At 56.4% G+C, this 509992-nt stretch overlaps 16 protein-coding genes, 1 long non-coding RNA gene and 2 other non-coding genes across 37 annotated transcripts; 12 read left to right on the forward strand and 7 right to left on the reverse strand.

Moving 5' to 3' along the window:
• Positions 1-918: 918 nt before the first annotated feature.
• On the reverse strand, positions 919-18160 carry ACCS (1-aminocyclopropane-1-carboxylate synthase homolog (inactive)). Of its 2 annotated transcripts, none has more exons than XM_038563515.1 (15): positions 18075-18160; positions 16730-17014; positions 14593-14652; positions 11982-12052; positions 10771-10840; positions 10199-10265; positions 8170-8267; positions 7567-7644; positions 6724-6824; positions 6233-6322; positions 4466-4511; positions 4212-4353; positions 1852-1994; positions 1591-1744; positions 919-1459 (listed from the first exon to the last, which is right to left on the reverse strand). In XM_038563515.1, the coding sequence occupies exons 2-15, from the start codon at positions 17012-17014 to the stop codon at positions 1362-1364; spliced, it is 1503 nt and encodes a 500-aa protein (XP_038419443.1). In that variant the 5' UTR covers positions 18075-18160; the 3' UTR covers positions 919-1361. The 2 variants fall into 2 exon arrangements, with proteins under 2 accessions (XP_038419443.1, XP_038419442.1); XM_038563514.1 differs by lacking the exon at positions 18075-18160 and adding an exon at positions 17666-17860.
• Positions 18161-26893: 8733 nt separating this feature from the next.
• Positions 26894-32578, reverse strand: PIDD1 (p53-induced death domain protein 1). Of its 4 annotated transcripts, none has more exons than XM_038563518.1 (16): positions 32472-32578; positions 31430-31763; positions 30740-31153; positions 30199-30408; positions 30056-30110; positions 29677-29878; positions 29467-29592; positions 29166-29324; positions 28937-29087; positions 28679-28814; positions 28437-28587; positions 28231-28354; positions 28017-28135; positions 27825-27938; positions 27508-27713; positions 26894-27282 (listed from the first exon to the last, which is right to left on the reverse strand). In XM_038563518.1, exons 2-16 carry the CDS (start codon positions 31722-31724, stop codon positions 27024-27026), a joined length of 2721 nt encoding a protein of 906 aa, XP_038419446.1. In that variant the 5' UTR covers positions 31725-31763; positions 32472-32578; the 3' UTR covers positions 26894-27023. The 4 variants fall into 4 exon arrangements, with proteins under 4 accessions (XP_038419446.1, XP_038419445.1, XP_038419447.1 ...); XM_038563517.1 differs by having other exon boundaries at positions 28249-28354; positions 29166-29345; XM_038563519.1 differs by having other exon boundaries at positions 27508-27614; positions 29166-29345.
• Positions 32579-35487: 2909 nt separating this feature from the next.
• Positions 35488-37260, forward strand: RPLP2 (ribosomal protein lateral stalk subunit P2). The gene is made up of 5 exons (XM_038562488.1): positions 35488-35649; positions 35810-35933; positions 36229-36277; positions 36951-37049; positions 37137-37260. The coding sequence occupies exons 2-5, from the start codon at positions 35811-35813 to the stop codon at positions 37211-37213; spliced, it is 348 nt and encodes a 115-aa protein (XP_038418416.1). The 5' UTR covers positions 35488-35649; position 35810; the 3' UTR covers positions 37214-37260.
• LOC119864308 lies at positions 36308-36440 on the forward strand. The gene has a single exon (XR_005373704.1). It is a non-coding gene; the product is annotated as a small nucleolar RNA SNORA52 (small nucleolar RNA).
• A 4290-nt stretch (positions 37261-41550) lies between the features above and the next one.
• On the forward strand, positions 41551-46774 carry PNPLA2 (patatin like phospholipase domain containing 2). Its single transcript, XM_038563520.1, has 9 exons — positions 41551-41846; positions 43528-43760; positions 43845-43910; positions 44235-44444; positions 44743-44803; positions 44907-45083; positions 45200-45332; positions 45547-45669; positions 45761-46774. Exons 1-9 carry the CDS (start codon positions 41660-41662, stop codon positions 46029-46031), a joined length of 1461 nt encoding a protein of 486 aa, XP_038419448.1. The 5' UTR covers positions 41551-41659; the 3' UTR covers positions 46032-46774.
• A 540-nt stretch (positions 46775-47314) lies between these two features.
• Positions 47315-52918, forward strand: CRACR2B (calcium release activated channel regulator 2B). 4 transcript variants are annotated; one of them, XM_038563523.1, is made up of 11 exons: positions 48166-48222; positions 49134-49334; positions 49477-49671; positions 49750-49861; positions 50323-50509; positions 50948-51094; positions 51220-51310; positions 51469-51561; positions 51773-51939; positions 52159-52230; positions 52480-52918. In XM_038563523.1, exons 3-11 carry the CDS (start codon positions 49480-49482, stop codon positions 52658-52660), a joined length of 1242 nt encoding a protein of 413 aa, XP_038419451.1. In that variant the 5' UTR covers positions 48166-48222; positions 49134-49334; positions 49477-49479; the 3' UTR covers positions 52661-52918. The 4 variants fall into 4 exon arrangements, with proteins under 4 accessions (XP_038419449.1, XP_038419452.1, XP_038419450.1 ...); XM_038563521.1 differs by lacking the exons at positions 48166-48222; positions 49134-49334 and adding an exon at positions 47315-47472; XM_038563524.1 differs by lacking the exons at positions 48166-48222; positions 49134-49334 and adding an exon at positions 47315-47472 and having other exon boundaries at positions 49759-49861.
• Positions 52919-54081: 1163 nt separating this feature from the next.
• On the forward strand, positions 54082-58847 carry CD151 (CD151 molecule). The gene is made up of 9 exons (XM_038563525.1): positions 54082-54159; positions 55141-55205; positions 56096-56177; positions 56322-56513; positions 56868-56942; positions 57354-57458; positions 57580-57738; positions 57900-57986; positions 58079-58847. The coding sequence occupies exons 3-9, from the start codon at positions 56097-56099 to the stop codon at positions 58136-58138; spliced, it is 759 nt and encodes a 252-aa protein (XP_038419453.1). The 5' UTR covers positions 54082-54159; positions 55141-55205; position 56096; the 3' UTR covers positions 58139-58847.
• A 1129-nt stretch (positions 58848-59976) lies between these two features.
• POLR2L (RNA polymerase II, I and III subunit L) lies at positions 59977-61225 on the reverse strand. The gene is made up of 2 exons (XM_038563526.1): positions 61061-61225; positions 59977-60277 (listed from the first exon to the last, which is right to left on the reverse strand). Exons 1-2 carry the CDS (start codon positions 61153-61155, stop codon positions 60169-60171), a joined length of 204 nt encoding a protein of 67 aa, XP_038419454.1. The 5' UTR covers positions 61156-61225; the 3' UTR covers positions 59977-60168.
• A 178-nt stretch (positions 61226-61403) lies between these two features.
• Positions 61404-83621, forward strand: TSPAN4 (tetraspanin 4). 5 transcript variants are annotated; one of them, XM_038563529.1, is made up of 9 exons: positions 61404-61541; positions 66142-66241; positions 69571-69650; positions 79395-79586; positions 80881-80955; positions 81722-81823; positions 81933-82064; positions 82160-82243; positions 82810-83621. In XM_038563529.1, exons 3-9 carry the CDS (start codon positions 69588-69590, stop codon positions 82876-82878), a joined length of 717 nt encoding a protein of 238 aa, XP_038419457.1. In that variant the 5' UTR covers positions 61404-61541; positions 66142-66241; positions 69571-69587; the 3' UTR covers positions 82879-83621. The 5 variants fall into 5 exon arrangements, with proteins under 5 accessions (XP_038419457.1, XP_038419456.1, XP_038419459.1 ...); XM_038563528.1 differs by lacking the exon at positions 61404-61541 and adding an exon at positions 62543-62700; XM_038563531.1 differs by lacking the exon at positions 61404-61541 and adding an exon at positions 62802-62904.
• Positions 83622-85530: 1909 nt separating this feature from the next.
• On the reverse strand, positions 85531-112791 carry CHID1 (chitinase domain containing 1). 2 transcript variants are annotated; one of them, XM_038563527.1, is made up of 13 exons: positions 112660-112791; positions 105383-105534; positions 104718-104867; positions 104330-104462; positions 103561-103605; positions 102971-103077; positions 102568-102629; positions 99326-99418; positions 94892-94993; positions 94156-94311; positions 86199-86279; positions 85894-85936; positions 85531-85708 (listed from the first exon to the last, which is right to left on the reverse strand). In XM_038563527.1, the coding sequence occupies exons 2-13, from the start codon at positions 105491-105493 to the stop codon at positions 85610-85612; spliced, it is 1182 nt and encodes a 393-aa protein (XP_038419455.1). In that variant the 5' UTR covers positions 105494-105534; positions 112660-112791; the 3' UTR covers positions 85531-85609. The 2 variants fall into 2 exon arrangements, 1 of the variants encoding a protein (XP_038419455.1); XR_005373512.1 differs by having other exon boundaries at positions 85609-85708; positions 86174-86279.
• Positions 112792-121162: 8371 nt separating this feature from the next.
• On the forward strand, positions 121163-217186 carry AP2A2 (adaptor related protein complex 2 subunit alpha 2). Of its 4 annotated transcripts, none has more exons than XM_038563535.1 (22): positions 121163-121372; positions 169153-169221; positions 181369-181511; positions 183334-183527; positions 187445-187574; positions 190453-190554; positions 194445-194553; positions 195718-195868; positions 197449-197617; positions 198815-198952; positions 201457-201552; positions 202152-202249; positions 202672-202903; positions 203003-203170; positions 208356-208516; positions 211535-211617; positions 213474-213563; positions 214401-214524; positions 215774-215890; positions 215980-216049; positions 216175-216309; positions 216999-217186. In XM_038563535.1, the coding sequence occupies exons 1-22, from the start codon at positions 121306-121308 to the stop codon at positions 217074-217076; spliced, it is 2724 nt and encodes a 907-aa protein (XP_038419463.1). In that variant the 5' UTR covers positions 121163-121305; the 3' UTR covers positions 217077-217186. The 4 variants fall into 4 exon arrangements, with proteins under 4 accessions (XP_038419463.1, XP_038419461.1, XP_038419462.1 ...); XM_038563533.1 differs by having other exon boundaries at positions 121164-121372; positions 201457-201639; XM_038563534.1 differs by having other exon boundaries at positions 121164-121372; positions 195721-195868; positions 201457-201639.
• On the forward strand, positions 174498-174628 carry LOC119864314. Its single transcript, XR_005373710.1, has one exon. It is a non-coding gene; the product is annotated as a U6atac minor spliceosomal RNA (small nuclear RNA).
• A 1390-nt stretch (positions 217187-218576) lies between the features above and the next one.
• Positions 218577-226416, reverse strand: LOC119877258 (mucin-6-like; the record flags this gene model as incomplete). Its single annotated transcript, XM_038564485.1, has 4 exons — positions 218577-219369; positions 219697-219799; positions 220521-223519; positions 223591-226416. Coding segments are annotated over 2 exons (4539 nt in total), but the record flags the coding sequence as incomplete, so codon positions are not given.
• Positions 226417-226796: 380 nt separating this feature from the next.
• On the reverse strand, positions 226797-245486 carry LOC119877259 (mucin-6-like). The gene is made up of 35 exons (XM_038564486.1): positions 245429-245486; positions 242527-242589; positions 241853-242093; positions 241655-241781; positions 241395-241485; positions 241204-241313; positions 240844-241051; positions 240565-240687; positions 240163-240283; positions 239899-240037; positions 239681-239785; positions 239466-239538; positions 239240-239377; positions 238894-239055; positions 238713-238807; positions 238486-238618; positions 238127-238376; positions 237964-238016; positions 237759-237868; positions 237151-237302; positions 236871-237012; positions 236677-236787; positions 236102-236287; positions 235786-236025; positions 235542-235698; positions 235282-235422; positions 235060-235122; positions 234638-234670; positions 233585-233812; positions 232547-232899; positions 232068-232265; positions 231546-231764; positions 231176-231263; positions 227588-231111; positions 226797-227516 (listed from the first exon to the last, which is right to left on the reverse strand). The coding sequence occupies exons 1-35, from the start codon at positions 245484-245486 to the stop codon at positions 226797-226799; spliced, it is 8955 nt and encodes a 2984-aa protein (XP_038420414.1).
• Positions 245487-249151: 3665 nt separating this feature from the next.
• LOC119864136 lies at positions 249152-251841 on the forward strand. 2 transcript variants are annotated; one of them, XR_005372962.1, is made up of 3 exons: positions 249152-249300; positions 250392-250556; positions 251616-251841. It is a non-coding gene; the product is annotated as an uncharacterized LOC119864136 (long non-coding RNA). The 2 variants fall into 2 exon arrangements; XR_005372963.1 differs by lacking the exon at positions 249152-249300 and adding an exon at positions 249959-250020.
• Positions 251842-283615: 31774 nt separating this feature from the next.
• MUC2 (mucin 2, oligomeric mucus/gel-forming) lies at positions 283616-309587 on the forward strand. Its single transcript, XM_038563537.1, is given in 51 exon segments — positions 283616-283735; positions 284546-284816; positions 285331-285445; positions 285733-285823; positions 285906-286015; positions 286116-286326; positions 286568-286693; positions 287178-287295; positions 287396-287534; positions 287620-287715; positions 287717-287731; positions 287817-287886; positions 287991-288128; positions 288231-288395; positions 288817-288911; positions 289079-289205; positions 289439-289694; positions 289814-289866; positions 289967-290067; positions 290367-290518; positions 290705-290843; positions 291038-291148; positions 291233-291412; positions 291519-291758; positions 292133-292289; positions 292473-292604; positions 293089-293236; positions 293580-293623; positions 293938-294132; positions 294631-294636; positions 295134-296150; positions 296983-297646; positions 301916-301950; positions 302227-302456; positions 302745-302919; positions 303287-303534; positions 304038-304221; positions 304449-304674; positions 305297-305475; positions 305816-305885; positions 306034-306131; positions 306226-306257; positions 306801-306975; positions 307112-307216; positions 307305-307345; positions 307468-307590; positions 307686-307781; positions 308412-308540; positions 308655-308694; positions 308979-309105; positions 309183-309587. Coding segments are annotated over 51 exon segments (8094 nt in total). The 5' UTR covers positions 283616-283659; the 3' UTR covers positions 309406-309587.
• Positions 309588-342573: 32986 nt separating this feature from the next.
• On the forward strand, positions 342574-372855 carry MUC5AC (mucin 5AC, oligomeric mucus/gel-forming). Its single transcript, XM_038563538.1, is given in 50 exon segments — positions 342574-342671; positions 343825-343896; positions 344518-344568; positions 344721-344982; positions 345258-345372; positions 345647-345737; positions 346408-346517; positions 346608-346821; positions 346916-347041; positions 347220-347337; positions 347601-347739; positions 347949-348059; positions 348744-348813; positions 348888-349025; positions 349121-349285; positions 349554-349648; positions 350151-350277; positions 350467-350722; positions 350801-350853; positions 351155-351255; positions 351430-351581; positions 351738-351876; positions 351980-352093; positions 352195-352374; positions 353077-353316; positions 353522-353678; positions 354164-354292; positions 354511-354673; positions 355123-355166; positions 355256-355444; positions 355936-364860; positions 365163-365371; positions 365789-365963; positions 366306-366556; positions 366650-366833; positions 367158-367365; positions 367669-367847; positions 368193-368280; positions 368387-368490; positions 368679-368710; positions 369057-369228; positions 369627-369728; positions 369979-370016; positions 370534-370584; positions 370586-370657; positions 370740-370838; positions 371196-371315; positions 371513-371576; positions 371677-371791; positions 372175-372855. Coding segments are annotated over 50 exon segments (15501 nt in total). The 5' UTR covers positions 342574-342598; the 3' UTR covers positions 372494-372855.
• A 16013-nt stretch (positions 372856-388868) lies between these two features.
• Positions 388869-420202, forward strand: MUC5B (mucin 5B, oligomeric mucus/gel-forming). Its single transcript, XM_038564487.1, is given in 51 exon segments — positions 388869-388938; positions 390935-391006; positions 391455-391505; positions 391816-392077; positions 392204-392318; positions 392430-392520; positions 392702-392808; positions 393596-393797; positions 394204-394329; positions 394439-394556; positions 394638-394776; positions 395095-395205; positions 395461-395530; positions 395936-396073; positions 396373-396537; positions 396873-396967; positions 397788-397914; positions 398157-398412; positions 398687-398742; positions 398858-398958; positions 399042-399193; positions 399415-399553; positions 399640-399753; positions 400296-400475; positions 401230-401469; positions 402105-402261; positions 402483-402611; positions 402711-402855; positions 402935-402978; positions 403067-403264; positions 403468-408638; positions 408640-412582; positions 412735-412856; positions 413115-413180; positions 413441-413612; positions 414288-414544; positions 414811-414997; positions 415084-415309; positions 415390-415568; positions 415637-415706; positions 415894-415994; positions 416301-416332; positions 416592-416772; positions 417028-417132; positions 417225-417262; positions 417757-417873; positions 418057-418143; positions 418249-418371; positions 418655-418700; positions 418886-418994; positions 419411-420202. Coding segments are annotated over 51 exon segments (15507 nt in total). The 3' UTR covers positions 419616-420202.
• A 13590-nt stretch (positions 420203-433792) lies between these two features.
• Positions 433793-452857, reverse strand: TOLLIP (toll interacting protein). Of its 3 annotated transcripts, none has more exons than XM_038563539.1 (6): positions 452700-452732; positions 443046-443195; positions 441135-441317; positions 440026-440178; positions 439257-439347; positions 433793-436303 (listed from the first exon to the last, which is right to left on the reverse strand). In XM_038563539.1, the coding sequence occupies exons 1-6, from the start codon at positions 452730-452732 to the stop codon at positions 436089-436091; spliced, it is 825 nt and encodes a 274-aa protein (XP_038419467.1). In that variant the 3' UTR covers positions 433793-436088. The 3 variants fall into 3 exon arrangements, with proteins under 3 accessions (XP_038419467.1, XP_038419468.1, XP_038419469.1); XM_038563540.1 differs by lacking the exon at positions 452700-452732 and adding an exon at positions 451215-451502; XM_038563541.1 differs by lacking the exons at positions 439257-439347; positions 440026-440178; positions 441135-441317 and having other exon boundaries at positions 436091-436303; positions 452700-452857.
• Positions 452858-509992: the final 57135 nt, after the last annotated feature.

Below are 509992 nucleotides of genomic sequence, written 5' to 3' on the forward strand. Positions count from 1 at the left end.
TTTGAGAACATCACTCCATCTCTTTGAAACTCAGGGGAGATCTCACCTCATCTCTCAAATGGGAGATAATAATTTATCTTTTTTTAAGATTTTATTTATTTATTCATGAGAGACACACACAGAGAGAGAGAGAGAGAGAGAGAGAGGCAGAGACACAGGCAGAGGGAGAAGCAGGCTCCACACAGGGAGCCCAACGTGGGACTCGATCCCAGGTCCCCAGGATCACACCCTGGGCCGAAGGTGCCGCTAAACCGTTGAGCCACCCCAGGCTGCCCTCTAATGGGAAATAATAACATCAGCCTCCCAGGAATTGTCAAAGTTAGAAATAATGCACATCAATTACCAGCACAGTGTCTGGCACATAGAAGGTATTCAAGAAAAGACAAGGAGAAGGAATGAACGAATGAAAGGCAGAAATGTAGAGGAAAGCAAATCTTTTATCAAATGTTATGGTTTACAGAATACATACACTGACACTCTGTTAAAACAGAAACAAAGAAAGAGAAAGCTTTTCTACATGGCAGTGGAGACACCAGAGAAGGGGCCTTAGCACACAGCTTTCAGGTCAGTTCAGAAAGCTCATTTGGGCTCTGAACTAAAGCACCCTGAGGATGGCATGAATGGCCCTCTATATACTTAGGGTGGAAAGGCAAGCCTTGGTTTGAGGTCCAGCCCCTATCTTCCCCCCTTCCAACAGTCATGGCCAGATCACTTGGGTGTGAGATGGTCCGTGCAGGCAGCTCCTTGCCAGGAAAGAGAAGGAGGAAGAGCATCCCAGAGGCAGAGAAGCGCTTCCCGATCACCACCACAGAGTCCTGTTCACCGTGGTCCACCCAGAGGCCTGTCCCGGGTCCCAGGTGTCCTGTGGGCCCACATGGGGAGAACATCTGAACATAAGGAAGTAACTCCTTTCTCCTGGTAGTTGGGAAATTATCACTCTTGTTTATTTCTGGGCAGTAATCATTCTTCTCTGTGTTGTCCCTCTGACTTGTCCTCCGCAACGAAGGAGGAAGGAAGGTGCCATCAAAAGAAGGTACCAGTTGTTTTCTTTCCATGTCCTCAGAGAGGCTAACAGTTGTGGTTAGGAGCAGTCACGACTCCTCCATTCTGTAAATTACTCACAACAGAAGCTTCTAGTGTCTCCCAGTCGTGTTTAATAGAGGGAGAAGGGCCAGAGCACAGCACAGCTGGAGGAGTCTCTCACCGCCTCTGAGAGAGGCAAGAAATGGTTCTTCTTCAGGGGCGAGGCCGCGTCGGGTACCCTCCTGCCAAATGCCTCATCCACCACCAGTCTTCGCAGCCCCAAGTAGCTCAGATTGGCGGTGGCTGCCAGGCCCTGCAGTCACTGGGTGATGACCAGCTCACCTGTGCTGGCTCCTTGGCTCCTGGCTCTGACGGGAAGACCGGGCTTCTGCTGCCTGGGATTTGCCCTCAAGCACCTGCCGGACCCTCTGCATCCCTGGGGAGGAGAAGTTAGCACCCTGGCTGGGGGGCGGGCAGGATGAGCCAGCTGAGGCTGCTAGAGCCACAGGTGAGACGAGAAGAGGGAGGACAGAATGAAGGGCATGGTGAGGAGGTGAGGTCACTCACCCAGGCAGAGGCGGTGGGCCTTGTCTGAAAAGACCAAGCGGAACCAACCAGGCTCTTTACACTCGAAGGTTTTGCCACAGGACAGCAGCACCTTGTTGTCCAAAAAGCAGCGCCAAAGCAGCATTTCCTCCTTAAAGGTGGCCTCGGGCAGGTACTGGGAGGGTGGAAGGGGTTCAGGCTGCAGATGAGACACCCCTACCCCTCCCCTGCCAGAGAGAGAGGCTTAAATTCCCTCCCGGCCTACAGCCCCACTTGCATTACCTTCCTCAGGTCAACCCAGATGAAGAAGCCTGCCCCACCGCTCAGGAAGGGGATCCCCAGGGCCCGGAGCTCCCCTGTGACATAGGTGTGGGCAGCCTTGAGCCGGGCATGGTTCTCAGGCAAGTACACCTGGTTGATCCAGTCTGTTTGGGTGAAAAGAGAAGCCAAAAAATAAATCTCTCATCAATCCTCCACTCTGTCCCATGAGTCTAAATGGTAACAAGAAAAAGGCCACGAGGGACACCTGGGTGGCTCAGTAGTTGAGCATCTGCCTTTGGCTCAGGTCGTGATCCTGGGGCCTTGGGATCAAGTCCTACATCGGGCTCCCCACAGGGAGTCTGCTTCTCCCTCTTCCTATGTCTTTCTGTGTCTCTCATGAATAAATAAATAAAATCTTTAAAAAAGAAAAGGGCCACGAGCTGCCAAGACCCTTTCTCCAGCTGGTTGATGGGGAGGATGGGAATATTCAATGTCCAGTAAAAAGCCCCCAAAATCCAGATACCTGGCCTCACAGCTCCCAGCCTGCAGACTCAGGAGTCCCTCAGGGTGCAGACCCTGACTGAAGGATGGCCCACTCACACAGGGATGCTTCCGAGTCACAGAGGCTGCAGTTCAGATCCTGGCCTGGCCACTCACAAGATGTGGGGCCTTTGGCTACTTCGCCTCCCCGTCCTCATCTTTTTTATTAACTTTCTCTAGTGTCTCATTTGATGAAGTTTTGGGTTTTTTTAAATGATTTGACATTTCTTTTTTTTTTTTTTTTTTTTTTGAGAGTGAGTGAGCAAGCTCGAGAGAGTAAGCGAGCGTGCAAGCAGGGGGAGGGGCAGAGAGAGGGGGAGAGAGAAAATCTCAAGCAGGCTCCACACCCAGCATGGACCCCAATGCGGGATTTGATCTCACAACCCTGAGATCATGACCTGAGCTGAAACCAACAGTCAGATGCTTAACTGACTGAACCACCCAGGAGACCCCCATTTGATGAGTTTCAACACATGTACAGATCTGTGTCATCACCCCCTGCAAGCAGGACACCAAACAGTTCCCTTGCTCCAAAGAACACCCTCGTGCTGTTTATAGTCACATCACTCCCCTGCCCCCCCACAACAATGGGTCTGTTCTCCATCACTCTGGCTTTGCCTTTTCCAGAATGTCACGAGAGGAATCCTCCAGTCATGCCATCTTGTGAGACTGGCCTCTTTCATTCAGCACAATGCCTTTGAGCTTAGTCTGTGCTGCCCTAGATCTCACCGTAGAGTCGTATTCCATTGTGTGGACGTGCCACACTTTGCTCCCTCATTCATCCATGGGAGGACATTTTGGGGTGCTTCCAGTTTGGGGTGATCGTGAACAAAGCAGCTACAAATATTCCCATAGTGAATATTTGGTTTTGAGTGACCATATGGGTAAAGAGCTAGGAGTGGGATTGCTGGGCCATTTGCTAAGTGTATGTATAACTCTGCAAGTAACTGCCAGTTGCTTTGCAGAGCGGCTCTGCCACTTTACATTCCCAGAGCAGCGCGAGAGTTCCAGGATGTATAGGGTTTAGCACGTATAGGGTTTAGCAATTCAAGAGATGAAATGCTCTTGAGGATGCTCTGCATCCTCGCCAACACTTGAGGGTGTCACTGCTATTTTCAATTTCAGCTGTTGTAGCAGGTTAGAGTATCCAGCCCTCATTTCCTCATCTATAAAATACCAGGGAAAATACAGGAATATCTGCTTCCTAGGATTCTGGAATGAGATGGCGCGATGAGAATATCTAGCTCCAGTTACAGATCACCTTTGCTGGATCACCCCAAACTGGAACCTTGCTATTAAGACTCAGTATCTGAGACCCTCATAGGCAGAGATGCTTCCATTATAACCGTGTTCCCTTTGTAGCATCTACTCTCTTTTTTCAAATGCTCACAGATGATAATAATGAGTTCATGTTGACCAAGTAAGTGACTCTTATATGCCAGGTACTATTTGAGTTGACAAATCACACTAACTGAGGTTTGGGGAGGTGAAGGAAATGGGCCACACAGCCAGGAAGTGAGCAAGCCGGTTAAGAACCCAGATGTGGGGATCCCTGGGTGGCGCAGCGGTTTGGCGCCTGCCTTTGGCCCAGGGTGCGATCCTGGAGACCTGGGATCGAATCCCACATCGGGCTCCCGGTGCATGGAGCCTGCTTCTCTCTCTGCCTCTCTCTCTCTCTCTCTCTCTCTCTCTCACTATCATAAAGAACCCAGATGTGGTCCTGGGGCTCTCGAACACCACCCTAAAGTCTTCTCATGCAAGAGGCACCCACGATCCCTGGCCAGTTCCTGACCAACTACAACCTCTCCCCCATTCTCAAGGGCCCAGGCCCAGGCAGTCACCACGGTCCTGGAGCAGCTGTGCCATCTGGTACTGGACCAAGCCACTGAGGCCATGATATCGGCAGAGGGAAGCCACCGCAGTGGCCACATCCCTGTTTTCTGTGTACAGCGTGCCAAAGCGGAGCCCAGACATCCCGAAGTCCTACAGGAGAAAGGCACCCTAGGCAGTGGCCAGCCCTCCACAGAGGAAGCTGGTTCCACCCCCCTCTCTGCCCTCCCACCTCCCTGACACCCAAGGCCAGCCAGGAACCTACCTTGCTGGTCGCCCACATCACATGAGTCCTCTGGGGGTCAGGCAACCTGCAGAGAACAGTGTGGGAACAGAAGCAACACAGATCCACAGAGGCTCATACGTGTTTGGCTGAACAAATGAGGAGATGGATGAATCTAGTTCTGGTTCTGTGTGAAGCCCTGGTTTCATCTCTTGAATTGCTAAACCCTATACGTGCGTCAGAGCAAGGATCAGCAAACTACAGCCTGCACGCTAAACCGGGCCAGAGGCCTGTTTTTGTAAATAAAGCTTTACTGAAACACAGCCATGCTTTCTCACATACATCCTGTCTGTGGCCGCTTTTGAGCTATAAGGCAGAGTTGAGTGAGAGACCAAAGGCCTATAAAGCCTAAAATATTTGCCATCTGATCCAAAACTATTTGCCAATTCCTGATCTATAGCTCAGCTCAAGCTCCATTTCCTCAGACTTTCTCTGACCACCTCCCAGTAGACCAGGCCTACTGGGGACCCCAAACAGATCCCCTCATGCCTCCCCAGACTTCCCCTTTTTAGCACTTACAGCCACAATCAAATGACTGTGTATTTAGCTACTGCTAAAATGTTTTTTTCCTGGGGGCACCGAGGTGGCTCAGTTGGTTAAGTGTCTAAGTCTTGGTTTTGCCTCAGGTCATGATCTTGCAGTCATGGGATCAAGCCCCACATTGGGCTCTACCCTCAGCATGGAGTCTGCTTAAGATTCTCTCTCCCAGGCAGCCCGGGTGGCTCAGCGGTTTAGCGCCACCTTCAGCCCAGGGCATGATCCTGGAGTCCCAGGATCAAGTCCCACGTCGGGCTCCCCACGTGGAGCCTGCTTCTCCCTCTTCCTGTGTCTCTGCCTGTGTCTCTCATGAATAAATAAATAAAATCTTAAAAAAAAAAAAGATTCTCTCTCCCTCTCCCTCCTGCTCACTGTCTCTCTCTCCCTCTTGCTCTCTCTCAAATAAATAAATAAATAAAATTTTTAAAATGTTTTCTCTGGCTAGAAATAAAAGTTCCACGTAAGATGGGGCCTGTCTTTCTCATTCACTGTTGTCTCCCAGCACCTACCACAGTGGCTGGCACAGAGTAGATGACAAGTTGCTATTTCTCTGTGTCTCACTTTCCTAATCCATAAACAAACAGGAGTAACAACCATCCACTTGGCAGAGCCTCGTGAAAACCAGCTGAGAGAACCAATGGAAAGGATTTCACAGGGTCCAAAGTTCTGAACAAATACCAAGAACTGTTAGATTTGCTCAATGTCACATTTACAGACTTTACAGATGATCTGGTCCAAGAGTTTCCAAAGCTGTTTCAACCAAGATTCTTGGCTTGGACTAAATCTAATGAAAAAGCCCAAATAGCTAGAAGTGCTTGGCACATGCCTGGGGCTACAGACGGATTTGCTGAATGAATTAGTGAGTGAGTGGATGAATGGATGGATGGATGCATGCATCCATGGGGCTGAAGCTACTCTGCAGATAAGGGGAACAGCAACGGAGACCAGTTCCCACCCTTGCAGCCCTCTCCCCACCACCACCCCTAGGAATCCTATGGCCTGGCCCCTCCTTGGAGCTCTCAGAGAGGCCACAGAACAATATGAAAATCCCTGATGTAGCCCAGCCATCCCATCTTCTCCTTAGAGGATCTGAGGACAGTGGGACCAGCTGGATGGAAGAACTGCCCTAGGACAGGTCACATCCTATGGGCCAAGCCACAAGGGGCCAGGAGACCGGGGTTGGCAGAGTCGGCTGTGGCAGGGCAGGCTCACCCTTCCAGGCTCAGGACACTGCAGTACGCTGCCGACTTCTCAAACACGGACAGCATGTAGACCTCATCCACCATCACATGCAGCTCGTGCCTGGAGGGGCAGGGAGTGGGGAGGAAACGGCTTGGTCTGGAGGCCGAATGTGTCCCCCAGGGTGGGGAGGCAATGACTCAGAAATCCAAGAGGACCACAGTTGAGCCCAAGGTTACCAAATTTTTTTCCAGACACACATTTCTTGCACCTTTTTTTTTTTTTTTTTTTCAAACAGGAAGCCAGGCATACAAAGCAGATGTCAGCAGGGCTTTTGAAGCACCGTGGAAGAGGGGCCTTGGGTACCTCCACAGAAGAAGGGTACCATGAAGCGCCAAACAGTTGTACAGACAGACCCAGACTCAAGTCTGGCTCCACTCCTCACTTTGAGGGCCTGTCCCAAAGCCCCCATCAGTATCCTGGTCGGCCAGGATGTTTTGAGGGGTGACTGTGGGGTGCCTCACCTCTTGGCAAATTCCAGGTAGTCCCGCAGCTCTCCTGGGGAGTAGATGTCACCCAGAGGGTTGTGGGGATTGATGAGGATGAGACCTTTGACCTTCACACCCTGAAACCATCAGTGGGACAGAAAATGCTCAGCTCCTCCCGAAGGCCAGAGCCCGAATGGGGCCGATTGCTGGGCAGACTCCCAGGGAAATGTGATGGGAACAGGTTCATGACCCAATGTGACGCAAACAAGGGCAGAGAATTAGGTATCTGCAGCAGATATACGTATGTGCAAATGTGTGGACCAGGAAAGAAAAAAAAAAAAAAAAAGGCAGAGAACAAAGCCCAGAGGCAAAAATGCCCAAACGCCAGTACAGGTTGTCTTTGTTGGTAGAGTAATGGATAGGGGTTTTCCCTTTTAGAATTCCCACAGTAGGCACTTACAACTTTAATGACCATGGCAGGAAAGAAGCCATGGGAGTAGTACTTGTCTCTGTCTTTCTTCAGTAGGCCCCCACCAAGTGAGAGGGGAATCACGTCCTCGAATCACCAGGGAGACTGATGCACTACAGACCCCTAAGCCCCACACTTGACCCACTGAGTCAAAATAGGGTGGAAGAGGGGTGGAGGTGTTAAGCTCCCTGGTTGACTCTGTAGACGTAGGTCTGAGTCTTGCTCTAGTGGGAAGACCTTCCATGGGTATGCTCCTGATTGGCCCCCCAGAATGGTTCCCTGTGACCATCTGAAACCCCAACCCCGTCGAGGAGGGCCAACCTTGCTCCCAGGATGAGATCGGCCACAGGAAGTCTGCACCCTGCTCAGACCCATCCCTCCCAGCCCTGGGTTTGATTCGACTCCCAGACCTCAGAATGAGCTCTTTGCAGGGCCATCTCCAGCTTCTCCACTGTGAGCTGGAAGGGACGTGTGTCCAGCCCAGTGACCTGGGGAAAGATGGAGAAAAACCAGCAGCCAAATTCACCGATCCCCCAAACCTGAACTTCTGGGATCTCTCCTGTTATCTCTAGCCTCCTAAGAATAGTCTCTGAAGAAACTCTGACAAGTTCACTCCTCCCAGTGCCCCCCTTCTCCACCCCATTATATCAGGGACATCTCATCAGTCAGAGTGGGGAAGAGCCCCCATAGATCCTCTGACGGGATCCAAGAACTTACAGGCTGAGGTCTGCTTTGCCCTGTCCTCACCCCGCCATTTTGCTGTAGTCTCCCTGGGGCTGCCCTTGGCTTCTACCCTAAACCTGGAGACCTCAGAGCCAGGACCTGGGGAGCCCCAAGGGAACCCAGGTTATGGACAGCCATGGGCAACAGAAGGCTCTACTCCCCTTCCAGCCATAACCCCAGAGCCCTCAGCAGGGACTTCCTCCCATGACTCCCCTCAAATTCAGAGACAGGAAAGTCTTCACCTCTAGGAAGAAGGCCCAGGCCTTACCTGGGTTCTCAGGAACTCTTACCTCACTGTCCAGATGGACACAGACCAGTCGGACATTGCCATAGAGACAGACATGCTGTGTGATGGCTCCATAGTAAGGGGCGGGGATCAGGAAAGCCTCTGAGGGCAGGAATGGGCCAGCGCCTGTCACCCTGTGGCCAGAACACCCAGTCCCCCATCCACAGGCTCCACGTCCCTCCCAGCTTTCCATGCCTTTGGGAGAGCATTGGGGGTACACTCCATCTTTCAACTCCCAAGCTCTTTCTAACATTTGGATTCCCTGAGATCAGTCCCTTTTCTGATCATCAGTAGCTAACGTTTACTGAACACTTACTACATGCTGGGAACTGGGCTAAACGTGTATTTGTGTGTTATCTCATTCGATCCTCACAATCACTCTATGACATCAGTACTATTCTCACCCTAACTTTACCAAGGAGGACACCAAGCCTCAGAGGATCCCACTGAAGCTCTCCACCTGCTGAGCCCCTCCAAGCACAGACTGGGATCCAGTGAGTTGAAGTTGCTGGGGGATCCGGGCAGCTTCAACAAACGTGACAACATACAGAGCTGCCCAAAGATCAAGTTTGTTCAGGAGGAGTGGACCCTCCCTGTACAGGGGACACGCAAACACAAGGCTGAGCCATCTGGCAGGGGTGGGAGGGGGATGTCATGCAGAAGACTCTCGCCATGGATGGGGGTGCTGATAATGACCTCCAAGGTCTACCCTATTGCGGAGGCGGGCATTCCTCCAGTTCTGAAGAGGATGCATGGTCAGGCTGCCCTCCCTTCCTATCTGCCCCACTCACAGCTCTGGGAGGGGCAGCCTCTGTCCTACATGTGCCCTACCCCAGCCACAAGGAGTGGACCAGATGTAAACCAGGGACCCAAGGGAGCTGATCCGCTGGCGGCCAGACACCCAGCACGTGCTCTCTCCCATGACGTCACTCCGGGAAGCAGAGACACTCATGAGATGAGGAGGTGCATCTGAGCAGATGGAGCTGGGGCAGCTACCCTGGGCCACGTGGGAGGCGAGGAAGGTCCAAAGAGAGGCTCGCATGTACAAAGGGGAGGAGGAGGGACTGCACACCCCTGTGAGAGGTGGAGAGGGTGACACTGATCCCACTCTTGACGGTTCTCAAATGGGGAGGAATTGCCTAGCCTGTCCTTGTGATGAATCTTCATCTTGTGGTTCAAATCCTGGTTCTGCTCTCTCACTATATGAATTTGACAAGTTACTTAACTCCCTGTGCCCTGTGTCCTCCTCTGTGGAACGGGGAAGGCACAGAGCCTGGCTCAGAGGGGAGAAGTGAGGATTAAATGAGTCTATGTGTAAAGTCCTAGGCCAGTGCCTGTAACATAGCACGTGGTCAGTAAACTCTACCCATGTAATCACCGTCAGTGAAGCTGGAGTGAGTGGGCCTCTATTCTGGCGACAATAACCCCTGGCCATGACCCGCTCTCTGGCCAACTATGGCTCCTGTAGCAGACGCTGCTGGCTGCCTACCCAACAGCCATTCCAGTATTCTGGCTAAGAGAGCACCAGATTTCCCGGATATGACCTGCAGTAAGTCTGAGGAAGGTGGCCTATCCCTGGCCCTTGGGGATGAACCACTTTTGGTTTCAGTCAATTGTGGTTCTTATCCTGTTTGCCAGGGACTGCTTGGGGAATGGGTTTGTGAGTCAGTTCTGGCCAATAAGACATAAGGTGGGCTCTGCTGGGACTTTTTGGGGGGAAGAGTATCTCTCCTGCCCCCTGCCAATAAAAAAAAGACACAGGCAGGACACAACCTTACCCTTTCTCCCTACTTTAGACCCACTGTCATGAAAGGACACGCAGGCCATCACATGAAAGGAAAAACCAAGTTCATCACAGAGAGAAGGCATCATGTTGACCTCCTCAGAAACTGCCAATATCCGAGTCAAGCCCTGATTAAGCCCCCTGCAGTCTAGTAGTCTATTATGGCCGAAAGCATCGCAAAAGACAGGCAACTGTGGACACTGCAGGCATAGGGCAGCGCCCCGTGCAGAGCAGGCCGTGGGTCACTTACCCCCCACCTCACACAGCACTGTGGCCAGAGCAGAGAAGAGGGAGGCACAGCCATTCAGAACAACCACCTAAGGGTGACACATCCGTGTGACAAAGATGAGTATCTGTCCAGGAGGAACAAGGATCTCCAGCTGCATCCGGGCTAGCGGTTGTGAGGGTAGGGGAACAGGTCCCATCTTGGTGCCCTCTGTGGCTCTGTCATGGCAAAGCCACCAGGAGAAGCTGAAGGCCTCTCCTGCCTAACAGCCCAGTGCATCTGTGATTTATTCTTTGGACTGTGCTCTAGGTCAACAGAGCAAGGGAGAGGGGGCTGGCCACTCCAAGTGTCTTGCCTCAAGATGTGGAGGCAATGAGGGACCATAGAACAAACTGGAACAGAAACTGTATCCAAATTATATCCCCTAAATATCTAGGATGAGGAAGAAAAAGGGAGGAGGTATTCCTAATTCCACCTGGAATCAAGTCAAAACTGAGTGAAAGGCAGATCCCAAGCCCATGCTACCCCTACCCACTGTCAAAAGTTGGGGGAGGTGGGCAGAGGAGCAGGGGAGAGCAGAGCAGGGGGCTACTCACGTTCTCTGGTTTAAGGGGTGCAGGGCTCTTGCAGTAGAAAGACAGGAATCTGGCCACTTCCTCCCGGAGACTAGAGATCAGACAGAGATGGGCAGTGCTCGCCATCCCCGACCCACAGCCCATCCCAAAGCTCCTCTGGTCAATCCTCACCCAGATCCATTATCCTTCTCTGGCTTCCCACGAGGGCAGCGGGGTCAGTGTGGCCTCCGCATCTCAGGCCCACCAGCCCCCCACCTCACCACTACCTACACGCATGCAGACTTGCATTCTCTGTAGTTCTAGGACAGGACCCACCACCTAATCCGCAGGCCTCCAGGATACCAAAAATAACACTCCATCCACATGTAGCTCTAACTAATAACAATGCTATCATAACAATAACTATCGTCAGAGTCACTGTTGCTAAGTGTCATTGAGCATTTACATTATGCAGGAGTTAGGAGTTACTCAGGGAACTTTACTCCTTCAATCTTCCCAACAATCATACGATGTTATTATTATTGTCATTCCCATTTCACAGAGAAACAGGCTCGAGGGAAATCAGTCACTTGCTGCTCAGTGGCACAGTTCACTCCCAAGCCAGCGGGCTGTCTCCAGGGCCTACCATCCTAATTACTGCAGGAACATGCGCTTTGGAATCAAGTCCTGCTTGGCCACTCACTGCCCTTTAGGACAGCAGCTGCCCTAGCAAGTGCTCAGTCAGTACAAACCCCAATTAGCATTATTTACCATGTCCCCTCTTACCAGGAGGAAATGCCCTAGCCGGCATCCCATCTCACAACACTGATTCTGGTTCATCTAAAGCCACTGAGAGCATGGCGACAAGGGCTCCATGCCCGAAGGCCCCCCACATGCCTAAGACCCAAGAAACCAAGCTAGGGAGCTCCTGAGCTGGGTGAGACGACCACACGCTCTCTCCCTGCAGATGCTCCAGGAGACCCCACGACTGCCAGGTCTCCAGGACAGGCCCTCAGCCTCAAGCAGGCTTTCTCTACCTGCCATATTCACATCTGGGGCAGGGTCATTATTTGTTGTGGGGGCTTTCCTGGGCATCGTAGGAGGTTTTGCAGCATCACCGGCCTCTACCCAGGAAATGCCAATAATACCTCCTTCCCAGTTACGATAACCATAAGTGTTCCCAGGTGCCCTATGTCCCCTGGGGAGCAAAACCACCCTGGGCTGAGAACCACTGGCCCATGGCAACTACTTACAACAGATGTCCCCTCCAGTCAGGGTACTGCAGCAATGATGGCTCCACCCGCAGCATGTCACTCTGACTCAGCTAGGGACAGAGGGAAGAGTGGGGCTGAGTATCTGACTCTCGATTTCTGCTCTGGTCATGATCTCAGGGTCATGAGATCGAGCACCTGACTGAGCTCCTTGTGGGGCTGCTTGGGAGAGTCTGCTTGGGATTCTCTCTCTCCCTCTCCCTCTGTCCCTTCCCTTGCTCATATGTTTGTGCTTGCATGAATGAATGAATGAATGAATGAATATACAAACATATATATTTAAAAAATTAAAAACCCAGAGGGGTGGATTTGTAGAGGCAGTGATAGACCATGCTACTCGGCTTCTCGTTGGGGTGACACAAGGGGTCCTAGCATTGGGTGCCATCCCCTCAGTGTTGGCTCCAACTTCTGGAGGGATTCAGGCCATTGTGTTCCTGGCTCAGTTCAACCCTATGCTTTGGAAAATGTGGCCATTTTGGGATGCCTGGGTGGCTCAGTGGTTGAGCATCAGCCTTCAGCTCAGGGTGTGATCTTGGAGACCCAGGATCAAGTCCCACATCGGGTCCCCAGCATGGAGGACTCCTTCTCCCTCTGCCTGTGTCTCTGCCTCTCTTTCTCTCTCTCTCATGAATAAATAAATAAAATATTTTTAATTTTTTTTTAATGCAACTGTTTCAGCAGCCTGGGTGGCTCAGCAGTTTAGCACCGCCTTCAGCCCAAGGCGTGATCTTGGAAACCCAGGATCAAGTCCCACATCGGGTCCCCAGCATGGAGAACTCCTTCTCCCTCTGCCTGTGTCTCTGCCTCTCTTTCTCTCTCTCTCTCTCTCTCTCATGAATAAATAAATAAAATATTTTTAATTTTTTTTTTTAATGCAACTGTTGCAGCAGCCTGGGTGGCTCAGCAGTTTAGCACTGCCTTCAGCCCAAGGCGTGATCTTGGAAACCCAGGATCAAGTCCCACATCGGGTCCCCAGAATGGAGAACTCCTTCTCCTCTGCCTGTGTCTCTGCCTCTCTCTCTCTCTCTCTCTCTCATGAATAAATAAATAAAATCTTTAAAAAATACAGCTGTTTCGACACCATCCCCACCCTGACCTGATGCTGGGTAACTCCCAGAGCATCGCACACACAGTGCCAAGGAAAGCCAGAAGTCTTGAGAAGGGAACCAAAGGAAGAAAGGCAATCAGCCACTTGGACACAACTCCAGCCTTCTCCCCCTCCCCTTCTGCCCATAGAGCTGCCCTGTCTAGTCGAAGGCCGCTAGCCATGCGTGTCTGCTGAGCACTTGGAGTGTGGCTTGCCTGAACTGAGCCAACTCACTGGATTTTAAAGACTTGATATGAAAACTACGTAAAATATGCCAATTTTTTACATTGATTACATGTTGAAATGGTCCTATTTTGGATATATTAGGCTAAATAAAATATATTCCTCAGATGAATTTACCAGTTTCTTTTTACTTATCTAACAGGATATTTTAAATTATATATGTGGCTCACATTTTACTTCTGTGGGTCAGTGCAGCAGGGAACTGGTAGGTAGACCATGCCTTTTGAGCCCCCTCCCTATATGCCTCTCCCCTTAGGTCTTAGATTTGTCTCCCTTGGAAATAAGTTCCTTTGGGTCAGCCGTCACTCCCACCACAAGCCCAGACTCTGAGTCCGTGGCCTTGGAAAACACATTTATCAGGCATATTTAGTGGTTTGCTAGAGATGGCTCACACCAGCTCAAGAAATCTACTTAGTAAGTTTCCAGGAATTTTACAGGCTATGCTAAAAAAATTTTTTTAATTAAACTGTATAAATGTACAAATAAGTACACTGCATTAAAAAACACCAGTAATAAACGAAGGTAATAACTAAAACATCACTACTTCTGATTATGTCACTACATTCCTACATGTGCTCTTGAGGTTATTTCCATCTTTGTGTCTAGATGGTGGGGATACTACATAATGGGTGCCACAACCCCTTTTTTCCCAACTTTGTGTGCAGAGAGGTCATACCCGTGGCTTGAAATCAGCCACAGTGGAGGTATTTACACTATGGGAATTGGCAAAAGCGACAAATCAGAGTCCTCCCTACCCCAGAGCCAGTTGTTAAATACTGATCACACCCCACTGAATGCTCCCTATCCCACCCCCACCCCATGAGAGCAGGACCCAGCCAGCAGCGGGAGGGACTGAGTGTGGGGAAGAGGTGAAGAAGCAGGATCCAGGGATCCCTGGGTGGCGCAGCGGTTTGGCGCCTGCCTTTGGCCCAGGGCACGATCCTGGAGACCCGGGGTCGAATCCCACGTCAGGCTCGCTGCATGGAGCCTGCTTCTCCCTCTGCCTGTGTCTCTGCCTCTCTCTCTCTCTCTCTGGGTGACTATCATAAATAAAAAAAATAAAAAAAAAAAAGAAGCAGGATCCAAATAGGGAAGTGACTCACCCAAGATCACAGAGGTTGTCCCTGAGACGGACCTGGAACCTGGGTCTCCTGGCTCAGGCCAGGGCTGCTGAGGCAAGCAGCAGGCTCTTATCAGGGAAGTGTTCCAGGGAAATCCAAGAAAAGACAGTCCCTGGGAGCTGCTGATGCCACTAGGACTTACCCGTCTGGATAACAGGTCAAAGCAGAGTTTATTCTCACTGGTGCCCAAGTTAATGATGCCCTGGAGACAGAGAGACGGAGGCAGGGTGAGCACAGCCCAGGGGTCCCAAAGGATGGCCCGAGGAGCACACTGAGTCAGGAAAGCAAAGAGGGAGTAATCCTGCCCCTCCAAACACCCTTCCTTGTCCCACCTCCACTCAGCTCCCTGGTCCCATCTTCACATTTCTAAAGCTCTATTAATGCCATCTCCTCCAGGAAGCCTCCCCAGAACCCGGCCTAGAAAGGTACATCTTTTCTTCTTCTGGAACCCAAAGCTCTTGATCTGTTGCCCTTTAGAGCACCCCACTTAGTCTCTGCTTCCAGGTCACAGGGACCAATGTACATGCTTTATCTCCCCCACTGGATGATCAGATCCCTGAAGGCTGGATGCATGCCTGAGACACCACTGTATCTCGCAAGAAGATACATGTTTACAGTACAAGAGAATGTACAAAGTAAAGCAGTGCTGCAGTACCTTCTGCAGTAGAACAGAAACAGGGATACCTGTCAGCCAAGAAGGGCTCCCATGGGAGACCCCGGGCAACCACACAATACTTTGATCCCACCCACGAGGCAGTGTCTCCCAGGACCTGGAGGGGGAAAGGCCCACCTCAAGCTGTCCCGCAGAGTCCCCAGGGAGGCTCATGCACTAGAACTGCTGACCCCTGAGAAACAAACCAGTAGGCGCCTCTGCTTACCATTAATCTGTCCACAAATCCTGCCACTTCCACCTTCAAAACAGGTGGACAGCCCAGTCCCTTATCACCCTCCATGGCTAAGACCCCAATGGAGCCACCAGTGGAGCTCCCCAGTGGAGTATCTCATCTCTTTTCTTGCAAAGGCTGCCCTCTTCCCTTGCTTGCCTGCACTCACCCTACCCTCTACACGGTAGCCACCCCCCAAGGCATCTTCTGAAAACCAAAATTAGATCATACTCCTCCTCCTCCCAACACCTTTTATCTTGCTCTGTCCAAACTCAGAAGCCTGTTGGCATTCCATGAAGCCCCACAGGGTCTCCACCCACCCCCACCCCCCACCCCTGATCCTTCTGACCTCATCTCCTGCCAGTCGCCACTACATTCCAGCCACACTGGCCCCTGGGCTGTCCCTTGAACTCATCAAGCACAGATCCACCCTGGGGCCTTAGAACCCACTCTTTCCTCTGCCTGGAACATTTTCCCCCAGGTCTCTGCAGGGCTCACCTTGACAAGCAGCCCCTCAGATGGCTCCCAGGGAGCAATCCCCACCTCTTGGTATCCACACCCTTGTGTAATCCCTTCTCTGAGACTGTGGGCAGAACCTAGTGACCCGCTTCTCAGGAGGGGCAGATGTGACATCTTGTAAGAACAGGTTATGAGGTCTACAGCTTCTATCCTGGGTACTCATGGTGTCTCATTCTCTCTTGGATCACCTGCCCTGGGGGAACCCAGCTGCCATGTCATGCGTGAGCCAGTCCCATGGAGATTCCTGTGTGGCAAAGGACCGGGCCTGCCAACAACCACGTGAATGAGCCTGGAAGCTATCTTCTCTCCTGCCCCTCAACCAAGTCAAGCCTAAGATGAAACCATGACCCTGGCCTCACTGCAAGTTCATAGAAGATTCTGAGCCTGAGGCACCTGCCCAGATCCTGAACCCCAGAAATTATGAAATGTTTCCTTTCAGCTGCTGAAATCTAAGTTAATTTGTTACACAGCAACAAATAACTAATACGATCCTTCATATTCTTCCCGTCTCCACTTGAAATGTCACCTTAGGGAAGTGGCCCTCTGTGACCACCTTACATAAAACAGCAATATCCTCAGACTACCCTACCGTTCTCTATCCTCTTTACCTGGCTTTATAAGTGGCTATAGCACTTAGCACCACATATTACAGGGATTTTTTTTTTTTTTTTTTTTTGCCTGTTCTCCATCTGCCTCCTCCACTAAAACAAAAATCCCATGAGCACAGGAACTTTGCTTTTTTTTTTTTTTTTTTTTTTGCTCATAGCTGTAACCCCAGCATCTAGAACAGGCTAGGTGCTACCCTCTTGGTCAAGGTAGGGCATCCCACCCTACAGTCTCCCCTTGGGTTCCAGTGGAGCTGGGGGTCTCACTCACACTGGGGTTCTTATCCTCATCATACTCGTCCATGTGGTAGGTTCTGTAGCCCTCCTCCGCTGAGTCCCAGAACCATTTAATGATGCCTCCTCTAGAGGACAGGTAGGAGTTGTTAGAGGAAAACATGGCAGCGGGATCGCCCACCGCACAGAACTCTGGCAGCTTCTGGTCTGGTTTTCTGGAGCGTTCTCTTTCCAGACCATCCCCATAATTACTGTCCCGTGTGGAGGCTGAGCCCAGACCAGTGGCAGGTGCCCTGGATTCTTCCTGAGGCAGAGTGAACATCTGCAAAAAACACAGAAGCATTCAGGGACTGAATTAAGCATTCAGAAAAGAAGGGCTTTTCACAGTAGCAAAACTGAATGGGGAGTCATGAGGCCCTTCCCATTCTCCATAGACCCCTTCCTTTATGTTTAGTTCACCCTTTCCTGTGTCCCTTACCAGTCGTAGCCATGTGTGCAATGTCTTCAACAACTCAGTTCTGCTAACCATCTATTCAGGGCCAGGGGACTACCCTTGCTACTTTTATATGAATGTAACCTTATAGCTGCTTTCGCTAGTTTTACATTTACGGGGTTTTTCATTCTGCAGCCTAAGGGATCATCATCGTTCCTTTTCCGTTCTTGCTGACCTCAATTAAAATAAAATAATAATAATAATAAAAAACAGGTTAAAATTTTCTGACTCAAAGCAGAAAGAGCCTGGAGGCCCAGGGGCTTTGCGGTGATGATGTCAACAGGGCTAAAGGGCAGGAGATTGCCCGGTGATCTGGCGCGGATGGTGTGTAAGGACTAAGGGCAGGACTACGGGGGCGGGGCGGGGCGGGTCTCCCAAATTCAGGCGCAGCCAGGTGGAGGGGAGCACTGGTGCCAGGGGAGGGGGGTCTCCTCCTGCCAGCGGCCGTGAGCCCTACACTTTCCAGGCCGGTGTACTCACCTGCAGAGCGCGGTAGAAGCACAGGGCAGCGGAGCCTATAAATGTCACGAGTCACGGTGGGGGTCAGCCCTGGTGGCGCAGCGGTTAGCGCCGCCTTCAGCTCGGGGCGTGATCCTGGAGACCCGGGATCGAGTCCCACATCGGGCTCCCTGCATGGAGCCTGCTTCTCCCTCGGCCTGTGTCTCTGCCTCTCTCTCCCCCTATGTCTATCATGAATAAAGAAATAAAATCTTAAAAAAAAAAAAAAACGAGTCACCGTGGGCTAGACGCTTGGAACAGACCCTGGCTCCAGGCTCCCCGACCCCCGGGGCGCCCCGGCTGCACACTGCGCCCCCGGACCCCGGACCCCCGCGGCCGGGCTCTCCCGGGCTCACCCCGCGCCCCCGCGGCCGGGCTCTCCCGGGCTCACCTGGCCCCCCGCGGACGGCGCAGGCCGCAGCACCCGCAGCGCGGCGGGAGCGGGGAGGCAGGCGGGGCCGGGGCTGCGCGGGGGAGGCTCGGCCGCGGCGGGAAGGCGGCCTCGGAGGGCGGCGGAGCCTCGCGAGACCAGACGCGGCCGCCCCGGGGCGAGGAAGCGCGAGCGGCGCCGCCCCCTGCGCTCGGCGGGCGGTGCAGTGCGGGGTCGCGGCCCGGGCGGCGCTGGGGAGGAGGCGCGGACGCCCGGGCGTGACCCGCGCGCTGCCGGGGGCTCCCCGACCCGCTGGGCGCCCACCCGCCCTCGGAACCTGAGGCCGCCGCTGGCCGCCGTCTCCTCGTCTGGCACGACCTCCCGGCCTCAGTTTCCCCATTTTGAAGCCCTTAGACTCACGGAGGCTACTCGGCCAGTGCGTGCCTGCTTGCACTCGTGGAGAAGGCTCGCTGGGTTAAAGCGAGGGCATCCTTAAAACATCCCCCGCCCGGGACGCCCGGGGGGCTCAGCGGTTGAGCGCCTGCCTTTGGCCCAGGGCGCGATCCTGGAGACCCGGGATGGAGTCCCGCACCAGGCTCCCTGCACGGGCCGGCTTCTCTCTCTGCCCCTCTTTCTGTGTGTGTGTGTGTGTGTCTCTCATGAAGAAATAAAATCTTAAAAAAAATAAAAATCCTGCCCCTGTGAGAGTTTTTCTGCTGGCATTTGAAATTCACCTCCTTTCGCTCCATGGGGCATTTGTTGAACTCTGACACCGACCCTACACGTTCTGGGGCTTCCACAGTGTGTTAGGTTCCCCAGGCCTGTGCAAAGCCTTGAATAGGAAAAGTCTCTGTTCCCCATGAAATAAGCAGGATCCCTTAACACAGGTTGGGAAGACTTGGTGGTCTTCTGGCCACTCCACTTCTTGTCTTCTCTTTGGCCTTGCCAGGAACATTGTGGCCTTCAGCACCTCTCATGACTTTGTTGGTCCTCTGTGTTATGTTCTGTACAAGCCAGTTCTCTCCATTTAAGTCATATTCTGTTTAATTCCGATAAGTACTCTTACCAATGCCTAAAAAAAGAGATTACTGGGCCATGGAAGCAAGCGGCAGGGAGATTCACCCTCAACCCCGACACATGCATTGGCCCCATATGGGAAGACCTACACACATACAATTGCTATAGACTATGATGGCTGAGTTCCAAAGGATAAGTCCTAGTTAGCTTGTGAGACGGTGGAGTGTTGGAAACAGATGCATTAGATACGGCCTTGAAGGTCAGGGTCACTCTGGAACATTAACAAACTGTAACAGATCTAACAGGATGAGCTTGCAGGGCTTAGGAGAAAGGCTGGAGACACAGGGAGGGCTCAGGTCATGAATCATTGTAAATAAACCATGTTTAGGAATGTGGACTTCTCACCGATATGGAGATATATATATATCCATATCTTTCTCTCTCTCTCTCTCTCTATATATATATATACACATATATATATTAGTCCCTAGAGCAAACAATTTTTTAAAAAGTCAAACAATAAAAAAAAAAAAAAAGTCAAACAATATAACCAAGAAGCCAAAAACAGTAATAACATGTAACACTAAATAATACTTGATTAATCTGAGAGAAGGCAGGAAAAAAATTAAAAAGAACATATACATGGGCAGCTCTGGTGGCTCAGTGGTTTAGCTGCGCCTTCAGCCCAGGGTGTGATCCTGGAGACCCGGGATCGAGTCCCACATCAGGGTCCCTGCATGGGGCCTGCTTCTCCCTCTGCCTGTGTCTCTGCCTCTATCTCTCTCTCTGTGTCTCTTATGAATAAATAAATAAAATCTTTAAAAAAAAGAACATACGCAAAATAGAAAAGAAATAGCAAAATAGTTGGCTGAAATCCAACTATATGAATAATTACCTTAAATGTCATCATTAAGGGCCAATTAAAAGATCATCAGACCAGATAAAACATCAAGATTCAAGTATATGGTGATTGCAAGACATGTTAAATAAAAAGACAAACAGTTAAAAGTAAAATTGGGAGAAAAAATATACCATGCAAATAATCATAAAAGTATGCTATTATCCAAAAACTGGAAAACAAATGTTGGCAGGGAGAAATTGGAACTCAATGTGCACTTTTGGTGGAAATGTAAAATGGTACAGCCACTGTGGACAATATGGAGATTCCTCAAAAAATTAGAATTGATATTTGACCCAGCAATTCCACTTCTGGATATATTTTCAAAAGAATCGAAACTTGAAGAGATATTTATACATCCATGTTCGTAGCACCATTATTCACAATAGCTAAAATGTGGAAGTGACCCAAAAGTCCATAAACAGATGAATGGATAAGCAAAATGTTATATCTTATTCAGCCCAAAGAAAATTCTGATGCATACTACAACATGGATGAAACATGAGGGCAGTACATAAGTGAAATAAGCCAGTCACAAAAAGACAAAAATTGTATGAGTCTACATATGAGGTACTTAGAGTAGTCAAAATCAAAGACAGAAAGAAAAAGAAAAAAAAAAAAAAACAAAGACAGAAAGCAAAATGGTGGTTGCCAGGGACTAGAAGAAGGGAAGTATGTGGAGTTATTATTTAACAGGTATAGATTTTCAGTTTTACAAAATGAAAAGAGTTATGGGGCTGGATAGTGAATATGGCTGCACAACAATGTGAATGTATTACAAATGTATTAGAATGTACATACAAGTGAATTGTACACTTAAAAATGGTTAAGATGGGAAATTTTACGTATATGTATCTTAACACAAAGGAAAAAATAAAGCAGAAGAATTCATAATACCTGATATTGTAGACTTTAAAACAAAAAGAATTACCAAAAATTAAAAATGACACTTCAAAGTGACAAATTGATCATTCATCAAGATGACAAACAATTTTAAATGTTCGTACCCCTAATAACAATGCTTCAATGACAGTAAGAATCAGAAGATTTAAACATTATAAAACAATTTAACATAATTGATATTATAACACAACCCACCTAATTATTGCAAAATAAACTTCTTTACAAGTGTGCATGAAACACTGACCAAGACAATATGGCCATATGTTATGGCCATATTCTTAGCCATAAACAGGTCTCAATATAACTTCAAAAGATTGAAGTCATATTTTATGTTCGCTACTTATAATGGTACTAAAGTAGAAATCATTAACAAAGGTAAGTGAAGGATTTCAAAGGATATTAGAAAATTGAAGAATCATTAAAACCCAACATGTCATGCTCGCTTCAGCAGCACATATACTAAAAACCCAAAATGTCAAAAATTACATGTAAAGCAATACTTGGAGAGAAGTCAATAACTTCAAATGCTTTTATTTGAGGGATCCCTGGGTGGCTCAGCGGTTTGGCGCCTGCCTTTGGCCCAGGGCGCGATCCTGGAGACCTGGGATCGAATCCCACATTGGGCTCCCGGTACATGGAGCCTGCTTCTCCCTCTGCCTGTGTCTCTGCCTCTCTCTCTCTCTCTGTGACTATCATGAATAAATAAATAAATCATCTTTAAAAAAAAAAGGAAAAGGAGATAATACAATAGATCATACAGATATTAAAGGGATAACAAGGGAACATTATAAACAATTTTATCTCAGGAATTGAACTTATATGGACAAATTTTCTTGAAAGACACAAGTTGACAAAACTGACACAAGAAATAGAAAATGTGAATAGCCCTATATCTGTTACAGAAATGAAATTCATGAGTAAAAACCTTCCCATAAAGAAAACTCCAGTACAGATGGCTTTACAGGTGAATTTTACTAAACAGTTGAAGATTTTTTAAAAAATTAACTTGACACAACTTTCAGAAAATTGAGGAACGAGAATTTCCAAAACATTTACGAGGTCAGTTTTACTCTGATAAGAAAACTAACAATGCATTACTAAATAAGAAAATTATAGCATAATAGTCTTCATGAAAATAGAGGTAAAATTCTTTTGGGAGGGGGCCCCCCTGTGCAATGTAAAATTCTTTTTTTTATGTTATTTATTTATTTGACACAGAGAGAGAGAGGGAGAGAGAGAGCAATTACAAGCAGGGGGAGAGGGAGAAGCAGGCTCTCCACTGAGCAGGGAGCCCCATGTGGGGCTTGATCCCAGGACCCTGGGATCACGACCTAAGCTGAAGGCAGATGCTTAACCGATGAAGTCACCAGGTGCCCTCCAATGTAAAATTCTTAATACCAAATGAAATCCAATGATATATACAAGGGGGATACATCATGACTACATGCATTTTATTGCAGGAATAGGACCTTGGCTTAACATTTTTAAAATCCAATGTAATTTATCACATTAATAATTTTTTAATTATTAAAAGAATTATATCTTCTTTAGAGGTATAGATAAATATCTATGACAAAAATGGAACCCTCATTCATGGAAAAAACTCTCAGCAAACTAGGAATTGAAGGAACTCTTATCTGGTGAAGGGCAGCATGAAAAATATTTATAATTACATTTTACTTAAGAGTAAGAGGCACTGAGTGGCTCAGTTAGGCATCTGACTCAGTTCAGCTCAGGTCATGATCTCAGGGTTAGGAGATCAGCTACTCACTGGGCATGCTTAAGATTCTCTCTTTCCTTCTTCCTCTGGTTCCCCCCTCCCACTGTTATCTCTCTTAAAAAAAAAAAAAAAAAGAGTGAGAGTGACCTCAGTTCTGCTAAGATTAAGAACAAGAATGTCCTTCCTCACTGCATTCATTTAACACTGTACTGGAGGTCCTAGGCAAGGTAATTAGAACATAAAAATTAGGGATCCCTGGGTGGTGCAGCGGTTTAGCGCCTGCCTTTGGCCCAGGGCTCGATCCTGGAGACCCGGGATCGAATCCCACATCAGGCTCCCGGTGCATGGAGCCTGCTTCTCCCTCTGCCTATGTCTCTGCCTCTCTGTGTGTGTGTGTGACTATCATAAATAAATAAATTTAAAAAAGAACATAAAAATTAGAAATATTCAAAAGGAAGAAGGAAAATCATCTTTAGCCACAGTCGACATGATTATATACATTGAAAATTCAAAGAAATCCCACCCACCCACCCCCTTGCCATGGGGCTAAGGGCTAATAAGTTTAACAAGGTCACAGGATACTGTCAGGAGAGGATTCTTCCTAAGTCTCTCACGTTTCTGCCTGTCTTAGTTCTAGGCTATCTTCAAGGAGATAGACACACATATACATACACACATATATCCACAGATGTGTAGAGTGAACAGCATTGGATGACAGCAATAGTATCTCCACTAGAGCAAAGGATAGATTTATTACTCAATATAAAAAAGATAATGTCTCCTTTGGGACCAAATTTCAGGCAGGCTTACTGCTCATCATAAAAGAATCCTGTTTCTTGAGGTGCCTGGGTGGCTTGGTCAGTTAAGTGTCTGCCTTAGGCTCAGGTCATGATCTCAGGGTTCTGGGATGGAGCCCGATGTTACGCTCCCTGCTAAGCAGGGAACCTGATTCTCCCTTTCCCTCTGCTCCTCCCACCTGCTCATGCTCTCTCTCCCTTTCTCTCTCAAAGAAATAAAATCTTAAAAAAAAGGGGGGGTGAATCCTGTTCCATTAAGCTTGGGTTTCCTCTTCTGCAGAACCCCCTACTGCATGTGCAGGCATCAGCGGATCCTCCTCACTTTGCCCTGTAGGAACCAGGGCTTGGGGAACCATGAACTGATACTCTGGTCCTTGCTACTGCTGTAATAAGCTGTCTTTTATCTCTGACCCAGAATTCTTATGCCTTCTGCCAGCATACATGAAACCTGTTCATTTGTAAGTAGGGTAAAAATCTCAGAGCCCTCAAAGCTCTTGATAGATACAAAAATCGGTTGTTTCATACTAGCAACAAACAAAATGAAGTTAACAACATCTTTAGCAGAATATGAAAAGCACAGTATAGTGATAAACCTAACAAGAGGTGTGTAGGACAAAATGTGTGCTCTGAAAGCCACAAAGATCTTGCTGAGTGAAATTAAAGACCTAAATAAATGGAAGGAAGTTCCATGTTCATGGATAGGGAGATACTAAGTTTTCTCCACTCAACCATTCAAATCTTGGGTGGGATGGAAGATAAAATTGTCTATCCCTTCCATGAAAGGCACTATCCCTTTTAACCTAGGACAGTGTCCTGGTGAGACTGTCTATAGCCCCCATTACAGAAATCCCAAGAGCACCTCTGCTTCTCATTTTTCACATCTTCATCTTCTCTGGCCTGGTGAGCTCCTTCATTCATCCAGTTAATTCCTTCTCTGTGTCTATTACCCTATTAGTCAATTTCTAAAGAACATTATCGGGTATAAAAACAACAACAGGGAACCCTGGGTGGCGCAGCGGTTTGGCACCTGCCTTTGGCCCAGGGCCCAATCCTGGAGACCTGGGATCGAATCCCACGTCGGGCTCCTGGTGCATGGAGCCTGCTTCTCCCTCTGCCTGTGTCTCTGCCTCTCTCTCTCTCTCTCACTCTCTCTCTGTGACTATCATAAATAAATAAAAATTTAAAAAAATAAAAATAAAAACAACAACAACAAAGAATCAGCATTTTCTAGAGTATTTTTTTAATTATGATTAAAAAAAGAAAAAAGATTATCATTGAAGAACAAGGACCACCAAATCTGGACCCCAGAGAGATGGCCACAAAGCCAAGTGACTGACCAAACCCATCAGTTGGTGCTAAAAACTCTTCTGTCATCTATAAAATGTAGTAGTCTGTGCTGGGCCCATGTCATAGCATCAGTCTTCCAACTAAAATGCAAGAGCTTTTCAGAGAAACTCATAGGTGGTGTGATTCGAATAGCTGCAAACACTAGAGATGAAAATGGAAGACCCCAGGCTTATCACTAGATATTCATTTTAAAAAGCCTTTTGAGGGATGCCTGGGTGGCTCAGCAATTGAGCATCTACCTTTGGCTCAGGCCATGATCCCAGAGCCCCCGGATCGAATCCCACATCTGGCTTCCTGCATGGAGCCTGCTTCTCCCTCCGTGTCTGCCTCTCTCTCTCTCTGGTCTCTCATGAATAAATAAATAAAACCTTAAAAAAAAGCCTTTTGAGGGGTGCCTAGGTGGCTCAGTTTGGTTAAGCAACTACCTTCAGCTCAGGTCATGGGCTCAGGGTCTGGGGATCAAGCTCCATGTCAGGCTTCCTGCTCACCAGGGAGTCTGCTTCTCCCTCTCCCTCTGTCCCTCCCCCTGCTTGTGCTCTCCCTCTCTCTCTCTCTCTCTCTCTCTCTCTCTCAAATAAAGAAAATCTTGGGATCCCTGGGTGACTCAGTGGTTAAGTGTCTGCCTTGGATATGGAACTAGTCAGGCTCCTTACACATGCAGGTCTTGCCCCGGGACAGCATTAGCTTGTTGTCCAGGAAGCAGCAATGGAGCAGCAGTTCTTCCTCAAACGTGCATGGATCCAGGCACTGAGGAAGGCTGAAGACAGAGCTGAGCCAAAAACCCATCGGGCATATCTGCCCCAAAATTCGGGGCCTCCTTCCCAGTGCTCACCACTTTCAGGTTGATCCAGACAGAGGCCAGAGCCATGGTTGAGAAAAGGGATCCCCAATGCCTTCAACTTGTTAGCGAAATATCTATGAGCTGTCCGCAGCCTGGAGCAGTAAGTGGTAAGTAACTGTCAATCCATTCTGGATGGGTGGGGGAAGACAGCTGTCATGGGAGGAGAAGGTGGGCCCAGGGGTCCAACCCTGAGGACACAGGGAGTCCTGGGGTCTCCCATGATATGGTTCAGGCTGCAGGAGCAGGGAAGAGGGTGGCTGGCCAGACAGCAGTGACAACGAAGGAGCTCTGCCTAGGGAGACTGGCAAGGGGTCTACTGGCCCCAGAACCTCCCATTTGTCTGTCCTCACTCTGTGGTTCCCATCCCCCCACGGAGACAGCTGTGGAAGGGCCTCCCCCAACCAAGCCTCTGTTGCCACAGAAACCCAATCCCCCCCTCCCAAGCCTGAGGCCCAGGGCTGTCAGCCCTCACTGTCCCCCGCCTCCACCCCTGCAGCCAGGTAAATTAAGGACCAAGGCGGGCTATGGTCACCGCTGCCCACAGAGATCCCCCTCGGGCTGCTGCCCCCACTTGCAGACCCTCCCAGGGGTAAAATCTCCCACAAACGAAGTGGCTGCGCTCCCCCTCCCCCACTCCCGCGGAAGGGATGGAGGATAGGCTCAGAGCCTGGCCCTGGCCCGGAGTTCCTCATTCAATCTCCCCGCGTCCCTTCCCCTTGGGGCGGGGGGGGGGGGGGGGGGTCCATCCTGTCCGAGGTGCCCCAACCCGTGGACAAAGGAGGCTTGGGGTGGGGGCTGGGCTCCGGCTCCGCCCCTCGTCCCCCTGGAAGGGGGTCCGGATGGTGCCCAGACGGTCACGCTGCCCCAGGCGATGGCTACTCCAGCCACGCACAGGTCCGCACAGGTCCACACAGGTCCGGCGGGGTCCCACGTGTGCGCCCCCCGCGGCCTGGCCTCCGCCTAGGGGACTCAGCCCCAGCTCCGCGGGGACACTGTGCACTGTGCCGGGGGCGGGGGGGGGGGGGCGGCGGAAGGCAGACGCGGAGGCGGGACCCCTGCGCAGCGAGCACCTGCCCGCCGCTGCCAGCGATGCGCAGCCCCGCACGCAGGGGACTTGGTATCCGTGGGTGCTGCACCGGTACTTTGTAGCTGGAGCCTCTCTCCCTTCTGGGCACATGGGAGGAAGCGGGAGCAACGGGGGGTGGGGGTACTGAAGTCTTTACACAAGGTCCCCTCCCAGCAGGGCCCGGCCTCGGATCTCAGCCCACCCCTGGCCTTCCACCCGCTCCTCTACCCAACAAATAAACTGAGCTCCAAGAAGCAGCCACAACAATACATATTTGTTACACGTGGGAGGTCACTGTCCGCATATTCAGGGAAGGCTTGAAAATGGGGACCCCTGACCCTTTGGCAGGGTCCATCGGGGCCATCCCAAAGTCAGTGGGGTCTATGCCTGGGCAGACTCCACAGACTGTGGTGCTGCAGGGTCAGCTGGGTCAAGGCCCCTGGGGGCCAGGCTTGTGCGCTGGATGCTGTCCTTGTACTTCTGGCGGCCAAGCTCCAGGATGGCCCTCACCTCCTCAGCTACATCCAGCCGGTCACTCTGCTCCAAGGCCCGCAGGAGAAGCCCCACAGCCCCTGGTTGCCCAGCCTGGCGCTCAGCCCAGGAGAAGAGCATATGACGGATCTGGCCATCCAGGTCATCCCTAGTGGGGAGGAGGATGGTCATAGAGAGGCCCAGCCACGCACCCAAGGTTCTGCTTACCCACCCAGAGTAGATTCCAGCTCCCTGGGTGGGGTGAGCCTGCTTGCCCTGTCCCCATCCACCTTGGATGGAACTTCAGCCAGCCTCTTGTGAGGCTCTCCAGATGGCCAGGACCCAGGGCTGAGGCTGGTCTGGAGCCAGCATCAGAAGGCCTAGAGGAACTCACCGGAACTCATGACGGATGCGCTGCAGCTCCCGGTAGGGCAGGCCCAGGTGCAGGGCCACAGCCGGCCAGTCAGGGCCCAGGCGCCCAGCCACGGTCAGCAGGTTGCTCTGGGTCAGGAAGCCAGTCTCAGCATCGCCCAGGTTCAGAGGTGCCAGGGAGAGGCCAGGCCCCCGCCCCTGCCCCAGCCCCTCAGACCCCCGCAATCTCTGTGAAAAAGAAGGGGTGCAATGAGCCCTGCCTTCTGCCCCTGACCACCCCCAGGCTTCAGTGCCGCCCCTGCCCCCTTCATATACAGCGGCCACCACCCCAGGCCATACCGGCAGCTTGATGGGTAGAGTGGCCATCCACACGGTGTCCATGCCCTTCTTCTGCCGGGCAGCCTTGGCCTCCTCAGGCACCTCCTCAGGCACTGCTCCCCGGTAGAAGGACACCTAGCATTGGGATAAGATGAGGTTCAGTGTTCTGAACTTTGTCCAGGCAGCCAGGGGTACCCCACCTGGCTGACCCACCTGGCCCCTCACAGCCTGAACCTGCCGGTCCAGGGTAGTGGTCACGTAGACCTCCTTCACGTTCTTCAAGTGTGAGTAGAAGACAAAGCAGACCCTGCCTTCCACGCAGTCTGGGCGTTCTACATGGAAGGGATGGGCTCAGCAGGGAGCCTGGGGAATGGACCTGGGGAATGGACCCCAGCATCCCCTCCATAGGGCAGGCAGGGCGGCGTACCAGCGTCCACATCAATACCCTTCTCAAAAGCGGCGAAGAATTTTTCACCCTCAAACATCTCCACCGTGTCAGAGGGCTCAGGGCCTCGGTAACGGTCCAGCAGTCGCCGCAGGGTGGCATCCACCTAGGGGAGCACCCACTGGCTCTGAGTTCAGTGCCCCACACCCCTACGCAGGCCCTTGCAGCCCTCTGGGCCCCACACCTACCTTGTCACGGGGCAGGCATTGCAGCAGGACCTGCTCTGGGTCCCGGCGCCTCTGCAGGGCAATGAGATTGACTCGGTGCAGACGCAGCCGCTCCCAGGCCTTCCGAGCCAGGTCTTGCACACAGGTCTTGGTGGTGTACCAGAGCCAGTACCTGGGTGGGCTCAGGGGTGAGCAGGGCTGCACAGACAGGCTGGGGGAGGGGAGGGGGAAGGGCTGAAGATGCTGGGGCTGGGGGCACCGACCAAGAGAAGTGGGTGACCTGGAAGCGAGCATACAGGTGGGTGAGCTCCAGGGCCACCTGAGCTGTGATGTCATCCCAAGCAGCTTCAAGAGGGGTCCGGTACAGCAGGTGAAGACAAGAGCGATCCAGACTCAGGCCTGAGGACGCGAGGGAAACACCGGCTGAGGCGTCCCTGGCAGGGGCTCCCCCACCCCAAGCATGATCCCCTCAACCCAGGGGCCATAGATTCAGCTCGGCCCAAAGAAGGGCCACCTCTCACCTGTGACCCCAGGGGGCAAAGGCAGCTGCACAGTGACAGGCTGGAGGAAGCTAGGAGGGCCACCACTCTGTGAGAGGCACAGCAGGGGGCTGGCCGCAGCCTCAGGCTCCCCCAGCAGGGCTCGAAGTTCTCTGCTGGCCATGCGCACCACCTGGGGCAAACAGGGACCCCAGGCTTGCCTATGCGTTGAGAAACCACCCACCATCCACAGAGGCTGCCCTGTCCGCACCTGCATGCAGACACTACGAGGCTCTTCGGTGGCCCCAGGTGGGAATGTGACCTTGACCCCGGGATATCCTGAGCAGCACAGCAACGTCCCCTCTGGTGGCACCAGGCAGGTGTTAGACACAGGACGCGAAACCACGAGGAACCATGAGAAGTGGGGCACCTGGCAGTGAGCCCAAAGCCGCTGGGCATGGGAGGTGAGGTCAGAGGAGACAGAATCGGAGAGGACAGGGACGGAGAAAAAGTGGGGGTGAACAGGGTGTAGGCGGAGCTCCTCCCAGTGCCCCTTCCCAGACGGCTCTCACCTTGGGTGCCTCTTCTTCCACATGAGTGTCCAGGTCACCCCAGCTATCACCACTCAGGGTCCTGACAACCACCTCCCGGCAACGCCGGATGCGGGGGGGCACGAAGAGCAGCCACAGGCTCACCTTCTGCCAGGCAAGGCTGTCGTGAATACCAGGGCCACATCTGGGCCCTCCTCACCCGCCCCCCACCCCGACTTGCCCTGGTCGTGCCTGCCGGAAGGCCACCCCGTGGGGCTGCAGCTCCAGGACACCACTGAGCAGGGAGTCATGGGGACCCAAGGGAACAAGGCGTGGCTCTGGCAGCCAGAGACGATACTGGATGTTGACAGGGCTAGCAGTAGCCCCAGCAGGGAACTGCAGGCGGACGCCACAGGCCAGGGTCACGGAGCAGCCTTGGGGAGTCACAGGGAAGCTGTGTGACAGAGTGGGCATCAGGTCAGACAATAGAAAGGGGTGTGGCTGAATCGGGCACCCCTGGGAAACTCTAGAAGATCCCTGGGGCCTGAGCGAGGTGCACATTATGGATAGGGTGACAGGGTAGAGACGTGCTTTTTCAGCAACACACACATACACACACACTCACACACACCTGTCCACATCTGAGTTCAGGAACAGTCTGGGCATTTCCAGGATCACCGGCGCCTCTGTGCAAGGATGGGCAGCTGTTAGTATACCTACAGTACCTACATCCTGGCCTGTCTGTGGTCTGACCCTTCCCAGGAACAAGCCTACCTGGGGGGCTTTGGGGGGCAGGTAGAGCCTCGCCCAGGGGGTTCCCCTGAAGGCGCACAAAGGGAGCGTCCAGGAGCTCCGGGGGCACGTCCCGGAGCTGGTTGTCCCTCAGATCCAGCCGAGTGAGCAGCGGGAGGTGTACCAGGCCGGTGGGCACTGAGGTCAGGAGGTTGCTGTGCAAAACAAGGAGCCGCAAGGACCGCAGCCCCACTGTGGGGAGATGCCAGCTTAGGGCCAGCAGAGGACCACCACCCAGGGCCACGCCTAGTCCTGGCCAGGACAGGATACTCATGGCAGGCCCAAGCAGAGAAGCCTTTCCAGTCTCTGCCCCATGGCCAGACTCGGGGAGCTTGAAATCCAGGGAAGGAAGGGCAAACGAGTGCCACCTGGAGGAGTGAAGGCTCCAAGGTGGCCAAGATTGTGTGTGCAGGGTCCCCTGTGGAGGACAAGGTGGGGCCCACAGAGAGCGGAGGCCAGACAGTGGCCAAAAGGCCCTCTCCATCAGGCCCAAGGAGCCAAAAGGGGCCTGACCCCTACTTACCAAGGGAGGTCGGGAGGCCCTGCAGCCGGTTGGAAGCCAGATTGAGCTCCGTGAGGCTGCTCAGGCCTCCAATCTCAGGGGGCAGAGTGTCCAGAAGGTTCCCTGAGAGATCAAGGCGCTGCAGGGTGGAGAGAGCTCCCAGCGCTATGGGCAGCGTTTGCAAACGATTATGGGTCACAGAGAGGAAGGTAAGGGAGGGGAGGGCTCCGAGGGCCTCAGGGAGCTCTGAGAGGTGGTTGTAAGAGAGCAGGAGGGTGCTCAGGCCACGCATCTGTGGGATGCAGGCCGGCAGCGTCTCCAGGCTGTTGAAGCTCAGATCTAGGTGGGCCAAGCGGGCCAGGCCACTCAGGCCAGCGGGCAGTGTGGTCAGAGAGCCCCGGAGGCAGGCACCCAGCACATCCCAGTGTTGTCCACCTAGAAAGGGGGAGAGCAGATGTGGCCCTCAGGGCCGGAATCCCAGGGCTCAGCTCAGAGGCACAGACCTCTCTACCCCAACCCCACCCAGCGAGGGACAGAGACCCCAGCAATGCAGGGAGACAGGGATGCATACGACAGGCTCATCTCGGCTGACAGCCATCACCCATGACCTGCCCCAGAAAGAATAGCCATGCTGCTGTCTGCTGGGGGACACCACTGGGCAGCTGCAGCATGGGCGGGGTTGGGACAGGGCTGGGACCAGGTGGGGCTCACCTCTGAGGACCAGGGAGCGAAGGCGCTGCAGGTTCCGCGGCACCTGGGTCAGGGTAGCCTCTAGCAGCTGAGGGTCCTCGTGGCCACTCAGCTGCAAGAACTCCACTTCCCCCAGCTGAGGGGGTCGCTGGGCACAGAGATGGAGCAGCCGGTGGCACCCCCCAGGGTACAGGTCCAGGCTCAACCGGTTCCCAACCAGGAGACGGAGCTCTGCATCCGCAGCCTCTGTGGCATCTCCTGCAGCATCTTCTGTAGCAGCTGCCTGGGGCTCCAGCCCCTCTGCCTCTGCAGCCATCGCCCACCGGCTGTCCTCGGGGGCCAGACATGTCCCAGCCTGCCAAACAGGCCTGCTCAGACAGGGCCGGGGAGGCTGCAGAGTCAGGGGGAGGAGTGGGGAGAGGGAGGGAGGCTGGGCCCTCCTCCGTTCAGGGGAATGGGGACTCTGGCTGGGGCGGGGGGAGGGGGGAGTTCCCCTGAGCCAGACCAGCTGATGCACAGAGCCCAGAGCCTCCCCTGGACAGGTCACTTTTGAAAGAGGGCTGGGGAAGGAGGACCCCAGGACTGGGAAGGCAGCCCAGAGCGAGATCTGTGTGCAGAGGAGCCCAGAGGACCTGGCTGGGGGGAGGAGGGAGAAATGAGGCTTCACATTCCACTTCTGGAAATCTGAAGGAGACCCCTAGAGCTGTCCTGTCATCCTGGCTGTTCTGCCCCCCCCCCCCAAGAGCTGGAGGTCCAGCCCCCCTGCCAACCTTCACACCCACCAGCTTTGACCCGAGGCTGAGGACTCTACCACGTGGGGACAGTGGCCCAGGCCAGGAAAGGGGCGATTGTGCCCACACAGGTCAGATAAGTGAATGGGGTGGGGGGGTGAGCCACTGGGCAGCGCGGAGTCCTGGGGATGGGACGCTGGGGGAGGGGTCTCCCCGCTTCCCGTCTGCACCGAGGTCGCGGTCGGGAGCAGTGGCCCGGCACTCGGGGCTCCGACGGGGCCGGTCCTGGCCGGGAGAGCGCCCCCCCGCCCCCGCCCTCGCCCTGCGCGTACCTGCGCTCCGGGCTGGGCGCCGTCCCGGGTGGGACGCCCCACGCCGGGTTCCCGCTGGCGCGCTCGGAGCGGCCCAGGCGTCGGGGGCCCGCCCAGGCCGGACGCCGCGGGGCTGGGGCGCAGGCGGAGGCCTCGGGGTGCCCGCACCCCCCGCCCCGCCCCTGTCCAGCCTGCAGCCCAGGAGACGCGGCCGCGGACCCCAACCGCCAGCCGCCGGCCCCGCGGTGCTCGGCTTCCTGCTCGTCCGCCTCGGGCCGGCCTCTCCCGCCGGGAGGCCCGCGTCGCGCCGCCCAGCCCGCCCTCCCGGAGATTCCCGGCCCCGGCCCGCCCTGCCCTGCAGCTGTGCGCTCCCGGCCGGGAGGTGAGCGGGTGCAACCTCGGGGGAGGGGGGCCCGGACGCAGCTGCGGCCTCAGATCCACCTCCTGCCAGAAGCCAGGGCAGCACGGGTACCGTCCCCGGCCAGCCTCTGGGGCCTCCTTCTCCGGGAAGCCTTCCTGAGGCTCCTCTAGCGGCCTGGGCCCAGCTCCTGCTATCCTGCTTTAGCGGCACTTTGGCCAGGTGCCCCAGCAGGGGGCTAGCCCATGCCTCCTCTGCCTCAATCTTTGCATCTCACAGGGAAGGAAAAGGAGGCCCTGACATCAGAGTTTGCCCCAGGTCACCGGAACTAAGTGCCACAGCTGAGAACCTCACACTAGGTCTGCCTGTGGAGAGCCTGCCAGACCTGTGCTCGTTCACCTGCTCTGCCCCAGATCAGGGGCTCCCACGCCACCAGCCGCCCACCCGCCAGGATGGGCAGTTGGGCCAGGCCTGCACTTGCCCCGGCTCCTGGCCCCCGTTGTTTCTGCGAGGCTGCCAGAGACTTAAACAACCACCACAGGGCGTTACTCAGCTTTATTTTATTTTTTTTAAATATTTTATTTCTTTACTCAGAGAGAGAGAGAGAGAGAGAGGCAAAGACACAGGCAGAGAGAGAAGCAGGCTCCATGCAGGGAGCCTGATGTGGGACTCGATCCCAGGACCCTGGGATCAGGCCCTGGGCTGAAGGCGGCGCTAAACTGCTGAGCCACCCGGGGTGCCCCATTATTCAGCTTTAAAAGGGAATGAAATTCTGATATGTGCCAGGATATGGAGAGAATGTCCGAGAGGGTAAATAGAGTCTGCTTCCACGTCTGCATCCAGTCGGGACCCCAGAGCAGTCAAATGAGTCCAAAGTGGTGGGTGCCAGGGGCTGGGGAAGTAGGGAGTTACTGCTGAGCTGGTGTGGACTCCCAACTTGGGAGGACGAAATCCCCTGTGGGTAGAAAGTGGTGACAGCTGTGTAACTGGGAAAACACCCAGGGCCACTGAATTGTGCGGCTGGAATGGCAAACCTGACATATCCTGTCACCTCCAACGCCACACATCACAACACGCCCCACCCCTGATGTCCCCATTTTACTCCGTGTGGGGCCTTGAGTGAGACCTGTGCCCCACCTCTGTCTATGATGGGGGTGATGACAGCGAGGGCACCCCAAGAGTAAGGAGACCTGCCTGCACCCACCTGTGTCTACGATGGGGTGATGACAGCAAGGGCACCCCCACAGCAGAGAGACCTGCCTGCACCCACCTCTGTGTACGATGGGGTGATGACCCTGAGGGCACCCCACAGCAGGGAGACCTGCCTGCACCCAACTCTGTGTACGATGGGGTGATGACCCTGAGGGCACCCCACAGCAGGGAGACCTGCCTGCACCCAACTCTGTGTACGATGGGGTGATGACCCTGAGGGCACCCCACAGCAGGGAGACCTGCCTGCACCCAACTCTGTGTACGATGGGGTGATGACCCTGAGGGCACCCCACAGCAGGGAGACCTGCCTGCACCCAACTCTGTGTACGATGGGGTGATGACCCTGAGGGCACCCCACAGCAGGGAGACCTGCCTGCACCCAACTCTGTGTACGATGGGGTGATGACCCTGAGGGCACCCCACAGCAGGGAGACCTGCCTGCACCCAACTCTGTGTACGATGGGGTGAGGACCCTGAGGGCACCCCACAGCAGGGAGACCTGCCTGCACCCCACCTCTGTACGATGGGGTGATGACCCTGAGGGCACCCCACAGCAGGGAGACCTGCCTGCACCCCACCTCTGTACGATGGGGTGATGACCCTGAGGGCACCCCACAGCAGGGAGACCTGCCTGCACCCCACCTCTGTACGATGGGGTGATGACCCTGAGGGCACCCCACAGCAGGGAGACCTGCCTGCACCCAACTCTGTGTACGATGGGGTGATGACCCTGAGGGCACCCCACAGCAGGGAGACCTGCCTGCACCCCACCTCTGTGTACGATGGGGTGATGACCCTGAGGGCACCCCACAGCAGGGAGACCTGCCTGCACCCAACTCTGTGTACGATGGGGTGATGACCCCGAGGGCACCCCACAGCAGGGAGACCTGCCTGCGCCCCACCTCTGTGTAGGATGGGGTGATGACCCTGAGGGCACCCCACAGCAGGGAGACCTGCCTGCACCCCACCTCTGTACGATGGGGTGATGACCCTGAGGGCACCCCCCCAGGACTGGGCCGGCTCTGCTCCTGGTCCCTCTCCAGTCCCCGCGGGCCTCTGCCCCTGGCCCCTGACCCCGGCTCGCCCCAGGTCTTCGGGCCGCCGCCGCCTCCCTTCCGCGTGCAGCGTTATTACTCTCGTGCATCCTCGCTCGGACGAGCAGGGGCGGGCCCCGCCCTCGCAGCGCCGCAACCTGCAGGCTCCCCGCGCGGAGCGTGAGCGCGTGACGGGGCGGACATCCGCGCGGACGCGAAGGTCAGCTCGGGCCCACGCGGCCCCACAGGCGAACGACCACCCCGCGCAGGCCGCGGCCCAACGCCCCACCCCCGCAGCAGCGAGCGAGCCTGGCCGGCCACGTGCCCCGCGCAGGCCGCGTGCCCGCACTTCCGGCAGCGGTGCGCCCTGGGACTTGGAGTCCGCCGGCGGCGGCGGCGGCCGGACGGCCCAACACGAGGGCTCTCGTCTCCGCGGCCTGGGCGCGCGTGACGTCACTCGCAGGCGCCAGCACTGCGCGGCGCGCGGGTCCCGGGGGCTTCTGGGTAGCGGATTACCCCCGCCCCTCGCGCCGGCGCCTTCCTTTCCGTCCCTGACGCCGCCGAGGTCGCACGCGTGAGGCTTCTCCGCCGCCGAGTGAGTGGGCGGCGGGGTCGCGGGGGGCCGTGGGGGGCGGCGGGGGGCCGCGGGGACTGGCGGGCGCGGGCCGGGGCTTGGCGTGGGGCGCCGGGCGGGAGCACGCGGGGCGGGGGCCGGGGCCAAGGGGCAAGGCCGTCGTGCTCTCCTCCCGCTCCAGGATGCGCTACGTCGCCTCCTACCTGCTGGCCGCCCTCGGGGGCAACACCTCCCCCAGCGCCAAGGATATCAAGAAGATCCTGGACAGCGTGGGCATCGAGGCGGACGATGACCGGCTCAACAAGGTAGCCGGCCCCGCGGATACGTGTCGGGCGGCCGGAGGGGGGGTGGGGCGTCCCTGAGACCCTGTCGTGTGTCCCGAGGGGCGCAGCTTCCTCAGGCACGTCCTTCTGTCCAGCCCGCAGGTGTCCAGCCGCGCCGGGGGCGGGGGCGTACACCGAGACCTCAGGGCGGGTTTCCCAGGAAGCTTAGGGCGTCCCGGGCCCCTCGTAGCGGGTCTTCTCGGGGAGGAGCCGCATGGGAGTTGAGGCAGGGGCCGGTGGCCGAGCCCCAGGTAATTGCCGGTTATGGTCGTTGTAGGTCATCAGCGAGCTCAACGGGAAAAACATCGAGGACGTGATCGCTCAGGGTGAGGTTGTGCGCCGGGGCTGCGTTCTCAGGGTCCATCCTAATCCCTGCGGGTCCTCCTGTGGCCCGCCAGGTTTCGCTTGTGGACCAGAGCACTCCAGAAGCCTCACCCAGGACAGCGGGCAGGCTTCAGTGGCTCGTGCCAGGGATGCTTCTGGACAGTCCTGGCCGTAGGGCAGCAGGGGGTGCTGGTGCTTTCACCCCGCAGGGCCACCTGCCTGCAGAGGGGACCTTAGGGATCTTGGGAACGGGGTTTTGTAAATAAGTCTCGTCATGTAGTCTGTAGTCTGCGTGAAGTGGTTGGGGGCAGACTGGGGGTGCCAGGGGTGACCGCAGGTTCCTGCCATCCTTGCTGGGCAGATGGTGTCCTGGTGACAAAGCTGGAGCTGATGGGACATTATTCTGTTCCTGTGTGGGGCTGGGTGGGTGCCTTAGCCCACAGCCCTGTGGGAGCCCATAAACGGGGATCTGGATCCAAGTGCCAGATTGTGTCTTTGCCTGGTTGTGAACATATTTGTCCAACTTAGCTTTGGGGTAGGGTTTCCATATACAGATCTCAGGGCTGGGGCATCTATGTGGTGGGCTTCCGCACATCGGGGAGACCATGCCATCACTCCCCTGAGGTAGGCTTAAGGCCGAGCACTTCCCTGGTCTCACCTTCCTGATTCCCACAGGTATTGGCAAGTTGGCCAGTGTGCCTGCTGGTGGGGCTGTGGCCGTGTCTGCCGCCCCAGGGTCTGCAGCTCCTGCTGCTGGTGCTGCCCCAGCCGCAGGTAAGTGGAGGCTGAGGCAGGGTCTCCACGGGCATCTGGCTTTGTGAGGGGTGAGGGTTGTACTCACTGCCCCCTTCTTTTCCACAGCGGAGGAAAAGAAAGATGAGAAGAAAGAGGAGTCCGAGGAGTCAGACGACGACATGGGATTTGGCTTATTTGATTAGGGTCCTGCCCACCCCCACCCACTGGCAAATAAAACCCTTTTTGTGTATCTGTGGAGTGGTGTGTGGGTGTTTTGTAAGAGTGTGGCGTTGGTGCGCAGGGCAGGCCTTCAGCCCAAGAGAAAGCAGAGCCCTTGCTGCGCAAGGAGCAGGGCATCTGGTGTGGAAATGGGTACTTGGGATGGCAGACGTCTGTGGCTCTTCGGTATGGCCGGGCCTTGAGGAGGCTCAGAAGGGGACATGAGCCTTCCTGGGCATGGGCCTGGTTTCTGAGGGCTGCTGGGGGGCCTTCCCAGAGAGGGAGCTTTAAGGGGACACACAGGACAACTTAAAGCCGCAGTGGGTAGTCTCCACTGCTTTGGGGTGGCTCTGGCTGGTGGAGGCCAGCAGTCGCCCTGAGGCGGGTAGCATTCTTTGGTTGCACAAAGAGGGCATGCTGGTGGTGCATGCGGGATCCCTCAGTTTCTCTGCAGAGTCCAGTCCGGTTCTTGTTCAAGCTCAGGGTGGTCCATGAGCAACTTAGGACAGTCCCAAACACCTTCAAGCTCTGTGACCACCTGTCTGCAGGCCTGGGCAGATGTGGATGTGGCTCATAGGAAGTGATGTTGGGCCATGTGCCCACTAAGTTCTTTGGGGGACCTGCTTATGCCTCCTGCCAGGCTCTGGCCTGGAATGCAGGGGCAGAAGGCAGAGTTTCCCACACTGCTTGTCCAGCTGCCATGCTGGGCCCTGGGTCCTCTGCCTGCCAATGCCAGACGGCTCAGCAGGCGCTCTGCCTCCTTGTTTGAAGGCTCTGGGTGGACCTATTGTGTTGCCTACTATATCCCAGAAGGACATGCTGCTAGTGGGCTGTGGTTCTGTAGGGAAAGCACAGAACGAGGCTGTCAAGGAAGCCTGGGAAGGGGGCCTGTGGGGCAGGAGTGTGCATGGGGTGTGGGAAAGAAGGCCTAAGTAAGCCCTTTGGTTACCCAGAGGGATGGGACCCTGGTGCAACGTGGGCCGTGAGCATCACTGGCAGCCTGTGCTGCAAGGGGCAAGTGAGAGCAGGGGTGGGGAGAGGGGGTGGTGAGGGGACACGGCCCCAGGTTGAGCTAGAGGGTTCCCCAGAGGAGAAAACCCAGAGTCCATGGGCAGACCTTGGACCCTGAAGTGACCACACCACTAAGGTGTGGTCAGAGGGACACGATGGGAGTGACACAGCAAACACCAGGGGTTCTCATCCACCCTGGCTGGGAGGAGGGGGAGTTCCAACCCCCACCCTGGCCAGGGTTCCTGGAAGTGCTGCTGTGTTCCTGGCTGCAGAGCAGACAGTCCCAGGGGCCTGGAGGGAGGGATATGTACGCACAACAGCTCAACCCTGGTGTGGAAATGGGGGCAGAGGTCTCCCTGCACTGGGGCAGTGACACCCGCCTAGGCCCCCGTCCCTCAGAAGCAGGAAGGCCTGGACCCTGGCTTTTTGGAGCAGGGCAGGCGAGGACTTTCCTCAGTCCTTGGCCCAGCCTGCACCGCCCAGCTACCCCTAGGTCACCCTGGTGAACCCCTGGACTTCCCAAGCCAGCCTTGGGGGTCTGCTTCATCCCCATTGTACCACAAACTTGTCCCCTGCTGGTTCCGGCTGCATCCCCAGGGGCTTATTTAGGAGGGGCCCTGATCATCCTGGTGGGCCATACCCTGTACTATACATCCATCTAAAGCACTTGGGGGTGGGGGGACTTGGGTCCATAGGTACAAGAGAAGGTCAAGTTTGTCTAGGCCAAATTTATAATTCTAGTCATTTATGAAATTTTAGGGTTTTCTTTGAGATTTCATTTTTTTTTATTTAAGTATTTTATTTATTTATTCATGAGACACACAGAGACAGAGAGGCAGAGACACAGGCAGAGGGAGAAGCAGGCTCCATGCAGGGAACCCAACGTGGGACTCGATCCCGGGTCTCCAGGATCATGCCCTGGGCCGAAAGTAGGCACTAAACCGCTGAGCCACCGGGGCTGCCCTTTATTTTGTTTTTTAATTTTAAATTCAATTAACATCGCATATTATTGGTTTCAGAGGTAGACGTCAGTGAATCATCAGTTGTATAGAACAGCCAGTGCTGATCACACCACTGCCTCCTTCATGCCCATCACCCAGTGACCCCGTTCCCCCACCCTCCTCCCCTCCAGCAGCCCTCAGTTTGTTTTCCAGAGTTAAGAGTCTCTTAGGGTTTGCCTCCCTTTCTGATTTCGTCTTGTTTTATTTTTCCCTCCCTTCCTCTATTCCCCTCTGCTTCTTTGTTTTGCTCCTTTGTTTGGTTTCCACATATGAGTAAAATGTTATAATTGTCTTTCTCGGGGCAGCCCGAGTGGCTCAGTGGTTTAGCTCCACCTTCAGCCCAGGGTCTGATCCTGGAGACCCAGGATCCAGTCCCACGTCAGGCTCCCTGCGTGGAGCCTGCTTCTCCCTCTCCCTCTCTCCCTCTCTCTCTCCTCTCTCTGTGTGTCTCTCATGAATAAATAAATAAAATCTTTAAAATAAATAAAATTTAAAGATAATTGTCTTTCTCTGACTTATTTCGCTTAGCATCATACCCTGTAGTTCTAACCACAGCCTTGCAAACAGCAAGATTTCATTCTTTCTGATGACTAATATTCCATTCTATATACATATACCACATCTGGGTTTTTTTATTTTTTTAAGATTTTATTCATTTATTCATGAGAGAGACACAGAGAGAGAGTGTGGGCAGACTCCACACTGAGCAAGGAGCCCTATGTGGGGCTCAATCCCAGGTGTCCGGGATCATGACCTGAGCCGAAGGCAGACACTCAACTGACTGAGCCACCCCGGTGCTCACATCAGTTGCATTTCTGTACACCAACAATGAGACAGAAGAAAGACATTAAAGACTGGATCCCATTTACAATTGCACAAAACCCACGAGACACCTAGGAGGAAAACCTAACCAGAGGCAACAGATCTGTACTCTCAAAACTATATATAGAACACTCATCTAGGTCTTTCCTCTTTCCTGGTACCCAGGCCTGGGCTCCCCTCTCCCTACCTCGCCATGCCCAGGGCCCTGTGCCTGCTCTTGGGCAGCTGGGCAGCCCTGTGACGGTTCTGGATTACTGCCCCCACACCCCTGTCCCCTCTCAGTCCTCGTTTTTTTTTAAAAATTAATTTATTTATTTATGATAGTCACAGAGAGGCAGAGACACAGGCAGAGGGAGAAGCAGGCTCCATGCACCAGGAGCCCATAAATCCCAGGTCTCCAGGATCGTGCCCTGGGCCGAAGGCAGGCGCCAAACCGCTGCGCCACCCAGGGATGCCTCAGTCCTCGTTTTGAGCTTCTGTAAACAGTGTCTCCCCACGCCCACCCCCCAGTAGGGCTTGGTCTGGATTGAACTTGCTGCATCCTGCGCTGGCCCCTCTGCCAGATGCGAGGTCAGTGCCAAGTACAGGTGGCTGACAGCAAGCTGTGGGATAGATGATGGGCCTGCCCGGGGGCAGCCCCACTCTGGCTTCTCAGCCTGAGCCTGGACCTGTGTCGTCGGGGGCAATCCCAAGTCCACAGCCCTGGCAGCGTCCGGGCCTTGAGCCAAGCTCCTGCCTAGGGAGTGGGTGTTCCTGGGGAGACAGAGGCATCCCACCACCCCAGCAACAACCAGCCCCTTGCTGGGGAGGTGGGGTGAGGCTCAGGGCTGGCTCCTGGAAGCAAACCAGGCTATGCTGCCCAACAACATAGAAAGGAGAAAAATGCGGAAAAGGGGCGGGAGAGTGACATCACTGGGATGCTCCACCTGCTGGGGCAATTAGCGGGGGCAGGGCAGGGCCCGAGTCACAGCCCGGTAGACCCCACACCCTGAGGAGCCGAGGTCGGACGCTAGGACAATCCAGGTTCGTCGCCAGCTGGGGGGAGGGGGGGGGGCTGAGGCCGCGGGCAGCTGGGGCTGAGGTCAGCCCGGGGTCTACAGCGCTAGTGTCAGCTCTGGAAGCTGCGTACGATTTGCATCCCAGACGTTTATGGGTCAGTCTGCGGATGAGTCACGGGGTGGGGGGGGGGGGGCGGGGTCCCTGCCGTGGGGCGAGCTCCCCAGGGTCCCGAGTGGGTGTTGTAGGCGGACCCCGAGGAGGGGGCGGGAAGACCCCGGGGCGCTCCCCTCGCCAGCCTGCCGGCGGGTTCCGCGCGCCCCGGCCCGGGGTCGCCCCTCCCCCCGGGGCCGGCGTCGGGGCGGGGGCGGGGCTCGGGGCCCCCGGAGGGCGCGGCCGTTCCCCACGCGCTCCGATTGGGCGGCGCGAGCCGGCCCCGCCCCCGCCCCCGCTAAAAGCCCCGCCGCGCCCGCCGGCCCCCGCAGCGTCTCCGCCTCGGCCGGCGGGGACCCCGAGCTGGAGCGGCGGCGGGGCCGGGCCGGGCCCCGGAGCGAGCGGAGCGCGCGGTGCGCGGCAGCCCCGGGGCCGGGGGCCGCGGCGATGTTCCCCCGGGAGGCGACGTGGAACATCTCGTTCGCGGGCTGCGGCTTCCTCGGCGTCTACCACATCGGCGTGGCCTCCTGCCTCCGCGAGCACGCGCCCTTCCTGGTGGCCAACGCCACGCACATCTACGGGGCCTCGGCCGGGGCGCTCACGGCCACGGCGCTGGTGACCGGAGCCTGCCTGGGTGAGCAGCGGGCCGGGCCGCGGGGCGGCGGGGAGGGGAGGGGTCACCGGACGGAGACCCGAGCCGGGAGCCGGCGGGGGGCGGGGCCTGGTTTGTTTGGCTCCGGGGCGCCCGGGGATTGGGGTGCGGCCACGCGCGCCTTTGGGGCCGCGGCTCGGAGCGCAGAGGCTGGAGGCGCTGGCAGGTGCAGCCGAGAGATGTCGTCGGGAAGAGAAAGTAACCCGTGGGCGGGACCGCGGGCCGGGGGAGGGGCCTCAGCGCCCCCGTAGTCGGCGGCGGCCTGGGTGCCAGCGGTCACCGCGTCCTGGGGCTGTGCTGTCCCAGGCTGCGCTGTCCCCGGGGCCCTGTACGAGGGCGGCCTCTTAAGAGGATTTGGGTACTGTGGCATGTGCCTCCTGGGGCATCTGGGAGGGGAGCCCTGCGGGTCAGGCCCGGGCACGGCAGGCCCTCCCCTCCCCGCTCCTTCCGTGCAGCCGCCCACTGTGGGCCTGGGTCCCCAGGGCTGGCCGGAGTTTTCTGCCCACACTCCCTGGGGTGGGAGGTGCTTCAGGACTTTCCAGCCCCGTGGGCCGTCGTGCAACAGCAGGGCTGTCGTGTCTGTGTGCTGGGATGGGCTTCTCCACTCACACACACTTCCGGCAGGCGCCTGCAAGTGCTGTTTACAGCACACGGAGTACTTCAGGAGTTCTGGGCATGGTGCCCAGCCCCCAACTACCAGGGTAGCCAGGGTGACAGAAGGGTCATCAGGTTCTCAAATGCCCTGCCCAGTGGGAGCCTGTCCAGTGTTCTCCGCTGCCCCCTGCCCATGACCTTTGCCCTGAGGAGGGTGGTATGAAGGAGCAGAGCTCTCCATCCTGGGGACCTAGGGGTTCACCTCTGTGGCCCTGCCCTCCCTGTCTTGGAAGCTTTCAGGCCACTGTCTCTCAGATTTGTGTGCCAGTCTCAGGACACACCTGGCTCCCTGGTGTGTAGTGGAGGACATGGGTCCCAGAGCACCATCTCCTCCCACCCCCAGGAAGCCTCTTTCTCATGAGTGGGCTTGCGTAGCTGCAGTCCCCACAGCATGGCAGGTTCTGGCCCCACTTCTGAGCAGGATAATGTGATGTGCAGCTTTCCCCAAGGCCCCCCAACTCTGTGACCGCTCCTGGGCCCCTGCTCTGCCTTTGGTGAGGCCAACACTCCTGGGCCCCCAAGAAGCACCATGGCAGGTGCTTGTTCTTGGCTGCAGTGGGTCACAGTCATGGTTTCTTAGGGATGGTGGGACCCTACTCTTTCCAGCCTCATACCCACAGGCCTGTGCTGGACTCCCTGGATCTGGATCTGGCCAAGTGGGTGAAGGCTGAGGCTGGTCAAGGTTGAACCTCTGCCTTCCCAGGCTAGGGGCCACGCCAGGCCGGGCCCAATGACTCATGGATCGGACCAAGCAGTTGGGAAATACTGGGCAGTGGGCAGGCCTTGGCTACAGCTGTCAGCTCTCCTGGGGCAGTAGCCTGACTCTGTCTCTCCAGGGACAGGTAGCAAAAGTCCCGGTTGTGGGCCAGGCTCCAGGCCCGCCCTGGGAGTTCTCCAGGGTGGGTGGAGATGCCACATGTCCACGTGCTGTGGGCCCCCGGGAGTGGAGCCGTGGGGCGTGTGCTAAGCCAGGAGTGCCGGCCCTTGACCCTTGGCCCTTCTGACCCAGGCGAGGCAGGTGCCAACATCATCGCAGTGTCCAAGGAAGCGCGGAAGCGGTTCCTGGGTCCTCTGCACCCCTCCTTCAACCTGGTGAAGACCATCCGGAGTTGTCTTCTCAAGACCCTTCCCGCTGACAGCCATGAGCGTGCCAGCGGGCGCCTGGGCATCTCCCTGACCCGTGTTTCTGATGGCGAGAACGTCATCATATCCCATTTCCACTCCAAGGACGAGCTCATCCAGGTGAGCCCTGCTGGGGCAGCACCTGGGGTGCACGACCAACCCTGGGCTCCTGCTCACCACTCCTTCCGTGTCCCCGCCCCACAGGCCAATGTGTGCAGCACATTCATCCCCGTGTACTGTGGCCTCATCCCGCCCTCCCTCCAGGGCGTAGTAAGTATCCCCTGGCACATTTCCTGGGCAGTGGGGAAGAAGGCCGTCGGTGCCCCCCAACCCCTCACTGCCCCACTGCCTGTTGCCTCACTTCCCTCGAGTTGCTCAACAGCTCGGCAGGTCCCCAGAGACACATACTTCCCGTGGCTGTCTCTACCCCACCCCCCTAGGCCTAGCCATCTGCTCAATAGTCAGCCAGGCCCGTGGCCAGTGCCCAGTGCCCACTGGGTGAAAGGCCCAAGGGAAGTAGCCACTGGGTAGGGCCCAAGGTAGTCCAGTGGGTCTTCAGGCATCTCCCTGTGTGACTGTGTGTCCCGGCTGCAGCGCTATGTTGACGGCGGCATCTCAGACAACCTGCCCCTGTACGAGCTCAAGAACACCATCACTGTGTCCCCCTTTTCGGGAGAGAGTGACATCTGCCCGCAGGACAGCTCCACCAACATCCATGAGCTCCGGGTGACCAACACCAGCATCCAGTTCAACCTACGCAATCTCTACCGCCTGTCCAAGGCCCTGTTCCCGCCCGAGCCCACGGTGGGTCTGCCCGGCCAGCCCTGCGCTGGGGGGCCGGCCTGCAGGGCCTCTCCTCGCTGAGTGCTGGGGGTTGAGGGGTGGGTAAGCTGTCAGATGGCCTTCTTGGAGGGACCAGACTGGGGTGGGGTCTGGACAGCACCTTCTCAGGGCTGGGACAGAGTGCTGTGGCCTGCGGGCCTGTCCAGCTGGGTCCACGTGAACTTAGTGGAGCAGAGGGGTTGTGGGGACGCCAGGGACTCAAGGGGGGCAGAACAGGGGACATGTGGCACCCTGCTCTAATTTACCGTCCCTGCCTCAGGTGCTGCGGGAGATGTGCAAGCAGGGCTATCGGGATGGCCTGCGTTTCCTGAGGCGGAACGGTGCGTGGGTGCTGCCCTGAGCAGCTGTGGGCGGGTGGGAACCGTGGCTCTGTACTGCTGTCCCTGCCGCAGTGCTGATCACCTGTCGGGGGTCCCCACCCAGGCCTCCTGAACCGACCCAACCCCCTGCTGGCGCTGCCCCCTGCACACCCCCATGCCCCCAAGGACGAGGATGTGGAGGACAACCAGGAGGCCACAGAGAGAGCCCTAGTGAACAGCCACTCACAGCCAGCCCTGGAGGATCATATCCTGGAACATCTGCCCGCGCGGCTCAATGAAGGTGTGTGGACGTAGGGGTGGGGGTGCATGGGAGCTCCCGGCTGCTGGGGGGCGCTGAGGCCAGAGAGGTCCCGGCCTCCGCAGCGGCGGTCAGCTTCCCTCCTGCGTCTCCCCCAGCCCTGCTGGAGGCCTGCATAGAGCCCAAGGATCTGCTGAGCACCTTCTCCAACATGTTGCCCGTGCGTCTGGCCACTGCCATGATGGTGCCCTACACTCTGCCTCTGGAGAGTGCTGTGTCCTTTACCATCCGGTGAGTGGACTAGGGGGGGTTGGGGCAGGGAGCAGGGGACCAGACTTTGGGGTTATCCATGAGTGGAAGTCACCTGGAGAAAAGGCTACAGGTGGGGGGGCTGCAGAGATGCCACATCAGGGGTTCCAGAAGCTGGGGCACAGGCGGGGCTAGACGGGGCATGGCATGAGGGCCGAGCCATAGACCCTCGGCCATGCCTCCCCGCCCGGCCCAGCTTGCTGGAGTGGCTGCCTGACGTCCCTGAGGACATCCGGTGGATGAAGGAGCAGACGGGTAGCATCTGCCAGTACCTGGTGATGCGTGCCAAGAGGAAGCTGGGAAGCCACCTGCCCTCCAGGTGAGCCCCTGTCACTGTTGCGTCTACCCAGGGCCTGAAGCCTCAGTGGCCTCTGCTAAAGCCCTCCCGCCTCCATCCCGCCCCACCGCAGGCTGTCTGAGCAGATGGAGCTCCGCCGCACCCAGTCCCTGCCCTCCGTGCCGCTGTCCTGTGCTGCCTACAGCGAGGCGCTGCCCAGCTGGATGCGCAACAACCTCTCGCTAGGGGACGCGCTGGCCAAGTGGGAGGAATGCCAGCGCCAGCTGCTGCTGGGCCTTTTTTGCACCAACGTGGCCTTCCCACCTGACGCCCTGCGCATGCCTGCTGGCGCTGGTCCTGCCCCTAGGCCCTCACAGCTCCCACCCTCCTCGCCCCCGTGCTGAGCACCCTTGCACCACCTGTCCCAGCCCCCTGGGGTCCCAGTGCTGAGGGCTGGGCCCCCCAGCTTCCCTGCCCTGTGAGGTGGGGCCCTGGGATGGGCTGAGATCCCCCTCCCGGGCCTCTCTCTCACCCCTGCAGGAGTCAGAAGATGGGGCCCTTCACGGCTGCTAGAAGGGGACTTGTGGTCAACCCTTCCACCAACCACTCCCTCGCTGCCCCTGTAGGGAGGGTACCCAAGACCCCTGCCCTCACCTGTGCCTTCATCTCCCCCCAGGCTCCGCCCCAGAGTTAGGGCAGAGGGCGGGGCCCCCAGCACCTGGGGCCCCCTAGTCCAAGCAGTATTACTTCTGAGAACTTTGCACCTGCTCCTCCCTCCTCGTTTGACATGTTTTGCTGAGGAACATATGTGAAGAATTATTTATTTTTGCCAAAGCAGATGTAATAAATGCCACAGCTCAGCCCCTGCCTCCTTCACTCGTGTGTGTCTCCCTGGCCAATGTCTGTACTTCAGGTCAGGTTCTCCTTGAGTCTGACATTCAGGGCCTGCCAGCCAGCCCTGAGGCCTTCCCCTAAAGGCACTCGTGGGCCTCCAGGGGTTTGCCCACCTCTCTGGCCAGGACCCATCTGTTTGCTGTGCTTTGTCCTGAGGTCTGCGGACTGACCCTTGGGCCTAACTTTCCAAGGGCCAGTGAAAATATTGGGACCAAGATCCTTGCTAAATAAAAACCAAGAAATGTTTACAAAAGGTGGCGTTTGCATCTCCACTCCATGGTGACGCAGCTGGTGTGGGGCTGATCTCAGGGTTGAATGGCCGTGGAGGGTGGGGTTCCCAAGCTGAGTACCTGAACTCCAGGACACCTGGGACACACGGGGCCTGCTCCACTTTGGGCATGTGGTGCAGGGCTCTGGGCGAGGCCCTGGGCCAACCCCTCTGGCCAGCGAACACACCTTCCCAATCCCCTGTCCCCCTCCCCACCACACAGGGTAGCCAGTCTCCTACCAATATATAGGAAGGGTCTAGAATGTCAGGCAGGGTGAGGTCTGACCCAGAGGAGGCTGGACCTTGTTCCATGGGAGACAGTTTCCTGAAAGTGTCCTCTGTCCTGGCCTGTCTGAGGGGATGCAGCCAGCCCTTCGTGGTGACCGTGAGGGCCCATGGGTGAAGGGCTCTGGGGCAGAGCCGGGTGGCTGGCTGGCCGTCCAGAGCTCTCAGTCCTTGCCAAGGGGTCAGGTAGCTGTGGCAGTGGTGGCAGCCCCCTGCCAACAATAACGGTGGGACCGCAGGACTGGGAGAGCCGGCTGGGCAGGTCCCTGGGTGCCTGTGCCAGGAGCCGGCCCCCTCTCCCTCTCAAGGTCCTGTCCTATAGGCCCAACCTGTTCTAGTTCAGCAGGATCCCAGGCCCCCGGAGAAGCAGAGGCTTCTGGACCCCCACCACCCTCCAGGTGGGTGCAGGCTGGGCTGGGGGCAGGGGTGGGGGGACTCCTGGCAGGAGAATGGGTCTTGTCCCCCAGCAGGAAGGTCCCGTGCAGGCCCCACCCAGCTCCTTCCCCCAGCGCTCCGGGAAGGGAAGGAGAACCCAAGACAGGGCTGTGTCCCAGGAGAGCTGAGGGTCGGGCTGCTGAGGGGAAGGCCTCCTTGACCCCGACGCCCACTCCTGCCCTCCGGCACTGGTACAGGCATCCTGCCGCTGATTTAAATACCATTTTGTAATGTATTACGAGTTGATCGTTTAACCACAAGAAAGACAAAAGTTGGGAAAGCATAGGGAGTGAGGTCCCCGCACCCGCGAGATGAGAGATGAGCATCGGGGGTATTTTGGTCGGTCTCCCGCCGGCTTAGTCCTGCACACACTTTGGCGCCTTAAATCCGGATCCGCGGGGACAGCCCCGCCCTCCTGCCGCCGCGCCGCTTGGGGAGGGTCCCCGGGCCGCCGGGGGCATCTGCGCGCGGCGGGGAACGCGGCCCTGTCGGGACAGACCCGGGGCGCCGCGGGGTGCGGGGCGAGGGCCGGGCGGCCGGGGCAGCGCCGGGAGGCGGAGACACGGCGACGGTGGCGGCGGCGGCTCCGCCCGGGCCCGGCCCTCGCCGGGGTCCCAGTTCCTGCAGGACCGCGGGAGCTGCTCCGGGCCCGGGCCCCCGCGCGCCGCCGCCTTCCGGGGGAGCCGCGGACCGCGCGGCAGGGGCGGCGGCAGGTAGGCGCCTCGGGGGCCCCACCGCGCCCGCCTCCCCGGCGACCCGGGGCGCGCCCACCCTGGGCCCCGGGAGCCGAGCGGCGGCGGGGCGGCCGCCCCCCTTCCCCGCTCCCCCCCGCCCGGGCCGCGCGCACAGCCCCGGCCGGGATGGCCTCTGGTCCCGGGAGCCCACGAGCCGCGGGGGGCGGGGAGGCACCGGGGACCGGGCTGCGACCGGAGTCCCTCGCGCGCTCGGCCCGCCCGGCCTCAGACTTGCCCTCTCGGGAGGTCGCGCCCCGGGAAGATCACACGGGCGGGGAGAGAAAATCGAGGTTCTGGGCTGGGAGGAGAGGACCCGGGGCCCCCCAGGTCGGGGGTGTCCCCGTGCTGGGGGTAAACTTGGGAAATCCGGGAGCTGGGCGTTGCGGGAACGACAGGTGGCTCTGATGAGGGGGCGGGGCGCCCGCGGGGAGGGAGGCCCCGGGAAGGTTCCGCGAACCGCAGGGGGGAGTCTGGCGGGGCCCCAGCGCCCAGGGCTGGGGGAAGGGCCGTCAGCGTCGGTCCGGCGCGTTCCTGACCAGGGCCTTGGAAGGCTTCGTGTCCCGTCGGTGTCCCAGGTGGAGACCCCGCGTCTGCACCCCTGGGGCCCGGTGGGAGGGGCTGCGGCAGGAGGGGAGGAGCTTGCGTCGTCCCCTGACCGCTGGAGGCCAGGACCTCGGAGGCTCAGCCAGGATTGGCCGCGCGCTCCCCCTGGCCCAGCGGTCAGCCAGGTGTCCAGTGCCCTGCCTTAGGACCTGCTCAGCTCCTTCTCCCGCTGTCCAGACCCTCACCCCACCTCTCTCCCCCACGGCTGCCAGGAGACCCCACCTCCTTATTTTCCATCACCAGGCACCAGCAGGTGCCTTCTTCTTCTCCTGCTGCCCCCTCCCCAGGTGGCCCTCCCCAGCTCCTGTCCTGCACTGGCTTCCCCTGAGCTGCAGCCTCTAGCTCCCTGGGCAGCCCCCACAGGCTTGGAGCCTGCATCACTCCCAGCCACGACACCCCTTCCTACAGCAGTACCCCCAAGGGAGCATCCACCCCCAGCTCTGCTCCTCTCTGGACCTCTGCCATGCCATGTCCCACCTTCCCACCTGGTAGGAGGAGGCCCTTCTCTCTTTACTCCCCGCAGGCTGCCACCCAGCCCAGTCCTCTTCCAGGGCCACTCCACTTTCCCTCTTTCTCCCACTCATGTCTCTTGAGCTCTGCTCAGGCCCCGACTCTGCCTTGACTTCACAGCACATGATGGCAGGGAACCCCCCTCCCCTGGCCAGGCCCAGGAAGCTGGGTCCTGGGGAGGCCCAGGAGGAGGAGGAGGAGGTGGAGGAGGCGGGCTCTGTGAGGCCAAGGGCAGAGATGCTGCAGCAGGCCCAGGAACTGTTTCTGCTGTGTGACAAGGACGCCAAGGGCTTCATCACTCGGCATGACCTGCAGGTGAATCCCCACTCCCAAGAGCTGCCCCAGCCAGGGGCTGACCTTGGCTCCTCAGCTGTGCCATCCTTCCCTGGCTAGGGCCTGCAGAGCGACCTGCCCCTCACGCCGGAACAGCTAGAGGCTGTGTTTGAAAGCCTGGATCAGGCCCACATGGGCTTCCTCACCGCTTGGGAGTTCTGCCTTGGTCTTGGTGAGCTAAGCCCCAAGACACCTCCCTACCCCCTGCTGCGCAGAGACTCTCCACTGGCACATGTGGCACCCTGGGGCCCGCACCCAACACAGACGGTAGTCTGTGCCTCTCTGTAGCCTCCCCGCGGAGCACGTACTGGTGTCAACACATACAGGCACCGGAGGGAGCCCCCCACAGATGCTGTGTGTGGAGCTGGCCCTCCTGCTCCATGACCCCCTCCCTAAGGTGCCAAACCCAGGTGGGGCTGGGAGCCAGGCTTGCTCCATCCTGGGCCGGGTGTTACCTCCCGTTCCTGGCCCAAGAATCAGACCAGAATAAGGAAGAAAAACAGGAAACTGGGCTTGGGATACGGACAGGATGTGTTTGTGTGTGTGGGTGAGTGCGCGTGCGTGGGGGTGGGGTGGGTGGCCAAGCCAGGGTGCTCCCCCACAGCCTTGGTAATTTCACCTTCATGTCCACAGGGAAGTTTGTGGGGGTGGAATCAGCCCAGGGCGCACTGCCCTCCCAGGCTCCAGAGGAAACCTTTGAGTCGGGCTGGTCAGATGTGCATGGCCCTGGGGGCTCCCTGGAGGAGGAGGAGGAGGAGGAGGAGGAGGAGAGAGTCGGCCAGGCGCTGGAGCAGCTGGGGGTGGCCCCTGTCCTGGGCGAGTGAGTTGGTGCCAGCGCGGCTCCCAGTTCCCTCCTCTATGCCCCCCTGTTCATGCTGCCTGTCCAGGGCGCCCAACGTCTGTTCTTGCTCAGGGTCCTCACGCGGGGACTGGCCCAGTCGCTCTGTCAGCTGTGACACCTGGGAGGGGCTGAGCGTGATTTCCCGCAGAATTTGCATTTCAGGGGGCAGCCGGCAAGGCTGTGGGCAGAAGGGCAGGTGCCCGGCACAGCCCTGTGTGCACAGGAGACAGCTGGCTGCCGCGCCAAGTCCCATACACGCTGAGCCCAGGCAGGGCCAAGAGCACCCACGAGAGGGATCCCCTGCATGTACAAACGCAGTTGGCCTATCCAGGGCTGCAGGTGCCTCGGAGGGCTTACCCTTAGGGATGGGGTCGGGGAGGCCCCGCCTCAATTTCAGCTCCTGCACTCCCCTTGCAGACAGCGAGCGGTGCGGACGCTCTGGACCCGGCTGCAGCGCGAGCGACCGGAGCTGCTGGGCTCCTTCGAGGATGTTCTGATGCGCGCGTCGGCCTGCCTGGAGGAGGCGGCCCGAGAGCGGGACAGCCTGGAGCAGGCGCTGCGGCGGTGAGGGCTGGGGCCGGGGCGAGGCCTGGCGCCCCGGAGCAGGACTCCGGGAGGCGGTGGAGGCGGGGCTGGGGTCTATAGTGCCGGCAGGCTCAGAGCAGCTGTCCTGCGCCCGGTCCCCGAAGGCGGGAGAGCGAGCACGAGAGGGAGGTGCGGTGTCTGTACGAGGAGATGGAGCAGCAACTTCGGGAGCAGCGCCAGCGCCTGCGGACTCAGGTGGGCCCGAAGCCCCCCCCCCCGCCCGCCCCTGGCCCCCGCCCTCGTCCGGCCCAATCCCAGACGCGCGTCTCCCTGACCCCGCCCTCCCCGAGCGGCTCCACCCAGCCCTGGCCCCCCACCTCCGCTGAGGCTCAGGAGCTCCCCGCGAACCCCAGGACCTCCCCCGGGAGGAGCGCAGAGGCCTCCTGGAGCTGGAGCTGCAGAACCGCGACCAGGAGCTGGAGCGTGCGGGCCTGCGACAGCGGGAGGTGAGTGGCCGCCAGCTGCCAGCCCCCCCCCCCCCCCGCCCCTGGCCGGTCCCCACCGTCACCCACGTACTCCTGGGTGAACCTGCGGTCCCCCTGTGCCTCAGTGTCCCCGGCGCTTCAACCCTTGGGAGTCAGGGGCAACGCAGTGCCCCGAAGGAGAGGTGAGGGGTTCTCCCCAGCTTCGATCCCCCTTGCCCCTCCATCTCCGCAGCTGGAACAGCAGCTGCAGGCCCGGGCCAGCGAGCAGCTGGAGGCGCAGGCGCAGAACGCCCAGCTGTGGCTAGCCCACGAGGCTCTGAGAACTCAGTTGGAGGGAGCGCAGGAGCAGCTCCGCAGACTGGAGGGCGACCTGCAGGGCCGCCAGGAGCAAACCCTACGGTGCCTCGGGGCGGGGGAGGAGGCCGTCCCTCTGGGGCGGGCCCTGGGAGGGCATGGGGCTGGCGGGGAAGGCGGGGCGGGGATCGCTTTTGGGGCTCAGGTCCGGGCCACTTCCATCCCCAGCCCCTGTCCCAGCCCGCCCTCAGGGTCTGTGTGGGCTAGGGTCATGGGCCGTCGCAGGAGCCTTCCTGCATCCCGGTCACCACCTCCCTCCTGCAGAGAGGTGGTCGCAGTCTCAAGGAACATGCAGAAAGAGAAGCTCAGCCTCCTGCGACAGCTGGAGCTCCTCAGGTGCGGTCTGGCTCAGGCCCCACGAGGGAAGGGGCTCGGCTCAACTCGGGAGCTCCCAGCTCCCCACATTCCTGACCACTGCCTCATCCCACTTGGAGGAAGTCCTTCCTTGTGTCTGTCCTCCATCCCTCCTGCTGCAGCCCCAGTGGGACACCTCTCTTCTGGTGTGAGGGAGAGCAGAGCCCACATTCCCCACCCTGGAATGCTGCCTCTTGAGACCTCTTTGAACCTTGGACTCCCCTTCCCCAGGGAGCTGAACACGAGGCTGCGAGACCAGAGGGATGCCTGTGAGGCCAAGCGGCTGGGCAGTGGCCGAAGGAAAGCCCTGGCAGTGGCGCGCCCGCCAGGGCCCACCTGCTGCTGTTGCTGCTGCTGCAGCTGGGCTCGCCCTCCAAGACGTGGCTCTGGCCATCTTCCCAGTGCCCGCTGACCATCCCTGAGTGACTCACTGGGCGTTACTTGGAGAAGCTGCCCCTTGAAGGTGGTGCATCGTGGCTAGGGGCTGCCCATCCAGGATGTGGGCTCTATTCCGTGGACTGCCTGGCCTGCCTGCATGTAGACATGAAGGAACTGAGGAGCGGCCCGTTTCATGTTCCTCCCTGCTGGTCCCCATCCTGTCCCCATTCCATCAAACCGATCTCTGACCAGCAGAAAAACTCCTTCCTCCCAATAAAGCCCATTGACTGCACTGTGACCTCCTTGGCCTATGTGTAAAAAGCCACAGCATGCGTGTGCTACACAAATGGGGTATCCATGGTACCCTCAACCAAGTGGATGGTACCTGTGTGGCAAGGGTCCCTGGCCCTGTGGACCTGGGGCTACGGATGTCCCTGTATGTCTCTGGTCATGCCTTCAAGACCTCACTGTCCATTAAGGCTGAAGTCCCATAGGGCCCTCTGTAGGAACAGGGGGACTGAGGCCCATTGTTTCACTAAGGAGCCCGCTCCCAGCCTCCTCCCCAAACCGGTCCTCACACATACCTGGCCCTGGGTGGACCACCTCAGCCCACTTGAGGCGAGCCAGTCCTGAGCGGGACCTCCAAGGGGTAGGTCTCCAGCCACCTCTCTGTTCCTTCCTCCACCCTCTCTGGGAAGCTGGGAGCTGCTGGCCAGAACCACCAACCCTGGGCAAAGAGCTGAGGACGAGTGTTGCCCACTGTTTGCGCAGAGCTATTCTAAATGCCTGCAGATTCTGACGTCCCTCCCTGGGTCTGGGAATGAGCCTGGTGGGCTGGGGGTACGCTCCATCTCCTTAATCCCACTGTCCGTTTTGCAGTCTGGCAGGTCAGCAGGCTCCACCCGGTCTCCCTCAGCCCTTGCCAGCCCTCCCAGGACCCAGACCTCCCAGACCAGACTGTCTGTGGCAGGGACCCAGGCCATCCTGTATACTGCGCCCAGAGACCCCACTCCTGCATCCGATCGCAACTCCAGACCTCCCCCACAGAGGCCAGCATCTGTCCTGCCGACCCTGCAGCCCCAGGCGGCCCCTGCGTTTGGAGGAGAGAACCGGGAACTGGGCCTGGAGGAGGGCGCGGCCTCGGACACAGTCCAGAGCCCCGGCCGGGCGGGCCGCCGCCGTCTCCACCGCCCCCCGCTCAGCTCCTCTGTCTCCCGAGGGTATGAGTCCCTGGCGGGGCCGCGGCGCCCGCGGGCTGCAGCACGCCCGCCTCCGCAGTCCCGGGCGGACCCCGCCGCCGCCGCCGCCGCCCGCCCGCGCACTGTCGGGACCTGCCCCGCGCCCGCCGCCGTGGGCGGGGCCTGGGGCCGGGGCCGTGGGCGGGGCCTGGGGCCGTGGGCGGGGCCCGGGGCCCGGGGCGCGGGCGGGGCGCGCAGCTCTCGCAGGCCCCCGGCGGCCGCGCAGTCTCCGCACCCCGAGCCACCGCCCCCATCGCCCCTCCCCGCCCGCCCCGCCGACTCCGACGCGTGGCCGGTGAGTGCGCCGCCGGGCCAGACGGGCCGGGAGGGGCCGTGCGTCCCGGACTCCGGGGCCCAGCTGCAGGCGTCTGGAGGGAGGCCCGGGAGGCCCGGGAGGGCCCGGCCGCCGACCCGGCCGCAGCCGCCGCGCGAGCCCCTTCCGGAGGGAGCCGGCCGCCGGGGAGCCGGGTGCGCAGAGCGGCGCCCGGGTGGGCAGAGGGGCGCCCGGAGCGGGGGCGAGGCGCCCCCGGGGTTTTTGCGCAGGCCTGGCGGCCCCTTCGGCCTCATCGGAGCACCGTGGTCATTGTCTCCGGACACCGGTGCCCTTCCTTCCAACGTCGCTCGTCCGGGCGGGGGCGGCGGCTCCACGCGGTAACGCGCCGATGCCTCCCCGGGCCTGGCTGCGCGGAGCGCAGGGTCCAGTCCTGCGGGCGGGGCGCGGGCGGCCGAGACCCCCGGCTGAGTCGCAGGGTCTGGGCTGGGGCAGCTGTGTCACGGCCGCAGGAACTATCTCTGGCCGGCGCGTCCCAAGGGGGCTCGCATCCGCCAGGCACTCCCGGAAACCGGGGCCCCTCCTCTGCCGGTTGTGCGCGCGGGCCGTGGGGGCTGGGGCCTCTGCCCGGGCCCAGGGGCCGCCGTACCCCAGCTCCGCGGCAGCGGTCTGCGTCTTTTTTCCTGCCTGGCCGGCAGGTACTGCTGTTGGGCGGGGTAAGGGGCAGTGGCCGGTCCGCAGGAAGGCCCAGAGCGGGGTGCTTGGAGAAGGCGAGTGGTCCCTCCCCTTCCAGGATCACACTATCCAGAAATGTTTTCTGCCCTGCCCCGCCCAAGCCCAGACTAAAATACCGGGCCTGGCCTCTCCCCTCCCTGCCCTGGGAGTGGACGCTGCCTACTCCGGAAGCCCAGCTGGTCCGGATCCACTGCCAGAGGCGGCCACAAGGAGGGGTGATACGATCCTGCCAGCGCCGGCCAGGCCTGTGACCTGTCCCTGCCTTTCTAGTGGAGGCTCTTAGGGAACTTCCGTCCACCTGTCTTAGAGAGGAGCCAGTCTCCACCAGCAGCCAGGTAAGTGCTGGGTGGGGTGGTGAAAGTTCAGCTCTGGGTGGTGCTGTCTGTCTGGAAACGTGGGAGGGGGGGCGTCCAGCTGCCATCTGTGCCGTGGGGCCCTCTCCCACCCTCCCCAGTGCAGACTCTGCACAGCGGAACAGGCAAAGTGTCCCTTCGCATCTTGCTGGGGTTGGTGTGGCCCCCTTTCCAGTAGTGAGGACCAGCAGAGGTCTGGGGCATGTGTTTCTGCTGGCTCTGCCTGTCCAGCACCGTCTCTTCTTCCCAGCCTGGCTCTGAGAAAGGAAGGCCGTCCCTTTAACAGAAACCCAAGGGGCTTCCCTGAGGCTATGTGGCTAGTAAGGGGCCAATCAGCCTGTGTCTGAGTGGCCTCCAATCCTTCAGCCTCCAGTGGGTGCCTGCTAGCCTCTAGCCTGCCAGACTGTGACGTGCAGCTCCGGGAATGTTGTGGGGGGGAGGGATGGGCGGGGCCTGCATGAGCTCACCCTGAGGGACCTGCCGGGTCTTCCTACCCTGGCTGCCAGCAGAGGTGAGTCAGCGGTGATGCTTGGGGTCCTCCATGTCTCCTTTGTGCGCTGGGCACTGAGCAGAGAAGCCGGGCCCTTCGGCCTTCTAGGGCCTGGCCTTCAGCTTGGCTGTGGGCACCAGACACTGGCCCTGGCTGCGCTGGGGGTGGGGGCCCTCGAAGTGCTCTCCCAGGAGACATCCTGCTTCTTGTGAACACTTTCCCAGGACCTTCATTCGGGGCAGCTGGTTGGCTGGGCTTCAACCCAGGGCTTGCCTGGGCATCGGTGTCCCCCTCCCTACCATCCCCACTGGTGTCTGGCTGGCCTCCCAGTTAAGTCCTGGTGGTGTGAGCTATCTGACCTCCCCTTGCCTCTCGGCCCCAGGATGGGGGAGTTCAATGAGAAGACGACATGTGGCACCGTCTGCCTCAAGTACCTGCTCTTCACCTTCAACTGCTGCTTCTGGGTGAGGACTCCCTCCCACTGACTGCCACGGGCAGGTGTCTCCTCCCTCCCATCCCTGGTCCCTGAAGGGAGCCTTGGCCTGGGGGCTCAGCCCCATCCCTTAGACCTGGGGCCAGATGTGCTGACCAGTGTGCACTGCCCACAGCTGGCTGGTCTGGCCGTCATGGCAGTGGGCATCTGGACGCTGGCCCTCAAGAGTGACTATATCAGCTTGCTGGCCTCGGGCACCTACCTGGCCACAGCCTACATCCTGGTGGTGGCTGGCGTTGTCGTCATGGTGACTGGCGTTCTGGGCTGCTGTGCCACCTTCAAGGAGCGGCGGAACCTGCTGCGCCTGGTTAGTGGGGGCTCCCCACTAGGCTGTCTGGGCTGGATCTGAGAAGGAAAGGAATGTTGGGGGTCAGGTGTGACATTGGAGAATAGCCTGTGCTGTGCTTATCTGTGCTGGGGGGGGGGGGGCACTTGTCCAGCCCTGAGTCCCCACATCCCAGCTGGGCTAGCTGAGGGAAGACACCAGCTCTGAGGGAAAGCATCAGGGACCGCCAGCACCCACCTGCTGCCCAGAGCCCTCTGTGGCCACTTGGGATCGGAGGCTGGGGGCTCTGCTCTGCAGTGCTGGACACTGGGAGTCCTCATGGGATAGGACTGCATGTGTCCAGTCCCACCTAACTGGGTCCCTGCTCACCCCCAGTACTTCATCCTGCTCCTCATCATCTTTCTGCTGGAGATCATTGCTGGCATTCTGGCCTACATCTACTACCAGCAGGTGAGGAGCCTGGACAGACAGGACCATGGAGGGACAGACATGTGCAGACAGACACACAGACATGATCCCCCATGCTCCAGAACTGACCACTGGGCCAGGAGGCCCTGGGGGTGGGGGCTGTGTCCCAGTGGGTAGGGCTGACAGCAGGGAGGCACAGCCTGCCAGTCAGTGCCCAAACTGCCCAGCTAGGGGCTCAGGAGGGGAGGAAGGTGTCCCTGGGATCTGGATCTCTCTCCCTGTCCCCAGCCCTCTCCATGGCCACCTGGTGACTCTCCCAGCCCAGCCCACCCCCTCCCAGGCCAGCAGCCTTCCCGAACCTCTCCCCCATCGTCGGCACCTGCTTCCACCTGCCCCACCTACCTTGAGGGATCTTAGGCTGTACAGCTGAAGCTGTGACCACCTCACCCCCAGCTGAACGCTGAGCTCAAGGACAACCTGAAGGACACCATGACCAAGCGGTACCACCAGCCAGGCCATGAGGGTGTGACCAGTGCTGTGGATAAGCTGCAACAGGAGGTGAGTGGGTGGTGCCATGGGGTGCATACACATCCCCTTGGGCACCCCTGGACCTCTGTATGAACCCTGCCATGGGGGTGGGTGGGACAGGGACTTAGCCTGGGCCGTGTTCCTACCGCAGTTCCACTGCTGTGGCAGCAACAACTCACAAGACTGGCGGGACAGTGAGTGGATCCGCTCGGGCCAGGCGGGCGGCCGTGTGGTTCCCGACAGCTGCTGCAAGACTGTGGTGCCTGGCTGTGGGCAGCGGGACCACGCCTCCAACATCTACAAGGTGGAGGTAGGCTGGTGGATGCCTGGGGTCCCTGGGAAGGGCCGAGGAGCCAGGGGCCCAGGATGCTGGGGGTTGGTGTGGTCACACCTGGAGGGGGGTCGGGCTGCAGCAGTTGGGGGGGTGGCTAGAATCGCCTCCCTTCAGTGCCCTGACCCCTACTCTGCCAGGGTGGCTGCATCACCAAGCTGGAGACCTTCATCCAGGAACACCTGAGGGTCATCGGCGCTGTGGGCATTGGCATCGCCTGTGTGCAGGTTCGGGGGTGGGGTGGGACAGGCCCTGGTGGGTGCTGGGGCACACTATGTGGCTGGCACTGTGCCACACTCATGCTGGCCCTGTGCCACAGGTCTTTGGCATGATCTTCACATGCTGCCTGTACAAGAGCCTGAAGCTGGAACACTACTGAGCATGGGTGTACCACTGTGTATGCCGCAGCCTCGCCACCTGACTACTGAGCTGACACTACTGAGGGCCAGGAGCTGGGCTTCCAGGATGCTGCTCCTTCCCCCCTCCCCACTCTGCCAGGGAGGGTGCGTTCTTAAGCCCATGTGCACATCCCCAAACCATCACCATAACCTCTGGGGATCCCCACCCTCAGAGGGAGCTACAAGTGCCTTTCTCTGCAGACCAAAGGCCTGAAGCTTGCCCCCCCAGGGTGGGGAAGGAGCAGTACCTCTGCCTGTGAGTGGGGTCACAGGACCTTGGGGTTCCTGATGCCTGCGCTCAGCTGGAGGGGCGGACCCACTCTAGGATGCTCCTAGACCCCCAGATGTTCCCATGCAGTCTAAGGAGGACTTGGCTGGGTGGGGTAGGTGAAGGGAGTACAGGACACCTGCATGTGAGGAGTCCCAGGTGTCCGCAGATCCCTGGGAAAGCCAAGTAAGCCCGGTCCTGCCCTGGGGGTCCTGGGCCTCTTGTCCTGAAGTCTCTGCTGCCCGAGCCTCTGCTTGGACTTCCCCACCTCTCTCCCCAAAGGCCACACATTTACTTGTCCACAGTCCTCTCTCCTTCCCAGAAGCAGGGGGGTTTGTGGGTTTTATTCACTGCTGTTATCACAAATGCCTAGAACTGCTCGTGCCACACAATAGGCGCTCAATAAACGTTTGTGGAATGGATTGAGCTTATTGTGTTAGTGACTGTCAGGGTCCTGGTACTCAGGGCCTTCCCCCCACCAGGGTGGACAGAACCACCCACCCAGTGCCAGGACAGGGGCTGGGGCCCGGGGGGTACATTCTGGAGACTGATGGGACTCCAGCGAGAGGCAGCCAGTAGCAGGGACCGCTGAGCACAGGCTGTGAAGCAGAACCATGCCGGTTCTGGGACAGAAAAATGGTGGCAGTGGGGAGAGCCAGAGGCAATGGAGGCCTCAAATGGCCTAGACCTGCTTGTTTCCAAACGTCCTTCTGGCATGGGTAGCCGTTAGGGATGGGGAGAGGGCCTCTGGAACAGGACAGGAGAGGCCTGAGCTCTGCAGGGCATGTACCCCTGGCAGACCCTTCCTCCCCCTGCCGTGATAGGTTTGCTCATTGGCCCTCAGAGGACCGCATGTCAGATACCTGGGCAGCAGGGCTGGCCCTGAAGACGGTGTCAAGAGTCCCCTTCTCTCTTCTAACCACACACTCCTGCCTTCTGCCTGCTTAAGGGCACTAGGGCCTGGTAGACTCCTGTCCAGGGCGACAGCTGTCAGCTGTAAGCCTCAGTGGACCTGGAATAGGACAGATAGCTCTTGGGCAGGCCTGTAGGATTAAGTGCTAATACCCAGGCCACCGGGAGCTTGGCAAACCCTGACACCCAGCAGAGCCTCCTCAGGGCCACCCTCAACCCACTGTGCGGGTCTCAGTGCTGGCTATGGAGGCTGGGCACCATCCCTGCCCCTCCACAGGAACTTGGCTGGAGCCTAGAAGCTTCTGGCAGCAAGATCTCAGGATGGGCAGCCGAGACTGCAGCAGTTATTCCACTCAGGGCTCAAATATCTGGTTGTTGAGATCCTGGGAAGGGATGTGAGGATCTCCGTGCTTGTCCTAAAGGTCAACCAGAACCTGGTGGTGGGCAGGCCAATGTCTCCTGACCCTCAACCTGAGTGCTCTTGGCTGTCTGTGTACTGTCACTGGGCTGTGAGATGCCCTCCACCACCCCCGCCACCTCTGGGCCCTGAACGGTGAGAGCCACGTCTATCCCCAAACAGCTTCAAGCATGAGGCAGGACACAGAAACACCAGGGAGTCCCACAAAGCCAGGCCAACTGTTAGGACCTCTTCATGGTTCTGCAAAGACCTTTAATGGACAGTTCTTTCCAGAGCAGGGACACACATCCACAGGTGGTGGACAGGCATGCTCCATGCCACCCCGACCACACTGGAGTGCCTGGGGGCACGGCGCAGACGGCCCCTGGTGAGCACAGCGGGTGACCGGGTGACGGGCGTGAGCAGGTCACTTGTCACTTCTCCAGAGGCGCGTAGTTGAGCAGCTTCTCAATCAGGTCCACGTGTGCCAGCAGCATGCGGCGGCAGCAGTAGCGCTTCAGGCCCAGCGCATCCAGGGCATCTCTGTGGGTGAGGGGCAGATCACACCCGGTTGGGGCAGGCAGTCCTGGGCACACGGAGGACCCGAACCCTGCTGGAGCAAGCCCCCCCTCCCCGCCCCCGCGGAGGGAGCCGTCTCTCTGCCGTTTCCCAAGCCGATTAGAGTTGTCAGTGTCCCTGGGGCCCAGCCCCTGTTGCCCCAAGGGCTTCCAGAAAATCCCCAGAGCACTGCTCCGACGTGCAGCGCCGCCGAGCTGGGAAGCCGCAGGGCTGGGCGGTTCCTGCCCGGGGCTTCCAGGGCCTCCGGCCGGTTCCCTCACACTCGGTCTTTCCGACAGACTCCCCAGCAACCTGGCCTCCCCGCTCACCCCAAACGCCGCAGGCCGGGGTTAAAGGTGCAGACGCCCGCGAGGCCGGTGCTGACGCCCGCGCTGACGGGCAGCGACGGGAGAGCGGCCCCGGGACGGCCCGCTCCGCAGGGCTCCGTGGCCAGGAAGCCCGGCCCACGACCCCAGAGCCGCGGGCTCGCGGGCGCGGGGGCCTCCGAGGGCGGGAGGGCAGGGAGCCCCGAACTGCTCCGGGCAGGAGCCACGACCTGCCGGGGTCCGTGTGCAAGTCCCCGCGGTCCCGCAGTCCCGCTGCCCGCCTGCCCCCTTGCTCGCGGCCGGCACCTGGTCCCTCCGGGGCCCCCCGCGCCCCGCGCCCCGCCCCCCGCGCCCCGGCCCGACCCGCCGGCCCCGCGCCCAGCAGGGCCCCCCCCGCCCCCCGCGGCCCCGGCTCCGCACGCCGCCCGGCCCGGAGCCTCACCCCTCGGTGTACTCGGCCTGCAGCAGCCCCAGGTAGGCTTCCCACTTGTTGCCGACGATCTTGCCGCAGGTGAAGCAGCGGACCGGGATGATCATGGCGCTGGCGGCGGCGGCGGCGGCGGCGCGGGGACTGGCAGACGGGGCGGCGCTTCCGCCCGGGAGCAGGCCCCGCCGAGGGCGCGTCCATGGCGCGGGGGGGAGAAGTCCCAGTCCCGCCACGCCCCCGGCCGCCCCCGGCCCGCCCCCCGGCCCCACTGCCGCCGCCGTCCGTTCCCTGCCGGGCCGAGCTCCTTCCGCGCGGACCGGGGGCTCCGGGGCCCACGCGGCCGCTACCGGAGCAAGCGTCGCCCCCCCCCCGGCCCTTCGCCTTGGTACGTCCCGGCCTACGGCGGCCTAGCGGGACCGAAAGGGCCCGACGGCGGCGCTTCGCCTTCCTCGTGTCCGCATGACTGACAGCTGCGCGGCGGGCGGACCGCGCGCAGGTACAGAGCCGGTCCGCGGGGATGCGGCCGAGGTCCCGCCCCTCGGAACCCCCGACCGGGACCCGGACCCGAGCCGGGGCCGAGCCGAGCGGGCGCAGAGTTGGAGCCCCGAGCCGAGCCGCAGCAACAAGTGGCGGGGCCGGGCCGGGGCCGGGGGCGCGGGGACCCGCGGCGGGGGGCGGGGGCAGGGGGGCCCCGGAGGGACCTTCCCGCGGCCCCTCCCGGCCCGGCGCGGCGAAGGCTGTCCCCGCCCCGGCCCGGCCCGCTCGGCCGCACTGTAGCCCCGACGGCCGGCTCGGCCGCAGCTCCTGCCCCCCCAGCGCCCCAGCCTGCCCTCTGCGGCCCTGGGGGAAGGGCCTGGGGGTGCGGGCGGTCGGGGCTCTGAGGACTCAGAGCAGGGCGGAGGCTGGAGCGGGTGGTCCTGGAGGGCGGCGTGGAAGAGGCGCCCTGCAGAGCCCGCGTGTGTCGGGGAGCGCATTGATCCTGGCCGGGGGACCCCTTGGATAGGGCCCTGGAGGCCATACCTGCGGGCAGCTCTAGGCCGCGGGTTCGTGCCAGGGCTGGAGTAGGTGGTGGAGTCAGAGATGGTGGGGCAGCAGCCACAGAGGGTGGAAGGGACGATGAGGCTGTGTCCCTGGGGGCGGGGTGAGGTGAGCTCCTCGATCCGGGGGCCACGGGGGGGGGGTGTGTGCAGATCTGTGTGGGGGGAGGCAGGGAGGGCTCCCTGGAGGAGGCAGACTTTGGGGCTGTGGGGATGGATGTGTTCCAGAGCAGCGCCTGCGGGGGGGGGGGGGGGGGCGGGTGTCAGCTAGTCAGGTGGGCTGGGCATGAGTGGGGCCTGTACTCCCCACCCTCCCACGGTGGGTGGTGGATTCTGGCCTCAGCTTCAGGGAGGGAGCCTGAGGGTCCCCTGGGGCCTGGGAGGCGCTGGCCACCTCTGCCTGGGCCCTGGACAGCCTGCCCAGTGCATTTGTCATCCTCCACGCTGCCACGTGCAGAGCCACGAGAGAGGCCACTTCCCTTCCCAGCTGCCCCCCCACCCCACCCACTGGACGCACATCCTGTGCCTGGACAAGAGGGACAGGAGAGGGGGCCTGGAGTCACGGTGGCCTGGGGTCAGACCCAGGCTCCCCTGCAGAGACTATTGGCAACTGTGCAGGTGAGGGACACAGCGGAGGGGACCCAGGCTGTCAGCTGGGTGGAACTTGGGGAGCCGCTGGGGTGGAAGGCTTCCTGGAGGAGGGGCCCAGGGCCTGCCCCACCCATGCTCCTGCTGGGAGTAGTTGTTTACTCTGAAAGAGTGAGGGGAATGAGCCTCCCGCCTTGATCCAGGCCTGAGCCAAGTTGACATTCCTGGAATTCTGTGAGCTGTGTGTAGATTTGGGGGTGGTGGTGGCCTCTTCCTGGGCTCCTCCCTCCAGCTCCCTGATTTCCAAGGACAGACGGTGGGGAGCATCCCGGCTGCACCCTCAGCACAGGTGTGCCGGGACACCCTGTGGGGCCTTGGGTCCTCTTCTCTGTCTCTATCCTGCCTTCCTCAACCCTGCAGGACACTGGGGAGCCTCAGAGGTCAGCCCTGCCAGCTGCCTCGGCCCTGGGTGGCCTCTGTGTGTGTGTTGTGGGGGGAGTTGGGTTGGGCGGGAGGGAGCCCTTAGGGCCCCAGGCACTGGTGGGGAGGAGGGGTGGGGAGGGGAGCCTCGGGGGCCTGCAGGGGAAGGGGGGCCCTCACTTCTCCTCTCTGGTGCAGTGTCAGCACAGATGTGGCCCAGGCCTCTGGGGAGGGAGACTGCCAGCGTTTGGAGCATAGGGTATCTTGTGGGGGGGGCATAGGGAGGGAGGGAGGGCTGTGCCACATGTGGTTGGGAACCCGTGAGCCACGCTTCCTGCCAGAAAAGGGTCACTGCAGGGCAGGCAGGGGCGGAGGACAGCAGTGGAAGCTTCTGCTGCTGAGACGCTCCAGCCAAGAGCCCGGCCCAGTGTACAGGGAATCAGCCGACCCTGCCCACCAGTCCTGGCATCATTTCTCCGTCTGTAGAGTGTGGGTAGAACCTATAGCTGCCCAGCTGGAGGGACCCAGTCCTGGTAATGCAGGCCTGGCCCCTGCTCCTCTTGCTCTGGGCAGATGCAGATGTGCACTCACGGGGAGGGGGGGGGAGCGCTCTACAGGGTGGAGGGTCCCTGCACGGCCATGCGGCCATGCTCGTATGCCTCCTCTGGGTCACTCAGGGTCCCTTGCCTGCTGAGCCTGCACTAGCCCTGGGCCCTGGGGATTGAGGAGTCTTGAGTGACGATGTCTGCAAGCGTGCTTGAGGCTGTGGTGGCCCTGACCTAGTGACCCCTTGGACGAGCCCGGGCTCAGGGCATTTGGGAACAACACTGCCAGGCAGCCCTGTGGTCTGGGCCCCATGTGGTAGGGCTCTGGGGGAACCACACTGGCCTGGAGGTGGGTGGGCACACACTGGGTACCTGAGACAGGGTCCTGATGGTTTCTCTCAACCACCACCTCCAGGACAGAAATGCCCCCCTGGGGGGTGGGGGGGCTGCAGGAGGAGCAGGGATGTAGGGGAGGACCCTGAGATGGGGGTTGGCCTTGCCCAGGCTCTGTGTGTGTAGGGGGTACCCCTCCCCCAGGGCGGGCCGGGTGGGCCTGGGGACTGTGGGGCCTGGGGCCTGCAGGGGCTGGATCAGCAGCCGGAAGGCCGACACCACAGGACTGTTTGTGTTGGCGGGGCCTCCCTGCCTCCTCAAAGCCGCCTCAGAGCCTGCTGGGCCTGGGGGCCCCGGGGAGGCGGCTGGCTCTGCTCTGCCCAGGATCTGTCCCTGCTGGGGTGTGTGCCCCCAGGCCAGGCCCCTGCTGCCTCCCAGCCCCTGGCATCCTCCCACCTTTGTGTCCGCTTTTGGGGTAGTTCCTCTTTGAGTGGGACCTGGATCCGGCCAGGTAGGTGCCCACGGCCTTCTCATGGCTTATGCTGTTCTGGGGTCCTCCAACCACTGCCCATCCCAGAGCCCTGGAGAGTCGAGCAGGCCCAGCCCAGGACTGCCGGTGTGTTGGTCTTGGGGCTCTTCCTCGGGTTGTCCCTGCTGCCTACCACAGGTTCCATTCCCTGGGATGCGGCACATCAGACCCTGCACGCAGAGGATGGGGAAGGAGGCTTCCTGGAGGAGGAGGCTGGGCCTGGGTGAACCATGGAGCCAGCTGGTGTCCCATCTGGCCCCTGCAGCCTGGCCCAGCTGCACAGCCATGTCTGGGCTGCCCTAGATGGGAGTAGGGGCTCTGCACTCTTGGAGGAGGGCTATGGAGGTCAGAAGGGCCAGAGGTCATTCATGGAGGATCCAGGGGCTGCCTCGGGGGGAGGGGGGAGCAGGGGGGTGAGGGCTGGAGCGCCACTGCGCAGTGGTCTCATCCAGCCTCCACTTGGTGTTGGCCATGGGACTTCCACATTTTGGGGGGCCCAGGAGGCTTGAGGGGCTGCTGGTAGATCTGCCCTTTAGGCCCTGCCAGGAGGCCCTGTCCCCCTGACACCCAGGTCTTGGGGTGTAGAGGGCACAATGGCACCATATGGTGCATGGTTTTTAGCTCCTAGAATGTTGCTGTGGGCTTTGGGGGCTTATCAGGGAAAGTGGATGACGTGCGTGCCCCCACCCCCGCCCTGCTGCCGACTTTCTGGGCCTGAAACCTCCCCGTGGATGCTTCCTCCCTGGGCATGGGGACTGCTGAGGGCTCCCAGGTGCATCCTCTCCTCTCTGAGGTTCTGGGGAGGACAGGTATCAGGTCACCTGGGGGGAGGAGCCAGGACTCCCTCTGCTCTGTGGCCTCTGGTCAACCCCAGGCATAAGTTTGGGTGGGCTGGCAGGCAGTGGGCTGCCCACAAGAGGATGGGTGTGGGGGGCAGACACCTGCCAGGGTGATTTACTGAACCTGCAGTCCCCTCCTGCCCTTGGGCTGCTGGGAAGACTGACCGCTCCCCCCTGCCCCTGGGGCTGCAAGGAGCACCTGGTCTGAGGAGTGAGGTGTGGGGCACCTGACCGGGATGCCTTCAGGCACCCCATGAGATTGGGGGTCCCCTCCAAGCCCCTGGCTGCTGGGGGAGGACAGAATGCTCCCGTGAACGCCAATGGCAGACAAGTGGGCCCGGTGAGTCATCAGCAGCTGGCTCTGCGGGGAGAGTGAGGTTGGTGGCTCAGGGCACATGTCTGCTTGGAGCCCAGGAATGGGTGGGTGCAGGGCGTCTTGAGGCATGTGGACACCCAAGGCCGGATCCCGCGTTGTGCATGAATCCACGCCTCTGAACATGTATACTCTCTGGATGCACGGACCCCTGTGTGCTGTCCCTGTGTCTGTGCCCGCAAGTCTGCCTGCCTCCCGGGGTGTCTCAGGACGAGTGACCCAAGGCTGGGAGCAAAGCCCTACGTGACCCCCCGCTCCCAGCTCCTGAGTCAGGCAGTGCCTCCCCACCAGCCCCGGCGCCCTCTCCAGTCCTAGGGACCTGGTCCTGAGAGGAGGGCTGTCCCCCCCCCTCCCCTGGTGCCTGCTCAGCCTCCAGGAGCCCCCGCAGAGGGTCCGGTGTGGGTCTCCAACCTGTCCATCTTCCTTCCACAGGGCTCCAGCCTGCCTTGGCCACACTGACGACTGGCCCACCTGCTGGCTCACCTTCGGAGGAACCGAGCGCCGCCCAGCTTCTTTCCTGCGGCAGGCCCAGGTATGCCAGTCGGGGTGGGCAGTGGCAGCAGCAGTGCAGACCCGGACAGCCTCATGGGCTCATCCACCCCGGGCCCCGGGGGCCTTACCAGCTGGATGCTCTTCGGGTCCTGGCGCAGGGTCTGAGCCAGCTGGATGCCATCTCCTGACCATGTCTAACTGGGGCCCCACCTGCTAGAGGAAGGGGACCCCTGCGGGGGAGAGGCTGCACTTTGAGGTTCCTGACACTGGGCCAGGGCATTGAGGAAAGCCCCGCCCCCCTTGGCCTCAGCCTGGACCTGTGTCCTCATTGCAGCTGGCCCCAGGACCCTTGGATGAATTTTCTAATTTTATTTCAGATCAGGCACTCCTGTTCACCACCTGGGGTGGCGCAGGGTTTTGTAGATGGGATATTTTGGGGGACATTGGGACACTGACAGCTGAGTGAAACAGAGCTGAGAGCCCCCTGGGTGCTGGGGCCCACTGTGGGAACCTAGGCCAACTCCCCTTGTGTCCTCTCCCTGCCCCACTCCAGCATGATGAAGGGGTGGAGAGGTGAGTCTGGGGCTCCATGAGGAGTCCTGCCCATCACTGCTCTCCTGCCAGCCTGGGCCAACCCTGCTTCGTCTTCCTCGGAGGCCCTGTCTTGGGAGCCAGGCCCAAAAGGAGACAGATTCTCGCCCCTCAGGCCCCACTCCTCACTCATCTGGGGCCCGAGACTCTTTGAGAAGGATAAAACTGATGAGCTGGCGGCAGGTGTCTGTGCCCAGGGTCCAGCCATGCCTCCCTGAGTGTGTCTGAGCCCAGCCTATGGGGGTGCTGTCAATGTAGGGCATATGGGGTGAGGTGGGGTGGGGCTGGGTCAGCCCTGGATCCTCCCTTGGCCACCTGTGCCCACAGCTGCACCCTGAGCACACACTCACTCAGCATCCCAGGGCGTCCACCCTCGTATTGGGCTGTGGAGCTGCTGACTTGAGCCAAGGGGGTGCTGGGGTCTCAAGGGGGTCACTCGTTTTCTGAGCAGAGCTGTGGGCAGTGGTTTCTGTAGGGCTGGGGTGGGGCCCTCCGCTGCCTGCTTCTACACTGGGCCCCTGGCACATCACTGTTGTGTCCGTTTTCTGGGGCCCAGATGTACCAAAGCACACTTGAAGGAGGGAAAGATGGGGGGCATGGGAAACCCCAGGCTGGCCAGCCTTGTGAGACAGGCAAGGACTCTGGGACTCTCCTGCCCCCCCTCCCTGCCAGGGCCAGCTCTGCTCTGCAGGAAGAGGCTTTCAGGCTTGGCCCCTGGGGCTTGAGTGCAGTTCTACAAGGGGCCTTCAGGGGGCAGCAGAGGTCTGATGCTCCTGGTCCTCAGGGACCAGCAGGGCTGCCAGACCTCACTGGGCCCCCAGTCCTCCAGGTAGTCCTGCCCTGGCTGCTGCACATCCCTCCCCCCCTTCAACATGCTGCCTCCCACACCACTGTCTCTCAGTTTGTCACCTTGTCAGTATCCCTTCCTGGGCACTCCTGCCTCCCCTCCTCCTTCCCATCCGCCTCTTTCTCTCCCACCTCTCCGCACTCTGAGCTCTTGCTACCCAACTCTCAGGGACCCTGAGCCAGCCCTTCCCTCTTTGGGCTTCAGTTTCTAGGACTGTCCCATTGGGTGGACACTGCCAGTGGACTCCCATGCTGACCTGGTAGGCCTTGGCTACAGCCCCAGGCCCAGAGCTCCGGGAGGAGGAGCTCAGCTCTTCTTTGGCCTCCTGGGCTGCAGGCCCAGGGCCAGATAGGAAGGCGGTGTCTGACTTACACGCTGATGTCTCCCCCCAACACCAGTGGCCCCAGAGACCATGCCCCCACCAGTGGGGTGAGCTAGGGTGCAGCTTAGGGAACATGTCCCCCAATGTGCGAGTGTAGTATGCATATGTACTCCTACCTAGACTGTTGTGCGTGTGTGTGCGGGTCACCCTGGGGATCTGTGAGCTTGGTGTGGGTCCTCGCTGCACGTGCGTGGATGTGTCCAGGAGGGGCAGGGTCTGACTTCTGGCTCAGGCTGGTGCAACATGAAATGTGACGCCCCCTCCAAAAAGACCAGTAATTCTCAGACAGTGGCAGCAGAGCATTAAAGCAGAAGGGGCTGTGTGTGAGCAGGTGGCTCATGCTACCTGGAGAAACAGGACCAGGGGAGGGGGGTGCCCCCACCCAGGGAGCACCCCGCCCTGCGACCCTCCTGTGAGTTCCAGCCCCTCCCTGTGAGTCTAAAAGCCTCGCCCAGGGTTCTTGAGGACTGGCCTGCCCTCCTAGGCAGCCTCCCCTTTTTCCCTCCCCAGCCCCAGTCCCTCTCAGGGGCAGCCCCCCCACACCCCGGGGTGGGTAACCCAGGCTGATTCCTGTGCCCACAGAGGCCTCTTCCCATCCAAGCTGTAAACGGCCGGGGCTTCGGGGGTCCCTGGAGAGCGCGCCCCCCCAGGGAGTGTTCGGGGCTACACCGTCCTGGGCAGCCTCTTTCTTGACTTGAACCCAGGTCGAAGCCGCCCCAGGTCACCACCAGAAAGCAACTGGGTCACCCCTTCATTTGCATCGCCCTGTGCGTCTCGAGTGCGGTCTGAGGCTCGGCCCGGCGGCGGGGGCAGTGCGACCTCGTTCCCGGACCCTCCGCCCCGGGCCCCCGGGCCCCCGGGCCCCCGACGCAGTCCCCGCCCTTCCAGAGCATCTTCCTCCCGGGCGGGCCCGGCGGAGGCCAGGGGGGCTGGGGGCTGGGGGGGCGCCAGCGCGGGCGGGGCCGGGGGCGGGGCGGGGTCGTCGGCCCGGGGCCGCGATTGGCCGGCGCCCGCGAGCGGTGGGATCGCGGGGCGGCGCGGATTGGCGGGGGCTGGGGGCGGGGAGGGGTCCTGGGGGGCGGGGCGGGCGCGGATTGGCGGGCGGGCGCGGGGCGAGGGCCGGGGCTGCGGCGCGGGGACCGGGCAGGTGTCCGGGGCCGCCGCCGGGGCGGAGCGGGGAGCGGGGCCGGGGCCGGGGCCGGGGCGGGATGCGGCGCGGCGGGGCGCGGGGCGCGGGGCGCTGAGCCCGGCGGCGGCCCTGGCGCGATGCGCCGCTCGAGCACGGACGAGTCCACCTACCGGCGCAGCCCGTCGCCGGAGGGCAAGGAGCCGGGCTTCGCGCGCGGGGGCCCCTTCCGGCGCTACAGCAGCCTGTACGGGCGCGCGGGCGCCGGGGACGGCGGGGACGGCGGGGACGGCGGGGACGGCGGCCCCTTCTTCGGCCTGCACGCCAGCCCCGGCCCCAAGGCGGCTCAGGCGCGCTGCACGGCGCCCAAGGGCAACAAGTACGTGGTCTTCTACCTGGATCTCTCCTTCATCTTCCTCCTAGAGCTGAAGCGCTGCAGCATGGCGCGCGGCTGCCTCCAGGGCGTCAAGTTCCTCATGTTCGCCTTCAACCTGCTCTTCTGGGTGAGTGGCGGCGGGGCGGGGCGGGGCGGGGCGGGGGGCGCCCAGGGTCGCCGCCCCAGCTGGGATGGGGAAACACTTGGAGACCCAGATGGATGCGCGGGGTGGGGGGGGCCCAGGGTCACCGCCCCAGCTGGGATGGGGGGCAGACACCGGGACCCAGATGGATGCGCGGGGTGGGGGGGCCCAGGGTCACCGCCCCAGCTGGGATGGGGGGCAGACACCGGGACCCAGATGGATGCGCGGGGTGGGGGGGCCCAGGGTCACCGCCCCAGCTGGGATGGGGGGCAGACACCGGGACCCAGATGGATGCGCGGGGTGGGGGGGCCCCAGGGTCGCCACTCCAGCTGGAGGCCGGGCTGGGGTGGCCTGCGGGAGGCGGGTTTCCGGGACCGCGGGGCTCTGGGGCTCTGGGGCTCTGGGGCCGAGGCTCTGCACTCCAGGCCGCTGCCCCTTGTCCTCTCTGCTGTCCTCCTGGGACGGGACATGTCCCGCACCTGCGCGCCCGACAGGGAGGCTAGGCACTGCGCCCCCCTGCGCCCGGGTTCCCGGGTTCCTGCGTGGAACTCTGGTGCCTCCCTCCATCCCCTCCTCTCCCCTCCTCTTTCTTCTCCCCTCCCCTCCCTCCGCGCAGCCGGCGTCCTTTCTTGACTTTCCACCCCGCACCAGTGGTCTGACTTAGGAGGTTCTGAGGGGGCTGTTGGGGGCCGGGTGGTCCCCTCCAGTGTCTGCAGGTGCTGTGGGGAGGGAGGGGGTGTGTGCACCGGTGAGTTCTCTGGCTGGGCCTGACACTGACCAGGGTGTTGGGCCCCGGAGTGTGCTGGGGAGGTGTTTGGCCTCCCTGCTGGCTCTTCTTCCTACGTGGGGGGAGTGTGTGTTGGGGGTCACCCATAACTTTTGCTGAGGTGGGTTGCGTGTGCTCAGAGAGGAGGTGTGTGTCCAGAGGTATTGGTCCTAGAGGGTGGCCTCTTCTTCCTCCATACAAGGCTGGCTGGGTGGGTGGGTGGGTGGGGAGATGACAAAGTTGTCACCCAGCCCCAGTCCCGTAACTGCAGGGAGCGTCTTGGAACAAGCCTGGCCAGGCTGGGGTTCCACTGGCGGGGCTAGGAGGCGTGGTGGAGAGAGGATGCCAAGGTCCCTCTTGCTCCATGGGTAGTTCTGGACATAACCGGGAGTGAGGGTGTGGCTTTAGCTCCAGCCTGGGCTCTGGGCCCCACAAGGAGGCCATCCTTCATGCCATTTACATGCTGTCCAGTTAAGGCCACATACCCAGAGACCTGGGTCTATCTTTTTGCACCTGCCTTTCTTGTCAGGCTGTACTTTCCTCTTCCCAGCTAGTGGTAGAGGGAGTCAGGGGTCCCCGGAAGGGGTGTGACCCAAGGAGACCCAAGGAACCCTTCCCCAGATGCCTGCTTCCAGAGGTGGTCATGCCAAGGGTTGTTTCTCTACGAGAGACTCTCAGGAGGGATGAGGCCCAGGCCCAGAGTGAAGTACCCTGAGGCCAGGAGCTGGCGGCAGAGGTGCAGAGGTGCGTGACAGCTGGAGCCCGACCCAGGGGTGTGAAGGGGTGAACGTCTTCTGGTGGGGGATGTTGGCCAGCTGCAGGGGGCGCCGGTGTGGTTGCACTGAGTGGCTGGCAGAGTCTGCATGTTGCTGCAGGTGACCAGACTTGACAGTAGTGGTGGTGTAGGTGGCCGACTGCTTGGGGTGGGGGCAGGCAGTGGGTGTGGTGGGTAGTCAGGTCCCGGGACGTGGGCAAGTCTTGTCCTTTCCCTTATCTCCTCTCCTCAGCCATCTGGACAACTGCTTGGGGTCAGGAGAGGGGACCCCTCAAGGGAGCCTGTGGTCTGAGAGCAGCCCCCCTCAGTGGGTCCCCAGGCAGGGCTATGTTTGCCCTGGGAGCCCTGAGGGAGCATCCCTACCAGCTGCAGGCCAGACACGCTCTGCCAGGCCTCAGCCTGGAAAAGAGCAAATCAGAAACCCCCCTTGGGACCCTGTCTTGGGCTGGAAAATCCATTTCCCTTTTCTTCCACAGTTCTACTTCCCTGTGAAGCAAACAGGTCTCCTGCTGCTGACCTGGGCCCCTCTCTGCCCCAGCATGGTGCCCAGCTGGGGTCTGATACCCTGGGGGTCAGAAGGGGGCACCCGGCTTGCCCTTGGCCCATAGGAAGCACTCCGACATGAGGTGTGGTGGGACTGGTCCGGACGCTGGGTCCCTGGGCAGGGATCAGCTGGGCTGCAGGTGGCCGGGGCGGAGGCCAGAGCACCCTCCCCCGAGCCCCCTAGCTCCTTTGTACCTGGGGGTGCTGGCCTCCCCCTCTGTCACTAGGAAGCTAGAGGACAGCCCCGCCCTGCACCCCTGAGTGTCATGCCTCAGTCTCCCCACTGGAGCTATGAGGGTCAGGGCTGAGGTAATGGGAGGGGAGTCCTAGGGGCTGGACCTCAAGACATGCACCTGTGTCACTGCCTCTGACCCCACCCTGCAGGGCTGGCCAGGTCAGTGCTGGGCCAGCGTTTGCCCCAGCTCGTGGGGAGCAGGCTGGGGGTGTGTCTGGTGGGGCAGCTGTGTCTGTCCCACATGTGGCTCCCAGCGGGCGTGGGTGCGGGGGCCCTGGTTGGGGGGGGTGGCAGGAGGTAAGGCTGCAGGCACAGGCCAAGGGACTCCCGAGGGCCCCATCCGCAATGACTTCTCTATGTCCTGCCCTCGTCTTTGCTCTTCTGTCCTCCAAGCCCTGCCTGGCACCCCCTTACCTCAGGTCCTCGATCCTGAGGGAGGTAGACCACCTAGCCCCTTGAGGCTCCTGCACCCCTGGCTCCCCCAGCAATTTGGTTCCCCCCCACCCCTGCACTAGCCCCAGGGTGCCCCTGCTGAGACCACAGTTCCTGACAGCCTGGGGAGGCATGGAGCGGGAGGGCTGGCTCAGGAGATCATCGAGTCCTATTTATGGGCCCTGTTGGATGGGGTTTCCTTGGGGGCTCCTGTTTGGGCCTGGGAAGGGACGACTGAGGTATCCAACCTTGGGTCCTTGTGGGACAGGAAACAGTCATCACCGGTCTGTCCTGGGGTTGACCTGCTAGGTCCTCCTGCACTGGCTGGGTCCCCGGCTCATCTCAGGGAAGGAGACAGGCTTGCATGTTGTCACCAGTGCTTAAAGCCGGGGTGCCCTGAGACAGGGAGCTGGGGCAGCACAGGTACCCCCCCCAGAGTTCAGAGCCAACTGACCCCCAGACCTTGTCTTGCCTTCCCACAGCACATGGGGCCTCCATCTGAGGCCTGCCCAGGGCAGTTTAGGGTCAGGGCCTCCACCATGGGGTGGGGGTGTCTCCCGGGAGCAGGCAGGTATACCGTGTGATGCCAGGCACAGGGTGAGGGTTTGGAGACGTGCAGCCCCTACAGAGCCCCCCTGCCGTGAGAGGGGTAGGGGTATGGGGAGCGGGAGGACATGTTCTTCCTGCTCCTGCCCTGCCCTGGGTCAGAGTGCTTGGGGCTCCTCCAGGGGCAGTCAGTCTCTGTGGCTCGGGGGTCCTGGGGGGACCTGAGTGGAGGCAGGGCTGAGCTTAGCAAGGTAAGCCTGTTTCTGTGCCTCCCAGACTGGGATCAGCCGAGTTGAGGGCCCCTCCTCCTGCTGCACCCCGGCAGGTGTCCCTCCCCACCCCCTTCCCTAGCTCTGGGCTGCTCGCTGCCCTGCCTCTGCCTGAACTTGTGCTCAGAGTCCCTCTGTGTGGCTGGGGTGGGGGTTGGAGCCCTGCCTGCCATCTCCTGCTGCGCAGGCCAGTGGAGGACTTTGGGTGAGTCCTGCCCTCCTCGGGGTCTCCTCAGGGTCTCCCCTTCCCCAGCTGCAGCACAGGGTGGGGCCTGGATTTTCCCCTGTGGTGATGCATGACATCCAAGTGGGTGTCAGAGACTGGTGGAGGAGGAGTGGACACATGGTGGCAGAGGGCCCTGTAGAGCTGGGGGCCATGACCTCCCCCCAACCCTCCCTGCAGCTGGGGAAGGAAGCATGCCACGGGGGCCTGCTGAGGTCACAGGGGGAGGACCAGTGAGCATCTCAGACCCCACACCCTGGGGCTCTTCTTGGCCCAGCCTCTTGATGGTGCTGGGGGCATCCTTGGGTCCTGGCTCCTATTTCTTTGTGCGATAGGCTAAGGCAGGGGGTGTCCTGCTGACTGCAGGTAGGGGTGGCTGTGCAGCCTTGTGATGGGTGCAGGGAGGGTGGGCGGATTGTGTGTGGGATCGAGTGGAGGGCCCCCAGGAAGGGGGGGGCACTTGACTCCCTGGTCAAAAGTCAGGGCACTCTCATCCTTAGGTTGGCAGCTGGTTAAGGGGATGGGCGGGGCTCTGGGGCCTGGGAATGTTTGGTGCCTGGTGGCCGTGCTGCGCCCCCCGCAGAGCCCTCCCTCCCAGGGTGGGGGCCCCCGCGGACATACTGTGAGCAGCAACAATCCGCTTGTGTATAGAGGCCCTGATGGCGGCACCAGGCCTGTGGGTTGTTGCTGGGTTGCTGGTCTCCCTGAGAGGTTGGGGGTGGCCGCGGGCAGTGAGGGGGATCCAGGCAGTGCCAGCACTATCCTGGGTGCTTGTCAGGCCTGTCCACCCAGTGGCCCAGAGGGGCTTCGCGGTGCCTCTGTGCGTGTCCCTGGAGTCGACCCTTTTTTGGAAGACGAGCGAGGGGGAGAGGCGGGCCTGCCAGGCCTCTCTAGGGAACCCTCTGTATCCAAAGCAGAGGTGGGGGGGCTGTAGCAGGAGCAGGGCTCTGTGCCCCCAGAGAGCTGTGGCCTTGGCCATGAAGGGCTGGAGTGGGAGTTGAGGCCGGGGGTCCCCAACCCAGTTGTACCTCCTGTCTGTGGCCCTGGCCCTGTCCTTCTGCTGTGCTTCAGTGCTTTGTCTGCCCTCTGGCTGCCCTGGGGCTCCGGCCATGGCCTCTCCCTCCCCTCTCCCAGGGAGGGCCGCTGAGGTTCTTGCTTGGAGCCCAACGGGGACTGGAACTCACCACCCCAAAATCAAGACCTGAGCTGAGATCAAGAGTCTAATGCTAAGCCGACTGAGCCACCCAGGCCCCCCCTTTTTTAAATCTTATTTTTGAGCCATCTCTACACCCAATAGGGAACTTGAACTCACAGCCTTGAGATCAAGAGTCACCTTCTCTACTGACTGAGCCTGCCAGGGCTTCTGCTGCTGTGGTCCTTCTCTGTGCCCCAGAGGCCCCCAGGGAGCTCCTCCTTGCCCTGGAGGGGGGACTTGGGCCTTCCTGGAGCTGCTGGCCTCCTTGGACACTGGCCTCAGGGGGTCCTCGGCCAGTGGGGCTGTCTCCCTGGGGGCTGGGGCTGGTCTCCTTGCGTCCGAGCTTTGGGGCTCCCGGGGCTGGCGTGAGTGAATGGGGCTGGGGATTGGCGCGGGGGCTTGGTTGGCGTTTAAGAAAATTACATGCAGGCCATGGCGTAGATTTTAAGTGAGCGCCCTGCTGAGCTGTCCCCCAGGTAACAGGGCCCAGTCGAGGTATAGGGGATGTTTCGGCCTGCCAGGAGGGGCTCAGCCCCTTCACTCATCTCGGGCAGGTGCAGACCTGGTTTCTGGCACTGCGGACACGTTTTGCCATTCCCAAAGTGCTGGCGGGAGGGGTGAGACACCCCGCCATGCCCAGCCCCCACCCCGAGGCTGTGCTGGCTGCCCGGCGAGGGGCTTCTGGGCACAGGCTCAGGCCCTGCGGGCACCCAGCCCTCCGCTGTGTTCCGAGGACGTGGCCAGCTGTCCTGCCATCTGCTGGCCGGAGGGGCAGTGGCAGAGGGCCACCTGACACCTGCCCCTTCATGGGCCTGGGGGTGGGGTGGCATCGCAGACCGAGGCGTCCCTATACCCCCAGCCCTAAGCCAAACCGAAAAATGCAGACAGGAAAACGGACAGCAGGATGAGGGGGGAGTGTAAGCCGGGTACTGGGCTGGGGCTGGTGACAGGGGAGGGCCGGAGATCGGGCGTGTGCTCGAGGCACATGGAGGGAGACAGAGAGGCCACAGCGGATGGAGGGGCAGGGGTGGGGGTCCCCCTCTCAGGCTTCATGGGGTCTGTTCCTGGGAGCCAGATGGGCTTTCGTGTGGCTGGGGAGGAGAGTCCAGCCAGTGCCCTAAGCAGTGAGAAAGTGGGGCTGAACATCTGTGCGGGGGTGGGGGGGGTGTCCCAGCCTCTCAGCGACCTCAGCCTCTTTTACCCTGTGTTTCATGCTCTGCATCTGAGTCTAAAGGACCTTGTTTTTTCCTGCACTTGGAGGCTATAATTTTCCTGCCAAAATGTTTTAAAAACTGCATATGCAGAAGCATTTTCAAAATTACAGGTAATTTTATTAACTGTGCTCGTACATTGTTAGTGAGTGTGTGTCTGAGTTTTTGGTGACTGGTCTATGCAAACATGCTTGCACATGGGGGGCCTTGGGGCTTGGAATATGGCAGGTCATAGGGCAGCATGTCTGTGACATGCGTCTGTGTGTGAGGCTGACGGTGAGAGGTGTCCAGCAGCGTGGGCTGTGTGTGTCACAGTGTGGGTCTCTTTTGCCATCTCAGGTGGAGGTGGGACGTTGTGTGCAGAGTTAATTAAGGAAATTCATTTCCACCAGTGCTGGGAGTGGGGAGCCCCCCCAGATTCCCCGGGAGCTGGACTCCCACAGCCGCTCTGCTCGCCGTGTCCTCCCTGTGCCCTTTCATGTGTTCCCATGGGGCGAGGGAGCTCAGACGGGCTCAGTTTCCTGCTGACAGGAGCCGTCTACTGTCCTTGAAGGCAGGCAGTGGGGTTGTGAGGAAGGAATAATTCTTCTGGGCTCAGGGACCTGCTGCAGGAGGCAGCCTCACCCACTGAGGGGCGTCCTGGGGCTCAGCTTGGAGATGTGACTCGCCCAAAGTGAGGGCTGCATGGCTCAGTGGGGGACAAGCTGCCACAAGGCCTGGGCATGGCGGCCGGTCAAGGTGCCGTCTCCATGGGGAGTGGCCCACCCTCATGCCCTCCCTGACCCAGATCCTCCCTGGTCCCCAGCCACAGCACCCTTCACGCGCAGCACTGCAAAGGGCAGCCCCTCCCCTGGGATCTCTGGAGATGCCAGAGGCAGCGGGGACGCTGTGGGGACACAGCGCTGGGCGTCTGACAGGCACGGGCGAGGGGCCTCGCCCCAGGAAAGCCCTCAGCCGTGTTTCTCATCTGTAGGTTGGCTGGGAGGGTTGAATGAGCCACGGCCTGTCCCAGCTTCTGTCCCCATCATGTTGAGTGGTGCCTCCCACAGGCGGGCGTGGGGTGCCCAGAGGTGCTGGGTGCCCCCTCAGTGGCTGGACCTGGGGTCAGCACCTCGGACAGCGCCGGGGCTGCTGGGGGCGCCGCCTTCTCCCCACGGCGGTGCGGGGGGGGGCACATCTCCCTGAAGCCAGCAGACCCTGTTCTGCTGTGGGGCTATGCCCAAGCCCAGCTCTGCAGTGGGGGTGTCACCCCCTGCCCCCCCCCAACCACCACAGGGCAGCTGGCTGCTCATACTGGGCACATACCCAGGCACAGGGGCAATGGAGCCACTCCTCCGGGTGGGTCCCCCGGCTGCCCTGCCACCTCTGAGCCTCGTCTGGGCAGCCTTGTCATGGCCCTGGGTTTGATCATGGCATGGAGATGGCCTCACAGGAGTCACATCCCTGGGTGGGTATGGCCTAGGTGGGCGGAGGCCTTTGTCCCCATCTACCGTGGGCCCTCTGGGAACCTCCAGGGCCATGTGATCCATCCAGGGGCAGGGCAGCCTGTGCACCAGGCTCCCCCTAACCTGGTGCCTGCGGGCACTGGCCCTGCCCCCTTCCGCACCTTACCTGAGCCGCAGACGCCCACCTACCCTGGGGAGGGGCTCAGACAGGCAGGATGGCCCAGCTTCCTGGACCCCGCCCGAGCCAGCAGCATTCAGAGGAGATGTTTATAATTTTTAGATCAAAGTTCTTCTGTGGAAGGTGCAAAGAGGGGCAGGGGGCCAGAGAGGACCCGCATGTTCACCCTGGGCTGATTGGACACCCCACCCCACCCCCCGCCACTGGATGGTGCTGAGCTGGGGCTCAGCTGGGGGGCTCTCCTGCCCCGCTCAGCCTAGGCAAGGCCCGGAGGGATCCCAGATGCCGCTGGGCCTGGCCCAGAGCCTGTCCACACTCGGGGAGCCACGGCCCCTCTGCTCTTGGGCTGGGAACTGCATTCTGCGCCCCCCTCACCATAACTGCAGTCTCCTGCCAGCCTGGCTTAATACGTGGTGTGCACACTCCCCAGCGGGTTATGGAGAAGGGAGTGGTGGCCCCACTGCCACCCCAGGGCGTGGCTGACCAGCTGGCAGGGGAAGGGGTGAGCACGGGCACATGGAAGGTGAGGCTTCCTTGGGCAGTGGTCTCCGAGCCCTGGGGGTCTGCTGAGTCATGGGGTCCCTGCCAGGCTCAGGGAACCAGGCCAGTTGTTGGGGAGCCGTGTGTGGATGGCCCTGGCTTCCCTTGACTCTGCCTCTGACTGACTGGACAGGTGGCTTGTTTCCCAGCCTCAGTTTACTGATCTGGGAAATGAGGTGGGAGTCTGGCCATTCGGCTCAGGAGGCTTTTGTGGGGGTGATGCAGGGCTTGTGGTGGCCCTGGGTGGGTATGGTATCCCGAGTCTGTGACCTAGCCTGTCCCGGGCGTGCAGGGTGATCACTCCAAGGGCTGGACGTCGTGCCCAGGAGAGCCCTGGGGGCTGAGGGCATGGGGGCCAGGCCAGATGGTGAGCAGTGGGGAGGGGTCCCCAGGGCCGCCTGGCTTTCCCCAGAGCTCAGCATTGCTCCTCTCATTTTAATTGTGTATAATAAAGAGCGAATATGAAATTCAGTAAAAGTCCCAGTGGTTAAGGACAGGCCGCGAGGGCCAGGGGAGGGCCAGGGATGGGGTTGTCTGCTCCGCTCCTGTGCTGGTGTCCACACCAGAGCCTGGCGGGTGCTTTGGGGCTTGTGCTTAGAAAGTGACAGTGGGGGACACCAGGCGGCTGATGGGGAGTGTGGCCACCCACTGGGAGGTGGTTTTAGGAAGAGGAGTGTGTGGTCCGGCAGAGTCTCCAGGGATCTAGGGCAGGTCTCCCTGACTGCTCAGGTCCAGAGGCTGTGGGGCAGGCGTGGGCCAGGCTCGGGGCAAAAGGGGACACTTCCTGGAGAGATGATGTTCGGGAGAAGCCCTGGGGCTCCTGCCCAGGCTGCCTCATCATATCATTGGGACAAGGGCAGCCACCCCATTCACGTCCTGAATGGAGAGTGTCCTTAGGGATGCCTAGGTGGCTCAGCAGTTTGGCACCTGCCTTCAGCTCAGGGCGTGATCCTGGAGACCTGGGATCTAGTCCCATGTCAGGCTCCATGCATGGAGCCTGCTTCTCCCTCTGCCTGTGTCTCTGCCTCCCTCTCTGTGTGTCTCTCATGAATAAATAAATAAAATCTTAAAAAAAAAAAGTCTCCTTAGACCATCCCCTCCCCACCATAGGTGGGGGACCTTGGGGTCCCCATCACTGTGGCTGTGGATCAGGGAGTGGTCTCCGAGCCCTGGGGGTCTGCTGAGTCATGGGGTCCCTGGGACCAGCTGGGTGCTGGGAGGTCAGCGGGGCAGGCGAGGGTGCGCAGGGCCTGTGGGATGCCACTCTGCATGGCCACAGTGATCCGGTGGGACTGCAGCCTGCTCTGGGGCGGTCTGGGAGGCGTGGGTGGTGGCCTCACTGCCCTTCTCTCCCCACCCTGGTGGTCCCAGCTGGGAGGCTGCGGCATCCTCGGCGTTGGCATCTGGCTGGCTGCCACCCAGGGGAACTTCGCTACCCTGTCCTCCTCCTTCCCGTCCCTGTCGGCTGCCAACCTGCTTATCGTTACCGGGACCTTTGTCATGGCCATCGGCTTCGTGGGCTGCATCGGCGCCATCAAGGAGCACAAGTGCCTCTTGCTCACTGTGAGTGCCCCCCGCTGGGTGCCTCTGGGTCGCTGACCCCTCCGGGCAGGAATACATCACCGCCATGGCCTGTGGCAGCCCCTGGGGGCTCTGATGGGGCCTTCCAGAACAGGCTGGGGCGGTGGGGGTCAGGTGCTGGGGAGCTGCTGGCTCAGAGCTTCGTGGAGGCCTCCTGCGATGGAACGGACACGTGTGTGCTCACATGCCCACCCGTGCACAAGCGCACACGAGTGCCAGGCAGAGCCCCTCCAGCCTACTCTGAGACCACCCTTCCTGGGACCCCTCCCTGGCTCCTGTCCCTGGACCCTCTGTTGAGAGGCTCACGGTCCCCACCTCTGCCTTGGACACATTTACCGGGGACATTAATCACCGATAATGGAGAAGGGGAAGTGTCCCCGGGTCAGGTTCCTCACCTGTTAATGTGTCCAGTAAAGGCCTTGGGCAGCTTCCAGTCCTAAATCACCCCTTCAAATTGACCTTGTCTGAGGAGCTCTTGCCCAGGGTGGGGTCCCTGAGGGCACGCCCCCCAAGATGTGCAGCCTCCCCAGCTGTTCAGCACGTTCCAGATGCTCCCATCAGGGCCTGGGGCTCTGATCTCTTGGAGCAGCAGGTGGGGTGTGGCTGGATCCCCAGCTGCCCCAGGGCAGGAAGCTGCAGTGGGGGGGGGGGGGAGCCCAGCCCCAGGCTTCTATGCAGGGGGAGTCCAGAGCCCACTTCCCCGGCCCTGTCCCCATCGTCCCTGCCCTAATCTCATTGTTGTCTGCAGGAAAGGCAAGGTGGATGCAGGCTGTCTCTGCTGCTCAGCTGGCCTGGGTCAGGGCTGTGCCTCTGGGGGTGCTCGGATGGGGGCGGGTGCTACCCAGTGGGCAAGGTCTGTGCCGTACGGGGGCACTTCTCAGGCTCCTGGTGGCTGTCCCCTCACCTTGGTCTTTCCCAAAGGGGTGGTGGCCACCCCTGGCTGCTCCGACGGCTGTGATCCCCAGGGTTCAGCATCATCACGGTCCGACCTACCCCCTGCCAGGGCCCCCTGCCTTGGGCACTGCTCCACCTGCCTGCCTGCCACAGGGACACAGGCATGAAGCCTAGGTGCGTCCCCTGGGGTCAGCGGAGCAAGAGAAGAGCCCCTGGGACAGAGAGGGGGGTGGGGCAGCACAAGGGGCACGTGCTGGTCCCCAGGGATGGACCCTGGGCTGGAGGCATCCGTCTTAGGTTTGCAGCCCCAGCCCTGGAAGGCTCCACAGGCTAGGGGGCAGGGGTTCGGTGTGGCCGTCCCTGACACCCATCTCCTCTGCAGTTCTTTGTGACGCTGTTGCTGGTGCTCCTGCTGGAGGTCACTGTCACTGTCCTGTTCTTCGCCTACACTGACAAGGTTTGGCCACCCTGCCCTCCCCACCCAGCAAGGGGCCATGGCCCCGCTACCCACTCAGGGCAGTCCCGCTGTTCACCACAGCCACCAGAGGCGGGTCCCGGAGGGGCTGCCAATGCCCTGGAGGCTCTGGGATTCTGGCACAGTGGGAGTGGGGGGACAGGGGTGTGGGCGGAACTCCCACTGTCCTGGACCGAGTGTCCACTGGGTAGGAAAACACCTGTCCCCGCGCAGTCATTGATTTACATTACTCAAGGTCCTGTGCTCGCTTCGGCAGCACATGTACTAAAAATCAAGGCTCCTTTCCGTGTTTTATGCTCTGCGTTACACCCGGGGCCTGTGCTCCTCACTTTGCTCACGGTTCTGGCCTTTGCCTGGTGGGGGCTCTGGCCTGGTCCCTGGGTCCTCTGGCACAGTCCCCTCCAGGCTTCCTGGTGCTGGTCGACCCTGCAGACCTAGGAGCCCCAGTTCCTCCGCTGGAGGATGGTCTCGGGAACCAAGTTCCGGGGGCCACGGGGGTGTCGTAGCTTCTGGGCCCCTCAGCCGACACCCCGCATGTGCAGACCACTCACGGTGTTTCTGTCCTTGTCCGTCTGTCTCCATACCTGAAGCTAACAGGAGTTCATGCTGGGTGTCTCACTCCAGTGCCAGCCAGGGCCCAGGGGCAGGGACGGGCAGGGGGCGATGTGGGGCGCCTGTGGGGTCTGGATGAGGGAGGTGGAGCTGGCCGTTGGGGTGGGTGGCCCTGCTGACCACACTGCACCTGCAGATCGACAGGTACGCCCAACGAGACCTGAAGAAGGGTCTGCATCTGTACGGCACCCCAGGCAACGTTGGCCTCACCAATGCATGGAGCATCATCCAGACCGACGTGAGCCTGGGTGTGGGTATGCAGGCGGGGGGTGGGGGCTGGGGTGGGCCGAGTAGGGGGTAGGGCCCACCCCCGGCTCCCCAGCCATCCTAGCCTGTGCCTGTCGTAGTTTCGCTGTTGTGGGGTTTCCAACTACACCGACTGGTTTGAGGTCTATAATGCCACCCGCGTGCCCGACTCCTGCTGCCTAGAGTTCAGTGAGAGCTGTGGACTTCACGCACCTGGCACCTGGTGGAAGGCGGTGAGCACCCACCCTCCCCACACATCCTGGCCCTGGGGACCTGGGGGTGCGAAGGGCTGGCTTCATGGCCCCTGTGACGCACCCTCTGCCTCCAGCCATGCTACGAGACGGTGAAGACATGGCTCCAGGAGAACCTTCTGGCTGTGGGCATCTTTGGGCTGTGCACGGCACTGGTACAGGTAGGCTGTGGGGGGCCTGCCTCAGGGGCCAGCTGGACCCACCTGGCCTCCAGCCTACTGGAGCCTACTGGAGCGAGTACCCAGGCTCGCCAGTAGAGGTGGGGTTCAAGAGGGATGGTCAGGGGCCACTCTGTGGGCAGGTGACCTTTGACCTCTCAGGGACAGGCAGGTCAGCCTTGTTCCTGCAGCCTGAGCCCGGTGGCTGTGGTGGGTGGTGGTCACGGGACTGGGCAGCACAGAGCCCTGAGGTGAGGGCAGCCCGTTCCTGGGGTGCACAAACACTCAGGTGATCAGTTGGGCGATGGGCAGGCAGAGAAGGGGCATGGAGCTGAGGGGCCCTGAAGCTACCAGCAGAACCACAGTGGCCACGCTGACAGAAAGGCTGGTCTAGGGACCAAGCCCTGGAACCCCCAGCGTGTCCCCTATGCCAAGATCGGGGGGAGGCGTTCCTGGAGAAGTGAGGACCAGGCCTCCGGGGAGGAAGCTACGGGGTGGGGTCTGTGGGCAGGACCCCTGTGCCCGTGGTTCCTGAAGCGGTCCTGACCAGCCCCCTCATGTCCCCACAGCTCTTGGGTCTGACCTTCGCTATGACCATGTACTGTCAGGTGGTGAAGGCGGACACCTACTGTGCATAGTTTGCCCACTGCCTGCCACCTCTGCCTTGCCGCCAAAGGACACCGCCCACTGGGGAGATGACCGTGTCCCCTCCTGCCTCTCCTGCTGCAGGACTCAGCACCAGCCCCCACCCCCACCCCCCACCCCCGGACTCTCAGTCAGTCCTGGGGAACACCATGCTGGAGGGGATGGCCCAGCGCTGGCAATATAGGCGGGACGGGGACAGGAAGGGCTTCTGGCGCTTTTCATATCCCCATCCCCGCATCCTCCAGAGAGCAGTGTTTGCGCCCCTGTTGGTCGGGGCTATTCATGGGTGGGGGTGGGGGTGGGGGTGAAAGGCCACCCACTGGTCCTGGTGCTCAAGGTGGGGCTGCAGCCCTGCCACCCACATTCCACAGCAGAGCCGGGGCAGGCTCTGGGTGCATCTTAATAAAGTGCGTGGATGACAGCCCCCCACCCTGGTGTCTGTTGCGGCCCTGACCCTCTGCCCACAGACCGTTTGGCCATGGGACCCCCTAACATGTGCCCGGTACCTGGGGTAGGGTTCCTGCACATGCATGGGACCAGCCATGAAACCTCTGCAAACTGGGATGCAAGAAGCAAGGCAAGGGCACCTCCCTCCCCTGATGTGGGGTGGCCTCCATCTAGCCCCAGGGCCTTACCTGCCCCCAGGGGGCCCTCCGCTCCTGTGAACTTTACCCCTTAACTGATAATCTGTAATGGATTCTGCAAATAAAGTGGGCTGTCAGGAGTGGAGCAGTGACCACCGCTTGCAGTGGCTGCTGGGGGTTTTGGGTTGGGGATGGGCCCCTCCTGGGAACTTCACTAGCTGTGGGGCATGTGGCCCCCGAAAATCTCCATTTCCAGCCCTCCTTCCTGCCAGCTCCCCGTCCCCTTGGGGACACCCCAGGTCCCTGTTCTTGTGTGGAGGGCCCCTGTGGGGATGCCCAGCTGAGTACCGCCCCTGGCCACAGTATGCCTCCAAGTCCCACCGATGCCACCCATCCTCACTCCACAGAAACTGAGAACCAATGTGCAGTTAGTCATCTCCTCCCAGCCAACATCTGGGAAGCCAGGAGGGACAGTGACACGTCTGACAAAGCAGTCCCCATGTAAGCCCCAGCAGTGTCCATGGTGCCCTCTGGCTGGTACCTGGGTCCCCCAGTCATGTTTCTCCTAGTACGTGACCAGCAACACACTCATCCCACGTTCAGACTGGACCAAGCAAACAGCTTGCAGACCTGGGACCCTTGTCGCTCACAGCCTCCTACGTGACCCCTCAGACTCCAGTCCTGACTCAGCTTCCCCCACGGCTCCTGGAGCCTGTGGTTCACCAGGGTCCCCGCCCACCAGCACAGACCCCACCTGCTACTTCTGGGTGCTTTCTAGGCTCACTGCTCTGAGTACCCTGGGGGTCTGACATCAGGATCCCTCCCCAGCTCCCACCCCCTTCACTGGTCCCATCTTCCTGCACACCCAGTGTCTGTCACCAACGCCGACTCCTCTGAGCCTCCCATCTCCTGAATAGCCTTCTGGACACACTAGAGTCCTGCACCCCAGCCCTGGGGCTATGGCTTCCTGGCTTCCCTCCTGCCCAGGCCTTTGAGCTGGCTGGGGGGTTGTAGGGCCTCAGGGAACCCAGGCTATGGCCCCATGTGCCAGTTGGCATCCCTGCTTGACAATCCACAAGCAGGGGCATCCACGTGAACACATGTGCAGGCATGTGCTTAAGCATGTGCACACACACACCCATACACAGCTGCTGAGAACACAGGCTTATGATGGCTTCATGTCACCCCCAATCTGTCCTATTCAGGTCCAGACTCCCTACCCACCTTAGGGGCCCTCCCGACTCCACCCCAAGAGCAGGTCTGGATGGGCTGGGAGTGGGTGCAGTTGGCAGGACAGCAGGATTCTCCTGGAGGGCAAATGGCTCCAATAGGCCCTGCCCCTTAGAGCCCTTCTCACTTCATGTCCCATAGCAAGAGATTAGGGGGCATGGCCTCCACCCCAGGACTCTCAGCCAGGAACCCTCAAGTGCTTCGGGGAAAGCCCAGAGCAGTGGTATAGCCACAAGCTCACACACAGCATCTGAGTGGTCTGGCCTGGCAGGGCTCTGGCTCCCGGAAACAGCAGGTGGGCCCTGGTCGGGCATGTCTGCCAAGGGAGCTCTGCTGCTTGGAGCCCACAGACCCATAGAGCTCAGGTGCTGGGGAGCAGGGACTGGGCTGGGGGGCTGGGGGGCTGGGGACCAGCTAAATTTGGCTCCTGGAAATCCCAGAGTCTCTCCTGATGTTTCATCCGGGGTACGTGTCTACACCTGAGGGCAGAACCTGACGCTCAGGCCATTGGCATCGATGGGCTCCCAGGAGTCCTTCTGCAGCCCAGGGCCTCTGGGTACAAGAACAGCTTCTGAGCTGGGCTCTGTACAGCAGCCCCCAGAGCCTTGTGGGGTGGTGACAAGCAGACTGGGCCAGCTGGGCAGTGAGAGGCCAAGGCCCCTCAGCACAGTTCCCGGGGTCCTGCCCCCACCGGAGCTATTACTAGCCGCAGGGAGGGGCCTGTGCTCTTCGGGCAACCCCGCCAGGATGGCCCCTCCCCACATCGCTGGTGAAGAGGCCTGGCTCCCAGGACCCCTTCACCACTGCACGGGGACCGTAGCACACACTGAATGGAAAACAGAAGAGTCTGTATTTTGCATGTCAAGTGACTCCAACGATTAGGAAAGCACCTATCTGCTTGGAGCGAGGCCTAGAGCAGGTCATAGAAGTAGTCGAGGCCCTGGCCCAGCTCCCACATGGACACTCCGACGCCCAGCTCCCGGGCCAGCTCCAGCCGTACCTGCACAGACTGGACCAACAGGCAGGCGTCAGCCCCACCTCTCACCCTCTGGCACCCCCTGCCACCAGGCAGTAGCAGGTCCGACCTGTGCTGACCTCCACTGCTCACCACGGCCTCACTGAGGGCAAGGGTCATCATAGGGTGGGGTTGTACCTCTTGCTTCACCCCCAGCATCAAGGCCAGCCCATGCGTACCTTCAGAGTTGGGTAGAAGACGATGTGCCTCCCACCACGGCTTCTGCAAAAGAGGACGAGGCTTTGCCTGCTGCCCACCTCTGCTTCTCCCACCACCCACCACCCCCACCCCAAGTGGAAGGGAGTGCTGGCCCCTCCTCTGCTTCCAGCAGAGATCTCAGATCCCATTGAAAGTCCCCTCCACGGGTCCTATTCCTTGGGCTGGCCCAGCCCTCAGGGGTGGTGGTAGAGCTTGTGCCCCCAGGGGCCCCTGGCCAGCCTGGGCAGGCTCACCCCTCACCTAGGGCCTCCTCCTGGACACTCACTTCTTGTACTCGAAGAAGTGCTCTGCTGCCTGGCTGTCCCAAATGATCCGGGGCCTGTGGTCCTTCAGCATCTGGATGTACCTGGGGGAGGCCAAGGCATGGTGTGGGAGTGGAGACAGCCCCAACAGCCAGAGGGGCAAGGCAGCTGAGGCTGTCACAGGGGCGGCAGAACTGGGTGGCTGTCAGCCCCTGTGGGTCCGGGCAGTGCTGGCAGCACGCCCAGCTGTGTGAGGGCCACGTGTGAACCCTGGACCCAGGAGCAATGGATAGGGCTTGGAGCCCTCAGCCCAGGCCTGTGTGAGCTCCCTTGGGGGTGGGGAAAAGACAGAGATTGGAGCAGCAGCCCCGGGGGCACCTGGAAGTTTGCTACCATGGGCTACACAGTGGAGTGTGGGACAGTACCAAAGGGCTGCATGTCCCACCTGGGTCTCATGCAGTGTCATCCCTGCTCCATGAGCATCCATGTGGGCACTGCTGAGTGCCACGGGAGAGGCAGTGGCATCTGCAGCTGTGAGGGGTGTTCAGGGCAAACCACAGGCCTCAGAGGAAGAACAGGCTCTGAAGGGGCAGCTCCCAGAGGTCCTGTGGCCCCCCAGCCTGGCTCTGGGGACAGAAGGCTGCAGCAGTGGTTTCTGGGCCCTTCCAGAGGCCAGGATATTCTGGAGTTGCCTTAAGCCTAGAGCAGCCCTTTCTAACTGCTGGAGCCAAGGCTCTGAGGCTGCAGAGCACAGGGGGGGCTTCCCGAGGTCAGATGCGTCAGTAAGGCACATTCAGTGTCTGTGTGCAGTCCTCCCTGGTGGCCACATGGGGGCAGGCAGGACAGGACGGGCACCTGCTATGCCCTGCAGTTCCCACCATCCAGAAGCATCCAATGATCAGTAATTAAAACACCCCTCTGTTCATTAATATTATTTGGGACTTTTGATCCCGTGCTAGGTGGCTGTGAGAAAAGTCCAGGGGGGCAGGGGGGTGGATGGGCCCTTGGGTTGGGGGCTGCTGAGGCTGGAGTCTGTGTCAGGGTTCAGTCCCTCCCCTCTGGGTGCCCTGATTGGGGCCACACAGACCCTCACGCTTGCCTGAGCACAGCCCTGGGAACCACCAAGCAGGCCCCGGGGACACAGAGAAGCCAGTGGGGAGAGGCCCCTTGGAAGGATGCAGAGCAGGGTGCAGATGGAGCCGGGTTGGGAGGAGCCGGCCTGGGAAGCAAAGGGAGCATGGAGCTGGGCACAGAAATAAGTAAGAAATATTTCAACAATATGGCCTGAGTGTTTCCCCAAAATCAGCACGTGCAAGGCCTCAAGTAGAGAGTGCACAGCTCCACTCCAAGGAACTGTCCACACCAGGCCAACTCACAGAACGTGGGTCAGTGGTCACTGGTCATGGGGGGAGGGGGGGCAAGGGGTGCTAAGAGGGTCCCGGGCTTTGTTTTGGGTGAAGAAAATGTGGGATTGAGGGGCTGGCTGCACAACTTAGTGCCATGCTGAGTTTTGGGGTGTGCAGGGTGTTTCCCCCCAAAAGTGACAAGGCTCAGATGGGAGGGCTCCAGGATGGCCAGACAGGACTCTGCATAAGACCTGGTGAAAACACGCCATAGAACGCAGGGACACCCGAGAGAGGATATTCCTGGGCCTTCCAGTGGGGGCAGCAGGGGTTGGGGCACAGAGACCACCTGCAGGCTGCTTAAGAGAGAGGACTCCAGCAGGAGACAGAAAATCAGGGCATGTCTGTGCAGGACCCACCCCAGCCAGGGAGGGAGGACCCCGAAGAGGATGAGAGGGGCGCAGGGGCCCCCTCACTCCCAAGGAAACTGGCATGTGGCTTCTCGCCTTCAGTGGTGGGGCCTGAGGTCCCCCTGCACGCTAACAGGGACCCCTGCCCCTACGAGACCGGAGGCAAACGAGGTTGGGTAGAGTCTAAACCACCTGTACTGGACCGCTGCCAAGCTGGCCTTAGGACCTACACGAACCCCAGACCCCTGACCTCCCAGGACAAGAGGGCCTTGGCCTGATAAACACAAAGGGTGGGACCCACATGCCCAGAGGCCTCTCCTTGTCACCACTCCTGCTGTAGCCAGAGCCACCATGCCCTAGCCCCTGCCAACCCAGAGCTCCCTTGGAGTGGCTGCCCGACTCGGCATCCGAGGGCCCCATGGTGTGCAGCTGGGGCCGTGCCCTTGGCGACAGTCTTCTTGGGGTGCACAAAGTAGGGTCTCCCTGATGTAGGACCACACCATGAATCCAGCGGATGCCAGGCCAGCTGCTTCTCTGTGGGTGACACAAGAAGCCTGGGTGGCAGGCCCCACCCACAGGCAGCAGGGCTCTCCCAGCACGGCTGGGATGGTGGCCTTCAGTAGGACACAGCAGCCACAGTGGAAGATGCCCACAGAACTGTGCCAATGGGTGCCCTGAAGCCAAGCAAGGTGCCCAAGGAGGTCCAGGATCCAGACAGGAGCAGGGCATGGAGTCGGACAAAAGGCCACGGAAAGTCAGCCTCTCCAGGCGGCTGGAGTGACACGAGGTGCAACAGAGCAACACCGACAGAGCAGCTGTGCCTGCGTGGTTCACCCCACAGCTCCCTGCCCATGGGGCCTCATGTGGACCTGCAGTGCTCAACCGGGGGGAGTGGGAGGCCCAGGGCTGACACAGGGACTGGCCTTGCGGGAAGCATCCATCCCCAAGCCCCTGCATGCCTGTGACCCCTGGTGCCCTGGCTCTCGAGACTGCCAAGCATGACCTGCCCTTTAGGGACCCATTTGGCTGTGCTCCAGCCAGGGCTGGCTTTAACTGAGGTCCAGGGGAGGATCCCTGAGCAGGGGCAGGAGAGGCCCAGCAGGGTGGGGGCTGCAGGCCCCAGAGGACATCTTGGCCTGCCAGGGAAGTAAGACAGCCTCTCAGGAAAGGCGCTTTGCAGGTATGGGGACCTACAGGTCAGTACCTAGACCACCTCACATCCTGGGGTGGGTGTGTGTTTCACAGCTACCCAGACTCTCCAAAGCTGGGAGTCACTGAGACACACAAAGGAGCTCCATGGTCACAAGAGGTCCGTGTGTTGCCCAGGGATGGCCAACAGAGACTAGTAAGTCAGGAGGGAAACTGAGCCACTGCAGATCATACCCCCCGCCCCCTGGGGCACCCTTGGCAAGGCCCAGAGCCCAGGCCTGGCTGGCAGAGGCCAGGAGACCACATGTCAGGCCTGAGGGAGCTGGCCTCTTGCCCCCGCCATGGGCTCTTGGCTCTGAGGCTGAGCAGATGGTGAGGCGGCTGATCCCGCACTCCCTGGAAGGGACCAGGGACACCTGCCACAAAGGATCTAGGTCCCAAGTGTCGGAGAGGCCAAGTCAGGATGGCAGATGACCCTGAAACAGGTTTCTCAGGCTTCTGTCAGCATGAAGGCTGAAGAGCCTGAGGGACTGTGGGGCTCCCCTGCACCCCATACCTGGACTGACTGCCTGGAAAAATCAGGTCAGGGGCAAGGAGGTGGAGTGAGACCCAGAGGTGCCTGAGGGGCACCTCCCTGTTGGTGTTGCAGGGGTGCTCACGCTGGCACATGGGCCAGCACCCATCACCCGCTGTGTGTCCTCTGTTCCTAGCAGGAGCTGCTGCTGTCCTTGGACTGGAGCTCTCATCTCTGGACTGACCTGGGGGGGTTGTGACCCCTCCCTAGGCTTGACTCCATCTCATGGAGGGAGGGGACATCCCTCCTGATCCCCTCCACAGGGGTGGCTATGACATGAACCCCAGGGAAGGGATCCCTGGGTGGCGCAGCGGTTTGGCGCCTGCCTTTGGCCCAGAGCGCGATCCTGGAGACCCGGGATCGAATCCCACATCGGGCTCCCGGTGCATGGAGCCTGCTTCTCCCTCTGCCTGTGTCTCTGCGCCTCTCTCTCTCTCTGTGACTATCATAAATAAATAAAAAAAATTAAAAAAAAAAAAAAAAAAAAAAAGAACCCCAGGGAAGGTACTGTGTGGGAACCGTGCTCTGCCTGAGACCCCACTTTAGTAAAGATCCCCTAAACGTGAATCCAACTGCGTGGAGGCCTGTAGAGAGTGACCACACGGAGGGCCGCATGTCTGCCCCTCCACACTTCGTTCGGGGCTCAAGGCTCAAGGACCTCGTGTTGCAGCAACAGCCCTGACTGTCCCTGGGCCAGTGAGAAGCCCTTCCCCAGGACCCCATCCCTCTACTGCAGGCACCCTACCATGACCTGGGGCACAGCCTCTCCCGCCCACTGTGGAGGGCATGGCACCCAGCCTGCCAGGATCCAGGGGGGACCTCCAAGGGAGGGTAAAGCCAGGCAGGAGGCGGGCCCCCTGGGGCACCTGTATCCACCCTGACCCCACTGCACAGGCACATGGCACATCGGTGCAGCCTGTGCCCTCAGCCTGAGATCGCCCAGGAACAGGGGGACGAGCAGAGGGATAAGAGGGGCACGAGGAGAAACCCAGGAGCCACTATAGGACCAGAGTCTCTTGCCTGGTCTCAGGGCACCAGGCCTAGTCCCCTTCTACAGCGGAGCAGGTGGAGGCCCGGCGTGGACAGGAGCACAGCAAGGTCCTCTGTGGAGGTAATCTGGGGCAGCCCTACACTATGGCCCTCCCTAGAATCAGACATGACCCCTGCTGCTTCAAAATCCTCAGCCTAGGGATCCCTGGGAGGCGCAGCGGTTTGGCGCCTGCTTTGGCCCAGGGCGCGATCCTGGAGACCCAGGATCGAATCCCACATCGGGCTCCCAGTGCATGGAGCCTACTTCTCCCTCTGCCTGTGTCTCTGCCTCTCTCTCTCTCTCTCTCTGTGTGACTATCGTAAGTAAATAAAAAACAAAACAAAACAAAACAAAACAAAATCCTCAGCCTCAGGTCACCACCTGGAGGCTGCAGTTCTGCACCTGTCTGCCTGCCACACACTGGTCACCTTCACCCAAGGCCCCTCAGCCACTCTCTATAGGACCAACCCACTAGGCAGGACCAAAGTGGATACCGCTGCCTGACCCCATGTGCCCTGGAGGTGCATGAGCCACAGCCCTGCCACCTCAGCACTGTGCCGGGTCTGACCTACGGGAGGCCTCGCTGAGCTGCCACCTGCTCCCACCAAAGTGAGGCAGAGTCAGGGCAGTGGCGGTGGCCTCCTCCAGCCTGACTGGGCAGGGCAGCAGGTTCTCACCTGACACGCAAACCAGCCATGCCGCTGAGCCCCTAGACCACTCTCCAACCAAGCCACCGCCCTTAGACAAGCTGGAGTGGTACCGTCTCCCTCCTCTGACTCCCACCCGGACCTATCAGTGGGGCACAGCTGGGGAGGAACAGGACAGGGTGCAGCCTTCCGTCCCAGGCATATCTGAGGGCAGGTGGTGTGTGCACACATACTCACACACACCTTTGTCCCTGAGGCCCTGTCTCCTCACCTCCAATGGTCAGGGGCCAGACACTCGCGGCCAGTGGAGGCCGCCTGTCATATGTCTCAGGCTGGGCGTGCATGGGGTTCACTGCCAGACTAGGGTTAACAAGCCTGATGAGGGGCCACTGGGTAGCTCAGTTGGTTAAGCGGCTGCCTCTGGCTCAGGTCATGATTTCAGGGTCCTAGGATCGAGCCCGGCATAGGGTCCCTGCTCAACAGAGAGCCTATTTCTTCCTCTCTCTGCCTTGGCTCCCCCTGCTTGTGCTCTCGCTCTGTCTCCCTCCCTTTCTGTCATATAAATAAAAATCTTAAAAACAAACAAACAAACAAAAAAAAAACCAAGCCTGATCCACTCCACATGCTGCTGCAGGCCCACATTTAGTTAATAAACAATAACTCTCTCTCCCTGAGGTGGTGGCAGAGATGAACTGTGTCCTTCAGATTCCAATGCTGGACTGCGGACCCCCAGCACCCTAGGATGTGGCCACATCTGGAAATGGGGTCTTTACAGAGGGGGTTTGAGGCAACTCGGGGTCACTGAGGTCCTAGTAAGAGGAGGACATCCTGGGGCTCCTGGGGGGCTCAGTGGATGAAGCATCTGCTTTCAGCTTAGGTCATGATCTCAGGGTCCTGGGATCGCGCCCTGTGTCGGGCTTCCTGCTCGGTGGGGAATCTGCTTCTCCCTCTGCCTCTGCCACTCCCTCTACTTGTGCGCGCTCTCTGTGTCTCAAATAAGTGAATAATATCTTTAAAAAAAGAGGAGAACATCAAGATACAGACACGCATGAAGGGACGACCCCATGAGGACTCAGAGCATGGCCATCCACACACATGCAGAGAGGCCTCAGGAGGACCCCACCTGCCTTTGCCTGGACCTTGGGCCTTGGCCTCCAGGATGGAGGACAGTGAGTGTCTGCAGTTTGTACGGTAGTGCTGGCTGACTGAGCCCCTCAGGATGCCCCTCATGGGTATTTCTCCTTGTCCTGGAGGCCCAACCCTCAGAGCAGGAGGGGCTTGGAGGAATCAGGAAAGGGGCAGGAGAAAACAGGGAAGCCCCCACCCCTCTGGGTAGGCAGCTGCAAGCACCCCTCAGGACCCCTGAGTCTAGCCAAAGGCCAAGCAGCCCTCCACCATGGAACAGCTGAAGGGAGTCGCCATGGACTACAAGTATAGACAGCCATAGAGAGGCCTGGTGGGGAAGCAGGCCCCAGCTGACATGTCACATCTCTGGTGGCGGCAGGTCTGCGGGGTCACCTGCAGAGACGCCCCCCTCCCCTTCAAGGACAGCTAGCTGCAACAGGAGCACACCCAGGCCACAGGGTCTGAACCCAATGTCCACAAACAGGACAGTTCTCCAGAAGAGTGGCCGGCTCACATGGTTTCCAGACGCCCCAAATGAAGGCTGAGAAGATTCAGGATTGCCAAAATGCCCAGTGCCCCAAAAGGCACAATTCACAATGTCTGGTGTCTAACGTGGTCTACAGAGCTCCGGCCAGACAGATGCACAGGCAGGAAAGCTACCAGCTAACTGGACCCAGGGCAGGCCTGACTCAGGGAGCAGCTGTCACAGCAGAGCCCACACTTGGAAAGGGCAGGAAACATGGAAGAAAAAGCCCAGCACCCACTTCTGGATGTGAGCAGGGAGGGGACAACACCTGAGGCACAGCACACAAGTGACCAGGGACCTTGACAATTCTGATGCAAACGAACAGAAAACATAACAAGTGTCAGTGGACAGGTGACACATCGACTGACCAGGCACACATATTTAAGGGCCCGAAAGAGAAAAAGAACGGGACAGAGGGGATCCCTGGGTGGCTTGGCGGTTTAACACCTGCCTTCAGCCCAGGGCAGATCCTGGAGTCTCGGGATCGAGTCCCACACTGGGCTTCCTGCATGGAGCCTGCTTCTCCCTCTGTCTGTCTCTGTCTCTCATGAATAAATAAATACAATCTTAAAAAAAAAAAGGACAGAAAAAGTATTTGAAGAAACTAGCCAAAATTTTTCTAAATTTCATTAAAAGTATGAACATACAGGTCCCAAAAAGTCAATGAAAATCAAGTGCAAAACACATAAAACCACACGAAGGGACACCAGAACCAAGCTGTGCCATCGCTGTCTCATTGGACAGGCTGTGGCAGGAAGATGGAGATGGAATAACCTAGAATCAACCATCTAGCAAAAATATCTTCCAGAAAATAAAAGCAAAACAAAGCTAAAAGAATGTGACACCAGCAGAACTGAAAGGCAAGAGACCTGAAGGGCTCCTTGGATGCGAGATGACCCATGAAAGTATGCACATGTGCAAGAGCCAAGGGCCTTTCAGGCCAGGCCCACCTGCCACTTGTACTGGGAAGGCAGTCTGCACACCTGCGGACAGGGCGGCAAGGGGCATCCCAGCTGCGGCCCTGGGGTGGTACCCCCCCAACCTGACAGGCTCAGCCCTGCCAGGCCGCTTGCTCCCTGGCTCTAAGGCACCACCTGCAGGAGACACTGGAATAAAGGCCCCAGGGCGCAGCCTGCACAGGCAGCCACCCTGTGTTGTGGGGGGCCCTGGGCTTACCTGGCCCCAATGACGGGCTCGCGTGCATCCCTGGAGGCTGCATAGTCCATGCCATAGAGGTTGAGCCCCAGGAGGATCTTGCTCCGCCACTTGGACTTGGGGTCCAGGACCTGGACACAGGCTCGAACCCAGGACAATGGTGCATTGGGGCCAGGCCTGCAGGAGTGAGGGAGTGGGTTTCAGCAGTAGGCAGAGGTCATGGCGTGTACTGTGGGCACTCAGGCTGCGGCAGGAGGCCATGCGCAGTGGGAAGGAGGGCAGCAGACAGCAGGCCTTCTGCAGTGCCTTCCAGCTGGACCTCTGTCCACATCCGCTAGGCCCTGGCCTCCGGGGTGGGTGAGGCAGCAATGGGCAGCACTGTGACATTGCCTACACCCAAGGCTTCCTTGGAGGCAGCAAGCCCTGCCGACAGGAGCAATTCTTGGCAACAAGGCAGGCCCAGTGCCAATGGCCACCATGTTGGCCCAGCTGGCCACCCCAGGATGGTCTTCCCATGAGGGCTGTCCTTTGCCCTCTATCCCATGCCCTGAAAATGTGAAGGCTGCCCAATGCAGGGGCAATTATGGGCTTCAGGCCCCCCGTATCCCTGGAACCAAAAGCTGATAGAAGTGTGGCCTTAAGCACGCTGGTGGGAAGCCAGGCTGTGCCCCTCTGCCTGTCCAATGTCCAGGCCCCAAAGAGAGCACCCCCGCACCAAGTCATGGCTCCCACCGGGCCCCTTAGTGCCTACACTCACTGCTGTGCTGTGGGGTAGTCATAGGTCATGAGGCTGAAGCCATCCAGCACAGGGGCCAGCTGCTCAAACTCCTTGTGTGTGAACATGCCCAGCTGGTCAGTCCTGCAAAACGGTAAGCAAAATTACCACTGCCCATCTCTCACAGCCTGGCCAGCCCTGCCCCAGTGGACACCCTAGTCCAACTAAAGACACAGCAAACTGGCTGTAGGGGCTCCCAGACCATGCCCCATTCTCCCTCCACTTTTGGGGGACTGCAGGCCACTTTTCCTGGAAAGTAACATGTCACTCGGGTATGGGGCACAGCCCTGGACGGAGTCAGGGCCACATTCCAAGAGCAGGGGTAGGCTGAGAAGGCAACATCAAGCCCAATGTTGGTGGTCAAGCAAAGGCTCATTTCCTGCCTGTCCCCACCCTCCTCGCTATGTATCCAAGGGCGAGACCAGCCCAGCTCCGGGATCACCCTCATTCCCAAAGGTGTCCATCTACTAGCCTGCCTGCTCTGCCTGCAGCAACCCCTAAGAATGCCACATCCTGGGCGGTGGGGGGTGTGTGGCTTTCCACACTGTGAGTAGAGACAGGACTCCTCTTCTTAGCCTGCACCCCAGGAACCCTGGTCAAGTGTGTCTCACTGCAAGGACCTCAAAGATAGTCATCCAATGGGACACAGGTGACCATGAGATACTGTCTCAAGGCAGCCCCACTCCAACCCAGGGCAGAGCTTCTCCAGCAGCTGCCTTTTGGGGAAGCAGCCAGGATGCCAGGCCCAGGGCCCCGAGACATGGGACACCTATAGGACCAGAAGATAAGCAGTGCTGGCAGGCCACAACCTCGTAGTCCCAACTCAGTGATGAGCATCAGACACAATAGGGTGCTGAGGGACACGTCTGGGGGCAGATGCTTTGCTGCACCAGGACAGCCATATTCCCTGAGGCCACACTTGGGACAAGCCCCCCAATGTAAGGCGGAAGATTCTAGAGCCCAGCAGAAGGAAAACAGGCAACAGGTGGGTGTGTGAACACATCTCGTACCCTCTAGGATTCGGCCCTGCGGTGCCATAAGAACGGCATGTATATTGGCTCTAGGAAGACACTTTCCATTTCAAAGGCTCACCTATCTCCAGGTGAGACATTCACGGAGGACCCCAGACACCTAGGCCCTGCCATTGCTGGATTCAGTGGCTCAGGAGGGAGGCAGGGCTGTGGGCAGCAGTGTGGTGGTCCAGCGGGGAGCGCACCCCTTAGTCCCGTGTCTTAGTCCCCACAGTGCTCAGGGGGGCATCTGGTGCTAGACACCTTCCCTGCCCACCCAGGGTCCAGAAATGCTAGGATCAGGTGTGCGGGGAAGGTCAGCTGGGAACAGGACTCAGGCAGGCAAGGGGCAGTGAGAAATGAGCTGGGAGGAGGCCTCCAGGTGGCAGAAGGCCTCGCGGCCATGGGCCCACCAGTGCTCAGAGCAGACACTCCTGATGACGGCCATGGAGGTCGGGGAGGCTGGTTTTTCAAGGCCCTTCTCCCATTAATACTTTGCCCCAAGAAGTCCACACCATAGAGATGCCTGCCAGAGAAGTCTGGACCAGGCTCACATCAGGCACAACTACTGGAGTCCCTCCTCCTTTGCCAAGTTCAGCAGCTGCCCAGTCAGAGGTGCTTTAGGCTTCATGGAGTCTGTCTCCCAACCCAACCTTCCCTTGTACCCAGCTGGGCACCCTTCCCGGGGCATCCAGCTCCTCCGGACCAGTCCTCCACACACGTACCAGCCTACTACCACAAGCTGGGCCCCTACACCTCTCCTCCTGGGATGGTCCTGGTCTGCCAGATGCTTCTTGCTGAGCCACCTTCTTTCCAACCCTGGGTATCTTTCCTTCCTAGAAGGCTGGGCAGCCATGCAGCCCAGCGTGGCTGCCCGAGACACCCACAGCTACCTGAAGTGGGGGAAGGGCACTCCAGGTGGGGCCCACAAATATCCTGCAGCCCTGTTCCCCTCTCTAGATGGCTAGAGAGCACATGTGCAGTGTGCCTCTAGTTTCCTCAGAGAGGATCCTGTCCCAACTTCTTAGTCCTGTGGCCACAGGCTTGCAGCTTGACCCTCCCTGCTATCTTCCCCAAGACGCCACAGACCAGCCACCTACTAGTGGTAAACTCCAAGTCCTGCCCCTCACCAGCCCAGTCCCTGGACGCCACCCCCAGAGCGCCCTGATAGAGCAGCTCAGGGATGGTATGTGGAAGACAGAGGTCACTGACCCTACTCTCGCTCTCAGGGCACCCACGTCGGCTCCTCATAGGCCTGGTCACCCAAGCCCCTGACTGCCTCTTGCCTGCTCAACCCTGTGGCTCCTCCTCCAGCTGGAGCTAGTGTCTCCACTGGTGTAAAAGCTCCAGAGTGCCAGCTCCACTGGAGGCAGGGCTGTGACCTTGGGGGCAGGCTCAAGGTCAGCATGGCTACCGGAGCCCAGAGTCCCAGACACAGGCCCACAGCAGAGAAAAAGCATCACAGGCCTGCAGACCCCCTCCCAGAGCTGTTATTGTTCAGTGTGCCAGCAGCCAGCCTTTGTGAGGTGAATGATGAGCAGGACTATGTTCTGCAGCAGAAGACGTCAATAAGAAGCATTTATTGGGCTTCTCTGTTGGGGAGCTGTCAGCAAGTGTGTGTGTGGGGGGTTGATGTCAACAAGATGAGCTCCTGCCGGGCACTACCAGCCAGAGCCCTGGGGGAAAAGCGCTGGGCTGGCATACAGCCAGGACAGCACAGACCAGGCCCATACCCCCCCAACCAGGATGCCTAGAACCCCCACCCTGAGCCCCGACCACACTGGCCATGTGGTCTGCACACCGCCCTTCAGCTGCCTTTGGAAGGTATATCATCCCTTGGTGGCCACAGGGTGAGAGGCAGGCCATCCACTTCCTGCCTAGGTGCCAGAAGCTTGGGGGTAAGAATCCCTGGACACAGAGGCGCCGGCAGGAAAGATGCACCCCACTGTAGCCTTCCAGGCCAGGCCCAGCCTTCCAGAGTGGCCCTGAGGGGCGTCCAGCACCCGACGCTCCCACTCTCTCCAGCATATCCTCTGTACCCCTGCCCTATGTATGTGCTAGAAGCTGCTAGGCTCTACGGAGAGGGCTGCAGGCAGGCACCCCAGCCCCACCAGCCCTCTGCCCAAGGAGATGCCCCCTAGACTCTGAGGAGCTTATCTCCTGCACCCATTCCACAGACGGCTCCTGACCACAAAAGGCGACAGGGTCTTAACCTGGCCAAGCACCCCATTCCCCAAACCACGCACAGAAACTGGGAGACCCAGGAAATGGGTGCCAAGCACCGCAGCCAAGCTCACAGATTCTAGAGGGTCTGCTCCTCAACCTCCCCAGAGCAAAAGCTGCTCTTCCAGCCCCAGCTCTAACCTCAGGTGGCCATAAGAGCCTCTGCCTCATTGGACCCAGCCTCAGGACACACAAGTACCCCCCCCACACACACACAGATGTGCACATGTGTTTGTACATGTGAGATGAAGGACGGACGGGTGGGGCTCCAGCTGGGCTCTTTCCTAGGCTGAGCAGTCTGCCTTGCTCCAGGAGGGAGGTGCCAGCATGTGGGACCCTCCCCACTGGGGACCCAGAAAATGTGGGGAGGACACTCAGATAGCAGGCCAATGCCCAGGTGATGCAAGGGAGCCACATGTACAACCCATGGTCTCTGCCGGCATGCAGCAGGGACGGTGGGGCCTGAGGGCCAGGCAGGTGCTATTGACAGGGAATATCTGTCTCAGCTGCTAGAGTGCCCCACAGGCACTTCTACGAGCCCATCAGCCTGTGAACCACAGCTAGAAATCACAGGCCCCAGCTCCCCAGGGGAGTACCCATGTTGCTCCCACAAACTGGCACACCATCCTGCTGCCACTCCACACGGTGGGGGCCCAGCGTCGACCTGCAATCTCCTCCCCAACAACACCCTCCCATTTGACCTTCGGTCTACCCCTGGTCCTCACAACCCACCTGGAGCATCCCTGGTGCCTAGCACCGGTGACACCCTGGGTGGAGGGGACGTGGGCCTAGGCTGCCTGTTGTTCCCTAGGTTCCAGAAGGGCTGCCTCCACCAGGCTGGGAAGGGTGAATAGTCAGGACGGTGAAGGAGGTGGTGTGACCACACAGCCTTGACCTGCCTAGGGCATGGCAGGTTTGGATTCATCCTAAAGCCCTGCAGTGTGGTGAAGCTCCAGGGCTGCAGCCGAGAATGGAAGTGTCTAAAAGATGCACCCCTCAAATTTGTGAACTTCTGATGTCTTTTAACAATTGGGTGGAAGGGCGTAGCTTTCCACTGCGGACCTGTGAAGATGTGCTGTCGTGGCTGACTTGGGTCCCCGTCTCTAGCATCCAGTGTCTACCCACCCGGGGCTGCTGTTGACCAGGAAGGATCTACTCCACCCCCAGCAAGCATGGCACTTACCCCGGAGTGACAGCCGGAGGGATGACCAGGATGGCCAACAGCCGGGCTTGGTGCAGGGCCTCAGCCAGGTGGGTAAGCATGTGGATGAGGCCCCTGCAAAGAACCAGGAGATCAAGAACAAGAAGTCAGGCCACTGGACCCAGACCCGCTACAGGGCACACACCCCTTCACGGGCACTTTCTGCCCTAGAAGGTTCCAATGTGGCCCTGTGCACTGCAGATGCTCGACCACCAGGGCAGCCCAGCAGGTCCTGTGGGGGTTATTCTCCACCCAAACTGGGCCTACTCAGAACTTGGCTGGTCCCTGTCCCTCCTCACTCAGAGTCACCCTGAGAATAGCATGGGAAAAAAAGGGGTGTCTGGGCAGCACCCTCACCACCTCTGGACTCTCCCAGACAGTGTGGCCAGAGGGTGAGAAAAGACCCACATGCATGTGCCCAGCATGCTGACCTGCCATTGGCCAGGCCAGCGCAGGCCATGAATGCCACAAGACTTACTGGGTGCCACGCATCACCTGAGAGGTGCCTCAGGACCAGCATAGTGAAGGCAGCTCCACCAACCAGGTCTTGGCTTGAGGGGGAGTCCTAGCCTAACACCCCAAAGCACAGGCCTCAACTACCCAGCCCCCCTCATGTGGCACCCCCCCAGCCTGGAAGACATCCAGACTCAGCCGTCTGTCTCAGTCCTAGGTAGGGGGCATCCCCAGTCCCGGGGCACACGGAAGTAACACCTGGGGTGGGCATCAGGTATCACTCTCCTCTTGTGTCTGGACACATCTCAAAAGGAAGTGGGCCAGCAGGTAGGGGAGAGAGAGGGAGCTGGAGTCATGGGCTCCTCTGGCCCCTAGAGGCACGGCAGGTATGCCCAGTGGAATGGGGACTAGTTCGGCTCCGGGGACCACCTATCAGGCAACTCCCCTCCCCTCAGGCCACACAGTGAGGACTAGGACCGTAAAGTGACTAGTGTCCATGAGCCCTGAAGGTGGCAGGCCCAAGCTCTGTGTGTTCCCTCTGGCCTGGCCCTAGTCTGTAGAGCATGGGGAGTCCATCCTCCACACACAGCTCAGAGGGTCTAAGGCACTGAGACTCTCGCTGGCAGGGACAGTGGGGCTGTCCTGGCCACCCTTGCATGGCCAGGGCGTGGGGCCCAGTGCCCACCTCCAGGCCCCACCCCACACAAGTGTGCAGAGTACAGCTGCAGGTGCAGCCCCAGCTGTCTTGGCAAGAACAGGACGGGTACAGCTAGATCACGGCTCAGCAGGAGTGATCTCTGGTGTCACGGTGTCTCTCCTGCAAGGAGGCGGCTTGGGGTATGGTCAAGCCCTTGGGGACCATGTGCCCCATCAGCTCTGCCCATAGATGTCACACTGTCTGTAACACTGTCACTGTCACTTGCTTTCCTGGCTTTCTGGATGGCCCTAGGACTGCATGCTTATGAGAAGGCAAGGGTGGTCTTGTGCCCCTGGGGCAGTACCCACCAGGTGGGAACCTGTGGCCACCTGTGCCCCCACAGAACAGGCTGCCACACCTTAGGTACGAAGGGAGGGGACCAGGCCACTCACTAGAGCTGGGCACCATCCCTGACTGCTCCAACTGCTCAGCCCACCTGGTCCTCTCCAGAGGACTTCTGTGGGAGGCCTGGGGGACCCAGAGTCCAGGGTGTTATGGAGATGCTGTACCATTGTCCCTGCCATTCCACATAGGCCATGTGCCCCACAGCATTTGTCCACAACGGCCTTTCCAGGCTGACTTTTGCAGACAGAAGCAGTACCCTCGAACACCTAGCCACAAGCCTCAATGAGGGTGACATGGCAGGGGCTGGGGGGTGGGGAGAGCAATGGCCTTGTGAAATGTTCTCATCATGCCATGCCACACCACAGCTTGGCCCATTCTGTCCTGGGAGACGGCTCCCACGTAGCAATGTGCCCAGAGACATCTGTCACACTGGCTGCTCTCTGCTCCATCCACCTGGCCCGACTGCCCTGCTGGCTGCCCCCTCATCACATGCTTGCTATATCTTGGCTACGGCCCAGGTAAACCCGTGCTGCCTGCTGTGAACGAGGGCAGAATGAAGCTGTCTGGTAAGAAGCTTCAGGGGAAGATCCTGCTCTTTCTGCTCAGAAGGTGCTGGGAGGTTGCCTCGTCAGGGCCGTTGCCCTGCAAGGATCATGGCACAGCCTTGGGGGGATAGGTGAGGAGGGTCTCTCGGCCAAGAGCCGGGGCCCCTGATGTGCTGGCCCTGTGCATGCACAAGGAACCCCTCAACTTGGCTCTCACAATCTCTACCAATTCTTCCCCCACAAACTGGGCCTCAGAGCCCTCCCAGGAGTCGGGGCTTTGGCCCAAGTGGGTAGGAGCCCCCAGGCATGCCTGTCTCCAGGCACAGATGAAAGCCAATAGCACACCTTCCACCTGCACCCGGTGAGAGGAGACCTGCTTGGGTACACCGCCTCTGAGTGGGCAGAGAATGGCCTGCAGCTGCAGAAGGCCAGAAGGGGGGCCACCCTAAGCCAGAGCTCCCGCTGAGGCATGGAGAAAGAAGGGGTGGGGTGGGGGGGCAGCTTTGAGCTGGGAGTCTTTCAGGCAGAAAAGGGAAGGGATGGCTAGTTCCAGAACTGGGGGTAGCTGGCAACCAGCCTCTGACACCCCCAGCACTGTGTGGGTTACATCACTGCTCCGCCAGGTGAACACTCAAGATACCCTGGGCAGGAGAGCTTGGTAGCCGCCCTGTCCTTTGTGGGGCTGACCCCCTATGTCCCTGCCAGAAGAGGGTGGTGGCTGCTGCAGGTGACACCTCACCACTCCTGCCTTGCCTGGTCACTGTGGTCACAGGCAGGTAGGTGCCACCACAAGGGGAGCACACAGAACCTGCAGGCCTGGGAGGCTGATTCTTGTCCAAGATGACTGTGGCCACACTCAACGGACCTCTTCTCAATGTCCCTAGGAAAGCTCCATCACACTCAGCAAAGGAGTTCCTGCTTATGCCCAAGCCTGACATTGCCATCACCGCCTGGGCCATAGTTCTCCCACACGGCATTCTTGGTGACGCTTATCATACTCCCTTTACCATCCATGCAGGCATCCTGGCTGACAAAGCAGCGTGGTCAGAGCCAGACGCTGGCCCTTGGCTGTTTCTGAGGTGTCATCCCTGCCCCCAAGTGTAGACTGTGGGAGGAAGACCCTCCCCACAGTGGCCCTCCCTCCAAGACACCAGGGGGCCAGGAAGAGCACAGAGCCCACTCACACATGCTTCTGGCTCAGCAGCTGGCTCCAGACCTCCACCACGAAGCCGTCAAAGTGTTGGCTCTGAAAGGCACAGGGCAGTTGAAGAGGTTCCAACGACCTCAGAGGGACAGGTGGAAAGGCAACAGAGCCGGCCACGCAGTGAAGTCATGGCAGGCTCAGAAGCCCCTCTGAAGGGAGCAGTGTGGGGGTCCCCACAGGAGCCAGGAGCAGAGGGATCAGCCCTCATGTGTCCTGTCTACTCATATGCCGCTCCAACCCCAACCCCTGGGGGCGAGAAGGGCCAGGAGGGCAGCGGGCAGCTGGGTATCACCCAAGAAAAGCCTCCCCAGCACGAAGGACCTCTGTGCTCAAGAGGAAGCCTAGGGCAGCCGGTGTTGGCCCCATGCAGTGCCAAGGCTCACCTTGGCCACCTGGACCATGGTCTTGCCAAGCTCTTCTATCTCGTCCTCACTGTCCAAGACGTTCCGGAAGTCCTCATGAGTCCAGTCCTCAAACAGGAGTCGGGGCACTTGGGGGATAGACCCACACAGCGACTGTGACCCTTCTGTACTTGGCCCTGCCCTCAGGGCAGCCCTTGGCCAGCAGAGTAGAGTGACCACACCGCTGAGCACTCACATGGCCTGGCAAGGGAGGGGCATCAGGTAATGCCAACCTCTTTTTCCCCTCACACACCAAGTCACTGAGTGCCCAGACCCCAGCTCCTCTAGCTCCTCACTGCCTGGCTTCTGCTGGACCGTCTTCCACCCTGATGGGTCCCTACCTGGCCCTACTGCCCATGGCTCCTTCTGTTCAGTTGTCACCTGCTCCCCTGCTCCAATCTCTAGACCCTACTAATACCACTGTACTTTGGGAAACTCTTGCCAGCTGTAAGCTCCAGGACTGGGCAGGGTAGGGTTGGCAACACTCTCAGTCTGGTCCTGCCAGGGCCTCTACCTCACAGCATGTAGCTTAAGGGCTAGGTACCCTAACAGCCCAGGCCCACTGGACTTACCTATACGTAAGCCCTTGGCCTGCTTCCTGACCGCCCGCATCCACCCTGTAGGACAGGAAGACAACAGTCAATGCAGGGGCACAGCCACTCACTCACATGAAGACTCACTCCTCCCCCAACGTAGAAAATGCTGGGGCCCCTGCAGTGGAAGTGCAGAGGGGAAGCAGCAAGGAGAGAATCTGTAAGTCAACCTCCTCCTTCTTCCTTTCTCCCTCCTCCCTTCCCCTCTCCTCTCCCTGCAGAGCCTCCAGGGCAGGTCAGACCACTGGGCCACTAGGCGGAAGGAGATGGTGTTGGCCACATCTGGAGAAAAGTGGCCTCTGAGGGGGCTGGGACTGTTTCCTGGAGCTAAAGAGTGCCTAAGGTCCAGGTCCCATTGCAGCCCAGCCTGTGTCCTCTGACACTGCCCTCCCTCCCAGTATTGAGGGACGGCCTTAGGTCTTGGAACACCAGAAATAGCTAACACACCCTCTCTCTAAACCCAAAAGGGGGGATGGCTATGTAAACTTGGGCGCATGCTCACAGAAGTAGCTGTCAAGACATTTGGGCCCTCCTGGACACTTCCTCCTTGGACCCTGTGTACAAACTGCCAAGGGGGACAGGGCTTGGGCCAATGCCAGATAGTCTCTCTCTCTCTCACACTCACACTCATACACACACACACAAAACGAGACAGAGGGTCACACTCTCACACTCACACACATACAGACATGCGCTCACACCCTCCTGGGCCCTCAGGATGAGCACAGATGAGCAGCAACATGAGAACCTTGGTCCACGTCGTGAAGGCCTGTGACCTCGAACATCTCCCGACCTCGCCGCTTCAGTTGCAGCCACACAGGTGAGATCTGTGTGAACTTGCCCCCGAAGACCTTTGCAACATCGTAGCCATGGCTGTTCCACTGGCAGAAAATGGAAAACAAGTGAGCACGCTTGCAGCTGGGGACAAAGGGCCCTAGAGACTGAACTGGGACACAACAGGATCACCTATGCCACATGGGACAAGCCCCCAGAAAACTCTTGGGACAGCTGTCACTTCGTCGGGAGACCCCTCTACCACTGCACCTGCATAGCAGCAACCCAATGAAGTGAGGACACAGATCCCAGTGGCCACCTTGCCTTTGAGATCTCTCTCTCCTCCCCAGGGACTTACTTACTGGAGTGACATAGCCCAGGACGTCCCCAGCGAAGTGCCTCTCCCGGGCCTTCGGTGAGCAGTAGCTACGATGCTCCAGAACCACATCCTCAGCCCTAAGCTCCGTCACCACCAGACCTCGGTCTTGAACAGGTTTCTCTGAAAACTGAGTCTAAAACAAAAGCAACAAGACAAAGTAGTCAGGGCCTGCCAACCACATGTAAAACATGGGACCCAGAGGAATAGCAAGTCTTCTGATCAGCCAGGCACTGTGTCCTGTAATGAATAAGGTGCTGCTGACCGGAGACCACCAGGAAAGACCCACCCTTGAGGAGCTGACAATCCTTGGGGACTCACTCTCCCATCCCAGAAAAACGGTACAAAAGCACAGCCCATCTGTCTGATCTGCTTGACCACTGCTCTGCAAGGCAGGATGGGAGTGCGAGCATGGGGAGAAGCAGAGGCGAGGTGAGGGCCAACATCCTGAGCCAGTAGGGGTGGGCACACCATCAGCCCCAGCGCCAGAAGTTACTCCCTCCCAGGCCACCAGCCGGAGTCCTGAACACTACTAGCTGGCCACCTAAGGAGGCCAAGGCCCCAGCCTCCCGGCTTACAGAGTGTTACATCACAGGCCTCAGCACTCAACCCCAAGGGCCAGGAAGAGGCCAACCCCCAGACCACCCCTACCTTCTCCAGCAGCGTCTTTGAGGCAGCCTTTTTGGCGTCTGACTTTGACAGAGTAGTATGAACAGAGCTGCAGGCCAGAGCAAGCCAGAGCATGCTGAGCAGCATCCTCATGGTGGAAGTTACAGTGCGGTCCAACTTCGGGGGCCAGGGGGCTGTAGGGAGAGCAGAGCACGTGACCACCAGGAGTGTGAGGTGACCCCTCTGCCAAATGGAACACCTCATAGGGCCTAGGTCCTTGTGGCACTAGGCTGGGCACTGGCCCCAGGACAGAGCCGTACCCTGGGCCCACCCTGGCGGCCCTCCCAGCCTCTGGCACTGCTGGGCCCTCCTTCCTCAGATGCCCAGAAAGGGGCCTCCCTGCTGCTAGTCAGTGCCATCCCCCACTGCCTCAGGGCTACCCTTACCAGAGGCAGCCAACCAGAACGGTGGCTGCTCCCCACTGACCCAAAGAACTACAGGCTACTAGAGAGATTAAGTGTGAAAGAGCAGTGCCACGGAAAGGACTAGAGGAAAATAAGAGTGCTTGCCTCTGTTAACTCAGGATAGAGAAGGCTCTTCCAAGTACATCAGCAGTGTGGAGGTTAAAGAACACACCAATGGAATTCATTACATAGAAATGTGACACTTTCATTTAGAAAACAAAAAAACAAGTATAAAGAGATAATAAACCAGAAAAAAAATTAGAACATACTTCACAATGTGTTCCTATCCGTCATCTATTCATTATAAGCAAAGAACTCTTACAAATCAAGAATAAGACGCTCTAATAAAAAAAGCTCTACTACAAAAATATAGGAAACGAAGGTGTAGTCACCTCTTATTCCCTAACACCCACCAGGTACCCCACACAGACATGCTATCTAAATACCCTGTAAAGCCAGGCATACCCCATAATAGAGATACTATGTAATACAGACACATTGTAACATAAAGATATCCCATAATGCAGAAGTACCTCACGTTATACACACCCAAGATACAGAGATGCCTATAGCATACACAGATGCCCTGGAATCACAGAGACACCTTGGAATACACAGAAACACCCTGGAATACACAGAGATTCCCTAGAATACACAGAGATCCCCTGGAACACGCAGAGACCCCCTGGAACACGCAGAGGCACCCTGGAATACACAGAGTTCCCCTGGAACACGCAGAAACACCCTGGAATACACAGAGATCCCCTAGAACAGAGAGAGGCGCCTTGGAAAACACAGAGATCCCCTGGAATACACAGAGATCCCCTGGAACACGCAGAGGCGCCCTGGAATACACAAAGATCCCCTGAAATATGCAGAGATCTCCTGGGATAGGCAGAGGCGCCCTGGAATACATGGAGATCCACTGGAATACACGGAGATCCCCTGGAATATGCAAAGATCCCCTGGAATAGACAGAGGCGCCCTGGAATACACAGAGATCCCCTGGAATATGCAGAGATCCCCTGGAATACGCAGAGATACCTTGGAATATGCAGATACACCCTGGAACAGACAGAGGCGCTTTGGAATACACAGAGATCCACTGGAATACACAGAGATCCCCTGGAATATGCAGAGATCCCCTGGAATACGCAGAGATACCCTGGAACAGACAGAGGTGCCTCAGAATACACAGAGATCCCCTGGAACACACAGAGATTCTTTGGAATATGCAGACATCCCCTGGAACAGACAGAGGCGCCATGGAATATACAGAGATCTCCTGGAACATACAGAGGTGTCCTGGAATACACAGAGATCCCCTGGAATACACAGACATGCCCCGGAACAGACAGAGGTACCCTGGAATATACAGAGATCCCCTGGAACACGCAGAGATACCCTGGAATATGCAGACATCCCCTGGAACAGACAGAGGCGCCATGGAATATACAGAGATCCCCTGGAATACACAGAGGCACCCTGGAATACACAGAGATCCTCTGGAATACACAGAGGCACCCTGGAATACACAGACACCCCCTGGAACACACAGAGGCACCCAGAATACACAGAGATCTCCCAGAATACACAGAGATCCCTTGGAACACGCAGAGGCGCCCTGGAATACCCAGAGCTCCCCTGGAATACACAGAGATCCCCTGGAATACACAGAGGCATCCTGGAATACACAGACACCCCCTGGAACACACAGAGGCACCCAGAATACACAGAGATCTCCCAGAATACACAGAGATCCCTTGGAACACGCAGAGGCGCCCTGGAATACCCAGAGCTCCCCTGGAATACACAGAGATCCCCTGGAATACACAGAGGCATCCTGGAATACACAGACACCCCCTGGAACACACAGAGGCACCCAGAATACACAGAGATCTCCCAGAATACACAGAGATCCCTTGGAACACGCAGAGGCGCCCTGGAATACCCAGAGCTCCCCTGGAATACACAGAGATCCCCTGGAATACACAGAGGCACCCTGGAATACACAGACACCCCCTGGAACACACAGAGGCACCCAGAATACACAGAGATCTCCCAGAATACACAGAGATCCCTTGGAACACGCAGAGGCGCCCTGGAATACACAGAGGCACCCTGGAATACACAGAGATCCCCTGGAATACACAGAGGCACCCTGGAATACACAGACACCCCCTGGAACACACAGAGGCACCCAGAATACACAGAGGTCTCCCAGAATACACAGAGATCCCTTGGAACACGCAGAGGCGCCCTGGAATACCCAGAGCTCCCCTGGAATGTGCAGAGGCACCTTGGAATTCACAGAGACACCCTCTAACATACAGAGGTGCCCTAAGCCCTAGAAACCGCACCTCAGCCTCACCAGCAATCACAGGAGCTGACACAGTGTTGGTGAGGACTAAAGAGAATGATACTGATGGCGCGGACCTGGGACAGCAGCAATTCTCAAGAGCTGTTGCTGGGAATTCAATTTGTGAAAATCTTTTGGATGACAATCTATTCATAAATATACTTTCCAACCTAGGTTTCCTTTCACAAATTACACTTTGGGGGACTTCTGCACTTACATGGAAAACGCATAAGGAGGTTCATCACAGCACCATATAAACAGATTAACACGCACTTCCGTACCCTGTGGACAGGCACTGTGATGCTTGCAGTGCACCGGTCAGTGCACATGTTACAAAATGTACATATGCAACAGGATCCCAGCTTTATGTAAGAATTCCCATGTGCACATACACCTACAGAGAGAGTACAGAAAGGGTGATGCTAAAAAGTAAAAGAGGAGGCTATCTGAACTGCTGATCATTGTGTGTCTTTTTGGCTTTAGCTCTATTTTCTGGCCTCCCTACCCTGGACTTCTATGAGCTTGCAGTTTACTTTTAGGTTCTGCCTCCACCCCTCTCCCCCGGCAATTCCGCCTCGTTTTTCACTCAAGGCAGTCAAGGAACAAGCAGGCCCAGGCTGACTGCAGTCCTTAATGAGCCCTTAAGGTGTGTAAGTGTGAAGAGTATCTTGGTCCCCAGACGCACAGCTCTGGCGGACTGCCCCTTCCAGACCACCTAAGGAGTCACTTAGTGGCAGAGCCACTCCCTGCAGGCCCCGGGGAGCCAGCCTAGCCTCCTGCCAGCAGGCAGGCATATGGCCTTTCCTCTGGCTATGGGGTCTCCAGAGCCCCAGTCGGGCAGGGTGTGCCCTGTCAGGTGCTGGCAGACAGGATCTCCGCAGGACTCACCCCCTCATCCCCTTCACCCTGTTGACGTCCTGGCCAGAAGCCTGATTTCACCTCCTCCAAAACCTCCTTTCCAGCCACTTCCCTTCATGGTGCACCACAGGCCACACAGCTTTGGGCTGTGGGGATGGATACAAAGACCCAGGCCCAGATTGTCATCCTCCCCCCACCTCCTCAGCGACACTTCCTGGCATCAGAGTCCTCAAGAACAACAGTCCCCGCCCCCTCCCATCTTGGGGCCACAGCTCTGACTTGGGCTCCCTGTCACAGCCGAGGGCAGGTTACACAGAACACACCTGGTCAGGCTTACACCTCAGCTGCCAAGCTATGAGGGGCTGACTCTAGGAAGCCTGGCCCCACGAGGGCAGAAAAACAACATGAACAAACATGTTTGCGTAGGGGGCTGCAGAGCTGAGAGGACAGCTGTGCGTGCAGGGACAACTGCATCTGCTAGTAGGAGCCATGTAGAGTAGGGGGAGGATTCCTCAGACAGGCACCCCCATCTTTGACCCTAGCCCCCTTGGGTCCACTCCATGACCTCAGGTTCCTCCTCAGCTCCAGGGTGGAGGTTGGGTTCGAGGATGGAAGATATGAGAAACCCAGTAGGAGGGCGGTCCTCAAGCCATCCACAGTGGCCTGCGGTGTGCCCCAGCAGCCTTCTCACCCTTGGTCCGTGGCCTGCCACCCCACCTGCTGCCTGCCCACCCAAAGACCCCTCTGCTTGTGGCTCACCTGCTCCTTGCCCTGTGATTTCACACTATGGAGAAGGAAGAAAGAGGAAAGGGTAGAGATGGGACTGGTCTGGAAGAAGTGAGATGGATCCCCTCTGAACCCAGTGGAGGGGGCAACAGAAAGAGCCAGACTGAGCTCAAGGTCCGGTGGCACTGGACTGTGCCTGGTGGCCAGCCCTGGGATGAGGCGTGATGGCTTTATGAGCCAGCTACTCATGAATGCCAGGCTACTCCCTAACTGGCCATGAACTTTTCAGACCTGACGCAAGGTGGTGAGAACACAGCAGGTGACCTGCCATGACACGTGGGGTGCTCGAGCAGCAGTGAGGCCCCTTGTCTGGCACTTCTGATGGCTCCCTGCTGTGCACCGTGGGCCTGGCCACTTTACCTGAGGCCCGAGGACAAATTCTCCCATCGTGCTCTCCACAGAGCCCTGCTCTTACGGCAGTTTCCTCCACAGATGCAATGATCTCCTTTAGGCAGCAAGGGGCCTGCAGAGTGCAGTGTGGAGTGACCGCTTCAGGTCTGTGATCACCTAGTGGGCCTCTGGGAGGCAGGCGTCTCTGATCTGCTCTAACAACGGAGCCCCACTATTCCAGGGACTCCAAGTGTGCTGACCAAAGGACAGCAAGTCACAACAGTAACTTTCAAATGTTTTGAGACTCACACTAAGAATGTGCCATAGCCCAGGACATGTGTGCATGTGCCATATGTGCATACATGTATGCGTCAAATGAAAGCCGCTAACCAGAGCTAACCCTGCTCTGGGATGCACTGACAATTCTTCTATTTCGTTTTTAAGAAACTGATTTTAAGGGGGCCTGGGTGGCTTGGTCAGTTGAGTATCTGACTCTTGGTGTTGGGTCAGGTGATGGTCTCAGGGTCATGGGATCAAATGTTGGGCTCCATGCTCAACGGGGAGTCTGCTTTCCGTCTGCCCCTCCCCTCACTCGTGTGCATGCATGTGTGTTCACTCTCTGAAACAAATGGATAAATCTTAAAAAAAAAAAAAGAAAATTGATTTTTATCCATCAATTGGTCTCATTATTCAGTAATATGCAGTTTGAGAAACAGTAACCAACGTGCCCTGTGTGTCACCAAAACGCGGCTAGACCATGAGCCAATTTTCTGATTGAGTAGGGCTGTTCCTGCACCAAGTGTGATAAAACGGTCAGTCACACGCATTCTCACCTTTAAGCACAAGTCTCGGAGCCAACTATATTCCTGGGTGAGGTGTGAGCGCACTCTGGGAAGTGAAGGCAGTGTAAGAGGCAGGATGAGCACAGCCCTGGGACATTTATTGACCACGTGTCACCCATCAAAACCCGGGACACAGGAACCAAAGTAAATCCCACTCAGAGGTGAAGGAGCTGCAGTGCACGACCACCGCACTACACTAACTCAACGGAGCGATGGACGCAGGATGCCACAGACAGCTCATGGTCCAGCTGTGCCACCAACCCAGTCCCCTGGCTCTGTGGGAAGCAAGAGGCCGCCGAGTCACCCTCCAGTGTGAGAGGTCTACAGCTGTTGAGCCCAGGGCCGAGTGCACCCCAACAAGCACCGGGCCACCTGCCCCGCACTCTGGCCTGGCCTCTGGGGACAGCAGTCACACGCACCTCAGTCACAGGAAGCGTGCTGCTCACACTTGTCTCTTACTCAGGTGCTTACTTACTCCCACACCCTCTTGCACAAACTGGCTCTCACACCACCACTCTCGCACACTCGTTCTCTCACAGGTCCCACACGCTCACGCCTGCATGCTCACACACCAGCCCCACTCTCCCGCACGCTCACACCCCTTCTCTCACAGGCCCCTCACGCTCACACCCCGACACACCAGCCCCACTCTCCCACACGCTCACACCCCTTCTCTCACAGGCCGCACACGCTCACTCTCTCTCACACACCAGCCCCTCACGCTCACACCCCCGACACACCAGCCCCACTCTCCCGCACGCTCACACCCCTTCTCTCACAGGCCCCACACGCTCACACCCTCTCACACACCAGCCCCTCACGCTCACACCCGCACACTCACACTAGTCCTTCACACCCCGACACACCAGCTCCACTCTCCCGCACGCTCATGCCGCACTCTCACACACCAGTTCCACCCTCACATCAGCCCCTCACCCCTGACATACCAGCCCCACTCTCCTGCACGCTCACACCCCTTCTCTCACAGGCCGCACACGCTCTCACACCAGCTCCTCACGCTCACACCCCCGACACACCAGCCCCACTCTCCTGCACTCACACCCTTTCTCTCACAGGCCCCACACACTCACACACTCTCACACACCAGCCTCTCTCACACCCGCACACTCACACTAGTCCTTCACACCCCGACACACCAGCTCCACTCTCCGGCACGCTCATGCCGCGCTCTCACACACCAGTTCCTCCCTCACACCAGCCCCTCACCCCCGACACACCAGCCCCACTCTCCTGCACTCACACCCTTTCTCTCACAGGCCGCACACGCTCACACCCTCTCTCACACACCAGCCCCACACGCTCACCCCTCTCACACACCAGCCTCTCTCACACCCGCACACTCACACTAGTCCTTCACACCCCGACACACCAGCTCCACTCTCCGGCACGCTCATGCCGCGCTCTCACACACCAGTTCCTCCCTCACACCAGCCCCACTCTCCCGCACGCTCACACCCGCACTCACAGCCCCCACACGCTCACCCCCTCATCCACGCTCCATCTCTCACACCCGCGCTCACTCCCTGCGCGCCTCCTGCTCTCACACGCGTCCCCCGCGAGCCCACTTCGCGGCGCGGAACTGGGGCAGGGCGAGAAGGAGGAGCAGCCGCAGAGACGCGGGGCGCGGACGCCACCCCGGCCGGCCACCGCCGGGCTCACCTTCATGTCCCGGAGGCCGGCCGGACCACCGTCGCGCGCGGCCGGAAGGCGCTCACGGGCGCCGCCGGAAGTCCCGCCCCAGGACGCTGGAGCGCCGCCGCCGCGCACAGCACTCTGGGGTCGGGGCGGGGCCGAAGCTGGGGCGGTGCAGGGCAGAGGCCGGGGCCAGGGGCGGGCGTGAGGCGGGGCTGCGGGCGGGGGCAGGGGCCGGAGCTGGAACCGGGCGGGAGCTGGTACGCGGCCGGGCTGCGGGCCCGGGGGGCGGGGTAGAGCCAGGGCCTGCTGCGGGGGCCGGGGGCGGGGCCGGGGGCGGGGCCGGGGCGCAGGGCTAGGGGCAAGACTGGCCCCCGGGAGGCTGGCGCCCCAGCCGCGCCCCGAGGCGGCCGCGCGGAGACCGTCGGGAGTCGCCTGTCCCGGGCCCCTCCTTCCCCTGGGGTGGCCCCCCCGGTCCTGGCCTGCCGCCGTCGCCCACATGCCCCCGAGGGGGCGCTGTTCGGTCCTCTGCCTGGCGGCTCCGTGGACCCGCGGGGCCCCAGGCCCCTGGATGGCCCCTGGACGGCCCCTGGACCTCGAAGCCCCGCGTGGCTCGGACCCGGTGCTCGGTGTCCTGCCTCCAAGGTCTGTGGCGCAAACTGCATCCCTCACAGGCGGGAGCCCCCACCCCCAGGCACACAGAACCGCTTCCAACTCAGTGAGGCCGAGAGGAGTGGGCGCCTTTGGGGCTGAACGCATCGTGGGCGAGGTTTTCATCCCGAGACATTTTACACCTGATACAAGCTGACAGCCCCCCCCCCCCCCACACACACACACACACACTCCATTCCTAGCTGTTCCCAGCAGTTTCCTGCAGAAAACCGCACAGTCGTCCCCACCCGGCTCTGCCCCTTCGGCCTCAGGACGCACTGCCCGCCTTGTTTCCCCATTTCTGCTGCTTGTGAGGCTTCTTCCTGAACTGAACTTCGTTCTCTCTCTTCTTGATCATATTTCCTTCTTTCTCTTCCCCATATTGCCTGCCAGCTGACCCTCCACAGTCTCCCCAAACGGGGCTGGCGGCTGCGGAGGTTACTGCTCCCGGGTGCGTTATGTGCCAGTTGTCGCCGGCAGCTCTGCGTTCCTGGCACCCAGTTCATCCCTGAGGCCTGACCTAGGAGGGGTGACCCCAAGTCAGGCCGAGGTCTGGAGGGGACCCCAGTCAGCCCTGCTAGGTGCCCAGCTACTCAGTCCTAGGAATGCAAAGGAGGTTCCAGCAGTCTCAAAGGTCTGTTGAGAAAAGCACCCAGTCATCGTTCAGTGACTAGATGAGCACCCGTTGAGCTCAGAGATCTTCAGAGATGAAGAGTGGCAAAGTCCACTCAGTTTCACTCTGAGCCAGCATTGACAGAAACCCAACAGCTAGCAGGAAGGAGGGACAGTGTCTGCCCTCTAAGCAAAGCCCCCACTGGGCAGGGTTCTGGGGCATCAGCTTCCCTGCTGCCGGATGCCAAGAGGCCCTAGAACCTGCATGGAAAACTGACTTCTTGAAGCGGGTATACAACTTTCAGCCACAGTAAGGTTTAGAGGGACGCATAGAGCAGTCTAAGAGAATTCTGATTCTGTCCCGAGCCTTAGTGCCCACATAGTGAGTGAAACCTAAACGCGTTTGGTATGTCATGTTTCCGGAGCATCAGAGACAACTTGGGATTCACCACATTTTAAAGGTTGATCTATTGAATATATGAATTCTTGAAGCACCCAGGATTTAGTTTTCAATTCAGACAAGCCAAATCCCTTAAAAAGGAAGTGAAAGAGAACTGAATTTATAAATTCATTTTGAGATGTGGACGATGTTCAATGTGCTCGGTTTGTAGATGGGACCAAATATTTTGAGAGGCCCTTGAAAAATGACTGTAAATATGCGAGACTTATAAAGAGAATAATAGGGTTTATGAAATTGGACCTGACAGGTTAAAAAGTTAAGTTTTGGGGATGCCTGGGAGGCTCAGTGGTTAAGCATCTGCTTTCAACTCAGGACGTGATCTTGGACTCCCAGGATCGAGTCCCACATCTGGCTCCCTACATGGAGCCTGCTTCTCTCTCTGCCTATGTCTCTGGGTCTTTTTTTCTGTCTTTCATGAATAAATAAAATCTTTTTTAAAAATTAGGTTTTGAGTTTATAACTTCAGGGACGCCTGGCTGGCTCAGTGGTTGAGCTTTTGCCTTGGTTCAGGTGGTGATCCCAGGGTCCTGAGATAGAGTCCCACATCAGGCTCCCTGCAGGGAGCCTGCTTCTCCCTCTGCCTATGTCTCTGCTTCTTTCTGTGTGTCTCTCATGAATAGATAAAATATTTTATTAAAAAATTTATAACTTCAATAGATCAAATCCTGATTATTTAAATCTAATGTAAATCTGAGTATAACCCCCTTGCCTTGTCCCTAAATCCAGTCCCTAGGCTCGATTCCTGGCTCCCTTGCCTGTGAGGCAGCCCACCCTACCATGGCTGGGTGTGGGGTACGGGTACCCAGGTAGAGATTCAGGCTCTGAATTTCAAGCCCAGGTCTGACCCACCCTCAGACTGTCCTCCTCCTTGTCCCCTACTTATCTGCAGTGGGCCCTGGGGGACAGAAGAGGACAGGTACATGTTCACATGAAGCAAGGAGGTCTGCAGAAACCAGCCCTCCCGTGGCCAACTGAGCACCCCCCCCCCATGCATTGGGGACACCCTCAGAGCCAGAGCACCCCACCCCAGGGGCACTTGGCCTACCAAACATTCCTAACCTGAGGCTGCCCCTCTGGGACATCTTCAAAAGTGTCCCTAAGTGAGGCACTTAGCTGGCTCCTTCAGCAGAGCATATGACTCTTGCTTTCAGGGTCATGAGTTCAAGCCCTATGTTGGGCATAGAGATTACTTTAAAAAAAAAAGTGTCCCTCAGTAACTATGGGGAGCTCGTGACACACCCCAAGAGCACTTGCACATGTTTGTTGGAGGTGCCTGGTGGCTGTCGGACTTTGGGGGCTAGGCTTGTATGTTCCTGGGGTGTGGTGAGGGTGGGGTAAGGGTGCGGTGTCCTCATCTTGCAAGTGGTGCTGGGCCTCTCCTCATTTGCCAAGTCAGCGCAAGACAAGGCCCTTCCCAGCAGGGGCAACACATGACTCTTCCTATTTTAATGGGGGGTGAGCAGGGGCTCCGCTGGGCCAGGGGTTGCCCCTAAGGCAGGGCCCAGGCCACTATCACTGACTGTGTACTCTCATTCCTGAATCTCAAAACATTCCAGTTATGAGGCCGGAAGCCCAGGAAGAGGGACACATATCAGGATTTCCTGCTGCTGAGGCCTCCCCTGGGCATGGATGGAGACATCCTCCCGGGGTGCTGGGATAAGCATAGTCCAGGGAAAGAAGGAAGGAGTGGGGCTTACTCACGTGTAGTGGAAGCTTTCAGATTTAGCTCCAGAGCCAGCACAGCACATTTCTGTCTGTGTCTCATGTGTGAGCCCCTGCCAACCCCTCTGGCCTCGGCCAGGGTGAGAGCTGTGACCTGGCTGTTCTGTACTGTCTGATGTGCAGGTATCCACGCAGAGGCAAGCCAGCGTCTGTGGTGGGTGGGTGGCCCGGCACAGGGCTATGTGTTTTATGGCATCAGTGCTGGGTTTCATGCTTCTCACCATCCCACAATCGTCCTTAAAATACCCCTATACCAAAGGGAGGGGCAGTGTGTGTGTGATGTCTTGGAGGTGGAGTGGCACAAATTGTGGATTTCAGAAGGTTGTCTATGTCCCAAACCCCAGCACCTGTGAAGGTGACCTTGTTTGGAAATGTGGTCTCTGGAGATGTGATTAAGGATCTTAGGATGAGATCATCTTGGATTTAGGGTGAGCCCCAAATCCAATGACAGAAATGCTTATAAGAGAAAACAGGTAGGATGCCTTGGTGGCTCAGCAGTTGAGCGTCTGACTTCAGCTCAGGTCATGATCCTGGAGACCTGGGATTGAGTCCCGCATCGGGCTCCCTGCGTGGAGCCTGCTCCTCCCTCTGCCTGTGTCTCTGCCTCTCTCTCTCTCTCTCTCTCTCTGTCTCTCATGAATAAATAAATAAATCAATCTTAAAAAAAGAAAAAAAGAAAACAGGGAGATTTGAGACACAGACACAGGAGAAGAGACCTCAAGGTGACAGAAGCACAGTCTGGGGTTCCACAGCCTAGAACCAAGGATACTGGTCACCACTGGCAGCTGGAAGAGAAGCAAGGACAGAGTCTCCCCCAGCGCCTCCGGGGGGGATCCCTCTGCTGGTCTCTGATCTCTACAACTGGGGGAGAATCAATTTCTCTTGTTTTTAAGCCTCAAGTTTATGGTCATTTGTTTTGGCTGTCACAGGATTGATGCAGTGGTACAGGTGGCCTGAACTGGTGTTGGTGGGCATGTTTTCTAATTCTATTTTTCCCCAGGCTGATCTTTTTATTTTTTAAAGATTTTATTTATTCGTGAGAAACAGAGAGAGAGAGAGGGAGAGAGGCAGAGACACAGGCAGAGGGAGAAGCAGGCTCCATGCAGGGAGCCCCATGTGGGACTCGATCCCAGGTCCCCAGGATCACACCCCAGGCCGAAGGCGGCGCTAAACCGCTGAGCTTTTTGGGCTGCCCGATCCCAGGCTGACCTTAAACTTGATATATATTCCATTAGCTCATACTTGCTGGGTGAATATTGGCCCTAACAGATGCCTTTGCCACAAAACACCCAAAGCCATGAGCACCTGGGGGCTCAGTCAGTTGGGTGTTTCACTCTTGGTTTCGGCTCAGGTCATAATCTCAGGGTCATGGGATCCAGCCCTCCAGTTGGGCTCCAAGCTCAACGGGGGTGGGGGGATTTTCTTGAGATTCTCTCTCCCCTGCCTTACCCTCTTGGACCTGTCCCCCTCTTGAATAAATAAAACTTATTATTTTTTAAAATTTTATTTATTTGAAAGAGAGTGAGAGTGAGAGTGAGCAAGCATGGGCAGGGGGAGGGGCAGAGGCAGAGGGACAAGCAGACCTCCCACTGAGCAGGGAGCCCACCGTGGGACTTGATCCCAGGACCCTGGAATCACGACCTGAGCTGAAGGCAGACGCTCAACTACTGAGCCACCCAGGACTTTAATGACACGGAGCCCTCAGGCGTGGGAAGAGGTGTTAAGTAGGAACTAGATTTGGTGGGACACAACAAAGGCCCCTTCCCCCAGACACAGTGGCAGTGGTTCAAACAGGAGAGGTTGAGCTGGCGCAGCGACTAGTGGAGGGACCATTGTCACCATCTGAGACGGAGCTCCAGCTGTCTCAGCCTGTTCCAGGTAGCATGGGCAAGGGGGCACAGAAATCCTGACCCACCTGTTCTCACAATACCATCTGTGATAGGGTGAACCGTGTCCCCTAAAAGTTCATATGTGGGAGTCCCTCAGAATGTGACTTTACTGGGGTCACTTCAGATGTAATTAATTGACTTCATACCAATGTAGAGCAGATCCCTTAGCCAGTGTGACTGGTGTCCTTGTAAGAAAGGGAGATGTGGACACAGAGAATGAGGAGCGCAGAGGGCAGGCCACGTGAGGAGACCCTGGGAGAAGACGGCCATCTCCGAGCCTCGAGAGGCCTGGGCCCGATCCTCAGCCACAGCTTCAGGAGGCACCAGCCCTTCCGAAACCTTGACGTCCAGATTCTAGAACTACGAGAGAAGAAATCTCTGCATTCCTTTCTCTGCAACATATCCAGGAATTTCTGGAAATTCTGACATCTCAAGCTGTTTGAACAAGGGCTCCTGGAGTCCAGCTCCCAGGCTGATGGCTGCCTACGCTGGCTCAGCTGACCCAGACTGCCGGGTGCCCTGTGGGACAAGCCCACTCTCTCAGAATTCATCCCACACATGTTCTGGAGGGTTCTGCCGGCATAAACCTAACTTCTCTGGTTCTTGTGGTGGCTAAGCTTTCCCCATTGGAATGTGACTTTATGTCCAGACCGACTCTCTCAGGTCTTAAGGGGTGGGGCCAGGCCAAGGGGCTTTGAGGGAATCAGACTTTTCTCTTACAAAGTATTCCTTCAAAGGATGTCATTAGAGCATCTTCAAGGGCAGAGATGACTTCATCCAATGAGGGGAGAGGGGCCTTGGAGGCCGGTAGGGGGTTTTTGGCAAGGGGGGGGGGTGCTGTGGGTCCCCACCTCATGCCTTTTACTCTGTTCCAGTTCCCTGGACCCTACATGTGCCACTCCAGCACTCCAGCTTTCCCACAGATTTGGGGAGGGCCTAGATTCAACTTCTGTGGTGGTTTTATAAAAACCCAAATCCAGCTGCGTGGCTGCAAAAAATGAGCTCTCCAGACACTGCAGCTTCCTGCCACCCCAAAAAGAGCAGTCAGGAGTTTCATCCCATGACTTTCCTTCTCTAGTTGGTCTATTTCATTTAAAACACCGGCCTGGGGCAGCCCCTGTGGCTTAGCGGTTTAGCGCTGCCTTTAGCCTGGGGCGTGATCCTGGAGACCCAGGATCGAGTCCCATGTCAGGCTTCCTGCATGGAGCCTGCTCCTCCCTCTGCCTGTGTCTCTGCCTCTCTCTCTCTCTCTTTCTCATGAATAAATAAATAAAATCTTTAAAAGACAAAACAACACCGGCCTGCTGTAGAGTTCTTGAATTTCTCATGCTCAGCATGTCGTCCATGGCAGGGGACATGCTTGGTTCCCAGAACCTGGCCTTCCCTAAGCATGTCAATCCTGGTGCCCAGGACTGCCACATCCCCGTCCCTGTAGCCTGCTCAGGGCCTTTATTCATATCAGAACCAGGCCACCAACCCCAATTTTCTGGAAGGATCATTGTCTGCAGCCCACACTCCTCCAGAGATTATGGGAAGCATCACTTGCAAAAGTGACCAGGGGGCTGAGCAGGCTCAGGTCTGAGAAGGAGGCAGGACAGCCAGCTAATGGTGCACGGTGTCTCTTGATCCCGTGGCCACGCACGCTGCAGGCTCTGGGCTCCCCAGCTTTTGTGTTCTCCTTCACCATGCCAGTGGTGGGCTTTTGTCTTTACTTCCCAGTGTCCAGGGATGCTGGAAAGAGACTCTCAGCTCCACCCTTGCCCTTAGAAACACAGTTGTGACCACAAGTGGCTAAAATGTGACAGATGTCACACAACTTACGAAACTGTTTCCAAGCACTTCATACTCATAAAGGTGGCCTGTCCCTTGCAGAGGAGTGGCCGTGATTGGGTAGGGCTGAGTGGACTCAGGTCCGAGATCTCATGGTAATAATGATCTGAGAGCTGTGTGTCTGGCAAGGTCTGGGAGCTGGGGGACAGTGTGGGGTCTTTTTCATGACCCCCTCCCCAAAGACGTACTTTGGGGAATGTCAGGAGGCTTGGGAGGCCCAGAATCTCTGAAAGCGGGTAGGATGTCTGCGCAACTCCAAGCCTCCCTCAGAGAAGCCTTCCACCTCTGCCTGAGCTGGCAGTCTGTCCATGCCCCACGTAGGTCCCTGCAACCTCTGGGCATCGTCCTGTTCCATGAGTGGCTGCCGTGAGTGGGTCAGGGTCTGCTTGTCTGAGTCCCCTGGCTTGGCCATGGGAGGGTTATCTCCAGGTGCCAGGATGTGTTCCCTGTGGATCTCCCCTCCTCCAGGAAGCCCTCTCCAGGCCCAGCTCTTCAGAAGGTCTTGGAGGCTGGTGAAATTGCTTCCTTATAAGGATTCCAGCGTCCAGGGTTCCGGTTTCCCCCAGGGGGTCCTGCAGGCCCAGAGCCTGGGTGGGGCGCCTCGTCTGTGGCAGGGGCCCCACCCCTTCCTCCTCCCGGCCAGGGTCTAGCCAGCCCTGACTTTTCCCTGGGAACTGAGGAAGTGAGCCAGGGAGGGACAGACCTCTTTTGTGGGTGGGGGCCTGCACCAGGTTCTGGGGCCCAGACAACCCCCCTCTCCCCCTAAGGAGAAAGCTTCCTTTTCGAAGCCATTTGGCTTCACAAAGGGAGCTCAACAGGGCCACCTGCTGTCCACACAGACTGGGGGGTGGAAGGGTGGGGGAGTGTGGGGTGGGTGGTCCAGGCTCCAGGCCTCTGTTGACCACAGGGACGGTCCTCCGTGTTCACGTCTGGGGCAAGAGGAGGTGGTGGGTGGTGGCAGATGGCACAGGGCTCTGGCCGGGCCTGGAGGGCTTTAGGTCTAGACCGGCCCGCGGTCCGAGGGTGCGGTGCGGGGAGGGGGTGGGGGTGGGCAGTCCTTCGTGTTCAGGCCTCAGGAAGGGGCTGGTGGCCCTGGGCAGCGGTGACGTGCACGTAAGGCCCTCGGGGCTCCGGACGCAGACCAGTAAGCTGCCCCAGAGCCTGGGTTGGACAGGGTCGTGGGGGGCGGATGGGGAGCCTCGGACACGAACCCCGTGCTCCCGCCTGCAGGGGGCGCCCCCGCACCTGCCTCGACGCGCTCGTCCCCGCTCCGCCCGCAGCCGCGCGCGCGTGCGCGCGCGTGCACGCGGCGATCCGCGGGCGAGCGTGCGCGCGCACGCGAGACGAGCGTGCGTGCGTGCGCGCGCGCGGCGGCCCTGAAAGCGGCTCTCGGAGCCTTAGGCGGCTCCGGCTGAGGCGGCTCCTGAGGCGGCGGCGACCCGCTCCCGGCTCCCCGCTCTCGGCTCCTCCTCCCGGCCCGCCAGCCCAGGCCGCTCCCCGGGCCCGAAGATGCCGGCCGTGTCCAAGGGGGACGGGATGCGGGGCCTGGCGGTCTTCATCTCCGACATCCGCAACTGTGAGTGGCGGCGGCGCGGGACCCGGCCTGCGAGGGGCGCGGGGGCGAGGGGCGAGGGGCGCGGGGGCGCGGGGGCCGGTGCAGACCCCGAGGGCGCGGGGCAGGGGGCGCGGGGCGGGGTCCCGGAGCCGACGGGGGGCGCGGGGGCAGGGGGCGCGGGGGCCGGTGCAGACCCCGAGGGCGCGGGGGCCGGGGGCGCGGGGGCCGGTGCAGACCCCGAGGGCGCGGGGCAGGGGGCGCGGGGCGGGGTCCCGGAGCCGACCGGGGGCGCGGGGGCAGGGGGCGCGGGGGCGCGGGGGCCGGTGCAGACCCTGGGGGCAGGGGGCGCGGGGGCGCGGGGGCGCGGGGACGCGGGGCGGGGTCCGGGTGCCGACCCGGAGGGCAGGCGTCGGTGGGGGGGCGGGACGGGGTCCAGTGTGGACATGGAGGGCGGGGGGTCCGGGGGCGTAGGGTCGGGGTGCAGGGCGGGGGTCTGGGGGTCTGGGTGCGGGCCCAGAGGGCAGAGGTCGGGGGCGCGGGCCTGGGGTGCGAGGGACCTACAGGGCCGCCGAGGAGGGCGCAGGCCTGTGGGAGGCAGAGTCGGGGGCTGGGCCTGGGGCCTGCGGGTCAGGGAACAGTGAGCAGGGGTGCGGGGTGCAGGGCAGGTGGGGTTCTCCAGTCGTGGGGGGGCTGTGGCGTCTTCGACAGGGTTCTGGTGAAGACCCCCCCCCCCCCCCAGCATGATGTCATCTGGAGCAGTCTGCTCATCTTTCTAGTAATGGAGCATTTAACCCAGCGTGTTCCAAAATAGCGTGGATTTTCAGTTTGGGAGTGGGGGCAGCGAAAGCTGCCTTGCCTGGGAGGCAGCTCCGCCCGGGTCCTGGTGGCTTATTAGGCCCTGATGAAATGACTCACTCCCCCCAGGAGTGCAGACACAGGGCAGTGGAGGGTGGGGTGGCTTTCGGGTGGCTGCCCTGGCTGCTGGCCCCTTCTTCGGGACACTCGCGTCCCCTCACAGTGGAAGAAATCCACACCAGAAGCGAAACAAGCCAGGAGGCAGGTGGGGGCTTCCGTCTGTAGAGAAGCTACAGCCTTCGGAGATCTCTCCTTTATTTAATTAAAGAAATTAAAGGCAAAACCAGTTTTCCTATCTGTTGCATCTTATTATTATTTTTTTATTACCTGCCAGATAGTTGATTTTTATTGCCTTAGGGTTAATGTATGTTTTGAAGAGAGTCTGTAACCTCACTTGCTGGTAGATGCTGTTGTGTTGAGCCTTGCCTTGAAGCCCTCACCTCCTTAGACGGGGGCACCCAGATGCCAGCCTGCTTCTCCCCCAGAGAAGCTCTGATCTTCTGTCCCTCCCCTTCCTGTGCGAGAAATCGAGAAATCGGAGTGGTAGCACACTCAGATCGGAGTATTTACAAGTAGGCAATATTTTTCTTTTCCTTCCTGTGCTATTTAATGTGATTTCAGCTTTTGTAAAGCTGAGTGTGTGTGCGCTATCACTGCAGGGGGACCCTTGGCTAAAGGCTTAGCAGCCTTAAATTAGGAGTGATGTCAGTTCTTCCATTTTGGAAGAAGAATGCAGTGGGCAAGAAAGACATTGAGATTGAAACCCATTTTCTTGACAGCCGGTCACCTGCATATTAGACATGTATTCTGTGCTAGGTCTGCAGTTGAGTGGAAGGTAACTGCCTGCCATATGGGAGGACTCGGCAGATACTTGTTGACTGACCTTAGAGCAGACTTTCTCCACCCCCCACACTGCTGAGATTGGGTTATTTCTTGTGCAGAGCTGTCCAGTGGTGTTGGACAGCAGCATCCCTGGTCTCCATACAACGAGGTGCCTCCATTGTGACAACCAGCGGTGTGTTCAGACGTTGCCCTACGGGGCAGAGTTTTCTCTGGTTGAGGGCCTACTGATATAGACCAATGAATAGGATAGTCTCTTCCCCAAAGGAGCTTAAGGAGGAAGGGCTGCCTCATTTTTCTTGGGGCCAGGTCTCTGTTTACTACAGTCCCTTCCTCAGGACCACCTTTCCCACCTCATGCTGCCCTTGGTCTTTGTTTTGTCATAGTGCCGCACTTCTAGAGCGGTGTCATGGGTCTGTGGTGCTGTGCCCTCCCCTTCACTATGAACCCCACAAGGTAGGCACCACATCTGTCTTGCTTGTCATGTCTTTCCGCTGCTTGCACAGCATCTGGCATGAGACACGAGCCTAGTAAATGAATAGATGAGTGAGCCAGAAAGGATTTAGCTTCAAGATGATTCTCATGCCCATTTTGTCTAAAGAGCACTGCAGGTCGAGGGCCAAGATGTGATGGAGCAGCAGGGAATGAACGTTCTGAGCATGTGTAGGCTGGCTGTGGCTGGGGATAGGGTCAGAAAGCTAACCCTGGCCGGATGGATGACCAGAGCCATCTGAGCTTAACCCCCTGGGGCAGGGAGCTGGCTCCAGCTTCCCCTTTTCCCACCTCAGATTTTGTGTGCTCATTGGTTTCTTGTGAATGTGATGGATGTGGCCAGGCTCTGTGGAGAGACCCAGCTGCCTCTCACCTGCTCCATGACCTGAAGCCAGTGGCTGCTGAGCCTTAGGTTTCTTCAGCTGATGGAGAGGAGTGGATTTTGAGCTAGAGTATCACTAGAGTCTGTTTCAGCTCTAAAATTGCAGCTCCCTTTTACCTTTCTGAACTAGTTTCTTAAATTTCCCCTTCTAAGACCTTCAAGGGTAGGCTTTGCATCTCTTTGCGCCTCATGTAAGTTGTTCACTTCAGATGGCTGGCTGGGAACATGACTCTTAGCTTTGGCAACAGCGAATATGCTCCAGGATTTTAAAGGTGCTCCTGTTATGTAGTCTTCCTCAAGCCTGTAGTTTTTGTGGCTCATGTAGCAAACTAATTCAGTGCCTCATAAAATTAAGTTGACCTTTTCTGATTAACTTCAACCCTGGGACCACTAAATTTGGCTAATGTGAGTTCAGTGTGTAGGAGTTAATGAACTGTTTCTTTTTGTCTTTTTTTTTAAATTGATACTTAAAATCCTTTTTTTTTTTAATTTATTTTTTTATTGGTGTTCAATTTACTAACATACAGAATAACCCCCAGTGCCCGTCACCCATTCACTCCCACCCCCCGCCCTCCTCCCCTTCTACCACCCCTAGTTCGTTTCCCAGAGTTAGCAGTCTTTACGTTCTGTCTCCCTTTCTGATATTTCCCACACATTTCTTCTCCCTTCCCTTATATTCCCTTTCACTATTATTTATATTCCCCAAATGAATGAGAACATATAATGTTTGTCCTTCTCCGACTGACTTACTTCACTCAGCATAATACCCTCCAGTTCCATCCACGTTGAAGCAAATGGTGGGTATTTGTCATTTCTAATAGCTGAGTAATATTCCATTGTATACATAAACCACATCTTCTTTATCCATTCATCTTTCGTTGGACACCGAGGCTCCTTCCACAGTTTGGCTAGCGTGGCCATTGCTGCTAGAAACATCGGGGTGCAGGTGTCCCGGCGTTTCATTGCATTTGATACTTAAAATCCTAATCTTTTTATTTAGTCCCAATTTTTATTTTTATTTATTTATTTATTAAAGATTTTATTTATTTGTTCATGAGAGACACACACAGAGGCAGAGACACAGGCAGAGGGAGAAGCAGGCTCCATTGCAGGGAGCCCGACGTGGGACTCGATCCTGGGTCTCCAGGATCATGCCCTGGGTGAAGGTGGCGCTAAACCGCTGAGCCACCAGAGCTGCCCAGTCCCAATTTTTAAATAATTCTTTGTCTCAAAGTAAATACAGATTCGTAAGAAGTAAGAAATGGGCAGGGAGGTCCCAGCACCCTTCACCCAACCTCTTTGAAGGGGATTTCTCCAATAACAGTCAATTTCAACACCGGGAAACTGACATTGGTACATTCCACAGTGTGTATTTATATTTTATCAGTTTTACCCACACTGGTGTGTGTGTGTGTGTGTGCGCGCGTGTGTGTGTGTGTTCATCTTTGTACTTTGATCACATGTAGCTTTCTGTAACCCCCATGTTAATCAAGATACAGAGTTGTTCCATTATCACAAAGCCCCGTTGTGTTACCAGTATAGCCCACCTACCCACCCCCAGCTACTAGTTTGTTCTCTGTATCTACATAACATCTCAGGGATATTGTGTGAATGGGATTGTACAATATGTGACTTGTCAAGATTGGCTTTTCTTACTCAGCACAATTGTCTTGAGGCCCATCCAGGCTGTTGCATTGATGGTTATCATATCCGGGATCCCTGGGTGGCGCAGCGGTTTGGCGCCTGCCTTTGGCCCAGGGCGCGATCCTGGAGACCCAAGATCGAATCCCACGTCGGGCTCCCGGTGCATGGAGCCTGCTTCTCCCTCTGCCTGTGTCTCTGCGCCTCTCTCTCTCTCTGTGACTATCATAAATAAATAAAAATTAAAAAAAATAATAAATTAATTCATGTCTTTATGCATTGCCATTCACATGTCAACGCTGTAACAGCGCTGAGAACGTGAAACACTGCTGAAAATGTTGTCAGACTTGGAATTGACTGCAAAATAATCAAGACTGCAATGAAAGAGAAGTAATAGGTCTTCATTCTTGTGAGATCAGTCACGTTGCCAGTGGGCAGGAAATTGCCATTTATTCCTCCATGCACGAGGTGGCGGGGGCTGGGACTGTGCAGATGAATTAAGACACTTCCATCGTGCTTGGAGGCATTTTATTTAATCCCTCCAGGCACTCGCTCAAATGAAGGGAAACAAGTGGAGAGATGTAATTAGCTATTTGGCAGAAAAACAAATTTCCCATGTTATTGGAGAAAGCATGCAATTTTGCTGCAGGTGCAGTGATAAACTAGTGGAGTAAGTATCAGCGCTCTGCTCATTGTGTTGGTAATGAAACTTTGTCCTTTCTGTTTCTGCTAACTTTGTTGAAATTGGGCATCCCTTTGAATTATATTTTAGCGTGATTGAAGTTTAAAACATGTATTTGTTCATAAAATTCCTTTTGTTATGAGTCATAAATTGGATGTGGAGAAACTGAACATAAAAATTTAAATTCTGGGCAGCCCCGGTGGCTCAGTGGTTTAGCGCCACCTTCAGCCCAGGGCGTGATCCTGGAGACCCGGGATCGAGTCCCACATCAGGCTCCTTGCATGGAGCCTGCTTCTCCCTCTGCCTGTGTCTCTGCCTCTCTCTCTCTCTCTCTCTCTCTCTCTCTCATTCTCTCTCCCCCCCTCTGTCTCTCATGGATAAATAAATAAAATCTTTATTTTTTATTTATTTATTTTTTAAAGATTTTATTTATTTATTCATGAAAGACACGCAGAGAGAGACACAGGCAGAGGGAGAAGCAGGCTCCATGCAAGGAGCCTGATGTGGGACTCGATCCCGGGTCTCCAGGACCACACCCCGGGCTACAGGCGGCGCTAAACCACTGTGCCACCGGGGCTGCCCTAAATAAAATCTTAAAAAAAAAATTTAAATTCCACTTAAGTGTCAGTGTAGGAAATTAAACATAAAGTTGGTACTTGATTTTCCTGAGTAATAATAAAGATCAGAATCAGAGTTTGTCAGTCTGCTTTTTAACTTTTAAAGTTCTTAAAAACATTTTAGTTTTGACTGGACATTTGAAAAAATGCTGACTTTTTGAAAAAGAATGCTCTCCCTGCATATTTTCTTTTGCAGTCTTATGCATAATTTATATTCTTTAGAAACGGATTTAGGAAGTGTGTGACAGAGGGTAAAGGGAGGGACGAACCACTATGCTGGAGGAGGAAGGAAGTCTTTGATCCAGGTTGAATTTTTCTGCCAAGGTTGGTGGTTCCTCTATCGAGGAAATACCTATGTATTCTTCCTTGTTTCCCTTCTGGCTCCTCTGAAGTGGAGGTCACTCTGTTTCTTTTATGACAAGTTGAAATGTCTTGGTGATAAGTATATTCTCATGTGAGATACTTAGCATGACTTCTCTTTCTTCTTAAAATGATTTTCACTCTGTTGTTTTGGCAACAATATGTGTTAGGATTTTGTAGTTGTAGAGTTATAGGAAAGACTGTCTATGTGGGATTAAATAGCATTTCCTTGGCTCAAATAGAGTTAGGGCAGAGAGGATTCCAGTGTGATGGTGCCCCCAGAGAAGGTGGCTCTCTGGTGTAAGCTCCTGAGTGGGCGGGGCTCGGAGCACTTCCGAATTTCTCAGACCTGAGGCTGTCTTTCCTTAGCTTAAATTTCATTTTTTTTTTTTTATTGGAGTTCAATTTGCCAACATATAGCATAACACCCAATGCTCATCCCGCCAAGTGCCCCCCTCAGTGCCCATCACCCAGTCACCCCAACCCCCCGCCCACTTCCCCTTCCACTACCCCTTGTTCATTTCCCAGAGTTAGATGTCTCATGTTTGTCACCCTTACTGATATTCAAAGTGTAATAAGACTCCCAAGACGAAAAGTCTTTTTGGTTAACTCTTTGGTAAACTCATTTGGCAAAAGTGCTGGCCTTGTATGGTCATGAAGCTCTGTGTGGTCTCCCTCCTGCATGAGTGTTCACAAGTGTGTGCTTCCTCCTAAAGTCTGAGCAGTTCTGGATTCCGGCACAAATTTGGCCTCAGGTTTTGAGTAAGGTATGGCATCTGGGCCTGTTATGTGAACTTTGTGGGGTTCAGGGAAATAGAGCTAATGGTCCCTGCCCCCCTGAAGAGTTTGCAGACAAATGTAAAGAGTTCTTGCCAGTGCATTCATCTTTATTGAGTGCCACCTGTATTCAAGACTCCTGAATGCAGAATAAGGAGAGGAAGTGGTTGTTCAGGTGGACAAGATGAGCCCTTGCCCTGAAAGCAAGGTGAAGAGGTCCTAGAGAGCAGAGGGAATAGTAGAGGAATGCCAGATGTTCAAGCATCTACCAAAGGTAGTTCCAAGTCAAACTTTGGAATGTTTCATGTTTGCCTCTGAGCTCATTGAATATTCTTTTTTTTGTTAAAACATGTCTGGTCCATTCCCTCCCTGGATCCAGTGTGATGAAATGAGTGTAGGATAGATACATAGGAGTGGTACCTCTCCTGTTCTGCCCCTTCATTTTGGTCAGCACAGAGGTTTGTTTATTTTTTTAAAAATATTTTATATATTTGTGAGAGACACACAGAGGCAGAGACATAGGCAGAGAGAGAAGCGGGGTCCCTGTGGGGAGACCGATGCAGGACTTGATCTTAGGACCCTGGGATTGTGCCCTGAGCCAAAGGCAGATGCTCAACCACTGAGCCACCCAGGTGCCCCAAGCACAGAGGTTTGGTACTGAAACCACAAGTTGGGGAGTTGGAAATTTGATGGTTCCTGTCATCTTCCAGTGCAGTATGAAGTAAATTAAATAGTTTTTGCCATCACCTTAACAAAATGAATGATAATTTTAAGGAAATAGAGATGAGCAGCTTTCACTAGGTCATGTGTTATTTATCTTTTTTTTTTTGTTAAAGACTTTATTTATTCACAAGAGACACAGAGAGAGAGGTGGAGACAGAGGCAGAGGGAGATGCAGGCTCCCTGTGAAGAGCCTGGTGTGGGATTCGATCCCAGGACTCCGGGATCACGCCCTGAGTTGAAGGCAGATGCTCAGTGGCTGAGCCACCTGGGCATCCTGATAGTTAAGATTTAGATGATAAAACTGTATTTACTGATTCTGGCTTTGGCATTTTTCAAAATGGTTTTGCGATGAAAGTTAACATGGTTGAAATGTCATGAAAAGTTGTATGAGCCATTTGGTTATGAGAAGTTCAGGGCAGATAAGTTCAAGTGGGTGTTCCCACAGAGGTGGGAGCTGAGGCTGAGCGATAAGATTAGCTCTTGCACTCTGGTGGAGAGAGCCAAGGAGGTACAACCACAGCGCATGGGATAAATAGCAGGCAAGGAGGAAGTGGCCTTGTTTTAAAATAGTGCCCTGTGACTGAGTTGGGAAGAAGACCAAGAAGAGTATGGGGATGGTGAGATGCAGAGATGCACAGCACCAGAAAGGAAGAGGCGAGTCCTAGCCTTGCCCAGTGTTGCGACTGCTCGTAAGACACAGTTTAAACTTGTGGTGACAGTCTCGTCCCTGCCTGCCTTACATCAGGCATCACTTGATGCAAACATCACTTCCTGCCAACTCTTCATTCTTTTTCCTTCACTATTATTGGCAGAGAGGATGAGGACTAGGGCCCACGGGATGCCTGGGTGGCTCAGCAGTTGAGCATCTGCCTTCAGCTCAGGGTGTGATCCCGGAGTTCTGGGATTGAGTCCCACATCGAGCTTCCTACAAGGAGCCTGCTTCTCCTCTGCCTGTGTCTCTGCCTCTCGCTCTCTGTCTCTCATGAATAAATAAATAAAATCTTAAAAAAAAAAAAAAAAAAAAAAAACTAGGGCCCACAATCACCTAACAATGAGAGTGTGGGAAATGGAATCAGGAAAATACTGTGGGAATTGGGAGCCACCAGGTGGAAAGAGGGGAGGCACATCTGGTGGGAGGGTGGGGCCTGTGGGCTGGCCCTTGTGTTCTTGGGGATGTGGCAGGTTGGAGAGGGTAGCAATGTGCCCCATAAGGGGAGGAGGTCTTTGTAGTGAGGCTGAGACCCACTCCTTTGTTATGTTCTGGGCCCGCATCTCTCCCTTAGCTTCCTGCTGCATCCAGAGACGGGGACTGGAGAGACTGGCCCTGCTAGCTATATTCAGTTAGGGAAACAAATTTCTGGCTTGTGGTTTGGATCAGATCCTGGTACTGTTTCCTTTTCTTTCTCACCTTTGCAAATTGTGGCTCTGTCAAGTCTGGAGTCTTCATTTTTGTCCTACATTTGAACCCAGTGAGAGCTGTGGTGGTTTTGTGTATTCCTTGTATTCAGGATGGCTCCCATGTACCTTGTCACGTGCCCCAGGATTTGGTGTCTGTTTATGGAGAAAAGTGTGGAGGTCAGCATCCAAGTTGGGTTGCCTGGTTTTTGTTTTGCATGGTAAGGTGCTTTGTTTGCCTTTAAAATCCCTTCTGGTGGCAACTGAAGAGTAATGAGGATTAGTTATTTAGTGTACCTAAAGCACTTGGAGCTCCTTAGGGCAGGCAGTGCGGCATTGGGATTTATGTTTTGCTTTTTTTTTTTTTTTTAAATACAGATTTACTTTATTCATGAGAGACACAGACTGAGAGAGAGAGAGGCAGAGACACGGGCAGAGGGAGAAGCAGGTGCCCCTCAGGGAGCCCGTTGCGGGACTTGATCCCAGACCCCGGGATCATGACCCGAGCTGAAGGCAGGCACCCAACTGCTGAGCCACCCAGGCATCCCTGTGTTTTGCTTTTTTTGTGGCCAGCCTGCCTTTATGTGACATGGTTGAGAGAGCAATTACATGTTTCTAATATACTTTTAAGATGCATTGCGAAAGGATACTGAACTGATGCTGTTTTAAAAGACTATTCAGTGAAGAGAAAAAAAATAGCAGGAAAATGAGCATTTTGGAACACTTATGGATTGCATTTATTGCTGTTGAAAAATATAGTTCTGTAGCTTTTAAAATTTTTTTTGATTTAAAAAATTTATTTTACTATTTTTAAAGATCTGGATAGGTGTTTTTTTTTTAAGATTTTATTTATTTATTCATGAGAGACACAGAGAGAGAGGCCGACACAGGCAGAGGGAGGAGCAGGCTCCCTTCAGGGAGCCTGATGTAGGACTCGATCCCAGGACCTCAGGATCAGGCCCTGAGCTGAAGGCAGACGCTCAACCACTGAGCCACCCAGGTGTCCCTGATTTAAACAATTTTAAATGTCAAGTTCAGCACAACCAGATCAGAACCTAAGTTTGAGCCTCATTGTGCCTATGAGAATCAGAGTCTTCTGTGATTGAGTTTATGCTGGGCTGTGCCAGGGAATGTGGTAGAAATGTGTCTCTATCCACAAGTAGTCTTCAATAGGCCTTCCTTCCATAGGACACATTCCTCACAATCTCAGTTACTTCTTTTAATTAGCTTGTAGTTTCTGTTTGATTATTTTTAAAAAACTTTTGTTGCATTATTATTTAACCACAATTTGAGTTGTCCTTCCACAATGTAGCAAGCACATCTAGCTTTCCTGAGTGTTGACTGAGATTGTGGAGAAAGAGGGAGGCAAGAAGGTAATTGAGGGTCCATTTGTGCTGAGTTGTTCAGTTCCTGACACTTGGCCTTTTTGAAATTGTCATCCATAGAATGAAGGTGTGGGCCCCTTGCACAGATCCTGGTCACAGAGGGACAGGAGATGCTCTTCTGTTGGGTGCTGATGTCAAATGCATTCTCTACAGCATTTACTGTAGATTTAATTTAATCTGTTTAATATTAAGTAGCCAAGAAAACAAAGTTCTTCATACAGTGTTCTTATTGTTTTGCTATACTTTTGGTGCAACTCCCAAGAGTGAAGTGTATTTTGAAAGTATATACTTCAAAATTTATTTTTCTGGGTTCTGTTTTCTGATGTAATTGTGCAATTCATTTATATTCGTTTGAGAGATGTATTGAGTACCTACCTGCTATGTGCCAGGCATTATTCTGTTGTAGGCACCAGAGATCAGTGATTAATGCAATGGGCAACATTTCTGTACTTTAAGAATTTAAATTCTTGTGGGAATAGACAGACAAAATAAATGAGAAAAACATGTATCTATCCCCATCCATTCATCTTTTTGTTGATCTGTTGTGGAGAAAAATAAAGTAGGGAAGAGGAATAGAGAATGGGGAGGATTCTCAACGTCAAATAAGGTGGTCAGGTCAGGTAGCCTGGAGAAGGTATATATGTATATGTGTGTATATATATATATATGTAATTATTATTTTTAAAGATTTATTTATTTATTAGAGAGAGAGTGTGTGGGAGCCAGGGCAGAGTGAGCTGGAGAGAGAATTCTGATTGGGAGGGGGGGTGTTTCTATCTCACGACCATGAGATCATGACCTGAGCCAAAACCGAGTCAGGTGCTTCACCCTAACCGACCATACCACGCCGGCACCCCAGGAGATGTGTTTAAGGAAGCCTGCAGGAGCTGTGGGAGTGAACCATGGCAACATCAGGACAAAGAGATCTGCAAGTTGAGGTGCTCAGGCCCTCTCTGGGGTGTGAGGCATCTGTGATGCAGGGGCTGTCAAGTCTTAGTGAGTGTGGGGGCAGGAGCGGAGGGCAGATCATGTAAGGCCTTATAGGAATTCCTTGGAGGTTCTCAGCACATTGTTCCTTTAATAAGATCATTCCAGCTTCTGTATTGAGAGTAACAATAGGGGCAAGGGTTGAAGCAGGAGACAGTTGGGGTGGTGGTGGTTGTATTAACCGTGGAAGGTGATGCTGGTTTGAACCAGATGGTGGAGACTATAAGCTACATGTTTTGTTCCAGGATGTTAAAGATGCTGCTCTGTGTCTTAGGCTTACATTGTTTCCAGGGATAAGTCTGGTACTATGTTTATCATTATTTATTTGTGTGTAATGTGTTTTTTTTTTTTTCCTCTCTGGCTGTTTTTTATTTATTTTTAATTTTTAAAGATTTTATTTATTTATTCATGAGAGACACAGGCAGAGGGAGAAGCAGGGTCCCTGTGGGGACCCTGGGATCCCGTCCTGAGCTGAAGGCAGATGCTCAACCACTGAGCCACACAGATGTCCCCCTCTGGCTGTTTTTATTGTCTTTTCTTTTCACTGGTTTTAGTCCATTTTATTTGTTATGTGCCTTGTAATTTTCTTCATGTTTCTTGTGTTTGGGATTTGAGCTTCTGAGATCAATGTGTTTCTGGTTTTCATCAAAGTTAAAAAATTTGGCCATTATTTTTGTATTTTTTTCTGTCCCCATCCCACCTTTGGGCACTCCTGTTACATGTATATTAGGCCACTTGAAGTTGTCCAACAGCTCAGTGATGCTCTGCTCATGTTTTTTAGTCTGTTTTTCTCCGTGTTTTTTTTTTTAAAGATTTTATTTATTTATTTATTCATGGGAGACAGAGAGAGGCAGAGACACAGGCAGAGGGAGAAGCAGGCACCATGTAGGGAGCCTGACACGGGATGCCATCCCAGGTCTCCAGGATCAGGCCCTGGGCTGAAAGTGGTGCTAAACCTCTGAGCCACCTGGCTGCCCTCTCTGTGTTTGTTTCATTTTGGATCATTTCTGTGCTATGTTTTTAGGTTCACTAATCTGCAGTGTCTCATCTGTCAATCTCATCTAGCATATTTTTCATCTCAGATATCATGTCTCATGTCTTGAACTTCAATTTGGGTCTTTCCATATGTTGTCTGTATCTGTGAACATCCTTATGATACCCTCTACCTCTTTGAGCGTATGGAATGTAGTTATGAGGATTTGTTTTAATGTCCTTACCTCCTGAGTCTATCATCTTTCATTTCTGGATCTGTTTTTATAGAGCTTCCTTCTCCCCCATTATCGGTTGTATTTTTCTGTTTCTTTGTATATCTGTGATTTTTTTATTGGATGCCAGACATCATGAATTTCACCTTGTCAGTCCTGAATATTGTTGTATTTCTTTAAATATCCTTGAGCTTTGTTCCAAGATGAAGCTGAGCTACTTGGAAACCATTTGATTCTTATAAGGAGGGACCAGAGCAGCCTTTAGTCTGGGGCTGATTTCACTCCACTCCTGAGGGGTAGTATTCCCTCTCAGAGTGCTGCTCTGTACCCTGTTGTGTGGTTTTTTTTTTTTGTTTGTTTGTTTGTTTTATTTTTTTAAAAGATTTTATTCATGAGAGAGAGCAAAGCAGTGACATAGGCAGAGGGCGAAGCAGACTTCCTGTGTGGGACTCCATCCTGGAACTCGGGGATCACACCCTGAGCCGAAGGCAGATGCTCAGCCACTGAGCCACCCAGGTGCCCTGATACCTATGTTTTATGAGGTTTCTCTCTGGCTCGCTGACCCTGTGGTATCTTCCATGGTTTACCCTCCACCTTCTTTCCAGTGGCTCTTTCCACAGCCTCAGGATCTTCCTGTCGTGCTTGGGCATATCAGTAATGAGACTGAGATGCCAGGACCCTCTGCAGCTCTTGGGCACTCTGCTGTCCTTGCAGCAGGCTCTATTCTGTTCTGCCCTGCACACTCCTGCCTCCTTGGTCTGTCTCCTCCCTTTAGGGAGACCTCAAGGCTCTCTTTGGTTTCCCCTCCCCAAGCAGTGAGCTGGAGCTGTTGTATGGCTCATCTTGTTTGTTTTCTGTCTCTCAGTGATCATTCTTGTCCATAGTCTGTTCTCCAGTTTCTGAAAGCCATTGTTTTGTCTAGGTTTTTAGTTGCTTGAGGTGGAAAGGTAAATCATGTTCCTGTTTATCACCATTAGGTTTTGGGGAGAGATGTTGAATCTGCAGTTAGATTTTCAAGACAGAATTCAGAGAAAGGGTCTGGGCTGGAGGTAAAAATACAGGGGCATTACTGGTAGGTGTTATTTGAAGCCATGAGGCTGGGAGCTCACCAAGGGGGTGAGTGGAAGTCATCAGAACATAGCTCTCACTCCTAGTGCCTCCTATAGCTTTACTGTGTGCTTGGCATGCCTCCAAGCCTGCTACCTTTATTTACACATCTGATAGTCATGACAGTCCTTTCCAGTAGGGATTGTGATCCTCCCTGTTTCAGAGATGAGGAACCTAAAGGCATGAGCCCAAGGCCACATGACTGCCTATGAAGTGGTAGAACAGGGATTCAGACTCAGGCTACCTGGCTCCAAGTCTTTTCTCCCAAGCACAGTGCTGGCCCAGCTCTCTAGGAAGATGACTGGAGCTCTAGGCACTCAGGCCTGAAGCAGTCAGGAAGAGACATGTCCACTGAGGAGGGAGCAGTCTGGTGGGTCACTTGAGTGGACTGAGCAGAGGTGAACCTGATGGGGTAGTTTAGGGGAAAATAATTGGGAAACATGAGTGTCAACCCCCCTTGAGTTTTGCTCTAAAGAAAAGAGAAATGAGATGGTGATGACAGGATGCAGAGGGTGTCTTAGCTCTTTTGTGCAGCTGTAACAAGTTAACACAGATTTAATAATCCCATGCTATCTCATGTTCTGTAGATCAGAAGCCATACACAGCCTGGCTTGGCAGGGTTCTCTGCCTAGAGTCACAAGGTTGAAATCGAGGTGTTCCTTCTGAAGACTCTGGCAGTGAAGCTGCTTTCAATCAGTCCTTTTAGTGGGGGGCTGAGTGTCCCCTTTCCTTGCTGGCTTACCTCCTAGAACCTGCCCACATTCCTCCTCAAGTCTTCCATGAGGCCCCTCCGGTGAGTCCCTTTCAAAATAATGGATCTCTCTGACTTCTCAGCTCATCTGTTGCCTCAAGGCAGCTCATCTCTTGCCTCTCTGCTTTTAAGGGCTCATGTGATTAGATTGGGCCCATCTGCATGATCCACGGTAAGCCTCCCATCTTAATGACATCTGCAGAGTTCCTCTTGCCATGAAAGATACCCTACAAAGTCCTAGTATTAGGGCATGGGCACCTTTGTGGGATGGGGGTTGGGTGGTGGTATTCTGCTTATCACAGTGGAGTCAAAAAAGGTTTTTTTAATTTTAAGTTTAATTCATCTGTTCATGAGTGCCAGTTTTGCACAGTGAGCAAAACAATATCCTCATGTGGCTTATGTTCTAGTGAGGTAGACGTAAAATAAATATAATATATAGTGCATACATACTATGTCAAGAGGAAACAAGATTAGATAGTTCAGCTGGGGGTCAGGCATACCTGCAGAACTGGCAGACAGTGTAGCTGGACTGAGTTGGGGAAGGAGCCTGGGACATTGGAGTTGGGTGCAAGGGGCAAGGCAGATGATGGGGATTTCATAGGCTATTCTAAGAACTCTGGCTTTAATCCCTAGTGACAGGTGGAGCCAGTAGGGAGTGAGTGGAGAAGGGACTTACCTTTGGGAAGAATTATTGATTGTGGTGTTGGGAAGGCGGGGAGGAAGCAGGCAGACCTGTTAGGAGGCTCTGAACAGGGAGGGAAGGGGGAGGACTCTTGGGTAGTAGGGGAAGTAAGAGAGAGCATGTTTGTAGGCTGCTAGAAGAGAGAAGGGCCAGGGAGAAGGGGGAGGGGTGGAGAATAGCTGAGGTGCAGGGGAAGGTGGTACGAGTGATTGCCTATGTGGGGCTGTCAGAGAGGGAGTAGTGGGCTTACTGGAGGCCAGTGAGGGGAGGAAGGGGCTATCCTGAGTAGAGGTGAGACTGTGCGGTGGCTGTTAAGAAGAGATGGCAGGGCCTCCCGCGTGTGAGGACAGCCCATCAATGGGTGTGTGGTTTCACCAGGCACACTCAGCTCTCCAGGTTGTGGTGCTTGTTGACCAAGAATTGGATTTAACAGGGAGGGGTTTTGCCAGGCAAGTGAACAGATGGAGAAGCAGGGTCAGGGCTTAGTATATGCAATGGGATTGAAGCTGGCTAAGTCGGGGTGAGGATGGGGAATGGAGGAGTGGGTAGAGAGAGAAAGACAACATATGTGGGGGTGAGGATGGGGAAGGGAGGAGTGGGGAGAGAGAGACAACATATGTCCTGGGGTTGGTAGCTAATGGGTGTCAGAAGAGTTGGGTTACCTGATTGAGTTGAAAGGTTGGGGCTGGTAGGATGCCTGCCATGGAGCATGTATAGGAGGATAACTATTGGAGGGATGGCTGTGGCAGGGACTAGATTATGTGAGTGGCTGAGGTCAAGGCCAGTGGGTTGTGTGGGGTCATGTGCATAGACATTCATCACCAATGGTGATCCTAGCATGGCAAGGAGATAGTGTCATAGTAAGTAATTGGGCATGTCTTCCCAATTGTGTGCATTTTTGTTATTTTCTTGTTTCATCTCATCCTTTAGTAATGTTTTAGGGGCACCTGGGTGGCTCAGTTGATTGAGCGTCTGCCTTTGGCTCAGGTCATGATCCCCCTGGGACCCAGGCCAGTGTTGGGCTCCTTGCTCAGCAGAGAGCCTGCTTCTCCAACTCCCTCTGCCTCTGGTGGGGAGCCTGCTTCTTCTTCCTCTGCTGCTCCCCCTGCTTTGTACTCTCTCACTCTTGCCCTCTCTCAAATAAATAAATATTTTAAAAATGTTATAAAAGTTAGAAAAAAGTTAAAATCAAGAACGTAGTTTAAGAAGTTAATTATAAAACACTTGACCTCTGCCTCATCTCTCCATTCTTAAACCTCAGAGTCAATTAATTTCATTTCATAGTCATTCCTTCTCATATTTACTTTAAAAAATGTGATTAGTAGGGATCCCTGGGTGGCTCAGTGGTTTAGCGCCTGCCTTTGGCCCAGGGCGCATCCTGGAGTCCCGGGATCGAGTGCCACGTCAGGCTCCCAGCATGGAGCCTGATTCTCCCTCCTCCTTTGTCTCTGCGTCTCTCTCTCTCTCTCTCTCTCTCTCATAAATAAATAAATAAATAAATAAATCTTTAAAAAATGTGATTAGTAAATCACATGTTTATACCATTTATGGGTATTTTTTCCCCTTTAGTTATTATTTATTGACTTCTCGCTATGGAAGATGAGGGTTTAATTTACCCAAGCTTTCCTTCTTTCACTCTCAAATGTGTCATGAAACTTTATCAATGTATAGCATTTAATTTTTTTTAAAAGATTTTATTTATTTATTCATAGAGAGAGAGGCAGAGACACAGACAGAGGGAGAAGCAGGCTCCCTGCAGGGAGCCCGATGTGGGACTCGATCCCGGGTCTCCAGGATCACGCCCCAGGCTGCAGGCGGCGCCAAACCGCTGCACCACTGGGGCTGCCCCTGTATAGCATTTAATTAATGTCTGAAAATATTCTTCTCAGCTGAGAATGATAGTTCAACTCTTTTTTTTTTTTTTTTTTTTTAAGATTTTATTTATTTAGGGACACCTGGGTGGCTCAGTGGTTGAGTGTCTGCCTTTGGCTCAGGGTATGATCCCGGGATCCAGGATCGAGCCCCACATCTGGCTCCCTGCGTGGAGCCTGCTTTTCCCTCTGCCTATGTCTCTGCTTCTTTCTCTGTGTCTCTCATGAATAATGTCTCTTAAATCTTTTTTTTAAAAGATTTTATTTATTAATATGAGAGAGAGCACAGTGGGTGAATGATGGGAAGAAGTAGACTCCCCACTGAGCAGAGAGTTTGATGTGGGGCTTGATCCCAGAATCCTGAGATTGCCACCAGAGCCAAAGGCAGATGCTTAACCAACTAAGCTACCCAGGTGCCCTAATAGTTCAACTTAATAATGTCTTTCGTGTTAAGTATTACCTTTGTACTTCTGTACTTTTTTTAAGGTTTTATTTTTTGTTTTATTTGCTTATTTTTAAATGTTTTATTATTTATTTGAGAGAGAGCACGAGCAGGGCAGGGGGACAGGGAGAAGCAGACTCCCTGCCCAGCAGGGTGCCTGACATGGGGCTTGATCCCAGGACCCTGGGATCATGACCTAAGCCTAATCCAGATGCTCAACTGACTGACCCACCCTGGTGCCCCATGAAGTTTTATTTTTAGGTAGTCTCTATACCCCATGTGGGGCTCAAACTCATGACCCTGAGATCAAAAGTTATGTGTTTCACTGACTGCGCTGGCTGGGTGTTCTGTACTTTTGTACTTTTTAATGCACCTGTTGCTTTTTGTCCCTAAGCTTCTGGAAATGACTGTAAGATCCCCCTTCATGTGGTTGGACACAGCAGGTAGACTCTCAGCCCCTTCTTTCCATGTTGGGTGTGTCCTTCCTAGAGTAGTCGGTTCTGCTGTTGTCTGGACAGGTTATTTTTGCTCATGCTGCCCTCCTGGGATTTCCCTTCATCATAGTCCTGAGGGTCTTGTCACTAGCTGGACCTCTGTTTTGGAGTCCATGTGCCTGTGCTCTAGGCTTGTGCACGTTTGCAGTTGGTAAAAGTGCATAGCAGGTAAAATTCTTCGGAGATATTGCATTTTTGAAAAAAAAATGTATTTTTTACCTATATACTTGAGAATTTGGCTCTGATAGAATTCTAGCTGAAACTAACTTTTTCTCAATTTTGAAGGCATGGCTGTATTCTTAGTTTCTAGTGGTCTGCAATTTTAAGATGCTGTGCCCGGGTGTGGCATTTGGTGGCCTTTTTCAGTCTGGAAACTGAAATGTCCTTTTGGTTTGGGGAAGTGTTCTTGTTTTATTTCTCTGATAATTTCCTTTCACTTTCTCCTTTTTTGAGTGGTCCTCTAATAGATGAGATTTGGACCTCTTGGCTTATATTTTCTTACTTTTTATCTCTCATCTTCCATTTCCTTACCTTTGTGGTTTTTTATTTTCTGAGATTTTCAGCTTTGTCCTCTAGCTCTTCTTTCAAACTTTTTAAAGCTTTCTGCTGGTAACTTTATAACTTGAAGCCTTTCTTATTGTCCACGTGCTCATTTTTTGGTGTATCTTGTTCTTAGAGCTGTATTTTCTTTACATAAGAATATGGATTGCTTTGGAGTTTCTTCCTCTGTATAGCTTCTTTGCTCTGATTTCCTTTTTGTAGGTTTGTTTTGGTTTCTGGCTCATGCTCTGAGACCTTCCTGGATGCCTGGTGGTTGGAGTCTCTCCACTCACTTGTACCTGGTCAGCATGGTCAGGGCTTTAGTGGGAAGCCTCTCTGCATGGTGATGGATGAGGGGGTTTCTGTCATTGGGGGAACCTATGTGTCAGTTTTCTCTTCAGTCTTTCCAGGACTGACCCTTCAGTCTCATCTCCTGCTTGGTGAGGTAGGTGGGTATTATAAATCCAGCTGCCATTATTCTGGGAGAGGATGTCTCACCATCAGCGAGTCTATCACTCAGTTGTGCTTTTCTTAGTGTGTCACCTTATCCCAGCATTCCGTGGTGTCACCAGGGCTAGAGCTTCTGTGTTCCTGCTTTTCCAGAGGGGAAACTTCTAGTCTTCTGCTGGGATTGTCGGAGTAGATTGCTTGACTGCAGGGTCTACTGGAGGGAGCCTGCTGCTTCTTGTATAGACTTACCCCTTCTCCTCATGTCTACCTCCTGAGGCACCTGACATTTTCAATTCCTAAGCCTTTTCAGGTTCTTTGGGAAGGTTTGCTTTTTACTAGTTTTCCCTCCTTCAGGCAGCTGGGTTACAGCTTTATCTCTGTTATAACAGAGCTTTATCTCTTCAGCTCTGTTAGCCTGAGTAGTTACTACTTGATCATCTCTTTCCAGCATCCCAAAGTGTGGCTCCTATCATACAGTCTTTTTCTTTTAAGTAAGTTTTGGATCAATTTTATACACACACACACACACACACACACACAAACATACAGTATATAAATATATATATTCTTCAAGTAGTATTCATGCCCAGTGTGGAGCTCAACCCGGGGCTTAAACTCATGACTCTGAGATTGAGACCTGAGCTGAGATCAAGAGTTGGACGCTTGGGGATCCCTGGGTGGCTCAGCGATTTGGCACCTGCCTTCAGCCCAGGGCACGATCCTGGAAGTCCCAGGATCGAGTCCCACATCAGGTTCCCTGTGTGGAGCCTGCTTCTTCCTCTGCCTGTGTCTCTGCCTCTCTCTCTCTCTCTGTGTCTCTCATGAATAAATAAATAAAATCTTAAGAAAAAAAATGAAAATGGATGCTTAACTTACTGAGCCACCCAAGTGCCTCCTAATTTTATATATTATACACACATGAACCTTCAAAACCTTTATGGTTTTTTTTTTTTTTTTAATACTTTGGATTAGCCATGCCTTGGGAAATAATAATTTTACTTTAGCATTTTTACTCTCTAATTCTCAAATGAAGTAGTAATAACTTTTATTATTAAATCTAATTTTGGAAGGTTGTTCTACTATAAATCTTGTTTGGCATGTATTTTTTTTTCTTTTTTTAGATTTTATTTATTTGAGAGAGAACAAGAGTGAGAGAGCACAAGAAGGGGGAACAGCAGAGGGAGAAGAAGCAGGCTCCCCGCTGACCAGGGACCCTGATGCGGGGCTCAATCCTAAGACCCTGGGATCATGACCTGACCCAAAGGCAGACACTTAACCCACTGAGCCACCCAGGCACTTGTGGCATGTGTTTCTATGTGGAACTTAAAGAGACCATGTGATTCTGTGGCATTTTTTTCTAGTTCTTATCTGAAGCAAGCAAGCAGGGAGGATCTTGTTCTTCATTAAACAGAACAATACAGTATATATAGGTTTAGTTTGTGGTGCTCTGAAACCTGGAAATCAAAGCAAGAGAAGATAGGCATCTAATAGGATTTTGTTCCATAGACATGATCTGTGTTGATGAGGCAGTTTCTTGCTGGTAATGGAATATAGTAAATGGAAATTTGTCTTTGTGGTGAAGTCAGTAGTTATCTTATTGGTAATGATGACTCAATCCACAGGAGTTTGGATACCTAAGTTTTCCAAAGAGTTACTTTAAACTCTGAACTCAAACTTTTTTTTTTTAACTCAAACTTTAAAAACAAATAATTTTTAGAGTATACTTCCTCATGGTGGAGCCTAAAAGAGAGACTACTTAGGTAAAGTGTTCCAAGAAGGTCTTTTTGAAGAAGAAACATGAAAGCTGGGTCGTAAAATTTCCCTGGGCCAGCCTCCTGAGGAGAAAAGGGCTGCTTCAGGACCTGAAAGACCCATGCAGCTAGAGCGCAGTGAGTGAGAGGCAGAGTAGCAGAAATGAAAGCATACTGTTGGGTGGAGGCCAGAACATACCAGGCTTTGAAGGCCCTAGCACTGAGTTTGAGTTTTTCTTAGATATTATGTAGGAAGCTGCTGAACAAAATCATGTAAATGATTGGGCTAATTATATTTAAAAGATTACCCTGGCTTCTGTGTGGAAAATAGGTTGGAGGAGGCCAAGAAAAGAAGGTAAAAGTTGGAAGAGTCCAGATGAGATGTTGGCAATAGAGAGAGTAAGAACAGAACATGCTTTTAGAGGAAAAATGGACAAGACTTGGTGATAGGATGGAGGTGAGGGAGAGGGAGGATGTGGAAGGAGAGATTTCTCTTGAAGACAAAAACATCACCTGCATTGGTGCAGTCTTTTTTTTTTTTTTAATATTTCACTTATTTATTCATGAGACTCACAGAGAAAGAGACGTAGGCTTCCTTTAGGGAGCCTGCTGCGGGACTTGATCTCAGGGCCTGGGGATCACAACCTGAGCCAAAGGTAGACAGACATTTAACCACTGAGCCAACCAGGTGCCCCCATTGATGGCAGTCTTAGTCCTTAATAATGTCAGTTGTTTCTTTTTAAAAATTCATTCATTCATTCATTCATTCATTCATTCATTTATTTATTTTAGAGCGAGAGAGGCAGAGCATGAGCCAGAGGAGCAGAGGGAGACAATCTCAAGCAGACTCCCCATTGAGCGCAGAGCCCAATACTGGGTTTGATATTGCGATCCTGAGATTATGACCTGAGCCAAAACCAAGAGTCAGACACTTAACTGACTGTACCACCAAGGTGCTACCAATGTTACTTGTTTCTAGCTCAATTGCTTAAAAGCTCTTGGAACACTTTAGCACATTAAGAGTGCTCAGGTGTATGCTGTCATTAACATATATGATGTACTGGACATTCTTTTCTCAACAAACATTTACTGGGTACATACTAAATGCCAGGTACTTAGGCTATGCCAGTGAATAAAACAACACTGCCTGCTCACATGGAGCTTACTTACATTCTGGTAAATGGAGATGGAAAACGAAAAGAAAATTATATCTATGTTGGAAGACAGTAAGTATAAAGAGAAAAATTAAGGAGAGAAGGTGATGGGGAATATGGGTTTTCAACTCCAAATAGGGTGACCAGGATTGGTCTTGTTATGAGGGTAACAGGTGTGCAAGACTTGAAGGCACTGGGTCATATAGAAATTAGGGGGGAGAATGTTTTGGACAGAGGGAACAACAAGTACAAAGGCTTCATGGGAGGAGGATAATCAGTGTGTGGTAGAAACAGGAGGCCTATATGGCTTCAATAGAGCAAGCCAAAAGGAAGGGATTAGGAGGTTAGGTCACAGTGGTAAGGAAGGTGGGGAGACAAGTGGTGTGTAGGGCCTCGTGTATAGCATTATAAAGACTGTGGCTTTTTTTTTTTTTTTTTTTTTTGCATACTAAACACTGGGAATAATGAGACGTGGTCTCCGTCCTCAGAGTTCCTCAAGCCCTTGTAATGCATAGTGTTAAGTGGTGTGAGATGAATAATGAAAATGAGTGATAATCAGCTTAGGGGAGAGAGAGACTGGTCAGGCATGGTAATACAGAGATAATGCTTGGGTCAGGTCTTGCTAAGCTCACAGTGTGGGGGGATGATCCAGGAAAGTGGGGAATACCATGCATCATGCTGAAGAGAGGCATGAGTGGCAGCAAGACACACTTAAGGAGTTATGAGTGGTTTCTAGTGTGAGTAGTATCTAGTGGGTGGTGGGAATATGGCAGAGGTAGGAGAGGCTAAAACTAGATCATGGGGAACCTCCTCTGTAAGATGTGGACCACTGATGTATTTTAAGCAGGAGAGTGACACTATGCAACTTATTTTTTATTAGTAGAATAGTAATTTTGAATACAGAGGATGGGTTTTTAGACTAAGCGTTAAGGCAAGAAAGCCAGTTACGAAAAGCTTCATTGCTTTGGTGTAGGAGATGTTGAGGGTCTGAATGAAGATAGGAATGGAAAGGTGGGGTGAATTTTGGAAATATAGAAATCAGAATTGACAGGGCATGAATGGTAAAGTACTCTTTATTTGTAGTGGCTTTGAATCTATAACAATTGCCATTTAGTTAGAATGGTGGAATGAAAACCTTCATAAATCCAGCCCTCCATAAAAGCAGTGAAAACAGTGGTAAAAATGGTCAACGTCAACTTTGTCAGAACTCTGGAAATTAACTAAAGGCTAAAACAATCTCAGGAGGATTTATTTAACAAAATCGTTGAACCTCTGACTTGCCCTGCTCTCATTCTCCTCTCCTATGATAATCAGCTTCACAACCATGTAGCTATGAAAATGAGTAGGCTTGCAGCCACTGGAAAGGACAGATAGGTTTGGAGCCCCTCAAAAAGTCCCATTCTCAGAGAACCATTACTGTTTGTCCAGTCTTATAGCTTTCTGGAAAAGCCCCATTTGCAGAACTTACCTTTACTTGACCTTGTTCAGTGGGAAAAGTTCTGTCCTAGTGTATTTGTGGAAAATAGTGACATTTGTTTAATATTACAAACGGGGCAAACAGGAGTCTAGCCAAAATCTTATTTATTTATTTATTATTTATTTATTTATTTATTTATTTATTTAAATTATTTTTTATTGGTGTTCAATTTACTAACATACAGAATAACCCCCAGTGCCCGTCACCCATTCACTCCCACCCCCCGCCCTCCTCCCCTTCTACCACCCCTAGTTCGTTTCCCAGAGTTAGCAGTCTTTACGTTCTGTCTCCCTTTCTGATATTTCCCACACATTTCTTCTCCCTTCCCTTATATTCCCTTTCACTATTATTTATATTCCCCAAATGAATAAGAACATATAATGTTTGTCCTTCTCCGACTGACTTACTTCACTCAGCATAATACCCTCCAGTTCCATCCACGTTGAAGCAAATGGAGGGTATTTGTCATTTCTAATAGCTGAGTAATATTCCATTGTATACATAAACCACATCTTCTTTATCCATTCATCTTTCGTTGGACACCGAGGCTCCTTCCACAGTTTGGCTATCGTGGCCATTGCTGCTATAAACATCGGGGTGCAGGTGTCCCTGCGTTTCACTGCATCTGTATCTTTGGGATAAATCCCCAACAGTGCAATTGCTGGGTCGTAGGGCAAGGCTATTTTTAACTCTTTGAGGAACCTCCACACAATTTTCCAGAGTGGCTGCACCAGTTCACATTCCCACCCAAAATCTTAAAAGGAAGATGTGAAGAATGACATGCTATCAGGGGGCTTTGAAAAGCTCTGACAGATTTCTGTGGATCTGGAAGGCTGTACAAGTCCAGTATTGTATGTATGCCTAGGAAAGACTTGAAAGGGCCCCAGTTTCTCACCTCTGGCTAATCTTGAGTCCCTGTGCAAATAGGAAGTGAAGGCAAGGCAGAGTTACTTGAGTTGCCTGCTTGAGTGTTGGAAGTGTGCTTCAACACACATAGTTCCTTGGCAATGTCTGGGACACTTATTCATCAAGGCACTTAAGGAAATCCCTGAGCAGTCATGAACTTATCACTAAGTTATTTCTTTTTTGTAAAGATTTTATTTATGTATTCATGAGAGACACATGGAGACAGGCAGAGACACAGGCAGGGGGAGAAGCAGGCCCCTCGCAGGGAGCCTGATGTGGGACTCTATCTCCAGAACCTGGGATCACACCCTTAGCCAAAGGCAGACGCTCAACTGCTGAGCCACCCAGGCATCCTGAACTCACCCTAAGTTAACTGAGCAAAGACTTCAGTAGCTATAAACTCTGGGGAATTATAGATTTTACAGAAGTATTATATGAAATTCACTAATCAGACAAATGAAGCAACAACAAAATATAGCAAACAGCAGGGTTGCCACATTATATTACCTAAAACGCCCAGTTTTCAGTAAATTATGATACGTGCAAAGAAAAAGGAAAATATAGTCTATACACAGGAAAAAAAGTATGCAATACAAACTGTCCTTGAAAGAATCTAGATGATGAACTTACTAGACAAGTAGTAAATCTATTATAAATCTGTTCCAAGAACTTAAATTGTGTCTAAAGAATTAAAGGAAAACATGAAAATGATTTCTCACCAAATAGAGCATATCAAAGAGGAGGTAGAAATTATTAGGAAAAAAAAAAAAAAAGCCAGGTAGAAACTCTGGGGTTAAAAATACAGTAACTAAATTCAAAAAGTTACTGGGGGTTGGGGTGCTTAACAGATTTGAGCTGACAGGAGAAAGTGAATTTGAGAATAGGTTTGTTAAGATAATTAAGATCAATATCAAGGTAAGTATAGATCCAATCTAAGGAACAGGAAGAAAAATAGAATAAGGAAAAATAAAGAGAGCCTCAGAGATCTGTGGGACATCATCTAGCATACTGATATCTCCATAATTGGAATCCCATAAGGAGAGGAGTAGGAGAAAGGTGCACAAAGATTATTTGAAGACATAAACTCCCAGAATTTAGTGACAAACATTAATCTGTATATCCAAGATGACCTCTAATAAGGACATCAATACCTAGATGCATCATAGTGAAACTGTTGAAAGATAAAGACATAGGGATACTCTTGAAAGCAGTGAGGAAAGTGACTTACCGGTTTTTGAGAGATCCTCAAGATTAACAGCTCACTTCTCTTCTAAGACAATGGAGCTCAGAAGGCAGTGGGCTGACATCTACAAAATGCTGAAAGAAAAAGATTGTCAGCCAAGAATTGTGTATTCAGCAAAAGCATCCTTCAAAAATGGAGAAATTAAGATATTATTAAATAAACAAGAGAGAGGGAATTTGATGTTCACAGACTGCCATACAGTAAATACTAAAGTGAGTGCTTCAGGCTGAAATGAGAGGCACTAAAGAGTAGAATACATGTAGAAATAAAGAGCAATGGTAAAGACAACTGTATAGGCATGTATAATGTTATAGTACTTTAGAATAACTTTTTGTCTTTTATTTGGTTTAAAAAACAACTGCATGTAACAATTTCAGTTATTTTAAATACAGTTTAAATAAAACTACTGATGAGTTTATAATGTATAAAGATGTAATTTGTATGACAATAATAGTATAAAGGGGGGAGGGGAGAACAGAGCATATATATTGGAGCAAAATTTCTCTATACTATTCCAATTAAGTTAGTATTAACCCATACCTGGATTGTTTTAAGTTAAGGTGTTAATTATAATCTCCAGGCAACTACTAAGAAAGTAGCTTTAAAAATACAGCAAAAGAAACAAGGGAATTAAAGTGGTGCACTAAGAAATACCTGTTTAACACAAAGAAGACAGTAATAGAAGAATATGGGAACGGAGGTACAAGATATATAGAAAATATAGCAAAATGGCAGATATGAATCCTGCCTTTTTGATAATTAGTTTAGATGTTGTAAGCAGATTAAATACTTAAATTAAATGGCAGAGATTGGGAGCATCTGCACCACCTGAGTGGCTCAGTCAGTTGAGTGTCTGACCCCTGATCTTAGCTCAGGTCTTGTTCTCAGGGTTGTGATTTTAAGGCCTGCGTTGAGCATACTTAAAAAAATAAAGCAGAAATTGGGAGAATGGATTTTAAAAAAATCCAAGTATACCCTTTCTTGAAAAGACACTATAGATTAAAAGATAACAAATGAATGGAAGAAAAGTGATGTGCCTTGTCAGTGGTAACCAGAAGAGAGCTGAAGGGGTTCTGCTAATAGCAGACAAAATAGACATTAAGACAAAAATTTAGTGACCTAAATTTTATAATGATAAAGGGTGAATCTCTCAAGATACATCAACTATAAACATAGCTACATCTAATAATAGAGCCTTAAAATACATAGAGAAAAATACATGATGAACTGAAGGGGAGAAATAGACAATTATAATAGCTAGAGACTTCAGTACACTACTTTCAGTAATAGATATACAATTAGAGGGGTGCCTCAGTGGCTCAGTGGGTTGTGCATCTGCCTGCAGCTCACTCAGGTCATGATCCCAGGGTCCTGGGATTGAGCCCACATCGGGCTCCCTGCTCTTTGGGGAGCCTGCTTCTCTCTTTCCCTCTGCTGTCCCCATACTTGTGTTCTTACTCTCTATGTCAAATAAATAAAATCTTTTTAAAAAAGGATAAACAATTAGATATGATCTGTAATGGATAGGAGATTCAACACTATAAATCAGCCAGACTTAACATACATTTATAGATTGTTTCCATCCAATAAGAGAATACACACATTCTTCTCTATTGCACATGGAGCATTCTTCAGAATAGAGTATATGTTAGTTATAAAGAAAAGCCTAAGTAAATTTAAAAGGATTGAAATAATACAGAGTATGTTCTTCAGCCACAATGGGATGAAATAAGAAATCAGTAACAGGGCAGCCCAGGTGGCTCAGCGGTTTAGCGCTGCCTTCGGCCCTGGGCATGATCCTGGAGACCCGGGATCAAGTCCCACATCGGGCTCCCTGCAGAGTCTGCTTCTCCCTCTGCCTGTGTCTCTGCCTGTGTCTCTGCCTCGCTCTATGTCTCTCATGAATAAATAAATAAAATCTTAAAAAAAAAAAAAGAAATCAGTAACAGAAGGAAATTTGGAAAATTGACAAATATGTGAAAATTAGATACCCTCCTAAATAACTACTGGGTCAAAGAAGAAAATACAGGGTGCTGGTTTGTAAGCTGCTTGGGAGCTTCCTGGGTATAGTCTGAAACTGGGCCCCGTATTTGGAGGGCACAAAGAGGCTGACTGAAGAGGCAGGCCACGTCAGCTTGGTAGGTGGCAGGTTTAATAGCAAAACAACTTACATATGAAGTTTGGCTTGAGTGGCTGCAAGACTAATAGATCTTTGTATCCGCTCACCAAATCTTAAAAAGTTTATTTAGAGGCTTTAAGTGGATTCAGTCATATATACCATCTACATGGTATATATGTATATATGTGGATTCAGTCATATATACCATCTACATGGTATATATGTATATATGTGGTCTCAGTACCACATTGCTCACTGTCTCAAGGCTCTGTATTTGGGCAGTTTTTGGGAGAGGAGAAGGCAAGCGGAACCCATATTCCAAGGACTAGATGGGGTGAGGAGTTGCCAGGTGCCTGGGTCTGGTTCATGGGTTAAATAGGGATTACATCTTCTTGATGATCTCCCTCAACAAAGGGAGATTAAAAAGTACTTTGAGGGATGCCTGGGTGGGTCAGTGGTTGAGTGTCTACCTTTGGCTTAGGGTGTGATCCCAGGATCTGGGATCGAGCCTGCTTCTCCCTCTGCCAGTCTCTTCCTGTCTCTCTCGCTCTCTGTGTGTGTCTCTCATGAATAAATAAATAAAATCTTTAAAAGAAAAGATTTGAGATAAATGAAAATAACCCAATATACCAAAATGTAAGGGATGCAGTGAAAGCAGTACTTGGGGGAAATTTACAGCTGTAAATACCTGTTTTAGAAAGAAGATCACAAATCATTAACTGAATATTTCACTTTAAGAATCCAGAAGAAAAAGAGCAAACAAAACCCAAAACAAGCAGAAAGAAGAAAAGAACAAAGATTAGATCAAAGATTGGTTCTTTGAAAAGATAAACAAAACTGACAAATCTTTAGCTAGATGGACCAAGAAAAAAAAAAAAGGCTCAAAATTACTAAAATCAAGAATGAAAGAACTGACTTTACAGAAATAAAAAGTATTAATATTGAATGCTATGAATAATTGTGTATCAAAAATAAATAAGATGGAGAAATCTGGAGGAAGACAAAAATAACTGAAATTGACTCAAGAAGAAACACAAAATCCGCATACGTTTGTAATGGGTGAAGAGAGTATATTAATAATTTAAACATTTACCACAAGAAAAAATCTTGGACCAGATGGCTTTATTGTTGAATTCTATCAAAAACTTAAATAATCAGCTCTAATCCTTTACAAACTCTTTGAAAAGAAATAGAAGTGGTGCCTGGGTGGCTTAGTCAGTTGGGCATCTATCTGCCTTTGGTGCGAGTCATGATCCCAGGTCCTGGGATCGAGACTCATGTTGGGCTCCCTGCTCAGCAGGAAGTCTGCTTCTCCTTGTCCCTCTACCCTCCCCCTGCTTGTGCTCTCTCTCTCTCGCTATCTCTCGAATAAATAAAATCTTAAAAAAAAAAATGAAATGGAAGAGGAAGTAATACTATCCAACTCATTCTGAGGTCATTATTACCCTGATAACAAAACCAGACAAACATGTCATAGGAAAGAAAGCTACAGTATAACATCCATTGTGAATATAGAGGCTAAAATCTTTTTTTAAGTTTGTTTATTTATTTTTAGTAATCTCTATATTCAATATGGGGCTCTAACAACAGTGAGATCAAGAGTCACATGGTCTTCCGATTGAGCCATCAAGTTACCCCAGAAGCTAAAGTCTTAATTTTTAAAATTTTTTTTATGAAAGATTTTATTTATTTATTCATGAGAGATACAGAGAGAGAAAGGCAGAGAAGCAGGCTCCATGCAGGGAGCCTGACATAGGACTCGATCCTGGGACTCCAGGATCATGCCCTGGGCTGAAGGCAGCGCTAAACCGCTGAGCCACAGGGGCTGCCCCTAAGTAAAGTCTTTAATCAAATACTGGCCAACTGAATCCAGCAACATATAAGAAAGATTCTAATTAGGTCATTGTAAAATTTATCCCGTGAATTCAGGGTTGGTTTAACATCTGAAAATAGCCATGTTAATACAACAAAGAACTAAAAACACCTGGTTGTATTGGTAGATGCAGAAAAAACATTTAACAAAACCCAAATATGCTTTTATGATAAAAGTACTCAACAAACTAGAAATATGAGGGAACTTCTTTACTTGATAAAAAGATATCTATTAAACTCCACAGCTAAGATCCTATTTAGTGCTGAAAGAATGAATGTTTCCCTCTAAGATCAGTACTATGACAAGGATGTTTGCTGTCACTGCTCTTGTTTAATACTGGAGATTGTAGCCTGGACAGTGATTAAAAAAAAAAAAAAAGGAATAAAAGGCATGCAGGTTGGAAAGAAATAGAATGATCCCTATGTATATAGGTCACATCATTCTGTGTATAGAAGATACTAAGGAATCCACTAGAAAACTGTTAGAATTATAAATGGGTTGAGCAAGGTTGCAGTATATAAAATCAATATAGAAAAATCAATTGTATTTTTTTACACTGACAAGGAAACAATTCTATTTATAATAGTATCAAAAAAGAATAAAATACAGGGGATCCCTGGGTGGCTCGGTGGTTTGGTGCCTGCCTTCGGCCCAGGGCATGATCCTGGAACCCCAGCATCGAGTCCCACATCGGGCTTCCTGCATAGAGCCTGCTTCTCCCTCTGCCTGTGTCTCCGCCTCTCTCAGTCTCTGTATCTCTCATGAATAAATAAATAAAATCTTAAAAAAAAAAGAATAAAATACAGGGGCACCTGGCTGGCTCAGTCGGTAGAGCATGACTCTTGATTTCGAGGTTGTGAGTCTGAGTCTCAGTAAAATACATAGGAATAAGTTCTTTTTTTTTTTTTTTTTTCCCATAGGAATAAGTTCTAACAAAAGGAGTAAGGCTTGTACACTTAACTACAAACAATTATTGAAAGGGAGTAAAAGAGTCCTAAGTAGGGACATCCCATGTTGATGGATTGGAAGACAATATTGTTAAGATACCAATAATCCCCCAAGGTTTTTTTTTTTTTTTTTTTCCTGAGAATAATGTGATTTTTTTTTTTAAGATTTTATTTATTCACTCATGAGAGACACAGAGAGAGAGGGGGGTGGGGCAGAAGCAGGCTCCATGCAGAGAGCCCAACACGGGACTCGATTCTGGGGCTCCAGAATCACGCCCCAGGCCGGAGGCAGGCACCTAACCACTGAGCCACCCAGGAATCCCTGAATAAGGTGATTTTGAAATTCACATAGAAATTCAAGGGACTCTGGACACCTGGGTGGCTCAGCAGTTGAGTCTGCCTTTGACTCAAGGTGTGATCCTGGGTCTAGGGATCGAGTCCCACATTGGGATCCCTGTGAGGAGCCTGCTTCTCCCACTGTCTGTGTCTCTGTTTCTCTCTCTGTCTCCTATGAATATATAAATAGAATCTTAAAAAAAAGGAAATTCAAGGGACTCAATAGTCGATCAGTTTCAGAAAAGATGAGTAAAGTTTGTGGATTCACTTTCCTATTCTAAATCTTAATACAAAGTAATCAAGACGGTGTTGTTAATGGAATAAGGATAGATATATAGATGAATGGAATAATATTGAGAGTCAGAAATAAGCCTTTACATTTTTGGTCAGTTGATTTTTGACAAGAGTGCCAAGACAGTTCACTGGGGGAAAGAAAAGTCTTTTAACAGGTGTTAGGAGAACTGAACATCCATATGTAAAAGAATCTCACACCATACACATAAATTAACTCAAAATGGATCATAAACCTTAATGCAAAATCTAAAGCTGTAGAACTTTTTTTTTACTATAAAATAAATTATTATTAAATCTCATAAGTCACAAGGCTGTTAGTTAATCTTGATGGGCTTGCTCATATTTCTGCAAATTAGTTTTATTCCATGTGTCTCTTATTCTCCCCATAAGACCCGAGGGCCAGTTTAGGCATGTCCTTCTTTCAGTGTTTAAAGAACACAGTTTCTCAGCTTCAACTGTTTGATATTTCATTTATTTATTTATTTAATAAATCTTTTTAAAAAGATTATTTATTTATTTATTTATTTATTTATTTATTTATTTATTTATTTATTTATGATAGAGAGAGAGAGAGAGAGAAAGAAAGGCAGAGACACAGGCAGAGGCAGAAGCAGGCTCCATGCCGGGAGCCCGACATGGGACTCGATCCCGGGACTCCAGGATCGTGCCCTGGGCCAAAGGCAGGCACCAAACCGCAGAGCCACCCAGGGATCCCTGTTTGATATTTTAGACTAATTTTTTCTTGTGGAAAGTTGTCATGTCCATTATAGGATTTTCAGCAGGATTTCTTACCTCTCCTCACTAGGTTGGGTAGAATCTCCCAAGTTGTGACAACTAGTAATGTTTCAGGGTACTGCCAAAACTTCCTCCTGTTGAGAACCTCTTCTCTAGAGCATAAGCAGAAATGTGAAGGCTTCATGAGTCTTCTGCTTGGAGCTGGCTTGCTGTTGCTTCTACTTCATTCCACTGGCCAAGCGAGTCACATGGAGAATGAGTCAAGAGGAAGGGCAGGCCAACCTGCTCATGGGCTAAAGCTGTAGAACTCTTACAAGAAGATATAGAAGTAAATTTTTGTGACTCTGGGAGATGGTTTCTCAGATACACTGACAGAAGTATAAGTGATAAAGAAATTGGAATACATCAGAATTAAAAACTTTCATGCTGTAAAATGCTATCAGGAAAATGAAAAGACATGGATATCTGGCTGTCTCAGTTAGTGGAGCGTGAGACTCTTGATCTTGAGGTTGAGTTTGAGGCCCATGTAGGGTATAGAGATTACTTTAATAAAAGTTTAACCAAAAAAAAAAAAAAAAGAAAGAGAAAAGACAACTGAAGAATGCCAGAAAATATTTGAAAATCATATATTTGATAAAAGGCTTGTGTCCAGGATAAAGAGCTGAAAACAATTCAATTAAAAATGGATAAAATATATGAATATACATGTTTCCAGAGAGGATATACAAAAATGTCCAGTAGCACATTAACAGTGATCAGGCAAATGCAAATCAAAACCACAGTGAGCTGTCACTTCACACTCATTAGGAAAGAAAAGCGTGGACTGTAGCAAGTGTTGGCAAAGTTGTGGAGAAACTACAACCCTCATTCTTTTCTAGTGGTAATATAAAATGGTGTTGCCCATTGGGAGAACATCTTGTTAGTTCTTCAAAATATGAAACATAGAATTATCATATGACCCAGCAATACTCCTAGGAGTCCACTCAAGAAATGAAGACATGTTTACATAGAAACTTGTACATCCATGTTCATAGCAACATTTATTCATAGTAGCCCAGAAACATCCCACAAATCCATCAAGAGAGGAAAAGTGGTATATCCATATATCTTGTTCCTTGAGCAGCATGGTGTTAGGGGTATTGAGCCCTGGACATTGAAATATCTGCATGTAACTTTGCCCCCCAAAACTTTATTAATAGCCTGCTATTGACTGGAAGCCTTTCTGGTAACATAGTTCATATTTTGTGTGTTGTACATATCATATACTATATATTTTTAAAAATTTATTTATTAATTTTAGAGAGAGTGCACGTATTATATGCAAGTGAGGGGAGGGGCAGAGGGAAAGAGAGAATCCCAAGCAGACCTCCTGCTGAGTAGGGAGTCTGATACAGGGCTCCATCTCACCACCCAGAGATCATGATCTGAGCTGAAATCAGTAGTTGGACGCTTAGCTGACTGAGCCACCCTGGCACCCCTATATACAATAAAGTAAGCTAGAGAAAAGAATGTGTTATTCAGAAAATCATAAGGAGAGTACATTTATAGTACCATACTGTATTTATTGAAAAAATTCACTTTGGGCACCTGGGTGGCTCAGTCGATTAAGTGTCTGCCTTTGGCTCAGGGTTCTGGGATCGAGTCCCACATTGGGCTCCCTGCTCAATGGAGAAGTCTGCTTCTCCCTTACCGTTTGCCCTCCCTCCTGCTCATGCACACACACTCTCTCACTCTCAAATAAAGTCTTAAAAAAAAGGTTGATTTATAAGTGGACCTGCATAGTTTAAACTCATGTTGTTCAAGGATCAACTGTAATGCAATATTATTCTGCAAAAAAAAAAAAAAAAAGGAATACTGATTCATGCTGCCTTGAAAATATACTAAGCAAAAAGAAGCCAATCACTAAAGATCATATAAAGATTTTATTTATCTGAAATGTTTAGAGGAGGGAAATCTATAGAAATAGTAGACTAATAATTGCAAGGGACTGGAGGAGGGAGGTATTGGCGAGTGACTGCTAAGGGGTTTGGGGTTTCCTTTTGGAGAGATGAAAATTTTGTAAAATTAGATTGTGATTAGTACAAATTCTCTGAATATATTAAAAGCCATTGAATTATATACTTTAAATGAGTGAATTGTAAGATGTATGAATTATGTCACAATAAAGCTGTTAAGAAAAGATGTACCATGGCCAAGAGACACATGAGAAGATGCTCAACCTCACTCATCAGTAGGGAAATGCAAATCAAAACAAGATACCGCCTCACACCCATCAGAATGGGTAATATCAAAAAGACAAGAAATCACAACTGTTGGCAAGAATCTGGAGAAAAGGAAACCCCCGTGCATGGTTAGTGGGAATGAAAGTTGGTGTAACCACTATGGAAATAGTGTGATGGTTTCTCAAAAAATTAAAATTCTGGGCTGCCTGGGTAGTGCAGTCAATTAGGTGTCCGACTCTTGGCTTTGGCTTGGGTTGTCATCTCCAGGTCTTGAGATTGAGCCCTGTGTCGGGCTCCATGCTCAGTGCAGAGTGTGCTAAAGACTCTGTCCCTCTGCTTATGCCCTTCCCCGCTTGTGTGCATGCTCTCTCTCTCAAATAAGTAGATGAATCTTTTTGTTTTTTTTAAAGATCTAATTTTATTTATTCATGAGAGACACAGAGAAAGAGAGGCAGAGACAAGGGCAGAGGGAGAAGCAGGCCCCACTCAGGGAGCCCCACGCAGGGAGCCTGATGCGGGACTTGATCCCGGGTCCCCAGGATCATGCCTTGGGCCGAAGGCAGGCACCAAACCACTGAGCCACCCAGGGATGCCCTAAGTAGATGAATCTTAAAAAAAAAAAAAAAAAGTACCACAAGATTCTGTAATTCCACTTCTGAGTATTTATCTGGAGAAAACTAAAACACTAGCTCAAAAAGATCCCTGCACCCCTGTTTGTTGCAGCTTTATTGACCATAGTTAAGATATGGAAACAACCTAAGGGTCTCTTGATAGATGAATGGGTAAAGAAGATGTGGCTGACATGTACTTGTTGTGCACATGTACACACACACTGGAATATTACTCAACTATAAAAAAGAATGAGGGGCACATGGGTGGCTCAGTTGGCTAAATGTCTGACTCTTGATTTAGGCTCAGGTCATGTTCTTAGTTTCTGAGATTCAGCTCTAGTTGGGCTCTGTGCTCAGTGGGGAGTCTGCTTGAGAGTCTCTCTCCTTCTCTCTAAAAAAGAATGTTAATTATATTTTTTGCATCAACGGTGATGGACCTCGAGGGTATTATGCTAAGTGAAATAACTCAGAAATATCATATGATTTCACTTATATATGGAATCTAAAAAAACAAGTAAATGAACAAACAAGACAACAGAAACAGACTCATAGATACAAGAGCTCACTGATGGGGTGCCTGGGTCATTCAGTTGGTTGAACATCTGACTCTTGGTTTCCACTCAGGTCATGATCTCAGGGTTGTAAGATTGAGCCCCACATTGGGCTCTGCTCTCAGTGTGGAGTCTGCTTGGGGATTTCCTTTTCTCTCTGTCCTTCCCCCTGCTTGCATGCATGCTTTTTCTCTCTCTCTGTTCCCCAAATAAATCAATCTTAAAAAAACCCCACAAAAAACAATAAACATCACCACCAAGAACATGGTGGTTACCATGGAAAGGGTTGGGGCTTGATCAAAAAAGGTACAGATTTACAGTTATAAATAAGACATGGAGATGTAATGCATAGTTAAATAGTATGTAGCCACTTTGTATGACATAGATGATAGCTAGATTTATAGTGGTGGTCACTTTAAAAAAAAAGATTTATTTTTATTTTATTATGTTTTTAAATATTTTATTTATTTTATTAGAGAGAATATCTCTGTAACAACAGAGATAGCAAAAGAGAGAGCACAGGCTCTTGGCTGAGCAGAGAGCCTCATGTAGGACTCCATCCCAGGACCCTGGGATCTTGACCTGGGCTGAAAGCAGATGCTTCACCATTGAGTCACCCAGGTGCCCCTATTTATTTATTTTTAGAGAGAGTGTGAGAGAGTGAGCATGTGAGTAGGGAGAGGGGCAGAGGGAGAGAATCTCAAGCAGACTTCCTGTTGAGTGTGGCACCCGATGTGGGGCTTGATCTCCTGACCCATGAGGTCATAACCTGGGCTGAAACCAAGAGTCAGACACTTCCCTGATGGAGCCACCCAGGCGCCCTGTGGTGGTCACTTCTGAATGTATATAAATGTTGAATCACTATGTTGTATACCTGAAACTAACATGATCTTATATGTCAACTACACTTCAATAAGAAAAAAGATAGTCCAGTTAACATTTGTCAGAGTTAAGAGTGACTTTATTTTTTTATTTTTATTTTTATTTTTTTTCTCATTAAACTCTTGTTTTAATGGGTATCAAAATTCTGTGACAGATTTTTGGTCAAGACATTTCCATTAAAAAGTACTGATTTTAAAAACTAATAACTTAAAACTGCCACACATGCACAAAAAACCCCCAAATGGTCCACAAAACATTCTCCTTTCCTTCTGAAGGTTTTATGATGCATTGTTATCATTAACCAGTCTTTTACTATTAAACTTAAATGGCCAATTGACACAAACAGTTCTGAGACCGTTCTTCCACCGCTGATTGAGACTGGGGTGGCAGGTATTGGGGATAATATTCATTTAGCCTTCTGAGCTTTTCTGGGCAGACTTGGTGACTTTGCCAGCTGTGGCTGCCTTCTTGTCCACTGCTTTGATGACACCCACAGCAACCATCTGTCTCATGTTACGAACTGCAAAAAGGCCCAGAGGAGGATAGTCAGAGAAGCTCTCAACACACATAGGTTTGCCAGGAACCATATCAACAATCGAACCATATCAACAACACACATAGGTTTGCCAGGAACCATATCAACAATATCAGCATCCCCAGATTTCAAGAACTTGGGACCATCTTCCAGCTTTTTTCCAGAACGATGATCTATCTTTTCCTTCAGCTCAGCAAACTTGCAAGCAACGTGAGCTGTGTGACAGTCCAGCACATGTGCATATCCAGCACTGATTTGGCCTGGATGGTTCAGGATAATCACCTGAGCTGTGAAGCCAGCTGCTTCCATTGGTGGGTCATTTTTGCTGTCACCAGCCACGTTGCCACGACGAACATCTTTGACAGATATGTTCTTGACATTGAAGCCCACATTGTCCCCAGGAAGAGCCTCACTCAAAGCTTCATGGTGCATTTCAACAGACTTTACTTCAGTTGTAACATTGACTGGAGCAAAGGTGACCATCATGCCAGGCTTAAGAGCACCAGTCTCCAGTCTCTACTCGATCCACTGGGACAGTACCAATACCACCAATTTTGTAGATGTCCTGGAGAGGCAGATGTAAGGGCTTATCAGTTGGACGAGTTGGTGGCAGAATGCAATCCAGAGCTTCAAGCAGTGTGGTTCCGCTGGCATTCCGTCTTTATGGGTGACTTTCCATCCCATGAACCTCGCAAGGCATGTTAGCAGTTGGCTCCGGCATGTTGTCACCATTCCAACCAGAAATTGGCACAAATGCTATTGTGTCGGGGTTGTAGCCAGTTTTCTTAATGTAGGTGCTGACTTCCTTAATGATTTCCTCATATCTCTTCTGGCTGTAGGGTGGTTCAGTCGAATCCATTTTTTTTTTTTTTTTTTATTTATTCATAGAGACACACACACACACACAGAGGCAGAGACACAGGCAGAGGGAGAAGCAGGCTCCATGCAGAGAGCCTGACGCGGGACTCGATCCAGGGTCTCCAGGATCACACCCTGAGCTGCAGGCGGCGCTAAACCGCTGCGCCACCAGGGCTGCCCAAGTCGAATCCATTTTGTTAACACCAACAATTCGTTGTTTGACACACAGTGTGTAAGCCAGAAGGGCATGCTCACGGGTCTGCCCATTCTTGGAGATACCTGCTTTAAATTCACCAACACCAGCCCCAACAATCAGGACAGCACAGTCAGCCTGAGATGTGCCTGTAATCATGTTTTTTATAAAGCCTCTGTGTCCTGGGGCATCAATGATGGTCACATAATACTTGCTGGTCTCGAATTTCCACAGGGAGATACCAATGATGATACCACATTCACGTTCAGCTTTCAGTTTATCCAAGACCCAGGCATACTTGAAGGAGCCTTTTCCCATCTCAGCAGTCTCCTCAAATTTTTCGATAGTTCTTTTGTTGATCCCACCACATTTGTAGATCAGGTGGCCAGTAGTGGTAGACATGCCTGAATCTACATGTCCAATGATGACAATGTTGATGTGAATCTTTTCCTTTCCCATTTTGGTTTAGGTTTAGCAGTGGTTTTCACAACACCTGTGTTCTGGCGGCAAACCTGTTGTGAAAAAACTGACTTTATTTTTTATAGCATAACAATTTATGATCTTTGGAGTGTTTTCTTATAATTTGTTGTTGACAGTTTCTGTTCTGAGACCCATCCTTTCTATGCATTAGAAAATGTAGAGAATATCCCTGATGATCCTGTAGCCTTCTGTGGCCACACTGCTTTGTGTGTACTTCTTGCTTGTTATCTTATGTGATCCTCATCACAGCCCTTTGTTGGATAGTATTCCCATTTAATGAAGGAGAAACTGAGGCCCAAAGACATTAAGTTGATGGTCCCAGGTCACATAGGTATTGAGACATGGAATAGCATTACAGCCCAGGGTTGATTGCAGGCTTGTGGACCATTGTGTGGACACCTTCAGTGCTAATTTTAGCAACAATGTCTTACTTCAGAAATGGGCTTTTGGGGATGCCTGACTGACTCTTGATCTTGGGGTCATGAGTTTGAGCCCCACATTTGGTGTACAGATTACTAAAAAAAACTTTAAAAAATAGGCTTCTGTTTGGTAAATTTTGGACTTTAGGTTTACTTAGTGAAATCATTTTAAGATTTTATTTATTTATTCATAGAGACACACACACACAGAGACACACACAGGCAGAGGGAGAAGCAGGCCCAATGCAGGGAGGCCAATGCAGAACTCCATCCCGGGTCTCCGGGATCTCGCCCCGGCCTGAGGGCGGTGCTAAACCGCTGAGCCACCGGGGCTGCCCAGTGAAATCATTTTATACACCAACTAAAATTCTTTACTTAGACCAAATTTTATTGTAAATTTCCATACTTACTATCTTCAGATTTTAGTAGGTTGGTATCTTAAAATTGTGATCGGCTCCTGTACTCTGCTTCCAAATTTAGGTTCACAGAACACCAGTACTGTCAGTTGATTAATTCAGCTTGCAAACAAGAAGAAATCATTAACCAGCATGTTATTCCGGAAGAATGACCAAGGGCGGTAATTCTAAAAATCCAAGAGCTTTTATCAAAGCCTATCCGTGCAGAGTGCATTCTTTGCTACTTACTGGGCACAAATTGTGGCTGGTTTTTGGGCAATGGGTGTGGGCTAGTCGAGGTTACTTATTAGCTACCAGAGCTCCTAAGTCCACTGTGGGGATTGCCTGTTAGAGGCTCAGTATCTTCAGTGGCTAACTGGCCTGCTGCATTTTAGATAGGGACAACACAGGGTGGCAAAGACCAGAATCTCTTCATTGTGGAACAAAGATCAAGCCTGGCGAGGCTTAACACTCTAGTCCAGCTACTCTCATTGACAATTTTCCCTTTCAAAATTGGTTTTTGAAGTCAGGGTGGACAGTAGACCTCTCCTCATCCCCTAAAGCTACTGCTTCATCTAAAAAGATAAGATTTTTTGCTAGATTTGCCCCCAGCAGCGTGGGGTGGCTTGGTTGTTGTTGGGGCCCTCTGCCTGGAGAGATGTACAGTGTGAGTGAGCATGACTAGGCTTTGCCAGGAAAGCCCTTGACGGGGCCCTGGTGGACAAGTTGTTCTGTGGTGTCCTCACCTACTGGAGAATGGTGAATTGATGGTGCACCAGGGAATAGGCCTCCTCCCAGGGCATTCTGGTCAATTTAGGACATACATGTTGGTTTGAGTGCATTAGTCTGCACATGGATTATCAGTCACCCGCAGTTGTGCTAGATTTCCTTTCAAACCTTACCTTGGATGGACGTGTTAGAGCTCAGTGCAGCAGGTGGAATTCCCCTTTGGCGTTTTCAGGTTTAATGCCAAGAGATAGCCTTGTTCATCTGAGAGCAGCCTGTGTCCGGTTAAGGGCTCCCTCTCTGGGCTTATGTTGTGAGGGCTGGTGCTCCTTGCCCTCCATGGTGGTATCTGCTGTGAGATCGGGGCCCTGGGGTTGTAGTCCAGTTTGTGACTGGGGCAGTCTGGCCTAAATCTGAGTCCAGGTTGGCTTGGGGCCTTCCACTGTGGTGTGTTCTGGTGATTTCCGCTCTGGCTGGGAGTCCCTGCATGGGCTAACTGTCCCCTCCCCTAGAGAGGGAGCCCAATTCCTCCTGCCTAGCCTTCTTTGTGTTAGTCCTCACTCAGCCCTGGGGGTGGGTGGTGGGGGTGGGGCAATGCAAGGCTGTTGTTAGTTGAGAGAGGGTCAGGTGGGGACAGGGGCAGGAAGTATCTGGGAGACTTAAGGTCACTGAGGCTGCAGACATGAGAGGCCGCCCAACCCTGTTGGGAAGGGTCAAGGGGGTTTCTTAAAGAGGTGACATCCTCACTGCTTAGTTGGAGGGGAAGCTGCTGCAGAGGGCTTGGGGTAAGGGAAGAAGGGGTTGACTGGGGGTTCCAGGGAGTCTTTTTGGGTCCCTCCCCCCCCTTAAAGGAGACATGATGCATGGTGAGCAGGACATCGTACACAGACTACATGAGAGGTCTGGATGGCATCCTTCGCCCTCAGAAGAGGCTCGGGTTTAGTGTACAGGAAGCTGTGGTCAGATGGACCCAAGGACCCAGCCGGAGGCAGGGCAGCATCCAGCTTTAGCATGAACATTCCTGAAGTTCAGGAATCCTGCCTCAGCAGGGAGTCTCCTTTTCTCCTTTTTGTTGTAAAATAAAATGGAGAGACATCACATAAAATCTATGTTTGGAGATGAGTGAGTTATAATAAGGTGACACCCTTGTGACTTCCCCCTGGATGATGGCCCCAGAGACCCTTCCACGTGCCCTGTCCCATTCACCTCCCCTCACACCTACTGCCCTCTCTGCGTTCCTTCGTGCCCTTCTCACCTTTCTCCACAAAGATGCCGATTTCTAAACATTTCCTGTTCTTCAATCTTTTAATCTGTGTTCCTTCCTTTTCCTGACAACAGTCTCTGGAAGACCCAGGACATGTAAGGGACATTAAGTGGTGGAGGTCCTCTTGCATCCCATCGTGTTCTTGGCTGTCTGGCAGCTGGGGATGGAGGCCAGTCACATGCAACTGACACCTTGGCTAGACTCGAGGGGACGCTGTGCTGTTCTCCGCAGGGTCATGCTGTGTCCGTCTGACGCCTTGTGATGCTCACAGCCATCTACCTCTCCTGCTCCGTTCCACTTCCTTTGGGAGGATGCAGAGTGGTGATCCCTTTCTTTCTCATGGACCTGTTGGGATGCATTTATCCAGAGACCCTTCCTTCCTTTGTGGTTCCCAGGGGCACTTCGTGTGGCCGAGGTGGGGCAGCTGCTTGGTTTTATCCCTTCATTTACCAGTTTCCATAGTCACTCGTTCCTTCCTAGCCCCTCTAGGTGACAAGTTAGGTGCTTTTTTTTTTTTTTAAGATTTTATTTTATTTATTTATGAGAGGCAGAGAGAGAGAGAGAGGTAGAGACACAGGCAGCAGGCTCCATGCAGGGAGTCTGATGTGGGACTCAATCCCGGGTCTCCAGGATCACGCCCTGGGCTAAAGGCAGCGCTAAACAGCTGGGCCACTGGGGCTGCCCAACTGTTTTTGTTTTTAAACTGACTACTGCACTTTTTATCCTTTCCGAAGTTCATGCTGTTCCCCCTTTGGCCCATGGAGGCTCCTCACTTGGTGCTGAGTGTTTCTGACAGGGTCCTGGTGGTGTGGGTTCCTCGGGAATAACTGTGAAGTCCAGGCTTGTTGTGGGCCTCACCCAGCTGTGAAGCCAGCAGTTTGGCCAAGTAGTGGGAAGTAGTGCTCCTAGAGCACGACCTGGGCTACCAGATGTTATTCTGTGCCTCCTCACAGGACAGCTCTAGGAGATGCGCATACACATCTTGAAGGGAAGGTGCCTCATGAGGTCATCGTGGACTCCAGCTCATTTTGGACAGCCAGGGTTTTCTCTTGAACCTCCTCCACACCAGGAATCTCAAGGATGCTGGGGGTGACTGGGTAGGCTACCTCCCGATCACTTGTCACCTTTACTCTGTTGCACCCACGACAGGCTCTGAGCCTGCCACTGTCAGTGTGGTGACCGGGGACAGATGGCCCAGCCTGCTCTCCTGCCCCGCCTGGCAACAGCTGTGCTTTCTCTGCGTGTGTACCCATACCTGCATGGCCTCCCTCTTCACTCTCATTTTGGTGCTATCTGATGTCCCCAGAAGCTTGGGACGTCTGCTCATTCACTGGAGTACCACAAGCGGCCTAGGGCATGCTCATGGTGCTCTGGATTCTCACACATTGATCGAGTTTGTGCCAGGCATACTAGGCTGATTGTGCTGGATGAAACGTCCGGGTCTCACATTTCCTTTCTGCACAGAGCTCAGATGTCACACCGTTTTCTTCTGCTGTGAAGTGACACTAGAATCTGAGGCTATCTTCTGATTTCCCTTCTCATATAAGCTGCTTGCTCTTCTTAGATGTTCAGAGGATTTTTTTTCTTTAAAGTCCAATACTTTTGTTAGAAAATATGTTGGTTTGTGTTATTTGGGGTCAGTGTTCCCAGGTACTGATGTAGTAATTTCAGGAAAATCTTTTTTTTTTTTTTAAAGATTTATTTATTTATTCATTCAGAGAGAGCGAAGAGAGAGGCAGAGACACAGGCAGAGGGAGAAGCAGGCTCCCTGCAGGAAGCCCGATATGGGACTCGATCCTGGGACTCCAGGATCACACCCCGGGCTGCAGGCGGTAAACCGCTGCGCCACCGGGGCTGCCCCAGGAAAGTCTTTCTAAGTGACATGTTGTAGTCTGTTTGGCTGCTTAGTTGGTGGTCTTCCTCAGGGACTCCTGCTGGCCATATGTTGTATTTTTCTCCATTTTCAATAGTTGCTACTTTTTCTTGAATCCTTTATCTTGTTCATTTCTATTTGGTTTAAATAATGTTCCTTGTATCTTCTGTTTCTGTCAAGACCTTTTGTGTCTCTGTTGGTGGGAATGTGAACTGGTGCAGCCACTCTGGAAAACTGTGTGGAGATTCCTCAAAGAGTTAAAAATAGACCTGCTCTACGACCCAGCAATTGCACTGTTGGGGATTTACCCCAAAGATAACAGATGCAGTGAAACGCAGGGACACCTGCACCCCGATGTTTATAGCAGCAATGGCCACAATAGCCAAACTGTGGAAGGAGCCTCGGTGTCCATCGAAAGATGAGTGGATAAAGAAGATGTGGTTTATGTATACAATGGAATATTACTCAGCTATTAGAAATGACAAATACCCTCCATTTGCTTCAACGTGGATGGAACTGGAGGGTATTATGCTGAGTGAAGTAAGTCAGTCGGAGAAGGACAAACATTATATGTTCTCATTCATTTGGGGAATATAAATAATAGTGAAAGGGAATATAAGGGAAGGGAGAAGAAATGTGTGGGAAATATCAGAAAGGGAGAACGTAAAGACTGCTAACTCTGGGAAATGAACTAGGGGTGGTAGAAGGGGAGGAGGGCGGGTGGTGGGAGTGAATGGGTGACGGGCACTGGGGGTTATTCTGTATGTTGGTAAATTGAACACCAATAAAATAAAAAAAAAGAAAAAAAAGACCTTTTGTGTTTATTTGTTCTTGTGTTCCTTATAGGTTATTCTTCATTTCTGTAATTCCTTTTATTTTAATTTACCTGACTTCTTTTATCTAATATGTGAATTTTTCTAGGGAATTTTTAGATGTCTTCTGTATTTTTCTTAAGGTCTCTATTTTTTTTTTTTAAGATTTTATTTATTTATTCATGACAGCAGACACAGAGAGATAGGCAGAGACACAGGCAGAGGGAGAAGCAGGCTCCATGTGGGGAGCCTGACATGGGACTCCATCCCGGGTCTCCAGGATCACACGCCAGGCTGAAGGCGGCGCTAAACCACTGGGCCACTGGGGCTGCCCAAGGTCTCTATTTTGAAATAGATCTTTTTCTATCTCTTCTGTTGGAGTGTTTTTTTTTTTTTTTTTTTAAAGATTTTATTTATTTATTCATGAGAGACACACACAGAGAAAGAGGCAGAGACACAGGCAGAGGGAGAAGCAGGCACTATGCAGGGAGCCCGATGTGAGACTCTCCAGGATCACACCTTGGGCTGAAGGCGGCGCTAAACCGCTGAGCCACCTAGGCTGCCCTGTTGGGGTGTTTTTCTGAGGCATCCTCATTGTTTGTGGGGATACTGTTCTGCTCCTGTTGCCCTGTTTTCTTATAGTCTCCTTGTGTGGGATTCAACCTCAGTGATTGCCTGTTGCTTATTTTTATGTGAAATTAGTTTTCTAGGCTGTTGATGGAGGCACGGTCCAGGGTGGCTTTTCTGTCACACAGTGCTCCCCCTCTGTTGTTTTTACCTGGTGACTGCTTCCAGAGCTTCCAGGCTCTGTCCTGCTTCTGCAGACCTTTCCTGTTCCACTGTTCCTCTCGGGCTCTGTGTGACTCATAGTAGGCCCATAGTCCTTGCTTGGTGGGATGTCCTCATACTCAGCCTTCTAAGCTCACCTGGTCTGCTTTGGGCTCTCCTGTCCCCTGGTCTGGCTAAGACATCACTTACCTCTCTACCGTCTCTCTCATGCATGTATTGTATGATGTCCCTTGGCTTCGCTTTAGAAGGAGTGTGCTCAGAGATGTGAAGTAACTTCCCCTTGATTGCAGAGGGAACAGAGGCCGCTCTTGGATTCCAGCCTCACATGCCTGGTTCTAAAGCCTACTCTTGGCATATTTTCATGCCTCTCCTCCAGGAAACCCTCACCTGCCCTGATTGAAAAAAAAAATGTATGTTTGTGTGTTTGTTGTAAATTGGCCATTTTGAAAAAACTTTGGAGACAAAGCCATGGCTTTTTGCCCCACCCCTGGTCTTGTTCCACAGATGGAGCATGCTTAATCATTTGTTTCTGTTTTTCCTGACAGTTTCCTCTGTAACTTTTTGTGCTTTTAGTTTTATTTAGTGATTTTCCAATCTTGGGTAATATATCTGTGGATTTAATGAAAGTTCATTTAGTTCATTCAGCATTACTGCTTATTTCTACTGCCTCCCAATCATTTCCTTATCTCTGCTGTAGATCTGACCCCTTTTGACTCTGTACAACATAGATTTTTGCTACTTGGAGGCTCTTTTCCTATAGGGCTTGAGTAGGTGGAGTAGAGTGCACATACCAGAGAGCAGCACAGAAACAGATTGCTGTACACTTTGTGAGAAACACACATGTACACACACATAGTCACAGGCATGCATATACATATAGGTGCTCATATACAAACACGGGCACACATTTACACACAGGCATAAGTACACATAGGTACACATGGGCATGTGTGCGCGCACACACATGGGTGCATGTACACACACACGGGCTCACACACTGGCACACATACACAGATACATGGGCGTACACACACAGGCACCCATAATAATAATAATAATAATAATAAACACAAGCACCCATACAAACGGGCACACACATGAGCACACATAAACATACACACAGGTGCACACACATGGGACACACACACAAGGGTGCGCATACACACAGGTGCACACACACAACACACGTGGGCATGCACACAGGTACCCCCACATGTAGACACAGGTGCACACACACATAGGCATACATACACAGACACAGCGCACACAGGCACATACATAGACACACAGGCGTGTGCACAACACGCAGCATGCACTCACACGGGTGTACACACACAGAGGCACATATACCAACACATGGGCACACACAGACACACAGGTGCATGTACACACAGGCACACGTACACATATACACGGGTGCACACACAGGCACGCATACATGTACATACCTGGGCATATACACCAGCACACACACGTAGATATGCATGGGTGTGTGCACACAGGCACACATACACATGGATATGTATACACATATGGATGTGCACACATGCAGGCACACATCCACATAGACACACAGGTATGCACACACAGGCAAACACATAAACACAGACACATGGGTGCACAAACACATGGGCACACACACACACTGGTGCATGCACACAGAGGCACACAGACACAGGGGCACACACGCAGACACACAGATGGATGCATGCACACACAGGCACATGTACACAAATGCACAGGAGCGCACACATACACAGATGCGCACATGGCCACAGTGCTTGTCTTCTACATTTAGTCCAGGCTGTGTGAAGCTGCTTGTGGTCTTTGTCATGTGAATCAGAAGGCTACCGAGACATCATTTTTATGGCCATTTTAGCGAGGTCCAAAAAAGGCAATTTCAGCAAAAATAACACTTTTTAAGAATGATTTAAGAAACTATTTGCTCTCGACCTGCCACCCTGTGCCATTAAAGCCCACTGTTCTACCTGGTGTCCCTTCCCCCTCCCCTGACCCTTCGGGGAGCCATTGGCTGCTCCTTATCTTCACTGTCATGACTGACTCTGGCTTGCATGACATCATATCTGGTGAGAGGTGCTTGGCTGCTTCCCCCTGCCTGCACCCCTTGTTCCCTGGAGCAACTGTGCTGTGTTTGTTCCATTGAGGGAACACCCACCCCTGCCTGGAACATGGGATCCCCAAGGGCAGGAAGTGTTGTTTTAGCCTATGTCTTGGCACCTCCAATGGTACCTGGTGAATGAATCTGCTCTTGGCCCTGTCCTGACCAGCTGCTCCGTCAGGAGCTTTCTGGGGCCCTATTTTTTTAAACAAGTTAGTAGTAAAAGATAAATGATGTTCTGGGAGTGTCCTGGAGAGAAAGAGGTTGCTTTGCTGGAGGAGGGGACATAAGTTCTGCAAGGGGAGCATAGTAGGCCTGAGCATTCGGACAGTGTTTCTGGAGGAGGACACAGGTGAGCTCCCTGTCTGGGCATCTGTGAACACCTGGGGCTGGCAGTGTTTTGGTGGGATGGATGCCACAGAGGCCTTTCCTTTCACTGCAGATAGAGTCACTGATGCAAGGACTCGCCTAGAGAGGGTCTTTCAAAATAAACTTTGTACCTGCTTTCACAAAGTGATGGGAATTTACGGAGATGTGTTTTCATGTACAATTCTCCATGTCCTGTGTGATGAATCATTTCTTATATTTCTACAGTACTTGTCCGCTATGTGGCCCTTAGAAAGTCTTCCACACACTCTAGGCCTTGGTCTCCACACTTGGTCAAGTGGAGTAAGACTGTCTATGGTCTGATCTTCATTCCACATCTCACATGCTCCATGCACACAAATATTTGTTGGATTAAGTCCAATTTAGCAATAGATCTAGGATGTGGGAATGTTTGTCAAGTATCTGCTATACCTTCTATCTCTTTTACATATTATGGAGAAAACTTCAACTTCATTGCATATGTTAAGAGTGGATTTATCATGTTTTGTAGGTCGTTGAACTTCATAAAGAATGAAAATTGGCAGCCTATAATAGTTAAAACTTTATACTTTAAAAAATTCTCCATGGCCGTAATAGTCAATTTTAGGAGTAAACTATTAGCTGATAATGATTTATTGTGGAAAATGGTTAGCAGGAATTATTTGTGCTTTCAATTCCAGAGCTGTGGCAAAAGGTAGGATTAATTAAAAATTAAAAATGGCATTGTAGGGGATCCCTGGGTGGCTCAGCGGTTTGGCGCCTGCCTTTGGCCCAGGGCATGATCCTGGAGTCCCGGCATCGAGTTCTGCATCGGGCTCTCGGCATGGAGCCTGTTTCTCCCTCTGCCTGTGTCTCTGCCTCTCTCTCTCTCTCTCTTTCTCTGTCTCTCTCTCTGTCATGAATAAAATAAGTAAATAAATAAAATTAAAAAATGGCGTTGTAGATCCCCTCCCTTTTTAGAGTGGCTGCTTTCCTGTGTGGTGCTTATGGACTTGCCCTGTTTTGACTTGGGGAGGGCCTGTGTCAGGGCCCCCGGCTTCTGTCCCAGCCACCTCCCTACTGGTTTTGGCTGTTGGCTGATCACTTCTTTCCTTGACTCCTAAAAGCAGTGATTCTGATGTATTGGTCTTATCAGGGGACAGACATTTGCTCAGAAATCAGTTAAGAATGCATTTGTGTTCTTGTTTTTTTAGGTAAAAGTAAAGAAGCAGAAATAAAGAGAATAAACAAAGAACTGGCAAACATTAGATCAAAATTTAAAGGTAAGTGCATTCAGTCTTTTTCGTGAAATGGGCTTTTGTAAATTTTATACAGCAGGGACTAGTTTCCTAATGCCATATTAATTCTTCCCATTCAAACCGAAGTTCTAAGTTAGCACCATTACTCTCTTGGCGCTGTTAGAGTTAAAATGTGTTTAAAGGTTTTATTTATTTATTTGTGTGAGAGAGTGAGCATGAGTGAGTGAATGAGCGTGAGAGGGAGAGAGAATCTCAGAGTCCCCGCTGAGTGCAGGACCAGAGGAGGGGCTGGATCCCATGATCCGGAGATCATGACCTGAGCCAAAATCAAGAGTCAGATGCTCAACCGACTGTGCCCCCCAGGATCCCCTACTTGAAGTCAAACCAATGGTTGCTCTTGAGTTTGACAGCTCGTGTAGAATTGATCCGGTTGAGTGCTCCCTCCCAGGACCCAGCCTTTCCCCTGAGCTGGCTAAAAGTATGAATCTCAAAGAAACACTCTGCCTGAAGTCACTTGTTATTTGTTTCAAGTATTATAAAGTGATTAAGCACTTCCCATATTGAAGCATGTTTGGCTTTGTGAATGCAGAATGTATCACATGGCCCACTCCACTCAGGTAGGCTGCCTGTCTGGAGGTCAGTTTGTAGGGAGCTTAGTTTCCTGAGCATCCCTGTTGTGAAAAACTTAAGTGTGGGTTTTCATTCTTGAGGATATATCTGTGAAAGGCTGGTTAATCCGTGAAGACTCCATTTTAAGCTTTTAATTTTTCCAGGTTTGAGATCTGGTTCAAGCCTCTGAGCAGATAGCCATGAGAGAGGCTGAGGTTGCCCGGAATCAATGAATGGAATAGAGAGCTAGGACTGAACCCAGGAGCTGCAGGGATGGGTGGAAGGCAGAATTCTTAGGAATGGATGGTTTTTTAGGACTTGAGAATGGATATCTTGTTACCAAGTGATGCAAAAACTAGTGGAATTTGAGTATTTCCCTGTTGAGCCCTAGGGAATTATGTTTATGTATTATGTTTTCATGTTTTTAGCTGGGCCTAAGGAACTTTTAGGAGGTCTGTGAAACTTCTGAAATTGTATGTGAAAATTCACGGTTTGCTTTTTCGTATACACAAACGTACGTGAATATGTATGTAGATATATGGGGTGGGGGAGTCTATAACTTTCATTGCTTAAATTTTTTTTATCAAGATTTTTTTTAGAGCAGTTTTAGGTTCCACCAAAATTGAGAAGAAGGTACAGAGACTTCCTGTATACCTCTGACCCCACACATGCACAGCCCCCCATTGTTGATATCCTCACCAGGGTGGTATATTTGCTGCATTCGATGAACCTACATGGACACCTCTATCACCCAAAGTCCAGTTGATGTTAGGAGTCACTCTTGGTGGTGTGCATTCTGTGGTTTTGGACAAATGTGTGATGATATGTATCCACTGTCATAGTATCATGCAGAGTAGTATCACTGCCCAAAAAATCTTTTGTGGTCTGCCTGTTTAGCTGTTCCTTCTACCCCACCTCTGGCAACCAGTCATCTTTTTACTGTCTCCATAGTTTTGCCTTTTCCAGAATGTCACAGAATTGGAATCGCACAGTGCATGGTCTTTTCAGACAGCCATCCTCCACTCAGGCCTTGAAGGTTTTTCCATGTCTTTCCATGACTTCACAGCTCATTTCTCTTGATCACAGGCTAACAGTCCAGTGTCTGGATGGGCCACAGTGTATCATCTGTCCACCTACTGAAGGATATCTCGGTTACTTTCAAGTTTGGTCAGTTAAGAATGTCATTGCTAGAACTAAATAAAGCTGCCATGAACATCCCAGGGGCAGGTTCTGTGTGGACATAAGCTTTCAGCTCCTTTGGTAAATACCAGGGAGCATGACCACTGGATTGGGAGGTAATGGTATGTGTCATTTTATAAGAGGCCGCCAGACCATGTCCCAGAGTGGCTGGCCCACTCTGCGTCCCCACCAGCCACAGAAATGAGCATTTGTGTTGTTCCTTGTCCTTGCCAGTGTTCTGGATTTGGACCCTTTCAGCAGGTGCACAGAGGGATCTCACTATTTTAAAGATTTTATCTATCTGAGAGGAGAGGACTCTTACTGTTTTATTTATTTATTTGTTTATTTATTTATTAAAGATTTTATTTATTCATGAGAGATAGAGAGAGAGAGGCAGAGACAATAGGCAGAGGGAAAGCAGTCTCCATGCAGGGAGCCTGATGTGGGACTCGATCCCGGGACACGGGGATCATGCCCTGAGCTGAAGGCAGATGCCCAACTGCTGAGCCACCCAGGTGTCCCACTTATTGTTGTTTTAACAATACAACATCCCTGATGACATGTGATGTAGAGCATCTTTTTAAAAAGATTTATTTATTTATTTATTTATTTATTCATTCATTCATTCATGAGAGAGAGAGAGAGAGAGAGGCAGAGACACAGACACAGGCAGAGGGAGAAGCAGGCTCCATGCCAGGAGCCCAACATGGGACTTGATCCTAGGACTCCAGGATCGTGCCCTGGGCCAAAGGCAGGCGCTAAACCGCTGAGCCACCCAGGGATCCCCTGTAGAACATCTTTTTGTGTGCTCGTTTGCCATCTGTGTATCTTCTCTGGTGAAGGGTTTATAAGTTTCATTACTTCTTACAGGGACTGTTAAATGGTAGTTAAGAGGAAGGGTGCCCTGACTCCCTGCAGATATGTCCCTGCTGTGATGCTTACTAGCTGTACTACCTTGTCACCTTCCTTACCCTTCTCTATGTCTTTTCTCAACTGTGAAGTGGGATGTTGATGATCATCTCGGGCTGGGTTTTCTATGAAGCCGACTTTGAGATGGGCATGGAGGCCAGAGGAGTTGTGAAGGCAGAGGAGGTGCTGCAGGGAAATGCTGGTCTGCTCAGATTGCCACTGGCCCATTAGGGAGCTTTGGGGTGAAGATTGCCTATTAGAGATGTCTGGCATTGGTGGGAATGGCTGGGCCCTTGTATCACCCCCTTGCTCAGCTGTGGCTTGAAGCCAAGGAAGGCAGTCCCTGACAGAGCTACCCTGTCAGCCAACCACACTCTCGACAGTTCCAATCCTTAAGGGAGCATCCATGTCTGCTGCACTAATTATATCTTTGTATGGGAATATATAAAAATTGCTTCATAGAAAGTGACTGCTGAATAAGCATAAATCGTATTGTTATTAAAAAACAGTTCATGGCCCATTGGATAGTAAATCTTCAGACTGTCTATAGAAGTGTTTTTGGGCAAACAAGACTTCTGTTATTTCTTCTGTCTTCATGCCTGCCTATGCTGAGCTGTCCTAGATAGGGAAAGAGGTTCCTTCTTATCTCTTAACCAGTTGGCATTGAGTATGTGTATGCTCTGACTAGTAACAGATAAGAGAAAACCTACCCTTTGTCCTCAGAAATGTGCCCCGGGGGCTTGTGCTTCCAGTTATGGCAGATTACATAATTTAGGTCTGTGCTATCCAGGAGAAATAGAATGCAAGTCACTAATGCAGACACACACATAATTCTAAATTTCCTAGGAGCCACATTAAAAAAAAAATAGAAAAAAAAAGTAGAAAGAAGCAGATGAAACTAATTTTAGGGGTGCCTGGCTGGCTCAGTCAGAAGAGTGTGTGACTCTTGATCTTGGGGTTGTGAGTTTGAGACCCATGTTGGGTGTAGAGATTACTAAAAAATACAAAAAAAACTTTAAAAAAACTGATTTTTAATGTATTTTATTTAATCTCTTATGTCTAAAATATTATCATTGCAACATGTAGTCAATAGAAAAAGTTCTCTCTTTCCATACAGAGATATCTTCCATCTTTTTCATGCCAAGTCTTTGAAATCTGGTATGTATTGTACATTTAGGGCACACTCAGTTCAGACTAGCTAGGCTTCAGGTGCTCAGCAGCCACATGTGGCTACCACTGCCAAGTTGGACAGTGCAGACTTCAGCCACACCTTTTCCTGAAAACAGAAAGAGACACAATGTTAAAAAATCTTGAAAGCCTCATAGAGTGACAAGAAACAAGGAGGATTCCTTGAGAGGCAGGAGGGATGATTACCTGTCAGTGTGGTTTTGCTGTCCAGGGGACATTTGGCCACATCTAGAGTTCTGTCACAACTGGGAGGGGGAGGGGGTGCGCTGCTGCCATCTAGTGGGTGGAGGTCAGGGAGGCTACTAATTATCCTGCCATGCATGGGATAGCCTGCCCCTGCCCAAGAATGACCTGGCCTAAGATGTCAAAGTGCTGAAGTTGAGCAACCCTGATCTAAGAGAAAGATCAAAGCCCAGAGCCCGCCAGAGTAGAGATGTCTTCTACTTTACACTGAGACTTTCAGAGGCAATGCTCTAGGGCAACAGTGGACTGGAAGTGATTCAGCCCTGTGACAGATGTACAGTGGGGCTTTGGACACCTGGGTGCCCCACAGAACCTGAGACCCTCAGACTTTACACTGGCTTAAAGGAAGGAAATGACCCTCTGGAGGATGGTATTATCATTGTAGGTGCACATGATTCCTAGAAGAATTGATTTCTCACATACAACGTCAAGCATACAGTTACAGATGACCAGGCACAATCAGGACAGCATGAGCAACAATCAGCAGAGATGGCAGAGACAGAATTATTTTAAACCTCCGATACCAAATTCAGATCATAGTAAAAAAGTAGGTCTACCATTTTTTTTTAAAGATTTTATTTATTCATGAGACACACACACACACAGGGGCAGAAACACAGGCAGAGGGAGAAGCAGGCTTTAGTTTCATAGTAAAGATTGAAACACAGAAAGTGATTTATTTGCTCTGGCCTGGTTTGGAAGCAATTTGGGATTTCAACAGGTGGAGTAGTTGAAATGGAGGAGGATAGGAATTCCAGAGGTAAGAGGACGGGGGTGTGTTCAGGCAGCAGGATATAAGCATGAGTGTGATGTAAGGTTCATATGGGGAGCTGGTGGAAAATAAATCTAGAATCAAACTTTGTGGTCACGTTGTATACGGCTTTGGATATCTGCGGCCGAGGTTTGCCCCTTGAAGCAGTTGGTAAAGGGAAACTATGGGAGATGACTGCCTTTTTTTTTTTTTTTAAACTGGATAGATATCACTTCTGATTCCCTGGGAGGCATCCCTAGCCCTGGGACTTGTGCAAGATCTCCCCAATGTCTAAGGAGATTTGAAAGACAAATCTCCTGTGAGAGACAGAGGGGTGTGGTGGAAGACTCTGAAAGGTGTAACTGGCATCCCAGAAGGAAAGGAGGGAGGATATGACAGCTTTTAGATCACATGAGATCATGTGTACAGGAGGAGAGAAGGTCAGTGTTCCCCTTGACAAGGATGGAAGAGGCCCTTGGACCTGACAGCATGCACACCAGTAAGGGATTAAGGAATTGCCACCTCCTTCGTAGCATCTAACCTTTTTCTTTTTTTTTCTAAATCCTTTGAAATCGAATTCCTAGTTTGACCTTTCTAGATTTTATATATTGAGACTTTGTTTTTCTGACTTCAATAAATTGTTAAATATCTTCAAAATTGTAATTAATTTGTGTATCTTTAAAAAAAAAAAAAAAGAATGCATGAAACTTACCAAAATGCAGGCTCAGCACACAGCTTAAGTGAGTGAAACGTGCGTGTAGACACGTTACCGTGGAATGCGGGAATCCAGAGACAGAGGGCCCTGAGAGTAGCCAGGTGGGGGGATGTGCCATGCTGACAGCTGGCTGCGCACACAGCAGAGTGCCAGACTTGTGATGTGCTGGAGAACAACCAGCTGGAGACTGTAGCCAGCAAGAGTGTCTTTAAGAATAAAGCTAAAATGCAACTTTTTCAGACAAAAATGGAGAGTTTCCCATGAGGAAAAGGAAATTCTAAAGGCTGTACTTCGGGCCAGAAACAAATAATCCCAGAGGAGAGGTCAGAATGTGGCAGAAAAGAGATAGAGTGGGGACGCCTGGGTGGCTCAGCGGTTGAGCATCTGCCTTCGGCCCAGGGCATGATCATAGAGTCCTGGGATCGAGTCCCACATCGGGCTCCCTGCATGGAGCCTGCTTCTCTCTCTGCCTATGTCTCTGCCTCTCTCTCTCTGTCTCTGTCTCGTGTGAATAAATAAATAAAATGTTAAAAAAAAGAAAAGAGAAGGAGTGGCAGATACATAGAGAAATGTACATGATTGTTGTGCACAAAAATGTATTGTGGAGTTGCAAATACACATTGAAGTAAAATTGACGATAAACAGATGAAAAGTGATAAAACATGACAATCCCAGGAACACGAGAAAGTTGCATCTATAATCCCAAACCTTGCCATTGAGAGAGCTAGAGCCGATGCCTTTACTGGTGGGTGAGTTCTTTCATTGAGAGAGGGTCCTGTGGCCTGTGGGATGTAGACGGTGTCTGCGCCACCTTCAAACCTAAGCTCGTTTCCACTCACCTCTTCGAGGTCTTCCCATCGTCTCCATGAGAAGAACATGCTTCAGGTGCTGCTGTGCTAAGAGAAGGAGAGGCACCCTGCTCAGACCTAGATTCTGCTTGTGGCTGGAGGCCACCTCTGCCAAGACTCATTAGCAAGATGTCAGTGCTTGTCATGTAAGCCACTGAGTCTTGGGGTGGAATGAGGTAGTTATTATGACATTAATCAGCACACTGTGTCTTGAAACCATTGGAAAACAGCTGCTGTGTTAGAGTTTACAGACATGATGATTGCTTATCGCTGTCTGCAGGAGTTTACCACAGTATATGCTAACTTGAATGACCATGGTGTGTCCACTAAGTTCTAGGGGTGCACAGGTGAATAAAGAAATTTCCATGAAGAATTTAGGTTATTGTAGGTGTAGAGAGACTTAAATAAACCACAGCTTTTGATGGAGGAAGTGTGAAAGCTCACTGGGAGGGGTGTGTCACACTGGCTCACAACAGGGCCGACTGCACCAGTGCCCAGTGCTTTGCCAGTGTTCTGTCATCTTTTGTACTTTTCTTCTTGATGTATTTGATGATAATGTTTTAAAAATTGGCTTTATGTGATATTTATTCACAATAAAATTTACTCATCTTAAGTGTGCACTTTGAATTTTGGAAGACGTATGTATTTTGGCAGCCACCAACACGAATCAAACGACATTTCCCGCACCTTGAATGTTCTCGTGTCCCTTCGCTCTCAGCCACCTTCCTTAGTCCTCAGCAGCCATAGGCCCACTTTCTGTCACCATGGCTTTGCTGTATCTGGAAAAGTCATGTGAAAGGAAGTGTACGGTGTGAGGTCTCTCACAGCTGCTGTCTTCACCTGAGCGCAGTGCAGCCCCGGTGCGCTCACGCTGCCTCTGCAGTGCATCAGGATGTACTTCTTGCATAGCATGTGGGCTTGCCCAGGGGTGGACATTCAGCTGGTGCCCAGTGCCTATGAGAGGCAGAGCTGTGGTGAGCACTCCCTGGGCACACACTACCTGGGCACGTGGAAGGTGTAGGTCTCATGCTGTGAGAAGCCACCACACCATTCTCCAGAGTGGCTATGTGTGTTGTGCTCTGGTGTGCCGTGTGTGAACAGTCTTGGTTCTTCCACATTCTCGCTGTACCTGGTATGGTTGTCTCAGAAGGCTTAGTTATTGTGGTCAGGGTGTGGTGGTACCTTGTTGTGGATTTAATTTGCATCTCCCCCCTTTTTTTTAAAGCAACTAAAATCGATAAGCATCAGAGAGAGTGAAAGAAATGCCTCGGGTCTCTGGGGATCTGGAGAGGAAGAGTGGATTTTCTGGTGTGAGCATTTCTAAGACAGTTCACAGAGGAGGTGGACAGAATGGCATGGGGGGCAAGGGAAGTATGTCATCACGGTGCAAAGCAAGGAAGTTCTGTGTCCATCCTTGGTATTATATCCTTTTTACCTCTTTGAACATAAGAAAATACCTGTTGAGCACCAATCTCTGTGAGAGAAAGGGTGGACAAAGATCATAGCTTGAAAACTGTCCAGAAGAATCTGGTTACTGGGGACTCCGTGCATTGCCTTAGTGACAGAAGGTTCTGCCTGTAGCCGTGCCAGTTCTTGCTGGCATCCTACTTGTCAGGTGAGAACATCTTTCTGGGCAAGATCAGTCGGCCCCTGGTGGCCGTGTTCAGACATCACAATGGGTAAGGAGACCGTTCCCTACTTTATGTGATGGCCCCCAGGCCAGGTCTGTGTTTAGCAAAAGGGTCCTATTCTTAAGGCACAAATAACAGATTTATGTCAGGCTGAGGTCGTAGGTAAAGCTTTCTGACATTGGGCTGGCTGCATCTCCCCTGTCCCTGAAGAGTGGTTATCTTGGACAAATTTTCACCATTGTCATTGTTGAAAGAGACGGGATGGGCCTTCAGAAGCATGAGTGACTGAGTGGGTGTTATCAGATAATTGGTGCTGGGATGTGGCAGGAGGGTCAGGTGCCGGGGAGCAGCCTTGTGGTTCTGCAGGACTGCCCTGACTGTGACCCAGATGGTGGGCACACCGGGGTGCCTGCCTGTTTTCCCTCCAGCCGCAGCACTGGTGAAAGAGGGAGCTTGTGTGTCTGTGTGCCTGGATGCAGTGGTCACTAACTCACTTTCCAGTCTTTTAGCTTAATATCTTGTTATGGAAATACCAGGTTTTAGTTTTTCTGATCAGAAGCTTTTTTTCCCATGGTTCATGTTTTGAAATCAGCATGCTTCTAAAGAGTCAGTGATAAACGGTTCTTATCAACTTCTGTTGCACTCTCCCTTTGTCTCGGGCGCTGCTAAGTCCCCTGTGTGGTGTCCTGCTTAATTGCCATATTGGCCCACTGAGGAGGGGGCTCTAGAGAAGATGGAGGTCCCAGGGGTGCAGACTGGATCCTGATCTTCAGTCAGGATGTGGTGCAGTGATGGCCTGCTTTCCTGCCTCCTCTCTTCTCTGATCTTCTCAGCAAGTGAGGACATGAGCCATCCCCTTTCAGGCAGGAGAGGTACAATTTCACAGTTCAGAATTATTGAAATAAAAACACAGTTCTAGCCCACGATGAAACCAACATTTTTTTTTTTTAAGATTTATTTATTTATTCATGAGAGACACAGACTGAGAGAGAGGCAGAGATACAGGCAGAGAGAGAAGCAGGCTTCATGCAGGGAGCCCGATGCAGGACTCAATCCTGGATTCTGGGATCATGACCTGAGCTGGAGGCAGGCGTCCCTGAAACCAACATTTTGAGGACCATCTTAGTCCGGTCTGGTTGGGAGAGTGGAACCATGGTGGGTTAGAGGAACGATCACTGTGGGGAATTCCTGAGCTCTGTTCAGTGTGACTGCAAGGCCTGAGGAGGTAGTGTAGCCCCTTGGGCTGAAAGAGAGACCCCAGGAGGACAGGTTGGGAGGCCCCCTCCTTGGAGCGAGGGGCTAGCTCAGCTCCCAGGGGAGCAGAGAAGTCAGCTGGTTTGGCCAGGCCAGGGTGCAGGCTCCTGGGAGCACGGAGAGTGGTGACTCTCCTTGTGCAGGCTGTAGAGAGAATGTGTATACTGGTGTGGACACTGAGGTCACACTGAGAGGGCTGCATACAGCTTGTGGGCAGGGTAGGGCCAAGAGGTCATTGTGAGTCCTCAGAGCTCCTCCTGTTCTCATCTCAAACTGCGGCAGGGTCCCATCTGCAGACATGTCCCTCGGATGGCCCTCTACCATCAGGATGCCAAGCTCCTCACACACACGGAGGGGTTTCTGACATACTATGTGCCTGGGTTTGAGTCCTGAGGGGCTGCATGAATGCTGATGGAGCTGGTAAGTACGGAAGCATCTGGGCTGTGGAGTGGGCAAAGCTCTTTGTTTTCAACGCCTCTCACTGAGACTAAAGTGCAGGTGCCTTCACTTGGAGCACTTGGCATCTCCCTCCTTGCCTGTGACACTTGAGGCACAGGGTGCTATATGTCACTCTCGAGCCCAGAGGTGACCTGGTCCCTTGTAGCTGGCTCCTGGTAGGAAGGCTACTGGGTTGAAACTTGCCAGAGAAAGCACTGGAGTCACTGTGAACCTTGTAGCCAGAGCTTCCCAGACCCTATGAAGCTCTGCAGGAACCCCTCCAGCCAGACTCCAGCATGAGTCTTGGAAGTGACAGTACTTCCCATAGTGGCCAGGCTTGGGGAAGCCTGCCCATCGGCACAGTTCTCCATGGCAGGCCCCAGGGTTAGGGTGATCAGTAGAAAGGGAAAGCTTCCCTATGGGTCACTCTTGAGTAGGTGAGTAGCCCCTAAAAGGAGGTGGGGCTGCACGAGGGTGGGCAACTGGGAGAGGTGTGGAGGCAGAGCATGGGCCCCATGTTCTTGGGGCTGTCATTTCTTTACCGATTGCACTGAGTTATGGCACAAATAGGCAGATCTCCCTGCTGGTGCTCTTTGGGGGTGCAGGTTCCCTTTGCCACCTTCTCACTGGAGATGTAGCTTGTTTGGGTACTCTGGCTTCTGGTGGGGTGGCTGTTGACTTCCCTCTGGGCTGGGACTCAGGTTGGTCTGCAGCCCTCTGCAGTATCTTGTGAGTCTCGCAAACTGCATTCTGGGTATTAACATTCCCCGTCTGTCACAGCGGCCTCGGGGCTGAGAGATGCCTGAGTGTTCTTGCCTGAGTGTTGACCCTTCCTTTCTTGTGGGCTCAGCCTCAAAGTCCCAGCATCAGAGAACGCTGGAGGAAGGACCCGGTGTCCCCGGTCCTGCAGGAACAGAAAGCAGTCAAGGTGCTTTAGGGAAGGAGCCCCCCCCCCCCCCCCCCCCCGCCAGTACTTCCATGGCTGTCTCCATTGAGCTCAGTTTGACTAAGCCTGACACTGCTGTGTTTTCCTTTAAGATGTGCTCTCAGTAGCAGGGATCAGTCTCCAGGAGGTGAGAGGAGATAGGGTCGTACTTTGGGCTTGGTTGTCAAAGGAGGCTTTCAGAAGGTGATGGAATCCAGGCTGGTTCTTGAAAGATGACTGGGTGGGGAGGAGATGGGAGACTGCTACAGTTTGCCTTGAGCTGCATGCCCTGCACTTTCAGATGCTCTCCCACAGCACATGGGGATGTGTCCTAGCCAGGAAGTGACAGAGCTGGGCTCCCCAGGTGCATGGAGTGGGTGAGTGAGTAGAGGATGGTGGTGGGGGAACCAGGCTTTGGCCCCTTTATTTTTAGTCATTATGTTTTTTGGTGAAAAGGAAGATTTCTCAGAACTTGTCAAGGTGAGGTGACCAGCTGGTTGGCTGACACTGGATTGTCATCCTGGGAATCACCCTTTGGGGTCAGCCACTGCTCGTCCACAGAGCACAGGTCTCCTGACCTTTCCCCAGGGATGACCATTTCTGTCCTTGTCTTCCCATCTCTCCCAAGTCCCGTCCGGCCCACTCGTGTCCCATGTGGGTCCTTCGTAATATGGCAACAGTGTCATTGGGAGACCCAGCTCAGTGAGATGACCACTCCTCTGGTTGTGACCTCTGCAGCTAATGGTTGAGTCTAAGGAACACTGTATACTTGTCAGGCGAAATAAAGACTTCTGATACCTAAAATGGCAGAATGTAGCATTTTACATTCTTCCAGTGATGTGTCTTGAACCTACCTTGTTATGATCTCTAGTGAGGGGCTCAGTTGTGCTGTGATGAGGATGAAGACATGGGTCTCTCTGGTCCTTTTTTTTTTTTTTTTTTTAAAGATTTTATTTATTTTAGAGAAAGAGAGAGCATGGGTGCTGGGGGGAGGAGCAAAGGGAGAGGGACAAGCAGACTCCATGCTGAGCACAGAGCCCCGACATAGGACTTGATCCCAGGACCTTGAGATCACATCCCCCTGAGATCACGACCTGAGCTGAAACCAACAGTGAGACGCTCAACCGAGTCCCCCAGGTGCCACTCCTCTGGTCTTCTTGTGTGTGATTTCCATGGGTGGGTGATTTGTCCTAAAACTGAAGTGAAAAGGGGATCATCTAGTAAATTGGGGCTGGCTCCAGGGGCCCTGGCGGGGCTATGGTAGGTCTGAGGGAGGCCCTTGGGGCCTGGCGTGCCTGGGCTGCCCTGGGAGGGCAGAACTCTTGCTTCTAGGGATTCTGGCTTCTATTTTTTAAGGGAGGCCAAACCTTTGGATTCTGATGTGTACCGCCTGGTCTAGAAATGTCATTTGCACTCAGCATAGCTGTGCCATGTGTCTGAAGGCTTCTCTGCTCTCCCCGCCTCCCCCACCTCTTCTCCAGGTGACAAGGCTCTTGATGGCTATAGTAAAAAAAAGTACGTCTGCAAGTTGCTCTTCATCTTCCTCCTGGGTCATGACATTGACTTTGGGCACATGGAGGCCGTGAACCTGCTGAGCTCCAACAGATACACGGAGAAGCAGATCGTGAGTGTTGTGAGGGGGTGGAGGGCTCAGGGGGGGCCTCCCCCTCCTCCAGGATGCAGCCCTGCCCATGGAAGGACTGATAAGGCTCCTCTGATAAGGTGGCTATTTCTTTCCTTGTCCTTCTTGTACACCTTCCCTGCTGCCTGAGAATTTGCTGTGGGTCCAGCTGGATGCCCACGAGACCCAGGTTGGATGTGATGGGTGTCTTGGGCCTGCCTGTTTCCTTCCCCGCAATGCCTGGTTCACCTGGTGGCTTCTTGTACGATTTTCTGTTTGTTTGTTTCTTTCTTTCTTTCTTTTTTCTTTTTTTAAAGATTTTGTTTATTCATGAGAGATACAGAGAGAGAGAGGCAGACAAAGGCAGAAGGAGAAGCAGGTTCCCTGTGGGGAGCCCGATGTGGGACTTGATCCCAGGACCCTGGGACTACGACCTGAGGTGAAGGCAGACGCTCAACCACTGAGCCATTCAGGACCCCCCTGACTTTCTGTTTCTGACAAGGGCACCACAGCCACCTGGTTTAAGAGATGGAGCCACAGATGGGTGTGCCCTTGCCTTCCTAGATGGTACTGGTGCCTGGGTACCTGAAACCCTCTCAAGCTTTGTAACTCTAGTCCTATGGCCTCTGGGAGGAATGATACTTTTATGTTTTCTGCAGTGTTTCCTCTGTCCAAAAATTTAACTTACAAGTAAAAGGAATACTCTATATCCCCGAGGAATTTTGTAAAGTATTGGTATTTACCCATTAGAATTTGAATGTCTGCCATGGCCCGAGCAGTATGCTGGGTGCGCTGGGGACACCGTGACCAGAAGCAGACGTGGCCCCTGCTCTTTTCTGATGGGGAGATGGCATCCTCCAGCCCATGGATAGAGAATTATAGCTGCAGCCAGTGCCCAGGGAAGGAGGCCCTTGGTGCTCTCTGGGGCCTGAGTGGGCACAGGAGGAGGAGGAGTTAACCTTGTCTGCAGAGGCAGACAGAGCAGGTAACACCCAGCCAGGGGCATGTGCATGGAGTGCAGAGCTGAAGAGGGGATAGCAGTGACTGGAACGGATGTGAAGATGTGGGTAGGCATACAATAGGAAGCTGTGTAGGAGTTACACCTGTGTGGTCAGGGATGAGATGAGTCCAGGAAGGCCAGGGTGTAGACAGGGGGTGACTCAGGGCGGGAGTTTGGCCAGTGGTGAGGGGAAGCTAAGGAAAATAGAAAGAGGGTAAAGTCACAGTCAGCAGGGTTTCTGGAACTTGCTGTAGGTTTTTTTTTTTTTTTTTTTTTTTTAAGATTTTTTTAAATTTATTCATGAGAGAAACAGAGAAAGGCAGAGACATAGGCAGAGGGAGAAGCAGGCTTACAGGGAGCCCGATGTGGGACTCAATCCCAGGACCACAGGATCACACCCTGGGCTGAAGGCAGACGCTCAACCACTTAGCCACCCAGGCATCCGATCACTGTAGTTTCTTAGGGCCTTCCAGTCAGGGTCCTTTCTACCCCATTTGGGGCAGTGGTGAGTCCAGGTTGCTCAGACACACTGCCATGGATAGGTGAATGGGACAAGTGCTGGGGGTGGGGACCATGGGGACACCTGGCTAAGTGCTTCTTAGGTGTGTCCCACACGGTTGTCTCCTGGCAGAGCTGGAAGCAGACACTTTGCTTCTTTAACAGAACTGGTGTTTTCATCAGTGTTTGAGGAACCCTCTGACATGATTCCTCCTGCAGAATACAGGGCAGACTGGAGGCCTTGGGAGGCTGATTAAAGGCTGGATGTGTGTGCATGGTTGTCCCTCATTGTCATGAGCTCTCTGTCCTCTTGTCTCTGGAACCCAGGGCTACCTCTTCATCTCTGTGCTGGTGAACTCCAACAGTGAGCTCATCCGGCTCATCAACAATGCCATCAAGAATGACCTGGCCAGTCGGAACCCCACCTTCATGGGCCTGGCCCTGCACTGCATCGCCAACGTGGGCAGCCGAGAGATGGCCGAGGCCTTCGCTGGGGAGATTCCAAAAATCCTTGTAGCTGGGTATGTTTTTCCTGTGAAGTAAGTCAGACATGTACCTACTTAAAGAATTTATAGGATGAGTTAATCTGCTTGTCTTAGATAGTGGGAGAATTGTATGTCTAGGTACCTGGTGACATCTGCTCATACCTTTGCTCCCCCAGTACCACTGGGTTTTAAAGTAGATGAAAGAGGGCAGCCCTGGTGGCTCAGCAGTTTAGTGCCGCCTTCAGCCCAGGGCGTGATCCTAGAGACCCGGGATTGAGTGCCGTGTTGGGCTCCCTGCATGGACCCTGCTTCTCCCTCTGCCTGTGTCTCTGCCTCTCTCTGTGACTGTCATGAATAAATAAATAAAATCTTTATTGTTTTATTTTTATTTTTTTGTAAATTATGTATTTATTTATTCATGAGAGACACAGAGTGAGAGAGAGGGAGGCAGAGACACAGGCAGAGGGAGAAGCAGGCTCCATGCAGGGAGTCCGACGTGGGACTCGATCTTGGGTCTTCAGGATCACGCCCTGGGCCGAAGGTGGTGCTAAACCGCTGAGCCAATGGGGCTGCCCAATAAATAAAAATCTTTAAAAAAAAAACAAAAAAGGTAGATGGAAGAAGAATCCTGGGAGCCTGGGTGGCTCAGTGGTTGAGCATCTACCTTTGGCTCAGGGCATGATCCTGGGGTCCTGAGATCAAGTCCCACATCGGGCTCCCCGCAGGGAGCCTGCTTATCCCTCTGCCTCTCTGTCTGTGTCTCTCATGAATAAATAAATAAGATCTTTTAAAAAAAGAAAAAAATAGAGGAATCCTGCCAACTACAACCAACTACAACCTTCAACCATTGAAGAAGGGAATGCAGTTATCCTATGGTGTAGCACAGGGTCCTTTCCTGCCCTTTCTCAAGAGCATTACCAAAGAAAAGGCCAAACACCCAAATCCTGAGAATTCTTAGAAACTAACCCCCTTTAATTTGGAGAGAGGCCACACGAGAGAGCAGGCAGCTCTGGACGAGTTTGAAACCGTGCTGGGCTGTCCAGTGCCATGGGTCATGGCAGAGGCAGGGCCCTGCTTCATATTCCAGGTCTCTGCTGAGTTGGGAAACTAACTGAGGGCTCACACCCTGGTGACATGTCTGGCCCAACAAGTGCCCCAGTCCTGGGCACTTCATCAGGACTTGGGGGACCACCTCCTCCAGGATGACTGGCAGTGAGCATACTGAGGCCACAGCGCTCTGGGCGAGGACCCTGGGAATGCTACTCCACATCCTGCACGCCTGGCTCCTGCTGTGCCCTGGGGGTGAGCCCTGGGCTAGAGGAGTGACGAGAAGGGCTGTGGCCACACAAGCCCTGGAGGAGTGTCCAAAGTGTGTGGCACCAGAGGTGGACAGAGAGACCAGGCTGGAGACGAGGCCCCAGAGGACTGTGAGTGGGGAAGGCTCACAGAGGATGTGCCAGCAGTCAGTCACACCCTAGAAGGGGCTGCAGAGCCGAGGAACCAAGTTGGGGGGCTGAGATGACACCATTCCGTGTCTGCCGCGGAGGGCTGCAGGGCATGATGGACACCCTGAGAGCAGAGGTACCAAGACAGAAGAGGCCTTGGGTCCATCTGAAAGAGCTGGGGACGGTGTGGACTTAGGGCTTCACGTTTTTTCTTCCTTACCCGTTAGGGCTGCTCCAGGCCTGGCAAGGCCTTCCTTGGTCCTCTTTGCTCCCTCTGGCCTCTGTCTGGCATCTTTTTTGTTCTGGCACATGCCAGTGAACACATCTGTGTACTGCCTGCCTCCACCCTCAGAAGGCAAGCTCCCTGGGGGCTGAGGTTTTTGTCTGCTATGGCTGTTGCTTTATTTCCTGCATTTTGAACAATACCTGGTATACAGCACATGCTTGGTAAATATTATTGGAAAATTAAATGTAAGACAGAGGTAATCTCTGGCAAGTATTCAGATGATAATTCGAGAACATTTTCCTAGAATAAAGGCTGCACTGCGTTTGCAGATTAAAAGGACACAGAGGGTGCATAACGAAGCCCAGCCTGGATGAACATCAGAGTGGATGGGCGGGGAGAGAGCCCTGCTGCAGGAGGACAACTGAGCCATGTCTGCGAGTTACAAGGCCTGGGGCGCCAACAGTGGGGGAGGCCTTGCCCAGCTAAGTGTCTGTCAGAATCAAGGTCACAGATACCAGGTCCGGGCTACCCACAAGCCATACTTGAAAACCATTTTCAGCACTTGAAAATGCAGTTAAGCCATTGACAGCTCACGGAGATGGCCAGAGATAGACTGAGGAGCTGCAAGGGAGAGTGTGTAGTGACTTGGTTTCAACAAAGTCAAATCCCTGCACCAGAATTGGCTCCTCAGTTATTATTATTATTTTTAATGATTTATTTATTCATGAGAGACAGAGAGAGAGAGAGAGAGAGAGAGGCAGAGACACAGGCAGAGGGAGAAGCAGGCTCTTCACAGGAGCCTGATGCAAGACTCCATCCTGGATCCTGAGATCATGACCTGAGCCGAAGGCAGCTGCCCAGCCGCTGAGCCACCCAGGCGTCTCAGTAGGGTGTCTGTTATGCTGAGGTTCATTCTGCACTCAGAAAGAGAAGCTGTGCAGGTATTGAGCCCTGGGCCTGAGACAGAATGGAAACAAGGTGGCAGCATTCTCCCTGGCCTCCCGGGGATGCTGGATGTTGTACTTCCCTCCTCTGGAGTGTTCTTCTAGGGTGGGCGTCGGAGCTGCGTGGGAAGGGCAGGATGGGAAGGCCCTCCTGTGCTAGTTGGGATGCACTGTTGCAAGCATAGAGACACACTGGCTCCTTGGTACTAGTGCAGTTCTGCCACGAGGCCTGCAGGGCGCACTGCCTTGTTCCTTGCTGCTCCTTGTGAGGAAGTTGTGGGACCAGAGAGAGGGGCAGGTAGCTCCTGCTTCCCAGGTAGTATAGCATCTGACAGAACTTTTTACTAAGGTAATTTCCGTTTGGAGTAGAATGGGTAGCAGTTTGGAGGTTTCTCGGGTTGGATTCATTTAGGAACCAGAAGTGTACCAGGGAGGTGAATGGTAAAGACAGTGCAAACCCTTCTCTTCCCTCCATGTGGACCGAGAGCCCCCACCATGTGGACCAGTGCTTTGAGAATGCTGACTTGTTCTTCTCCACAGAGCCTGCCCTGGGTTATTCCTTAGTGGGCCTGTAGCTTCCCTGGTGGCCCAGCAGAGTTTGGCTGGGACTAGGGAGGCTGAGGGGTAGACAGAGTGTTGGGAACATTGTCTGCCCTTAGGCAGCATTAAAACCTGAACCAGAAACCCTCCAAAGCCCCTCTCCTGGGGCATCTACAATTGTTCTGACCTATAGCTTCTCAGTGTTCGCTGTGTCCCTGAGACGCTGGGCTTGTTCTTGGGATGCTGGGCTCCATAGTGCAGGAGCCTGGCTCTTCACAATCAACTGTGCTGAAGGGGCAGGAGGGCACAGAGTGAAGGCAGGGGGCAGGAGAGAGTCACCAGGGGAGTTTGGTGGGAGTGCAAGGCTCTCTAACACTGTTTTGATTGTGTGTTATTAAGTGAATTGTTAAACGAAAATCGCGATCCAGAGGAACATTAGTTGAATATGCTCCATCTTGCATAGCCAAGGTCCTCTTCAGCATTTGGGAAAAACACCAGAATGGACACTTTTGGAGATGAAAGACTTCTTGGCAGGACTCTCTGCTGTTGATTTTCTTTGAGGTGAAGTCAGAGGCAAAGTCATTCGAGCAGACAGCCTTCTGCCACTGTCTGGACACAGCCCACACATGACCTCTTAGAGGAGGTGGGCATGAGCTTGATCACACTCAGAGGTGGAAGCAACCTGGTCTCCAGGTTACCGTGGGTCTTCTCTGTGAGGCTTGGGGCCTTGCTCAGCTTGGTGGGGCCACATGGGGTGCTGAGTGTATTCTTGAGTGACCACCGGTGTCTGTCTTTCAGAGACACCATGGACAGCGTGAAGCAGAGTGCCGCCCTTTGTTTGCTGCGTTTGTATAGAACATCTCCTGATCTCGTCCCCATGGGTGACTGGACATCCCGAGTTGTGCACCTTCTCAACGACCAGCATTTGGTAAATACTTGTGGAGTCGTGGCCTCTCTCACCTCACTGAGTAACTGTTTCTGGAATAGCCACTATGAAAGCAGCTAAGTGTAGTTTCTTTCTTTTTTTTTTTTTTTAGTGTAGTTTCTTATGCTGGGGGCAGACTTCCACAGCTCAGTCCACTGAGTGTGTGAGCACTTGTGGGGCCGTGTGGCTAGGGGAGGAGCTCCCCCTTCCCTGGGATTGGACAACACAGACATGGCCTCTGGCCCACCACATAACTGGTCATCAGAGGGCCTCCTGTGTGCTGGGGTTGTGCAGATGAATAAGAGAGAGATCAGTGTCTCCTGGAAGTACCCTGTTTTGGGAGGGCATTCTGTATGGTGTGCCTATCTGGAGTAATGAGGAGGGTGTCAGTGACCCCAACCTAAGCTCTGGCATGCAGTCTTACTAATCTACATGGTCACTGCACAGGCCCGGCCTGACTGTCCTCCCTGTGTTGTAGATAAGGACAGAGAGGTGTAGGGGGGACTTTGTGGTTGTGATGTGACATGGGTTACACTGGAAGGGGCACACAAAGACGTGACACCAGCAGTCAGGTTTAAATAGGAGCTGATGTTGGGTTCAGTGGCTTTGTGCTACATGCATTTTGTTGTATAAATGAGAGGATTGAAATTCAACACAGATTTTTCCTGCTCAGTGGATAGGTATGAGTATGTTAACTGGTTACTACATTTTTTTCCCAGAAAGAAATCTACTTTAAAAATTAAATTAAAAATAGGGGAGCCTGGCTGGCTCAGTGAGTTGAGCATATGACTCTTGATTTTGGCTCAAGTCATGATCTCAGGGTTGTGGGGTCAAGCCCTGCAGTGGGCTCTGCACTCAGTTGGGAGCCTGCTTGAGATTCTCTCACTCTCTCTATGCCCCTCACTCCTTCTCCTCCTCAAAAAAAAAAAAAAAGAAAAAAGAAAAAAGAAAAAGATCATTGCACGCAGATTAGAGGAGAGAGCTGGTAGATGTGTCATTGGCATGCTTGCTTCTGCTGTGGCTGTTCCCACATTGTCATTGCCCATACTTCCTGGGATATTTGTGTCCAAGCAGGGCAGCTCTTCTTCAGAGTGGAGCTAGGTCTGTGCAGCCATGTTGTAGGGAGAGGGAAGGGACTTGGGGGGGGTAGGGTTTGGGACTGCATGCTGGGTCACATGGGTCCTGCTCAGTCTTTTCAAGTTCAGACTCCACTCGTAGAGTCGGGAAGTCATGCTGGAGGCTGTGAGGCTCGAGGCTACAAGTCGCCTTCCAGGCAGACCCTGGGAAGCAGGGGGGCTTTTTCCAGTTTTGCACATATGGAAACTGAGGCTTAGAGGGATTTAGTGTCTTCGAGAAGATCTAGACTTGAGCCAGGAGGTGATGAAGGTTCAGAGCTGGGGCAGCTCAGGAGGCCCGAACCACATGCCCAACAGGTGTTCACACTCAGCAGTTTTCCAGAGTGGTGGCTGTGGGAGTTCATCTCTTTTGACACTATATGATTCCACAGCCCCAGTGTTTTGATGCCCATGACTGGCTCACCAGCTGTATTGCCTGGTATGTGCCTGGCCATGGGCCGCTACAACCCACCTCAACCACAGGAGGGCCAAGCCCATCACTGTCTTTTTTCATCTCTGCTCTTTGCGTGTGTTCTCTGTTCTCTTAGTGGCGGCTGTCCTTTATATGGCTGTGGTTGCTGTGTCATGCACCTCTTGGCTTTGTCATTAAAGGTGGCCTGAGATGTGGCTATCTTTGGTCTCGAGGTCAGGAGAGTCCAGGAGGCCGGTTGGATCTGTTTCTTTAGGATAGCTTTCAGGTTGTCAGTAGAAAGCTGAAGGAGGTGCATCGCTGGGGCCGGGGCTCACTGTCCTTGTGCCTTTGTAGCTGCAGAAAATGCTGCCCTTCCCCCACCTGCTCAGGGGTGAGGTGGAGGAAGACCAGAGGGGTTAAATGATGATCCGGGTGGCTTCCTGAGCTTTGTTTGCATCTTCATTGTCAATAAGTATCATTCTTTTGTTTTACTATTTTATATTTATGAGAGAACTAACTTACTTAACCAGTATTTCCCTTCAAGAGACAAGAGTTGGTGGGAGCAGCTCCTAGTTGTCCTGGGCCAGGAGCAGAGATGTCCCTGTGCTGCGTGGGAGATCCTGTGCACTGAGAGAGGATGCTGTGTGGGGTGGGCTCTGTGGGGCCAGGGATGCTTTGGGGACCAGCATGCAGAGATGTGTAACCCAGACTACTTTTCAAGAGGGGGAAGAATGGGCTCTTTCAGCTGCTGTTTTCCACAGTCTTACTTTTGGGTTGTGAAGATTCAAATGAGTCTAAAGGTAACATTGCCTTCCCCGGTCCATTCAGAGTGTGGTTTTTTCCTTTTGTTTTTAAGATTTTATTTTTACATAATCTCTACAACTAACATGGAGCTCAAACTCAACTCTGAGATCAAGAGTTGGGTGCTCTACTGACTGAGGCCAGCTGGGTGCCCCTACACAGAGTGATTTACATTAGGGGCAGCAGTGAGTGCAGCTGACTACAGGGCCAGACAGGGAACCAGATCCAGAATAAGGCAGTCGGGTAGAGGGGCAGGTGGAGATTTGCCTGGGGCTGCTGCCACCCTCCAACAGCCTCCACTGTGGCAGGGGTCTGGGCCCTTGAATTGCCGAATGCCCAGGTTCTCAGAAGCTCCAAGATGAAAACAATGCCTGTGTGCTATCTCAGTTTTTAAAGACATGGTGGGGCAAAGTAGTTTTGAATTTGGCCCAGGGGCTCTAGGTTGTTGCTCTCAGTTTTAAAATTTTATTTGGAAAATGAGTTTACAATGAGAAGACAGCTTCAGGCATGTTGGATGTACTCATAGTATGCATCTGCTGTGTGTTTGTTCCAGGGCGTGGTGACTGCTGCCACTAGTCTCATCACCACCTTGGCACAGAAGAATCCTGAGGAGTTCAAGACCTCTGTCTCTCTGGCCGTCTCCAGATTAAGCAGGGTAAGTTTATTGATGGGGAATGGGTATCAGAGTGTGTTTTGGTCCTAGTTATTTTATTTAACTAAGATATTAGCTTACTATTTAGAACACAAGGTCTTTGGCTCAGTTTGTAAATTGAGGAGTGAGAACTTGCCTTGGTTAGGATGTTGTTGGGTTTTCTTTCAACCTTTTTGTCAGTTGAGAAATGTCCTGTCCATATGGGAAAGTGCCCAGAATAAGGCAGCCCAGCTCACGGTTGTGTTTCCTGAGAGCTGCTCGGCCACCGCGCAGGGTGGGGAACGGGGATACTGGCGGGTGCTCCCCACCACAGGGAGCCCTGTCCTCACTTGGATAGCCTCACTGCTTGCTCTCATTTGCTCTGCTGCCTGAGCACATGTTCTTTAAATCGGGCATCTTGAATTGTTGTCCATAGGGACCCTACGTGTCATCTATTCTTTTGTGTTTGACTCAAAGTGCTCAGTGTTGTGGAGTTGTCATAATTGTTTTGTGTGCCATTCCTTCATTTTTGATGCTGTGTGGAATTTGTATGAATACACCACAATGTACCCCAACGCTGAGGTGATTAGGAGTGACCCAGCTTGGCTATCTCTTGGTTGGTTCATGTGAGTGAATTGCTGGTGGGTGTGTCCCTAGAGGTGGCGTAGCTGGGTCACCTTGAAGGGTGAGCAGGCAGCTGTACCAGCTGGCCTTCCTGCCAGCAGTGTGCGGTTCCCAGTGCCTTGCATCTTGGCTTTTTAGATTTTAACCATCCTGGGGGCATGGTGGTGTCTCATTGTAATTTAAATCTACATTTTTTTGATTATCCTCAAGGTTGAGTGGCTTTGCATGTTTGTTGCTTTTTTTGAATGTCTTTTTTTTTTTAAAGATTTATTTTTTCATGAGAGACACAGAGAGAGAGAGAGAGGCAGAGACATAGGCAGAGGGAGAAGCAGGCTCCATGCAGAGAGCCCGATGAGGGACTCGATCCTGGGGCTGTGGGATCACATCATGCCCTGGGCTGAAGGCAGACGCTCAACCACTGAGCCACCCAGGCATCCCTCTCGTTAAATAGTTTCCTTTTTGTTGGCTTGTAGAAGAAATTCTTTATATTTAAATATGAGCACTTTGTTATGTTAGATTGAACCAAACAAAACTGCCCACATTTAACCATGATTGGTGTTCAAAAATGGCATCTTTGTATGCTTCAGCCTGCTCTGTAACTTGCCGTTTCGCTGCCTTGGTGAAGCCTTCTGTGATCACAGACTCTCAGTTCTAGTGCCCGAACCCTTTCCTTCCTGGTTAGTGCCTTTTGTTCCCTGTCTAGGAAGTCTGCCCCTGTTCTGCAGTTTCACATTTAGGTTGACAGCTACCTTGGGACTGGCTTCTGTGTCTCTCCAGTTGTCCTAGTGCCTCCCTGACACCATCCCGCTGGGCGCCACCTTGGCCAGAAACCAGTGAGCTAGGTCTGCACACCCTGCTGCTGTCTGTTCAGTTTGCACAGAGGCGTGCTGTCTAGTTACTGGAACTGGATGTCCAGTGGAGCACGCCCTCATATCTTGTTCCCCCACCCCCAAAATCCTGTTGGGACTGTAATCTGTAGATCAGTTTTGAAAGAATTAAAATCTTTACAATATTGAGTCTTTAAATCCATGACCATAGTGTCCCTCTCCATTTATTTGGAGAGTCCTTAATTTTTCTTAGTAATGTTTTAGAACTTCTTGAGTAGAGATTACTTTATCTTTTGTTAGATTCATCTTTATACAGCTTATTTTTAAAATGCTATTCATAACAATATCTTTTTTTTAAGATTTTATTTATTTATTTGAGACCTAGAGCATGAGTGGGAGGGAAGGGACAGAGGGAGAAGCAGGCTCCCCACTGAGCGCAGAGATTATGACTTGAGCCGAAGTCAGATGTTTCACTGACTAAGCTGCCCACGTGTCCCCCAACGATGTCTTAAGTGTGTTTTATAACCACCATGTGTTGGTTTGTGCAAGTGATATTTGTACATTGATCTTGGGGTTGGCAACTCTGCCAAGCTCACTAATTTTAGTAATTTCTGTGTAGGTTGCATTAGATCTCCTTTGTACTCCATCATGTCTGTGGATGATGAGTTTTCTTTCCCAGCCTGTATTCGTATGTGTTTCCCACTCCCACACAGACCTGCACTCGGTGTGGCTATGAGAGGATGTTCTTCCTTGCCTCGAGGGGGAGTCTTCAGTGTTTCACATGATGGGCCGTTTTCCTGGCTTTGTGGTTGTTGGTTCTCTGTCACACTAAGGAAATTCCTTTCTATAACTTTGCTAATACTTTTATCATGAATTAACTGGTGAAGCCATATGAAGTTAGAGTTTCTTTGTGTGAGAGTTTCTTCTTTTGGATTCAGCTTATTTAATGAGGTACGGGTCTTTACATTTTCTGTCCTTTCATCAGTTTTGGTTGGATTTTAAATTTTATTTTCATGGAATTTGCTAATTTGAACATTCAAATGTATGGATAGAAAGTCTCTGTACATTGTGGGGTCAAGGGGGTGTGGGCCGTACTCTTGCCCCCTTTTCTTTCCCATGGGCTGCTTGTGCCTTTTCACATCCCTGATAAGCCCATTGAGTGTAATGGCTTCTGACTTGTTGCTGTCTCTGTTGTGGTTTTCTTCCCTGGCTGCTTTCTCTTCCTATCTTTGTTTTAAAGATTTTATTTATTTATTCATGAGAAACACACACAGAGAGAGAGAGAGAGAGAGAGAGAGGCAAAGACATAGGCAGAGGAAGATGCAGGCTGCCTGTGGGGAGCCCGATGTGGGACTGGATCCCAGGACCCCAGAATCATGCCCTGAGCCAAAGGCAGACCTCAACCACTGAGCCACTCAGGTGCCCCTGTTGCTATCTTTGTTTCATTTCCTTTACTTTCTTGGGTTAATTTGCTAGTCCCTTTGTAAATCTTTGAGGTGAATTCTTCATTGCTTTTATTTTTGTATTTGTTTCAAATGTGTGGATTTATAAGTTAAGTTTCTGAGTGTGGCTTTAGTTGTGGGAGACAGCCTGCATTGGCTCCTTGTGTCTTGAGGAGCAGAGTGCTCCCTGTCTTCTGCTCCATGTCATTCAGGCCCTCTGATTGCTTTACTTGTCCTGTCCATGCCTTACAGTGTGGAGCTCGCCTTCCTGCAGGAGGGGCCATGTCCTGGGTCTGGGCTGCTGTCTTGGAGTTGAGGGCAGGGGTCAGGGTGAAACCTTCCTGAATGTGCTTACATATGACCTAAAGTGTCACACCTGTGAACTTTGTAGGATGGCACTCCTCTGACCTCCCTGACGCATGGGGGTAGGGAAGGCACTGGGCTGTATGTTAGTGCAAATGAAATGTCTTAGGGCAGTCATATATTCAGAAGGTGGAGGGAATGTCTGCCCTGCCAAGGACCTCCACGGCCAAGGAGATGGAACCATGAATGAAGGAAACTTGCTCTTTGGCCTTGGTGAGCTCATGGCAGGGGTTGGCACTGGAGGCCTGTGGAGGTACGGGGCTGGGTTCAGAACACCAACTTCTCCCTTCTGAGGGGACCAAAGTTCTCCCTTTTGTATTTTACTCACTTCTTGGTCCACAAAGGAAAGATTGGGTTCCCAGTCTAGGACCATTTGAATTCTGTAGCATTTTCAGGTCAGTGGTATCAGCTGGTTTGTGCTTGCAGAGTGGGGTAGCTGTTACACAGTAAGAGCATGTGGTACCACTCCTGAAAGTGACAGTGGGTGGGACGCTCTCCCTGAGAGCCTGGCATCGTTATGCTCCTTTACTTCTAAAGTGAGAGAAGTGTATTAATATTCTTAGCTCATTGAACAGAACCATTTCTCAGTGTGTGATCTGAGGACCACACTGAGGGCCTGTCTTAGTGACATCTGCCCGCACCCTGTATTGTCTTACAGATTGTGACATCTGCATCCACAGACCTTCAGGATTATACCTACTATTTTGTCCCGGCTCCCTGGCTGTCCGTAAAACTTCTGAGGTTGCTACAGTGCTATCCACCCCCAGGTAACAGCTATGCAGCAAAGACCTCTCGAGTGGGATTTACTTCAGTATCTTAGGGTTATGTCTTTTGTTTATTATTTTTATTAGTCCTTTCCCAGCACTGATTCTTGTTCTGTGGATCCTTGTGATGCTGCCACACATTTTGGCTTTCCTAGAGCAGTGGGTAGAGGACTCAAAATTTTGTTACAATTTGGGATTATTTCTGCTTTTTATATAGTATCAGATCTGTGCAGGGTTTGAAACACACTTTTTCAGTAAAACTTGAAAGGCCTACAAACTTTATGTAAATTTTTAATAATCTGTATAACTTTAATGTATGCATTGGGGATATTTTTCTGTTCATATTTTATGGCGACAATGTTACATTTAACTAGTTCTAGAAATAGAATTTCTTGGCTGAAGAATGTAGATGAAAATTTTTATAGATGCTTCCAATGGCCCTGCTCCTTACTGCATCCCCCTGCTGCCCCTGGTTGCCTGCTCGGCCTGCCTAGCGGCCATCCTGCTGCTTCATTCTGAGATCTGGGGCATCTCCACCTGCCTGTGGGTGTGAGTTTCCTCATCTGACCCTCCTTTTAGACCGTGAACTTCAGTTTTCTCATGGCTGGCCCCTAAACTTTGGGCTTCTAGGTGGCTGGGTCCTGGTGGTACCCCTCCTGTGATCGTCCTCAGAGTTCTGCTTCTCTCTCCAGTGGCTGGATTTGCGACACCCCAGAGGTGCTGGGGGTTTTGGTGGACAGATTGTTTCTGATCCTCTGACATTTTTACTGCTTTCTTATTCTTTTTTTTTGTCTATTATTTTTTTTCTCTGGTTTAGTTAGAACTTTAAACATTTCTTTCTCTTTTTATTGGCTTTAGTAACATTTTCTCTCTATCTATTGAGAATGAAGGTGGAGCAAAAGATCTTTTGCCTCCTGTCTTTCAAACTGTGAGATTTTATTTTCTCTTGATTTGTGTAATCTGTAACGCAGCGAAGGTGTTGTGTATCATATTTGCTTTAAAATGTATGTGTAGGTACCCTGGCTATTAAATCCTCTCATTTTCAGTAGCTCTGCAGTTGGACCAGGAATGTGCACCAGCCATTTCCCCCTGGGTTGTGAGGTGGTGCGGCTGGGAGGGGCTGGTGGGTGTGGGGAACCCTGCCTCACAGTGCTCTGTGTTGCCCAGAAGACCCCGCAGTGCGAGGCCGCCTGACCGAGTGCCTGGAGACGATTCTGAACAAAGCCCAGGAACCACCAAAGTCAAAAAAAGTGCAGCATTCCAACGCTAAGAACGCCGTGCTCTTTGAGGCGATCAGCCTGATCATTCACCACGATAGGTGGGTCAGCAGTGGATGGTGCTCTCCTTCCCTTGACCTTTCCCGTAAGTGGGCTTGACGATACACCCCTCGTAAACACGTATGTGTGCCCTTTCTTGTTGACAGGAGGCCTGTTGGATGACATAGGGTGCTTATCCTTTCCCGACACTGACACGGTGTCTCTGCACTCCTCAGACGGGCCTAGGCCCCTGTGCAGTCCCTTTTCTTCGTGCTCCTCCAGCACTCCCTGATCTCTCTGGCCTCAGACTTCTGCACCATTTTCCTGAGGGCCTCTCCTGCTCCCCTTGGGCACCCCGATCCTGCTTGGCTTCTCCCATAACCTTACAGGAGGGATGGGGGTGTGTGCCTGTTAACTATCCTGCAGCACAAAGCTGCGCTCAGCGTTGGTCTGAGGCCTTTATGGGGAGGGGGTAGAACAGTCATGTGTGTCAGTACAGCACGGGGCGATGGTAGATGTAGAATGGTTTGCTTCCTTGCCTGTCTTCCTCAGCTCTGGTGGTCCTTCCTGCCTGTGGCCTTCCTGCCTGTGACCTTGTGAATGATGCCTTATTTTAGACTTCCCGTTAGCATGGCAGTATGGCTCCTAGGTAGGACTGTGGGGAGATGCCCCTAGGGTCCCGTGACTGCAGACTGCTGCACACCCCCAAGGTGGTGTGGGGCACAGGTGGCCTGGCAGGCCCTCTCCTAGCTGCCTTCCACCTCAGTGTTTCTGGGCAGATGTAGTTTCTTGTGAGAGAATATCCTATGGAGAGTCCTTGGTCAGCAGGGTTGGGAACTGTTAAAAGTTCTGATTTTAGAGGAAGCCCTTTGGTCTTTATTGAAGTTATATATGTGTGTGTATATAATTTATTTATTTACTTATTTATTTATTTTTTAAAGATTTTATTTATTCATGAGAGATAAAGAGAGAGAGAGAGAGAGGCAGAGACACAGGCAGAGGGAGAAGCAGGCTTCATGCAGGGAGCCTGACATGGGACTCGATCCTGGGTCTCTAGGATCATGCCCTGGGCCAAACGCAGTGCTAAACCGCTGAGCCACCCGGGCTGCCCTATTGAAGATATTTAAAGAGCAATGACATCATGAGGACAAAGTCAAGAGTAAACAGCAGTGCAACCAGAACTCCTTGAGGAGGGGTCCTTCAGGACTCGCTGATCTCATGCCTCTGTTCGCTGATCTCGTGCCTCTGTGTCTGTGCATGTGGCTCTCAGGAGTCTTCTCATGTGCAAGGCCTTTGTTCAGCCATTCACCAAGGCTTGCTGCCTCTGGCCAAGGTGCCTCTCTGGCCCCTTGGCGAGAACCCTAAGTGTTCCCTCTGTGAGCTTGGCACAGAGGCTCAGGAAGCTCTCGGTTTGGGATAGTCCCTCTGTGTCACTAGCTCTTTGGAGCTGGTGGAATTCTGCAGATGAGGTGGCAGTGAACAGAGCAAATGTAAAACTAGCCTTCATTGTAGGAGGCCCCAAGGTCTCCCTCAGCAGCGTGCTGGCTTCTAATGCCACCTGCCATGCTGACCTGTGAGTGGTCCTGTCTGTGAGGTGCGTGCTGAGGAACCCCCACCCACTCCCTTTCTCCTTTCTGTGCAGTGAGCCAAACCTGCTCGTCCGCGCCTGTAACCAGCTTGGCCAGTTCCTGCAGCATCGGGAGACCAACCTGCGCTACCTGGCCCTGGAGAGCATGTGCACGCTAGCCAGCTCCGAGTTCTCCCACGAGGCAGTCAAGACACACATCGAGACAGTCATCAATGCTCTGAAGGCAAGTGGTCTGTCCTCTGGGGCTTTCACTGTCTGGATGATTCTTTCTCTGCTTATGAGGTCAGCTTATAGCACGCAGTATGAAATACCATTTTTAAAAAAGATTTTATTATTTATTCATGAGAGACACAGAGAGAGAGAGAGAAGCAGAGACAGGCAGAGGGAGAAGCAGGCTCCATGCAGGGAGCCTGATGTGGGACTCGATCCTGGGACTCCAGGGTCACATCCTGAGCCGAAGGCAGGTGCCCAACTGCTGAGCCACCCAGGCGTCCCTGGAACACCATGTTTTGCATGTAACCTAGTCACGGTAGATGTATGAATCATTGCAAACACTTCTTTTTCATAGAAAAAATATTTTGTCCTTGTCTCTGAGTAAACTCACTTTTCTCAAGGAATTTAAGTTCTAGAGCTGGAAGAGCTAAGTTGAGATGACCTGCTCCTGTTACCTTTTTATTTTTTTTTTCCGCTGTTACCTGTCTTTATGGGTCTCTAAAACAGGCTGTGTGGGCTCACCGCCCATGGTGGGACATGAGGGTACTCCTAGTGTTAGAGATTGCTAGACTAAGGGCACTGGGGAACAGAAGTCAGGCAGGGATGCCACGGAGCCCCTTGTTCTGTCCCAGGCTTATGGTTAAGAACAGGTCTGACTCTATCCCTTTGTGTTTTAGCATTTTTGGTGTGTGTTTTGAATAAGATGCCACACAGGGGCTGGCAGTTAGCTTTGTGGTGTTCTGTATTCTCTGGCCCTGGTTTTGGTGTTAGTTATCAGTTATTGCCAGAAGTCCTAAGATTTGCCCTTGCCTTTGCCTGTTCCTCTGTCCTTCAGCCATGCTTCCCAGGCTGTCCTATGCTGAGCATTGTTCCATTGCAGAAGCAGTCTAGGGTGGGACCTGAGAGTGGCACTGTGATGAGCTCCCAGGTGATATGGAAGGTGCCAGAATGTGACCATACAGTAGAGAGGCCTCTGACCTACCCCTAGGGATGCACCTTGCTTTTGGGGGGCCACAGCTGCTAGGCCCAAGTGCAGTAGTGAAGGGCTCTGCATGAGCAGTATGTATCCGGTGCTCCCTGCGTCTAGAGCTCACTGGGAAGAGCTCACAGTGAGCTTTGGGTGGAGAAGGGTGCCTGAGCCACTGGGGTCTGGCCACTCTGCCCACAGTCCGCTTGAGTAGCTTTTCACCCTGTGCCTCACCCCCAGACGGAGCGGGACGTGAGTGTCCGGCAGCGGGCTGTGGACCTCCTCTACGCCATGTGTGACCGCAGCAATGCTCAGCAGATTGTGGCCGAGATGCTGAGCTACCTGGAGACGGCTGACTACTCTATCCGGGAGGAGATCGTGAGTCCGATGGCCATTATGCCGCCAACAGTCTTCCTTTTCTTAGTGTGTGATTCTTTTCTGGCACTTTTCTGGGGATCTGCTTGGTTCTGGGTGAGAGATTCCTTTGCCTTAGCTTCCTATCAGCATTCTCAGTGGAGCCTTTCAGTCTTTCGGAAATGACTTTGAACAGCCTGTGTGAGCAGGGACCCTCACAGTGAGATACTTTTGCAACTCAGGTGAGCACGAGTTCAGATTCCTGTGGGCAAAAGTCTACAAGATTGAACCTTGGAATTATAGCTTACGTGCTGGGCACACACTCCTTCCTCTCTGATATGTTGAGTACAGCCACCATTTCCTACCTGGTAGATATTTCCAGCATTAGATCATCAGCAAAGTGGGTGCATATACCAAACACCTTGTCAGAGTCACACACGTGGTGACTGTGGGGAAGGCTGTGGTGATGCAGAATTGGGGCACACCAGGTTCCTGGTATCCTGTGGCCAGCACACGGGGGCCCTGAGTGTGTGTGATTCACAGAGGGCTCAGTGTGAATCTTTGTGGAGAGGTCATTTGCCAAAGTCAGCAACCCTGCAGCCTCTGTCTCCTATGAAAAGTGTTTCTTGTTTGTTGTTCTGGGTAGCAAGGTGCAGCTGAGGCCTCGTGGGGAGCCCTGGGGAGCAGGTGTCCAGTATGAGAGCTCACCACAAGTATCTCTCAGGATTGCTCCTAGGCTGGTGTTTGGTTTGGAAATGAAAGGCTCAGAGCTTCTGGGTATATGTGACTCCGCTTACAATCAGACACTCAGGTTTATAGGGGATCATTTATTGAATGGCTGTGGCTCCCTGGCCAGGCTGTGCCAGCTGCTAGCTCTTCAATGCTAAGTGGCGTGCTTAATTACTACATGGCCATGCTTCACTGAGGAGCAGTGCAGCCCTGGAGAAGAAGGTCAAGGAAGGCTTCTCAGAGGAAGCAACCCTGGAGCTGCACTGATGCCCAACCAGTAAAGTGAGGAGGAAGCTCCAGGAATAGACATGCAGGGAGTGTTGGGTGGTGGGGGTCATGTTTGGAGGTGTTTGGAGCGGGTCCTGGGCTTAACGCCTGTGTGGGCGGAGCTGCCTCTGGGGACGGTAGTCACTGGGACACGGTCGTCACTGGGGCACAGTCATTATCCCTGCTGGTGTGTTCTGAGCAGAGATGGACTGTGTATTTGGGTAGGTTTTTAAGGTCTTGAACGTTAGCCAGCTCTGTGTTGGCTCCTGCTTTTCCTTTAAAATGATGAGTGATGTTCCTCAGTCAGCTTTTGTCATATGAGGAGTAAGACCAACATTCTGTTTCCAGGTCAATGGTCTGTCTGCCCATCTGTGCAGCCTGGTCTGTATGAGGATGTGCCCTGGGGTCACACTAGCTGTTGGGCAGCCACACCTGATGTTCTGTGTGCTGCCCTGCTCACAAGGGTCCTTTCTGTCCATGGGGAAGGCAGCTCATAGGCAGGATGGCAGACCTGCTTGTAAAGTGGCTAAGGATTGGCAGGGGCAGGGCTCTGGACCTCGGGTGGGGGGCCTTGGGAGGCATTGTCGTGAAGGGTTGGGGGACTTCTGCAGGAGGTGTCAGTGAGCTTGTCAGGAGAGGGTGAAGGTGCAGGGGGGTGGGCCACTGGGAGGCAAGGAGGCATGTGTGGTAGAGGCAGTGAAGATGCTGGCGGGGGAACCCTGTGTGATCAGCTTTGGGGCAAGCTCTAGGATCAAAGGATTTTAAGCTGAGGGCAGTGATGCAGAGTGAGTTTTGGAATGCTGCTCTGGCGTCACTATGGAGAGTCGGTGTGGACGCCAGAGGGCGGGCCAAGCAGTTGGATGGTGGTCTAGGCTCTAGGAAGGTGAAGGCGTGGAAAGGTGGGGTGTGAGCATGGGCAGCTGTGTGAAGGACAGGGTCTAGTGTTCACAGCGGATGCTGTTCAGAGGGCTTAGTGCCCCCAAGAAGGTGACTGGGTGAGGAAGCCAGGGTCTGCTCTTGGAGAGCCCAGTGCCATTGCCCCTGGGCAGTGCATGTGACCCTTAGAGTGTTCTGCAGTGTGTAGGGGGAAACGAGTGTGTGGGGTCTCCCACAAAGAGTAGACGGGAGAGTGTTGAGAAAACCTGGCCAGAGCAGGAGGAGACCCAGGGGGACCCATGCCAAGGCTGTAGTCGGGTGGCAATGCAGGGTGAGGCTTTTGTGTCCTCCTGTAGCAATGATCCAGCCCTCCTGTGTGTTTTCCTAGACTGTGTCTCTCTGAGTTTATTTCTGGAGGGTAGTTTGGTTTTCCCCAGTTAAATCTGCAAGTCTTAAACTTTCTGGGCTCTATTGAGAATTGGATGGGAAGCTTTTTGCACATGCAAGCTTTGGCACATGCGTCGGTCCTTCTGAACCCTTGGAGTTGACGTAGGGAAGCACCCGGTGCTGCTCCTGCTGCCGCCATGGCTACCACTACTGTTGCTGCTGCTGCTGTGGGGCCTGGAACACCTGCCCTGAGACTCTACCCTCTGCAGGTGCTGAAGGTTGCCATCTTGGCGGAGAAGTATGCTGTGGACTACACGTGGTACGTGGACACCATCCTCAACCTGATCCGGATTGCTGGTGACTATGTGAGTGAAGAGGTGTGGTACCGTGTCATTCAGATTGTCATCAACCGGGACGATGTGCAGGGCTATGCTGCCAAGACGGTGTTCGAGGTATGGTCCGGATGCCCCTCTCTGGATAAAGTGTGGGGTTCTGGCTTCCCTCATGTCTCCTACCCGCTATTCTGAGAGGTCCTAGCTCATGCTGTGGACACCTCCTCTGCCTGAGCCTTGTCTCCAGTACGAGCAGGGCCTCCATTGGTGAGGGACATGTGCCCCCAGGAGGATGCTGATGTGCACCTGCCCCCACCTGGGGCCTGAGTAGAGCACAGCTCTCGTCCCAGGGCTGGGATTGGCCACATCGCTGCTTCTGGGGCTCCGCTGCTTCTGATGTACCTATAGAAGTGGTGGGAAGAGAAGGAAGGGGTGGGTGCTAAAGCCAGGAGGGTCTCCTGGAAGCTTTGCTGGAAGCTTGCACTAACATACAGAAACCGACCCGAGTTCTATTTAGTTGTGGTGCATTGTCATGACTTAGTGGCTCTACTCTGACCTCAGATGCCTCTTAGCTCTGTCACCTATGCTGTGAGCTCCTGTGCCTCGGGCTCATCGTGCTCACTGTTTTACAGGCTCTCCAGGCTCCGGCGTGCCATGAGAACCTGGTCAAAGTGGGTGGCTACATCCTGGGGGAGTTTGGAAACTTGATAGCTGGGGACCCGAGATCCAGGTGAGAGAGCCTGTGGGAGTCGGGTGAGCACTGTGTTGTGATATTGGCTCTCTGCCTCCTGGTCCTCACCTGATGGCAGAGTCAAGGCTGGCAGATGTCCTTACCTGCTTGTTGGGAGAGCCAGAACAAGAACACTTTAGCTCTGGATTCATATACTTTTATTTTCCTTCAAGCTGTATAAAAACAGAGATTCTAGTTGATGACAGCCATGTGGTCATATGGCTGACATTATTAGAGAGGAAGCTCGCACTCAGTCCAGAGTTGGAGGTGCGTGCCTGCTGGCATATTCTTCTCTTTTATGGGAGTGGCTCTGGCTGAACGTGGGTCCATTTCCCAGAGCCGCTCCCCGCTTAACCTGCTGGTGAGATGCACGGGGTGTCTGAGACAAGGGCTGACTGCCTCCACCTGTCTCTGCCCTGCAGCCCCCTGATCCAGTTCAACTTGTTACACTCCAAGTTCCACCTGTGCAGCGTCCCCACCAGGGCGCTGCTCTTGTCTACCTACATCAAATTTGTGAACCTCTTTCCGGAGGTGAAAACCACCATTCAGGATGTGCTGCGCAGCGACAGCCAGCTGAAGAACGCGGATGTAGAGCTGCAGCAGCGGGCCGTGGAGTATCTGAGGCTCAGCACAGTGGCCAGCACCGACATCCTGGTAGGCTCTGGCCTCTCCCGCCCTGCTATGTTGTCACTTGTCTTGGGGCTGGAGGCTGCAGGGCCTTGAACTCTGGTCACCTGGCGCTTCTTTCTCCAGGCAACCGTCCTGGAGGAGATGCCGCCTTTTCCAGAGCGTGAGTCTTCCATCCTGGCCAAGCTCAAGAAGAAGAAGGGCCCAAACACTGTGACAGACCTGGAGGATGCTAAGCGGGAGAGGAGCGCAGATGTCAATGGGGGCCCTGAGCCTGCCCCGGCCAGCGCCGCGGTGGGTCCCTTCCTGATGCCAGTGCCCAGCTGGAGCTCCTGGGTTGCCTGCTCTCCTAGATTCGGGGCCAGCAGAGTGTTTGCCTGGTGGGGAGAATTCTGTGTTGAGTCTGACCGTATGTGCTGAGAACATAGCGGTGGGACTGAGCCTAGGTCTTCACCTCTCCTTTCCCCATGACCTCCAGAAGCTTTTCTTACCCAGGTGCCTGCTCCAAATTTCAGGCCATCCTTCAGACCTCTGCCAAGGGTCCAGCTCTTCTCTGTCCTAACTTTGATTCAGATGATGCAGTCACTCACTGCTCTTGCAGGACTGCCTCATCATGTAGGAGACCTGTCCAATTACTCCTTGTTGATTTGGAGCAGACTGACCCACCTCATCCTGTTCTTTGAGGTTTTCAGTGGTGAATTGGATTAGAACCAGTTTTTCTTTTCTGTGTGACATGGTGAAAATATTCACATATAAATGAAAACATGTCCTTTGATGTTTGTCAGATGGGAGATGGAGTTCTGAGAGTTGTTTCTTGACTCTTCCTGATTGGAGCAGGAGCTTTGTGAGAACGTGCACACCAGCCCCGCCATGCAGCCGCCACCTGGGTGCTGGGCCTTTCTCCCCACAACCACGGGCTTTCTGCTTGTCTGTTGCAGAAGGAATTCTAGAGAGCTTTGTTTCCTTTCTGGGATCTTGGTCCAGTGATGTGAACAGTACTTCTTAGTGCTATCAGGTGGCCATTATGAGGAGGGGTGTCAGGGGGGATGTGTGTCCATATGTGGACAGACCAGGGCTGTGGAGGTTTGCTTGTCAAGCGTGTGCTTGTGTCTGAGTCCTGGTGCTCTTTGGTGGGGTCTCCTTGCCTGTCCCCAGGTCTGCTTGTGTGCCCCTATTGACCATGTGTCTGGCCTTTGAGCTTAGGACACTGGGCCTGCCATGAACCCTATGTTCAGGCCTCACTGGGCCCTGGAATTGGGGTCCCCATGGTGACAGAAGTCTCTGGAGCCCCGATGCCTTCTTTCTGGAAGTGATTTTAGTCTGGATCTTCTGGTGTATTTCTGTGTGATGCCTGCTCCCTGATTTCTGGCAGTTGAATTTCACAAATTGGTTTTGTGGTGAATGATAAATACATGCTTTTTCTCCAGGTGGTCATCATCCCTTTGTCCCTGGGTAACGTACAGGGCTGGCTTTTTAAACTCCATGCCTTTGCACCTGTCCCCTGGGCACAGAGTGGACCTGAGCCTTGAAGGCAATGACTGACCTCTCCCTCCTTCTAGGTGCCCCAGGGCACATGGACACTTGTTTGTGAGGAGGTCCCAAAGGTCATCTGAGTGCCAGGGTTTTGTCAATAGATTATATTTGTGAAGTGGCCTGATGTCTGGAGGCAGTGCACCTGTGGGCTTGTGTGTGAGCTGGTGTTTGTGCTACACCAGGGTGGGTTCTTCCCTCGGTGCTGGGGGCAGTGGCTCCACTGCCAGTGGTGTCATCTGAAGACGGACACATACAATGCAGGATGGGGCTGTCGTCCAGGAGAAACTACGATGCCTGTCTGCCTTGGGAGGCAGCCCCACACCCTCCTCCTTTCCAGCAGCTCCAGCTGCCAGCTGAGCACACATATGTAAGCACAGGAAATAGGCTTTAATGTCAATTCTGACAATTGTCACTGGTTTCTCCTTATTTGGTTCTTGATTTTTCCTGAGAGGTGTACACGTACTAGGCCTTGGGCCACATCTGGTTTGCCCAGCTGCACCCAGGCTGTGGCCCTTGGGAATCCATTGGCCCCTTACTGATGCTGGATGTGAGCCTCACTTTGAGAAGGTGTAAGATTTAACTAGTTGTTGATAAGGCACATTCTCGGGAATGGGGAGGAGGGAGGTTTTCTTGCAGGTTAATTCGGCAAATGTTTTAACTTCAGGCTATGAGCTTTCTGCTTGACTGTTAGGGGTGCCTGGTGGGTAGATGTTTGTGGTTGTTGAGGGGATGCCCCTTCTGAGCTGAGAAATGGCAGTACTGTGGACAGTATCATGATAACATGAGTTCTCATTTGTCCTCAGTGCTCAGATTCCTGGGGGGTTGGATCAGAGACCCCTCCAAAGGGAGCAGGAGAAGCAGGACAAAAGGGAAAGGTGTCTCTCTTGGCTGAAACTTTCTTCTAGTCTTCCTTCCACCTCAAAGGGGAGGCCCTGCCTCAAAATGGCATTGAGATACCTGGATTTTATGTGGAAAACTGGTGTGTTTTACTGTGGAGTAGCATCAGTCAGCATGTCTTACTTAGGATCATGGACGATGCTGGAAGAATGTTTTCTTTGTAACAGGCTGATCTCCTTGGGTTGGGTCTACCTTCCATGGGCCTGGGGCTTTGACACCTGTGCCTTCTGGTTGCTTGTCTGTGTGTGGTGAATATGCATGGTGAGTGTCTGTGATGGCGCCACGGCCACTTCTGGTGGATATGTGGAGACTTCCCAGTCCTCCTGGGGCTTTCAGGCTGGTAGTGGAGCTTGGAGCCAACATGCACTCTGTGGGCATGCGAGACTCTCCTTGCTGTTCTGGTTCCTGCTGTTGTTGCCGTCAAGGTGAGGAGGAGTAACTTGTGTGGATGGGTGCCAGGCAGACTAGACTCCCTGGGCAGGGTCTCCCTGAGTCCTGGAAGGAGGAGGAGGCAGCAAAGAGGCAGTGGATCTCAGCACTCCTGCCTTGGGGCAGACCTGCACAGGGGATCTAGAAAGGGAGTGTTTGTCCAGGTGGGTTCTCCCAACAGAACAGCCTTACTTTTGTAAAACTCTTATAACTTTTGGGGTGCTATTTGACTTAACTGAGCAAAAGATTCTCTTTTTTTCTTCTTAAAAATTTTAAAATTTTTTAGAGAGAATGAGCAAGCAAGGGCACATGCATCTATGTGGGTGTGGGGAGGGGCAGAGGGAGAGAATTCTAAGCAGACTCCCTGCTGAGTGCAGAGCCTGATGTGGCACTTGATCTCACAACCCAGATATCATGACCTGAGCCAAAATCAGGCGTTGGACACTTAAGCGACTGAGCCACTCAGGTGCCCCTGGACAAAATATTTTCGTACTTTAAGAAGTGTGGGGGTGCCTGACTGTGGCTCAGGTTGTGGTCTTGGGGTCCTACAGCCCTGGGATTGAGCTCCACCTCCTCAGGCTCACAACACAGCTAAGAGCCTGCTTCTCCCTCTCCCTCTGCCCCTCCCTCTGCTCATGTGTACCCATGCTCTCTCTTTCTCTTTCTTTCTCTCTTTCAAATAAATAAAATCTTAAAAAACAAAAACAAAAACATTTGAGCCCCAGGGTGCCTGGGTGGCTCAGTTGGTGAAGCTTCTGACTCTTGGCTTCAGCTCAGGTCTCGATCTCAGGGTCCTGGGACTGAGGTCTGCATTGGGCTCTGCCCTTGGTTCAGAGTCTGCTTGAGACTCTCTTTCCTTCTCTTTCTCTCAAATAAATAAATTTTAGGGGTGCCTGGGTGGCTCAGTGGTTGAGTGTCTGACTTTGGCTCGGGTTGTGGTCCTGGGGTCCAGGGATCGAGCCCCATATTGGGCTCCCCATAGGGAGCCTGCTTCTCCCTCTGCCTATGTCTCTGCCTCTCTCTCTGTGTGTCTCTTATGAATAAATAAATAAAATCTTAAAAAAAAAGAAATTTTAAACAAACATTTGAACCATTATTCAGGAACAAGTGGTAAAGATCTTGGAATAGGTGGCAGAGGGGAAATAATCCCCGTTTAGGCTGCAGGTCTGTCAGCTATGACAGACACCTTCCTTGCATAATTCATAATGCCCCTCAGATAGTTAGACTCCAACAATGACAGTGTGATGAGAAGCTGTGCCATCAGGAGTACTGTCATAGGTGTAGTGAGGGCCAGGAGCCACCTTTAGAGGTCCCATCTAGACCTATACTGATGTTGCAGAAATTTCTCATATTCCATCTCTTGACAGCTCCTCTGTGGTCCCTGTCCCTTCTCCTGGGGCCCAGGTGATTAGTGCCACTCCCCTTCCTGAGGAGCCCAGCCCCTCTTCTCTGCCAGCAGCCCCTGCAGGGCTGGTCTTGGTGCACTGCACACCTCCCTCCCCTTCTAGCCTCAGGGAAGGAGGGGCCATCACACAGAGGAGGGTCCTCAGCCCCGTCAGACCCACACCCTCTTTGCAGAGCACATGTTTTGTAATACCTCCTTTACCTTGGAGTGGAGTTTGTACATGGTATTGCATAGTGACACATATAATTTTTTGGAAATTCAGTGTACTAACTAAATTTGAAAGAGGAATGAGCAGTTATTTATATTAATATTGATTTTCATATGTAACTGGTTAGTATGGCCACACTGGGAGCAGGTGGTGGGCAGAGGCCTTGCCCATGGGTGTGACTGACCAGTGCCCAGGGTGGGTGCCTACGTGCTGAGGAAAGAAAGGGAAGGAGGAAAGGCCTCCTTCAGCTCGTAGGGTAGCTGCATTCCTGGAAAGATGAATGTACATGAAAACCCAGCCAAATATTCATGCAGCAGTGTAAAATGGCATCAGGATGGGGTCTCGGATAATTCCAAACTAACTTGTATCTTCGTGAACACTCAGTGGAACACTCAAAAGTCATTCAAGATGAGGGCTGAGCTGCTCATCCCTGGTTCTTATGGCAGCACTGCTGCAGCAGTAACCAGAGCCCTGCGGCCTCTCAGATGCAGGGTCAGAATGTATGTGTCAGCTGGGTGAGTGCTTAGTGGGGGGCGTGGTCCCTCAGTGATTTGTTTGCTTTGTCTTTTGCTTAGTATCAGAAGCAATTTTTTTTTTTTTTTAATGTATGTTCTATAGGGTTTTTATCTGTGACTCAGTAAGACCTACAGTTAAACCAAGAGTGTGCCCTGAGTTCCTTGCTGACTTCATCTCTCATGCTGACTTCTGCTTGGGAAGGTTGACAGCGGCATGTGGGGTCTTCTTTTTGATCTCTTTCGTGGCAAAAGCATTTTCAGAACTTTTTTCCCATTTAAATAATCTTCGTAAAAGAAGGTTGACTGTTTTTCTAGTTGTGTGAGATTGTGACTGATCCTCCAGCTGTGGCTTCAGGCTTGACTTTGGGGTGCAGTCACCCCTCCTGTGCTGGACACTTGCCCAGAGCAGCCTCGTGGGAGATGTGGGTGGGGGGTGCAGGTGATGGTGTGCCTAAAGGTTCCCCACTGACCCTCTTTTTCCCTCTTTTCCAGTCCACACCTTCTCCATCCGCAGACCTCTTGGGTCTGGGGGCTGCACCACCTGCCCCTGTGGGCCCCCCACCTTCCTCTGGCGGGCTGCTTGTGGATGTGTTCTCAGACTCACCCTCCGCGGTTGCACCGCTGGCTCCCGGCTCTGAAGACAACTTTGCCAGGTAGTTGGTCTCTCATATCCTCAAGACCGGGACCCTCTCGGCCTCTGACCCCTGCCCTGGGCCCACAGTCAGCACCAGCTGGTTGGAGGGGGCCTCGGTCCTTCTTGTCCAGGCCCCTTCCTGGCAGAGCTCAGGGCGCTAGCCATGCTAGGCAGGTTTGCTCCTGGACAAGCCCTGCACCTTCAGGAACTGTCAGTTCTCACTAGAGAAAGGCAGCAACTTTCTCAAGAAGATCAGGTTAAAAAAAAAAAAAAAAAGACCACAGGGGCTGGCCATGAGTGTGTGTACCTCCACAGCTGTGCCCCTGGTGCCCTACAGCCATTGTCTGGTCTGCACCCCCAGCTCCGGCCACAACCCCCCTGTGTGTGCTGTGTGCCTGGTGGGTGTCCGACCTTCCCTTTGTGTTCAGACACACTCCTCTGTTGCACCCTCCCACTGTATGTATCCCAGTCTGTCCTGAGGTGAGGTGTGTTCGATCTTCTCCTCTAGCAGCCCTGCCTTCCCTGCGTCTCGTCTGGCTTCAGCGAGGCTTCAGTCCTCCACTTGGCTCCTCTTCTGTCTTCAGGATGCCAGATGCCACATTGTTCTTCCTGGCATGTTTTCTTTCCTGCTTTTTTTGTGGTGTGGTTCCGTACCTTTTTCCTGTCTGCTCTCTGTCCCTTGTGTCTCTGCTGGTCTTAAATCTGGCCAGGAGGTGGGGGCAGGCCAGCCAGATGGACAGGAGCCTTTGTCCTGGGGTGTCATGGCCATGACCCCAGGATTCTGGTGCTTTTGCAGTTTTCCTCTCTTGGGGTTCATAGGGTCTGCTTCTTCTTGCTTCCTGTTGCTTGTTGAAGATGAGGAGGAGAGAGGCAGATTTGGATGGATGTCAGTTACCATCTTTGGCTTCTAGAAGTGCTGAGTTGGACATTGAAAAGCACCACAGACCCCAGGTTGTGAGGCCTTCGGTGCTGAAGCAGTGAGTGTCCTGGGGAGAGTGTCTGCTCTAAGCTGGGTGTATTGTTTTGGGCAGTGGTCCAGGGCAGGGACTTCACCTGGTGTTTGGGGTCCTCGTGTGTGTGCAGGTCTGCATAGAGTATGAGGGGGCAGGAGGCGTGGGGGCAGTTGCTGCAGCTGGAGCCCTGGCTGCTGTCTAAAGGGAGCTTGTCCGTGTCTTAGCTGCTGTGGGCAGGGTGTGGGTGGAGGTGTAGGTAGCACAGCTCAGGGTGTGGGAAGGCCTTTGTAGGCGGGCGTCAGGAGCCTCTCACCCCACAGGGTCAGGCTGTGGCTGAGGCCGTCCTTCAAAACCCACCATCCAACTATGTATTGGTTGTTAAGCTACATCTATCACCTAGCGGTCAGAGGTCAATGCCCTTGCCACTCCCTTGACAAATATCAGCTTAAACTGGTTTGCTCCAAACCAGCCTGGCCATGTCCACCACTGCAGGGCCTTGCATGTGGGGGTGGGGTGCAGGTGCAGCGGGCTGGCCCCTCCCTGGGTCTGCATTAGGGTGAGGGGTAAGTATGGGCGGAGCAGTGGCCCTGTGGGTGTGTGGACCTAGAGCCCTGCTGTCTGGTCACTTGTGTTTGTCCCCTTGAGATCACACAGCTCAGGTGTAATTGTGGAAAATGGTTGTGTGTACTGAGTGGAAGGCACTTTTTCTATGAGGCTTCATGTGCAGCTTGAGCAGCTTGAGCTGGGCAGAGAGCCGATTGTATTGAGATAAGGGTGCTGGATGAGGTGGAAGGGCAGCTGTGGAGACCAAGGGGAACATAGCTCTGTGGGGTGGATGCTGAGGTGGACCAGGCCCAGCCATTTCTGCTGCGGCTTTCTCCACATGAGGGGGACTGCAAGGGTGTTCCACACTGGTGGGCGTGCATACACAACAGCGGCACCTGAACCTCTGTAGGGTACCTGCAGGCTCCTCTATACAAAACAGGGTGAGGGCAGGGAGTGCAGGCTCTGAGCTTCTCCAGGCCAGCAACACAGTTGGACTCAGAGATTTCAGGGTATGGGGGCTGCTGCCATGGAGCATCTGTTTCCCACTGTCCCTGGATATCATAGAGGGCTCCACATGGCAGTGCCCATCCTGCCTGCCCACCCCACTGCCCACTGTGGAGCTTGCCTCCTCCTCCATGTGCGGACTAGGGAGCCCCCAGAGCAGGTGTCCAGAAGGCAGGGCTGGCTCCTGCTGCCTCAGTGACTGTGCTGCACCTCGCCCCTTTTGGTCTCGATTCACCATGTAATCGTGATTTATGGTAGAGGAGGCCAGGACACTTTATTTATTATTTTTTATTATTTTTTTTTTTTAGGACACTTTAATATATATATGTAACATATGAGATAAATTTAAGCAAAACTAGAATACACGTTATTTTATATTTTCCTGATTCTGTGTAGTGTAGATACCATGTAGGGAGTCAAACCCTGGGCCTCTGTGGGATGCAGACACTAACCCTGCATTGAGGGGTGGGCATTGCTTGAGGTGGCCTGGCTGCTCTGCTAGTGGTTACCCCCAGATCTGTGGCCAGCGCCCTGCATCAGGTCTGGCCTGAGAGTGTGTGTTGGGCCCTGGTGTGCATGCTTGAGTCATGGAGAAGCCAGCCCTTGTGGAGGGCAGAACTTTGTCCTGCCCTGTCCTGTGTGACTACATCCCAGGTCTCTAGTGGGCACTTTAACTGGTGTTGTCTAGAATATTTTTCTACTTTACCATTACTTTGAGTCCCATAGAGCCTTTTCTGGCTTTTTTGTTTGTTACACTCTTTTTCAAAGCAAATCTTTATATTTTTGGGGCACCTGGGTGGCTCAGTGGGTGAAATGTCTGCCTTCAGCTCAGGTAATAGTCTCAGGGTCCTGGGATCAAGCCCCGCGTCGGGCTCCCTGTTCAGTGGGAAGCCTGCTTCTTCCTCTCCTCCTATTTTGTGTTCTCTGTTGCTATCTCTGTCTCTCTCAAAATAAATAAATAAAATCTTAAAAAAAAATCTTTATATTTTCATTGGGTGGCTCTGAGGGACTTACATGCTGTCCCTTCCTCCCAGATTCGTCTGTAAAAATAACGGTGTGCTGTTTGAAAATCAGCTGCTTCAAATTGGACTGAAGTCTGAATTCCGGCAGAATTTGGGTATGTGCTTTAATTACTTAATGAAAATCTTCAATCAGAAACAATAAGCAGAAAAAAATATGTGCATGTCACGCATCTGATAAGGTTCAGTTTCCAGAGTACACAGAAAAGTCCTAAATTTCAATAATTAAAAAAAAAGCCTGGTTCAAAGATGGGCAGAGGACCGGAGCAGACATCTCTCCAGAGAAGACATAGTGCTGACCAGTGGGCTCGGGGAGATGCCCGATGTCACTCCCCATCAGGGACGCACAGATCAAAGCTGACATGAGGATCCTCCTCGAGTCCTCAGGACAGCTACTGTCAGCAGAATGCAGAAACCTGTGTGGGAGGATGTGGAGGGTGGACCCTCGTTCACTGTCCAGTCGGCGGGGATGGAAGCTGGTGCAGCTGCTCTGGAAGACAATGTGGAGGTTCCTCTGAAAATCGAGAATGGAATGACCATATGATCCAGCAATTCCCCTTGTAGATATTTATCCAGAGTCAAGAGCAGGAACTGGAGTGGAAGCTCTACACCCATGTTCACGGCAGCTGATACATGGGAGCCACCCAAGTGTCCATCAGTGGACAAGGGGATAAATCTGGCCATCCGTATGCTAGATGGTCACTCAGCCTGAACAAGGAGGGATGCGCTGACACCTACCACAGCATGGGTGGACCTGGGGGACGTGATGCTGAGTGACACAGGCCAGACACCAGGGGACATATCCTGCAGAATTCCACCACACAGGTCCCTAGAGTCTCCAGATTCACAGGGACAGAGAGTGGACAGTGGTCAAAGGGCCGGGGGAGGGATGGGGTAATTGTCTCCTGGGGACAGAAAGTGGGCAGTGGCCACTGGGCTGGAGGGGATGGGGTTAATGTCTACTGGGGACAAAGAGTTGACGGTGGTCACAGGGACCAGGGGAGGGACGAGAGTCAGTGTTTCCTGGGGACAGAGAGTGGATGGTCACAGGGCCAGGGGAGGGATGTGGTCATTGTCTCTGGGGGCAGAAAGTGAACAGTGATCAGTGTTGGGGGAGAGATAGGGGTTGATGTCTCAGGGGGACAGAGTCTCTGTTAGGGATGATGGACAGTCCTGGAGATGAACAGTGGGAACGCTGCACAACAGTGTGAATGTGTGTAGTGCGCCTGAGCTGTGGGCTTAGAGATGGTGAAGATGGTACATTTTATGTTACATGTATTTTACCAAATTAAAAAAAAAAGCACTTTTGAGCGTCCCCCCAAGAAAACTGTCCACTGACTGTTGGGGTGCTGCTGGGAGGGCTTGAGGACCAAGGACTACCTGCTTCCCTCTTGGGCGTCGTCTCTGAGCCTTTTGAGGATGCAGGTTTCCATGTAGGAACAAAAGCAGGTGTGAATAGCAGGAGAGAAAGAGTGCATCTGCTTTCCAGGGATGTTTTAGGGACATTGTATGGACTAACAAAAACCTCCTGGGAACTCTGTGCTGGGAACGGGTGGTGAGGTGTCCGTCTTCTGGGCTGTGACTGCCCCCTGCATTCAGGGGCCAGGGGGTGGAGCTGCAGTTTGTCCTCAGTGGGGTATTTGAAGTTTACTTTCCATTCTGAGCTCAGAAGGTCCAGCCATGCTGACCAGGGGCATTGGTATTGGGGAGGCAGGTCTGGCCAGGCCTCCTTTCGAGCTCCCAGGTCACTGGTCCCAGTCAGGGCGCTCTCCCAAGAAAGGCCACATCTTAGATGGAGAGCTGGTGTTCTCCCAGCAGGGGGCACCATGACTCCCTGTCCACCCGTGACCCTGGCCCTCCCCTGGAGTTTGGATGATAACAGTGACTCTTGTGGTTTTCACTGTTAATGTTCAGGATGTGTGTGAAACATTGTGAATCGTGGTTTCCCTTCTAGGTCGGATGTTTATATTTTATGGAAATAAGACCTCCACGCAGTTTTTAAATTTCACTCCAACACTGATCTGTTCAGACGACCTTCAGACGAATATCCTTGGTTTCATCTCTTCTGTGTCCCCTGGCAGATGGGCATTTGGGATTTAGTGGAGGGTTTTGAGGAAGTTGTTCTTTATCAGGAGAGCCAGATGTTCTGGGGCTGTGGCAGCCTTGAGCCACTGTCTCCTCATTTCAGGGGAGCTGCTGGTAGCATGTGGGAAGCTGGCATGCAGGCATCTGCTGCCAGACTGTTTGGTTCCACAGACTCACTTTTGTTTTCCCTTTTTTCATTCTCCTGTCACATGATGTTTAAGCCCCTCTGAGCTCTGGTCTCCTCCGGGAGTCTTCCTGAGAGAGCGGCTGCTGACAGCAGAGTGAGTGTGGGCTGTGGCTGCCTGGCCCCAGGGCCTCACACCTGCACTATGCTGTGCTGGTCTTCAGCGGCTGTGTTCAGGTTGCAGCCTTGTCCCCATAAGTACCAGAAACGTGGTTAGAGTAGGACCGGCTGATGCCAGCTCCGGTATCCAGATCTTTTTCCAAGGATGGGCCAACCAGAGTGAGGCATCGAATGCCCCAGCTCACCTGACAAGGATACTGCCCGCCCCCCCAACCCCCGCCAAGGAGGTGATTGAAGCAGCAACCTGTTTGCAACAGGCCAGGTCTGTGTTTTTATTTTAAGGTAAATGTTGAACATAGATTGTTAAAGGCAAGTGTTTCCAATCAGTCATTAAAAATAACGTGTGTAGGATCAACTGTATTAATGATTTCTTCCAAGATGAGGAGCATGAGCTCTCTTACAGACCCCCTTCTATAACATTCCGGGGCTTACTTGGCTTGGGCATAATTCTCCAGTGTTGACATGTCAACATGGCCTCCTTGACACATACACATCTGAGCTTGCAGACCAAGCCCGTGGACCCGACTGTGGATGGTGGAGCCCAGGTGCAACAGGTTGTGAACATAGAGTGTGTGTCTGACTTCACGGAGGCACCAGTCCTCAACATCCAGTTCAGGTAAGGAGCTCATGGGCCAGTGAGTTGAATGACCAGCCTACTTTGGCTTGGAGCTTGGGGCTGTGGGGTCATGCCTGCACAGAGCCATGTCCTTGGGAGTCCTTCGTCCTAGGCGAGTCTCCACATCCTTCCTTTGGAGGTTGTTGTGAGGGCTAAGTGGGTAACCCAGATGAGTGGCATCACCCACCATGCACACTGCAGTGTTAGGTGCACAGCATGTAGAAGGTGTGTGCAGGGTCCTGGGAGGCCACTGTGAGACGGCGCTATTTCTGAGGTCCTGTGCTCTTTCATGAGAGAGAATGGGAGAGAGAGTGAGAGAGAGAGGCAGAGACATAAGCAGAGGGAAAAGCAGGCTCCCTGTGGGGAGCCCAATGCGGGACTCGATCCTGGGACCCTAGGATCACGACCTGAGCCGAAGGCAGACAGACATTCAACCACTGAGCGTCCCCATTTTGGTTGTTTTAAAAGACTTCTTTATTTTAGAGAAGGAAGAGCGGGGGGCGGTGGGCAGAAAGAATCTCAGGCTCCCAGCTAAGTGCAGAGTCTGATGCGGGGTTGATCCCAGCACCCCAAGATCACAGCCTGAGTGAAATCAAGAGTTGGACACCAACTGAGCCACCCCACGCCACCCCAGCGCCCTACGTTTTGATTATTAAAAAAAAAAAATGGATTTTGTATTACTACTCTGATCCTGGCTGTCATTTGTCAGTGAGTAGGACAGAATGTATGTGAATAACTGATTTCTGTAGGGTGTTTGTACGGTTCAAGTTTTGGAACAGCATGTTTTCGAACATTAAAAACACAGAGAACTGAAGACCGTACTTTGTAGAATTTAGGGAAATAGACCTGCAAATTTTTGTTTCATTCTGTAGGCAAATGCTTTTTTTAGTCTCTTTTCATAGCAAAAAGGAAAAATCCCATACAATTTAAACCAACTTGGAGTTGTAGGAAATGGGCTATGAGGAAAAGTGAGGAGATGTGGAAGCCTTAGCTGGGCCATCCTGCCTGAGGCCCATCCTTGACCTAGTCTGATGGGCCTAGTGGTGTCTGGCTGGAGCAGCACCCCTGGATGTGCATATAGAGGCTGTGCCACCCTTCCAGAACATTCCATCCCCCACCCCCCGACCACAGCAGCAGACATTCCCTGTGCCCTGCTGATTGGCACATTAGGGTTTTGGTTGTCTAGTTGAGTGTTAGGATTTCCGCTGCCCTTGTGCCCTGCTCACTGCGTCTCCATCTTACCCTGTAGGTATGGGGGAACCTTTCAGAATGTGTCCGTTAAGCTGCCTATCACACTCAACAAATTTTTCCAGCCCACAGAAATGGCTTCTCAGGATTTCTTTCAGCGTTGGAAGCAGCTGAGCAGGTGAGTGCAGGGCCATGGGGCAGAGGGCAGGGCTCGGTCCTCCCATACTGACCAGGCTCGAGGTGGTGACTCCTGATTATACCTCACAGTCCCCAACAGGAAGTGCAGAACATTTTCAAAGCAAAGCACCCGATGGACACAGAAATCACCAAAGCCAAGGTAAGGCCCACTGATGGGCATTCCCAGGGTTGGGGTGCTTCCTGGTCTCTGGAGGTTGGTCGGTTGTGTTATTGTCCCTCCAAGGTCCCCAGTCTCACTGCCCTGCATGCCTGTCTATTGCACAGATCATTGGGTTTGGTTCTGCACTCCTTGAAGACGTAGATCCTAATCCTGCAAATTTCGTGGGGGCTGGTATCATACACACCAAAACCACCCAAATTGGATGCTTACTGCGTTTGGAACCAAATCTGCAAGCCCAGGTCAGACTTCTTGAGGAAATTGTTATATACACCCAAGTTGTGTGCTTGTTGTGGTGTCACGTGTGTTCTAAGTGGAGTCATCTGAGGAGTTCCCATAGATGTGTACACCTGTGTAACCTCCACCACCCTGCTGGTACATAGACCATTTCTGTCACCCCAGAAAGTTCCCTGAGGTCTGCTCTCCATCATTCTCAACCTCTTGTGGAGGCCGCCACTGTGGGGCTGCTGTTGGGCCAGCCTGGCCCTGCCCTCCAGTACTCAGCCCTGTAGCTGTGTGTGTGTGTGTGCCCTTTGGGTCCCCGTGGGCTTACCTAGTCCTATGGATGGGCACCTGGGCTCTCCCAGTGTGGGACCATTCTGAGTAGAGCTGCCGTGTGCCTCTGTGCAGCTGTCTTTCCTTTACTTGGGATGAGCTGCAGGCTCCTTCGGTCTGGGCACTGCCAGTTTTCCAGAGTTCTGTGCCCCATCTGCAGCATGCTCCACATGTTGCTGCCACTTGTTAATTGTTAAACTTTTTGTATTTTAGGTGCTTGAGAGTATACGTGTTTGCCTAAGTCTTTGTAAAAATGTGGGTGCCTCCAGGGAATTGCTGAGCAGGGGAGCCCGAGGGGCCATCTGCTGTCCCAGAGTACTCTGCTGAGGGTGCACGAGCCCGCATGTGGCCACTGACCTGCCGTGTTCTGTTTCAGATGTACCGACTCACGCTGCGCACGAGTAAAGAGACCGTCTCTCAGAGGTTGTGTGAATTGCTGTCAGAACAGTTTTGATCCACGAGGATGGAGGATCAGGCTCCTGTGTCTTGCATTTTTCTTCATCTGTGTCATTTGTCTTCATTGCTGTGCTGCAAATAAACAGCCCTGTGTACAGGCGTCTCTCAGCCTTGCTTCTCCAAACCAGATCCCTTTTGGGTTGGAGTGGGGATACTAGTGTGTGTTCAAGAACGAGAGGCTGAACTTGGATTACAGTGGGGCCAGAAGAAGGGAGCATGGGCCCAGGGTCGGTGTTCATAGAGATCAAGACAGTTCTGTACTTAATCTCCCAAGTAAAGGGAAATGACAAGTTTCAATGAAAATACAGATTTTTTTTTTTTTGAAATGATATCAAAATGCTACTGCTTTATTGCTGATGGTTCTCTGATTCTCTGAGAGAAGCAGCAGCAGCTTGTCTGTCATGGGGCAAGATCTTAACTAGGCCGTTTGACTATTGTAGTGGGTAATGCCAGGTGCGGCAGATGTGTGACAAGGCCCATGGCTGGCACAGTGTGTCCATGAGTGGTCCGAGTGCCGCCTGCAGGGCCCTGGGTGTGTGAGCACAGTGCACATGGGCTGGCTGCAGCGTCTACTGGATGAGTCTCTGGGGCAGGGTTCAAAATACAGAAGTTGGAAATATTGGTGTTTATGTGACCATCGATGAGAGCACGGATGTCGGATTGAATTCTGTCTTTCCCAGCACTGTGGTCTTAAAGGGGTGTTGGTTTGTGCCACCTGAGTGAGGCCTTTGGTTTACAGTGCAGCAGCTGGGGGTTGCTGCTGGGTCTAGAGGATGTGTAGCCAGTCTCACTCGTCCCTGCACTCCAGAGAGTAGACCATAATCATACTCACCTTGGCCTTCCTTTGTTTGATCAGAGGGTCAAGTGTGGGTGGCAAAGCAGGTTCTGCAGGGTGAGCTACTCTTTCCTGGGGTGTGTGGGACCTTGTGTCCCACAGGAGGGCCTCTGTGTGTGGCCAGGGATCAGAGAACCATGCCGAGGGTGAGCTAGAGCCCAGCTTCTGTATGCTGTTCCTGTTCTTGGCTCTCGTTTGTCACTGTGTTGGCTGTGTCACAGACACAAGCAGCCTGTTTGCACCTGAGGTGGCTGGGGCAGGGGCAGGTCTGAGCCAGGGCCTCTGTTCTGTTGGTGGGAGGATGTGTTATATGGGTGAGGGTATTGCTGGCAGACTTGTCCTAAACAAAAACATCTGTTGTTGGCACCTAAGGGGCCCAGGGAGAGCCGGGGTCTGTGCATTCCCCTGCTTTGTTAGCAAGGACTGGGCTCCTCAGAGACATGCCCTGGGGGAGCCCTGTGGAGTGGCAAGGGGCACAGGCAGCCATTTGTTGCAGTGTGGGTCTCAGGAAGGCAACTGGAGGGAGTCACAGTTTGCGTGCTGGTGCCACTGCAGAGGCCCATGCTCAGAGCCCTGTACCTACTACTCTGTGTAGGTGTAGGTTTGGGAACTCATAGATGCCCAGGGTATAGGGAGACAACACAGAGCTCACAGGCCAGCCCCTATGTGTTGGCCAATGCTAGTTTATTTGTTATCTGTTCACAGTGCGTTGGTCTTGGCATGGCATGTGTGATGCCCCTCCCCAGGGTGAGCTTGGTTGGTGGGCAGGTGCTGATACTGGCTGGTGCTTGCATCCTCCCCTCCCTTCCCTTCCCCGGCTGTAGTATCCTCGCCTTGATGTCACCTTTACTGCTGCCCTGTGCCTCTTCCTTGCTCGTCCCTTGCTCAGATGCCTTGCATCTCGTGGGACATGTGTCCCCTCTTCTCAGGCCTCCCGCTAGAGTGGCCTTTCCCGTTGCCCCCTCCCAGGCACCTGTTGCTCAGGCTGTTTCTGGGGGCTGGTTCTGGCAGGGATGGGTAGCCACCTTCAAAGTCTGAGAGGCTGTGTGGACGATCGACAGGTATGGCTAGGAGGCACCAGTTTATTGCCACCTGCTCGGCTTAGGGTCTGCAGCCCCTTCCTGGCAAGTGCCCTGGTAAGCTGTGTGTGGGGGCTTTTTGACGTTGTGCCTTGTGGAAGGTGAGGGGCTGCTGAGCACAGGAAACCAGTGTCAGGAGCGGTAGTGGGGCTGGTGTTGGGAGGGGTGCTTTGTCCTCACACCTGGGGGGCTGTTTCCTCTAGACCCCACAGTGCTGTGGACTACATGCACAGCTGCTGAACATCTGTAGTGTTAATACCAACTGCTGTCCCAGCACTTCAGGGTCTGAGCAGGGCAGCACAAACTGCTTCTGGTAGGAGCTGACGGGGTGGCAGCAGCTACAGTGGGTGTCCACTTGGTTCGTGTAGATGTTGAAGCTGCAAAGAAGCCAGAGCCAGGAGTGTGGGTCAGGGCCACCGCCCCCAGAGTGCTCCCATGGCTGCTGGACCACTCCAGAGAGAAGGATGTGGACCGAGTTTGAGTTAATAGGCGGGACCCTCGGGCAGGCCCCAGCACTCTTGGCCCCTGCTGACCTCCCCGGCTGTCAGGCAGTCAGCCTTAGGCAGGTGCCATGGACATTGGGAGCTGCTGAGGGTACCTGCCTTTCATCCTATCTCACTGGGGCCAGGAACTTGCTCTGGGATGGGGTCGGCTCTAAGCTCCGGTCCCAGCCCTGTTTGGAGGCTGCTTGGGACAGCACTCACCTGGCCGATGCAGGACAGGAACCCTCACAGCGGGTCACTGTCACATTGGCTGTGCACCCTCGGTACGTGACCTCCTCCTCAAGCTCCTTCACGTCACAGACCCCTGGGAGCCAAGATAGGTGTGGTCAGACGCCAGCCCCTGGGCATGGAGGGGGACTGACCCAGACCTGACCCTGAGGACAGGACATGTGACATGGGGATGAATGCGACTCAGTTGAGTATAGAGAGAGCAGATTGCAAGCTGCACAATTGTTTACATGAGGCGAGTATCCCTTCCTGCCTGTAGAGGGGTCTCCCCTGGGCTCCTACCCCTGCACTCGGGCCCCCAGCCCAGGCAATTTCGCCTTGTCCCAGCCCTGCTGACCTCAGATCTCACAGCTCTGCATAGGAACAAAGGCTGACGGTCTCTCATTTTGGGTGTTGCTGCTGAAAGCTGGATACCCTGGGAGTCCCTTAAATCAAGGGATTTTCTGAGGCCTGTGGGGCCACTATTGGGCCCCTCCCCTTGTGGCCCAACACCAGCCCTTTGGCATGGGTGACTGGTCTCCTGCAAACAGAACCTGCCAGAGGAATGGGGGGAGGCTGAGCTGCCTGCTGACCTCAAAAGAAGTGAAGGTGTTATGGGGAAGAAAGGAGATTGCTGTACAATGAATACGAAGCCCCTGTCAGTAGTGTGCACATTGGCTGAGAGGCAAGAGCATGGCTTGGAAGTCAGCGGGCAGTGTGAGAGGACAATGAAGGTGGGAGTCAACAGATGGAGGAGGCTGAGCTGAGTGACGCTAGCACAAAGGAAGCAAGGTGGATGAAAGAGATAAATTGCTTACCTGTAGAGCTGGATGGAGATGTCACCAGAGAGGAGACAGAGGGTCCCACAGTAGATAGGGATCCTATATTAGGAAGGGTTGAGCTCCCATGGCGAGAGGTTGGGGTGGTCAGGATGACAGTGGTCGGCAGCCTACTGATAGTAGATGGTCCAGTGGTGAGATTAGTGGTGGGAGAAGTAATTCCCATGGTGGATGAAAAGATACCAGATGTGGGGTTTCGAGTGGTAAGGGACGTAGACTGTGAAGTAGTAGAATGGGAAGAGAGATTGTGGGAGAAGGGGGTGCTGGGTGTGGTCTTGGTTGAAGAAGGAGGAATGATGGTGCTGGACACCGAGCTAGGACTCACATGGGGAAGAGGCTTAGTGGGCAGAGTAGAGGGGAGAAAAGTATGGGGGGAAGGAGAGGACCTGGAGGACAACATGGGGATGGAGGCACCTGAAGAATAAACAATGGAAGAAACAGAGGCAGTAATTGATGTGCTTGGAGAGCTTGAAGAAGTCAGAGTGTGGGAGATTGAACTTGAGCTGGAGAAGAATGGAGATGGAGTAGGGGATCCAGTGTGTGTGGCAGTGGAAATGGGAGAGGGCATGGGCTGCTGTGTTGGGCTGATGAAGATGTGGGAGGTGCGGGACACAGAGGACATGGTGGAGGTGGACGTGCGCGTGTGTCTAGCAGTGGAGTAGGGAGACGGTGTCGGTTCATATGTTGGGGTGATGACGAGATGGGAGGTGGGGGTCACCGAGGCTGTGGTGGAGGCAGACGTGTGCATGGAGAGGGTTGTCCCAGGGTGCGATGGGCTGGGGAAGGCGGAGGTATGGACGGAAGATACCTCCTGGTGGATAGGTGATGTTGGATGTGATGGTCGGGAGGTGGAGGTTTTGACTGTGCTGACCGAGGTAGGGGTGGCCGTGGTCCTCGTCAGTGGGGGCTTTGTGTGCGTGGGCTGTGTGCCTGTGCCGGGGCTGTGTGGAGACGGGGATGGGGTTCCAGTGTGTCTGGCAGTGGAGTGGGGAGAGGGGGTCGGTTGGTGTGTTGGGCTGATGATCAGATGGGAGGTGCTGGTCACCGAGGACGTGGTGGAGGCGGACGCATGGGAGGAGATGGTGGTCTCGGAGCTTGATGGGCTGGGGAAGGCTGTAGTGGTCCGGAAGGATGTCCCGGTAGGGGGACCTGTGGAGTGGACTGTGCTGGTGGGGACAGCAGGCGAGGATGCAGCGTGAGAGGTGTGGGGAGTGTGCGACTTGCTGGTCGCTGCTGAGCGAGTCCAGGAAGTTGTGGTCACTGTCCTAGGAGGGTGGTTGGAGATGGTTGTGGGATGGGCGGAAGATGTCTCCTGGTGGATAGGTGATGTTGGATGTGACCGTGGGGAGGTGGAGGTGTTGACAGTGCTGACCGAGGTAGGGGTGGCCGTGGTCCGCGTCAGTGGGGGTTTTGTGTGCGTGGGCTGTGTGCCTGTGCCGGGGCTGTGTGGAGACGGGGATGGGGTTCCAGTGTGTCTGGTAGTGGAGTGAGGAGAGGGGGTCGGTTGGTGTGTTGGACTGATGATCAGATGGGAGGTGCTGGTCACCGAGGACGTGGTGGAGGCGGACGCATGGGAGGAGATGGTGGTTTCGGTGCTTGATGGGCTGGGGAAGGCTGTGGTGGTCCGGAAGGATGTCCCGGTAGGGGGACCTGTGGTGTGGACTGCGCTGGTGGGGACAGCAGGCGAGGATGTAGCGTGAGAGGTGTGGGGAGTGTGCGGCTTGCTGGTCGCTGCTGAGCGAGTCCAGGAGGTTGTGGTCACTGTCGTAGGAGCGTGGTTGGAGATTGTGGTGGGATGGGCGGAAGATGCCTCCTCGTGGATAGGTGATGTTCGTTGTGACCGTGGGGAGGTGGAAGTTTTGACTGTGCTGACCGAGGTAGGGGTGGCCGTGGTCCGCGTCAGTGGGGGCTTTGTGTGCGTGGGCTGTGTGCCTGTGCCGGGGCTGTGTGGAGACGGGGATGGGGTTCCAGTGTGTCTGGTAGTGGAGTGAGGAGAGGGGGTCGGTTGGTGTGTTGGGCTGATGACCAGATGGGAGGTGCTGGTCACCGAGGACGTGGTGGAGGCGGACGCATGGGAGGAGATGGTGGTTTCGGTGCTTGATGGGCTGGGGAAGGCTGTGGTGGTCCGGAAGGATGTCCCGGTAGGGGGACCTGTGGTGTGGACTGCGCTGGTGGGGACAGCAGGCGAGGATGTAGCGTGAGAGGTGTGGGGAGTGTGCGGCTTGCTGGTCGCTGCTGAGCGAGTCCAGGAGGTTGTGGTCACTGTCGTAGGAGCGTGGTTGGAGATTGTGGTGGGATGGGCGGAAGATGCCTCCTCGTGGATAGGTGATGTTCGTTGTGACCGTGGGGAGGTGGAAGTTTTGACTGTGCTGACCGAGGTAGGGGTGACCGTGGTCCGCGTCAGTGGGGGCTTTGTGTGCGTGGGCTGTGTGCCTGTGCCGGGGCTGTGTGGAGACGGGGATGGGGTTCCAGTGTGTCTGGTAGTGGAGTGAGGAGAGGGGGTCGGTTGGTGTGTTGGGCTGATGACCAGATGGGAGGTGCTGGTCACCGAGGACGTGGTGGAGGCGGACGCATGGGAGGAGATGGTGGTTTCGGTGCTTGATGGGCTGGGGAAGGCTGTGGTGGTCCGGAAGGATGTCCCGGTAGGGGGACCTGTGGTGTGGACTGCGCTGGTGGGGACAGCAGGCGAGGATGTAGCGTGAGAGGTGTGGGGAGTGTGCGGCTTGCTGGTCGCTGCTGAGCGAGTCCAGGAGGTTGTGGTCACTGTCGTAGGAGCGTGGTTGGAGATTGTGGTGGGATGGGCGGAAGATGCCTCCTCGTGGATAGGTGATGTTCGTTGTGACCGTGGGGAGGTGGAAGTTTTGACTGTGCTGACCGAGGTAGGGGTGACCGTGGTCCGCGTCAGTGGGGGCTTTGTGTGCGTGGGCTGTGTGCCTGTGCCGGGGCTGTGTGGAGACGGGGATGGGGTTCCAGTGTGTCTGGTAGTGGAGTGAGGAGAGGGGGTCGGTTGGTGTGTTGGGCTGATGACCAGATGGGAGGTGCTGGTCACCGAGGACGTGGTGGAGGCGGACGCATGGGAGGAGATGGTGGTTTCGGTGCTTGATGGGCTGGGGAAGGCTGTGGTGGTCCGGAAGGATGTCCCGGTAGGGGGACCTGTGGTGTGGACTGCGCTGGTGGGGACAGCAGGCGAGGATGTAGCATGAGAGGTGTGGGGAGTGTGCGGCTTGCTGGTCGCTGCTGAGCGAGTCCAGGAGGCTGTGGTCACTGTCGTAGGAGCGTGGTTGGAGATTGTGGTGGGATGGGCGGAAGATGCCTCCTCGTGGATAGGTGATGTTCGTTGTGACCGTGGGGAGGTGGAAGTTTTGACTGTGCTGACCGAGGTAGGGGTGGCCGTGGTCCGCGTCAGTGGGGGTTTTGTGTGCGTGGGCTGTGTGCCTGTGCTGGGGCTGTGTGGAGACGGGGATGGGGTTCCAGTGTGTCTGGCAGTGGAGTGGGGAGAGGGCGTCGGTTGGTGTGTTGGACTGATGATCAGATGGGAGGTGCTGGTCACCGAGGACGTGGTGGAGGCGGACACATGGGAGGAGATGGTGGTCTCGGGGTTTGATGGGCTGGGGAAGGCTGTGGTGGTCCGGAAGGATGTCCCGGTAGGGGGACCTGTGGAGTGGACTGTTTTGGTGGGAACAGCAGGCGAGGATGCAGCGTGAGAGGTGTGGGGAGTGTGCGGCTTGCTGGTCGCTGCTGAGCGAGTCCAGGAGGTCGTGGTCACTGTCCTAGGAGGGTGGTTGGAGATGGTGGTGGGATGGGGGGAAGATGCCTCCTGGTGGATCGGTGAGGTTGGATGTGACCGTGGGGAGGTGGAAGTTTTGACTGTGCTGACCAAGGTAGGGGTGGCCGTGGTCCGCGTCAGTGGGGGTTTTGTGTGCGTGGGCTGTGTGCCTGTGCCGGGGCTGTGTGGAGACGGGGATGGGGTTCCAGTGTGTCTGGCAGTGGAGTGAGGAGAGGGGGTCGGTTGGTGTGTTGGGCTGATGACCAGATGGGAGGTGCTGGTCACCGAGGACGTGGTGGAGGCAGACGCTAGGGAGGAGATGGTGGTCTCGGGGCTTGATGGGCTGGGGAAGGCTGTGGTAGTCCGGAAGGATGTCCCCGAAGGCGGACCTGTGGTGTGCGAGGTTTTGGTAGGGACAGAAGGTGTGAGCGCTGAGTGAGACGTTTGGAGCGTGTGGGGCGTGTGTGACTTGCTCGCCGTTGCTGAGTGAGTCGGGGAGGTTGCGAATCCCGTCCTCGGAGTCTGGTTGGAGGTGGTGCTGGAGTGGGTTGAAGAGGCCTCCTGGTGGATGGGTGCTGATGGATACGACTGTCGGGACGTGGAGGTTCTGGTTGTGCTGACCGAGGTAGGGGTGGCGGTGGTCTGGGTCAGTTGGGGTGTGGTGTGCGTGGGCTGTGTGCCTGTATCAGGGCTGTGGGGAGATGAGGATGGGGTTCCAGTGTGTCTGGCAGTGGAGTGGGGAGAGAGTGTCAGGTGTTGCGTTGGAGTGATGTCGAGATGGGAGGTGGGGGTCACCGAGGATGTGCTGGAGGCAGACATGTGAGTGGAGACGGTGGTCTCGGGGCGGGAAGGGCTGGGAAAGGCGGTGGTAGTCCGGAAGGATGTCCCGGTAGGGGGACCTGTGGTGTGGACTGTGCTGGTGGGGACAGCAGGTGAGGATGCAGTGTGAGAGGTGTGGGGAGTGTGCGGCTTGCTGGTCACTGTCCTAGGAGGGTGGTTGGAGATGGTGGTGGGATGGGCAGAAGATGCCTCCTGGTGGATAGGTGATGTTGTATGTGACTGTGGGGAGGTGGAAGTTTTGACTGTGCTGACCGAGGTAGGGGTGGCCGTGGTCCGCGTCAGTGGGGGTTTTGTGTGCGTGGGCTGTGTGCCTGTGCCGGGGCTGTGTGGAGACGGGGATGGGGTTCCAGTGAGTCTGGCAGTGGAGTGGGGAGAGGGGGTCGGTTCGTATGTTGGGCTGATGACCAGGTGGGAGGTGGTGGTTACCGAGGATGTGCTGGAGGCGGACGCATGGGAGGAGATGGTGGTCTCGGGGCTTGATGGGCTGGGGAAGGCTGTGGTGGTCCGGAAGGATGTCCCGGTAGGGGGACCTGTGGAGTGGACTGTGCTGGTGGGGACAGCAGGCGAGGATGCAGCGTGAGAGGTGTGGGGAGTGTGCGGCTTGCTGGTCGCTGCTGAGCGAGTCCAGGAGGTTGTGGTCACTGTCCTAGGAGAGTGGTTGGAGATTGTGGTGGGATGGGCGGAAGATGCCTCCTCGTGGATAGGTGATGTTCGTTGTGACCGTGGGGAGGTGGAAGTTCTGACTGTGCTGACCGAGGTAGGGGTGGCCGTGGTCCGCGTCAGTGGGGGTTTTGTGTGCGTGGGCTGTGTGCCTGTGCCGGGGCTGTGTGGAGACTGGGATGGGGTTCCAGTGTGTCTGGCAGTGGAGTGGGGAGAGGGCGTCGGTTGGTGTGTTGGGCTGATGATCAGATGGGAGGTGCTGGTCACCGAGGACGTGGTGGAGGCGGACGCATGGGAGGAGATGGTGGTCTCGGAGCTTGATGGGCTGGGGAAGGCTGTAGTGGTCCGGAAGGATGTCCCGGTAGGGGGACCTGTGGAGTGGACTGTGCTGGTGGGGACAGCAGGCGAGGATGCAGCGTGAGAGGTGTGGGGAGTGTGCGACTTGCTGGTCGCTGCTGAGCGAGTCCAGGAGGTCGTGGTCACTGTCCGTAGGAGGGTGGTTGGAGATGGTGGTGGGATGGGGGGAAGATGCCTCCTGGTGGATCGGTGATGTTGGATGTGACCGTGGGGAGGTGGAGGTGTTGACAGTGCTGACCGAGGTAGGGGTGGCCGTGGTCCGCGTCAGTGGGGGTTTTGTGTGCGTGGGCTGTGTGCCTGTGCCGGGGCTGTGTGGAGACGGGGATGGGGTTCCAGTGTGTCTGGTAGTGGAGTGAGGAGAGGGGGTCAGTTGGTGTGTTGGGCTGATGACCAGATGGGAGGTGCTGGTCACCGAGGACGTGGTGGAGGCGGACGCATGGGAGGAGATGGTGGTCTCGGGGCTTGATGGGCTGGAGAAGGCTGTGGTGGTCCGGAAGGATGTCCCGGTAGGGGGACCTGTGGAGTGGACTGTGCTGGTGGGGACAGCAGGCGAGGATGCAGCGTGAGAGGTGTGGGGAGTGTGCGGCTTGCTGGTCGCTGCTGAGCGAGTCCAAGAGGTCGTGGTCACTGTCCTAGGAGGGTGGTTGGAGATGGTGGTGGGATGGGGGGAAGATGCCTCCTGGTGGATCGGTGAGGTTGGATGTGACCGTGGGGAGGTGGAAGTTTTGACTGTGCTGACCGAGGTAGGGGTGGCCGTGGTCCGCGTCAGTGGGGGTTTTGTGTGCGTGGGCTGTGTGCCTGTACTGGGGCTGTGTGGAGACGGGGATGGGGTTCCAGTGTGTCTGGTAGTGGAGTGAGGAGAGGGGGTCGGTTGGTGTGTTGGGCTGATGACCAGATGGGAGGTGCTGGTCACCGAGGACGTGGTGGAGGCCGACGCATGGGAGGAGATGGTGGTCTCGGGGCTTGATGGGCTGGGGAAGGCTGTGGTAGTCCGGAAGGATGTCCCTGAAGGCGGACCTGTGGTGTGCGAGGTTTTGGTAGGGACAGAAGGTGTGGGCGCTGAGTGAGACGTTAGGAGCGTGTGGGGCGTGTGTGACTTGCTCGCCGTTGCTGAGTGAGTCGGGGAGGTTGCGAATCCCGTCCTTGGAGTCTGGTTGGAGGTAGTGCTGGAGTGGGTTGAAGAGGCCTCCTGGTGGATGGGTGCTGATGGATACGACTGTCGGGACGTGGAGGTTCTGGTTGTGCTGACCGAGGTAGGGGTGGCGGTGGTCCGGGTCAGTTGGGGTGTGGTGTGCGTGGGCTGTGTGCCTGTATCGGGGCTGTGGGGAGATGAGGATGGGGTTCCAGTGTGTCTGGCAGTGGAGTGGGGAGAGGGTGTCGGGTGTTGTGTTGGAGTGATGATGAGATGGGAGGTGGGGGTCACCGAGGATGTGCTGGAGGCAGACATGTGAGTGGAGACGGTGGTCTCGGGGCGGGAAGGGCTGGGAAAGGCGGTGGTAGTCCGGAAGGATGTCCCGGTAGGGGGACCTGAGGTGTGGACTGTGCTGGTGGGGACAGCAGGTGAGGATGCAGCGTGAGAGGTGTGGGGAGTGTGCGGCTTGCTGGTCACTGTCCTAGGAGGGTGGTTGGAGATGGTGGTGGGATGGGCAGAAGATGCCTCCTGGTGGATCGGTGATGTTGGATGTGACCGTGGGGAGGTGGAAGTTTTGACTGTGCTGACCAAGGTAGGGGTGGCCGTGGTCCGCGTCAGTGGGGGTTTTGTGTGCGTGGGCTGTGTGCCTGTGCCGGGGCTCTGTGGAGACGGGGATGGGGTTCCAGTGTGTCTGGCAGTGGAGTGGGGAGAGGGGGTCGGTTCGTATGTTGGGCTGATGACCAGGTGGGAGGTGCTGGTCACCGAGTACGTGGTGGAGGCGGACGCATGGGAGGAGATGGTGGTCTCGGAGCTTGATGGGCTGGAGAAGGCTGTGGTGGTCTGGAAGGATGTCCCGGTAGGGGGACCTGTGGAGTGGACTGTGCTGGTGGGAACAGCAGGCGAGGATGCAGCGTGAGAGGTGTGGGGAGTGTGCGGCTTGCTGGTCGCTGCTGAGCGAGTCCAGGAGGTCGTGGTCACTGTCCTAGGAGGGTGGTTGGAGATGGTGGTGGGATGGGGGGAAGATGCCTCCTGGTGGATCGGTGAGGTTGGATGTGACCGTGGGGAGGTGGAAGTTTTGACTGTGCTGACCGAGGTAGGGGTGGCCGTGGTCCGCGTCAGTGGGGATTTTGTGTGCGTGGGCTGTGTGCCAGTGCTGGGGCTGTGTGGAGACGGGGATGGGGTTCCAGTGTGTCTGGTAGTGGAGTGAGGAGAGGGGGTCGGTTGGTGTGTTGGTCTGGTGACCAGATGGGAGGTGCTGGTCACCGAGGACGTGGTGGAGGCGGACGCATGGGAGGAGATGGTGGTCTCGGGGCTTGATGGGCTGGGGAAGGCTGTGGTGGTCCGGAAGGATGTCCCTTTGGGGGGACCTGTGGAGTGGACTGTTTTGGTGGGAACATCAGGCGAGGATGCAGCGTGAGAGGTGTGGGGAGTGTGCGGCTTGCTGGTCGCTGCTGAGTGAGTCCAGGAGGTCACGGTCACTGTCCTAGGAGGGTGGTTGGAGATGGTTGTGGGATGGGCGGAAGATGCCTCCTGGTGGATCGGTGATGTTGGATGTGACCGTGGGGAGGTGGAAGTTTTGACTGTGCTGACCGAGGTAGGGGTGGCCGTGGTCCGCGTCAGTGGGGGTTTTGTGTGCGTGGGCTGTGTGCCTGTGCCGGGGCTGTGTGGAGACTGGGATGGGGTTCCAGTGTGTCTGGCAGTGGAGTGGGGAGAGGGGGTCGGTTGGTGTGTTGGACTGATGATCAGATGGGAGGTGCTGGTCACCGAGGACGTGGTGGAGGCGGACGCATGGGAGGAGATGGTGGTCTCGGGGCTTGATGGGCTGGAGAAGGCTGTGGTGGTCCGGAAGGATGTCCCGGTAGGGGGACCTGTGGAGTGGACTGTGCTGGTGGGGACAGCAGGCGAGGATGCAGCGTGAGAGGTGTGGGGAGTGTGCGGCTTGCTGGTCGCTGCTGAGCGAGTCCAAGAGGTCGTGGTCACTGTCCTAGGAGGGTGGTTGGAGATGGTGGTGGGATGGGGGGAAGATGCCTCCTGGTGGATCGGTGAGGTTGGATGTGACCGTGGGGAGGTGGAAGTTTTGACTGTGCTGACCGAGGTAGGGGTGGCCGTGGTCCGCGTCAGTGGGGGTTTTGTGTGCGTGGGCTGTGTGCCTGTACTGGGGCTGTGTGGAGACGGGGATGGGGTTCCAGTGTGTCTGGTAGTGGAGTGAGGAGAGGGGGTCGGTTGGTGTGTTGGGCTGATGACCAGATGGGAGGTGCTGGTCACCGAGGACGTGGTGGAGGCCGACGCATGGGAGGAGATGGTGGTCTCGGGGCTTGATGGGCTGGGGAAGGCTGTGGTAGTCCGGAAGGATGTCCCTGAAGGCGGACCTGTGGTGTGCGAGGTTTTGGTAGGGACAGAAGGTGTGGGCGCTGAGTGAGACGTTAGGAGCGTGTGGGGCGTGTGTGACTTGCTCGCCGTTGCTGAGTGAGTCGGGGAGGTTGCGAATCCCGTCCTTGGAGTCTGGTTGGAGGTAGTGCTGGAGTGGGTTGAAGAGGCCTCCTGGTGGATGGGTGCTGATGGATACGACTGTCGGGACGTGGAGGTTCTGGTTGTGCTGACCGAGGTAGGGGTGGCGGTGGTCCGGGTCAGTTGGGGTGTGGTGTGCGTGGGCTGTGTGCCTGTATCGGGGCTGTGGGGAGATGAGGATGGGGTTCCAGTGTGTCTGGCAGTGGAGTGGGGAGAGGGTGTCGGGTGTTGTGTTGGAGTGATGATGAGATGGGAGGTGGGGGTCACCGAGGATGTGCTGGAGGCAGACATGTGAGTGGAGACGGTGGTCTCGGGGCGGGAAGGGCTGGGAAAGGCGGTGGTAGTCCGGAAGGATGTCCCGGTAGGGGGACCTGAGGTGTGGACTGTGCTGGTGGGGACAGCAGGTGAGGATGCAGTGTGAGAGGTGTGGGGAGTGTGCGGCTTGCTGGTCACTGTCCTAGGAGGGTGGTTGGAGATGGTGGTGGGATGGGCAGAAGATGCCTCCTGGTGGATCGGTGATGTTGGATGTGACCGTGGGGAGGTGGAAGTTTTGACTGTGCTGACCAAGGTAGGGGTGGCCGTGGTCCGCGTCAGTGGGGGTTTTGTTTGCGTGGGCTGTGTGCCTGTGCCGGGGCTGTGTGGAGACGGGGATGGGGTTCCAGTGAGTCTGGCAGTGGAGTGGGGAGAGGGGGTCGGTTGGTGTGTTGGGCTGATGACCAGGTGGGAGGTGCTGGTCACCGAGGACGTGGTGGAGGCGGACGCATGGGAGGAGATGGTGGTCTCGGAGCTTGATGGGCTGGGGAAGGCTGTGGTGGTCCGGAAGGATGTCCCGGTAGGGGGACCTGTGGAGTGGACTGTTTTGGTGGGAGCAGCAGGCGAGGATGCAGCGTGAGAGGTGTGGGGAGTGTGCTGCTTGCTGGTCGCTGCTGAGCGAGTCCAGGAGGTCGTGGTCACTGTCCTAGGAGGGTGGTTGGAGATGGTGGTGGGATGGGGGGAAGATGCCTCCTGGTGGATCGGTGAGGTTGGATGTGACCGTGGGGAGGTGGAAGTTTTGACTGTGCTGACCGAGGTAGGGGTGGCCGTGGTCCGCGTCAGTGGGGATTTTGTGTGCGTGGGCTGTGTGCCAGTGCTGGGGCTGTGTGGAGACGGGGATGGGGTTCCAGTGTGTCTGGTAGTGGAGTGGGGAGAGGGGGTCGGTTGGTGTGTTGGTCTGGTGACCAGATGGGAGGTGCTGGTCACTGAGGACGTGGTGGAGGCGGACGCATGGGAGGAGATGGTGGTCTCGGGGCTTGATGGGCTGGAGAAGCCTGTGGTGGTCCGGAAGGATGTCCCGGTAGGGGGTCCTGTGGAGTGGACTGTTTTGGTGGGGACAGCAGGCGAGGATGCAGCGTGAGAGGTGTGGGGAGTGTGCGGCTTGCTGGTCGCTGCTGAGCGAGTCCAGGAGGTCGTGGTCACTGTCCTAGGAGGGTGGTTGGAGATGGTTGTGGGGATGGGCGGAAGATGCCTCCTGGTGGATAGGTGATGTTGGATGTGACCGTGGGGAGGTGGAAGTTTTGACTGTGCTGACCGAGGTAGGGGTGGCCGTGGTCCGCGTCAGTGGGGGTTTTGTGTGCGTGGGCTGTGTGCCTGTACTGGGGCTGTGTGGAGACGGGGATGGGGTTCCAGTGTGTCTGGCAGTGGAGTGGGGAGAGGGGGTCGGTTCGTGTGTTGGGCTGATGATCAGATGGGAGGTGCTGGTCACCGAGGACGTGGTGGAGGCGGACGCATGGGAGGAGATGGTGGTCTCGGGGCTTGATGGGCTGGGGAAGGCTGTGGTGGTCCGGAAGGATGTCCGGTAGGGGGACCTGTGGAGTGGACTGTTTTGGTGGGAGCAGCAGGCGAGGATGCAGTGTGAGAGGTGTGGGGAGTGTGCGGCTTGCTGGTCGCTGCTGAGCGAGTCCAGGAGGTCGTGGTCACTGTCCTAGGAGGGTGGTTGGAGATGGTGGTGGGATGGGCGGAAGATGCCTCCTGGTGGATCGGTGATGTTGGATGTGACCGTGGGGAGGTGGAAGTTTTGACTGTGCTGACCGAGGTAGGGGTGGCCGTGGTCCGCGTCAGTGGGGGTTTTGTGTGCGTGGGCTGTGTGCCTGTACTGGGGCTGTGTGGAGACGGGGATGGGGTTCCAGTGTGTCTGGTAGTGGAGTGGGGAGAGGGGGTCGGTTCGTATGTTGGGCTGATGACCAGGTGGGAGGTGGTGGTTACCGAGGATGTGCTGGAGGCAGACATGTGAGTGGAGACGGTGGTCTCGGGGCTTGATGGGCTGGGGAAGGCTGTGGTGGTCCGGAAGGATGTTCCGGTAGGGGTACCTGTGCTGTGGACTGTGCTGGTGGGGACAGCAGGTGAGGATGCAGCGTGAGAGGTGTGGGGAGTGTGCGGCTTGCTGGTTGCTGCTGAGCGAGTCCAGGAGGTCGTGGTCAATGTCCTAGGAGGGTGGTTGGAGATGGTGGTGGGATGGGCAGAAGATGCCTCCTGGTGGATCGGTGAGGTTGGATGTGACCGTGGGGAGGTGGAAGTTTTGACTGTGCTGACCGAGGTAGGGGTGGCCGTGGTCCGCGTCAGTGGGGGTTTTGTGTGCGTGGGCTGTGTGCCTGTGCCGGGGCTGTGTGGAGACGGGGATGGGGTTCCAGTGTGTCTGGCAGTGGAGTGGGGAGAGGGGGTCGGTTCGTATGTTGGGCTGATGACGAGGTGGGAGGTGGGGGTCACCGAGGATGTGCTGGAGGCAGACATGTGAGTAGAGAGGGTGGTCTCGGCGTGGGATGGGCTGGGGAAGCCTGTGGTGGTCCGGAAGGATGTCCCGGTAGGGGAACCTGTGGTGTGGAGTGTGTTTGTGGGGACAGCAGGCGAGGGCGTAGGGTGAAAGGTATGGGTGGTGTGTAAAGTGAGAGGTGTGTTTGTGATACGGCTTGTCTCTGTTGTTGTCTCGTGTGTGTGCGGTAGGTAGTGAGTCGTTAGCTGGCTGTTTTCGGTTACTGTAGTCTCCTGGGATCGAATGGTCTCCATGCTCTTTGTTTCCGTGATCATAGGTGTGTTTCGTATCGAAGTGTGTTTCGGGGATGCTGTGGGAAATAAGGTGAGTCAGACTTGCCGTTCCCTGTGTGCTCAGTTGCCTCTGTGACCCATTGTGTCCTCTGTTATGCCCCGTTAATCTTTCCCTCCTGTTGGTTCTGTGGTAGCAGTGTTCCTGGCCTTGTTTGTGTGTCTTTTCCTGTATGTATGTCAGTCACTCATGTTTTTTGTTTGCATTTGTATCCCGTTTTAGGTAATTCTTGTGTAGTATGTCTATTCGGTTTCGTCCCTGTGACTCTTGCCCCACTGGTCCCCTGTCCTGGGTCAGGAGGTTATTTTTGTTTGGGTTAGTGTGTTCCTGCTTGGACCACCTGTTCTGTCCTTGGGATGGCTGTTTTCTTCTGGTTACTCTGAATCAATGGGGACATTTTGTTGTTGCATCTGAGGGGTCAGGACTGCACTTTTGTTAGGCACAGTTGTTAGCATTGATATGTCCTCAGTATGTGACTCATTGGGGTGGATGGGTCGTGGTGGTTAGGAGCTGTGGCACTTTCTCCGTGAAGCACTGAAGGAGTATAGTTTGTATGGTGTGCTCAGGGTTGGTGCTTGGTTGGTATCCCCGCATTTTGGCCAAAAGTGGACCTTGCAGCTCCACAGAGCCCCCTACCACCTCGTTGGGTTCCTGGCATTTGTGTGTCTCCCCTTTTTGGAGACAGGCATATGGGGTTTGCTTACTTGTTGGGGGTCCTCTGGAGGTCTCTGAGATTTCTTTGGTCCTTGGTGCTGCCGTGGTGTGCTCCGTGGACCGAGCTGTGGATTGCATTGCTGAGCTGAACATTGAAGCTGTGAACTTCATTGTGGTCTGTGTCTCGGTGGGTCCTGTCGCTGTAGACTTGAGTGTGGTCATTGGGGTTGGTGCTGATGTAGCCCGTGGGGTGATGGCAGAGATGGATCGAGGTGACTCTGCAGGGAGCAGCACTCAGAACATTCCTCCAGAGCCCTCTGCCCTCTCCCACTGAGTCTAAGGGCTCTGCCCCCCGAACCCCATGGGAATAGGTGGCTTTCCCTCGCTCACAGCCACGGCCTCCCTGGCTGCATGGATTGAGTGGCCTCAGTGGCATTTTCAGGGTCTGTCCACCCACCCTTGCTAATAGGATGCATGTCTTATTGCCTCATGGTGTCTGGGCCGCTGGAAGAGGTTCTGCTGGGTGGGGCGGGGTGGGCTGCACGGAGGCTAATGTGTGCTCCAGGGGGGTATCTAGGTGGCATGTCCTGCATGTTTTCTTTCATTAGGATCAAGGCAGCAAAGAGCGGTCACATTCTGTGATGGGTTATTTTTTGGAATTTGGGCTCTGGCCTCAAGCACAGGGGACTCTGTGCCTAAGAATGACCTCTGGGGAACATTGTGTTATTGAGCACATGTAGGGCCCCATCCCCCACTGCCCACCCTCACCCTGACCTTTATGTCACCCTGCTGTGCTCATGCCTGCCCATGGGGGCTGTGATGGACCTGCCAGGGGCAGGCTCTGTGTGTGCCCCTTGCCCTCTGACTCCTAGTTAGGTGGTACCTGCTGCTCCCTCCGTGCAGAGCAGCCCCAGGGGCACCCCAGGCTTGGTCCCTGGCCCAGCCCACCCCCACCACTGGCTGGGGACACAGGGACCACAGCAGTGTTGCAGGCCAGGCACCCAACAGATACAGACTGGGCTGGCTGGGGGCCATCCTGCTGAGCCAGGATGGAGCTGGGGCTGGGCCTGCTTCACCTTGACACCTAGTGTGTGTGTAATCACCTGTGGTGGGTCTCGGCGTGGTGGGCGGCGACACTGCAAGAAGAGGGGCCGTCAGGAGCGCTGCCCCCCTGCCCAGCTGAGGACCCAGGGGGTGGAGCCGCCGCAGAGGGGCCTGGACCCCTGCTCCTGGTCTTCATCCCTGTCTTAATCCCTGTCCCATCCCACCGTCAGGCAGTGATGCAGGCAGCAGGCTGGCAGGGTTGGGTCTGCCCTTGGCTAGCCACTGGGGAAGTTGATGGCAGGGACAGGGGAGAAAGGGGAGGCTGGTGCTCTCCCTGTTTCTGTTGACTCGGCCCAGATGGCCTGGGTCCTGGGGAGTCTCCGCACCTCAGGGCACCGCCGTGGGGAGGGGGCTGCCAGTAGGTTGGCAGCTCCAGCCCGAGGCTGGGTGGAGTGGGGCTTTGGGCGATTAGGGAGCTTACTGCAGGGAACGCAGGTCCCTGTGTTCTGGTCGAAGTACTCGTGCTGGGAGCAGTTGTAGCAGCCTGGGGAGGGGGTTACACAGGATGTTATGTGGAGCCCCCTCCTCCCCAGGCCTGGCCCTCTCTCTTGTCTGTCCATCCACATCTAGTCCCTGCCTCTGCTTTCACCCCCAAACGCCCGCCCTCCTTGGCCCCTGCCTGTTGCCAGCTGTCAGCCAGTACCTTCGGTGTTGGTGTGTGGGAGACTCTGTGGGTGCTGAGGGCAGAGGCACGGCTGGTAGTGCCATGTGCAGTTGGCATCCTGGTTGTACTGGTACGCCCCATCCTCATGCGTGTGGGTGTTGTAGTAGTCACAGTAGATGGCTGGAAGAGGTGGTGCCTGTCAGGCCCTTGGTGTGCAGCCAGAGGGCCTGAACATGTGCCACAACCACCAGGGAGAGCGCTGCCTCCAGGGAGCTCTGTGGCAGGGGTGGGGCACTCACGGCAGAAGTCCGGGGTCCTCCAGTCCACGCACACGCCCTTGTCCAGGCAGGCCTTGGCATAGGCCGCCACCGCATCACATAGGCACTCGCAGTCCCCAGTGGTGTCGCAGCCACATGCATCTTGTACACAAGCCTCGTAGTAGGGCAGGTGGTACACCTGTGGGAATGGGCCCTCAGTGCCTGCCCTGTGGCCAGGGCTGTGCTGGGAGCCATTGCAGGCCGTGCACCCCGAGGTTGTGCTCACCTGGCTGTGGCAGGCGGCGAAGGTGGGGCTGTTGATGATGCCACATTTGCGCTCTGCCCAGGCGCGGCGGAATGTGTTGAGGCTGCAGGGGTCCAGTGCGAGGCTGGTGTCCCCACACAGTGGGCTGTCCTTCCACGAGTTCACAAATTCCAGCTCACTGGATGCCACATAGTTGCTGCGTGTCTCGAAGTCATCCTTCATGTTTCCGTTGTAGTTGCCACATAAGCCGCACAGCGCATCCTGTAGGGGGCTAGCATCAGGCTGGGTGCTGCCCTTGCCCTTTGGACGGGCCTGGGCCTTGGGGCAGTGCAGGTACCTGGGTGGCACGCGTGATCTTGATGAAGATGGTCATGTGCTTGTTCCAGACGAGGGTCAGATTGTACCTATTGCTGATGGTGATGTCCAGCACCAGATTCAGGGAGCCGGCGTTCACCCGGAAGTGCACATGGGGGTCCTCCCCGCTGACCGTGTAGTTCCTGTCCGCCAGCACGATGGACAGGCCCTGTGGGGCGAGGCTGTCAGGGGGCTGCCGGTCCCCTGGCCGGCAGCTGCTCAGTGTCACTGGGCTTTGTGTCACCTGCCCATGCTGAGGCAGGATGGGTTGCATCTGTTAAGGGAGCCAGGGGGCCAGTGCCTACTGAGGGCCCATCATCTGCCAGGGGCCTGCCTTTTGGAAGCTATTTGCAGAACATTCTAGAATATGGTGGAAAGTGCACCATGGCCTGAGGGTTAGGCTTCTGGCAGAAGCCCTTCCCTTTGTGTGGCTCTCCAGCTCTAGAAGATCCTGCTGTCTGCCGTGCAGATGGGGTGGGGGGTGTCCGGGAACCCTGAGAGCCTGGGACGTGGAGTTCTGGGGACTGACATGTGGGGAAGCGCCACTGGCTCACTCACCCCCAGAGAGATCTTGATGGAGCGGGAGCAGGTGACACCTGACTTCCCACACACAACATTCTCTGTGAGGACTGTGAAGGTGGGCCGTGAGTTGTTGGCCCCGCAGCCGTCCTGTAGGGAAGAGGGAGCTGAGAAGGAGCCTGCCTGCTGGCTCCTGTGGTCCCCACCCCCCATGGCCTAGCTCGGGGCCTTACCGTGGTCAGGATATACCCGCAGCTGCCATCAAACATGAAGCGCTGCCCATCAAAGGTGACCACGTGGCCCTCCCCATACAGAGCGCAGGTGGATGAGCAGCGGGCACTCTGCCAGCACGTCCATTTCCCCCTGGAGCAGGTGCTGGGGAGACAAGTGGGGATTCAGGGGGACGCAGGCCACATATGCATGCCCACCAGGTTGTGACCTTGGTGGGGTTGGTGGGGGACCTGAGGGTTAGCCCCAGGTCACCGGGGGCTTGGGGCTGAGGCTGTGGCTTACCATGTCCTACAGTCAGTGTGGAGCTCTGCGCCCGGGGGGTAGGAGGCCCCTGCAAACTCGCATGGGCACTCCTCAGGGGGTACGCACTGCCCGTTGGCGTTCTCGTAGAGCCCCTCAGCACAGACACAGCCGGGCTCGCACCTGGTGGGTACCTGCAGGGGTTAGGGTGGGTTTGCCAACTGCTGCCATAGCCCTGGGCCCTCACAGTTCTGAGACCTGTAGTATTCCTCCCCATCTGGTCCCCTTGTCCACCCCTGCTCCAGGCCTTCCTCCTGGTAAAACCACTAGACAGATTCTGGTCCTTTGTGTCACCTCTGCAGGTGGTGGGGGGCTTGGCCCACAGTCCTTAGGGCACCCACAGATGAGCATACTCCAGCTGCCTGGCCACCAGGGCTACTCCTGACCCTCTCAGCCCCCTTTGGGTACCAGCCACCATCATCATGGGGTGATGGGGACAGAGGGACAGTGTGGCCCTGCCTTCCTGGGGATTTTGTGAAAATCCTCTTACGGTCCAGGGAGAGGCCCTGGGGGTGGCATCTGTGACAGGCTGTCCAGTGGGAACTGCCCTCTGGGGAGCGCCCCTGCCCCTTGCTCAACTCAAGCCTTACACAGGGGGTGCCGGTGGCCAGCATCTGACATGTAGGGGCACAGGCTGCCCCAAATGTGTTCTCTGAAGACTCATTGCAGGACTGGAAGGTCTTGGGGGCTGAGCAGGTTGCTGCAGGAAAGGAGGTCCGAGCTGGAGTGAGGAGGGCTTGGAGGGGCCACCACACTGGGTAGTCCAAGCCCATCTGCGTCAGCACATCTACATACCCAGGAGCATCTGTGGGCGCCCCGGGCAGCTCAGCCTGCCGTTGATACAGTAGCTGCAAGAGGTAGGCTGTGTGAGCATGTGGGCCCTGGGCTGGGGGTTGCAGGCTAGGCTGGGCTGCTCCCCACCACCACCTCCGCCACCCCCATGGAGCCTGGTGCTCACCAGATGACACCGTTGACCATGGCTGACTGGTCAGCCAGGATGAACTTATTGCTGTCTAGGAGGCAGGGGCACTGGGACTTTCGTACACACTGAGCCTTGTGGTTGAGGTAGGTGCCCTCAGGGCAGTTGCAGCCGTCCACAGGCACGGCACTTGGGTGGCACTCGGCAGCGTGATCAGACAGGGATAGGCACGTGCGGCCGCAGGCCCGGGTGTCATAGCCGAATGTCTGGTTGCCCGTGCAGGGGGTAGCTGTGGGGGACTGGGGGTCAGACCCTCAGAGGATGCTGGGTGGAACCGGTTGGGGCCCTGTTATGACCCCTGCCCCCTTCCACCCCTGCCTGCCCCCGCCAGCACGCACTGCAGTTGTCCACACTGTTCCTCCAGTCCCGTAGCAGGATGCCGCGTGTGGCACACACACGCGCATAGTCACTCAGAGCAGCGCACACGTGTAGGATGGTCTTCTCATAGTTGCAGGCCTGGTACACGCACCTCTGTGGGCAGACATGGCATAGTAGCTGGCATCCAGCCCCCCTTAGGCCCCAGGGCCCACCTTCTTGCCCCCCCTGTCCTGCAGACCCTGCCCACCTTGTAGAAGGGCCTGGGGTTCACCATGGCGTGGCACTTCTCGAACACTGAGCCGTTCCTTACCAGCACTGAGCAGTGGGTCTCTGCACACACCTCTGGGGGTGGGGCACAGGGGTGGCATAGGCCTCTTACTCACCCTGCCTAGGCCTCGGGCCCACCCACAGACTCCCAGGGCACTCACTGTTGAGCTGGCTCATGGAGCAGGGATCAGTCTCACGCTCGAGCGAGGCCGGGCAGTTGCCTGTCCGCCAGGAGTCCACAAAGAGCGAGGCGGTGCCCTCCACGATGCCCGTGCTGGCCATGAAGTCATCTGTCGTGTCTCCGTTGAAGGTCCCGCAGAGCCCTGCACCAGCCGGGCCATGAGAGGGGGCCAGCCTGTGCTCCTGCCCAGCCCTGCACTTCAAAACCCCCCTCTTCCCATCACCATGCCCAGGGCATGAGTGCCAGCCTAGGGTGCTGAGTGCTAACGTGCAAAACTCTGTTGGGCCTTTTCTCTGCTGTGGCTGTGAGGCCAGGGAGGGGCTCACCTCTGGTCTGGCCTCTGAACTGCGGCCCGATGGTAATGTATGCCTGGAACACGGGCTCCAGCTGGATCACGAGCTCCAGCCCAAAGGTGGTGGTCATCTGGATGTGGGTGGACGTCTGCCTGAAGACGGTGATGTTGCCTGTGGGGAGAGGGGGCTCGGGCAGCAGCCTGCTTTGGGACTCTGGCCCAGTGAGGCCCTGGGTGCTGGGCAGGGGCTGAGGACGTACGGGTCTTGTATGGTAGCCACTTGGTGTTCCCGTTGTGGGTGAATACCTCATCCTGAGAAATCACGATCTTGTCCTAGAGGGAGGGTGGCCTGTGAGTCACAGGGGTACCAGGAACAGGGAGCTGCCTCCCCTCCTGCAGGCCCAGTGGGGTAAAGCAGGAGCTGGGACATAACGGGGTGGGTGCAGCCACCACGTGGCTGGTAGGGTGGCCTTACCTCTCGGGACATGTAAATGATGGCAGCTAGGGCGGTCTCCGAGTGAGAGTACCCAGACTTGTCGTACGAGGCCACGAGGGAGGCCCCATCTGGGAGCTGCGGGCTCTGGGAGAGGGGTGAGGCTAAGCACAGGTGGCCGGGGGTGCTCCTTGTGACACCCCTCCCCACCCTGTGGTGACGCCTGGTGGTGGGCCCCCTGGTAGTGTGGTGTGTCCTACCTGGAGGAGGATGTAGGTGCAGGTGCCATGGAAGCGGTAGGGCCTGGCATCAAATGTGGTGACAAAGGAGCCGCCTTCCAGGGAGCAGCGTTGGGGGCAGGGCTGCTCTGTGCACTTCCAGTGGCCCGTGGTGCACTGGCTGTAGGCAGGGTGGGGTTGCACACATGGCACCCCAGATGTTCCAGGATGGCAGTACTGGCTGCCTCCAGGGCTGGGGCTGCCCCATGACCCCCAATTCCCCCCTATTCCCCATCCTGCACTCACCAGGTCTGGCAGGCGGCTGTCACGACCTCCCCAGGGGCGTAGACCACGCCGTTGAGCATGCAGGGGCACTGGGTGACTGGCACGCAGGTGTGGTTTCTGGAGATGTCATCAAGCACCGTCCCTGCAGGAGAGGGGCTTCCTGTGCCCATGGCTCGATGCCTCCCCACCCGCTGTGCACTTGGGCCTTTGCACCCCCAGCGCCTGTGTGTCTAGACCAAGGTACCCTCTTGCTTAGATCAAGTCCCACATCTTCCTAGCCGTCTCTTGGACCCCTGGGGCCCGTGGAGTAGGGGGGCAAGCCTTTCCATTCCCTGGGACAAGTCAGGTGCTGGAGTTGGGTAGGGGCCCACCCTCTGTCTCTGGGTGAGTTTCAAGGGGTCCCAGAGGGAGCGGGTGCCATACCTTTGGGACAGAAGCAGCCAAAGGTGCAGAAGCTGGAACAGGTGTGCTGTGGATTGGAGCAGGTCTTGACGCAGGTCTCACCACATTCTTGGTACACCTGGTTGGCCGGGCATGTACCCACGGCTGCAGGCATGCACAGGCTCTGTGAGGGGGGCTGGGGTACCCTGGCACCCCTGCCCCCGGCCCTGCCCTGGCCAAGAACTTAGCCCAGCCCTCCTCCACCCAGTCTCCTTCAGGCCTGGGGCCCTGGCCTTCCCTGCTGCCCTTCCCAGGACTCACGGCAGAGGCCGGGGCCCCGCCAGTTGCTGACGGCCTGGCCAGCCATGCTGCACTGGCGTGAGTACTCCGACAGCGTGGCACAGCTGCAGTTGTGCTGGCCTCGCAGGACACACTCGGCCATGTCCACCTGGCAGCTCCACATGAATGGCTCTTTGGGCACGTTGCACTCCGGGGCCACCAGTGTCAGTAGCTGGGTGCAAGTCTGGGCCTGGGCAGAGGATCACTCAGGGTCATGGGGGTCAGGGCCACATCCCACACCAGCCTTGGAAGGCCTCAGAGGCCCTGTCGGACCCTGTGGGCCAGCCCCCACCATGGCTGAAGGGCTCCTGCAGCCCCTGGGGTCCCCACCACTTCACGTACGTGCTCTGCCTGTGGGACCTGGGGGTTGGGGACGGCCTTGTAGGTACAGATCTCATCGGGGTCATCCAGCGTCTGGAGGGCAGCATATGTGTGCGGCTCCAAGAATTTGCCTGGGGGTAGGGGTGGGGTGGGGTAGCATCAGCACAACGGGGGCCCAGCCACAGGGGGTCTGGGCCCTGGCCCCCACCTACCTTCCTCGCTCAGAAACTCATTGGTCTGCTCTCCATTGAAGTCCCCACAGAGACCACACAGCTTGCCCATGTGCCGCTTCTCCACCAGCACCTGTGGGCAGACAGGTGGGCCCTGCTGTCAGGGGCCCCAGGACCCTCACCCAGCAAAGCCTAGGTTTCCGGCTGCAGTCTGTGCCCCAGCATAGGAGTATAAAGGCTGCTTGGGACCCCTGTCCTAGAAAGGCAGCACCCCAGTCCTCTGCCTCTGCCAGTGTCCTTACCATGAGGTGAGTCCCCGGGCCCCACATGACCACCAGCTCCAGCTCCAGCTGCTTTGCCACCAGCTGCACGTTCTGGCCAAAGGGTGTGATCTGGAGCCCATTGCTGGTATAGGGCAGGCCGACGACCCTGTGGGAGGAGAGTGGTCAGGGGCTGCCCCCCTGGGCTCCCCAGCCTCCCACTGCAGCCACGTGGCCTACCCTACATCCTTCACAGAGATGACTGCCTTCTGCACAGTGACCACAGAGACCCCCAGCTCCACAATGACCCGGGAGATGCCCCCACCGGGCCCGCGCCGTAGCTGGACACTGAAGGTGGGTGACGTGTCCTTGCAGGTGGCCGCAAAGATGTAGTTGCAGGTCCCCAGAAAGTCATACACATGGCCATCGAATGTGGAGAAGTGGCCGGCCCCCCATGTGGAGCACCAGCCCCTGTCTGGAGCTGTGGAGATAGTGGGCAGAGTCTTGAAGCCCTGTGTCCCCCTGGCTGGTGTGGCAGGGGTGGAGGGTCCTGACCCCACAAGCTGCCCCCCCCGGGGAGCCCATGCTCACCTCCTAGGTTCCAGGTGCTTCTGGCTTGGGTGGGAAGGAGCCCCCGCCCCCCCCGCCCCCCCAGTGCTGGCCCAGCTGTGGGCTGGGTCTGCCCCCTGCCCCAAGCAGGAGCTATGGCCACTGTCTTGTATGGGGTCTGCAGGGCAGCAGCCACAGCTCAGCTCCCGGGCGGGGCCCCCACCCCTCTTGGCAGCACGGGATTGTTTTCCTCTGGGTGAGGGGCCGGCTAAGTATTTCCTTGGCTGGATTCCCCTCCTGGAAACCCCAGGCCACGGCCACCCTGTGGTGACTCCGTAGGGCAGGAGGCTGCCCATGGCCCTCACCTGTCTGTGAAGAGTTCTGCAGCCTCTGGAGGTCTGGGTGCACAAAGGAGGTTTCATTTAGACCTGTGTGGGCAAGGAATATGCTCAGTGCTGGGGCGCCTGCCTGTGCCCACCAGTGTGCAGCTTGTCAGCCAGGAGTTAGTTGGGGAGTATGGAGCTGGCCGGCAGGCCCCAGCCTGGCTCTGGCCATGCCCTGCATGCCCTCTGATGAGCCCGGTCCAGCCACTCAGTCACTAGCTGAGCCTGTTTGCACGGAATCCCTGCCCATGTGGAATGGCAGGGCGCAGGGCCTGAGGGTGAGGGGATGGCCATCGCCGGTGCTGGAAGGATAGAAAGGCTCCTGGAGAGGGACGAGAGGTGTGTGGTCATATGCCGGTCGTCTGGGCGGAGTGGAGTGAGGTGTCCCCAGGCCCTGCAATGCCTGCTGGTCGACCAGCATCACCCCATACCTACTTATCCCCCACAAGCTCCAGGCACCTCTGGGGTTTGATAAAGAGAACCCCCATCCAGAACAAACAGGCAACCTTGACAGACCAGGCTCCAGGCAGTGCTCGCTCTGGGGCAGTTCCTGTGGGTCTGGATGCCAGGCAGCCTGGCCCCCATGTGGGCTGCTCGGGGTGCTTGTTGGAGGTGGGAGGGGCCGGGTGGTCTTTGAGCAGGTGGCGGTGGAGCCCCGGGAAGGGTGTCCGGCCAGCGTGGGGCTGCTCCCAGGGGTGAGGTCTGAGGCTCCCCAGCAGGCTCCTCCCTCAACCAGGCTCTGAACATGGATGTTTTCCTGCTTCCTTCTTCTCGGTTAGGCTCCCAGACAGCCCTGGGCTCATGGGGCCTGTTGCCAGGTAACATCAGTCACTTGTGCAGGGGCGGGAATCACTGCTGGTAACTCTGAGGGAGGCTAGAGAGGCCTCACTGTGGGTCCCTGCCTCATCCCCGCCCCTGCCTGGCCCCTGCTGTGGTCCCGGGGCTCCCATCCTCCACACCCGCTCCAGGCCCTTGATTCTGCCCATGTTCATCAGCCCTTGTGGCGCTTGGGGGTCCTTCCTGATTGTGCCTGCGCCCTTATACTCCCTGTGCCTTTGGCCTGGTGGTGTTTGTGGGTCTCTGCCCGATGGCCAAGGGGTTCCCCAAGGGGCAGGTGGCGCACAGGCTGTGCTGCCCCACTGTTCCAAAGGGCCAGAGACATTTGGTTCTGGGCCTCCTCCCTCCATGGTGTCTGCCATGTGGGTCCCTGTCTCTGACCCTCCTCAACTCATGACCTGCCCCACTGCCAGTTGCATCCACTGCCCGCCTCCCCTGTGGATCACTCCCTGGTCCACACTTGCAGTGGCTCCTCCACCAGCTCTTCCTCATCACCTGGCATCTGTGGTCCTCCCTTCCAATGACACTGTCTGAACAGTGATGCCCCCCAACCCCGCCATTGGCTGCGGGGCTCCTTTGAAGCACTTGGGAGGCAGGCCAAGGGGTTGTCTGTCCTTCCCATCAGAATCTCCAAACAGCCCTGATGCCTGCCCTGGACCCCCAGGGCCTGCAGGGCAGGGCTGGTTTGCCATCTCCAGCCTTTCTCAGCCCCTGGATGGCCGTAGAGTCACTGGAGCACATGCTGTCCTTCTGCGTACTTGGCAAACCTGCCTGCCCCTTTGCTTCTGGCTCCACCTGAACCTGGCTGCCTGACACCTGCCTCCCCCACCCCTGCCTCAAGTTCCAGGCACCCCAGGGCTCCAATGTCTGACCTTGAGCTCATCTCTTCCTTCTGCACCGTTACAGAGTCGGTGCTCAAAGGGCATTTGCAGGAACATGGCCAGACCCTGTCCCTTCCTCCCTGCAGCACTCACAGCTGGACCCCCATAGCTCACCAGAGCTGCAGCCCCTCACCACACCTGCAGACCCGTACCTCACCCTGGCTGGCTTCTGGACCCAGAACCTTCTTATCCTGGTTCTGGGTCCAGGTCTCAGAGGGGATAGGCCCAGGCAGGGCAAAAGTCCTGAGTGCTCAGAGCCACATGGTTTCATGGAAGGGAAGGAGTGGGGAGGGCCCAGAGGGACCCACTAGGCTCAAGATCCCCTGTGCTCCCTGGCTCCCCATCCAAGGCTGGTGGGGCTCTGGGGCCACCAAGGAGGGGGCAGTAGGTCAAGGATTACAGAGAGAGAACAAACATCCTGCTGGCCTCTTCGGCAGACAGGGAGGATGCAGAGGGCTTGGTGCCTGCCGTCAGCAAGAAGCTTCTCTCTGGGCCACTGCAGGACCCCTTGGGGCTGGCCCCCTCCCAGGGTTGGGGGCAGGAACTGCCTTCAGCCTGTGGCCCCGTGGTACCTAAAGTGGCGAGCAGAAGGGACTGGGGGTGTTGGGGGTAAGGGGACTGCTGCTTTGTGGGCACAGTGGACAAGACTGAGTGGGCTCTGGGCCCCTTCCCAGCTTCTGCAAAATGGTGGTGGTCCTGGGCCAGGATGTACCCCTTTGTCCCCCTTTGTTTAATCTACAGTATCTGCATGAGGAGGGTGATGGGGAAACAGGCCCAGAGGCCCCAGGCTCCTGCCCTGCTCCCAACACCCCACAGTCCTCCCAGGACCTGGGACTCGGTGGAAAAGGGACAGTACCAGGGTGGTGCCCAGCGTGCCAGTGTCCCACTGCCCACTGTTGAAGACACTGAGTATCTGAGGGACCCTGCCCCACTGTGCCCAGGGCAGGGGGAGTGGCAGCCTGTGCACCCGCTGAGCTGGGCTCAGAGCTGGCACCCTGATGGAGGTCCTGGCCTTGGCCAGTGTGGGACAGCCACAGGGCGGGAGGGGCCTCTCAGCCATCAGTGTCCTGGGGACCAGCAACTCTGACCTGGTTGATGAGGCAAGGAGGGACCTTCTGAGGGTTTCTGTCCTCCCTGATGGTGCGGCCTGCAGGCCCTTTACTCACCAGCGACGAGCAGGGTGCCCCCATAGGACAGGAGCAACAGCAGCTGAGGCCCAAGCATGATGCGTGGGGAAGAGTGGTGGCTGCTGGACCCGGCCCTCCAGGCGAGGGCAAAGGACCTGTGCAACCTCCACCCACCAGAGTGGCTAGCCCTGGGCGCCTTATGTAGGGGCTGCAGGCCCTGCCCCTGCCGCACCCACTGGGCGCAGTGGTGGCCAAACAGGATCTTGGGCGCTGTTTTATCAGGACTTGGCCTTTGGAAAGCTCCTTGGTGGGCAGTAGCCTCATTATCATCTGCCTCTGGGCAGGGGCTGGCACAGGCCCTCCAGAGCCCTGCAGACATGTCCTATCTTTGCTCCAGGCTGAGACGGCTGGAGGGGCCATTCTGGGGGTGGTTCTGGAGTGTTAGGGTGACACCATTAGCCACACCCTGGGGGCCCAGAGGGGTTTGTCCTGGGTGTGTGGGGGAGCCCAAAGTGCTAGGGCAGCTCCTGGAATGAGCTCTGCCCTTGCCCAGACCCTAGGACCCTGCAAGGTGCCAGCACGCTCGGCTCTACCTCCCCCAGAAGTGAAGCCAGTCCAGACCACTCTTTGGGGTGGGGTCCCAGGGCTAGGGCTCAGATGGAACATATGCCTGGCACCTCCTTCCTAGAGAGCCTTCTCAGTCAGCCTCCTAGAAATGGGAGGGGCAGTGTCAGGTGGTCATGCTGAACCCAGAAAGGCCACCACGACTTTTCTAATGCCCGTGGCTCTAAGCTGCTATTTGACCCAGGAGCAGGGGTGGCAGAGGTGGAGTGGCCACAGGGACTGCCTATCTGGGAGGGCATCTCTGTGGAGGCTGTATGCCAGCATCAGGACGCCGACCTCCCAGGCAGAGGAGTGGGAGCTGTGCCCCCACCTGCCGGAGAAGGAGTGGTTCCTGGGGGCAACGTTTTGGGGAATGGGCAGTTGGCAGGACACATGCCAGCACATCGAGGGGTCAGGGGAAGGGTCATGGTCATGATCAGGGATGAGGGTCATGATCTCAGAGGGTCAGGGTCAGAGCGAGGTGAGAGTCAGGAGGTGTGTGTTTCAGGTCCTGGGGGATTCTGGGGAGCAGGAGTTCTGATGATTCTCTAGGGTGGGCTGGTCCTAAGTGGGAGCCTGTGTGGGACCCCCTGTGGGAGCCTGGGCCCCGGTGCAGGGGTTTCCCCTTTCCTGAGCTTAGTTCTGGCTCCACAGAGACTTGGGGTGCAGGAACCCTGGGCTCCTGTCTGAGGACCCCCTAGGCTGAGCTCTCTATGTGGGGCCACTCCCTCCCCAGCCTAGAGCCCCAGCCAGAAAGCAGTAGATGCTGTTTACTTTATATAAACTTTAGTTCTAATACAACATTATTTTAACTGAAAACGACACTCTGAGGGCACCTAAGCTGGGGCCACGATGGAAGGTTCCCGGGCGTGCTGGGCACTCCTGTTCCCTCCTCACTCAGAAGCAGAGTAGATGAGAGGGGTTCTGAGATCTCTCTGGGTGCCCCTGCCCCGGAACCTCCCCTGGCTGGGGTCTGTCTGTCCATGTTCTGCATGAGGCCGGGTGGGGGCGGGCAGGTCTCCCTGACCCCGGGGACCTCACGCTGTCATGGGGGGGTGATGAGTGGGTGCTGGGGTGGGGGTGGGTCCTCCTTGAGCCTCAGTCCAGGCCAGGATGCTGGGTGCATGAGGGACACCAGACAGGGGGGCCCTGGGGAGGTGACATATCAGGCCTTGGGACAAGCAGGATAAGAGAGAGGCCCAGAACCCTGCTGGAAAAGTGTACTCGGGCCGCCTGTTAGAGTCCCTTCCTGAGGTGGACACGTGAGGCTGTCCCTCTGGTGTCCCCTGCAGCCAGGGCTACCAGTGGAATTGAGGCCCAAGCCTTGTTCTCCCCCCACACCCTTGCAAGACCCCCAGTGGCGTCCCACCCAGTAGGCATCTGACCACAGGGCCTTGGCAAGGGCTACTCCTTGCCTCCCTGCTGACCATGCCTCTGCATTCTCCACCCTGCGCATCGGGTGCTGTCCTGCTTCCCAACAGTGCCTCGACCCTTGCTGTCGTCCACGTGTCCCAGGGCCTGGAGGATGCCTGTGTCTCAGGGCATGCCAGGGGCCGATGACAGATGGAGCCAGAGGCAGGGAACTGTGATCATTTGTGTGCTCCTGGGGAAAGACCCAGGCTTATGGCAGGCAACTGGTCCCCCTGTTGGGGTCCCCAGTGTCACCCCCCAGCAGGGGTTGGGTCACGGGGACAGAGACAGGGCTGCCCACATGGCCTGGAATAGAGAAACCTGAGCACATGTGTACGTGTGAGACTCGGTTTGCGTTTCCTGGAAAATCTTGCCATGCAAGCGTCTGTCCCCTTAGGGCTGTTCACAGCCTCACCACATGGCCCGCACCGTGTCCGGCTCCGTGTCCGCGAGGTGGTGGCCCCTTGGCCGTGGGCCCCCATTCCCCCTCTGTACGCCGGTTCGGCAGGAAAGCAGGAAGAACACGTGTCTCTTCCCTGAGCTGGGAGCTTTCAGTGTGCTGGGCAAACAGCGGGAGATAAGGTTGTGTGAGTCCATTGTTCTCAGGCCTCGAGGGGCCAGCACCCCCCACCCCCCCACCCAGCAGCCCCAGGAAGCGGAACCCACGGGCCTGACAAACGGGGGATTGTCTGGCCTCACAGCCCTGCCCATGTCCTCTGTGTGCACGACCAGCCAGGGGGGCCAGTGTCCAGGCCACAGGGCCCTGGAGGGTGGGTGCTAGCCCCTTGGACCTGACCTTCGCCTGGGGCCGTGAGCCATTCACTGGAGGCAGGTGCTTTCAGAAAGCTCCCGAACAGCTCGGGGTCTGGCTCTCGTCCCAGGTGGGAAGCCCCCAAGAACCTGGGCTTGCTGGATGCAAGTTCAGGGAGACGCCCGGGTGCACGCTGGCTGGTCCACTTCCCTGGGCCCCGCCTGTCAGCTGTGACGTTCCCTGGGGAAGGGTGAGTAGGGCTTCACCCCCTGAGGCTTGGCCCCGCTGATCACCATCAGATCAAAGGACCAGAAACCATGGCTTTGGGGTGCGTCAGGGAAAGATTGTGATGTGGCAGCTATGCCCCAGCCTGGCAAGCTGCTGCAACCTGTCTGAGGGTGGGCCTGGCAGCCGTGGCGGGTGCTGGGCTGTGTGGTCCACACAGGCAGATGGTGCAGACCAGGGGATCCCAGGCCTGGGAGGGGCCTTGCACACGAGGGACCTCAGGCCCACAGTGAGTCACCCCAAGATCAGTGGGCAGCAGAGATCCCAATAGGTCGGCCACCATCCCAGCAAGTGCCCCTCTTCTCTTTCCCACCAAGTGTTGTTCTGGGCACATCCCCACCCGGCCATCTGCAGCCCTTCCTCCCTCAGACCCCTCCTCCTGGAGCCACAGGTCCCTTACGCCTCCAGGGTTTCCTATCACATCCCCCAGGCTGGCTCCAGCTTCTCCTTGGCCCTTCCAGACCTCTGCTGGGGGTGGCAGCAGAGCCAGTGAGCCGGGGCTACAGGTGAGGGGCCCTTGCCCCTCTAGGCCCGGCCCCTCCTCCCCAAACTGCCTCTTCTGTAGTCCTGGGGCCACCCTGCTGGTCTCCCCATAACTGACCCTGCTCCGTCTGTACTTTTTTTTTTTAAGATTTTATTTATTTATTCATGAGAGACACACAGAGAGAGGCAGAGACATAGGCAGAGGGAGAAGCAGGCTCTGTGCCGGGAGTCCGACGTGGGACTCAATCCCGGGTCTCCAGGATCACACCCTGAGCTGAAGGCGGCGCTAAACCGCTGGGCCACCGGGCTGCCCTCCATCTGTACTTTCAACCTCTGCTGCACCTTGTTGGCTATTCCTGCCCCTGGGCCTGGATTTAGGGTGGGTGCTGCCATCAAGTGGACAGATGTCATATATGGGGCTGCAGGGGCGGGGGTCAGGTCAGGGAGCCCCCAGCAGGGGAAGCTGAAGCCTGAGCCTCTGGCTGCCACAGGCCCCGTGGAGCTGTGTTCCAGAGCAGGATGGTGTGTTCACTGTGTGGCCTCTCCTGGCCTCTTCACCTTCCTGTCCATTTTCGTTCCTGACCCTGTGCAGAGGCCTGGCAGGAGAGCCAGGAGAGCAGGCCTGGGGCTGGACGCCTCGCAGGATAGGCCTGCCCAACCCTCCCCTTCCACCAGGAGGGGCTCAGCTGCATGGTGCTGGGGAGGTACCTACACTGGACCCTTGCTGCCTCCTGTCCAGCCCCCGCGGTACTTCGGCTAGTGCCCCTACCCTCTGTTGAGGAGGGGAAGCTGTGCCACTTGTTCCCCTAGCTTCCAGGGCAGGGTCCAGAATCCACCGTCCACTCAGCTGTGGGCCAGCCGCCAGTGGCTACGGTAATGTGCCCAGCAGCCCCTGGTTGGCCCCCAGCAGCCCCACACCTTGGCTGCGTGCCCCTCTGTGCTGGGCCCTAATTGCCAGCGGATGTTGAGTGAAAGGCAAACAGATAAGGTTGGCCAGGTGGGGTTTGGGGCTTGGGCCTGGGTGGCAGGCGGGATGAGGAACAGCACAAGTCAGGCTGGGCCGTTACCTGGACTGCCTCTGCCTTCCAAGGACGAGCAAGTATTTGCTTCCTGAGGGGGCTTTGCGGGTGTCCGGGGAGACCCAGGCCACTGTCCTTGTAACCCTAGGTGCAGGTGGCTGGGTGGTGGTGGCCGTCGGGGTAGAGCCAGGATGCCTGTGACCTCCGGGAGCCTGATGTTGCTGAGGGGGTGGTCACGAGGGGGCTTCTGGCTATGGCCATGTCTGTGGACATTTGCTTCTCTCAGCCCTGCAGGCTGGGTGTGCTTGGAGCTCTTCCCGGCTGCAGCTGGTGCCTCCTTGCTGCACGCTCATGTGGGGAGAGGGACAGGAAGGAGATCTTACAGGGGCATGAACCCCTCACAGGTTCCCACCTTCACAACCCCATTACCTCCTAATTCCATTCCCTTTAGGTAAGAGCTTCAACCTACGAATTTGGGGGGATCACAAACAGGTGGCTCATAACAGCGTGGGGGCCTGGCAAGACTCCCAGAAGCACAAGTCAGGTGGTCTCTGAGGGCAGATGCAACTCTGAGCAGGAAGGGCCCTGAGCAGCCCAGGAAGGCTTCCTGGAGGAGGTGAGTAAAAGAGGAGCAGTCAGACCGGCATGGCCCGGAGCTGGGGCTGGGCCTGGAAGTGCCTGTATCAGTGTGGGAACTCAGGGGCTCTTTACTGGTGAAAGGGTGGGGGCCGTAAGAGAGTGTCCTGGCTCTGGAATGAGCTGGGAGAAATGGGTAAACTTAGGACCAAGAGTTGGGAGAAGGGGAGGGGCCCTGCACAAAAGAGTGACACAGCAGTTCAGGCAGTGGCAGGCAGCAGGCGAGGGTGGGCAGGGCTGGGTCTGAAGGGTCCTGGAGCGGCTGGCACTGACCAGGTGTGGCCCACAGATGCTCAAGAAACAGGGCCAGTGCTGCCCTGGCTCACAATGGCCAGTTCTATGTGACTGGCCAAGGAGAACACAGAACACTCTATATGGGACTGGGTAGATTTCTAGGGCCACTCACACCAGGGGCCAGCCCAGGGGAGTCTCAGGGCCTGGACCTGCTGTCCAGCGGCCATGGTGTCGTGCTGGCTGCCTCTAGTGGTTGCCCAGCAAGTACCTGCAGCACCTGGGACTACTCATGGTGGCCAGCCTGCCTGCAAGAGGCAGCTGCTGTGGGCCCCTTAGCACATGGCACTTGATAGCCAAGGCCCTGAAAAAGCCTGAGTGGCAGGGAAGTTCCCTGGGGGTCAGAGGCTGTGGCCCTACCCAGTGTCAGGGGCTGGGGGCTGACACTGGCCTTGGGAGCAGCCGGTTCCATGGTCCTCTTCTGCTAAGGCAGCCCCCCACGACTGGGGGCTAGATGTTGGGCTGCTCCCTGGTTGAAGATCCCACCCACAGAGGTCCCTCTGACCCTAACTCTTCCCCCGACCTGAGCACCAGTGCAGGTGACAAGGATGGCGAGGCAAACTCACCCTCGGAGCCTGGTTTGGGGCACAGCACCTGCTGTGTCCCTGCTTTGCAGTTTCAGGTGGGACACTTGGTGTGGCAGGGCTGAGAGGACCCCACTGGTGGTGGCTGGACGCTGGCCCAAGGACACAAGACACTGGTGGGGGCCCCACACCGGCCCCACAGCATTGCCTTCTGTCTTTTCCAGGCTCAGAGCCGGGTCCCCGTGACCCCATGACCTTCAGAGTTGAACAATTTCTGGAACCGTGGGAGCCAAAGGCCCAGGTGGAGTCTCTCTTCTCCCAGTGGGTAAAAGCACGATTTCTGGGTGGAACTGTTATTTTGATTTTTGTTTTGCTTTTAGCAGTTCTATCAGGCATAACAGATTAAAAAAAAAAACCCACATGTATTTGAAAAAGTACAATTTAATGAGTTTTGACCCACGCACAAACCCCTGAAAGTATCACTGCCATCGGGACAGCAGCCCCCAGAGGACACCTCCTCTGCCCACGGGGGTCCCATGCACTCTGGAGACCCGTCCGCATCCGCAGCATGCACACCCGCCCTGTGTTCTGGACTTTGACACGGATAGAATCAGGCCACATGGACTGTGGTTGTCGCAGATTTTGTTCAGCATTTTGAGTGACGTCTGAGATTTCATCCACGTTGCTGCCCCATCAATACTTTGTTCAATTGTGTGGCCGAGCGGCGCTCCCTGGTGGGGGAGGCACGCCCCCTCTGCCTGCGCCCCTGTCTGCGCTATGCTCCCCTAGGGGATGTTTCCAGTTTGCGCTGCCGGGATCCTGTGCACACACATTGCGGTGAGTGCGTGCTCCCTTCTCTTGGGAAAGTGCCCAGGCGAGTGCGACCGGATCATATGGCTGGTGTCTTGCTGACTTTTTAGGGACCTGGCCGACTTCCCCAGAGCAGCTGAAGCATTCGCATCCCCCCATCCTACACCGCCCGCCCTCCCCCCCCCCAAGCACATGGCATCCTGAGCAGCAGGAGCATCCTGACAGGTGTATAGTGCTGTCTCGCACCTGTTATTTACCGTCACGTGTCTTCTTTGACCAAGCGTCTGTTCACATCTTTTGCGCATTTTAAAATCAGATTATTTGGTTATGATTCAGTTTTGAGAGTTCTTGATCTATTCTGGGCACTGGTCCTTCCCCAGGCATGGGGTTGGCAAAGATCTTTCTTCCAGTGTGGGGTGTACCCTTATGTTATTTATTTTCTTTCTTTCTTTCTTTCTTTCTTTCTTTCTTTCTTTCTTTCTTTCTTTCTTTCTTTCTTTCTTTCTTTCTTTCTTTCTTTCTTTCTTTCTTTTCTTTCTTTTCTTTCTTTCTCCTTCCTTCCTTCCTTCCTTCCTTCCTTCCTTCCTTCCTTCCTTCCTTCCTTCCTTCCTTCCTTCCTTCCTTCCTTCCTTCCTTTCTTTCTTTCTTTCCTTCTTATCTATTTGAGAGAAAGCGTGGGAGAGGGCAGGAGGAGAGAGAGAAACACACCCCTCACTGCATGTGGAACGTGACGCAGGGCTCGATCCCATGACCACGAGATAGTGACCTGAGCTGAAACCTAGACCAATTGCGCCACTGGGCGCCCTGTGCCTGGTTATTGTTCATTGTTACCTCCCAGAGAGCAGCTGTTCTTAATCCTGACAAGGTCTAATTTACCAGTTTTTCTTTTATGGGTTGTGCTTCGTTGGTGTCATAGCCAGGAAATCACATTTTATTCACCTGTCATAATCGTCTTTGCTCTAAAACCTGCTTTGGTGTTCATAATTATTACTTGACCTTTCTTTCCATGTATTTGCATGTCTTTCTCTGTGTTTTATTTTGAGCGGCTCACATGTGCCGTTATATTTAAGGTCTTTCTTCAGGCAGCACATGGGGGCGTCTGGCTGTTTGATGCCTTTTCTCTGGGATTTCGGGTGGCTGTCCTTGGCACAGGCATGGAACCCGTGGCCACAGTCACCCTCTTGACACCAGTTCCCATTTCTTCCAGCTGTTCTTGTCCTGCCTTCTATTGGATTAATGAGGTGTTCCTTTGGGATTCAGTGTCCCCTTTGCTGCCTTGGGCTCTATGATCTCAGTCCGGAGGTTTCGGTGGTCACTATGGGGCACACGGTGCTTGTCCTTCCTGTACCCCAGCCGCCCTTAGAAGGTGTTGCTGCCCCGCACACACGCCCGACCCCACACAGCTTCGGGTTGTCTGCTGTCACTGGAAGACTGCCGTCTGTGTGTGGACATCACAGGTTGGGTGTCTGCTCCTGGGACCAGGCAGCTGTGTGTGAGTGGCCTGCCTCTTGCCTTTGTTTTTGGAAGGTATTTCTCAGGATGTCGGCTCCTGTTTCCCAGTGCACATGCTTGTTTCTGGCAAAATCGCCAATTGTCGCATTGTACGTGTTCGTCTTCAGACAACACATTCCTGCCCTGGCTTCTGTTCGGGGTTTCTTTTACTCCCTGCATTTGAGCCGCGTGATGATTTGTCAGGGCATCCTTCTCGGGTGCTGTCCCTGGGGCAGGTGAGCGGTGCGCACCTTGGGGGCTTCTGGCTTTCACGGACGCGGAGCAGAACCTGCTCATGGCCCCACGGCGTGTTTGCGGCCTGTGGCTGCAGAGCCGGCTGCACACACGTGCTTGCGGGCTGCTTCCAGTGTATCTGGGTCTCACTGCAGACCCACCAGGGTTTTCCTCAGTGGGTCTTACCTGCTGCTCACCCCTGGCTCACGTTCTGTCTCTAAGGCTGTAATTTCTGCCTTTCTTACACTTTCTGTATCCCTGTGCAGCATGTTCATCCTTACAGCTTCTTTTTAAACACATGGGGTTCAGTGACAGTGACCATGCCGACACCCCTGCATGCTAATCCTACCTCCTGTGCCACCACCAGGCTGGCCTCCAGTGACTGATTTTTCTCTGTCATGCGTCAAATTGTTCGGTTCCTTTCCTGCCGGCTGCCCTTTGACTGGGTGTCAGCGGTGCTGGTGCACATCTCACCTTGTGGGGGCCGCGCATCTCTGTCTTCCTACAAATCTTGGGCTTGGAAACAGATTGGGCCTCTTGGGTGTTTCTTCTGTGAACTGTTAGCTGGGATTGGAAGAGCTCAGCCCCAGCAGGACCTGGCGGAGTGATCTTCCCACCGCGCTGCCATCCTGAGGGTTTTCAGCATCTCCCGGGGGGGAGGGCGGGGTAGGGAGGCACAGGCACGCCCCCACCTGCTGGCTCCCCTGTCCTCACCTGCATGCCTTGCCCAGTGACCGGAGGGGCCTCCTGCCCATGTCCACAGCCCTGCCCTCCAGCTGTGTGGCTCTCTGGGTGGCGGCTGAGCTCCTCCTGGTCCCGTCCCTGTGGCCTCCCCTTTCCTGGGATGGTGGCTCTCACCACCTGAGGTCCAGTGTCCTGACCACCGTTTCACACACTTTGTTCCACTTTCCAGCCTTGGGCAGGAGGGGAACCCAGTCTCTGTTGGAGGTGTAAAGTCCTGGGACAACCAGGTGTCCCTGTGCCGGCTCTGGAAGCAGGAGTCCAGGTGTGGGCAGGGCTGCCTCCGTGCACACCTCTCCCCCAGCTGCTGGCAGCCTGGCTTCTCTGGGGCTCCCTGGCTTGCAGCTGCACCCCTGCCTCCACCTCCGTGCTCACCTGCTCACCTTGCCTCTCCCTGCGAGCGAGTCTGACTCAAATCTCCCCGTTCCATAAGGACACTGCCATATCAGGTGAAGCCCCCCACCTTCAGTGAGCTCACCTGCAAGGGCCCCCTTCCCAAGTCGGGGCACATTCTGATGTCCTGGAGGTCAGGGCGTCCCTCTAGGAGTTTGGGGGGCAGGATTAAATCCCAGACATACACTTGTGTGTCCCACTACAGGCATTCCTCTGCTCTCTGGACTGTTTTCGGGGCTACATGGTGCGTCTTTTTCATCTTTCAGGGAGTGGGTGGGACAGACGGATCTCCTCCGCAGTGGGCTGTTGTCACTGAAGGAGAAGCTCTTTTCTAGAGACCCCATGGGCTGTTGCTGGGGGATCTGTGGGCTCCTGTCTTGCCTGAGAAGGGCCTGGGTCCCGGATACCCTCGATCCAGACCTGTGTCCCTCAGGCCCCCCTGAGCTTGCTGCTCACCTACCAGGGCACTGCTCCCTATCCCCACCTCTTCCTGGTATGACTGAGATTAATGTGGGCCCCCTGGGCTAGTCAACTCCAGCCCTTGGGCCCCCCGCAGCCTGCCGGACAAGGTGGCAATAACCCCTGATTCCGGCAATCTGCACTTCCTGGCCTGGGCCACACTCTGCTCCCTGTGTCCGAGGCCCGAGCCCTCCCGTGTCCCATGAGCCCCACCCCTCCTGGCTGACCCCAGGTCCGGCCAGCTGCTCCTTGAGAGCTTGTGTTGACTTTCCCACTTGATCAGCTCTGTAATCTGTGGGTCAAAGGCCACATCCGCGTCCTTGCGTCTGTGCACGTGGCGGCAGGCAGATGCCCCAGCCCTGCTCTACCCCTGTGGTCACAGCCGCTGGCCCCGGGTCCGTGCAGCTCTGGGTGTTGCTCTGTGGACCCGGAGCCTCCTGGGTCGCCAGCCCTGACTGGCTGCACTTCCTGGCCATGGCTTTTCCTTGTTCAGGAAAATGGGGACATTGGAAACTTCCCCTGTGGGAGAGGCACCTCCCCAGCCTGTGGCCACTTTGGAGGCTGGATGTGGCTGCTCCTGGCAAGGGAGGGACACACTCCACTTGCTCAGCTTCACTGCCTGGGTGTGTGTGTGGGGGGGTCCTATCTCTTCCCACACCCAGAGCTGAGTGCTAATTCTGGGGACTCCCCAAACTCACAGGCCTTGGGACTTAGTGGTCATGTGACCCCTGCCCCAGGGGCCCTTCTGTATTCATCACAGCCCAGGAGGAGCCCAAGCCAGGCAAGCCCTAAGTAGTGTGGTCATGAAGGGTCCTGGCCATTCCCTGGGGGGGTACCCTGAGACCCTGGACCTCTAGGTGGCATATCTGATAAGCATATCAGGCCAAATCTCAGGAATTCCCTTAAGCCTTGCTCACTGTGGCCGAGCTGCCTAGGGCTAAGGGGTTGGCTCTCTGTGGGGCAGGGCCAGGTGGGGCAGGGGTGGGGGGGCGGGGCGGCAGGAGGCATGACAGAGCAGGAGACCGCTGGCCAACTGGGGACAGAGTTCCTACTGAGTATGACTTTCAGAATGATGAGGTCCCCATGATGCAAGTGCCTGTTGCTTCCTGGCCATCATGGTGCATTTAGCAGAGGGAGAGATGGCCACTGACCCAGGCACAGAGGTGACCCCCCTCCACCACAGCGTGCAGGATGCAGACCTGCATGTCCTGGTGGGTGTGGGGGCGCCGGGCCTGTAGGTGGCAAGGGCCGTGGGAGATGCCCTCCAGGACCCACAGTGCACAAAGACAAAGGGTGTCAGGTGACAGTGGGGTGTCCTCTGACCGTGGTTCCAGGGGCAATGAGGCTGCTCCCCTGACCCCTGACAGTCACACTCACACTCGTGTGTCCATGTGCCCAGGCACTCAGGAGTGTGCACACTCTCATGCTCACATGCATGTGGGGCCCCTCACAGCTGCTGGTTTACAGGCCCATGTACACTCCCTGGACAGAGCACGGGAGCTGGGCGCCACCTGCTGGTAAATGTCAGCATCCTAGCATGCCACCCGCCTCTGGAACATTCCATGGGCCATCATAAGGGCTGGGCCTGCCTGGAGCCAGAAGGGGGGCAGAAGCCCTTGGCTGCACCTGACCCAAGTGGCTTGGAGGTCCCTACGTTCTCTGTGGCTCCCCCAGCTCCCTGGGATCTTACCCCTGGGCCTCCAGAGCTGGGCTTGGGCAGGGGGTGTAAGGCCCTGCACATCAGGCTGTAGGAAACCTCAGCACCCAGAGCAAACCCAGGTGGGCAGACGGTGATTTGCCCTGGGTTGGCCGGGGACCTGGTGGGGCCTGTGTGTGGCTCCGGGGGACAGAAGCCCTTGGCTGCACCTGACCTGAGGGGCTTGGAGGTCCCTATGGTCTCTGTGGCTCTGCTGAGCCTGTCCTGCAAGTGTCCAAAGCCCCAGACACAGGACACCTCATAGCCTGGCCTAGGAGGTAGGAGCAGCTTCCTGAAGGTCAAAGGGAAGGTCGCCTTGCCTCCAGCCCCTTGGGGACCCTTCACCAAGGACTCGGGGTGGGATCTTCTGTGGCATCTTCCTGTGAAGTTGGGTGGTATCTGGGCCCCTTGACACACTGTCCCCACCCCTATCCCAACCCAATTCTGCTTCCCTTCCCAGCCCATGGCTGTGCTTCCCCCCAGCTCCGTGGGATCTTGTCCCTGGGCCCCCAGAGCTGATCATACCCTCAGGAAATGCCCACAACCCAGTCCTGTGCGTCCCTGCTGGGACCCCGTGGGCCGGCCTCTTGGGGATCAGGGTTTCTGCAGAGAGAGGTATGGTCTGGGGCCTGGCCTGGGACTCTGCATGTTCACCCAGACCCTGGCATGTCTGGGGACACCTGGGGGCTGGCTCAGCTGCAGGTGGTCAGAGGGGTTGGGTGGAGAGGTCTCCACCTCCCCAGCCAGCCCTCCTGGCTTCTTTAGGGCTCTAGGTCACTATGCAGAGGCCCCAAATTCTGAGGTGTCACTTGCTGCCCCCAAAGCATCCTAGTGCTCAGTCTGTGCTGCCAGAGCCAAGGGCAAGGTCAATGGTCTTGGTGGAGGTGTCAGGCCAATGTGTTAGGTCCCAGACCCAGGCCCTAGAGCCTGCTCCCCTGACTACTGCAGCCCCAGGGAGAGGACTCTCCCCACAAGATTCTCAGGATGGGACCCCCTGTGCCCCACTCCTTGGAACACTGGCGGCAGGCCCTACTTGGACCTGGGATGTCTCCTGGTGGCCAGAGACCTGCTTGACCTGTCCAGTCTGCCCATCCTGGGGTCACAGCCTGTTTCCTTATGCACCTGTCGTTGGGGACGAGCCGCATCACAGAAGGGAGTGACAGTAGGTCATGCCTACCGAGAACCTGGCCTGTGCTGCCCCTTCAGGCCCAGTCACCTTGGTGGTCACCATGGTTGGGGCTGCTGTTGAGGCAGCAGCTGAGGATGGTATCTGGCCCCAGGTCCCCAAACTCCCAGCCAGCCACACACCCATTTCCCTGAGTCACAGCCTGTGTTAGCTCATGGGCAGACTCCTCCATGGAGCCACATACAGCGATGTGATCTCCACCCGCTGCCAGGTCCTCAGCAGCCCAACTTGTGGGGACCTCACCTCACAGGACCCTGCAGTCCCCTGGCGGCTTGCGGCAACCCACTCGGCACAGAAACTATCCTCTGCCATCAACACCTGCGAGCTTTTATTGAGCACTGGCTGTATGCAGAACCTGCTAAGGGTGGAAGGCCCCAGGGCAAACAGCAGGCTGGCTCTGAAGAGGCCAGTGAGGATCTGGGGCTCCAGACACCCCAGAAGCATGCATCCCCCAACCCAAGGTGCCTGGCCCAGCTTCTTCTCCCCCCTTCCTGTCTGCCTCCCCCTGCCGCCTTCTAGCTGTCCCAGCAGTTTGCTGTCCCTCTAGGGTGCCTGGTGGAGCTGCTGCAGGGGCTTGAGGTGTGGGTGGTATGGCCACTGCCCTTCTGTTGCCCAGCCCACGTTGGACCTGGGGAAATGACTCCTAGGGACCTTCCCTGTGTCTGGAGTGGTGGGCTGCCCAGCTCTGCCCTCAGGGCCCACCTGGGACTGGGGTAGGACCAGGAGGGACTCCCTGTGCCCTTACCAAAGGGAGTGGTGGGGCTAGGTGTGGCCAGTGTACCCCCCCGCCTGGGGGACAGATGCAGGACGCATGTCCTGCCCTGTCTGGTGGCTGGCACAGTGCTCTTGATGTCCTGGGTCCCGGACCCTAACTCCCCTCCCGCATGCCTTGCCCGGCCTGTCCCTGCACTAATTTCACCCCAAGCCCCAGACCCAACCCCTGGGCCCCAACATGTTAGCCCACAGACCCAGCCCAGCACCCCAAACCCCAACCCTTAGTCCTTGCCTAACCTCTCTCCACAAAGCCCCCTGGCACCTCTGGACTGACCCCCCGATTTTCCAGACTCTTGTCCAACTGTCTCCCCAGCCCCAGCCAGTTGGATACACAGGCGCTCGGGAGGCAGGTGACCCCCACTGAGGCTGCACCCCCATATGAAGAGGGTCAGACACGCAGGCTCGGAGCCCAGCCCTCCCTGGCCACATCTAGGATGTCCACCGGCACGTGTGCCCTGGGCCAGAGGGCGGCCCAATGGGGGCTGGGGATGCTTCATCTCCTGCTCCCTGCACCACTGCCCGGTTTTGGGATCTGGACAAGGGGACAGTGGCCTCTTCCCTCCGTGTCTGGGAAACAAGAAGCGGAGCTGCTCTTCTGGGGCCTCCTGGCTCTCGAGATCCCTGGTTCCTGCAGCCCAGGCTGGTTCCCGGAAGGTGCCAGGAGGAGGAAGGGTGGTGGCGCTGGACCCGCGCCCGCAACAGGACCTGGCCATAAACTGGGACAGGGTGAGGCTGTGATGTGGACACCTGGCCCTGGCAAACTCTCTTCCAGCCTGGCCCCCAGCTGTCAGCTCTTTGCAGGAACTGGCACCTTTGTTTGCAGGAGCTGCGTGGCATTGGCTGCCTGAGCCTGGGCAGGCTCCTCGCTGGGCCCTTGGGGAAGTGAGCAGGTGGCTCACTCCCTGACCCCGACCCTGGAGGCTGTAGACACAGAGCCCACCCCTCCCAGCATCGGGGCATAGGCCTAGAGGGGCCACTAGTGACCAGGCAAGGAAACGGGGGCCCAGGAAACACAGGGCAGGTGTGGAGTCCCCTTGGCTACTGGCTCAGCCCTGGGCTGGGGGCCTGAGCCCGTGGCTCACCTCTTCTGTGGCCGGGACTTGTCTTGGATTGAGGAACATGGTGGATATTGAGGCAGAACTGACCACTGTCCTTTATTTTAGGTTTGACAGGGGCCACTGAGAGGCTGGGCCGTGGCGCTCCCTCGGCTGCTCCCTCGGCTCCCAGGCCATGTGCCCACCAGGGGGATTGTCATAATATTCTCATGTGATGAATCATCTCAGTTGCTCCCTCCAAGGCCCACAACTCCCTTGGGACCCCAAGACCCTCTGGGGGCTGTGAGCTCTGGACACTCTTCATATCAAGACTGAGAAGTGATTTGCCTTTTTCACGAGGCTCATGTGGGGCTGATGGTGTGGAAGCTGCTCTGGCGGAGGCTGTTGGCTCCTTGGCAAGGATGTGTCTTGGCCCGGTGGGGTTCCCTTCCCCACCACACACGCCTGGGGGTTGGGTGGGTTGCCCTGTGACCCGGCGGCAGGTACCCCAGATTGACCTCCATCCAGCCTTGGGCCCGAGGTGAGGCGGGACTTGCCAGGCCCCCAGAAAGTGTGCCCCTGTACCGGGTAAACTGTGCCAGCCCCTGGCGAGAGCTGCTGGCCCTGTTCGGGGGGTGTTCAGACCCAGGATCTTGGCAGTGCTTCTCCCCGAGATGAACAGGGGGGCCCCATCATTTCAGGGAAGCCAGCAGATGTCTTTATGGCCTTTGGGAAATCGGGGCTCCCAAGGGAGGACTTTGAAGCCAGCCCTGCTGGAGAGAGTGCTTCCCAGCCCGAAGGCCCCAGGGATGACAGGAAGTCTGAGAGCCGCGCTGGGGACCGGGTGTCTGCCCATGGAAGGTCTCTGGGACTTGGGGGGTCTTCCCGGCAACTGGCCAATGTGGCCATTGGGTGATCACCATGGCTGAGGCTCCTCCCAGGGCAAGATGGCCCAAGGGACTTTGCTGGGACCCGCGGAAAGCACGTGGTGTAAAAGGTTTGTGTCCCAGAGGACAGCTCCCCTTCAGGAAGCCACCACTTGGGGTGCCTGGGGGCTCAGGCGGTTTAGACCCACTCTTGGTTTTGGCTCAGGTCGTGATTTCAGGGTCCTGGGATCAAGTCCCGTGTCACGCTCTGTGCTCAGCTCAGAGTCTGCTCAGGATTCTCTCTCCCTCTCCAGATTCTCCCCTGCTCATGTCCACGCACTAGCTCTCAAATAAATAAATAAATAAATAAATAAATAAATAAATAAAATCCAAAAAAAAGAAAAAACAAATACACTCTTCATGAATCCTGGCTCCCCAGAAGGCCACCAAATAATATGTTTTTTTTTTCTTTAAAGATTTTATTTATTAATTCATGAGAAACACAGGCAGAGGGAGAAGCAGGCTCCACGCAGGGAGCCCGACGCGGGACTCGATCCCGGGTCTCCAGGATCACGTCCTGGGCCAAAGACAGGCGCTAAACCGCTGCGCCACCCAGGGATCCCACCCAGTGATATGTTGATGGAGCTGCATGGGCTCAGCTACCGAGAGGCCCTTAGCAGGGCTGGAGGGGGTGGGCAGGCGAGGGCGGGGTGTCGTGAGGTTTCAGGGTCTGCACTGAGGCAGGGTTCTCAGAGGCTTGGTGAGGATTGGGCAAATCTGAGGGCAAATCTGATTGCCAAATCTGGGCATGTAGAAGGTTGGAGGTGACTGGAGAATCCGTGCACCTGGAGCTAGATCTACCTGTAGCCTCAGGCGGTAGCTTCAGGGAACACCTGCACGTCATCGTCCAGAGCGTTTCCTGCTTCGTGTGCTGCTGAAATGTCGTGCGGCAGAGACGGTCTTGTGCCACGTCCGTCCGTTGTTATTTTTAAAGGGAGGATACATGTGTGTCTTTCAATCATCATAGTTGTGTTTTCTAATATGCTACATATTGAGAGAGAGAACCTGCCGAAACAAACGTTTTCTGGGACCCTTGGCAAGTTTTGACTGTGCACAAGTGTCCTGAGGTCCCAGGTTGAGGAACCACTGCTGTAGAGTCAACAGGAACACCCCTGCAGATCCACAGGCCAGGGCCCCCAGTCCTGGTGGAAACGGGGCATCCAGGGGGCAACCACAGGTCCACGCAGTTCTGAGGCGGACGTTCAAACCCAGCTGTTGAGAACGGCACCTGTTGGAATGACAGCAGCAGGAAGGACGCCAGGGTGCGGACAGGGAACCAGGGAGCCGGGCTGGGTGCGGCCCCCGGAGGTCTGCGTGTCCCCTCACCGGCAGCCCTGCCTCTGGGCCATGTCCCCGGGATCCTCCTGAGGGGCCCCAGCGGGGAGGGAGGACACCCCCGTGGGTGTGGCCCTGCAGGAGGGCTGGGCAGGAAGGAGCAGCAGCGTGCGCGGGGCCCGTGCAGGACAAGGTGCTGAGGAAGAGGCAGTCTGTGAATGAGGCACGTGGACCAAAGGGGAAAAGCAACATTCAGAAACTGCACACCTTTTGCCAGAACCCACGTCCACAAAGGCTGCGGAAGAGCTATTCCTGGCAGGGATGGATCTGAGCCGGAGGAAACGTGGGAATGATGAGCAGAGAAAGCGAACGTGTGCGGACAGGAAAGTCCTCGCCCTCGGACCCATGAAACCGAGTCCCTGGGACCGTCCCTGGTCACATCTCCACCAGAGTAATTGCAGTTCTTGAACTTGGGGTTTATCCTTCTGATGAGCACATTCATACTTTTACAACTGTATGCGTTTCCCTGGATACCAGTCACGGTCGCGGCGTGTGTCTTCAAGCAGGAAGTTTGTTGGCTTATTTATTTATTTATTAAAAGATTTTATTTATTTATTCGTGAGAGACACACAGAGAGAGGCAGAGACGGAAGCAGGCTCCATGCAGGGAGCCCGATGTGGGACTTGATCCCGGGTCTCCAGGATCATGCCCTGGGCCAAAGGCAGCGCTAAACCGCTGAGCCACCCGGGCTGCCCCAAGCAGGAAGTTTAAACTGCAAGACAGATTTTAAGGCAAGTCTCAACGTGAATCCAGCCCAAGGGTGCAGACAGGGGGCCTCCTGCCATGGGCACGCAGTGGGGACAGTTTGGAGGGGCTCTTTCTTCTGCCCCAGTGAAGCCTGCAGATGACGCAGCCTTGGGGCGGAGCCAGAGCGACAGCGAGGCTGCTACAGGTTCTTGTTAGTTTGAAATCGTGGTAAAATTCACATAAATGTACCATCTTCACTGTCTCTAAGTCCACAGCTCAGGGGCACTATGCACATTCACACTGTTGTGCAGCCGTCGCCACCGTTCATCATCCCAAATAGAGACTCTGTTCCCCTGAGATACTGACCCCATCCCTCCCCCAGCCCTGTGACCACCGTCCACTCTCTGTTCCCAGGAGACACTGACTCCATCCCTCTCCCTATGACCACTGTCCACTCTGTCCCCAGGAGACACTGGCCCTGTCTCTCCCCTGGCTCTGTGACCCCCCATCCACTCTCTGTCCCCAGGAGACATGGACCCGGTCCTTCCCCCGGCCCTGTGACCCTCATCCACTCTCTGTGCCCAAGAGACACTGACCCCGTCCCTCCCCTGGCCCTGTGACCCATCTACTCTCTGTCCCCAGGAGACACTGACCCCATCCCTCTCCCAGCCCTGTGACCACCATCCACTCTCTATCTCTGTGAATCTGGAGACTCTAGGGCCCTTGTGTGGGTGGAATCATGCAGGATGTGTCCCCTGGTATCTGGCCCGTGTCACTCAGCATCACGTCCCCCAGGTCCACCCATGCTGTGGCAGGTGTCAGCACGTCCCTCCTTGTTCAGGCTGAGTGACCATCCAGCGTGTGGATGGCCCATGTCCCCCCCGTCCATCCCCCCCACCCACTGAGGTCCAGAGCGGCTGCTGCAGCCACATCCCCACCCATAGAGCAGGTGGTTGTTTCTGTAGGTTCGTGCTGACACCTGTCACTTCCTGTGTTTTGTGCTGAGAGTGCTCGGCCTGGTCCAGCATGAAGCCTGTTCCTCAAGGCCACAGGGCTTGGCCTGGGTGCCTGGGCCGACCCAGGGGAGCCCCGCCCCTTGTCCTGTCCGGGCCAGAGGCAGAGGGGCTGAGCCACACATCCGTCTTGGGGAGATGGGCCCAGGGATGGAGACCCTGTGGCCTCTTGCCCGTGCGGGGTGTCCAGAGCTCCCTGGACCCTGCTCCCCTTGTCCACAGGACGGGGCCCCGGCCCCCAAGCCAGTGGACTGGACGCCAGATGTGGGTCCTGGGCTGACATTTGTGTCTTTCTTTATGGTGTTTAATTTTCAGAGATGATGCCTGAGGTGCCGGAAGCAGGACTTTATGACCTTGGGTGAACCCGGAGCTGGCGGCTGCGGCCTGTTTGCTTTGTGAATAGTGTCAGTCCTGCCCTCTGCTGCCCCGACTCCCATGGTGGTGTCCTCCCTGTCCTCGCTGTCCCCCTGTCCTCGCTGTCCCTGCTTTTCTCAATATCCCTGCCATCCTCGCCATCCCCGCTGTCCTTCCCATCCTCACTGTCCCCGCTGTCCTCCCCGTCCCCACTGTCCTCACCATCCTCACATCCTCGCCATCCTCCCCGTCCTCCCTGCCCCCACCGTCTCCACCGTCCCTGCCATCCTCCCCGTCCTTGCCGTCGTGGGGACCTGGTGCAGACCGAGGGCCCCGGTGGAGCTGCGCAGCATTTCCGTCCCACTGTCTCAGGGATGATGTGTACCCGATTCTCCTTAAGTAACAGTGACATCTCTGGACGTAAAGCACTGGCCAGCGGCATGGCAACGTGACAGGTGCAGAAACGCAAGGCCGCCTCTGTCAGTCTGGATCCTCCACGGGGGTCCCACTGTCAGCAACTTGGGGCCCTGTCCTGGTCTCCACAGGGGGCCTTTGGGGGTGAGGAGTCTGAGGCACAGCTTCCCGGTGTCCGCCCTTAGAGCGTGGAGTCTCCAGCCCCTGGATGCCGGCGCCCACCTGCTGCTGCCCTTGCTGCCGAGAAGTGACGAGAGGGGCAGGGCCAGAGGCGGGAGGATGGGGGACCGCCTGCCACCCATGGGCACCCTGCCAGCGGGATATCCTTCCTGATGACCCACGGGGCTCCTTGAACCCGAGGTGCACGCTCTCTGGCCTGTACTGATGGGCAGAGGCAGGTGAGGGTCCCCCTGCCTGGAGGATGGCACCGACCGGTCCTCCTGGGCACACAGAGGTTCACCCCCGACAGGCTGGCCATCGCGCTGGGTCGTGGTCGGGCTGGAACAGCGTTTGTGGGTTCTCTTGCTCTGTGCTCGTACGCATGGGTGCTCCTCACTGAATTTCACATTGAATATTTGGTGAGAACATAATTTTTAACGGCCGTGAGGTGTGTCATGGCTTGGCTTCACCACCCCTCACTCAGCCAGGCCCGGTGGCGGGGGGACGGCAGGCGGCTGCAGCTCTGGTGTCGGGGACCTGAGGGTGTGAACACGGAAACCACAGGCTCCAGGGTGCAGGCGTGTCTGTGACCTGAGGGCCCCCGTGGTGCTCAGCACCCCACTAGTGGAGCAGTCACGGCCCCCACCGGATCTCTGGAAACGCCTGAGCAACTGCCGACACGCAGAGCAGCACTGCAAGTCCCTTCCTCTGCATTTTCTTGGGACATGTCTTCTCGTGGGTTTGGTCACGGCTCCCCAACAACTCGAGGCTGGTGAGCTCAGGGCAGCATCAATTGGGGGCCCTTGTGCGGTCGGAGCTGGAGAGGCTGCCGCATGGTGGGGTCGGGACCCACCGCCCCTGAACGAGGTTACCCTGGGCTGGAGCTGTGTCAATGGCCCGGCCTGCACGAACCTGCCCTGACGGGTGGTGACCGGGACGTGTGGGGCCTCTGGGAACTGGGTCAGTTCAGAGCCTGGGTCCCGGGGTCCCCAGAATCTGTGTATTCTCACCCCTTGACTCCCAGGGCACAGTCACCCTAGTAAAACCTGCAGGTCCTTTGAGGAAGGCTGGGAGGAGGGGACCGGCGGACGGTTTCCGGCACTGCCCGGGGTCTTCCCTCCAGGCCAGGGTCTGGTCCATGAACTGGCTCAGCCTCGAGGTTGACCAGGGTGGGGGCCGTGTGTCTCTGTTGTCGGGATGAATCCTCCCGACACTGGGATGAATGCTCACACCGCCCAGGATGTTTCTTTTTCTTTTTCTTTTTCTTTTTTTTTTTTGACACTTTTAATTTAAATTCAGTTTAGTTCAGTGTATTATTAGTTTCAGGGTAGAATTTCATGATTCATCAGTTGCATAGAATCCCCGGGGCTCATCCCATCTTGTGCCTCTTTCATGACCGTCCCTCAGGGACCTTGTCCTCCCACCCCCGCCCCTCCAGCGACCCCCTGACCACCCAGGACCCTTCTGCTCCTACAGATGGAGTGGGGATCCCATGTGCGTCCCATCCACGTCCCTGCTGGGAATGCCCCGAGCAACCAGCCATCCCTGCAGGGCTCTGTGAGCCCGAATGTGCTGCCTGCTGCCTGGACTCTGCCGTCCACCTCAGGGAGCTGTGTCCGGCTTGCGTTTGGTGGCCGAGTGCCACTGCGTGGCAGGATCCAATTGCTGTCATGGTGTTTAGGATTCCCAGGTCAGAGGCTGCAGATCCCCCACGAGGTGCACCTGCAAAGTGACTGCAGAGCCCCTCGAGCCTGCACAGATGCCCCCTTGGTCGTGGTGAGACAGGCATGCCCGGGACCCCTTGGGGCAGGTGAGGGCTCCACTCTGGCCTCAGTCTCCCTGTGCCTGGATCTCCCGGACAGATGGTGGCTCTGGCTTTTCCCGCCTTGCTCACCGTGGCCCCACTGGCCTGGGTTTCAACCAACCCGCCACCCTCTGCCATTTTGAAATGCAGGATCTCTGCTGGGTGGGCCCATGGCTGCAATGTTGGCCTGACGCCCCTTGACGCCGTCCTCTCTGCAGGCCCTCCTCTGGGACTCAGCCCAGTGGCTTGTTTCCATCAGGGTTTGGTGGGGATGGTCATCAGGTTCCCTTGTGTGGCTGCTTTCTTCCGTCTCATGAGCAGAGAGGCTCCCTCCCCTGAAGGCCAGGTCAGCGTTGGTAGCTTTGTCGCCTTATTTTTACTACATAAGCATTGCTCACATCAAAGATTCTCACTAAAAGTTATTTTAAAACTGAAAATTGTTTCCTTTCTTTTTTTTAAAGATCTTATTTATTTATTCATGAGAGACACAGAGAGGGAGGCAGAGACACAGGCAGAGAAGCAGGCTTCCTGCGGGGAGTCTGATGGGGGACTCGATCCCGGGACCCAGGGATCATGACCTGAACCAAAGGCAGATGCTCAACCCCTGAGCCATCCAGGGGTCCTGAAAATAATTTCCTTTCTGTGTTGAGTAGACACAGAGGAGTGCAGAAGCCGCCTCCCGCTGCCAGCCTCCCTGCCCACTGTGTACCGGCCACGGAGCTGAGAACCAGGAGAAGCAACTCACAGCTCTGGGGCCTGAGGTCTGTAACTGGAGGGGTGTGGGCGGCGTGGCCCCTCCTGGAGGCTCCTCAGGCACATCCGTTTCTGCTTCTCCGGCTTCTGGTGGCCCCTGGGCCATGGCCACTCTGCTCCAGCCACTGCTGCCATGCTCAGTGGCCTGCATGTCTGTCTGTGTGTCCCTTCCTGTGTCTGGTAAGGATGCTGCCACTCGGTTTGGGGCCGCCCTAAGTCCGGGTGGTCTCGTCTTGGGGTCTTCCACACACTTTTTCCAGATAAGGTCATGCTCGAGGTTTCCAGGTGGCCTTGTCTTTGGTGGCATCGTGGGGCACCACAGGGCGTGAGGACAAGCATAAGGATCCTGAGTCTCCTTCGCAAACCCGGTAGTGCCTTGAATTCTGTTCTGCATCAGGCCTGGGAGGTGGTGAGAAGCGTTTTCCAACAGTATCTGCTGGAATGAACACGCTAGAAGGCAACCATCCTCACCCTGGTTGAGATCCCCAAGTGGCAGGAGGAGGATGAGTAGGAGGCCAGTCCCTGCCTGGCTGAACCACTGCGTCTAGCATCTGGTGCCCCCTGGAAGGCCTCAGAGGACAGAGGGACAGTCCTGCCCACGTCCCCATTCACTTGGGGCAGATGGCCCCTTAGCAGCACTGCAGGCCCCAGGGACAGGTGCCTCTGCGCCAAGGATGCTCCTGATCCGGGGTCTCCTCCACCTACAGCAGGAAACACGCCATCCTTGCCTGTGGCTTCAGCCTCTCCTTGAGTTTAGCCAGCTGCAGTCGCAGGTCTGTGCCCGATGCTCTGATCAGGCTCTCAGCTCAGTGTCGGGAAGGTGGACAGACCTGGGCTACAAACCCCTTATGCCGGTGCCTGTCTCCTCCTTGCCTCTCAGCCTGCAGCCACCCCTCTGTGCTCGCTCCGCTCTGTGGGATCCTCTGAGACCCCTTCCAGCTACTTCCCTGAGGTGGGGACACAGGCCAGGGCTTGGGCGGGGCATGGGGAGCACAAGGGGGCATTGTGGGGATGGTGGGCCCCTGGCCCCATCCAGCCCCACATGCAGGAGCTTGGGTGGTTGAGTGCCCTGGGTCCCGGGGGCCCCACCACTCCCCTTCTGTTCTTGGGACTCACAGCCTTCCAACCCCAAGTAATAACCTCATGTAAACTCCCCTCCTCCGAGACACCTGGCATGGTTCAGGCTTCTCCCACCTGGTAAAAGTTTCTCTGTTGTGCTTTGGGAAAGCGGGTCCTGCCTTGCTTCTGGGCCATGTGGGGCTGCCTGGCTGGGACAGCAGTGGGTCCGCCAAGCTCAGACTCCCCAAGAGTGGATTCCCGGCCTCCCACGGGCACCACAGGGCTTCGAGAGGCTGTGGACGGGAAGCGGGGGTGGGGGGAGCAGCCTCTGGAGGCCTGGGGAAGGCTGCACGAGGGCAGCGGCCGCTGCAGTGCCTGTTTCTGTCCACAGCCGGGGCCTCCTGGGGACTCGTCTGTCATCTGTGACCAGCTGGCAGAGGACTGGGGCCTGGTTCAGGGGTGTCTGCAGGGTGTGCAGGCTGGTCCCCTAGTAAGATGGAAGCCAGGGTACTGGCTCCACTGCAAGTTTCCCCAGGAAGCTCAAGCCAGAGAGCAGAGTCTGAGGCACAGAACTCAAGTCTCACTGTACCCGACAGCCGGTACTGGTGGCCTCACCCTGGCCACTGTCCCCAAAGCTGGACTGTCTTCACGGTCCATTGGTCTGGGAGAAAGGGGAAGATTTTCCCACTGGTGACCTTATCCCCACTGGTCAGAGTGTCGCCTGCTGGGTGGCATCCCCACAACCAGGGGTGTGCATGAATGGGTGCCGGCCAGGTATGCACGGGGGACGCTGGGGAAGACCTGCGTGGGAGGGGGCGCTCAGGTAGGACGTGCCTGCAGGGAGCCACTTGGCGGCCACCCAGAGCTGCTGCCCAGCAGACCAGAGGTGGTGTGTCAGGGGTGCCCGATGGCCCCCAAAGACAGTACGCTGGCCTGGGCATTGGTCGGCTGCTGGCCTGGACTGTGAAGTGGCCGGAGGTCTGGATCCACGCCGGTTCCCAGGCAGTGGCCGAAGATGTGGCCGACTGTTCCCTGGCCCAGAACACAGGGCTGTGGGGCTGAGGGGTCTGGGGAGGAGGGGCTGCACGGGCCTCCGCAAGGGGGCAGAGGCCTGTGTGTCCCACGGGAGTGCCCTCCTGAGATGCCGCAGCAAGCCGGTGGGGGGCATGACCAGTTCAGAGGTCATCACCTCCTTCTCGGGTCTCTCTGTGGCTTGCTCAGTGGCCCTCGGGGCAGGACGGGGCTCTGCACAGCTGAACACACACACAAACACAGGGTCCCTGGGGCTAGGCCGGCCCCGGGAACTCATCCATCACGGAGGGCCAGAAACCGGTCCCCACGGTTTTTCCAGGTGTGGATTTGCTTTTCCTGCCGCAGAACTTCTGTTAGCCCATTGTCCATGGACGCAGCAGCGTCTCCTCCGCTGCCGTGGACCCCACTCCCGCGGCGTCCTGCTGGTGCGCTCATCTTGGGACAGTGAGGCGCAGCGGGGCTTCAGGCAGGTGGCACCCAGAAGCGTCGGTCTGGTATTGAGGCGGGATGGCCCAGGAAGACTGGCTCACCAGGATGAGCCATGGTGGCGCCGGGGGACTGGCCCGGGAGGGGTGGGCTGTGTGCTGGGCAGCGATGTCCGCGCTGCCACCCGGTGGCCTGCTCTTCGAACGTGGCTCTCCTTCCAGCCAGAGTCTTGGCTCTGAAGGGAGGGCTGCTCCCACCTGTGGACACAGGATGGGATAATAGAACCGTGGGTTGAGAGTGGCTTGGGGACCTCTCCTGCCTGTGAGCCACCAGGTGAAATGGGAAGGGTCGTCTTGGCTGGGGCAGTGGGTCCTCACGTCTGCAGGGAAGTCGGACTATGGCCCAGACTGGGAAGAAATACATGGAATCCAGAATAAATGCTTGTTTTCACAAACCTTCTTTTGGGATAGCGTTTGGCTTACAGAACAGTTGCAAAAATAGCACAGAGACGAAGCGAGTGTCCCCCTGAGGTCCCCAGCAGCGCCACGCTCAGCACATGAGTAACCTTGTTCACCTGCGGACCATGCAGACGCCATCCCCACGTCTCTGGCTTTTCCGTTGTCCCTTAGTTGTGTCATGACTCCTCTGCTGGATGGCAGCTCCTCCTGCGTTCCCTTGTCTCCTCTGACCTTGGCACTTTGAACAGCCCTGGTCAGGTATTTCCTAAAACGTCCCTGAGTTTGAGTTTGTTGGATGCTTTTCTCACGAGCGAGTGGAAGTTTTGCAGAAGTGAGGTGCCGTCTTAGCGCACCGTATCGGGGTGTGTGTGATGTGGCTACACCGGGTTCCTGGTGGGGCCAACTAGCCTCTGTCGCTTGGACGACGGGCTGTCTGCCACGTTTCTCCACCACTTCCACTTCCTACCTTTTTTCTACTTCTAGCTAATTTATCATTTTCTTACTTATTAACTGATGAATATCTTCAGGAAGTAACTTGAGTCTGTGCATATAACTTGTTTCTCTTTGAATGTGGGCCGCTGACCGTGGTGTCCATCAGTAAACACTTTCTGTAGCAATGAATCCCACAGGACCTGGTGGTGATTTCTCCTTCCCTCTCTCCTTCTATCTTAAGGAGTTGGAATTCCTCTCTAGGAATGAGCTGTTCTTTCCCTGGTATTTGCTTATCCAATCATTTATATTACAACGGACTTGTTGATATTTGTTTTAGTCCCTGGGTTATAATCTCATTTTACAGCTACTAATTTTTTTGCTTAAATTTCTCCAGCTCCGGCTTTTGGGAGTGGCCTCAGGTGGCCTCTGAGCCCTTCTGACACACTCCATCATTTTTTTGAACACTTCCTTATTTTCTGCCACCACAAGTTTATCTCATAATTTCCTGTCCAGGAGCTCAACTACTTCTCCAGGGAGCCCTGGTTCCTGTTATTGGAGAAGTGTATTTAGAAACCAAGTCCTGGGAGGCACCTGGCTGCCTCAGTCAGTGGAGCGTGTGACTCTTGATCTCAGGGTCATGAGTTCAAGCCCCACGTTGGATGTGGAGCCTACTTAAAATATTTTTTTTTTTAAAAGCAAGACCTGGGCACTGGGTGTGGTCACTACTCCTCGGGTGTAGGTCCTCTCAGTGGGCCACACTAGAAAAATACATATATGTATGTTACCTACATACACAAATCCATCTGTTTCTCTATTTCTATCTATTATTGATCATTTACCCAGGACATCTTACTTTAAGACACTGGGGGTGGGGCATTTTGTTACGCAGCAATAGCAATAGTAGAAGCACTTGGTGGGGACCTTGTGAACTTTATTTCCAGGCCCTGTGGCCAGATGGCTTCCGAGAAGACACTGTTGAAAGGTGGGGAGGGGGGAATGCATTTCCTTCCCTTTCCAGCCTCTTCAGAGCCTCTCTCCAGTTGCAGAGGATGGCTCCACGTGTGTCAGCTCCCTTGGGCACTCCCACCAACAGCCATGCCAACCCCCTCAGTGCCTCTTCTGCCCTGCCTCCAGCCACAAGAGTGGAAGCTATTCTCTGCAGCTCCTTTTTTTAATAAGGTTTTTTTGGGGGAAGATTTTATTTATTTATCCATGAGATACACACACACACACACACACACACACAGGCAGAGGGAGAACCGGCTCCCTGCAGGGAGCCCAATGTGGGACTCCATCCCAGGATCCTGGGATCATGACATGAGCCAAAGGCAGACTATGCTCAATCATGGAGTCATCTAGGCATCCCTCTGCTTCTCCTAATGTCCCTGCCTCAGGGCCCCCTTTTGCTCTGCCAGCCTCTAGCACCTAAGTAACCAATTCTCTGAATCCTCTGTGTTTGAAATCCCTAGTGTGGTTTCCTTTTCCTGTTGGGACAGTAACTGATACAAGGTGGATTTTTGGCTCAGTTCAGGAGCCAAGGGCTGGAGAGAGACTACAGAGCAGGTGAGAGGACAAGTGGGTCCCCAGAGACAGAGCCCCAGGGAGGAGGCTTCACAATTTGTGGGGTTTGGGGGGAAGTATAGCACTAAGTAGTTACAATAGAGAAGAAGAAAGAAGAGTCTCACATCAATAATCTCATCTTCCACCTTAAAAAACTAGAAAAGAAAAAGAAGAGCTAATTAAACCCAGAGTAAGAAAGGAATATCAAAGATAGGATGAAGCAGAAAACAAAATGAAGCACCAGAGGAAAATCAATGAATCAAATTGAAAAGCTGGTTATTTGAGAAGATTATAAAATTAACAAACTGATAGAAAACAGAGAAGACACAAAGTATGAATGCCAGGAATGAGAGGCGACATCACTACAGATCCCACAGAGGTTAGAATGATAACAAAGGGAATATTGTGAACAACTTTCGCTTATAAATGTAGCAACTGAAATGATATGGACAGATTTCTTAAAAGACGTAATTTACTGGAATGATCCTCACTCAAGAAGAAGTAATTTGAAAGGCTCCCTATATTAAAGAAAGAAAACAAAACCAAAAACCTTCACACAAAGAAAGTTCTAGGCCCAGCTCTAGGCTCTAGGCTCACTGGTGAATTCCATTAAACATTTAAGGAATAAATAACACCAATGTGGCACAGACTCTTCCAGAAAAATTGAAAAGGAAGGAATATTTCCTACCCCTTTCTCTGAGGCCATATTAATTACTCTGAAGCCAAAACCATACAGACACCACAAAGGAAGAAAAACTATAGACTAACATCCCTCATGAACATAGATGCAAAAATTCTAAACAAACTTTTGGTAAATCTAATAACATAGGACAATCATGTCTAATTGGGGTTTATTCCAGGAATTCAGGGTTGATGATCATCAAAATCAATGTAAAGCACCATATTACCAGGCTAAAGAAGAACCATATAATCCTCTCTAATAGATACAGAAAAAAAGAAAAAGAACATTTAGCAAGGTTCAACACCCATTCCAATAAAAACTCTCAGCAATCTAAAAACAGAAGAGATTTTCCTGATAAAGGGCATTTATTAAAAGTGCACAGCTGACATCATGCTTAATGACTAAATGCTTTTCCCAGGAACACAACCAGGATACAGGCTCACACCTCATCAACCAATGCTGTGCTGAAACCACAGCCAGTGCAGTCAGGAAGAGAGGTTAATAAAAAACATCTAGATTGGCAAGGAAGAAGTAAGATTGTCTTTATTCACAGGTGACACAATCTTCTAGGTAGCAAATCTAGAATCTACAAAAAAGCTGCTATAATTAATGTGTGAGTCTATCAAGGTTGTAGGTTCCAGAAGATCGATGTACAAAAAATGATATTTTTATAAACTGACAACAATCAGAAATTGAAATTAAAACAGCGTTTTCAAAAGTGTGAAAAACATGAAACACTGAGAGAAAAATCTGGCAACAGATGTGAAAGGCCCATGCAAGTGAACACAACATATTGCTGGGAAAAATTAAAGACATAACCAGTGGAGAGATAGACCATGTCTGTGGGTTGGAAGTTGCAGTATCATTAAGGTCAATTCTTCCCAAACTCAGCTGTAGATACGATGCGATCTCAGCCAAAACCCTAGCAGGCTCTTTTGTAGAAGTTGACAATTGATTCTGAGATTCAGATGAAAACGTGGAGGACAGAGAATAGTCAAAACAACCCTTAGACAGAATATGGTTGCAGGGCGGACGTTAGCTGATATTACAGTTACCATTAAGCTACAGTAATCAGAGTAGTGTGTCTGAGCATAAAGGTAGACAAATCGATCGGTGTAACAGAGGAGAGAGTCCAGAAATAAACTCACCTGCATATAAACAACTAATTCTTAAAAAGTTGTGAACACTGTGCCATGAAGAGGGGCAGCCCTGCCCACGAAAGCTGGCAGGACAGCTGGATATCCACGTGCCCATGCACACTTCAATAAACTTCAAGCCTTACCTCATACTGCATGAAAACATTAGCTCAAAATGGATCGTGTAAAACCTAAATGTATAAAATTTCTAGAGGAAAACATAGGAGAAGATATTTGTGACCTTAAGCTAGGGAGAGATTTCTTGTATATTCGTTACAATACCGAAGGCACTGCAGTCCTACATAGAAGAGCAAGTTGGTAAATTGGATCTCATGAAGATGAAACTTCCACTCTTCAGAAGATACTGGAGAGAAAATAAAGAGACAAGCCGTTGGCACGGAGAATATTTACAAACGATGTCTGTGATAAAGGACTGGTGTCTAGAATATAGAAATAACTCCTTAGAGCTCAACAAAAACCACTCAGATAACTCAATAAATAGTACGCCAAAGATTTCAGTAGACACTCCACCAAAGGAGACATATGGACAGATGATAAGCACAGGGAAAGATTCTCAACATTGCTGGTCAATAGGGAAATGCAAATTAAAGCCATAACGAGACACCATCCTACACCTATTGTAGTGGCTAAAAATTAAGAAGACTGATGAGCGTGTACTGTGTAGATCCATTTACATAAAATCCCAGAAAATGCAAACTAATCTGTAGGGTCAGAAAAGAGATCAGAAGACTGATCATCCTAAGTGTTGACAAGGCTGTGGAGTGGGTGGACCTCACACTTAGGTGGCTACGTGATGCACCACCGTGTGGCGGTTCGTGTGACGCTAACCGCCCCCCACCCCAGGTAGACAGGTCCACACGAAGACATGCTCACAGCGGATGGGTTTGTGATTGCCTTCAAACTGGAAACAACCCAAATGTCCATCAACAGGAGAATGAATAAACACGCCATTTTATGTCCACACGAAAGAAAAACCACCCAGTAATAAGAGGGCTTGAACGGGTGATACATGCAACGGTGCAGGTGAATCTCAGAGTAGTTATGCTGAGTGAAAGAAGCCACACAGAAGAGCGTGTACTGTGTAGATGCATTTACATAAAATCCCAGAAAATGCAAACTAATCTGTAGGGTCAGAAAAGAGATCAGAGGCACCTCTTAAGCAGGGAAGGAGCATGAGGAGTCTTTCACCGGTGATGGCTGTACGCAAGGTCACCGTGACCATGTATATGTGTCAAACTGATGATTGGACACTTAAGCTAGTTCATTGTGTATGAGCTACATCTCAGTAAAGCCACTTTAAAATATTTTGAATTGCAGCTATTAGGAGAAATTTTGTCCTGAATTTTCAAGAGCAGAAATCATGAGTGTTTTCCTTGTTGCAACATAAAATCATAGTCATAATTTATAAGGGGCACAAAATATTCTAGAATTATTTTAGCAATCAGAGATTTAAAATAAATCGTAAAAATATATCCCAAACACAACTGCAATGGTGGTAAAAAAAAAGTCAGTGTTTGTAAGGGTTTTTGGGGAGGGCTGACTAGGTGGAGCAGTGTGATTTGAGGCAGCGGAACTCATGCCCTGTGCGTTTGCTAAAACTACAGAACTTTTATGAGTGAAGCTTATATGTAAAATGAAAAAGGGAGGGTGGAGGTTGGGGATCCCAGGATGGCATGCAGAAACGTGACAGATAATCCAGCTGTGTTACAAATACGTGAACTGACTTCTCTGGGGGCTGGGGGAAGGAGCAGGGCTCTGTCCTTGGGGGGGTCCACACAGAGCCCTCTCCTGGGACTCAATACCACCTGGGCACATCTGATTTCCTGTTACTCATGTTGGGGTTCTCCAAAGAGCAATAGTCAACCCTCTGTGAAAAATGGCCACAGCACTGTCAATCAGTGGACAGCATCAGCTCCAGGCAGAGGAGACTCATGGGGTCCACTGCATGGCTAGTGAGCTCACGGTGCTCCTTCACCCTCCTTGATCCTTGGTTTCCTTATCTCTAGGATGGAGTAATGGGAGCACTTGCCTCCCAGGGCTTTGGATGAATTTAATCCATCCACACATCCATCCATCCATCCATCCATCCATCCATCCATCCATCCATCCACTATCAGTATGTGGCCACTGCCTGCAGATGATAAGCCCTCATGAGGTGCGAGCTGAGGAGAGCATAGAAAGCATACCCCATCACCCCAGGAGATTTCATTTCTTCATCCACCCATTCATCCACCCATAGACCATTCACCCACCCAATCATCTATCCACCCATTAACCTCTTCATCCACCCATCTACCCACTATCCATCCACATGCTCACCCACCCACCCATCTACTATTCATCCATCCATCCACAATCCACCCATCCACCCACCCATCCATCCATTCATCCATCCATCCACCATCCATCCATCCATCCATCCATCCATCCATCCATCCATTATCCACTCATCCATCCATCCACAATCCACCCATCCATCATCCATCCACTATCCATCAATCCATCCACTATCCACCCATCCACCCACCCACCCATCCATCCATCCATCCACACATCCACTCATCCATCCACCCTCCATCCATCCATCCATCCACTATCCATCCATCCATCCATCCACCCATCCATCCATCCACTACCCATCCATCTTTTCATCCATCCATCCATCCATCCATCCATCCATCCACTCTCCATCCATCTTTTGATCCATCCACCATCCATCCATCCATCCATCCACCCACACATCCTCTCATCCATCCACTCTCCATCCATCCATCTACACATCCATCCATCCATCCATCCATCCATCCATCCATCCATCCACTATCCATCCATCCATCCATCCACTCTCCATCCATCTTTTGATCCATCCACCATCCATCCACCATCCATTCATCCATCCATCCATCCATCCATCCATCCATCCACTCTCCATCCATCTTTTGATCCATCCACCATCCATACATCCATCCACCATCCATCCATCCATCCATCCACACATCCATTCATACACTATCCATCCATCTTTTGATCCATCCACCATCCATCCATCCATCCATCCATCCACTCTCCATCCATCCATCCATTATCCATCCATCTTTTGATCCATCCATCATCCAACCATCCATCATCCATCCACCCATCCACACATCTATCTATCCACCCATCCACCAATCCATCCATCCACCAATCCATCCATCCATCCATCCATCCATCCACCCATCCATCCATCCATTCATCCATTCATCCACCATCCATCCATCCATTCATCCATCCATCCATCCACCATCCATCCACCATCCATCCATCCCATCCACTCTCCATCTTTTGATCCATCCACCATCCATCCATCCATCCATCCATCCATCCATTATCCACTCATCCATCCATCCACAATCCACCCATCCATCATCCATCCACTATCCATCAATCCATCCACTATCCACCCATCCACCCACCCACCCATCCATCCATCCACACATCCACTCATCCATCCACTCTCCATCCATCCATCTACACATCCATCCATCCATCCACTACCCATCCATCTTTTGATCCATCCACCATCCATCCATCCATTCATCCATCCACTCTCCATCCATTTTTTGATCCATCCACCATCCACCCATCCATCCATCCATCCACACATCCACTCATCCATCCACTACCCATCCATCTTTTCATCCATCCATCCATCCATCCATCCATCCATCCATCCACTCTCCATCCATATTTTGATCCATACACCATCCATCCATCCTCCATCCATCCATCCATCCATCCATCCATCCATCCACTATCCATCCATCCATCCATCCACCCATCCATCTATCCACCCATCCACCCATCCATCCATCCACTACCCATCCATCTTTTCATCCATCCATCCATCCATCCATCCATCCACTCTCCATCCATCTTTTGATCCATCCACCATCCATCCATCCATCCATCCATCCACACATCCTCTCATCCATCCACTCTCCATCCATCCATCTACCCGTCCATCCATCCATCCATCCATACATCCACTATCCATCCATCTTTTGATCCATCCACCATCCATCATCCATCCATCCATCCATCCATCCACTCTCCATCCATCTTTTGATCCATCCACCATCCATACATCCATCCATCCACTCTCCATCTATCTTTTGATCCATCCATCCACCATCCATCCATCCATCCATTAATCCATCCATCCACACATCCATTCATACACTATCCATCCATCTTTTGATCCATCCACCATCCATCCATCTATCCATCCATCCATCCATCCATCCATCCACTCTCCATCCATCCATCCATCCATCCATCCATCCATCCATCCATCCATTATCCATCTTTTGATCCATCCATCATCCATCCATCCATCCATCCATCCATCCATCCATCCATCCACATATCTATCTATCCACCCATCCACCAATCCATCCATCCACCAATCCATCCATCCAATCCATCCATCCATCCATCCATCCATCCATTCACTATGCAATCATTCAACAATCCTTCCATCCACTCATGATCCACCTATCCCTCTCTCCCTTCCTCTCTCCCTCCACCACCCAGCCACCCGGAAGGGAAGTTACTGAGCACATTTACTGTGAAGCTGACCTATGGAGGAGCCCACATAGGCTACGGCCCTCAAGGCATTTATAGCAAGAAGGCCAGTAGTAGCCACACATTGTGGCCAGGGTGGTGAGAGCCATGGTCAGGGCAAAGGCATGGCACTTGGGCCAGGTCTCAAGGTGGGGGTGACTTCTCAAAGGTGGCTGGTCTTCTGAAGCACAGTGGCCTTTTTCTCATAAGGAGGCCAGCCCAGTGGACACCTGTCCAGTGGAGCCCAAGCCAAGGAGTCCAGCCTACTGACTTGGCCTCTCCCCATTCTTACCCAGAATAAATACCTCTGTGTTCTTACCCACCTGCCCTTTACACACTATTGGGTGGAGGGTGAGTTAACATCCCATTAGTGAACCCTTGCAGTCCAGGGGCTGATGTTGTGGGACCTGGGCCTGCATACCCCAGGTCTTTCAGAATCTTTGAAAGTGCAGGAAGTAGACATGCTGTGACGTCTGAGTTCCCTTTCTGATGTTTTGGGGAGGACATGGGGAGGAGGTAGGCATGGCTGGTGTTTTGTTTGCCTGCTCTTGTTCCTCAGACACTTACTTGCCTGGGACTCTGTCCCTGTGGCTGGCTGGGACTGGGGTCTCCTTGGGTGTCCAGAGGGCCTGAGAACCCATGTTTTATCTGGGTGCACCCTCCATGTGCCTGATGAAGCTGGGCCAGAGCTGTGGATCTGAGATTGGGCTTTTGGTCTGAGAAGGGTATATGTACATATATATGAGAGAGAGACTTATTTTAAGGAATTGTGGAGGCTGCAAGTGTGAAGCCTGCAGGGTGAGCACCAGGGAAGATGCTGCAGCTTCAGACCAAAGGCCATCTGGAGGCAGAATTCTTTCCTCTTGGGGGACCTCTTGTCTTTTTCCTGTTAAAGCCTTCAACTGATTGGATGAGGCCCACCCACATTATGCAGGGTGTCCTGTTCACATCTAAAACATAGCTTCACAGCAACATCTGGACTGGTGTTTTATCAAAAATTGGTACCATGTCCTGGCAATGTTGGTGCATAGAATTAACCTTCATGCCAGGTGACTCAGAACAAGGGATAGCGGGCTGGGGACACACCTGCTATCTTCAGGTCTCTCTGGCAGGTGTGAGGCTTCCTCTTCTCTCTTCTCTCCACAACCTTCCTTTCTTCCCCCTCCCCCCTCTCCCCCATTCTCTCCCCTACAGCCCTCCCTCATAACCCCTCTACTTCCTGGTGAGTCAGGTTTATGGACAGAAAAGCAGTGGGACAGTCACTTTGGGCTGTTTCATGACGTCTTTGTGGCCTCCTCCCTGTGGTAAATTCACGCAGTCCTTGGGAACAGTGTCTTGTCAGGGTAAACACTCCTGGGTGTGGGGCCTAGCGGGGAGGCTCCAGGTGTCCCCGGCCCTGTGCTGGGGGGTCCACCTGTTGGGGATGGGCCATCAGCGTCTCCTCAACAGCCTGCACTGAGGACAGGGGACGGGGAGTCCCCGTGGGGCCCAGGGGCAGGACAGGCTCCAGCTGTACAGGGAACACTTCTGGGGCAGACAGTCCTCTTCCCACATCTGTCCTCGTGGACAAGGTGACAGGGGCCTGTGTGTGTCCAAGCACCAGGCTTCTGCGGCTCTAGTCGGGCATTCTGTTCTCTATTTAGCAGAGCCTGCGCCCCACTGACTCACCTGTAAGGGGCCCCACGGCCACAGCGACAAAGCTCAGCCAGCCTTGGGGACTGCCCAGGGATAGGAAGGTGGCACTGAGCATGGGAAGCCATTCCAGACTCTACTCTGCTGGGGGTGGTGGGGCGATGCCGATGCCGGTCACCCCAGCCTGACAGAGGGCTCACCACTGCCTTCTGCAGGCTCTGAACTGCCGTCCCATGCCTGGCAGCCTGGTGTCACCTCTCTTCTGGGGTCTCTGAGACCCTGCCCCTGGGCCAGGAGTGTTAGGGTCACACCTCTGAGCCTCAGGTCAGCACTGCTGCCCCTCACATAGCAGATATAGGGCTGCCCTTCTCAGACTTCTCCCACCTCCTTCATTGCAGGGGAGGACCCCACTTTCTCTGTCCCCATGGGAGAACCCCACCTTCTCAGTCCCAGGGGAGGACTCCACCTCCTCCATCCAGTAGAGGACTCCCACCTTCTCCATCGCAGGGGAGGACCCCACCTTCTCAGTTCCAGGGGAGGACCCCACTTTTTCCATCCCAGTAGAGGACTCCCACCTTCTCCATCGCAGGGGAGGACCCCACCTTCTCAGTTCCAGGGGAGGACCGCACCTTCTCGGACCCCAGTAGAGGACTCCCACCTCCTCCATCCCAGGGGAGGACCCCATCTTCTCTGTCCCAGGAGAGACCCCACCTTCTCCATCCCAGGGGGAGAACCCCACCTTCTCAGACCCCAGTAGAGGACTCCCACATCCTCCATCCCAGGGGAGGACCCCATCTTCTCTGTCCCAGGGGAGGACCTCACCTCCTTAGACTCAGTAGAGGACTCCCACCTTCTCCATCGCAGGGGAGGACCCCACCTTCTCCATCCCAGGGGAGAACCCCACCTTTTCAGTCCCAGGGTAGGATCCTACTTTCTCCATCCCAGGGGAGGACTCCCCTTCTTAGTTCCAGGGGAGGACTCCACCTTCTCAGACCCCAGCAGAGGACTCCCACCTCCTCTATCCCAGGGGAGGACCCTACCTCCTCTGTTCCCAGGGGAGGACCTCACCTTCTCAGACTCAGTAGAGGACTCCCACCTTCTCCATCCCAGGGGAGGACCCCCCTTCTCAGTTCCAGGAGAGGATCCCACCTCCTCCATCCCAGGGGAGGACCCTACCTCCTCTGTTCCCAGGGGAGGACCTCACCTTCTCAGACTCAGTAGAGGACTCCCACCTCCTCCATCCCAGGGGAGGACCCCCCCTTCTCAGTTCCAGGAGAGGATCCCATCTCCTCCATCCCAGGGGAGGACCCTACCTCCTCTGTTCCCAGGGGAGGACCTCACCTTCTCAGACTCAGTAGAGGACTCCCACCTCCTCCATCCCAGTGGAGGGCCCCACCTTCTCCATCCTGGGGGAGGACCCCAATTTCTCAGTTCCTGGGGAGGTCTCCTGCCTCTCATACTCAGGGCAGGAGGGGCTGGGCTGGGTGTCCAGTGTTCGGCCAGGATTTCTCTGAATCCCACCAGGACAGAGGAAACCTGTCATGGAAAATCACTGCCTCTAGGGGCTGTGAGGGGGCCCCCTGTCCTGGGTTTCCTCAGGGCTCAGTGCCAGACTGTTCGGCCCCACAGGGAAGTGGCACAATGGGCCCGCTGGCCCCTCTGGCTCTGGTTTCCTAATCCCTGCTGCTCCTGGCTCAGGCCACACGCTCGTGCCCGGGGCCCTGGGTTCCTGCACAGGTGACAGTTCCTAGGCCTGGGGCTGGTGGCACAGTGGGATGGGAGGAGGGGCTTCATCCCAGGCTCCCTGGGAATGGCAGGCTTTGTGCCCTTGGCCCCCGGTTATCCTCCAGGGGACTGGCCCCTCCATGGGCCCTGCAAGGATGGGTCAGGTGGTGTGAGGAGGCTTCTTGCCCCTGTGGTGTGGGGATCCTGTCTGCAGAAGAAGGGCCCACCAGGAGGTGGCAAGCCAAGGGGCACCTGGTCCCTGGTCAGTCCCTGTGAGGGGAGCTGGGTCAGGGAAGCAGGACATCCTCCTAGCCCAGAGTTTCAGTGGTTGTTAAGAGGGTCCCTCCCCCCTTGTCCCTGAAGCTCGGGGACAACTGGGTTATAATTTGTGAGTCTGAGCATCGGTTCTCCTCATGTTTCCCCAAAGATGGGCTTTTGGACCTGCAGGGGTGGCTGCCAGCCTGGGCCTGTGTCTGGGCCATACTCCCTGCAGGGGTGTCTACTCCCAGCCTTCATCCCGGCCTCCTGGGCCCCAGAGGATGTGCTTCAGTTACGCGTCCCCTGGCTGGGCTTCCCAAGTTCTAATTACAGGTAATTCCAGAGACTGGCTCAGCCTGGGAACACGAGGGGATTAGAAGGTGTGCGGGAGCTGGGGGCCTGACTTTGAGCTGCCGGCCGAAACGGGCCCAGGAACTGAGTCCACAGGGAGATGGGGCAGCCCCTGGACCTCCCAGGAGCCCATTTGTTCCCTGGCTTGGGGGGCTTGGGCCCCTCGTGGAGAGGCCTGGGGTACCGGAGTAGGAGAGGGGAGCAGTCATGGCCGTGGTCCTGACTGGGACCCCCGTTGGGGGAGGGCCTCATTCAGCCCTGGTTCTGCCGGGATGCTGGCAGAGTGGGCTGGGGCCAGGAGGGGCAGGAGCATGCCAGGGCGTGGAGGACCTCACTGGGCCCGGTCCTGCCTGCAGCTGGGAGGGCGTGTGCTGGAACTGGGTCACTGGTGCTGAGGCATCCCCAGGAGAGCTCAATAAAAAGATAAACCGCAGATAACGTGAATCAATATTTCCCAGGTGGCACCACAGGAGCCCCCACAGCTGTTTTCTTGATAACCTGGAAACGCCCCACCCACCCACCCCCGCCCCTCCCCTCCTCTCCTCTCCCGCCTCTGCCAGTTCCACTGGGCCATATAAGGCCCGGACCCCTGCCCCAGGTGCTCTCCCTGCTGCCCTCCCGAGCCACCATGGGGCTGCCACTAGCCCGCCTGGTGGCCATCTGCCTGGTCCTGAGCTCGGCCAGGGGTGCAGAGCTCCAGAGAGGTGAGGGGCGGCAGGAAGGCTGGGGTGGCCCAGGGCAGGTGTCCTACCTGGGAGTTGGCGACCCTCCGCTGCCCCTCCTTTGGGGTGCGCTGCTTGGGTCAGGCATCCTGCTCCTGAGCCCCTGCTGACTTTGGGTGGAGGGAAGGAAGGAGGGAAGGGGGTCTTGGGTTTGTGCCATGCCTTTGAGGACGATCTCCTGCTGGAAACACCTGAGCTGGGCCTCTGTCCAGGGGTGTGTGTGGGAGGCAGGGGCAGCTGAGAGGGCCCGGGAGTAAGGGACCCGCGGGGGGCCAAGGCCAAGATGATCCTTCTGCAGAGTAGGGTGTTTGGCCACAGGATGAAAGGGTCGCTCCAGACAGAGAAGACTGGGAACGCAAGATGGGGACACCTCCACCCCTTGCGCGTTGGGTGGAAAAACCCCTGGAGGGGAACTGGCCCCTGACGTTTGGACACAACGGGACACTGTCTGGGGGTGCAGGGATGCAGTCCTGTTGGATGAGGGGCGGTGGGAGCAGGGGGAGGCTGCCTGGGTCCAGACAGCAACAGGGCAGGGGGCACTGGGCTAGGCGGACAGGGAGCCCAGCGTTCCGGGGAGCCCCACGGCCCTCGCTGCCCACTCGGCAAATGGCTGCATTCCGTGCCGGGCTGGGGTGCGAGGGTGTGGCAGCTGGAGATGTCCTTTCAGGGGGCTGAGACCCCCCTGGGCGGGGTGGCCAAGGAGGGTCCCTTGCGGGCAGCTGCCAGGTAGGGCCTCGGAACAGGCCTCCGGGGGGCCCGGGCTGCTCACCCCTGCGTCTCCCGCTCTCCCAGAGGGCAGGACCCGGAACCACGGCCACAGCGTCTGCAGCACTTGGGGCGACTTCCACTACAAGACCTTCGATGGGGACGTCTTCCGCTTCCCGGGCCTGTGTGACTACAACTTCGCGTCCGACTGCAGGGACTCCTATAAGGAGTTCGCGGTTCACCTGAAGCGGGGCGCGGGCAGAGATGGGAAGCACCCCCAGCTTGAGTACATCCTGCTGAGCATCAAGGACGACACCATCTACCTCACCCCGCAGCTGGTTGTGGTGAACGGGGCCTTGTGAGTGGGGGGCAAGAGGGGCGCCGCCCCGTGGGAGGAATGGGCCAGACCGCTAGGGGCCCTCCCAGGAGGAGGGGGCCTCCCTGTTACCAGGCTCCAGTTACAGAAGTGGGGGGCCAGCAGTGGGAGCCCCTCCCAGGTGATTGTCCCCCATTGTCTCTGGAACAATGGGGCTCTAAGCTGCATTCCTGCCCAGCCTCCTGCAGTGTCTGTCCTTTGTCACCTCCAGTGTCCACAACGGGTGGGTCCAGGCCCAGGGAGCGCAGACTTGGGGCAAGCGAGCCCCTCGGCCAGCCCGGGCCAGGGGTTGGGCAGCCTTGCTCTGAGGAGAGGTGTGGGGAGGGGGATGGGTGGGGGGTTGGACAAGGAGGTGGCCACCCTGTCTGTGGTCCTGGCCATCCCTCCCGCCCAAGCACAGCCTCAGTGGCCTCTGCGCCGCAGGATGGTGGGAGACCTGCCGTGGTGGGGGCTGTGTGGGCCGGCGGGTGACCCCTGCCCGATGCCCCTTCCCCAGGGTCAGCACCCCACACTACAGCTCTGGGCTGCTCATTGAGAAGAACGACGCCTATACCAAGGTCTACTCCCGTGCTGGACTCACCCTCATGTGGAACCGGGAAGACTCACTCATGGTGGGTGCAGCTCCCACCATGGGCCTGCGGGCTGGGGATCCCAGGGGGGTGTGGTGGCTGGGGCCCGAGCCTGGTCATGAGGAGTCCCGCAGGGACTGCAGCCCACCCGGAGAGGGTACCATCAGGGCCTGGGGTGCCGCCCCCCACCCTGCCAGACATGCTGTGCCTCCTATCACCTCCGAAGCCCACTTCGGACGTCCCGAGGCTAGCCTGGCCGTGGGAGACCCACCGTGGTGGCCCTGTCCTGCTGGCCGCCAGCCCATCCCTGCCTCCTCTTCCCCCAACAGCTGGAGCTGGACAGTAGGTTCCAGAACCACACATGTGGCCTCTGCGGGGACTACAATGGGCTGCAGACCTACTCGGAGTTCCTCTCTGATGGTGAGGGCCTCCCCGGGGCCTGGCAGGTGGGTGAGGGGCGGGCGGGGCAGGCGGGGTGACCACTGACGGGCTGTGTCCCCAGGCGTGCTCTTCAGTGCCATCGAGTTTGGGACCATGCAGAAGATCAACAAGCCCGGTGTGGTGTGCGATGACCCCGAGGAGGAGCCGGCCCTGGAGTCCTGCTCTGAGCATGTGCGTCGTCGGCCCGGGGCGAGCTGGGGGGCTGGGGGGCCGTGGGCGGCCGGGAGGTGAGGGGGCGTGTGGTCCTCACCCGGCGCCCATGTGTCTGCAGCGCGCGGAGTGCGAGAGGCTGCTGACGGCCTCGGCCTTCAAAGACTGCCTGGGCCTCCTGCCGCTGGAGCTGTACGTGCAGGCCTGCGCCCAGGACCGCTGCCGGTGCCCGGTGGGCACCTCCTGCGCCTGCAGCACCCTCGCCGAGTTCTCCCGCCAGTGCTCCCACGCGGGCGGGCAGCCCGGCAACTGGAGGACGGCTGAGCTGTGCCGTAAGTGCCGCCAGGGCAGGTGGGAGGCAGGGCACCTTGGGGCCCTGAGTTGGGGGACTGTTGGGGGGACCGTCCAGGGGGCTGGGTGGCCTGGCATCCTGGCCTGGGGGGCTGTGTGGGTGCTGACTCAGCAGTGGCCCAGGCTTCAGCATGCGAGGTGGGCGCTCAGGGGCTCCCCTGCCCGCTGTGTGGCCCCCCTCGGCGACTCTGCCGGCTCAGGGGCCTTCCTTTGTCCTCCCAGCCAAGAGCTGCCCTGGGAACATGGTTTACCTGGAGAGCGGCTCGCCCTGCATGGACACCTGCTCTCACCTGGAGGTCAGCAGCCTGTGTGAGGAGCACCACATGGATGGCTGCTTCTGCCCGGAAGGTGCGTGCTGGGGGGCCGCGGGGTGAGGCTGGTGGCACTGCTCTGGGGCGGGGGGCAGTGTGCGGCTGGTGGGGGTAGCGCCGGTGCCAGGAGCGAGGTGCGGTGCCCCGTCCCTGACACCAGGTAGAGGAGATGCGAGTGCTGAAGACCCCTCCCCTGCAACACACACAGTGGCGACCTTGGGGGGGTCTTGGTGTGGGGGATCCTTCCCGGTCAGCGCTCCGTGAGCAAGTGTCCTGCTGCCCTGCTTGCGGGGTCTGGAGGCCACCCCTGACTGGATGACATGCGGGGGCACATATGTTGCCCAAAGGACCGGAGCATCTGTGGGGGGAGAGGGAGGCCTGGTTGGCGACCCCACCTAGGGGATCACCCCGCCTTCCGAGCGCCCGTCCGGGGCCTTGGCCCCTGCAGCAAGAGCCGCAGTGTGGGGCTTCCCGGGGCCTTCTGAGGCAGCCGAGGGTGACGTCACACCCGTCCTGTGCAGGCACCGTGTACGACGACATCACAGGCAGTGGCTGCATCCCCGTGAGCCAGTGCCACTGCAGGCTTCACGGGCACCTGTACTCGCCCGGCCAGCAGATCACCAATGAATGCGAGGAGTGGTGGGTCTAGGGCCTGGGGCTGGGGGGACACAGGGAGTCAGCGGGCTGGGGGGCAGGCCTGGGGGCAGTGGAGCCTGATGCTGTTCCCCACCACCCACAGCGTCTGCACCGCCGGCCGCTGGGTGTGCAAAGACCTGCCGTGCCCGGGGACCTGCAGCCTGGAAGGCGGCTCCCACATCACCACCTTCGACGGGAAGAAGTACACCTTCCACGGGGACTGTTACTACGTGCTGATCAAGGTAGCTGGGGGGCAGCGTGTGGGCAGAGCCCGGCCCTGCATTAGGCTCCACGCCGGTCACTGCCACCACCCCCCGTCCCCCACAGGGTGACCACAACGACTCCTATGCCCTGCTGGGCGAGCTGGCCCCCTGCGGCTCCACGGACAAGCAGACCTGCCTGAAGACGGTGGTGCTGCTGGCCTGACAACAGGAAGAACGTGGGTGCCCCCCTTCTCCCTGCCCAGCACCCCAGGGTCCCCGAGGCCCTGCTCAGCCCTGCTGTCTGCTCTGTTCCCTCTGCAGGTGCTGGCTTTCAAGTCCGATGGCAGCGTGCTGCTGAACGAGCTGGAGGTGAACCTGCCCCACGTGACAGGTGAGTCCTGCCCCTGGAGCACCCAGTCGGGTGGGGGAGGGCAGCCCCTCCATCCCCGGAGCCCCTGCCAACCAGGTGGGACCCCCCTGCCGCCTGCCTTGCAGCCAGCTTCTCCGTCTTCCAACCGTCCTCCTACCACCTCATGGTGAACACCGCCTTCGGCCTCAGGCTGCAGGTGCAGCTGCTGCCCGTCATGCAGCTCTTCCTGACGCTGGACCAGGTTGCCCAGGGGCACGTGCAGGGTGAGTGGCGCCATTCAGCGGGTCCCCACAGAGGCCCCGCTCGGGGCCCGCCCCGTCCCCCTGTCGCCCTGCCTCTTCCCAACCTTGTCCTGGCCCCCCCAGGGCTCTGTGGGAACTTCAATGGCCAGGAAGGGGATGACTTTAAGACGCCTGGTGGGCTGGTGGAGGCCACAGGGGCCAGTTTTGCCAACTCCTGGAAGGCGCAGTCGAACTGCCACGACAAGCTAGACTGGCTGGACGACCCCTGCTCCCTCAATATCGAGAGCGGTGAGGCTTGGACTCGGGGGGCCCGCAACGTGCGGGTGGGGGCAGGTGCCGGCCGGGTGGCCAGCCCATCCACCGGCTGCCCTCGGCCACGTGGCTGGTTGACGGTGGCCCGTGGTGGCCGTCCGCCAAGAGACACAGCAGAGGGCCCTGGGCCCGCCTGCTAATCACTGGGTGGCGGCCCTCGTCAGGGGCAGGGCTGTGCCTGCACACAACTGCCCACCCGGTCAGGGGAGGTAGAGGGAGGGGAACGGGGGGGGGGGGCGCCCCACCTGATGAGGGGCGGGACTTGCCCTGGGCGGGAGGGGCCGGGCCAGTGTGGGGGGCAGGGGCACAGTCTTTCCAGCCTGGGTGGCCAGGCAGCTGGGCTTGGGGGGCTGCTAGAGGGGGGGCCGCCCCGCTGAGGTTCCTGGCCCCTCTGCAGCCAACTATGCCGAGCACTGGTGCTCCCTACTGAAGAAGACAGAGACCCCCTTCAGCAAGTGCCACGCAGCCGTGGACCCCTCGGAGTATTACAAGGTGGGTGGCCCCCGCACCCGCACTGCTTGTAGCTGACCCCTGCCGGCGAGGCTGCCGCTGGAGGTTGCTGAGCATGTTTGTGCAAGCGCACGTGTGTGTCTGCGTGTGGGTGCACGTGGGTGTGCACCCGCTTCCCTCCCTCACTGCCTGCCTCACTTTGCCTCCAGAGGTGCAAATATGACACATGTAACTGCCAGAACAGCGAGAGCTGCATGTGTGCCGCGCTGTCCTCCTACGCCCGTGCCTGTGCCACCAAGGGCATCATGCTGTGGGGCTGGCGGGAGCAAGTGTGCAGTGAGTGCCGTCCCCTCTGGGGTGTCTGGGGGCCCCAGTGGCGGGAGGGGTCAGCCCTCTGCTGCTCTTTGCTGCCGTGCGCCCTCTAGGCCTTGGGGAGCCTGCCCTTGTCAGCCCGTGGCTGGGCCAGCATCTGTCTGTCCTGGGAGCAGGGGGCTCAGGGACGGCCTGTGGGAGGACAGCTGGGGCCCATCCCTCCGACCCTCACGCTGGCCCCTCCCTTCCCCCTACAGATGAGGATGTGGGCTCCTGCCCCAACTCGCAGGTCTTCTTGTACAACCTGACCACCTGCCAGCAGACCTGCCGCTCGCTCTCCGAGGCCGACACCCACTGTGTGCAGGGCTTCGCGCCTGTGGACGGCTGCGGCTGCCCGGTCCACACTTTCCTGGACGAGAAGGGCCGCTGTGTGTCCCTGGCCAAGTGCTCCTGCTACTACCATGGCCTCTACCTCGAGGCCGGAGAAGTGGTGCTGAGGCAGGAGGAGCGATGGTGGGTGGCCTGGGGCTGGTGGGAGGGCTGGGAGGGCGTGCTCTATCTGGGGGGGGCCCACATCCCCCCTCCGCCCCCTGCCCCTATGAGCCTACTCAGCTCCCACCTCTCCCCCTCAGTGTTTGCCGGAACGGGAGGCTGCACTGCATGCAGGTCAAGCTGCTTGGCCAGAGTAAGTAACAGCTGAGCGCACGGCTTCCTGTCCCTCACCTGCCCCGTACCCACCACGTCCCCACTCCAGCTAAGCCAGGATGGCCTCCTCTGTCCTACAGGCTGTCCATCCCCAAAGATCCACATTGACTGCAACAACCTGACAGCGGTGGCCATCCAGAACCCACGACCTGTCAGCTGCCAGACACTGGCTGCCGGCCACGTGCGTGTAGGGGCCACCATGGGGGCGGGGGAGGCGGGATTCCACACACACAGGCCTTACCGGCCCTCCCTGTCCTGGGGAAGGAGGTGGGGCCCTGTGGGTCCCTGCCTAGCCCACCAAGGGCACGGGGGAGGTAGCCCTTGCTGTCTCTAGGCACAGCAGAGAGCCCGAGGCAGGACAGAGGGCGGGGGACAGAGGGGCGTCCACAGTGTGAGGAGACGGGGCGGCCCTGAGTAGGGCCGGCTGGGCCCCCTGGACCTGGCATCGAAGCCCTGAGCCCCACTTCCCGGCCCCTGCAGTATCAGACGGAGTGTGTCAGTGGCTGCATTTGCCCAAGTGGGCTGCTGGACGATGGCCGTGGTGGCTGTGTCGTGGAGAAGGACTGCCCGTGCGTGCACAACCATGACCTGTACTCCCCAGGGGACAAGATCAAGGTGGACTGCAACACCTGGTAAGTGGCCTGGCTCCATCGGCCCCACTCTGGGCACGGGTGGGAACATGTGGTGGGGACACGAGGGCGGCGAGGTCCACACGGATGCGTGTGTGTAGGTGTGGTTCGTGAGCTGTCGGCGGGGCTGTCCAGTGGGGGGGGCTGGGCCCCTGTGACCCCTCCAGGCCCACTTCCCACTCTCCTCAGCACCTGCCAGAGAGGGCGCTGGACGTGCACGCAGTCCGTGTGCTATGGCTCCTGCTCCATCTACGGGAGTGGGCACTACATCACCTTTGACGGGAAGTACTATGATTTTGACGGACACTGCTCCTATGTGGCTGCTCAGGTGAGGCCTGGCCCTGGTCCCGTGGTCAGCGCCCAGCGAGGGGTACTGCTGGCCCTCCCTCGGTGCTCCTGTTCTGTGACCCTCCCGCAGCGCACGGGGACTGAGGGGCTCGTGGGTGTGGTTCAGGGTCCTCGTGCCAGGGTGGGGTCCAGGTGGCCTAGCCAGCCTGGCTCACATCCTCTGTGGGTCCCCAGGACTACTGCGGCCACAATGCCTCCCTGGGCTCCTTCAGCATCATCACTGAGAACGTTCCTTGTGGCACCACGGGGGTCACCTGCTCCAAGGCCATCAAAATATTCATAGGGGTGAGTGCTGCCTGACCCTGGGGTCACGGGAGCCCTCGGGGACCCTCGGACCCGACCAGTGACGGGGCCTCTCCCCGGGCACAGAGGACGGAGCTGAAGCTCGAGAACAAGCAGCGCCTGGTGGTCCAGCGCGACACAGGCCACGCCGTGTCCTACACCACGCGGGATGTGGGCCAGTACCTAGTGGTGGAGGCGAGCATTGGTGTCATCATCATCTGGGACAGGAAGACGACCATCTTCATCAAGCTGTCCCCATCCTACAAGGTGCGTGGTGGCCCTCCCCTGCCTGGCCTCCCCAGGGGCATGAGGGGACCGGCTGCCTTCCCTCCCACGAGCCCGTCTCGAAGCCGCTGGCTCGCCGTCTCTGCAGGGCACGGTGTGCGGGCTGTGCGGCAACTTTGACCAGCGTTCCAGCAATGACTTCACCACGAGGGACCACATGGTGGTGGACAGCGAGCTGGACTTCGGGAACAGCTGGAAGGAGGCCCCCACGTGTCCTGACGTGAGCAGCACCCCGGAGCCCTGCGTCCTGAGACCTCACCGCCTCGCCTGGGCTGAGAAGCAGTGCAGCATCATCAAGAGCTCTGTCTTCAGCAGCTGCCACAGCAAGGTGTGTGGGCCGGGGGGGGGGTCAAGCTGGGGTCACACCGTGGTCACCACCGGGCAGTGTCAACTGCATCTTCTGTCCTTGGGCCTGAGGTCCCACCTTCCCCGAGACCCCCAGCTCGCTGCTCCTCCGGTGCCTTCCAAAGAGGAAGAAAGGACACATAAGCCCCTGAGGCCCAGAGGCCCATGGCTCCAGGCAGTGGTGGGGGGTGTGGAGGGCAGGCCACCGGTCTCTGGACCCCTGTCCCCCCCAGGCTTCCCTGGGAGGCTGGTGCTGGGTGATGGTGCCCTGGTCCGGGGGGTCCCGAGTTCCTTGGCCCCAGGGCAGGTCTGGCCCCGGGTGGCGGTGTGGGCCTGAGGCAGAGTCTTCTCCCCCAGGTGGACCCCAAGCCCTTCTACGAGGCCTGCGTCCATGACTCCTGCTCCTGTGACTCCGGCGGGGACTGTGAGTGCTTCTGCTCCGCTGTGGCCTCCTACGCCCAGGAGTGTACAAAGGAGGGGGCCTGTGTGTTCTGGAGGACGCCAGACCTGTGCCGTGAGTGCCCACCTGTCTCGGTGCTGGGGCTGCCCTGCGGGCGGGCGGCTCTCCCTGCCCACGGAGGAGACGGGGCGCACGTTGTCCCGAGCCCCGGGCCAGGTGTCGCCCCTCAGGGGCCATGCTGGCGCGTCTCCCCCGACCCTGGCCTTGGCGCCCCCTGAAGCTGACCCCTCCCCCCAGCCATATTCTGCGACTACTACAACCCCCCGGACGAGTGTGAGTGGCATTACGAGCCGTGCGGGAATCGGAGCTTCGAGACCTGTAGAACCATCAATGGCATCCATTCCAACATCTCCGTGTCCTACCTGGAGGGTGAGTGGGGGCCTCGGGGGCGGCCATGGCGCCCCGGACACCCACAGGCTGGCCTGAGAGCGGCCCCGTGGGGCTGGGGGCCTGAGGTCTGGACGGGTCGGGCTCACCTGGCCACAGAGCGTGTGCCCTGAGCCGAGCCCCTGGCCTGGAGACAGGCAGTAAGGAGCAGGTTGACAGAGACCCGAAGGTCGGAAGAGGTTAGGGAGGACAGGGCGGGGTGACAAGGACTGTGGCTGAGAACTAGGGGGCATGAGAGACTGAGCCACCTCTGGGGAGGGAGCATCCTAGCCCATGGGGGGGACACAGGGTCGGGGGCTCAGGGCGCCCTCCCTCACCTCCCCAGGAGGCTGGGTGGGACCTGGCTGTCTCTAGGGCTGAATGGCGGTGTGCAGGGCCTTGTGGCTGGGGGTTGTGGCAACGGGTGGGGTCTGGTGGACAAACGGCCCTCTGCAGTGGCCTAAGCCCCCTGCCCTGTGCCCTCCAGGCTGCTACCCCCGGTGCCCCAAGGACAGGCCCATCTATGACGAGGACCTGAAGAAATGCGTCACAGCAGACAAATGTGGCTGCTATGTCGGGGACACACACTACCCACCTGGAGCATCTGTTCCCGCCGAGAAGGACTGCCACTCTTGGTACTTGGGCTCAGGCTGCAGGGGGCCTGGGGGAGGTCAGGTGCATGCACATGCACACCTAAAAGCCGTGCGCACCAGCACACTGCATGTTCATGGATGCACACATGCACGCACACCTACATGCCCACCTGCACCAGCACGTCATGCACACGGGCCCACGGGCACCCCTAGGATCCAGGCCGTAGGCATGCGAGCTCCCCCTCTGCATGGGAAGAGCCGAGGAGCTGGGGCTCCTGCCCCACATCCTGCCCCACATCCTGCGGGGCGCTCGGGGTGGGGGGCTGGGAGCCGGGAGGGGCCTGGCTTTGGCCTCAGGGTCTGCAGCTCTGTACTTGCTTCACAGCGTGTGTACCAACTCCTCGAAAGTTGTGTGCTGGTGGGATGAAGGTAAGCCACCCTCTGCGTTACCCCGAGGTGGCCGGCCAGGGCCTCCTCCCCCAAGGAGAGCCCCCAGGCTGCCCTCCCTGTCCCTGTGGCCCCCTGGGGGCTTTCCCGGCTCAGAGCTGGCTCAGACTTGTGATGGGGAGCCCAGGTCATCCCTTCTTCTAGCCGGCTCCTGTGCCCTGATGGGGGACCCCCTGGGTTTCTGGAGGTCGGGTGAGGGGCTTGGCCTAGCGCTTGCTGGAGCTAGGGGACACCTGGGGGGTTCTTGAGAGTCTCATTCTTGCCGTGTGGACATGGGCCTTCCTCCTGCCCCCCAGGGAAGATTCTCAACTACACCCAGGATGGCTTCTTCTGCTATTGGGAGATCTGTGGCCCCAACGGGACCGTGGAGAGGCACTTCAACATCTGCGTGACCTCAACCCCCCTGCCCTCCACTACGATCCCTGTCACCTCCACCCCCGTCACCACCACCACCACCACCACCACCACCACCACCCCGACACCCAGCACAGGTAAGTAAGGCCCCAGGGCCATGCCCCCCTTACTTCCCCGAGTGCCTGGCTTCGCTGAGCCCAGCAGGTGTGGCCCTTCTGGGGGCGAGTGTAGCAGGTTCTCACCTCTGCTTGTGGGTGGGCGGTCAAAACGACGGGCGTCTCTGCTCAAGGGATGTCCCCTGGGCCCCTGGCCTTTCGAGTTGAGGTGCCAGCCTCACGACCACATCCCCAAGCCCAGACTGGCGTGAAGGTGACTGGGGGGACATTCCTGAGCCAGCAGGAGAACACCCCTGAGGTTGTCCCTGAGAAAGCAGAAGAAGGTCCCTAGGTGTCCCTGTGTCCATGCCGTCCATGCCACGGAGGTGGCAGCCACCAATGGACAGGCCACCCGGGGGGTAACAGCCACTGGAAAGAAAGTCGTAAAAATTAACAAGATTTTTAAAAAAGATTGAACTACCTAACGCCAGGCTTCTTTCCTTCCCGGTTCTTCTGTATTTCCACCCTCGTCCTCGCAAGTTCCGGGTAGGTCCTGTGGGGGTCGCACGGGTGCGCGGCTGGGAGGGGAGGTGCCGGGAAGGGCTCCCAGTAACTTTCTGGGAGACCGGGGACATGGGAGGGGTCAGGCAGTGGTGCTGCTCCCTTCTGCCCAGAGGGTGCTTTCCGGGCCTTGACCCCAGGGACTCGCTGGCTCTGGGTGACACCGTCGCTTGGGAGCCCAGACCAGGCCCCTTCCCGCGGGCTTCCTCACTGAAATGGGTCACTCTTCCTGGATTTACTTTTTTTGGGGGCAGCAGGATTTGACAGCAGCTGGGGAAGGGGTTGGGGGCCCTGAGGCCAGGGTCCATCACCCAGGTGTGGCATGAGGGGTGCAGCGTTCAGCTGCAGGAGGAGGGCAGACGTGGCGTCCATCCTGACATTCTCAGGAAGGGCAGCCGTGGGACCCTGACCTCTGGGAGGCCCGGTGAGCTCCCTGGAGCTGCGCCCAGGGTAGGGACCAACATCGGGTGTTGCTACCCCAGGGCTGTGCTGCTTCTGGTCCGACTGGATCAACGAGAACCATCCCACTGAGCAGAATGTTGGAGACCGGGAGACCTTCGACAGCGTCTGTAGGGCCCCCGAGGAGATCGAGTGCAGGCTGGCCACGGACCCCCACCTCAGCTGGGAGCAGGCCGGCCAGAAGGCCCAGTGCGATGTGTCCTTGGGGTTCATTTGCTACAATGAAGACCAGTTTGGAAACGGCCCCTTCGCCGTCTGTTACGACTACGAGATCCGTGTCAATTGCTGCCTGCCGTGTCCCACATCCACACCCCTGACCCCCACGACCACTCCCATCACCACGACCCCGACCACCACCCCGACCTCAACCATCACCACCACCCCGACCACCACCACCACGGCCACCCCGACCCCGACCACCACCACCACGGCCACCCCGACCCCGACCACCACCCCGACTTCAACCATCACCACCACCCCGACCACCACCACCACGGCCACCCAGACCCCCACCACCACCACCACGGCCACCCCGACCCCGACCACCACCCCGACCTCAACCATCACCACCACCCCGACCACCACCACCACGGCCACCCCGACCCCGACCACCACCCCGACCTCAACCATCACCACCACCCCAACCACCACCACCACAGCCACCCCGACCCCCACCACCACCCCGACCTCAACCATCACCACCACCCCGACCACCACCACCACGCCTACCAGCACAAGGTCTACCCCTCCCTGCGTGCCTGACTGCCACTGGACGGGCTGGCTGGACTCCGGGAAGCCCAGCTTTACCAAACCGGGTGGGGACTTCGAATCTATTGAGAACGTCTGCACGATGGGCTCGGCCGTCAACATCTCCTGCAGAGCCGTCTTCTGGCCCGACATCCCCTTGGGCGACCTCGGGCAAACCGTGCAGTGCGACATCTCCGTGGGGCTGGTGTGCAAGAACGAGGACCAGAAGCCAGGGGGGCTCATACCACAGCCGTACTGCCTCAACTACGAGATCAACGTGGAGTGCTGTTACCTGCCGGACTACTGTGTCTCCACGCCTCCTCCGACCACCACCCCGACCACCACCCCGACCACCACCCCGACCACCACTCCACCGACCACCACCCCGACCACCACTCCACCGACCACCACCCCGACCACCACTCCACCGACCACCACCCCGACCACCACTCCAACGACCACCACCCCCACAACCACTCCACCGACCACCACCCCGACCACCACTCCACCGACCACCACCCCGACCACCACTCCATCGACCACCACCCCGACCACCACTCCACCGACCACCACCCCCACAACCACTCCATCGACCACCACCACCACCCCGACCACCACTCCATCGACCACCACCCCGACCACCACTCCACCGACCACCACCCCGACCTCCACTCCATTGACCACCACCACAACCACTCCATCGACCACCACTCCATCGACCACCACCCCGACTACCACTCCATCCACCACCACCACAACCCCGACCACCACCACCCCCACCCCCCCCTACCACCACCATTCCATCAACCACCACCACTCTGACCACCACTCCATCAACCACCACAACCACCCCAACCACCACCCCAACCTCCACCGCCACCTCCACTCCAACAACCACCCGGACCACCACACCGACCTCCACCCCCACCCCGACTCCCACCACCACTCCATCAACCACCACCACCACAACCCCAACCACCACTCCAACAACCACCCCCACAGGAGCTCCGACCACTACCTCCACGGCCACCCCGACCCCGACCACCACCCTGACCTCAACCATCACCACCACCCCGACCACCACCACCACGGCCACCCCGACCCCGACCACCACCACCACGGCCACCCCGACCCCGACCACCACCCCGACCTCAACCATCACCACCACCCCGACCACCACCACCACGGCCACCCCGACCCCGACCACCACCACCACGGCCACCCCGACCCCGACCACCACCCCGACCTCAACCATCACCACTACCCCGACTACCACCACCACGGCCACTCCGACCCCGACCACCACCACCACGGCCACCCCGACCCCGACCACCACCCCGACCTCAACCATCACCACCACCCCGACCACCACCACCACGGCCACCCCGACCCCCACCACTACCACCACGGCCACCCCGACCCCGACCACCACCCCGACCTCAACCATCACCACCACCCCGACCACCACCACCACGGCCACTCCGACCCCGACCACCACCACCACGGCCACCCCGACCCCGACCACCACCACCACGGCCACCCCGACCCCGACCACCACCCCGACCTCAACCATCACCACTACCCCGACCACCACCACCACGGCCACTCCGACCCCGACCACCACCACCACGGCCACCCCAACCCCGACCACCACCCCGACCTCAACCATCACCACCACCCCGACCACCACCACCACGGCCACCCAGACCCCCACCACTACCACCACGGCCACCCCAACCCCGACCACCACCCCGACCTCAACCATCACCACCACCCCGACCACCACCACCACGGCCACCCCGACCCCGACCACCACCACCACGGCCACCCCGACCCCGACCACCACCCCGACCTCAACCATCACCACTACCCCGACCACCACCACCACGGCCACTCCGACCCCGACCACCACCACCACGGCCACCCCAACCCCGACCACCACCCCGACCTCAACCATCACCACCACCCCGACCACCACCACCACGGCCACCCAGACCCCCACCACTACCACCACGGCCACCCCAACCCCGACCACCACCCCGACCTCAACCATCACCACCACCCCGACCACCACCACCACGGCCACCCCGACCCCGACCACCACCACCACGGCCACCCCGACCCCGACCACCACCCCGACTTCAACCATCACCACCACCCCGACCACCACCACCACTGGCCACCCAGACCCCCACCACCACCACCACGGCCACCCCGACCCCGACCACCACCCCGACCTCAACCATCACCACCACCCCGACCACCACCACCACGGCCACCCCGACCCCGACCACCACCCCGACCTCAACCATCACCACCACCCCGAACCACCACCACCACGGCCACCCCGACCCCCACCACCACCCCGACCTCAACCATCACCACCACCCCGACCACCACCACCACGCCTACCAGCACAAGGTCTACCCCTCCCTGCGTGCCTGACTGCCACTGGACGGGCTGGCTGGACTCCGGGAAGCCCAGCTTTACCAAACCGGGTGGGGACTTCGAATCTATTGAGAACGTCTGCACGATGGGCTCGGCCGTCAACATCTCCTGCAGAGCCGTCTTCTGGCCCGACATCCCCTTGGGCGACCTCGGGCAAACCGTGCAGTGCGACATCTCCGTGGGGCTGGTGTGCAAGAACGAGGACCAGAAGCCAGGGGGGCTCATACCACAGCCGTACTGCCTCAACTACGAGATCAACGTGGAGTGCTGTTACCTGCCGGACTACTGTGTCTCCACGCCTCCTCCGACCACCACCCCGACCACCACCCCGACCACCACTCCACCGACCACCACCCCGACCACCACTCCAACGACCACCACCACCACCTCCACTCCATTGACCACCACCACAACCACTCCATCGACCACTACTCCATCGACCACCACGACCACCCCTGACCACCACTCCATCGACCACCACCCCAACCTCCACCCTGACCACCACTCCATCGACTACCACCCCAACCTCCACCCTGACCACCACTCCATCGACCTACCACCCCGACCTCCACCCTGACCACCACTCCATCGACTACCACCCCGACCTCCACCCTGACCACCACTCCATCGACTACCACCCCGACCACCACCCCGACCTCCACCCCCACCACCACTCCATCGACCACCACCACCACCCTGACCACCACCCCGACCTCTACCCCCACCACCACTCCATCAACCACCACCCCAACCTCCACCCCGACCTCCACCCTGACCACCACTCCATCGACCACCACCCCGACCACCACTCCACCGACCACCACCACCACCTCCACTCCACCGACCACCACCACCACCTCCACTCCATTGACCACCACCACAACCACTCCATCGACCACTACTCCATTGACCCCCACGACCACCCCAACCACCACCCTGACCTCCACCCCAACCACCACTCCATCAACCACCACCCCAACCTCCACCCTGACCACCACTCCATTGACTACCACCCCGACCTCCACCCCCACCACCACTCCATCGACCACCACCCCGACCTCCACCCTGACCACCACTCCATCGACCACCACCCCGACCTCCACCCTGACCACCACTCCATCGACCACCACCCCGACCTCCACCCTGACCACCACTCCATCGACCACCACCCCGACCTCCACCCTGACCACCACTCCATCGACCACCACCCCGACCTCCACCCTGACCACCACTCCATCGACCACCACCCCGACCTCCACCCTGACCACCACTCCATCGACCACCACCCCGACCTCCACCCTGACCACCACTCCATCGACCACCACCCCGACCTCCACCCTGACCACCACTCCATCAACCACCACCCCGACCTACACCCTGACCACCACTCCATCGACTACCACCCCGACCTCCACCCCGACCTCCACCCCCACCACCCCGACCTCCACCCCCACCACCACTCCATTGACCACCACCACCACCACCCCCGACCACCCCCCCCACCCCCACCACCACTCCATCAACCACCACCACCACCACCCCGACCTCTACCCTGACCACCACTCCATCGACCACCACCCCAACCTCCACCCCGACCTCCACCCTGACCACTACTCCATCGACTACCACCCCGATCACCTCCCTGACCACCCCCCCCACCCCCACCACCACCACCCCGACCTCCACCCCCACCAGCACTCCATTGACCACCACCACCACCACCACCCCGACCCCCACCCCCACTCCCACCACCACCACCCCAACCACCACCCCGACCTCCACCCCCACCACCACTCTGTCAACCACCACCACAACCACCCCGACCACCACCCCTACCCCCACCACCACCACCCCGATCTCCACCCCCACCACCACTCCATCAACCACCACCACCACCACCCCGACCACCACCCCGACCTCCACCCCCACCACTCCATCAACCTCCACCCCCACCCCCACCACCACTCCATCAACCACCACCCCAACCACCCCCTCCACCCCGACCACCACCCCGACCTCCACCCCAACCCCCACCACCACCACCACCACCCCGGCCACCACTCTATCAACCACCACCCCCACCCCCACCCCCACCACCACTCCATCGACCACCTCCCCCACTCCCCCCACCACCACCACCCCAACCACCACCCCAACCTCCACCCCTACCCCCACTCCAACAACCACCCCCACAGTGACTCCAACTACCACCCCTACGGGCACCCCGATCTCAACCACCACCACCACCCCAACCACCACCCCCACTGCCACTCCAACAACCACCCCCACCACCACCCTGACCACCACCCCAACCACCACCCCCACCGCCACTCCAACTACCACCCCCACAGGGACTCTGACCACCACTCCTATTGGCCCCTCAACCCCAACCACCACCACAACCACCACCACCACTCCGACCACCACTACCACCAGCACTGTACCTACAGGTAAGACCACCATGCCAAAAGCCCCACCTGAGCCCTCCTTTCCTCCAAACTCTCAGTTGACTTTCCCTTTTTCTGCAGAATCAACTACACATCTGACCCCTACCCCAACAATCGTGGAGACAACCAGCACAGGATCGCCTTCCCCGCCAACAGAAACAAAGGCAACTACAACAAGAGGTAACTCACCTTCTCCCACCCATTCCAGGTATATGAACACCACAGAACTAGTGTGGTTCCCAGTGATGGGCTGTGGTTCTTCCTTACCCTAGGAGAGCATGTTTTTCTGCTAGGGGAGCCCTGTAGCTTCTCAGACATGAGTCTGTCTAGTGAGAGAGAGTAGCAGAGAGGTTCCAGACAGGCTCAGCATGCCTCCCTTGCAGGCCAGGGTGGGCCACTGAGTGCTCAGGGAACTGCTGACCATCACACTATGTGTGGGTAGCAGAGCTGAGTGCTCTCACTTCCCCCCACAAGATGTCATTCTTCAGGCACAGCTGCCTGAGGTCCTTGTCCTTCACTCCTCGGCTGTGTGATGGGCAACATAGGCAAAGCAGCCCACTGAGGGGGACCCACTGTATCATGTCAGGCCAGGGCTGGGCAGGGAGTGGAAGCTGCCAGTCAGGTCCCTGGGAGACCCTCCTTCTGTCTCCCACTTCTGCCTACACCTCCCCGAGGGGGTTCAGAGGGCAGCTGGTCAGCATATCTCAGATAGACCGGTATTGTGGCAACCCCTTCAGCCTCATCCCTGTGGACCTACCCCCTGCATATGCTGTGGACCAGGGGCCCTGCTCAGCGTGATCTATGTGGCAACTGAGAGCCAGAAAGGTGGACATCAGCCTTTTCATGCCACGTGTCATGCCCTAAGCCAGTTTTCTGACTGCGTTTGCCATCAGGTCCCTGTGGCCTCTAAAATGAAGACGCCACGAGTTCCCACCTGAAACCTTCATTTTGACAGGCACGCAGACCTCTGGTCCCCCCTCCTCGAAGACCACCCCCACCAGTGCGACCACCCCCAGGCCCTCCTCAACCACACCGCCCACGCCGCCCACACCACAGACCACCAGCACCACGACCTCCCATGGGCCCACCCCCACACAGACCTCAATCTCCTCTCCCCACATCAGTGAAAGCACGGAATTCATCTCCTCCTCTACCCTCGTCTACTGCTGCGTTTTGAATGACACATACTACATACCAGGTACCCAAGCTTTTCACTTCTGGCTCTCAGGTGACAGAGGCTGGTGAGGCTTTGGTCTGCTTTTACCAGTGCTCAGGGGTCAGGCATAAGTCTAAACCAGGAGCTTGCTTGGGCAGCTGGATGCCGGGTATGGGCGGCTGTCCCTGTGGTTGGCCCCACTTTGCTGTGGCCATGAGTCAGGGAAGTGGGGGTTGGTGGCCTCATGGGGACCTGCCTGCAGGCCCTGGTGGTCAGCCCTGTCTGGACAGTGGAAGCCTGGTCTCTCTCCCCTTGCAGGTGATGTGGTGTACAATGGCACGCACGGAGACACCTGCTATTTTGTGAACTGCTCGTTGTCCTGCACCCTTGAGATCTTCAACTGGTCATGCCCGTCCACACCCTCCCCAACGCCCACCCCTTCCAAGTCGACACCGACCTCAACACCCAAAACACCCACACCTGTGACATCAAGCACACCGACCACCAGCAAGCCTCCTGGGTGCCCAGACTTTATTCCTCCCAGACAGGTCAGTGTGCTGTGGGCCATGTTTTGTCCCTTTGGCACTGAGCATAAGCACCAGCCAGGCGTCTGATGCCAGGCGCTGCGTTTCTGCTGGTCATCCAAGATGCCCCCGTTCCTATGCCCTGCATCACCACTGAGGCTTCCAGCAGCCTTTTGGGCACAGGGTGTCCCAGGTCCCCCTCAGCGAGGCTGGCAGGGCAGCTGCCTCCTGCACGGGGCCTCAGGCCCACCCTCTCTGCAGGCCAGGGGGTCCAGGCTGGCCCCCGATGATCCCGCGCCCTTCCTGCCATAGGAGAATGAGACGTGGTGGCTGTGTAACTGCACCATGGCCATCTGCAAGTACAACAACACCGTGGAGCTAGTAGAGGTGGAGTGTGAGCCCCCGCCCATGCCCACCTGCACCAACGGCCTCCAGCCCGTGAGAGTTTTGGATCCCGACGGCTGCTGCTGGCACTGGGAATGTGACTGTGAGTCCCCTGATGCCTTCTGTGGGGCCGGGGTCTGGGGGCGCAGAACCCAGGTGGACGTGATGGCTGCCCGCTGTGGGCCTTCTGCTCATTCCCCACCTCAGGCAGAGGGTCCAGGCAGGGGAGGGGCTGGACCAGAGCAAGGCTGCTCCTAGGTTTGGAGGAGCTGGACTTGGGCCCCAGACCTCCCAGCTCCAAAGTGAGGCTCCATCCCACAGCACAGGCTCGGATGCCCCACGTGCCCCAGGGACCAGAATTTTTGGCACCCCTTTGATCCCTGCTTGCTCTCCCCGCCCGTCCCTGGGCTCCTGCCTGCTCCTGCCCCTGTCCTGTCCCACAGCGTGGCTCAGCCAAGCTCCCTCCGCAGGCTACTGCACAGGCTGGGGGGACCCACACTACGTCACCTTCGATGGGCTCTACTACAGCTACCAGGGCAACTGCACCTACGTGCTTGTGGAGGAGATCACCTCCAAGGTGGACAACTTTGGAGTGTACATCGATAACTACCACTGCGACGTCAACGACCAGGTGTCCTGCCCACGCACGCTCATCGTGCGCCACGAGTCTCAGGAGGTGTTGATCAAGACATTGCAGCTGATGCCCATAAAGGTCCAGGTGCGCTGGCAAGGTGGAGGACACCCTCGCTCAGCAGGCCCCTCTGGGGGCTGTCAGGGACCCCTTAACCTCACCTGCTCTTGCTCCCACCATCCGCCTTGCCCCAGGTCTCTGGGGCAGAAGCCCCCTTCCTGAGTGCAGGGACTGTGCACACAGTCGCGTGGTGTTGCTTCGTGCGGCCTGGGGGGCTCTCTCCTCAGCATAGGCCCCAGAGTCTCCAGGGGCCTGTGAGGGCAGGGTCCTTGCTATCTTACCCCAGGGACTGGCCAGGACAAGTCTGGCCCAGAGCAGGGGCAGAGGGACAGGCAGAGGTTCCCCCTATCCCCACCCCGGATGCACAGGCCTGGAAACAGGCAGGGGTGGGGTGACTCAGGTGCTCTCTGAAGACTCACCCTGGTTAGAGCCACGATGCTCCATTTCCTGAGGTGGCCAGGAGGGCCCCGGGGGAGCGGCCACTGTGTCTGCCCTGCTGGCGCTCCTGACCCCAGCTGTTCTGGACGCAGGTGCAGGTCAACAGGCAGGTCGTGGCGCTGCCCTACAGGAAGTACGGGCTGCAGGTGTACCAGTCAGGCATCAACTACGTGGTGGACATCCCCGAGCTGGGCGCCGTCATCTCCTACAACGGGCTTTCCTTCTCCATCAGGCTGCCCTACCAGCACTTTGGCAACAATACCAAGGGCCAGTGTGGTGAGCCCCTCGCCCCCCACCCCCCAGAAGGTTCCCCACAGCCCTGGGCTGTGCCTGTGCCCCTGAGGAGGGTGTGAGGTACTTCTCTTGCTGCCCCGCTTGGGGCCCCATGGAAAGAGGCCCATTGGAGGCCTGAGGGTCACCGGGGGAGCTGGTTGGAGATGAGGAGGGTCCAGGGCCGGCCGGGGGCCGTGTGCTGGTACGAAGCGGGCTTCCTCCCAACACAGGCACCTGTACCAACAACACTGCGGACGACTGCATGCTGCCCAGTGGGGAGGTGGTTTCCAACTGCGAGTTCGCAGCTGACCACTGGGTGGTGAACGACCCGTCCAAGCCACACTGTCCCCAGACCGGTGTCACCACCAAGCGCCCACTCATCACACCACCAGGGGGCAGCAGCACCACCCACCACAAGGACTGTGCTTCTTCTCTCTGCGAGCTCATCAAAGACAGGTGCCCTTGCCCCCAGCCTGGAGAGCTGCGGGGTCTCAGGGACGGGCATGCCCCTCCATGCCGCACCCCCCTGTCTGCAAATAGGAGTCAAGGCAGGGGCATGAGCACAGGGACTGGGGCGCCACAGGGGAGTCACGGAGGGCCCAGGGCCGAGGATCTCGATGTCAGACAGCCCCGTGCCCTTTGTGGCCTCAGCAGGGCCAGCTGAGCCCAAGGCCTTAAGGAGGGCAACTGACGGGGACAGAGCTGGCGTTCAGGGCTGGGAGCAGGGAGGCACTCCCAAGGCTGGCATCCGTGGGGAGCGAGTACCTTGTCCCCAGGTGTACAAGTTGAGGCTGGATGGCCCTCTGCCAGGATTTTGCGGGGGGTGGGGTGGGGGTGGTGCTGGTGGTTCTGGCACCTGGCAGCCACTTAGGGCAGAGCGTCCACCTCCAGGAATGTGGCCCCCAGCAGCTTGTCCTCGTCCCCAAGGCGGCCCTGTTGCTCTCCTGCCGCCGTCCTCCTGCAGGCCCCTGTTCGGTGGGGTGTAGGCCGAGCCAGGCTCCTGGATGGCAGCCAGGTGGAGGTACTGGTCTGGTGGGAAGGGCCGGCCAGAGCGTGACCCCCGCCCTCTCCCTTCCAGCTTGTTTGCCCAGTGCCACGCCCTGGTGCCCCCCCAGCACTACTACGACGCCTGCGTGTTCGACACCTGCTTCGTGCCCGGCTCAGGCCTGGAGTGCGCCAGCCTGCAGGCCTACGCGGCCCTGTGCGCCCACTCGGGCATCTGTGTCGACTGGCGGAACCACACCCACGGGGTCTGCTGTGCGTGCCTGCCCCTCACCCAGACCTGCGGTCCTGAGGGCCAGAGGGGGTCTCGGCTCCATGGGGCGCTGTGCCCAGCCTGGAGCACACCGGGTTGGGGGGGCCGGGCTGGGCCTGGGGGTGGGAGGAAGGGTTGGCCTGAGCGGCTGGGGGCCCGGGGCTACTGCCAGCCTTGCCAGGCACAGCCAGGCACCTGTGGGGGACTGAGGTGGGCGGCACCGGGCAGCCGGTCACCTGCGGCTGGGACAGGAGATGCTGGGCAGCACTGTCCCTTACCAGGGGGCCCGTGGGCTCCTCTGTCCTGATTCTGGCACCTCTGACTTGTGTCTCCTGCCTGCAGCGGTGACATGCCCGCCTCACCGGGAGTACCGCGCCTGTGGTCCCGCAGAGGAGCCCACCTGCGAGTCTAGGTAAGTGGCTGGAAGGTGCGCAGGGATGGTGGGCTGGCCTTGCGGGCTGTGCATGGTGGCAGGTGCTGCCTGGGCTTCGGGGTCCAGCATGCCTGCCTCCCAGCCTGTGTGTGCACCCCTCTCACCATGCCCCCATCCCCACCCCCAGGCCCTCAGAGGCGAACACCAGCCTGGTGGAAGGCTGCTTCTGTCCGGAGGGCACCACGAGCTATGCCCCGGGATACGATGTCTGCGTGGAGCTGTGTGGTACGCTGCCCGCCCACACGGCCCCCCCAAAACCCACCCCAGTCCTGCGGCACCAGGACTCCGCTAACAGGACTGCTTTTCTCTCCCTTCCCAGGCTGTGTGGGACCTGACGATGTGCCTAGAAAGGTAGGCCCTGTCCCTTGGTGCTGGGGTGGGGTTCCCCCATGAACCTGGAGATTTTGGGGTTACAGTGGGATGCTCACGAGAATCCAGGAGTCTCAAACCCTGAGTCATGTTGTTTGAGTCCCAGGAGGCTGAGCCAGCAGGGGTGTCCCCTTCCTTCCCCCTTCCTCTTTCTTTCCTTCTTCCTACCCACCCACACCCACACCCTTTGTTTGTTCAACTATCTGTCCATCCACCCACTGATCCAAACGTCCATCCACCCCCTTCATGCCACTCACCCATCAGTCATCTGATGCTCTGTCTAAACCCAAGATGACACCTTGGCCGCTGCCGTGTTGTCTGTGTCTCTGTTGCCGCGGGCCAGGCCTGTGGAGGCGAATGCTGGGAGCCGGTCACGGCTGTGCGACCAGCAACGTGGCCTGAGCGAGCCTGCCCCGAAGGACTGGGAGGCGGGGAGGGCACAGGTCTCCCACGGGACCCCCGCTGTGCTGCCCACGCGGCGCCTCCTCCGCCTGCGCCCCCCACCCACCCACCTCCTCCCTGCAGTTTGGAGAGCACTTCGAGTTCGACTGCAAGGACTGTGTGTGCCTGGAGGGCGGGCGCGGCATCGTCTGCGAGCCCAAGGAGTGTCGCCAGGAGCCCCTCGAGTGCACGGAGGACGGCACCTACCCGCTCACGGAGGTCAACCCCGCGGACCCGTGCTGCAACATCACGTCCTGCAGTAAGGCCGCCCCGGGGCAGGGGCTGGGCTGGCACTGGGGGGCCCCGGGGTCAGAGCGGGCCTGGGGGCCTGGGCGTCAGGGGGGCTGCTGCCCACAGGCCCTGCCTGACCTACTGGGTCTCCTCCCTCCCTCCAGAGTGCAACACCAGCCTGTGCCAGGAGACGCCGCCCAAGTGCCCACTGGGATTCGAAGTGAAGAGCGAGACCAGACCCGGGAAGTGCTGCCCGTCCTACTCCTGTGGTAAGTGGGGCCCGAGGGCCCACGGTGTCCGGTGGCTGGGCGTCAGCCGCAGGGCCAGCCTGACCCATGTCCCCACTCTCTCTTCCAGTGCCCAAGGGGGTGTGCGTCCACGGGAATGCCGAGTACCAGGTGAGCCCTGGGCCGGGGGGTGGTGGGTGCCCGCCCTGGGGGCTCCGGGGCAGGGGCCAGCCCTCCTGTGGGTGGGTGGGAGGCGTGGGAGATGCCTTGCCTCACTCACTGTCTGTCCTCAGCCGGGTTCCCCAGTTTACTCGTCCAAGTGCCAGGACTGTGTCTGTACCACCAAGAGAAACAGCACCTCGCAGCTCAACATCATCTCCTGCTCCCACGTGCCCTGCAACAACTCCTGCAACCCCGTAAGCCGCACCCCACCCCGGGAGCACGGGCCGCCCCCCACCCGCCCCCAGGGCACCTCTCCTTCCCGCCAACCCAAGTGGTGCGTGTCCTGCAGGGCTTCGAGCTGGTTGAGGTTCCCAAGGAGTGCTGTGGGAAGTGTGTGCAGACCCACTGCATCATCAAGAGGCCAGATAAGAACATCATCCTAAAGGTAGGTGAGGGGTCCCACCTGCTGACATCCTGTCTCTTGACACGGGAGGAGCTGGCTGGGAGCCATGGGCAACCCCTGGCTGGCTCTCCTCAGCTCTGGGCACGGCTGTTCAAGTGTCCTGGGGTGGTTATGACAAGTGAGAACAGACTAGGGCTGGAAACACCAGGAGCCCTCAGAGCCAGAGTCCAAGATCCGGGTGTCACAGGGTTCTGGGGGATCCTCTTGCCTCCTCAGCTTCCTGGGGCTCCAGGCGGTGCTGTGCTTGTGTCACCCATCCACTCTGTGCCTCATCTTCCCTGGGTCCCTCCCCTCTATGGGCCTGTGTGGATTTAGGATCCTTGTCGTTGGATTTAGGGCCACCTGTGTGATCCAGGATGGTCTCATCTCTAGATCTTTAACGTAATCACATCTATAAACATCTGCAGGTGCCGGGGTTGGGTGTAGGCATGTCTGTGCACTAGGGGCTGATGGCTGTCTCTGCGTCACCTGCCCGGGGCTCTGGGCCCACAGGCTGGACCTCCTGTCTGAGAAGCTGCCCTCAGCTGGTGGTGGGAAGCCTTCCAGGCGGTTCCGGTGTCTTGCCGGCCGGGCCTCCTGCTGGGCCTCACCAGACTGTCCTGTGCCCTGCAGCCTGGGGACATACATTCTGACCCCAAGAATAACTGCACCTTCTTCAGCTGTGTGAAAATACACAACCAGCTCATCTCCTCTGTCTCTAACATCACCTGCCCCGACTTTGACCCCAGCATCTGCATCCCGGTGAGTGGGGGTCCCCAGGACTGGGAACTGTCCCTTCCCACTCCGTGGCAGGTGGGGGTTGTTCATGGTTGGGGGGCACCCAGGGGCTCCCAGGCTCATTCTCCTTCTTTCCAGGGCTCCATCACACTCATGCCCAATGGATGCTGCAAAAAATGTGAGTATAAGCTGGTGGGAGGCTGGCTCCTGGGCACCAGGTGCGGCTGGGCAGGGGAGCTCCATCCGGGGCCCTCAAGGGGAAGAGACACAGGGAATGGTGTCATGGGGATCCTGTGCCCTCTGTGCCACTCTCAGCCAGATGTTAAATTTGAGGGTGTCACCTGGGGGATGGCCGAGGCCAGGCCCGCTGGGGGAGGGAGAAGAAGCCACCGGGGAAGGACCTGTGGGCCCCGTGTGAAGGTGTGGAGACCCCACCCCAGAGCTCCCGCCCCCTCTTGCCAGGCATCCCTCGCAATGAGACCAGGATCTATTGCTCCACCATCCCCGTCACCAAGGAAATTTCTTATGACGGCTGCTCCAACAACATCACAATGAATTACTGCTCTGGGTCCTGTGGGACCTTTGCCATGTGAGTCCGAGGCCCCGAGTGTGCCCTGAGTGGGGGGGGTGCCCAGGGAGCAGCTCTTCACTCCCACCCTCCCCCAGGTACTCGGCCGAGGCCCAGGGCCTGGACCACAGCTGCTCCTGCTGTAAGGAGGAGCGCACCAGCCAGCGGCAGGTGGTGCTGCAGTGCCCTCAGGGCGGCTCGAAGACCTACACCTACACCCACATCGAGAGCTGCCAGTGCCAGGACACCGTGTGTGGGCTCCCGCAGACTCAGCGCAGTGTCCCCCGCCGTGCCAGGCGCGCCAGTCCCCGGGGCCTGTAACCAGAGAGGGACTGAGCCGGTCCAGCATCCAGTGCCCCCTGCCCCCGAGCGCCCTCCGCGCACCCACCTCCTGCTGACCCTCTCAGCCTCCTCGCCTAAGCGGACTTCCTCTCTGCAGATATTTATTTTCTGAGTCTTTGTTTGATTTCTTTGCTTTCCAAAATAAACTTGGGCAGACGCTGTGCCGGTGTGTTCAGTTGTTGCCAAGGGTCTGGGTGGTCGCTGTGCACGGGTGGGGAAGGGCCCCTCCAGCCCGTGTGCGGCCTGACCCCGGCCTCTGCACTGGGACGCAGAGATGCCTGGCATGCATGCCTGGCCTGGCCTCCCCAACCTTGCTGGGCACGGTGCAATCCCCAGGGGCCACCTTCTCCAGGGCTCCCTCCCCAAAGCCCCGTCCAGCGCTGTCCTGCCCTCGGCGTGTGTAAAGCCCTGTCTGGGCCTTCACGAGGCAGGTGCCCTGCCCCTCCGGTTGGACTTTCAGCTCTGAGTTTGCAAAAAGGGATCCTTGGGTGGCTTTCCTCAACTTTCCCCTTGGTGAGGGTTTTGTCCTGCCTCATGGGGCTCGACAGCTCAGCACGTGTGTGCACCTGGATGTGTGCACGTGTGTGCACGTGCAGCTTGAGTGTGAATGCACACACGTTTGCGTGTATGTGTCTGAAATATGCCTCACCCTGGTTCTCTCCACTGGCAAAAAGAACGTTCGTAGTCCACGGGTCAGGAGCAGCAAGCCAGCTCCTGCTGCAAGGGTGACCTGATGGATCCTTCCTGTCTGTGATGTGCCCGCAGGGCCAGCAGATGCTCAGACCCACTGGCAGAAGTTCTGGTTGGTCCTGTGGCCCCGGATGGGAAGCCAGCACTGTGTGTGCGTGTGTGTTGGTGTACAGGCATGTGTCTATCTACCTGTCTACCTGCCTGTGTGTATTTGGGGAGCTGATGCATGAGCAGAGCCACCCCGATGAGAATTTTAGGGAAAGGACTGGACTCCTCTAGTCCTTTTATGACACAGATTGCCAGGCCGGTGGTCTCCATCTGGGTGGCCATGGGGCCTGCTGGACAAGAGCTGGAGCTCACAAGAGGGGTGAGGAGCCAGGTGTCTGTTCTGAGGCAGCACAGCCCCAGCCTGACCAGCTGGCAAGGGGGTGGGAGCCCTGGGTCCCTGGCCTGAGGACCCCTGAGTGCAGGCACCCTACCTGTGAGCATCCTCAGAAGCCTGAGGGGAGGGTGCTGATGGCTGCCCCAGGGATCCCAGCTTGTCTTTGCCCAAGATTCTCCACTACATTTTACACTTGATCGAATGGGGGCTCTCAGGGAGGGTGGTACCCACACCAGGCTCTGAAATGCTGGGATCCAGCGAGGGCTTGCACCAGTGGGGACTGTAACCCCTCTTCCTCGTATTCGCTGTCTCCCAAGGGACTGAGGGCTCGGCTGTCCCTCAGCTGAGCCTGCCCCAACCTGCCCCCATCTGACAGCAGGGAGGGCACTGATGGCCAGTCAGGACCATCAGCACCACCCTGGGACCCAGTGCCTGGGGTCTAGCCAATGCCGTCCTGGCCTGGGAGGCCCTGTAGCGCCTGCATAGCCACCTCCGGCAATCTCAGGAGCCCACATTGTCCCTGGCAAAGACCGGTGGACTTTCTAGATGGTCTGTTGGCCTGGACTGGCCTTGGATCCCCCAGGATGACCTCCTAGAGCAGAAGATTTGCTGAGGGGATGGGGGGCTCACAGCCTCTGCCATGTGGTCAGGTGGGGGTTCTGGGTGCTTCAGAGCCAGCCTTTCTGTAAGAACATCAATGTGCCTACCCCATGACCCTCAACTATTCTGATGCCACCCTCCCTGGCCACGGAGGCCTTGAACCCCAGAAGTTCTGAGTGTGTGGTGTGTTTCGTTGACGTGGAGCTGAGCTCCTGGCCCATCCTGGCAATAGGTCACTTCTGCTCCACCTGCCTATGCCTTTGATGGGGCAGCCCCAGCTCAGGGCAGGTCACCTACAAGACAGGAATGGGGGGGAGGCTCGAGAGGGGTCAGCCTTGGGCCGGTGTTCTCATCTGCCTCCTGGCCCTGAAGCTGTGAGGTGGGGGCTCAGGGGCACCAGGGGTGAGGGTGCAGCTGGGCCCTGCTTGCTTATCTGGGCGGTGCCCCGATCCCCACCTGAAGCAGCATAGCCAGGGTTTCCTGTTTGACACAGGGCGGTTTCCATGAGGCTTTGTTTGGAAAGAGGTTTTTGGCTTAAAAATCACTTGATGACCATTGTCAGATGGTTGCTGAGATGGCCCCCACCACTACCCCCCACTAGATGAAGCAGAGGGGGCTCCCCAGACCCCTCAACTCTCTGGAGGGACGAGTGAGTGATCCAGCGCTCTGCACCAGCCCCACCTGGCCCAGAGGCTGTTATGTATGGGGGCCCCTCCACTTCTTACAGGCCACCTGTCCCACGCCCACTGTTTACATGGGGCCTGCTAGGGACACCCGTGCAGTGGGCAGCCACCCTGCCCTTCTGCCCGGAGGCAGTGGCCTGGCTGCACCCCTCCCCACCTCTCCCCTCTGCCCATTTCCAGACTCCGCTCCCCACAGAGTGGGTTGGGTCTGGAAGACAGCCCACTGGCCCAGTGTCTGCTCCGTAGGGGTCCCTCCCCTACCCAGGTAGGCCTGCTTTCTAGCTAGGGAGAGGTCCCCGTGGACACCCCAGGGTGGAGGCCACACTGCCTAGGGGGTGCAAAGCCAGAATGACAAGGCAGATGCCTGCTTTCTGGGCTGGGGCGCCCCCACCATGGTCCCCAGTCTGGGCTGAGCACCAGCCCAGCACTGACATCCATGGGGCTGGTTGGGATGCTGACCTGCCCTCCAACCCCAGGCAGAGCAGTGCCCCCTTGTTTCCACGGCTGTTGCCCGGGAGCAGCTGATGACAGGGTCAGGCCTCAGATATTCTCGATCACGTGCAGCAGGGGCTTCTCAGGGAGGGCTCAGCAGAGCAGGTGCCCCCTTCCCCAACAGACCCCACCCTGTCGGCCCAGCCAGGACTGTCTTCTCAGGTTCTCTCTGCCCAGAGCCAGACAGCCAAGTGCCAGAGTGTCATCTCGGTGCAGGTGGAGGAGGGTGTGGGGCAGTGAGGGAGGAGGTCCGGTCACGATGCAGACCACTTTCACGTCCAGCTCTCTCCTCTTCCTCATCTGGCCCACATCCCTGAACTGTGTTGTCTGGGGCTCATGGGCATGCAGGACCTGGGAGGGGGGTCAGATGGGCAGCTGCCCCTGTAAGCTCAGATGCTGGGCCATATGGTCCCTGCTGCCATCTGAGGGTACTCTGGGGAACGGGGACAGGCCACCCAGGGCCCGACAGGATGTCCAGAGGTTGTGGCCTGTCTTGGCCATGCTGGCCTACCTTGTCTTTCATATAGCATCCTCTAGATTAGACACGTGCCTCACGGTTCTGCTACATCTGGGTCCTGTGGCTGCCACCACACACCGAGTGTCTGGGTCAGTGGGCACCTGTGCTCTCAGGAGCTGGGCCTTGTGGGCTAGGTGTGGCCTCCAGGGGTCAGTCTGGCTCAGAATCTGGCTATGCTGGCAGGTTCGGGCTGCCGAGGGCCTGAGACACCCTCCTGCCCTTGCCTCGAAGCCAGATCGTGACCAGAACAACAAATGGACAGTGGCCAGCCTGCTGCCTACTGGGCTTCCCGGAGGCTATGCTCATTCTTCATGACAGGGGAAGGTGGCAGAGCCAGGACGCCCACCTGGGCCCAGAGAGGGAAGGGGCCTTGGGGTCACCCTGCTGTGATGTCAGGTCCAGTCCAGACCCTGGTGCTACTCCCTCTGGGCTGTGCAGGGCACCACAGGCTAGGTGAACCCTGGGTCCCACCGTCTCACCCTCAATCATGGGGTCTCCCTGAGCAGCGGCTTTGGGGAGGCAGGGCGGGGGTTGAGAGGGCCCACCAACTGTCTCCCCACCTGCTTTTCCTTGGGGAGCACTTGTGTGGTATCAAAGGCGAGTCCACCATCCAAGGGGTGAAAATCCATCTACAGGGAACACGAGCTGATCCTGGCTTACACAGCACGGATGAATCTAGAAAGCACTAGGACACCCGTCAGTGTACAGACACACAGGACTGCACGAGTCCATACCGTGGATTCTGGAAATGACAAAGCAAGGGAGCAGAAAGCAGAGCCGTAGTTTCCTGGGACCACGGGCTGCCACCAGCTGCCGCAATGTGCACGTCCACAGATTTCAGGAGAAAACCCGTGAACTTCTTAGTAGATGCACAAACAGCAAGTGATGAAAGTAAACAACTAAGGAGGGCACTTGATGGGATGAGCCCTGGGTGTTATACCAAGTGTTGGCAAATTGAGTTGAAATTTAAAAAATTAAAAAAAAAAGTAAACAGCTGGTCTTGATTGTTTAAAAAAATAAAACCAAGATCACAAGCAACATTCTTACCATGTTCAGGTGTATCTGACAAGAAATGGTGGCAAGCATCCGACTTAGTGCTGGGATTTTCAGATCATTCCTATGGAAGTCGGGGAAATGGGACTGTCCCGTGCTTCTGCTCCCCATCTGCGGGCTTCTGGAGGCTCTTGCCAAATCGATAAAATAAGAAAAAGAAATAAAAATACTAGGATGAGAAAGAGATTAGCCTGCCCTGATTTGAAGATGCCATGACCACCGAGATGAGGCAAGCCGAGAGAGCACGCTGCTCCGTCCGGGGCCAGAGGGCTCAGTAACATTGTTGGGTACAAGGTTGATGAAGAAAAAATACATAAAACTAAGCAGCAAAAGTAATAGAAGATTATCTCACTCATAGCAGCCTCAGAACCTGTGCAGATTCCTGAGAGCAAATCTAACGACACGTCCCTGGCCTTGACGAGACAATGGAACTGCTCTGTGGACGGACAAACAGGTGGATCCTTGTATGTGGAGACACGTACGTCACGCTCACGAGTGGTAAGATTGGGTTTTGAAAAACAAAGTCGATTCTTGGCCAATAGCTGTATGAATCCAGCGGCCTGATCCATATGACCGGGGTCCCTACGGAGGAGTCAGGGCACAGACATGCAGAGGGATGACCCCGTGAGGACCCAGGGAGAGCCTGGCCGTCCACACACACGCTCAGGTCCTCAGGACGACCCCACCTGCCCGCGCCTGGACCCCTGGCCTCGGGCTCCAGGAACGGGAGAGAATCCGTGTCTGTAGTGTGCGCTGTATCACAGCCACCCTGGGATCAACCCCACGACTACACAGTGACGGAGGAGCCAGGCAGGCTGGATGGAAAGCTCAGAGAGGGCCAGCGGTTTGCCACCAAAAACCTTGTCCTGAAGAGCCACGAGGGGTAAAGGGAGTGAGCACAAACTCAGCGCCCTGTGCCGAGGGCAAAACCACTTAATCCATGTGGCAATCATGGGTGGGTGGGTGGGGGTCGGCCCTCACCTTCACTTCACACACTGGCTGGAACGGCTAGTGACCGGGGGTCACACACCGGGTCAGCAGCATCCCCCTAACACCCCGGCCTGGGCGGGAGTGTGGCAGGATGTACCTGCCCTGTCCTGGCCAGAAATGCTCCCAAAGTGTGAAATCTTGCTCCCCCAAGGCGCACCGTGGCCAAGCCACCTCCTCCCTGCGATGCCAGAGGATAATTTGGGCGCTCTCATCTCCTTAAGCACCAGCGGCTTCTATAGAGGCCCCAGGGAGATGGGCTCCTCCTAGTGTCTCCCCTCTTGGCCGTCACCCTGCTGCCCCAGGGCCACGAAGGGCTTGCTCAGCATCTCCAGGGGCAGCGAGCTGTAGAGCCATCGTCCTGTGTCCTGCTCGGCTGAGAGGAGCTCCCGGCCGGCCCAGGAGCAGGGACAGGGCTCAGCCACGGCTCTGCAGAGTGGACAGTGGGCTGAGGGGCCCCTGGGCTCTGGCCAGACCCCTCCCCAGGGAAGCCTGGATGCTGTCCCTTCTGCAGCCTGGGCCCTGGGTGCCTGTCCCCCTACACTGCGGGGGTCCAGATGTCCTGCATGGACAGGGGTGGGGGTGCGGTGGGAGAGGCCCCTGAGGGCATCAGGATGCCGCCACATGGGAGTCGTGCCTGCCAGGCTCTCCCACCCACCCCCGAGCCCTGTCATGGGTCCCCATCGGGCCCCAGCCGCACTCACTGGGCTGCTGTTTAGGGGGCAGCCCCCCTCCCTGCATAGACTTGTCCCCGGGCTGGGCCCATGTGCGGCGTGTCTATGCTGTGGGTCTGTGGGAAGCCCTCGGGGCCTTGGGAACTCCACCGTTCTGTCCTACCGTCTGCTTGATGGTTTGGCTCGACCTGAAACAAAATGGAAAGATCCTTTCTCTCGGGGCTTAAGAAATAGGAACAGTGGTCCTGTCACCAGAGTGCGTGGGGGTGGCCCATCTGGGCCACATTCCAGACTCGCGTCTCCCCCTGCAGCTGGGCTGTGACTCACCTTTGGGGCTGTAGTCTCGCCAGGGGCCGTCCTCACCGGGAGCCGCTCTGGGTCGGCGCCCCAGCCCCTCCGCAGCCGGCGGCTCCCCGTCCGGGCCAGGGCTTCGGTCTCCTAGGCTTGCGTGGCTCTGCCTGAGTCCCTCCCCACTGAGGCCTTTGTCTTTTACTGTTGGGATATGATTCCTATTAGTATTTTAATCTTGTTCCTTGTCATGAAAATGAAAATTTTTAATTGTGGTAAAATACACTTAAAAGTACCGTCTTCACCGTCTCTAAGCCACAGCTCAGGGTCATGACGCACATTCACACTGTTGTGCAGACGTCTCCACCGTTATCTCCAGGACTGTCCTTCGTCCCAAATGGAGACTTTGTCCCCCTGAGACACTGACCTCATCCTTCCCCCGGCCCCTGTGACCGCCGTCCACTCTCTGTCCCTGTGAATCTGGAGGGACCTCGTGTGGGCGGAATCCTGCAGGATGTGTCCCTTGGTGTCTGGCCCGTGTCACTCAGCATCACGTCCCCCAGGTCCACCTATGCTGTGGCAGGTGTCAGCGCGTCCCTCCTTGTTCAGGCTGAGTGACCGTCCAGCGTGTGGATGGCCCATGTTTATCCCCTCGTCCGTTGATGGACGCGGGGTGGCTCCCACCCTCAGGCTGTCGTGAGCTCTGTGAACGCGGGGAGCATGTGCTTGTTTGAGGCCCCTTTCTCGTTGTTTGGGGGCTCCTGTGTCTTCTGAAGGAGGAAGGAGGGATGAGCCCCGGCTCTCAGACCCACCTAGACATGTCCCCTGAGCAGAAACCCTGGCTTGGCCCTCACCTGAGCTGGGTGGGCAGCCAGGGAAGGGGAGCCTCTGCGGGTTGACCTACCAGCCGGGGTGCTTGCAGGGGTTTGGAAGAGCAGATCCGGGTGGCCCGGCCAGTGGCCCTGCCTGCTTATGGCCATTATGACACCGATTTTCATCTTCCCCCTTGACTTGCGGGCAGAGCACTGCTGCAGACCTCCGACCCCCATGGCCGGGAGCCTGATGAGGGATGAGGCCGGGAGAGGCCAGCCTGCTTCCCCAGGGCCTCTTGCTGCCTCTCTGGGCTCAGCTGTCACCCAGCCAAGCGGTCTCAGACTTTGTCTCTCCTCATCTCTGAGTCTCTGCATCTCTGACTACTCCCCACTTTGGTGCAGCCCAGTGACTGCGTCATTACGTGAGGCTTAATTAAAACCCCGTAAATCTCATAACTAAATAAGGTGACCTGGCCAGCCCTGTATGCAAACAAGAAGCATCCGTGTGGTCTCCACCCTGTTCAGGAATGTGGGGACCAGTTATGGGGGATGAGACAGTCCTCCCACAAGTGCCAGTTCTGACACATTCCCTGCTGGCTGTCCTAACATATCCGCACTTGGTGTCCTTTCAGAATGCAAGGGGACCGTGGCCCAGCCTGGCTGGGGTCTAGCTGTGGTAACAGGGTAGGGGGCTCAGGGCACCCAGTAACCCCCCTGCAGCCCTGGCCAGGCCTGGTCCCTGGGGTGACTCACCAAGAGGAGGGAGAAGCAGGCCCTGGGAGGGGACAGGCCCTGGGCCCGGAGGCAGTGGTTTGGGGGTGCTGGTCAGGGTGACACACCTGGGGGTTGGGGGCAGCGTGCCTCCATGCTGGGACCCGCTGGGCTGCACCGGCACCATCTAGGCTTTGGCTCGGTTTGTACTGGGCGCCCTGCAGATCCAGCTCCCCCCAGGCTGTGTGGAAGCAAAGTGCCTGCTTGGGACACCGGCTGCTCATTGCAGTGGATCCCCTGTGTGGCAACCCCATGGGTCACACGACACGGGCACCATGAGGGTCCAACCCATGGAGGCCATACCCCACCGCATCTCCACTGAATCCCGAGTCATGCTGGGGCTGGAAGCTCGGGTCTTGCGTGCAGGGGCCTGGCAGTCGGGGGCTCAGCCAGAAGGGCCATGTGGCCTGCTTCCCACCGCCGGGGCCTGCGCCTCAGTGTCCAGCCGTGGACACTTGGGGAGCCTTTATGGGCGGACAGACGGCTGGTAGCCAATCTGACCCCCAGGGAGGACGTCCTGGGATTTTTCCAGCTGCCATTTTTAACACCTTTTTAAAAAAAGCGCTGACACTCCTTGGAGCCAGGAAGCCACCGCGTTCCTGGACAGCGTGAGCAGCCTCCGCCTGCTGGGGCTTTCAATCCATTGGCAGGTCCACTGGTGCTCACCGTCCTCGGCCCTGGCACAGATGGCAGAAATGTGTTCAGGGTAGCTGGGAACCTGTGTGCCATGCCCTGACCTTGGCCTGTCCCTGCAAATCACCATCTCTCACTGGTGACAGGGCCGGGGCAGAGCAAACCCGGTGACTTTTGGGGGTGGGTCAGCTTCACGGTTTGCTGGGGAGGGCTGGGGTGCAGGGAAGAGTCATGGGGGGACAGCGGCTCTGTCACCGTCCTGCTGAGTCCCTGCTGGGGAGGGACTGTGGCAGGCAGGGTCTGTCCCCTCCGAATCACCCCAAAGGGCTGCGAGGTGGATACAGGGGCAACCAAGTGGGCCATTCCTCTGACAGGCTCTTGGCTTCAGCTCCTTAGGCTGGAGGCGGGGCTGCTTGGACCCCCAAACACCATGACCTGATGTCACAGGGCACTTGCCTTTCTCAGACCTGCTGGGACCCCTGGCATCCCCTGTGGGCCCCAGGCAGAGCCAGGGCTCGATGAAGGCCAGGATGGGCAGACCACACTTCCCCTCACTGCTTATGCAAACCCCAAACCTTGCTCTGACAACCACCAGGCTTCCAGATGGACAGGGCCAGCGAGGGCCCTTCCCCCCGGGGCCCCACCTGTGGGTCGTGCATGGGAGCCTCTGGTTGGGGAGTTCATGGCCTACAGGTGGGCTGAGGCCTCCCTCTTGCCCCATGAGTGCCCTGAAGGACATTCTGCCTTAAGCGCCCACCCAGAGGTCACTAAACTGCAAGGGGCTGATCCCCGCTCCTGGTGGGCCAGGCTGGGCAGCTGTTGGGGGCCCCCAGGGGCAGCCAGACAAGCACCCTGAGCCCAGTGTCCTGCCGTCCAGTGCCCTGCATGGGGGAAGCATGGGGCGGTGGTGATTGGAGACTCTGTGCTGACCGTTCTGGTCACCACCTGTGTGACCACTGTCTCATCTTCTCCCTTGAGCTGTGATGTCCAGGGCAGGGCTGCCCCGTGTGTGTGTGTGTGTATGTGTGAGAGACGAGGACAGTAGTGCCCACACGAGAACATCCCCATGGGGCAGGTGGCTGCACAGAGTCCCTGAGGCTCTCAAGTTGGAGGGGCACAGGACAGCTGAGGACGGGGCCATCCCCAGCCTGATACTTGTCCTCCTGCACCATGGCTGGCCCTCCCACATGGCCCTGGGCAGCCCAGCCCCAGGGAGGGTGCATGGAGGCATTCCTGGTATCCTGGAAACCTAGCTTCTGCCCAGAGTGCCCCAAAATTCCAAGAGGGGCAAGAGCCCAGGCCTTGGGGCCAAGCCCAGGCAGCGTGATGGGGGGTCCTTGAGAGTGGGGACCTGGAGACCCTTGGTCCAGCAGGTGCCTCCCAGGCCCCCAGCCCCTCCTTGGCCGAGACATGAGTGACGGCTGCGAAGACAGGGGTCAGCATCAGCAAGCTGGGTGGCTGACGGTGGCTGAGTCATGGACCTCTGTCCCCTCTGTCACCCAAGGACCTGGTCCCTCGAACCCAGAGCATGTTCCCAGAGGTGCAGATGAACCAGGCCTTTGTTTTCCCAGGGAGGAGGGGGAACAGACACGATATTTTCCTTGTCTCTGAATAGACGTGACTCTGGCTGACCTGGTGCCAAGTCCATGGCTCACAGGCCCGTGAACCCCACGGGGCCACGGTGTGTGACTCAGGCTTCACCAGGGAACCCGGATCCGCCTGTGCCCAGGGCCGCGGGCATCCTGGATTAGCCCCAAGGCCGGCACCCCCACTGTGGTCATCATGGGCTGTCACCAAGCTTCCTTTGGGGAAGTGGCGGTGACTGATCCACCACAACATGACAACAAAGCCTGTGGGTTGGGCCGGGCCTCCCTGAGCGGTCCCAGCTGCCAAGAGTGTCCCCTTGGGTGACTCCCCGAGCAGCCCCTCGAGGGTCCCTGCTGCAGGCAGCAGCACAGGGTGAGCACTCCCTGCGGGCACCGTGGGTCTGGGGCACACTCCAATCCAACAGGTGTTTGCTGAACAAGGGAGGGAAAGAATGGCCCCATGCGGCCAGCTGGATGCTTGTCACTGCGACCCCAAGGTCCCCAAGCCTCTTGACCTGGAGCCACCTGGGCACGCCCTCCTGTGTGAGGCCCGAGTGCTGAGTGGAGCAGGTTCCTTCCCTGCCCTCTACCCCCGCCTCAGCCCGAGTTGGGGGTCAGGCCTTCGCTCGCTCTTTCTCTCTCTCTCTTTCTCCAATTATGGCGAAAGCCACTTAATGTCAAATTTACCAGCTTAACCGTTTTTAAGTGTGGATTTCAGCCGCACTAAGTACACTCATGGCGCCAAGGGGGAGGTAGGTGGTTTCGGTCCATAAGCCCCCCAGCAGCACCACAGTTTTCATTGGGGGGAGACTCAGAAGTGTGGTTTTTGTCCCCACAATTCTTACTGTCATTTATCCATTAGGGGCTCACGCCACTGGCCGACGGGACTTGTGAGCAGGGGCAAGAGAGATGCAGGCTTCCGGCAGGCAGCCTGATGCGGGACTCAATCCCAGGACCCTGAGATCATGACCTGAACTGAAGACAGATGCTTCACCCACTGAGCCCCCCAACATTGTCCCCCTTAAACCAGGTTGACCCCTCTACATATCTTCCAAAACACATGTCAAAAGTGTTCTTAAAAAATTATGGTAAAATACACATAAAGGTACCGTCTTCACCACCTCTAAGCCACAGCTCAGGGGCACTACCCACATCCACATTGTTGTGTGGCCGTCCCCACCGTCCATCTCCAGGACTGTCCATCATTCCCAAATGGAGACCCTGTCCCCAGGAGACACTGATCCTATCCCTCCCTCGGCCCTGTGACCACCGTCCACTCTCTGTCCCCCTGAGACACTGACCCCATCCCTCCCCCAGCCCTGGGCCCACCATCCACTCTCTGTCTCCAGGACACACTGACCCCGTCCCTCCCTGACCCTGTGACCACCGTCCACTCTCTGTCCCTGTAAACCTGGAGACTCTAGGGATCTCATGTGGGTGAAATCCTGCACGATGTGTCCCCTGGTGTCTGGCCTGTGTCACTCAGCATCACATCCCCCAGGTCCACCCATGCTGCGGCCCATGCCAGCATGTCCCTCCTTGTTCAGGCTGAGTGACCGTCCAGTGTGTGGCGATACTCATTGTGTTGATTCATTTGTTTGCCGATGGACGCCCTGGCTGTGTCCGCCCCTGGGCTGTGTGGCGAAGGCTGCTGTGAACGTGGGGTGCCAAGGGCTGACTTTCTGGGGCAAGCAGGTGCGCGTGGTCTGTGAGGCGGCCCGAGGAACAGCAAAGGTCCCACAGCAGCGGGCCTGCAGCCCTGTGGGGCTTCGGAACATGCGTCCATCCTGGCTCGGGCTTGGGGGCTGGAATTTGGCCTCAAGCCTGAGGACTCGCCTGGGTCAGGTCCCACTGCCCCCAGTGCCGCCCCGCACCTGCCCCTACACGCTGCTGCGTCAGTGCCTGGACACAGTGTGTCCCCAAATCCCAGTGAGCTCCGGAGGGCGGGGACCCAGAAACACCTTGGAATCAAGGAACAAATGACGGAGAGCGTGGAGGCGAATGGGAGCGAGTGATCCGACGAGAGGCACACGCTCTCAGGCCCACAGCCGGGCTCTGGTGTCCCTGGGTGACTGCAGAAGGAGGCCGCGGTGGTTACAGGTGTGACCTTCGTGCACCTGCCCGCTTGGTGGACGCGGCGCCCCACAGCCTCTCAGGGCAGCTCACATGGCGCTGTCCCGGGGCGCACAGGCGGAGTAACCCATCCAGCACCCTCCCAGCACCGAACAGGCTGGGAGGGAATCCCACCCGGGGCCAGGGAGCCCAGCAAGCCCCAGGCAGCAAGGCCAGCAGGCTCTGTCCCCAGCCGTGCTGAGTACTGGCCGGTGGCCCCCTCTGCTGGTGGACACCCCTGAGTCCAGGCCACGTGCGTGCACCGGCTCTCCCAGGTGGGGGCTGCCAGGAGCACCCCGAGACCACTCTGCGGCAAGTGCGGAGATCCGTCCTAAGCCGGTTCTGACTTGCCCGAAGACACCCTCACCTGGGACGTACTGGCTCCACCTGAGGGCAACATCCAGCAGTTTGGTGTGGACGACGTCCCTCCAGGGGCCTGGCCCTGCCAGGTCACCAGCACATCTCCCATGAGCCCCACAGCACGTGTCCTGGGGGGCAGGTGGCTAAGGTCATTCAGGCACTGGCCATCGGGCCCCTGGGGACGGTTGGCTCTTTGACACCTTCTGGTTTGGCAAACAGAATGCGCCCCGTTTAGCCCTATTTACTTTTGCATTCAGGAGAAAATCCCCGATAGTCAGTGGTCGCTGCTGCTGGGAGCCAGGCAGGCCTTTGTCCGGAGACAGAGAGACCAACAGATCACCATCCTTCAGGAGGCCCCAAGTCTCACTGAGGAGTGGGAACAGGGGTGGGTGGGCTCTGGGGAGCACCACCTTTGGGGAGGGGGCACCTCTCCAGGTAGAGGCACCACCACTCCCACCCCACAGCCAGGTGTGGACTGGGGATGGGGCCTGGGGCGTTGGGGCATCAGAGCCCGGCTGAGGGGCTGGGCTCAGGGACCCCTTCTGGACCAGGCTGTGGGGGCAATGGCCTGCTTCCAGGGAGGACTGGTCCAGCCTCATAGCCAACTCTTCCAATGGGGCCCAGGTGGCACTCCATAGTGCCCATCACACTGGCCACTTCTCATTGCCCTCCTTGTCTGCTCTTAAGTAGCTTGCAGTGTGCATCACGCCGGCCCCACTCCCTGATGGTTTCCCTGGGACCTGTCCAGCTCCAGCTCCCATGGTCACAACCACTTCCTGCCCTCACCAACCTGCTGCATCCTACAGGGAAGGGGCAGAGGTCCTCACCTTCCCCACTACCTGTGCCTGGGCAGGCAGTCTCGTGGGCAGGATCTCATTTCCCTCCCTCTGGGTGCCCAGTGCCCAGCTCCGGGGAGGGGTTCAGGGGCGCAATGCACCTGCCCCAGTACTCTCAGTGTCCAGCCAGAGAACTGAGGCCCAGAGTCACTCAGCAAATGCCTCCCTGCTACCCTGCCCAGAGCTGGCTGATGCAAAGGGACCAAGGGACCTGGTCCTGGTTGCAAGCCCAGGGTGTACAGACAGAGTCCAGCCTGCCAGGAGAGGCTTTAGGGTGTCCTGAGCCTTTCCTACCACATATGGGTGTCCCCCAGCCTGGAGCTTGACCACTACCGTGGATGGAAGTCATCTCCTGGCCCAGCTGTCCTGCAGGTGGGCATGACTCCCCAGTGACCCTTCCAGGGAAGGGGGAGGGGACCCTGCTGGACAGCTAGATGGGGCAGTGGAGCGAGCCCCTCCCTCCTCTGCTGTCATAGCGCAGTGTGGGCTCCTCTTGGCACGGCCTGGATGACCTTGCGGGTAAGCAGATTAGTGCTGTGTGCACCCTGGTGCTTGAAATCGGCGTTATCGGGCCAGGATGTTGTCTCAGGTGGAGCTGGCAGGCCCAGGTGAGGCGGGCGTTCCCAAGCCACCAACGGGCAGCATGGCTCGCTCTCAACCCACAGCCAGGGGAAGGTTGGGGACAGGGATCTGGGAGGGTGCAGGCGTACAGATGCTGGGGCTCCGGGCTGAGACCTCCCCAGGGCACCCAGCTACCCCTTCCTTCTCCCATTCCTTCATTCCCTGACCATGCCCATTCTGAATGCCCTGACCTGCCCAGCTCCAGCCCCATGTCTACCTCTAAGTCGTACCCTGCATCCCTGCCAAGCCAGGACACCCCTCCGTGAAGCCCTCTGCGCCCGCTGCAGGCAGAGAAGCTCCTGGAGTACATTCTCAGCCTCCTGTCCCCCTTGCTGTGTCTGCAGAGAGGGGTTAGGCTCCTGAGGTCAAGCTCCCAGATAGGGCCCTCTGGCTGAGCCCTGGGAGCTCGCTTCTGGCCTCTGTCACTCCGGGAGAGTGGGCCTGGGGCCCCAAGGTTGGCCCAGAGCCAGGGTGAAGTCACCAGCTGGGGAGAGGAAAGCAAACACCCCTTTGTCTGCAGCCTTGGCTTCTGTTTGAGGGGTTCAGGGGACAAAAGCCAGGTGGGCTGAGGAGCCTGCAGTCTAGACAGGCCCCACCCATAGGCAGTGGGGGAGGGGGCTTGGACAAAGATGTAGAGTGTCCCCAAGACCTCTGGAGCCCACAGCCAAGGCCATGGTGTTGGGCCTGGACTCAGGTCCCACCCCACCATCTTCATCCCACAGTGAGGCTCCAGATGACATGTCTAGATGGGGCCACTTCACATCAGGAACTGCCCCGTGGCCTCCATCCAGAAGGCCACGTGGGACCCACGCTTCCCACCCCTGTCACTCCCACCTAGAGTCCCAGCCCGGTGTCGGCCTGTTCCCCCTTCTCCCAACTAGCACCAGCCCTCCTCCAGTGGGGGACCTACATGCCTGGCTTCAGCTAAGAGAATGGGCCTGTGGCTGAGATGTGGTCATGTCAGATGTCTAAACTGGCTGAGAAGCTACCTGCCTGGTGAGTCTGGGGGCCCATAGAACCCCTGGCCCGCATCACCAGAGGTCAGGAGAGCCACCTCAAGGCAAGTGAGCAACAGACAAGTGGGGCTTGCGGACAGATTCATTAGCTCTTACAATAAACATTTCCCTTGGGGGTGGGGTGGGGCGAGGGGAACATAATTTGGTAAAAAAATAAATAAATAAAAGGGGAAATGAAGTATATTTTAGAAAATATTAATTCAAGAAACGTTGACTCAGTGAAGCAAAATTAGTGAAAGATGGATGAGAAAGGTAACACAGACTTGAGATTAGGGTGGGTGAACTTCAGGCAGGTGTGTGAAAGAAATAGGTGACAGGGGTGGCTGACACGTCCACTAGGGTCAGCAGAGAGCGGATGGCAGTGCACAGCCTGGAATGAGTAATGTGGAAGATATAAAAGGTTCTCTGGGAATGAAGAAGAAAAGGATAAAGAGATTAACCAGTGTGAGTGGCCTCTTCAGTGTTTTCGGAGCAGCTCATGTCAGACTCGCACGGCCGCCAGTACGGATGACGAACTCAGGATAAAAGATAAAATACAATGGTTTTAAGTATGGGGTGCAACCCAAAGCAGATGGCAATCAGAAGGGTACTGCCCTAGAGAAAGAGAAGCAAGAGGAAGGTTCCAGATTTTGGTGGCTCCTGCCAGAAGAACCTCCCTGGGTTACAGGCACGCTGGGCAGAGCTGAAGTGAATGCAGCAAGCTCACAGGGCTCAGGAGTCTGGAGGCCAAGCTCAAGGCTTCTGGAGAGACTGGGGGTTAGGAAGGAAGATATGGAGGTGATGTAGCCACAAGTCACAGGCTGAGTCCTTCAACGTCGCACCTGGTCAGGTGCAACTCCAAATCACGTGGAAAGAAACAGTGGAAGGGTGAAAGACGTAGCAGGGAGCAGAGTTTGGAATTCAGGTTGGCCACCCAGAGACACTTGATAAACGGCTTGCACTTTCTGTTAAAACTCCATCAACACCGTGTTTCTGGAGTAAGGACTGTGTCCCAGGACCAAGAGCTGTGCCCAAGAATAACTGAAATCTGACACAAAACTGAGAGAGGTCCAGATATCAGAGCCTAAAGCATCTTCCTCAAGATCATCAATCCACCAATAATTAAACTGCTAGCACCACACAGAACACTCCTGTGGTGAAGACAACAGAATCTAAAGCCTCTGCTACGTACCATGCACAAGGTCCAGCGTCACCTGGCATGAGAGTGTGACCAACAGCCAAGAGGAAGGAAGTACCCACAGAGATCATGTTTTGCAATTAGAACATAAACTTTTTAAAGTAGCTTTTATAAAGATGCTAAGTAACTTCAGATGAAAATGGATATAATGGAAGGGAAAGAGGTGAGGAACTTCAGGAGAGATACAGAAACTCTGAAAACCAACCAAATGGAAATCTTAAAACTGAAGGAAGAGTATCTGAAATAAAACAGTCATTCAATGGCTACTAATGAGTGGTCATTAACAGAAGATCGGGTAGTGTGAGGAAAGGATCGATGGACTAGGAGGAGGTGAGTAGAAATTATCTGCACTGAGGAAGAAAGAGGAAACGGTTGTTCTAAGAGGCCTCAGTGACCTGAGATTATGTCAGAAATTAAATTAAGTTGTTTGAAGATGAGAAAGGAAAAAGGGAGTAGAAAACATATTTGAAGGGACAACTGGGTGGCTCAGTGGTTGAGCGTCTGCCTTCAGCTCAGGTCGTGATCCTGGGGTCCTGGGATCGAGTCCTGCATTTGGTCTCCCCACAGGGAGCCTGCTTCTCCCTCTGCCTGCGTCTCTGCCTCTCTCTGTGTTGCTCATGAGTGAATGAATGAATGAATGAATGAATGAATAAATAAATAAGAAAAAAGAGAAAACATATTTGAAGAAAAAAATGGCCAAATGTCTTCTAATTTGACTAAAAATTAAGGATCTTAGTTCCAAGAAACAAAACCCAAGAAGAATAAATATTTAAAAAATCATACCTATGCACACAATAGTCAAAGTGCTAAAGAGACAGTAGGAGAAAATCTTTAAAGCAGCCAGAGGGGAAAAATACATAGAGCATACAGAGAAACACATAATAAATTGGTCGCTATAGATCCAATCATATAAAAATTCACATCAACTGTAAGTGGACTAAGCTCTCCAATTAAAAAAGCAAATATTGGGCAGCCCAGGTGGCTCAGTGGTTTAAGCACTGCCTTCAGCCTGGGGCCTGATCCTGGAGCCTGGAATCGAGTCCCACGTCAGGCTCCCTGCATGGAGCCTGCTTCTCCCTCTGCCTCTCTCTCTCTCTCTCTCTCTGTGTTTCTCGAATGAATAAATAAAATCTTTTAAAAAATTAAAATTAAAATTAAAAATTAAAAAAATAAGGCAAATATTTTCAGATTGGATACAAAAAGAGTATAAGCCAACTGTGAACGTTGCCTGCAAGAGATGCATTGTAAATATCTGTATGCAGAGGGGTTGGAAGTGAAAGGATGGGAAAATGTGTGCCACGTGATCAGTAATCCCAAGGAGGCCAAAGTGGCCATGTTAACCTCAGAAAATGTAGATTGTCTCAAGACAAGGAGGTTTACCAGAGATAAAGTGCCAGTTCACAGGAAAGCATAGCAATGTTAAATGTGTACATGCCCAATAACAGAGCTTCAAAACACACAAAGTAAAAATTGAAAAAATTTAAGGGAGGAACGGGTACATCCACAAAGTTTGCAGACGTTAACGCTTTTTTTTTTTTCTCAGTAATTGATAAATCAAGTAAACAAAAACTCAGTAAGGCTATCAAACATCTGAAAGACACTATGGGCAGACTTGACCTAGCTCGTGCTTTAGACACTACCCAGGAACTCCCAATACACCTTCTTTACAAGTCCAGGTGGACTGTTCATTAAGATCTTGAGAACAATGCCAGGCAACAAGTCTCAGTAAGCCTCTAAGGACTCAAATCATCAGTCTGTTTTCTCACTAAAAGAAATATTGACTAAAAACCAGTAACAATAAGACAGCAAGAAAATATTTGAAAATCAAAAAGTAGTGAGTTCTAAATCACCTACAAATCAACAAGGTAGACATGCCAGAAATGATAATATGTGGCTAAACAGAAATAAAAAAGTGTAGTTTTCTTACTTTCTTTAAAGGACTATTAACTAAGTTAAACAATTAATTGTAGGGTTTTATGACACATGTAATAGTTAAATATACAACTAATAACATCAAGGATGGAGGATAGGGACAGCCCCAGTGGCTCAGCAGTTTAACGCCACCTTCAGTCCAGGGCGTGATCCTGGAGACCCAGGATCGAGTCCCACGTCGGGCTCCTTGCATGGAGCCTGCTTCTCCCTCCGTCTGTGTCTCTGCCTCTCTCTCTCGCTATATATATATATCTGTGTCTCTCATGAATAAATAAATAAAATCTTTAAAAAAAAAAAAAGGATGGAGGATAAATGAAAAGAGCCTGTTCTAAAGTTTTATATTTCACATCGAGTGGTATAATGTGTTTTTTTAAAAGTAGATTCCATTCCCAGCTTGGAGTCCAATGTGGGGTCTGAACTCATGATCATATACTTTCCTAGAAACTAAAAGCAGTCAGAGAAATACTTCAGTCTCCCGAAACACAATCTTAGCAGAAAACCCAAGCATGGGGAAGTTGTAATATAAGAATCTGTTTTGAGCCCTGAATGCTCTGGTTCAGGGGTCATTCCAGAAAAATGTGCATTATGGCAACAACGTAGATTACAGAGATCACAAATAATAATTGAAAGACGGAACACAGGCACTTGAGTGGCTCAGTGGTTGAGTATCTCCCTTTGGCTAAGGGTGTGTGATCTTGGGGTCCTGGGATCGAGTTCTGCATCAGGCTCCCCATAGGGAGCCTGCTTCTTTCTCTGCCTGTGTCTTTGCCTCTCTTGCTCTCTGTCTCTCATAAATAAATAAAATCTTATGCCTTCGTGGATGTATCTTGCAAGAAGTTACTATGGCCGAGTTCAAAAAGGGTGTTGCCTGTGTTCTTCTCTAGGATTTTGATGGAATCTTGTCTCACATTTAGATCTTTCATCCATTTTGAGTTTATCTTTGTGTATGGTGAAAGAGAGTGGTCTAGTTTCATTCTTCTGCATGCGGATGTCCAATTTTCCCAGCACCATTTATTGAAGAGACTGTCTTTCTTCCAATGGATAGTCTTTCCTCCTTTATCGAATATTAGTTGCCCATAAAGTTCAGGGTCCACTTCTGGGTTCTCTATTCTGTTCCACTGATCTATGTGTCTGTTTTTGTGCCAGTACCACACTGTCTTGATGACCACAGCTTTGTAGTACAACCTGAAATCTGGCATTGTGATGCCCCCAGATATGGTTTTCTTTTTTAAAATTCCCCTGGCTATTCGGGGTCTTTTCTGATTCCACACAAATCTTAAAATAATTTGTTCTAACTCTCTGAAGAAAGTCCATGGTATTTTGATAGGGATTGCATTAAACGTGTATATTGCCCTGGGTAACATTGACATTTTCACAATATTAATTCTGCCAATCCATGAGCATGGAATATTTTTCCATCTCTTTGTGTCTTCCTCAATTTCTTTCAGAAGTGTTCTATAGTTTTGAGGGTATAGATCCTTTACATCTTTGGTTAGGTTTATTCCTAGGTATCTTATGCTTTTGGGTGCAATTGTAAATGGGATTGACTCCTTAATTTCTCTTTCTTCAGTCTCATTGTTAGTGTATAGAAATGCCACTGACTTCTGGGCATTGATTTTGTATCCTGCCACGCTACCGAATTGCTGTATGAGTTCTAGCAATCTTGGGGTGGAGACTTTTGGGTTTTCTATGTAGATTATCATGTCATCGGCGAAGAGGGAGAGTTTGACTTCTTCTTTGCCAATTTGAATGCCTTTAATGTCTTTTTGTTGTCTGATTGCTGAGGCTAGGACTTCCAGTTGGTGGGAATGTGAAATGGTGCAGCCACTCTGGAAAACTGTGTGGAGGTTCCTCAAACAGTTAAAAATATACCTGCCCTACGACCCAGCAATTGCACTGTTGGGGATTTACCCCAAAGATACAAATGCAATGAAACGCCGGGACACCTGCACCCCGATGTTTATAGCAGCAATGGCCACGATAGCCAAACTGTGGAAGGAGCCTCAGTGTCCATCAAAAGATGAATGGATAAAGAAGATGTGGTTTATGTATACAATGGAATATTACTCAGCTATTAGAAATGACAAATACCCACCATTTGCTTCAACGTGGATGGAACTGGAGGGTATTATGCTGAGTGAAGTAAGCCAGTCGGAGAAGGACAAACATTATATGTTCTCATTCATTTGGGGAATATAAATAATAGTGAAAGGGAATATAAGGGAAGGGGGAAGAATGTGTGGGAAATATCAGAAAGGGAGACAGAACGTAAAGACTGCTAACTCTGGGAAACGAACTAGGGGTGGTAGAAGGGGAGGATGGCGGGGCGTGGGAGTGAATGGGTGACGGGCACTGGGGGTTATTCTGTATGTTAATAAATTGAACACCAATAAATAAAATAAAATAAAATCTTAAAAAAAAGAAATCAAATAAGACAAAGGGGAGCATTTAGTACTACCCCAGATCCTGAACATTATATACAAGACAAACATAAGGAGGTGGAAGAGTGATGAGAAAGGCCTTGGGGCCGAAAGTGCACCCCAGGGGTGAGTTCTCTGGGCTTTATCTTTGCCTCATATCCTGGGCATGGAGCTGGTGAGGTGGGCAATGGGCCAGCAAACTCCCAGCAAAACCTACTCACTTGAGCTAAGATGGTTGAGAGAAGGGCAGGCTGGCAGAACAGAGCACTTTTAGGGTTTTATTTATTTATTTATTTATTTATTTATTTATTTATTTATGAGAGAGAAAGAGCATGGGGGAGCAGCAGGGGGAGGGGGAGAAGCAGGCTCCCTGAGGAGCAGGGAGCCCCACGTGGGACTCAATCCCAGGACCCTGACATCACGACCTGAGACGAAAGCAGATGCTTCACTGATGGAGCCACCCAGGTGCCCTCAGGGCACTTCTAGATGCCAGCCCAGTAGCTGCCCAACTACAGGAGCAAACTGTGTGCCAGCCCCCAGCACAGACTGAGGGGCGCCAGCCTCCCACCCCTGCCAGACTGCCAGGGGGCACCCCAAGCTCCGGCTAGAAGTCCAGCAGAGTCAGGGCCATCTGCACAGCCTGCTAGTGAGAGGACCCCTTCCCCTGGGGTCAGGGGAGTGGTGCCGACGTAGCCTTGCTCCTTCCAGCCAGGGGTGCGTCAGTGGAAGGAAGACAAATGTCCTCCAAGGAAGGAACAGAGATCCACTCACAGGAAGATGTCCCCGAAAAGCTGCAAAATATGTGAACTGAGCATTAATGAAACCGAAGGGGGAAATACGCAAACTGACAATTACTCATGGGGACTTCACAGCCCCTCTCCATGGCTGATAGGACAGCTGGGCAGAAAATCAACAAGGATATGGAGGAACTTAATACTGTCGACCAACAGGACCTGACTGACATTCACCGAACACGCCACCCACCAGCGGCAAAGCACACATGCCTTTTGGGCACCCAAAGGGCGTAGACCAAGATGGGCCACATCCTGGTCACGGAACAAACCTTAACACGTTTGGCATAATTGAACCTGGGCAGAGTTTGTTCTCTGACAACAGAATCAAATTAGGAGCCAGGAACAGAAAGCACGGAAATCTCCAAAGGCTCAGAAACACATGTCTAAATCATCCAGGGACCAGGGAGGAAGAGTCAAAAGGAGCATAGAGATAGACTGAACCGTGTAACCATGAAAACACAATGTGTCAGAAATTGAAGGCCAAGCTCACGTAGGGGGAATTGATATTGTTGGGAGAAATTGTTTCCCAGATTTGAAGACCTACTAAGGTGCAAGGATCAAACTGTGTGGTGTTGGTAGAGGGGTGGAGATGCACATCCGTGTGGCAGCACCGAGAACCCAGGAACAGAGATGCGTAATACACCTGACTGATTTGTGGCAAATCTGCCAAAGCAATTTGATGGAAGAAGGACTGTCTTCTCAACAAGCCATCAGGGCAACTGGACATTCAGGAGCAAAAAGGAGCCCACATCCAAGTCTCCAGCTTATATGAAATTTAACTCAAATGGATCACAGTCTTGACAGTAAAATGCAAAACTGTGCAACTTTTAGGAAAAGTAGGAGAAAATCTTGGGGCTCCAGGGATGGTCCAAGAGTTGGTGGCCCTGACCCAGGTGTCCAACCAGACTGCATCCCAATGAAAAATCTTTGCTCCATGGAAGACCCTATGAGGACGAAAAGACGAGGTGCAGCCAGCGAGGAAATATTTGCAAACCACACATTCAACAAAGGATCAGTATCTAGAATATACAATCTCAAAACTCAGCGCTGATGATCAAACAAACCAATCACAAGTGGGCAAAAGATATGGAGAGTTGGTCCCCTGAAGAGGGCTACAGATGGCCGAGAAGCATGAGGACAGATGCTGGACATCATGAGCCCGGAGGTAGTGCAGATGGAAACCACAGAGGCATGTGGGGACACTGACACCAGAATGGCTGTGGGAAAGCCTGGGGCACCGGGTGCTGGTCAGGACGCAGGGAAGCAGGCGTGCTCGATGTCTGCTGACAAGAATGTCCAGGGACAGCCCCTCTGGAGGTCAGGTTGGCAGGATCTCCAGCAGTTATGCTCTTGGGTGTTTGTCCCAGACAAAAGCGAATGTTCTCACAATGTCTATAGCAGCTTTATTTCTGGAATAGCTGAGAACAGAAAGCGGCTCAGTTGTCCTTCCACAGGTGATAGGTTACACAAGCGGTGGGATGTCCATACCACCCGATGCCACTTGGCAGGAAGAAGCCACAGCTCTCAATCCACAAAACAATCTGAGGTGAATCTCCGGAGAATTATGCTGGATGAAAAAGCCAATCCTTGAAGATTGGGGACTATTCTTGAAACAACAAAATGATCGAAATAGAAAACGGAGGTGTGGTTGCCAGGGGTGGTTATGTAGCTGGTGGGCGTGGGGAGGGGTTCGGTAGAGGAACGGCATGAGGGTTCCTTGTGGGGTTGGCAAGGTTCCTTGTCCTGAGTGTCAGCGTCAGAGCCTGGCTGAGACCTCCTGCTACGGTTTTGTCACCATGGGGAGAAGGTTGGGTAGAGGGGACATGGAACCTCTGGATTATTTCTTACAGCTCCATGGGAATCCACAATTATCCTTGAATAAATGGCTTCACTGAAAAAAAAAAACGTTGAAATATCTTAACCTGTCTTTTCAGCAAATGGTGTGGAAATAATTGGACATTGACGTGTAAGAGAAAGAAGAAAGAAGGGAGGTGAGACACAACTCCAGCCCTACCTCACACCACGTTCACAAATTCCCTCAACATGGACCTGGACCTAAATATAAAACCTAAAGTCATAAACTTCTAGAAGATCTTGGTGGCCCGGGTAAGGCAAGGTCTGTTAGCTGCATCTCCAGAAGCAAGACCCATGAAAGGAGTCTGGAAACAGCCTCCTCGTGGTGAAACCTGCTGCTTCTTGGCTGGGCCCGTGAAGCGGATGCGATGAGCGGCCATTGACGGGAGACGTTGTTGACGGGTCTCAGATCTGGGAAAGAGCTTGGATTCAGAAGCAAAGATAAAGCCAATGGCTCAATTTAAACATCAGCAGAAGTTTTGATGGAGGCGTCAACAGAGAAAACATGCTCCTTCTGGAAGCTCAGGGGAACCTGCCCCCTGCTCCACCCATCTCCTGGAGGTGATCGTGTTCCCTGGCTTGCGGCCTGTCCCCCATCGGCACCCCCGTTGATGGGTCTTCTCCCCCCGACCTCGCTTCCCCCGCCTTTTTCCTGCTGCTTCCTTTCAGGTCTTCCTGCCTCCTTCATATAAGGGCCGTGGACCTTGTCACACTGAGATCCTGAGACCCTCCAGGGAAACCCCATGCCCCATCCCATGAGCTTTAATAACACCTACAAAGTCCCTTTCACCCACAGGTCGCATGGACTGGGGCCTGGGTGTCTTTGGGGTCAGGATCCAGCCTAAGACTGTCAACACACAGGAAAGTATTCCCCGACAATAATGCTGAAACCAGCGACTGGAAATTAGCGCTAAAAACTCTTCAGATATAGGGCATCTGGGGGGCTCTGTCTGTGAAGCGTCTGCCTTTGGCTCAGGTTATGATCCCGGAGTCCTGGGATGGAGTCCCACGTGTGGGCTCCTTGCTTCTAGGGGAGACTGCTTCTCTCTGCCCTTGCCTTCCACCAGCTGTTGCTCTCTCTCTCTCTCTCTCAAATAGAAACTACAGAACACTTCTGAAGGAAATGAGGAAGACAAAAAGAAATGGAAAAATATTCCATGCTCATGGATTGGAAGAATTAATATTGTGAAAATGTCAATGTTACCCAGGGTAATTTACACATTTAATGCAGTCCCTATCAAAATACCATGGACTTTCTTCAGAGAGTTGGAACAAATCATCTTAAGATTTGTGTGGAATCAGAAAAGACCCCGAATAGCCAGGGGAATATTAAAAAAGAAAACCATAGCTGGGGGCATCACAATGCCAGATTTCAGGTTGTACTACAAAGCTGTGGTCATCAAGACAGTGTGGTACTGGCACAAAAACAGACACAGAGATCAATGGAACAGACTAGAGAATCCAGAAGTGGACCCTCAACTTTATGGTCAACTAATATTTGACAAAGGAAGAAAGACTATTCACTGGAAAAAAGACAGTCTCTTCAATAAATCGTGCTGGGAAAATTGGAATCCTCATGCAGAATGAAACTAGACCACTCTCTTACACCATACACAAAGATAAACTCAAAATGGATGAAAGATCTAAATGTGAGACAAGATTCCATCAAAATTCTAGAGAAGAACACAGGCAACACCCTTTTTGAACTCAGCCACAGTAACTTCTTGCAAGATACATCCACGAAGGCCAGAGAAACAAAAGCAAAAATGAACTATTGGGACTTCATCAAGATAAAAAGCTTGTGCACAGCAAAAGAAACAATCAACAAAACCAAAGACAACGGACAGAATGGGAGAAGATTATTGCAAATGACATATCAGATAAAGGGCTAGTTTCCAAGATCTATAAAGAAGTTATTAAACTCAACAGCAAAGAAACAAACAATCCAGTCATGAAATGGGCAAAAGACATGAACAGAAATTTCACCGAGGAAGACATAGACATGGCCAACAAGCACATGAGAAAATGCTCCGCATCACCGGCCATCAGGGAAATACAAATCAAAACCACAATGAGATACCACGTCACCCCAGTGAGAATGGGGAAAATTAACAAGGCAGGAAACCACAAATGTTGGAGAGGATGTGGAGAAAGGGGAACCCTCCTGCACTGTTGGTGGGAATGTGAACTGGTGCAGCCACTCTGGAAAACTGAGTGGAGGTTCCTCAAAGAGTTAAAAATAGACCTGCCCTACGACCCAGCAATTGCACTGCTGGGGATTTACCCCAAAGATACAGATGCAATGAAATGCAGGGACACCTGCACCCCTATGTTTATTTTTATTTTTTTTAATTTATTTTTTATTGGTGTTCAATTTATTAACATACAGAATAACCCCCAGTGCCCGTCACCCATTCACTCCCACCCCCCGCCCTCCTCCCCTTCCACCACCCCTAGTTCGTTTCCCAGAGTTAGCAGTCTTTACGTTCTGTCTCCCTTTCTGATATTTCCCACACATTTCTTCCCCCTTCCCTTATATTCCCTTTCACTATTATTTATATTCCCCAAATGAATGAGAACATATAATGTTTGTCCTTCTCCGACTGGCTTACTTCATTCAGCATAATACCCTCACCCCGATGTTTATAGCAGCAATGTCCACAATAGCCAAACTGCGGAAGGAGCCTCGGTGTCCATTGAAAGATGAATGGATGAAGAAGCTGTGGTCTATGTATATAGTGGAATATTACTCAGCCATTAGAAATGACAAATATCCACCATTTGCTTCGACGTGGATGGAACTGGAGGGCATTATGCTGAGTGAAATAAGTCAATCGGAAAAGGACAAACATTATATGGTCTCATTCATTTGGGGAATATAAAAATTAGTGAAAGGGAATAAAGGGAAAGGAGTGAAAATATCAATGAAGGTGACAAAACATGAGAGACACCTAACTCTGGGAAATGAACAAGGGATAGTGGAAGGGGAGGTGGGCAGGGGGTTGGGGTGACTGGGTGATGGGCACTGAGGGGGGCACTTGGTGGGATGAGCACTGTGTGTGTTATGCTAAATGTTGGCAAATTGAACTCCAATAAAATTTTTTTAAAAAAATTAAATAAATAAATAAATCTTTAAAAATAAAAAACTTTCCAAATACTTAGGAATAAATCAAACAAGATATATGCACGATCTCTCTGGAAAACCACAGGGCATTGCTGGGAGTGACCTCAAAGGAACACAGTAGATGGCGAGACACATCACGTGAGCAGACTGGAGGACGTGGCGCTGGTAGGATTCTGCTTCCCCTCCGACCCGTGAACTCCGTCCTCATCCAAATCCCAGCTGCTTTTTAGGCCTCGACAAGCTCGGTCTAGGGTTTGCTGGGCCACATAGAGACCTCGCGCAGCCACGGGAGCTTCAAAGGGCCACCCTGAGGAATTACCACCATTCCCTAGACTTTGTTAATCAAGATCGAGGGACAGGGGTAGAGAGGCAGACCACAGGTGGGTGGGACAGAGGGGCCCAGAGCCAGACCCACGCACGCGGCCACTCCATCTATGCCAGACGCACCAGGAATGCCAGCAGCGCTGGGGCAATTGCAGGTGGGACACACGTGAGGCTGGCATCTGTGACACACCACACGTGAGGAACGTTTCCAGGCGGGTCGCTGTCCTACATGCAAAGTGCGTGGTATAACTTGTAGAAGCACTTCTGGGAGCATATCCTTAGGACTTTGAGGCAAAGGCTGCCAAGCAGGACACAGACACATCAATTACAGAAGATAAAATGAATAAATTTGGCTCCATCAGAATTAAAATTTCATGAAAAGATGCAATGAAAAAATATTCACGGTGGAAACTTAAAAAAAAAAATTATTTACTCAGGCAGCCCGGGTGGCTCAGTGGTTTAGCGCTGCCTTTGGTCCGGGGCATGATCCTGGAGACCCAAGATCGAGTCCCACATTGGGCTCCCTGCATGGAGCCTGCTTCTCCCTCTGCCTGTGCCTCTGCCTCTCTCTCTGTGTGTGTCTCTCATGAGTAAATACAAATTTTTTAAAGATTTTATTTATTTATTCATGAGAGACACACACACACACACACACAGAGAGAGAGGGAGAGTGGCAGAGACACAGGCAGAGGGAGAAGCAGGCTCAATACAGGGACCATGATGCGGGATTCGATCCCAGGACCCAGGATCACACCCTGAGCCAAAGGCAGATGCTCAACCGCTGAGCCCCCCCAGGCATCCCACAAACTTCCGACAAATAACTTGTATCGAGTATATAAAGGCATCCCTACAAATTGATTAAAAAAAAAAAACCCAATCTAAAAAAATCCAAATGCCACGGACACACAGAAGTGCTCAGTCTGAAGGTCACCAGGGTGTCTCGAATGAAAATTCAGGACCCCACCTTGCTCCCACCAGAGTGGCCCAAACCCAAGCCTGATGGGAATGCAGTTGCCCAAGGGGGTGGACTCCATGGGTCCCAGGACAGAGCCCCTGGAGCTTCCTTCTGCCCAGGCCCATGGGTGTCGGCAGGGTGGGCTGGGCTGACCTGCCCCACTGGAGCCGAGGGCCACGCGTCTGGGTCCTGGCCACCGGCTTCAGAGCAGGGGACTTCTCCCGAGGTCCCCAGTGCCTGCCTGCCCGGCACCTCGTGGCTTTCTGTGTGGTCGGCATGAGTCCGCATGAGTCCCGTGGGCAGGGCCAGGGTGGCTGGCTCTCCTGGGTCCTGGGGAAGAAAGAGAGTCCTGGGACTTTCAAACTGAAAATTGGGGCAGCCCCAGGCAAAGGGGAACTGTTGGCATCCTGGGGGAGCCGAAGTGTGGAAGGGGGAGCGCATAGGGTCTGCCCCAATGTGGGCTCGTTCCCCCCCCAACTGGAGGCCAGGTGGAGGGAGGTGGGGTATCACAGCCCAGCCGTGGTGCAGCGTGGGGGGCGGGTGCCGAGCAGGTTGGCACAGAGCACCGGGGCTGTTCGCCCTCAGGGACGTCCTCAGGGTCCCGGGGCCTGGTTTGCTGAGCGGGAGCCCCAGGCAGGGTGGTTCCTCAGCACCTCCAGGCTTCTAGCCCTCACGGAGGGTGCCCCAGGGGCGCTGGTCCAGCCCCCAGCCTGGCTCAGCAACCACCAAGCCATTGCTGTTGTGAACATACCCAGAGACACAGCCTGTTTATTTGTATTTTATACAAACCTGGGCAACTGGGGCAGCCGAAGCCCCTCTGGCTAGGACGGCGGGAGGGGCCGTGGGGCAGGAGGACCCCTGGGCTCCAAACAGGCTCGGAAAGTTTGCTGCAAATGCCTCCTTTAGATCTGCCAAGGTCTACCTACATTACTCACGGGTGTTTTCTCAAGGCGGGGATTTTGCTTTAGTTTTTATTCCAATTAGAAAAATCACGCATAACAAAATGTACCGTCTTCACCGTCTCTAAGCCACAGCTCAGGACCACTATGCACATTCACACTGGTGTGCAGCGTCCCCACCATCCGTCTCCAGGACTATCCATTGTCCCAAACGGAGACTCTGGCCCCCTGAGACACTGACCCCTATCTGTTCCCCGGCCCTGTGACCATCGTCCACTCTCTGTCCCTAGGAGATGCTGACCCCATCCCTCCCCTGGCCCTGTGACCACCATCCACCCTCTGTTTCCAGGAGACACTGGCCCCCATCCCTCCCCGTGACCACCGTCCACTCTCTGTCCCCAGGAGACCCTGACCCTGTCCGTCCCCCAGCCCTGTGCTCATGGTCCACTCTCTGACCCTGTGAATCTGGAGACTTTAGGGACCTCGTGTGGGTGGAATCCTGCAGGATGTGTCTCCCGGTATTTGGCCCGTGTCATTCAGCATCACCTCCTCCAGGTCCACCCACACTGTGGCAGGTGTCAGTGCGTCTCTCCTTGTTCAGGCTGAGTGACCGTCCAGCGTGTGGATGGCCAGGTTTATCCCCTCCTCTGTCGATGGACACTTGGGCTGCTTCGCCTCTTTGCTGCTGTGACTAATGCCGCTTCGAATGTGGGTTGCAAACATCTCGAGACCCTGCTTTCAAGTCTTTTCAGGACATACGCAGAAGTGGTGCTTTAATTACTGCAAATACGATTTTATACTGAGAAAAAGACTTTTTAAATGTGCTGATAGTATTAGACGGACCCTCGCCCCCACAGCCCCGTGCAGCGCTGGTGTTCTTCTAGTCCTCACATCAGAGGGGCTGACCGGTGGCCCCCGTGCCCTGGGGAGCTGCGGAGAAGGATGTGAGGATGACAGTGCATTCTGTCCCCGCTTCCTGTGACCAAGTGGCCTGGCAGGTCCCCGTGCCCGGGGTTGGGTGGGGGACAGCACTGCCAATGGTGCTTGGTGGGGCTGGTAGTCCCTGGGGGCAGAGGAGGGGGAACGTGTGAGCCTCTCCCTGACCCCTAGGACACAAACATGCTTGCCTTCGGGGAACAACCCCAGTGGGTGGTGCCCCCTGCACTGTCACTGACCCCTGGGGCTCTGGGGTTAACGGGGTGGGAGTGGGGGTGCGAGGCCCTCACCTCACCGGGCGTGGGGGTGCAGGGGAAGCTGGTCCTTGCGGGCCAGCCCAGCTTTCTGGAGGAATTCTATTTGTCCAATGATTCAGATAAATAAACACACGCACGAAGGTTTCAAATCAGTGCGGCCCCACCGTAAAACCAAATTTACTCTCCGCTCCCTTTCTCTCGCGTGGAGAGAGCACGCCCCTGACCCCCAGCCCATCGGGCTGTGAGATTCTCACCCTGTCAGGCCCAGGACGCTGACCCCCACTGCGGGCATTGCCCGATGCCTCTCCTGGGGCCCCCAGGGCAAAGCAGGGACGGCCGGGGTCGTCTCTGTCCTTATCAAGGAAGCTCCTGGCCTGGAGACAGCGGCTCAAGCCTGCCCTTTCTGTCAACAGCACCCATAGATAATCCGGCCTTGGTATCAGCGGCTCCCAGAGCCCCAGCCCACTTCCTCTTCACGGCCTGTCCCTGCTGAGAAATCCTTCCCTATCGCCCGGGACGCGCGGTAACCCTCCTCCAGTGCCCATTTCCCCATCTGTGACGCCAGCGAGCATAGCACCCGCTCCCTGGGTGGGGGCTGCCGGCGCCCCACCCGCACCCTCAGGACATCCTGTGCAGCAGGCTCGGCCGCAGGCGGGGCCGCAGGTCCCTGAGTGCTGGGCCGCCGTGGGCCGGGAGCTGCACAGTGATTTAGGTACCGCCTGTTTAACCTCCACAGTGCAGGGCGTGACATCCTTCGGGGGTGCCACCATCCCACACTCATTAATGTGCAAAAGTCCAAGAAATGACACAGCACAGGGTTGTCAGGTCGTTTCAGGGATGAGGAAGTGGGAGCTCGGCCAAGGCCCTGCTAGCCCAAGTCTCAGGGGCCGGGCTGGGGTGGCGGGCCCACGGGGCAGTGGGGACACTTCTGGGGACCAAAGGAAGCCGAGCGGATGCTTCTCTGATTCACGTCTCTGAGCAGCTGGTCCCGTGGTCATTGTTTCCCAGAGGAGGAAGCTCAGGCCCAGGGAGGGTGACGTGCAGGCCTGGGGCACACAGCTGGGGGGTGACCACCTTCTCCCCAAGTCCAGATCGCCAGCCCTGGCCAGGTGCCCCCCACCTGTGTCATCCTCAGAGTCGGGTAAACACCTCCTGCCACGCTGCATGCTCTCCGTGTGTTGGAGCAGCCAGCCAGACTTGGGACCACCCGAGAGGGGGCTGGTGAGCAGGATCCTGTGGTGTCTGAGACGCTCTCCACTCCCCTGCACAAAGTGGGAATGTGACCAGCTCTGCTTTGAGATCATGGGAGGTCTGGCTTGACTCCTGGGGGGAGAGGGGTGCCGACTTCTGGGTTGGAGGGTGGAACTGGGGTGTTTCCCCACAGCAGTCCCTGGAGGGCACCAGGCTGTGGAGGGAGGCCTGGCTCCCAGCTGCCTGGGCGCCCTGGCAGGACTGTCTGTGCTCACCTCCTTGTCCTGGCGGGAGAACACCAGCCCACGGGGCCCCAGTGGGGAAGAGCTGTGAAGCTGCCCCCTTTCTTGCCCAAAGCTGGGCCTGGACAGAGCACCTGCTGAGGCCCCGTGGAGAACGGCTGGGGAGCAGCCGCAGGGGTGCTCTGAGTGACTAGAACCGAGTGGGTCACCTGCTATGGGGCCCTGGCTGTGCCCTGAAGGAAGTGACAAGCCCAGGGTAGGAAACCCGACGTTCCTAGAAGGGGGGACAGGCAGCATGGAAACCAATGTCCTCTGTCCTGGTCACCTTGTTTGAGACACCTGGGCTGGGCAGGGGCGGGGTTGGGGTCAGGCCAGGGCTGGGTGCCCAGAGTTCCAGGACCGTGGAGAAGTCAGCTCCAGTACCCAGCACCCTAAAGGACCCAACGCTCACATGCGTGTGGCCTGGGGCTGGGTGTCCATGACACCACCCTGCCTCTGAGCCCTCTCATTAGGGCGATTACTGGGGTAAGCCAGTCAGCAGCTCCCTAGCCCAGTGGGTGCGGCCACTTGCACCCCTGGTGGCCATGGGCTGGCCCGGGGCTGCCACTGCCCATCTGCCTGGGTGACTCAGCCCAGCCTTGTCTGTGCAGAGCATGTCCCAGAGGGCCAGGCTGGTGACTCAGAGGACCTAGGGTCGCGTGTCCATTCAGGCTTGTGTCCAGTGCTGGCAGGGCACTGCTTGACCGGTTGCCTCCCTGCCTTTCTGGGTGTGTGAGGAGGGCAGGCCTGTGTGTCCCTCACCCTCCCCTACCAGGGTCTCGCCCACGGCCTGTTTCCCACCGTTCACTCTCCTGACCATCAAAGAAAGACCATCACAGTCCTTTGGAGCCAGACCTGTCCACCCTGCCTGTTCCTGGGGACCCCCCCACCAGGCTTTCCCCTTCCAAGGCTGAGCAGGGAAGCCTGGTGGGCACACTCCCCCCCTCAGGCTCCTGCTCCCACACGATCCATCACTCATAACCCCACTCCCCATACTCCCCCAATGCACACACGCGGTGCTCTCTTCTAGGTTCCAGGGCCAAGCCGGGGTACGGGGAGGGGATAGGTCAGAGACAGAAAATCAGGTGACCATGAGGAGCTTGGGACAGGCCCCCAGAGCAGGAAACCGGTGCTGGGAATGGCCCGGCCCAGCTGCTCCCACTCCCTTTGCAGCTCCCCGCCGTGCCCGGCTGGGACTTCCGGTTGGGCTGCTCGCAGGCAGTGGAGCTGCTGGTCATGGTGGGTGTGTGGCCTCCCTGTGGGGGAGAGTTCAGTCCAGTGTCCAGCACCCCTACAGACCCGACCCTCATATGTCCGTGACACCACCCTGTCTTCTCAGCCCTCTCATTGGGATGATTTCTGGGGTAAGCCAGTCAGCAGCATCCCAGCCCAGTGGGTGCAGCCACTTCCACCCCTGGTGGCCATGGGCTGGCCTGGGGCTGCCCACTGCCCATCTGGAGCCAGGAACTGGAACATGGCTGGGTCCAAGGCCAAGCTGAATGGAGGTCAGGGTCCTGTCACTGGAGGTGCTGCCCCCTGAGCCCATGTCCAGAGAGGGGGTGGCCCTGGCAGTCCCAACAGCCCAGGGAAGTCCAGGCTTTCGAGGTATGGGGATCTCAGGGGTCCGGCCACACAGAAGCCGTCCAGGGGCATGGCATGGGGATCCCTCCAGGCCAGGCCTCAGGAAGCCCTCGGGAAGCCAAGCCCACCTGGCAGCTATGCCCGTCTCTGCCAGTCTTGGGCTGCTGGCCAGCCCCGGGTGAGTGCCCACTGTTTACCTGGGTGGGGGGAACGGCAGGCCCCGCCCCACCCACCCACTGGGGCCTGAGCCAGCTCTGAGGCTACAAAAGGCTCCTGCCCACTCAGGTCCTTCTTCAGACGCTGCCCCTGGGGACCGCTCTCCTCCATCCGCAGGATGGGTGTCAGCTGGAGGAGGCTGGCCCCACTCTGGGCCCTGGTCCTCACCCTGGCCTGTGCCCGGGGCACAGGTAAGGCTCCCGCTGAGAGGCTTTCCCAGGCTGGCCGGGCCCTGCCCTGGCCTCCCTGTGGATTCCCTACATCCTGGGGCAGCTCTGGCCCGGGGAGGGCAGGAGGCAGCTCAGAGTCCTGCCCTGGCCTCCAGACGAGCTACAGCATGTCTGGGAGCGGCTCCTGGCTGCGTGGCCCCTGGCCCTCACATCTTGGGGGTTCTGGCTAGTGGGGCCGGGGAGGAGCTCTCGGGGCTGCAGGGGTCCGAGGTGGGGAAGGGACCCCTGAGGTTGGGCTGCTCCCCTGATGTGGAGAAGCAGGAACCTGGTGTCTCCAAGCCCTGGCCTGCCTTCCCAGTGAGCAGGCTGGCCTCCGGCTGACACGTCCATCCACGTGTGTTTTCCAGCTGCTCGCTGCCTCTGCCCCCTGTTCCGAGCAGGTCCTGGGGCCCCTGGGCCAGCAGAGCTGCCCACCTGACCCTGGGAGCCTCTCACCACGTGTCCCCATTGGGGCCTCAAGGCGGGGCTCCCGGGGATCTCGGGCTTGGGGGAAGGTGTCATAGTGAGGTCCATGACATGAGGAGGCAGGGAAGAGGCTCACAGACCCTCTGAGGTCCCTTACCACCAGGGTCTGCACCTTGTGGCCTCTGCGTCCCAGGGGACAGCTGGGTCCTGGGCAGGTGTTGGGGGGACTGTGCCCCAGGGGATGCTGCCTGGGCCGAGGGGGCACCGTTCCCGAGGTGCTCAGCCTCCAGCCACCGTGTGCTGGGGGGTTCCCTGGGCACCTGCGTCAGGGACAACTGTAGACAGTCCCTGCAGGGCCAGGCTGTGGGCCAGGCCACCCCTCCTGCTCCACACTCTCCCCCAGAGCCCTGGTGACGGGTCGGCTGACACGTGGCAGCCAACCCATTGCTTTTACCGTCTGATCCCCCCATGGGCTGGGTCTCCCATGTCCCAAGTGGGGAGATGTTCAGTATGAATGAAGATGGGAGATGCTGTGACAGGGCCGCCAGGCAAGCTGGGGGAGCTCACAGAGGGTCGTGGCCCTGACACGGGCAGTGTCCCCAGCCCTAAACAGACAGGACCCCCACCTGCCCCGACCCTTCCATCTGCCCATCCTTCTGTCTGTGCCCTGTCCGCCTGGCTCAGGCCCCGCATCCTCTTCTTCCCATAGGCCGGGCCCAGGACAGCTCTGCGGAACATGGCAAGTCCCAAGTCCTCCTTCCCGGCCCCCAGGTGCCTGGTGGTGAGTCGATCCCCACCTGTCAGGGCTGCCCTGCCCCACTCCCCGGGGGCCAGAGTCTGGGGGGCCGGAGGACACCTCAGTCAGTCACCTGGTCACGGTGCCCCCCTGAAGGCTGCTTGTCTCTGCATCGCAGCTTCAGACGGGCAGACAGGCGAGAGGCCCGCTGACCTCACAGCCATGTCCTCTCATCTGCCCACGACTCCTGATGTTGTGGCCACATATGCATGCTCTTGGCCTGGGCGGGGCTGGCGGGGTGGCCTCCCCAGGTGCTTCTGTGCCACCACGCTGGGCGTGCCGCTCCAGGAGAGTCATTTCCCCAGCTGGGCTCGGGAAGGCTGGCATGTGCCCAGAACCCCAGGTGTTGTCCTGAGCCCCTGGAGTTGCCTCAGGTGTTTCTGAGACTCTGGATGCAAGGACGGTCCACGAGCAAGGAGAGTCCCAGGGCCTGAGGGCTCACAGCCCCTTGGGGTGCCCGGGAGGGGAAGCTGCTGCCCCTGTGGACCTGATCCAGACTCGGAGCTGGGCCTGCAGCCAGCAGGGTTGGCGAGGGCGGTGGAGATGCCCAACTGCAGCCGACACTGGGCGGGCAGGTGCTGTGACACCGTGTCCCTGTTCCCACAGGCCACTCGCTCCACTTCCTCCCCCCGTTGCGGATGGCCCCCGTGGTTCGAGGTGAGTGAGGGTCCGTGAGGTGAGGGGGCTGGTAGCGCAGCTTGGAGGGGTCCCCATTCCCCGGAGCATCCTCCCTAGACGCCCAGCTCTTGGGCGGCAGCGTCCCTGGCGTGGGCACAGGGCAGCACTCTGAGGACCACCTCGGCCCGCAGCCCTGAACCCAGCGCACAACGGGCGAGTGTGCAGCACGTGGGGCAACTTCCACTACAAGACCTTCGACGGGGACATCTTCCACTTCCCGGGTCTGTGCAACTACGTCCTCTCTGCACACTGTGGGGCTGCCTATGAGGACTTCAACATCCAGCTCCGCCGCGGCCTCGAGTCCAACGCCACCACAGTCATCAGAGTCACCATGAAGCTCGACGGCATGGTCATCCAGCTGACCAAGAATGCCGTCCTGGCCAACGGGCAGCTGTGAGTCTGGGGGATCGTGGGGGGATGGGAGGCTGTCCCCAGGCCTCTGTGCTGGGCCCCCGGCCCCTGCAACGGTCCTCTTCCCAGGCCCTCATGATACCCGTGCTCCAGGGTCCCCTGTCCTTCTCACACCCGCTGGCACCATCCGAGGGCACAGTGGTCTTGTCCCATCTGCCTGTAGGCGCCCCCCCCATGCCTGCCTCCAGCCAAGGGTCAGAGCTCCATGGCCCATCCCTGTGAGCCCTCGGGGCCTCAGTTGGACCCTCTCTCCACAGAATTCAGCTGCCCTTCAGCCAGTCCGGGGTCCTCATCGAGCACAGCAGCAACTCCCTGAAGGTGGTGGCCAGGCTGGGCCTGGTCTTCATGTGGAGCCAGGACGACAGCCTCCTGGTGAGGCTAGGGCCCAGGGTTGGGGTGGGGGGCACTGCCAGCCCCACAGCCTCCCCAGAGAGGGAACCAAGTGCACTGGGCAAAGGTGGGTGGGCCAGTGAGGAGGGGTGGCCCAGAGGCTGGGGGAGAACTAGGATCCCCCACCCCCACCATGAGACCCCACAGGCATGCGGTGGGGAGCGCGGGGAGGGGTGGAACATCCCATACCTCGTCCGTCCTCCGCATCCTGAGATGTCTCTGTGGGGTCGGCGTCTGACATGGGCTCTCACTGCAGCTGGAGCTGGACGCCAAGTACGCCAACCAGACCTGTGGGCTGTGTGGAGACTTCAATAGCGAGCCCGTGTTCAACGAGTTCCTCTCCCATGGTAGGCCCCTCGCCATGGCTGCCCAGTGGCTCCTGGGATGTTATGGGCCCACGTCCTGGTCAGATGTCCCCAGCTTACATGCTATGCACACACACACACACACACACAGAGCTGCACACGGACACTGTAGACATGCACACAGGTACACACAGAGGCACCTGCACCATCCCCGTGCACACACGTACCCACTTGTACACTTGGCCACCAACCTTGACGCACGGCCTTTGCATGGCCTCCTGTTCCCATCATGACCACACATCCCTGTGGGGAGTGGCAGTCCCGCCTCCAATCATACCCTGTCACTGTGTCCTGGGCCTCTGGTCTTTGTGGCCAAGACGTGGCATTTCATGTGACCCACAGCAGCCCAAGTCCCCAGCCCCATCCCCTTCACCTGGCCCGTGAAGCCCATGAAGCTCACCCATAAGGCGCTTTTAGCCGTGGGGGAGTGGACCTGCGCAAGTGTCCGGTGGCCCTGGCCCGGCAGGCTGGGCTCCAAGGGCTGCCTGCCTCAGTTACCAGGCCTTAGGCCTCTGCCTGCCACCCCTTGTGGCCACTGGCTAGCCCCGCAGTGTGGAAGGTGTGTGTGGGGGTGCGGTGGACAGCCCAGGTGTCTTGGGGGATGGTGCAGAGGGGCTGGGAACCCAATGGCCTGACATCGGGCTTCCCGCAGGTGTCAAGCTCACCCCAATCCAGTTTGGGAATCTGCAGAAGATGGACGGCCCCACAGAGCAGTGTCAGGACCCTGTCCCTGTGCCCATGATGGACTGCTCACCTGGCTCTGTAAGCCCTGTAGTGAACGGGCGCCTGGAGGGGCCAGACTGGGTGGGGCTGAGTCCAGGACTCAGTGTGGACTCCCGGCTCCGCCCCCAGAGCATCTGTGAGGAGATCCTGAGCAGCAGGCTGTTCTCGGGCTGCAGCGCCCTGGTGGACGCCAGCAGCTATGTGCAGGCCTGCCGGCACGACCTCTGTGCCTGCGAGCACGCCAACCCAAGCAGCTGCATCTGCCACACACTCGCCGAGTACTCCCGCCAGTGCGCCCACGCTGGGGGGCTGCCCCTGGACTGGAGGGGCCCCGACCTCTGCCGTGAGTGCCCCAGCAGGCCCCGGCCCCGTCGTGTCCCTGCCCTGGCCCGGAGGCGGGGGCAGGACATGACGTGGCCCCGCACTCTGCCCTGCAGCCCAGACCTGCCCCCTCAACATGCAGTATCGGGAGTGTGGCTCGCCCTGCGCCGACACCTGCTCCAACCCAGAGCACTCCCAGCTCTGCGAGGACCACTGCATGGCTGGCTGCTTCTGCCCCGAGGGTGAGAGGAGCCCCCAGCCTCGCCCGCCCCCCTAAGCCTCACACAGATGTGCTCTGGGCCCCTGGGTCTGAGGAGCCCCTGAAGGTCAGGGTGACCTTGGGCAGAGGGCCGGCCCCCTCCACCTGTCCAGTGGTGGACACAGCCTGGCACCTGCCATATGGCCTGCCTGCTTCTGCAGGGATGGTGCTCGATGACATTGGCCAGACCGGCTGCATTCCTGCCTCCCAGTGTGCCTGTGTGTACAACGGGGCCACGTACGCTCCGGGGGCCGTCTATTCCACAGACTGCACCAACTGGTAGGACCCCAAGCCCCTGCCCTCCTGTACCCCCTGGACACATCCTAGGAAGGTTGCTCTGGGGGCCATGGCCCCATGCTGGCTGTCACCTCTCACTCGGGGCCCTGGGCATAGGCCGGTGGCTCTCCATGCAGATCCTGATGGGCCCTGGTCTGTGCAGTGATGTGGGTGGGCCTCGGCAAGACCCCTGTCCACCTGCCAGTGCGGAGGTTGGGGCTGGATGCTCCAGGGGCCGCACACACATGGGCTGTACCTGTACTCAGCACCTGCTTGAGAGGCCAGTGGAGCTGCCAAGAGGTGCCGTGCCCAGGCACCTGCTCAGTGCTGGGGGGCGCCCACTTCTCCACGTTTGACGAGAGGCGGTACACAGTGCACGGGGACTGCAGCTACGTGTTGGTCAAGGTACGGGCCCCAAGGTCCTTGCTCCCGACGGAGTGGCTTTCGGCCACGAGTCTCTGACCAGCTCACCCCCTGCCTGGGCTGCATGTAGATGCTGCGTCTGCGGCCACCCTGGGAATGTGCCCCCTAGGATCTTGGGGGGAAGGCGGGGAGGCGGGGAGGACTCCGTGGGCTGGCACCTCTGGGCAGAGGGTGAGGACCCGTGTCTGCAGCCCTGTAACAGCAGCACCTTCACTGTGCTGGCGGAGCTGCGCAAGTGTGGCCTGACAGACACTGAGACTTGTCTGAGGAGCTTGACGCTGAGCCTGGGCGGGGGACACACGGTGAGCATAGCCCTGGGGGGGCTGGGTGGGGGGCACAGTGAGAGCAGACCCGAGGGGGTGGGGGTCACAGTGAGAGCAGACCCAGGGGGTGGGGGGCAGTGAGAGCAGACCCGAGGGGTGGGGGGCACAGTGAGAGCAGACCCAGGGGGTGGGGGGCAGTGAGAGCAGACCCAGGGGGTGAGGGGCACAGTGAGAGCAGACACAGGTTGGGGGAGTCTGTGCCCCTCATGACAAGTGCCCTTTGCCCAAGCCCTTGACCCTGGCTTGGGTGGCGAGTGACCAGGGTGCAGCCTGAGGACCCTCCCACCCACGGGTTCCTGCCTGGGGAGGGCCACCGGGGTGTCCACGCCTGCCCCAACCAGGCCTGGAAGGAGGGACCAGGGCACGTCCGGTAGCTCCACTTCATTGAAGACAACTTCCCTATTTTATTTTATTGTTTATTTATTTTTGTTTTTTCTTTTTATTTTTCCATCTTCCCTATGTCATAAAATGACTTGGGTTTTTGCCAGAGAGAGTGTGTGATCCTGAGGGACACAGATAAGCTGAGCCCGGGGCGGTGCTTGGGTCGTCAGCCCCTCCTCATGTGTACCTGGGGTCCCCATGGGCAGGGGTCACGGCCTCTAGAGCCCCCCGGGGGTGCTGGTGGAGCCCCAGCCACCCTGACCCCGCCCCCTGCTCTCCCAGGTCATCACAGTCAAGGCCAGCGGGGAGGTGTTTGTGAACCAGATCTACACCCAGATGCCCATCTCAGCAGGTGAGGGCACCGCCCTGGCCTCCCAGGGTCCCGCCCCTCACAGCCCACTGAGGCCTTGACCCCTGTGTCCACAGGCAACGTCACACTCTTCAGACCCTCCACCTTCTTCATCATCGCCCAGACCAACCTGGGCCTGCAGCTGGACATCCAGCTGGTGCCCATCATGCAGGTGTTCGTGAGGCTGGGGCCCGAGCTCCGCGGGCTGACCTGCGGTAAGAGGCACCGCCGTCCCTGGGAGCCCGGAGCCCACCTGAGCTGCAGGGCTCACGGGGCCTCACACCGCCCTCCCGGCCCCTCCCGCCCCCAGGCCTGTGCGGGAACTTCAACCAGAACCAGGCTGACGACTTCCGTGCCCTCAGCGGCGTGGTGGAGGGCACGGCCGCCGCCTTCGCCAACACCTGGAAGACCCAGGCCACCTGCCCCAACGTCAAGAACAGCTTCGAGGACCCCTGCTCCCTCAGCGTGGAGAATGGTATGTGGGTGCTGGTGACCCCTGGGGCCACAGAGGTCCCCTCTGGCCCCAAAGGAGGGATTCAGGAGGTAAACAGGCAGACCTGCCAACGCGTTGCCCGTTACGGCCGTGGTAACTTCTGCAAGAACAGGAACAGGGTGTTTCTGGGGCGGGGGAGGCCCGGCCTCTGCATGCCTGCAGACCTAGCAAGGGTGCTTGGGAAGGAGCCGGGACCCTGCAGGGGGCTGACCACCCGGCCCGCCGACCGCCCTGGTTCCTCTGTCCACAGAGAAGTATGCTCAGCACTGGTGCTCCCGGCTGACGGACCCCCACGGCCCCTTCGCCCAGTGCCACACTGCCGTGAACCCTGGCACCTACTATTCGGTAATCTGCGCCCACCGGCCTCAGCCCTCTGGCCATGCGGCTGCCCTCAGGAGGCGGGAGCATCTCTGCGAGGACCCAATGATGTCCCGAGGCCTCGCCTTCATCTGTGCTTCCAGCCGGGATGACATCCCCTGAGGGCTCGTGGCCCGTGGACCCTGGAGTCCAAATGGGACCCCTTAGTGGTGGCTGAGATGCTCTGGGCTCTGAGCTGGCACCTGTCCAGAGATGAGGGGCCATGGTCCTTCCAGCACCCACCTGGAGGGGGGTCAGGTGCCAAGACGGTCTGCTGAGGGCATGGGGCCCTGGCGCAGACTTGAGGAGGGGTCCTGGGGGTCTGCAGGCTCTTGGGGGATGCTCACCATGTCCTCAAGGCCCCGGCCTCTTGCGTCCATCCTCGGGGCGGAGCTCCCAGCCCAGGTGGGGGTCCCAAGAAGGACACACAGGGAGAGGAGGGGCCTGGGTGTGCGGGGGTCCCTAATGGCTCCTGCGTCCCTGTCCCTAGAACTGTATGTTCGACACGTGTAACTGTGAGAAGAGCGAGGACTGCCTGTGTGCGGCCCTGTCCTCCTACGTGCACGCCTGCGCTGCCAACGGGGTGCTGCTCAGCGGCTGGAGGGACAGCGTGTGCAGTGAGTGTCCCCCTGCACTGGAACATGTGCTGCATGGCCTCCTCCCCGCGTGGGGCTCAGAGGCCCAGAGCACCCAGCCAGCACAGCCTGGGACCCTGCGGCAAGGGGCAGGCCTGCTGTGCACAGGGGTGGGGTGTGGTGACGGCTCCCCTTCATCCTGACTGCCTCTTCCTGCCTGGCGTCCTACAGCAAAGCCCATGGCCACCTGCCCTAAGTCGCTGACCTACCAGTACCACATCGACACCTGCCAGCCCACCTGCCGGTCCCGGAGTCACGAGGACATCACCTGTGGCATCAACTTTGTCCCTGTGGACGGCTGCACCTGCCCCACTGGCACCTTCATGGATGACACGGGCAAGTGTGTGCCGCCAACCAGCTGTCCCTGCTACCACGGAGGCTCCATGGTCCCCAACGGGGAGTCGCTCCACGAGCGTGGGGCCATCTGGTAAGAGCCCCTGTCGGTTGGGCCTGGTGGGCAGGGCAGTTGGGGTGGGCAGACCCTCTGACCACCCTCTCCTCCCAGCACCTGCACGCAAGGCATGCTGACCTGCATCGGAGGCCAAGTTCCCACCCCAGGTGAGCCCGCAGAGAGGGAGGGGCTCTCATTATCTCCAAGCTTCTGGGTGACCCCCACCCCCCACCCCGTCAGTGTGTCTGGTGGGTGTGCATAGGTTTCCCTGTCTGCGGTCTGTGCCCTCTGGGCTCAGTGAGGAGGTGGTGAGCATGTGAGCACTGTGCACAAGCACACACCCCGCTGGCCGTGCCCCAAGGAGGCACAGACTCGGCTGCTGGGAAACACACTGTGTGCAGCTGTGTGTCTCAGGGCCAGCCTGGTGGGTGGTGTTTGGGGACCCCTGAATGGCCTCTTCCTCCCCAGTCTGCACCCCACCCATGGTCTACCTCGACTGTCTCAATGCCACGCCGGGGGCCACTGGGGCCGGCTGTCAGAAGAGCTGCTTCACCCTGGACATGGACTGTGTGAGTCCCCCACACCCCAGGGACCCTTCACGGGTACCTGCCGAGTGGCTGTCTCAGGCTGGTCCCTGGAAGACGGCTGACCGAGTGCTCTCCAGACTCACTGCAGGTCGTGAGAGGCGGGGGGCTCTGCTGTTGATCCCCAGCCCACTGAGCTGTGTCCCCTGTGCCCCACAGTACAGCTCCCAGTGCGAACCTGGCTGCGTGTGTCCCGACGGGCTGGTGTCCGACGGTAAAGGTGGCTGCGTCGCTGTGACAGACTGTCCCTGCGTGCACAACGAGGCCAGCTACCTGCCCGGCCAGACCATCTGGGTGGGCTGCAACACCTGGTAAGCAGGGGGGCCTTCCCTGCACCGGGTGGTGCAGCCCCAGCCCCCGAGGCCTGCTTGAAGACCCTGCCCCAGTCAGGCCCCTGCAGGGGCTCGTCCCCGACCCCAACTCCCCGCGCCCAGCCTGGGCCTGACTGGCCCTGTCCCTGCCCCTAGCACCTGTAAGAACAGGATGTGGAAGTGTACGGACGAGCCCTGCCTGGCCACCTGCGCGGTGTACGGGGACGGCCACTACCTCACCTTTGACGGGAGGCGCTACAGCTTCAGTGGGGACTGCGCGTACACGCTAGTTCAGGTACGTGGTCCCTGGGGCTCCCCAGCTGTCCCGTGGTCCTGCAGTGCTGCTTTGGGTGCCCCCCAGCCTCCTTGCTGCCGGCACAGCCTCCCCCTCTCCCCAGGACCACTGCGGCGGGAACAGCACCGCCAATGCCACCTTCCGCGTGGTCACTGAGAACGTCCCCTGCGGGACCACGGGCGTCACCTGCTCCAAGGCCATCAAGCTGTTCCTGGGGGTGAGTGGGGCTGCCAGGCGGGGATGGGGCACCCCTTGGAGCACCCCTGGGAATGTGGGGAAGGGAGCAGGGACAGGTCCGAGTGACCCCTTCCTGCACAGAGCTACGAGCTGAGGCTGAGTGGTGGCAGTGTGGAGGTGATCGAGAAGGGTGCAGGGCAGGCGGCTCCCTACTCCATCCGTCAGATGGGCATCTACCTGGTGGTGGACACTGAGGTTGGCCTGGTGTTGCTGTGGGACAGGAAGACCAGTATCTTCCTCAAACTCAGCCCTGAGTTCAAGGTAGGCCCCCACCCCCACCCCGGGATGGCCCTCCCTCGCCCTAGACCAGCTGGGCCAGCTGGGATGGGTGTGGGGTGACTGGGCAGACGCAGAGGGGGGAGTCAGCTGGCGAGCCTCGAGGGGTGGTGGGGAGGAGGCCCTTCACCGTGTCCTGGGGCTGTTGGGACACCGGCAAAACTCGCGGCTCCTTCTAATGGTTCTGGATGCCGGAAGTCCCACCAGACTGTCCCAGCGCTCACTCCCTCCAGAGCCTCTAGGCCCCAGGTGTCCCCCCAACCACTGCCTGCACAGACTGTCTTCACTGTCTGTGCCCGAATGTCCCCGGGGTCACAGGCCCTGCGCTGTCAGCCCACCCCAACCCAGGACATCCTTGTGGGAGCTGGATCCCCACCTGCAGTGGTCCTGTGTCCACGTGAGGCCGTGCTCACGGGTCAGGACTGGAGCTGGTCTTCAGGGGACACCAAGCAGCCTGTGGTGCCGTCTCGCCTGTGCCCTTGTCCCCCAGGAGGGATGCCACTGTGACCCTGTGTGCTGTGGGCAGCCACACACGGTGAAGGCAGAGAGCCCCCCTGCACGCTTGGGCCCCCCTCCTCTTGGGGACGTGAGGGCCAGGGACAGCAAATGGGGTCACAGGAGGCAGGGGAGAGCTCCGGCCCCTCCTGCACAGCCCCAGCGCTCTGTCTCCTGTGCCCCCCTCTGCAGGGCCGGGTCTGCGGGCTGTGCGGGAACTTTGACGACAATGCTGTCAATGACTTCACCACGCGGAGCCAGTCCGTGGTGGGCAGCACCCTGGAGTTTGGCAACAGCTGGAAGTTCTCCCCGTCCTGCCCCGATGCCCCGGCCCCCAGGGACCCCTGCACCGCCAACCCCTACCGCAAGTCCTGGTCCCAGAAACAGTGCAGCATCATCAACAGCGCCACGTTCGCTGCCTGCCATGCCCACGTACGCAGCTGTTCCCCAGGGCACCCAGGGGGAGGGGACAGAGGTCGGGCACCGGCATGGCCTCCTACCCTCTTGGCCAGCCTGTGGTCGGCCCTCGGCTCCCCCTGAGCTCTGGGGGAAACCGGCCCAGGTCGGGGCACACTGCAGGCCTGACCGCCGGGTGCCCCGGGCCCCGAAACCCAAGCCTCTTCCCCTCACCCCCCAGGTGGAGCCCGCCAAGTACTACGAGGCCTGTGTGGGCGATGCGTGTGCCTGTGACTCAGGGGGCGACTGTGAATGTTTCTGCACGGCCGTGGCCGCCTACGCCCAGGCCTGCCATGATGTGGGCGTGTGCGTGTCCTGGAGGACCCCGGACATCTGCCGTGAGTATACACGATGCGTCAGGGTGGAGCGGGCCCACGGGGAGTGTGATAAGGCTGGTCACCCATGGGAAGGGAGAGGATGGTGGAGAGGAAACTGAAACGGATAGGTGTCGTCGGTGGGGAGAGGGAAGGGTGTTCTGGAACTGAGAGGGGTAAGCAGAGCCCCATCCCCACCCAACTGGAACCTGGCTGGGGGGAACGTGCCTGGGGAGCTGCTCTGGCCGTTGTCCCCCACCCCAACGGGTGGCCTCCCCAGGGGCCAGGCGCCCACGCTGCAGGTACCGCGGGCATTTGTGGCCTATGCCCTCTGAGGCCCTATCCAGGAGGTAGAGGGGAGCGAAATGGCTGGAGAACAGCCCGCGGGACTGGGTCGAAGGTCGGGGTGCAGGGGGAGCTTGTCCGGCCCGTGTGCTGTCCTGCCTGGGGCCGCTGGGTGGCTCGCTCCAGGCTGGTGCTGGGCCACTGAGCCCCCCACCTGCCTGCAGCCTTGTTCTGCGACTACTACAACCCTGAGGGCCAGTGTGAGTGGCACTACCAGCCGTGCGGGGTGCCCTGCATGAGGACCTGCCGGAACCCCAGCGGCCGGTGTCTACACGACCTGCATGGCCTGGAAGGTAGGCTGCTGCCTTGGTGGCCAGAGGGGCGGTACTGGGGGTCCTGGGACCCTTGGCTGGGCTGGACTCTTCCCGCACCCTGAGGTGCCTTTGTGGGTGCTGTCCCATGCTGCCACCATGCTGCGGGTGAGAACTAGGGCTGGGTCTGAGCCGAGGCCATGGGGCCGAGGCGGTCAGAGAGGCAAGCTGGCTGGGACTCAGGCCTCGCTGGGCTGCAGGCTGCTACCCCAAGTGCCCGCCGGAGGCCCCCATCTTCGATGAGGACCAGATGCAGTGTGTGGCCACATGCCCAACCCCACCCCCGCCGCTGCCCTGCCGTGTCCAGGGCAAGTCCTACTGGCCAGGCTCAGCTGTGCCTTCTGAGGAGAACTGCCAGTCCTGGTGAGTCCTGGGGCAGAGGGGTGAGGAGCCGGGAGAGGGAGGGGGTTCCACTGGCTCCTGCTCTTGGGGAAAGGCCCCCCTGGCCACCTTTCCCCAGGGCCTCAGCCCTCGGGACAGGGAGGGATGGGTTGCCACAGCCTGGGGGTCCTGGGGTCCAGCTAGCCGCCTCCCTGTTGCAGGGTGGGGGTGGGCAGGGGTTGCAGTGAAGCTGAGTCATGATGCCACCCCGAGGACCCCCCAGGCAGCTGCCCTGGAGCAGAGATATCTGTCAGAATGTCTCCAGGGTGTGTTGTGTGCTAGACGCCTGCCTCCGTCACTCACTGATTGTCAGGGGCTCCCTGAGAGGGTGTGACCTCGGGCCCCATGTCCACCATTTGGGCTGAGGGGCGGCTCTGGCACAGCAAGGGTGCCTTGCACCTTCGGACTCACCTCTTCCCTCCTGCCACCAGTGTTTGCACTGAGAGCGGCGTGCAGTGTGTCTACGATGCTGAGGGTGAGCAGTGGGTGGCCTTGCTGGGGTCTGGGGTCTCAGGGTCCCCACCTTCCCCCCAGCCCCTCATGTGCCCAACCCTCCCCCCACAGCCTGTGTCTGCACCTACGACGGGTCGCACTTCCATCTGGGGGATGTCATCTACCACACCACTGACGGCACAGGCGGGTGCATCTCCGCCCGCTGCTCAGTGAACGGCACCATCGAGAGGAAGGTGTACACCTGCAGCTCCACGACCCCCGCACCGCCCACCACCTTCTCCTTCTCCACGCCTTCACTCGGTAAGGCAGACACACTGGGCACCGTGCAGGGCTGTCCTCTCCCCGAGAGTCCAGGAGGGGCCCAGGACGGGCAGCCTGCCGTCCCTGCGGCTGGGAAGGGCCAGCTTTTTCAGTCTCCCTGGAAGGATGGGCATCCTCAGTTGTACCATCAGAGCCAGGGCTCTCAGCACAGGGCAGAGGCTTGAGTGAAGGCACCTCGGCTGGCCTCCCTTCTTTGGGGGGCATCTTAGAGCCTTATCAGAGCATCCCCCAAGAGTGCAAATTCTGCTCAGGGCATGCCTGGGGAGCCAGGTTCCCCCTAAATGAGCTCAATTCACCTCTATTCAACTGCCATGAGCTCCACACCTGCCCTGTGCCAGGATTGTCTGCACAGGTGGAGACAGTCACACAGATTGACCTGGTGAAACCTGCAAAGCAGCTGGTGGACAAGGGGACAGGGATGACAGGGACCCCAAGAGACTTAGCCCTTCCTCCTTCTCTTCTGTCCTCAGGTGTGAGCTCAATACATCCGCCCCGCACATGCCACAGATCTACCAAGAGCACAGTGCACACAAATACTCCAAGCAGTGCCCTGTCCTCCACTCTGGTCACAGCCTCTAGTCCAATGTCTCACAAAACCTCCGTCCAGCCCCATGTGACCTGTGGAGAGGAGTGCCTGTGGTCACCGTGGCTGGATGTCAGCCATCCCGGACGGGGCATTGACAGTGGTGACTTCGACACACTGGAGAACCTCCGTGCCCACGGGTACCACGTTTGCTCAGTGCCAAAGGAGGTGGAGTGCCAAGCTGAGGGTGCCCCAGAGGTGCCGCTCCAAGTCCTGGGGCAGCATGTGGAGTGTAGCCCGACCGTGGGGCTGGTGTGTTACAACCGCAACCAGACATCCGGGCTCTGCTACAACTACCAGATCAGGATTCTGTGCTGCTTCCCTGGGACCTGCTCCACCTCCAGCACTCCACCTCCACCACCAGCTTCCACTCCTACACCTTCCAGGATTACAGAAATGGTGCCCACATCGGGGGTTATCAGGGTTACACCTGTGCCAACACACAACAAACCTTCCCCAGCCACTGTCACCGCAACTGGCACAACCACTCTCTCTACAACTAGCAAAACACATGCTCCAGGTACCACTACACCTACTCCAGGTACCACTACCCTTGCCCCGAGTACTCCTACACCCCTGCTGGTTACCTCTACGATTATCCCAAGTACTTTTACCCTTGCCCTGAGTACTCCTTTATCTGTCCCAGTGACCACTGTGACCATCCCAGGTACTCCTACACATGTCCCAGGTACCACCACCACCACAACAGGTACTCCTACACCTACCCAAAGTGCAACTACAACCACCCTAGGTTCTCCTACAACTGTGAAAAACACTACCTTCACTCTGAGGTCAACGCCAGCTTCAACAACCCCTGCGCCTTGTTTACAAAACTTGTGCAGCTGGACCCACTGGCTTGACGGTAGCTATCCCGAGCCTGGTATAAACGGTGGGGATTTTGACACTTTTCCTAATTTGAGAGCCACAGGATATAAATTCTGTGAAAAACCCAGCAATGTGGAATGCAGGGCGGCATTCTTCCCAAACATCCCACTGGATGAGCTGGGGCAGGATGTGATTTGTGACAAGAGTGTGGGGCTGATGTGCCTGAATAAGAATCAGTTTCCTCCAATCTGCTATAACTATGAAATCCGCATCCAGTGCTGTGAGTTGGTGGATGTGTGCACAAGCACAACATCTCCTGTGACAGCTGAGAATACACACACCACCCCAAGGACAACCCAGACTCATACGCAGCTTACCTCAACTACTGGAATTCCTTTGTCTCCCACACAACACAGTGAGGTCAGCTCAACGCAAGTGCACTCTTCAACCAGCAATGTGCTCAGCACAAATTTGGTCTCTGTACCCACAACTATCAACTGCCAGCCACGATGCACGTGGACCAAGTGGTTTGATGTGGACTTCCCATCCCCGGGGCCCCATGGAGGAGACGTGGAAAGCTTCAGCAACATCATGAGAAGGGGAGAGAAAATCTGCCGCCGGCCAGAATACATCACACAGCTGGAGTGCCGAGCTGAGAGCCACCCTGAGGTCAGCATCGACAAGCTGGGCCAGGTGGTGCAGTGCAACCTCACCAAGGGGCTGGTGTGCCGGAACCAGGACCAGAAGGGCAATGTCGGGATGTGTCTTAACTATGAGGTCCGTGTGCTGTGCTGTGAGACCCCAGAGGGGTGTCCTCACACCAAAACTGTCACAGTGTCTCACACCCCAAGTGTGAGCACCAGTAGTCTAAAAGAGACCACCACTCACCTGGTGACATCCCACTCAACATCTGTGCCAACAGCCAGCCCAAAAAGTGTGTCAACAACAACCTCAACCTCTATGCCAACAACAGGCCGAACATCTGGGCCAGAAACCAGCTCAACCTCCGTGCCAACAACTGCCCCAACCTCTGTGCCAACAACGAGCTCAACTTCTGTGCCTCCATCCAGTCCAACGTCTGTGCCAAAAACCAGCTCAACCTCTGGGCCAACAACAGGCCCAACAACAGTTCCAACAACCAGTTCAACTACTGTGCCAACGACTGGCCCAACCTCTGTGCCAACAACCAGCTCAACTTCTGTGCCAACAACTGGCCCAACAACAGTTCCAACAACCAGTTCAACTACTGTGCCAACAACTGGCCCAACCTCTGTGCCAACAACGAGCTCAACTTCTGTGCCTCCATCCAGCCCAACATCGGTGCCAGAACCCAGCTCAACCTCTGGACCAACAACAGGCTCCACAACAGTTCCAACAACTGCCACAACCTCTGTGCCAACAACTGCCCCAACCTCTGTGCCAACAACGAGCTCAACTTCTGTGCCTCCATCCAGCCCCACGTCTGTGCCAGAAAGCAGCTCAACCTTTGGGCCAACAACTGGCCCAACAACAGTTCCAACAACCAGTTCAACTACTGTGCCAACAACTGGCCCAACCTCTGTGCCAACAACGAGCTCAACTTCTGTGCCTCCATCCAGCCCAACATCGGTGCCAGAACCCAGCTCAACCTCTGGACCAACAACAGGCTCCACAACAGTTCCAACAACTGCCACAACCTCTGTGCCAACAACTGCCCCAACCTCTGTGCCAACAACGAGCTCAACTTCTGTGCCTACATCCAGCCCAACAACTGTGCCAACAACGAGCTCAACTTCTGTGCCTCCATCCAGCCCAACATCTGTGCCAAAAACCAGCTCAACCTCTGGGCCAACAACAGGCCCAACAACAGTTCCAACAACCAGCTCAACTTCTGTGCCAACAACTGGCCCAACAACAGTTCCGACAACCAGTTCAACTACTGTGCCAACGACTGGCCCAACCTCTGTGCCAACAAAGAGCTCAACTTCTGTGCCTCCATCCAGCCCAACGTTTGTGCCAGAAAGCAGCTCAACCTCTGGGCCAACAACCGGCCCAACCACAGTTCCAACAACCAGTTCAACTACTGTGCCAACAACTGGCCCAAACTCTGTGCCAACAACGAGCTCAACTTCTGTGCCTCCATCCAGCCCAACATCGGTGCCAGAACCCAGCTCAACCTCTGTGTCTACCACAGCCCCAAGATCTGTGCCAGCAACCAGCTCAACCCCTATGTCAACAACCCGCCCAATACCTGTGCCAACAACTAGGTCAACCTCTGTGCCTACAACCAGCCCCACATCTGTGTCCACAGTCAGCACCACCTCTGTGCCAAGAAGCAGCTCAATTTCTGTGCCAATAACCAGCCCAACCTCTGTGCCAACAACCAGCCCAATCTCTGTGCCAAAAACCACCAAAACCACTGTGCCAAAAACCAGCCCAACATCTATGCCAACAACTAGCTCAACATCTGTGCCAGCCACCAGTCCAACATCTGCACCAAAAACCAGCTCAGCCTCTGTGCCAACAACCAGTGCGACCACTGTGCCAACAACCAGCCTCACATCTCTACCAGCAAGCAGTCCAACGTCTCTGCCAAAAACTACCACAATGTCTGCTCCTACAACCAGCACAATCCCTGTTCTCACATCTGAGACAACTCACTCCCCATATGTGACTGTCACTTGCCAGCCACAATGCACGTGGACCAAGTGGTTTGATGTGGACTTCCCATCCCCAGGGCCCCATGGAGGAGATGCGGAAACCTTCTGCAACATCAAGAAAAGAGGAGAGAAAATCTGCCGCCGGCCTGAATACATTGCACAGCTGGAGTGCCGGGCTGAGAGCCACCCTGAGGTCAGCATCGACAAGCTGGGCCAGGTGGTGCAGTGCAACGTCACCAAGGGGCTGGTGTGCCGGAACCGGGACCAGAAGGGCAATGTCGGGATGTGTCTCAACTACGAGGTCCGTGTACTGTGCTGTGAGACCCCAGAGGGGTGTCCTCACACCAAAACTGTCACAGTGTCTCACACCCCAAGTGTGAGCACCAGTAGTCTAAAAGAGACCACCACTCACCTGGTGACATCCCACTCAACATCTGTGCCAACAGCCAGCCCAAAAAGTGTGTCAACAACAACCTCAACCTCTATGCCAACAACAGGCCGAACATCTGGGCCAGAAACCAGCTCAACCTCCGTGCCAACAACTGCCCCAACCTCTGTGCCAACAACGAGCTCAACTTCTGTGCCTCCATCCAGCCCAACGTCTGTGCCAAAAACCAGCTCAACCTCTGGGCCAACAACAGGCCCAACAACAGTTCCAACAACCAGTTCAACTACTGTGCCAACGACTGGCCCAACCTCTGTGCCAACAACCAGCTCAACTTCTGTGCCAACAACTGGCCCAACAACAGTTCCAACAACCAGTTCAACTACTGTGCCAACAACTGGCCCAACCTCTGTGCCAACAACGAGCTCAACTTCTGTGCCTCCATCCAGCCCAACATCGGTGCCAGAACCCAGCTCAACCTCTGGACCAACAACAGGCTCCACAACAGTTCCAACAACTACCACAACCTCTGTGCCAACAACTGCCCCAACCTCTGTGCCAACAACGAGCTCAACTTCTGTGCCTACATCCAGCCCAACAACTGTGCCAACAATGAGCTCAACTTCTGTGCCTCCATCCAGCCCAACATCTGTGCCAAAAACCAGCTCAACCTCTGGGCCAACAACAGGCCCAACAACAGTTCCAACAACCAGCTCAACTTCTGTGCCAACAACTGGCCCAACAACAGTTCCGACAACCAGTTCAACTACTGTGCCAACGACTGGCCCAACCTCTGTGCCAACAACGAGCTCAACTTCTGTGCCTCCATCCAGCCCCACGTCTGTGCCAGAAAGCAGCTCAACCTCTGGGCCAACAACTGGCCCAACAACAGTTCCAACAACCAGTTCAACTACTGTGCCAACAACTGGCCCAAACTCTGTGCCAACAACGAGCTCAACTTCTGTGCCTCCATCCAGCCCAACATCGGTGCCAGAACCCAGCTCAACCTCTGGACCAACAACAGGCTCCACAACAGTTCCAACAACTGCCACAACCTCTGTGCCAACAACTGCCCCAACCTCTGTGCCAACAACGAGCTCAACTTCTGTGCCTACATCCAGCCCAACAACTGTGCCAACAACGAGCTCAACTTCTGTGCCTCCATCCAGCCCAACATCTGTGCCAAAAACCAGCTCAACCTCTGGGCCAACAACAGGCCCAACAACAGTTCCAACAACCAGCTCAACTTCTGTGCCAACAACTGGCCCAACAACAGTTCCGACAACCAGTTCAACTACTGTGCCAACGACTGGCCCAACCTCTGTGCCAACAAAGAGCTCAACTTCTGTGCCTCCATCCAGCCCAACGTTTGTGCCAGAAAGCAGCTCAACCTCTGGGCCAACAACCGGCCCAACCACAGTTCCAACAACCAGTTCAACTACTGTGCCAACAACTGGCCCAAACTCTGTGCCAACAACGAGCTCAACTTCTGTGCCTCCATCCAGCCCAACATCGGTGCCAGAACCCAGCTCAACCTCTGTGTCTACCACAGCCCCAAGATCTGTGCCAGCAACCAGCTCAACCCCTATGTCAACAACCCGCCCAATACCTGTGCCAACAACTAGGTCAACCTCTGTGCCTACAACCAGCCCCACATCTGTGTCCACAGTCAGCACCACCTCTGTGCCAAGAAGCAGCTCAATTTCTGTGCCAATAACCAGCCCAACCTCTGTGCCAACAACCAGCCCAATCTCTGTGCCAAAAACCACCAAAACCACTGTGCCAAAAACCAGCCCAACATCTATGCCAACAACTAGCTCAACATCTGTGCCAGCCACCAGTCCAACATCTGCACCAAAAACCAGCTCAGCCTCTGTGCCAACAACCAGTGCGACCACTGTGCCAACAACCAGCCTCACATCTCTACCAGCAAGCAGTCCAACGTCTCTGCCAAAAACTACCACAATGTCTGCTCCTACAACCAGCACAATCCCTGTTCTCACATCTGAGACAACTCACTCCCCATATGTGACTGTCACTTGCCAGCCACAATGCACGTGGACCAAGTGGTTTGATGTGGACTTCCCATCCCCAGGGCCCCATGGAGGAGATGCGGAAACCTTCTGCAACATCAAGAAAAGAGGAGAGAAAATCTGCCGCCGGCCTGAATACATTGCACAGCTGGAGTGCCGGGCTGAGAGCCACCCTGAGGTCAGCATCGACAAGCTGGGCCAGGTGGTGCAGTGCAACGTCACCAAGGGGCTGGTGTGCCGGAACCGGGACCAGAAGGGCAATGTCGGGATGTGTCTCAACTACGAGGTCCGTGTACTGTGCTGTGAGACCCCAGAGGGGTGTCCTCACACCAAAACTGTCACAGTGTCTCACACCCCAAGTGTGAGCACCAGTAGTCTAAAAGAGACCACCACTCACCTGGTGACATCCCACTCAACATCTGTGCCAACAGCCAGCCCAAAAAGTGTGTCAACAACAACCTCAACCTCTATGCCAACAACAGGCCGAACATCTGGGCCAGAAACCAGCTCAACCTCCGTGCCAACAACTGCCCCAACCTCTGTGCCAACAACGAGCTCAACTTCTGTGCCTCCATCCAGCCCAACGTCTGTGCCAAAAACCAGCTCAACCTCTGGGCCAACAACAGGCCCAACAACAGTTCCAACAACCAGTTCAACTACTGTGCCAACGACTGGCCCAACCTCTGTGCCAACAACCAGCTCAACTTCTGTGCCAACAACTGGCCCAACAACAGTTCCAACAACCAGTTCAACTACTGTGCCAACAACTGGCCCAACCTCTGTGCCAACAACGAGCTCAACTTCTGTGCCTCCATCCAGCCCAACATCGGTGCCAGAACCCAGCTCAACCTCTGGACCAACAACAGGCTCCACAACAGTTCCAACAACTACCACAACCTCTGTGCCAACAACTGCCCCAACCTCTGTGCCAACAACGAGCTCAACTTCTGTGCCTACATCCAGCCCAACAACTGTGCCAACAATGAGCTCAACTTCTGTGCCTCCATCCAGCCCAACATCTGTGCCAAAAACCAGCTCAACCTCTGGGCCAACAACAGGCCCAACAACAGTTCCAACAACCAGCTCAACTTCTGTGCCAACAACTGGCCCAACAACAGTTCCGACAACCAGTTCAACTACTGTGCCAACGACTGGCCCAACCTCTGTGCCAACAACGAGCTCAACTTCTGTGCCTCCATCCAGCCCCACGTCTGTGCCAGAAAGCAGCTCAACCTCTGGGCCAACAACTGGCCCAACAACAGTTCCAACAACCAGTTCAACTACTGTGCCAACAACTGGCCCAAACTCTGTGCCAACAACGAGCTCAACTTCTGTGCCTCCATCCAGCCCAACATCGGTGCCAGAACCCAGCTCAACCTCTGGACCAACAACAGGCTCCACAACAGTTCCAACAACTGCCACAACCTCTGTGCCAACAACTGCCCCAACCTCTGTGCCAACAACGAGCTCAACTTCTGTGCCTACATCCAGCCCAACAACTGTGCCAACAACGAGCTCAACTTCTGTGCCTCCATCCAGCCCAACATCTGTGCCAAAAACCAGCTCAACCTCTGGGCCAACAACAGGCCCAACAACAGTTCCAACAACCAGCTCAACTTCTGTGCCAACAACTGGCCCAACAACAGTTCCGACAACCAGTTCAACTACTGTGCCAACGACTGGCCCAACCTCTGTGCCAACAACGAGCTCAACTTCTGTGCCTCCATCCAGCCCAACGTTTGTGCCAGAAAGCAGCTCAACCTCTGGGCCAACAACCGGCCCAACCACAGTTCCAACAACCAGTTCAACTACTGTGCCAACAACTGGCCCAAACTCTGTGCCAACAACGAGCTCAACTTCTGTGCCTCCATCCAGCCCAACATCGGTGCCAGAACCCAGCTCAACCTCTGTGTCTACCACAGCCCCAAGATCTGTGCCAGCAACCAGCTCAACCCCTATGTCAACAACCCGCCCAATACCTGTGCCAACAACTAGGTCAACCTCTGTGCCTACAACCAGCCCCACATCTGTGTCCACAGTCAGCACCACCTCTGTGCCAAGAAGCAGCTCAATTTCTGTGCCAATAACCAGCCCAACCACTGTGCCAACAACCAGCCCAAAGTCTGTGCCAGAAACCAACTCAACCTCTGTGCCAACAACCAGCCCAATCTCTGTGCCAAAAACCACCAAAACCACTGTGCCAAAAACCAGCCCAACATCTATGCCAACGACTAGCTCAACATCTGTGCCAGCCACCAGTCCAACATCTGCACCAAAAACCAGCTCAGCCTCTGTGCCAACAACCAGTGCGACCACTGTGCCAACAACCAGCCTCACATCTCTACCAGCAAGCAGTCCAACGTCTCTGCCAAAAACTACCACAATGTCTGCTCCTACAACCAGCACAATCCCTGTTCTCACATCTGAGACAACTCACTCCCCATATGTGACTGTCACTTGCCAGCCACAATGCACGTGGACCAAGTGGTTTGATGTGGACTTCCCATCCCCGGGGCCCCATGGAGGAGATGCGGAAACCTTCTGCAACATCAAGAAAAGAGGAGAGAAAATCTGCCGCCGGCCTGAATACATTGCACAGCTGGAGTGCCGGGCTGAGAGCCACCCTGAGGTCAGCATCGACAAGCTGGGCCAGGTGGTGCAGTGCAACGTCACCAAGGGGCTGGTGTGCCGGAACCGGGACCAGAAGGGCAATGTCGGGATGTGTCTCAACTATGAGGTCCGTGTGCTGTGCTGTGAGCCCCCAGAGCACTGTGGTCACACCTCTGTGACGCCCCATGTGACTTCATCTACCAATCGCTCGCCTCCTCCTGAATTTACCTCCGTGGTGTCCACTGTGTCGTTTCCCAGCTCCGTGGCACCATCCACCACGACATGCTACTGCAGCGTGTCTGGCAAGCTCTACCCTGCAGGTATGTGAGTACTGATTCCAGGTGTGGTGTGTCCTTCCCCCGGCCTCTGCTATCTTGTCCACAAAAAAACAGTGGCGTATGGAAGAGGAGAGGGGTCCCTATCTCTGTGACTAAGCTACAGAGTGGGACACTGAGTGGGACACTGAGCCCCCTTTGAGGATGTATTCTGTTTATTTCTGGGTAGGAATAAGTCCTACCAGGTCCGTCCCTGATGTCAATGCCAGGCTGGAAGTGCCCCTCTGGGCTGTGACTATTTCCCCAGCTCAGGTCTGCTCTTTGCTGCCTGACCCTTTCTCTTGCAGGATCCATCATTTACCAACAGACGGACCTCGCTGGTCACTGCTATTATGCCATGTGCAGCCTGGACTGCCAGGTGGTCAGGTGGTCGGACCAGTCCTGCTCCAGCAGCGTGCCACCTCCTGCCCCAACCACCTCCCCACCTGGACCCTCCTTGTCGGCTTCTGTGCCTGTCACTATGCACGGATGCCCAAATGCAATCCCCCCGAGAATGGTAACTGCCCCTCTCTGCCCTTCTCAGAGGCTGGTGCCATGACCCTCCGCTTCTTTCCAGTTTGGTTGAGAGCAGGAAAATCAGTCACCTTATGGGCCGAAGCAGGCTGACCATTGTGAATTGGCTAATTCTGGTCCCACCTAATTGCCAAGAGGGGTACCGGCCTGGTAGCTGGGAGTGTGTGCCACCAGCAGATGATGGGGTGCCCAAGAGTGTGGGCAAGGCTCCAGACCAGGCCAGGCAGCTGGGGAGGGGGTGTGTGGCCCATGCAGAGCACCAGGAGAGGAAGCCACATGTGGCAGGGGGTAGGGAGGGCAGGGGAACCCCCTAGCCAGGCCGGCCCCCTCTTGTTTCCTATGGCTCCCCTCTTGGGGAGACTGCAGCATCATGAGGCTGAGAGCTGTCCTTCTTCCACAGAAAGGCGAGACGTGGCCCATGCCCAACTGCTCTCAAGCCACCTGTCAGGGCAATGGTGTCATCACCGTGCACCCACGATCGTGCCCACAGACACAGCCACCCACCTGCACCAACGGCTTCCCTCCTGTGAAGGTGACGGACCACGATGACTGCTGCCCGAACTACCAGTGCCAGTGTGAGCTGGGAGCCAGATGGGGCGGCTGGTGGGATGGGTGGGGATTCCCCTGAGGGGGCAGCATGGACTTGGGTCAGACACCAGGAAGGACTTCCCAACGGTGAGGCAGGGAATGGTTCGCGCCAGGCCCCACCAGGGTGCCAAATGGAATCCTTCCTGAGCCCAGGGCCTGAGCCCCAGGACTCCCGGGGCCATGCCAGGTGGGAGGAGGCCAAGAGGGCCTGGCCACATCACTCAGGCCTTATCAGGCACCCACTGGCAGAGTTCAGTGCTGGGCACATGGGTCCTCAGGGCCGACACACCCGTTGGGAGGCCCCACGTAAGGCTGCTCTATGCCCGCAGGTGTGTGCAGCGGCTGGGGCGACCCCCACTACATCACCTTCGATGGCACATACTACAGCTTCCTGGACAACTGCACCTATGTGCTGGTGCAGCAGATCGTGCCCGTGTACGGCCACTTCCGCGTGCTCATCAACAACTACTTCTGTGGGGCCGAGGATGGGCTCTCCTGCCCACAGTCCATCATTGTCGAGTACCAGCAGGCCCGGGTTGTGATGACCCGCAAGCCCATCCTCGGGGTGATGACCAACGAGGTGGGGATCACCCCCACGAGACAGCTCCACACGGACCAGGGCCTGCGGGGGGCACTGCCTCATTCTCACTGTCTCATCCTCGGCTGTGTCTAGATTATCTTCAATGATCAAGTGGTCAGGCCCGGCTTCCAGAAGGACGGTGTGAGTGTGTCCCAAATTGGCATCAAGATGTATGTGACCATCCCTAAACTTGGCGTCCAGGTCATGTTCTCCGGCCTCATCTTCTCAGTGGAGGTGCCTTTCAGCAAGTTCGCTAACAACACAGAGGGGCAGTGTGGTGAGTGCCCGTCCCCACCGGGCTCTGGGGACACTGGGCCCTCTCTCTGCTGGTCGCATGTAGCTGAGATGCTCGGTGTGGGAAGGATCTTGCTGGGGGTGTCCCCTGGGGACCACGTGCAGTTGGCACACCACAGGGCCCTGGGCAGGGGTCCACATGACCACCCTCCACGGGAACTGCCTGGCTCTGGTGGCCAGGGTGGGGGGAGTGCTACAGTCGGCTCCCTCAGCCACCCCATCGAGTCCCCACCCCCCAGCTCCAGGGCCCATGAGTGGGGGGAGCTCTGCTGTCGCCGTCAGCCTGACACCTGCCTTCCCACCCCAGGCACTTGCAGCAACGACAAGAGGGATGAGTGTCGCCTGCCTGGGGGTGTGGAAGTGGCCTCCTGCTCTGCTATGTCCAGCCACTGGAGGGTGACCACACCCGACCAGCCGTACTGCTACGGGCCTTTGCCGACACCCACCGCAGCCTGGCCCACGCCCTCGCCCTCCTCGTGCCCGCCTGCGCCAGTCTGCCACCTGATTCTGAGCAAGTGAGATTTTTGGCGGGGGGGGGGCGACAGTGACTCCCGGTGGGGAGGAGAGCCACTGTCCCTGCGTCTTGAGCAGGGTGGTTGCTGGTACACTGGGTGCAGGGCTGGACGGGCGGGTTGGCTTTGGTGAGCTCGCGGTGGGTCTGCGCCCGCTCAGCACCCCAGGACAGAGTACTTGGGTTTCTGGGCTGAGGGGGAGGCCCAGGGGAGAATCCTAGGGAGAAAAGCAGGCCGTCCCCCAGGGCACACAGACCGTGGGAGAAAAGCCCGAGCTGCCCCACGACCTGGTGTCGCTGGCCGTAGGGTGTTTGGGCCGTGCCACGCTGTGATCCCCCCGCTGGCATTCTACGAAGGCTGTGTGTTCGACCACTGCCACAAGACCGACTCGAACGTGATGTGCTCCGCCCTGGAGCTGTACGCGTCGCTCTGCGCCTCCCGCGGCGTGTGCATCGACTGGAGGAGCCACACCAACCACACGTGCCGTGAGTGCCCACCGAGCCTCGGGCACCTGGTCCCACCATACAGCAGCCGCTGCCAGCGTGTGGCCGGGGGATGGGCACGCTCGGCTGGCAATCAGCAGCTGGACTTCCTGGAGGAGGGAGGGAGGGAGGAAGGGGAAGGGAGTAAACCCCAGGGCCCAGTGCACTCAGCTTCTGGGGAGAAGGTCCTGGTGCCCAGCGTCTGGGGCTCAGGACACGCAGGGGTGGGGCCCGAGGGTCCGGCTTCCCAGCTGCAGAGCCCCAGCAGGTGTCAGGCCCAGGGTAGGTCTGGGAGGTGGCTCTGGGCTGGTGCCCTTGGCCTCAGCTGTGGCTTCTGTCCCCACACAGCATTCACCTGCCCTGCGGACAAGGTGTACCAGCCCTGTGGCCCCTCCAAGCCCTCCTACTGCTATGGGAGTGACAACACCAGCCTCATGTATGCACCTGCCCCTCCCTCCTGGACCTGCCCCAGAGCTCCCAGGCTCGGCCTCTCCTGCCCTGGGAGGCACGGGGACCAGACCAGCCCTCTGTTGTCCCCACAGGGCTCTACAGGACTCTGGGCCCATCACAGAAGGCTGCTTCTGTCCAGAGGGCATGAAGCTTTTCAGCAGGAGCTCCGAAGTCTGCGTGCCCATAGACTGCCACAGTAGGTTCCCGTGGGTGGGGCTGGGGGCTGACGGGAGCACGGGACCAAGTGCCCCCCAGGAGCTGTCCCTGCCAGCCAGATCCTGGGGCTTTCTACATGGGACTACCTGTGCCCCCAAACTGGGTCCTGCCCCTGGAAGGCCAGGGGCCAGAACTGTCCCCCTGTGACCTCAATCTCTCTCCCTCCAGAGTGCCTGGGGCCCCACGGGAAGCCTGTGGAGGTGAGTGTGGCCAGCTGGGGTGGGGGCGGGCACCTTCTCAGTCCAGAGGGTCAGAGGAAGGGCAGGGAGGGGTCAGGGCTTCTCTAGGCACACTGTGGGGCTTCCACATGGGGGTGCCCACCCCTGGGGTGGCTCTGCCCCGTTCTCTCCTGGGATCCCCTTCTGTTGCACTTGGACACTGTGAGAATGGAGGTGGTCAGGCTGCTGCCCCATCTCTGTCCCCGTGGCCACCACCTGCACACCCCCTGGCTCCCCTGCCAGCCATCAGTCGTGGGCCCCCGGCACCCTCTGTCCTTGGGCCAGACAGCCTCCTCCTGCAGCCTGGCCACATGTACCTCCTCTGCAGCCCGGCCACTCCATCACCGTGGACTGCCAGTGGTGCACGTGTGAGAACCACACGCTGACGATGAGCTGTCAGAGGCAGCCCTGCCCTCTGCCACCAGCCTGCCCCTTGCCAGGCTTCGTGCCCGTGCCTGCGGCCCCACAGGCTGGCCAGTGCTGTCCTCAGTACAACTGCGGTAAGCCTGGGGTGGCTGCCCCCCATGCCTACTAGGGTCCACTTTTGCATGGTACCTTTGGCCAAGTGCCCGGGGACAACTTCCTGGGAGGTGCTGGGGTGCTGGCAGGGGGTGGGCAGCACAATCAAGGGGGGAAAGTGCCCTCCCGACCCCCACTAAGACCTCGTCCAGTGATCTTCCCCAACAGACATGCTTGGGGGAAGGTGGCAATGCCAGGAGGGCAGGGGGCCATCCAGAAGCTTCACCTCCCAGAGTGGCCATGCGCCCCTTGGGGAGCCTGCCACCTGCCCACTGGGCAGTCGGTACTCCTAGAGACCCGGGGGGATAGCACATGGGTGGGGGCGGGAGCGCACGGAGCCGGACACTGGCCCTGAACGCCTCCTTCCCATCTGCTGCAGCCTGTGACACCAGCTACTGCCCCAAGCCTGTGGCTTGTCCCGAGGGCTCCCGCCCGATCCTGACCTATGAGGAGGGCGCCTGCTGTCCGAGCCAGAACTGCAGTGAGTGTGTCCCCCCTCCTCACCACCGGCACTGGGTGCTGCAGGCTGGGGGGCCCAGCTCCCTCAGGTTCTTTGTGGCTTGGGGTAAACCTGGGTGAAGGTGCGGAGGGAGCACTCCTGTCCAGAGCCTGGGGGCTAGGCCACTGTGGTGCTAAGTGCCATAAGAGGCTGGGGGCGGCGGTGGCCGGGGTGGCGGGCTGGGCGGCAGGTGAGGGCGGGTCCATGAGACGGCGTGTCTCCTCTCCAACAGGCTGGAGTGTGTGCAACGTGAACGGCACCTTGTACCAGGTAAGAGCCAGGTGGACGTCAGGATCCCCATGGCACACAGGAGGCTGAGTGGTCCCCGCCTCTGCCCGCTTCTCCCTGCACGGCCTCCGGGCTGTGCCAGGGCCCCGTGCCAGCTCATATGGACCTCGAACAGCTGTGAGCTCTCTGGGGACCACCACCCACAGGCCCATGTGGCTGATGCCCAAGGTCGGCCCTGTGGCTTTGCCCCTCCTCAGCATCAGCGGGGTGGGAGAGGCACCGATGCCCCGGCTCTCTCCTGGATGTGATGAGGACCCCGACCTCAGTGTCCTCTAGCTGGGCTGTCTAGAGCATGTGACCTCCCTGGGCACCCTGGCCACAGAGACACAGGCTTTGGGCTCCCCGCAACCCCCCTACCCACCAGGAGGCACAATCTAGGGTCACCAGAGGAACCGGTCTGCCCAGCGGGGGCCAAGCTTGGCGGGGGTACATTCTGGAAGGCAGGGGGCCCTGGCACGGCCCTGAGCTCACCGGCTCTGGCCACCCTGACTCTCCCCAGCCTGGCTCCGTGGTCTCCTCCAGTCTGTGCGAAACCTGCAGGTGTGAGGCACCCTGACGGTCCCCACTCGGACACAGTCATCATCAGCTGTGAGACCCAGATTTGCAACACCCACTGCCCCGTGGTGAGTGCCTGCCGCCCCCGGGGCCCTGCGGCCCACGCAGCGAGTGCCGGGGCTCAGGCGACACATCTGGCTCTCCCCGCAGGGCTTCGAGTACCAGCCGCAGAGCGGGCAGTGCTGTGGCCTGTGCGTGCAGCAGGCCTGCGTCGTCAACAGCAGCAACAACTCCACTCACCTCTTCTACGTGAGTAGTGGCGGCGGGGCCTGGCTCGGGGGCCCCAGGGCCGTGGAGGGAGTCCTGGGGTAGGGGTGAAGCCACCACGCCCCTCCCAGGAGCTGCAGGGAGGCCGGGGCTTAGGGCCAGGGTCCGCCCCTGCCTGGACAGAGTTGCTGGGAGGTGCTCGGTGACAGCAGGGCAGGGGAGTGCCGAGCCAGCCGGGGGTCCTGGGGCCCCTGGGGAGCCGTCATGTCAAGGCAGGCACCTGGCGGAGGCCGGGAGGGCTCTGGAAGCCCACAGGCTGGGAGGCCCACTCAGACGCACAGGTGCACGAGGTTCGACCTCTGCTGCCCACTCACCCCGCTGGCTGGCTCCTCCTTGCAGCCCGGCCAGTCCTGGCCAGACCCCGGGAACCCCTGCATGACCCACGAGTGTGAGAAGCACCAGGACGGGCTTGTGGTGGTGACCACGAAGAAGGCGTGTCCCCCCCTCAGCTGTCCTGAGGTGAGCCCACCCTGGCCTCACAGGGGGCCACGGTGAGATGCGCCCGGGTTGGGGGTGGGGGCTGGGGAGCCAAGGCTGCCCTGCGTAGTGCCCGCAGGGGCACCACCCCCTGTGTGGGGCCCCGTCCCCTCCAGTCCGTTCCCCCCACGTCCGGCCCAGCTGCTCTGGCCCTCAAGGAGGCCCCTTTGTCGGCACAGGAACAGGCTCTGCCAAGCAAGGACGGCTGCTGTCTGTCCTGTCCTCTACACCCACCCCACACCAGTGAGTGCGGGGTGTCTACAGGGGGTGGCTGGTCCTGCCCGCCTGGGGGGCCAGGGGTCCTGGCCGGTCCTGACCCCTGCACTGCCTCCTGTGGCCCCAGGTTCAACGTGCGCAGTGTACCACGAGCAGCAGGTCATCAGCCAGCAAGGCTGCAGCTCCCCCGGGCCTGTGCACCTCGCCTACTGCCAGGGCAACTGTGGAGACAGCTCCTCCAGGTACGGACCCCCACTCGGCCCGGGCAGGACCAGCTTCCGTGGGGCGACGTTTGTATGGGGTGCACCCAGGCCTCAGGGTGCCCAGGCAGACGGGACGTGCAGGGCGAGGGAGGAGGGACAGCAGGGCCCTGAGGGTCCGCCAAGGCACTGGGACTGGGGGTTCAGAGGCCGATGGCCCACTGACCATGTGAAATCAGACTCAATGGCCCCATTGGTGATGTGGCTGGGGGTCAGCAGTGGCACCCTAGTGGCTGGTCGGCCACAGGAGTAATGATGCCCTGCGGTGGCCAGAGTCATTGGTCAGAGCGCCCCTGAGTGCAGCTGGTGGTGGGCCCCCGGGTGGCGCGCTGGGGGCACCAGCGCTGAGCAGCCCCCCTCCACAGGTACTCCCTGGAGACCAAGGCCATGAAGCACACCTGCCAGTGCTGCCAGGAGCTGCGCGTGTCACTGAGGAACGTGACCCTGCACTGCGCGGATGGCTCCAGCTGGGTCTTCAGCTACCCGCAGGTGGAGGAGTGTGGCTGTGTGGGGCAGCACTGCGGCTCAGAGGAGTCCAGGCCTGAGCAGAGTGGCGAGGAGCAGAGCGAGGAGATAGAGCGCACGGGCTGGCGGAGGAGGCCCAGGACCACAGGCTCCCCCAGCAGACTGACCCGCACCCGTCCTCGGGGCTCCCGCCCACCTTCCTCTGGAATTCAAGGATAAGACCATCCCATCCCATTTCCTACAACCTTGGCTCCAGGGGCCTGAGCCCTGGTCCAGGTGGCCCGAGACCAGGATGCCCTGCCCACCCACCTCTTCCCTCCCAGGGTCCACTTGGCCCTTGGACGAGTGCTGGTGTCCAACCTGCAGCCTCTGCTCAGGACCAGCCTGGGGTGCATGGGCTCCTCTTGCCGCGGGTCCAGCCCACTCTTCCCAGGACTGAAGTTCCACATAAGGGTCCTATCAGTGACGGTCACTTGGACTCGGTGCCGGTGGTTTGGCCGGCCACCAGGAGGCACGGTTTCAGCCCTGGGCCTCAGGAAATGACCAACTGGATTGACAAATACACTTGGAGCATTTTGCAACGTGTGGACTCTGTGTGATTTTTAAGCTTGTCCGTAAGACCCAGGAATGAGGTGGGGACAGACTGGGTGCCAGCAGGCTCACGCCACACTCTCGGCCGGTCACTCAGGACTGGGCAGGCCAGGGAAATCCACCTGGGGGTGCCTGCTGCCTCCCACGGCTGGGTGAGAGCACCTATCCATTCAAAGGATAGATGGAGGGTGGCCCTGCCCATCCACTCAGCTGGCCACACTGCACACCACAGACCTTATGGGAAACCTTCTAGAAGAGGGCTCCATCTTTTTCCCACAAAGCATCAGACCCCTCATCACACTGTCACTGGGCTCGGTGTGTGTGTGCAAGGGTGGGTGTGTGTATGGGTGCGTGTGCACAAAGGTCCACCACAGACCAAACCCTTGCCCCCCCATCCTCCCTGCCACCCTCAACTCTGCCCTGAGCACCTCCAGGGGTGCTCCTAAACCCCTTCCTTGGAGGCCCCGGGGAGCCCCCAGACCCTCCCACCTCCACCCTGTACCATGCAGACCTCAGGCTGGACTCAGCCCCACAACCTGGGGGGTGGCTGGGCCGGCCCTTGCCCTAAAGGCCTGGCCAGAGCAGTCCTGGGTGGGGGGCAGCCCACATAGTGTATGTGGTGCACCCACTTGCACGGTGTTGCCCCTGCCCCTGTGAGTGGAGCCCGGGTCCAGCGTCCAGCCCTGCCCACCCCAGCTCTTGCTGCAGCCACTCAGCAAGGGGAACCGACCTCAGAGCCTGACCCCTCCTATCAGTGACCAGCTGGTGGGGAGGGGTCCCTTGGGTTCAGGAGACCACCTGAGTGTGAGATGTCAGGGCCACACAGGGGCAGGGAAGGGGGAAGGGGACACCCTCCGTGGGAGCAGCAGGTTCTCGGCCCTCTGGCTTCGGGAGCCACTGTTCCACTGACCGGTTGACCCCATGCTGTGGGCAGCGCCCACTGACTCCCTGGGGTGGATCGGGTGTCGGAAGCAGCCGCCTCTTCCTCAGGGTGCAGGGCGTAGAGACTAATCTCCCACCCCCTGGGGAGAACACAGCACCCCTCCCCCCGCCTGGATCTGTGGCTGGCGGCAGGAAGTAACCAGATAGCGGGCCCTGCCCGCCAGCCCCTGCTGCAGCCACCCTGGCCAGATTACGCAATGGGTTTCTGGAAAGAGCTACAAGCTGGGTGTGGTCAGCAAGGCCACCAGGAAGCTCTTTCCACAGGGGATGCTCCTCCAGGCCACAGGAGGCCGTCGTGGGCTCCAGGACAGTGTGGGGGATGAGCTGTCATCTCTGGGGTGGGGTATGTGACTGGAAGGGGCCCCCATGGGCCTGGGCTGTCCTGGGCAGCTTGAGACCCCACCTCCTGCAGCCTCTGTCAGAGTCTGGCCTTGGAGAGCCTTCGAGAGCTGGGTGAGATGCTCATGGCTCTGGCAGGGAAGGGGTCCTCCACCCTCACACTTGGAGAGGCCAGACTGTCCAGAGAAAAGGATGCCAGGTGCTCCCAGAGATGGACACGGGGAGCTGGGGAGCCCGTGACCGTGCAGGCAGGTCGGGCGGTAGCTGCCTCCAGAGCCTGAGCTCCAAGGTCCCAAGGCTGGGCCTGGTCCTGGGAGCACTGGGGCTGCGACTCTGACCTTTTGGCCACAGACCTGGGCCCTGGGTGTTGGGCTGGCTTCCCGGAGAGATCAAGGGGCTTGGGCAGCTGTCTGGCCCAGGGGCAGAGTGATGGACACAGTGGCCTTGGGGGCGACCACCTAAGCTTTGGGAACAGAGACCAATGAAGGATGATTTGGGGACAGAGTGAAGATTTCTGGGTGTGGTGCTTAGGCAGGAAGGTGGCTGGTGGGCACAACTCCTGCTAGATGCTGGACACACAGGTGCTGCCCTCGGGGTGCCCCCTTCCAGATGGGCAAGGGAACAGGGGACGCAATGTGCCAACGGTGGGCTGGCCCCTGTGTAAGACGGGGTGACATGCTATGTGGGCAAGAAGTGTCACCTGCAAGAGAAAATCCAGTGGAATCAACAGAAGCCACCAGAACAAACTGGGGCAAGGGGCAGTTGTGTCTGGCTTGGCGATTGGACCCACAACCCTTGACCCCTCTGGAAACGTCTGCAGCGTCAGGGCTGTGCTATGTCCTGGAGCGGATGGCCGCACCCTGGACAGGGGACACGGGGGACATGGAGCAGGCTCGGAAGGTGCAGCGTGCACAGGGGTGCACCCAATCGGAGCCGCTGCCGGCTGGCCTGGGGAGGACGTTGGCAAATGCATCGAGGCCCTCAAATGTCTGGTGTAAAGTGACTAAGGTGACCGAGAGGGCGCCGTGATGTCGGACCCAGGGGCGCATGCTGTGCCAGCTGGCTGGGCTTTGGGGGGAACCCCGAGGGAGCCCCTCCTGCTCCGGGTCTGGCTGAGCTGTGCAGAGTGCACAGACTAGTCAGGAATAAGGCGGAAAAGCCCAGGAGGTCGAGCTGGGGGATTCTGGGGTCTGCGGGCAGGGGACCGGTGTGCCCGAGGTGAGCCAGGAGAGGGGCAGCCGAGGGGGGCGCAAGGGTCGGAGAGGACCAGGTTCTGGTCCTGGGGGCCTGAGTAAGGGGGCGCTGGGGGTCTGGGCAGAGGTGGCCCAGCCCTGCCTTGTTGTTCAGACCCTCACTGCTATTTGAGGTGGGAAGAAGTGGGAGCCCAGCTGGGAGCTGGCTCAAGGCGGGTGGGGGCAGTGAGGAGGGTCAGAGGTAAAGGTGACAGGTCAGCCGATGGACGGCGGGAGGGGCGCTCGAAGGCAGGAGCTCTACGGGGCCAGGCTGCCTGTGACCATCAGTCGCCTGGTGGGGGTGTCAGATGGCAGGTGGGTGCGTGGGGCAGGCACAGGGTGCGAGCCGCCCTTGCTGACCTGTATAGATGGGGTGGCCTCCAACTGGGGAGTCAGGTCATCAAATCAGTGAGTGAGGATAGAAGAGAAAGGGTGCTGTGGAGGGGAGAGAGGGCAGGGGGAGAGGAGAGAGGGAAGGGGTCGGGGGTCACCTCGCTGTACTCCGGACACTCAGGACCCTGGAGGGGAGGATGGGGAAGCCAGAGGAAGACATGGACATGGGCCACATTTAAGCTACTTGTGCCCAACCGCCGAGGATGTTCGTGGCGTGAAGTCTGGATCCCCGCCCACGTGGACAGGTGACCAGAAGGGGAGAGGCCGGGAGAGGGTGTTGGTAGATTTGACAACCGGCGCAGGACACCCGCGGAAACGGTGGCCTCTCACAGCTCGTAACACTCACTAGAGGGTCACACCCAGGTTTTTATTTCTTTAGAGGATGGAGTTAAAGCAAGACATCAGGGTCACCGTTATAAAGCCCATGTGCCTGGTCTGGGAGGAAAATGCATGGATGACGCGGGCTTCCGGAGATCCCTGTCCACCCAGGGCCGGCCCCAGGGTCTCCGGGGCCTGAGCAGGGGCTGCCTGGCAGGTCTGGTGGGGGGTCCTGAGAAGGGCGCCCAGGACAGGTGGGAGCTGATGCAGCTCAGTGAGGACCCAGCGCTCCTCCAAGGGAAACAGCCTGGATGGCCCCACAGTGGTGCTCAGGGACATGTGCCTCCCTTCCCCCCATAGGTGTCCCTGCCAAGCTCAGGGCCGCCTTGTCCCCCTGTGAGCGCCGCAGCCCCCGTCCCCCATGTGATGACAGGGCAGGTTGGGTGCCCTCAGGGGGACCCAGCCTGTCAACAGGCACAGCCCACTGCAGGGGCTCTGTCTGAACAGGGGGACCCAGAAAGTGCCCGCCTTGGCCCCTGCCCTTCATCCTCCCAGGGGAACCAGCCCAGGAGTACCCCACAGAGCTTGGAGCCGGAGCCCTAGGCAGCCCGGTGTCTGGAGTCTGTCCCCAGGCAGTAGCTTTGGCCTTGCATTTTGGGGATCCCAAGAAGAGCCCAGGGGTGGGAGGCTCCTCCCTGTGGTCCACCCCCACAGCCTGGCCCCAGGACACTGCCTAACCTAGTCTCAGCAGGAAGCCGGGGCCTGGAGCTCACGGGGCGGGGGGGTTCCCCATTCCCCAACAGCCCCAGCCTGGACAAGTGTCCTCCTATCCAGCAGACTTGCTCTGTCCTCAACAGATGACTCCTAAGCTTCCCCAGGTCCAGGAGAGACCAGTCAGCACTTCATGGGAGCTGACAAGAACCCAAGCTTCGCAGAGAGCAGCCCCGGGGAGGGGGGGCCCACACCCCAGTGGGTGCAGGACCTGCGCTGGCCCCTAGGGCCCAGTCACACTGCCGGCACTTCATCCACTGTAGCAGGAATACGCTCTGCTCAGGAAGCCGACTGTGCTCTCCCTCCCCACCAGGGTCATCACAGACAGCTGTCCCCGGGCAGTGTCCACACCTCCAACTCCGGACATCAGGGAAACTGAGTCTCTCCAGCAACAGCTGGGCTGGTTTTCAGCTCTCAGGAGAAACGGAGCTGCTCATTTGTCTGCATGAGGGTGTGCATATCACACACACAGTACATGGGTGTGATGTGCACATGTGGGCACAGGTGGGGGCACCAGGACCCTGGGGCAGCAGAAGGGCCCCCTCTGGAGAGGCCTTGGCTGGGCAGGGGACGAGGCTCTGACCCCCACCCCCACCCACACACAAGTCCAGCTCACTGTCTGTGCCCCCAGGGGCCCTTCCTGATCGCCCAGACCTTGCTCTGCTAGGTTAACAGGTCAGAGTCAAGTTCAGCCACCGCTGACCTGGGGGCAGCTCCAGCCCCAGCCTGGGGCTTCGTGACCCAAGCCTGGGATGTAACCTCGCGTCCCCACAGGAGCAGCAAGGACACATTGACCCCTACCATGGTAGCTCCACATGCCCCACACCTACTCACCGAGCGCGGCGGCCACATCCCCAGCGTCGGGACGCAGCAGGGACCCTGACAGAACACAAGGAGGAAGATATCCAGGCACGAGGGGACCCCTGACAGCCTCCCCAAGAAAACGTGACAGGGTGCAGGGGGCCCTGCATCTGCCAAGAGGAATGGGCCTTACGAATGCTCCGCTGCTCAGCCTCCTCAACCCTGGGGCCTGAGCCAGGATGAGGCTGGCATGCAGCAGGGGGGTGTGTCCCCCGTCCCTTCTCCAGGTCTCTGGTCACTGCTGGGCCCCCAGGGCCAGTGGGCGGGCCTGGGTGTGGATGCCCCGCTGCCCCAGCCGCCCGGACGGACGCCTCTCTCGGCACGTAGTGGGGAAGTGACCCCAGGTTGCGTGGCTGCATCTGGGCCCCTCTGCCAATCTTGTGGGTGCTGAGTCAACACTGGGGTTCCTGGAGGGAAGGGAGGGTCTGTTTGCCGGTTGACACTTGGTCATCTCTGCCTTCCACCAGGACGTTGCTGCCCGGCCTGCTGTTTGCTCTGCCTCTGCTGCGTTAATCCTGAGCAAACCGGGCTCAGAGGCTTGCCTCTGACCTTTCCTTCCGTGCACACCTGCCCGGCCCACAGTGGGCCATGCCCACCCACAACAGCCATGCTCTGGAGACTTCCCAAGACCCTGCATGGGGGAGCTGCGTCTCCTGGAGATCCTCCAGGGCTGGGGGAAGGAGGAGGGAGAGCAGAGATGGGGAGGAGGAGGCACCGGTTGCATCGGCCTTAGGACCTGCCACAGGGTGGGGCCCCTGGACTGTGGGGCCCCTCGTGCGCCCATCTGCTGAGTCTTCATGTGGCTCTGCCCCACTTCCTCCTCCACTCCCCTCATCGTCTTCTCCCCCACGCTGCTCACTCATGCCAGCCTCCCTCAGGTCCATTCCCCAGACGGCAACCAGAATGAAGCTTTCTGGAGAACCTTTTATTTTGATGTGGTTTCAAGTTTATGGGTAAATCACAGAGTTGGTATAAAAAGCTCCTGCCTGCCCTTTATCCAGATACATGGATGTTTGCATCTTGCTCCCTTCACTTTCCTGTTTGCTCTTGCGTGTGTGCGTGCACCTGTCCACCCTCGGTAGCCACGTGTTTTTTTCTGAGCCACGTGGGTTTAAGAGGCATGCCCCTTCATCCCTACATAGGTGGGTGGGTGTCTCCTGGATACAGGGCAGGGGTCACCCTCAGCAGAGTCAGCAGTGATATGTGGCACCCTCTGAACCATGGTCCTTGGTCGTCCTGGTCCCAGTCCTGGATTTGACCCAGGACCACGTGTCTCGTGAGCGCCATCCCTCTTTCACCTGGAATCTGTCCTCAGTCTTATTCTATGTTCCTTAACTGTGACCTTTTAAGGGGTGCAGGCTGATTGGGCCGTGCACCACCTCCAAATCTGGGTCTGTATGCATCTTCCTCACCTTCGGCTGGAAAATAACACGTAGCAAGCTGCATCCTCTGCATGTCACCTCTGGAGGCACCCAACATCGATTGGACCCATTGGCGGGATGGATATCCACCTGTGTCACTGAGTTCAAGGTGTGTCTGCCTGGTCTCTGCCCTGAAACCAGCCACTTCCCCCCACCCTGGAGCCAAGAAGGGTCTGATGGAGATGTCGGGGGTGGTGGGGGCCTGCAGGTATCACACCTCAGGCAGTCACTATGACCTTTCTAGTCACTTCCACTCTTCCTGGTTGGCATTCCGCCACAGGAACAGCTTTCTCTTCCTTCCCATTTATTTATTTTTCATTTATTCATTTACATCTGTACAGTCTTGTGAACTTCCATTTCAGTATGAACCTTTTTAAAAACATAAATCAATCAGGAGAACGGTGGAGTGGGAAGCTCTAAGATTTTGTTCCCCACAGAAACACTGGGGGAAGAAAACGAAGACAAATGGTCTGAGCCAACTCTGTTGGAGCTCTATGCACAGTAAAGGTTCACAGAACCCAAGCTAGTGTGCATCCTTGCCCCACCCCAGCCCTAACCCCAGTGCACTGGCAGCTTTGTCCTTGGATTAGCAGCCCACTTCCCATTCTTCCCCCCGAAACCAGAAGTAGACAATGCCACGTCTGCAGATTGTTGTGCACGTCTCTTCTAAGCTGCCTGGTAGGTGCCCAGAAGACTGACATGAGGTGTTCAGTTCTGTTTGCTTAACTTGGAACTCACGCGACCAAAGCAGCAGGCTCTGCTCATACAAGGTGCTAGGTGGCTGCAGACCCATGGATTTCTGGAGCAAGCCATCACGGTTGGGCGATGGGGGAGACATACAGTTGTCTACCTTCAGTCCACACAGGTTGAGGTCGGGCTTTTTGGGAAATTAGGAAATCTGAAAGCATGTACGTGCAAATGGAGATTTGGAAAGCCAGGACCACGCTCAGGTAAGACCCCCCAGGCTCAAAGCAAGCCTTCCTGAGTGCTGAAGGACCGTCCCAGCACAGAGCCAGCCTATAAGATTGGGGGCCCCTGAGAGTCATGGAACCCTTGCCAGAACGTTAGCTGAACACGAGCTCAGGGAGCAGAGACAGCAGTGATCATACCAGGCAAGGAAGAGTCTTTTTTAAACATCATCTGGAGAAGTCTCAAAACAAAGGGATGCATCAGCCTTTGACAATAACGGAAGGAAGGAGAGGAGAAAAAAGAAAAAGCCCCAGCAAACACCAGAGAGGGGGAGAGAATCTAACTTCCAGAGCTACTATATTATAAAAGTCAAATCCCCAGTTTTCAACAAAAATCACAAGGCTCACAAAGAAACAAGAAAGCATGGCTATGAAAAGGAATAAAGTAAACTGACCAACATGGTCCATGAGGAAGTCCAGATGTTGGAATTGCTGGATGAGGACTTGGCAACATCTGGGTCAGGTGTGGTCTGAGGGCCAGAGCAAAGCCCAGACGGATGCATGTCCAAGACCAGAAACAGACAAAACAGATAAAAACCAGGTATATATATTTAAAAAACAGGTATTAACAAACCTAGAATAAATAAATCTAGATTTATTTATCTAGATTCTAGATAAACCTAGAATAAAAAACAAACAAACAGGAATTCTGGAGCTGAAACGCATGGCAACTGGAGCAGGAAATTTGCTTCAAGGCAGGAATAAAGAAAAGCAAGCAGGCAGGACACCACCAGGCGAGCTGACACATGTGTGACAAGTATCCCAGAAAAGATGATAAAGGGGACATTGTTTGAAGAAATTAAAGCAAAAATTTCCAAGAAGCCAAAAAAACTCCAAGTAGGATAAACTCAGAGAGATCAACACCGACATGTTATAATGAGACTGCTGCAAGACGGAGCGGGGGTCCTGAAAGCGCCATGAGAGAAGTGGCCCAGCACCTGCAAGTTCTCTCCAGCGACACTGTTAGAGGACGTAGCATCCGAGATCTTAGAAGGCAGAAGGCTGAGGGCAATGGGCTTTGACACCCTGAAAGAAGCAGCAGTCAGTCACGAATTCGCTTTTTGGTAGAGCCGTCCTTCAAAAATGGGGGAGAAATTAGGAACTTTCCAGATAAACAACCACCAGGGGGGTGCTTTATCATAAGGCCTCCTTTACAGGGAACACTGAAGGGAGCCCCTCAGGCTGAGATGAAGGACACAGGATGGTAAATCGCAGTTGTGCAAGGAGCTAAAGTTCTGCCGTAAAGCTGAGCCTGTGGCAAATACAGACATTGATATTACTGTAATTTCGAATAGTATCTAAAACATAGATGCACCGAAACAATCATAAACATGTGTTGCTGGGTGCCCCTCCACCCTGTGGCAGGTGTGATTTGTTGTGACAGGACAAGGAGGATGGGGCTACACAGGAGCATCTGCTGCAGGAGCTCAAGTGGCACCACATCCCATGCAAGTGTGTGGTGTTAGGTGACCCCACAGCCAGTGCACAGAGAGGGGCTGCACACTAGGCAGAAGATGAAAGGAGAAGGAGATAAAAAATCATCATAAAAAAACAACTCCACCCAAGAGATGGCAGTAATGGAGGGAACGAGGAGCAAAGAAGCCAGAAGACATGTGGGAGGCATGCAGTCCATGCAGACACAGGTCTGCCCCGGTCAGTCATCCCTGTAAACATATAGATGTTGGCAGAAATGATCCAGAAAACAATCCAACGACATACCATCAGCTTAGGTCAAAGGCGAAAGGTTAGAAACATATATCCCACACATGCCATGACCAAAAGAGAGGTGGGGTGGCCCCATCAGTACCACATAAGGTATACTTTAAATTCCAAGTGATTAGGAGAGACAAAGAAGGGTATTGTTTCTTTTTTTTTAATATTTTTTTTCAATTTTTATTTATTTATGATAGTCACAGAGAGAGAGAGAGAGAGGCAGAGACACAGGCCGAGGGAGAAGCAGGCTCCACGCACCGGGAGCCCGATGTGGGACTCATTCCCGGGTCTCCAGGATCGTGCCCTGGGCCAAAGGCAGGCGCCAAACCGCTGCGCCACCCAGGGATCCCGGTATTGTTTCTTTTAAAGATTTTATTTTTTTATTATAATAAATTTATTTTTTTATTGGTGTTCAATTTGCCAACATACAGAATAACAAAGAAGGGTATTGTTTCTCTTAAATATTTTATTTATTTATTCATGAGAGATGCAGAGAGAAGCAGAGACATAGACAGAGGGAGAAGCAGGCTCCCTGCAGGGACCCTGACGTGGGACTTGATGCTGGGACCCCGGAATCATGCCCTGAGCCAAAGGCAGGTGCTCAACCGCTGAGCCATCCAGGTGTCCCAAAGGATATTATTTACTGAGAAAGCAAATACTGCAATTATAAACACGCATGCACCGCACCACACAGACACAGCTGCAGAACGGGCACAGGACAGCACAGGGGGCAGAGGCTCCAGCCCCACGCTCTCTGTGACGGGCAGAACCAGCAGGCAGGAGGCTGACCAGGAAACAGAGGACTCGCATGCACCATAAACCTGTCCTACCTGCAGACATACGTAGCATTCATGCAGCAGGAGATCCAAGTTCTCAGGTGTGCACGGAGCGATCTCCAAGATAAACTATGTGTTATGCTCTAAAACAGGTTTCAATACATCTTTATTAAAATGTTAAAAGTCATGCAAAAAATTTTTCCTGACTACAAAGGAGCGAAGCTACAGGTCAGCAGTAGAAGTAGCCTCGTGGGGGGCGCCTGCGTGGCACGGTCAGTTCCGCGTCTGGCTCTTGGTTCTGGCTCAGGTCAGGATCCCCGGGTCCTGGGATCGAGTCCCTCATCAGGCTCCATGCTCAGTGGGGAGCCTGTTTAAGATTCTCTCTCCCCCTGCCCCTCGCCCTCTGTGTTCTCACTCTCTAAAACAAATAAATCTTTAAAAAAAAAAAAAGGAGAAGAAAAAGTGAAATTCACAGATATGTGAAAATTAAACAACAGTCTCAACCAACAATGGGTGAAGAAGAGATTAGGGAATACATAACAGTCAGTGGAAATGGTGAAACAGGAGATGCCAAAACCTGAGAGGCTTGGCCCTGGGAGCGCTGGGGGGGTGGGGGTGGGCAGCATGTTGCTGTGGGCACCAATGCACACCCCAGGGCAGAAGCAAGGGCAGCGAGAGCTGAACCCGGAGCTCCTGGAAGGAAGGCACCAGTAACGCTCAGAGTGGGGATAAATAAAACAGAGGACAGGAAGCTATAGGGAAAACCAGCAAATCCAACAAATGTTGGTTCTCTGCAAAGACCAGCAGAGCTGACGAGCTGCGGGCTGTGCGGGCATGAGGGAAGACTCAAAGCACTGACATCAAAAAACAGAAAGGATGTTGCCACTGATCCGACACAAATAAGTGATCTTAATACTGTGAATGATTTTACCAGATTTGCTGAAGACACGGACAAGTTCCTGGAAACTTACAATCAACAAAGCTGCCTCACAAGATGGACGAAGCACACGCACCTGTCCCTAGTATGGAGGTAAGTGGGCAATCACAGCCGCCCCCACAAAGATCTTGGGATGAGAAGCCTTCCCTAGGAGAGCCTGGGTGGCTCAGTGGTTGAGCGTCTGCCTTTGGCTTGAGTCATGATCCCGAGGTTCTGGGATCGAGTCCCACATGGGGCCCCCTGCATGGAGCCTGCTTCTCCGTCTGCCTGTGTCTCTGCCTCTCTCTCTTTCTCTGTCTCTCATGAATAAATAAATGAAATCTTAAAAAGAGAGAGGGAGAAGCCTTCCCTGGTATTTAGAGAAGAAGCAGCACCAATACTTCCCAAACTCCCCCAAAGCACCACAGAGGAGGGAACCGCCCCACTTGCTCTGTGGGGCCAGCGCTCCCCCAACACCCGCCAGATATGGACACGACAAACACGCATCCGTATCCCTTGTGAACATGGGGGCGGAAGTGCTCACAAAGTACCTGCAAACCAAGTCAGAAGCACATCAGAAAATTATACACCGCAACCAAGGTGGGTGGGTGTATCCCCAGGGCGCAAGGGCCGCCCGCATGCAGGACAGCCCACACGCAGGAATCAGCATTGATAGAATGACGGGGCTCATGACCATCTCAACAGATGCAGGAAAGGAATTTGCCAGAACTGGCTTTGATGATAACAACACTCAACAAGGCGGGATTAGAAGGAAACCATGTTGGTAGTAAAGGTAACATGTGACAAGCCCACCCCCCACGGGCTTCCCAGTGGTGAAAAATGAGAGCTTTCCCTCCGAGATCGTGAACGAGGCAACGATGCCCATGCTCACCACTCCTGTTAGTTCGGGCCGGAGCAATCAGACAAGGAAAAGGAACTATGAGGTACCTGGTTTGGAAAGGAGGTCATGGATGACGCGATCTTACACGTAGAAAACTCTAAAAACTCCACCAGAAGAGAGTTGGAGCTTACTTTGATCGGAACACAACCTCCCCAAATCCACATGTTGAAGTCCTCACCTTGAGAGGTGATGGTGTCAGCAGGTGAGGGCTTTGGGAGGCGATGGGGTCATGAGGGTGGAGCCCACGTGAATGGTCATCCCCCAAGACACTGCAAGCAGGGACTTGGGGAGACACTTGCATACCCATAATGACAGAGCCAACAGGTGGAAACCAGCCCGTGTCGGTCAGCAGATGACCCGGGAAACAGACTATGGTAACATCCCCACAGCGAGACACCCCTGAGCCTAAGAAAGGGAGGGCCGAGCAACTGCCACTATGTGATGCCGAGCAAATAAGCCAGACCCAGGGGTGGGCACTGCCTGGCCTCACTCGTGTGGTCGGGGGCCGTCAAATCCAGAGACAGAGAGGAGATGGTGGGCGTCAGGGGCCAAGGAGTTGTTAATGGGTAGAGTCTCCTTTTGAAAAGAGGAGGGGTGATCCGGCTGGGCAGTGCTGAAGGCTGCGCCCCACCCCACACAGTGCCATCACTCTCTTGGTCTCCCCGAGTCCCTCCCCACATGGCCCCATGCATGGTAAGCTCCACAGGGGCAAGACTTTTGTTCTCCTCATCCAAGGTGAATCCCTGAGTCGAGGGCAGGACCACCCTGGGGCTCAGAATTTGATAGAAGGAAGGAAGACAGGAGGCAGAAAGAGAGGACGCAGGTGAGGAAAGGGATCTGTGTGAAGAGCAGGAAAAAGTAGAAGAGATTGGGTGGCCTGCGGTCTCCTCCTGGGTTTGGGGGTGTTCCTCGGGAGGCTCTGTTCTTGCAGCCCAAGGACAAGGTGGCAGGCTCTCTGCTTGCAGCGGGGTGGCTCCGGGGCCCAGCGCCCCCCAGTCTCACCCCTTACCACCATGACTCGCCACTTCCAGTGGGACTGTCAAGGCTACTGGTCTGCATCCCAGGTGCCTGGCATGGGCACAACCTGGCAGCCTGGAGGGGTCATGATGGCCCAACGCATCCTCCACTTGTTTCTTCTGGACCTAGGCTGGTCCCTGGAGCCTCACAGGAGGCACCCTGAGTGTGTTGGGGGCCCAGGAGAGAGCGGCGTGTTGCCCACATGTGGGGCCTGGGGTGCGTCTCTGCCTGAGTCACCCTCCTCACCCTGGCCACCCGGCCTAGGTTGTCAGTCCATCACTGGGCGCCTTAGCTAAAGGAGCATAAGCCCCGGGGGCTGTAGACCGGGGCAGCCAGGGTGCCCATGGCTGCGGCCACACAGCTGTCTGAGGAGCAAGAGGCAGCAGGTGTGGACAGCCCACCCCCAGGATGGTCCAGGGCCAGGCTGTGAGCAGACCTAGAGTTGCTTGCAACTCCCAGGACCAGGCCCCAGTCCTCCTGGACCCTCCACAGTGTCCAAGGTGGAGCCGCGCAAACTGGCAGCACTCCATAAATGCCGAGTCTTGACGCATCCTGGGAGCCTCCCCCGAGCCTGCGCTGCGGTGCTAGGGTGCAGGGAGGGGTGAGCTCAGAAGGGGCCCTGAACACCTACCAAGCCCCTGAGGGGCGGGGGCCATCCGCTCTGGCTCTGCACCGCCCCGTGTGGTCCCCCCCCCACGGCCCCCAGTCTGTGTGGGTGAGGGCGGGGTGGACCCAAGGCGGGACAGGCTCCTGGCACCGTCCCTGGCGAGCCCGCTCCTTCCCAGCAGCCGCTTCCCTTCTCTCCTTTATCTCCGTCCTCAGCTCCATCAAGTGTGAAGAGGTAAACTGGCTGAGCAAACAGGCTCCTGAGCCGCATCCGGGATGTCTCAATAGCTGCACCCCGGCGGGCCCGCCACTTGCCTCCACCCAGGGGACAGCACTCGCGGGCACTACCTGGGCCACGCCAAGTCTCCACCTCGCGTTTGACGCATGTGTTGAGTGCCTGCTGTGTGCCAGCCGTGAACAAGAGGCAAGGCCCCCGCGCATGAGGCCCTCCTTCCGAGGTGGTGGGGTGGGGGTGGGGGGAAGATGGCAAATTCCAAGCGCTGAATAACTTCTATTGGAGTCTGGCATCCAAGGAGCCCAGGGCTGCTCGTGTGTGCGTGGGGCTGGCAGGTGGGGGCACGGCCTGAGAATCAGGACCCTCAGGGATGCAGAGGGGCCAGCCACGGGGGTCGGGGCCAAGGGCAGCCCGGAGGTTTGCAGGGCGGTGGACGTAAGCAGGCACCAGGCCAGGCCCATCCGCGGGAGCTCTGATGCCAGGAAATAGGGGCCAGCTCCGGGGCGGGTGCACCCTGCTCCAAAGACGCTGGGAACCAAATGAAAAGCAGATCCCAGGTGTCCACCGTGAGCCTCCAGACACCTGCCCCCGGGGGCCGCCAGCCAAGCAGAGGGGGCACAGTTTGGAAGGTGGTTTTCCGGTTGTCCCAGCAAATCCACTTCTACGAACTCATCCTCAAAAAGAAGTGCAGGGACGTTACCAGGCAGGGGGGTACCAGGCAGTAGGGGTACCAGGCAGGAGGTAACCAGGTACCTCTTGCTATTTATCACCCAAATCGATGGAGGAGCTGCCCAGCACCTGATGAGCTGGTTACTGCCTGGGGGCCCCTGCTTCCCACCCAGGGTGTGCCCCCTGGGATGCTCTCAGACACACTCAGGCATGGGGTAAGGGCCAGAGAACAGATGCCTGGAGTGTGAGTCACAAGGGGATGGCCGGTGAGGCTTCACTGACAGAAAAATGTTCCCCTGTGGCCAGCAGCCAGGCAGCTGGGCCCTCTGTGGCTCCCACTCAGGGCAGTACTGGGGTTGAGAGATCCTCAGCCCCTGAGGTGACCCCATCAGCCCTGCCAGGGGCCATCAGCCCCGGTGAGGATCAGGGGCCCCTGAGGAACAGCAGCTTCCTTTGTGCTACCCAGCCTGGGGTCACTGAGCCATCCCAGGATGAGGGGAGGGTCAAACCCACTGTGCTGGGAGCCCCCGGACAAGGGCCAGCCTGGGTGTCCACTCTCAGGGCTTCTGTGCCCCCTTAAAATGAACTTGGTGACAGAGAGGAGTGCAGTCTGAGTCCTCCTGGGTGCAGGCTGAGCACCCCTGGCCAGCACCTGGGGCAGACCGATGGCGGGGGCCTCAGCCAGGTTCCCAGGAGCTTTGGCACCAAGCTTAGGGGCTGAGTGTGGAACTGAGTGTGGGGACTGAGCATGGGACTGAGTGTGGGGACTGGGCGTGGGGGCCGAGCATCGAGCCAAGCATGGGGCATTAAGCATGGGACTGAGTATGGGGGCCGAGTATGGGGGGGACTGAGTGTAGGGATGGAGCATGGGGGACTGAGCATGGGGGCCGAGTGTGGGGAGAACTGAGCATGAGACTGAGTGTGGGACTGTGCATGGGGATGGAGAGTGGGGGACTGAGCGTGGGGACTGAGCATGGAGACACTGTGTGGGGGACTGAGCGTGGGGGCCGAGTATGGGGGACTGAGTGTGGGGACGGAGCATGGGGGCCGAGTGTGGGGGGGGATTGAGTATGGGACTGAGCGTGGGGACTGAGCATGGGGACTGAGTATGGGGACGGAGAGTGGGGGACTGAGCGTGGGGACTGAGCATGGGGACTGAGTATGGAGGACAGAGTGGGGGGACGGAGCATGGGGAACTGAGCGTGGGGGCCGAGTGGCGGGGGGACTGAGTGTGGGACTGTGCATGGGGATGGAGAGTGGGGGACTGAGTGTGGGGACTGAGCATGGGGACAGAACACGGGGACCGAGTGTGGGGGCCCAGCGTGGGGGACTGAGTGTGGGGACTAAGTATGGGGGCCGAGCATGGGGCTGAGCATGGGGGATGGAGTGCAAGGACCGAGGGTGGGGACTGAGCATGGGGGCCAAGCGTGGGGACTGAGCATGGGGGCCTGAACATGGGGTCCGACCATGGGGTTTGAGCGTTGGGACTGCGGGTGGGGACTGAGCGTGGGCTCATGCTGACCGCCCTCCCACTGGTTGCACAAGACACGAGCAGGCGGCCGGAGCCAGGAGCTTTGCTGTCCAGGCTGGGCCACTGGCAACACCTTCCTGGCACCAGGCGGCAGGGCTGCATCCCTCGGATTCTCAGAAGCTGCACTGGGGCGGGTGTGGGCAGGTGGGGGCGGGGGTCCCGTGAAGCTGGGCCCACAGCCGCAAATCCTTCCTTGTCCGGCGTCTTTCCTGCCTCAGCCCCTCCCCAAGAGCAAACACACGTGGCTGCTCGGGGGAGAGGACGGAGCCGTGCGTGGCCCAGGAGCCGGGCGCAGAGCCAAGGGTTCTCACTATATAAGCCCCAGGCCCCCAGGGAGCGAGCACCAGGGCCACTGCTTCCCGGCCACCCGCCCACCGCCCTGCCAGCCCCCAGGATGGGTGCCCCGAGTGGGTGCCTGGCGCTGGCCTGGGCCCTTGCCGCCCTGCTCTTGGTGCAGAAGTCAGGTGAGGATGGAGAGCCTGGTGCCTCCCTTGCAGGCCCTTGCGGAGGGGCAGGCAGGCCCTCGCCCCGTATGTGGGGCCACCGGTTCTCAGCCTGCACCCAGGAGGAGCTGGGTCCTCCCAGGAGAACTGCTGACAGGGTCTTGGGGTGGGGGCTTGGGGGGGCCGGGGCTAGGTGCCACTCTGGTCCGTGGGACGGTGACAGGCTTCAGCGCAGCCCCCAAAGGAGCCCCTCAGATTAGGGCTGGAGCAGCTGGCGGGTGACACGCAGCCGCGGAGGAGCTGCCTCTGAGCCCCAACCTGGCCCTCCTGCCTCCCCTTGTCAGTCCCAGGCCTGTGGCACTTAGTGTCCAGGGGAAGTACCAGGAGCCCTAATGCGTACTGTCAACAGGAAAGACACGGCCTCAGGGGCTGCCTGGGTGACACCCAGCAGGGCTGGCCTGGAGCCCTGGCCACTGCAGGCTGCCTCGCCCAGCCCCTGGCCCCAAGCTCTGCTCCCGCCAGGCCACCCTGCGGTGCCTCGTCCGGGTTCAGGGGTCCGGGCAGGTGGTCGCTGGCCCACAGCTCTCTCCATGGAGGGGGTGATGGTGGTGAGGACGGTCATGTCCCAGAGCCCCTGGCCGGGGCTGAGCGGTGCTGAGTACCCCAGCCTGCCGCACTGGTCAGGGGGCTGTGTGCTGGTTGGCACAGCAGGGCACCCACCCACTCAGCCAGGCTCTCCCAGGCTTTCCTGGGCCGCGCGGGTCTCAGGCCATGTGCCTGAGCCATGGGTCTCACCAGCGAGCCCTCATCCTCCACCTGCTTCCCTTGGGGGGCAAGTCCCTTGAGGGGTGGGCAAAGGCGGTCTGAGATGGGTCCTACATCAGGGGCGTTGCCGTCAGACCACTGTGTGATGGGATGGTCGGTGGCGAGCATTTCTCTGGCCGGGTGCTGCGGACCAGGCCTCGCTGCGCTAGCGACCCTGCCGGGACAGGGCTCCGGGTTGAGCCAATCCTTGTGGGAACCAACCCCAGATCCGGGGGTGTGCGTGTGCGGTGCAGCCCGCCTCCTGGTGACACCCTCTAGTTTCTGCCTGTGGGGTGCGGCCAGGCTGGGGTCAGGGGTGCACAGAGGGAGTGGCTGTGCCTGTGGGAAACGCATTCATCCAGGGCCCTCGAAAGGAAAGATTAATGCCGCGCCAGTCCCTGCGGTTTCCAGGTGTCCGAAGTCCCTGCTGGGAAAGTCTAGCAGGAAGCAGAGGCTGGTGCCGTGGCCTCGCTGCGCCCCTCGCCGAGCTGGCCACACCAGGGACCTGGGGGCCCCCCCTCCCACTCCCCGGGAAGCTCAGTCTTGGGCTGAGTGTGGAGACTCCGGGCAGACGGGTGCTGGGGTGCCGCAGTGAGAGCTCAGCCGAGGGGCCTGGGAGGGCTTCCCCTGACGCCCACCACGGCAGCGAGGGGTTGTGGGGGCCTGGCCATTGGGGAAGCACCTGGCCTTGGCCCCCGTCAGGCTGGAGGTGGTGGGCACTCAGGCCACAGGGCAGCCACCCCAGGACTCGGGGCAATGGGGCCCCCATGCCTCCCGCTGCCATGACTGTCAGTTCCAACGCGACTGGCTCTGGTCTTGGGTTTCTGCTAAGTCATGCCCAGAAGCCTCCCCGACTGCGTATGTCCTTGTCCCCAACAAAGCCAGTCTTTGTCCTTCGCCAAGGGACGCCCAGGATGGGGCCGATCCCTCTTCAGGGGTGGCCAGGGTCAACGGGGCCAACGCATTTTCCTGATTCCATTTTTGTGGCCCGAGCCAGCAGCAGCAGCTGCCCCCTCCCAGCGAGACGAGGCACCCCCCCTCTGCTGAACTTGTGGACGGGGAGAGCAGGGGTCAGCACAAGGTCCCTGTGGAGGCCTCACACCCCGTGGAGCCCTGAGGAGGCCAGATCCTGCTCGTGTGGACGCTACCCTGAAGCCTGCCAGGAAGGGATGGCGGATGCGCAGCTTCTGACTCCTGTCCCCCTTCCCCACAGAGACCCAGGGCGGTGTGCAGCCCAGCTGGGCAAGCACGGAGGCTGCTGCGAACAGTCCGCGGGTGGATGCTGGTAGGGAGCCCAGGCCCTGGGTGGTGGGGCGCCCCTCGGGGGCTGGACCACTTCCTACATCAGCTGTCACACGGAGATCCTTCCCAATCCCACAGCTGCCCGCAAGACGAGATGGCGGGGTGGGGGGGGCAAGGGGGGGACACGGCCCAAAGAAAGCAAAGGAACGGAGTAGAGAAGCTGAAACACTCATAGACACTCACACGCACATGCACAAGTGGTCACACACTCATACGTGCATGCACACGTGAGCTCACTCACACACAGTGCATGTGCACACATGTACATGCATGCTTAGGGCAGAGGAGCCCTGGGCAGAAGGGTCTTGGGCAGACGGGGACGGGGACGGCCCTGGTTCTGGGGCTCCCTGGGCTGGGTCAGGGCAGCCAGTGAGGAGGACAGGGGTCCCGGCCTGGCAGCATTTCTCATGTGACCCACCCTCACTCTGCAGCTTGGAGTGTGACCGTCATCCCACCCGTCACCATCTTGCCCACCATGAGCTGTGAGTGGACACTGCCCACTGCTGATGGGGTGGGGTTTCGCAGACCCCGGGGGGTGAAGCTGGCATAGTGTGGGCAGCTGGATGGCCTCGGTCATGCCTGGGAGTCTTCCCTGTGGACGGGTCTCCTGGGGAGTGGCCCTGGATGCTGGGGCAGGGGCAGGGCTCTCAGGGAGCATCAGAGCGGCTAGGGCAGCAAGGCAGGGAGTGGCTGTCCTCCTGGCTCCCCGCCCCAAATCCAGGGTCGGCTGCCCATGGGTGGCTGGGCGAGGCTGGTGGCATGCACCCGGGCCCCAGCGTGCTCTCCCCGCAGTCCTGAACCCTGCGCACAACGGGCGGGTGTGCAGCACATGGGGCGACTTCCACTACAAGACCTTCGACGGGGACGTCTTCCGCTTCCCGGGCCTGTGCAACTATGTCTTCTCCACGCACTGCGGGGCCGCCTACGAGGACTTCAACATCCAGCTCCGCCGCGGCTTGGCCGGCTCCAGGCCCACCATCACCCACGTCGTCCTCAAGACCCAGGGGCTGGTGCTGGAAGCCTCCAACGGCTCCGTCCTCATCAACGGGCAGAGGTGAGCCTGGCCTGGGCTGGGAGGAGCCGGGACCCTGGGGTGGGGTCAGGGCTCAGAGCCGGTGGGGAGGGCCCTGGGCCCTGCTGGACACCTTGGCCGTGGGACAACCAGAATATTCCACTCCAGGGAGGAGCTGCCCTACAGCCGCGCTGGCCTCCTGGTGGAGCAGAGCAGCGTCTACCTCAAGGTCACTGTCCGGCTGGGGCTGACCTTCCTGTGGAACAGAGAGGACAGCGCCCTGGTGAGGATGTTCTGCCCCCATGCTCCCCCCGCCGGGTCGGGGGCAGAGTCTGCAGGGGCCCAGGCTCTGCAGGCTGGGAGAGGCTGAAGCTGCCCCCCTCTCTGCCCCCAGCTGGAGCTGGACCCCAAGTACGCCAACCAGACGTGTGGACTGTGTGGGGACTTCAACGGGCTCCCGGCTGTCAATGAGTTCTACTCCCATAGTGAGTGCCACCTGGGGTCAGGGTGGGGTCAGGGTGCCATCCCGGGGGGATGCTGGGAGTGGCTTTGCCCAGGTCAGGGTGGGGACGCCCCAGGGCACGGGCAGGGGTCCCCCGGCAACTATCCCTGCCCTACTCCCAGGGGCCCTCAGCACACCCCGCACCAAACATCTCATCTCCACAGATGCCAGGCTGACCCCTCTACAGTTTGGGAATCTGCAGAAGCTGGATGGGCCCACAGAGCAATGCCAGGACCCCCCGCCTTCCCCAGCCAACAACTGCACAGATAGGGTGAGCGCCTCTCAGGGACCCAGGCTGCCCACGGTCCCTGCTCTCCCCAGGGCATGGGGACAGCCAGGAGGGCGGACTCAGGCTTCCTGTGGTGGGTCCTGGGGTGTCCAGGTGACAGAGGGGCTCCCTGCCCTCAGCTGGCAAAGGACACAGCCTCCGCTCTGGAGACACACCCTCTGTACGGACTCACTTTCGCCTGCTGGACACACGTGCCCTAAGTATGTGGGCAGTGCATGTATAAGCATGTGCACCCCTCTGCATGTGCAAATTCACATCCACACACATACAGTTCTGCCTGCGGCGGGACCTACAGGGGAGCTGGGAGGACCCCACTTTGAGAAGTGGCCTGGAGGCACCAGCAGAACCTGACCCTGAGCCTGAAATGAGGATGTGGTGCTGCAGCCCACCCCCAGCTGGCTGGGGCCAGGGAGGGAAGAGGGTGTGGGAGGCCGGCTCTGGCTCTGCTGGGGCTGCCTGAGGGGTGGGTGCCGCTGTCCTGGGTGCTGGCGCTGTGGACAGGTGCCTCCTGGAGCCCGGAGCAGGTGGGTGGTGTCCACACTCAGGGCTCCCTCCCCAGAGCCCCGCAGAGCTCTGCACCCAAGGGTGGTGAGTCCACGGTGATGGGAGGACGGGAGGGTGGACGGCTGGCTGGGCAGGTGGATGGACAACAGACAACGGAGGGATATGTGAGTGGAGGGACAGACGGAAGGATCAACGGGACCTCTCAGGGAGGCAGGGGCCCGGCCTGGAGACGCCCCCACAGGCACCGAACCCCTGTGCTCCCCAGGAGGGCGTCTGCCGCCGCACCCTGCTTGGCCAGGCCTTTGCCGAGTGCAACGCGCTGGTGGATCCCGCCGAGTACGTGGCCGCCTGCACCCAGGACCTCTGCCGCTGCCCTACCTGCCCATGTGCCACCTTCGCGGAGTATTCCCGCCAGTGCGCCCACGCGGGGGGACGGCCCCAGAACTGGAGGGGCCCCGACCTCTGCCGTGAGTGCCCCATGCCAGCACTGGCTCCTGGGGTGGGGGGGGACAGCTGGCATCTGGCTGCGGACCAGGGACAAGTAGAGTCATTCCAGAGGGTGGGCAGGAGACCTCGGGGACCTGGGAAGCCCTGAGGAGGACCTAGCCTGGGTGCAGTGGGCTGAGCTCCTCCAGCAGCCGGGCGGGCACAGGGGGGCTGTCCAAGAGGGAGGAGGGCTGCTCCCCAGGCTTCCTTGCGCGCCGCCTCCTGCAGATGGCAGCTGGGGGCTGGCATGGCGGGGGGCCCAGCCTCCCAACATGAGGGGCTCCCTTGGGGACCCTGGATGGCACATGGAAGGTCAAGGGGGGGGCTGCCTGTATGCCCCATGCTTGGGCAGCTTCCTGGGGCCCACGTGCTGCCTCCTCTCTGCAGCCCAGACCTGCCCCCTCAACATGCGGCACCAGGAGTGCGGCTCGCCCTGCGCCGACACCTGCTCCAACCCCGAGCGCTCCCAGCTCTGCGAGGACCACTGTGTGGACGGCTGCTTCTGCCCCCCAGGCAGGTCCTCCTGGCCCTTGGGGACTGGCCCCCACCCCCCTGGCTGCCGGTAGTCACTGAATTCCCAACATCTGACCCAGCCCACTCATGACCCCTCCACTGTCCCCAGGCACGGTGCTGGATGATGTCACCCATGGGGGCTGCCTGCCTCTGGAGCGGTGCCCCTGTACCCACGGCGGACATACCTACGCCCCAGGGGCCTCCTTCACCACCAGCTGCAGCTCCTGGTAGGCATCCTGGCTGCCCTGCCCCTGGCGGGGGTGCATGGGGTGGGGTCTGCCTCTTGCACATCATGCCTCTCTCCCCAGCACTTGCTCCGGGGGGCTGTGGCAGTGCCAGGACCTCCCGTGCCCTGGCACCTGCTCTGTCCAGGGCGGGTCCCACATCTCCACCTACGACGAGAGGCTCTATGACGTGCACGGGGACTGCAGCTACGTCCTGTCCAAGGTAAGTTGGGGAGGGGGAGCATGTCAGGCCTCACCTGTCCTGGGACTCTCAGGGCCCCTGTGCCTCTGGGAAGGGCCCTCTGTGATGGCCATCAGAAGGGGTGAAGCCCCCCTTGACCTCCTCCTGGGATCTCATCCCCAGAGGGAAGCCTGGGCTCACACTCACAAGAAGGGGCTCCCAGGGCTGGAGACCAGCTGCCAGGACGTGGCCACAGGTGCCACCGTCCGTGTCTACCCACAAGGGCAGTCCTGAGAACAGGGGCCCCACATGTGTGTGTGTGGCTGTCCCCCAACGCGTGGGGGGGCTTTACCCTGACAGAAATGCACAGGCGACCTCTTCACTGTGCTGGCCGAGCTGCGGACGTGTGGCCTCACAGACAATGAGAACTGCCTCAAATCGGTGGCGCTCAGCATGAACGGTGGGGACACGGTAAGGGGCCCACTGGGAAACGGGGTGGAGCAGGAACCTGGCTCAGAGGGTACAGACCCTCGCTCCCTCCTTCAACCCCATGGGCCCAGGCCTGGCCCCCAGCCCTGGGCTTCAGAGTCCCCCAGAGCTTGGAGGTCGAGGCCAGGGCTCCCCTCCTTGCTCTGCCTCTGCTGGGCTGGCCCCTGGGGAGCGCTGCCTGGACCCCCAAGCAGGCAGGCTCTTCACTCTACGGCCCTGGCGTCCTCCTCTCCCTAGATCATCCAGATCCAGGCCAATGGCGGGGTCTTCATAAACTCCATCTACACCCAGCTGCCCGTGTCAGCAGGTACGTGGGCTCGGCACCACTGGGCCGTGCAGCAGCCAGGCCTCTGCCCCCAGCGCCTGCGCACGGCCAGCCAGGTACCCTGCTAGTGCTCTGTGGCCTGGGCCACTTCTGGTATCTCCCGTGGTTGGTTTCCTGTCTGCACGTGGGGTGTCAGTGGTCCACTGGCAGCCACTATGAGGACCTGGTGTGGAGCACACTTGGTGCCTGGCCTCTTGGGGACCAGCAGCGGTCACTCCCAGCACTGCCCACTCCCAGGGCCCAGCAGACCCCTGTCTCCTTCTAGCCCATCCCCAGAGGACCCTCCCCGCCTGCCCGCCACCTCCTGGGCTGTCCCAGGAACAAGGAGGCTCTGTCTGGCGAGGCCTGGCCTCTGTGCAGACTCTGATTTCGCCCCCATCCCTGCAGCCAACATCACCGTGTTCAGGCCCACCTCCTTCTTCATCCTGGTGCACACGGGCCTTGGGCTGCAGCTGCAAGTACAGCTGGTTCCCCTCATGCAGGTGTTCCTCAGGCTGGACCCCTCCTACCAGGGACAGATGTGCGGTGAGGCTGGCAGGATGGGCTGGGAGGGGGCTGCTCCCAGGGCACGGTGGAGACCCCTGCACCACCCAGGGCACCCCATATACAACCTATGGCCCCAGGGAGCTGACCTTACAAGGGCAGGCTCTGCACAGGGCCTGATCCCCACCAGGGCTTATGTGCAGATGGCTCTGCACCTCGATCCTGGGATGGGGCTCTCTGGCCAGTGCACCTTGTGCTGGTCTCTAGAGGGACCACCAGGCAGGCGGGATGGCCAGGTTGGCTGCCCCACTGACGCCTCATCCCTGGGCCCTGACCCGCAGGCCTGTGTGGGAACTTCAACCAGAACCAGGCCGATGACTTCCGCGCCCTCAGCGGCGTGGTGGAGGGCACGGCTGCCGCCTTTGCCAACACCTGGAAGACCCAGGCCGCCTGCCCCAATGTCAAGAACAGCTTCGAGGACCCCTGCTCCCTCAGCGTGGAGAACGGTATGTGGGTGCCGGTGACCCCCCGGACCCTCCCTTCACTGGGCCGGGCCTGGGAGCCCAAGCCTCCTGTCTCCCAGGGCCCTGGGGCGCGTGGGCCTGGGGGAGCCCTGACGTCCAGGCGTGTGTGCGGGCAGCAGGGTCTGGGGCTCGTCTCTGGGGAGAGCACCCTGTTGCCCTGTCGGCATGTGGGTGAGCCCCAAGTTCCAACACAGCTCTGCTGGGGCCGTGGGGCCCCCAGAGCCTGGGCACAGGAGCGGAGGCTGCCAGAGGGGTGGGAGCAAGGGAGGAGCTGTGCCAGTGGTGGGCAGCCAGCCAGCTTGCCTCCCCTGTCCCAGAGAACTATGCTCGGCACTGGTGCTCCCTGCTGACCGACCCGGCCGGAGCCTTCTCACGCTGCCACTCTATACTCAACCCTGCGCCCTTCCACTCGGTGAGACCCCCTGCCCCACCTGGACTGTCCCCCAGCCTCTCTGTGGGTTCCCCGTCTTGAGCACGCCCCACGGCATGGTGCGCTGCTTGGTCAGTCCTCCCCTGGGCTGCTCTGGACCATCAGCACGGCCACTGTGGGTGTGGTCGTTGTTGTAACAAAGGAACACACGCTAGGTTGCTAAAAACTAGAGAAATCGCTTCTGTCCCAGTTCTGGAGGACGAAGTCCTAAGGCAAGGTGTGTGCAGGGCCGTGCCCTCCTCCTGGGTCTCCCAGCGTCTCGGGGCTCCTGGTACCACTGCCTCCACGGCCACATGGTCTCGGCCCCTCCCCTGTATCTGTGTCATAATTCGGGGCCCATCCCTACAACACAATCTTCATCACATCTGCAAAGATCCTATTTTCAATAAGGTCATTTCCTTAGGCCCTGGACATTAGAGCTTCTGTATGTCTTTTGGGGGGACATGACCCAACCCACAACAGTTGGCTCACAGGCCACTTTCTCAGAAGCTCAAGTCCCTAGGGAGGTGTGTCGGCAGGTGGAAGGCCCAGGCCCACCCCTGCCCTGGTCCTGTGGAGACCCCTTGTGACCTCGACCTTGGCCCAGCTCCGTGCCTTCTTGCTGTCCCCTCCCTGACCCCAACTGCAGTCACTTAGTGTCCAAGCTGGCTCTCCTGGGGGTGTCTGCGAGCCCCCCACCACTTGCTGTCCATCCTCAGGGTGGAGCTCCGAGCCCAGGTGGGGGTCCCAGGAAGGACTCATGGGGAGAGCAGGGGCCTGGGCGGGTGGGGGTCCCTGATGGACCCTGCATCCCCATCCCCAGAACTGCATGTTCGACACGTGTAACTGTGAGAAGAGCGAGGACTGCCTGTGTGCGGCCCTGTCCTCCTATGTGCACGCCTGCGCCACCAAGGGGGTGCTGCTCAGCAGCTGGAGGGACGGCGTGTGCAGTGAGTGTCCCCAGGCCACTCTGTGCCCAGGAGGGGGTGGGCAGGGCGCTGGGGGCCCCGGGGGCACATGCACCCACCCACACCTTCTCCGCCAGAGCTTCACGCTTCCTTGACCAGACTAACCAAGGACCTGGTGCTCCGATGACCCCTGAGTGTCAGAGGGGAAACTGAGTCTCGGGCTGTTTAAACCCCAGCATGGAGGGGGCCTCCAGCCACTGACTGAGCACCTCCCTTGCCCCTAGCCAAGTATATGAGCAGCTGCCCCAAGTCCCAGAACTACACGTATGTGGTGGACAGCTGCCAGCCCACCTGCCGCGCTCTGAGCCAGGTGGACGTCACCTGCGGTGTCTCCTTCGTTCCCGTGGATGGCTGTGTCTGCCCCTCGGGCACCTTCCTGGATGATGCAGGTGCCTGCGTGTCCGCCGAGGCCTGCCCCTGCTACTTCCATAGCTCTGTGGTGGCTCCGGGGGAGGTGGTGCACGACAACGGCGTGGTGTGGTAAGGGACAAGCTGGGCCCAAGCCCCTCCACACGGCACTGCCCCTTATCCTGGTCTTGCCCCCCTGCATCACTCCCAAAGATCCCTGGGCACCCCCCCTTCCCCGGGAAGATGGTGAAACACAAGGGGGTGCCCAGGGGATGGAAGTTTGCTTTCCTCCTCCCTGGCCTGGGAGAGGGTTCTGAGGGTCCAGTGCCCAGGAAGGGCGTGTGTGGGGTCTGCGGGGCGCTGGGTGGGCAGTGGACCCCAACAAGGCGTTCTGTCTCTCTCACAGTTCGTGTGCGGGTGGGAAGCTAAGTTGCCTGGGAGCAGCAGAGCAGAAGAGCTCAGGTACGGCCTCCCCGCCGCACCCAGGGCTGGGGGGAGGGTGGGGAGGGCTCCCAGGTGAGGCAGGGAGGGCTCCTGGGGGCCCATCACATGCCCGCTCAGCTGCCTCCATCCACAGGGTGCACGGCCCCCATGGTGTACCTGGACTGCAGCAACGCCTCGGCAGGCACGCCGGGGGCCGAGTGTCTCAGGAGCTGCCACACGCTGGACGTGGACTGTGTGAGTGGCCGGCGAGGGCGTGCGGTCCCTCTGGGACCCCGGGCACAGGGCAGGGCGGGTGCTGACGCTGTGCCCATCCACAGTTCAGCACCCACTGCGTATCTGGCTGCGTGTGCCCCCCGGGGCTGGTGTCGGACGGGAGCGGGGGTTGCGTGGCCGAGGAGGACTGCCCGTGTCTGCACAACGAAGCTGCCTACAAGCCCGGGGAGACCATCAGGGTCGCCTGCAACACCTGGTGGGTCGGGGCTCCTCTGCAGGAGGTAGGGAGGGGCCGGGGACTGCCATGACCCCCACCCTGGGAAAGCCCCGCACAGGCTTGGAAACCAGAGGCCGGCAGGTGACAGATGGGTGACAGGCAGGCACACACCCTCACCCCTTTGCTGAGCCCCCCTGGAGAGCAGGGAGGGCCAGGTCCCGGGCCTGCAGCCGCGAGCACACTGTCCACTATCCTCACAGCACGTGCAAGAACCGCAGGTGGGAGTGCAGCCACAAGCCATGCCTGGGCACCTGCGTGGCCTATGGGGACGGCCACTTCATCACCTTTGATGGGGAGCGCTACAGCTTCGAAGGGAGCTGTGAGTACACACTGGCCCAGGTACGTGGGGGTGCCCCTCTGTGCCCCTGTCCTTGGCCCTCCAGCCCCTGGGGCCATGAGCTCAGCCTGACCCCTCCCTGTCCCAGGACCACTGTGGTGGGAATGGCACCGCCAACGGGACCTTCCGCGTGGTCACCGAGAACGTCCCCTGCGGGACCACGGGTGTCACCTGCTCCAAGGCCATCAAGCTGTTCCTGGAGGTGAGGGGCCACCAGGGGCCCTCCCCACCTCCACCCTCCAGCTGTATGTCCTAGGGCTGCACCGGGAGCTGCATCGGCCCCTCCCCCACGGGCCCGCCCCTCCTCTCCCAGGGACACCTGTATTTGGACTGAGGCCCACTCTGATCCGGGATGAGCTCATCCCTCACTGACCCCTGCGGAGACCCTTTTTCCAAACAAGGTGGCATTCACAGGTTCCAGGGGCTGGATGTGCATCTACCTTGTGGGGGTCTGCGTTCCACCCACCACATGTGGGGCCCAATTCCAACAGAGGGAGGTCAGAGTTCACCAGGCAGGGAGCCACACTGCTGCCCCGGGGGATCAGCTCCACTTACCCGTAGCCCCGACTTTCCACGTGGCCTCCCCAGGCTCCCAGCACACCCTGCTCGGCCTCTTGCCTCATGTTCACAGGCAGTGTCAGGAGCCAGCCCATGGTTGACACCAGCCCCTGACCACCGGTGGGGCCCTCGCCCCCAAGCTGGCCCCTCAGCCCTGCAGCCACCCGTCCACGTGTCCCTCTGCAGAACTACGAGCTGATCCTGCACGAGGGCACCTACAAGGTGGTGCAGCGGGGCCCGGGCAGAGGCCTGCCCTACAAGGTCCGGTACACAGGCATCTACCTGACTGTGGAGACTCAGAGCGGCGTGCTGCTGTCCTGGGACCGAAAGACAAGCGTGTTCATCCGGCTGCGGCAGGACTACAAGGTGAGAATGGATGGGCCGTGGGCCCCTTCAGGCAGGGTCAGAGCCCCTGCTCCTAGGTCTGGCCCTGAGGGGACCATCTGGCAGCTGACAGTCTGCTCAGGGCTGGGGTGAGTCCACTCACGACTCCACCTGAAAGGGGTGTGTTGAGACCAAACCATCCAACTGGCAGAGTCCTGGTTACAGTACTGTTCTTGCTCTCTGGTACCCCTGTGCCCCCTGGACCCGTCTGCCCACCTGCCTGCCTGCCCACCTGCTCATCTGCCCAGCTGCTCGCCTGCCCAACAATGCAGCCCCCTTCTGTCCACCTGTCTGTCTGTCCAGCTGTTCACCTGCCCACCTGTCCACTTGTGTGCCTACCCAACTGTACAGCCCCTGTCTGCCCACTTGTCTGCCTTCCCATCTGTCCAGCCCCCTGTCTGCCCACCTACCCATCCATGCAGCCCCTGGTCTGCCCACCTGTCCCCCCACCTGTCTGCCTACCCACCTGCCTATTTTTCCAGCCCCCCATCTACCTACCTGTCTGCCTGCCCAGCTGCTCACCTACCCACCTGCTCACCTGCCCAGCCTCATCTGCCCACCTGTCCACCTGTCCACCTACTCACCTGCTTGCCATGGGACCTACCGTGCACCCCATCCTCCTGCAAGTTCACAGGGCACTGCCTGTCGTCGCCCCTCCCAGGATGGGCTAGGCACTGCCCCCTCAGCCTGCCCCCTGCAGCCCCGCACACAGTGTCTCCTGTGCTCCCGTCTGCAGGGCCGGGTCTGCGGGCTGTGCGGGAACTTTGACGACAAAGGTGTCAATGACTTCACCACGCGGAGCCAGTCCGTGGTGGGCAGCGCCCTGGAGTTTGGCAACAGCTGGAAGTTCTCTCCGTCCTGCCCCGACGCCCCGGCCCCCAGGGACCCCTGCACCGCCAACCCCTACCGCAAGTCCTGGTCCCAGAAGCAGTGCAGCATCATCAACAGCGCCACGTTCGCCGCCTGCCATTCTCAGGTGGGCTGAGGAGTGGGGGCCGGACCTAGGGGGCTGGCGGGCTGGGGAGCCTCCTTCCCTCCTGGGCAGAACTGGGTCTGGCCTGGCCTGGGCCCCCGAGCTCAGACTTGACATGGGTGCCTGCCAGGTGGGAGGTCTGAATGGTGTGCCACGAGCACTGCCCGGGGGTCCACGGCTCTCCTTAATGACGCAGAAGTGGGGCTCTGGGCCACACAGACCCCGCATCACCCCCCTGTCCTGCCCTCATTCCCCGGCCTCCTGTGACTTCAACATGGACCCCAGTGCCCACTCACAAGCGCAGTCTCACGATTCCGGACTTGCCGGGCATGTGCGGGCGGTGTAGGAGGAACGGTCTGATGGCAGACCCGCTCTGGGCTCTGGTGCTCCCAGGCAGTGTGGTTGGGGTGCTGCCCCCTCACCCCGAGGAGACAGGCAGGGTCACGACACGGCTGTGGGGAGGGCCATCTGTAACCACAGATGTGATGAGAGCAGAGGTGAGGGACACGGGTGACGGTGCCCAGGTGGGTGGGAGTCATGGGTCTCAGACAGCAGAGGTGGGGTGCCGCATGCAGCCAGCTCCTGCGCTCTCCTGACCGCTTGCTGAGTGGACCCTCCCTACTCCTCCCTCCCCCCAGGTCGACCCCACCAAGTACTACGAGGCCTGTGTGGGCGATGCGTGTGCCTGCGACCTGGGGGGCGACTGTGAGTGTCTCTGCACGGCCGTGGCCGCCTACGCCCAGGCCTGCCGTGACGTGGGCGTGTGCGTGTCCTGGAGGACCCCGGACATCTGCCGTGAGTGGGGCCCTGCCACGGGGAAGAAGGGCGGGGGCAGGGGTAGGGCCTGACCCACACATGGTGAGCACGCAACCCCGGGCGCCCAGGGGCCCATGGGCGTGCCCCGCATCTGTGCGCCTACGGACCAGCCGGGATGGGAGGGCTCATGAGGGACCCGCATTCTGAGGGCAGGGCGGGAAGGAAGGGGTGCACGCTCAGCCTCTCCCCTCTGTGCTCAGCCTTGTTCTGCGACTATTACAACCGCGAGGGCCAGTGCGAGTGGCACTACCAGCCGTGCGGGGCGCCCTGCATGAGGACCTGCCGGAACCCCAGTGGGCACTGCCAGATGGACCTGCCGGGCCTGGAAGGTGAGAGGCAGGGAGGGGCACGGGCGGCGGGGCGGCCACCCTGGCAGCACCAGCAGTGGCCACTAGGGTGAGTCTCCCCCGTGCGCTGCGCCCGCCCAGGCTGCTACCCCAGGTGCCCACCCAGTGAGCCGTTCTTCAGCGAGGACCAGATGAAGTGCGTGGCCCAGTGCGGCTGCTACGATGAGGACGGGAACTACCACGACGTGGGCGCGAGGGTCCCCGCGGCAGAGAACTGCCAGAGCTGGTGAGTGGGTGGGGGAGCCTGGGAGTGGGTGCCGGCCCGGCCGGGCGGGCCCTCAGCTCTCCCCTGTCCTCCTCCCCAGTGAATGCACGGCCGGCGGCCTCCGCTGCACGCACAGCCTCGAAGGTAAGGCTGAGGGGCCCCACACGGGTGGAGGGGCTGGGCGCTGGGGGCCGGGGGCTCCGAGTGAGGGCCGTGCCTCCCCGTCTCCCAGCCTGCACGTGCGTCTATGAGGGCCAGACCTACCACTACGAGGACGTCATCTACAACACCACGGACGGGCTGGGTGCCTGCCTGATTGCCATCTGCGGACACGAAGGAAGGATAATTCGGACGACCATGGAATGTCCCGGGACACCCTCCACAACTCCCTTCACCTTCACCACCACCGCGGCCCCGCTCTCCACGACAGGTGAGCCTTGCGGACACGCTGCCGGTTCTGTCTCCGTCTCCCGACCCCCGACCCCCGATCCCGGGCAATGGTCTGGGCAGGGCGGGAGGTCAGGGTGGGTGTCCCGGGGTAACCGACGGCCCCGCTCAGCCCCCGCTCCTGGGCATGGCCGGCAGGGGCGCAGAGGAGACTGAGGTGGTCCCTGCCCCCCACCCCAGGCTCAGGCCCCACCTCCCCCACCGTGTGTGTGCGCGAGCTCTGCCTCTGGTCTGACTGGTACGACAGCGGCCGCCCGGAGCCTGGCATGGCAGGTGGAGACTTTGAGACGTTCGTGAACCTGAGGCAGAGAGGTCACCAGGTCTGCCCAGCCCCGGCGAGCATCGAGTGCCGGGCACAGGGGCTCCCTGACACCCCACTTCAGCAGCTGGGCCAGAAGGTGGAGTGTGACATGGCCCAGGGGCTGACGTGCCTCAATGCTGAGCAGAGCCCCCCACTCTGCCACAACTACGAGGTGCGGGTCCTCTGCTGTGACTACGTGCCCTGCAGCACCTCCCCCGGCACCACCAGCCTGCAGACTCCGACCGAGTCCCTGCCCACCCCCCGCACGCAGACCCCACCTGCCGAGCCCACCACAACAGGGACCTGGGCGCCGAGCAGCTCCGCAACCTTGGCGACCACCTCCTGTCAGCCCCGGTGCCAGTGGACGGAGTGGTTCGATGAGGACTACCCCAAGTCCGAGGAGGCCGGCGGGGACGTCGAGTCCTACGACAGGATCCGGAGCGCAGGAGGGGCCGTGTGCGAGCAGCCTCAGGACATCGAGTGCCAGGCCGAGAACTTCCCCGGCAGGAGCCCCGAGTCGCTGGGCCAGCGCGTGCACTGTGACGTCAGCTTCGGCCTGGTGTGCAGGAACCAGGAGCAGGTGGGCCTCTTCAAGATGTGCTACAACTACAGGATCCGCGTGTTCTGCTGTAGCCATGACCACTGCGAGCAGCCCACGTCCCAGCCACTGACACAGACACCACCGCTGAGAACCACGGGAGGCCCCTCCAGTGGACCCACCCCAGTGTCACGGACCACACAGATCCTTGTGACTCCCACGACAGGCACTGTCTCCACTGGCCCCCCATCCACCTCACACACTGAGATGCACACGACAAGAGCAAAGACATCCCTGGAAACCCTGGTGACGGCCACCACCGAGGCCACCAGCAGCCAGGGCACGACCAGCTGTCAGCCCCAGTGCGAGTGGACAGACTGGTTTGATGTGGACTTTCCAACCTCAGGGGTCGAGGGTGGGGACATGGAGACCTTTGAGAACATCAGGATTGCTGGGGGCACGCTGTGCCAGGAGCCCCAGCGCATCCAGTGCCGGGCAGAGAACTACCCCGAGGTCAGCATCGACCAGATTGGACAGGTGCTCACCTGCAGCCTGCACATGGGGCTGATCTGCAGGAACCAGGACCAGAAGGGGCCCTTCAACATGTGCTTCAACTACAATGTCCGAGTGCTCTGCTGCCACCCGTCCCCGCACTGCCCCAGCACGGCTGTCCCCAGCACCGCCTCGACCACACTGTCCATTCAGACCCATGCCTCCTCCCCTGAGGCCACCTCCACAGCCTCCTCGCCAGCCCCGCAGACCACCCGCACCCTGGTGACCCCCTCCACGATGGCCACCACTATCTTCCCCTCCGTGCCCATCACCCGGGTCTCCACAGGCAGCCCCCGCAGCAGTGAGTCCCCAACCTGGCACCCCAAGACCTCGCCTGGACAGCCCACCACGCTGCCCGGCACAGCACAGGCCACCTCCAGCACCAGAGCCTCCCCATCGCCCCCCACAATTCAGGCCACCAGCTCTCCATGGAGCACCACCATACGTCTCTCCGCGGGCACCTCCAGGGCCACAGCACCCACAGGCAAGACCCAGACCTCCCTACTTGTCACTTCCAGCCACACCCAGAGCCCCACGTCCCCAGGGGCCAGGTCCACAGCCTGTGAACCCCGCTGTGCCTGGACGGACTGGATAGATGAGAGCTACCCAACGCCAGGGGTGTCTGGTGGGGAATTTGAGACCTACACCAACATCCGGGCAGACGGCAAAGCCATCTGCAAGCACCCACTTGACCTGCAGTGTCGTGCAGTGACCCTGCCTGACAACACCTTGGAGATGGTGGGCCAGGTGGTGCACTGTGGGCTGCCGGAGGGCCTGGTTTGCCGCAATCAGGACCAGGACGACTGGCTCAAGATGTGCCTCAACTACAAAATCCGAGTGCTCTGTTGTGAGGACTACAGCCACTGTGCCAGCACCCTGGCCACCACCGTGGTGAGCCCGCGGGGCACCAGCCCAGGTCTGACCCCCACGCTGGCCACCAGCACCACTGTCCAACCTCCAATGACCCCCAGTCCTATGGCCCCCAGCACTGGCCGCACTGTGGCCACCTCCACCTGCCAGCCCACCTGCCACTGGACCAAATGGATGGACAGTGACCAGCCCCTGCCCGGTCGCTACGGGGGTGACATTGAAACCTACTACCACATCCAGGATGCCGGGGGCCAGCTCTGTGAGGAGCCCGAGGCCATCGAGTGCCAGGCAGTGCTCTACCCAGACACACCCCTAGAGGAGCTGGACCAGGTGGTGTACTGTGACGTGAGCTATGGGCTCATCTGCAGAAACAACCGGCAGAGGGGGGGCCGGCCCTGCCTCAACTACCACATCCGCGTGCTCTGCTGTGAGGAGGACAGCAACTGCGTCAGCTCACCCAGACCCCAGCCTACCACCACCAGCACCAGCATCAGCACCAGCATCAGCACCAGCATCAGCACCAGCACAAGCCAAAGATCACCAGAGGTTACTGGGCTGAAATCCACGGCCACCCTCCCTTCCTCCCCCAGGACCACCCAGAGGGTCCCTACCTCCACCACACAGACCTTTCTTTCTTCCTTTGGGACCACTGAGGGGGTCACTGTGTCTACCACCCAGATAGGCTCCTCTTCCCCCCAGACATCCCAGAGGGTCACTGCATCCACCACCCAGACAGGTCCCTCTTCCCCAGGGACCTCCCAGGGGGTCACTGCATCCACCATCCAGACAGGCCCCTCTTCTGCAGTGACCTCCCAGGGGGTCACCACATCCACCACCCAGACAGGCCCCTCTTCCCCTGCGACCTCCCAGAGACTCACTGCGTCCACCACCCAGATAGGCCCGTCTTCCGCAGTGACCTCCCAGGGGGTCACCACATCCACCACCCAGACAGGTCCCTCTTCCCCAGGGACCTCCCAGGGGGTCACTGCATCCACCACCCAGACAGGCCCCTCTTCCCCTGCGACCTCCCACAGACTCACTGTGTCCACCACCCAGATAGGCCCCTCTTCCCCTGGGACCTCCCAGAGAGTCTCGGAATCCACCACACAGACCCTTCCTACCCCTGCCAGGACCACAGAGAGGGTCTCCAGCCTCAGTCCGTCTGCCTCCCCGAGGTTGCCCACCACAATCACCAAGCCCACCTCACCCAGTGCCCCCACCTCGGGCCCTGTGGTGACCTCCAGCAGGTGGATCTCCTCCAAGTCCCCGCCCAGCACACCCACCTTCGGGACCACGTCGGTCTCCAGGTCCCCACAGCCCAGCCCCAGCACTCACACCTTGGCCACGTCATCCTCCACGGGCTGCAGCCCACGGTGCACGTGGACAGACTGGTTCGATGAGGACTACCCCACGCCAGGCCTGGACGGCGGGGACTTCGAGACCTTCTCGGTCTTCCGCTCAGCGGGCCTCAGCTTCTGCCAGCACCCCCAGGACATCCAGTGCCGATCAGAGAAGGCGCCGGACACGCGTCTGGAGGACCTGGGGCAGGTGGTCCGGTGCAACGTGAGCTTCGGGCTGGTGTGCCGCAACCGGGAGCAGCCGGGGCCGCTGCGCTACTGCCACAACTACCACGTGCGCCTGCTGTGCTGTGAGGACAATGGCCACTGCCCCACTGCCACCACCACCTCCACAGCACCCTTGACGTCCCCTAAAGTCTTCAGTACAACCAGCAGCACAGGTCAAAGCTCACCGAGGGTTACCACGCCACAGACCACGGCCACCCTCCCTTCCTCCCCCAGGACCACCCAGAGGGTCCCTACGTCCACTACCCAGACCTTTCCTTCTTCCTTTGGGACCACTGAGGGGATCACTGTGTCCACGACCCAGACAGGCCCCTCTTCTCCAGGGACAACCAAGAAGGTCACTGTGTCCACCATCCAGACAGTCCCCTCTTCCCCAGAGACCACCCAGGGGGTCACTGCATCCACCACCCAGACAGCCGCCTCTTCCACTGGGATAACCAAGAGGGTCCTTGTGTCCACAACTCAGACAAGCCCCTCTTCCCTAAGGACCTCCCAGGGGGTCACTACGTCCACGACCCAGACAGGCCCCTCTTCTTCAGGGACAACCGAGAAGGTCACTGTGTCCTACCACACAGACAGTCCCCTCTTCCCCAGGGACCACCCAGGAGGTCACTGTGTCCACCACCCATACAGGCCCCTCTTCCCCACAGATAACCAAAAGGGTGCTTATATCTACCACCGAAACAGGCCCCTCTTCCCCAGGGACCTCCCAGAGGATCACTGCATCAACCACCCAGACAGTCCCCTCTCCCCCAGTGACAACCGAGAAGGCCACTGTGTCCACCATCCAGACAGTCCCCTCTTCCCCAGAGACCACCCAGGGGGTCACTTTGTCCACCACCCAGACAGGCACCTCTTCCACCAGGATAACCAAGAGGGTCCTTGTGTCCACCACCCAGACAGGCCCCTCTTCTTCAGGGACAACCGAGAAGGTCACTGTGTCCACCACACAGACAGTCCCCTCTTCCCCAGGGACCACCCAGGAGGTCACTGTGTCCACCACCCAGACAGGCCCCTCTTCTCCAGGGATAACCAAGAAGGTCCTTGTTTCTACCATTCAGACAGGTCCCTCTTCCCCAGGGACCTCCCAGAAGGTCTCTGCGTCCACCACGCAGACAGGCTCTGCTTCCCCAAGGAGTACCCAGGGGGTCACTGTGTCCACCACCCAGACAGGCCCCTCTTCCCCACAGATAACCAAAAGGGTGCTTATATCTACCACCGAAACAGGCCCCTCTTCCCCAGGGACCTCCCAGAGGATCGCTGCATCAACCACCCAGACAGTCCCCTCTCCCCCAGTGACAACCGAGAAGGCCACTGTGTCCACCATCCAGACAGTCCCCTCTTCCCCAGAGACCACCCAGGGGGTCACTGTGTCCACCACCCAGACAGGCACCTCTTCCACCAGGATAACCAAGAGGGTCCTTGTGTCCACCACCCAGACAAGCCCCTCTTCTTCAGGGACAACCGAGAAGGTCACTGTGTCCACGACACAGACAGTCCCCTCTTCCCCAGGGACCTCCCAGAAGGTCACTGCGTCCACCACCCAGACAGGCCCCTCTTCTCCAGGGACCTCTCAGGGGGTCACCACGTCCACCACCCAGACAGGCCCCTCTTCCCCTGGGACCTCCCAGAGAGTCTCGGAATCCACCACACAGACCCTTCCTACCCCTGCCAGGACCACAGAGAGGGTCTCCAGCCTCAGTCCGTCTGCCTCCCCGAGGTTGCCCACCACAATCACCAAGCCCACCTCACCCAGTGCCCCCACCTCGGGCCCTGTGGTGACCTCCAGCAGGTGGATCTCCTCCAAGTCCCCGCCCAGCACACCCACCTTCGGGACCACGTCGGTCTCCAGGTCCCCACAGCCCAGCCCCAGCACGCACACCTTGGCCACGTCGTCCTCCACGGGCTGCAGCCCACGGTGCACGTGGACAGACTGGTTCGATGAGGACTACCCCGTGCCAGGCCTGGACGGCGGGGACTTCGAGACCTTCTCGGTCTTCCGCTCAGCGGGCCTCAGCTTCTGCCAGCACCCCCAGGACATCCAGTGCCGATCAGAGAAGGCGCCGGACACGCGTCTGGAGGACCTGGGGCAGGTGGTCCGGTGCAACGTGAGCTTCGGGCTGGTGTGCCGCAACCGGGAGCAGCCGGGGCCGCTGCGCTACTGCCACAACTACCACGTGCGCCTGCTGTGCTGTGAGGACAATGGCCACTGCCCCACTGCCACCACCACCTCCACAGCACCCTCGACGTCCCCTAAAGTCTTCAGTACAACCAGCAGCACAGGTCAAAGCTCACCGGGGGTTACCACGCCACAGACCACGGCCACCCTCCCTTCCTCCCCCAGGACCACCCAGAGGGTCCCTACGTCCACTACCCAGACCTTTCCTTCCTCCTTTGGGACCACTGAGGGGATCACTGTGTCCACAACCCAGACAAGCCCCTCTTCTCCAGGGACAACCAAGAAGGTCACTGTGTCCACCATCCAGACAGTCCCCTCTTCACCAGGGATAACCGAGAAGGTCACTGCATCCACCACCCAGACAGGCCCTTCTTCCCCAGGAACCACCCATGAGGTCACTGTGTCTACCATCCAGACAGGGCCCTCTTCCTCAGGGATAACCAAAAGGGTCCTTGTGTCTACCATCGAGACAAGCCCCTCTTCCCCAGGGACCTCTCAGAAGATCACTGCATCCACCACCCAGACAGGCCCCTCTTCCCCAGGAACCTCCCAGAGGGTACCTGCATCCACCACCCAGACAGGCCCCTCTTCCCCACAGATAACCAAAAGGGTCCTTATATCTACCACCCAGACAGGCCCCTCTTCCCCAGGAACCACCCATGGGGTCACTGAGCCTACCATTCAGACAGGCCCCTCTTCCCCAGGGACGTCCAAGAGGTTCACTACGTCCACCACCCAGACAGGCCCCTCTTCCCCTGGGACAACTGAGAAGGCCACTGTGTCCACCATCCAGACAGGCCCCTCTTCCACAGGGACTTCCCAGGGGGTCACTGTGTCCACCACCCAGACAGGCCCCTCTTCCCCAGGGACCTCCCAGGGGGTCACTACATCCACCATCCAGACAGGCCCCTCTTCCCCACAGATAACCAAAAGGGTCCTTATATCTACCACCCAGACAGGCCCCTCTTCCCCAGGAACCACCCATGGGGTCACTGAGCCTACCATTCAGACAGGCCCCTCTTCCCCAGGGACGTCCAAGAGGTTCACTACATCCACCACCCAGACAGGCCCCTCTTCCCCTGGGACAACCAAGAAGGCCACTGTGTCCACCATCCAGACAGGACCCTCTTCCCCAGGGACCTCCCAGGGGGTCACTGTGTCCACCATCCAGACAGGCCCCTCTTCCTCTGGGACCTCCCAGAGGCTCACTGCATCCACCACCCAGACAGGCCCCTCTTCCCCTGGGACAACTGAGAAGGCCACTGTGTCCACCATCCAGACAGGACCCTCTTCCCCAGGGACCTCCCAGGGGGTCACTGTGTCCACCATCCAGACAGGCCCCTCTTCCCCTGGGACCTCCCAGAGGCTCACTGCATCCACCACCCAGACAGGCCCCTCTTCCCCAGGGACCTCCCAGGGGGTCACTGTGTCCACCATCCAGACAGGCCCCTCTTCCCCTGGGACCTCCCAGAGGCTCACTGCATCCACCATCCAGACAGGCCCCTCTTCCCCACAGATAACCAAAAGGGTCCTTATATCTACCACCCAGAGAGGCCCCTCTTCCCCAGGAACCACCCATGGGGTCACTGAGTCTACCATTCAGACAGGCCCCTCTTCCCCAGGGACCTCCAAGAGGTTCACTACGTCCACCACCCAGACAGGCCCCTCTTCCCCTGGGACAACCGAGAAGGCCACTGTGTCCACCATCCAGACAGGCCCCTCTTCCACAGGGACCTCCCAGGGGATCACTGTGTCGACCACACAGACAGGCCCCTCTTCCCCACAGATAACCAAACGGGTCCTTATATCTACCACCCAGACAGTCCCCTCTTCCCCTGGGACCTCCCAGAGGCTCACTGCATCCACCACCCAGACAGGCCCCTCTTCCCCTGGGACAACTGAGAAGGCCACTGTGTCCACCATCCAGACAGGTCCCTCTTCCCCTGGTACCTCCCAGAGGCTCACTGCATCCACCACCCAGACAGGCCCCTCTTCCCCAGTGACCTCCCAGGGGATCACTGTGTCCACCACACAGACAGGCCCCTCTTCCCCACAGATAACCAAACGGGTCCTTATATCTACCACCCAGATAGTCCCTTCTTCCCCAGGGACCTCCCAGGGGGTCACTGTGTCCACCATCCAGACAGGCCCCTCTTCCCCTGGGACCTCCCAGAGGCTCACTGCATCCACCACCCAGATAGGCCCCTCTTCCCCAGGGACCTCCCAGAGAGTCTCGGAATCCACCACACAGACCCTTCCTACCCCTGCCAGGACCACAGAGAGGGTCTCCAGCCTCAGTCCGTCTGCCTCCCCGAGGTTGCCCACCACAATCACCAAGCCCACCTCACCCAGTGCCCCCACCTCGGGCCCTGTGGTGACCTCCAGCAGGTGGATCTCCTCCAAGTCCCCGCCCAGCACACCCACCTTCGGGACCACGTCGGTCTCCAGGTCCCCACAGCCCAGCCCCAGCACGCACACCTTGGCCACGTCGTCCTCCACGGGCTGCAGCCCACGGTGCACGTGGACAGACTGGTTCGATGAGGACTACCCCGTGCCAGGCCTGGACGGCGGGGACTTCGAGACCTTCTCGGTCTTCCGCTCAGCGGGCCTCAGCTTCTGCCAGCACCCCCAGGACATCCAGTGCCGATCAGAGAAGGCGCCGGACACGCGTCTGGAGGACCTGGGGCAGGTGGTCCGGTGCAACGTGAGCTTCGGGCTGGTGTGCCGCAACCGGGAGCAGCCGGGGCCGCTGCGCTACTGCCACAACTACCACGTGCGCCTGCTGTGCTGTGAGGACAATGGCCACTGCCCCACTGCCACCACCTCCACGGCCTCCTCTTCGGCACCACAGACCCCCCGCACGCCAGTGACGCCCACCCCGAGGGCCACCACTGTCTTCTCCTCCGTGCCCATATTCCACACCTCCACGGCCTCCACAGGCCACCCCCGCAGCAGTGAGTCCCCAACCTGGCACCCCGGGACCTCACTGGGACGGCCCAGCACGCTGCCCAGCACAGCACAGGCCACCTCCAGCTCAGGAGCCAGCACCAGAGCCTCCCTGTCGCCCCCCACGCCTGAGGCCACCAGCTCTCCGTGGAGCACCGTGCGCCTCTCCGCGGCCTCCTCCCTGTCCCCGGAGACCACCCACATCTTGCCGCCAGTTACTGTGTCCACAGTATCCTCCGCCGTGCTCACTACCCCGAGGCCCGCCTCATCCCCCAGCTCCCACTTCACCACTGGCTGCCTCTGCCAGGCGTTTGGGCAGCTCTTCTCCCCTGGTGAGTGCAGAGCCCGGCATATCCTGGCCACTGTGCTCCATTCCTGGGTCTGGTGGCTGTGTCCTGGGCTTCCTGCTGGTCAGCAGGTGTGCCCCACCTCACGCCCTCCCCTGAGCTGACCCTGCCGTGTCCACCTTGGTGATTCCTCACAGGGGACGTCGTCTACAACAAGACGGACAGAGCAGGCTGCCACTTCTACGCCATCTGCAACCAGCACTGTGACATTGACCGCTTCCAGGGCACCTGCCCCACCACCTCGCCCCCGGAGTCTTCAGTCTCTACGCCCCCGGAGTCCTCGGTCTCTACACCCCCGGAGTCCTCGGTCTCTACGCCCCCGGAGTCTTCAGTCTCTACACCTCCGGAGTCCTCAGTCTCTACACCCCCTGAGTCCTCGGTCTCTACGCCCCCGGAGTCCTCGGTCTCTACGCCCCCGGAGTCCTCAGCCTCTATGCCCCCGGAGTCTTCAGTCTCTACGCCCCCGGAGTCCTCAGTCTCTACGCCCCCGGAGTCCTCGGCCTCTAGGTCCCCGGAGTCCTCGGCCTCTACGTCCCCAATCTCCCCAGCCCCGGTTTGCGACCTCATTGTCCCTCCCCGACAGGTACATCCTCTGCCCCCTGCCCACTTCTGCAGTGTGGTTGGTTGGGGATCCCACTGGGCCCAGCCCTGCCTCCATGACCCCTGCACAGGTAGCTCCTGCTGGAGGAAGGCACATGGGGTTGGGGCTGGGACGGCATCTGGGGTGGCCAGGTCGCCGGGCCGCTCTGCCCCATGCATGCGTGAGGAACCTCAGGATGTGGCAGGGCCATGGGACACGTCTCATGATCCCAGCCGGTGAGCACCAGGCCCGCTCTCTCCCAGGTAAACGAGTCCTGGACCCTGTCAGACTGCACCAGGGCGCGGTGTGAAGGCTACAACCATGTGATCCTCCTGGGGCGCAAACCAGTGCCCAGCATCCACTGTGTGAACGGGCACCAACCGGTCAAAGTGTGGTCAGAGAATGATCCCTGTGACTTCTACTTCGAGTGCGAGTGTAAGCCGGGGTGAGGGTGGCTGCTGTGGGCAGAGGGGCATTGGGAGTGCACTGGGAGCCAGAGCTGTGGCACACAGAGCCAGCCAGAGCTGGCGACAGGCCACCACAGAAGGGGGAAGGCCTGGGTCTGCCGAGCCCACCCACGCGTCTGCCTCTGCCACTGGGAGGGGGACCTGGGTCAAGGGGTCGGAGTGGAGATGGGAGCCCAGGGATTCCTGAGTGTTCCTCCTGGAGCTACTGCTGGGAGCGTTTCTGGCCTGGCCCCCGGATGGCTGGGCATCGGTTCCGGGAGGAAGCAAGGACCACAGGCTGGGTCAGAACATCAGGAGGGAGGGCCCTTCCTGCCTTTTCAGCTTTGGGGGCTCCAGGTGTCCCTGGGATAGTGGCCACAAGCTTCCAGCCATGGCCTTGTGTTCTGTGGCAGCTCCTCTCTCTCTTGCAAGGATACTTGTCATTGGGTAGCCCAGGACGGCATCATCCTGAGGTCCTTTACTCAGTTACAGACAAGAAGACCGTTTCCCAGATGAGGCCATGTTCTCAGGGTGGACATGCCTCTGGGCCCCCAGGCAACCCACTACATCCCTGATGTGAAAAGGCACCCGGGGCCCAGGGCAGCTGAGTGGCTCCCCTGAGGTTGGGGTGACACTGGGTGAGGGGACTGTTCATGTCCCGCAGGCTCCTGCAGAGGCTGGGGGGACTCTCACTACACCACCTTCGACGGCACCTCCTACTCCTTTCTGGACAACTGCACCCATGTGCTCATGAAGGAGATCCACCCACGGCATGGAAACCTCAGCATCTACATGAACAACTACTACTGCAGGGCCTCCGCAGCCACCGCCCACTGTCCCCGTGCCCTCAGCATCCACTACAAGTCCACAGAGGTCATCCTCACCATCAGCATCGACGCCAGCGGGCAGGAGCAGAGCCTGGTGAGTGGCCCTGTCCCGCATCACCAGGGAAGGCCTGCAGGCCTGGAAGTCGGCTCCCGAAGGGGTCTTGGGCAGAGTAAAGGGCACACAGGGATGACTCAGGGATCCAAACATGCCCAACCAGGGCCCCAGGCCTCAAGGGGAGCATCTGCGCTTTGGGGAAGGGGTGCCGAGGATCTGGGACCCCAGCACCTGGGAGGCAGAGCCCCAAAGGTGGGCCCTGCTGCCCCACCACACTGTCATGAACACCCACGGCACATCCTCAGATCCTGTTCGACCAAATACAAGTGAGCTCCGGCTTCAGCAAGAACGGCATGAGTGTGTCTGTGACAGGGACCACCACCATGGGCATCGACATTCCTGCCATTGGCGTGAACATCACCTTCGACGGGCACCTCTTCCAGATCCGACTGTCCTACAGCCACTTCAGCCACAACACCGAGGGCCAGTGCGGTGAGTGGGTGCCAGGGACACCCGGGCCCCAGCTGCTCTCCACAGGGAACCCTGCACAGCCTGACCCTGCCACCCTGCCTCCCCAGGCACCTGCACCAACAACCAGAATGATGACTGCCGCCAGCCAGACGGCACCATGGCCCCCAGTTGCCAGCACATGGCCCTCAGCTGGATGGTCCCCGAGAGCGGCAGGGAGGACTGCTGGGCACCCACCAGCCCACCCCCGACGGCAGGCACCCTGCCCTCAGCACCCACCACGCCCACCTCCACCCCGTGCCCCCCAGCGCCCCTCTGCGAACTGATACTGAGCCCGTGAGTCCCTCCCGTGGGTTTGGCAGTTCTGGGGCAGCAACCCACCCTCGGCCCCAGCCTCTGACCGCCCCCACCCGCAGGGTCTTCGAAGAGTGCCATGACCTCATCCCACCCGGCCCATTCGTCAGCTCCTGTGTCAGCGACAGCTGCCAACCCGACCGGCCCCAGGTGCTGTGCCAGAGCCTAGAGGCCTACGCAGCCCTCTGCCGTGCCCGGGGCGTGTGCAGCAGCTGGAGGAACGCCACCGACGGGCTGTGCAGTGAGTCAGGGTGGCCCCGGGGGCTCCAGCCTCCTTGGCCCACCTGACTCCTGTCTCTGTGTCTCCAGATTTCACCTGCCCGCCTGACAAGGTGTACCAGCCGTGCGGCCCCGCACAGCCTGCGTCCTGTGACCTCAGGTAAAGCCTGCCTGGAGGGTCTGGGATCCCCAGCCTCAGATCTCAGGGGCTCCACTCCCCCCACCCTGGCCTCTGACCCCTGACTCTGGGCCTGGGGCAGCTGGTCAACCCCAGCACTCTGCCCTTCCCCTTTGGACGGCCACGTCTATGGATCGAGGGTCCCAAGAACACCCTCCTCGCCTTGCAGGAGCCAGAGCGGAGCAGGCAGGGGGCTAGCAGAGGGCTGCTTCTGCCCTGACGGACACACCCTCTTCAACAAGCACACAAACGTCTGTGTGCGCGAGTGCGGTAAGCCAGCCACCGCGGCCCTGTCCGGAGCTGCAGAGCATGAGGCGGAGGGCCTGGGGTGGGAAGGCTGCAGCCTAGGACCACCCCTCTTGGGGGCTCACACTCCCAGCCCAGTGTCCACCCCGGGGGTGCCGTGTGGCCATGACCCTGGGTTCTCCAGGGCCTTGACCCCAACAGGAAGAAGAGGCCCTGGCCAGGGGTGGGGGCGGCCAGGCCTGCAAGGACACATCCCAGGGCCTGTGGTCTCTGCTCTCTGGGCCTGGGACCCCAGCATGCCCAGTGACCTCCATTTTTCTTCCCTTCCAGCCTGCGTGGGACCAGATGGATTTCCCAAATCCGTGAGTGTTCTGCCCCCAGCTACCTGCCCCCTGGCTTGAGCAGAGTGCCCCTTGTGCCCGGGCAGCCCCTGTGGGTGGCTGGTGTGGGGTACCCCAGTGTGAGGCACCTCCCTGTCATGTGGGCTGCTCCAGAGACAGCAGCTCAAGCAGGAGGTGAGGGGCCGACCTGGCCATCCTGAGGGGTCAGTATGTTGGACACAGCCCGAGGGGCCAGGGCAAGGTCCAGGAGTCTCCAGGGACCCAAACTGCTCTGTTTCAGCCTGGGGAGCGGTGGGTCAGCGACTGCCAGGACTGCATGTGCCACCCGGGCTCCATGTCGGTGCAGTGCACGCCGCTGCCGTGCAAAGCCCAGGACCCGCCCCCGCAGTGCAGTGGGGCTGGCTTCGTGGCCATCACCAGGCCTCTGGGCAACAACTCATGCTGTCTGGAGACGCTGTGCGGTGAGCCCGGTGCATCCCCGGCCGGAAGGGGAGGAGGCCTGTAGGGCTGGGGAGGGCCTCAGGGGCTGGGCTGGGCTAAGGCTGGCCCCCCTCTGGTGTGCCCTGGTATGGTAAGGGGTCCCAGTAGGAACCCGGAGGATCAACCACCAGGGGAAAAATATGACTGTTGCAGGAAACTCCCTCCCAGTGGGAGCTGGCACAGCCAGATGGGGGAGCTGCAGGGGCACCCCTGATAGCACCCTGACTCTCCCACAGTCTGCAACACGACCACCTGCACCCAGAGCCCACCCACATGTGGGCCAGCAGAGGAGCTGGTCCGCACCCAGAAGGAGGATGCCTGCTGCCCTACCTTCAGCTGCCGTGAGTGGGGCTGGGGACTCGGGGTGTGGGGGTGGTCAGAGCACTTCCTCCCCACCAGCTGGGCAGGTGCTCAGCCATCTCTTTGCTTCTAGGACCTCAGCTGTGCTTCTACAATCACACTTTCTTTGGGGTAAGGGCTGGGCAGCCATAGGGCTGAGTGGGATGGTGGCAGAGGGTTGGGCCCCAGGCTCTGTACATCCACATGGGACCTCCACCCTTTATCTGAACATGCCCAGCCCCCCCTGCACCCTCCAGCAGGATACTGGATAAGCATGGGGGCTCCGGGCCCTTTAGAGCCACATGGGCACACAGGGGAGGGGACACAAGGGTGGCCCTGTCTGTTGAGTGCCTGGGAGAGCTGTTGGCTGCCTCTGAGAGGTGTCCCAGGAGCTTCCTCACAGCACGAGTGTTGGGGTGAGACTGGGCCCCCCCAGCCCCTCCAGCTGGCCTGGGGTCCTGCGTCTGCTCTGGTCTGTGCTCAGCCAGGGGGCATCTGCATGATCTATCTGGAGAAGAAAGAACCCATGTCTCTGGGCTCCCTTTGTCCTAGCCACAGGGAGGTGTCCTGGGCCTGCAGCCCCCTAGTGTCCTCAATGTCACCTCTTCTCATCCCATCCACTGCAGGTTGGTGCCACCTTCCCATCGGTCACTCCCTGCCACACGTGCACCTGCCTGTCCATGGACACCCGGGGTCCAATTGTGCAGTGTGAAGAGAACACCTGTAATACCACCTGCCGCCAGGTAAACCCTCCAGGGCATTCCCAGCCCGCCCCCCCCCCCCGGTGGTGCCCACCTGGCAGCGGCCCTGGGCAGGGAAATGGCCTCCCAGAGTCAGGGGCTTCCAAGGAGGTCGCTGGGCCCTGAGGGTATGGATGGGAGGGCAGGAGGACTGGGGGTGACCACGTAACCACCCCTGATCCTCAGGGCTACGAGCACCGGAAGGTGGCCGGACAGTGCTGTGGGGAGTGCGTGCAGACAGCCTGTCCCACTTCTGATGGCTGGCTGATCCAGGTAAGAGCGGGATTGGTCTCTGCCCCCCAGCTGGGTGACCCTTCCCTTGACCCACTCAGCTCACATAATTCCCCACGGGCCTCCACCCTCCCCATTGCATTGCAGCCCAATGAAACCTGGGTCAACCCCCTCCTGGACAACTGCACGGAGTACCGCTGCGAGGTCCAGAATGGGCTCCACGTGCTCACTCAGAGGCCCACGCCCTGCCCGGTGGTGTCCAGCTGTGAGGTGTGTGCTGTGCTCTGCTGCCCTCCCGCACAGGCCCCGCCCCGAGAGGCCCCACCCCACCCACGCCCCCAGCCCTGAGGCCCCGCCCCCAAGAGGCCCCGCCCCAGGAGACCCCACCCTCCCCCCATTCAGGTCCCCGCCCTCAGAGGCCCCGCCCCGGGAGGCCCCGCCCACCTAGGCCCTCCCCATTGCCTCAGAGGCCACGCCCACCGCCCCAGAGGCTCGCCCCCAAGAGGCCTCGCCCCGCCCCCAGCCCGCCCCCTGTCTCTGCCTCCCCCTTCAGGGCATCCTCAGGAAAATAGGCTGCTGCTACTCCTGTGAGGAAGTGGGTAAGTCGAGGCCAGCCTGCCGCTCTACCCCTCTCGCGTCTGTCTCCGCTGATTTCTGCCCCAAGCTACCCCCGGCCCCAGCACCCACCCTAAGCAGGGCTTCGGGAGGGTGGTGTGCAGCCACGGCCCAGGTCGGGGTCCCCAGCGGCTGCCCCCGCACCTCCACGGCCTCTCTGTCCGCACAGACAAGTGCCAAGTCCGCGTCAACACGACGGTCCTGACACACCAGGGCTGCACCACCCATGCCCCAGTCAACGTCACGTTCTGCGGGGGCTCATGCCCCGGAGTGTCCAAGTGAGCGAGCCCCGAGCCCCTCCCCAGAGCCCCTCCCCAGAGGCCCCTGCCTGCCCAGACCACCCTGATTTGGCCAGCTGTGAGCAGGTGGGCCCAGAGAGCAGAAGGAAGGGTGCCCGCCGGCTCAGGACCCAGGGAAGGTTCTGGGGGGGAGGATGGTCCTGCCCAGGTCAGCATGTCCCATGCATGAGCTGGTTCCAAGACAAGAGGGGGCCTGGAGAGAGTGGGTCAGAGTTTAGGGGCCCTGAGGACTGTCCCATGCCAGGTCAGAGATACCCTCGTGCTCCGAGGATGAGGTCTGGGCTGCCCACCAGAGGGTGGGGCACTCGGCTCCCGACCCCAGACCCTAGGGACAGCAGGAGCCCAGTGGCTGGGGCTGGACCAGGCAGGTCCTGAGGGCGGCCGTGTGTCTGCAGGTACTCCATGGAGGCCCAGGCTATGGAGCATCAGTGCACCTGCTGCCAGGAGACAGTGGTTCACGAGGAGGTGGTGACCATGCAGTGTCCCGATGGGACAGCTATCCAGCACACCTACACCCACGTGGACAAGTGCAGCTGCGCCCCGTCCTGCGGCCCCTCACCCAAGGCTCCCGAGGACAGCACTCCCGTCTTCCCAGTCTAGGGGCCCACCACTGTGCGTTGCCATTCTGACCCCGTCCCACCAGGCCCCCACCCCACCCAACCACGGAAAGCTCAGCCAGCCCGCTGCAGGAGCCCAGGCACACTGGCCACCTGTGCCCTCGTGGAACCTGTGCCTTGGAGGGTCAACCTGGAAGTTCATGACACATTGAGGACCTACCTGAGGAGGGCTCTGGGAGGGGCCCTAGCCCTCGGAACACACCTTGGCCACTTGCCTGGCCATCAAGCCCTACCCCTCATCTGAGACAAGTGCTCGCTCTGCATGGACTCACCCCCCTTCTTAGTGTCAGAGGGATGCCCCATAGCACACTGCCCAGGAGCTGCCATGTTGTCCCCCACTGTCCTCAGAGCCCCGTGGAGCAGATTCCTGCCAGCCGCCTCCTGCAGCAGGATGCGGGCCAAGGCCCATCCAGCGAGTGGCGTCAGGCAGGGTGGCTGCCTGCCCACGTCTGAAACTGGGCCTGGGGCGACGGTGGCCGAGAGGCAGGGCAGGGAGGGGTCGGTGCTCCACAGCAAGCCGTCTGCCCACCCTGTCCCAACCTTGCAAATAAACGCTGAGCATTGTGTACACTTCTTGGTCCTGGTGTCTGTTCTGCCCACTGCGTCCCCTGGGCTTCCCCTCTCTCACTCCTCCATGGGCCAGGCTGCCCAGGGCCCTTCAGGCTATAGAGCACCCGCAGGGCTCATGCTGGATCCACTGGGAGGGGCAGGTGGGCCAAGAGGCACAGAGGCCCTCAGGGTCGGTCTCAGGCTGTGGGGCACTGGCTGGGGCCAGAGGTGAGCCAAGAGCTCAGAAATGACCCTCTCCATTGTTTCAAGACTTGTAAGGAAGCCAGTTCCCTGATGTGGAAAGACTGGAAACCCACTGGAGGCATAGATACAGCCCAGGCGTGTGTGAGCCAGCGCAGGATGTGGCTTCCTTGTGGGCAGGGTGTGCACAGGAAGAGGGGTGCACGGTGCTGCCCAACCCCAGGGGAGCTGCCGGCCCCTCAAACAGTGTCTTTGCTTCAGGGCGCTGGTCCCACCTCCACCTGCTCTGTGACTGGCCCTGTCATCTCCCCAGGACAGGGATTTCTGCCTTCCTGTCCTGCTGCCCTCCCCAGAGAGCTCCCTGCGCCTGCAGCAAGAACTGGGGAGCAGGTGTGGGGCGTGGCAGACAGGAGACATGCCAACCAGAACCATATACACAGCCTCAGTGGCAGAAGGTACCCTGGCTTAACTGGGCCAGAAAGATGACCACAGTGGGCAGGGGTGGCTTCGGGTGGGGCTGCGTGAAGGCAGCAGCTGGTGGGGGGGTGCATAGGAGGGTCTTCTCCCCTTCTCTGAGCTGCATGACCTGCCTCTGCACTCCGTGTGGTTCCCGAGGTGGGGCCGGCTGCAGGGTTCAGCAAGGAGGGCCTGGGCTCTCTGCGGGCCACACTAGCCTTTCCCACCCACCTCAGAGGTCTGGGCAGGGCAGGCCACCCGGGGACCCGACCAGACGGGGCCAGCTCAGGGGGACTGGCTGCCCCTCTAGGATCACCTTCTGGAAGCTGACCCGAGCCTCACAGTGTGATTTCCTGAGGGCTGTGGCCACACCCCTACCTGAGTCTTTGTGCGAAACAACATGTGAAAAACGACAGCCTTCCCTATACCCCTCCGTCATTCCCTGGCACCATCCCTTCCTTAAACACATATACCCCTCACCAAATTTAAGCATGTTCGTAAGGCACCGAGACTATGAGGGTCACAAGCCACGGACTAGGGCTCACATACATGACGTGCTGCCCATGTGCCTGGGGACGCTCTCACTGAGTCCACACAACACCCTGTGCAGTGTGTGCCATTGTTTCTCCCACTTTACAGATGAGGAAACCGAGGCACGCAGCCATGAAAAGACTGCTTCGGCCAGGGGTCAAGCTAGGCTCAGTCCAGGCCAGCTGGCTCCAGAGTCCACGCTGACAGCCAGACGTGCCACTGTTGCCCTGGAGAAGGTAGCTATAAAAACCAACACGGAGCATGAAAACAGAAACACTGTTACCTAAACTTTAAATATTTTTAAAGGGGGATTTCTGGTTTCCAGATGGAAAAGTGGGCATGTCTTCCCCCACAGACACAAAATTTACCGCGACAAAGATAGAAAGAAATGTTTAAAATAGAAGAGCGGAAAACAAGAAAGGGAATGGTCGGTCAGCCCAACAGACACACTGAACGAATGGAGGTTTTGGGGGGCTGCTCCGTGGTGAGAGGGGGCCGTGGCTTGGGGCAGTGTAAGAGCAATGACCTCTCAGAACTGAAGGCATGAGCTCGTGATGGAAAGTACTTGGTGAGTGCCAAGGAAGGTAAAGAGGTACACCCATGCAGAGATGCTTGGTGCTGTGATCTGAGGGCATCCAGGCGCAGAGAAGCTGGGGGCTGCGGGACAGACACGACCGTGTGCCCACGCCCCGGGGCAAGCCTGGGACACAGCACCTGCACGGTGCCTGGGGAACAGAACTTGAACACTGAATCCCACACCCAAACTATGATTTAAGAGCAATAATGAAAAAAAAAAAAAGCATCTTCAACATACGAGGACTCAGAACGTTGATGTCTCACAAGACCCCATGCAAGAGCCACCAGAGGAGCAGAGGAACCGGCAACACGGCATCACCTCCCAGAAGCCAACACGTGGCATGTGGAGGTTTGTAATTTTAGTGAGCCAGATTCATCAGTATTTTTCTTCACGGCTACTGCTTCTTGGTCCTATTTCACAAAACACTCCCTGCCTTGGGATCAGAAATATGGTCAGAAGGATTATTTTCTAAAAGCTTGACGATTTTGCCTTCCACCTAACTTTTTTTTTTTAATTGGGTTAAAATATACAACACAAAATTTACCATCTTAACCATTTTTAAGTGTACAGCCTAGTGGTATTAAATATACTCACACCATTGTGCATCCATCCATCCATCCATCTATCCATCCATCATCCATCCATCCATCCCTACCACCCTTTTAACTTTGTAAAATTGAGACTCTATGTCCACAAGGCAGTAACCCCCATTGTCCTTCCCACTGGCTGTCAACCACCATCTGCTCTCTGTCTCTATGATTTTGATGACTCTAGGGAACTGATGTGAGATTCTACAGTATTTGTCCTATTGTGACTGGCTTATTCACTGAACACCACGTCCTGTAGGTTCATGCCTGTTGCAGCCGGTGTCTCCTTCCTTCCATGGCTGACTACCATTCATTCCATTGTACGTATACATCACATTTTCTGTATCCGTGGCCACCTGGGTTGCTTCCGTATCTACTGTGAGTTATGATGCTACCAACACGGGTGTCTCGTCAAGACCCTGCTTTCGATTTTTGGGGGGATATACTCGGAGGTCAAATGGCTGGAGTGTATGGCAGTTCTAGTTTTAACTTTTTGAGGAATTGTCATACTGTTTTCCACAGTGATTGAGTGAATTTACATCCCTAATAGTGAATGGAGATTCCAATTTTTCTATACCACCTTGCTTACTATTATCATACTTTAAAAAAATTATAGTCATCCTAGTGGGTGCAAAGTGGTATCTCACTATAGTTTTGATTTGTATTTTCCTGAAAATGACTGATGTTGAGCATCTTTTGGTGTGCTTGTTGGCCATCTTACTATCTTCTCTGGGTAAATGTTCAAGTCCTTTGCCCATTTTTGAATTAGATTGTTTTGAGATATTTGCTGTTGAATTTAATGAGTTCTCTGTATTTTCTGGACATTCCTTTATTAGATTTATGATTTGCATGTATCTTCACCCATTACATGGGTTGACTTTAACTCTGTGACAGCATCTTTTGATATACAAAATTCTAAAATTTTTATGGAATTCAATTTGTTTATTTTTCTTGTGTTACCTGTGGCTTTGTTGTCTTATCTGAGAATAAACTGCAAATATAACAGGAAGACAGACACCTTGCAGGTGAATACTATTTTACTACCCTATCAGGAGAAAGGAAATTTTCTTCCTACATGGACAACAGCCCAGCCAATGAGAAGCCCATCCCAATTCCCACCTTCCTCTATAAAAGAACCTCCTTTCCTTTGTTCTGGGGACTTGCTTATGGTTGGTTTTGCTGTGCCTTGCTTGTTCCAGATTACAGGTCTCTGCTATTCCCAAATAAATCCATTTTTGCTGGTAAAATAACTGGAAGTTTTATATTTTAACAGTGACTTTTATTAGGTTGGGGTAGTGTCCATCTGATTTGTTGGGTGTCTTTATTACAAAAGGGTTTTGAATTTTGCCAAATGTTTTTTTCTGCATCAGTTGAGATGATCATGTGTTTTTCCCCCTTTATTCTGTTGCTGTGGCTTATTACTCTGATGATTTGTGTTCGCTGAACTATCCTTGAATTCCATGAATAAACTCCATTTGGTCATGGTGTATGATTTTTTGATATGTTGCTAAATTGGCTTGCTAGTTTTTTACTGAGGACTTCTGCACCGATACTCATAATAGATACTGGTCCATGGTCCTCTGCTCTTATGGTGTCTGTGTCTAGCTTTGGTGTCAAGGGAATGCCGGCCTCACAGAACAAATTAGGAAGTGTTCCCTTCTCTTCAGTTTTTGGGAAAAGCTTAAGAATTGGGATTCTTCTCTAAATGTCTGGGAAAATTCACCAGTGAAGACTTCAGGTCCATGGCTTCTCTTTGTTGGGAGAATTTTGATCACTGGCTCAATCTCCTCACTAGTTATAGATCTATTAAGATTTCCCATTTCCTTGTGACTTAGTCATGCTAAGTTTTTGTTTTGTTTTGGGGTTTTTTGTTTGTTTAGGGGTTTTGTTTAGTTTTTATTTAAATTCTAGTTACTTAGCTAGTAACTAGAATTTAACTAGTTTAACTAGATTGCTAACAATATAGCAATCTAGTCTTGGTAGGTTCTGTGTTTTAGGGAATTTGCCCATTTCATTTTAGTTACCCAATTTGTTCACAGTGCTCTCTTAAAAATAATCATTTTTATTTCTGTAGCATCAGCAGTAATGTGCCTCTTTTATTATGATTTTAATAGTTCGTCTTCCCTCTTTCTCTCAGTCCATCTAGCTAAAGGTTTGTCAAACTCGTTAATCTTTCCAAAGAACCAACTTTTGGTTTTGATTTTTTTTTCTATTCTCTATTCTCTTTTGTTGATTCCTGTTCTAATCTTTATTATTTCCTTCCCTCTGCTACCCTTGGGTTTAATGTTCTTCTTTTTCTAGTTCCTTAAGTTGTAAAGTTATATTGTTGGTTTGAGATCATTCTTTTAAAAAAAAATGTAAATGTGTATAGCTATAAATTTTCCCCTTAGCACTGTATTCACTGTGTCCCATAAGTTTTGGTAGTTGTGTTTTCGTTTTTGTTCATCTCTAAGTATTTTCTAATTTCTTTTGGATTCCTTCTTTGAACTATTTGTTGTTTATTTATTTATTTTTTTTAAATTTTTATTTATTTATGATAGTCACAGAGAGAGAGAGAGAGAGAGGCAGAGACACAGGCAGAGGGAGAAGCAGGCTCCATGCACCGGGAGCCTGACGTGGGATTCGATCCCGGGTCTCCAGGATCGCGCCCTGGGCCAAAGGCAGGCGCTAAACCACTGCGCCACCCAGGGATCCCTATTTGTTGTTTAAAAGCACGTTGCTTAATCCCCATAATGTTGTGGATTTTCCAGTTTTCCCCTTCTTATTTTCAACTTCATTCCATTGTGGTCAGAGAAGATACTTGTATGATAGCTATTTTTTAAATATACCAAGACTTAGTTTGTTGCCTAACATATGGTCCATCCTGGAAAATGTCCCATGTGCACTTGAGAAGAATGTGCGTGTGGCTGTTGGGTGGGTGTTCTGTGCGTCACTGCATCTAGTTGGTTTACTGTGTCGTGTTAGCCCTCTGTCTCTTTATCTTCTGTTTGGTTGTTGTGTCTTCTATTGAGAGTGGGGCATTCCGTTTCCAACTATTATTATAAGACTATTTCTCTCTTCAATTTTGTTAGCTTTTGCTTCATACAGTCTGTCATTAGGGACAAAAATGTTTACAATTCTTATATATTTTTGCTGTATTGAACCTTATATTAATACACAATTCCTTCTTTGCTTTGTAAATTTTTAAAATGTAAAGTCTACTTTTGTCTGATATTAGTAAAGCCAACTCCCATTCTCTTTTGGTTGCTATTTGCATGCAAGGCATTTCGCATCCTCTCACTTTCCACTCAATTGTGTCTTTGGATCTAAAGTGAGTTTCAGGGCAAAAAGGCAAAAAGGCAAAAAGGCAAAGGCAAAGGCAAAGACATAATAAAATAAGATAAAATAAAAACAAGGTAAAATAAAAGAGTTTCTCATAGACAGCACACAGTTGAAGCAGGTGTTTCTATCCAGTCTGCCAATCACTGTCTTTTGAAGAGCTTAATCAATTTACATGTGAAGTATTTACTGATTAGGTGTAACTTCTGTCACTGTGCTATTTTCTGTATGCCCTATGGTTTTTTTCTGTTCTGTTTTTGTCCCTCTTTTCCTGCACTGTCTCTTTTCTGTGTCTAGTTGGTTCTTTGTAGTGAAATATGTAGACTCCTTTCTCAGTTCCTTTTGTGTACATTCTATAGGTGTTTCCTTTATGGTGACCATGGGGATGACATTTAACATCCTAAAGTTTTAACACTCCAATTTGCATTTAGACCAGCTTCAACTTCAGTAACATACACTCTCTTCCTTTGCAGCTTCATCCCCACCTTCTTTTGGTTGTTGATATCACAAAACTACATCTTTATACGTCATGTGCCCCCAAACATAAGTAACTCTTAAAATGCATGTTTCTTCAATTATATCGAAAACAAGATTTGAAGTCACAAACTAAAGTTACAGTAATACTAGATTTTACACTAATTTTTTTTCTTTAGAAGTATTAGCCTCTTAAATCATGTAGGAACAAAAAGTGCAGTTACAAACCACTGTCACAATATTATTTTTTATAATTAGCCATATATTTACCTTTATTGAGATCTTTATTTCTCCATATACTTTAAAGTTACTAAAAAAAATTAAAAAAAATAAAGTTACTAATATCTTTTTATTTCGGTTTACAGAACTCACTTGAGTATTTCTTGCAGCGTAGGTCTAGTGGTCACAAATTCCCTCTTTTGTTTATCTGGCAATGTCTTAGTTTATCTCCTACTCTTGAAGGAGAGTATCCTTGGATAGAGGATTCTTGGTTGACAGGTTTTTTCTTTTAGTATTTGAATGTATCGACCCACTGCCTTCTGGCCTCCAAAGTCTTTTCATGAAAAATCTGTTGACAATTTATTAAGGATTCCTTGTATGTGAGGATTCCCTTCCCTCTTGCTGCTTTATAATTCTTTGTCTTTGGGTCTGGAAGTTTCATTACAATGTTTCTTGGTGTGGATCTTTTTAAGTTCATATTCCTTGGTGTTTGTTGAACTTCCTGGATGTTTATAGTCATGTCTTTCCTCAATTTGGGGAAGTTTCCAGGCATCATTTCTTCAAGTATTCTCTTTACTCCCCCTCCCTTTGCCTTCTGGGACTCCCACAATGTGTATATTGGTCGACTTGCTGGTGTCCGACAGGGCCTTTTTTTTTTTAAGATTTTATTTATTTATTCATGACAGACACACAGACAGAGAGAGAGAGAGAGGCAGAGACACATGCAGAGGGAGAAGCAGGCTCCATGCTGGGAACCCAATGCGGGACTTGACCCCGGGTCTCCAGGATCACATCCCGGGCTGAAGGCGGTGCTAAACCGCTGGGCCACCAGGGCTGCCCCAACAGGGCCTTTCAGCTCAGTTTTCTTCCATCTTTTTTGTCTTCTTTGGACTTGATAATTCCCCCTGTCCTATCTTCAAGTTCAATTTCTTTTGTCTGCACAGTTCTGTCTTGGAATCCCTCTAGTGAATTTTTCATTTCAGTTATGATACTTTTTAGCTCTAGAATGTCTTTTTAGGTCTGTTTATTGGTATTTTTCTTTTGTCATACATGGTTTTCTTGATTTCCTCCACAACTTCCTTTAGTTGTTTTAAAGTCTTTGTCTAGTGTATCTGTCATCAGATTTTTTTCAGAGAGAGTTTCATTGATTTTTTTTTCTTTTTATAAACCATACTTTCTGGTTTCTTTGAATGCCTTGTGATTTTCTTATTGAACACTGGACATTTGAATTGAATAATGCGGTAACTCTGGAAATCAGATTCTCCCCCTACCCCAGGATTGGCTGGGGTTTTTTGGCTTTTATTTTATTTTACTTTTTTATTATTGCTGTATGTTGTCTCTGTCAAGGATCAACCTGACCTATAAATGTAATGTCTGCTCAGGTATTTTCTGAGCCTTTTCCTGGGCATCCAAGATCATGTTCTAATTTTCCCCGTATTTGCAGTTGTTTTTGAACAGCCTACTTTTTAATGTCTGGCTCCCAAAAAGGGAAAAAGAGAAAAATGAAGGCAAAGAAGGGTGTTAGCCCTTTAAATCCTCTGGAACTCACTTCAGCTTAAGGGGAAGAGGCATGTAACAACAGGGGTGGGTGCAACATGGTTACCTAGCTGTTTGCACCCCTGTGATCAGAGCACAGATCCCCAGAATTTAGAGGGCAGGGCCCTTTTTGCCCAGCCTGGCTCCCACAAGTTGTGTGCAGGCTGCTCCAGGAACATTTGCATGACTGCCTACCTGGGGCTGGGGGTCAGGTGGGTAGTTGCCGCTGTGCCAGGAGGTAACACTGACCAAAAGAGACTGCCACTTACTCTCCAAGCATTCCCCTGAAGGTTGCATGCCTTCAACAGACTCCAGAGTTCAAAACAGTTATATCAGACTGATTCTGTCTGTGTAGTTGTTGTCCAGGTGGGGAGACAGGTTCTCCCCTGCAGGGGCTTCCTACTCTGCCATCTTCTCATAATCCTCCTGCCTGTACATTTTGAGTCCACCCAGAATTGATGTTTGGAAGTGGCACTGAGCAGGGGCCTCATCCCACTCATCTCATGTCTGGCTGCCTGCCCCAGCACTATGCACTGAGGGGCTGTGTGTGCCTCACTGCACCACTGCCACCCTGCACTCTGGTCTCTGTTCTGTTCCACCCGGCCCTCCATCTGCCATCTTAACACAGACAATAGTCCTTACAGTCATGGTTTCTACCTGAGCGAGTCTTCCCACTTTCTGTTTCTTTTACAAGAATGCCTCAGCTCTTCTTAGCCTTCTGGACTTCCATATACTTAGAATCAACTTCCCAAGTCTCATAAACAACAAAAAGCAAGACTTGTGGGGAAGGAAATCATGCTGAGGTAAATGACTGTGAGACACCAACATCTGCACATAGTATTTCGATCCATGAACACTGTACACTCCTCCATTTATGGTGGCCCCCCTCCCCCCTCCCCCCTCCCCCCTCCAACCCATGGTGCTGCCCGAAATGCCCAGACTTGCTGGAAGCATCTCCCTGAGTTCCCCCTTTTGTTGTATTTTCAGAAATTTCAGAAAGAATTTTTAAACATGTTATTAGCATTTGGGGGCTGTTTTCAATGGGGGACATTCCCAATAAACCCAACTTGCTGTATTCCCAGAAGGTGGTCCCTCTCAAGGACTACAGTCTGCCCTCTTCTCAAAGAGGCCACTATGTTGACCTCATCTAAGGGCCTGCCCATGAGCCACCAGGGACGCCCCCCTAAAGGCCTGGGTCTGCTCAGTGAGGATGACCGTGCCAGATAGGATATCCCCGGCTCCCAGATGACTCCCTGATGGGCTCTCCTGGGAGATGCATCACGACTCTGCCAGCACCAACACTGTGTCCCTACTGAAAGGAAGGTCTGCTCTGCCAGGCAGGAGGAGGACACTTCCTCCTCACAGTCATTCCCAAGCCAAGTGTCCCCCTGGGCAAGTTGCACTGCACCTTGTCCCACTTCCCCCTGAGGGGCCAAAAAGAAGAATGTCTCCATAACCTGAGTCACTAAGGCCTGAGAGATGGACCATCTGCTGAACCCACAGGTCGGATGTGTCCATTGAGGTCCTGTGACTAATGGGTGCTGCTCTCATCTCTCTCCAAGCCCCACTGCCAGTCCCCTGGTCCAGCCCTGAATGCGGGGACTATTGTGTCTCCCTGCTAGGCCTGGGGCATCCCTGATCCATCAGACATCCCCTGGTGCCATCACCACTTTGCCTAGCACTGTGGTCCCACCTGGATCCCAAGTGGGCTTCTGTGGTCCTGCTGCAGCCTGCACATGACTGCAGGGTGAACTCAACTCTCCTGCCAGGCTCATCAGAGGCAGGGGCTGAAAGCCAAGATAAACACTGAGGGCTTCCCATGTGACTCACAAAGGGCACAGAGGCAGGTTGCAGTGTCCCTAGAACTATGCTGGTATGTGCTTCACTTGACAACTCATCCCAAGCCTCATCCTACCCAGGGTGCTGGTACCGAGAGCTGAATGACCCCTTTGTCAGTGACCTTCCTCGGAGTCTGAGTGACCTGGGGATCACGTCTCATTCTCCCCTGCAAGCTGCTCCCTCCATGGATGGAAGCCACACATGTTCCATAATGGCCTGGCCTGTCTGGGGCAGGGGATTATGGAAGCATGGAGCATGGATTTTTCGTGGTGAGCAGCTCTAGAGGCAGAGCTCCCATCCCATCAACTCAGGGGGGCCGCCCAACGGCCAAGAGGTGGTCCATCTTTGGTGGGCAGAGCCCCACTCAGCCCAGGGCCCAGGCCCAACACTGCCCTCAATGCCCTCATATCCTGTTGGTCAGGGCATGAGTGCCACATGCTCTGTGGTTCATTCTATGTCGTGGTGTTTACTCTACCCACATGAGCACCAACGTCTACAGGAAAGCCTGCAAACCAGCACCACACACCAAGGGGAAGACAGAGGCATTCCACGCTAAGCTAGTGGTCCTCGCATGTCTCCCTGCCTGCAAGCTTCAGCCTCAGGTAAACCCTGGCCATGGCTTTTGCTCCTCAGAAACCCACAGTTCAAAAGGTGTTTGGGGATTATTTTCAGAAGCAAAGACCAAAGAGGTCACGATAACAGCCCTATCAGCACCAGGGAAGGGGCCCAGGATGGGGTCTGTGCACACTCACACACTGGGCACCCCATGCACTCACGTACCGGGGCAGCTGGTGGGGATCCCAGTTACTGCAGGGCACAGCAGGCATGAGGCTAGGACCCAAGCTCTTCCTCCTTTTGTCTGCGTGCTGACCAGGCACGTGCTGTGTGGGAACAGGAAAGAGGAGCAGCAGACCCCGCTCTCCAGAGTTCCCAGGAAGGCAGCTTCTGCACAAGGATGTGAGATGATAGATGACACCATGTCATCTAGGGTCTAGGAGGCATGGAAAGGAGCAGTGAGTTGCCAGCGTGGCCAGGGAAGCTCCCGAGGGGACATTTAGGAGAGGCTAGAGGAAGACCAGCATCTATGCAAAGGCCCTGGGGTGGGACTTGCCAGCAGCAGCTAGAGCTGGGTAGGGGAGAGGAGTCTGGAGGTTCTCGCAGGGACTGCTGGACATTCTGAGCACAGGACAGATGTGACCCAGCCTGAGCAGGTGTGAGGACAGATGCAGGAGAGCATGCAGAGGTGAGAGCAGGACTCCCCAAGCTCCTGCCTCAGCACACGCATGCCCACTCCTGTCCCAAACACCCTCTCCTGGTCGTTCCTCCAGCTGTGCCTTCTCCCACTGGAACCCTGAGCCCTGACATCCAAATAGCTGTGAGGACAAGTTCTGGGGCTGCCAGGCCCTGGCTGGGCTCTTGGGAGTTCGGAGCCCGCCTGACATACCCTTGTGGTTGCTGAGGGCCCCGAAGGCTCAGCCTGTGCTCCCAGGGCAGCACAGGTGAGGAGGACATCTGTCCTGAGACCTCAGAGTTGCAGACACCATGACAGAACCACCCCCGCCCCTACCCTCCTCCCACCCCACCCAGTGCACAGAGGCAACGGTGGCAGGAACCTGCAGGGACAGGCTTGAGGCACCGGGGTTCTCGGGGCAAGCTGCAGGGGCCGCTGGGAGGACGCACACTGGCATGGAACAGCAACAGGGAGCACGGGGCTGGGGGCAGGCCAGTACCTGCCCCTGCGCCCAGACCTGAGCTGCCGGCTAGAGAAGAGGCTGGGCTCCCTACGGATGGCCCTGAAACGGCGCACCAGCTTGAGTGGTGACTCCAGCCCTTCCCGGAGGTGTCCTAGGAGCAGATGCACCACCAGGGCCCATTACAATTGAGGCTTTTGGGGGCACCTGGATGGCTCAGTGCGTTGAGTGTCCGACTCCTAATTTCGGCTCAGGTCACAATCTTAAGGTCCTGGGATGGAGAATGGAGCCCCATGTTGGGCTTCTCCCTCTGCCCCTCCCTTGCTCACACATGTGCATGCACGCTCACTCTCCCAAATAAATCCTTTTAAAGAAGTAAATAATAAAGTCGGGGGCTCTAGGGCCATGGACTTAACCGCTGTCATGTCCCCTGGAAGCCTGGAAGGCACGACGGAGGTGGACAGGCTTACTGCCAGCAGAACCCACCAGTGATCCCTTCACTGTTCACTGACCACTAGTGTGGTGAGGTGGGGAGCCCCGAACCCTTGGCCAAATCGCCTATCCAAACTGGGTGCAGGGCCGCCTGTAAGGACACCGCATCTAGCCCACCTGCCCTGACCCCAGGCCACATCGCACACACTCCGTGCCAGGACCAAGGGCTGCTGGGCTCATGGTAATTAATAGGCAGCATGACTCACAAGGAGCGAGCTGGCGTCTCATGCCCTCCACCTTGTCCACCAGCCGTCCACATCCCCACTGTCCCCAGGAAATTCGTAAACCCTGCATCACACACTCGTGTTTCCCAGTTGGTACAGATGTGTGCCCCACCTGTGGGGCTGTGACTCCTGGAACCCTGTCCAGTGTCCCCCCAACCCCGTCCTTCACTCCGTGGAGCCTCGGCCTCCTGGGCACTGTCATCTGCCACCAATCTATTTAGGCACCAACTCCAGCGGCCATCTCCACTTCCAGTGGACGTCGGGTTCTGTGCCATCTCCATGTGGGTATTTTCAGCAGCCTCTCATTCTCTGCTCGCACTGTGTGTTTTGTCCTGTTTTCAAATTTTAAGTGTCCTTGTGGTGCGCAATAGAGTCTGAGCCTGTGGCCCAAAGTCTAGTTCTGGGGATGCTCCCTGCTCGCGTGGGCCATCTGCCCCAAGCACACACAAGGCCACGTGCACTCCAGCCTCAAAGGTTGAGCCAACACCACGTTCCTCCAGAAAGAATGTGCTTTTGCTTCTACCATCCCATGATGGATTTCACCCCTCAGGGCTTCCTGGGCCACAGCAGGCTCCCGGCAATGTCCTGCCACCTTCTTCTGCTGTGGGTGCTTTCCTTCCAGCTCACTCTCGCAGCGAGCTGGCTGCTGGCCCCTCGTCAGGAGCCAGACCCAAGGCTGTTAGAACCAAGTCGGCTTGTGCACAGACACCAGGACCTTAGCACCTCCAAACACGACTGGGCACCTGCTGTGTGCACATTTGGGAAATGTATGTGAGTAGACAGATGGACCCCCACCCCATGCAGCCCCCACACCCATCTAGGGAACCCCTTCTCAGAGCTCAGCTCTGCCCACAGTGCTCAGCCTCCCCCACATTCTGGGCACTTTGTACGGAGCTTCAGAGCAGAGGTGCTCCTTGCTTCCTCACATCACACTGGGCGCAAGCACACGCACTTTCCTCCACTGCTTTGGGCAAAAGACATTTATGGTGACGGTGACTGACAGCAAGCACGTGGAGGAAGCACTCTCTGCAGAACCACCTTGGGGACAGGGTGGGGGCAGCTACCTCCCTGCGGGCCGACTGCCCGCCCCTGGTGGCTCTGGGACACAACACTCCTCCCCACTCCCTTGGGCCCGTGTGTGTAGTGGGGGTCCAGTGCACAGTGGAGCGCGCTGCACCCTTGGGGATGGCTCCATCTGGTGCCTGCCCTCCCGACCCGCTCCCAGATACAAACAGCCCAACAAGTGCTGCCAACCTGCTGACAAAGAAGTCACATCCGCAACCCTAGGCCTTCTCCCCAACATTTCAGTCAAAAAAACAAAACTTCACACTTGGTACAAATATTTCAGGTTAATGTTCTCAATACAACCATTATGTTTCACCTTCACCCACACAACAGTGCATGCGGTTTATTTGCTAGTGAACGTATTCCAAGCTAAAGTAAAAACCACTCGGGAACAAAAATGGTGAAGTTTCATTGGAGAAGTTTAATCTTCTACTTTTATAGATATCATGTATTAAATTAGAAGGCTGAAAAGCAAAAATATACTTTACAATCAAAGATCAATCTGGACGCTGGACCCCGACCGAAGCATCAGAAACACAGAGCTCTGAGAATCATTCCCACAAGGGCACAGAGCTGCCACCAGAGGGTTGTCAGTAAGGGGAGGGGTACCTTCAGGGATGCCGGACATGGGAGGAATCCCCGGCACACACTGAGGGCACAAGCCTATGCTCTGTCCTCGCTGTCAGTGGGGGAAGGGGGGGGCTGCATCTGGAGGAAACACCAGCAGCCAGCCCCCCGGGGTCCCAGGGTTAGCCACCTGGCCATGTACAGAGCCACGAGGCACAGGTCCCCAAACACCAGCAGCCGCCCTGGTGCACAGCGTCCATCGTGGCCACGCCGCAGCTGTGTCATCAGCCCGTCCTGCGCCTGCCTTGGAGGATCTGCAGTGCGGCCCCCCTCCCCCAGAATGGCAGGCTGCCACAGGCCACGAACCCAGAAGCAGGACACGAACAAGAAAGGAGGACCTGATGCAACCAGGGAAGACCTTGCAGACTGTGGGCTGAGGTCACAGGCAGTGTTCACAAGGAAGGGGAGCCCAAGTGACAGGTTCAGAGTCTGTCCTGCCCACTGAGGTCCAATGCCTGTCCCAAGGAGCACATCCCAAGGAGCACTTTCACGGCACGCCAGATGTCCCAGCGATGGGACTGGGCCCCTGGACCTGGAGTCCTGTGGTGTCGTCCATGAAGGTCGTCTCCAAAGGGCAGAGCTGCAGGCCCACCCAATGCTTTCACCCATTTGGGGAGAAACGTGCATCGTGGGCCCCAACTGTCTGAAATGGGAACCCATGCTCCACGAGAAAGCAGGGCTCACATGTCCAAGCAAGTGGTGGGAACCACTGACTGGCAGCAAGTCTTCACTGAGAACCCTGGCCTGGTGTGGTCACTGCAGTGGGCACACGTTCCTTCAGGCTCCTGATATGCATTTGCTGGCGGCGGCGGCAACAGCGGCAGCAGCAGCAGCAACAGCGTCCTCCGACCAACAGGAAATCCCCGTGTGCAGCAGGGGGGGGAGCGAAATGGGAGTCCAGTCCTCATGCTGACCCCTCGCAGAGTCACGCCGGTGGGGCCAATGGTGCCCATGGCGCTAAGACTCCCTCTCCAAAGGCAAGTGTGTGGTGCCCATGTGCGGGCTGGAAGCAGCACTTGACAAACCTCTTATGTTGCTGATTTTTATGAGGTGTCCCCCCACCTGTCCCAGTCCTGTGGCCATGGCCGCCACGCAGCCCACGGCGCAGCACACACACCTATCTCCTGGGAAAACTGAAATGTTCACCAGATGATTACTTCTTTCATCCACAGTGAATTCCCAGGACTGGTACGTTTAGTTAAATTAACATCAGTAGTAGCCAACGGTTCCTAAGTACCCTTTAATAAACAGATACAAAGCACTGGACCTACCACCTCTTACACCCACTCTTCAGGTTCTATTCCAAGAGCTGGTCAGAAAGAGGAGCAGCAAGCCCTCGAGTAACACCCCACAAAGTTGGCATGAGACACAGCAGGAAAAGGCATAATGGGGTCCCTGGGGCCTGGGATGGCCCTGCTCCAGAGCCCGCGGGGGGTCAGGTGGGCTGCCGGGCTTGGCCCACCCTGGATCCGGTGCATTCTGCAGCCATGCTGACACAGAGGTCAGCCCGCCCAGGATACCGATGAGCAGCCCAGGACTGCAAACAAGGAGCGTCAACAGAAAAACATGAATTTAAGTTTGAGAGCCGTAAAAATAACCCCAAATTAGGTGTTAAATGCTCTACGTGCCTGAAAGAATAGATTACTCCAGTTAAGTAAAATAACTGCATGCCATTAATCAAACCTGGAGGACGCGCAACACTTTCTAAAGCGCTGGCAGAGGCAGGCTGCTCATAGAAAGCATTCTTGGGACAGCGTGCGGCGGAGAAGACACGGCACTCGAACACACATGTCTCCAAGCAGCAGGCAGGCAAGTGTGCGTACGCGGGACGTGGCCCACGTGCCCGCTCTTCTCCCAGCGAAGCCAGGAGGAGAGCCACTCACACCCACACCCGAGTGATGGTGGCGCTCCATGGTCAGGAAGCGACAACCCACATGCATCCCAAACGAGGGTGAGGACTGGGACTACAGACGTCCAAGAAAAGGCTACACGGGGCTCCTTCACGGGAATGGGGGGCAGGGGGCCGGGCCAGCAAGTCGGGAGGGCCGAGGTGATATGGCGGCCGGGGCTCTAGGACTCTTCACCCATCTGGAGCAGGGAGTTGATGGCTGCGTCCCTGTCCCCTCTCTGGGCTTCCAGCACGGAGCGGATCACCTCCCGGTCCATGTTGGGGAACATGTCCTGGATGGCTTTGAGATCCTCCTCACTGCAGCGGGGCTGGGTGCTCACGGCGGCTGGGGGCAGGGCCACGGGCACCACACCGGGGCTGCACACTGCAGGCACACCTGCAACCACAAGACGCGGTTTAGGGAACACATGATGGGACTGGCACCCACGCCAAGCTCGTCTTTGGAGCAAAGACGTGTGCCCCTGGCCCACAGCCTCCACGCACATCCCCATTTCCTACAGCTTTCCTCCCCAGCAGGTTTATACCACGCACTCAGAGCTAGGACAGGCTGCTTGCGCTGTGGTCCCTTCAAAGTTCCGGATGATACCATACCAGATGCCAATTTTCACGGACCCAAGACCACAAAGCAATTCTGTCAGAGAACAGAATGGCACAGGGGACAGAAGCTAGACATCAGGTGGCGACTATGGTACAGGCAGGGCACCAGGTGGATCCCTCTGATGCCAACAAGCACGTGAAGCCCGAGAGCGAGGCACACACCCAGGAGCACGTTCCATCCTGGGTCAAGGTGGTGAGGTGCTGAGAGCCCAACTTTCCAGTCAACTATCTGCAGAATGGGTGGGAACATGGGGCAGGACAGCAGCATGAGGGCTTTCCCACACTGGGCGGCACTGTCAGCATCTGGTGGGCACTGCCGTCCTTCACACACTGGCTCCACGGCCCCCTCCCCTCCTGGGAACTGCTTCAGCGCACAGATCCCACAGTGCAAGAGAACTGGGGGGAGGCTCTCAACCCACCCCAGGGTTATCTCTCCCGTGGGACTCCCACCTGTTAGGGGGCAGCAGCTGCAGGCAGCACCCCTCCTGCGGAAGCAGGGTCCACAGACGCATGCATACACCCCTCACATCACACATATGCACACAGGTGCCACACACGCATACACACCAATGCTGTAGATCACACATGTACACACATGTATGCACACACCTCACATCACACGTGTGCACATGCATGCCAAGCACATGCATACCAATGCTGTAGATCACACGTGCACACATGTGCCACACACACATGCATACCAATGACGCAGACCTATGTGCACACACATACATGCACGCACACCTTGACAAGATCATGGAAATAAGTTATTCACACCAAAGAAGATTCTGAAGCAGCACAAACTTCACACAAACACAGGCAGCTGGCACAAGTTCCTGTCTGTAGGAAACACACAGGAGCCAGTGGGCAGCTTGGCCTCAAGAGATCCAGGCAAAAGCTCCTTCCTCTCCTTGGTCACTTCCTGCGAGTAGCTGACTATTCCAAAGCTTACAAACATGCATCAAAAGAGAAGTTCAAAGTCTCCATTTATACAGAAGTCTGGCCTTTCCCAGAATAAACCTCTTAAGACAAACCTCAAAGACTCACAAAGAAAACTATGGAACCAGAAAAACACATCTCATCTCCCGAGAACATGGACTTTCCGTTAACCAAACACGTCCTCGTGCTGCTGATCCTGTAGCTCAAATGTGCCCCTCAGAAAGATGTGTGAGGCGCCAGCCTGGGCACGTGTGAGCGAGACCTTATCTGGAAGGTGGGTGAGAGCCAGGTTGTCCTGAGCAAAGTCTTGATTAGATGGGCACCTCAGATGCTGGCACAGACACCCAGGAGGGGCCATGGGGTCATGGGGCGGAGGCTGCAGCAGGAAGGGTCTGGAAGGGCCCCACCCACACCCTGAGTTTAGACTTTGGCCTCCAGAATGGAGAGCAGAGATTTCTGCTGTGTGAAGCAGAGGTGCCTCCATGGGCCTTTGTTCCGGCTGCCCCAGGACACTCACTACCTTTGGAGAGCCCCCGAAGGCACCTGTTCCTCCTCAAACCTCTAACATGGGAGTGAGACAATGTCACACAGAGCCTGAAACTGCTGCCGTGAAGGGGCAAGGAAGGACAAGATCCTCGGGCAGACATCAGCACAGAGCAGAGACCCCCAAGGCCAGCCGCAGCCGCTCCAGCAGCACGAGCCGCTCTCCCCACTCGTGGTGCTCTCCTGGGGCACGAACGTCCCCTTGGCTTTCTGAGGAGTTTCTGCATCTCTACAGAGACTCCTTCTTCTCACTTGGTAAGACGTTCTCTAGAAACTCATCCTGGCTGTTCCACAGCTCTTTGATCACCAAGGCCATTTCCCATCAGCTGGTTCTGACCCAACCAGGGCTTACACTTCCCCGCAGTTCTCCCCAAAAGTCTGGAACCGGTGTGAACACCTCAGAGGTAGATGCAGCCTCCCAGCTCTGTGCCCGTCCTTGCTGGGCTGTGTTTAGGCTCCGTCAGGGTGAAAGTAAGCCTGAGGCAACACCCCGGTCCTGCACCAGCCACAACTGCACAATAACGAGACCTCTCTTCTCTGGGTGGGCGGAAACCCCAGGGCGCCCCATGCCACCCCAGCCCCGCGCGCCAGTGTCCTGCCCCAGTCCAGCCCCTTTGGTACGATGCGACCACAGCACCATGCTGCGACCCAGCTCCCTATACGACACCGCCTCTGGCAGAGAGCACGGTAACTCAGGGCTCCGCTGCCTCCCTTCTCTCGGGGATCACAGTCCTGCAAGGCCTGCTTGCTGAGCCCGAACAAGCTGCCGCTTCATCTGTTATGCCCAGTTTTATGGCTGTTTGCAGCAGGGAACAGTGGAATCCAGTTACCATCACAGACAGAGCAGAAGCGAACCAATGGCTGGTGTTAATATTTGAAAATTCAAAAGCATGAAAGCAATCCAACTGGATTTTACTAGGCTGCCACAAAGTGTTACTTTACAAAGACGAATAAACACAACAGGAACATCAGGGCTCACAGCTCACTTCGCCCCATAGTGCAGGATCTTTCGAGACAGTAACTCACACACTAACGTGTTCAGAGATTACACTTCTCCACCTCCATAAAAGTTCAACTTGCCAACAGTCTGGGGAAAAATATTCTATATCCTACAGACACATAAAAAACTCAAGCTTCAGACCAGACCCCTTGCGTTTGGAAAGGTCCTCATGAGTCACATCCAGACCTAAGCCTCCGCACGGCACTCCAAGCCCCTGAGGACAGTGCTGGGGATGGGGAGTGGCACGCACCTGTGATGGGCACGTAGCCTACGCCTTGCTGGTACACGGTGGGCATCAGGACCACAGGCTGAGGCGGCATCATGACGGTGGCTGGCAGCGACTGGAATACACCAAATATAATCACGGGGTCATAGGAGTGCACAGCACACACCGAAACGGACATCCTGACACCGTCTTGGTGGAAGGCCCGGGTGAGCCACGGCTGCCTGACATAGGGTCAGACGGGAACGTTCCCCAGGAAGCAAATGAGCACTTTCAGGACCTGAAAGCACTTTCCTGACAGCCTCTAACACACTATTCACTCAGTTACTACAGTTGGGGTTACGTGCTCCTGTGAAAGCATTTGCCGTATAATGAATGAAATGTTTATGAGTAAAGTCACACGGAGCTAGGACTTGTTTTCCAACAGTCAGGCTGGGAACCTCCTTGAGGCAGAGTTAAAACAGGGACACCACCACCACCTCGGTGACACAAAGGTCCCAGACCCCACCTGCCCCAAGAGCAGTGGGCCGCGGACATGGAGCCGCACAAGGCAGGGGACCTACGGGCCAGCATCTGCTCCCTTACACTCTGCGTGGTCCTGAGACCTCTGACCACTACATGGAGGACCTGCTCTGGCCATGAGGAAGCCTGTACACCGAGGAATAGACCCCCACACCATGCTGCTCCTCCCACTAGATTGCCTGACGCCCGCGGGCCAAGGTCCCAGTCCCTCAGGGACAAATGGCTGCGCTGAGCTGAGGCTGCCCTCTGCCTGCCCTCCGGCCCCAGCCCTCACCGTGTAGGACATGAGCAGGTTGATCATGCCCTCCTTGTCATCACCCTGCCGGCCACTCAGGCTGTACCACTCGTCCTCCACCTTGCCCTGCTTCAGGGACTCGGGAATGGTGACGTGGGTCCAGGCAATGCGATCATCCATGGAGAAGGCCCGCTGAAGGAGACACAAGGGGATACTCGTGCTGCTACCACCCTGAAGTCCCTCTTCCTGCCCCCGCAGCCCCACCCCCAGCCCTGCCTTCCCCCTGGGCCACCTCCTCCAAAGGGTGATCCCCCCACCCCGAGTCTGGCCCCCAGCTGTGTGCAACCTTCAGCCCCCACTCTCTGCTGAGTATGGGTTACCAGCTGGGGAAGAGAGGACCCCATAGGACCCCCACCCTCATCCCTGTGAGGCCAGTAGGGCCTTAGTCAGCATCTGGACATGCACTGTCTGGCATCTGCCCATCCTCTCAGGATCCCTTGCAAGTCCAAAAGCCAGTGGGTGTGAATGGAGGGAAGGAGGTGCCCTCCCTTCTGCCCCCCTGTGCTGAGCAAAGGGAGAGGAGTAGGAGGGAGGAACCTGCAAGGAAAGAGTGGGCAGAGGGTACCACATGAAGGGGGGAGGGGGGTAGCTCCAGGCCTTGCTGCCCAATCCCCAGCCCTCCAACCTCTTATCCTGCTAGCCAAGACCCAGAGGCTCTCTGGCAGCCCCATAGGTGCCCAGAGGACCAGCCCAGGACTAGCCATGCTGCAGCTATCTGACCCTCCCAGGGACACTTGGGGGCTGGCAACTTGCACAAGAACCGCACTCTACCAAGCGTGGGGTCTGACCCACTGTACACCCATCTGGTCACAAGAGCCAGCCTCTGTGCCTTTGGTGTGGGGATCTGTTTGGGGCTTGGGGAAGGGGGGACAGTCAAGACTGTGCCCCCCGCTCCAGTGAGGCTGTTTCCTGAATGTAACTGGTGAAGACATCTATATGGAATTGTGTACACTGCTGCTGAGAACACCAGGTCACCTGCCACAAAGCAATAACACACCTACTCTGGGCACACCTGCAGTTCCCAGACAGCCTCAGTGGTGGAAGGCAGGGCACCCGCTGGGCCCATGACGGGTGGGCGGCCCTCTCACCTCATCAAAGATCTCCAGGTAGAAGGAATCCACGCCTGGGGGCACTGTGCACTGGATGACTTTATTCCAGCGAGGATTCTTGGCACCATTGTGGGCGGTGGGGGTCTCATATACCGCATAGCCCAGACGCAGTCGGCAGTACGGGTCCATGCGGGTCATGCCATAATTCTTTGCCAGCTTGGCCTGAAATACAGCCGATGTTACTGAATGAGCCACTGCCACTGGAGTGAAAGACGCATGCTCACCCGAGCTGTCCATCCCCTTCAACACATCAACTCTGGCATTTCCAGGGAACAGGATGTGGCAACTGTGTTCCTTGGCGCCAGGTACCAAAGGTCACCATTCAAGTTGAGAGAGGCTCTGGCCCATGTAGGGCAGCTCCGTCTCCAGCGTCCCCTTCAGAAGAGGCTGCAGAGGAGGGTGACAAGCAGGCTGTCCCGAGCCAGAGCCAAGAGCCACCCAGAACATGGGGCTTGAGGGCCGGCCTGGACCAGCAGGGTCACGAGTTCAGGGCACTGGCCCAGCCACCACCTGGCTCTGCTTTCTGTTCTCTGTCTGCTGCTGCCTTGGCTTATGAATCCTGAGGAGCCTAAACTTCAGCCAGACAGGCTGAGTGTACAGAGAAAGCAAGCTTGGGACTGATGAATGGGAGGGAAGGCAGGTAGCCCAGGGTACTCATCAGCAGATGCACTGGAACATGAAACCTAAAACCACAGAACCTGGTTACGATGTGTCACCACAGCTTAAGGGTGGAGTAGCAATAACAGCAGGCCTGAACGTGTCCACTAGGAAGGGCGCAGGGGCAGGGGGAGAACGTGTGATGGAGTGCCACAACCACGATAGAGGGACCTCTCAAGCCTCAGTGACAAGAACACAGCCCAGCAAAATGCGGGCAAAGACTATAGGAGAAACTGATGCCTGCATGCCATCAGAGACCCAAAAGCAAAACCCCAATGAACCCAAATCAAACCAACCCTCCTGTGACCACAGGAAACACCCGCATCCCGCAGACAGGGAGCAGACGACACACTACTGGACATCCAGAAAGAAGCCTTATGGGCCATGGTGTGGGCACTCCCATGTGAGCAGAGTGGAGGCTGGCCTGGGTGGGGGGCAGGGAGGGGGGCCAGGGGCCTGACCGCAGGGTGCTCCATCAGCAGGAACTACCAGGGAGGTACATGCCAGGGGAGGCAGGCCAAGTAGCATGTTGGGGCCCCAACGGACTGGGGGAGAAAGGCTTATCAAAGGAAGTGGGAAGCCAGGGCCACACCAAGAGGCCCAGCAGGCAAAAGAGGGCTGTTTTGGGTCCCTGGGACTGGTGCCACAAGGGCCTGGGAGGACCACGTGGAGGGTAAAGAGTGGCCACTCCTGTGGGCACATGAGAGGGCAGTTTCAGAACATGTGAGTATCTGAGGTGACCCTATCACCCCCGAGAGTGTGGCCAGGTGTCTGGGATGCAGTCACCTTAAAACCCACAGTATTCGTGAGGCCTGACTGCAACTCTGTCTGCCTTCAGTGACTCCCCTTCGTGGTTTTACGGAAAGTTGTGGTGACCAAAACCACTTTAGATCCTAACAGTGCCTCTGGCTTTCCTAGCGGTCTGTTCAGCAGCCAGGCCCTCCCCTTGTGCCCCCACCTCCCCCACAGTCAGGAGGGTCAGGCAGGGCATCCCTACACAGGCTGGCACAGAGCACGTACCCATAAACATTCCTCACTGATTATTTTTGCTATTTCTGGTAGAAGCCTGGGTATTCATCAGTATCTTTTACGCGTATGTTTCAAAAAAAAAGAAAAAAAGAGAGAGAGAGAGAAAACCCATTTATTCACACAGACAATGTGGCCCAGCAGCCACAGCCCGGAGAGCAAGCAGCACTCAGGGCCACCCCTTCCCCGGGGAGGCCCAACACCCACCTGCACCACGGTGATGCTGAGGCGGCCCACTGTGCCCACTGCCCCTCCATACTGCAGCTGCTGGGCTGCCTGTGCGTCCAGCTGCACCTGCTGCTGCGCTGCCGTGGGTGTGATGCGGAGGAAGTCCTGCGGGAGCTCACCAACGTACACCTTCGGGGAGAACACAGGTGCATTAGTGGGGGGCTCAGTCACTGCATCTACGGTGGGAGAGGCCCACGGGGCCAAGGTCTCCAGCCCAAGCACCATGAAACACAACGCTGCCATCCAGCAAGGAGCCCTCTCACTCAATAGATGCAAAAAAGCAAAGCGGGCTTCTGCTCTGCCCACTGACAGCAGGTTCTCAAGCTCAGAACGGCTCCTTGACAGTCTCTTGGGCTGCACTCAGGTGTCACACGCCCTCTGCCTACATGTCCACCATCTGCTTTTCCTGCTGCCACCAGGACAAACCAGGCCTGTGAGCTGCAAGGCACTCATTCAAACCAGCAGTGAGATGAAATCAGAAAGTTGGGTCTCCAGGTACATGGAAGCTCCCCCCGCCCCACCATGCTGACACACTCGAAAACCTCCATCTGAAACAGCTCAAACTCAAAAATAACAGCCCAGAAGACAAAAAGGAAAGACGAGCAACAAGAAGCCCCAAAGACCTCCTCCTCCTGCCTCTTGCTGAATCCCTTGTCCACAAGGCTGCCTGGCTTCTCAAAGAAGGGGTGGAGACGCACTGGAGGGTGGACTGCACAGAGGCCCCCAGGGTTCCAAGAAGCCAGTCTTCCAGGAAAAGGCAGTGGCTAAGGGGAGTGGACTGCCACACGTGGCAGTGGCCCTGGACAAGGCTTCCCCCACACAGATGAGCAGAGAGGGCAGCTGTGTCCCCAGGCCAGCAGAGCGCGGACCCGCAGTGTCTGATGCCCGGACAGCCTGCCCTCCGCTCTTTCCCAGGCAGGGTAGGTTTGGGGTGTGGAGGGCCACAGTGTAAGGACTGACGCAGTCCCACAGGAGGGAGCAGCAGAGCTATGGCGCAGGCCCAGTGCTGCCCACAGGGCTCCCGGGTCTCCTCCACTGCTCCAGAGTACATCACCACAGACTCTGGCCGAGAGCCTTGAAGGAATGTTATTTTCAGGACATGCCAGAGGGAAAAGAAAACCCCCACGAGTCATAGTGAGTTGTGACAAAGTGCATTTACTGACAGTGGCCAACAGAGACTGCTTCAGATATCCAGGTGCCAAATATCCTAAGGCCTCTATAGCTGTGGTTCTGGACCTCCAGATGACACAGATCTGGGAGGATTCCAAAAGGTTCCATACCCGCTGAGCTCACAAGCACCACTGGGAAAGCATTTCTCCATAAGCATCTTGTGCTGTTTCATTTCAAACATCCCTAGAAAGGTCTAGGTTCCTGTCTTCGTGTCCCCATCTCAGGCTGGAGATCGCCCAAGCCAGGCACCGAAACAGGTGGAGACCCACTCGGGTCTCCAGGCCCAGGGGCTGTCTGTCCCCAGCCACTCCCTTCCTTGGCACCCATCAGCTTGGTGCTCCAGCTGCTTCCCTCTGCAAAGCAAGAGCACACTTCTTCCTCTCGGGTTGGGATGTATGGGAGTGACCTCCGCGCCTGGCGAGGAGAGCATCTTGCACCTTCTCCACGTCTGGAGTGGGGCAGCCCCGGTGGGCCCACAGGAGCCCTGAGAACTCATTACAGCCTGAGGGGAAAGCAGGGGCACCCAGGTGGTGCAGGGTTGCCAGGTGAGGAGCGTGCTGCCTCCCTGGGGGCCTCTCAGGCTGCACACCCTCCCAGAGGGCTGAGATGCTGTGGCTGGCCTGGGGGCTACCAGACCCACACCCATCACCAGCTGCTATGGGCAAATGGGAACCGCACTCCCAGCCAGAGCTCTTCCCAGCGGACACGGGGCCAGACGCTGCCATGCCAACTGGTCACAGTCCTCCCAACCTCCACTGGGGCCGCGGCAAGCTTGCCTGTTCCTGTGAATGTAATCTGGCAGACACAGACTCATGTTAACCAAATGCAGAAGATTAGTGCACACAGACCAAATTCTCATTTATTCTGAAAAATAACTACCCACCCATACCACGTACTGCAGTCCTGAGGAGTGAGGAGTGCAGGCAATGGGCTGTGCCCTTGATCCCTTGTCCTGGGATCAAGCCTTGCCATCAGACCCCTCACTCAGTGCTGAGTCTGCTTGGGATTCTCTCTCCCTCTGCACTTCCCCTTGCACTCACTTGTGCTCTCTCAAATAAATCTTAAAAAAAAAAAAATTCAAACATCTAATGTTCAACAAGATCTTAACTATAAACATGGAACGATTTTTACAACAGAAGTTAACTATGCCATGCAAACAAAACACAGAAGGGATAGAAGGTGAGTCCCCTGGCCAGCGCCAGCACTAACAGGCTAGGGGACACTAGGTTCCTGAAAAGGCGCAAGGAGGATAATGTGCCCTGGGGTCTTCTTCTCACCTGAGGAACAAGCTACAAAATCCCTGACTGGCAGTCCTCAGATGGTCAAGGTCCCCCAAAACAGAGGAAGTCTGAGATGGTCCCAGAGTGCAGGTCACTAAGAATCCACTGCCACTCCATGCCATGTAGGGTTCGGGGTGGAACTCCAGGACAGAAGGGACACTGAGGCAAACACAGGGCAGCCAGATAAAACCTGGAGCGAGTAGTCACGTAGCAAAGCCAGGTCTCCAGTTATAATAAACGTCTGTTGGGGATGCACACAAGATACAAACACACTGGAGCTCTCTGAACTGTTCATAACTGTTCCATAACTCTAAAGTTCAAAGTTTATTAGAAAAAAACTTCAACTTAACTAAAAAAAAGAAGAAAGAAGACGGAAACAGCATTTCAGTTCTGACGAAATACCACCCTCTTGGTGATGCAACCAGCACCCCGCTGCCCCGGGAGCTGCCAGACAGGTCTGTCCGCTGCTACAACCCCAGAGACTTGCAACTCGAAGGAGCTCGTCCAAGTGCGCCAGTTCCCACACCTTAAGTCAGTGCTGCTGACAAAGCCAGTCCACGTCAGATGTTACAGAGTCCAGGTGCCAACACAAACCCCACCACCTCAGAGACTGGCCGGGAAAGGGTGTGGTGAACACTTGGCTTACAGACGTAAAGGAAAAATCCAGAGCTAATCCTAAAATTTTTATGTTTGCCATATTATCACAGAGGAAAAGTCTGAATTGTAACATCAGCATACATGCTTTATCCTGGCCCAAAGACCAGAGAAGAATGGTTAATCTTGATTACAGATAAATCGTGAATATTCTAAACTGTTATCTGGCTCACACTTACAAGATGGACACACTGAGTCCAAAACTGGCTGTCAGCTGCACACTGGGCAGGGGGCCCTCTGGGCCTGTCACTGTCCGCACAAGGAGCATCGTCACACATTTCTCCTCGCCGCTGCTCATGGAACTGTTACACCACAGACACTCTGGATAAGTTCATATCCTGTACACCGACCTGCACTCTGCGTACAAATAGCACTCTTCAGCTAACACAGGATTAGAACCAAGCTCCTAGGGGCACCCAGGTGGTTCCAGGTCACAAACTCGGGGTCCTAGGATCCAGCCCCACATCAGGCTCCCTGCTCCTCCCTCCCCCCCCCCATACTGCTGTGTGTGTGCATACAGAACAGGGTGCAATGGTGCCATGAGGAGCAAGAGCCCCAGTACAAGCCGCCAGGCACCGTGAACAGAGTCTGTTCACTCTGCCTCGTCTGAGAACCCACCTCACCCTCTGGGGCTGGCATCACCAGTGAGAACACAGGTGCTCGGGGCTCTGGAGCCCCCATCACGGTCCAGAGAGGCACCCCGACACAAATGCCTCCTTGGCCCCCAGCTCACCACTTGGCTCTCAGTCCACATCACTCACACTAGAACCATAGCTGAAAGGGACAGAGGAATGTTACCACAGAGAAACAGAGAAGCCAACAGCTCACAGGTCGAGGAGCCCCAGCCCTCGGAGCCCTGAACCTCCCTGGCATCACAGGGACCTACGCTGAAGGCCCTGCAAGGGCACACTTGCTGCTAGACTCCCCAGGGCCACAGCTCAGCACGTTCCACCATCTGGCCCAGGAAAAAGGGACTGTCCCCCAGGTAACTGCACGGAGCAGTGGCTATGAGCCTCAGCCTGCCTATGGACAGAATGTTCGCTGTACCTCGGCCAAGGCACTGGCTCTGGCACTCTGTGGGAGGGAGCCAGGCAGGTGAGGAGCCGGGCGTGCCATGCCTCACATGTGGTTGTGTCTGGCGCCTAACTACAGGGTGTGACAGCAAGTGGGCAAGTCAGGCCACAGAGGGGTGGTGTGTGGGTGGTGGGGAGGCTCTGGGAAGGCACAGCAGGACTTCCTAAGGGACCATCCTGACATTCTAGCTGGAACACCCTGCAGTGTGGGGCCACCTCCAAATGGGACAGGGTGGAATGCAGTGGAGGGGACCAAAGAAAGGAAGGTTCTGCTCTCTGACATCTGGACCATCCCAAGTAGAGAGCAAGGAGCAGCAGAACACTTGGAGCTAGAGTTGAGAAGGAAGCCTGGGAGGGGGCAAGGAGTCAGGGTTGTGCTGGGGACCCAAACTCATGATCCCCAAAGGAGAGAGCACACCCAGAAAAGAGGAGGAGGAGCCCGGAGAAGAAGTCTGAGTGGAGACTGTGGCCTGGGAGCAGGGATGGCCATTTCCAGAGGGCCCAGAACTCACCCGGGAGAGCTTCTGAACACGGAGACCAGCTGCCACTGTGCCCCTACTCACAGTACCCTCCCCCACCCGCACATGGCCTCCTGCGGTTCCCAGAGCACAGGTGGCTTCCTGGTATCTGGCAGCTTTGCTGCCCTCAGCTGATGCAGCTGCACTCCTGGGGGTCGCAGCCCCATACAACTAGCTCCCCAGCTCCCACCATCCTGTAGGCATCGAAGCAGAATGGTAGGGGACACGGAGAGCTGCAGGCAAAGATGGTTGAGGAAGAGCCGAGTTGGTTTTTTTTTTTTTTTTTTAAGATTTTATTTATTTTATTCATGAGAATACACAGAGAGGAGACAGAGAGGCAGAGACAGGCAGAGGGAGAAGCAGGTCCCATGCAGGGAGCCTGACATGGGACTCGATCCCGGGTCTCCAGGGTCACGCCCTGGGCTGAAGGCAGGCGCTAAACCGCTGAGCTATCTGGGCTGCCCAAGAGCTGAGTTTTTTGAGAAATGAAAACTAACTCTTAGGGCCCCAAAATTCATCTGTTCAGGTACTTCCTACAGGCCAGGCCAGGAACTTCACACACGTGGACTCGGTCCGTCCTTGTACAAATGCATGATAAAGGTTTATGTGCAAGGCCACCAAGGCACAGAGGCTCCGTAGCTGGCCCACTTGGAGCTGTCACTCAGGAACCACACTGGTGACCCAAAGAGGGACGGCAAGGGTGTGGGGGAGTGCGGTGGAGATGCGGAGCCAGGCAGGGACTGAAGTATCCACCACTGACTTCGCCAGGACGATCTCCTGCGTGGGAGGGGACAACCGTCAAGCACAGTGCCACACTGGCAAAAAGAGCTTCCAGGATCTAGAGGGAAGACAGACACAAGGACGGACAGAGAGTGCTGTCACAGGAAATGCCTAAGCACAAGGTGTGAGGGATGGGGAAGGGGCACCTCAAGGTCACGTATCCCTCAGGAGGGGCATCAACACAGTGACCCACCTTACAACCTGCTGAGGCTGCATGGGCATGTATGTCTACCAAAACCACCAAGACGATGGAAATCCGGGTCTTTGCCAGGCCAGAACAGAACGAAAAGCTGAATTTGAGAAACTATTTAACCGCCCCAAACACAAGGAGACACAAGGAGAGCCACAGAAACCGAGAGAGGCAAAGAGAAGCACAGAAGACACCGTCTGAAGGAACCATGTGTGTCCATGAGACCACACACAATCATGTAACGTGTTCAGGCGAAAAGACAGAGACACTTCTTAGATCTGACTTGGCGATAAACCAACAGTAAACATCAAAGTGCAAAATGTCACGTCAAAGAATGAAAAAACAAACACATGGCCAGTACTCCCACACCAGCAGGGGATAGCCAGTGAGGCTACCACGCCCCAGAAGGACCTGACTACCGAAGTGCACAGCAGTCCTGACACTGGTTGCACCCCTACTCAGCTCGGAGGGGCAGGAAGGGAGGCCCGGGCTCTCCACCAGCTGGGAGGACCCATACCAGCAGGCAGGGCCTTGTGGGGCGAGTAGATGTGCCACGGCGAGCAGTATGTGTGCAGAAACCCCAGGGGCTCACGACCATGCTCGAAAACAGAAACACTGCCATGCTCAAGCCTAAAGAGAAAGCCAAGTCTTTCCTCTGAGTACTGGCAATTCACAGGGAAGAGCGGAGCATTTACCTGACCTCTTGCACAACTCCCTTCAGGACAAGGGACTATCTGCAAAACCATCTTTGCCAACAGTCCCAGTTAACAAACATAGAACAACAATAAAATACAAGTATCACCCTTTGCAATCCCTAGAGTCACTGATCCAGGAGTGATTATCAATATCAGGGCATTGCCATTTATGTTTACTATCAATTTGAGTATTTACAGGTCTTTTTATATCCATATGTGAGAGCACTGTCAACACGTCACTCATCAAAAACAATCATCATCAATAAGGCTAACGAGGACCTGGACAGTCTCAGGTCACCCAAGCGTCGCCCAGCAGACCAGCTCAGGTCAAGGAAAAGGCATCATCACAAGGAGGGCCTTACACTTGGCCTGCACCCGCTAACCCATCAGCATCACCAGGAGGAGGAGGAGTGCTTGTGATCAGCCTGTACTCCCTGGAGCCCACCCGCATCTGTGGGGGAGGCTGGAAAGGCCCCCACTGCCTCTGATTGAGCTTTCACCGCTGTCCCCATGAGCTGATTGGGCACTGCTGTGGTTTAAAGCAGCATGTTCACAAAGTCCCCAGGCTTGAACAAGGCAGGCAGGGGCCTCCACACAGTTACTTCTCCTGTGGCCCAGCAGTTGCTTCTGAACAGTCTGTGAAGTGGACAGAACCCTGGACAGAAAAGGATGTCCTCTCAAGAATACCAGCAACATTAGAGGGGAACAGACAGCACAGGCCTGGCATGAGTCTCAGTGGTGATTTGGGGAAGAACAACCATCTCAGCCCCAGCAAGGGGAGCGGCCAGCACTGCCCTGTCCTCAACCCTCCCCACCCAGCCCCTCAGGCCTCTGTGGGCAAGGGCACAGGAAACACCCCGTCTCCCCTACCAAGCAGACTCCCCTCCCTCCTTCACACCCCCAAGGATGCTGCTTGTCACTCCTCGGTGGTGAGTGGGAGGCAGTGGTCAGACTTCAGAGTACGCCCCATGTGAGTGAGTCCAGGCTCCGGGCTCCCTGGAGCCCCAGTGGAGGCCTGCGTGGTGTGTGCAGGGACGGGGCCCACTGGCACAGTGCCAATACCCAGGAGAGCCCCACCCGATGTTCCTCCACCACCCGCAGGGATGGAGCATACAGTCAATGTGGGGCACCTTCGGCTCGACAAGGTCCACCAGACTCGATCAACTATGACATGGTCCTTACAAGGATCGCTTAGTTCTGAGAGCAGCAGGGGACGCTGAAGAGGCCTTGTGCCAGGCAAAAAGCTTTCTAAAAACATTGTCACTGTAGTGACTAGATAAAACTCAAGCACCCAGTCCATCTGCTGCCTGCAGGCCGTTCATCTGGAAAAGTGCCCTGGCCATACCTGCCACTCGCACTGGCACAGGCATGACACGCATGACCCTCCCTGGCCTTCCTGCAGCCCACCTGCCCTCTCTCCTTCCAGGCCCGCCTGCGCTCCAGCCCCAGCCCTATGACACCCACTCCTTCAAGTGTCTCTTCCTAGAAGAACCTTACCCACTTCAACCATGGCCCCCGACAGGCCATCTTCACATCTAACTCTTGAGGTAAGACCCACAGCTCCGGGTGCCTCAGTAGGTTGAGCATCTGACTCTTGGTTTTAGCTCAGGTCATGATCCTGGGGTCATGGGATTGAGCTCCACATCGGACTCTGAGCTCAGGGCAGAGTCTGCTTGTCCCTCTCCTCCTGTTCCTCCCCTGCTTACACACTCTTCTCTCACACACTTTTTCTCTCAAATAAATCTTTAAAAAAAAAAAACAACCCAGAGCTCTGAGCATGCAGCTCACCTGTGCGGTCATGCTGGTGGGCTGTTGTCCGGGCTGCACTGGGAGATCCTGACAGCAGGCACCACACTTGCCTGTTCATTGTATGGTGCTGCCCCAAATACCATCATCATAACACTAGCCAAGAGGTCACATGACCTCACTGGCACTCAAGACCCCAGACACTGATGTCCCCTTCCCAGAGCCACCCCGCAGTTCCGGACCAGACCTAATGTCACTGCACGTTTACAGGTCACAGAGGGCACCCCTGAGCCACTCCTGCCATATGGGTGCTGCACACCACCATGTGCACATAAAGCCATACCACACTCAGGAAGTCAGACCAGCAGCACTCCCTCACTCCCGAGTGTCAGGAGCTTCAGCTTTATGCTGTCACAGAGCTGAGTGCTGCCCCAGTAACAGGACCAGCTGAGCTCTACGGAGGCTCCCTTCAACCAGATACGGAGCCCAGCTTTGTGCGTGTTTACACTCAGGCCCATGCCACCAGTGAGATTCTGCATGAGGGCACTGAGCTCCCAGGAGGCCAGGGAGGGGGCTGTCCTGCCAGATTATGAAGCCCACTGCTCCTGGGCGGGGGTGTGGGAGGACAAATAAAGGAGCTGCTAATCTGGTTCCCTTGCTTCTGGGATCAGCCAGTTGCATAAACATGAGAAATTGCTGGCAGTGGACCTGCTGTAATTCTCTGTGAAGATGGGAGAGCTGGAAGCCACGAGGATGAGTCCAGAACTCTCCCCCACGGGCTCCGGCATGTTTCCACACTGAAGTCCGACAGGAAGTGCGTGTCAGGTCCCATTCAAAGGCCTCAGAAAGGGCACCTGTGCCCATAGGGGAACGCTGACAAAATCTGGGTCTTCCTTTCAAACTCAGGAAAAGCGTTCTGTGAAAAGATCCTCCCTTAGCTCTACGGGTGAGAGGCCCTGGTAACGGGGAGCTCACGGTGGGCGGCTGACTTTGAGAGAAGGCACAGGAAAGCATCGCATCCGAGGAACCTTTCTTCCCTGCTCAAAAGGACCAGAACGTTCCCCCGCTGCGCGTCAGGAGCTGCTGCATCAGGAGCTGGCTGCCGGGGCTGCAGGGAGGCCCCCTACCCCGAGGCCATCCTCAGCCAGTCTACACTCTCCCGCATCCGCGCAGCTCAGAGAGAACTGGGAAGGACTCGCCCAGGTCCTCGGCCCCCGCCCACTCGCTTGCAAATGAAAAACTGACGAGGCGGCCAGTGGCCCCTAAGTGGGGACACAGCAGGGCCTGGGAGCCTTACTCAGCCTGGAGGCAGCACAGGGAGCATCCGGGGTTCAGGATTCTCCTCGTACAGGGAAGGCTGGGCGGGGCTTCTCCGTGTGAGGACTGTCCGGGGCTCCCACCCGGGGCACCGGGACCCTCCTCCGTCCGGGCCCGGCCCCGCCGCCACCTCTCCCGGAGCCCGTCGTTGGGCCTCCCCGAAGGCTCCGGAGCCCACGCCCGCCGCCCACCACCTGCCCGCAGCCTCACCGGCCCGCGCTGCGTGCTGACGGTGGTCGCCATGGTGCTTCGCGGGCCCCGCCTCGCCCACCAGGAGCGGACGTGCCCGGGACCTCGGCGCCGGAGCCTGCGACGCCGACTGCTGTCCCCGCGAGGCCGCCGCCGCCGCCGCCGCCGCCTCGGTCAGCTGACGCCTGGCCCCGCCCCCGCGCCGCTCACTGCGCAGACGCCACGCCCGCCACGCCCCTCCCGGCGCCGCACGCACGCGCGCCCCCGGCGGACGCCTGCGCAGTCGCTCCTTCCGGGCCGCCGCCCCGCGAAACGGCTCCCGAGCTGGCCGTGTGCGCACGCTCGCCGGCCGGCCCGCGCCGATCACGTGGCCGGAGGAGTTTCCGGCCCCTCCGCCTCTCGGGGCCTGGGGCGGGCGACCCGAGGGCTCCCGGTCCCGGAGGGCAGGCGACGGCTCACCCTGCGGCTGCCCCGGATCCTCGCGGCGCGGGAGCTTTTGCACGCGGATGTGTGGGCGCGGGGGTCGGGCAGACGGAGCGGCGGCAGTACCCGCTGTGGCGCGAGGGCCGGTCCACGGGCCGTGACGCCTGCGCGGGCACCCGCGATCCCGAGGCGGGGCGCGGCCCCCTGCGGCCCTGCAGTGGCGTGCGAGTGGGCAGCACGAACACCGGGGCCAGGACGGGCGTTCCTGCCTAGGCGCCCCCCCTCCCCCCGGGCGTCCACCTGCCGCCCCCCACTGCCCCCCGCCACGCTCCCACCCCCAGGGCGTCCACCTGCCGCCCCCCACTGCCCCCCGCCACGCCCCCACCCCCGGGGCGTCCACCTGCCACGCCCCCCCACCCCGCGTCCACCTGCCGCCCCCAACTACTCCCCCGCCACGCCCCCACCCTCCGGGGGCGTCCACCTGCCGCCCCCCACTGCCCCCCGCCACGCCCCCACCCCCGGGGCGTCCACCTGCCACGCCCCCCCCACCCCGCGTCCACCTGCCGCCCCCAACTACTCCCCCGCCACGCCCCCACCCTCCGGGGGCGTCCACCTGCCGCCCCCCACTGCCCCCCGCCACGCCCCCACCCTCCGGGGGCGTCCACCTGCCGCCCCCCACTGCCCCCCGCCACGCCCCCACCCCCGGGGCGTCCACCTGCCGCACCCCCACTCCCACTGCTCTCCCCCCCCCCGCCCCCCGGCCGTCCACCTGCCATCCCCCACTGCCCTCCTGCTCTGGTACAGTGCACCCCCCACCCCACCACCGATCATCCACCTGCTGCGCCCCCCACTGCCCTCTCGCTCTGCCCCGTACTCCTCCTTACCTCTAGCCTGTCCACCTGCCATCCTCCACTGCCCCCCTGCTCTGCTACAGTGCATCCCACCCCCCCCACCATCCACCTGGCACCCCCCACTGCCCCCCCCACTGCCCCCTCCCCGGCCGCCCACCTGCCGCGTCCCCCACTGCCCCCTCGCTCTGCCCCGGCGCTCCCCCTTACTTCTGGCCTGTCCACCACTGTCCCCTTGCTCTCCTACAGTGCACCTCACCCCCCCCCCGCCCCATCCACCTGCTGCACATCCCCCTGCCCCCGCCAACGTGGACCCCGGCGCAGGGTATGCTGCTGGGCTACGTAGCTGCAGCTCTAGGCTCCCCTGGCCTTCTTCAGACCTCAGACCTTCAGGCCTCAGAATTGCCTGTGCCCCTTGACAGCGTCCAATCCAGAGCGGAACCCTGCTTACTTAAACAGTCCGCATAACCACCTACAGAAACGCAGTCCTCCCTGGTGTGTGTTCTCTTTGCCTGCAACCAGTTATAATCCCCACTGGTTGAATTGCAGTTGGGGGAGTGGAGGGCCCCCCACCCAAGACCTGAGTCCTTTCCCTCCGTGCACACTCCCCAGGGCTCACAAGGGGCCAGCCACTTGACTGCTCATCTGTTTGCCCTCCATTGCACTACGTCCAGTGGCACCTCTGGTGAGAACCTGAGGAATTGGGATGCCCTGGCTCAGATCCCCCAGGCAAGGAGTTTATCCACATGCTCACCGAATAGATGAGCAACTCAATCCTAGAATCTCATTTTGAGGGTCTGTTTTCTGGGGCCACTTCTGGTGGCAATTACTGTATCAGCCAGCGTCCCAGCAAGAAACAGATGGCATGCTTGCAAAGATAATTGGAGGAATTTTAATAAGTGAACTAATTACAAGGAGGGACAGTTGAGTGAAGGACCAAGGCATCGTGAGGGAGGCAGCCATAAACTGGGTAAGAGGCTCCCTCAGCAGAAGGCATAGCCTATCCAGAGGAATGAAGTTCCACTGAACTGTAGGTCTAGGGGACGGAGTCTGGGGAAATAAATTATCCAACCTCCCCCTCCCCACATATGCATGCACACACAATCATCTCCAGGTGTCTCCCATTAGCTCAGCCAGGTGACTAGTCTGTAGAGGTCTCTATCCCAGAGCACAGAAATGGTCAGAAAGGTGGGAGGTGAATCTGGAGAGCACTAGCCAGAGGGTACAGTTTTGTAAAATAGAAAAGACATAGAAATAAAACTTTTTAAAGATTATCCAGGAAAAATGATAAAACTTTATTGGAGGACATTAATGACTACCTGAATACATTGAGAACTGTAGACCATATTCGTGGATAGGAATACTCAGTATCAGAAATATGTCAATTCTCCCCCAGATTGCCCTACCACGGAAATTCTCATTAAAATCTCAAAAGGGCTTTTAAAAAGAAATTTAACAAGCTAATTCTAAAAGGTGTATGGAAGAACAAAGGCTGAGTAATAGAACATTCTAGAAGAAGGAAGAGAAGGAGGCATGGATGGAACTAGGAGATGTCAAAATGTTATAAAACTAGCAATCGAGCTTCTGGTGTTGATGTGGGGATAGATTCACCAATGAAACAGAGTATGGAAATGATTTAGAAGCATGCCGGCCTGGCTGAGCAGTTCAGAAAGGAAAATTTTTGTAATAAGTGTGCTAAAACAATTTCCCGTTCTAGGGGAAGACTTAAAATTGGACTCCCATCTTATTCTACACAAAAGAGCAGTTTCTGGCTGAAATTGATCCAATAGATACTTGATGGATCCTACATCTTTGTTATGTTTGGAAAGGATAAAATGAGGATGGGCTGTCACCTTGCCCTGACCCATATGGAAAGATGTGAGTAGTCAAGGTGTGGCCGTTATAATGTGAGGGGAGCTACTTAGTGAGCCTGGCATGAGAGCAAGATGTTCAGCAGGACAAACAGCCCGAATCAGGGCGCAGACCACATGTTCCTGAGAAGGGCAGAGGGAGCTGCCAGGTGGGAAAAAGGAGAATGAGGAGGGCCAGAGAGGGGGTTTTCAAGGCCAGCATGGGTCGTTAGGTGGATTAATGAACCATCATCCCAGGGCTTTTATGAGAGGAGCTGGGGGCCACAGAGCAGGGCAGAGAACACGAGTTTGGCAGAATGAAAGGCCAACTATATTTCGGTGGTGAGCACAGGCTGTAAAGGGAACTGTAACATAAATGGCGGCTCCCCAGACTGATGGCTCACAGTGTCTCAGAGACTCAATGCTGACACGCGCAGCCTCGGCCCCATGTGTCTCCTGAGTGGTGTCACTGCCCATGGGATCATTGCTTCTGGTCTACTTCCACGTTGTCATGGGAGCCCCACCCTCCCTGGCTTGTCTGTGTCCAGGTTTTAATGGCACACATGGGTATCAGTATTTGTGGGGCACCCTAATGTGCTCAGGAGCTCCAGAAGGACTTTCTGGACCTTTTGGGTGGCTTCTTGAGAAATAGTGTTGAAATACCATTTTGAGTGCTTATTCTGGCCCAGGTATTGTTCTGCATGCTCTATGTGTATCATCTCATTTAACTTACACAACAGTCCTGTGGAGGGCAGGCTTATCTGTGGTATAGACGGGGTAACCAGTGAAGGATGCACACGTCTACAATGTCTAGTCCCAACAAGTAACTAGCACCTTCAATATACAAATGCCTCCCGGAAGTCACGAAATCCCATAAAATGAGAAAGGAGACCAGACATAAAGGAACAGGTGTTGTGAACCAGCAATTCAAAGGTTTGGTAGGTGTACAGAGGGACACTGAAGCTCACTAATAGTAAGAGAATTAACATGACCATGAGACACCACTCATCATCCATCAGGATAATAAAAATTAGGGAGGAAGGGCCGCAGGTCTAGGCAAGGATTGTCATGGGAAGCTCTTGTGTCGCTGGTAGGAATACAGGCTGCTGGAGGCTTTCTGAAAAAGCAATGCAGTCGTGTTCAGTAAACTACGCCAGTGAGCGGTCCCTGAGGAGACATTCTGGAAACATCCACACTGATCCACAAGGGAATGCATTCAGGCTGTTTGCTGCATGGTTGTTTGTGTAGCAGAACTGGACAGCCCCATCCTTCACCTTTAGAGGAATGAATAAACTAAATATGATGGATATACACTGAAGAATGCTGTGCTGGGAGAAACAATAAAGTGGATGTCTGTAGAACAACACATATGCATTTTTTAAATACACAAATATTTTAGGCGGTAGTTTTCAGGACCCTATCAGCAGGCAGCCAATGCAGCGTTCCCATGAGGCAGGAAACTATGAGCCCGAGAACTGCCCCCATTCACTGCCTGCAGAGGGTCTCAGGGCTGCTGGGCAGGGAGGGGTGACCAATGTGAGGACCAATGGTCTGATCCAGGAGACTTGGCACAGGCAGGGTGGGGTGCAGGAAGAGGGAGCCACACAGAAAAAGAGCACTGGTGTCTGCAGAGCCTCCCCGGAGGTCTTCAGCTGAGGACAGATCAGCAAACACATGGTATAAAACCCCAAAGCAGGGGAAAGAACCACCTGTAAATATCACAGAGCAATACCACTACCCCACCCAGGGGCTGGACTATTTCCTATTCCCACCAGTGAGAGCAAAAATCCACATGACCAACAGGACACTGAGTAGACCACTCAGCAGGGCCGGACTTAATATCACCAGGAATTAAGTTGGGTACCTTAAAATGACAAAGGGAGAAACGTATCAGGGGGACATAAAAATCCTACTACAAGTCTCCACGTCCAGTTATAGAGCTTCAGAATACTTGGGGCAAAATGTGATGGACCGCAAGGAAGGGTAGGCACGTGCACAGCCACAGCTGGGGGTCCCTCGCCCTCCCCTCAGCATTCGGTGGGCAGATGGGAACTCAGTAAGGACACGGACAACCCAAACGATGCCGCCAAACAACTTAATCTGATTGACATTTACAGAAAACAACAGTAAAACACACACTGAACACTTACCAACATTGACCATATCTTGGGTCAGAAAACAATCTAAAAGATTCAAATCATATAAACTATTCTCTGACCAAAATAGGATTACATTAAAAATCAATAAAACTATATCTAGAAAATCCTCCAATATTAGGAAACTAAATAGCCCTTGTATCAAAGAAAAAAATTAAAAGGAAAATTAGTATTTTTATACTAATATTAGTATTAGTATTAAAAAATTAAAAGGAAAATTAGTATTTTATTTTTATTAGTACTAATAAAATTAGTATTTATCTTAAAATTAGAAGATTAAAAACACAGCATGCTATGTTTTGCGGACACCATTAATGTGGCATATGGGGAAAGTCCATGTCTACATTAGAAAAGAAGGAAGGTCTGAAGCTGCTGACATAGGAATTCACCTTGAGACCTGAGAAAAAGAAGAGCAAAGTAAGTAAACTCTAAGTAAGCAGAAAACAAGGAAAAAATAAAGGTCATTAAATAAATCAATAACATATAAAATAGACCACAGAGAAAATCAGTAAGAACAAAAGATTTTTGTTTTTTGGGAAGACCAATAAAATTAATAAAACCTCTGGGCAGACCGATGAGGAAAAAGAGAGGGAAGACACAAATCACCAGTTCCAGGAATGAGAAAGTTGGTGTCACTACAAATTCTACGGATATTAAAAGAATAATAAGGGGCCAGAGCAATCTTGAGAAAGAACAGAGCTGAAAGCATCAAGCTCCTGGACCTCAAACTATACTACACACCTATAGTCATCAACACAGTGTGATGCTGGCACAAAACAGATACAGAGACCAATGGGACAGAACAGAGAGCCCAGAAACAAACCCACACTTACAGGGTCCATTAATCTACAACACGGAGGCAAGAACATGCAATGAACAGTCTGTCCAACAAACGGTGCGGGTAACACTGGACAGCCATGTGCAGAAGAATGCGACTGGACCCCTTCCTCACACCACACACACAAATCCACAATGGATTGAAGACCTACGTGTAAGACCTGAAATCATAGAATTCCTAAAAGAACACAGAGGCCCTCAGGGCTAACAATGTGTGTTTGGACATGTTTCCTCAGGCGAGGGCTACAAAAACAAACAAACAAACAAAACAATTAGGGCTACATGAAACCAAAGGTTCTTCACAGCCAAGGAGACCATCAACAGGATGAGAGGGCAGCCTACAGAATGGGAGAAGATATTTGCAAATGACATGTCTGATACTGCTCGTATCCAAAGTTATAAAGAAGTTTTCAAACTCAACACTTAAAGAAACACACAATCCCGTTAAAAATGGGCAAAAGACATGAACAGATATTTTTCCAAAGAAGATATCCAGGTGCCCAACAGACACAATGAGATACCACCTCACACCTGTCAGATTGGCCAAAATCAAAAAGACGAGATCACAGGTGTTGGTGAGGATGTGGAGGAAAGGGGACCCTTGTGCACAGTTAGTGGGAAAGCAAACTGGTGCAGCCAGTATGGAGGTTTCTCAAAATATAAAAAACAGGAATATTATGTGGTCCAGAAATTCTACTACTGTGTATTTATGCAAAAAAAGAAAAGAAAAGAATAAGAAAGAAAATATTAACTCAAAAAGATCTCTGCATCCTTGTGTTCATTGCAACATTATTGACAATAGCCAAGATATGGAAACAACTTAAGTGTCTACTGATAGATGAATGGGCAAAGAAAATGTGGTGTATGCACAATGGAATATGACTCAGCCATAAAAAGCAGTGAGATCTTGCCATTTGTGACAACATGGATGGACCTAGAGGATATGATGCTGAGTGAAATATGTCAGTCAGAGAAAGACAAATACCATGTGATCTGACTCATACATGGAGTGTAAGCAACAAAACAGATGAACAAATGAGACAAAACAGAAACAGATTCCCAGACACAGAGAATGATCTGGTGGGTGCCAGGGGAGGGGGATGTAATGCACGGCATAGGAAACAGTCGAAAATGTGACAACTCTGTGTGGTGACAGGTGGCAGCTGGACCTGCTGTGGTGACCACTTGGTAGTGTCTGCAAATGCCAGATCCTATGCCGTACTCCTGAAGCTAATAATATATTGTCTGTCACTTACACTTCAACTTAAAAAAAGGATAATGAGGGAGTGTTGTGAGTGACTTCACTTAAGTTAAATGAAAGAAACTATAATAGAAAAAGTCTTTGAAAGACAAAAATCACAGAGCTCACTCAAAAAGAAATAGATAACCCCAAGTTATTTTTTAAAGGATTTTATTTATTTATTGGGGTGGGGGAAGAACATGAAACAGTCTCTGCATGAAGCACAGAGGCTGATGTGGAGCTTGACCCCACGAACATGAGATCATGACCTGAGCAGAAACCAAGAGTCAGATGCCCAACTGACTGAGCCATGCAGGAGCCCCAAATAGTTCTTTATGAAAGAATTTAAAAGCCTTCCCACAAAAAAGCCTACAGACTCAGATGGCTTCCCAATGAATTCTACAAACATTCGAGAAGGAAATAACCTCATTTCTTCACAGACTCCTCTGTAAAAGAGAAGCGGTAACACTCTGCAGCTTATTCTGTGAGGCCAGCACCATGCTAGCACCAAAACCAGATAGACATTGCAGAAAAACCCCAAACCAGCATCGTTTGTGACCAAGATGCAAAATTCTTAACACAATCTTAACAAACCAAGCTCATCCGCATGTAGAAGGGATGATACATCATGACAACATGGCCTCCATCTCAGGAATGCAAGGGTAGTTTGACACCTGGACGTTGTCCTATAAGGTAAGGTACCGTAGTAATAGACTAGAGAAGAAAAGCCAGATGGTCACCTGAGGAGTCAGGAAAAGCATTTGACAAAACCCCAAATCCATCCTAAATGTTAACTTTCTGCAAGACAGGAGTAGAAAGGCACCCCCAATGGTGAAGGGCATCTGTAAGGTGCTCACAGCAGGCATCACACCAGACCGGGAGCCAGGCAAGAGCACCCACTCTCACTTCTATCCAACTTTGTGTGGAGGCTGAAGCCAGACCAGTCAAGGAAAAGAAACAAGGGGCATCCTAAATGAAAGAACCAGTGTTGACTCAGACAAAATGGGTGTCCCCTTGACGCATGAGTCGGTTGTCCCATGGTCCTTGGCCATTCTGTTGGGTTTGTTCGGTCTCTGAGAATGCAGACTGTCTGATTTGCCATTTGGTAGGTTTTTCTTCAGCTGCCCTTGGGCTCTGACATTCTTCCATCAACTGCGTCTACTCTACGGATGACCTCATCAAAGACATTCTTCATTTCCATCCCAGTGTCGTTGATCTTGGAGTCTCTTTGTTTTCTCAGGACTTCCTTCTCTCTGCTCACCTTGCCCCTCTGTTCTTGCTCTCGGTCGGCCTTATCCTTAGAGCCCCGAGCATGTTCATCCTGGTGGTTTTAAACCCCTGGGCTGGGAGCTGCAGGATCCTTCCCATACCTGTTTCTGCTGCTGCTCTGTGTCTTCCAGGAGGAGCTGTGACTGGGCCAGGGGGGAGACGGTGGCCCAGGGTGGTCACATTCTAAGTATAGCAAGTGGGGTTGGTTTCAAATGAAACATTACTGTCTGAATCCACCTGGGCCCCTGGGCCATAACCTTCACTGCTGCCTCTCAGTCTACCTCCACATCTGCTGGGCCGAGTTGGATGTGCACCTTCCTGCTGGTGGGTTAGGCTCTGGTTAACCAATTTCCCTGAGAGTGGCCTTGTGATCAGGCCCAGCAGGCCCTGGAGGATTCCCCACCCCTCATCCTCCACTTGCCCACCTGGAACAGGGCACTCTCCCCAGCATTCACTGTGAGAGCCTGGGAGTGGGGATCCCACAGCAGGGTGGCCTCCTCTGTGACCCTGGGACCTAGAGCCTCATTGGTCACCTGGCTGGCTGGCCTATCCTTTGACTGCACTGTGCCCTGTGACCTCACTCCAATTATGGACCAAAGGAGAGCTGCTGGTGTTTGTTGGTTCATCTTTTCCACGTTGTTGGATGCTTTGGGGACCCTAAGCTCCTTACATGCTCCACTAGAAATCAGAAGTTGGTTGAGGAGCCTGAGTGGCTCAGCGGTTGAGTGTTTGCCTTTGGCTCAGGTTGTGATCCCAGGGTCCTGGGATTGAGTCGTGCATCATATTCCCTGCAAGGACCCTGCTTCTCCCTCTGCCTATGTCTCTGCCTCTGTGTCTCTCATGAGTAAATAAATAAATAATTTTTTTAAAAAAAGAAGTTGGTTAATGAATTTTTAACAAAAATGCCAAGGCAATTCATTATAAAAAGGATAGTCTTTTCACAAATGTTGCTGGATATCCTCTACAGATATCCCTATGCAAAAAAAAAAAAAAAAAAAAAAGAATAAATAAAAAATAAAAATAAAAAAAAAAACCTTGATCCATATCTGGCATCATTTAGAAAAGTTAACTCAAAATGAATCATAGATCAATGTGTAAATATAAATCCTCAAGGAAACAGAAGAAAATCTTTGTGATCTGAGCTAGGTAAAGATTTCCTACCTATAACAGCAAATCCCAATGCATCAGAGAAAAAAGTGATGAATTGTATGTCATCAAATTTAATGACTGTGCTCTCCAAAAGACACTGTCAAGAAAGTAAAAAGGCAAGTGATGGAGCAAGAGAGGATATTTGCAAATTATATATGTGATCACAGATTTGTATGTGGCATATATCAAGAAATTTTTAACACAATAACAAGAAAATAGGCAGCCCAATTAAAAATGGGCAAAACATTTGAACAGACACTTCACACAAGAAGGTATATGGGTGGAAAGTAAGCATGTGAAAAGTTGTTCAGCATGTAAGAAACTGAAGAGATGCAAATTAAAACCACAGGTGATGTTGCCACACACCCATTGGGAAAAGACTGACCCTGCCGGTACCAGTGAGTGTGTGGAGGGGGTGCCGGGACTCCTGAGGTTGCCTGGTGGGGGCGCAAACAGTATGGTTTCAGGAAGGCGGTTTAGCAGCTTCTGGAAAAGCTAAGCAAACACTACTGTCTGATTCCACCTCTAGGTCTTTCCCTAAGAGGAACGAAAGCTTATATCCATACAAAGAAAGCTTACACGGCATCTACGATGGGACTCAATCCAAATGTCCATCCACCAGTGAATAAACAGTGGTGCATCTGGCCCCCAAATTCTATGCTGGAGTTCTGACCCCTAGCACCTCCAATGTGACCATATCTGGAGTGGGGTCTTTACAGAGGTTATCAGAGCAACATGGGGTCACCGGGGTGGCCCTGATCCAGTGTGACCGGGATCCTTACAGGAAGAGGATATCAGGACACAGACATGCAAGAGAGTCGACCCTGTGAGGACTCAGGGAGATTACAGCCATCCACACACACACACAGAGGCCTCAGGAGGACCCCGCCTGCCTGCGCCTGGACATTCACTCAGAACATGTTGGTGGGGCCTCCAGGACTGGCAGACAATGAATGTTGTGTAAGCCTCCCTGTCTTGGGGACTTTGTCACAGCCACCCCAGGTAGACACTTGCCCACCTGGTATCACTCCTGATCATTTCTATGCCCTGGTTGTTCTGGCCCTGATCCAGCCCAATGAAATAATGTGCCTCTGCCTTCTGCCCAGACTCTAGAGGATGTGGTCCTGTAAATCGGCAACACCATTGTTTGGGGTGCCTCTTCCCTACGTATCAGTGGGAAAGCCTGCGTGGAGCTCCTGCTTCTCTTCCCCACCAGGGAAGCAGCACTGTGGTGCCTTCTGCTCAGGATTTTTTTTTTTCAGCTGTCGCTTCATGGACACTGCCCTCCAGGGTCTGTGCTCAGGTTGACAGATGGGTCTCCTTCCAGGGCTCCCAGAGCCAGGGCCTCCCCCAGAATCACAAGTCACAGATAGGGCCCCGCGCCAGAACCTGGATCTTCTTTATGGAAAGAATTGACCCACGTCATCCCAGGAAAAGGACCAAGGTCCGGCCATGCTCAGGTGAACACCCCCAGCTGGCTCGCAGGAGGCGGAGGCCCCACCAGCGTGTCCTGAGTGAATGATGCGGACACGGGTGAGTGGGGCCATGAGCAGCTATGTTACAGTGTGTGGAGCACAGCGTTGACAAAAGAAGCCAATTTGCTTGCCCTCAAACCGACGAGCTGCTGGAAGCACTGCTTTCAGGCATTAGTCTGGGGAGGTAGATGCATGCCTGGCCAAATTACAGGTGAGAAGTTACTGATACAAACTTTAAAACAAGCACAGGAAAGGTTTTCTGTGGCGAAAGCTGCCAGGCCCAGAGGAAGCACATCTTTGTGAGTGGCCCTGGTGGTCCCAGAGTGTGGTAGGAGGTGGGCCGCCACCTCTGGGTCCAGGGCGACAGGTGTGAGAGGCAGAAGGTGGTGGCCACACACACCTTATTGTCCCAGCGGCCAGAACCTGCTCGTTGGTCTCCTGTCCTCTATGTGTGCACAGACCAGGGTCCATGCTCCGCAGCAGGGGCCCCGGCAGCATCATACTTGACTGAGGCTTGGTGCTCCGAAGCCAACATGCACTGGTGGCCTGCGTCCCTGCAGCCTTTTCCTGCTTCTGCCTCCCTTCTGAGGACACGGGACGTGACCTACACATGGCGCAGGACCCATGGCGGGGAAGTGGGGTTCCTAGCCAGGGAGCCTGTGGCCCAGGTGTCAGAAGGAGCCAACGACAGATTCCAGGGTCTGTCAGCTGTCCCTCTGTTCAGCGCCTTCCATGTCCACCACCCTCACTGCCCCGTCCTGCTCTGGGTCACCCCATCCCACTTGCTCCCAGGGGCCCTGCAGCTGTGCTGCTCCCCTGCCCCTACCCCAGTTCACACACCATACAATCCACCCTTTCAACCTGGTGACTCAATGGCGGTCAGGGTGTCCAGAGTTGTGCACCCATCAATGCACTAGGTTTCAAGCACTCCCATCCCCCCAAAAAGCCCTGCACCCTCTTCGACGTCACCGCTTCTCACCACCCCAGCCCTTTCTGTCTCTAGATTTGCTTCATCCGGACATTTTCTTCTTTCCCATGACACCATGTCCCCCAGGTCCACCCACGCAGTGGCAGGTGTCAGCGCGTCCCTCCTCGCTCAGGCTGAGTGACTGTCCAGTCTTGTTTATCCGTTTGCCCGCTGACAACTCTGGGCTGCTCCTCCCTCTCCCCCATGGTCAGTAATGCCGCCGCGAGCAGGGGAGTGTGTGGCCTCCGAGCTCCCGCTTTAGTTCCCGCCTCGTTTCTTGTGCGCCAAGCAGCATTCCACCGTGTGGAGACAGCATTTCGCTTACCCACTATGTCCACGCATTGCCTTTACGGATCCCCCACTACGGACGTTGCAAGTTTTTATGTGGACGTGTTTTCATTTTTCTTGGTTGTTACACTTGGTATTCCCCACAGCCCCAAGCAGATCTCTGGCATTAGCTGGGGGTTCTACAGATTTAATCCACTTCTGACCCTGTGTATATGGAGACAGCGTCAGGCCCCACAGGTGAGGCTCAGGCTCACAACACGGCCCCCACTGCAGACACCAGTCCAGGCCATCTTGGTGCTTCTGACCCCCCAGGTACACATCAGAGGTTCCCACGACTGTCCTGGGACTCGATTAATTAACCCTGGAGGGGCTCACAGGACTCAGGAAACCAGCTTATGTACTAGGTTGCTGGTTGATAACAAAGGACATTAGAGGATAGAGATGACAGCCCGATGAGGAGATCCATGGGTGAGGTCTCTCAGGCTGAGTGTGCCACGTGGGTGAATCTCCCTGTGGTCATGCATCCAATGCCTCCACCTCTGTGTGCCTCTCCACCACCTGCTGCACAGAAGACTCCCCTTCAGCCCTCAAGACCCATTCTGTGTCACCTCTCCTGTCAAAGATCCGCTCACACTCCTGGGTAGCTTTAACTGTTCCCTGGGACCTGTGCTCAGGCACACAGGTAGACCGAGATCAGGGAGGCTGAGCACCACGCCCAAGATCACACAAAGAGCAAGGGGTGAGCAGGTGAGTCTGTGCAGTTTCATGTCCTGTGTGATGAGACCATCGGGCCGGGCCCCAGCTCTCTGTTCCCCGACAGCGGAGGGCAGGTGTGCCCAGGAGACACACGAAGTCAGCCATCCAGGAGGGAGAGTCAGGGGTGAAGAAGCTTCGTGAGAACTGCCTTTCCAGAGAATCTGCTAAATCCCAAATTCCTATAAGTGGCAGCTCTTGTGAAGCACCGGGTGTTAATTTTCTAGGTGTTAACTAATTCAGAGATGTTTGGAGGGGCAAGTTTCAGATAACACAATCTGGGAACAAAAAACTCTGTTGTAACAAAGCCCGGCTCTTCACTGTTTTGTGTTTTTATTTATTTATCTAAAGTAATCTCTGTGCCCAGCATCAATATGGGGCTCAAATGGAGGACCTGAGATCAGGAGTCACGTGCTCTGGGTCCACACTGAGCCAGCCGGGTGCCCCCATCATTTTCAATTCACGTTCTCACACATCGTCCAGCTGGAGCAGAACCTCTGGCCGGCTTTGTCCTGCAGGTCCCCGGTGTGTCCTCGCCTGGCTGGTGGAGCTCCCACAGGCATGCAGAGCTGACCTCTAGCTGCCCAGGGACCAACAAGCCCCCCAACTCAGCCACTGCTAAAAAGTAATGTATATAAACTTCTAATAAATTATAGCAAAGACAGGGCAGCAGATACTCCCAACTCACCACCTCCTAATCACTGGGCAGCATCTTTATGGGGACAAGGACGGCCTGGGTCCCAGGTGCACGTGGGGGGCCCGCACCAGATGCAGGAGTGAGCGTATCCTCCAGGTGCCTGCGTAGCACAGCCCAAGGGCCGGGCACGGTTCACACCCGCACAGGCTGCAGCTCTGCTGATTGGAGGGGCTGCAGAAAGACCTAGAGAAAGTGTTGATAACACGGATTAAAGGTGACATGGTGCCCTGTCTGCTGTGGTCACAGGAGGAGACTTCCTTCCACAACGTCCCTTCCCTCAGCCGGGGAGCGCCCAGGGAAGCAGGCAAGGCTTGGAGGAAGGGGTCTGCAGCAGGCGCAGGTCCAGCTGCACTGGGACCTCTGGCTCCCTTTCGAGGTCCCTGTGGACACCCTGCCTGCAGCTCCCCCAGCAGGGTCAGCAGGTTTGGGCACCTGTGCCCCGGAGCTCATCCTGCTCCCAAGCCCCCGCCTGCCCTGCTGCTCCTGCCTCTAGTGCAGCTTCTCTCCACCCCACCCTCAGGAGAGGTGCAGTTGAGAAGATAGTGGGTGGGGGTGTCTCCATACCGGCCTGCCCCTAGCCTATCCCTGGAGCTCAGCAGCACCCTCTGGTGGTGACCTGCGGGGACACGCGGCACCCATGCCAGGAGGTGCCATGTGCAGGACTCTCCAGGCTGCTCCAGAGGTGCCCCATCAGGGTCCACACCACTGCTGGCCCGGTCCACTGGGCAAACAAGGTGTCCCTGGGTTCCACGACCCAGCTCCGGGGGGGCCCCCTAGGGTGGCCTATCGCTGTCCATGTGTCTCTCTCTCTGTCTCTGTATCTCACTCCCCCCAGGGTTCTCCTTGGTGTCCAAGTGCCCGTCCCCCTCTTGCTGTGGTCGATCATCCTCTGGGTCCTTCTGAGCCGGGCCCCCCCTCTGCCCTCCTTGCACCCGTTCCCTGTCCCTGTCCTCCTACAGCTCCCCTTCCCCATGTTCAGAGTGTGCCCCGGGCTGGCCGCGGGGGCCGTCCCTGCCCTAAGGCCCCTCAGTGACCACAGGCCGTTGGCCACCACAGGAAGTTGGGTCCTGCCTGCACAGCCAAGCGACTCACCGTTCCTGCGAGGGCCACACCAAACCCACCTGCCCTCCACACTCACCAGCACAGCTTTGTGCCTCTCTGCCCGCCATGCCTGGGTGAGTCAACAGCCCCTGCCCTGGAGCCCCAGCCCTGCACCCATGGGGCCCACGTGACAGGGCATGCCTGTGAGTGTGCAAGTGACCATGGGCGTGTGGTGTATCTGCTCGTGTGCATGTATGTACGTGTAGGGGGTTTTATATGAGCCTCTCAAATCCATCGTAAGAGGGCTCCTCCTCTTCCAGGATGAGCAGAGAGCCCACTACGCCCACCAGGGGGAAGGCCACGCCAGCCCAGGGCCCCAGGGCTCAAATGCTGTGATGACCCGTAGGGCAAATGTCCATGCGTCCCCCAGAGTGCTCCGACCCTGTTCATCGGCGCCCGTGGCACGGCGGTGCTCCCCTGCACGAGGCTCCTCGGGACCTGCAACAGGAGGTGGAGTCCCGCCAAGCGCAGTCATGGGTCAGGGAAGGCAATGAAAGACCAGAGGGGCCTCCGCAAGGCCCTCCGTGAATGAGACACAAGAGAAAACATAGAGCACTCGTGGGCTTCAGCCCCAGCTCTGGGGCCGCAGCAGCAGCATGGGCGACAACACCCCCAGGACTGCGGGGAGAGGGCGCTCTCGGAGACAGGAGCGCACCATCGCGGCCCCAGGTGCACCATGGAGACAGTGCCACACACATGTCCACCTTGGGGGCCTGAGATCGAAAGGAGGGATTTCTATACTGACCGAAGGGGTAATTGTCGGAAGAGATGCCACCCGGGGCCTCGAGACTCCGTGCTCGCCCCCCAGCACAGAAAGCAGACCTGGCGTGTGGAACGGTCTCACTGCCCCCCCACCTGCCCTGTTTACCTGGGACCCATTAGTAGCATTGCACTGAGATCTGGGATAAGACACGGGTGCAAAACTTGGTGGGGGGGGATGTGGGTACCTTATAAGACTGGCTCTTCCCATCCATTAGATATGGCATTTCCTTGCTTGCGGCGACAGTGAATCCCCCGCAGGTGCCATAATAGTGTGCTCTTACGCATTTTCTGTTAGATCCCTGGTTGTTTGATATTTTTGATGCTTTTATAAATCTGATTTCCAAATCCTATTTCCAATGGTTTGCCGCCAGCGTGAACAACTGATGTCTGTATACCGATTTTTCACTGTGGTAGAATAGAAATAACAAAAAGTGTCCATTTTAATCATTTTTAGTGAGCAGCGCAGTGGCGTTAAGCACATTCTCGTTTTGTGCGGCCATCCCCACCATCCACCTCCAGAACTGTTTCATCACCCAGAATAGGAACCCTCTCCCCACTGGGGCACCTGGGAGGCAAAGCCGATGAGCCTCAGACTCTCAATTTTGGCTCCGGTTGTGATCCCCAGGGTTGTGGGATCAAGTCCTGTGTGGGACTCTCTGCCCCACGGGGCATCTGCTTTTCTCTCTGTCTCTCCCTGCTCCCCAACCTATGTGCTGTCCCAAATAAACAAATAAAATATTTTTAAAAGAAACACTCTCTCCTGTATATTGATTTTGTATCAGTCAGTGAAGGTTGGCTCAGCCAGCGCCGTCCGCCACAGCACAGACCCACAGACGGGGCTCCCACAGCAGAGGCTGACGCCTGAGGTCCAGGCGCAGGCAGGAGGGGTCCTCCTGAGGCCTCTGTGTGTGTGTGTGTGTGTGTGTGTGTGTGGACGGCCGTGCTCTCCCTGGCTCCTCACTGGGTCGGCCCTCCGTGTGTGTCGGTGTCCTGACATCTTTAAAAAAAAAAAAAAAAAGATTTTATTTATTTGTATGAGAGAGAAAAAAGGAGAGAGCACAAGCAGGGGGAGCAGCGGAGGGAGATGCAGACTCCCCACTGAACAGGGAGCCCGACGTGGGACTCAATCCCAGGAGCCCGGGATCACGACCTGAGCCGAAAGTAGACACTCACCCCTTAACCCCCCCAGGTGTTCCTTCTTACAAGGAAACAGGTCCTATTGGGTTAGGGCCCCAGCCCCGTGACCTTGTTGAACTTGTTTACCCCTAAAGGTACCTTGTCTCTAAACACAGCCACATTCTGAGATCCTGGGGGTCAGGACCCCAACACACGACTTTGCGGGGGACACAGCTCGTCCCACAACACAGCACATGTATGACACCACTTTGTTTCCTTGGATTTCTCTTGCTTACAACACCGTTAGGACGCCGGTGCCTAACACAGAGGGATCTCTCAGAGCTTCTGATCGCTCGCCGGGACTCAGCTGGTGGGAGTTCCATTCAGTTTACTAGTTTTTTTCCTAAATCACCAGTGAGCACCAGGCTTTAGCAAAAACTTCCTCAGCATATGTTGGGACGACCATGGATTTTTCTCTGGTGATTTGTGGACAGAGTGAGCTGCACAGGTGGGGTTTCCAGCGAGCACAGGCTAGTTTGCTGGCCCCCAGGCTGCTGTGTGCCTTCGGCATCAGTCAAGTCAGCCTGAGCACCACAGAGCATGTGGTGGCCCAGGGAAGACCGTGGCACGGAGACATGTGGTCACCACCTGCACGTGGGAAACCCTAGGGACCCAGTGGGACAACTGCATCTGCTCTATGCGTGTCACACGAAAGCCACCGAAGGGCCACCTGGAAGGAGTAGGACCCGGACTGCTGTCTGAACACCCACTTTGCCCTTTACAGAAAGATTTTAAGCACCAGCATCCAGAGTTGCAAAATTGGTGGCAGCCACTTAGAAGGGTCCCGGGAGACGACAGGGGACCAGAGTTTCAAGGAGCGCCCAGCAAAGCCTAGGCGGGAGAGTCCGCACCTCCAGGGGGCCCATGGCTGCTCACACACAAGGGAGGTGCCCACCCTGTGCCCAGGACAGAGCTTGGACAGCTTTGGGCAGAGCTCCCAGTTTCCTGAACTAGCCCGCGGACATGAGGGGACGCCCGCAGAGACACGAAGGCATGGTTCTGCAAAGGCAGACAAGCTGGTGACCGAGTTCTCCCAGAAGAGGAAGCCCGGGGAATGGGGATGGGACACAAGGGCATCCTGACAGCCCCCCAACACCCTCTGGACCCCGGTGCTGACTCTGCAGCAGGGGCAGACCCAGAAGGGCCGGGCACCACAGGAGGCAGCGTTGGGGGCCGTGGGGTTCTCAGTAAACGTCGCTAGAGGAAACCAGTGGCCCTGGGGACAGAGATGATCTTGGATCCGCTCCACACGAATCAGGCAGGAATGGTCAGAAGTGAAGCCCAGATGAAGCCTCTTCACCCTCCTTGTGGGGAAACCCTCCAGCCTGACACAAAATCCAGAGGCTGGAGGAAAAGACGGGTACATCTGACTATATTACAAAATGCTTTACCTGCTGGGAAAGACCCATAAAGAGAGCCAGCAGCCGGGGCTGAGGTCAGGGGGACAGAGGCTAACGTCCGCGGGCAGAAAAGACCCTTCCCAGTTGGGGAATGAGGTCAAACTGAGAAAACGGGGTGAGGGGGGAACGACCAATTCACAAACAAGGTGTAAAAATGGCCCAAACCCATAAAAAGTATGTAAAGTCACTTATACTCAGAGAAATGCAAATTGAAGCAAGGCAACACCCCACTCCTCACCCATCGGGCTGGCAATAAAGGGAGTGGTTCGCGGGGTGAGTCCTCTGGCAGGGGACGGCGGGCAGCACAGTGTCCACCCCAGGCCATAGGGCAGCCCGCAGCAGCCTCCTCGGGCACCATGGGAGGGAAGCCCCAGGGCTTCCAGGCCAGACCCCAAGGGAGGAGCATTTCCCCAACTTCAGGGAAGGGGTTTTCTGCTATGTCCGGGGCGGGCTGGCAGCCCAGGCTGCAGAGTGAGGCGATCAAGGAGCGTCTCCGCCCAGGCAGCCCTCTGGGCGCCTCTGCGCTCCCTCAATGGGACCAGGAGCCCCCATGCAGGCAGGGACGGTGCATCAGGGGTGGCTCCCTGGGGCGGGTAATCTAGGGGGTGGCGGCCGGCAGCAGGTGGCTGTGGGGTGCACTACCCAGGGAGGCTCCCTTCTTGAGAGGGCACTGCACACACCCCTTGGGAGCCGCCCTGCAGACCACAAGGCCAGCAAGAGCCAGAGCCCCGCTGTCTCCTTTCACCCTCATCAGAGAAGCAAGCATCCTGGCTGAGGAGGGAAAGATGGGGACAGCCAAAGAGACTCCCTTCTCTCCCTCCCTGAGGCTCCAGCCCTGGTCCTGGTGGGGCAGAGAGGAACCCCTCTGACCTGGGGGGCTGAAGGTGTCCCTGGGACTGTTGTTTACCTGTTGTACCCACGCGACCAGAAAGGACCAGCTGTATCTTCTCAGAAACAGGCCTTCACCACTTTCACAGGGAGCTCCGTGGCAAGTACCTGTGCCAAATCCTGGGAAAAACATTTTTTAAGAATTTATTTATTTATTTGAGAAATAGAGCACAAGCAGCAGGCGAGGTGGGGTGGGGGACAAAGAGAGAAGAAGGCTCCCTGCTGACCAGGGAGCCCAACTTGAGGCTCGATCCTAGGACCCTGATACCATGACCTGAGGTGAAGGCAGATGCTTCACCAATGGAGCCACCCAGGTGCCCCTGGAAAAACAAGCAAACAAAAAAAAACTTTTTAACAAGCAACTCTCCTTCTAAGTGGATTGAAGGGGCCACAGAACACCGAGCCCTCCCCAAACACAGAATGTCCCACTGGGGTCTCACCTGGTTCCCCTCCCCACCTGGGGAGGCCACTCTAGGACAGAGCACTTGCTGGTTGGAGGCTGACTGGATGCACCCCATCAGGAGCCACTGGGCAGGGGGCCCTTGGGGCAGGGTTCCAGGTGAGTGGTGGAGTGATGAGGGGCACCAGGATCATCATGGGGGGCTGATGCCCCACCTGTGTACAGTGGGCAGGGCCCTCGGAGCCTCTGATGCAGGGGAGCTGTGAGAGAGCCTACCTGCTTCCCACCTGCACCACAGTTGCCTATGCCCCATGCAACTGCACCCCACGCACCCCCCCACACACACACCTGTCCCAGGGCTTCCACTGCCCTTCTTCCTCCCTCCATTTGTCTGTCCTCGTCAGTTATTCCCAGGACACCCAGTGCTGCCAGGACGCCGGGGACGCCAGCATGTCCATCTAGGAGACAGGACTTGGTGTTCACTGCCCAGTGGCCGCTGGTGGCCTGACGGACAGCAGGATGTGAAAGGCAAGACGCCATGTGGGGTCTGTCCGGCCTGAGCATCTACACATTTCCTCACACATCTGTTCATAAGGCGCATTTCCCCAACTTCAGGGAAGGGGTTTTCTGCCAGGTCTGAACACAGGCTGTCATTGAATGGGTTGCTTTCAATTACTCTGATTTGGACAAGTGACATCCCTGCTGCATGGGACCCAAATGAGCCCCAGATGCTGGCTGAGGACAGGGGGGTGGCAGGTGAGGCAACTCCCTGGAGGTGGGCCTCCGCCAGGGTCCTCATGGCTGCATGAGCTGGAGTCCGGGAGGTCTAGCCCTTGCCGACCACACGGCACCCGCTGTGGGGGGGGAGGGATGCTGCCCCCTAGGGTCGCCACAGCCTGGCCTGCCATGCTGAGCAAGACCCCGGGCAGCTCCCCTACGGCTTAACAAGGTGCTGCCTCTGGGACCCATGGGTGGCACATGCAGGCACCCTGAAACCATGCAACCGTGCCAACAGGCTCTGGGGCGACCAAAACACATGTGCGATCTGGGCCAGACTCTCCTGGGAGAAAGGTGAACATGTTGCACAAAGAGGCGTGTAAGCAAACGATCCACGGTCGTACTCGGACGTTTGTCCACTCTATCCCGTCTCTGAAGGAACCTCCAAGTCGACCAAACTGAAGCCTTGGTGTCGAGATGATGGGGGTCACCTTACTTGCTCTACGTGACCCTTAATCTCTGAGTTTCTATTCCTTTATCTCTAGAATGTGGACGGGAATAGTTCCTCCATCGCAACGTCACTATCAGGATTCATCAGAATCACATTTAAAGGCAGAGAGGAATACCCGGTGCGCTCCGACACCCGGCCGGGGCCTTAATGGTTCTGTTACAGCTGCTCATCTATGTCAGTAACTCCCGAGCTGGCGTCTGCAGCCCTGCCCTCTCCCAGGCCCTGGACTCAGCATCCCTGTAATGGAAGCAAGCCGTCCAGCCGTGTCGGCAGAAAGAAAGCTAATAGTCGCCTCCCACGTTCCCATCACTCTCACGCCCATTTCCAGTTCATGGCGAGGGTTCGGCAGGAAGGTGACGTGATCTCAATTACAGATTTATGGCTACCAATTAGCTGGGTATTCCTTTGGAATAAAATTCCGAGCCTTTGCCCTGCCCGCCGGAACCCGCTCTGCACACCCCTCCTCCTCTGTCCACGCCACCTTCCCCAGCGCGTGAGGCAGCCTTGGGGCCCCTCCTCGCTCATCGGACAGGCTGGAGGGGAGGGGGTTGCTGGCACCCCCTCCACTGCCCACATTCTGGACCAAATGGAAACAAAGATGTGAGGCTAAGCTGGAGGTCCAGAGTGGCTGCCCTGGTTGCCAGTGCACACAGTCGCACCCCAGCGTGGCATGCTAAAGGGTGAGCTGCGTCCCACCACCAGGGGAATGGGCATTTGTAACTCATGCAAACAAGATGCCAGCTGGATTGACAGTGTCTCCAGAAATCCAGCCACTCATGGGACACCCGTCTGCCCATGACAGAGCGCTCAGCCTCAGAGTCCCACCCCGTGTCAAGGGAGGAGCAGTTCTGCAAGCAGACTGGGTCAGTTTCTGGCTCTTCTATGGCAGGTGACATGATCCAAGTGGGACCTGGGAAAGCCACCAAAAGCACATGTCCAGAGTTTCCCAGAGGAGAGCCCCTCCTTCTGTGTGTGGGGGGCCTTGCAACCCTGATGTGGGCAGCTCTGAGCTTGCTTGGGCGGTCAGCGGGGGAAGGCAGTCCGGGGAAGCCCCCTGCCTCCTGGCCCCTTTCCTATTAGAATTTAAATGAGGGTCCTTCAGTTTGATGGATGGTTTGTGGCTGTCAGCTGACCGAGAGTACAAAGGCCCTGAGTCCCCAAGGCCCCAGCTGCTCCATCTGGCCTGACTCTGGGGGAGGTGAGGCTGGCTGTGTGGGGACAGGCCGGTGCTCCAGCTGCTGTCTTTGTTGCCTTGGACCCTCCTCCAAGACCCAGGCTCTGGGCCCCGACCCCACAGGCCTGACAGTGACTGTGGGGACCGGCCAGGTGCTGGGCTGGATGGCCTTTCAGGAAGAGAAGCCCCTGCCCAGAGTGCCCATGGCCTGCTGTTGAGGAACCTCAGAGTCTCTCAGGCATGAGCCTAAAGGGCTGCAGGCCACCCAGGCTCAGACCCACACACAAGCTGCTGTCCCTGAGGCAAGTCTCCACGTGTCCTGCTGGCCTTCCAGAATCTTCTGGTGGACTCTGTTCCTACCATATTGGTGCTTTACCCTGGGTTGTTTTGGCTGACTCCCCTGCCCCTCACGACATCCAGCCTCCTCCTACCCACAAGCCATCTGTAGTACCCATCCCATCAGATTTGCTTCCTGCCCTGGGGCTGAGCCTGACTCTGTTAGTGCAGGTGTCGCTCCATCACTGTTCCTAGGTGGCCCCTCAGCCACACCTCACTGTATTTGCTGTCCCTCTGTCCAGCCAGCCCTTGCTTATATTCTCTCGCTTTCTAGATTCCCCCTCTTCCCTCCCTAGGAATGCATAGCCCCCTGTTTCCATGTTCAGCTGGAAGCTGGGCTTCTCCAGAGCACCTCTGGCTGCTGGTCTCATGCACACAAACATTAGTCTCGGAGCAGTTACTTGTCTCAGGGCCTGTTGTCTGCTGGAGCAGAATGGTGAGGAAGCCAGATGGTCCTGCACTCTAGGGAGGGAGTGGACCAGAGAGATACATCTCTGGTGCAACAGGTTCTGGTCATGTGCATTTGTCCTTAGTGTCATATAACTGCCGGGGGCCACCTGCTGCTGTCACACCCCCTCCCAGGTGGACAGAAGCCCCCTAATACTCTTCTTCATGGACACTCAGTCCCCGGCCTGGCCTGTGGTCATGGGAGGGCTTCTACAACCTGTTTCAACTGGACACACAGAGATGCTACTAGCACTTCCATTGGTCCTCGTGTCGCTCAAGTTGTTCACCACTTAATTTGTGACAATTTAGTATAGCCACAATAGGAAAGTATTATGATACGGTAGAATGATTGAAAATAATTAAAGACAAAAGGATAACAATCAATGCAAGTAGAATATGCAGCAATGATAAACTCCAGGAAAAACAGAAAGTTGTACACGGAAGGAAATATACACTATCTGTTCACTAGGACGGATGATATTTGGCCATGATGGCATAAATATTAACTATTGATTCAAATAAGAGTTTTATTTATATTGAGTGTGTGGGAAAGGATAGGTGAGGGGTTATAGCAGAGATAATCTGCATCTGGCATAATGGAAATTAGTAAATAACATCTTAGTGACATTAAATTAAGCAGTAGTAAAGGATAGCAGATAGTTTCACAGCATATGTAAATGCACTTAATGCCACTGAATTGCCCACTTAAAAGTGATTAAAATGGTACATTATATGTTATGTATATTTTACCACAAGTTAAAATTTTCGGAGAAATAAATAGCAAACAAAATTATGTGCATCGAAAAAAGTATTAGTGAAACCTCTGTGCACAAGGCAGATGAGACCCCAGCCTTGAGGAGACTGCTTGGAGATGCAGAAATAAATGTCAAGTTGCATGCGATCCTGCCGGGGATGGATGGTGAGGAGGGAGGGGCTGGTAGTACTGGTGCGTGTAGGGAGAGTGATGGTGTGAACAGGGAGGAGAGTGAGGTCTTCCTGCCAGGGTGCCCTGAGACCTGGGACAGGGACAGACATGTGCATATTCAAGAGAGGAGGATTGTAGGGAGTGAGAACACATGCAGTGGTCCTAGGGCACAGCCGGCTCAGAGTGTGTAGCCTGCAAGTAGGCCAACAAGGCCAGACTTAGGGGGTGGGCAGGAGAGTAGACAGAGGTAAGGTCGGTTTGGTGGCGGGGGCGGGGGGAGCTCAAGTGATGGGGGGTCATTTACTCACTGGAAGGATTGAACAGAAGGTGATGGTATTGGGGTGCAGCCACTCTGGCTGCTGGAACATCTACCCAGGGTTGGGGCAAAGGAGACAAATGAGTGAGAGGGAAGCTCCTTGAATAGCCAAGGGAGAAACACTTGGGGTCAGGATGTGTGTTGAGGGTGGGGCTGGCACTGTGGGGTCAAGGGTGCCTCCAGCTTGGCTCTGGGCTGGCCTTGCCACTCTGTGGTGGAGATTCTGCAGGAAGTCACTTTGGGGAGGGACCAGGAGTGCAGTTCTGGACATGGTGGCTTTGATGTGCCTGCTGGAGGCCGAAGCAGACATGTCAGGGTGCCAGTGGTGGACGGCCTGGACTTCGGGGGACAGTCTGGGAGGCAGAGATGACTACGAGTAAGAGACGTGGATGAGGCAGGAAGGCCAGAGAGGGAGAGGTATGGAGTAGGGCCCCAGGCGAGGGGCGTGAGGAGGAAACCAGAGGACCATCAGGCAGGGGACATGTGCTGCCCACAGAGAAGGAAGACAGCTGGACGTGTAACCTTCAGTTTGGCAACAGAGGCCACAGCCAGCATGGAGGGGGTCCTTGGGGAGAGGAGGGTGGCTCTAGGAGGATTGGGCTGCGCAAAGGAGCAGAGAGCTGGGGGTGGTGTCCTTCCCAAGGCATGCGGATGGAGTGTTGCAGCCGCGCACCAGGACCCAGGTGGAGGGTTGGGTGGGGGGGTCCTGAGCTTGTGCTGCCTGGATAGCTGTGACATGATTTTAGAAGAGTGTGGATCCTCCCCAGACACACAGACACAGAGAACAGAGGAGGCCCTGTGAACCCCATGCCAGCTCCTCTTCCAAGTTCTGGGTAGGAGGAGGGACTTTGCACCTGGACAATCCTGACGGCTCCAGGCCCATCCAAGGAGGGGTCCAGTGAAGCCAACCTGTCCCCACTGGGGACTGGCTTGTCCCTCTGGAGAAGGGTCTACTCTGGGAACTTGGCTTTGGCCCCTGGTGTTGGTGAGCTGGGCCATCAGCAGTGGTGGGGACCTCACAGCCTTGGTGAGGGAGGTCCACATGTGAGGCCGTGCTAGCCTCCTGGCTGCTGCTGTGACCACTCTGCTCCCAAGTCCAGCGAGTCAGCCCCAGCTGGTGATTCACGACATCCTCAGGCAGGTCCTGTCAACCACCCAAGTGAAGAGCCTCCCTCTCACACTGTGCCCACTTGGGGAGGTCCACTCACACATTCCGTCCCTGACCTCTTTGCCAGCAGCGCTCCAGACCAACCACCTCCAAGCCCTGGGTGCTCACGACAAACTGCCAGCTACTCCCCGTGAACAGGTGTAGGCTCAGCCACTTCCTCTCTGGGCTCTACCCACTGGAAGGAGGTCCTTCTCTGCTATCCTTTGGGGCCACTGCAGTGGCCACAAGTCCTCTCCTGTCCCTGCTGGCACAGTATGTGGAACCATCTGAACACCTGGCTGAGGGTTTACTCCTGGGTCATCTCCTGGACGTGAGGGTGCCCTGGTAGGCCTTAGGTGCACATTGATGGGGAGACGGGGTCTGAGCTGGGGTGGCTCTTACAGGTACGTCACGGGGTGGGGGCTTAAACAACACACATTTATTTCCAGCGGTTCTGGAGGCTGGAAGTCTGAGACGGATGTGCCAGCAGATCTGGTGTCCGGTGAGGACCTGCATCCTGGTTTGCAGATGGCCGTCTTCTCTTGCATCTTCACGTGGCTGAGAGCAGGGAGAGAGGGAAGCAAACTGTGTCCACTCCCTTCCGACAGGGGCACTGACTGCACTCGTGAGGGCAGCACTCTCCTACCTGGTCACCCCCAAAGGCCCCACCTCCTCAAGCCATCACACTGGGGGTTATGGCTTCGACACCCCCATGGAGGGGGGCACAGACATTCTGTCCTTGTGGGCGGCAGTGCGGCTGGAGTGTGGCATGTGTTCCCAGGACATTGGGGAAGTTCATTGAAAAGACATGATCACCAGTTGACCTGTGACCCGGACCCCAGCACTGGGAGGCTCCTCACCTTGGAATGTGGGCCCCCTTGTCTTTCCCGTTGCAGAAGCTGTTCCAAGGACGCGGCTGTGAGACGGTGGTGCGGTGTGGTGTTAAGGATGCTGCTCTGTGGATGGGTCTGAGCCTGGTTACCGCCTCTTTATAAATTTTTAGGATTTGGAGGTGAGTGTGGGGCCCAGTCATCCTGCTGCCATCCTGACCAGCCTCGGATGCCAGTTTCCTTCCTGATGAAAACTGATACTTGTGAACCTGGAGTGGCCACCTCTTAGGTCACTCCCTGCCCTCCATGCACGGGAGCACCCGTGAGCTCTCAAGAGCACTGCGAGCCACCAGGGGATCTTCTAGCACCCAAGGTCACGTGTCCCCCTTCTGTGGAATAGCAGTAGGCTGTGAGGACCCCAGACTCCAGGGGTCACTGAATGTTGCATCCGTCTGATGGGTCACACGGTCATGGAGCATCCAGCCTTCACCATCTCCCAAGGCCCTGTGGAGAGGCAGGGGCTGAATCTCCAGGACGGTGGGCATCTTCCCCAAATGTGGGGTACTCACCGTGGCCCTTCTGCTCAGCTTGCCAGAAGCTCCGTATGGCATCCCTGGCTGACATGGACCCGTTAGACACCTTCTGTCTGCCAGGTCGCCATTCAGAGGCCTGGAAGGCAGCCCAGACCTGCCACAGACCCGTTTCTGGGAGCACATTTGAAACGGGAACCCTAGACACAGTGCATTTTATCCCTCTGGAGCCTACAGGCCTAACGAACGTCGTGGTGCCTTCCTCGTGGTGAGCCAGCTGCCCTAAGGAACCCCAGACCACGGGGTGTCTGTACACCGCACTGAGAGGGCAGTGTTCTTGATTTTGTGGGTTTGTCTCCCACCATCCGACACACATGTATCCTCTCAAGAGGGTTGGGGCATTTATTACTGCCTGTCCCCAGATCCATCACCTTTGCACCATCAGCAGGATTAACTGGACTTTTGTTCAATGGGAGGACCGGGGTCCTGAGATCTGTATTTTGACCAACACAGGCCATAGCATCCTGCTGTCCCTGCACCCCCCGCCCCGCAGTCGGCTCCCGTGCACCGAGGAGAACAGCGTTTGTCAGACAAGAGGTTCCTGTCTTGCAAGACATAGACCACGTCTGGCAGACTGGTCTGATTGTGTTGACAATAATCCACTGTCATTCCCCAAAATCCGTCTGTTTCCTACACAGGCCAAGTAGACGGGGAAGAAGGAAACATGACAGAAATCTGAGGTATTGGTGCACATGCGCACTGAAATGCTCCTCTTGGACGCCGGGCCGGCCACTTGTGTGTTCAGCCCTAGGGACACCTTGAGCTAGTAGCCGCTGCCCACGGTCCTGCAGGGGAACTGCTGGCCCTCCTCCGGCCATTGCTCGCTGAGGAATGATGGCCACCTTGTGTGCCACCTGGCTTCTGACACTCAGGGTTACATCACGGCGTGGAGGCAGGGAGCCGGCCACGGTGGGAGCATCTCCCACCATCATCCTCCTTCCTCGTCCTCCTCCGTCAATGTCTTTCCTGATGCCAGCTTCCTGCAGAGCCACCGCCACGGCAGATGAGCAGGTCCCTGTAACAACCCTCCCCAGGAGCATTGTCCGTGTTTTCCCTCCCCTTCCCGTCACACTGAGGCCACTCTGATGTCTCCCTTTGTCTATGTCTGAACTTCAGTCAGCCAACAAGACTAAAGCCACCACCAGCTATTCTGGAACAAATTACTGAATCCAGGGTGTCTGGCAAGGGAGCCCATAACAACCTGTCTAACCTGACCCAGGGCTACGCTGCCCCCTCAGCGGTCACCCCCGCAGAGCCCATCACTGCACGTGTCCCCAGGTTCCCACTGTCATATGTTGGCAAAAACTTGCATTCAGTGATGGTCTCCTCCTTGTCCACATGACTGTGAGCTCATTGTCTGCACCTGCCTCTAGTCGTGGATCTGGAGATAATGAGAGTTGGTGGAGGGGAGGCTTGAGATTGGTCACCTCCTCCCTTGGTTGTCCCCCTGGGCAAGGTCCTCACGGGGTCCTGGGGCACAGGCACACCTTCTCAGGTGATGGTAAAGGGCTGCTGCTGCTGGCGAGGGAGGTTCAGGGGATTTGGTGCTTACGTTCGATAAAATCCACTCCAATTCTCATGGTCTCACTCTTTCCAAACAAACGCCCTTCTACCAAAGGGACTAGGAAAACATGGACTTCTGCTTTGGTTGTAGCTCTTTGGCCTGCCTGCAAGATCAAATTTGAGGTCCTTTATCAATTAATTAATTAATTTGTAAATTAATTTTTATCATACTTGCTAACGTTTAAGAAGTATTTATTTATTTTTGAATTTTTCTTATACCTGCTAATTTTATTTATTAATTTTTCTTTTGGCAAAGTTTGAGAAGTGCTGTTGTTGTTGTTTTTTTTTTTTATTTAAATTCTAGTTACTTAGCATACGGTGCAATACTAGTTTCTGGAGCAGAATTCAGTGATCCGTCACCTGCACACCACACCCAGTGCTCAGCACTACACATGCCCTCCCTAACCGCCATCTCCCATCCCATCCCTCCCCCAGCTCCCTCCACCCACCCTGTCTGTTCTCTATCCTTCGGAGCCTTTCATGGTTTTCATGGTTTCCTTCTCTTTTTTGCCTTCCCCTATGTTTCACCTGTTTTATTTCTTACATTCCGTATATGAGTGAGATCACCTAGTATTTGTCTTTCTCTGACTGACGTATTTCACTTACCAAAATACCCTCTAGTTCTATCTATGTCATTGCAAATGGCAAGATTTCATTTTTTCTGATGGCTACATAATATTCCATTCTATATACATATACCACATCTTCTTTATCCATTTGAAGGTCTCTTTGAAAAAAAAATATTGCCCTGAGAGCTACAAGAGATTTTTTTTTTTTTTTCCCAAAAGAGGCATAGAAACCCTCTTGTTCTCTGGCCATTCCCTGAGCTGAGAACTTAAGGCCACCTCTCATCATTTCCTCGCTGTCAACACCCTAGTGTGCTCAGCAGTATCTCCTCGCTTCCCTCATAGTGTGGTGTCTGGAGGGTCCCTTTGTCCCTGAAAGACATGCTTTGAATATGCCCTTCATCACAAACGGTTAGAGGTGATTATTTTATTAGTGCCTATATTCGTGGACTACCTATATCCTGCTTTTTAAAAAAGATTATTCGTTTGAGGTGGGGAGGGGCAGAGGCAGAGGGAGACGGAGAATCTCTAGCAGGATCCCTGCTGAGCAGAGCCTGACATGGAGTTTGATCCCATGACCCCGAGATCATGACCTGAGCCGAAACCAAGAGTTGATGCCCAACCAACTGTATCCTGCTTTATAATGGCCACAGGTTATCACTGACATCAAACCTAACCTGACCTGGTAACTAATCCCAGATTCCTATTTTTAAGGTTCTGCATTTCTGGAAATACTGCTGGTACCTGAGAAAGTCAGAAGAGGGTCATTGGTCAGAAAAACTGAAGTCATTTTAGATATTTTGGGTAGAAAGAGATTTATTGTGGGGAATTCTACAGTTACACAAACACTGAAAAATTTGGAAACTCCGGGGAGGAAGGTGACTTTCGGAGATCTAGGAGTTTAGGAAGAGCAGGGGGCTGTATCAGGGACCGCAGGTGACTGCAGCCCTGAAGTAGCTAGCGGCTTCCCAGTGCCCTCAGCCACCTGCAGCTCCTACGGAGAATCTCGGGCTGACTCTGGACACAAATGGGAAACTACTACCACCGCCAACCACGATGGCCCCCTGCAGCTGCCATGGGAGGGAACGGCTGTTCCTTCCTTCTGCCTTCTGAATCTTGCTCAATGTGTCTCTCACTGTCAGAGTGTACACTTAAGGGACCCTGGAAGCCTTGCTACTAGCTTTCTCTCCCAGAACACAGAAGAGAATGCAGAGGGAAGAGGGATTACGCTGAATTAATGGCAATCTGGCACTAAGTGCTTGTCTTCATTTTTAAATATTTTCTGCTTATCTGTATTTCCTGCTTATCTTTTCTCTATTAGATTTCAGTGTAATTCCACTGTGGTCAGAGACCAGACCCTATACACTTGCAATCCTTAACAATTTTTTAAAGACTTGCTTTGTGGGCCAGGATAGGATTAGTTTTTGTAAATGATCCATGTGCTTTAAAAAAAAAAATGCTGTACTGTTATTAGGTGTAGTGTTCTCTCCACACACATTAGTCAAGATTATCATTTGCTTTGTTCGTATAATCTATGTGCTTACTGACATCTTCTCTACTTGTATCAATTACTGAGTTTTACGTAAAAAAACTATAATTTTACACTATAACTGGAGATTATCCACCTCTCTTTGAAGTACTGTGAATTTCTGTTTTACCTATTTTGAGGTCATGTTATTAGATGCATAAAAATTTAGAATTTAGGGACGCCTGGGTGGCTCAGCGGTTGAGCGTTTGCCTTTAGTTCAGGGCCTGATCCCAAGATCCGGGATCGAGTCCCACATTGGGCTCCTGTGGGGAGCCTACTTCTCCCTCTGCCTGTGTCTCTGCTTCCCTCTCTCTGTGTTTCTCATGAATAAATGAATAAATCTTTTTTAAAAATTTATAATTTATACCTTCCTCATGAAATAAGCCTGTTTTTATTATGAAGGGACTTCCTTCTCTCTGGTAATGCTTTTTCTTTTAAGTTTACTTCCTTCTGATATCACTGTAGCTATTCCTTCTTTCTGTCGCTTGATGTTTACATGGTATTTGTTTTCTCATCATTTATTTTCAGTCTTCTACATCTTTATGATTTATATATGTTTCCTGTACATATCACGGAGTTGAGTTTCATTGATTTTATCAGTCTGACCATCCTTGCCTTTCAGGTGGAACTTTTAGCCAACTTCTATCTAATACAGATACTGGGGACTAAATCACCACCTTATTACGAGTTCTAGTTATCCTGACTGTTCCATGTTTCTTTTTCTATCCAATATTGCTTTCTATTGAATTGTTTGAATCTTTCCTGTTATTCTATGGTTTCCCTTCTGTTAGTCTGTAACATATGTAGAATGTCGGTTAGCTTATCAAAGATTCAGTCATGGTACTAGATTGGAAGGAAAGACTTTGCAAGGCTGGGCCCTGTCCCAGAATGCCACCTGCCCAGCATTGAGATAGGATGCTGTTCCTAGTGGTGGCAGCTTCCTAGTCGGAGCAGAGGCAGAAGTCCCTTTGACGGCCAGGACTCTACCAGCATTGGGGACTTTTTTCTAAAACAGTGATTCCCGAGGAATTTTTGTGAGATTTTTAACAAGTCCTCTCTGCTTACATTACCCAGAGTGGATTCTGTTGTCTGTGATTAAGAACTCTGATCAACATAGGCATCAATCCTTCATTTATGCTTTTGACCATCCTAAGTACTCTTTGTCAGAGTACTCTACAAAGTAATTTTATATGATCATATAACTGATAAGTAATTAATATCCAGAATATATAAATAACTCTTACCATTCAACAAAAAACAAACAATACTATTTTTAATTGGGTATAGAACTTCAATAGATGTTTCTCCAAAGATATATGAATGACTCATAAGCACATGGAAAAATGCCAACATCACTGTACACCAATTATGACACCTATCAGATGACTGTTACTAAAAAACAAAAACAAAAAAAAAAACATAAAAACTAACAAGTGATGGTGAGAATGTGGAAAAATTGGAATGCCCATGCACTGTCAGTGGGAATGGAAGTTGGTGCAGCTGCTACAGATAACACTATAGGGGTTTCAGAACTACCATATGATCTGAGTCCCACCACTGGGTATTTATGCCAAATAATCGAAAGCAGGGACTGGAGTGGAAGCTCCACACCCACGTTCACAGCAACCGACACCTGGGAACCGCCCAGGCATCCATCGATAGATGAGGGGATAAACATGGGCCATCCACACACCAGACCGGTCACTCAGCCTGAACAAGGAGGGACGCGCTGACACCTGCCACAACGTGGGTGGGCCTGGGGGACGCGTGATGCTGAGTGACACAGACCAGATACCAAAGGACACATCCTGTATGATTCTACCCACACGAGGTTCCCTAGAGTCTCCGGATTCACAGGGACAGAGAGTGGTTGGTGGTCACAGGGCTGGGGGAGGGATGGGCTCAGTGTCTCTTGGGGACAGAGAGTAGACGGTGGTCACAGGACCAACTTAGAGACAGTGAAGATGTTAAATGTTATACTATATATATTTTGCCACATTTTTAAAGAATTAATTTACCTGGAGTGAATTAAGACTGTGACCACTGGCTCTGTTTCCATCACTTGTATTTTGGTTATACCTCCATCAAGCTGTGAAATCCTTTTAAAAATAAAGAATTTTCAAGCATTATTATGTGAAAAAGAGGCCAGACAAAAAGATCGCATCCAGTTGGATTTCATCTATGTGCCACTCAAGAGCAGATAAGCTCATGCGGGGTGCCGGAAGCAGAGCGGGGCTGGCCAGCAGTGTGCTGAGTGCGGGTCTTCAGGAGGGGCTCGCGGGAGCGTGCCTGATTACCACCAGGGTGGAGTGTTGGTCCTACACGTGTACGCTCATCAACACTCACGAAATTATGCTTGCTGAAAATCTTGGAATTTCAGAAATATGTTTTTTCTCTCTATTTAAGAAATATAGGTAATCTAAATGGAGAAGTAGACAAATCCATACCTGTTATTGGAAATCGTAGCCCACTCCCCTTGGGAAACAATAATACAAGGGAAAAGATCAGTCATTCTACAGGAGATTTGAATCCCATGATAAAACACACTAGTTCGCAGAAACAACTCCGTTGGGACACCCCCTTTCCAGGGGTAGATAGAACATCCAGGAGAATACACGGCGTGCCGGTCCACAAAGCCAATGTCAACAAGCTGGGAACCGTCGGCACCGTGCACAGTGTGTTCTCCAGAAGGTAACTAGGAAACACCACGTCTTTGGAAATCAAGAAATGGGCTCAGCCCCGGTTGCCTGGGGGTGGGGGCAGCTCCTCCCACCCCTCTGCCTTGCCTTGGGGCCCCATCAGTCTGTGGTCACCTGCCCGCTAGACTTGGACTCTGCCCTGGTCCCATCTTCCTGTGATCCCTGTGCCCTCATCCTTCCTATGGCATGCCTTCCAGTCTAACTGCACAGGACTGCCTACAGTGACCTCCCTCCCTCCCTGTAGGGGGGTCTTGGCATCCCCCAGGTCCTTTTGCAGCCACTCACCTCCTCAGGTCTCTCCTTGAGCTGCGATGGGCTCCCTCTTGCTGGGGACAACCCTGCCCACCTCACAGGGCTACTGGAAGAGTGAAATGATGTGGGCAAGTATGTTTTATGAAATTCAGAGATCAGCTCACATATGAGTCATTGTTCTTAGACCCTGGAAAGGGCACGATAAGGAGGTGATGTGACCTCAGTGTCTCAAGGGTTTGCACCCAAGTTGGAAAAGCAGCCGGGACCGACCTAAAATCAATTCGATGGAAGGACAGACAGAGTCACCAGCAAAAGCTTCACACATCCCCCTCACCTTCCTGCATCCACGTCCTCTGGTCCCATTGGCTGGGACCCCAGCACCCACTTGGGCCCAGCTGTGCCCAGGTGGCAGGGCTGGTCCTCCTGGTGGGAGGTGGGGGCTGGCAGCTAGGGGCCCCTGGTCACAGTGCAATGACCTGGCCTCGCATCAACCTGGCTGCTGACCCCAGCACCGCACTGCATACACACTGCAGACCAGGAAGCACGTGGCAGACACATGGCACGGCAGGAGTGTCTGGGAGGGCTTCCAGGAAGACAGGAGCTGACACTTCCTTACCAGCCCAGTGACAGTCTTGGAGTGAGGCCCAGGGTAGAGGGTCAGCAGCAGGCACAGCAAAGGGGCTGCTGCATCAGGAAGCTTGGAGGCTGGACCCCCTCTGGGCCTAGAGGGAAGCAGGCAGGGTGAAGTGGGGCCACGGCTTTGGGGTGCTGTGTGCCTGGGGCCTGCAAGCTCTCCAGCTGGGACTGAGTCCAGCTCCCACATGACCACGGTGATGGGAGACAAGGCAGCGCTGCCACTTATATCTGCCCCGAGGGCGAGGGCACTGTGAGCCCACATGGAAAGGCATTTCTAGGGACAGAGTCGTCCCCCAGAATCCCCAAGACTCGAGCAGAAGTCAGGGTCCCAAAAGCAGACAAGAGGGGCTCCTGATGGTCTCCTGCTGTAGATTGAATTCCCTCCCAAAATTCATGGGACAAGGCTCCCAGGCCTGCAGTGTGACCGTATTTGGAAGGGGGGCTTCAGAGGTGATTCCAGTTAAATGACGTCACGAGGGTGGGGGCCCAGTCCCAGGGGACCCAGGTCCTACAGTGGGAAGGCCCAGATCCCCTGCACCTTGTGCCTCAGCCTGCAGGACTGGCTACTGTGTGTACCCCATCTATGGGGCTGTGTCACCTGCTGCCTCCCATGGGGCCCACATCCTGGGCACACGTCCCTGCTTCTGCCCCACTCCTGCCCCTCGCAGACCACGGAGCCCAGGAAACACTGCTGCACGGAGCAAAATGCCTGTGGCCCGCTTCCAGAGACGCTGTGGTGACCCAGGGGAGAGACGTGAGGCACAGATGGGGCCGGCATCCACGCTGCGCTGCTCGGACCCCAGGCCCCACCGGCACCTCACAGCCTGCACACACCTCAGCCCCCCGACTCTGTTCTTGCTCCACCCCCACCTTCTGGGGGCAGCAGTGAGCACAGATGCCCCAGCAGCCCACAGATCCCTCCCTGACATGGGGAAAGGCAGAGATGACAGCCCAGCAAAGCCCGGGGCCTGTGAGGGACCCAGAGTCTGCCCAGGAGGCTGCTGCACAGGGTCCAGCCAAGGGTCCTGGACTAGCTCTGCTGACCTCCTCCTGTGTGTCCAGGTAGCCCCCCTGTCCCCTCAGGGGTGCCAGACCGCTGGGCACTGTCCATGGAACAAGGCCCAAGAAGGGGGCACCGCCAGGACCCCAATGCCATCCTGCCTGGGTACCTTCCCCAACTGTCCCTGTGACCCTGTAGGCCAGAGCCACCACCACCACCATCTCTCACGAACAGGCAAGGCCACGAGAGGGAGGGGCCCTGCCGCCCCTGTGTGCAGAGGCAGGACTGGAAGCGAGTGGGGAATCCCTGACCCCAACCGTCCTGCCTACACCATCACACGGAGCTTCGGTGAAGCTGGGAGCCAGTGGTGTGCCCCGCGGTGTCAGGAGCCCCCGGGAGCTCAGAGCCTCCCCCACGGAGGGATTGCATGCCACGGGCAGCCTGGTCTCTCCTCGCTTCTAATCCGCTCAGAGGGACTTGGAAGCTCAGCTCGGCTCACCCCCAGCCGCTTCCCGTCCTTACCAGTGGCTGGTTTTCTCCTCATTTACAACCAAGTGGGGCTCAGGCGGCCTCATCTCAGCCTGTGGCCCAGTTGCGGGGCACCTTGGGCGGTGGGGGTTCAGCCACCTGTCTTGCTCCTGCAGCGGTGCTGCTCTGTCCTGAGTCCCTGGACCAGGCTCCTGATGGGGTGCCTCTTGCCCTGGAGGCCAAGGAGGCTGAGCCACTGGAGGCAGTTTCTGCATGTGAACTCTGGCTCATGCTGCCTCCAATCTTGGGGGGACCGCGGCTGCAGGGAGCCATGGGCGTCTGGGGGACCCCAGCAGAAGTGGGGGGATGGCTCTTCTGGCTGGGCCTTGCCTGTCCACTGGACCTCAGGAGGGGGAGCAGGGGCATCTCTGGAGCTCTGCCCCTCCCTCTGCCTGCCTCAGTGTCCCTCCAGGCACCAGGGCCTGGGGACCCACTCTGAAGGACCACAAGGTTCCTGCCCTCATCCTGTGTGCTCCCCCCACTCAGTCCGCCTACCTGGCCCCACCTGCACACACCTCTTGCTGGTGGGAGCTCGCCCACCTGCTCACGGAGCTGCTGGGCAGATTGCAGGACACATTTGAATTTCAGATAAACAATGAATATTTTTTTCCACATACGTATGCCCTAAATATTACATAGGACACGCTTATACTAAAAAAAAATTATTCATTCCTTATCTGAAATTCAAATTTAACTGTGCAGTCCGTGTTTCTAGTCCCTAAATCCAGCTACCTTGCTTACGACACCAATGCTGGTAAAGAGCAAACTTGCCCCACATGCCACCCTCTCTGCCCACAGCCTCCTCGGGGACATGGTGAGGCCAGCACTGAGTGTTGAGCCCCTGTCCTAGGGTGGCCACCCCTGCCAGCCTCCACCCCTGCTTCGAGGCCCTGGGTACCATCCTGACACGCATCTGGACAGATCCCAGGGCTCATCTTGGCCCTGCAGAGGCCAAGGCCAGTGTCCTAGCCCAGGATGCATCTACACAATGTAACTGTCCCACCTGACCACCCCGTGGTCAGCCTTCAGACTGTGGCCTCAGTCTCTTCCCTTCCAGCTGGGCAGGTCCATCCCTGTATCCTCCTGGGGCCCATGTAGAGAGAATAGAAGACCTTCTAGAAACAAGCAGAAAGCTCCAACCCAACTTAAAAAGAAGGGACAAGCTCCTTTAAGGACAGGAGGCTTCTGCACCACTGCAGAGGGACGTGGTGGTGGCAAGAGTGGGGGTGACATGGGTCCCAGGGTTGGCCCAGCAAGAGGCACATACGGGTGGGTGTGGCCCCCCGGCACTCTTCTGGGGCATCTGGAAGAGCAGGAAAGGCCGCAGGAGCCTACACCCCTGTATTAGTTGCTGCAAAGCGCTGCATAACAAAGAAGCCCAAACTCTAGTCTGCAGAGTGCACATGCAGGACCACACCAGGCTCTCTGGGGTCAGTGGCCATGGCTACAGGCTGTGGCTTGGGTCGGCATGCTCCCCACGTCCCCTCTGGTGAAGCCCCTCAGAGACAGGCAGGGACCCATATGCCACCACTTGTGCCCACACCTCACTGGCAAAAGCCAGTTACATGGCCATGTGGCATGGGCACCAGCACCAGCAGAAGGCAGTTGCCTAAGGAGAGGGTGTCCTGCTCTGTGACAGAGCGGAGGGAAGGCCTGAGGTCAGGAACCCATCCCCCACACACTGGGCCCAGGCCTCATATGGTGGACTGGCCACAACCTGTCCGAGAGGTTGGGTGCTCTCTGACCCATCTAACCTCAGTTCAGATCAGGGGTCGTGTGAGAAAGGGCAGTGTGGGGAGTGTGAGTGGAGGCAGGCATAATAAGTCACCAGGGTCCAGGGGCTTGTACAACAGATGCTCACTGTCCGCCCATCCTGGAGGCCAATGCCTGAGGTCCAGGCCTGGGCAGGCGGGATCCTCCGGAGGCCTCTCTGCGTGTGTGTGGACGGTCATGCTCTCCCTTGTCCTCATGGGGTCAGCCCTCCATGTGTGTCTCTGTCCTGATCCTTCCTCCTGTAGGGACCGCAGTCACACTGGATTAGGCCCGACCCAGTGACCCCATGTGACCTCATTCACCTCTGTAAAGGCCCAGCTTCAGATACAGTCACATCTGAGGTGCTGGGGTTTGCCTTCAACATATAAATTTGGGGCACACAATCCAGGCCACAGCAGGGAGGTGGTCAGCGACACAACGGGGCTCTGTTTCCATCCCCCAGGCGTGATCAGCTTGTGATCTGGGTATGACTAGACCAAGAGGACCACCCTGAGTGCCCTCGAAGCCAGGTGCTTTGGCAGAGGCTGCAACCCTGTCCAGGGTGGGCACTGGCCCCACTCTGGCCAGCCTCCCTCCTGGAGACATGGGGGTCAGCAGGCACCCCAGGCCAGCCTCCAGACCACCCTTGTCACCTGGACTCTTCGTTCATTCAGAGAGAGCCAAGCAGGGAGAAGAGAAAGGCCAGGTTCGCCCCAGGAGCCAGTGGCTGGAGGAGGAGATGAATCAGTAGGGCAGACACAGAGACCACGTGCTGATGGTCCAGTTGGCAGAGGGAGCAGGGAACCTGAATGGGGTCTGGCTCAGCTCTTCCCCAAGAGGTGCTGCAGACTGAGGACCAGTACAGGAAAGGCCAGGAGACTGGGAGACAGAGACCCCACAACACCCATGTGAGTGGGCAAGTGGCAAAAGGGGAGCCCCAGAGCTGGGGGGCCCAGAGCCACAGAAGCCACGAAGCCACAGGAGCGGGGAAGCTCCAAGCATGGAGAGCCTTGATGGGATCAAGCCTGCTCAGAGGGGCAGCAGGTACGGGGAGAGCACAGTTGGCAATGAGCAGCTCCCTGGGGTCTGCTTTTGAGGTCAGGCTGGAGGGATGATCCAGGAGGTAGGTCTTCAGCCACCCTGCTGAGGCTGCCACACCTGGCCCACCCAGAGCTGAGGAACAGGGAATTCTTGGGGAGAAAGCAGGCCCTGCAGAGGTATCTTTCCTGCACCAGGGTGCCTGCACCACACTCTTCCCCTTTGGGATGGGTCCCTCCCAGGAGCAGCCGCTGGCAGCCCTCTGCCTTGACCAGCTGTGCCCAAGGCACAGAACTCCTGACACTTGGTGTGGCGGCATGGCACAGCGGCACATACCCAAGAAAGTGGTCTCTGGGACTTTACACAGGTCTCCTACTATAAGGGTCACCCAACCATAAAGTGACCAAAAGAATTTTCCAATTTTAACCCACAGTCCTAGCTACCCCATAGGGCTCCTACTACAGGGGTCTGCTCCCCGATAGCACCTGGCCCTCCAGCTGCTCCAGCTTGGAGCTCAAGCCCTCTTCCTGGGCCTTGGGGAGGGCACAGGAGGACTAGGCCATCAGGAGGGGGCGTCTGGTGAACCACAGGTTAGGGATCTCCAGGATGGTGGGATGTGATTGATGGTGAGCACATGTGAATGTGTGTGAGTGTGTGTGATCACAAGTGTGCATGTGTGAGCACGTGGGCATGCATGTGAGTGTGAGCTTGCGGGCATGCATGAGCACCTGTGAATGTGTGTGGATAGGTGTGTGGGCATGTGTGAGTGCATGTGAGCATGAGCTTGTGGGCACCTGTGAAAGTGTGCAGATAGGTGTGCGCACATGTGAGCACATGGTGGAGCGAACAACAGCATCAGCTAACCCAGACGGCCAGCACAGACAGCCAGGAACCGGGTGGGGGTCCAGCCACCCAGGCTGGTGTGGAAGGGGTCCTGAGAGACACACGGACAGAAACCCCTTATTACACACCATTTCCCAGGAAGCAGAGGTGCTCCCGTGAGCGGGGTGGGGGGGGGTGCCAGGCTTGCCCTGCGAGGGAGCGGGCACATTTCAGGAAATACGGACTATCCGCTGAGTTATAGGAAGTTTAATTATTAACATTCACCATAATTACGAGATATTTTTCTTCTGCTCATATCTGAGGAGGGCTCTCTGCCCGCCCTTTGGAGGCCTAGTACCGCTTCTGGGGACGAGAGAATGTCAGATGGACTTCTAATTCTGAAAAACAAATAATAGTAATGATGATCATAATAAAAACAAATTGAAGCCATAAATAACCGGCCGGGTCACCGGGCGCCCGAGGCGGGGCGGGCGCGGCGTGTCCTCTCCAGGACGCGGCCCGGGCCCCTTGGGGCCTGGAGCGCCGTTTGCATCCGGCAGTAAATGTCCAGGCAGCCGTCCCGAGACGCCCGAGATGCCCGGAGTACGAGGCCACAATTCACCTGCGTGCTCAGCTCCTGACCCGGCTGCTGTCATCAGATGCGCAGACCCCGCGGCGCGCTCGGTGCTCCGCGCTCGGTGCTCGGTGCTCGGTGCTCGGTGCTCCGTGCCCCGGGCGCGGTTCCTCTCCGCGCGGGATCGCGGGGCAGGTGCGGCAGGAAACACGCAGCCCGTCCCCCTCCCCTTCCCCTCCCCGCGCAGGTGCAGCCCTCCCCCCCCCCACCGCCCCCCGCAAGTGAAATTGCCCGCGGGGCCTGGCTTCCTCCTTGCTCCTCCTCCTCCGCGGCGGGAGGAGGGGGCGCGGGGCTGGGCTGTCCCCGGAGGAACCGGATTAATGCTCCAAAAATATCCGGCCAGAGCCAAGAGCCGGCTGGGAAACAATGAGCTCCTTCCACCCCTGCCCCCAGCGCCACAGGGCTGCCTGCCCGCGCGGTCCCCGCCCCCAGCCCTGGGAAGTCCGCGGAAAGGGGAGGAACCAAACCCCCGCTTTTAAAGAATGTGACCTCCATCTTCTTTCCAGCCAATTAAAAAAATTTTTAATTACGGCTAAAAATATGAGTAAGATTTACCGCCTTAAGCTTTCGGTGCTGCTCTGCTGCTCGGTAGCATTGGGTGCCTTCACATTGTCCTGCAGCCCTGCAGCTTTCAACTCCCTGGTTCTCGTTCAGATGCGGTGGGAACACCCGTCCCTTCCCACCCAGGACCCCTCGTCCGGGCCTGGCCCTCCATCTCCACCTGGAGGGTAAGAGGTCCCTACACCTGCAAGGCTCCCCCACCCCACTTGCTGATGTGCAGACTCCCCACCTGCTGGGCAAATGCTGTGAGACCTTCTGTACCCGGAGACAGGATCCCGGGCTCCAGAACTGAACCTGTCTGTGCCTCTTGGTTCTGGGCTCACCACCTTTCCCCAGGACGGCCCTTGCTGATCAGAGGCGGGCACAGACTCCTGAACTCCTCTCGCTTCACTGTTTCCCTCTCCAGCTCTTTCTCTGGTACCCAAAGAGGGGGAAGGAGCCACAGCCTCAGCGTCTGTGTGTGTGTGGGGGGGGGGAGGGTGCTGGAAAGGGGGCCCCCATCCAGGAGCTGCCATCCTTGGCTGCAGGGGCTTGGTCTCTCCCCCAGCAGGTAGAAGTAACAGGTCATTGCCATTGGGACCCTTGGGCCAACCAGTTTGAGAGCCAGTCACACTTTCTGCATAGCCACAGGCAACCGGCAAATCTCAGCAGGGCACACAGTCTGGGAGGGCACCTGGGGCTGGCTCTGAGGGACCGTGGGGTGACCTCTGTCCCTGCACCTACTCCAAGCCCCTTTGACACCATTCCTTCCACTATCCTGAGCTAAATGGGTGGAGTGGTGCACCCCAAGCAGTGGTGACCAGCCCAGCAGGAAAAAAGTAGAGCTCTCTTGGGTTTGCCCCCAGGATGAGGTGGGGGGTGCAGTGACCCAGCTGGGCAGGACTTGGCAGCTCTCAAAGGGTTTTATTTCCGTGATGACAATAAGGTAGTCAGGCTGCCAGACCCGCCCACCCCAACCCTTGTGTATGTGTGGATGGGCTTGGTCAAGGATCTCTTGTGGCAAATGACCTGCCTAACTAAAAATCAGCTAATGTTGGGGCACCTGAGTGGCTTGGTTAAGCATCTGACTCTTGATTTCAGCTCAAGTCATGATCTTGGGATCCTGGGATGGAGCCTGCATCAGGCTCCCTGCTCAGTGAGGAATCTGCTTCTCACTCTCCCTCTGTCCCCACCCACTCATACACACCCGTATGCTCTCTCTCTTTCTCAAATAAATAAATCTTAAAAAATAAAAAAAAAAGAAAAGCAAAATTGACTAATGTAAGATGCCATATCAAAGCTCAAAAAAAAGTATCTCAATAGATGTGGAAAAATCATGTGACAAAATCCAACATCCTTTTATGACTAAAAAAAAAACCATTTAACAAACTTGGAATATAAGTGAAGTTCTTCCATCTGATAAAGGGCATTTACAAAAATCCTACAGGTAACATCATCTTTAATAATGGAATACTGGATGCATTCTTTGTAAACAAGAACATTCTTTGGGAAAAGGAAAGGATGTGTGGCCTTGCTGGCTTTATCCAACATTATACTGGAGGTTCTGGGCAGGATAATAAGGCAAGAAAACGAAATAAAGAATCCAGACTGGGGAAAAAAAAAAGAAGTGACACTATATTTGCAGATGGCATGAGCTTGAATACAGAGAACCTGTGGACTGTACTAAAATCTGTCAGAACAAGTAAGTCTGGCAAACGTGCAGGATGCAATGCAAACATTATTTTGGTTTCTCTATACCAACAAGAATAACCTAAAAATGAAATTAAGGAAGTAATTACATCTATAATAGCATCAAGAAGAATAAAAACTTAGGAATAAATTAACAAAAGAAGTGTCCAGTCCATCTTCTGGAAGCTGCAAAACATTGCAGACCGTGTGACATGGAGACGGACCATGTTCATGAACAGGAGGCTTGACATCACCACCATGCAGAAAAACTCCTCTTCTGTTCTCTTGTCCTGACGACTCTCAGCCAGGAGATCATGAATCATCGCACTTAGTGGAAGCTGGGAGAAAAGTCCTGGCAGGACACATATGCCCAGTTAATCACATACCACAGCGGTCTTCTCTGGGTCATGGGAACAAAGGTGATTTTTTTTTTTTTTTTTTTTTGCTTCTTGTTTATATTTTTCAAATGTCTTAAATGAACATGCATTCCTCTGGTAATTGAGAGACACACAAGTATCCTTTTCTCAACAGAGACTTTTCAGACCCATCTGTCCACCCTCCCACTAAACCTTGGCAGGTTGGCTCCTCCTGCTGACCGCTATCCTGGGTCCTCTGTCTTCTTCACAGCCCATCACAGGCCATGCCATCCCTCCTGGCCTCCCGGCCTGGCCCTATGGCCTGTCTTGTTCTTAGGGCACCTGCCTCCTTGGGGGCTTGCTTGTCCCCAGGCCCCACTTACCTCTGTGTGTGTGGCCCGATGACACAAAGCCCCAGAGAGCAGGCCACCTGACACCGAGGCTGGGGGACATGCTGCTCTGTGACACGGGGGGGCCAGGGCTTAGCATCCCCAGCCCCCACTCCCTTATACACCATGGGCATAATTGCAGGGCTGGGAGGCGTCAGTGGGGCCATGCGTGAGGAGCACGTGGCCCTGGCATGTGGCAGGCAGTTCATCTGTGGTGGCTGTTCTGAGCATCTGATGCCTGAAAGGTCCTCCCAGGGCTTCTCGGCCATCCCTGCCCAGGGCGCAGTCGCCACCAACACCAGTGCCCAGTGGGGATTCACAGCTCCCTTCCCACCCTGGCCCCCTGCTCCCTCGGTGGCATATCAAAGAGCCACCAGGAAAGGATCCTCCAGTCTCTGACCTGACCCTTTCCCGGCTCCCCTCTGGCTTGGGCCTTGCTGACATCCCAGACCAGCCCTCGGTCACCGGCTCCCAGCTCTGCCCCTCCAGTCTTCACCTGCAGCCCCAGCGCAGTCCCCTTGTAGGCCTGTCCTGTGCCCCTCCACAGCTCCCACTGCCCCAAGAAGCAGGACCAAGGCTATCCTAGAACCAGCCTCCTGACCACCAGGCTCCCCATTTGCTCCCTGTCTGCAAGGTGAGCTCCAGAGGCCTCTCTCTGCCCCGTCCCCCACCCCCTCAGTAACTAATATCGCTCATTCTGCAGACAGGAACCCAGCCTCCCCCAGCAGGTGCCTCCCTGGGCCTCTCTCCCAGTGCTTACCTCTGGGGCGCTGACTCACCACCTACCACATGGGGCTTTCCTTTCTCCTCTTGTCGTTATTATAAACCATTTGCCACAGATAAACAGTTTCAAGCCGCTCAGCGTGTGCTGTAACACACCGGCAGATATGGCTATGGCTCCACCTCCTCCCCCAGAGGCCCATCCTCCCCAGCTTCCCAGCAGCGTGCCACCTGAGGACCTGCAGGGGACGGGGGCAGACAGCACTGGACAGCAGTGCCTCTGCGTGGGGGAGGGGACACACTGTGGTGCTAGTTGCACAGCCGGCAGGCCAGGACTGGTGGGTCCTGGGGTCAGGGATGTGGGCACCGAGGGTTACTGGCAGGATGAGGGTCTTGGTGGGCCCAGTAGGAAGCCATCAGGCAGGGTACAAGCGAGGTGCTGGGCACAGGAGGTCCTGGCCATTGTCCCTTTCTTGGTAGAGCTCGGGGATGGATGGCCCTGCCTAGCTCCAGATGGCGGGGGAGAGAGGAGGACCCGGAGTGGCCCTCAGGGCTGAGGTACAAGAGATCCTTCACTCACACAGTGATTGGCCCTGGGTGGACAAGAGAGGGAGTACATAGGACCCCTGTAGGTGGGCAGAGCCCGTCATGTCTAGGACAGCACCACTCCATTTGAGTGGCATTTGTGGGCCAGAGTGGCTATCATCCAAGATAAGTCACTGTGGGATGGGGTGGGGGGCAGGAAGGGGAAGGGAGGGCAGTGGAGGGACCAGGGGGCTGGCAGGAGGACCCTGGGCCACCCTCCTCTGAGATGTGAAGAAGGAGGAGGGGGCAGAGGAGGGGCAGAGGCCAAAGCTCCCCCTTCCACCCCCGGGTCAGGGCAGGGGGTGACATCAGAGACTCTGACCAGAGCCACCCTGGTCCAGCTATCAGGCCACAGCCGACCCCAAGGTGAGGTCGAGGGACAGGTAGACCCGGCCGGATAAGGGCCAAGTGGCCTAGTGCACCCCTGAGGGAACCAGGGGTCTGTGCACAGGAAGGAGGGATGCAGGGAAGGGCAGGCTGACTGGGGTGGCTGTGAGCAAGGAAGGAAGCCCAGGAGGCAGCCGGGGTCAGAAGGGTCCAGTCCTTAAATGATGCTGGAAGCAGGAAGAAGGTGGCCGTCCTTCCCTTCTGGGCACATAGCCCTGCAACAGGGCCTGGGAAGCCCATTCCCCTGGGAGTGATGGGGTAGGGAGAGGGCAAGGAGGCCCCTTTGCTTTCTCCTGGCCCTGGGAATGCAAACAATAGCCAGGTATGGTCTACCTGTACTTTGTCCCCGGAGGACGCTCCTGTGCTGGCCTCAGGGCCCCGTCCCAGCCTCCTGGGCTATGAGCCCCCAGGACTCGTCCTATTTGTACGGTGGAGAGTCAGCAGCTGGGGTGGGAGCACCTCACATCTTTAATGCCCAGTGTCCATGAACCTCAGGCAGTGAGTCCATCAGCCTTAGGCCTCAGGAAACCCGTGTGGAACCAGGAGCTGTCGTCCCTGGGCCAGGGCTGGGACTGTGGGGTAGGACAGACAGGCAGCTGCCCACTGACCGCAAACCTGGAGCAGCCACACAGGGGGACACTGGCCCATCTTGACAGGGATGTAGGCTGCATCTGGAGCCCACCTGGGCTGAGCCCGTGCCCCCACGCCAGCCTCTGGCCATGACTGCGCTGCTGCCAGCGTCTCCCACGGAGGCCGAGTACAAACCTTCTTGGGCTAGCACATCCTCCCGAGGGCTGGTGCTTGGGGTGGCCAGCACTGGGATAGACAGCATCGGCCCTGGCTGAACGAACTGTCAGGCTGCAGATGGGACATCCCCCTGACATCCAGTGCACCCCCAACCCCAAGGGGGAGCACTGTCCAACTGTTCTGCGCTCACGTCCTCCTGCAGCCCCAGCCCGCTTCCCCCAGGAAGCCTCCTCTCACTCACCTGCCTGCAGCCATTGGCTGTAGGACATGCACAGGGATATGGGCTTTCTCTCCCCACCTGGGCCCTCGGCTCCTCCATGTGGAACTCTGTCCCGTCGGCTTTGTTGAGGTAAAACCGACCCATCTCGCACGCACAATTCAGTGAGCATGACAAATGCACAGCTGTACAGCTGCTGCAATCATGCTTCGGAGCATTTGCAGCACCCAAATGCCCCTCTGCCAGCCACTTCCTCCCTGGCCCCACAGCTGGCCACCACCATCTGCTTGCTATCATGACGGTCTTGCCTTTGCTGTGATGTCATGTACACGACATCCTAGGGTACGTTTCCAGGGTCTTTCCTCTGCGAGATGTCTCTGAGATCCATCCACACAGCGCCCCCCGTGTGACCAGACCATAGCCCATCCGTCGGTTCCCCACTGAAGGACATTTGGGTCTCCTCCAATTCTGACAGTTACAAATAAAGCTGCTATACACACTGGGGTCCAACTCTCAGGTGGACAGAAGTTTTCATTTTTTTTCTTGGGAAAACATCTGTGAGTGGGATTGTCAGATTGAGTGCTAAGCGTGTGTGCAATGATATGAGAAATTGCCAGGCTCGTTTCCAAAGTGGCCAGACCATTTTGCCTTCCCCTCGGCACAGCCAAGGGTTCCAGGTTTTGAGTTCTCACAAGTGTTCGAAGTCTAGGTGCTCTGAATGTCAGCCAGCCTCATGGTCGTACAGGGGACCTCGTTGTGGGTTCACCTTTCCTGCATCAGGTGATGAGTCGCATTTTCACGTGCTTATTTGCCATCCGTACCTCTTCTTGGATGAAGTGTTTTGTCCAATCTTCCGATCCAGTTTTCTTTTCATTGAGTTGTTTATGTATTCTAGATACAAATCTTTTACCAGAGGGACGTTTTGAAAATATTTCCTCCCGATCTGTGGCTTTTCATTTTCTTTACGGTGCCTTCTGAAGCACAAACATTTTAATTTTGTTGAGGTCCAGCTATTATTTTTAAATTTTTCTGCAATGTGCTTTTTGCATCTTATCTAAGAAATCCATGGTTAACCCAAAGACGCAGAGATTTTTCTCCTGTGTTCTCTTCTATAATTTTTATAGTTTTAGCTCTTACATTTAGATCTGTTGACAGTTAATATTTGTTAATATTCGCTAGTTAGGGATGTCTGGGTGCCTCAGTGGTTGAGCGTCTGTCCCGTGAGCGGGGTGGGGGGGGGTGCCAGGCTTGCCCTGCGAGGGAGCGGGCACATTTCAGGAAATACGGACTATCCGCTGAGTTATAGGAAGTTTAATTATTAACATTCACCATAATTACGAGATATTTTTCTTCTGCTCATATCTGAGGAGGGCTCTCTGCCCGCCCTTTGGAGGCCTAGTACCGCTTCTGGGGACGAGAGAATGTCAGATGGACTTCTAATTCTGAAAAACAAATAATAGTAATGATGATCATAATAAAAACAAATTGAAGCCATAAATAACCGGCCGGGTCACCGGGCGCCCGAGGCGGGGCGGGCGCGGCGTGTCCTCTCCAGGACGCGGCCCGGGCCCCTTGGGGCCTGGAGCGCCGTTTGCATCCGGCAGTAAATGTCCAGGCAGCCGTCCCGAGACGCCCGAGATGCCCGGAGTACGAGGCCACAATTCACCTGCGTGCTCAGCTCCTGACCCGGCTGCTGTCATCAGATGCGCAGACCCCGCGGCGCGCTCGGTGCTCCGCGCTCGGTGCTCGGTGCTCGGTGCTCGGTGCTCCGTGCCCCGGGCGCGGTTCCTCTCCGCGCGGGATCGCGGGGCAGGTGCGGCAGGAAACACGCAGCCCGTCCCCCTCCCCTTCCCCTCCCCGCGCAGGTGCAGCCCTCCCCCCCCCCCACCGCCCCCCGCAAGTGAAATTGCCCGCGGGGCCTGGCTTCCTCCTTGCTCCTCCTCCTCCGCGGCGGGAGGAGGGGGCGCGGGGCTGGGCTGTCCCCGGAGGAACCGGATTAATGCTCCAAAAATATCCGGCCAGAGCCAAGAGCCGGCTGGGAAACAATGAGCTCCTTCCACCCCTGCCCCCAGCGCCACAGGCTGCCTGCCCGCGCGGTCCCCGCCCCCAGCCCTGGGAAGTCCGCGGAAAGGGGAGGAACCAAACCCCCGCTTTTAAAGAATGTGACCTCCATCTTCTTTCCAGCCAATTAAAAAAATTTTTAATTACGGCTAAAAATATGAGTAAGATTTACCGCCTTAAGCTTTCGGTGCTGCTCTGCTGCTCGGTAGCATTGGGTGCCTTCACATTGTCCTGCAGCCCTGCAGCTTTCAACTCCCTGGTTCTCGTTCAGATGCGGTGGGAACACCCGTCCCTTCCCACCCAGGACCCCTCGTCCGGGCCTGGCCCTCCATCTCCACCTGGAGGGTAAGAGGTCCCTACACCTGCAAGGCTCCCCCACCCCACTTGCTGATGTGCAGACTCCCCACCTGCTGGGCAAATGCTGTGAGACCTTCTGTACCCGGAGACAGGATCCCGGGCTCCAGAACTGAACCTGTCTGTGCCTCTTGGTTCTGGGCTCACCACCTTTCCCCAGGACGGCCCTTGCTGATCAGAGGCGGGCACAGACTCCTGAACTCCTCTCGCTTCACTGTTTCCCTCTCCAGCTCTTTCTCTGGTTCCCAAAGAGGGGGAAGGAGCCACAGCCTCAGCATCTGTGTGTGTGGGGGGGGGGGAGGGTGCTGGAAAGGGGGCCCCCATCCAGGAGCTGCCATCCTTGGCTGCAGGGGCTTGGTCTCTCCCCCAGCAGGTAGAAGTAACAGGTCATTGCCATTGGGACCCTTGGGCCAACCAGTTTGAGAGCCAGTCACACTTTCTGCATAGCCACAGGCAACCGGCAAATCTCAGCAGGGCACACAGTCTGGGAGGGCACCTGGGGCTGGCTCTGAGGGACCGTGGGGTGACCTCTGTCCCTGCACCTACTCCAAGCCCCTTTGACACCATTCCTTCCACTATCCTGAGCTAAATGGGTGGAGTGGTGCACCCCAAGCAGTGGTGACCAGCCCAGCAGGAAAAAAGTAGAGCTCTCTTGGGTTTGCCCCCAGGATGAGGTGGGGGGTGCAGTGACCCAGCTGGGCAGGACTTGGCAGCTCTCAAAGGGTTTTATTTCCGTGATGACAATAAGGTAGTCAGGCTGCCAGACCCGCCCACCCCAACCCTTGTGTATGTGTGGATGGGCTTGGTCAAGGATCTCTTGTGGCAAATGACCTGCCTAACTAAAAATCAGCTAATGTTGGGGCACCTGAGTGGCTTGGTTAAGCATCTGACTCTTGATTTCAGCTCAAGTCATGATCTTGGGATCCTGGGATGGAGCCTGCATCAGGCTCCCTGCTCAGTGAGGAATCTGCTTCTCACTCTCCCTCTGTCCCCACCCACTCATACACACCCGTATGCTCTCTCTCTTTCTCAAATAAATAAATCTTAAAAAATAAAAAAAAAAGAAAAGCAAAATTGACTAATGTAAGATGCCATATCAAAGCTCAAAAAAAAGTATCTCAATAGATGTGGAAAAATCATGTGACAAAATCCAACATCCTTTTATGACTAAAAAAAAAAGCCATTTAACAAACTTGGAATATAAGTGAAGTTCTTCCATCTGATAAAGGGCATTTACAAAAATCCTACAGGTAACATCATCTTTAATAATGGAATACTGGATGCATTCTTTGTAAACAAGAACATTCTTTGGGAAAAGGAAAGGATGTGTGGCCTTGCTGGCTTTATCCAACATTATACTGGAGGTTCTGGGCAGGATAATAAGGCAAGAAAACGAAATAAAGAATCCAGACTGGGGAAAAAAAAAGAAGTGACACTATATTTGCAGATGGCATGAGCTTGAATACAGAGAACCTGTGGACTGTACTAAAATCTGTCAGAACAAGTAAGTCTGGCAAACGTGCAGGATGCAATGCAAACATTATTTTGGTTTCTCTATACCAACAAGAATAACCTAAAAATGAAATTAAGGAAGTAATTACATCTATAACAGCATCAAGAAGAATAAAAACTTAGGAATAAATTAACAAAAGAAGTGTCCAGTCCATCTTCTGGAAGCTGCAAAACATTGCAGACCGTGTGACATGGAGACGGACCATGTTCATGAACAGGAGGCTTGACATCACCACCATGCAGAAAAACTCCTCTTCTGTTCTCTTGTCCTGACGACTCTCAGCCAGGAGATCATGAATCATCGCACTTAGTGGAAGCTGGGAGAAAAGTCCTGGCAGGACACATATGCCCAGTTAATCACATACCACAGCGGTCTTCTCTGGGTCATGGGAACAAAGGTGATTTTTTTTTTTTTTTTTTTTTTTGCTTCTTGTTTATATTTTTCAAATGTCTTAAATGAACATGCATTCCTCTGGTAATTGAGAGACACACAAGTATCCTTTTCTCAACAGAGACTTTTCAGACCCATCTGTCCACCCTCCCACTAAACCTTGGCAGGTTGGCTCCTCCTGCTGACCGCTATCCTGGGTCCTCTGTCTTCTTCACAGCCCATCACAGGCCATGCCATCCCCGCTGGTCTCCCGGCCTGGCCCTATGGCCTGTCTTGTTCTTAGGGCACCTGCCTCCTTGGGGGCTTGCTTGTCCCCAGGCCCCACTTACCTCTGTGTGTGTGGCCCGATGACACAAAGCCCCAGAGAGCAGGCCACCTGACACCGAGGCTGGGGGACATGCTGCTCTGTGACACGGGGGGGCCAGGGCTTAGCATCCCCAGCCCCCACTCCCTTATACACCATGGGCATAATTGCAGGGCTGGGAGGCGTCAGTGGGGCCATGCGTGAGGAGCACGTGGCCCTGGCATGTGGCAGGCAGTTCATCTGTGGTGGCTGTTCTGAGCATCTGATGCCTGAAAGGTCCTCCCAGGGCTTCTCGGCCATCCCTGCCCAGGGCGCAGTCGCCACCAACACCAGTGCCCAGTGGGGATTCACAGCTCCCTTCCCACCCTGGCCCCCTGCTCCCTTGGTGGCATATCAAAGAGCCACCAGGAAAGGATCCTCCAGTCTCTGACCTGACCCTTTCCCGGCTCCCCTCTGGCTTGGGCCTTGCTGACATCCCAGACCAGCCCTCGGTCACCGGCTCCCAGCTCTGCCCCTCCAGTCTTCACCTGCAGCCCCAGCGCAGTCCCCTTGTAGGCCTGTCCTGTGCCCCTCCACAGCTCCCACTGCCCCAAGAAGCAGGACCAAGGCTATCCTAGAACCAGCCTCCTGACCACCAGGCTCCCCATTTGCTCCCTGTCTGCAAGGTGAGCTCCAGAGGCCTCTCTCTGCCCCGTCCCCCACCCCCTCAGTAACTAATATCGCTCATTCTGCAGACAGGAACCCAGCCTCCCCCAGCAGGTGCCTCCCTGGGCCTCTCTCCCAGTGCTTACCTCTGGGGCGCTGACTCACCACCTACCACATGGGGCTTTCCTTTCTCCTCTTGTCGTTATTATAAACCATTTGCCACAGATAAACAGTTTCAAGCCGCTCAGCGTGTGCTGTAACACACCGGCAGATATGGCTATGGCTCCACCTCCTCCCCCAGAGGCCCATCCTCCCCAGCTTCCCAGCAGCGTGCCACCTGAGGACCTGCAGGGGACGGGGGCAGACAGCACTGGACAGCAGTGCCTCTGCGTGGGGGAGGGGACACACTGTGGTGCTAGTTGCACAGCCGGCAGGCCAGGACTGGTGGGTCCTGGGGTCAGGGATGTGGGCACCGAGGGTTACTGGCAGGATGAGGGTCTTGGTGGGCCCAGTAGGAAGCCATCAGGCAGGGTACAAGCGAGGTGCTGGGCACAGGAGGTCCTGGCCATTGTCCCTTTCTTGGTAGAGCTCGGGGATGGATGGCCCTGCCTAGCTCCAGATGGCGGGGGAGAGAGGAGGACCCGGAGTGGCCCTCAGGGCTGAGGTACAAGAGATCCTTCACTCACACAGTGATCGGCCCTGGGTGGACAAGAGAGGGAGTACATAGGACCCCTGTAGGTGGGCAGAGCCCATCATGTCTAGGACAGCACCACTCCATTTGAGTGGCATTTGTGGGCCAGAGTGGCTATCATCCAAGATAAGTCACTGTGGGATGGGGTGGGGGGCAGGAAGGGGAAGGGAGGGCAGTGGAGGGACCAGGGGGCTGGCAGGAGGACCCTGGGCCACCCTCCTCTGAGATGTGAAGAAGGAGGAGGGGGCAGAGGAGGGGCAGAGGCCAAAGCTCCCCCTTCCACCCCCGGGTCAGGGCAGGGGGGTGACATCAGAGACTCTGACCAGAGCCACCCTGGTCCAGCTATCAGGCCACAGCCGACCCCAAGGTGAGGTCGAGGGACAGGTGGACCCGGCCGGATAAGGGCCAAGTGGCCTAGTGTACCCCTGAGGGAACCAGGGGTCTGTGCACAGGAAGGAGGGATGCAGGGAAGGGCAGGCTGACTGGGGTGGCTGTGAGCAAGGAAGGAAGCCCAGAGGCAGCCGGGGTCAGAAGGGTCCAGTCCTTAAATGATGCTGGAAGCAGGAAGAAGGTGGCCGTCCTTCCCTTCTGGGCACATAGCCCTGCAACAGGGCCTGGGAAGCCCATTCCCCTGGGAGTGATGGGGTAGGGAGAGGGCCAGGAGGCCCCTTTGCTTTCTCCTGGCCCTGGGAATGCAAACAATAGCCAGGTATGGTCTACCTGTACTTTGTCCCCGGAGGACGCTCCTGTGCTGGCCTCAGGGCCCCGTCCCAGCCTCCTGGGCTATGAGCCCCCAGGACTCGTCCTATTTGTACGGTGGAGAGTCAGCAGCTGGGGTGGGAGCACCTCACATCTTTAATGCCCAGTGTCCATGAACCTCAGGCAGTGAGTCCATCAGCCTTAGGCCTCAGGAAACCCGTGTGGAACCAGGAGCTGTCGTCCCTGGGCCAGGGCTGGGACTGTGGGGTAGGACAGACAGGCAGCTGCCCACTGACCGCAAACCTGGAGCAGCCACACAGGGGGACACTGGCCCATCTTGACAGGGATGTAGGCTGCATCTGGAGCCCACCTGGGCTGAGCCCGTGCCCCCACGCCAGCCTCTGGCCATGACTGCGCTGCTGCCAGCGTCTCCCACGGAGGCCGAGTACAAACCTTCTTGGGCTAGCACATCCTCCCGAGGGCTGGTGCTTGGGGTGGCCAGCACTGGGATAGACAGCATCGGCCCTGGCTGAACGAACTGTCAGGCTGCAGATGGGACATCCCCCTGACATCCAGTGCACCCCCAACCCCAAGGGGGAGCACTGTCCAACTGTTCTGCGCTCACGTCCTCCTGCAGCCCCAGCCCGCTTCCCCCAGGAAGCCTCCTCTCACTCACCTGCCTGCAGCCATTGGCTGTAGGACATGCACAGGGATATGGGCTTTCTCTCCCCACCTGGGCCCTCGGCTCCTCCATGTGGAACTCTGTCCCGTCGGCTTTGTTGAGGTAAAACCGACCCATCTCGCACGCACAATTCAGTGAGCATGACAAATGCACAGCTGTACAGCTGCTGCAATCATGCTTCGGAGCATTTGCAGCACCCAAATGCCCCTCTGCCAGCCACTTCCTCCCTGGCCCCACAGCTGGCCACCACCATCTGCTTGCTATCATGACGGTCTTGCCTTTGCTGTGATGTCATGTACACGACATCCTAGGGTACGTTTCCAGGGTCTTTCCTCTGCGAGATGTCTCTGAGATCCATCCACACAGCGCCCCCCGTGTGACCAGACCATAGCCCATCCGTCGGTTCCCCACTGAAGGACATTTGGGTCTCCTCCAATTCTGACAGTTACAAATAAAGCTGCTATACACACTGGGGTCCAACTCTCAGGTGGACAGAAGTTTTCATTTTTTTTCTTGGGAAAACATCTGTGAGTGGGATTGTCAGATTGAGTGCTAAGCGTGTGTGCAATGATATGAGAAATTGCCAGGCTCGTTTCCAAAGTGGCCAGACCATTTTGCCTTCCCCTCGGCACAGCCAAGGGTTCCAGGTTTTGAGTTCTCACAAGTGTTCGAAGTCTAGGTGCTCTGAATGTCAGCCAGCCTCATGGTCGTACAGGGGACCTCGTTGTGGGTTCACCTTTCCTGCATCAGGTGATGAGTCGCATTTTCACGTGCTTATTTGCCATCCGTACCTCTTCTTGGATGAAGTGTTTTGTCCAATCTTCCGATCCAGTTTTCTTTTCATTGAGTTGTTTATGTATTCTAGATACAAATCTTTTACCAGAGGGACGTTTTGAAAATATTTCCTCCCGATCTGTGGCTTTTCATTTTCTTTACGGTGCCTTCTGAAGCACAAACATTTTAATTTTGTTGAGGTCCAGCTATTATTTTTAAATTTTTCTGCAATGTGCTTTTTGCATCTTATCTAAGAAATCCATGGTTAACCCAAAGACGCAGAGATTTTCTCCTGTGTTCTCTTCTATAATTTTTATAGTTTTAGCTCTTACATTTAGATCTGTTGACAGTTAATATTTGTTAATATTCGCTAGTTAGGGATGTCTGGGTGCCTCAGTGGTTGAGCGTCTGCCTTTGGCTCAGGGCGTGATCCTGGGGTCCTGGGGTCAAGTCCTCCATCGGGCTCCCTGCAGGGAGCCTGCTTGTCCCTCTGCCTATGTCTCTGCTTCTCTTTGTGTGTCTTTCATGAATAAATAAATAAAATCTTTAAAAACATATATCCACTAATCTAGTCGATATGAGTACATAGTGTGAAGAAAGGTTTGAGGCTCTTTATTTGCAAACAGATGTCTGTTTCAACACCTTTTGTTGAAATGACTCATTTCTCTAGTGGGTTACCTGGCTTCTTTGTTGAAAACCCACTGCCATAAACACAATTATTGATTTCTGGACTCTAGTGTCATACCGTGATTTATATGTCTATCTTTAAGCCAACAACATTCCGTCCTGACTGATGCAGCTTTATAGTGAGACTTGAAATCGAGGAGGAAGAATGTCCGATGTCATTGGTCTTCAACAGTGGGCTTTCCTTGTCCTTTGTGATTCTTTTTATTTTTTAAAAAGATTTTATTTATTTATTAATTCATGAGAGACGGAGAGAGAGAGAGAGAGAGAGAGAGGCGCAGAATCACAGGCAGAGGGAGAAGCAGGCTCCACGCAGGGAGCTCAACATGAGACTCAATCCCGGGTCTCTAGGATCAGGCCCTAGGCTAAAGGCAGCGCTAAACCGCTGAGCCACCTGGGCTGCCCTGTGATTCTTTTTAAATATTAGGATCAGCTTGTTGATTCTAAAAACAAAAGTGAACTATCTGTGGTTTTGTGTGCAATTGCATTGAAAAGATAGATCAATCTGAGGAGAATCGATAACAACATTGAGTCTTGGAATCCACAAACAAGGCACAACTCCATTTATTTAGGTCTTTTTAAGCATCTCACTGGCATCTTCTAGTTTTCTGTGAACAGATTTCATACAGATTTTGTTAAATTTACCTCTAAATATCTCAGGATTTCTGATTCTATTTGTGAGTGCTCTTGTCTTCATAACTTCAGTTTCCGATCATCCATTGTCAGGATACAGAAGCAGGATTTTTATACACTGGTCTTGTATCCTGTGACTTTGCCAAACTCACTTGTTAGTTCTGGTAGCATTTTGCAGCTCAGCATTTTCTACAGACAGTCGCGTCACCTGCGAATTGAGATGGCTTTAATTTTTCCTTTCCAATCATGTAAAAGTATAAACAGAAGGGGTTTGGGGTTTGTTTTCCTGGCCGTTACATTGGTGAGGCCCTGTTGGCTGGAATGAAGTGGTGCTGGGGTGCGTTCTCGCCTCACTCCGACCAGATCCTTCATCACCCTGGTGTCAGGTGCTGGATGATGGGGTGGACTTCTGCTAGTTCCCTTTCTTTGTCCAACTGAAGGAGCCTGGTTTTCCCAGATTTGTTTGCTTGTTTAATCACTAATGGGTGTTAATAACATGATGAGCTGTGTGGATCCATCCTGAAATGTCAAACTAAACTTACATTCCTGGAATAAGCCCCGCCTGGTCCTGCACTTTACTCTTTCCTAGTTATTGAAATCGGTTTGCTAATATTCCGTTAAGGAGTTCTGTGTCTGGGCTCTCGCGGGGGCTCTTGGACTTCTCTTGCCTTATCTTTGTCTGGCTCTGGTGCCAGGGTTATGATGGTCTCATTCAAGGGGTTGGAAGTATCCCCCTGCTCTGTGCACTGTGAGCAAGATGCGGCATCCATGTTATTTCTTCAAGTGTTTGGTGTCATCCTCCCACCAGGCCTCCCACCTGTAGAGTCCAGCACTGGACAGGGCACACAGAAGCCTGACCATGAGGGGCCATGCTCTTGACTCCCACAAAGATGGGGAGATGGGGTGTTCTGCTGTGAACACGTTGAGTTGGAGAATGTGTGCAACAGCCCAAGGAGGTGTGGCAGGGAGACAGCGCCCTGGCCCTGGAGCTGGAGCCGGCTGGTGATGGGCTGAGGCAGGGGCCTGGAGGACATGAGGGGGGAAGGTGGAGGGGACCCACACAGAGCCCTGGGAGATGGAGACAGGTGGGGTGAGGCTCCACAGAGAAGACTGGCCCCCGAGGGAAGAGCCCAGGAGCCCAAGGGTGGGGAGGGGATGGGAAATGGGAGTCTTGAAAGCTGGGAGTGTCCAGATGAGAGTGGTCAGCAAGGCCAGAATGCTGTGAGGCTACTAGGAATCCTGACAAATCCTGCAGGCAGGGCGCCCACGTGACCCTGGCAGCACTGCTCCAGCACAGGGAGGTGTGCCCCACCCCATCCATACCACACCTGGGCTGGCCCCTACCTCCGCCTACAGAGGGCCCTCCGCATCCTGCATCCTTGACTGGTCTGCCTCCAGGGAGACGTGGCCACTGGATAATTTTAGTCCAAGGTCCCAAACGCTCCTTAAATCCAGCTCAGCCCGCAGCATCCAGGCCTGGAGCTGAGCCTCTGGTGCAGGTTTTTAATGCCGCGAGGCCTCCCACCCCCACCATCCAGGGCAGGGCACCGACTAGGGCTGCACACCTTTGGAGGCTCCAGCACTTAGCACAGAGTCTGGCCAGCGAGGGGCCCAGCGGGCCAGAGAGACGTTCTGAGGTTTGTCTCCCGTCGCAGGGCTGAGTCAGGGGAGAGAGCCAGGCGAATACACCCCCCCGCCCCCCCGCCCCTCCGGGCGCGGCGCGGGGGAGAGCTGGGAGTCTGCAGAGTTCACGCCGCCCGCCCCCAGGGTGGGCAGGGGTGGGGGCTGGTCCCGATGGAAGGGAGGGCAGCTGGCGGCAGACCGCGGGGCGCGCAGCCCAAAACCTGCAGGTGCGCCCTGGGCAGACTCGCGCCGCGGCCGAATCCCGCGCCCCCGCCCCCGCGCCCGCGCCCGCCCGGCTCTGGGCGCCCTGCCCCCGGCCCTCGCCTCCCCCGCCCCCGCCCCCGCCCCCGCCCCCACCCGCTGCTGCGCTAGCGTCTTTCCGCGAGAAACCGGGGCCCTGCCCGTCTGGCGGCCTCTGCAGACGCCTCTCCGGAGCCGTCGGGGCCGGTGCGCCCCTCAGCCGCCGAGCCCACGGAGCACGGTTCGCGCAGAGGCCCGGGAGCCGCCTGCTCTGGGAGGCCGCTGCTGTGTGACCTCGGGTGAGTGCCTTGACCCCGCTGTGCCGGTCACCGTGGACACCCCGGCCGCCGGAGCGGAGGCCAGCGCCCCGGGCACGGCCTCGCGAGGTGCAAGGTCACGGCTCGTCCACCCGCCCCCAGCGGCGCCGCCCCCGGAGCGGGGGAGGGGGCGACGGACTCGTTCAGACCGCGGTAGTCGCGGCCAGCAGGGAGGGCGCGGGAGCGGGGGAACCGGGGGAACCACGCCGCAGCATCCGCCCGGGATGCGCCTCCGGGGCGGCTCGCTCGGCTGCGGGAGCTCGGCGGCCGGGGTCCGGGCGGGGCGAGGGCCGGGGGTGGAGGGGCTGGAGACGCCCAGGCCCCGCCCCGGCCGGCCCCGCCCTCGCCCCGCCCCGCCCGACCCCGCCCGGCCCCGCCCGGCCC

This window comes from Canis lupus, chromosome 18 (assembly GCF_011100685.1).
Source record: "Canis lupus familiaris isolate Mischka breed German Shepherd chromosome 18, alternate assembly UU_Cfam_GSD_1.0, whole genome shotgun sequence".
Classification (NCBI taxonomy): domain Eukaryota; kingdom Metazoa; phylum Chordata; class Mammalia; order Carnivora; family Canidae; genus Canis; species Canis lupus.

What these genes read in the sequence shown, in the direction of transcription:
- ACCS (XM_038563515.1), bottom strand. Translation starts at nt 17,014, where the DNA reads ATGTTCACTCTGCCTCAGGAAGAATCCAGGGCACCTGCCACTGGTCTG. An exon ending in ATGAGGATAAGAACCCCAGT is followed by an intron (nt 14,653 to 16,729) that starts GTGAGTGAGACC and finishes CTCTGTCTCCAG; the next exon opens with GGCATCATTAACTTGGGCAC. An exon ending in GGCCCACCGCCTCTGCCTGG is followed by an intron (nt 1,460 to 1,590) that starts GTGAGTGACCTC and finishes TCTCCTCCCCAG; the next exon opens with GGATGCAGAGGGTCCGGCAG.
- CHID1 (XM_038563527.1), bottom strand. Translation starts at nt 105,493, where the DNA reads ATGAGGATGCTGCTCAGCATGCTCTGGCTTGCTCTGGCCTGCAGCTCT. An exon ending in CCATGGTCCAGGTGGCCAAG is followed by an intron (nt 102,630 to 102,970) that starts GTGAGCCTTGGC and finishes TGTGCCTTTCAG; the next exon opens with AGCCAACACTTTGACGGCTT. An exon ending in CACTTCTTCGAGTACAAGAA is followed by an intron (nt 85,937 to 86,198) that starts GTGAGTGTCCAG and finishes CCTCTTTTGCAG; the next exon opens with AAGCCGTGGTGGGAGGCACA.
- CRACR2B (XM_038563521.1), top strand. Translation starts at nt 49,480, where the DNA reads ATGATGGCAGGGAACCCCCCTCCCCTGGCCAGGCCCAGGAAGCTGGGT. An exon ending in CTGGAGCAGGCGCTGCGGCG is followed by an intron (nt 51,095 to 51,219) that starts GTGAGGGCTGGG and finishes CGGTCCCCGAAG; the next exon opens with GCGGGAGAGCGAGCACGAGA. An exon ending in CGGGCCTGCGACAGCGGGAG is followed by an intron (nt 51,562 to 51,772) that starts GTGAGTGGCCGC and finishes CCATCTCCGCAG; the next exon opens with CTGGAACAGCAGCTGCAGGC.
- PNPLA2 (XM_038563520.1), top strand. Translation starts at nt 41,660, where the DNA reads ATGTTCCCCCGGGAGGCGACGTGGAACATCTCGTTCGCGGGCTGCGGC. An exon ending in GCGTTTCCTGAGGCGGAACG is followed by an intron (nt 44,804 to 44,906) that starts GTGCGTGGGTGC and finishes GTCCCCACCCAG; the next exon opens with GCCTCCTGAACCGACCCAAC. An exon ending in GCTGTGTCCTTTACCATCCG is followed by an intron (nt 45,333 to 45,546) that starts GTGAGTGGACTA and finishes CGCCCGGCCCAG; the next exon opens with CTTGCTGGAGTGGCTGCCTG.
- LOC119877259 (XM_038564486.1), bottom strand. Translation starts at nt 245,486, where the DNA reads ATGCTTGGGCCTCAGCTGCTGTTGCTCCTGTCCTATGGGGGCACCCTG. An exon ending in TCGCCGCCTGCCACAGCCAG is followed by an intron (nt 235,699 to 235,785) that starts GTGAGCACAACC and finishes CCATTCCCACAG; the next exon opens with GTGTACCACCTGCCCTACTA. An exon ending in ACGCTGCATCCTCGCCTGCT is followed by an intron (nt 231,112 to 231,175) that starts GTCCCCACCAAA and finishes GGACCACCACAG; the next exon opens with GCTTCTCCAGCCCATCAAGC.
- PIDD1 (XM_038563516.1), bottom strand. Translation starts at nt 31,724, where the DNA reads ATGGCTGCAGAGGCAGAGGGGCTGGAGCCCCAGGCAGCTGCTACAGAA. An exon ending in TGGAAGAAGAGGCACCCAAG is followed by an intron (nt 29,346 to 29,466) that starts GTGAGAGCCGTC and finishes TCCCATGCCCAG; the next exon opens with CGGCTTTGGGCTCACTGCCA. An exon ending in CAGGTCACCCACTTCTCTTG is followed by an intron (nt 28,588 to 28,678) that starts GTCGGTGCCCCC and finishes GAGCCCACCCAG; the next exon opens with GTACTGGCTCTGGTACACCA.
- CD151 (XM_038563525.1), top strand. Translation starts at nt 56,097, where the DNA reads ATGGGGGAGTTCAATGAGAAGACGACATGTGGCACCGTCTGCCTCAAG. An exon ending in CCAACATCTACAAGGTGGAG is followed by an intron (nt 57,739 to 57,899) that starts GTAGGCTGGTGG and finishes CTACTCTGCCAG; the next exon opens with GGTGGCTGCATCACCAAGCT. An exon ending in TTGGCATCGCCTGTGTGCAG is followed by an intron (nt 57,987 to 58,078) that starts GTTCGGGGGTGG and finishes CCTGTGCCACAG; the next exon opens with GTCTTTGGCATGATCTTCAC.
- TOLLIP (XM_038563539.1), bottom strand. Translation starts at nt 452,732, where the DNA reads ATGGCGACCACCGTCAGCACGCAGCGCGGGCCG. An exon ending in TCAGCATCACCGTGGTGCAG is followed by an intron (nt 441,318 to 443,045) that starts GTGGGTGTTGGG and finishes GCTGTATTTCAG; the next exon opens with GCCAAGCTGGCAAAGAATTA. An exon ending in ACCTGGAGATCTTTGATGAG is followed by an intron (nt 440,179 to 441,134) that starts GTGAGAGGGCCG and finishes TGTCTCCTTCAG; the next exon opens with CGGGCCTTCTCCATGGATGA.
- AP2A2 (XM_038563533.1), top strand. Translation starts at nt 121,306, where the DNA reads ATGCCGGCCGTGTCCAAGGGGGACGGGATGCGGGGCCTGGCGGTCTTC. An exon ending in ACTCTATCCGGGAGGAGATC is followed by an intron (nt 198,953 to 201,456) that starts GTGAGTCCGATG and finishes TACCCTCTGCAG; the next exon opens with GTGCTGAAGGTTGCCATCTT. An exon ending in CTGCCCCGGCCAGCGCCGCG is followed by an intron (nt 203,171 to 208,355) that starts GTGGGTCCCTTC and finishes CCTCTTTTCCAG; the next exon opens with TCCACACCTTCTCCATCCGC.
- POLR2L (XM_038563526.1), bottom strand. Translation starts at nt 61,155, where the DNA reads ATGATCATCCCGGTCCGCTGCTTCACCTGCGGCAAGATCGTCGGCAAC. An exon ending in CAGGCCGAGTACACCGAGGG is followed by an intron (nt 60,278 to 61,060) that starts GTGAGGCTCCGG and finishes CCTCACCCACAG; the next exon opens with AGATGCCCTGGATGCGCTGG.
- RPLP2 (XM_038562488.1), top strand. Translation starts at nt 35,811, where the DNA reads ATGCGCTACGTCGCCTCCTACCTGCTGGCCGCCCTCGGGGGCAACACC. An exon ending in ACGATGACCGGCTCAACAAG is followed by an intron (nt 35,934 to 36,228) that starts GTAGCCGGCCCC and finishes TGGTCGTTGTAG; the next exon opens with GTCATCAGCGAGCTCAACGG. An exon ending in TGGTGCTGCCCCAGCCGCAG is followed by an intron (nt 37,050 to 37,136) that starts GTAAGTGGAGGC and finishes TCTTTTCCACAG; the next exon opens with CGGAGGAAAAGAAAGATGAG.
- TSPAN4 (XM_038563529.1), top strand. Translation starts at nt 69,588, where the DNA reads ATGGCGCGCGGCTGCCTCCAGGGCGTCAAGTTCCTCATGTTCGCCTTC. An exon ending in CCTTCAACCTGCTCTTCTGG is followed by an intron (nt 69,651 to 79,394) that starts GTGAGTGGCGGC and finishes TGGTGGTCCCAG; the next exon opens with CTGGGAGGCTGCGGCATCCT. An exon ending in CTGGCACCTGGTGGAAGGCG is followed by an intron (nt 82,065 to 82,159) that starts GTGAGCACCCAC and finishes CTCTGCCTCCAG; the next exon opens with CCATGCTACGAGACGGTGAA.